Below are 487,587 nucleotides of genomic sequence, written 5' to 3'. Positions count from 1 at the left end.
CCAGGATGCCAGGAAGCGGAGTTGACCAGAGAGGGGGTGGGGGCGGGCGACTCGGGTGCTAATCCCAGCTTCCTGTCCGGATTCTCCCTGCCTGCTGCTCAGGGCCTATCTTAGGACGGCCACAGCTGCGGAAACGGATCTCCCGCTCACCTGTTCCTAAGCAATGCCGAGCTGGCGAGCTTCCGCCCAGAAGAATGCCGGCTTCGGGAACTTTCCAGTCCGAGGGCCGGCGCTGAGGGTGCTGCGGCTGAACCCCCAGCCTCCGGCCTCGGAGCAGCAGTGACCGCGGCCGGGAACCGGGGGGCACAGGGCCGCAGGGGGCACGAGGAGCCGCCGAGCTCCTGGCCCCAGACTCCTGGGGAGATGGGCTGGTGTTTCCTCCCTCGGTCTCCCCAGAAACCACTCTGCCCGAGGACGCCTCTCGGCAGGGAGCGGGTCCCGGGCCCCCCTCGCCTACACATTCTCCACTCGCGCTGAGCCCACGGGCTGAGGTCAGGCTCCACGACTCAGAAACCAAACCTCTCTAGCCAATCGGTCATTCACTCAGCAAACGCGGGCCCCCTGGGGACGAGCAGGGGCCACAGGTGCAGGCAGGTGTGCGCCAGATGCCCGGGGAGCCCCGCCCCATGGGTAGAGACGGACGTTGGGGACCCGGCAGCCCGGGAAAAGAGGAGGGCGGAGTACGACCTGGACCCATGCCTGGGGCACCAGGGGCCGGGACAGGCACCGCGCCTGCGTGGCAGGAGCCCTCGGCGTCGCCAGTGTAGCCGGGGTAACCCGACCCAGCACTGCGGGCCATGGCCTCCGGGGCCGGCGGGAGCTGGGGTCGCACCACGGCACCGGGTGCTGCCCCGACGGTGAGGGCTGCGCTGGGCGGGACGGCAGAGTTGGGGGCGGCCTGTGCAGGGGCTGCACCCTGGGAGAAATGGTGGGGAGGGGGTGAGGAGAGACCCTAGACAGAGGGAAAGACCTGGGGCGGGAAAGGCAGAGCCGGGCGCCTGCGGGGTTGGGGCACCTTGCGCCGGCGGGGTGGGGGGTTGGAGGTGGCGGTCCACCCGACCCCTTCGCCGCCGCTGAGTCCCCACCGCCCGCCCCAGCCCTGGGTGACCGTCGTGCAGCCCCCGCCGTGGGCCGCCCCGCCGCAGCCGGGCCGCGTGAAGGAAGGTGAGACTCCGGTCACTCCCCCGCCCTCCTTGGCCCGCACATTCTCTCGCAGTCCTCGCGCGCGGCTGGTGGGGTCGCGCAGGGTGGCGGGGAGGGGAGACCGCGCGCAGACCCGGTGTCTCGCTGAATCCCGCCCAGGGCTGCTGGAGCTGCTGCTGTTGCAGAACGCGCAGGTGCACCAGCTGCTGCTCTGCCGCCTGGCCGAGGGGGCGCTGGACTCCGCGCCCGCCTCACCCGGCCCGCAGGTGCGTGGCGGTGTGGCCAGCGAGGCCGCCCACCTGGGGCCCCGGTAGTGAGATGCATGGGGGTCATCCCTGGAGGAAAAGGAGCAGGAAGCCAGCCCACACCTTGCTGCCTGGGTCTGCTGTGTGCCAGGCCCGGTGGCGGTCTCCAGGGGCCCAGGAGAGGGCGCCCTTGCCCCCAAATCCAGACCACCGGGGATTGGATTTCAAGGAGGTTCCCTGCAGGGCACCCCAGCTGGACTTGAGGCCCTGGGAGCGCAGGCACATTGGACCTGGGTCCCGCACCAGCAGGTCGTAGGTGCCAGGGCTGTGCCTGACGCTTACTGAGGTGTTCGCTGGGCAAGTGATGGATACAGGACTGGCTGAACAGAGAGGCACGGGGCTGTGACTGGCATGAGTGGCACAAAGTGCAAATGCACAGCCGGCTGTGGACTGAGGTCAGGTCTGGGCAGGGGAACGGGTGGTCTTGGAGCCTGCCTGGACAGCCAGGGAGGATGCTGACCCTTGGAGGAGCTGAGGCGTGTGTCCACCATCCTGGCGGAGGGGTGAGGGAGATTCTAAGGCTGAGCCAACCCTGGGTGTCCTGAGAGACTGGAAGAAAGGAGGCTTGGGGGACAGAAGAGACAGGGGTTCAAGGTGGTGCTGCTGGGGCCCCTCACACCCTCAGGGGCCCTTGGGATGAGCAGCCCACCTCACTGATGGGGCCCAGGTGGTCCAGGGCCGGGTGAGGCCAGGGGCAGCTGGGTGGACTCCCAGCCCCAGTGCTGCAGTCACCTCTGGTCCCCCCTGGCCCTGCTCTGCCACTGACTGGCTGGGTGGCCTCAGGCAAGTCGCTCCACCCTGACCCTGTGTTCCTGTCTGCAAGAGGGAGCAAATGTCTCCTGGTGCCTTTCACACTGCTGTGGATGCACAGGCCCATCTGGAGAAAGTAGTTTAGGGAGCAGGACAGAGCGGTGGGAGGAGCCTGAGCCCGTCTGTCTCCCCTCCCTGGTGTGCACACTCCCCAGGGCTTCCCAGAGGCTCAGCAGGGAGAGCTGGAGGAGGAGGAGCTGGGCGCCCAAGACCAAAGGCCTCTGGTGTTCCACCACCACTACCTGCCCTGCCCACTGCCCTCCCTGGGCCCCCTGCCAGCCTGGCCAGCCCCTCTCCTGCCCCCTCCGCCACATCAGCACCACTGGCAGGATGCACCCAGGATTCAGCACCGTCCTCCTTCCTCCGGGAAGAGGGAGGGGTAAGTGAGGCTGTGTGGAAGGGGTCTGGGTGTGGCCAGGTTCCCGCTCTGGGGCTGGAGGGGGAAAGCCCAGAGGCCAGCCCTGGGCTTTTGATGGGGGTCTTTCTTTTCTCCCATCTCAGGAGAGCCGTGCCTCCACCCCCGCCCCCCAGTGCCACAGGGACTGTGGGCGCAGATGTACCTCCAGCTTCAGGTGGGGAGCAGGCCACAAATCCGGGGCCTGTGGGTAGTCGGGGCAGGAGGGCCATGTATCCTGGGGTGGGGTAGGGGGCCTCCTGCCATTGCTGCTGCGGGCAATGGGCCTGCCCCTCCCCTTTTCCTCCTCGGGGTCCAGTGAGGCGAGAGGGAGTCACAATTCGCGCGCTGTCTCCCCAGACTACTACGATGCTGAGAGCCTACTCTGAGGAGCGAGACACCCAGGGCCTCGCCTGTGTCGTCCTGCTGCCCCTTGTCGCCTGCTGACTGCACCCATGGCTGGCCGCCCTCCCTACCTCTCCACCCCTGCCAGGCCTCTGCTCCTGCTGGCTCAGGCCCCCACCCCACTGAGTTCTGCAGGAGCTCCCTAGAGCCCCGTGCAGGGCCTGGAAACCACGGATGCCCAACTCCGCCCACTGCTGCCCGCCTGACCAGGAGAGGCCTGGGCACCAGAGCTTTGGCCCTTCCCCCAGTCCCCAGCCTGGGATGACAGGAGCTTGGGCCGGGATGTCTCCTTTTGGCCCAAGGATGGAGTCAGGGCTGCTTCTGTTACCCTGGGTCTTTGAAGGGCCTAAAGGGAGAGGCCTGGAGCCAAGCTAGCTCCCTTGGGGGCTCCTCGCCACAGGAAGAAGGAGTCTGGCCCCTGCAGATTCCGTCCAAACCCCAGCGCCCTCTGCCAGGCAGTGCTTCTTCCTGGTCCCTGCTCCCCTGCATTCCAGCTGCAAGGCCCTGGGGCAGCACAGCCAAGCCGCTTCCAACAGGCGCAGGTTTCCCAGTCCCTCGCGGCCCTGCCCTCCACCCCCAGCCCTGCATTTCTGGAAGGGGACATGGAGTCTGCCCCAGCCCGCACATAGGCCGCATCTCACCTGTCACTGTGGCCATGAGTTCCCCTCACCTGCCTTGCTCTCCAGGAAGGACTCCCGCCATCCTTTGTGTTATCTTCTCCGGGGACATTGAACCACAGCGATCACAGTTAACTCTTTCCAGCTTTGAGTCTCCTGTAAACAAACTGCCTTCATCCAAATCATAGGGCTGGGCAGGGGAGGGTGGATTTGGAGGAGAGGGGCAGAACATGACAGCCATGGCTTACTGGCCTCACCCACCGAACCTCTGTCCAAGCCCAAGTTTACAGTGACTGCCCTGCCAGCCCCGCTCCTCCAGCCCCCATCATCTTTCAGTATGGTCTCCTGGGAGGCAGGCGGCAGGTCTGCTGTTCGCGTGAGCTCTGACTGCGCATGGTGCAGACTGTGTGAACAGCCGGGGCCCGTGCTGTTTCTTTGGCCGTGTTTAATCAATGAAACGCATCAGATATTCAGGAAAAGGCATCCTCCTGGCCGTCCAACACTGACCCCCGTGCAAGGCCACAGAACCCTGGCCTGCGCCAGCGTGGGGTGGGAAGGAAGCGTCTCTTCCACACGTCAGCCTCTCTCTGGAAGACCCCACTCAGGCAGCAAAGGGTGCTATGGGCTGCTCTCCTTCCTGGCCTGTACCATTTCAAGACCATCTTCTGGCGGAGGGTGCGGCCCTAGGTCCAAGTGTTGCTCCTGGTGGCCCCTGGGGGCTGAGGGGGAGAGGAGCAGGGTCTGGGCGGGCAGCCTCCCAGCAGTCCCTGTTCAGCTCTGGTGGGGCTGGTGGGCCCTGCAGGGGGGACTCCAGCATGTGTTCCCACTGCTCTGCTTGTTGAGCTACCTCTGTGGGGTTTCTCCCCTCCAAGGCATCTCAGCCTGAAACTCCACTGCAGGTCAGCCCACATCAACGCCCAGGAACCTCCCATGGGCTGTTTAATGAAGCCTTCCCCAAACGGCCAGCAAGGAGGATATTCCCGGCCCTGCCCTGCTGTGGACACCAGGACCCTGTCCTCCCAGTGTGTGGGCCTGCCAGAGGCCTCACCAGCCGCACCCCAGCAACAAGGAGACAGCAGATACCCAGACACCCGTTTGGGTGCGGTGCCTCAGGCTTCCATGATGAAACAAAGCACAAACTCCCAAATCTAAAACTACTTTATTTGTGATTGGCTCAGAAGGTGCCATGATCAATCAGCAGAATTATAAAACTGTACAGGAGGTACAAAAATAGGCCATTAACTCTGATAATGACCCTCACATCATCAAGCTTTAAAAATACACGTAGAAGGTGTACAATCTGGCAGTTTATAAAATATAAAGCTAAAAAGGATTTTAGGTTCGACAAAAAGGATTGTATCACACAACTAACATATACCAATTCAACAATTAACCCGAGAAGACACACGGCACAGAGATTTCTAAAAAATCTAAAAATTAACAGTTTACCCCGACCAAATTACTCACCCTTTAAAGGACAAGACCACTTGCTGTAAGGCATCCATCTCAGGGAAGGGTACAGGGTAACTTTTCCAGTTCTAACATGGTTAGGGGTGTTGTCCAAAACAATTCTGATATGCTTTGAGCAAGTGCAATTGTAACTGGATACACTTCAGAGTAAAAATTAAATACATATAAATAGGTTAAATAAATAGAGGTCATTGCAAAAAGAACACTACACAAGGTCTGCACCTGCTGACGCCACGCAGCTGACAGTAATGCTTAGGTAGGCGGGAAGCCCCGGCACAGCTTCTCCTGAAGAGGAACACTGCATCCCCAACACAACGCGGAGCAGAGCGGCCGCAGGCACGGCTGCTCCGGGGAGGCTCGCTGCGGGCGCCCGTCACGGCCAGAGCTACTGTTTCATGAAGAAAGCAAAGTCTTGCACGAGAACAGATACTTTGGTTTAAAGGAGAACGGCCCAGTCCTTGAGGGCGGATTCGTGCGGCCCTGAGGGGACACCTGGTAAATCTTCCTGGGAGAGCCCAGCCGGGCAGGGACAGGGTGTGAGGGAAACAGCAGCTGGGAAGAAAGGCAAACAGCACGGCGGGAGACCGCTGCAGGGGAAAGTAAAAGGGCTCCTTCCAGGGGCTCGCGCTCGCTCCCCCAGCTCTCCGAGGACAGAGGCTGCAGGTGGAGCTGGCCCGCCCTCTAAGGGAACCCCAAGGCTGGGAGCCAACGAACAGGGAAGACAAAGGGGATGCCAGGAACAGAGCATGGGACGGTCTCAGGAAAACCAACTTGGCTGAAGTTCAACTTCCGAAATGACAGCAGCCACACGGAGCAAGGCCTACAGCCGTGAGGGCTCCGTCAGCAGCCAGCTGACCCCTGCTGCCGCGGCACGGGGGACTGCCCATGACAGCCTCTGGCGGCCGAGGGACTTACCCAGCCACACCTGTGCTCCCCCAGATGCAAATGCTTTGCAGCTCTTCAAAAACAAAAAGAGCAAAGTGGTGACAAGGTACATTTGGGTGTGTGTGCCAAAGACGGGTCCAACACAAGGTTCGGGCAAGGCCTAAATACAGTATAGAGTCCTCTGGGTTCCTAACAGATGTGACTCAATTTCATTTTAAAGTCACACAGCTTTCCAGAATTACAGAAGTCCCACTGGTTGCACTAAAGGCCAAACAGCTCGGCCGCAGCACAAGGTGGACACTGCAGAGCCGCTCTGGCCTGAGGGGCAGCGCCCGCCGGCTGCGCAGAGTCCTTAAGACTAGAACTGCAGACAGCACACGGCGCCCAGCCAAGGCCTCGTCAGCAGTGCCACCTGCAGCACCGAGTGACGGAGCGCAGAACGGTGCAAATCCCAGACGCCTGCTCTGCCCGCCCCACCTGGGTTCTCTGCAGCGCCGGCAGCCGCGTCCTGCCTAGCTCAACACACTTCTGTGCTCCAGCGAAACACACCAAAGAAAGCGGGGGTGGGGGTGGGGGTAGGAACTAGAATGATCAGCAGGAAGGCAACTGAAAGATCCGTCTCGAAGCACAAGGCTCAGACAGGGGTGTGGCGGCAGATCAGACGCTGGGAATCGCCTCATACTTCCCAGAGGGCAAACAGCGCCGAACACAGGACGGCGGCGGGCTCCGCGGCAGGCCTGGCCAGTTCTGCGGGCGCCTCGCAAAGAGCTGTCACCCGAGCCCCGGGCAGACAGAGCAGAGCAGCGCCCACGGCGGGCCCCAGGCACGCGCATCAGCGCAGAAGGAAAGCCGGGCCGGCCGTGCTCCCGGGAGACACAGGGTAGGAGGCAAGCACAGGGCTGTTTCAAGGTCAGCACGGTCGCCCTTGAGGTTTGAAGGTGTAGGCTCACGGCCCGTCAGCCACTGCGAGAGGAAAGGAGAGCCCCGCAAAGGCAGGGCAAGAGCTCCCGGTGAGCCCCGGCACGGACGGACGCGCAAGCAGCGGCTCCTGGAAGGCACAGCGCCGTCTCCGAGAGCAGGCAGGGCAGGAGCCCCGCGCACGCGGGCCGAGTCTTGGTTCTCAGGATGCGCCGCGAGGGCTGAGGAAGGACAGCGCTGCCTCGCACGGTCCCTGACTGCCTCCCCACTAAGGCTCCTGGGAGAGGAACAGGAATTTCTGGCTGAAGCGGACGCTTCAAATTATATTAATCTTAGGAAAAAACATCACACGGCACTGGCACAATTCAGAGAGCACTACTTGACGTGAACACACCCACGGTGCGTCCCCGGCCGGCGCTGCAGAACGCGCTGAACGAGAGCGCGCCTTCCCGAGGGGACGGCGACTGTGGTGCCACGCTAACAGGATGTGCTACATCCCGCATTTCTTCTGAGTAAGCTTCAGGTCTAGGTTACTTAAGCTAACGAAGCATTCTACAGTCTGATCAAAATAATTACTACCACTCGCCAAGAGGAACAGACAAGCTGCCCACAGGGCCTGGGGGTTCCCTGCCAGGGCCCCGACACCAGGGCTCAGGGACAGGGACCTCCCTGCCCACCCAGGGGCTCCACCCCGCCACTCCCCACAGGTCTTGGTGAATCTCAGGGACCCTCTCTGCAGGCCAGGGACTCTTCACTCTTGCTCCAAGTGCTGCTGAATGTGCCTACCGGCCCAGGACACAATCCACTCAGTTTGCCTCCTGACATAGCAGCCCCTAGGTCTCCGAGAGACCTGCACACGGGCCTCACCACCAGCACCCAGACGGCACGCTCGCGGGCCATGCTCACTGCCTCTGAGGAAGCCCTCAGATGGGTGATGGCACCCCCGTCCCCAGGTGGCACCTTCTGAACCTCTGCCTCGGCCGCGCACCGCTCCAGCCCTGGGCTGGCGGACGGACGGACAGAGCTCAGCCCTTCGCTGGCGGACTGACGGACAGAGCTCAGCCCTGGGCCGGCGGATGGACAGACAGAGCTCAGCCCAGCTGTTCCTGGCCCCAGGCAGAACTGAGGCCCCTTTCCGGCCCCTCCTGAAAGGCCCAGACTGATAGCGAACAGGAATTTTAAAAAGAAAGTCGAAGCGAGTTTCTCCAGCGGAAGGCGGGCGGTGCTCCTTCCGGCCTCTGGGACGGCCTTCCTGTGCAGACAGCCCCCGGCGGCCCCTCTCCTGGGGCCGGCCTTACCCTCTGTGACCGCGGAGTGGGCAGCTCAAGGCACTTGTTTGGGAAGCCTGGGTTCCCTGCGAAGCTGGGAGGCGCCCAGCCCTGGACTGTGGAGTCATGACTGCAGCCACCAAACGGAGGGGCGGCCCGGCTCAGAGGGCGTCCGGAGTCACTGGGGGCCGGAGCTCTGGGGGCTCATGGGAGTAGTAGGGCTGGAAGAGTCTCTCCTGGCTGCAGAGCTCCATGGCCCGGTAAGTGTGTGAGAGGAGGTGGGGGAAGCGGGACGTGAAGTAGCGCACGAAGTCGTCGGGGAGGGAGCCCAGCGTCTCGCGCACCTCCGGCGGGAGCTCCCGGTAGTGGTGCTTCTGCAGGCGGGAACAGAGACACAGGGTTAGCGCGTGGGGGCAGGGTGTTAGCGGGGTCTCTGCAAAGAAAGGAAACAGCTTCGTGCGGCCAGCACTCCCTCCCAGTCATCCAGCCCCCGCGCCTCGCTCAGGGAGAGGCCTCAGAGCACGTGAGGCCTGGCCTGGGCAGCACAGCGAGGCACTGCACCAGCAGGCAGCGGACGGACAGGCCTTCTGTGCCGTCAGGACCTAGAGGGATTCCCAGCAACCACAGGAAAACAAACCGCCCGGAATTGAGGTATCTGTCCCAACGTGTGTGGAACCCCCTTTTGTACCTGAGGCAGGCCCTGTTTTAAGATTTATTTGAGGCCGGCGCCGCGGCTCACTAGGCTAATCCTCCGCCTAGCGGCGCCGGCACACCGGGTTCTGGTCCCGGTGGGGGCGCCGGATTCTGTCCTGGTTGCCCCTCTTCCAGGCCAGCTCTCTGCTGTGGCCCGGGAGTGCAGTGGAGGATGGCCCAGGTCCTTGGGCCCTGCACCCGCATGGGAGACCGGGAAAAACACCTGGCTCCTGGTGTCGGATCAGCGCGATGCGCCGGTCACAGCACGGCAGCCACTGGGGGGGTGAACCAACGGCAAAAAGGAAGACCTTTCTCTCTGTCTCTCTCTCTCACTGTCCACTCTGCCTGTCAAACAAACAAACAAACAAAAAAATTTATTTATTTGAAAGGCAGGTGACGCAGAGAGGAGAGATACAGAGCTCTTTCATCTGCTGGTCCACTCCCCAAATAACTTCAACAGGCCAGGGCTCGACCAGGCTGAAGCCAGGAGCCCAGAACGCCACCCTGGTCCTCCATGCAGGTAGCAGGATGCTTTCCCAGGCACAGTAGCAGGGGCTGGATCAGAAGTGGAGTAGCCGGGACTCAAACTGGCACCCATATGGGATGGCACCATATGGTACCCCAGCATCACAGGCTAGTGCCTTAACCTGCTGCGCCACAATGCCTGTCCCAGGGGACAGGTCCTGGTTGAAGGCTGCATGATGACGGCAGAGGCCAAGAGCCCCCGGGCCCCCAGAGGACAGATAGGGCCCCTGCCAAGCCCCTGGAGCCCAGGCCCCATCTCTGAAGGTGCCCAAGGGCTCCTCGTTAGAGGTGTGTTTGTGTAGCAACCATGTCAAGTGGGCAGCTGGGAGACGCCACAAGGCTCCACGAGGCCGCTCCCCAGAGCTGACTCCAGACCTCAGCGTGTGTGAGCGCTGTGTGAGGGGAGAAGGGGCCTCCAGCCTGCCAGGTGCAGCGGAGGCCGCCTCGCCTGGGAGAGCGCAGAACGCCAGCAGACGCGGGATCAGTGCGGGAGGGCTAAGAGGAAGAGGAATCCGCGCTGGGGCGCTGGCTGCCCGCCCCAGGACCCACAGACACTTTACCTTGTTTCTCATGGCTCGGAGGAGGTCTCTGATGGAGCCACCTTTATAGGTTCTGAATTTACGCAGATCTAGAAAGACATGAAGGATGCACTGGTGACACAAGTGACACAAAACTTTTAAAGAGAACAACTCCTGGGGCCCCCGGGGTTAAGCAGTGGGACCGCACATGCTCTCAGGGGTGCGTCCCCCACAGGGAGCCCAGGCTGGGGTCTGAACCCCACCTCCTGGCCACACCCACATCAGAACTGGCCATCCATGACATGACCTCTCACTAAGATGTCTAAGGGATGAAAATGAGACATCAGCATAAGCAAATCGCAGAGGACACAGCCCCAGAGCGCCCGGACCCGGGGCGGCACTGCAGGCGGAGTGGCCTGCGCTGCCGTTTCCACGTTGATCTCTAGGAAACACTCCTCCCTCGGGCTCCGCACGGCCACCTGTCTGCAGGGGGACGGTGATGTTCTCCCGCCAGTCCATCTTCACCACAGCTCTCCCGCCTCGCTCCAGCTGCCTCACTATCGGGCCGTCCAGGGACTCCTTTTCTATCCGGTCACTCACATCCTGTGAGGGAGACAAGGGCAACAGATGATGGTCAGGGTCAGAGAGGCTAAGCGCCGCAGGACAGACACAAAAAGTCACAGAACAGGCCGGCGCCGTGGCTCAATAGGCTAATCCTCCACCTTGCGGCGCCGGTACACTGGGTTCTAGTCCCGGTCGGGGCGCCGGATTCTGTCCCAGTTGCCCCTCTTCCAGACCAGCTCTCTGCTGTGGCCAGGGAAGGCAGTGGAGGATGGCCCAAGTGCTTGGGCCCTGCACCCCATGGGAGACCAGGAGAAGCACCTGGCTCCTGCCTTCGGATCGGCACGGTGCGCCGGCAGTAGTGCACCAGCCACAGCGGCCATTGGAGGGTGAACCAATGGCAAAGGAAGACCTTTCTCTCTGTCTCTCTCTCTCTCTCTCACTGTCCACTCTGCCTGTCAAAAAATAAAAAAAAAGTCACAGAACAGCCACTACCAGGAGAGGCCTAATGGGTTGGCTAGTCCTCTCCAGCCCAGGCAGAAACCTGGTGTGGGCCAGGCAGCAAGTGCACTGCGTGCTGTGAGTAGCTGTCTGCTGCCCCCTGGGGACAGCCTGCAGGGCCTCACCACAAGACAGCAGTGTCGCAGGGACACCTCTGCGCACACTCCACTCACGCACCCAGGAACTTCACAAATGCACACACACACTGTGCATCCACACGGAGCCATGTGTGTGGTATCTGCCAGAAAAGGGGGGGAAAGCTCAATTTCTACTTGTATCCTGGGCCCACCCATGCGCCGAGAAAGCACGTGCTGGCCGCCACAAGCAGCGGAGGGCCGACACAGCCCATCCACGCGGGAAAGGCAGGGGAGCCCTCGCCGCGAGGAAGACTCGGCGGAGAGAGCACTGCAGGCCCTGTCTGGGCTCAGCCCTGCTCTGCTTTCAGGTTTGGCTGCAGCAGGGTCCAGGCTGCACCTGAGGACCAGCTCCTCGAGGTCCTGCCTGGACAGATTCCTGTCTGAGCAAACACAGCAACGGCCCACGTGCCTCAATGTCTAGCAGCCTCGAGACCCATCGTCTAGTCCTTTGACAATGAGAAAGCCACTCTAGCCGAACACCTCACTTGCGACTGCTGGAGAAAAGCCCTGGAGAGATGGATGAGACGACGGCCCTGGGTATCCGGGGGCCTGTCTCTGAGCCAAGGCGGTCAGCCAGTTGACACGGACAGAAGCCAGGTGTGTTCACAAAACAAAACTTTGAGATACCAAGTGTTTGAATCCTAACATCACGGACTGAAGGTTCCTTTGCTTGGGTTTCTATGAAGTGATGACGGGGATGGGAGAATTTTCATACTACGTCCTCTAGGACACAGCGATCAGCCCCGCTGGCATGCCCACCCTCTGCTGTCACGAAGGACAGTACCCAACGCCATCATGGCGATCGTCTAATGGGTGCTGCAGCACCTGCCCTAGGCCAAGCGGAGGCAGAGCCAACTGAACACAGTGAAGGCACAAGCGCCCCCGCCCTCAGTGCCTGATGGTCACTTCTGAACCACGGTGCTCACCAAGCTGTGTGCTGCCCAGACCCAGGTGGAAAAGCCCTGCCCCCATGAGCCTGCTCTTCCAAGGTGCACCTGGGGGTGGGGTGATGGGGGGGTTCTGCTCAGTTACAGCCCAGAAGATAGAAACACATCGCCTCCCACAGCAGCAATGTTGCAAAGCTGTCAAACAGCAGAGGCATGCACAGTCACTGGTGCAGTTGAATCTTAAGCCAAATGGAGCTGAACAAAGATTAAGTAAAGGTGACAGAGAAAAAAATCCAATATAAGAAAATGTTAAAATTCATGACACCAGAGTGAAAATTATATAAGCTGCCAGAGATTTGCTTCATTGGCAGTGGAGAGAGGCCGAGGTAATGCTGACGTCGGGGAAGGGTAAAGGAGAGCTTAGTGTAGCGTTTGCTCTGCTGTGGGTATATGTGGAAATTTTGTAAAATAAAGTTTAAAAAGCATGGCACAGCCGGCGCCAAGACTCACTCACTAGGCTAATCCTCCGCCTGCGGCACCGGCATCCCAGGTTCTAGTCCCGGTTGCTCCTCTTCCAGTCCAGCTCTCTGCTGTGGCCAGGGAGTGCAGTGGAGGATGGCCCAAGTGCTTGGGCCCTGCACCCACATGGGAAACCAGGAGAAGCACCTGGCTCCTGGCTTCGGATTGGCGCAGTGCGCCGGCCGTAGCGGCCATTTGGGGGGTGAACCAATGGAAGGAAGACCTTTCTTTCTGTCTCTCTCTCTCTCTCACTGTCTAACTCTGCCTGTCAAAAAAAAAAAAAAAAAAAAAAAGCATGGCCCATCTGCATGATAAAATACTCTGGGCATTAAAATTGTAGAACTTTAAGATAAAATATTTAAAATAGCCTGTAAAAAGAGAGACATGGAGCAGGAAACAAAGCTGAACGTTCAGTTTGATTCCAATTAACATTTTTACCTACATGAAGAAAATACATTAAAATGCTAACCACGACTATTTAGCTCTCAGTCATAGGACTGGGAGTCAGTTATTCTTCAGTTTCTTTTTTCTATAGTTTCAAAATCTGGCAAAAAACATTCAGCGGAGATTCTGCGAGAGGAGACGGACGCCCTGACCTGAAAGAACTGGAGCTGCTTCTCCAGGCTCCAGAAGAACGGGTGTTTGAGCACGTGCTTCGCCGAGGGGCGCTTCTGAGGGTCCATGGCGATCATCTTCTCTATCAGCTCCCGGGCAACGACATCCTCTACAAAGCAGGAGAATGAACAAATCACTGTCTCCAACGGGAAGCCCCAAGCCTCGAGATCTGCCTACCCTGGGGCTCAGGACTCGCACTGAGCTTCAGTTCCGGCTTTGGCCTGGCCCAGCCCTGACTGTTCTGAGCATTTGGGAAGTGAACCAACAGATGGAAGATCTCTGGCTCTCTGCCTTCCAAATAAATAAATACAAATTTTTAATTAATGATGCTGTGACTAAAAACAGATTGACATGCAGAGACATTCAAGATGAAATTGAGGGGCTGGCGCTGTGGCATAGTAGGTTAAGCCTCCGCCTGCAGTGCCAGCATTCCTTATGGGCTCCAGTTCGTGTCCCAGCTGCTCCTCTTCCAATCCAGCTCTGTACTTATGGCCCAGGAAGGCAGTGGAAGATGGCCTAAGTGCTTTGGTCCCTACACTCACATAGGAGCCCTGGAAGAAGCTCCTGGCTCCTGGCTTCAGATCAGCTCAGCTCCAGCCATTGTAGCCATTTGGGGAGTGAACCAGCTGATGGAAGACCTTTCTCTTTCTGTTTGTAACTCTGCCTCTCAAACAAATTAACACATCTTAAAAAAAAAAAAAAAAAAAGGAAAAGAAGTTGAAATTAATTGAGGGGCTGGCATTGTGGTGTAGCAGGTAAAGCTGCCGCCTGTGACACCAGCATCCCATGAGGGCACCAGTTTGTGTCCCAGCTGCTCCACTTCTGATCCACTCCCTGCTAATGCACTTGGGAAAGCAAGGGAAGACAGCCCAAGTTCTTGGACCCCTGCACCCATGTGAGAGACCTGGAAGAAGCTCTGGGTTCCTGGCTTTGGCCTGGCCCACCTCTGGGAAGTATGCCCATCTGGGAAGTAAACCAGTAGACAGAAGATCTCTCTCTGTCCCCCTCTCTTTGTAACTCTGCACTAGAAATAAATATATCTTTTTACAAAAATTTGAAAAGCCCTTTGCATAGCAATGTATGATTAACCCCATTTTTATAAAAATACACATATGTATCTAGATAAATGATCAGGATAATACATGCCAAGGTATTAACAGCAGTCATTCATTCCTGTATAATGGAATTATTGGCCTTTACAGTAATCTGGTTTTTTTTCCCCACAATGAATAAATCAACCCATAAGTAAAACAATTATTTAGTTTTAGGTTTTTCTCCGAAGTCCAGAAGACTCGCTAGACTCACACAAGAGGAGTGAGAAGAGGGCCTGTCCACCCCGACCCAGCACAGACTGTCCCACTGAGCACAGGCCCTCACAGGAGGGGCTACTTTGTGGACAATTTGTCCCTGCCAGGCCACTGCAGGAAGTGATCTCAGATATTTAACCCTTGCGTCACAAGTTGCAACACAGGTCTCCAGGACCGGGCCTTGCCGGGCACACAGACAGCTGGTGACCTGGAGGAACTCTGGAGCTTCCTGGTTCTTCACAGGTAACCCGAGGCAGCCCTCCGCAAGCTGTGCCCAAGCTGGCAGGAAACGAGGCCCTCAGCGAGCAGCTGGGCGGCAGGGCCTCTGGAAGTGCAGGGGAGGAGCAGCCCAGTTCCGGGAGGCCTCTCAAGCAGCCAAGGAGGCCCTCTCGACCCTCAGCCCGCTCACCGTGCTTCTCTGGGTGGAAGCAGTCAAGGCTGTAGGCACCCAGGAGGATGTTGGCCTGCCGCTGCAGGGACTTGCCAAACGGGTGACTGCCCTCAGAGATGACGTAGTAAAAGACGCAGCCCGCAGAGAAGATGTCCACTGTGTAGGTCTGAAACGAAGCAGAGCACAGGGAGCCTTCAGGCAGCGCTCCCATCTCACAGCGGCCAGGGAAGGCAGGAGCAGTGCATCCTGGGAGCATCAGCTGGAGGCGGTGACCTGCCCGGGCAGGGAAGGGCACCCTGCAGCACCACATGGGGGGTCATGGTCACAGCGGAGGATGGGGGCCAATGGCAAGCCCATGATGCCCTGTGCCTTGGCCTCCTCAGGTCTGAGAAGAGAACCGTGTGGTCTGCTCCCTGCGGACAGCTGTGGAGGGTGCATTCAGACAGGAACGTGGTTCTGAAGACAGCCCTGGGCCAGAGGAAGCTCTCCGAGCCATCACCCACCCAACACCAGTCCCTCGGAGGGACTCTACTTACTGGCCTCCCTCCTGTACCCCCAGGGCCTGAATGGTGTCTGCACACAGTGGGGATCCAAACTTATTTGTAAGCAACTAACACCGTTTTAGATTCAAAATCAGCCCCAGACAGCAACTACCTAACAAGTTTTCAGTGAGGTCATGTGTGAGGTTACTTGCTAGTAACACTCCGCACTTACCCCACAACACCATTTAATGTCTCTGGAGGAGCTTCCTTTTAGGAAAATGTGCAGATGTGATTTCTAGCTCATGCTGCTGGGGCTGTAACACTAATCTTCTGGGCATGGCTTGGGTCCCCACTGCAGGCCCCACCTCTTAGGTTCTCCACAGGGTGCCATTTGAGTCCTGGCTGCTTCATTTCTGATCCAGCTCCCTGCTCGTGCCCCCTCCATGCATGCGGGTGATCCAGATGGGGTTCCAGGCACTTGGCTGCAGCCTGAACCAGCCCTAGCCGTTGTGGCCATTTGGAGAGCGAACCAGCAGATGGGAGGTATCTGCCCCTACTCCATGCCCCCACAACTCTGACTTTCAAATAAATAAGTACATAACTCCACCAGACAACATGAGGAGGTCATGAGAGAAAGGAGGGTCTCTTCACTTTCCACATGTGAAGAAACACACCTTTAACAACAAGAAACTGTGATTCCCGGCTGCTCCACTTCTGATCCAGCTCTCTGCTAATGGCCTGGGAATGCAGCAGAAGATGGCCCAGTCCTTGGGCCCCTGCACCCATGTGGGAGACCCGGAAGAAGCTCCTGGCTCCTGGCTTCATATCAGCCCAATTCCAGCTGTTGTGGCCATTTGGGGAGTGAACTAGCAGAAGGAAAATTGATCTCTTTCTCTCTACCCCTGGCCCCCCAAGTCTGCCTTTCAAATAAATAATCTTCAGAACAAAATAATAAGAGGAGCTAGCGTTGTGGCGCAGTGGGCTAAAGCCGTGGCCTGAAGCGCTGGCATCCCATATGGGTGCCAGTTCTAGTCCCAGCTGCTCCTCTTCTGATCCAGCTCTCTGCTATGGCCTGGGAAAGCAGTAGAAGATGGCCCGAGTCCTTGGACCCCTGCACCCATGTGGGAGACCTACAGGAAGCTCTTGGCTCCTGGCTTCGGATCAGCATAGCTCCGGCCATTGCGGCCAGTTGGGGAGTGAACCAGCGGACGGAAGATCTCTCTTCTTTCTCTCTCTCTCTCTCTCTGCCTCTCCTCTCTCTGTGTAACTCCGGCTTTCAAATAAATGAATGAATCTTAAAAAAAAAAAAAAATAGAATGCTTGAGAGCTCAGCACTGAGGCATGGAAAGCTGGCACCTGCAACACCAGAATCCCATCTGAGCACTGGTTCGGTCCCAGCTACTCCACTTCCAATCCAGCTCCCTGCTAATGCCCTGGAAAAAGCAGCAGAAGATGATCCAAGTGCTTGGGTCCCTGCAGCCACGTGGGGACCTGGAAGAAGCTCCTGGCTCCTCCTGGCTATTGTGGCCATCTGGTTGTGAACCAGCAAATGTAAGAGCTCTCTGTGTCTTTTCTTCACTCTCTCTGCAACTTTTTCAAATAAATAACCTTAAAGAAAATCCTGGTGTCTGCAGGGATTAAGGGGGAAAAAATAAGAGAAAAAAAGTAATAAAAGTAAAGCACTTCTTTACAAAAAATGTCCACTAATAAATGGAAAGCAATTCCACTGAACTGAGTGCTTTAGACAAAGATGGTCAACAATTTCTAAGTCCTGGGTGAATGACTATTGGTAAATAGGATATTCACACTGTGCCAAGTATCACACCGCATGTCACTTGCTAACAACAAAAGGAGAAATGAACTTCACAGTGGAGAGATCAGTTGGCACCAAGTTAGCATCTCTGATAGAGGAATAATCTGCCATCACATGCCTCCTGATGCAGTGACCTATGACCTTTTCTTGCTAAAAACATGTACCTTAAATCTAATCAAACCTCTAGACCTAATAACTTCTAGTTCACAGGAAATAGAAAGAATAGAGAGAAATGTCAAAACACTGCCATGGCCAGTGCCATGGCTCAATAGGCTAATTCTCCACCTAGCGGCACCGGCACACTGGGTTCTAGTCCTGGTCGGGGTGCTGGATTCTTTCCCGGTTGCCCCTCTTCCAGGACAGCTCTCTGCTGTGGCCCGGGAAGGCAGTGGAGGATGGCCCAAGTACTTGGGCCCTGCACCCCATGGGAGACCAGGAGAAGCACCTGGCTCTTGCCTTCGGATCAGCGCGGTGCGCTGGCCGCAGCGGCCATTGGAGGGTGAACCAATGGCAAAGGAAGACCTTTCTCTCTGTCTCTCTCTCTCACTGTCCACTCTGCCTGTCAAAAAAAAAAAACCCAAAAAAAAAACAAAACAAAACAAACAAACAAAAAAAACAAAAAAACAAAAAACACTGCCATGAGGAACTAAGCAAACAAATCTAGAATGGGGTATTCTACAAAAAAGTGCCGAGGCTCTAAAATGTCAGTATCCTGGTTTCGGAGAGATGACCAAATGTAATGCAAGATGCCTGACAGGGTCCTAGTGTGAGAAAACAAGCTCTACACAAGACGTTTGGGGAACGGGGGAAACGTGGATATGGGCTGAATATTGAATGACAGAAACAGCAGTGACTGTTTAGGTGTGATACTCGCATGGTGGTTAGGAAGCAGACTCGTGCTGGGACACGGGTTCTGGCACAGCCTGCTTGAGATGGCTGTACTCTGTATCTGGGTGCTAGTCTGAGTCCCAGCTGCTCCACCTCGGATCTAGCCTGAGAAGCAAGGGATAATGGCTCACATACTTGAGTCCCTGCCACCCACGTGGCAGACCCAGATGGAGTTACTGGCTCCTGGTTTCAAACCCTGGTTCAAGCCCCACCTCTTGGGGCCAGCGCTATGGCGCAGTAGGTTAATCCTCTGCCTATGGCACCGGCATCCCATATGGACACCAGTACTAGTCCCGGCTGCCCCTCTTTCAATCCAGCTCTCTGCTATGGCCTGGGAAAGCATTAGAGGATGGCCCAAGTCCTTGGGCCCCTGCACCCGCATGGGAGACCAGGAAGAAGCACCTGGCTCCTGGCTTTGGACTGGTGCAGCTCCAGCCGTTGCAGCCATCTGGGGAGCGAACCAACAGATGGAAGACCTTTCTCTCTGTCTCTCCCTCTCACTGTCTGTAACTCTACCTCTCAAATAAATAAATAAATAAAATCTTAAAAAAAAAAAAAACCCACCTGTTGCAGCCATTTGGGGAGTGAACTAGTGGATGGAAATATCTCTCTCTGCCTTTCAAATAAATCTTTAACAACAAGAACAAAAAAAAGTAGACTCATGTTGAAGTATTTACAGGTGAAGGGCCAGGTCGCCTGCTACTATATTCAAATAAGTCAGCAATGGAGAAAGATAAAGCAAATGTAGCAAAAATTTTAACAGATGTTGAATCTAAGAGGAGGTACACAGCTCCTGATAACACTCTCTCAATATTTTGTATGTTCAAAAATTCTCAAAATAAAAAGCTGAGAAAACAAAAACAAGCAGATTTTAAAATAACAGAATCCAGAGTTCTGCTCACTTTACCCAAACCCTGATTTCTCTGCTTCCCAAATAAGAAAGGGGTTAAAAATGATGGTAAGAATAGGAAAAAGAGTAGACAACTGCTGGCACTCCCTCCTTTCAGTACAGTTCGGGAGGTTCACGCAGAAGCCTTTGTGACAGGAGTGGCGTTCTCCAGCGACATCCTGAGTGTGAAAGGCTCTGCAGTGTCACGGGGCTGTGCCATTACTCACAGGGTTCTCCTTGCAGTCTTCACTCAGCATCTCCGGGGCGATCCAGCCCTCTGTGCCGGGCACCCCAGAACGGCGGCTGAAGCTGTGCCTGCCCACTGCCAGCTTCTTACAGAGGCCGAAGTCAGAGATCATAGCCTTAATCTTGCCATGTGCATTGGGCATGGAGAGGAGAATGTTGTGGGGTTTCAGGTCTCTGTGAACTAGGATGAAACTCCACATTAGTCCAATGGGTGCCTCGAAGAACCCAGGTCTCCCTCTATAAGGGCGAGTGTGTCCTCGTCAGACCTCCAGTGTGTCTGCTGCTGCTCCAAACATGCTGGTTGCCAACTATGTAAGATTCTTCCTCAAATTCTTACACGGCTCTACTAAGACCACCTAAACCCACCCTCCATGCCCCACACATCAGTGAGGCAGCAAAGGACTCAAACAGAGGCAAGGCCACTTGAGCAGTCAGCAACCCGCCCCCAGGCTCCTGGCCCCTGGCCCGGCAAGGAGAAGCCTCTCACCAATGTTGAGCGAGTGGAGATGCGCCAGGCCCGAGGTGGTCTGCTGCAGCAAGGTGATGGGCTCCAGGCCAAGGTGGAAAAAGTCCTTCTGCTCCACATACTGCAAGAGACACGACGACAAGGTCACACCACGTGGCCCTCAGTTCACTTCTGTTGAACCCGTTTTAAGAAGGAAAAGCCAAGTTTTACTGACAACAATCTCTGCAAGTCCACAGTCTCCAACAGTCCCCCTGAAGTTATCAGTTGACTTAAACAAATCAACAAAGCCCCAGTTCGCTGATTTATAAAGAGAAAGACAAGATGACAATCAGGTTCACTGTCTCATATAGATAAGCCTGCAAGGGAACCCACGTGAGAGTGAGATGGCGTCATGGTGGGCCTGGAAATCCAGCAGGAGGCTGCTGGATGATATCAAAGCCTAGAGCCATCAACCAGCATCTTCCAACCCCCGACTAGCCTTGACCAGAGACAGGAACAATGGCCCAGGTCCCCCGGAGACAGACAGGAAAAGACTCACGACCAAAGACCACCAGGCATGCTGAGGAGACCACCCCATTAAAACCGGGGTACTGTGCTTGTGGTTCGTGAGTATACACACTTGTCAAAATGAAGCAAACTGTGCATTTCATTGTATTGTCACTTCAGTAACATTAGTAAAGTGACATAAAAATAACCCTGTGGTCTCTAAAACCAGAGCCCGGGGTGGGGGTGGGGGAGGAGGAAGGCAGCAGCCCGGCACGGGACTTGCCTCCTGCAGGGTGGCCGCGCACAGCTCGATGGCGATGTACTGGAACTGCCGGTCCCTCTCCGTGCAGAAGTAGCGGATCACGTTCGGATGCTCGTCTGATTCTCGCAGCAGCTGCACCTCACGGTCGGCGAAGCTGAAACACTCAGGGAGGATCCTCTTCACGGCCACGTTGCGGTTGTCAAACATGCCCCTGGGGACAAGGAGCGGGGCTGGGGTCTGCAAGTGTGGACGGGCTGAGGAAATGCAACGAGGCCTGCGGCACTCCTCTGCCTGCGACACAGCGGCCACCCTGCCAGCCTTGCAGCCGCGACCTTCACTGACCGCCAGGTAGCCCTGGGGTCACCGTTTCTCTCCGCGCAGGAGGCTCCCGAGAGCTCATGTGCCTGGGTCATGGCTCTGGCCCTGCTGTGCCTCTGAGGCCTGGCACTCAGTCTACAACCCGACAGGCACGCACCTACTACAAGGTGTGGGGTGGGCCTGGCTCATCCACTCACCGGTACACAATTGTGCCCTCAGCTCCATGGCCCAGGACGTCTTTAGGACAGAATGAAATCTTCCCAACCATCACCATGCTGGCTTCCTCATCTGTAACAAAAGGGAATAAGAAGAGGGCATTTCAAACAGACAACCCCGAAAAGGGCCTTGAGGTTAAAATGGCACCAAATCCTACAGACAAGAGCCCTTCCTCCCCCTGCCCCAACACTATCTCTGCCTTTATATACTTTATTCTATATTACCATGTGTGTCTGAAACTTTCTTAAAGATTGGGATTCTCTACAAACTTCATGTTCACATACAGTTGGACCTATGCAACGCATAATGCAAAGAAAGATCCACTTGAAGGATGTGCAGCTCAGAGTCAGGCAGCAGTGGGACCTGGGGCTCTGCGGTCCCTGCACAAGGTCAGTGTTGATACGCTCAGAACACTGGCTCCCCCTGACAACCAGCCGGAGGGGAAGGGGGATCCAGAGCTGCACTTTGTACCTGGCCACTGGCTGTCCTCAGTAATTCTCCCAAGCGTCACAGGCAGCTCACCTCTGCGCAGTACCAATTCTCAGCCCTCGTGGAGCACACTGGAGGGAGGATTAAGGAGACTTCCCAAAGGCCCTCTGGGGGTAGATGCCCCTCCCAGAGACCCCACAGGAGGGAGGACGTTAGGGGACAGCACAGTGAGCCCTTGGGAATGGCACTTGATAATCTCATGGAGACTCCAAGGAGGACCATGGAGCCGCATAGTTCTCGAGTGATGTTCAAACGAAAAATAAAAGCCAACAGCCATACCCTCATCATCCGGCTCCAGGGAGAGGCTGGCCCCAGCCCTGGAGGCAGAGCCGCTGGAGTGCAGTGAGTGGTTGGAGGCCCTGGGGGACGTGCTGGGGCTGCTGGTGCCCGAGCTCTCCGAGTATGGGCTGCAGGCGTCCAGGAGGTCAGCATCCGGCGTCACGTCTCCGGGTGGGGGGAAGGGCAGCTGCTGCTGCTGCAGGAGCTGGATCTTCTCCAGCTCCTTCTGGAACTGCTGGTGCTGGAGCTGCTGCTGCTGATGCATGTTCTGGAGAGAGAAACCCACATGCAGACAGGTGCATCCGTGTCCGCCAAGAGACAAGAAGCCAGGAAAGGAGTGGCTCCTCACGGCAGAGCTGCGCTTGACACGATGCCACAGGGCACAATGAGCCCACGGGGCAGGCCTTCTTGTTAGTGTGACCCTTCCCAGTATGGCTCACTCCCCAACCCTGGAGGGGCCCAGAAAGAACTGTATGGCCGCCAGGCGGGGACACCAGACGAGGGACTCTGCCAAGATGGAGGGTTGGGCCCAGGCAGAAAATGTCCCATTCAAGTCGAAAATTCTGACTTCCATGAAAGTCTGGGAATTGCAAAAATGAAGTCAAACAGGAAGAACGGTACCAGATAGCTGGAAGCAGAATGGGTACAGGTAACCTGTCCACTGTCCACTGTCCACTAGGGCTTTGCACTTTGTGAAGCTGGGACAGAGTTGGCTGGCAGTCTGGAGAGCAGATACGGAATCTGGGGCTCAGAACCATCCACCATCCACCAGAGCCATGCAGCCAGCACGCAGCAGGGTGACGCTCAGGCCAGGGTGCTGCTGGCCCACTTGTCATGCTGCCCCCCGCCATGCTGCTCATTCTGGAAGGCTCACTCTATCTGTTAGGAGGAGTTGCAGACTGGAGCCTCCTCACACGGGGCACCATAAATGTGTAGGGGTCAGGGCCTTTTGCCACGTGTTCCATCATGTGCACGCTGGCACCTCCAAAAATTTATTTTCTTTGAATAAATTCGGTCTGGCTGTAAATTGGTACAGTGCCTCCGCTCTATTCTGTGCCTCTTTTCCTAACACTTATGGCGGCCCTTGTGAGGAGGCACCAATTCTGCAACTCTTCCTAACACCATCATCATTCCAAGTGGCAGCAATCTGTATGAGGTCTGCCCATGTGTGGCAGCTTAAAGGAACTGGTTTATAGCCGACAACCCACAGGGGAGTTTTCTAACCACTCCCCCACCACCACCTTGGGAGGAAGTCCTGGAAACGCCACCTGCTTGCTGAGCACCCCGGGAAGGGTTCCTCAGCTTTTGGGAACTGTTTTCTTCTTCCATGGGCAGGGATGAATAATAACGACCTCACATAGGACTGTATGAGGAAAATAAGTGAACATATCTGCCACTAGGAAGCACCACGTAAAAGGTTTATTCTCATTCCTACACGGGACATGAGCTTTTTGAGCAGTTGAGTGCGGAGGCGCTAAAACATCTCCATGTGTGGCGCAACGTAATGAAGGAGGATTCCCCTGGAATGTTTTAGCCCACCCCTGACCTACTCAACTATCTATGCAACTATCTATATCCAAACAGGATGTCAAGGGAAGCACCACACTGCCCTTCCCTCTCTAGCTGGTCTAAAAGGCAGTCTTTCTACCTATTGTCCCTATTCTTAAAAAATAATAATAATAAATTTACCCGTTCAAAATGAGCTGCAAGCAAGATCTATAAATCAGCTTTATAGCCTGTTATTTGAAAAGCTCTAAAGTTTAGGTACAAAATGGTCCAAGAAGCTAACGTCTCTTTAAAAGGTTTAGGAAAACAAGCCAATACGGACGTCCAAATATGAAATCAAATGTGTTGGCTGTTTTTGTCTGGACCTCACTGACATGAGGTGAGAGGCAGCGAAGTTCAGAAACACACAAGAGGGCAGAAGGAAGGGACTGAGCGTTACCAGGGGGTATGTGATGATGAAGGCCACCCAGCCGATCAGTAGAAACGTGCTCAGGATGATGGTGGCCATGTCCTTGAGCATGGAGTCCACAGGGGCCTCGGCCTTGGCAGGGGCACGAGCCAGTTTCTCTTCCACGTCCGGAGACACGGTGGTCGGTGTGTTCTCTGAAGTCTGGTCAACCATGTTGATAACCTAGCATGGGAAGCATTCCATCACTGCTAAATCTCTAGTAGGAACAGACGAGTTGAACAAGAGAGGCAGTCACTATTCACAAGGCCTGACTACACTGTAACACGCTGCAAGTTTTTAAGTTCACCAAAGGTCACGCAGCCTGATAATCACTGCCGCTGTCCACACAGCTGCTCTGAGAAATCATCGGCATATCTGCTGCGATGTTACCATTGCTCAAAAACATTTCAGAGAGACTTTTCAGATCCTCATACTTTGAAAATCTTCCAAGGCCAAGTCTCCTCCCCTTTGAAGGCGGATTTGGTATTCCTGAGAGGAGAGTGCACTGTGCACAGGCATGTGGCTGCTGCAGAAACAATAATGCAGCTTTCTTATGTTGCAGCTCGAAAACAAAATCCTTTATTCACATATTCTGCTGCTTGTCTACTGTTTCAAAAGCAACAGAACCTTTGTTGAGAAAGTCTTGGGGAAGGTATCTGGCACAGCAGTTCTGCAGTGGTCAAAGCCCACTGGGAACAACCGCATCCCATGTTACAGCGCCCAGCCTGAGACCTGGCCCAGCTTCTCATCTGGTTTCCTGCTGATTCACATCCTAGGAGGCTCCAGTAGTGAGGTTCCTGCCGCTCATGTGGGAGGCCCAGATTGAATGCTGGGCTCCTGGCTGTTGTGGGCATTTGGGGAGTGAAGCAATGGATGGAAAAATCTCTTTTACTTTTTTTTAAAAAAGTAAAATATAAATCCAAAAATTTTGCAAAAAAAAAAGGAAATCTTATTTAGAAGCCCTAAATTAAAGCAGATAAAAAATGCAATTTCCCTCCAAGCTACTCAAAATCTCTAGGCCTTCATAGATGGTTCAGAAAAATGCACGGATCAGTGCCAGCTTCGTGGTGCAGCAGGTTAAGCCACAGCCTGTGTGGCTCTCATATGAGTGCTGGTTTGAGTCCTGGCTGCTCCACTTCCGATCCAGCTCCCTGCTAATGTGATTGGGAAAGCAATGGAAGATGGCCCAAGTCCTTGGGCCTCTGCCACAATGTGGGAGACTCTGATGGAGTGACCAGCTCTTGGCTTCAGCCTGGCTCAGACCTAGCTATTACAGTCATTTGGGGAGTGAACCAGTAGATGGAAGATTGCTTTCTCTCTCTCCTCCCTTTGAAACTCTTTCAAATAAATAAATCTTTAAAAAAAATTAAAATACACAGAACCATTCTTAAACACCTAGTATTCCAGATCCGCCATTAGTTTGCCCAAGTAAACGAATGAACAGAGTCTCCTGGCCATGTGCACTAGATTCCCTCGTGCTGGGGTTACTGCACCACCACCCCCTCAAGAGACCTGCTTCCAGGCCCTTCCCACCCCTTCCTGTGGATTCCTCTTCCTCCAAGCACGCCCTTTTGCTTCATGTCACTATCACAGTGTCTCCCGCTGCAGGCGTGTGTGATGTACATGATGGCAGCTGAGGAATGTTTGCTAAGCACGTGCCCACAGACAACACTCATTTGGATCTATCAGCTCAAAGATGTTAGAAAAGTCAGATTCATTATCACACAGATGCACCTCAGAGTATCCATTTTAATGTATTTTTTAAAAGAGATCTTTAGGGGCCAGCACCATGGCACAGTGGGCCATGCTGCAGTGGGTTAATCCTCCACCGGCAGTGCCAGCATCCCATATGGGTGCCGGTTCTAGTCCCGGTTGCTCCTTTTCCAGTCCAGCTCTCTGCTGTGGCCCAGGAGGGCAGTGGAGGATGGCCCAAGTGCTTGGGCCCCTGCACCCACGTGGGAGACCAGGAAGAAGCACCTGGCTCCTGGCTTTAGATTGGCGCAGCTCCGGCCATTGTGGCCATTTGAGGGAGTTAACCAACAGAGGGAGGACCTTTCTTTCTGTCTTTCCCTCTCACTGTCTTTAACTCTACCTCTCAAATAAATAAATAAAATCTTTAAAAAAAATCCTTAAATATCAAATGGTTAAACATAAAAATCTAGACTCTGGCTACCTCTGGGTATCAGATTAAGGGTATTGTCCTATTCTTTACATTTTTATTTTCTAAGTACTCAACAATGAATATGCATGACTTTAATGTTAGATTTTAGGGCAATGCTATTCAAGATCACTGCTTCAGGAATTAGTGTATTTCTCCAGCCTGGCCACATGCAGAGATGATAAACAACACAAATATTGTGCCTGGACCCTTAAAAGTCTAGATTTTTCACAAAGTCTCTAAAGTAAATTTGTGGTGATTGTGTCTCCACATCAGTTGGCCACTCTCATCCTTGTCTAACTCTGCCCCTACCCCAGCCCCTTCTTCATCCCTTGGCCCCCCATGGCAGAGCTATGAGTGGTCAAGCCTGAATGGCCCACCAAAGCCTTCAGAAACCCCCAGTGCCTTGCTGTTCAAGTGGGGTACCCTCCTGCAGAGCCACGCCCCAGCCTCCTCGACCTGTTATGTCCCAGAAGGCTGACCCATATGGGCCAGAGCAGTGATCTCCCCAACCTGCTCGTTTCTTACTGGGTAAAGCCAACCAGAGACAGCTGCAGCTGAGAGAGATGGAAGAGAATGGGGATAAGCTCTGTAGGGCTGCTGAATCACTAAACCCAAGCTCTCAGCTCCTGGTGTGGGGCCCTTTCTACTCCTCCCCTCTGGCTTCAGGCCAAGGTATGCTTTCAGAACCCTTGGCACTGTCCACATCTGTGTGAACAGCACTGCTGGTGAACTTTCCTGGAAAAATCCTAAATGGGGGGGCCATCTGTGTCCAGCTAGAATCTGATTAGTGCACCCTGTCTCCCACAGCCCACATCAGAACCTCACGGCAACTACCACCTGGTTGGTCTCTGCTGCCCTAATGCTCCATTTTCCAAGTGACCTGGAGCCTTGCTAGACCAAGTGGCCAAATCAGGCCACCTTTGGCTTCATAAAACTACAGGAAACTTCTTCATCAACTCTTAACTCTTCTGCCAGGCTTGTTCAAGGCTTAGTAACGTGGTTCCTTTTTACCCATGAGCTCATTTCCCACTACTGCCTACCTGGTAGCCTCAGATCCAGTTGGACCCATCTCTTCACACTCTGAGAGCTGGGCCCAGCAGCATGGCGCCCACTTCCAGGCTCTCTGCTGTTCTTGTCTCCCCCACCCTTTTTTATTTTGACAGGCAGAGTAGACAGTGAGAGAGACAGAGAGAAAGGTCTTCCTTTGCCGTTGGTTCACCCTCCAATGGCCGCTGTGGCCGGCGCACTGCGCTGATCCGAAGGCAGGAGCCAGGTGCTTCTCCTGGTCTCCCATGTGGGTGCAGGGCCCAAGGATCTGGGCCATCCTCCACTGTACTCCCTGGCCACAGCAGAGAGCTGGCCTGGAAGAGGGGCAACCGGGACAGAATCCGGCGCCCCGACCGGGACTAGAACCTGCTGTGCCGGCGCCGCAGGCGGAGGATTAGCCTATTGAGCCGCGGTGCCGGCCCTGTTCTCGTCCCTTGATGGCCTCTAGCTCCTACCCACCAGACCAAATCCTACCCCTTGTCCTGGCTTTGTTCTGCACCTTGCTTCCTCTTCTTCCAATTAGTCTTTAATATTTATGTTGCTGGTTATGGGTTCTGGTGCATTCCTCTTCTCTCCATGATAAACTGTGAGCTCTAAACTGCAAGGGCAAAGTCAACGCCTTCTCCCCTCACATCTGAAGGAACAGTCATAAGCTCATCAGGTCACTCCCTTACTCACTTCCTCAAAGCTCTTTTTCTCAGAATCAGCAGGAATCACATTTTCCCGATGTTTGGGCAGATTGTTGGGGAATCTCTCCAGCATCTTGGTAGAGGCAGACAGTGGGGTTTCATGGTGTCCTGCAAGAGGAAACAAAATTGTTTCATGAGAACAGTCTCCCAAGCAGTGGTAGCATTCCATACTAAACAGGCAACAGTCACTACCCCAAGGGGTCCTCTGTAAATCACCCCACTTAGAAAGTTAAGAGAGAAGAAGGGGCCGGCGCTGTGGTACAGCGGGTTAGGCTGCTGTCTGCAGGCATGGCATCCCATACGGATACCAGTTCAAGTCCCGGTTGCTCCGATTCTGATCCAGCTCCTTGCTAATGTGCCTAGGAAACCAGTGGAAGATGGCCCAAGTCTTTGGGCCCCTGCTCCTGGGAGATCCGGAAAAAGCTCCTAGCTTCGGCCTGGCCCAGCCCTGACCATCATGGCTATTTGGGGAGTGAAACAGGAGATGGAAGACCTCTGGATCTCTCCTTCTTTAACTCTTTTCAAATAAATAAATACATAAATAAATATTTATACATAATTTTTATGTATTTATGTATTTATATTTATTTTATATTTTTATATGTATTTATTTATGTATAAATATTTATGTATTTATTTAGCTACCCGAAAAATTTCATTAAGGTGGAAATTGTATTACTTGATGACAGAATACAGTTTTCTGATCCTTGGATAAGAAGCAAAGAGTATGTCCATGCCACAAGGGGATCGGGACACTTGGGCGGTATTTCAGAAGCAAGACTTGTGTGGCTGCACATGCCCAACAGACAGGTGAAGCCTTAGGAAGCTTCACCCAAAGTCTGAGGAGTTATTTCAATGCTTTTTTCCCGTACCATCACTGTACTAAGGTTACCCAGTCCCATCTTGGTAGAACTCTCAGGAGTTCTACTCCTGTTATTTAAACACAAGAAGTGGTGAATTACTCCTAAGAGAGCAAAGGACATATTTGCTGGGTGGATGGCGGGGCTGGGTGTCACAGCTCCCTCAGTGTCACTCAATGTTCTCTACACTACTATTTCATGTCCACCTGGTAGTCATTACACATTTATTGAGCACCTTTTGCATGCAAATTATCCTAAGAGAGACAAAGTTGGCTAAAACACAGAACTGGAATTTGATATGGCTTGATAATCTGCTGAGCCCAAAATTAAATGATTTCACACACTGTGGGAGGAGCCAGGTCACCTTCTCACCTGACACTTTGCTTTCTCTTCTCCCACTGGGATCAGATCTCACCCTGATTCCAGCCTCTCCACCCCATGCTCTTTATTGTTTTCCCAAATTATCTGAGATCATATGACATGTGTGGCAATACGAAAATACAAGCACTAGTCCAGGCTATGAACATATCTTGATCTGGAAAAATCTTCTTTAACTGTCCATCTTCAGGTGCATTCTATATCACAATATAACACAAGTCTTCAAGGAGGCCTGCTTCAGCTCTGAACTAGTACCAGTTTCTCCTTGTGTACAGGGAGCTATGAGACATGCTATGCTTTGAAGTATGGCTTCCCGATATGTGGTCTGCCCACTTCAGATCTCTGAATCAGACTGTTGGAGGCCCAGGAATCTGACTGTGGGAAACTTTATTAAAGAGTCACTAACAAGAGACCTGTGGTCTAAGAAAGGGACGGTCCTTCCCTATGCCACCTGGTGCTGCAGTGTCCTGCCTGCTCCATCTCCCAACACCCACCTCGATGCTCAAAGTCCTACCAGTCTGGGAGGGCCCCTGCTACAAGACTGCTACAGAAGCCATTGCCCAAATCTCCAAAAACTCTTCTTCCTGCAGTCCCCCTTATAAATGGGCTGCCCCTCTAGCGCAGCTCCTAGGGATATCTGCATGCTTTCAACCAACCATTCTACACAGTCCCTCACCAGAGCCCTAAACATTTTTATACAAATGCTACCTGGTCTTGCTGATTTATCCATCTATCATCATCAGCAGGTCCAGACTCCAGAGCACTAAAGCCCTTGCCCTGACCTCCTGCATCAGGCGCCCAGGGGATGTGCACGTGTCTCTGACAAAGCTCCTGGTGATGCCGAGAGCACCCCAGGTCAGGGCCGCTGTTCAGGGCCAGCCACAGACAACAGCTCTTGTGCAAATCAGACCCATTTTACTGTCAAGATGAATGTAAATGTGGAATATCCTTCACGTCTTCCACAAAAACCAAGTCAAAGGACATATTTGGACATAAAAGAAATATCCTTTAACCTGTGGTCTCAATCTACAGTAAAAGTATCATATAGTCTCACTATCTTATTTTAAAATGACTAGATTTGGAGTTCCTCAAAAAGGACTTCAGAGTTGTGGGATTCTAAATTACTTCTCTGTACATTTTGGATTTCTCAGTTTTCTTACTTGGACCTTTCTGTTTTAAAGGATCTCATTTTCCAACTTAGCCAAGAAGACTCTTCCTCATTTGTTTGGATTCTTGCACACACATGTCCTTAGTTTCCACTCTCAACTGCTGGTAGGTGGTTTACGTTGCCCTTAACTGGTACATAAAACCAAGCAACCTTGTAATTTAGGGACCTCTGCTCCTCAGCTACTTTCTCCCCACCATAGATCATGCTGCTTGCTTTCCAAACCACTTCTGTTTAAAAAAAAGAGTGGGGGGAGGCTGGCACTGTGGTGTAGTGGGTGGGGCTGCCACCTGCAGTGCCGGCATCCCATATGGGCGCTGGTTCAAGTCCCAGCTGCTCCACTTCCGATCCAGCTTTCTGCTGTAGCCTGGGAGAGCGGTGGAGGATGTCCCAGGTCCCTGGGCCCCTGCACCCACGTGGGAGACCTGGAGGAAGCTCCTGGCTCCTGGCTTCCGATCGGTGCAGCTCTAGCCAATGCAGCCATCTGGGGAGTGAACTGGTGGATGTAAGATCTCTCTCTCTCTCTGCCTCTCCTTCTCTCTCTGTGTAACTCTGACTTCCAAATAAATAAATAAGTTTGTTAAAAAAAGAGAATTATTTTGTCATCCTTCACCTATAATTTGGTAAAAACAATAATCAAAATACAAACTGCTACAAGGAATCAGAATGAACAGAACAGGCTCTCAACAACCTCCAGAAAGCATGGTCTACCCAGGTTCCTCCTCGCAACGCTTGTCTGCTGCAATGCAGGTCCCCACCCAGACTGCACCTCCTGGCAGGTCCTGCTGCTTCTGGCGCCCACACTCTCCTCGCCACCCCACAGCACTCTTCCAGAACCCCAGCACTGACCTCCTGCCCCACAGCAGCCAGCAGCAAGCACCAAGAGGAAAGGAATGGGGCAGGGCCCTCCCCAGACCACAGGGGCACCTACGACCTCTCCCCCACAACTGGCTCATCTCTCCCTCACCAGCTCTCAGCCATAGAAGGCAGCAGGATCAGTGGGCGGGCACAGGAAGCACGACAACGTCAATGAGCTCTGATACTTGGGACGCTTGCTAGAGACACAGCGTCTCTCACTCCTGCCTCTGGGTGTTACCTCGACTTCTGACTGCTCTCCAGAACTGGGCCTCTTGGTCAACCCCAGGGTCATTAGTGAAGGCAGCAACCAAGGAAGAGGAAGGAAACAAAGGGACTTCCCCATTCATACCTGGGATTATCCTGCCCAGAACCCATGGCCAGCCTGTGGCTCTTCACAAACTCTCAATCCCTCCTGGTTCTTCAGCCTCTCCCAACCCCCGCCTGCCTCCTGCCCTCCACCTAAGCCCACACCAAGCCTAAGTGAATTCCTCCATAGAAATGGCCTCGGTCTCCTTAACTATTAACTGGACACTGACCTCACACAGGGTCTCTGAAGAAAAAGGAAATGTACTCTAAAGCTCTTAGTGCCAAGGCTGGAACATAACTGACATTCACTGTATCAGATAATTACACAGTTTACATCACGTGATGCTTGAGTCTGGGAACATTCAACAACTTTGAGAACTGCCTTGGTAACAAGCAGTCCTGTTTATTCTCCTTGGGGGTAAATATGTCTAAACAATGAGCTTGGACATGCATGGAGCACAATATGTTCAGAATTAAGAATGGTGCAAGCCAGCAGGGCCGGCTTTTGCCCACCAGGAGGCAGTATACCATCACCTGAGACTATCAGCAGAGAACAACTCTTACCTATCAGAAGCCAGTAATTCCTCAAGTAGTTAAGTTTGTTTTTCCCTTTGAGTCCGGGGTCAAACTTGAGGTCCGTGCTGGGCGTGATCACACACTCCCCTTTGTCTCCTATGGTGACACCATCGGTCTGGGGGCCTTCCAGCAAAGGAAGAGTGCTGCCTCGGGGCTGTGGAGAGAGGGCTGAGGTGAGCCTGGAGGCCCTCGGGAGGGCAGGTTCATCAGTCCCACACACATTCCCAGCCACAGTGCTGAGCCCGCAGGAACTGCCTTGCCCCCAGGTAAGCAATTGCTAGTGTGGGGCTAGTCCGGGCAGGGAAGGACACAGAGCCCTAGGACGGGCCAGAGAAGCTCCTCCCCCAGGATGTGACAAGCCTGCACTGGCATCTTTTAACACGGACAACTTTAGATCCCAGTTCTGGGTGCCGGGGGACAGAAGGTGAGTGAACCCAAGTCCAGGGAGCTGTTCTGAGATGCAGATTTAAGTGAAGGAAAACAAGCGGTGTCTAGTAGCCACAATCAATGTACTTAATAAGGGTGGAATAACTTGCAGTCACATGCCTAGAGCTGGTACAGGCACTGCTAGAGCTCCAACTGAGGCGGGCGCTGTCCTACTTGGGGGAGCAGCTGACAAACACATGGGGAAGACAAAAGATACCACTGAACGGTCCAGACACTAATGAGGATCAAGACCAGTGGCCAGGATCACATTGCTTCAGACATTCAGACACTCAGCCTGCTCAAGGCAGGCTGGTGAGGTCCGGGGAGACACCCATGAGTCACCAAAGAATGGAAAGGATTTGAGGAGGGAAAGGGAAGGAAGGGTATTTGAAGTGTGAGAGCAGCCCAAGTAAAAGCAAGAAAATAAGCAGGGGACATTTGGAAGTCAGAGAAAAGATGCATTTGGTTGGACTGTGCAACTCTTACAGCGAAATTAAAGGGCAGTGGGAGGTCACCGTGGACCTGGCTTGAAGAGGAAGGACCTGTGGAGTTGAGATTTTAACATAAAAGAAAAGGGCAGTAACCAGGGCTTCCTGGGCTTCGGGGCTGCTTCCGCCATGTCTCTAAGAACGCGGAGTGGACATTTGAGGCAGTGGTCAGGATGCCTCTTGGGACTCCTGCATCCCCGATGGAGTGCCTGGTTTGAGTTGTGCCTCTGCTTCAAATTCAAGCTCCCTGAAGCAGTGATGGCTCAAGTAGCTGAATTCCTGCTACCCACATGGGAGACTAGGGAATGAGTTTCTGGATCCTGGCTTCAGCCTAGCCCAGCCCAGCCCTGGCTACTGCAGACATTTGGGGAATAAACCAATGGATGGAAGATTTCTGTGTGTCTCTGCTTTTCAAATAAATAAAAATATTCTTTTTTTTTTTTTTATTTGAAAGGCACAGTGTTGGAGAGCACAAGAGAGAGAGCCTCTGTCTGCTAGTTCACTTCCCAAGTGGACACTACAGGTAGGTCTGCGCCAGGCTAAAGCCAGAAGCCAGGAAGCCCATCCTGGATTCCATACGGATGGCAGGAGTCGAAATAGTTACGCCATCTTCCATGGCCTTCCTAGGCACCTTGGCAGAAGGTGGATCAGAAACAGCAGGGACTCAAACAGGCACTCTGATATGGGATGCTGGCATTGCAACAGGAGGCTCAACCGATATGCCACAACGTAGATCACTTAAAACCAGTGGATGGAAGATTTCTGTGTCTCTTTGCATTTTAAATAAATAAATAAATGATTTTACAAAGGAGAATGTGGTTATGTACACAAACTATTTTTGAGAATTCAAGATCTGTGTTTTGCATCTACAACTAGCAGGATGTTCACATATGACTCAATCATTCTTTGCAAAAACACAGTGGTTAGCAGGCTGTGCTGGGAGCCAGTGTCCCATAGTGGACTTACCACGACAGCAACTCCTTCATGTACCATTGACGGGGAGGCGTAGAGGCTGGTTGAGTATTTCCCAACATACAGAGTGGGCCTAGGGAGAAAACAGATGCATGCATTCCAGAGTTAATTTCTGAATCCCACAGAGGTGGGGGCTTTTGGAGAGAAGAATCATAGGACCAGATACCACTCCCAGGAATAACTGCACTAATTCCCTGGCGTGGAGAAAGCAGTAGGGGTGTGAAGGCAGGGATGATGCCTGGGAATAAGACAGCAGGACTTCAAGGCCAGCCGTTACCTACTGTGTTCTGAAACATGGACAAGCCACCTAGTGGCAAGCCTCAGGTTGCCCATCTTGAAAATGGCAGGGTTGAACTGGACCAGGCCCACAGTGCCCTGTAGGACTACCTCCAGAGGACTGAATGCTTAACATTGCCAAAGCCTCTCCAATGACCCTGTCCAGCCAGCACCCCTCTCCCAGGCTACCCGGCATCACCACCATTCTATCCGTGCTCTGCAGGGATTCCGTAGGTTCCGCAGAAGCCCCAGAGACAGGCAACTAGATGCTGAGACAAAGGGATATGAAAGAAATTCCAAACTAGGTAAGATTCCTGCTGCCTGAGCTGGGTGGTCTGGCCCTGCCTGAGGCTGGGAGAGAATGGGGTCGTGGCTCAGACACAGTGGACGCTGCACCTCCAGGCTCTCCTGGTTACTGCCGCAGCCTGTGTGGGATCAGTCCCCCACCAAGCCCTCTGAACTCCCTCTCAACAAACACCTTCTGTGTGAACAGCTTAGGCAACGCCTCACACACATCATCTTATATGATCTTCCTCACAACTCTGTAGAGCAGGAACCTGAGGCTTGGCACATTACAGGCTACTCTCGGGGAGACAGGGAACACGGCCTACTGGGTCTTGGACACAAGCACACTGGAACACGTTTTTCCTCGTTTTTAAAATGAGTATCATTCACAGTAAGAACTCAGAAAATACAGAAAGTTAAAAAAAAGTCAGGATCCCTAGTGCCTGTACTAGAGTTCTATCAGCAAGCCTCCCTCCTGTCTTCATCCATGATTCACAGTTCTCATTCAAGAACTCCGGAGCCCACGGGGTGCCTGTCAGTCCTTACATCCTGAGGTGTCCCAATGAGCCTGTCTGGCCCTTGACATTCCTGTGGCTTCAGATGTCTGCCCGACCCCTGGCCTCCAGTACAGGTGGGCTGGCTGCAGCAGTGCCGAAGCACCAGGGGTGCAGCTGCCCCGAGCTCCCCGACTCACGTCAGCTTGCTCTTGGCCTCCGTCTCCTTGGGGAACGGGTACTTCCACTTGGTGATGCGCCCCACCTCCCCAGACATGAAGGTCAGGTAGCGCAGGGTCTCCACGGCCACGTTGATGTGCATCACCTTCCGCAGACCCTCCCGCTGCCACACATAGAAGGCCACCACAGGGGAGCCATAGTTTTGGATCCACAGGACGTCTCCAGATTCACTGTCGACGGTCACCACGAGCCCATCGCCATTGGACACAAAGTGGGACATCTCTGTACAGATCAAAGGAAGACAGCGTGTGAAGTCTCACCCCGGCGTGCAACCACATCCTCTACTCTCTTGACAAGCAGCCGTCTCTCAGGGGAAATGAGACTTCTGGAGTATTCTCAGATCTCCTTAAACAGTTTCCCTTGCTTCCAATGAACTCAGTCTCTAAAACAGCAGACACTGAGAGCTGCCCGGCTTGTAAACATCACTCTCGCAAAGGCAATCTCGTCGGTGATGATCTTCACCATTTTATTCAATAAGTGAGAGTAAACGCTGACAAGAGAGCAGCCATGGGAAACAGCCACCCAGCATTTCACAGCAATCATTTAAACCCATTATTCAAACTGAAAACCTAGCAAGTGGCCTGAGCCGCTGACACTGCCCTCAGCAGATCACAAAGGAGAGCTCAGAGATGCACAAAAATGCTCAGAGGAGGCAGGCAGGCTTGCAGACAGCAGTGCTACACTGCCAGAACTGCAGCTTCATTAACTGGGGGAAATGAGTGCGGGATGCGCCGCAGCAACAGAGTGTCCCTCTGACGCTGGGGCTGGGAACGCCATGTGCTGGGGCTGGGAACGCCATGTGCTGGTGTTTAATTCTCTTCTCTACGGGCTTGTAATAAACTCCTTCTGTGACACAAAGGAATGCAGTAAGGTGCCTCGTCCTCTTCTCTAACCACCAAGTCCTCCTTTCTGGACTGACTATTTCCACACAGGTAGAAAGCTCAGCCTGCCCCTGCAAGCCCCACCCGGAGCACTTACTGTAGTCCATGTCATCTTCAGGAAGTGAGGCTGCGTAGTCAAAGTAGGTGGCGTTCCACCGGAGCTCTCTGGTTTTGGTGTCATACATGGTGATGGTATATTCTGGAGAACACAGACCAGCCTGTTACCACAGAGAGGTCATGGCATCTACGAAGGTGTTGACCTCATATGATTTTTTTAGAGATTTATTTATTTATTTGAAAGAGTTACACAGAGAGAGGAGAGTCAGAGAGAGAGAGAGGTCTTCCATTCTCTGGTTCACTCCTCAACTGACTGCAATGGCCAGAGCTGTGCCGCTCTGGAGCCAGGAGCCAGGAACTTCTGGGTCTCCCACGTGGGTGCAGGGGCCCAAGGACTTGGGGTATCTTCTACTACTGTCCTAGGCCATAGCAGAGAGCTGGATCGGAAGTGGAGCAGCCAGGACTCAAACCGGCACCCAGTTGGGATGCTGGCACTGCAGGCGGCAGCTTTACTCGCTACGCCACAGTGCTGGCCCCTACCTCATATAATTACAAGAACCAAATCCTCCCTAAACTGCACAGCAGAAAGTCTAGGTGGGGCAGGTGACTGATGTGGTGACTTAAGTTGCTGCTTGGGGCATCTGTGTCGCGTACTGGAGAGCCTGGTGGGAGTCCCAGGCACTCTGCTTCGGATCCAGCTTTCTGCTAGTGCACACCCTGGAAGGCGGCAGGTGATGGCTCAAATACCTGCCACCCCTGTGGGAGACCAGGATGCAGAGATGAGCTCCTGGCTCAGTCCTGGCTGTTGTGGGTATTTAGAAAGTGAAACAGCAGATGGACTATCTCCCTCTGTCTCTCTGTCTTCTAAATAAAATGAGATCAGTGATAACAACAACAACAACAATAATAAAAGTCCAGGCTATTCATGTGCAAAGAAAAAGGCCACACGGAGAACTACCTAGGCACACGAGCAGACCTGGCCAACAGCACGAGGAGCAGACACAAGCTGCCCCTGCTGTGTCCCTGAACTCACGGCTCACGGAACTGTGAGCAGTGGAAGGGCTGTTTCTAGCCACTAAGTTCCGGGATGGTTTATCGCAAAGCTCTACACCAATGATATCGGAAGCTGGCATCTAGAAGTGGAATGGTGCCTAACAAAAACCTAAATCATGTGGCACAGACTTCGGGACCAGCTGGCAGGTGGAGGATGAAAGGTCAATTAAGATGACTATTAGTGGAGACTTCAAAAACAGCAGTGAGGAAACGCTTACTGGAAGCTGAAAAGAGGTGACTGGCATATGGTTTACATAAAGTGGCACTGTACTGCAGTAAACGTGAACGACAGAAAACGTGTCTAATGAGCTCGGGAAGCTGACTAGGGAGACTTCCGGGCAGAAGGCATGCTGAATGGTTTCCCTGGTTGTATATGAAACACTGCAAGACCATGACCCACAGCAGAATCCATTCTGTTTTCAAGCAGAATTTAGAGGAAGTACATAACTCTCCAGTTGGAAAAGATTCCCAAATGGGAAAAAATGGCCTTAGATCAAAGACCAAACCCAGGAAAGCGCCAGTGATACACAACTTCAGATCAGGGTTCAGATAAAATCAAGGGTGAGGCTAGGAGATCCTTCTCTGAAACCTTTAGAAAGACTTAAGATGGCACCTCACAGACCCTCTCACAATCCAAATTAGAGGGATTTGTGGGTACAATCTTTATCTTTTTTTTTAAAGAATTATTTATTTGAACGTGTGATAGAGAAGCAGGCAGGGAAGGAAGGAGGGGAAGGGCGAGAGAAAGAGCTAGAAAGATGTTCCAACTGCAGGCTCACTCCCCAAATGGCTACAACAGCCAAGGCCAAGGTCAGAAGCCAGGAATCCCATCTTGGTCTCTGGCATGGGTGATGGGGCCCAAGTACTCAGGTCGTCTTCCGCTGCTTTTCCAGGTATATTAGCAGGGAGTTGGATTATAGGTAAAGCAGCTGGAACTCAAACCAGTGCTCCAATATGAGATGTCAGTGTTACAATATGGGATGCCACATTTTGATGCCAGACCCTAACTTTTATTTTAGTGGAGCAGACTATAATTTGATACATGGGAAACCCAAAAAGACTTTGGGTACCAAGAGATTGGGTCCCTGACACCCATGTGGAAGACCTGGATTGAGTTCTTGATTCCCAGTATCAGTCTGGCCTACCTCTGACTGTTGTGAACATCTGGGGAGTGAACCAGCAGATGAGAGAGTGCTCTCTTTTTAAATTAAAAAAAAAATAGTAAAAGTAGTCCAAGGTCTTAGACACATGAGTGCGCCCAAACAATAGCATGTGAAATACAGACAATCCCTCCTTGTTGGGCTCTTCCTGAATTCCCTACCCACAGGAATCATGAACAAGAAAGTGAGGGTTGTTTCAAGGCACCAGGGTGCTTTGTTAAACAGCAGCAGATAATGGAAACAGCAGCTTTAAAACCTAGGGCCATACATTTCATCTGAAAGCACAACACATCCCAACTCCTCAAACACCACAATTCTACCTGAAAACCACCAATTTTATACCTGGATGAAGCTGGGGAGCCACAGTAAGCTTTTACTTCACGGAAATGACAGACAAACAAATCTCAAAGCAGTCATTACAGGAGCGAGCTGGAATACTGGGACTTTTATTGGAGCAGAGGAAAGCCTTGGGTCCAAGCCCTTCCTGCCAGGTCCAGGAGAGCCCGGCCAGCTTCAGCAGGGCCCAGGTCTGCAGAACAGCTCTGTTTGCCACAGCGCCTGAAGCAAGGCTGGCTGCCTCTCTTCTAAAAGTCTTGGTTACCTGCATACTTAGATCTAAGTCTAGTGTTCAAGCATAATAATTTATCCCAGGTTTGGGGCATGATCTTCTTCAACGTTTCCTTGTTTCTCCTTTTGGCTTCAACTACTGCCGAAAGGGTTTGTGACCTCCCCGGTACATGTGTGTTGCTGCACATGTGAAAATGAACAAAGCAGATTCTCTGCAGGAACAGGGCTCACCATTCACTCACTCAAACATCTGGGCAATGTCTACTTGTCAGGCGACACGCCCGGGGGAGACACGGCAGGTGAAGCGGAGTCTGATGTTCCAGTGGGGAAGGCAGAAAACAGGCACACAAGATGCACAAATATGTGGTAACAAGCATGAAGAAGGCTAACACAAGTGGGAACAGAAGACGGGGTGGTGGTGAAGGACTCCTGTCTGAAAAGGGACAATGAAGGGGGGCGAGATGGCTGCTGCCACAGGCCTGGAAGCTGCCACGTTGAGCCTCCAGGAGACCTGGACACCCTGACCAGGGTGGAAGCTGAGGCTAGGGAAAAGGCTTCTCAAAGAAGCTGGCTTTTGAGCAGAGTTGTGAAAGAAAAAAGGACATTTGTCAGATAGGCAAAAACAGGCATTCCTGGTGGGGAGACACAGCTCCTTCTGTTTTTAAAAAGAATCATGATGGGGCTGGCCCTGTGGCATAGTGGGTAAAGCCACCGCCTGCAATGCTGGCGTCCCATACGGGCACCAGTTCAAATCTTGGCTGCTCCATTTATGATCCAGCTCTGTGCTATGGCCTGGGAAAGCAGTAGAAGATGGCCCAAGTCCTTGGGCCCCTGACCTCCGTGTGAGAGACCAGAAGAATCTCCTGGCTCCTGGCTTCAGATCAGCGCAGCTCTGGCCACTGCAGCCATCTGGGGAGTGAATCAGTAGATGGAAGACCTCTCTCTCTCGTTCTCTCTCTCTCTCCCTCTCTGTAACTCTTTCTTTTTTCTTTATTTATTTTTATTTTTTTGACAGTCAGAGTTAGACAGTGAGAGAGAGAGAGAGAGAGAGAGAGAAAGGTCTTCCTTTTCCCATTGGTTCACCCCCCAAGTGGCCACTACGGCTGGTGCGTTGCACCAATCCGAAGCCAGGAGCCAGGTGCTTCCTCCTGGTCTCCCATGCAGGTGCAGGGCCCAAGGACCCGGACCATCCTCCATTGCACAGAGAGCTGGACTGGAAGAGGAGCAACCGGGACAGAATCCGGCGCCCCTACCAAGACTAGAACCTGGTGTGTGGTACCACAGGTGGAGGATTAGCCTAGTGAGTCGCGGCACTGGCAATCTCTGTAACTCTTTCAAATAAATAAATAAATCGTTAAAAGTAAATTAAAAGAATCAAGCTATTCTGGAAACTGCCAGTGGTTCATTCTAATTGAAAAACTTTTCTGTAAGGAGAATGGAAGGAGGGATCAGGTATGAGAGGCAGCAGCTGCATCACAGGGGCTTGCTTTGTGGGTCCTGGTGCAGTGTGCACTGAATCCTGTCGCTCCCCGTCTTCGTGGAGGAACGACACAGGACCCTGTGCTGTTCTTTCGTCTGCTTGGCCCTCCCCGGGTTTGCTGCTGGTTCTTCCCGGGTTGGCTACTATCCCTTCCACCTCCGTGGAAGGGCGGTTCCCCCTGGCCGCTTTCCCCACTTCCGCAGGGGAGCGGCACACCGCCGGCCGGCTCTTCTCGGGGGCTGCACAGGTGTTCCTTCAGCTAGATGTTCCCCTTAGATGTTCCTGGTGCATGCCGTCTCTCTCCTCCTTTATAGTCCTCCTCTGCCAATCCCAACTCGGCTGCCCACACGCCGAGTACGCTGCTCTCCTCCAATCAGGAGCAAGTCCTGCTGTTTATTGGTTGAACTGGAGGCAGCTGGGTAGAAGCTGTTTTCTCCTCTCCCAGCGCCATATTGTGGGAGAGCAGATGCATAGAATAAGTCTTAATTCCAGTAACTTAGTCCAGTCCGGATTGCTCCCCACAAATCCCTTGGCCAATAAGGGGGCTGGTGAAAGGTCTTAACCGCCTCAGATCCAGACCCCTGCGAAAATGCCTGGGAAAGCTGCGGGGGATGGCCTAAGTACTTCAGCCCCTGCCATCCGGATGGATGGAGTTCCAGACTCCTGGCCTTACCTGGTCCCAGCTGTTGCAGCCATCTAGGGAATCAATCAGCAGATGGAAGATCTCCATCTGTCTCTCCCTCTCTGCCACTCTGCTTTCAAGTAAATAAATAAATAAATTCGAAGCGGGGTGCAGGAGGAGAGGGAATGGCGTGATCAGACCTGTGTTTGGAGAAGGTAGCTCTGGAGGCAGAGACCAGCGGGGAAGCTTCTTAAGGTCCTTTGTGGACGGGCAAGTTAAACCCGAGAAAGGTTTACTTCTTACCTGTTCGCCCAAGATACAGAAGTGAAGTTGATGGACAGAGACTGTCTGCAAAGGCCGATGACAAAGTCTGCTGCTTTTCCCCGGTCAGGAGATCGATGACGTACCAGATGTCCTGCTTTTTACCTGGCAGATCACAAGGACACCCTGTTGTTTACACCCATCCTATGTGGGTGTAATAAATAAATATCACTGACAAACAAGCAGCCAAGATGTTCTGTTCTGAGAGGGATGGACCTGCAATTCTTAGGAAACTGAAGATATTTCTACGATGCTCTGAAAGCCACAATGTAAACAGTAATGTGGAGATCATAAAACTTCTTGGGCTACTGGGTCTTCTAATAATTTAATAACCTAATCATAGAATTAAGCTCTCTCTAGACCTAATGAGCCTAATTACAGCTTTTTTTTTTTTTTTAAGATCCTCTAAACTTTCAAGTTAGCCTTTATTGCTTTGACTAGTGGTCCTAAATATGAAGTTTTGTCTGTAAAGGGCAAGCCTTTTCCCACGGACTAGAATGAAAACAAACAGAAATGTACCCAGGGCTTCATCTCCCTGGTAACCATCATTCATATTTCTCAACATCCTACTAATTAGCTCACTTGTGAATAGGCTCTACAGTTACTGTTTGTAAGTATAATTAGCTAGTACCTGTGACCGGTCCACTGCAACCTGATGCTAATGAGGCCAAAGTTATCTCAGCCTCTGTCCACAGCCAGTAAGTTACTCCCCGGTCACAAGCCATTCTCCTTACCTCAGTCTGCTGACTAAAAGATATGAACAGCTGGACACACAGCCAAACAACACAATTAGGAAAACCCACAGCATATGTATCCATGGTATATACTCCAGCACTTCCTGACAGTGGTGGTCAGGAGTGCAGGCCTCTGACCCCAAGGCTGACATACTCACGGTGATGTGTGTATTTCTGTTTTGGATGGCATGGTCTCTCACCACCCAGGTCTTCCTAACTTACTGGAAAAGTTTCCTACTTCCAGGGACTCTTGGAAGCAGAAAATTGAGATGCTGGGGGAAGGTCACTGGACACTAGAATCTGCCAAAGCTACATACACTTAGTTCTAACAGGTTCAGCATGCAAGCCTATTCACATGTGTACAGCTTGTCTGCGGATTGTATCTCTGTTCTCAATGATAAAATCTTAACATGATTAGATCTGCAGATAGAGCAGAAATGTCACCAAACCGCTGGGTCTGTGAGCCCTTCCTATCTGGCATGACACATACCTGGTTATTTCAAGGATCTGTGCAGCCTGCACGGCCTAGCTACCACTTTAATGGATGGACCGAGCAACCTTCATGCTCTTAAATATGCTTAATGAACTCTCTTTAGGGGCAACACACAGAGATGATGGAAACACAATATCCTAAGCAGAGTTTAAGTGATGAATCACCGGCAAAAGCTGGAAGACCAGATAGGAACCAGGGACATGGATGAGCCCACGGAACGGCCAAGAGGCAAGAGAAAGCCTGTGCTGACCACTTCCGCGGAATCTCTAGGCTGGGGTTCCTCATTCTGAAGGGGATGGGAGCAAGAGCCCCAACGTCCTTAGCAAAAACTCAAAAGCCGGCCTGCACCTGAGACCCAGACGACACTTAAAGCTGCTGAGACGTGAACAGGCAATAAGCACTTTCAGTTCCTTTAAAAAAAAAAAAAAAAAGCTGCTACATAAATACAGGCTATTATTACTCCTCTGATTTCAAGATAAACAGAGGTCTCCTTTGTGCTACAAATGCATTTTTATTGACATTTTGGCAGCAACATGGTAAAAGAAAAGCAGGTGATCTGACGCTTTGAAAGCTGTGGCCCCATAGGTATGAAGGCTGCTTATCTAGGCAAGCTGTTAAGTGCTGTTTCTACCAAATATTCTGATAGCAGGAAATACTAAGAAAGCTCTATAATTAATAGGCAGAGCCTGGCTTCCCTTTCTTGGCTCAGACTATTGTATTCACTAAGTTTCATCCAGTTGCAGCTGTGTATGTCGCAATGTCGAAATCACAGGAGCAGGTCAACAGAGCAGCTGAAAGCTTGCTAAGTGAGTAACAATATTAATGGTGTCACTTCTTCTCCAAGGCTGGGGGACCCCTTCTCAATTGATCAGCCGATCCTAGCATGAGCAGCACTCGCAGCACAACCACGGTAAGAAAGGCCTTTCCCAGGCCAGGGTGTTGGCATCGTCCATCACCACAGGCCACTTCTGCAGGTTCCAGGATTCATTGTCAAAGAGATACAAGTTTCAGTGCTGAAAACAGGGAGCCTTACCCATGTAAAGGATGCCGTCGGAACTTCGGCACGGGGATGCCTGTACCAACTCCGGGATTGTAAAGGGAAGTTTCTTTAAAGAAAAAAAAGGAGAAACGAGTTAACCAGATCTTGTGCAATGATTCCAATTATTGGGCAGTCTTTCTCGTTACCAAATTCTGCTAAAAAGAGAGAAGCCTTTGGCAGATGGGAGTTTTACTAATTAGAAACCAGGTTTGGCCGGTGGCTATGCTAGGCTTCCACAAAATTCCAATAAGCCCTGAGCTCCCAAGTCACTGTGCTCTTTAAACTCTAATTTGTTTACTTGACAAGAGATGTGGAGGCCTCCCCAGGTCTCCGGCCTGGAGCACTTTCCAGGGGTGACACAAGCCTTTTCTGGAAAGACTGAACAAATACAGCGACTTACACAGTCTTTGAAACCCTAAAGGTGGGAGACAAGTGAGCACTGGCCCGGGGATGGCTGGGCTGAGGAAAATGACACAACTTGTTAGAGTGGGAAGAAGCCAAGAGACAAACACGGAAGATAAACCATCTTGCTACCCAGAGATGGCCAGGCTGAGGAAAATGACACAACTGTTAGAGTGGGAAGAAGCCAGGACACGAACACGAAGATAAACCATCTTGCTACCCAGCCTTGAGCTTTGAGGGAAAGCGGAAGTCATCAGGACATGGACAACACAAAAGTTTGAGGAGGAAAAAGAAGTTTTGATGCTTTCTTCAGTAAATAATTCTCTACTGTAAAAGAGAAGAAAATGGAGGCTTTCAGTTTTAAAAAGGAAGTTATGGTAGATGCCAGGAAAAGAAACTCAAAGGAATCCAAGTGTTTCAACTGCATCTCATCATAAAGCTGACTCTCCTCAGTCTGCAGCTGACATCTGACAAGACCTTTTTGGTCAATGTTTGTTTCAGTATACTTTATTTCTGGAACATTCTGTGTTCTCGAAACTGTTCTAAAGATACATGCTTTTACAGAAACTCCAGGTTTCTACTACACTGTTACCCTTTCCTCCAAGTAGGAAAAGATTTTTCTCTAGCTTTCACAACAGAATTTTAATGCTAATCAATGATTTGGGTTTTTCCATCATCCCAACATTCAAACTTGAGCTTTGGAAGAGAAGTGCCAGAGAGGCTGTAAGGACTGGGTTTCTGCCAGGTGTCTGTGAGAACCAGAAGGTCCCTGCAAATTCTTCCGGTTTGGAGTCCTGTGGTCTTGGCTGGGCACTGCCACAGTTCTCCAGGTTCAAGGCCAAAGCCAGGAAACATGTTGTTTCTGGAGCTAAACCACAACCAAGGAAGGAGAGCAGGCAGTGGCTAAGGGCAAGCATCCTTTGGGAGTCAGGCCTGCTTAAGTCCCCACTCCAGCATCCAGCATGAATGTGCACATTTCCTGGTGACTCCAGGCTCAATTTCCACACCACTAACATGGGGCTAACACCTCCAGGGATGCAGACAACACCAAATGACATGACTTACACACGTCACTCAACAGTTTCCAGCAAAGTGTTTAAGAAATGGAGTCTATCACTGGAGAGGAAGCTGTGAAGAGAAAGGCTGGCGGGGAAGAGGCCACAGCTCGACACAGGCTTGCCCTTTCTCCCATCTCTTTCAGTCCTAGACATTTATAAAATTATTTTAAAATACCCGCATCAGAGGACACAATCCACTTACATTGGTTCTCATCTTTGGTTTGCACATCAGAGTCCCTTGCAGGCTTTTTCAACTTTCTATGGCAGCAGAACACAAACAGAAAAGCCCTCAGAATCACACAGCTCAGCTAATCTCTGCAGAGTGAATGGACCCACGGGGCCAGCAGCCGGATAAAGCAGCAGAGCATTTGTAGCACTCTGGAAGCCCCTTCGTTTCTCCTTTCCTAGCCATCACTCTCCGGGGTAACTATTATCCTAAGCTCAAAACAGCATGGACAAGTTTTTCCTGTTTTTTTGCTTTATATAAATGAATCATTCAGTGGGTAGCCTGTTTTGTCTATCCTGTTTTGTTCAACACTATGCTTGTGAGACAGATCTAAAATGTGTATAGTCATAGATGTATAATTATCTTTTAATTGCAAAATATCTATTAAGTATAACAATTATTAACTCAACTTTTTCAATTCCATTTTTCCATGAACTTTTTGAAGTCTCTTCGGACATGCATTTCTGTTGGGTAATCACCTTGAAGGGTGGCTCAGGCTCTCGAGGACTTTCCTATAAACGGCCAACAGTTTTCCAAACCAGCTGGACCCATTTGTACTTCACCCGCAGCGAAGGAGCCCCAGATGCTACACATCCCTGCTGACACGGTTTTCTTTTCCTACTGCTCTGTTCACCATTCTGACGGCTGGCAGCCTGAGACAGTGGGTAGCAGGATGGCACTGTGATATTAACTTGCTCTTCTGAAATTCACAAAGCTGTGCACCTTTTCATATGTGCACTGACCATCGGGATATCCTCTCCTGTTACTCTGTTGGGCTTTTTTTTTAATTCATATATTCTGAATATGAATCCTTGGTTAGATATCTGGACTGCAAATACTTTGTGGCCTCTTATTGAAGAAAAAGTCATACATTTAATATAATCATTATATCAACTTTTCCCTAAATTTATGGTTAGTGTTAAGTTTTTAAAAATATCCTATTTAAGAAATCTTTACCTACTCTAAGGTCATAAAACTGTCCCACTATTTTTTTTAAAGGTTTACTTTTACTTATTTGAAGGCAGAGCTACAGAGAGAGAGAGAGACAGACAGAAAAAGAGAGAGAGAGAGAGAGAGAGATCTTCCATCTATTGGTTCATTCCTCAAATGGCTGCAATGGCTGGAGCTGGGCTGATTCAAAGCCAGGAGCCAGGAGCTTCTGCCAGGTCTCCCACATGGGTGCAGGGGCCCAGGTATTTGGGCCATCTTCTGCTGCTTTTCCAGGCACATTAAAGGGGAGCTAGACTGGAAGCGGAGCAGCCAGGACTCAAACTGGCACCCGTTATGAGATGCCAGCACAGTGCCAGCCCCTCAACTACTTTTTTTTTTTTTTTTTTTTGACAGGCAGAGTGGACAGTGAGAGAGAGAGAGAGACAGAGAGAAAGGTCTTCCTTTGCCGTTGGTTCACTCTCCAATGGCCACCGCAGCCAATGCGTTGCAGCCGGCGCACTGCGCTGATCTGATGGCAGGAGCCAGGTGCTTCTCCTGGTTTCTCATGGGGTGCAGGGCCCAAGCACTTGGGCCATCCTCCACTGCCTTCTTGGGCCACAGCAGAGAGCTGGCCTGGAAGAGGGGCAACGGGGACAGAATCCAGTGCCCCAACTGGGACTAGAACTCGATGTGCCAGCGCCGCAAGGTGGAGGATTAGCCTATTGAGCCGCAGCGCCAGCCCCATCCACTACTATTTTCTTTGAACTTTTATGATTTTGCATTTTAAATCTAGATAAACGATCTATCTGTAACTGATTTTCATGTGTATGGTGCAAAGTAGGAATCAAAATTTTTTTCTTTTTCTTATTTTTTAAAAAAGATTTATTTAGTTATTTGAAAGTCAGAGTTACACAGAGAGAGGAGAGGCAGAGAGAGAGAGAGGTTTTCCATCTGCTGGTTCACTCCCCAGATGGCCACAGCAGCCAGAGCTGCACCTATCTGAAGCCAGGAGCCAGGAGCTTCTTCCGGGTCTCCCACGTGGGTGCAGGGGCCCAGCTACTTGAGTCATCATCTGCCGCCTCCCAGGAAGCTGGAACTGAGAGTGGAGCCAGCACCTGGACCCAGCACTCTGATGTGGGATGCAGACTTCCCAAATGGCATCTTTTTTTTTTTTTTTTTTTGACAGGCAGAGTGGACAGTGAGAGAGAGAGACAGAGAGAAAGGTCTTCCTTTGTGTTGGTTCACTCTCCAATGGCAGCCGCGGATGGCATGCTGCAGCCGGCGCACCGCGCTGATCCGATGGCAGGAGCCAGGTACTTATCCTGGTCTCCCTTGGGGTGTAGGGCCCAAGTACTTGGGCCATCCTCCACTGCCTTCCCGGGCCACAGCAGAGAGCTGGCCTGGAAGAGGGGCAACCGGGACAGAATCTGGTGCCCTGACCGGGACTAGAACCCGGTGTGCCGGCGCCACAAGGCGGAGGATTAGCCTAGTGAGCCGCGGCGCCAGCCCCCAAATGGCATCTTAACTGCTGCGCCAAACACCCACCCTGGAGACGGTGCTTCAACCCACGGCTTCCCTCCCAAATTGAGGGTCACTAGTCACAGCAAAGCCTGTTGCTGTAGGGAGTGTGCTGCCTGGGCTGTGAGAATCTGTGGTCTCGGCCTGTGTTTCCGAGCTCTGGCTGACATTTAAAAGCTCAAGTAGGAAGCTCTGAAGACACTCATACCAAGGCCCTACCCCAGGAGAGCTGAACCAGAATCCCAGGAAGTCTGTTTTTCAAACTCCAAGGTGATCTCACCACATAAATAGTTAAGGACTGCTGGTCTAGACCTCTAAAATATCCACAAGAACTAAATATACTCACTGTCAGGCCTTCATTATTCTTGCCTCCAAGTGTATACAGGCTGCCATCATTAGGATCTGGGAGGAATGCAGGCCTAGAGATTAAATAGTTAAGTATCACTGAAAAATTATAGCCCAGAGCACAGAACAAAATATCAAAGCCACGACAGGGGAGGGGCAAGGGTGGGTTGTGTGTAGGTCTAGAAGACAATTTGCTTCAGTCACAGATAAATAAAAAACCCTAAGGTGCTATATACTATACCTGAGTAAAGAAAAGCAAGCTCCAAAGGAAAAAATCATACAAGTCCATGGGAGAATAAATCATTATTGCTTCAAAATACTATGAATGGAGGTAAAGTAAGTGGAAAGGAGCCAGCAGGTCTACTTTTCAATCCATGACAATTGTGTATAGACCTTCAACAATTAATAGCATTACACAGTACATAAACAGGTAGAGTATATCTACCTTTAGTTTCAACAAGCATTTATTTTTTAACTGGGATTTATTAATAAAGGTAGGCTGAGAGCTTGACACTGGAGAGCCTGCCAAGGAGAAGGCTCAAGGTCTCTGTCGGTAGATTCCTGCAAAGTGGACGTGAGGTGGTATCTTGTATAATTAACCTGCTGAACTGCAGCCACAGGCCCCTAAGACCCCCCTGCTGAAAGCTGCCTCTACTTAGGTTCACCACCATTTGAGGCTGCAACTGATGCCGTCCTACGTGTACTCCAATACACATACTCCAGCAGCAGGTCACATTCACCTCTTCCCTCCAATGAGTACACAGCAAAGAGGGAGAGATCCAGTTGTCCTGAGGATTTTGGAAGTTCAAGTTCAAAAGTCAACTTCAGTTTCATCTTAAATAGGGCCTTTCAATATGACTGTCCTCTCCCAAGGAACTGGCTGCCTCCTCCCCGAATGGAGTCTATCACAGCACCCGTAAGGTTTTAGATGGCTCACCCATTCCTGTGATGCCTTAAGTTACACATTGAGGTACTCCCAGTAACTACCACTATCAATGTTGATTCAATGACTGAGACAATGAATTCATGGGAAATACTGAGAAAATCAGAAAACTTACTCTTCCACATGTGTTGGGACCTGCAGGACTGGATCTGTGCAAAAGAACAACAAAGGCATCATCAGACAGATTCTCAAGTGTCAAAATTCCCAAAGGCTTCCCGGGCCAAGTCATGAAATGTACCTAGAAAGGAGGCTGACCTGCGAGACAACACACGTGGAGGCGTTTTAGGAAACACACGCACAGGGGCCGGCACTGTGGCGCAGTGGGTTGAGCCGCTGCTTGAGATGTCGGCCTTCTCTTATCACAGCACCAGTTCAAGTCCTGGCTGCTCTACTTCTGATCCAGCTCCCTGCTAATGCACCTTGGAAAGCAGTGGAGCACGGCCAAGTACTTGGGTCTCTGCCATGCCTGTGGGAGCTCTTGGCTCTTGGTTTCTGTCTGGCCCAACCCCAGCTGCTGTAACCTTTTGGGGAGTGACCTAGCAGACGGAAGGTGTCTCTCTCTTGCTCTTCTGCACATGCTCTCTCTCTCTCCCTGTTTCTCCCTCTGTCATTCTGCCTTTCAAATAACTAAAAACAGAATCTTTTTTAAAAAAGAAAACACATGTACAAAGAACCAAATGCAAACATTTATGATTGCCACTGAGACCAGGATAGAACCGTTGTCAAGGGAACTTGCATATGCTTGAAAAAAGATTAGCATACATTTAAGAATGTTTGACAAGACATTTAATTTTTGTGATTTTGTTTATGTGACATAGGAATCTATAAATTTAGTCATAATAAACTTATCGTTCACTACTGAGGCATTAATGTGAAATAGTATGTTTTTAAAAACGTTTACTCATATTGTATAATTGTAAACTAAAGAAAACAAATTTTCTTTATAATATGTTCGACTGTGCCTTTTACTGAAAATGATCACTTTACATCATTTGATATTTTCATATTTTTACTGCAACCTAAAATAAATAAATGCTAAAATAAAATGAAAAAAAAAAAGAAACTTGTATATAACCTGGGAAATAGGCAGAAGGAAAAACTAGTCACAATTCACAGTGAACAAGCACATAACTTTACTAAAAGGCATATCAATGTCTTCTCTTTTTAAGATTTTTATTTATTTATTTGACAGGTAGAGTTACAGACAGTGAGAGAGAGAGACAGAGATAAAGGTCTTCCTTTCCGTTGGTTCACTCCCCAAATGGCCGCTAAGGTCGGCGCTATGCGGATCCAAAGCCAGGAGCCAGGTGCTTCTCCTGGTTTCCCATGTGGGTGCAGGGGCCCAAGCACCCGGGCCATCCTCCACTGCCCTCCCAGGCCACAATAAAGAGCTGGACTGGAAGAGGAGCAGCGGGACTAGAACCCGGCGCCCACATGGGATGCAGGCAGAGGATTAACCAAGTGAGCCACAGCACCGGCCCCTCAATGTCTTCTAATTCCTAAATCATTATCTTGTCAGATAACTGGAATACTATATATCCCCAACAGGAAAAGCAAAACTGTTCCAGAAGAATGGATTTTGGAGGCCAGAGCTGTGGCACAGCTGGAGAAACTGCCAACTGTGGTGCCTGCATCTCATATGGGCGCTGGATCCAGTCCCAGCTGCTCCACTTCCAACCCTACTCATGTGACTGAGAAAGCAGTGGAAGATGGTCCAAGTGCTTGGGCCCAAAAGAAGCTCCTGGCTCCTGACTTTGAATCCACCAAGCTCTGGTCATTGTGGCCATCTGGGGAATGAACCAGCAGATGGAAGATGTCTCTCTGTCTCTCTCTCTGTAACTGTGCCTTTCAAATAAATAAACAAATCTTAAGCAAAAAACTGATTTTTGTTGAATAGTAAATGGATACACCCCTTTGGAGCAGTCTATGGCAACAGACCCTTCAAAGTATTCATTCCCTCTGACTGCCTTCAATCCATCAATTTCATTTCTGTAAAATTTAGCGTAAATATGCAGAAAATGTTTTTTGTACAAAGATGTTCACAGTGGCATAACAATGGTCTAACCAATTATTGTTAAATTATAAAATGTCTCCTTAGCAGAAAATTAAGGCTTCTAGAAGTACCAATACACTTCAAAACATGTACAAATCTTTACACTATTATGTTCAGGAGAAAGGATAACATTGTAGATAGGATTAAATTAATGCAACTAAGCTTCAGTGCACTAAAAAAAAAAAAAAAAAAAACTAGACAGAAAGGCCAAAAATGCTAATTGTAGTAAGTTATCTTTGTTGGAAATATAAACAACTCCTCCTACCTTCTCTATATTTCCAAAAATTTCTACGTGAGCGTTACTTTCTAAATTGGGAGAAAGTTGTGGTGGTTTTTTTTTTTTTTTCTCCCTCCAATTCAAATTGATATTTGCAGCAAGTACAAATGGCTGACTTTTCCCTCCTTAGATTATTCACCTGGGCACATCAAGAGAAAGCTCCTGACTGGCAGGGATGGACAGCAGTGGAGGTAACAGGGCCGGAACAGGACAGCACTGTGCTGTAACATCAGGAATCCACAGGCACCAGACTGCTCATGCTGAGCTACTCCAAGCAGTCTGAAGCTCACAGACTACACAATCATGCTTTGGACAACTTCACAGCTCGGGGGAAGACGGAAAACCATCTAAGAGGATTTCTGTACGTAGAGTTCCAGATCCTATGGGCTCTGCTTACGGTGACAGGCAGCTGTCCAATCCTTCTAGTCACTTGGGATCTCAGGTGAAGGAAAACCGTGCAAGCCTTATCATATGTTGACTCTGCTTTAAAAGCCAGCTCCAACACAAAGGCACACAGTGTTCACAACAATAGAGGCAGACACACCATATGTGGTCTGTGGGCAACAAACACCACTAAACCAAAAATGCTTCAGGAAACAGGATGAACTTTCAGTCAGTAAGCATATGTTTATCTTTCCCATTAATCACCTCTCAGTAGGCTCTCACAAACAGACTGATGCAAGAGACAGGAAATAAGGCACACGACATTCATTTTACTGAAACAAACTAGTCAAGGGGCAATTATAACCCAGTTACTTCAGTGCAGCCCTGAAGCCAGACACGCCAGAAAAAGCAGGAATGTCATATTCTAAAGAAAACAGAGCAATAAAAAGGGCACCTTTTTTGTTAAAGATATGACAGTTAAACACAAATTAAGAAGGTACTGCTGGGGCCAGAGCTGTGGCGCAGCAGGTTAAAGCCCTGGCCTGAAGCACAGGCATCCCATATGGGCGCCGGTTCGAGTCCCAGCTGCTCCTCTTCCGATCCAGCTCTCTGCTGTGGCCTGGGAAAGCAGTAGAAGATGGCCCAAGTGCTTGGGCTCCTACACCCACGTGGCAGACCTGGAAAAAACTGGCTCCTGGCTTCGGATTGGCACAGCTTTGGCCATTGCAGCCATCTGGGGAGTGAACCAGCAGATGGAAGACCTCTCTCTGTGTCTCTACCTCTCTCTGTAACTCTTTTAAATAAATAAAATAAATCTTAAAAAAAAAAAAAAAAGAAGAAGGTACTCCTGGGGCTGGCATTATGGTGTAACTGGTTAAGCTGCCACCTGCAATGCCTACATCCTAAATGGGTACCAATTCAAGTCCTGGCTGCTCCACTTCCAATCCAGCTCCCTGCTAATGGGCCTAGGAATGTAGTAGAAGATGGTCCAAGTCCTTGGGCCCCTGTACCCATGTGGGAGACCCTGGTGAAGTTCCTGCCTTTTGCCTGGCCCAGCCCTGGCCATTGTGGCCATTTAGGGGAGTGAACCAGTAGATGGAAGATTTCTCTATCTCTCCTGCTCTAATTCTGCCTTTCAAATTAAAAAAAAAAAAAAAAAGGTACTGTCAATCCTTGCATTTTTCTATGTCTACATAGAGAACATAGAGACATAGAGAACAACAGGATTTTAATGCCTGTCCATAATCTAATCTCTGCCATACAGTATTTGCTCAGTGTCATGGACTTCTCTACAGATGCAGATTTTTTTGGTGTCCCACAGTTTATTTGGTGGTCACCTGACACTGAGGCCTTCGGTTCCAAGATGTGTCCTGCACCAGACAGGTTCCAGCTAAGACACAGGACAGGCAGGAGACAAGGAAAGATTCCCAAGACAACTGCATCGGGGTTTAAGATCCATGCTTTTTCCTGGCTACAGAGCGGACAAACTCCAACAGGAGGGCCTCAGATCGGCCTTGCATTCCTCACTTACTCAGCAAACCAGCCTCTGCCAAGTGCAGGCCAGACAGACGGACAGCCATCAAGACAGGAGCACGGACCACTCAGCCTCTGAGGCCCCACAACAATCCAGTCTGCAGGCAGCTTTCTTCTTGAATCATCCGAATCCAAGATTTACTTTAAAATGCTACAGAAAATAATGTAGGGGGACAGGTTAAAAAAATAAAAAAGAAGAAGTGGCAGACTGCTGTGGGCTGTGAAGGAAAACGAGAACACAGGGAGCTGTTCTTCTATTGTCTGCACATACGATGGAAATTTTCCACATTCACGAAAGTTGAAGATAAAAATCTCCGGAAAACCAGCAAAATAAAACCAAAAAGCATCATCTGAGATCAACATGAAAAGGTGGTTGTTTTTATTTAATAATGAGAACTGGTTTCAGGCAAGATTCTTGCTTTAAAAAAAGTTTTCAGTCGCGTGAAAAGCAACAACCTAACTGTAAGGCTATGAGCAAATACTGCTGTGAAACAAGGCACTCTGCCTGTACACAGCCCGGGAGAATAAAAGCCACACTCACCAAGCCATTTTACTTTCAGGGGGGGAAAAAAAGGATGCAAGAGTTCCTTCACAAGTGTAAAATGGTTATTATTCAAGGTAAAGGTGAGGTTATCAGGTGAAGATATGGGAAAAGTACAGCTAAAATCAACATCTGGTCTCCCAGAATTGACAGGGAGAAGAAACACACCTGCTCTTTGCTCCCTGGGAGGAGTCAGTGGACTCCACACCTTCCCCTAGCATGGCCAGCCCAGGCCTGAAACGGAAAAGCCAACACTCTGCGCAGGTTAACACACACTCACTGCCACTGTACTGCGCCGATCTACTCCTCCTGTAAACCTGAGCAGAAACGACAAGTACACAAGAACAAGACTGTAAACATTTCTTCTCCAAAAGAAGTGAGTTTTTGTCCACATTCTCTACTCCAGACCTGGAGGAACCTCTCCAGGTTCTCCTCTCAGCCTCTCTTCTGTCTCTTGGAGAGCACACCCAATTTTATAGCATCAACTCTGGTCACACGGTGGGGATGTGAAGTCCCCCATCTCTTGAGCTTTTCTCTCTGAATCAACTGCACATTTTTACTGTTTCCTACCAGCACCTCAGCCTCTACTTGTCCACATCACTCCCTCCATCTTTGCAGTCAGACTGGCATCTGCTCTTGACTAACCTATTTTGTTAATAGAACCACCATTCTCCATCATCATGGCCAAAATTCAAACGGTACTGACACCTATGGCTTCCTATCTCATGCCATCAACTCTCAAACTCTGCTTTATCATTCTCTTTGCTACTCCCATTAGCCTCTCAACATCTTGGAATCCTTTGTCTTTCAAGCCCTCCTATTTCTCCTAGTCAACACTGCCTTTGGAATCAGACAAACCTAAGTCTAAATCCTGGCTCTGGAGAACAGGCAGTGAGTATAGCAATTCCTGCATCCTAGGGTTCAATCCCTGGCTCTGATTCCAGATGCCACTTCCCACCAAGGCAGACCTTGGGAGGCAGCAAAGACAGCTCAAGTAACAGGTTCCTGCCACCAACATGGGAGACCTGGATCCTGCCGTTTTGGGCATCTGAGAAATGAACCAGCAGATGTGAAAGCTTGCACCCTTTCTCTGTCTTCCCTTCAAAAAGAAAAAAGTCCTGGCTTTACCAATTGCCATCTGAGTGGCTCTGGGGCTTTGCCAAAGTTACTTAATCTCTATGAGCCTCAATGTCCTCATCACTAAAGAAAAAAAAAAAGAGAGATAATTACATCAAGCCCATTGAGCATCTCTCTGTGTGCATGAGATAAGGACTAAATTTTTGTCAAGACTGTAAGTCACTGCCTTGACACAGAGAAGAGTGATCTTTTTAAAGGAAAATCCGATTATATTTCTCTGTCACTCAGAAGAATCCTTTGGTGGCTCTCTATCTCACTCAGTAGAGTGGCCTACAAATCCCACCCGAGCGCCCCCTCTTACCCGTCATTCTCTAACAATCTCCCATTACTTCTTGCTCACTTTTAAAGTTACATTGGCCTCCTTGTATTCCTCAAATCCTTCCAAATGTTACAATCTCAGAGGGGTCTTCCATAGCCACCTCCTACCCCCCAGGATTTCCTAATCTTCTCTGCTTAGTTTTCTTTCTTTTTCTTTCTTTCTTTTTTTTTTTTTTTTTTTTAAGATTTGTTTTATTTATTTGAAAGACAGTTACAGAGAGAGGTAGAGACAGGGAGATAGAGGTCTTCCATCTGCTGGTTCACTCCCTAAATGGCTGCAACGGTTGGAGCTGAGCCGATTCAAAACTGGGAGCTTCTCCTGGGTCTCCCACGTGGGTGCCGGGGCCCAAGGACTTGGGCCATGCTCCACTGCTTTCCCAGGCACATTAGCAGGGAACTGGGATTGGAAGTGGAGCAGCTGCCCATTGGGAATGTCAGAGCTGCAGGCCGGGGCTTTAACCCACTGCACCACAGTGCCAGCCCCTCTGCTTAATTTTCCTCTATATAACTTCCCACCTCTAAAGCACTGTATATTTTATTATCCATTGTTTAATGTCTGACTCCAGCTACTGTGAGTTCCATGATGCTGGGGTTTATCTTTTGTTATCTGCTACATTCCCAACATCTAAAACATGTCTGGCACATAGGAGGTGCTCAAGGTACCTGTTCAAAGGAGCAATTAATAAATGCTAATTTCCCTACTTTAAATCCCACCCAGCCTGGATATCCCCTGTCGATCACTGTTTATAATCCAGCAGTTTTGCTCCATCAACCTTCAATGCAGGTTCTACCTGATAATCTCTTCTCCAAAACCCAGGCTTCTGAGTGCTGCTGAAGGCAGGCATGCTCATCTGTGTAGATCTGTCATGCAGGTGCGGCTGGCCGGGCCAACGTCATTAGGAGACTCCTTTTTCTAGAGAAGAGCTTCTTCCAGCTCTCCCACGTGGTGCAGGGGCCCAAGGCCTTGGGCCATCTTCTACCGCTATCCCAGGCCATAGCAGAGAGCGGGATCAGAAGTGGAGCAGCCAGGACTTGAACCAGCGCCCATATGGAATGCCGGCACTACAGGCAGCAGCTTTACCCGCTATACCACAGCACCAGCCCCAAGGCAGCCTTTGTGTTGTCTCTCGTGGGAACACTTCACCCTTGCCAGGCCTGGGTCTGTGTTCCCCTCGTCAGGTCGTCCAGTCTCTCTCTGCTCTGGGTCAGCTGCCTGTGTGAAACGTTTCTGCCTTGAGTATTCTAGCCCTCACCCAGGAAATCCTGTGGCGCACACCACGTATTTTAGAGGAGTTCATGGTGTACTGTTTGTCTCAGAGTAGCTTTATAAGCTGAAGTATCAGCTCCTGTCTTTATCTCACACAGCACGTAACAGTGAAACGTGCTGATAGCAGATGTTCAACACGTGTCTTTGAGACGAGTACAGTAAATCTCAACAGATAATAGCCAATAGCTGATTGTCTGACTCCTCCAGAGGGAGAGGGAGAAAAAAGTTAGTATTTGGTATACGGGGAGGCTTAGAGAACACAAAAGAAGTTGGGACTTCATCTGTGGTCCTTTGATCCTTAGATACCTTTCTAAAGGGCCATCCCAGAACGTTTCAGATCATTTAGAAGGGCCCAGTTTGGAGAATTTCTAACTGTACCATGGCATCTTAGTTGTGCCAGAGAACAGAGAAGTCTTTCAGTGAGAGAGGAAGCTGGTTTTAAATGTTGGGGGTGTGGCGGTCACATAAGTGTCAGATGGGGGTTGGAAATAAGAGTGAAGTAGAAGAGGGCAATAAAACCAGGGCTCATCTAGATTCCACAGGAGAAGCAGTGCGTTCCAGAAATCCCATTGCTCATCTGGGGAAGAGAAGACAATGATCTTACAAGGCTCTCTGAGCTCCAGAAAAGTGAGCAACCTGTTCTTGTGCTTCTGTAATCAAAAGAATCTGATTTCTTCCTACATGGAAAACAATCTGCCCAGAGCAGTTAGTTAAATTCTGGTTGACCTCTTGGCAGATGTTTCTCTGTGTAGCTGACTTATCACACCATGGCTCCCCTGCCTGCAGGCAGACTTGTCTTCAGGAAGCCTGTGATAGCTCTGATGGGGTCCTTCACTCTGGGTATAGATTTCCCCTACCCTGTGACCAGTAGGACTCAGCCATTCATTCTACTCCTTAGATATTTTCTCAAGTGGAATGAAAACAAGTCCAATTAGAGAATAATCACAATGTTGATAGCAGCTTTATTCATGATGGCCAAAAAAATGGAAATAACCCAAATATCTATCAAAAGGTAAATAGAGGGGCTGCGCTCTGGCATAGTGGGTAAAGCTGCTGCCTGTGGCACCAGCATCCCATTATGGGCACTGATTTGAGTTCTGGTTGTTCCACTTCTGATCCAGCTCCCTGCTAATGTACCTGGGAAAGCAGTGGAGGATGGCCCAACTGCTTGGGCCCCTGCACCCATGTGGGAGACCCAGAAGAAGCTCCTTATTCCTAGCTTCGGAATGGCCCAGCTCTTGCCGTTGCAGCCATTTGGGAGTGAATCAGTGGATGGAAGATTTCTCTGTCTGTCTCCTCCCCTCCTTGCCCCATAACTCTGCCTTTCAACTAAATAAATAAATCTTGTTTAAAAAAAAAAAAAAAAAAAGAAGTAAATAAACAAACTGTGATATATCTGTACAGGGGAATACTTTTCAACAATTTAAAAAAAGAGAAAAATGTGATAACATAATCAGCAAAATCATTATTCAAAGAGAAAGAAGGCAGATACAAAAGAGTACTTACTGTATGATTTCAACTTGTAAAATTTTAAGAAACCAAATGAGTTTGCCAGTGCTTGTCTGGGGAAGAAGCTCCTGGCTCCTGACTTTGGATTGGCTCAGCTCCAGCCAATGCAGCCATCTGGGAGTAAACCAGCGGATGGAAGACCTCTCTCTCTGTCTCTACCTCTCTCTCTCTCTCTCTCTCTCTCTGCCTCTCTGTAACTCTAAGAAGAGGCAAAGAGAGATGTCTTCCATCCACTCGTTCACTCCCCAAATAGCTGCAATGGCCGGAGGTAGGCTGATCCAAAGCCAGGAGCCTGGAGGTTCTTCCAGGTCTCCCTCATGGATGCAGGGATCCAAGGACTTGGGCCATCTTCTACTGCTTTCCCAGGCCACAGTAGAGAGCTGGATTAGAAGTGGGGCTGCAGGACCCAAACCAGCGCCCATATGGGATGCTAGCACGCAGGTGGTGCTTTTACTAACTAGGCCACAGCACCGGCCCCAATATATACAATTATTATATGTCAATTACAGACAAACCAAAAAAATCAACAATAACTAGTATTTCCTTCAAGAAATACTAAAGAAAATCCTCTCAACACACCAAACCACAGCAGCTTTGTAAAGCCAATCTAACACCAAACGTCACGGTGCCACTCTTGGTTTGCATTGCAGACACGAAACACACTCCAGCCTATTCACTGGTGAAACGTCAGAGAAAAGGATGGCTGTGACGTTACCAGAATTACAGAATCACAGAAAAACCAGGCTTAGAGAGATCTGCACAACGTGAAATGTCACCATTCAAGTCCAGCCTGGAAAGCAAGATCATTTTCTCTACAAGGCATACTTTGACTCACAAAGAACCTCCATTTCTGGAAGCAGCAATACATGGTTAGCTGAGGAATAAAAACAAAAACAAAAACAAAAACCTGTCAAAACCACGGTGGAAAGTAAAACAAGCAAACAAAAATAGTCCTAGTTTGTTGGTTCCTGAAAAAAGTAAATTAGGAAACCATGAAATGAAGTCACAAGTATATATTCTGAAGAACCTCAGTTTGATGAATTAAAGGTCATCTGTTCGCATCAGCAAGTTTCTTCCATTTGACTTTGACTCCTCATGTCGCAACTCAGGCACACTCCAGGGTCCTTCCTTGCCTGGACGGGTGTAGCAGACTCTTGCCTCGCCTCCCAACTTCCTCCTGGCCCAACAGTTCAGTCTCAACACGTTCCTGCTGATCCTGTACACTGGAAGCCAGGGAGCTACACTAACATTACCACAGTGAAATACCACAGGCTTGGGGAGGCACAGGTGATCCAACAACAGAAATTTATTTCTCACGGTCCTGGAGCCTGGGACTTCTGAGCTCAGGGCACCAGCACGGCTGCATTCTGTTGAGGGCTCTCTTCCTGGCTTGTTGGCACCTTCTCATGATTCAGCCACGGAGCAGATCTGGTCTCTCCTGCGTCTCTCATAAGGGCACTAATCCTATCATGGCAACCCCATCTTCCTGACTGCCTCCCAAAGGGTCCCCACCTCCAGAACCATTTAGGGGTTAGGGATTCAACATAGGAGTTTGAAGGGAGGGAGACACAAACACTCATTCTGTAACACCAGGCATGGAGCTCTCCTCTGCTCAAATTCTTCCAATGGCTGATAATATCTTTACAATGGCCCCTGGGGAGGGCACAGCTCACTAGCAAAAGTACTTAGGAAGAGAGAGAACTTCCTGGTGGTCAGTGGGACTGCAGTATGATTCAGGCACTAAGTATGGGGGGCCAGAGACAACTGAAGATTATTCCACATATGGACCTGCTCTGATGTTCTGCCAGACACAGCCAAAAACCTTTAAAAATTACCCAAACCTTCAACCTGTTTTACACATAAGCACAAAAGTACTTTTCACAGCTGCATGCACTGAATTTTCTTGGAATGTAAGTATATGTAAGTCAGGTGCGGCTGTACTTTTGTCTGGAACACGACCAGGATCATTCACCAACTTGGGAATCCCATCACCATCGGCACGGTGGTATTCCAGCCTGCATTTGTTCCTGTCTGCATTCACTCTCAGGTGGAGTGTCAGCACATGCCTGGGCATTTATATATTAAATTATGTATGTGTGATTAAAAATTACTTTCCTAGTGCATCGGGTTTAGATTACTAGGGAGCAATTGGTTTCTTCCGGAAACTGTGTGTATATGTAGGTTATTGTCTATAAATTTTGTTTCAGGACAGTAAGAGGGGCACCTTTATAATAAATACTGTGCAAAGGGAGTCCTGGGTCCCTCCTGCCCTATCTGGCTAGTCCCATTACCTCTCGGAGCTGATCTCGCCTCCGACACTCCACTGTAACCACAACCACTTCTCTGCTCTCCTCTGCCGTGCCAAGGACACCCCCACCATGCCTTTGGCCTGGAAGACGGCCTGGCCTCCCTAAGATCTTACTCAAACAACACCTTCTCACGGAAGCCTTCCTTGTTTAAAACTGCAGGCCCCAACACACACACACACACACACATCCACACACACACACACACACACACACACCCTCACCCCGGTACTGCCCATTCCACTTCCCCACTTCGTTCTCCACAGTGCCTATCACCACTAAGAAATTTCCTTCCTGCCGTTTCCCCACTAGAATGAAAGATCGATAAGAGCAAGGATTTTGCCTGTTTTGTTCACTTGTTGCGTTCTCAGGGTCTAGAACAGTCTCTCTGGATACCTTTATAATCTATCGACATATTAACAGTTTAGTAATATTGATTTTGAAATCTTTGGTTAGAACCACAAGACTAATTTGAAAACTTCAGGTGTTCATGCATTACCATCACTCATCTTTATACAGAAATATAAATTGAGGTTATTGGTATCAAGAGCTGAATTTAAATTTAAAAATTCAGTTGATGCTAAGAAAAACAATGAGGCTTATAAACAAACAATACTTGAATTACTAGACTTTAACATCAGAATTCTCGAATACTCTCTTTATGGGTCTTTTAACTGCCCCCCCCCCCCCCCAATCAGGTCACTGGATTCTACCCCGGCTTCTGGCACACCTCTCATCCTTTCCATGCCTGCCCTTCCCCTGGCCCCTTCTCAGGTTGCTTTCCTGTCTCTCATCTCCCACACTGCTGGATTCATCTGAAAATGGAGCACTGGTTGAGTCACTCACCTGCTTACGCATGTTAATGGCTGTCAACTTCCTGTTGTATCAGTAAGGCTCACCTACCCTGTGGTCCTCTCTCCCTCCCTCCCTCTCCCCCTCCAAAATATCACCAGGCTCCTGCTGACGGGGCCAGTCCCTGCACCCAGAACTGCTGCTTCCTTTGCTCTTTCCTAGGCCTCACTCCCAACTGAAACTCAGTTCAGCCACCAAGGCTCACCACCAATACCACAGCCTTCAGATGGGTGTGGGCTCACAGCACAGTATTAGTACCTCTCTTAGGTGATCTTAGAACTCTGCTCTGTGCTGAAGTTCTGTGTACTTCTCTTCTCTCCCTATCAGCCTGTGGCTCCTTGGGGACATGGTCTCCCTTTTTCTTCTTTGTGTCCCATACAGTAGATACATATGAAGAAAAAGGGCAAATTCTTTCAGTTCTAATTTACAAGACAGAACAGATTGAATTGTATGTGTGACTAACAAACAAGACAGCACAGTTTTGCTGGATATAGCTGAGGCTACACACGGAAATGAAAATTCAAGAGAAGGTTAACTTAAAAACAATGCAGGCTGGGGTGGGTATTGTAGCACACATTAAGCTACCACGTGGGGTGCCTGCATCCTAAATCTATGTGCCAGTTTGAGTCCTGGATACTCTTTTTTTTTTTTTAATTTATTTTAATTTATTTATTTGAGAGGCAGAGACAGAGAGAGAGGTCTTCCATTGGCTAGTTCACTCCCTAAATGGCCACAATAGCCAGAGCTGGGCTGATCCAAAGCCAGGAGCCAGGAGCTTCTTCCCGTCTCCCACACGGGTGCAGGGGCCCAAGTACTTGGGCCATCTTCTGCTGCTTTCCTGGACAGAAGCAGAGAGGAAGAGGAGCAGCCAGGACTCAAACTGGCACCCATATGGGATGCTGGCACTACAGGTGGAGGTCTAGCCCGCTACACCATGGCGCTGGCCCCAGACACTCACTTCTGATCCAACTTCCTGCTAATACATCCTGGGAGGCAGCAAAAGGTAGCTGAAGTGCTTGGGACCTGGCCACCCACGTGTGAAACCCAGACTGAGTCCCAGGCTCTTGGCTTCAGCCTGGCCCACCCCTGGCTGCTTTGAGCATTTGGGGAATGAACCAGCAGATGGAAGCTCTGTCTCTGTCTTTGCCTCTCTGCCTTTCAAGTAAATGAAAATAAATAAATATTTAATGTTAAAAGAAATACATACAGAGAAAAATAAAGCAGAAGAATGAAGTGGCTCAGGGTAGACGTCGTGCCTAGGAACGCTGAAACCAAGAGCCAGGCCTTAGCAATTCAACAGCTAAAATGTTTCTCTCAGTCCTTTTCTGACTTGTTGATTTTTATCAAAATAGGAACTGCTGAAATTTAAGGAACTCTGCTTCCATGTGTTTTAAGAACACATGAAGGAGACACAGTACAGATGACGTTCTTGGAGCCCATGAAGCAATGCCCAAAGCCAGCTCTGCAGTCTTCTTGTGGTACTTGCTCCAGAGAGAGCTGGTCCTTAAGATTCTGGCTGACCTAGGCAGGGCCCACACTAGTGAGGCAGGATGCCCGTGGTACCCCATTGGTTACCACCAACTGGCGGTAACCAGGTTTGCTACTGAACTGACAAGATGACCTTCTGACATACACCAATATTTTTCCAGGTAGAATACTGTCTCAGAACACTTTATTAAGAAAGGAAACACACTCTGTGTGCTTATGAAAATAATGAGCCACAGAGTAAGTGATGGGAGAAAACAAGGCAGCCAGATGCAAGCCTAAGGTCAAATGAGAATTACTACGGACCAGAGATGACGTGGAGAGACCCAAACCCTTGGGTTTGCATGGATTTATCTGGGAAGATTACACTGGAAATCAAATACACTTTCCCAGCTGTGGGGCTCGACTCTGCTAACTACCACCAGGTTGGTAAGATCATCAGATGGACGCGTGAAGTTCAAGATAAACAAGTTCAGTCATTTACTGCTCTTACTGTAATAACCCAATAAAGTGGTTAGCTTGGATGAATGCCAAATCTTACCACCCTCAATTATTTTAGCTTCTACAAGACAAAGAGTAATTTGAGGTGTCGACAAGATATCCTCTTATGATTATGATTACAAGATTCTAATCATCAGAATTTAGCAAATTTAATGCAGCATGCTTTCATAAAGACCAACCAACCAGAGCTATTAATACAACAGCCTACAGGCATTTAAACATGACATTTTGACCAAAGCTAAATCAAAAAAGAAAAAATAATGCTTCTTCAACTAATGCACTGAGTGGATAATCACAACAACTAACGCTGCAAATACACCCGCCAGAAGAATTCCTCCTCCTCTCTGATTTCCTTCTCCTTTTAAATTTTATTAACGAACCAACCTTTTTCTCTTTATCTGGAATGTGCTTACTTGTAACAGCTGATACAAATGTCCATGTTATCCAACAACCCAACTTACCTTCCTTTAAAGTCCACTTGATTGAGCCTGTCCTCTTGCTGACAGCATGCAAACTTCCATCCAGGGTCGATACAAACAACAAGGTTTCAGGAAGTGTCACTGTGCTGGAACTTCCAAATATCTGCAATGGGAGGTGAGAAGAATCCTCACATCAACATGACTGCTCACCGTGGGCATGTACAATCACAAACCTCCATCCCCAAAGTTATCCTTTGAAAATCCCCCGCTTAGGAGACCCTAAATTCCCAACCAGGCACGTGTTTAGACAATGCTGAGTCAGGTCTGGAACACAGTCGCCTTTTTCTATCTAAACAGATCCTACCTGCAGACAGACAGGCTCATGATTTAATGTGGCAAAAACAGAAATTCTGAAATAACCCACGGGCAGCCTCTGCTGAAACAGAGGGGCATGGTATGCTCAGCTTTCTGACTTCCTTCTCTTGGGTCTATTTTACTCTCTAAAACCTAATCATCTTGTCTTTATGATAAAGAAGAATGCTAACAACCCACACTTATGGAGACATTTTAAAAAGCAATGAAGGCCGGCGCCGCGGCTCACTAGGCTAATCCTCCGCCTAGCGGCGCCGGCACACCGGGTTCTAGTCCCGGTCGGGGCGCCGGATTCTGTCCCGGTTGTCCCTCTTCCAAGCCAGCCCTCTGCTGTGGCCAGGGAGTGCAGTGGAGGATGGCCCAGGTGCTTGGGCCCTGCACCCCATGGGAGACCAGGAAAAGCACCTGGCTCCTGGCTCCTGCCATCGGATCAGCGCGGTGCGCCGGCCGCAGCGCGCCGGCCGCGGCGGCCATTGGAGGGTGAACCAACGGCAAAGGAAGACCTTTCTCTCTGTCTGTCTCTCTCACTGTCCACTCTGCCTGTCAAAAAATAAAAAAAAAAAAAAAAAAAAAAAAAAAGCAATGAATTATGGGAAAGTATTTAAAGTAAAATAGGAAAACAAGCTTTCATTATATAAAAAACTTAAGTAATAACCATCAAGATTCCAATTAAGACATGATATAAAACAAAAGGAATTAATAGCATAACCCCCACCTGTTCTTTGTTTTTAAAAAGATTTACTGGGGCTGGCACTGTAGTGTAGAGGGTACAGCCACTGCCTGTGGTGCTGGCATCCCATATGGGCACTGGTTCAAGTCCCGGTTGCTCCACTTCCGATCCAGCTCACTGTTAATGTACATAGGAAAGCATCGGAAGACAGCCCAAGCGTTTGGGCCTCTGTACCTATGTGGGAGACCCGGAAGAAGCTCCTGGCTTCAGCTGGGTTGGCCCAGCTGTGTGGCCATTTGGGGAGTGAACCAGCGGATGGATGACTTCTCTCTCTCACTCCCGCTCTCTAACTCTACCTTTCAAATACATAAAATAAATATACTTTAAAAAATAAATATTTATTTTATGTATTTGAAAGGGTGTCTCACTCTCTCTCAGAGTGAGAGACAACAAGAGTGAGAGAGAGAGAGAGAGAGAAACAGATTGATCTTCCATCCACTGATTCACTCCCCCAAATGGCAGCAATGACCCAGGCTGGGCCAGGCTAAAGCAGAGCCTGGAACTCCACCCAGGTCTCCCACAAGGGCAGCAGGGACTCAAGCACTTGGGCCATCTGCTGCTGCCTTTCCAGGTACATTAGCAGGGAGCAGGATTGGAAGTGAAGAGGCAGGACTTAAACCAGTGCTCTGAAATGAGATGCCAGCATCAGAAGCAATGGCTTACGCTGCCACAACACTGACTACCCTCACTCAGAAACAAAACACAGCTTAACTTAATATATACTTTTTTGGCCAGCGCCGCAGCTCAACAGGCTAATCCTCTGCCTGCGGCGCCGGCACACCAGGTTCTAGTCCCAGTCGGGGCGCCGGATTCTGTCTCGGTTGCCCCTCTTTCAGGCCAGCTCTCTGTATGGCCCAGGAGTGCAGTGGAGGATGGCCCAAGTGCTTGGGCCCTGCACCCTATGGGAGACCAGGAGAAGCACCTGGCTCCTGTCCTCGGATCAGTGTGGTGCGCCGGCTGCAGTACACCAGCCGCGGCGGCCATTGGAGGGTGAACCAACGGCAACGGAAGACCTTTCTCTCTGTCTCTCTCTCTCTCACTGTCCACTCTGCCTGTCAAAAAAATAATAATAAAAAAAATTAATATGTACTTTTTTTGCTCAATGAATTTTTAAATAAATTTTAAAGAAAATAGCCCAAGGGGCCAGCACTATGGTGCAGCAAGTTAATGCCCTGGCCTGAAGTGCCGGCAACCTATATGGGTGCTGGTTCAAGACCCGGCTGCTCCACTTCTGATCCAGCTCTCTGCTGTGGCCTGGGAAAGCCACTGAAAGAACCCAATTTCCAATAATATCTCAAATTTGGGGCTGGTGTTGTGGCAGAGCATGGGAAAAGCCGCCCCATGCAGTGCCTGCATCCCATATGGGCACCAGTTCAAGTCCCAGCTGCTCCACTTCTGCTCCAGCTCTCTGCTATAGCCTGGGAAAGCAGTGGAGGATGGCCCAAGTCCTTCGGCCCCGGCAGCCATGTGGGAGACCCGGAAGAAGTTCCTGGCTCCTGGCTTCAAATTGGCACAACTCTAGCCATTGTGGCTAGTTGGGGAGTGAACCAGCAGATGGAAAGACCTCTCTCTCTCTGCCTCTCCTTCCTTCTGTGTAACTCTTTTTTTTTTTTTTTTTTTTTTTTTTGACAGGCAGAGTGGACAGTGAAAGAAGAGACAGAGAGAAAGGTCTTCCTTTGCCGTTGGTTCACACTCCAATGGCCGCTGCGGCCGGCGCACCACGCTGATCTGATGGCAGGAGCCAGGTGCTTCTCCTGGTCTCCCATGGGGTGCAGGGCCCAAGGACCTGGGCCATCCTCCACTGCACTCCCGGGCCACAGCAGAGAGCTGGCCTGGAAGAGGGGCAACTGGGACAGAATCCAGCGCCCCGACCGGGACTAGAACCCGGTGTGCCGGTGCCGCAAGGCGCCAGCCCTTTCTGTGTAACTCTTTCAAATAAATAAATAAATCTTAAAAAAAAAAAAAAGGACACATATGCTTAGAAAAACCTACAATATAGAAAAATGCCTACACTGCGTACTTTATCAAGTGAAAAATATAGAATACTAACTTTGTTGTACATTATGATTAATCACACTAGACAGACCCTATCCTCTGGCTTTTCTAGGAACTGTACCCTCCCTCACTGGTGGTTTCCGTGGTGACTGTGTGTGTGTGTGTGTGTGTGTACACATACCTCTAGGTGACAGCTGCTAAGGCTTCCCTTTTGAGGTAGGGGCTACTTAGCAATGTCACCCTCATAATGAGATTTTCTCTTCCTTTGTCACACAATACTATCCTGAATATTATCTGTCTTGAATAAAAACAAGGCAATGCAACTTGCTTTCACTGCAACAGCTTGAATTCTGGCACAAATGCTGTTTTTACACTATAACATTAAGGCTGGCTTTTAGTGCTACACACAAAAGGATGGGGAGTTACTTGTGCTTAGGACTCTGACCCCAGAATGCCTGGTCACCCTCAGTAAGACCTTCTCTGAGACGGGAAGACCTCAGTGGCTCTCTCCAGGGCAGCCCGAGGTAGCAGAATGAACTCTCTCCTCTCTGCTTTCATTTTCCAAGGGGGTCCCCTGGCAGAGGGGGTGGAACTCCACTCACCAGTCTCTCGGTGTGCCCGGCCTAGAGGCAGAGCAGCTCTCCCCTCTGCGGGGCCTGGCCCACTCCACTGGCAAGGGAGAAGCAACAGCAAGCTGTACTCTGCCTGCCGGGCTGTTCCCTGTGCAAAGCCGTAAGTCGGAGGAGGAAGAGCCTGCTTTTAATTCCACCTCTGGAACTAGGCATTTAGCATCACAGTAGGCCCAGCCAGGAAAACAGAATCCTCAAGGGTGGTGTCTGCTGCAACCACACATCCTCAGGTCACTGTCTGGGGAGGAGTTAGAGCTGTTTTAGCCCACGGGTCCTGGGAGTGACGATCCACATCTGGACCTGCTCCCACCTACAGGCCCTGGCCTGCAGCACAGTGAGACAGGGCTACCTCCCACAGAGGGGGCTGGGTGGCAGTGGCACATGCAGTGGTGCGTCATGCTAGGTGAGGCAGTCTGGAAACAGAACAGTGGAAAGGGTAGATGTGTGCAGACCTGAAGGCCAGGACAGGGAAATCCATACCGATCCCCCTCTATTCACCCATCAAATAATTACCACAGGGATGACTGTCTGATACAACAGAGCTTGGGAGCCACACAAGAACTATGCCGAATTCTCTGGGTAGCTGAGAGACTTCTGTGAAAATGAGTGTGTTTTCTGCCATGTGGAAAGAGCTGCAGAGGGGCTGGCGCTGTGGCGCAGCAGGTTAACATCCTGGCCTGAAGCACCGGCATCCCATATGGGCGCCAGTTCTAGTCCGGCTGCTGCACTTCTGATCCAGCTCTCTGCTATGGCCTGGGAAAGAAGCAGAAGATGGCCCAAGTCCTTGGGCCCCTGCACCCGCGTGGGAGACCCAGAGGAAGCTCCTGGCTCCTGGCTTCGGATCAGCGCAGCTCCAGCCGTTGTGGCCATCAGGGGAGACCTCTCTCTCTGTCTCTACCTCTCTCTGTAACTCTTTCAAATAAATAAAATAAATGAAAGAAAGAAAGAAAGAAAGAAAGAAAGAAAGAAAGAAAGAAAGAAAGAAAGAAAGAAAGAAAGAAAGAAAGAAAGAAAGAAAGAAAGAAAGAAAGAAAGAAAGAAAGAAAGAAAGAAAGAAAGAAAGAAAGAAAGAAAGAAAGAAAGAAAGAAAGAAAGAAAGAAAGAAAGAAAGAAAGAAAGAAAGAAAGAAAGAAAGAAAGAAAGAAAGAAAGAAAGAAAGAAAGAAAGAAAGAAAGAAAGAAAGAAAGAAAGAAAGAAAGAAAGAAAGAAAGAAAGAAAGAAAGAAAGAAAGAAAGAAAGAAAGAAAGAAAGAAAGAGAAAGAAAGAAAGAAAGAAAGAAAGAAAGAGAAAGAAAGAAAGAAAGAAAGAAAGAAAGAAAGAAAGAAAGAAAGAAAGAAAGAAAGAAAGAAAGAAAGAAAGAAAGGGAGAAGGCAGCCCGAGCAGAAATGGCTGAGAGACGGAGAGCGCCTGGCCGCACCTCTCCTGAGGCCCAGCCACGTTCTTCCCTGTGGCTCAGACACCACCCTTGCAACGCAGTCCCCTCTTCACTTAAACCTGCCACTGCCACTGAAACTGTCCACACCCCTACTACTCACAGCCCCACACTCACCCCCGTATACCAAACCTCTACAAACAGAAAAGATGAACACTGCAAAACTATCTCAATACTTTTCATTTTACTTTTCGAAATTTTCTACAGTATGATTATGTAATCGGCAATGAATTTTTCGTAAAATGTAAAGGAGATGCTCAAGTGAACAGGTAGAAGAGAAGCTGGAATTGAAAGGATCTCCTATGAATGCCCAAGTTTCAGAGGAAGCACTTTCAACCTGAGGATATTAGACAACTGGACCACCTGTGATCCTATTTTTAAAAATAAATAAAAATATTTATTTTATGTATTTGAAAGACAGGGTGTCTCACTCTCTCTCAGAGTGAGAGACAACAAGAGTGAGAGATATCCACCAAACAAGGGAGAAAATTTTATTTTTTCAGGTTTATTTTTCAAGATGTCTTCTCTCCCTCCCTTCGTCAGAGTGACAGAAAGAGGGAAAAGGAGCGGACAGAGGGAGATCAGTTTTCCATCTGCTAGTTCACTCCCCTGGCTCAGCCAGGTCTGGCCAGTCTGAAGCCAGGAGCCAGGAAATCCATCCTGGTCTCCCACATGGGTGGCAGGGGCTCAGGTACTTGAGACACTTCTGCTGCCTTCTCGGGCACATTAGCAAGGAGCTGGGTTGGAAGCAAAGCAGTTAGGACTTGAACAAGCACTCCAATATGGGATGCCGGCATGGTAAGCCATGGCTTAACCCACTGCAGCACAACACCAGCTCCAGGACAAAGACTTAAGACACAGGGGTATCCCGATCAGATCATATTCATCCAAGAATACAAGAATTTGCTGCTATTATTAAAGCCTGTGGTATAACTCTAATGAATGTCCCCCAAATCTATTTTATTACAACAGTAACATTTAAATGAGTCAATATTTACTAAAACATCAGTATTCCTTCACTGCTAGTTTAGAAACAAAAGCCACCTGCTTTGTCTGAGCATCTTGGAAACCACAGGAAGAGCAACTATCTATGAAACTAAGAAACTATGAAATCTATGAAACTAAGAGTTTTCTAAAAATCTTGCAAAGGTTTAGTTAGACATAGGGGTGGGGAACCTTTTTCTGCCAGGGACCAATGGGATGTTTATAATATCATTCTCATGCTAAACAAAATTATCAACTTAAAAATTAGCCTGCTCTGGGTTTGCTGAGTTCCGAGTCCTGCCTGCGGTTGCCTTGGCAGGGCCAGCCACAGCAAAAGATTTCGCAGCCCACGGCCCAGGGGCTGGATGTTCCCCATGCCTGCATTAGACAGAAGCTGAATTCTGCAACTGGGGGCCCTGAGGGCTAGTCACAATGTCGAATGATGGCGCTGGTCCTCTCACAACTGGTAAGTTTTCTTTTAAGGTTGTTGGTGTTTGAAAACAGAATGCCTGAGGAGCTCCTCTGAACTGTGTTATTCTCTTGTAAGGCAAGTAAATAGTACTAATTCTCTGGTCTTCGCTCCAGCATCTCTTAAAGCATGAGAAGGCTTGTCTTCAAACATGGCTGCTGTAACCAACGTGAAGTACATATGCTTCTAGATGCTTTTTGTGATATGAGCACAGCTGAGAACATCAAAACCACACTACTTCACGATAACAAATGGGCACATGACCTGTGCTCAGTCACTGCATTCCTCAGCTCGCCTTTCCCTAAGAGACGAAGAGAAACAGGCCCTACAGACACACGCGCTGGTTTCCAGAGTCTGAAACCAGAAAGGCAATGTTGATCCTGCGGATCTGCTTCGCGGTGACAATACAGAATCTGACTCATTGTTAAAACTACTGAAATACATACTCTTAGCTTTGATGGGGACTTCTAGGAAGTAATCTACAGAAACACTGTAGAGGGAGAGAATGATAGTGTCAGGTAATCTAGTTTAGCCTAACTAAACATCTGTTATGGAATTGGCTGGTTCCTGGGAACAGTCTTTGCCCACATAAACCCTCTCAAGTGAGGTGACCAGAGATTATCTTGGAAATGTTCAGCCTGAGGACCATGAAGCCTAGTAACTCAAAGCCGAGGATACAGGGGAAACAGCTGCTGATAAAACAGCATATTTCACTTAGTAAGATTCAGTGACAGAAAAGCCCTCACTTGGGGCCAGGTTGTGGCATAGAAGTAAAGCTACTGCCTATAGTGCCGGCAGCCCAAATGAGCACCAGTTAGAGTCCTGGCTGCTCTACTTCCAATCCAGCTCCCTGCTAATGTGCCTGGGAAAATAGCAGAAGATGGCCCAAGTACTTGGGCCCCTGTATTCACTTAGGAGACCCAGATGAAGCTCCTGGCTTCTGGCTTTGGCCTGGCCCAGCCTCAGCCGTTGCAATCACTTGGGGAGTGATTTTCAAATAAATACAACTTAAAAAAAAAAAAAAAAAAAAAAAAAAAAAAAGCGCCCTTACCCCTTACCACAGCCCTGCTCAGCCAGGACTTCAACAAGAGTCTCCCTTCCATGAGGATGAATGTAAGGCCAGGGCTAGTCTTTTTTTTTTTTTTTTTTTTTTTTTTTTTAACAGGCAGAGTGGACAGTGAGAGAGAGAGAGAGAGAAAGGTCTTCCTTTTGCTGTTGGTTCACCCTCCAATGGCCTCCGCGGCTGGCGCACTGCAGCCAGCGCACTGCGCTGATCCGATGGCAGGAGCCAGGTGCTTCTCTTGGTCTCCCATAGGGTGCAGGGCCCAAGCACTTGGGCCATCCTCCACTGCACTCCTGGGCCATACAGAGAGCTGGCCTGGAAGAGGGGCAACTGGGACAGAATCCGGCACCCCGACCGGGACTAGAACCCGGTGTGCCGGTACCGCTAGGCGGAGGATTAGCCTATTGAGCCGCGGTGCCGGCCTAGGGCTAGATCTTGATGTTCATTGTTCTGATTATAAAGCAGTGTTTTGGGGGCTGGTTTGAGTCTCAGATGCTCCACTTCTGATCCAGCTCCCTGCTAATGTGCCTGGGGAAAGTAACAGAAGATGGCCCAAGTACTTGGACCCCCTGCACCCCTGTGAGAGACCCAGAAGAAGCTCCTGGCTCCTGGCTTTGGATCAGCCCAGCCCTGGTCACTGCAGCCATTTGGGGAGTGAACTAGCAGATGGAAGATCAATATATCTCTCTCTCTCTCTCTCTGTATTTCTGCGTTTCAAATAAATGAATAAATATTAAAAATAAAATAAAGCAGTGTTTCATAAAGTCCAATGGCCTCACCATTTCATAAAATATGCCACTCACTACATTCACTACAAAGACATTCACCAACTGCCAATGCAGAAATGATTAAAAGTAAGTCACCAACAATTTAATTATTCTCAACATTCAGAACTCAGCTAATCATTAGTTGTTCTTGCATTAATTAACTTATATTTCAGGTAAGAAAATAATCTTTTCTAAGACATCTTCTGAAACAATGGTTTAGGAAGTCTTAAGTGACAGGAATTACAGACACAAGGGGTGGGTAGGTGTTTAAACAGCACAAAACAAATGAAATTGCCTCCAACAAAAATCCATCTAAGTTTCTAAAAGCAATTGGGAACTAGTCAGGCAAGGAGCAGCTCACCAGTGGCTGGAGACCAGCCAGAAGACCCAGGGCTTGGTTTCACAGGCCACATCTGCGGGTGAAGTTGTGCCTTCTTTCCACTCGCCCTCAGGAACCCATGTCAGGGCAGCAGGAGGCACTCAGCCCTCTGAGACTCAGAACCGACAAAGCGGAATGCTCTTCCAGGGGGTCAGAAATACTTCATTTTCCAAAGAAATATAATTCGTAAACTTTAGACACTCATCTCAAGAACTGTTCGAATTAGCTGAACTAATAAAAAAGGGTCAGGAGTGAGGGTACCAAAGCTAGCAGAGATCGCTCGTCTCTAAGTCCCTGGGAAACAGGGCCACGCCCACAAACACCACATCCAGGTTACCAAAGTGACCTGCTCTTGATGAGGGCCATGACCTCTGCTCTGTTTACAACACCGGTGCATCCTACTCCTGCAAAGGTGCACACACACTCAGGAAGACCTACCACTGTGACCAAGACTGCATTCAGGTGACATGGAAACCAATCAAGTCCAACCCAACAGTCTATCTCTAAAAGTTAAATTCAAATGACAATGCTGTAATGTTATTTTTATGATAAGTAAAAAGTTAAAATAAAAATCTTTTCTAAGAATCTTCTCCCCTTCCTTTCTCTACCCCTAACAGAATACAGTATTTAATAATATTAAGGGGCCAGCACTGTGGCACAGTGGGTAAAGCCACCGCCTAAAGTGCCGGCATCCCATGTCCACTTCCGATCCAGCTCTCTGCTATGGCCTGGGAAAGCAGTAGAAGATGGTCCAGGTCCTTGGGCCCCTGAACCCGCGTGGAAAGACCCAGAAGAAGTTCCTGGCTCCTGGCTTCAGATCAGTGCAGCTCCAGCTGTTGCAGCCAATTGGGGAGTGAAGCAGTGGATGGAAGACCTTTCTCTCTTGTCTTTCCTTCTCTATGTAACTCTGACTTTCAAATAAATAAACAGATCTTAAAAAAATAATAATAATATTAAAACACAATAATCTGGTTAACAATTCCCTTTTAGGAACATCACACTGACTTCTAGAATTTGTTCAAAGGCTGGTTTGTTTTTTTGTGTGTGTGTGCATTTTTTTAATTAAACTATTCTTTTTTGTTTGAAAGATTTTATTTACAAGGTAGTGTTACAGATAGAGAGAGAGGAAAAAAAAAGGTCTTCCATCCACTGGTTCACTCCCCACATGGCTGCAACAGCCAGAGCTGGGCTGATCTGAAGCCAGGAGCCAGCAGCTTCTTCTGGGTCTCCCACGTGGGTGCAGGGGCCAAGCGCTTGGACATCTTCTACTGCTTTCCCAGGCCATAGCAGAGAGCTGGGCCCCTACACTCCAGCAGAAACACTGGAGGAAGCTCCTGGCTCCAGGCTTCAGATCGGCCCAGCTCCGACCATTGTGGCTATTTTGGGAATGAACCAGTGGATGGAAGATCTCTCTCTCTGCCTCTGCCTCTCTGTAACTCTGCCTTTCAAAGAAATAAATAAATCTTTAAAAAAAAAAAAAAAAAGGAGGAGGAGGGGGTGGGGGAGGTTTGAGACCTGGTTGCTCCACTTCTGATCCAGTTGTTGGGCCCCTGCACCCCCATGGAAACTCTGGAGGAAGCGCCTGGTTCCAGGATTTGGATTGGCCCAGCTCTGGCTGTTGTGGCCATTTGGGGAATGAACCAGTGGATGGAAGACCTCTCTCTCTCTCTCTCTCTCTCTCTCTGCCTTTGCCTCTCTGTAACTCTGCCTTTCAAAGAAATAAATAAATCTTAAAAAAAAAAATCTGTCTCTGTAACTCTTTCAAATAAGTAAATCTTAATAAAAAATTTCATGGAAATGTATTAAAAGATGACTTGGCACAAAAATATTTAAAGAAAAAATAAAGGTTAGTAAGAGGTACTACAGACAAACTGGATTTTTCTGTTTCCTAGAACTGGCTGAAAGCCACAAGAGAGATCAGCTGATCTTAGGAGACATCAGAAAGATGCTTTCTGGTATGTCTCAACCCCTACAGGGTTTCTCATCAAAAGAAAAAAAAAATCAACCAGTACAATAATGTCAATCCAGCAGGAAGTTCCTCAAACATAATATTCTATAGGGCTGGCACTGTGGCACAGCGGGCGAAGTTTCCACCTGTGGTACTGGCATCCCATATGGGCACCCAGTTCAAGTCCTGGCTGCTCCTCTTCCAATACAGCTCTCTTCTTATGGCCTGGAAGGGCAGTAGATGATGGTCCAAGTGCTTGGACCCCTGCACCCATGTGAGACCCGGAGAAGGTTCTTGGCTCCTGGCTTTGGACTGCCCCAGCTCTGACCGTTGCAGCCATTTGGGGAATGAACCAGCAGATATAAGATCTTTCTGTCTGTCTCTCCTTTTCTCTGTCTGTAACTCTACCTCTCAAATTAATAAATAAAAATTTAAAAAAGACTATGTGATTTAAAATATTTAAAAAACTAATATTCTTTAATAAAGACCCTTGGCAGGCATTAAATTTTATATATATATATATATTAAAAGATGTATTTATTTATTTGAAAGTCAGAGTTACACAGAGAGAGAAGGAGAGGGGGAGAGGGGGAGAGGGGGAGAGGGGGGAGAGAGAGAGAGAGAGAGAGAGCAAGCGAGCACACGCACGAGATCTGGTCTTCCATCCGATGGTTCACTCCCCAATTGGCCACAAAGGCAGGAGCTGCACCAATCTGAAGCCAGAAGCCAGGAACTTCTTCCGGGTCTCCCACACAGGTGCAGGGGCCCAAGCACTTGGGCCATCTTCCACTGCTTTCCCAGGCCATAGCAGAGAACCAGATCAGAAGTGGAACAGCCGGTACTAAAATTGGTGCCATATGGGATGCTGGCACTGCAGGCGGTGGCTTAACCCACTATGCCACAGTGCTGGCTCCTATATTTTTTAAAGATTTATTTATTTGAAAGTCAGAGTTACAAAAAGAGGAAGAGAGGGAGAGACAGAGAGATCTTCCTTCCAATGGTTCACTCCCTAGATGGCCAAAAAGGCCAAGGCTGAGCCAGGAGGAAGCAGGAGCCAGGAGCTTCCTCTGGGTCTCCCATGGGTGCAGGGGCCCAAGCACTTAGGTGCAGGGGTCCAAGAGCTTGGGCCATCTTCTGCTGTTTTCCTAGATATATCAGCAGGGAGTTGGATTGGAAATGGAGCAGCCGGGATTCAAACTGGCGCCCATATGAGATGCAGGCATCACAGGTGGCTGCTTTATCCACTATACCACAATGTTGGCCTTATTAAATTATGTTCTTTTTAAAATGTCATCTGTAGTCAGCTTATGAAGAGCCCTGGCAGCTATGCCACTCAAAAGTTGGATCCCCGGAAGTGGAACTGCCCTGGAGTCGAAGGATGCCCAGGTCAAGGCCACAGATCTTGCTAGCTCTAAGCTGAAAAGCCCTTCACTCGGCCCAGCTTCCAAAGTAACCACTGCTGTTGAGGGGACAGCCAAGTATGGTCAGTAACATTGTAGGCAGAACTATAAATTTTCTGTTAGAGATGTCACCTGTCTTTACCTGGCCAGCTCTCCTCCCAGGCCAGCTAGGTAATGGATGTCAACAGAGTGCCTTCCCCAAAGAGATTCACACCTCCCTTAAGATGTACCACATGTGAAGAGATAAGTCTGGGTCTCATAACTGACAAGGTCTTAAAGCCCACCTGATTATTATCAGGCCCCTTCTGTCAGTTTCTATTTGCCTCTCAACCAGAAAACTTATTCGTGGCTTAGACAGCAGCTCTCCTAGGTTCTCCAATAATGACTCTGTCCTTCGTTCTAGACCCTGTCTAGCCCACTTGGGGCCTCATTCCTTTAATCATAGCCTCTACTCTAACATCAGTGGCTCTACTCCCGACCCGTGTGTATTGATGGTCGGTTCTCTCCCCCACTTAACGTTGTAAGATTGTTCAGAATTTCTCTACAGACAAACCCCGCTACCCACAAAAGATGAGTGGCTTTTCTCCCAGTCTTGGTTGAGATCAACTTTAAACCACACCCATCAAACAATCTTCACAAGAGTCCAGAAACACCCCCACCCCTCATTTCCTCTCCTCTATGAAATCCTCCCGTTACCTGGTTAATGCCACTGTTAGGACCGTTGGTTGCTATTCTCACCCTATCTTTTATACTACCGTGTCTGTTTAAGTGTTTACAGGAGGTGATAATGGAACGAACCAAGGCCTTCACCAACCAGGCAATCAACTAAATGCTGCTAAAGGAATATACTCGGCTCCCCACCCAGGAGACAGCAGCTTGGGACGTCACCCCATGCCAGCAGAGAGTACCTCGTCGCCCCATGTCAACAGGAGTAGCTATAAAGAAAGATCATCATCCCTCTACCCCTCCTGGACTTTTGGGACTAATGAAATCCTACACAACTCCTGCTTTATCAAAACAAAAGGGGGGAATGTTAGTAAAATGGCACAGTCTTATCTATGGTGCTATCTACACCCTGACACCATCCTAGGCTCTAGCTCCCACCGCCATTGCTGGAAGCCAGGTGACCACATGGCCCAACCACCAGTGTCAGCTCCACTCCCCCACACCCCCCCATCCCTAATGGGATTCACTGCTCCTACTTCCCTGCCCTCCCCTGGCAAAGTTTTAAGAGGACCTGTTCCTGAACATATGGCTCTCTTTCTCTCCATCTCTCTGTCTGTTTCTATCAATCTCTCTCTCTCTCTTGATCTCTCTCTTACGCTCTTCTTCTTCCTCTTTTCCTTCTTCGACCCTACCCTCCTGTCTGTCAGGTTTCCCCCAATAAAACATACCCCTTAAAAAAAAGTCATCTGTGTCTACAAGTCATCTCTTTGTAATCATATTATGTACTCACCCACATATGTACATTATGTATTTGAAAGGCAGAGTTACAGAGAGGCAGAGGAAGAGAGAGAGAGAGGTCTTCCATCTGCTGGTTCACTCCCCAGGTGGCCACAACAACCAGAGCTACGCCAATCCAAAGCCAGAGCCAGGAGCTTCTTCCGGGCCTCCCACCCAGGTGCAGGAGCCCAAGGACTTGGGCCATCTTTCACTGCTTTCCCAGGCCATAATAGAAAGCTGGATGGGAAGAGGAGCAGCTGGGACTTGAACCGGTGCCCATATGGGATGCTGGCACTACAGACAGTGGCTTTACCTGCTATACCACAGCGCCAGCCCCAGAACTGTTATTCTAATGGCATTTGATCACATGGTAGCAATCTGTGCCCAATGAGGACAGAGAACCTCAAAGACTCACCAAACCAACATAATACTAAACCAGTGCACAGAAGCACAGGCCCATCATACAAAGTCTCTCAGGGGCAAAGCAAGCCCACACGAATAAAGCCTTGAAGTATTTAATTCCTCCTCCTCTTCTTTTTTGAAAGGCAGAGGAGAGATAGAGTGAGGCCTTTCATCCCCTTGGTTCGTTCCCCAAATGCCTGTAACAGCCACGGGCTGGGCCAGGCTGAAGCCAAGAGCCCAGACAGAACTCAGAGTCTTCTACGTGGGGTGGGGGCAAAGACCCAAGTCCTTGAGAAATCACTGGCTACCTCCCAGGATGCATGAGTAGGAAATTGGATGAGGCAAAACTGGAACTCAAATTCAAGCACTCAGATACGGGATGTAGCTCTCCCAGGCAGTGTCTAACCTTCAACTGCCTGTTCCCATTTGAAGGTATCTTATGGAAAGACCTGATTAGACAGATACCAAAAAAAAAAAAAAAAAAAAAAAAAAAAAAAAGGATTTTTATTCTATTCAAATCCTGCTCTCCAAACTCCATCTCATCTATACACACAATCACACATCAAAATACTCATTTCCAAATGTGCAGGCCTGTAAACAGTCATTGCTTTTAGTCTTTGGTCTATTGAATTAGAATAAAGAACAGAATTAAAACACTGGCAATAGGAAGGGGCTTTTCTTGCTTAATTGGGTTTATATTTTAAAGATTTCAGTCTACTTCTAAATCATTCCAAATTCTGTTCTACCTTGTTTACCTGTGTGTAGGTCAGCAATAATCCATCAACCATACAGTTCCTTCTAACCAGTCTACTGGCTGTTGTTTCCTGATATTAAGTCAATAAAAGTAACCATGACATTTGTTTTGGATGGGAGTCAAGTATCTTTTTGGGATACAGTAAAGGGCAAGGCCTAACTGAACAGTACCATGTGGTTTCTAAACTAAGCTGAGAGAGTTAAACTAGTATTTGTGGCAATTCTGGGGTGTGGTGTAATTAACCACCAACCAAGACAGTTACAATTCTTCAGTTTAGGCTACTCTTCTTTTATGGATCTGATAAAAGGTACTTCCTAAATCTACTTTATTCTTGAGTGAAAAGTTATGTTATTTTCACACTAAGTGGAATCTAATTCCCCCCAAACTGGTTCTGGGGCCTCAGGCTAAGTGTCTAAATTCAGTCTACTGCAGTTCTGTTTGTCTTCATGATCCTCTGCCACCACAGGAGGAAGAAATACATCTGGGAATGAAAGCTGCTACGTGAAACCCTTTACCATGCCCAGTGAAGAAGAGAAGCCCTTGTTTGTGGGGTGGTATCAAGTTCCTAAGCTCCCTGAGGATGCTCGGGGAGCTAGGCCAAGTCCTATATCTATATCTATAGATATGAAAACTAAAAACCAAGGTTATACAATCATGTAGTAGCTGAGTTTTATTTATTTATTGACTTATTCATTTTATTTTGTTTGAAAGACAGAGTTGCCAAGAGAAAGGAAGACACAAAAAGAGAGAAAGAGATCTTCCATCTGCTGGTTCACTCCCCAAATGGATATAATGGCCCAAGCTGGGCCAGGCTGAAGCCAGAAGGCTGAACTCCTTCCAGGTCTCCCACATGGGTGGCAGGGGTCCAAATACTTTGGCCATCTTGCGCTGCCTTTATAGGCATATTAGCAGGGAGCTGGATTAGAATCGAAGCAGCTGGAACTCAAACCACATGGTATGCCAGCGTCACAGGCAGTGGCATAACCCACTGCACCACAAAGCCAGCTAGTAGTTGAGTTTTAGAATGTAGGTATTGCCACTATATGTTGTTATCGTCACTGAAGCAAAATAACCACTTAGAGCTAGTCATAATTGAGAAACCTACCAGGCTCACTTACGAACATCCTAAAGAAAGGTCCGACTTAGACTGTAAATGCATAAGGACACTGGCAGAATTACGAAAACCCTAATTCCATTCATTTGAAATCGCACATTAACACAGGCATGGTTAAACCTATTATCAGTAAGTCCTTATGTGGAATTCCTAAGAGGGGAAAAGACTCAATAAGATACCAAATGTTTTAATCCTGAAAATAGCAATTAATCTGAAGCAGTCCACTTTTCTCTTTACACTTGTTTAGAGTTTCTCTGAGAAACGGAGGAGGTGTAGAAAGAGTGGAAAGGGAAGTGGGTGGGGTGGCGAGGCACAGTGGGTTAAGTCACTGCTGAGACCCTGAATCCATATCAAAGCACTGGTTGCTCTGCTTCCGATCTAGCTCCCTGCTAATGTGCTTGAAAAGGCAGCGGAAGGTGGCCTAAGTACTTAGGCCCTTGCCACCCACACAGCAGACCCAGATGGAGTTCCTGGTTCCTGGCTTCAGCCCAGCTCCAGCCATTGCAGCCATCTGGCAAGTGAACGAGCAGGTGGAAGATCTCTCTGTCTTTTCCTCTCTCTGTATGTGTCACTCTGTCTTTCAAATAAATAAAATAATCAGAAATGATATAATACAAAGCTTTTTTTAAAAAAAGCAAAGGGATCAAGTAGAAAGTGGATAAGTGCACTAGTTAAATTAAAATTATCTACAAACAACTGTATTTATGACATAATTGCCACCTACACTTGCCAGATGTTGCCAAGCTTTATGATAAAAGTTAAACACCATGAAACAATATGTCTGGTTGGGAAGTCAGACTAACTTCCTAGCCTAGCCAGAACCCCTGTGGTTTAAAGTACATTGGAAGATAACCTACTTCCCCAGTGGCCCAGTCCACCCCTCCTCCTCTCTCCAATTAGTTGGGTAGTAAGTTAAGGCCATGTGGCTCCACATAACACAGATCAAACAGGAGATACTGTTTGCAGCTTCTGGGATATGTAATTTTCAAGATGAAAAGGGCCAAAAAGATCACTTTCCCCAACCCTCTCATTTCACAGGAGAGAAAAGCAAGGCCCAGAGAGGTGAAGTGACTTGCCCAAAGCATCACAAATAGTTAACCACAGACACAGGGCTGGAACGAAAGTCTCCTCCTCCCAGCCTGGTTCTTTGCCCAGGACACCACACTATAATTTCACTGCTTTAAATCACGGTTCTCTGAGAGTCATAAGCTTAAATAATTTTAGGCCTGACACTCCCCTTTGAGTCCCTCTGCAGGTAGATGAAGATCAGCACGCTGTTCTGATTTGAGGGTTGGCTCTTCTGGATGAGACCCAAATGTAATTTGCAAAGTACCTACAGATACCCAATATACCAAATGGCCTTGTGAATTACATGGGCAAGTATTTGGTGCAATGGTTAAAATGCCACTTGAGGGGCCTGCGCAGTGGTGTAGCAGGTAGCATCCCGTATGGGTGCTGGTTCTAGTCCCAGCTGTTCCACTTCTGATCCAACACTGCTATGGGCCAAGTCCTTGGGCCCCTGTACCCCTGTAGGAGACCTGGAAGAAGCTACTGGCTCCTGGATTTGGATTGGCACAGCTCCGGCCGTTGCGGCCATCTAGGGAGTGAATCGGCAGATGGAAGACCTCTCTCTCTTTGCCTCTGCCTCTCTGTAACTCTGCCTTTCAAATAAATAAATAAATATTTAAAATAAAATAAAATGCCACTTGAAACTCCTGCATCTCACATCAGAGTGTTTGGGTTTGAGTTCCAGTTCTACTTTTTTTTTTTTTTTTAAGATTGATTTATTTATTTGACAGAGCTACAGGAGACAGAGAAGGAAGGGGGGGGAGGGGGAGGGGGAGGGAGATCTTCCATCTGTTGCTTCATTCCCCAGATGGCCAGGACTGAGCAAGACTGAAGCCAGGAGCCAGGAGCTTCATCTGGGTCTCCCACATGGGTGGCAGGGGCTCAAACACTTGGGCCATCTTCCAATGCTTTTCCAAGGCCATTAGCAGGGGACTGGATCAGAAGTGGAGCAGCTGGGACTCAAACCAGCATCCATATGGGATGCTGGCATTGCTGGTAGCAGCTTTGCCCACTATGCCACAATGCCAGCCCCCATTTCCACTTCTGATTCCAGCTTCCTGCTAATGTGAATCCTGGGAGGCAGCAGGTGACAGTTCAAAGCACTTGGGTTCCTATCACTCATGTAGGAAACTTCGACTGAGTTCCTAGCTCCTAGCTGCAGCTTGGTCCAGCTCTGGCTGTTGTAGGCATTTGGGAAGTAAACCAGTGACTGGAAGATCTGTCTTCCATATAAATTTTTTTTAAAAAGTTTAAAAAATTAAAGTATTCTGGATGAAAATTTCTGAGATCCCACTATAGTTCTAAGTGGAGGGAATAACATCTCAAAATTCAAGGTCACAATTTTAACCACCCTAAAAAAAAAAAAAACTTACAATATACATTCATCCAACCCAGTTCTCTCTTTTTTTAATTTTTAGTCTATTTGTTAATTGACATACAAAAGGTGTACACCCTGATGGTGTACAACATAATGCTTTGATAGATGGAAGCACCATGGAGTGGCTAAAACAAACAAATCATGATTTCACAAACATATTTTTTGTGTGGTGAGAAGATTTAAAATCACTTAGCAAGTTTAAAGTGTACATTTTTATTAACTATAGTCAACTGTTGTACAATAAATGTCCTAAACAGACCGGTTCTAATGGTTTAAAAAGATGCTCTTTGGTCAAGATGATGATGATGATGATGATGCCAGTGCCAAGAAAGCTCACATTACTGATTAGCATGGAAAAACACCTTTGGACGGCAAGGGCCATTTTAACAACCATCCATCAACAGGCCGCACACAGTAAACTACGACTGCTTTATTTCGTAGGAATCAGATGCTCACAGAGAAGGAGGCTTAGTTATCAACTTCTTCAGGTAGAAAAGAGTTCCGTAACTTCAGGGGTTTCTGTTTCTAGGCTCAACGGAGAAGTGATATTTATGCAATTCTCACACATTTGGAAAGAGATAGGAAAGCATGAGAAAGCAGAAGACTGCTTAGAAGACTGCTGGCAAAACTACCTCGACAGAGCCGCAACTCACAAACCGAGACTGAGAAGTGGGGAGAAAGCAAGAGGAGCTAGTCCAGATCAAAGAACGCTGCTGTCTCCAGCTTATCAAGGGGCTGCAGGAAACAGAGCAGGAAAGAATTACCAACAAGGAGATATCAAACGTTTGGGTGCAAGGAAGAGGCCATCAAAAAACATAACTCCCTCCTGAAAAAGGAAAATCGGCTGTCCAGGGTAGGCACAGCTCAGGGGGCATTTTTACAGGACTTAGTCTATCAACAGGCTCAATTTTCCCAAGAATCCTCCTTGCTGAAGGCACTGTCCTGGTCAGCGTCTGCCTACTCTGCAGGCTATCCAGGCTTACTGCCAACTTCTTGGGGTCCAAAAAGTGAATTACGTGGGTATCTGGATTGGAGGGGAAGGTGGCTAAGCTCCCAAATCTGTTTTTCCTTTTGAAAACTAAGGAACAGGAATATCTCTCTAAATGGTAAGAAAGCAAAATAAATGTTAAGAATTTCAAAAGCAAGAGTTATATAAATATCAACAAAGATCATTTAATAAAAGAAACTAGTGACAGCCAAAGATATCATTGAAAGTAAATAAAACTCAAAAACCTGATTATCTACTCTGTCTCAAATCTCAATTGTTCCCTATCTGTTACTCTCCTGGGCAGACAGAACAGAATCACTGCTGGGGGTGGTGCTGTGGCTTAGTGGGTTAAGCTGCCCCCTGAAGTGCCAGCATCCCATATGGGTGCCAGGTAAGAGTCCTGGCTGCTCCACTTCTGATCCGGCTTCCTGCTGATGTGCCTAGGAAAGCAGCAGAAGATGGCCCAAGTCCTTGGATCCCTGCATCCACTTAGAGACCCAGATGAAGCTCCTGGCTCCTAGCTTCAGCCTGGCCCAGTCCCGGCTATTGTGACCATTCAAGGAGTGAACTAATAGATGGGATATCTCTTGTTACATCTCCCTCTCTGTGTGTGTCATTATGCCTTTCAAGTAAATTTAAAAAAATCTTGAGGTTGGCATTGTGGCATACTAGATTAAGACACCACCTGCAGGGCTGGCATCCCATGTGGGCACTGGTTCAAGTCCTCGCTGCTCCACTTCCAATCCAGCTCTCTGCTGAGGCACCTGAGAAAACAGTGGAGATGGCCCAAGTCCTTGGGGCCCTGTACCCACTTGGGAGACTCAGAAGAAGCTCCTGACTCCTGGTTTCAGCCTGGCCCAGCCCCAGCCATTGCAGACATTTGGGGAGTGAACCAGTGAATGAAGATCTCTCGATATCTCTCTCTCTCTCTCCTTCTCTCCATCATGCTGCCTTTCAAATAAATAAATAAATCTTTAGAAGGTTACTGAAAGAATTAAAACACAAGTAGGTCTGGGAATAGTGCCTAGTTTACAGTGAACACCACATGTCAGTTATTATTAACAATCAAGAACTGTGTGAGGAGTAAAATTTAATCACAAGAGATCTGAATACCACCATGGAGCTTATAGTCTGAGAGAGAACACAGCAATCAAATAATCACACAAACAGACTGAAAAATCTGCAGTAGATATTATAGAGAGACACTGGAACCGTGAGTATGGAGCAGGTGTTCTGCCTCAGCTAGTTAAGCTGCACTTGTGACGCCAGCATTCCACACCACAGCACCTGTTTAATCCCAACGACTCCATTTACAATCCAGCTTCCTGATAATACACCTAGGAAGGCAGTGCATGGTGGTCCAAGCACTTGGGCCCCCGCCACCCATGTGGAGATCAGAGTCGAGTTCCTGGCTCCTTGCTCTTGCCTGGCCCAGATCTGGCTGTTGAGGCCACTTGGAGAGTAAACCAATGGATGGAAAATCTTTCACTCTGCTTTTCAAATAAATAAATCTTGAAAAAAATAACATGGGTATAACAGGAGAGGATAATCTGGTCTCATGAAGTGTGTGTGTTGGGAGTGAAGAGTACTCACAGTATGGAAGAAGCTTTTCCTGAAACAGTAACAACTGAGTTAAGATCTCTAGGAAGTAGAGAAGAATTTCCTGGGCAGAGGGAACAGCCTGCACAAAGGCCCTAAGACTACGTTTGAGGATTTAGCAAACCTGGCCAGAGTGAAAGCAGAGGGGGAAGGGAACAAGAGCCTGGGGAAGCAGGCAAAAGCCCAAGTGTTCACTAAGACAGAGTGGGCCCTGAAAATCGGAATCTTTTTTGCACTTCTTGTTTCCTATGCAGCTTACAGAAGGTGTGCTACTCCTAACACTGTAAAGCAAATCTGGAAGGAAAAAAAAACAACACTTCTTTAAGGTGAAGCATTTGTTATACGAACCACAGACACTGTTAACACCCTAGGTGAGCTGTCGCTAGTGTTTTAATTTATACTAACATTAGACTGATGTTACTCAGCTGGTTTACAGCGGAATAAAGAACACAGCACACCAAAACTTCAAGGCTAACAAAGAGACTGTTTTGGTGACAAAAGCTGGACTTCAGGACAAACCCAATGCAGGGTCTCCTGCTTCCCCAGAGCCCCTGTCAATGGCCTTCTTTGGCCAGACATCCACCTGGCATCAGAATGCTCCCTCTGAGGCTCAAGCAATCAAACCAGCCCCTTCATCTCCCAAGTGCTCCATCGGCACCATGACAGCAGTCAGTTCCTGTGCCGTTTTGCTGCAGAATCCAGGGAGCACGAACCTTCCGGAGAAGTCAGTCACTGGGTCACGGCTGCACATTCCTCAGGCAGACTGGCAAGGGCTGCACGCATTTCTCAATCTCTTCCAGGCATTCCCTGTCTCACACTTCTTGTTGGCTGACTCCTCCAGTTCCAACTCTTTCTTAAAGCTCACTGGCTCTGACCCCACCCACAGACTGACTGTTTCTTTTATCTCTCATAGATACAGAAAGAAGGGTCCTGTTAAGTATGGGCACTGGAGCCCCAAGGCCTATGAAATTCCTGCCTCCATGGAGTTTACTATCTGGTAGAGGACTATGAAAACACAGGCAGGGGAAGGTCAGCAAGACCACAGCCACACCTCCTGAACCTGCCTTGACAGTATTCCCACACCCTGCCTAGAGGAATTCCCTAATTCTGAGTGCACAGTACCCTCCCTGTTCAGGTCAACTTTTCTCATTCCTTGGCTTAGCCCATGTACACAAAACTCAAAGTCCCTAGATATCCCCACAAGCCTGGCACATACAATAGATTTTTTTGCGGGGGGTGAATGCTGAGAGAAGATTGAGTGAGGCACACCGACATGTGTTCTGGTTTGGGCTCTGGGTCATTAAGTGTGTCTGGGCATCAGTTTCTGATTCTATAAAGAAGACTGAGTTGGATGATGTCTTCTAGTCTGATGATCCACAATTTATCAGGCCCTCATCTACTCTCAGCCTATCCTGAGGAGTCTTCTAGCTCCAGCCAATCAAAACATGTCCGAAATCCACATCAGAGTTTGAGAGAGTCTGTAAGTCTTGATGCCTTTGAATACTGTCATTTCCAATTCCGATCTTTCAAGATCCCAATGTCTCCACTTATCTCAAAATACTGTAACACTGTGTATTAGCAATAATCTGATTCACTTTGTATTCAGGGCAGGGAAAAGAAATACCACAGAAATAAACTAATGTTATATGGGACCAGAAGGCTGACTCTCTCAAGTACACATACTTGCTATAGGCTCAGAAACTAACCATCTCCTAAAGTGAAGGGGAGTGTAGGTTTTTGTTTTTGTTTTTTAAGATTTATTTATTTAAAAGGTACAGAAATGGAGAGAGAGAGAGAGAGAGAGAGAGAAACAGAGAGAGATAGAGACAGAACTTCCAATGCTGGTTCACTCCCCATATGGCGAGGGTCTTTGTGCAGCTCATTAACATATGATGATGCTTTGTACTATAACAGCATACTTCAGAAAAGTCAAGGAAAAACAGAATTAGAAGGTAAGTTTATTTTGGTGCAATCCATCACTTTGTTTTACAGATGAGGCAGGGGTGGGCAGAACAATTTATTTGCCCAAAGTCTCACAGCTAGCACAGAACCCCTCATCTCTCCACTCCCCCTCACTGAAAGAACACACTGCCATGACAGGGTCTACACATGTCTACACGAGACTGTGCCTATAAGTTACATTTTAAAACCACGACGATGATGCGCTATGTCTACCCGTCTCTCAAGGAGTGCAGACCTGGAGCTGCCCCCTGGGATTCCCCTTCACCACAAAGTTCTATCAGGAAACCCTTGGTGCTGGAATGTACACAGCCGTCTTAAGGCAGGTGCCAAGCTCTGTTCCCAGGCTGTCCTCAAACACTGGCCTCTCAATTCTACTGACGCTGGTCTATCTGGGCCCAGCACAGCTTTAGATCGGTGTGGCTCAGTCACTGTGATACTTAGCACTGAGTCTCCTCTTGCTTCTAAATCAGCTAATCAGATTCTTTGAGTAACAATTGGGATTAGTCCAGGCGCTAGGACAACTGACCAGTCATCTCCCGCAATCTGCTCAGGCCTCTCCACCCTGCCCTGGCTGGACGTACTCGTGGAGGGAGGCTGCCGGGCTCTGGCTGACAGACTGATAAACACGCAGCTATGCAGCTTTCACTTGGAAAGCGGAAGGGAGTGCCACCAACTCTACCTTCCCACCATTTGCTTCCAACACATACATTCCCACCCTGATAGGAAAGCTCCTTTCTTAGAAACACCGACACATAATTGTACATATTTAAGGGATACAGTGTGCTATTTCAATACATGCATACACTATGTAATGATCAAATCAGGGTAATTAGTATTTCCATCATCTCAAATATTCTTTCCATTGGGAACATTCAAAAGCCTTTCTGATAATTTTGAAATCTACAATAAATGATTGTTAACTATAGTCACCCTACAGTGCTACAGAACACTAGAACTTTCTCCTCCTAAGTGTACATTTGTACCCAACCACTGGCAGCTCTCGGTCCACCCCTTCCCAGCCTCTAGTAACCACTATTCTACTCTCTACGTCTATGAGATCAATTTATGTAGCTTCCACATATGAGTGAGAATATGTGATATTTGTCTTTCTGTGGCTGGCTTATTTCACTAACATAATATCCTCTAGTTTCATCCATGTTGCCACAAATGACAGGTTTTCTTTTTACCTGGAGCTTAAAACGTTTTCTAAATTAAAAAAAAAAAAGGAAGGAAGGACACGAGCCTCAAGTGAGTTTACTCACTGGATGGAGTCTGGGCCTGTAAAAGGCCGCCCATGTGACTCCAGGTTACCAGCCAGGAGGCAGCGCCCCTGTGATCAATGGGACTTGCAGAGGTGGCCTCTGTGCAGGTGTTTCCCTCACTCCCAGAGGCACCCCCAGAAGCCATGGCCCATTTAAGAGAAAAGACCTCTCTGATTTATCCTGGTCAACAAACTCCTCTAATTCAACCAGAGATCAGCGACGTCAGGTTCTAGGGATCTGACAGCACTGTTTGTTCAAAAATGTATGAAAAAATTCAGTTTCCATGACAAATACGCCTGTGGCCTAGACAATTATTCCCTCATGTGAAATGAGGTGGCAGGTGGGGAATAATCCACTGTTGAACAGGATGCTTTTGAATTCTGATTATAAATTAGTCTACTAAGGAAATCATGTTTAATACATAAGAGGACAATGCTGGATCAAGGTTCATTTTTTAACAGTGAAACATCATGCTGAGAGAAAAATGAAACTGACATGGAATGATCACAAGCCATTTATCTCACAGGGACTGGCAATGGGAAAAATAATCTCATTACTGACACGAGGCACCATCAAAATGACATCACACATGACCCAGAGGGTCATGTCCACCCAAGCAAGTATTCCAGAAGCTCCTCTAATCCTGCTGAAATAAATACTCCTGGTGAGATTCCCCATAGAAGAATATAGAATACAGCTGAAATAACACTGCCTCCCCCTCCCCAAAAAAAACCACCCCACAGCCCACTTGCTTGATGATTAAAAACACCTTGTTTTATTAGTCTTTTTTTTTTTTTTAACAGGCAGAGTGGACAGTGAGAGAGAGAGAGAGACAGAGAGAAAGGTCTTCCTTTGCCGTTGGTTCACCCTCCAATGGCCGCCGCGGCTGGCGCGCTGCGGCCAGCGCACTGCGCTGATCCGATGGCAGGAGCCAGGTGCTTCTCCTGGTCTCCCATGGGGTGCAGGGCCCAAGCACTTGGGCCATCCTCCACTGCCTTCCTGGGCCACAGCAGAGAGCTGGCCTGGAAGAGGGGCAACCGGGACAGAATCTGGCGCCCCGACCGGGACTAGAACACGGTGTGCCGGCGCCGCAGGCAGAGGATTAGCCTAGTGAGCCCCGGCGCTGGCCATTTTATTAGTCTTAATGAGGCCACAAAGAAGAACTGAGTAAGAATTTGCTAAGTGCCCACCACAGTGAGTGTGGCCCACATACTGCGCTAAATGCCACCAAGAGTGCAAAGATAAGCAAGGTGGCCCCCACCCTGCAAGACAGACCAGCAAGGGAAGTGAGACATACACCCAGCACGTTATACTCTGCTTCTGAGACCCACTTAAGTTCATCTGAATCCCTCTATCGTGGCTGTCCCTCTCATCATCACAGACTCCCTCCTGGCACCAGAAACGCTTGGCCCAGCAAAAGCCAACACTTGGAACCAGCTTGACAACTAAAGAGTTCTGTCTTTTCAGGATGTCTTGGTGAAGGCTGACTGTACTAAGAAACAGTAACTTTGGTTAAAGGCTTCTAGACAGGAACTTTCAGTTTTGCTGTTTTAGACATACTAGCTGGTGAGAAGTTACTGGAAAACACGCACCTGCCTGGATATTATTAGACCTCAGGCAAAGAAACAAACAAGCTATGAATTAGGTTTGGTGGCCTCTTAACCCCCCCTTTCTCAAGAGTTGGCCTCAAAGTTGAAAATGACCAGTTTCTGCTGGAGCTTCTCAGACGAAGGCAGCAGCATCTTCACAGTCCTGCAACAGAGGGAGGAGACCACAACTTCTGTGGAAGGAGGCACAGCATTAGCTGAGCACCTGCCCTAAACTCACAGGAAACCTACTGGCTAGTCCTGAGATGCCACGCCTCTTGGCAATCTGGCTTGGTCAGCCCCTCATATGTAACTGGAAGAGCTGGACTGACGTGTTCTAACAGATGCGCCGGAACATAAGCACCGCAGGGGCTGCTCCTCCTGGGGAACCGGGAGAATTGGGCTCCAGGTCCAGTCCTGTTCCTCATGTATGACCGTGGATACGCCACAGCCATCTCTCAGCTCAGCTTCCTCATCTGTCTACCCTGGGGGGCAAGGCAGGACAGTGACTTTCTCCATCTTGGGAGGGAAGGGTCATGGGGGGTACACGCCCCAAACACCACCCTCCAAGGCTCTAGTGCACTACCAGGGTTACCCAGGGAGGCGCACCGTATTCCCTTCCTGCACTTTGCTGGGGAAACTTGGGACTTGTGGGACTCGACGGCCCAGCCCCCATCTCAGTCTAAAGCACTCCAGAGTTACCTTGGGAAGCTTTACCTTTATTTATATATGCCCCCATGGCTAAAACGGTTCTGGAATTGTTTTTTAATTCCCTTGAAAAAATATACTTTTGAATTCCCTAAGAGGTTAAAAAAAAAGTCCCACTCATTTGAGGATGAATTTTTTTTTTTTTTTTTTTTAATATTTATTTATTTGAAAGGCAGAGTTACAGAGAGGCAGAGGCAGCGAGGGAGAAGTCTTCTATCCACTGGTTCATTCCCCAGATGGCCACAATGACTGGAGCTGCGCAGATTCAAAGCCAGGAGCCAGGAGCTTCTTCTGGGCCTCCCACGTGGATGTAGGGACCCAGTGACTTGAGCCATCTTCTACTGCTTTCCTAGGCCATAGCAGAGACCTGGATTGAAAGTGGAGCAGCCAGAACTCGAACCAGCACCCATATGGGATGCCAGCACTGCAGGCAGTAGTTTTACCCTCTATGCCACAGTGCCAGCCCCAGAATGGATTCATTTAATAAACAGCTGAAAATCAAATCCAACTGCCCTCAATATATCATGTAATTAAACTGAGTAATTTTGAGCAAAACTGCAGAGTGAAGCAAATATTGGAAGGAATTAGGAAATGTTTTAAGTAGTATGATAATTGGCTTATGAGTAAATATTTTCTTTTTAAAAAGTTTCATTTTTAAGATTTTATTTATTTATTTGAAAGGCTGAGTTAGAGAGAGAAGGGGGAGGCAGGAGAGAGAGAGAGAATGAATCTTCCATCTGCTGGTTCACTCCCCAAATGGCAGCAACATCTTGGGCTGGCCAGGCCAAAGCCAAGATTCAGGAGCTTCTTCTGGGTCTCCCACTTGGGGGCAGGGGCCCAAGGACTTAGACCATCCTCCAATGCTTTCCCAGGCACATCAGCAGGGAGCTGGATTGGAAGTAGGGCAGCCAGGACTTGAACCAGTGACTATATGGGATGCTGGTACTGTATCTGATGGCTCAACCCACTGGGCCACAGTGCTGGGCCCTTCTTTTTGTTTTAAAGTTGAATTATTAAGTGGGTTAAATTGTTAAATAAGTAACTGAAAAGCTACTTTAAAAAGACTTATTTTTATAACATTTAAATTGACCCTGAAGGGGTGATTATTTTGAAAGGGACACATTCTTTTGGGAAATAAGTTCAGACACGTTTGTGGGAAAAGCAAAACAAAACACCAAAGGCATTACCTTATCGTCAGGTGCTACTTTAATATTCCTAGGAAAAATAGCAATATGATGGGCAAGTGACATGTTTTAAGAACTATAGCCTCCAAAAGAGACAAACAACGCATCAACTCTTTTGCTTTAAAATTTACTTATTTATTTATTTATTCATTCATTCATTCATTCATTCATTCGAGAGGGAGAATGAGAGAGAGGAAGATATTTTACAACCACTGGTTCACTCCCCAAATGAGCACAAGTTGGGACTTGGCCAGGCGGAAGTCAAGAGCCAGGAACTCCATCTGGGTCTCCCAGGTGGGTGGCAGAGCTCCAAGTACTGAGCCGTCATGAGCTGCTTTCCCAGGCTCATTAACAAGGAGCTAGATGGGAAGTGGAACAGCTGGGACTCCAGCACTCGCAGAAAGCTGGTGGCACAAGTGGCACTTACCCTGTTGTACCACAACATTGTCCTCTGAATCAACTTTTTTAAAAGATTTATTTATTTGAAGTCAGAGTTACACAGAGAGAGGAGAGGCAGAGAGAGGTCTTCTATCCGATGGTTCACTCCCCAGTCGGCCACAATGGCCAGAGCTGTGCCAACCTGAAGCCAAGAACTAGGAGCTTCTTCCAGGTCTCCCATGGGGCCCCATGCATCAACTCTGATTTATAAACATTATTGAGGCAAAATTTCAAATGGCCTCACAACTGATCATACAAAGAATCTTAAATACTAGGAGGTAGGTTACTCTCAAATCAAAGTCACTGGGCTGGAGCTGTGGCGCAGCAGGTTAACATCCTGGCCTGAAGCGTCGACATCCCATATGGGCGCCAGTTCCAGTCCTGATTGCTCCACTTCCGATCCAGCTCTCTGCTATGGCCTGGGAAAGCAGTAGAAGATGGCCCAAGTCCTTGGGCCCCTGCACCACATGGGAGACCCGGAAGAAGCTCCTGGCTCCTGGCTCCAGATCGGCGCAGTTCAGCTGTTGTGGCCAATTGGAGAGTGAAGCAGCGGATGGAAGACCTCTCTCTCTCTCTCTCTTTGCCTCTTCTCTCTCTGTGTAACTCTGACTCTCAAGTAAAAAATAAATAAACCTTTAAAAAAAAAAATCAAAGTCAGAGAATTATCCCAAGGTATTTCCAGCAGGTGGAAGACCTCTCTCTCTTTCTCTCTCTCTCTCTGCCTCTTCTCTCTGTGTAACTCTGACTTTCAAATAAATAAATCTTTAAAAAAAAAAAAAAAGAATATACATCACAATGCTAGTCGATCAGTCATTAGAGACGTGCAAATCAAAGCCACAGTGAAATAGAAGAGAGGTTACCAGAGCCTGGAAAGGGTGTGGAGGAAGAAGGGACTGAGAAAGGATGATTCCTGGGTACAGGGGGTGCATCTGGATAGGAGCACCCTCTTAGGTTCTATAGCACAAGATGGGAATGGCTGAGAATAATTAACTGAATGTTTCAAAGCACAAAGAAATGATAAATGTCTAAGCTGAACTATAATCACCCTCATCTGGTCAAAAAAAAATACACATTGTACACACATATTGAAATGCTATATTGCGGCCAGTGCTGTGGTGTAGCAGGTGAGGCCGCTGCCTGCAGTGCCATCATCCCACACAGGCACTGGTTCGAGTCCTGGCTGCTCCACTTCCGATCCAGCTCTCTGCTATGGCCTGGGAAAGCAGCAGAAGATGGCCCAGGTGCTTGGGCCCCTGCACCCACGTGGGAGACCTGGAAGAAGCTCCTGGCTTCAGGTCGGCACAGCTCTGGCCATTGTGGCCGACTGGGGAGAGAACCAGCAGATGGAAGACCTCTCTCTCTCTGCCTCTCCTCTCTCTGTGTGGCTCTTTCAAGTAAATAAATAAATCTTAAAAAAAAAAAAAGAAATGCCATAATGTGCCCCATAAATATGGACAATTACTATATGTCAATGGAAAAATAAAAAACATACTGAGTTATCAGTTCACACCCATTAGCCTGCCTCAAATAAGACAATAATAAAATTAGAAAAATAATAACATGTGTAGTTAAGGATATGGAAAAATCTGAGCCCTCATACACTGCGTGTAAATAGAAAATAGTACAGCTTCTTTGGAAAACAGTCTTGCAGTTCCTCAAAAGTTTAAACAAAGAGTTACCATCTGACCCAGCTATCCCATTCCTAGGTATACAAGGTTACATCAAAAAATTCATGGAAGGTGCCAGTGTTGTGGTGCAGTGGGTTACACCATCACTTGCAATGCCAACATCCCATATGGGAATACTGGTTCGAATTCTAGCCGCTTCACTTTCAATTCAGCTTCCCACTACTGTGCCTGGGAAGGCAGTGAAGATGGCCCAGGTACTTGGGCCTCTGCCACCCATGTGGGAAACACAGATGCAGTTCCTGGCTCCAGCCTGGCCCAGCCCCAGCTGCTGTAGTCATTTGGGGAACAAACCAGCAAATGTAAGAGCTCTATGTCTCTCCCTCTCTCTCTGTAGCTCTGCCTTTCACGTAAATAAATATATCTTTTTTTAAAAGATAAAAACAGATAAAAAAGATAAAAAGTTAAAAAACACAAGGCTATGGAAAATGACATTAAAATGTAAGTTTATTTTGGCTCCAAAGTTTTGAAATTCACACATATGTAGGCATTCAAAAAGATCATGGAAAACATGTATGACAAAAAATTATTCACAGATTTCAAAATTTTTTTCCAAAATAAACATTTAATTCCATCTCCCATGAACTTTTTAAAAAGGCCCTCATATGCACAAGAAAAATGAATATACATCCATTCAAAAACTTGTACCCAAATGTTCACAGCAGCATTATTGTTAATAGTCAAAAAGTAGAAATTACTCAAGTGTCCATCAACTGCTGAATGGATAAACAAAATGTGACACAGCCATATTATGGGATATTACTCAACAATAAAAAGGAATTAGGTATTGACACATGGATGACTAGTGACAATACAATGCTAAAGAAGCCAGATACAAAACACACATACTATATGATCTATATGAAATGTCCAGAATAGGCCAATCTACAGAGACAGAAAGTGGATCAGTTGTTGCCAGCAACTAGGTGGTGTGGGAGAAATGGCAGTAACAGTACTGGGTATGGAGTTTCTTTGTAGGATGATGAAAATGTTCTAAAACTGACTGTGGTAATGCTGCAAATTCTGTGGATATACTAAAAATTACTGAATTATACACATTAAATGTGTGAACTGTAGGTACTGTATCTCAGTAAAGCTGTTAAAAATGTTAACAGAGGTAATATTTGGATAGTAGGAATAGAGGTTAGTTTTTTTCTTTAAATTTAGGTTTATCTATCCTAACTTAACTACTATGATTATGACTACTTTTAATTTTTTTAATCTCTCCATGTAATTATACACAAAGTATAAAACATAAAAAAGATTTGAAAAAAAGAAATACACCTTTCCATATAGTAGCTGAAAACTGGAAACAATATCCATGACCACAGGCCCTGTGGGGTGATCGTTAGACAAGCACAACTTACTATCAAGTCAACCCTGATCAGTTTTGACTCCAGCCCCAGCGAGCTGGGCACAGAAGCTCAACTGCTTTTTGCACTGATTCTGGTTTATTAAGGTGACACTAAAGTGGCAAATTTGATGCTGTTCTCACAGTGTTTCCAAACAGGTTGCAGGAAATACTAGGGGGAATAAAACTAAACACAAATAGAGAATAGCTATTTTTACACTTTTGTATTTGCTGTGTTTATACATGAACAAAGACCATTAGATAACAAGTGATATGGAGACCATCCAAAACTAACTTAAAATTTCAAAAAGGAATGCATGCAAAAGCCTTAAAATTAGTATTTTAAGTCCCAGTTTTTCCAGTCTGTACCTGGTCCATCAGGCTCATCTGTATATCTCTGACAACCTGCTACACTGAGACAGGGAAGTTTGAAACCAAATATGGAATATGGGTAAAGATAAGGATGGGGGAAAAATCTCCAGCTCCTGGGAAACACATTCACCCAGTAGGCTCATTATTCACAGGCTATGATTCATCATCGCTATTTTTTAAGCCAGCATCATACTCTAATCACATTGCTAGGTTACAGGCCCCAAGTTACTTGAGAATAATAAAAACCAAATCCCTTAAAATGATACATTAGGCTCTTTCCCCACTATCATTTCTTCAGGGAGATCTTGTAATTAGTAAAACACACAAAACATCAAACCTAGAGATTACGTTGGATCTTGAACCAAAAGGGTTTCCAATGAAAAAGAGTTATTCAATGATTGTTCAACATGAGAAGTGGAGTCAAAACTTGAGGCAGGGGCGGGCGCTGTGGCACAGTGGTTTAAGCCCCTGTTTGGGACACCTACATCCCATATCAGAGTGCCTGGTTCCAGTCCCAGTTACTCCACGTTCCTGATCCAGTTTCCTGCTAATGAATAATCTAGCAGGAGATGGCTCAAGTACTTGGGTCCCTGCCACCCACATGGAGACCTAGATGGAGTTCCTAGTTTCTAGCTTCAGCTTGGCCCAGCTCTGGCTGTTGGAGGCATTTTGTGGAGTGATCCAGGGGATGGAAGATCTCTGTCACTATTCTTTTCAAATAAAATCAAAAAATCTTAAAAGAAAAAGGAAAACCTGAGGCAGGCAAAAAACAAAACAACAACAACAACAAAAAACCTATATCCAGCAATTCCACATAGGTGGCACTATTCTATTCAGATATGAAAAAAGCTTTGTGTGGTTCACTGGATCTACATTCAAGAATATGGTCTGTCACTGAACTCAAGAGTAACTCTCATACATGTTTTTTATTGTGCTCTGAGAAGCCATACTAGTGCCAAAAGCTGTGTTGGCAAAGGAGTTAATGATACAATCAATACACAGGTGCACAACTACAGTTTAATTTCACAACCAGCAGCCCCATGACATAAACTTAATGAAACATTTTAGCCATAGCCTCTGTATTAGTAGCTTGATATCATTCATCAAGATAACTCATGCAGCCAGCGCCACGGCTCACTAGGCTAATCCTCCGCCTGCAGCGCCGGCACACTGGGTTCTAGTCCTGGTCAGGGCACCGGATTCTGTCCCGGTTGCCCCTCTTCCAGGCCAGCTCTCTGCTGTGGCCCGGGAGTGCAGTGGAGGATGGCCCAAGTGCTTGGGCCCTGCACCCCATGGGAGACCAGGAGAAGCACCTGGCTCCTGCCTTCAGATTGGCGTGGTGCGCCGGCCACAGAGCCCCAGCCGCGGCGACCATTGGAGGGTGAACCAATGGCAAAGGAAGACCTTTCTCTCTGTCTCTCTCTCTCACTGTCCACTCTGCCTGTCAAAAACAAACAAAAAAAAAAAAAACAAAAAAAAAAACACCACCTCATGCAGCAGTGATAAATACCAGAATAAATGATAAGAAAGGACATTTCTACTTAAGACTCATATGGGGCCAGCACTGTGGCATAGCACCCCATATGGTCGCGGTCCAAGTCCCAGCTGCTCCACTTCTGATCCAGCTCTCTGCTATAGCCTGGGAAAGCAGGAGAAGATGGCCCAAGTCCTTGGGCCCCTGCACCTGCATGGCAGACCCAGAAGAAGCTCCTGGCTTCAGACTGGCGCAGCTCCAGCCGTTGTGGCCATCTGGGCAGTGAACCAGCGGATGGAAGACCCCTCTCTCTCTGACCCTCTCTCTCTCTTTCTGCCTCAGCCTCTCTGTAACTCAGCTTTTTAAATAAAATAAATAAATCTTAAAGAAAACTCATCTGTCAGATGTACAGTCTGTTTCAATGCACACAAAGATCTGTTTTCAGTGAGTTTCTCCCCTGCTCTAAAACCAAAATAGTGACCAAATAAAAAATAAGTTCATTCATTCTAGCCAAAAATCAGTCTCTGGCCTCACATGCTACCAATCTCTGATAACTGTGAGAAATGGGACTTCATCATCATAAAATGAAGCCTAATGACAGTGATGATGTGACACTAACACACACTAGGAACAAGATATGGGGCCTGGGAAGAAAAAGAAAACACTGATTAAATAAACACATTCTAGATTAACAAAAGGCAGCTTCAAGTACTTAATATTCATGTGATGTTATTACCTTCCGGTAGCCTAAAGCCTCTATCCATACTAAGTCAATGGCTCAATCAGATACACACTGAAAGAAAACCAGTGTTGCCTCCAAAGCACGAGTTACTTCAGTCGATCAGAAAGCAGTATCAGGGACTGATACTGTGGCCCAGCCAGTTAAAACACTGCCAGCAGTCCACACTGGAGTGCAGGTTCAAGTTCTAGCTGCTCCACTTCTGATCCTGGTTCCTGCTAATGCACCTGGGAAGGCAAGAAGCATGGCCCAAGGGCTTGGGCCCCTGCCACCCACATGGGAGGCTAGGATGGAGTTCCTGGCTCATGGTCTCAGCCTGGCCCAGCCCTGGCTGTTGCAGTCATTTGGGAAGTCAATCAGTGGATGGTAGTTCGTTCTCTCTCTCTCTGTCACTCTGCCTTTCAAATAAATAAATAAGCAAACCTCTTTTAAAAATGTGTGTGTGTGTGTGTGTGTGTATCAGTAGCATGCATCTGGCCTAGCACTCAGGACACCTGCACCCATGTGAGGTTCCATCCCTGGCTCTGGCTCCCAATTCCAGCTTCCTGCTAACGCAGACTCGGAGGCAGCAGTGATGGCTCAAGTGATCCGGCCCCTGCCACTCCTGTGGGAGGCCCGGACTGTGTCCCCAGCTCCCACCTTGGCCTGGGCAAGGCCACTGTGGGCTTTCGGGAGTGATCTCGAGGATGGGAGCATTTTTTTCCCCTCTCTCTCTTTCTCTCCCCTTTCTCGTCTTCAATAAAACAAATTTTAAAAAACAAAAATCAAAAACAAATTTTCTTAATCAAAAAACATTCCTTCCAGAGGCAGCCTAGTATAACACTAAGAAAATGCTGATAGAGTAAAAAGCATTCTCGGGGGAAAAGGGACTGCACATTTATGATCTACTATACAAAAGGCACCTTCCTTCAGGTGTCAGATGCCTCCCACTTCAAGTATCAGGAAACCGAGTCTCTAAGAAGTAAAATAACTTGCCTGAGGGCGCAGCCAGCAAGCGACCAGGTAGAACTCCCGTTTGTCTATTTTATAGTAATTGCATTCTCCACATTACTGCTGCCTAGTTTAACTGCAAACTTTGTTTTTACTCAGCATTTTAAAATAATCACTCTTAAACTTTCACTGGGAGAAAATTCTAGGACTGGAATTCTGACCTTTTATCTAAAAATCTGCTATACTAAAACATAACCTTTTGATAAGCATCTGAAAAATATTTTACCATGAACTCTGAGAAGTCTGGATTTCTAAAAACAATGTGGAGATGTTTACAGGAACAGAAACTATAGTCCCAACTAAAGTTAAACAGTTCTTTTTGGCTCTTTGGCTTAAGTGATTTTCTCACTAAAACACTAGAATCCAATGGAAGAACAGCAAATGGAAAGATGTGAAAAGAATACCACATACGGGCAGACCCTGATGACACGAAATGGTCAATTTCCATGTCAAATGTTGTGAACAGAGGCCAGGCAGCAGTGAACCAATCCAAGGTGAAATATTCAAGTTGAAAACCTGACCCAGCTGTGAAAATGGATTTAAAAAAAATTTTTTTTAACCTACAAAGTCTGACTATGAACAAACATCTACAAATTTGTGTCTTAAAAATTCCTGAATTTGAAAAAGCTCCCCTGGATTACTTTGGCTGCTTCCAAATTCTTGCTACTCCAGGAGCACAATTATTTACCAGTTCAAAGAGTTCGCCGGGGAGCTGGCACCCAGGTACACACATGTCAGCTCTCCACCTGGACACCTGGTACGTGATATGCCATATTAAAGAGCACACAGTGCCTTTCAAGAAGTCATTAAACGGAACCTGTCTACATGTGCCAGACCCACATCCTGAACAATACGTTTTTTTAAAAAAGCACTCACTGATCCAGGTTCTTTAACCAGAAAGGGGGGTATGGGGGGGGGGCAACCTGTCCACAAAATGTCCTCCCTAGCCTTGGTGCCCAAATGCCCAGCCGGAATGACGGGCGTAAATAGTTAAATCAAGGCCCACCAGGCTCCTATCGGTCCCCTATCTCCAGAGTTCTGGCGGCCCGCGGAGCTCTTGCATTTGAAGTCGTGAGCCGCCTCACTCCGGGACCTATGCGGTCCTAAAAGGGTCCGATTCTTAACTTTCTCACCGAAGTCCAGGCGCACATAAGGAATCTCCCAGGAAACCTGCAGGGCAGGTAGCAGGACCCAGTCCTCGAGCGCGAATGCGCACCCAGCCCTGCTGCGCCCCTCTCCCAAAGTCCGGTCAAGGACTGGAAAACAGGACATCCTCTTCCGCGGCCACTGCCGGGCAGAGCCGGCGCCCACCTGTGTGAGGGGAGGGTCCGGCAGGTGGGCGGCCTCCCGGGGGCCCCCGGTCTCCCGAAGACGCCGAGGTGCCGCCCACAGCGCCACGAAGTTGCGCCGGAGCCCACGGCGCTCCTGGAGCCGCTGCCTGTGACAGCCGCGCCGGCCTCGAGGCCGCTGGGGTGGCGGACGCTCGGCGTGGCCGGCTGCGGCCACGACTGCTCCGGGGAAGCGCTCCCGGCCCGCGCCGCCTCCCACGCCCCGGCAGCGGCCAGGCGGGACACACTCGGCCTCGGGCGGCAGCCACGCTCCCGGCTCGAACTCCGACCCCGGCGGCCGCAGCGACCCTCCCCCGGCCACGACCCAGCCCGCCGCGAGCTGTCCCCACGCCGCTCTCCCTCCCGGGTCACTCACCCCAGAGCTGGGCAGCAGCAGCGCCAGGAACAGCAGCAACCGCCGGGCCGGCATGGTGGGGACGCGGCCCTGGCTCCGGGCCCAGCTGGCCGGCTCCGGGGGCGGCGCGGTCGGAGGACGGGCGGGGGCGCCGAGACGACAGCGCGGCAGCGGCGGCGACGGCGCCTCAGCGGACGCACAGCTCACTAGGTGGCGGCGGCACCCCCATTCCCGGCCCTATAAGCGCCCGGCACCGCCGCTTCTTCCGGTCGGGGCGGGGCTAAGAGGCGGGGCGGGGCGGGCCCGATCTAGGGGTGGGACCTATGGCCGGGTGGGGCGGAGCCTAAGGCGGGGCCCTGGGCGAAGCCTCTAGGGGGCGGGGCCTGGGTGCTCCGGGCCTTGGGCTGGCAGCGGCGGCTGAAGAGGTGGACCTGGCTGCGGCATGAGGCGGGTGGGAGCGCTGGACGACTGACTCCAGGGCCTTGTCCGAGAACTGGGGGAGACCGGCAACATGTTCAGGCGGCGCCACTGACTCTGCCCAGGGACCCACCGCGTGACTGGATCCGGGAGAGGCCGGGACCCCCGTCTCCATCTTCCTACCGAGGTGAGATCAGCCACCAGGTTGAGGAAGCGCCCTCCGGAGCGAGGATTTCGGCAATGGAAGGGAGATTCCGGCAGCCGGCGCCGGGCTCGGGGCCCGGGGTCCTCCAGCTGCGCCCGCTATGCCCCGAAGGCCCTCAGGAATTCCCCCTCGGTCGTGTCCAGCAGCCGTCAGTTCCCCTTTGGAGTGAACCGTGACCAAGTCACCCACCGCAAGCTGCGCGGACCGCCTCGTGTGTTTACTGGGACATGTGAAGACGCGGCTTCCAGGAGCTTGGGACCACCTGAACCACCACTCACTCGCTGAGGGGCCTGGCTGTGTTGAAGACTTGCACAAGGTCAAGTTGAAGGTCACAGAGCTGTCAGAATGAAAGAGCCGCGCCGCTGTTCAGTCTCTGGGGGCTGCCCTCCACCAGCCAGAGACGGGGAGGAAGGACATGTTTGTAACAAGAGAGTAAAATTCGCAGCCCAAGGAAAAAAAATGTCTTAAATATCACGCTGGGAGGAAAAAGAAAAAGTGGACACCAACTTCTCTAAAATTTCTTGGCAATTCTTGGTCTGGGCAAAACGACTAAGCAATGCTGGAGAAAGCAGCAAAGAAGTGTGGGAAGCCAGCAAATGCCAGCCACGGGCTCTCTGGGTCAATCCGATCCAAGTACAGCAGCCAGAGATGCTCCTGGGGAACCCGAACCTCGTGGATAGAATTCCCCATCCCTCACCCCCTCATCCAGGCCCCTGTTAAGGGACAAATTCCTACTGGTGCCACTGAAGAGCAGGACGAATCTGGGCAGTAGATACACCTGCAAAGAGGTCTGGGTTGGCAGAGGTGTGGGAACACAGGCCCCAGCACTCCTGAGGGCGGCGGCTGGATGCCCAGGCAGGAGCCTCCCGCCCCGAAACTGGGAGGAGTTCTTTACAGGTTACCTGTCCCTCTTGCAAGCTGACAGCAGGATCTGTGAGCCCACGTGCCTCAGTGAAAGGAGAAGCTGACACACAAACACTACTCTCACATCCCCTCTCCAGTGGTTTTCCTCGGAGATGGGGGGGGGGGGTGATGGCTGGCCTGCTGGAACCTGGGTGGCCCTTTTACAATGCAAAATGTCACCCTGACCCTGTAAGTGCAGCAGAGAGAACACAAAGCGGAACGCTGACCTCGATGTGACTCATGAATCAGTTTCAAAGATCTGGAAAGAAAAATAAATATCTGTTCCAAGGAGCCTGGACCAGGTAGATAGAGAAGGGGTCTTGGAGCCCCTTCCCCCACAGGTACCTTTGCTCCTGTAAGAGTCATCTGCCGGCATGCAAGTTGGGGAGGAGCGCATCTGGGCCCACGGAGTCCCCCTTCCCCCAGGGGGTCACTCTAATAAGCAGCTGTCTCCCTACAGCAGCCGAGCAGCTCGCAGAGGGGTAGGTGTGGTACAGCAGGCTCAGCTGCTGTTTGGGACATCCGCATCCCATATGAGTGCCTGGTTCAAGTCGGGCCACTCCGCTTCCCACCAGCTTCCTGCTAATCCAAGGCAGCCGGTGTTGGCCCAAGTACTTGGGTTCTGGCCACGGACATGGGAGAGCTGGATGGAGTTCCAGGCTCCTGGCTTTGGCCTGGCCCAGCCCTGGCTATTGCAGGTGTTTGAGGAGTGAACTAGAGATTGGAAGATCTCTCTGTCACTCTTGCCTAATAGGTAAGTAGATAAACAAATCTTCAAAAAAGAAAAAACTTTATGGAAATACATATTCTGAAAATACTGCATGGATTTCAAGAATGTTTTTGCACCAAAATAATCTTGTCTTTTAATCCCATTTTTGTTGAAGTTCTCTTACACTTATCTTGACCTCAGATCGAATCTCCAGGCCTCCACGGCACTGTTCTATGTTCTTGGAATCTCTTAGGTAGCTGTTAGGCAGTGCTTAGACTTCACGAGTCCTCATGTCACTCGTGTTTCTCCATTTAACTGGCAACTCAGACTGAGGAGCACCGGTTTTACTGATGGCGCAGCTGAGTACCGCTTCTTATGATACAGCAAAACCTGGCTAAAAAAATACAAACAGAAACGGAGATATTTTGTAGGGAGCCTTTGAAGTGGCTTGCTCATATAAAAAGACCTGAAAATATGCAGTAAATGACCTTTCTGTCTATCACACTAAATAATACCCGCTAAAAAGACCAAGGTTGTGGTCTTAGAGAGAAGATAGGCCCTCTTGCCACCAAGTTCGAAGACGTGTATGCATCAGTCAACAAAGGTGGCAGCAGGGCCTGAGTTTGTCCGAGGAGCTGGGCAAAAGTGAGATAACAACATCGTATGTTCTTTTTTCTTCGATCTGTGGTTCCCAATTTGGAGAGCTCTGAAAAACAGATTTCCAACACCTTCCAGTGCACCCTTCCCCTGCTGATTCAGAGTATCCAGGGACAGAGCCCAGAGACCTGTGTGTTTTACAGTTCCTTAGGTGAGGAGGCAGCCAAGTTTCCCGGGCCCCCAGCTCACTCCTGAGTTCCTGTGTTAATCCCTGGGGCCATTAATCCCGTTTGTTTATTTTAGCAAATGTCGCCCTCTCGTGGAAAAAATTGACCCAGCCTTCAAAACTGCACTTAAAAATGAGTGTGAGGTTGATTTGCAGGTAGTTATTGAGGGAGAGGGTTGCTATTTTTGAAGAAGGAGACTTAAAAGAAAAAGCTCATAAATCCAGAAAAGGAGGTCTTGTTTGACAGCTTAAAGACTGTCTCAAGGGAACGTTGTCCTTAGAATAAATCCTCCTCCCTGCTGTGGCCAGTTGCAAGCAAACTTAAAGCACGTGTCGGGTAGTTATGGGACAAATGAAATGATGGAGCAAGAGCCTCTGGCACCAGGCTAAATTTGCTTCTCCTTCCTGTCCTAATGTTTCAGGGAAATGTGAAAGGCTATTACTGCGCGCACGTTGGCTCGTGGGTAAATAGAACTTTGGCCCTTCCTGTTCCAGGATGACTGGATTTGAAAAAGATTGTGACACTCGTTCTAAGAACTTCTCTTTATCACAGAATCCCCCCCCCCACTCTTGGGCATTCTTTCTTATATTGTAAAAGGGATTATTTTTATTATATTATCAAGGTGAATAATTTGGGGCTGCTTTCCATTGTTTGGAAATGTGCAAATACATACTTGATAGGATCATCTCATATTATCTGCACAACATTCTCTGAAGCAGGTGTTCTTGGCTCCTTTTTACAGATGATACACACTAAACTTCAGAAAGGTGAACAGTCCGATGGGTAACACAGCTGGTAGGAGGTGCACCCTGATGAGAACCCAGCTAGCTATTTAATTTCAAAGCCTAGCTAACTCCAGACCTACACCATGTGCCACCATTAGCTGGGTGTGTTTTTTTTTTTCTTTTAAGGCATATTTATTTGAAAGAGTTACGGAGAGAGAGAAGGAGAGGGAGAAAGAGAGAGAAATCTTCCACCTACTAGTTTACTTCCCAAATGGTGAAATCAGGAGTCTGGAACTCCATCCCAGTGTGCCACACCTGACAAGGGACCCAAGCATTTGGGGCATCTTCTGCTTTCCCAGGTGCGTTAGCAGGGAGCTGGATTGGAAGAGAAGCAGCCACAGCTGGGACTCAAACTGGCACTTACATAGGGTACCAGCATCACAGGCTGTGGCTAAACCCGCTGTGCCACAACAGCGGTCCCAGTAGCTGGTTCTTACTCTTGTCCCTGTCCACAGTACTATTACAGGACCTGGAAATGTAGTTAGGCAATAGCCCAGACTGGCATGTCCCTGGAATGCTAATACCAACCACAAATTGGTACAAACACAGGGCAATGAGGGGGAGGGCACTGCCTCAAATAGCAGGTGAAGTCTCCTGATCTCACTTTGGGGTTGCACAGAAGAACGTCCGGAATGCAGCAGCCCTCCTGTGGCCAGGAACAGTGCATTCTGCCCCGTGCGGTAGCTCAGACTAATCCTGACTGGTTGTTAGTTCATTTGCCTCTGAGCTGCTGAATTTCACAAACATTTGCGCCAAGTCTCTATGCCACCATGGCAAATTGTCCAAAATGTCACCAGTTTATATTAACATCCTCGGGGCCAGCCCAGGCCAATGTGGAAGTGGCAGTCCTCTCAAAGAGCCCCACTTCCTCCCTGGCCAGCCCTTCCTAATCCCCCGGGGTCTGGCTTATTTCCACAGAACTCTCTGGAAAGTTCTCTGAGGCAGCTCATAAATATTTTTCCTCTTGTAAAATGCCAGGGGCTGAGCTTCCTCCTTTTTTCTCTTGGCCTGTCTTCAGTTCAGGTGTGTCAATAGTTCTCAACCTTTTCCTCCTTGGACATCACCATTTTCTGTTTTTTGTTTGTTTTCATCCTTCCAGAATGAAGTGTGTTTCTTAAGGCTTCATGGGGAGACCTTACCTATTCTCGCTCCTTTCTCCCTAGGCAAACTCCAACTCCATATTTTATATACCATGCCTTAGAGCCAAAAAGGACTTTTGCCATAATTTAATGGGCTAATGATTCAGTCTTTGACCCCTCCATGATTGGTTACCTGCCATTCATTCTTTCAACAAACAGCATTGAGGGTTTCTAAGCACAAAGAGTTGGTGCCATCAGGGAATAGCAAAGAGTTCACAAGTTGGTAAGAGGGACAAGCGAGGAGATAACAAGGACACAGGCCGGCTGTGGTAGGTGCGAGAAGGTGGTAACAGACTGGAGAAACAGAACTGTGGTCAAGAAAGAGACCAGCCGGTGGACTGAAGGAGGCGCGGGGGAAGAGCGGAAGTGTCGTCTGGGCTGTGCCTTTTGGCAGATTTGACCAGAAGCGGACATTCTAGGGTGACAGGGAGGATCTGAACAAGGGCCCGGGGAAAGGAAAGCACTGGGTGGTCTTCCAGAAGCTGGTGCTTGGCTGCTCCATGGAGGAGATGGGGCCGGGGCGGCAGGCAGGATGGGAGCGAGCGAGAGGCACCCTGAGGCCAGGCTGGACTCCGTTGGGCAGCAGAGCAAGACATGACTAACGTGCTTTGGAGGAAAGATAGGGGAAAGCCAGGCATTGAGGCTGCGACGAGACTGTGGGCAAGGATTATTTTGGTCTTAGTCTGTAACGAGAAAAGTCATGAAAGGACAAAACCCACAGAAGAGACCTTGCAAGGCAGAACAGGAAGCATCTGACTGTACAGTGATTCCAACAAGACCAGAAAGGAGGAATTCAGCAGCATCTACCAAACGTTTGCTTAACTCCTACCATGTTGAAGGTGGGACCACAGATGTGGCCAGGGAACAGAAATCGCGGCCATCCCAGCCAGAAGACGGTGAGGTAGTCTGGAAGGTGTAGCCAGACTGGTCCAGTCATCTCAGCCTCTCATGACAGCTGGTTTTCAGAGATGGTACCAAACAATTCCTCTCCTAGATACACAGGCTGCTCTTCCCATCAAAAGGTAAAACTTATTTATCTTCCCTTTGAATCTTGACTGGCTCTGTGACTGGCTTTGACCTGAAGTGGCATTTCTGGGACTTCTCTACCCAGATCTGAAGACATCTGACAGCTCACCATCTCTTAGAACACTCACTCTTAGGATGCTCTCTCTTGGAAGAAGCCCAAGCCACACACTGGCTACATGGAGAAGGGACTGCCCAGGTCAACAGCCCCCGGCTGAGTGCCCAGCTGGCAGCCATCGAGACGACCCATCTTGTTGTGCTCCAGCCCAAGCAAGTCCCAGATGACCTTGACTGATACCACATAGGCAAGAAGAACTTCCTAACCACGCCCACTTAAAACTCACAGGGCCATGAGAGAGAACAAATTAACTGTTGTTTTAAATCATTGAGTCATGGGGTAATTTGCTGTTCAGGAATACCTAATCAAAACAGCTACCCATGAGCCAACTTTATCTAATCATGGGTAGGCTTGAACCTAATCTGATTCCAACAAGACTCATTTCCTTTCTGATGGCAAAACCAAGAGGTATGAGGCTCCATTCTATAAAGAAAATCAAGTCAAAAGATTTGACTTTCTGCAGTCAGAAAGCCCCGTAGAAGCTTGAGTTCCAATTCCAGCTGACCTGAGATTAGCCCACCCAGCCCTTCCCCAGTCAACCAGACCACATTTACCCGAGCTACTTTGAGTTGGGTTTCTAGCACTTAACAACCCATAAGCCTTGATGATGATGCTGATTCAGGATTTCTTTTGGTTTTATTTATTGTGTATTTTCATCGTATTTGAAAGGGATGGGAAGAGAGAGAGAGAGCAACAGAGAGGTTTTCCATCTACTGGTTCACTCCCCAAATGCCTGCCACAGTGGGGACCAAGCCAAGCCAAAGCCAGGAGCGGGGTCTCCACACAGGTGGCAGAGACCCAAGCACTTGAGCCATTGCCTGCTGCTCCCTAGGGTGTGCATTAGCAGGCACTGGGGTCAGCACCAAGCTGGGACTTGAATCCAGGCACTCTGATAAGGGATGCATGAGTTCTGGGTGACATTTTAGCCACTGGACCAAACGCCCAGGATTTCTGAGGAAACTGAACTGAAAAGACCACCTATGCCTGCACCTGATGTTGACACCTGGTCCGTGGCCAACTCTCAGTAAGGGAGCGTTCTCTTTCTCCTTTGACCTGCCCTGCCCACACCCATACCTGCAGAAGGCCCTGTGGTAGAAAGGGGGATGAAAGAGATAGACAAAGTGCATAGGAAGTAGGCTTTTTGTGGGTTTCGCCCCCAATGACCCTGTGAATGCCCGAGAACAGGGACTATTTATTCAGTGCCCAGAACAGGATCAAGCCCAGAAGAGGGACTTTTAAAATACTTGCTGAGAGAGGCCGGCGCCGTGGCTCACTAGGCTAATCCTTCGCCTGTGGTGCCGGCACACCGGGTTCTAGTCCCGGTCGGGGAGCTGGATTCTGTCCCGGTTGCCCCTCTTCCAGGCCAGCTCTCTGCTGTGGCCAGGGAGTGCAGTGGAGGATGGCCCAGATGCTTGGGCCCTGCATCCCACGGGAGACCAGGAGAAGCACCTGGCTCCTGGCTTTGGATCAGCACAGTGCGCCAGCTGCAGCGGCCATTGGGGGGTGAACCAACGGCAAAAGAAGACCTTTTTCTCTGTCTCTCTCACTGTCCACTCTGCCTGTCAAAAAAAAAATTTTGCTGAGAGAACAAGAGGAAAGAAGCTATATCCTCATCTGGAGCAGCAGGGAAGAGAGGCAGAGACAGGTAGAGGCAAAAAGGGAAGCAGAAGAAATCATACAGGATGTTTTTAGTCCCTTCCACTCTTGGCCCTTCAAGCTCCCCGCCCCACCCCCCCATATATGCCCGCACCAGCCTGTAGAAGGAAATCACGGGGCTGGCAGCAGTGATTCCAAAGTTCTCTGTCTTCTCTCGTCTTTCGTCATCCTGACATGCTTGCCCTAGAAATCCCACTCCATGCTTTTTTTAAAAAAGGCAGAGTGGGGCCGGTGCCGCGGCTCACTAGGCTGATCCTCCGCCTAGCGGCGCCGGCACACCGGGTTCTAGTCCCGGTCGGGGCGCCGGATTCTGTCCCGGTTGCCCCTCTTTCAGGCCAGCCCTCTGCTGTGGCCAGGGAGTGCAGTGGAGGATGGCCCAGGTGCTTGGGCCCTGCACCCCATGGGAGACCAGGAGAAGCACCTGGCTCCTGGCTCCTGCCATCGGATCAGCGCGGTGTGCCGGCCGCAGCGTGCCGGCCGCGGCGGCCATTGGAGGGTGAACCAACGGCAAAAGGAAGACCTTTCTCTCTGTTTCTCTCTCTCACTGTCCACTCTGCCTGTCAAAAAATAAATAAATAAATAAATAAATAAATAAAAAGAAAAAAGGCAGAGTGGTGGTAAATGATACATAGATGACAGACAAGATAGGTAGATAGAGAGTGCACCCATTCACTGGTTCACTCCCCAGATGCCCCCCTCACTGGCCACAGTAGAGAGCTGGCCTGGAAGAGGGGCAACCGGGACAGAATCCGGCGCCCTGCCCGGGACTAGAACCAGGTGTGCTGGCGCCGCAGGTGGAGGATTAGCCTATTGAGCCACGGTGCCGGCCGGGCACTTTGACTTTAATAGGAGAAATATTACTGGAGATAAAGAAGTCAATTTCACACTGAGAAAATAGTCCATTCATGAACAAAACATAATCCTTGTATGCCTTGCACGAAAGGCAAAAAGTGATGCAAAAAAGGTTAAAAAATGGGATGGGCAATGTTGTATTAGACAAAAAAAGAGACGGAAGAATCAGGGATAATGTACTACAAACCAGAACCCACACAGAAGACAAAAATATCTCAACGTCATTCTAAATTATACATGTATATAATCCACCAGCATAAAATTTTCCGAGCTAAACAGCACAGCCTCAAAATATACAAAGGGAATAACATTGGAAATAATGAAGAAAAGCACCTGAAGCGTAATCTTAAAAAATGTGTTTTACAATCTCACACAGCAAAACGTGAGTGAACAGTTCTGTGAGTGTTGACAAACGCAGGCATGTAAACACCAGCACAGTCAAGTACAAAACAGCAGCCCCCTCAAAAATGCCTTCCTGTTGCCCCTGTGTGGTCAGACGCTCCCTACCCTAGAAACCCTTTGGCCTATCCTCCAGCCCCATGGTTTTGTCTTTCTCAGAATGCGGTATGAAGGAATTATATAGTGTTTGAGTCTGGCCCCTTTTTATACAGCATAATCCTCTGAGAGTCTTCCTAGTATTTCGTACGTCAATCATTCCATTTCATTGCCAAGTAGTGTCCCCCGGTAAGGATGGATCACAGTTCACTTATCCATTCACCCACTGAGATGCCTTTGCGTGCTTCCTGTTTGGGGGGATGAAACACAATGTTGCTATAAGCATTCACACACGGGATGCTATGTGAACCTAAGTTTTCATTTTTCTTGTGACCCAGGGACTGCTGGGTCATATGGTGAGTTTAACTCAAAATGGCTCCCCAACTATCACTCCCAAACAGGGCAATGACGCAGAACTCCCGTCGCTCTGATTCCTCGCAGGAATCTGGTATCTGAGGCATAATATTTTTAAATTTAGTTTTTAGGGTTTTTATTTAAGATTTATTTATTTATTTGAAAGGTGGAATTAGAGAGAGAGAGAGAGAGAGAGAGATCTTCCATTCACTGGTTCACTCCCCGAAATGGCCACAACAGCCAGGGCTGGGCCAGGCCAAAGCTAAGAGCCAGAAGCTTCACCCGGTCTCCCACATGAGTGCAGAGGTCCAAGCCATCGTTCACTGCTTTCCCAGGTGCATTAGCAGGGAGCTGGATTGGAAGTGGAGCAGCAAGGACTCAAACCAGCACCCATATGGGATACCAGGGCTGCAGGTTGCAGCTTTACTTTGCCCCAGAGTATAATCCTTTTTAAAAAGATTTATTTATTTATTTGAAAAGCAGAGTGACAGAGAGAGGGAATAACAGAGAGATCTTCCACCCTCTGGTTCATTCCCTAAATGGCCACAACCACCAGTTCTGGGCCAGGCCAAAGCCAAGAGCCAGGAACCCCAAACTGGTCTCCAACCCAGGTGGCAGGGGTACTTCTGCTGCCTTCCCAGGTGCATCAGCAGGAAGCCGGATTCAGAGCAGAGGAGCCAGGACTCAGCCCAGCACTCTGACGTGGGATGCTGGTGTTGCAGGCTGTGGCTTAACTCGCCGTGCCACAGCGCCCTTTCCTGCAGCATAATGCTAACCCGTGCCTATCCATCAAGGAGAGCACACACACTTCTAACCACATATATAATACACAAAATAAAGATGTCGACAATGTCATTACAACAAATTAAGGTTAACAAATATTTCATATTACATTTTTACACGATAGTGACAACATCTTCAAGAATCTGTGGAATACACATAAAAACTGATCATATTTTAGGTCACAAAGAAAGCCTGCATACACTTCCCAATGTAGAGACGCCACCATGACGCAATACCTGTGAGCAGAAGAGCAGTGTACGCAGAAAAAGAGCATCTAGAGGGTGCTGGGCCCCGGTCAAAACAGTTACTGCTTTGGATCAAAGAAGAATTTTAAAATTAAATTAATTTTCATTTTATTTGAAAGGCAGGCAGGAGAGAGAGCGAGTGCTCCAGGCAGAAGCCAGGGACTCCATGTGCTTAACCCATCAGCTCCTGCCTCCCAGGGTGCGCATCAGCAGGAAGCTGGATTTGAAGCAGGGCAGCACTGGAGCCCAGGCCGTCTGATATGGGATGGGGCCCTCCTAAGCGGTGTGCTAACGGTAGTGCCTGCCCCAAATGGAAAAGAACTTCTAAGGAAAATGCAGGAAGGCGGTAGGCAGGCAGAGTTCCCTCTCCAGGTCAAGCCAGGTCTTGGAGGGCCGGTCCGCGTCCTTACTCATCTCCCTGGACATCCAGGGACCAGCACAGGGCCTGGGCTCCCAAAACGCACGCAGTCAACTCTGCGAAGCACTTCGCGCTTTCCCAGGCACGGCCTCTCTGCTTTGGGCTTCTCATAGTTGCATTTTAGCATTCAGTGAAGTATTGCCATCACAGTTTGCCCCATCACCCCAGTCCTATCAAACATACGTTTGGTTACCACTCACAATGTGCTGGCTGGCTGACATTAATTCACCTAGTCCTTGCAACTGTGGGGGGATATTCCTAAATTTTCAGAAAATGAGGCTCAAGAAAGTTAAGCGACTGAGGTTATAAAGCTCTTTCTATTACGTTACTTGACTCCTGAAGGTTTTGTTCATCTGTGTAACCTCAGTTCGTAGCCTCGCTCATGGCACAGAATACCTCCTGCTAGCCATGAATTGCTTGTCTCCTGTGGTCTGTAAATTTCCCTTAGTGTACTGTAGAGAGCTGCTAACACCGAAGGATTCAGACTCACTCAACGTGTCTACCTGCGTTGCTCTAGGCTCCCATCTCTATGGTTAGCATGTGGGCACTCTATACTCAGGAGGACCCAGAGAGTACGACCAATCATCAGGCCGCCATGCAGTCACATGGTCGGAAGTTTCATTCGTTATTGGCTAAAAAACGGGAGGGCCCGCCCAATCACTTCCGGTCTGCTCCTTTAAGTAAAAGTGCTTGCGGGTTACTGTCCTTTCAGAGACTGCGACGGTAGGAAGGTGAGGTTCCGGTGGCTGAAGGGCAGCTCCGGCCTGGGGCGCTGGGCCTGGAGCAGGGTGGAGGGCGAGCGGGCGGTCGGCGGTGATGACATCCAAATTAAAGCACGTGTTAGACTGCTGATGCGGGTGATGCGAACTGGAGTCTGAGCAGCCGCGGCAGAGGCGGGGAGGCTTGCGGGCGGTGGGAGCCCTCCCTGAACCCCCATTGTGGTTCTTGCAGGTCCCGGCTGCCGGATTTGAATCCGCCCCAGCGCAGGAAGAAGTCGGACTTGAATCAGCCCCAGCGCAGGTTCAAGTTCCCCCGCCCACCCCTCCGAGCTTCTCAATAAAGGACTTTGTTCTCATCGCTGGTGTCCGTGTGTCCGCCGCCACGCGCTGCCTTTGAGCCCCCGTCGCGCCTGCGCGTGGCGCCGGGGGTCAGGCTGCAGCGCCAGAGCACGAGCTCGCCCATAACTGGGGCCGCCTGTACCTCGCAGGCCGCCCTTTTAACCGCGAGCGACAGGGCGGCCGGGGCTGGCGCCCGGCTTCCGCGCGAGGGGACCTGCGCCATCCCGGGGGCCGCGCGGGGAGGGCCCTGGGAGGGGACGGAAGCCAGCCACGCCCTGGGGAAGCTAAGGGCTGGATCTCTGAAAGATCAGGGGCCGGCGCTGTGGGCTAAGTCTGCGCCTGCATGAGCCGCCGGTTCGAGTCCCGGCTGCCGCTCTCACCCTCCAGCTCTGCCTGGGAAAGCACAAGATGGTCCTGTTGAGCCCCTGCACCCACATGGGAGAGCTGGGAGAAGCTCCCGGCGCTGTGGCCATTTGGGGAGTGGACCAGCAGGTGGACGTAACTGCCTCACATTTTAAGAGCTGTTTGAAAGGCCAAGTTACCCGTAGATCTCCATCCGCTGGTTTAACTCCTCGGATGGCAAAAGCTATCGCTGCTTGGGCGAGGCCGAAGCCAGGAGCTTCATCCGGATCTGTCGTGTGGGTGCTGGGCCCAAACACCTCGCCCATCTCCCTCAGCTTTTAGCAGGGAGCTGGGTCGGAAGTGGTCCATCCGGGAAATGACCGGTTCCCACGTGGGGATGCTGGCTTCCACGCAGCTGCTTGGCCTGCATGCCACAGCGCCGGCCTGGGCCTTGACAAGTGCTAACCCCTGGTTGCGACCTACTTAGAAACAATGGGTCCGGGGTCAACTGCCCGAGCTTTGGGCAAGTTAACAAGGTTTCGGTTAGCCCAGCATGATCGCAGCCTGCCATTAGTTCTCCCAGCTGAGGGGAATGCACAGGGCAGCAGCGGTAAGGCAAAGGGTGTGCAAGTGAGGGGGGTTCAGAACTAAGGCAGCATTATGGCGGCCGAGCGGCACTCGACCTCAGACCCATACCACCAAGAGTTGTTTGCACCGAATAGCAAGTAAATTGCAAGCCTCCAGTTACCAATCTTTAGTTCTGTCTCCTTTTCCCCTTAAAGCTGTTGTGCTTCATGGCTCTGGGAGTCTGAATGGCTTCCTGAATCAGACCTAACCGCACCCTCCACTGGTGACCACTCAGTAAATGAAAGCTACTGCCCTGTGAGACGTTCATCTGAAAGCATTTAGTAGAAATGACTTGGATGCTTGCCTAGTATTTGACATGAGATATTTATTTTGTGAAACAATGCAAGCGATTGTAAATTCCCACATACTGTTCAAGTGCAATAAGGTACAGTCGTGTAATCTCTACACAGTAGTGCATCTAGTCCTTTGCCTTTAGTTATTGCACAAAAATGATAAAGACCAGTGAACAAGACATGCGGACTCTGACACACAAGTCAGCTACACAGTGAGAAAGTAGAACAGTACACAGACTGGAATGGTCCAATAATTTAAGTCATGTTTTAATGGTGCGATTAAAATAATCAAAAGTTCAAATATACTTTTTCAATATATTAATTTCTTTAAAGTCATGTTCAGGCAGGTGCTGTTTAAAAAACCACTATTAGCTTTGTCCACAGATGTAAATTATCAAAAGTTACCCCAAGGTAATTTTGACATGACTGCAGCGTTTAACAATAAAAAACTATTAAGTTTACTTTTTAAACAGCAAATTATACAATAGAGCCCCCAAACTTGTAAACTAAACATTCTGACACAAATGCACAAAATTAAGTTGGCAACATTGAAGAAGGGTCACATGTTCATTTTGAGATCATGTAGTGTTTGATGTTGAGCGAACTTTGGGTCTTGACTCTTGAAATAATTAGCAGTTCTCTGTTTTGGCTATCATTAAAGGAAACTGCCTGCAAAATGAGCCCAAACCAACTAGAAGGACAAGCGTTTAGATTCCTATGTAAAGCCTCTTGGAACCCAGGAAATGCCAGCTAGGTTTCTGGCCCCACCCCATCCACATGAGAGAAACAAGTGAGTCATATGCAGGTGTTTTAAAATTTTCACGTATGCTCATGGTGTCAGGAAAACACTCAGGACTAGTTAGAAACCAGGTGATTATACCTCATTGGTAAAAGGCTTGATCTCATGGCTTTGCCTGATGTTCACATACAAATCCCACTGTCCCCACCCCAGCTGATAGTGTGTGTGTGTGTGTGTGTTCTATGGCTACTTGCTTCCAAAATGCACAATTTAGTAGGAAAAGTTGCTATGCCTATGTCTTTATCACCAGTGAAATGGCTCACAGAATGCTGCTCCCACCCTCCACACTACCACACGTGACAACCTCTGCAGTTCAGGAGGGTTGTGATCGCCTACAAAGTGTAGAAGTGACAAGAAGTTCCACCGCACACCAGCTGCTGAGGGGAGCTTGGGAGGAGCCCAGGACGGGAGCCTTCCAGTTGTACAGCTTTGCTCCTCGTGTGTTCATTGGCTGCTGTGACATCTGGCAGACAAAGCAGCCATGGTGTGAGTCACCTGTAATGTCTGGACCCACCATGATGACTCTTCCAGTCTTTGCCAAGTCCAAGCTTTGCAGCAGGCCATCCAGACACCTGTCACTGGACGTGGGAAATGACACCTCACAGTGGAATGGGCACCGGCAGGCAGAGGGCAGAAGCATCCTTTGAGAAACAGTAGCTGTGGCACAAGAAAAGGCCAGTGCCACAGCAAAGATGGCAGCCAAGAACCCCACACCTTGAGCCAGGTCTCGTAATACTGGGCACTCGACCTTGACCCATCACGGCTGATCAGCAGCCTCCACAAGCAGGTCTTTCAGGAGGCAGGAAGTGGAACGAGGGTCCATGGCCGAGTGCATTATCGGGATATAAACATCGTCCATGTTTGGCATGACAAAAACTTTCTGTAGGAAGACATTAAAGAACAGTCATGGGAGAATGCTTTGTCAGACTGTCACCCTGCTTTGTTCTGATAATTTTATGTTTTAGACACACTTTTAAAATTTTTTTTTTTGACAGGCAGAGTGGACAGTGAGAGAGAGAGACAGAGAGAAAGGTCTTCCTTTGCCGTTGGTTCACCCTCCAATGGCTGCCGCAGCCGGCACACCGCGCTGATCCGATGGCAGGAGCCAGGAGCCAGGAGCCAGGTGCTTTTCCTGGTCTCCCATGGGGTGCAGGGCCCAAGCACCTGGGCCATCCTCCACTGCACTCCCTGGCCACAGCAGAGGGCTGGCTTGGAAGAGGGGCAACCGGGACAGAATCCGGCGCCCCGACTGGGACTAGAACCCGGTGTGCTGGCGCCGCAGGTGGAGGATTAGCCTATTGAGCCACGGCGCCGGCCTAGACACACTTTTAAAAATAGGGAAACATTTCCTATACATTCCAAACAAATTCCTCCAAGACGCTTTAATTTAGAAAGAGTAGAGGAACCAGAGTGATTGAATACAAGAACCTAATAGACCAACCCTGTGGCAAGCGCAGCCTTTGATTTCATATACATACGATAAAATCACTCACATGAACTGATAAACAACATTAACTTAGAACTGGCTTAACTGCTGACCCTATTTGCAAATTACTATGGTCAGAATACACACCCCAAGTGAATTTATGCTTTCAAATCCTAGCAGTGAACTGTAAACTAGTATTGTTTTCCAAACCAGCAGCACCTCATAACACTCTGAAAGAAATCCTGCTACATGAACACACCAGGACACCGAGCGGCTGAGGGCGGGGCACCGCGCCCGTCTGTTCATAGAACGGCTTTCCAGGTGAAGTTCGGCGGTGCCCTCTGATCAGGCTCTTACCAAACATCAGTGAAAGCACTGGGTCTCCACACGAGGGCGCTGCAACTTCCCTCCAACTTCCCGACCTGTCTCAGAAAACGCCAGGCACCCACCTCTGCCCCCTCTCCCTCTAAAGGGGATGACCTACCCAAATTCCTAATGATGGGCTTAGGGATAGAAGAGAAAGCCAAAAGCTTCTTTCTCCAACTAGTTCACAATACCTTTCGATTTCGTGATAAAAGGAAGCTTTTCACAAAACTGGTTATCAGTTGTATTTCATTCCAGTTTTTAAATAATATTATGAAGATAATTATAAAACTCATGGAACTATGGAATTAAAAGATAAACTGTATAGTTTTTTTTTTCATAATTGCATCTTTCATGAACTTTTTGAAAACTCCATTTTTTTTAAAGGCAGTAACTCAAAACACACCACTCTAAGAAGCACGCAGGTCATTTTCAAAAATGAGACTCACCACAAGGCAAATAAATTGTTAATGCATAAAATCTACAAGACAGCCGTGCCTCGAATATCTCAGAAAATGTGATGGAACTCGCTCAGGGCAGGGCCTCAGCCGTCAGCATCTTTGGTGGCAGCACGCGGCAAGCAGGCTTGGAGAAGGCGCTCTGGGGGTGGGCGCAGGCGGCAGCTTCCCCACCGCGGGCCGGGCTACTCGCTGGCCACTGCCAGGCCCGCGCGAGCCCGGGGCACGGGGGAGCAGCTGCCTCCCGACCCGCCTGCACCTTTGGGGCTTCCTCCGCCGGCTACTTAGCGCCGTCTTGCACGCACCCGGGAGGGGACCCCGACCCACGGCAAGCCCGCGGGCTGGGCCGGGCTTACCTGAAACTCTTGCTCCAGCTTCCTCTCTATCCAGTCCGTCACGTGAACGAGGGTCACCTCTCTCTCTCCGAGCTTCGGCCGGGCTTTGAGCTCCACGTGCGGTGGCTTCCGGAAGCCGTACCTTTTTGAAGAGAATCGCCACGTTTAGACGCAGAGAAATGCCCGCGAGGGGCCACTCTGCCAGCGCCCATGCCCGGCGGGCCGGCCGGGACGCACTGCGGGCAGGGCCAGGCTAGGCCGTGGGCATGGGGTTTTTCCTAAAGTGGCAACGACCCCTCTCCTTTCTGCTGTCCTGAAAGCCACCTGTGTGCTACAGAGCCCCACAGAGAGCACACGCAGCGGCCTGTGCCGGCAGCACCTGCCGCAGAGCCGCCGAGACCAGCGGGGCCAGTGCCCACGCCGCGCCCTGACCACGGACGACGTCCGCCGCCCGCTTGCACCGCACTCCCCACACACGCTCCTCGTGGCCTCCGACGGGACCGACTGGCGCTCGGGACTGCTAGCGAAGGGCCTGGAAAAGGCACTGTGTGCCCTCAAAACCATCTGAGAACAGGAGCCTGCCCGCCACGCTGTGCTTAGGACCCAGCGATGGCCAACTGCTGTCCACGCTCTCCCGTTCTTCTCCAGGGGTCAGGAACACACTTGCCCACCCTGCGGCCTGCACTCTATCTCCCAGGCGAGTGGCATTTGTAACTGACAAACAGAAACGCTTGCCAGGGAAGTCATGTTGTATCAGCTCTTACATGCAAACTGTTTTTTTGTTTGTTTGTTTTTTAATTTTTAGTATACAGGCATTTTAAGCACCATCTTCACTACTATGCCAAATGCTCACTAAGGAAATGCTTTTTTAATTTTTTTAATTGTTTTTATTTTTTGATAGACAGAGTGGACAGTGAGAGAGAGAGAGAGACAGAGAGAAAGGTTTTCCTTTGCCATTGGTTCATCCTCCAATGGCCGCCGCGGCCAGCGCACTGCGCTGATCCGATGGCAGGAGCCAGATACTTATCCTGGTCTCCCATGGGGTGCAGGGCCCAAGCACTTGGGCCATCCTCCACTGCACTCCCGGGCCACAGCAGAGAGCTGGCCTGGAAGAGGAGCAACCGGGACAGAATCCGGCGCCCCGACCGGGACTAGAACCTGGTGTGCCGGCACCGCAAGGCGGAGGATTAGCCTAGTGAGCCGCGGCGCCGGCCCATGCAAACTGTTTTTATCTCCCCAGGTTTGGGAGGCCGCACAGTAAGGTATTAACGTCGTTATTTCTGGGCTTTTGCTTTTTTTTTTTTTCTTCTAACAGGTTGTTGTTAAGTCTTCCTGGGGAAGACCAGCCTCATAGATGGTCACTCAACTCAGAAACCCTCTCCTGACGACCCCTTCCGGGAGCGCTGGCCCACACTGGCCTCCTTCCGCGCCAGGCCGCAGTGTGGTATTTTTATTTTGAGGACAGTTTACAGCACGGTGTGGTCTCTGATGCACCACTGCATACATTTACACCCATTTTAGAGGACTTGGAATGGCAGTTTGGAATTGAGATTCACAGATATGAAGCCCGGGTATGGGCCCATGAATACTTTATTTCCGTGATTCTCGTCCCTGGCTTAATCGCCACCTCCCTCTCCTAAGACCCTGTGGATGTCCCAGGCACATCTGTATTTTTGGCAAGTCCCCAGGTGATTTCTTAAAAAGATTTATTTACTTATCTGAAAGAGCTACAGATAGAGAGGAAGAAACAGGGAGTTCCCATCCCCTGCTTCATTCTAAAAACGCCTGCAACAGCCAGGGCTGGGCCAGGCTGAAACCAGGAGCCAGAACTCAGCCTGGTCTCTCACGTGGGTGACAGGGGCCCCAAAACAGGGGCATCTGCTGCTGCCTTCTTCGGCACATTAGCAGGGAGCTGGGTAGGAAACAGAGCAGCCAGGGCTCGAGTCAGTGCTTGGATATGGGATGCTGACGTTGAAAGTGATGGCTCCCCCCTCTGCATCACAACATGGGATCCCCTAGGTGACTTTAACATACAGTGGGGGCTGAGAACCAACTCGCCGGACAGACTTCTTGCCACATGTACCAAGGGCACACACTCCGGCCTCCTCGCCATCTAGGTCTGGCCCAGAAGTCCCTGACTGCCCAGACTCTGCTGGAGGTGGGCTCCCCAGTTGTCAAGGGGGACCTGACACAGGCCGCATCCGGCAGGCAGACGGCAAGGGCTCTGTCTACAAACGGCAGTATTGTTCTTGGTGCCAGAGCTGGCTTTGGGGGGGAGGAAGACCACAGACAGAAGCTGCTCATCTCATAAACTTTGTGTATTGACTTTAACTTCCTTTAAACTTCACTTTCTTTAACATGAAGACCAATTCTTCAGTGTGAATGAACCATTCACAGAACAGAAGGGCTATGAGATTTACAATCAGTGCTAAGGCTGACAGAGCTCCCGCCCAGGGGTTCGTCCCAAAATCTCAAGGTCAAGTAGGCTGGGACTATTAGGGTCCCGCGGAAGGTCCCTGAGCGCCCTCTACGCACCATATTCGGTCGGTGGGAGGCGGCGGGATGTTGATGGCCAAGGTTCCTCGGCATTCCTGTACTTCAACAGTCAGCAGCAGGGGCGTATTAGAGACCTCTTCAATCTTCTTTTTAATGAACTCAGTCTCCGTTGCTTTTTGAAAATATTTTGACTTGGTAATTTTATCGACAAACCTCATAATCTTACTTGTTCGATGCCCTCCAACGTACCTTCAAATGAGGGACATGGGGACGTTAGCGAGCTTTGCTCTTGCAAACACAAGCCCGTGGCTCTTCACTGACCTTGCTTTAGAGCAACATCCCTCAACCCCAGCACACGCCACGCTTTGGACCGGGCAATTCCAATCCCATACTGAGGGGGCTGTCCTGACAATTATGGGATATCTGCCTATCACATGTCAGTAACACACCCCCTGGTGTGGCAATTACAAATTTCTTCAGACATTGGTAAAAGGCCCTTGGGGAGCCACAGCACCCCAGTGGAGAGCTGTTCACACCAAGAAGGGATGAACAGCAGCCTGAGGCCAAGTCCTGATGGCAGAGAGCTGGGCAAAGTCCTCGCACGGGGACGGGGTCTCGCCTCTCCTCCCCCTACTATTCCAGCACTGACCCAGTGTCTCACGCTGCAACCCCAGGTATACAAACAGTAACCAACCGCTGCCTACAGAGCTGTCACACCAGCCCTCAGGGACCACCACTCTTCAGAGGGCCTGGCAATTCTTAAAGGAAATACTACACCAAACTGACCTTCTGGCTGGCCAAGAAAATATGCTTTTGGGTCAGGTCATGTCTACCCTGTGCCTGCCCCCTGAAAAGCAAAGATTTTTTGCTTTTTAAAATCTTCCCCAGCCCAGGGTGTCAGGAATAACATGTGAATACATAGGGAAAAGCAATCATTCTTAAGAAGGTTAAGGGCTACATTTTAAACAATGCACATTAACTTTAGCACCAACTTCCCAAACCTCTAACTTCTCATTTTCTGTAGGGCTTAGAAAGGGAATAGGTGATAATGTTCTTAGAAAAGCTTTTGGCTTCTTTCAAATTTGAGCTTTTTCAGCTCCATATAAATAACAGATCCTCGTGGAGCTGGCTGGTTAATAAACACTGACCTAAGCAACAGGCAGAGAGCCCCCCCGTGAAGCTTGTGGTCCACAAGAGAAGTTCACTCGCTCACGGTTTTGCAGGCCACCAGAGGAGCCCTGCGAGAGCTCAGTTCTGCAGGAAGCAGCAGCTTTCACAGCAGGTGGGACCCAGCTGGCACCAGGGCCAGAGGCCTGGAGGCTGCTCCCTCTGACCCCGGGGCATGGCTCTTCGAACGAGCACACCCTTCAAGTCCTCTGCTATGTACTCAAAGGGCGGCAGAAAGGCATCTTGGCTGGGACCCTCTTAAGTAAGGAAAGCGGCACAGGTCTTCACAAAGCTCTGGGGCCTGGACTTTAATCCAGTCACTGACATCAGGTATTAAGGTGAAAACCGCCCACTCCAATCAACACGCAGAGAGAAGCAAGGTCACAGATGAGGGAGGGGAAAAAGGGCTCACTCCCAGCTGGCTGCTCACCCTTCTGCTCCCGGGGGCAGCTGCTTGTCTCCCGCACTGGGCTCTGGAGCATCGTCTTCGTCGGAGGAGCCAGCGCTGGAAGACTCCTCATCACTGTCGGCGAGGCAGTACGCCCTGGGCCTGCAACTGAACAGGGGGACAGTCAGCACTGCAGCCTGCCTGTGGCCCGAGCTCTGCTTACAAAGAGCACACACACGCACACTCAACCACAACGGGCCAAGACATCACAGCTGCTACACGTTGGCATCCGCTCCACCCCACCACCAAAGGGGCTCCATCCGAGAGTGCAGGACGGCGCGCGGCCCCTGGGGCTCCACACAGAACGCAGTGATTTCGTCAGGAGCACAGCTGGGACCGAGTGGGAGGCGGATGGGAAGAACGATGGTTGCAGGGGTGAGGTGACGGCGATGAGGGGGTTGTGACCACGTCTCGCTGATGAGGGAGATGTTCAGGCGAGTCCCTGGACCTCGGCTGAGTTCAATGACTGGGAGGCTTTCTGGCTCAGTTCCGCCCCGACTTGGTTTTGACTCAACTCCTTCCTAATGAAGGAGGCGTCTTACCCCGCCCCTGCCCTTTGTCTCCTGAGGACCACTGAGAGCACCAGCAGCCACAGGCAAAGTCTCAGGGATTCCAGGAGGCAGCTGATACAAGAACCCAGGAAGCTGCTTAGAGAAGGCCCCAGTTGTGAAGCCCGTGCTTTCACGAAGGGGACTGAGGCCTCAGCGCAGAGCAATGTCGCTCCTCCTCCCCCCACGGAGGAGGCTGTTTCTGAGGGCACAGGGCATCGGGGCTGTCTGGAGGGTGAGTGGTCGAGGTTCCTCTCTGAGGGGCTCCGGGGGCTTCCTGGCCAAACCTTGGCACCACCAAAGGTGGCTCCCTTCCTGGACTGTGGCATTGTATCCGAGAGAATGTTCAAGGCCCAGTCTCTGAGGCTGGGGGCCTTAACTGGGGCAGAGTGAACAAGGCACAGAATAGCTTCTGGACACATCGAGCAACCAAATGTCACTTAGCAGAGACTGGCTCTCGTATCTCGGACAAGGACAAAATTGGCTGGGCAGAAGGCAGCAGGGCCCAGGCCCTCTTCCTCTGCAGCTGCCCTCTTTTGGTTTCTGCTGATGCCCCGGGCCACCAGAAGCCCACGGGGGCAGTCAACTTCTGACCAGTGGGGCCTAGGACACCCAAGGGCAGAGAGGACGAGCAGCGTGGGCATGCAGGCCGGACAGCGGCCCCCGTCGCAAGCTGGGAGGGCAGGGCTGCAACACGAGCCCGGCTGTAAGAGGATCTGCCCAGTGGCGTGCTGGCAGTACACATGGATCCTCCCTGACTTCGGCTCTTGCACCGTTAGAGCCACAGCCAACAGCTAAAGGGAAACTCCCTCTGCAGTCCCTGGCCCCAGACCCTCTTCCTTCTTGCCTCGGAGGCCTGGCTAGTCCAGGAGCTGCTTTTGTGCCTTTACTGGTCCTAGGGCCATTTCTGAGTGCTCTGTGGATGGACAGCCCTCACAGAGCTCCTGTATTTTAAAGTATGCATTGCAAAGCGTGATTCTCTGGAAAGCTCCAACTGGGTCTTGGGATGAAGACCATCAGAGCTGAGAACCACCAAGGATGACACAGGCATGTGAGAAACGCTTCTCACTTCTCCATCACTGAATTGCCTGTGCTCCCGCTCTCACACAGCCAGGTGTGGAAGCTGCCCTGACAGCACAGGTGCCTTGTGCCCTCATCCACACAGCCCGCAGACTGCCTGAAAGACTTAGGATCCTGGCAAGCCACTGCCCCGAGTGTCCCCACAGGTCCGTGGCCTCTGGCAGCTCAGATCTAGGCTGGGGATGCCAAAGGCTGTGCACTGCAGTGAGCTGTCAGGTTCTCAAACAAATTCTCTGTAGGAAGAGTGAGGATAGATTCTGTAGCTTGCAGTGAATAATTCAGACCATGCTGTATCAGTAAAGGCAGAGCAAATCATGTGAAATTCTGATTCTGACCAAATGGTATCTCTGCTCTCTGCACTGTAGCTGTGTAATACGGTATCCAATACTTACTAACGAAACACGTAGCTAAACACGTGGCAGATACTCAGCTTGATAACAACTGCATTTTATGATCTCAACCTTATGATGTCAGCAAGGACTTCAGAAAAACAGGGAGAAGATGTGCTAGGAGGTGATGAGTGGAACCTCAGGATCCCACAGGAGTGTGCTGGCCTTTCAAATGAGCCACCTCAAAAGGTTTCAGCTATGCTGCCTCTGCGGAAAAGCTTTTGGGAAATGTGTTTAGAATCAGATACGTGAGAAACACTGCGTTGTTTTATCACTGATATTCTGCTTGGGCACAACATTTTAGTTCTTGGTTGCATAATCATCATCGACTTGGATGCTTTCCAGCAATTTCCCTAAGATCCAAACCATCTACAAAGCAGGACGGTTTGCTGTCACTCAGGATGGTTAAAAGCACCTCGGGCTCCAGGGGCAATTCTGGAGCAGCCCCGAAACGCTGGACGTGAAGAATGGGTGACTGCATCAAGCAGCCCTGTGAGGGGTCCGCTTTGAGGGGGCCACACCCATGAGACTGGTTCCATGTGTCTGCCGCAGACACACAGGTGCATATATCCATGACCTAGACCAAGTCACGGGGTAAACCACAAGCACACAGCTCCTAGCACTTCAGGGCCCAGGGTAGGGAGGGGCGGTGGCGGCGGGGGTTTGGGGGTCTGGCCAGTGCCGTGCTGTGGAACAGCGACTCCGTGTGGGGGCCAGAGGCCAGGCTGCAGTGCAGGCGTGAACGGCACGCTCTGCTCAGCCGACTCCCTGACAGCCTGGCTTTGCTCTTTTCACTTCAGTTCAAGGTCAGACGGCTCAGCTCACTACCTGAGTTCAGTTCTGAGTCCCTTCTATCCCTACAGTGATGTTAACTACTGTGTGGGAAAACAAGGCTATTTGAGAAACAAAGGACCTAAAGGAAAGGTGCCAACAAGTACACTGGGGACAGCGGTTTCCAAAGGAAGGGACTCCTACAGGACAAGGCAAAACAGACTGCCCTCCCTCCCTCCATCTCCCCCTCAGGGTGCTATGGTAAACAGACTTTCCACCAGACGGGAGGGCTTCTTAGAGGCCCAGCAGCCATCTCTGCAGAGACCTCACAAGAGCCCAATCATGTGTACAATTCCCAGGGGACTGACACCAGCAGCGAATGCAGAAGCCCTGCTGGGGCTGGGCACCGGACAGCAAAGCCTCACACGGAATGAGGCCCTGGACGGGCAGCTGTGGCTGAGGGAGGCCACCTCCTCACTGCGATCCAGGGTGAGGGGTCAACAGTAAGGCAGCTGCTGGTCCCAGACCCCCTGCTAATGACAACCACTCTGGAGACTGCCCCCGCCCTCCTCTGCCACTCGGCCTCCAGCCTCCTGACTGAGAAAGTGGAAAGCGGACTCCAGAACCATTCCTGGGATTCGGTTCTTAACCAGGGATGGGCTTTCAAAGGCTTCTGATGCTCCCAGAAACTGAGCCAAAGGGTGCATGTAAAGACATTTTTCTAGAATAAGAACCCAGAGCTCTAAGCCCCTAGGAGGTCATCAGTGCAAAAAAGGGTTAAGGGACTGTTTTTATCCCAAATGAAGTACTTCTGGATTGTGTCCTTTCTTGCTTTTAAAATTAAATGACAGGGGCCGGCATAGCAGGTAAAGCCGCCACCTGCAGTGCCAGCATCTCATATGGGTGCCGGTTCAAGTCCCGGCTGCTCCACTTCTGATCCAGCTCCCTGCTAATGGCCTGGGAAAGCAGTAGAAGATAGCCCAAGTGTTTGGGCCCCTGCACCCGCTTAGAAGACCTGGAAGAATCTCCTGGCTCTTGGCTTCGGATTGGCGCAGCTCCAGCTGTTGTGGCCACTGGGGAGTGAACCAGTGAATAGAAGACCTCTCTCTCTCTCTCTCTCTGCCTCTCTGTAACTCTGCCTTTCAATAAATAAATAAATCTTAATAAAAAATTAAATGACAGCCAATTACACATCAGCATATAATTTAACCCTCACAGGAAGAAGCAAAAACATTTTATGCCAGATTTTTCTGGAGTGAAAATAGTACTTTAGGAATACACGGGGGCCTGGCGTAGTGGCACAGCAAGGTAAGCAGCCACCTGTGCTGCTGGCACCCCAAACTGCAGCAGCAGTTCAGCTCCCAGTCGCTCTGCTTCTGCTCTAGCTGCCTGCCACAGTGCTTGGGAAAGCAGGGGAAGAATGGCCCAAATACTCAGGCCCGCCACCCATGCTGGAGCTTCAGATGGCTTTCCAGGCTCCTGGCTTTGGTCTGGCCCCGCCCTGACCAATGCAGACATTTAGGGTATAAAACAGCAGATAGAAGATCTCTCTGTCATGCTACCTTACAAATAAATGAATCTTTTGTTTAAAAAATTTTTATTTATTTACTTGAGAGGCAGAGTTACAGAGAGAGAGAGAGAGAGAGAGAGAGAGAGAGAGAGAAAGGAGAGAAAGGAGAGAAAGGAGAGAAAGGAGAGAGAGAGAGAGAGAGAGAGAAAGTCTTTCATCCTCTGGTTCACTCCCCAAATGGCCTCAATGGCCAGAGCTGAGCTGATCCAAGGCCAGGAACCAGGAGCTTCTTTGGGGTCTCCCATGTGGGTGTAGGGGCCCAAGCACTTGGGCCATCTTCTACTGCTTTCCCAGGCCATTAGCAGGGAGCTGGATCAGAAGCAGAGCAGTCAGAACTTGAACCGGTGTCCATATGGGATGCCGGCGCCACAGGTGGATGCGTAACCTACTACACCACAGTGCCAGCCCCAAATAAATTAAAAAAAAATTAAATATAATGCTTCCATATTCTAAAGGCTGAGGACTTCCCCCCATTTAGTCTAGAGAAACACGCCTTGTTCAGAAATACGTCCATCCTCTCATCATCCAGACTTCATGAACCTGGAAGTGTGCCAAGAGAGCCACGTGAACAGTCGTGAATGTGGAACTCTGAGTGGCACAGGCCTCAGGGGCCTGGCCTTGTTGCCTGCCTGACGCCCAGGACCCCCTTCCACGCCGGAGTCCCTGCTCTTCCCCGCGGGCAAAGGGCTCCTTGCACAAATGCTGCTGGCCCAGGGGTGCTCTGCCGTGCTGCCTGTCAAGGCTGCCTCTGCCGACAGAGCCTCACGGTACAGGCAGCTGGTCCTGCAGCTCTTGTCACGAGCCTAACTGAGGGAGCCCAGCTCTGTGTGGGAGGGGCAGAAACTGGGTCTGACTGGAGGACAAGCCCAGGACCCCAGCAGTTCAGACTGACGAAGTCTATGAGACCTTCCCTGGAAGGAACACCTTTCACTGCCCTGACGGCAGTCCTAAGGCCCACAGGCTATGTCTTTCTGTATAGGAACAGGGAGAGAGGACAGGCTTCCTTGTGGCATCACATGGACCCAACAAGACTCAGCACTTATGGGGTGTGAAATGCTACATGGACAGTTGATAAATACCACTCACCAGAAACCACAAATCCATAGATTGCCGAATCCAAACACATTTTAACAAATAGCAGAAAGATGAAAGGAAAACAGCATAGATACAGGTTAGATTGCATAATAATTCTCCATTATTAAAACAGGAACATTAAGCAACTCAGATAAATCACAATAATCTAGGCAAAAGAGTATCCCCCAAATTCCCTATCTATAATCACAAACATGAATGAAAGCATTAGCCAGTACCATAACTCAGCAAAAAGCTAAGAGCCTGAGTCTCGTAGCTGGGCCTGAGAAGATGGCTCCTCATGGCATTTTGCTGTCACTGTGCTGTGGACTCCGCGCAGAGGCCTAAGGATGCGAGGAGCAGACTCCATCCAGCATTTGTCATTTGGTAAAAACAATAACGTAATCTAAGTTTGCAGTCAGAGCAGTCATTTTAAGGTATGTGGGATTGTAACAGTGCCAGCTGATCCATTCTAGACATTTAAGGGGGGAAAAATCAAGTTGCATTAATTTCCTCACAATTTTGAAGTGTTCACTAAATCAGATGGCCCTGGGCTGCAGATGCATTACCTAGGAAGAGCTGAATTTACCAAGCCAATCAATGCTGTATTACTCAGGGAGAGTGCTTCTCAGACCACCTCAGAATCAGTCACTGTGTGATGAGGGCAGACAGACCACTGGGGGACTCAGGCCGCGCCACACACGGCCATCATGGGAGCAGCTTCCTCCCTGAGGATTCTACCCACTGCTCAGAAGCATCTACTCCGCTGCTCTGAGCAGTGACGCTGTACCAATACTGAAGTCAAAGGGTGGGGTGCTGTCGCAGCCGAGGAGGGCTGGGACTCGCTCAGTGCGGACAAAACTTGCCAACTGTCCCCTGAGGTTCTGTGGGCAGAAGCACCCACACAGGAGCTCACTGGGCACCCAGGGCGACTGGCCTGTACGTCCCACCTGTGTCTCAGGCTGGAGGGAAAAGCTGGGTCCCCAGGGTTGGGTTAGTAAATTCATATATAGCCCCTTACCCTTCTCTGCCAATTTCTCCAACCTTCAGGGCTTCAACAAGAGGCTCTTTACCTAGTTTGGTCAAATTCATTTTGGTCTCGAGAGTCATCAGAAAGGACCCATTGTAGGACATTTCCAAATCGATCCAGAGGCCTGGAGAAATGGTGAAAAAACAGAAGTTTTTTTTTTCCCCCAAAGAAACACACGACTATAAGCAGTATAGAAAGTGTATTTGAAAGTGTTTACGCAGGCATCACACAGGAAGTGGCTATCCTGAGACAGTGAGAATGCTACACCGCAGGCCGGAGGAGATTGAGTGCTCTGAGCACGTGGCAAATGCCAGCCTTTCAGAACCTAGGAAAATGGCCACTGTGAATTCAGTGCACATAGGCTGCTTCTCCTCATGTCACTAAGAAAACACACGCCCAGGATGAGGAAACGGCTTGACCTAGGGCAAAACCAAGATGCTGCCTGCTGCCACCCAGCCAGCTTTGAGGCAGGGGGCCAGGCTGCTCTTCACAGATCCATGAGAACCACCATTTCTCGCAAAATGATCCAGTATTAACAGGGCCCTGCAGAAATGGATCCAATTTGGTTTGGTAGCATAAAGACAGTGATAAAAACTTTTAGACCACCCCCCACCTTTTTTCTAGAAATTGCCTAAATATAGAGATGCAAGAATTAACTTTGAATTCCTAGGATTATCCAGAACCATTCCGTACCCTAGTTAAAAAACCTAAGCTCTTGGGGCCAGCGCTATGGTACAGCAGGTAAAGCCGCTGCCTGCAGTGCTGGCATCCCGTATGGGCGCTGGGTTGAGTCCTGGCTGCTCCACTTTCAATCCAGCGCTCTGCTATGGTCTGGGAAAGCAGAAGATGGCCCAAGTGCTTGGGCCCCTGCACCCACATGGGAAACCCCAAAGAAGCTCCTGGCTCCTGGCTTTGGCTCAGCCCAGCTCTGGCCATTGTGTCCATCTGGGGAGTAAACCAGTAGATGGAAGATCTCTTTTGCTCTGCCACTGCCTCTCTGTAAACTCTGCCTTTCAAATAAATAAATCTTCAAAGAAATTTAAAAATTAAAAAAAGAAAAACAAACCCTAACTTTTAGTAAAGGCAGCGGGATGACCGCTGACCGGGAGTCTACAATGCAGGCAGGGTCGTCGCACGATCCACTCCGCAGAAGCTCCCTGTGACCTGGCTGGTGAGACAGGCCAGGCTGAGCCCTTTAATTCCTCACACACGCAATCAACATGTGAGCCTCCAAGCGGGTGCTGAAATGTTAATAAACTTTATAGATCTTCCTAAGACAAATGACAACGTCTAAAACGAACAGGAAATTTGTCTGAAGCCACTGTTTACACACAGCAGAGTGTGTAAGCATTTACAGTAAATAATCCACCCCCTAGGGCCACCTCTCAGATAAATGCACTCTTCAACCTCAAAAAGCACTAACGATGCAGCTCCTCAGAGAAGGCAGAACAATTTGCATTTTATTTTATTTCAATAAATTATTTTTCTCATAATTGGAGGTAATTATTTTCCATGAATGACCTGTTTTAATTAAGCAATATGCAAATCAATTGAGATGATCTTCTTTGCAGCGACACCCACAAAACATGTTTTATTTCTTGCTTACTTTATGCAGTTAAAAGTCATTAATTAACGTGGTATTCAAAGTACCGTTCCTGGAAATAAAGGGTACATCTGCTGTCATAAAGACATGCAGTCACGGACGGCTTCCAGCAGAGAGGGAATCGGGGCAAAAGGCTAGATTTCCACAGATTTTTGCCTCAATAAATAAAAGAAGATCAACCAGGGAGATATTTATTGTACAATTTCTCCAACTTTATATGAGAAACACTAGACTGAAACAACATGGCTACTGTATGTATTCAAACGTGCTTATTTCTTTGGGAAATCCTAGTCAGATTTCCAATAAATATTATGTATTATTTTTGAATGCTGTCACATTAAAGGTAGCAGAATTTGACTGCTTACAAAACGTAAAGTTTTGTTTTTAAACTGATGGGATATAGACGTGACCTTAGTAAACTGCTGGCTCCAGCCCCCATTGCTGGGAGCTTCCCCTTCAGTGGCCTGGTATCCGCTCCCACAGCGAGCTAAGGTGTGATGGCCAAGGGCAGAGATGGAGCCCAGTCATGGAGACTGGGGCTTGGGTTTCACTGCAGGTTCTCAGCCTCCGTGTATCACTTTCCTCTTCTGCTCTTCAGGGGAGGGCTGTATGGCCAGTGCCTGGACCTCTTGGCCTGGCGGCTTCCCTTTCTTTGCCACTGCCGCCCACCCTGACTCCTCACTCTAGCCTTGCCTGCTGCTGTTGTCTGCACCCTAAGGTAAGGCCCGGACATCTAAGTCTTCACATGGGGAGGGGTCTGCTTCTTATGTCGCTGAATATGCCCCCCGAGGCCCACCCACACGCAGGGCCTGCAGCCCTGGCGCTCACTGAAAATACAAAGGCAAAAAGAACGGTTTGAGAACTTTCAAAACAGACATAAACGGGCCGGTGCTGCGGCTCACTAGGCTAATCTTCCACTTCTGGCGCCGGCACACCGGGTTCTAGTCCCGGTCAGGGCGCTGGATTCTGTCCCGGTTGCCCCTCTTCCAGTCCAGCTCTCTGCTGTGGCCTGGGAGTGCAGTGGAGGATGGCCTAGGTTCTTGGGTACTGCACCCCATGGGAGACCAGGATAAGCACCTGGCTCCTGGCTCCTGGCTTTGGGTCCGCGCGGTGCACCGGCCGCAGCGGCCATTGGAGGGTGAACCAACGGCAAAGGAAGACCTTTCTCTCTGTCTGTCTCTCTCACTGTCCACTCTGCCTGTCAAAAAAAAAAAAAAAAAAAAAAAAAGAAGACATAAACTGCAAGTGAATGTTCCAGCAAATCAAATGCGTGTTATGTTCTGATGAGATAAGGAGGCTACTTTGGCATAAGGTGAGAAGGAGAACTCACTTCTGTGACAATGACTCAGCAGGCAAAGAGCACGCAGACACCTGGGAGCATGCGCAACTCCCATGCACGGAGCTGAGACCAGCAGGGTAGGTGCTGCCTTGCAGGCCTGAAGGATGGAGGTGACAGCTACTAGGAGGGCTGTCTTCCCTCAGGGACAGACGCAACTGCATGCAGCATGAACATGCAGGTGCCCACTGCTGCAGAGTGACATGTCAGCTCTGAGCCAAACACTCATCTAGGTGAATGGGGTGTAGGGCTTGTTCCTTGGCGGTCTTGACCACCGTGCAGACTGTGACGAGGCATTTGATCCCAAACGCTGCTGTCTGTAACCACCTGCTCTGGGCAGTGCTCAAGGACAAAAGCCAGGAGTCAGGAGCAGGGCAACTTTTGATGCCTTCAGTAGCAAAAAGGCACACAGTCGGAGATTCTCAGGAAAGCCGACTCAAGGCGTGAACACCAAGGGGCTCCTCCATACGAGGGGTGCTCATGTTGAGAGGCCATCCACAGTGGCCGTGGTGCCCGATTATCAGTGAGCTCCTGTCTGAAGCTGGCACTTCCTTTGGCAACACAGGAAACACAACTGACACAGAAAATGACAAGTGACCACCAGCCTTCATGCCAGGACCTCCAGGACTCAGGCAGCTGCTTCTCTGCGATTCTGCTTCCTGAGGCGCTGTCAGTCACCGCCATCCCCTCCTTCTCCCTGCCCAGCGGAGGGCTGTGGCAAAACTGACCGTGTGTTCCACCTAAAGGAGTCTGTTGAGTTCTGCATTCGTGAAATCAGAGTTAAGACATCGAGATGAGAGCCTGTCCTCAGTAAGTATCTGCTTCAGGTCAGGCTGCGATCCCACTGTGATCACTGGAGAGAACACACGTGTGGGATGTGGGTCCTGAGACAGGGGGCGCCACAACCACAACAGGTATTCTGCCTTCTCCCTGGGTTTCTGGTTACCATCGCCACGTCCTGGGCAATACATATAAACCCAGTGGCTTTCCACAGCAGTTCCCTGCTCTATCACTACTGCGGACTCAGTCTCACTGAACAGGGTTAACATGGAAGGCATTACAGGACTCTGAGCCTCGCACACCTGAGCTGGTCCTCACGCCAGCTGCTCCTCTGTTTCCCTCTACCTGTAACTCCTAATGGCTGAGTTGCAACCTGAAAGTCACCATTTGGCATCCAAAGAACACAACCTGTTAAAATGGAACATGTGATAATATAGTATCAAGAACAGACGCCAGCATTACTTGGCTCTTGGAAGAGCACACCAGTGACTGTTTTGGTTCTTGGCAAACAGACTGGTGCCATATTGCTCAATCAGACGCCACAGAAAATCAGCACTGCTTTGTATTGGGATAGGCCCATTCAGCTTTATCTACCTGTAGCTGCTCTCTGACAAACAGCTCTGCCTCTTATTTAAGGTATGGAGTCGCAGATCAGAGTCCCCACTCCCCCATCTAAGTTCCACAAGAGGGGATTTGTTTCCCTTTCCACCCAAGTAATTTTTCTTTCTGCAACACAATCCGGCCACGGCATGTGCCATCCCTGCCAGCGCTGAACTCCAGTCTGGCCCTGCCTGGCTCTCAGGCCCGGGAAGCCCTGGTCACTGCAGCTGCAATCCTGGTACTGCACGCAGAGAGGGTCACAGACCGACTCTGGCTCCAGTCTTCTACCACACTTACTTGACAAAGTGACCTCAATCCCAGCCTTTTGAAAGGCACTGGGCATGACAGGAGACGGTCTGGACCACAGGTATAGATGTGGAAATCCACAGTTATGAGCAGGTCCAGTCAGGAGACAGGCCAGGCTCCTACTCGTGCGGGGTATGCAGCTCTTTCCACAGATTGAGAACTGCAGTAGAAGCCTGGGCTGTTACTTTCTTTATCTTAAATGGCGAACCCGGGTGGCACTCTGTCCATTGGGGACACACAAGGACTCTGCAGATTTAGATATGTGCAGCAAATGTCCTGAAGGCTGAATTAATTAATCCAAATGTGAGGGCTCACAGTCTACATGCTGGTTCACTCCGACCCTGAATGCCACACCTTCAGGCACTGCTCCCATGCTTCCGACCCCAGGGACAGAATATAAGACCCCGGCTAATGGAAAAGAAGCTTCAAAGAGCTTTACTAACAGTAAAGTTTAGCAGCAGCAGCAGCAGCTGACACTGATGGCTCACTACCTGCCACACACGCTCTCTGAGCACTTGACACGTCACACTTACCCTCCCCCCAGCATTCCACGGGTGAGGAAATGGGGCCCAGAGTGATTAGTACCTGCCCTGAGGTCTTAGTGCTGGATGATGTATGAGCAAGGCCTAAACACAGGGGCCTGGCTGCAGCGCCCAGTGCTCCTGGTGGGACAAGATGCAAAGTGGGCCGCTGATGAGCCCTGGGCTTTGGTGTGCACGATCATGGCAGGGTCTCGCCAGGTGATCTCTGATTGCCCTTTCAAGTCTAAATCACCAACCTGCCCGGTTCTTTAAATGTTTTTGAAGAAGAACTATACATTCTAAATTAATTTGTATCTATTAAAAAAACATTAGGAGAGAATGTACCAAAAATGTACCCAAAAGGTAACCCTGGCTGTCTCTTAATGGTGCGATGATGAGAGGTATCTTTTTCCTTTCATCTTTTTCTGAATACTTCAGTTTTCCCCACTTAGAGCATTTCATGAATAAACATTATCCTAAAAGTTACCAGACTGACTGATAAAGACCGAATGGGTCTGAGAGGGCAGGCCCTGGCAAGAGCAGCCTAGGATGGGGCTAAGAGGCTTGCAGGAGACCAGACCTAGGAGGGAAGGGAAACAGCTTCCTGGGCCTTGCCACATGGCCAAGTGGAGGAAGGAGATCGATTCACAGCCCTCAGGTAGAGGGGCTAGTTCCAGGGTGGGTGGCAGGGAACATAGCAGAGACAGGAGGGCACAGCCAGTTTCTAAGGGACGGATCTTGTCCATCTATCAGCCACCTGCCCTGGGAAGGATGACCACTTCACCTTAGCCACTGCACTAGAGGCTAGCTGTATGTGCTAGAACTCAGCTCGGCGAGCACACATGTGATTCATCCGAGGGAACGACAGATCTCGCTCCTATTAGCGGCTCAGCCACAGAAGCTCAGAATGGCATTTTTCTGTTTATCCCATAGGACCTGCCAACTTTTGGGTTGCCAGAGAGCAATTCATATGTGAGTGCTGGTTCAAGTCTCAGCTGCTCCACTTCCAATCCACCTTCAGCCATTGTGCCTGAGAAGGCAGTGGAAGATGGCCCAAGTACCTGGGCCCCTGCCACCTGTGTGAGAGACCCGGATGGAGTTCCTAGTTCTTAGCTCCTGGTTTTGAACCAGGTCTAGACGAGGCTGTTGCAGCCATTTTGGGTAGTGAACCAGGGGATGGAAGGCTTCTCTCTCCCTCTCTCATGCTGCCTTTCAAATAAGTAAACCTTTAAAACAAATAAAACACAGTCATGTGCTGAGTAAGGGCTGCGCACATGACAGTGGTCCCATAGGCTGTACCACCTGACAGCACAGCTGCTGGGTTTGCTGGCTTCTCAGGATGCACGCTCACCACTGAGTGAAGCGCACCGGTGCCCCCTTCTTGGGCATCTGTTTTACCATCACATGCATCCCTTGCAGAGCTGGACCAGCCTAGCCTGATCAAATGTTAACACCCCACAGGCTGTCTTTCCTGTTTGTTTCTACTCTAACGTTTTCTCCCCCGTCACACAAGCATGTAGAGCTCCAGAACTTGCCTTGAGGAGCTAAAGAAGCCGCGATGGATGAAAATACAGCCACGCTTTGGTCTATATGCTAAAATGTCTCCCGTAGCTCCTGCTCTACGGGAACAGGAAAGGAGCTCAAGAGTTAGGTCTCCGGTGAATTTCCTCAATGCCTGATCCAAGCCGTCCTGTGAGGCTGCAGAGTTCAACGGCAACGGGGGTGGGGCTGGTATTCTGAAACAGTGGGTTGGGCTGCTGTTTGGGACACCTCATCGCATACTAGAGTGCTTAGGGCTGAGTGCTGGTTTTTCAGCTTCTGATCCAGCTCTCCACTAATGCACCAGAGAAACAGCACATGATGGCTCAGGTACTTAATTGCTGCCACTCATACGGGAGATCCAGGTGGAGTTCCTGGTTTCTGCCTCTGGCCTGGCCCAGCCCTGGCTGTTGTAGCTGTTGAGGAGTGAACAAATAGATGGAAAATTGTGTGTGTGGTGTGTGTGTGTCTTTGTGTCGTCCTGCCTTTCAAATAAATAGATTGTTTTTAAAGTCATAAAGGCACTTGTTAGATGCTACAAGCCCCATCCTTCCCCCAGGCCATGGACCTGCTCCCATCTCCTTGGAAATTCCTACTAATTTAGCAAAGGACAGTACTGAAATAAGAGACTGCTAACCCATAAGAAAACAGAACATGTGTGTTTATAATTTACTTTTTTTTTAAAGAGCACTTTTTTTTTTTTAAGATTTTTATTTATTTGACAGGTAGAGTTACAGACTGTGAGAAAGAGACAGAGAGAAAAGTCTTCCTTCTGTTGGTTCACTCCCCAGATGGCCACAACGGCCAGAACTGCGCCGATCCGAAGCCAGGAGCCAGGAGCCTCCTCTGGGTCTCCCAAGCAGGTGCAGGGCCCAAGCACCTGGGCCATCCTCCACTGCCCTCCCGGGCCACAGCAGAGAGCTGGACTGGAAGAGGAGCAACCAGGACTAGAACTGGCACCCATATGGGATGCCAGCGCTGCAGGTGGAGAATTAACCTAGTGTACCACGGTGCCGGCCCCTATAATTTACTTTTTAAAGCCTTACTCTCAGCAGACTTACGTTGGGTGATCATTGATGAGCCTGTCCCAAGTCAATCCCTAAAAGAAGCAAAGAGCGAAAGACAACAGAGAGGCCACTCGAGTCGAGGAAGGATGGCGGCTCCCAGCCACATGGCTAACACACAAATGACTCATCTCACAATTTCACATGGAGTGACAAGGACTCTAGCTAAACCATTCATAAATAACCAAAATCTTTTCTGGTTTTTCTTTCAGTGAGCCAGAAATGACCAAATCCAGGACTTCTCAAAATTCATCGAGGTGTAGACATAACAGAGGGTTTACAGATGATCTCAATATGCAGGTGTTAGGTGGACACTGGATTTGCAATTACTACTCCAGCCTACATTCCTGAAATCAATGTGATGCTAAAACCATGGAAATATGGCCCCACTGTCAGCTGAAATATTGATAGATTTGTTACAGTTGCCAACTGAAAGGCCAGGAATGTCTGTCCATATTTACATCAAAAGCACACAACAGCAGAAAAATGATTTCACTAATGAGAATTCAAGAGCCATGTGACACAATCATGCAGAGAGAAAAGTAGCTTCTATAGTCTACAAATTTTACATAACATTTGTTTCAGAACAAACACCATTCTGTGGGAAAGCTGTATTTATTTTCTCCCTGGACCTTGTTCCTGAGCCATCTTAGGCACAACGGAAATACAGTTCCCGTGGGGGCGAGGGTTCTCCCTGCAGACCAAGGGGCTCTCCTCCTCCATGGTTTACTCCTCTTTCTCACCCAGCTCCACACTGTGCACTAAACTTTTCCTCTCAAGTTCCTTTTAAACCTGCATGATAGGGGCCGGTGCTCTGCCTGCAGCACTGGCATACCATATGGGTGCAGGTTCCTGTCCTGGCTGCTCCTCTTCCAATCCAGCTCTCTGCTTACGGCCTGGACAAAGCAGTGGAAGGTGGCTCAAGTGCTTGGACCCCTGCACCCGCATTGGAGACCTGGAAGAAGCTCCTGGCTCCTGACTTCAGACTGGCCCAGCTCCAGCCATTGTGTCCATTTGGGGAGTGAACCAGCAGATGTAAGACCTTTCTCTTTCTCTCTCTGTAGCTGTGCATCTCAAATAAATAAATAAATAAAATCTTAAAGAAAGGAAACCAGACACTCAACATGAAACAGAGATGTTAAAGAAGTCTCTAACTCCCTCTAAACCCAAAGCCTTCCATGTAATGAATCTGCAACAACAGAAAAGTCACTTGTGCTCCAGGGCCAAGTAAGAGTTACCTTGGTGATCAACATTAGGCTTAAAGGCCTGCAGGATTTTTGGCACGGCCACCCCCATGTCCAGTTCCGTCAGAGTTAGCTCGTTCATAAAGTAGGGTAGCTAGAGAAAAGAAGTAAACAGTGAATGAGACATTTTTTTTCACTCTAACCTTTTAGTACTTCTGACCTCAGATAACAAAAGCAAGGTGAAGTTTGTGACCTGCAAGACCTGTATGACTGGCAAAGGGAGAAAGTGAAAAGAGAAGACTTTCCCTTCACATGCCCCAGGAAGAGGGCACCCACCATTCTCCACGGAAGGGACAGGGGTGCCCCACACTCGCCCTTCCAAGAGAAGGGGTCCACCTGGGAATGTACGCAGCAGGGAGCAGTGTACTGCTTTCCTCTCACCCTGCCAGGCACACAGCCCTCCCGCTCAGGGAAAGACATCAAACAGTCTCTGTGAGAGACACAGGGCCGGCCCTGCAGCCCTGCCCTGGGCCTGGAGCTGCTAACCCCAGCCCTCTGCTTTCAAGAGGAGGAAGAGGCTGTGTGGGCTCTGGGCTGGCTGCTGACATCTTATCTTCCAACTCAGGGCCCTGTGGCTGGCTGTTTCCCCTGTAGAACCAGGTGGCCACCTCAGGAACACAAACAGACGGACGCTGGTCAACATAGCCCTCCCACAGCCCAGCCCCCCATTCTGCCCCAAACCAGCCCTGCTCTGTACCAGGAGCTGGGGAAGGGATGTCATCAGTCTGCAGATGCCAGACAGAGCTGGCTGGAGCTTGATTAAGCCAAAAATGCTCTGTCCTTTACCCAAAGGAATGACAGGAATCAAACGGATGCACCTCCATGCCCACATTTCCCTCCTCATCTAATTTTCCCTCAGCTCACTTTCTGAACTTGGAGTCCCTGAACTCAGAAATTGTGGCCAAAACTGTGTTGTGCATTGCTCTAGGGGAAGGAGCCATGCTTTCTGCTTGCAAATGTAACCATGATCTGAACATACCCAGGACTTAAGCTACTGATCACGTAAATTCTCAGGGAAGACTTGGAGACCAAAGTGCCTCTTCCCTTGCTGGGGCTTCACTGGATCAAAAGGTTCTAAGGAACCTCAATAAGGTCTCTTATGGCAAATGAGTCACCTTAATGACAGTGATGAGGAATATTTATAGAATTTAAACTCACTTCCAAGTAGGCCTGAATTAGCACCAGGAGTGTTTCTTCAGCAAAAAGAGAGCCCAAACAAGGCACCATCTGGCCACCACGCAAAGGTCCAACCCAGAAATGTCTATGGCGTAATGCTACCCCGCCAGCCTGGGAAGGAGGTCTGGGTGTGTGCTGTGTGCCCAAGACCACTGTGAGGCTAGTGGGCTGTGGACACGCAGTTTAAGTTTGCTTCTAACTTAAGGATCACAATTATACAAAACAAATCATTATAAAGAGCTCACACTTTCCCAAATCAAATTCTGGATTATCACCCAGAGCAGGGAATAACAATGAGAGTAACATACACACACAAAAGGAAACAGACACGTCCACTAAGTCCCCAGTCCCAAGATCACAGTCGGCCCCAGAGCAAGGTCATCCGTGACGCTGGAGAACTGTCCTTTTCCCTTAAACATTTATGCCCACTTATTGTTCACTTGGGACACGGGCACACAAAGCTTCTCAAAGTGGAAGCGTGGATGTCTAAAGGCTCTCATGTGGAAGTGATACCTTTATTTTGCTGAGTTTCATTTGGATCTTCTTAGATACCAGATCAGACCAGTACTTCTCTCCTAAGAAGTCCCAAAATATTCTTCCAAGCAAGGCGTTCACCCAGGCTTCCTGTTCTTCCTCCTCCAAGGGGGGAACCTCTGGCAACTGGCAAAAGAAAGGGGACCAAAATTAGTTGGGAAGCAATTGGAGAGTAAGACAGGTACTTATTGCTAGGAAGTTACTAACCGAGTCGTGCCTCTTCCCTCTAAATTACAAGTCTCACATCATGTTGGGGAACAGCAAAAGGGAGAAACACAAGCTGCCACCAAGCTAGAACCTTGTCTTTGTCCATTTTCTTCTCCTCCCAGTCAGTCTTCCTGTGACTAGATAATACTGCATATACTCAGCCCAGCCAGGCTGTCCTGTCCCCTGAATTAGCTTGGTGTCAACATTTCTGAGCAAATGTGTGCCTTTCTGTTCCGGCAAACACTTGGATGGTACCTCCCAAGGTGGTCCTCATCCAGGCAGAACCCAGGACTCTCAAGTTTGGTCTGATCTTTGCCAAGCCAAGACACACTTGGGGTGCCTAAAAATGCTGATGCCTGGGTCCTACCCCAGAGACACTGAGCTAAGTGGGTACCAGTTTCTGTTCAGAAAATGAACAGACGAGGTGAAGAACTGCAGTTCAGGATTACAGAGAGCTGCTCTCGGGGCTTCCATGCAATTCCTACAGTTGTCTTTACCCAACTCAGCCCAGTGAACTACCCCGGCCTCCACTTCTACAGGACACAACCCACCTGACACATCCCTGTGTCAATGCTTGAGGTGGGAGAAGAGCAAACCCATGTCTCCAACTCCGTAGGCTATTTATTAGACCTCAGACTCTGGCGGGGTGAGGGTCAGGGACAGGGATAAAGAGGAGGAAGCAGCAGCACCAACTGAGGATGATTTGTGAGGTCTGAGCAGTAGGTGTGGGTGATGGCTTAGAACTCAGTAACACAGCAGCATGGTGACTGTGGTTACCACTGCTGTCCACCACATGCCAGCCTGTTCCTCAGGCTGCCTGCCATGTTTTGCAATACCCCGAAAGATGGGAACTTGATTCCACTTGAGGGATGAGAGGTCACAAGTTCATGAGTGCAACCTGACTCACAGCCTTGTTCTCCCATTCTCTGCCTGCCCAGTCCTGTGTGCTCTGGGGGCGGGAGGACGTAACTGGCCCACTGGTGTCACATTTGCCTATCTGGAAGTTTCTAACTAGATTACAGTCTTACTGAAATGGACAGTTTTAGAAGGCAAAGATCAAAAAAATCTAGGCCGGCGCCGCAGCTCACTAGGCTAATCCTCTGCCTGTGGCACTAGCACTCCAGGTTCTAGTCCCGGTTGGGGCGCTGGTTCTGTCCCGGTTGCTCCTCTTCCAGTCCAGCTCTCTGCTGTGGCCCAGGAGTGCAGTGGAGGATGGCCCAAGTGCTTGGGCCCTGCACCCCATGGGAGACCAGGAGGAAGCACCTGGCTCCTGACTTCTGATCGGCGCAGCGCACCGGCCATAACGGCCATTTGGGGGGTGAACCAACGGAAGGAAGACCTTTCTCTCTGTCTCTCTCACTGTCTAACTCTGCCTGTCAAAAAAAAATATCTAGAAATGCAGAAATCTCTGATTGTTTACCATCTCCCCTCCCTCAGTGGTGTCTGTAAACACACCCCATCTCACATGCGTGATCACACACCTTACTCTCTTAACACCTTTGCATCTTGTTCTTGTACTACCCATTCTGGGCAGCTGTGACTGTGCCCACATCATGGCTGAGTGCCTAGGCCAGTGGCACTGCACACAGGCACCTTGTGCAGCTATGACTGCCCATGAGAAACCCAAGGGCAATGGCACAGAGTAGCAAGTGACCTGCTCAGAAGCCTGGAGTTCTGAGGGGCTGGCCCAGGAAGCAACACAGTATGGGCACAAACCTCCCAGACTCTCAGTGGCCAGCTGTCCACGTGTCCCAAGTGCTGTCTCTCTCACTGGGGTCCGGGGCTCACTTACAGTTTGTAGTCATATGTGACTGCAGGTTGGGGGATAGTTTACATCCTAGGAGCCCTTTAAGTCTGGGTGTTTTTGTTTGTTTGTTTGTTTGTTTTTAAAGATTTGTTATTTATTTGAAGACACAGTTACAGAGAGGCAGAGGCAGAGAGAGAGATTTTCCTTCCACTGGTTCACTCCCCAAATGGCCACAATGGCCAGAGCTGGGCTAATCCGAAGTCAGGAGCCAAGACCTTTTTCCAGGTCTCCCACATGGGTGCAGAGGCCCAAGAACTTGGACCATCTTCCACTGCTTTCCCAGGCACATTAGCAGGGAGCTGGATCAGAAGTGGAGTAGCTGGGACTTGAACTGCAGGTGGCGGCTTTACCCTCTATGCCACAGCACTGGCCTCTGTTTTCATTTTTTCAAAGATTAACTTATTTATTTGAAAGGCAGAGTTATGGCATGTGTATGTGTGGAAGGAACAGAGAGACAGCAATCTTCCATTTGCTGGTTCACTCCCTAAATGTCTGCAAAAGCCAGGGCTGTGCCAGGCTGAAGCCAGGAGACAGGAACTCCATCTGGGTCTCCCAAGTGGATGGCAGGGGCCCAAGCACTCAGGCCATCTTCTGCTGCTTTTCTCATACCAATAGCAGGGAGCTGGATAGGAAGTGCTAAGACTCGAACCAGTGCCCATATGGGATGCTGGCATCACAGGCGACAGCTTTATTCACTACACCACAACACTAGTCCTGAGAGTCTCACTTTAAAAAAAAACAAAAACAAAAAACTAAACCCTTATGTCATATGGTGTCAGAAGACAAGGGCTGCTTTCAAGTGGCAGCGGCGTGCTCTGCCAGACTTTCCTATGCTGGAATCATCTTGACATGACCCAAGACATCTTCCACCACCAGGTCTGAGTGCGTGGAAGTCTGCACCTGTCACACCATAAGGTGTCTGTGTTTATTTGAATCACTTTTCTCTCTGCCTGAACATCTCCATTCCTCCCCAAGAAGTATACCTACCTGGTCCAACTCTGCCAAGGCCACTGCATCGAGTCGCACCAGGCTATCTATGCAGAATCCTGAGTCAGCACCCATGCAAGGACAGAGCCCAGGGGCCACTGGGCCAGTACTAAGTTGCTGCCCACAGAGGGCACAACCTCTCGCTTAGATTTGCAGGCTACAGAAGAGACGGGATTACTTTTTTCCCTTCTCAAGAGGGACAATCCACCCTTTATTACCCTTTGTTTACAACCCTAGTCATTCACAGAAACAGATTTAACACAAAATAGCAAGAAACAAAAGATATTTCACAATGTTATATCCACGCCAATGGCATATGATGTGGTAAACAAATTTCTGAAATAACTGACAAGCAGGTTGGTTTTTTTTCTTTTCAATAGTTCCTGTTTCGAATGCAGGCTTCCCTTCATAGACTCAGTGGGAACAAAGGAAAATCCAAGGGCAGCAGAACACTCACAATGCATCAAAGAAGCTTGACGCTGAAATCTGGATTCAACAGGCTACGAGAACTCATTTCCAAGGAACATCATAAAAATTTCAGAGCTTAAAGAACAAATGTGCACACACTGCCTAATACTGCCATCGGGCTGCAAGAAGAAACGTGGGAAGAATATTCATTTCACTATTTCAACTATACACGTACATTTAGAAATGGTAACTCTGCAAAGATAGTTCCCAAATACAAATGTGGAGAGTTCAATGTCCAAAGCTGAAGCAAGGCATCAAAACTATTAACACCTAAAATTACAATGAAGTGGATTTACTCAATTTTGTGATGCAACTTTTCTTATTACCAATAATGTATAGGCCAGCTCAGCTTGTTTGCTATAAAGAGAGCTTACCACACAGACAGGTCATGGTGTTGCAGAGACATCATGGCCCCACAGAAGACCCAGTCCAGGACCCTGCCCTCACACTGATAGCTGGCTTCCTCTAATTATAGCAATATGCATATTCATTGTGGAAAACATCCATGATCCCACTATCAAAGTACAGTCACTTAAAAGATACCTTTACATTTTCCCTTAGTCTTTCAAAACAAAATTGGATCTAGGTACATGCTTTTGTCTCTCTTTTAAGGTATAGTGCAGACCATATAATTCACTGATTTAAAGAGTACAATTACCACACAATGCAGCAATTCCACTTATGGGTAATTCCCAAAAGCAGTGAAAGCAGGGTCTCTAAGAGGTACACGTATGCTCATGTTCATAACAGCATATTCACAAAAGCAGGCTCTAGCTCTAGCCTGGCCTCAGCCCAACTCCAGCAGCTGTGGGCATCTGGGGAGTGAGCCAGTAGGTGGAAAATCTCTTTGTCTGTTTGTCTGTCTGCCTCTCAAATAAAGAAAAATTTTAAAGGAAGGAAATTCTGACATCCTATAACATGGATGAGTTTTGGGGATATTATGCTAAGTGAGAGAAATCAGCCACAGAGGACAAATGCTGTATGAGTCCACCAACATCAGGTACTTGGAAGTCAAAATGATACAGAAAGACTGCAGGATGGTGGTTGCCAGGGCTTGGGAGGAAGGAAAAATAGGAAGTTAATGTTTAATGGTTACAGTTTCAGTTTTTGTAAGATAAAAAGAACAGTGGTGGTGAATACATTATATATATATTTATTCTAAACTGTACATTTATAAATAACACAGTAAAATTTAGGTTATGTGTGTTTTACTACACAAAATAATACATTTAAAAAAAACCAATTCAGTGTATTTTTTGGATGTTCACAGAGTTGGGCAGCTATCATCACCATCAAGTTCACTCCGAACCCATTAGCAGTCACTCCACCCTCTTCCACTCCCAGCAAACCACAGGAAACAGCAAGTTGTATCTCTACAGACTGGACTTCTCCAGATATTTCATTTAAATGCAATAATTTTTTTTTTGTGACCGACTTCTTTTCCTTCGCATGTTTTCAAGGTTTTTTTTTTTCTTTTTTTCTTTTTTTTTCTTTTTGACAAGCAGAGTTAGAGACAGAGACAGAGACAGAGACAGAAAGAAAGGTCTTCCTTTCATTGGTTCACCCCACAAATGGCTGTCACGGCCGGCGTTGCGCTGATCTGAAGCCAGGAGCCAGGTGCTTCCTCCTGGTCTCCCACAGGGGTGCAGGGCCCAAGCACTTGGGCCATCCTCCACTGCCTTCCTGGGCCACAGCAGAGAGCTGGACTGGAAGAGGAGCAACGGGGACAGAACCGGCGCCCCAACCAAGACTAGAACCTGGAGTGCCGGCACCGCAGGCAGAGGGTTAGCCTACTGAACCACGGTTCCGGCCTCAAGGTTTACCAAGTTGTGGCAGTATATCATTTTTATTATAGAAAAATACCCTTTAAAAATTATTTGAGCAGACACACACACATATACATATGTACATATACATATATATACACACACACATATATATACGTGTGTGCAATTTCCTTAGTTACTGTATAAATTCCTTTCCCAAACCAAATATTGAACATTCAGAAAACCATGTCTTCCCCTAACCCCAAAGATGATTTTTTCTTCATTCAGATTTTAAGCTAAGTATCTCCAAAGCTAGGAGCTGACGTGTGGTGCAGCAGTATGTTAAGCCACTGCCTGGATGGAGGCATCCCATGAGTGCTGGTTTGAGTCCTGGTCACTTCACTTTCGATCCAGCTCCCTGCTAATGCACTTGGGAAAGCAATGGAGGATGGCCCAAGTGCTTGGGCTCTCTGTCACCCAGTTGGGAGACCCGGATGGAGTTCTGGGCTCCTGACTATCAGCCATTTGGGGAATGAACTAGCAGATGGAAGACTGATCTCTCTCGCTCGCCCTCTTTTCCCCTTCTGTAATTCTACCTTTCAAATAAACAAACAGATCTTTTAAAATATACATATCTCCAATGTTATTTCAATATGCAGAATCCCCTGAATATATTTTTAATCACATGAGAAACATAACTGCCAATAATGTCTTAGCATTTATTTAATTATTTAATATTTTTTAAAATATTTATTTATTTATTTGAAAGTCAGAGTTACAGAGAGAGAGCGAGCGAGTGAGCGAGCGAGAGGTCTTCCATCCGATGGTTCACTTCCCAATTGGCTGCAATGGCCAGAGCTGCGCCGATCTGCAGCCAGGAGACAGGAGCTTCCTCCTAGGCTCCCACGCTGGTGCAGGGGCCCAAGGGCCTGGGCCATCCTCTACGCCTTTCCAGGCTGTAGGAGAGAGCTGGATAGCAAGTGGAGCAGCCGGGTCTCGAACCGGCACCCATATGGGATGCCAGTGCTTCAGGCCAAGGTGTTAACCCGCTGCGCCACAGCACCGACCCTAATTATTTAATATTTAATTCAAACTTAGTATATACTTACTAGTCATATCACTAGGTGTTTTTAACACCAGTTTGGATCCTGAGCACTGGTGACTGAAGAACGCCTCATTTACCCCCTAACCAGTGGTCTAACTTGTTTAGCAATGGGCATGAGAGAAAGGAGGCAAAATATGTGGATGTGGCCATCAGACCCTGCAGCCCTCAGGGCAAGATGCTTTGATCATGGCCCATGAGAGGCCACAGCAGGATGTGGGCAGGGTGGGGGCCGGGGAGAGGTGGTTGCAAAGGCTGGTGCTGTCTCAAGCCCTTCTATGAAACAGGAGGGACAAGTGACCCTAGGCAGGCATCTGGGTGGTGGCCAACACTTGAGGACATGATGGTGTACCTGAAGAGACACCAAAGGTTCCTCTGTGTCCTTCACTCCTTTGAGTAGCTCTTGGACTCAGTTATCAGAGGCAATAAAGACCCCAACAAATAACCTTCCTTCGGCAGCAGGGATGAGCACTAATGACCAACCACACTTCCAAGACTTCATGCTAAAGACTTGCCCAGAACCGCACAACAATACACCCTTATCAAGGTAGTCGCTGCAGCACGGCTTGTAATTACGAAATATTGCAAACAGAACATGTGTTTGGTGTAGCAGTTAAGTTGCTGTTTGAGATGCTTGCATCCCATATCAGAGTGCCTGGCTTGAGTTTTGGCTACACTGCTTCTGATCCAGGTTCCTGCTAATGTGCACTCTGGAGATCAAAGATAATGGTTCAAGTACTCGGGTCCCTGTCACCCATATGGTAGACCCAGATGGAGTTCAGGCTCCTTGCTTCAGCCTGGACCAGCCCTGGCTAAATTGGGAGTGAACCAGCAGATAGAAGACTGCTGTCTCTATTTCTGCTTTTCTAATAAAATGAAAATTTAAAAAATGAAGATATTATAAAATATACTGCAAACAACTCATATGCCCACATAGGAGAGAGGCTGACTACAAAAGAATACCACAGTGGCCAGTGCTGTGGTGTAGTAGGTTAAGCCTCTGCCTGAGGCACCGGCACCCCATAAGGGCACCAGTTCGTGTCTTGGCTGCTCCTCTTCTGATCCAGCTCTCTGTTATGGCCTGGGAAAGCAGCAGATGGCCCAAATGCTTGGGCCCCTGCACCTGTGTGGGAGACCTGGAAGAAGCTCCTGGCTCCTGGCTTTGGATTGGCTCAGCTCCAGCCTTTGGGACCATTTGGGAATGAACCAGCAGATGGAAGGCCTTTCTCTCTGTCTCTCCCTCTCTCTGTCTATAACTCAGCCTCTCAATTAAATAAATCTAAGGAGAAAAAAAGAATATAGTGTGCTACCTACTGGGTAAGATGGAAAGGGAAATAATAAATATGGAAAAAATACAGAAAGGATAAATCAGAGACTAAGGAAATTGATCCATTACAGGAGTGAAAAGGAATGGCAGGGGATGACAGAAGGAATAGGGCAGGGGAAATGAATCTTTTCTGAAGATGCCTTTGGACAGCTCTGGAACCATGTTAATGTTTCACATACACACACACAAAAAAAAGGATGGGTGAGAGAAAGTCCTTCATTCACAAAAAATCATAAATTAAATAAGAAATCAATAAAGAATCATCTCCATTGATTCGTAAAAGAAAGCATGGAAAGTAACAAAAGTAGCATAGCTACATCATAGCAGATCTTATTTTCCAAAACAATGGTGCAGTGATAGTCCCCAACCCACGTGTGTTTCTAGGAATCTGCTGCTCCCTCAGAAGAGGTGGAATCCATGCTTCCCTCCTTGAACCCTGGGCGCCTTGTCTGACTTCCCGACTCACACAGGAGGACGGAAGTAGCACTTTACTTCTACTAGGTCACAAAAGACAGCAGAGCTTCTGCCTGGCACTTTCCCTCGCGACCGGTGCCCTTAGAATTCAGTCACTGTGCTGGAAGAAGGCCGGGCCACATGGGAAGGAATGCAGGCCCCGCCCTTCAGCCCCAGCCTCGCTCGAGCCGCACTGGGCATCTACTTGCCCTCCAGGTGAGCCAATCTTCTGGAAACAGACCCTCCAGCCCCCAGGTGAGCCTGCAAGCAGCAGTGAGATGCTTTCACCTGCAAACCTTGCCCAGCTCAACATTTGTAAGGAAAATAAACATTGCCGTTGGAAGACTCCACTTCGGGGGCTGCTTGTTACTGGGCCATAGAGAACTGCAGACAAGCATCTGCATCTTATTCAATCTCAATCTTATACAACCTCAATTACTAGATGACCCCAAGAGCCAGGGTATAGTCCCCACATCCTTCTGGCAGGCCAAGTGGATACCACAGCCCAGCCCCCTGCAATCCAGTGATCTCCACTTGTAGCAGACATCAGCCACAAAACTAACAAGGGTGAGGTGGGAGATGGGGACAGAGGCTCAAGGCAAAGCCGACTGCAATGGACACAAGCAACCCCAGCGCATGACAGGAGAGAAAATCCGCAGGCGGTTTCCAATGTTGTACTCAGTCTTTAAATTTTTACAAAAAGATGAAATTGTTCTGCGTGTTCCCCTTAATGGGATCGAGAAGTATAATAGTTTTAAGAGATTTTCATAAGATTTAGAAGAAGGAAAAATGGTTGGGGTTCTTCCAGGGGAAGTACCAAGCAGCTGGAAAGAGACGTGGACTACAGAACCCTGACGACGCTGGGCGGGAGGGCTGGGTAGTGACAACAGCAAACCCAGTGACCACGTGATGCCACATGTGCTGAGGAAACAATGCTCCCAAACAAACAGGGTTTGCTTTGGTTTGGTTTGTAATTTAAGAAAATCTTTCAGAAAGCAAGCATTTTTCTAGACAATCTTCTTAGGTTAGAGAAATATTTTCTTCCTGATATTTCTGAGCCTGATCAGAGTCCAGACAGCTGACAGCCCGGGGGGGGGGGGGGAGGGAATGTGAGGGGGAGGGGCTCACTAGCAATAAACTGGGTACTTCTTTCTTTAATTTAAAACTGTCTTATTTATTTAATCTGGAAGACAGAGAATGAAAGTAAGGTCTCCCACTTGCTGGTTCACCCCCCAAATGCCCACTTGGTCACCCTCCCCACCTGCCGTTCCCATCTGCCTCTCAGCCCAGCCTCCTCTGCAATAGTCGCCTCTCACCTCTCTAGCTCCAACAGCCAATGCTCCACCAAGAGCCACTGATCTTTTTAGACTTAAAATGTTGCTCCTTGGTCAAAACCCTCCCAGGGCCTCCCACCCTCCTTGGGATGGATCCAACAAGGCCCTGCCCACTCCCCAGGCTCCCTGCCTCCGTCCCTGGCCCTTGCTCACTGTCTAGCCACACCGGCCTCACTGCTGTTCCTTGAATATGCCAACTGCATTCCCGCTGCAGAGCCCTGTGCCTGCTGGTCCCCCAACCTGGCATGCTCCCCTCCTGTGCTTCAGATCTCTGATGAAAGGTCACCTCCTCCAACAGGCCCTCCCTGGTCACCCTTCTAAAACAGTAGCTCTGGCCACTTTCCACCCTTCCTCACCTGGCTTTATTTTAATTCTTAGCACCACCTGATGCTCATTTCTTGCTCTCCTTGACTAGAGTGCAAGCCCCCTGAGGACAAGGTCTTTCTCTAGCTTGCTCATCACTGTGCCTAGAGCAGGGCTTGGCACAAACCATGGACCTAAAGCGTGTGTGCGGAAGAAATGAGCACAATGAGAGCACAGGGAGCCTGCTCAGGCAGGCAACTTCACCTTTTTCCCGGCCGTGGGGCTGCTCTCCGCACTCTGCACGGGGCTCCTGTGGGGGCTGCGGTTTTCCTGGGGGACACATCTGCTCATGTACACGCTGTAGTCAAGTAGCATCTTCTGCCGCACACTGCCCACCAGCTCCTTCTGCTTGGGCTGTGACAGGATCTCCTCCATGCTGCCCTTGCTGCTGCTGCGGCTGTGCGTCAGGTGCCCGGAGGGGCTGCTGTGTCTGCTGTGTGCGGGCAGAAGTCCTGGAGCAGAGAAGGGACGGCCGTTAACACAAACGAAGAAAATGGCCTCAAAGTCCACCAAACGCAGAAACACAGATACCGCTCAGTGCATTAAGTAGAAAGGCAACTAAAATGCTATCAAACATCTACAAGGTAATTACTCTGAAAAACAACTTCAGTTCTAAGTGAAGTGGGTGATCTATTTTTTTTTCTTTAAACAGTTTTTATTCCTCTCCAAGGTAATTCAGAGAAATGGGAGCAATGAAATATATCCAGTAGGTAGCTATACTGTTAGAAGGGCAGAGTGACAGAGATCTTTAATCCACTGGTTCATTCCCCAAACGGCCACAACGGCCAGGACTGGCTCAGACTGAAGCCAGTTAGGGTGGCAGTGGCCCATCTTCCACTGCCTTCTCAGGTGCATTAGTCCAGAGCTGGATCAGAAGCAAAGCAGCCAGGACTTGAACTAGCACTCTGATGTTGGATGCTGACGTCGCAGGTTGTGACTTAACCCACCGCACCACAACGCCAGCTTTCTCCCTGGAGTGTCAGGTATAGAACTAACATGCCCCAAGTCATGGTGGACTTAGGAGTGCTATCAGGCCAAATGGAAGATGGGCAGAGAGGCAATTAATTTCCATCTACAGCTCATGGCAATTTCCAAAACGTCATCATGCCTTCAACAAAGTATTTATCACACACTTTCTCTAGATGAGTTCTGCACTAAAAACAAGACATAACGCCTGCCCTTGAACTCAGATAACTACACAGATGACCGCCATCTTCTGTAAAAAGTGACTGCTTTTTTCCCCTGCACAGCCAGGGGACTTGCAGGACACAGAGAGGGAGGTGACGACCTCTGCGCAGGAGAGCTGAGAGAGGACTGCTCCGGCACTTTCACAGCCGTGCCAGCTGGGCTCCACCTCCAAGGGATAGTTGACATTTTTCCTGGCTCAGGTGGGGACGAGCACTCTAGGCAGAGGGAACAGCAAGTAGAGAAAAAGCAGTGGCAGGGCACAGTACGAGCCCAGCGAGGGGCTCCATGAAGTCCGCACAGAGGACATGGGCAGAGGAGTAGGAAATGAGGGTGAGGAGACCAGCTCACAGCAGCAAGATCAAGCAAGGGCAGAGTGGTTAATGATAAAATCAAACCATTTTACTTTTCAGATGCTCTGCCCATCTGACTGTAACTCCCACACCTCACATAAGGTCGGGAAGCCATTTCTTCCTTTAAATTTTAGCCAGATAATTTCTAGCAATATTTGAGATTTACATTGCATAGGTATAAACATTTTTTAGTAATGCATTATCCTGATTCCATTTTAATATTTAGCATTATTTTTAAATGCTGGGCTTAAAGTTATGCCAAAAACACTTAAAAATAGATGAAAACTAGATGTAAAATGGTAACCCAAACTGGATCTTGGAAGAGAAAAATGCTATTAGTTAAAAAAAAAAAAAAAGGAAATGAAATCTAGAGTTTAGCTGTAGGTGAACAAAAAAAAAAAAAAAAGGAAAAAAAACAAAAGAAACGATGAAAAATAAACAGGGCAATAGGATAGCAAGCTAGTGCCATTACAGCCGAGTGTGGAGGGGCCCTCCTCCTCCTCTGCACGTCACAGGGGAGAAAGGAGAGCCTTGTCCATGCCTGCTCAGTGGCCTCTTCCTGCTACTGCCACCCTTGCCCTGCATGGGAGAAGGCACAGCAACTGCCACCCCCTGGGGACCTCACGGATGAAGGTCCTTGAAGACATCAAGAACCTGCCTGTGCAGCCGTCACACTGCAAGCACGCAGCTCTCTTGCTCCTCCTGGAGCTGCTCCTGACCCGCAGCCAGGCAATGCTGCTGGAGACCAGCGCTCTCAGCCCTGCCCAGGCCTCCTGAGTCACAGCCGTCAACAAGATCCCCTCTCTGGCATTCACATTTCAAAAAGCATAATCCAGACTGCTGGAGAAATCTACCATTTTGGTGACAGCATCCCTGAGGGAAGGAAGGGGGCAAGTCACTGGCAGGAGGTCTTCTACCTTCTCGGTCCTGACAGCCTGGCCATGGAGTCACCAGGCTCACTTTCAAGGCTGACACCCCACAAGCAGTCACTGGTTCAGAGATGGCTTTAATGAACAGGACGGTCCTAGCCAACTGATCCTTGGTACTTTCGGGAACTTAAACTTGCCACAATATCTCACCTCATAGCTTTTAAAGGTAACCCAGATTAACACAGGTATTTTTAGTGGTGTAAGAACGCAGCCTGTATGCTTTTAGCCCGAGTACACTGAAGGTTTTCCTCCATCTCTGACGCTTATCATTAAGTCTGTTGTGTGCTTTGTACAAGTCTGGGGACTTTTGGCAGGATTTCCAAAAATACAAATGCATTACAAATAATCAAATATTTTGGTTAAGCCATAATTAACATGTCACTTTCAAAGCTACACTGAGTGTCCCCTGAGCCCTCAGGCAGTGTTTCCTGGTAGTCCTACTCCCTTGGTTTACCTGATTCTGATTTTCAATGCATAGTGGAGCAGACCTTTATATTGCCAACAGAAATACAATGCAAGCTACACATGCAACTTTAAAACAACTGGAATTAATTTGAATATATAATCATCCCTAGGTCTCCTGGAGGCTGGTTTCAGGACCCCCTAGTGGCCACCAACAACCAAGGATGCTTAGGTCCCTTGTATTAAAGGGTATGGAACAGGGTCGGCTTGTGCCATAGTTAGTTTAGCTTCTGCTTGTGATACTGGCATCTCACATCAGAGTGCTAGTTCAAGTTGCAGTCCCGGTTTCTCTACTCCCAATCCAGCTGCCTGCTAATGTGCCAAGGAAGGCAGGTGAAGATGGCCGAGGTACTTGGGCACCTGCCACCCATGTGGGAAACCAGGGTGGAGTCCCTGGCTCCTGGTGATGGCCCAGCCCAGCCCTGGCTGTTGCAGTCCTTTGAGAGTGAACCAACCGGTGGAAGATCTCTTAGTCTCTCTCTGCCTTTCAAATAAAAAATCCTTAAAAAGGAGGGGGAGGGTGTGGAACAGAAGCTACACACATCCTCCTGTATACTTTAAACCATCTCTAGAGTACTCATCAGACCTCATACAAAGTAAATGCTGTGTTAACAGTTGTCATACTGCGCTGTTTAGGGAATAATGACAAGGAAAAAAGGTCTATCCATGTTCAGTGCAAGGCAACTTTTAAAGACTATTTTTGACCCATGGGTGTTAAGTCTGAGGATGGGGAGCCTGTGACTATGGAGGGTCAACTGTCTAGTATTTAACCCCGTTTATCTAACATGGTATGATTCTAACATGCAACCAACATAAAAAACAATCAATGAGATATTTTACATTCTTTTCTGGACTGAGTTTGGAATCCAATGTGCATCTCACATCTGGAACACTTATCAATCTGGCCACATTTCAGGTGCTCAAAAGACACACCAGGCTGGTACCATACCGAACAGCTCAGCATGTGATCCACTACAATTTTTTTTTCTTTTTAAAGATTTATTTGATAAAAGAGTGACAGAGAGACAAATAGAGGTGTGTGTGTGAGGGGATCTTCTATCCATTGGTTCAATCCCCAAATGGCCACAACAGCAGGTCTGAGCAAGGCCAAAGACATGAGCTACAAATTCCATCTAGATCTCTCACATGGATGGCAGAGGCCCAAGTACCTAAGCCATCTTCCATTCCCTTTCCAGGGGCATTAGCAGGGAGTTGTATCAGAAGTGGAGCAGTCAAGACTCAAACAAAAATGGGATGCCAACAACATTAAGTGGTGGCTTAACCAGTTGCACCACAATGCCTGCCCCTTGAATTTGCTTTTAATCAGTGTTTAAGTGTGTCCTTCAAAAGATATATTGATGTCCTAACCTTTAGCACACTTGGCCTTATTTGGAAATAGGGTCATTATAGATAGAATTCATTAAATGAGGTTATACTGGAAACAGAGTTCTTTGAATCCCATCCAATCGGGGTCCTTCCAAGAGCAGAAGAGTCTCACAGAAACACCACCAGGCAGAGTCTGGAGTCTGGAGAGTTTGCAGGCCACAGATCTGCTACCACCAGAGGCTAGAAAGAGGCAGGGTGGATCCTATGCCAAGTCGCAGAGGGAGCATGGTCATGCCGATTCTTCGATTTTGGGCTCTTTGCCCCCAGGACTGTGAGACAGTAAATCTGTCTGTTGTTTGAAGCCATCAAGTTTGTGGCAGTTTGTCCTGGCAGCACTGGGAGATGAATATATCCAGTAATCTCCCTTTATATGTGGATTTTTAGTGCTTTTGGTTGTTTCTAAGAGACTTCTTAGATCTCAGCTCTAGGACCAGGATGGAAACTCAGCAAATGCGTGGGGTGAGGATCTAGTTCACCTGCTGGGGTGGAAGCAAAGGATAGTGTTTAAGACCCACGTGACTCGTCTTCCCCCACAACTACCACAAAGCCCTGGCAGGGAAAGCCCCAGAGCAGCTCCACCATGAGAAGTTCTACTCCATCCACGCTGCTCTTGTCCCTCTGCGATCATCCTAACCATCGCCTGGGCCAGCCTCACTGTGACACAGCGATTGCAAACGTCTGACTCACATGGGCCAGTGCTGTCTGATGAGCACTGCACCTGGAGAAGAGAGGCGCTGCTGTTGCTTTCTGGGTTTATTCCCCTGCAGCAAGCACCATGCTCAGACAGAGCTGAGCCAAGAGGCTGTGTGGCTATCAGCTAGGGCGACCAGGATGGAACCCAAGTAGTCAGCAGCACGGAGGCTGCAGGACCTGATGAGAGTCAGGAGCTCAAGAGCACCACATGTCTCCTTTAAAACCAGGAGTCCCAGGGGTGGCGCTGCGGCGTAGTTGGTAAAGCCACCGCCTGCAGTGCCGGCATCCCATATGGGTGACAGTTTGAGTCCTGGCTGCTCCACTTCCAATCCAGATCTGTGCTATGGCCTGGGAAAGCAGCAGAAGATGGCCCAAGTCCTTGGGCCCTTGCACCTGCATGGGAGATCCAGAAGAAGCTCCTGGCTCCTGGCTTCAGATCGGCGCAGCTCCGGCCATCGCGGCCAGTTGGGGAGTGAACCAGCGGATGGAAAACCTCTCTCTCTCTCTTTGCCTCTCCTTCTCTCTCTGTGTGACTCTGACTTTCAAATAAATAAATAAATATTTACAACAAACAAACAAACAAAAAGGCGTTCCCTGTTGCCGCTTCCCTCAGAGAAGTCACAATACATAGAAACAGAGCATAATCCCAGGAACTAGCCAAGGCTCCTAACTACCTATCTGGAAGAGGACCCACCATTGGTGAAAGGATTTGGTCTCAAAGGGTCACAGTAATCAGCCTGGAGGGTAAAAGAGACATGAGAACACACTTAGAGTGGAGAGCAATCAACTCGAGTGGGCCTCCGTCCCCTCACCTAGCAATCCTTCTCATTTTCCCCTACAAGCTCTTTAAATATGCATGAGTGTTTCACACAAACGTCATTACCTGGTTTACTTCCGGAGACACCAGGTGGCTTCTTGGGTTCGGACTTCAGCTTAGATGCCAGAACAAACCGCCTAAACCACTCCTCTTTTTCTCTGCCAGTTCTCCCAAAGAGGTACAGTATCTGATCTCGCTGGCCAGCTCGTGTTCCCTCTTGAGGCTGGGGTGGTTTCTTAGGGTCCTCGCTTGCCAGCTCTCTCTCAGCTGGTGGCTTCTCTTCAGAAGTTTCCTTATCTGTCTGAGCCTTTGACATAAAGTCATCTTGTCGACCCAGCTCAATGCAAATAGGGTACTTTTTATTCCAGATGCGTTTCCGAGCCAAACTTTTAGGTACAAGATGAATCTACAGAGAAAGGGAAATGATGATGTACGTACATCATTAGACTGGCTACACTACGCATCAACATCACAAAGAGCACAAACACAAGCTGTATAGGATACTTGACGAAAAAGATGAGTGTGGAATAATTTCTACCACGCATCTAAGCCTGTAAAAACTGTAGTAAACTTATTCTTGTTCTTTAAAATCATTTGAGAAAGTAGATGTTCATGAATCCTGCAAGAGTTACGAATATTTGTAATTTTTATCTAACAGTAGTAGCACAATAACAATGTGTTGTTGACAGTCATCCATTCAGTTTCCATATCAACAGAGTTTAATGATCCTAGGTCAAACTTTTAAGCCATTAAAAAAAAAGTGAATTGGTCAACCTAGATGGGAAATTTAAGCCAACCCTGAGTATCAACCTCAAGTTAAGATTATGTTTATGCAATAACTATTTTTAGGACTTCTGTCATTTGGGGGAAACTTAAAGATACTTCAGATGCCTTATAAGAACACAGGACCCATAGCTTTGTGGAATAACAGATAATTTAAATTTCTTACAAAAATAGAGGTAGATAACATTTTATAAAAATGGCTACTTTGCATATCCACAATTTTCACATTGACAGAGTCTTCATTTCGTTAGTGCCCAGGCACCCATCACAAAGCTTTTGTTTGAGAGAATTAACTTTGAAAGTCAAAATGCAGAGTGCCCAATGCCCTTGCTCCCCAGGATGCAGCCCCCGGAGCAGCAGCAGGAGTCTCACCTGGTAGCTCATAAAAACGCTCTCTCAGGTCCCACCCAAAGCTGCACTTGGCCCAGTGATTCCTGCAAACATTTAGTTTGTCAAGAACTGCCCTAAGACACACTGACACTCATACAACAAAACCAATCTGTAGGTGGAAAATGCAGTCAAACAACCAAGACACCAAAGGCTTGTTCTTCATCTAAGGCAGCTCTCTTTCCAAAGTTACTCCGACTCACCTTGCTGTCTGAGAGGTCATAGATTTTCTGACTGATGTAGGTGACCTCTGGCTTTGTTTCATTGTAGCTCGCCCTCCTGGATATGTTTTTATTGGGCTTGGAAAGTCTTAAGGTTCCACCTTCAAGTCGAACATACACTGAATGTGTCAAAGTTGCATGGTAAGTTTCTGGATCATAGTTGTAAATCTCATTCATCCATCCCTGGTGAAGAAAAATCTTTGTTAGCAAAAGTAGAATAAGCGTAAATCTAATTGTGAAAATGAACACTACAGTATTCAGGATACTGAAACCAAACTTGACTACAGCCATGGTGTCAACCTTACAGGTGACAAGGGTCAGAGATGAGCTGGAAAGATAAGCCGTACTGAGGAATAATTTGCTATGGTTTTGATTTTCTAAACATCTGGATTTGGGGGGAGAAGGACAATGGCCACTATCCTAAATGAAAGATTGTTTCTTTCTCTCTCTCTCTCTCTCTCTCTCTTTAAAAGATTATTTATTTATTTGAAAGTCACAGCTGCAGATAAAGAAACAGATCTTCCATCTGCCAGTTCACTCCCCAGATGGTCACAACAGCCAGCGCTGGGTCAGGCCAAAGCCAGGAGCCAGAAGCTTCATCCAGGTCTCCCACGTGGGTAACAGGGGCCCAAGTACTTGGACCATCTTCTGCTGTTCTTCCCAGGCCATTAGCAGGGGGCTGGATCAGAAGTGGAGCAGCAGGAACATGAACCGGCATCCACATGGGATACCAGTGTCATAGGTGGCAGCTTTACCTGCTACACCACAAAACCAGCCCCGATTATTTCTTTCAAAAAGCTGACAGGCAGGTCTTTGTTCACAGAACTAAGCAAATCTCTCTGCCTGACTTCCTGTTACCATTCAACGACTCAGAGAAGAGCTCTCCTTCCATTTCTCTGTCACTATAACATGTGCCCCATGGAAATACACAGCAAAGCAGATGAATGAGAATCAGGCATATGATCAACAGCATGTCAAAATTTGAAGATCTATAGTACTTAAAATGTATGAAATTGTGTGTAGGTTTTCTCCCTCCCCTAAAATCCACATAAATGTACTTACACACCAAGTCTTAAAAAGTGCAAACATATTGACGTGTACAGAGAAAACACAGAACCCTAACACAATATGAAACTGCAGCAAAGCTTCGGTCATAGCTGTAATCAATATTTATCATTTACACTTTCCCCCAAAAAACTTTCCCAGAAGAGGGGCTCAGGTCTCTTTAAAGGACGTTTTCTAGGATATTTTAATTGTTATCATCCCACTTACTCCTTTAATTTTATAAATGTCTTTTTTTTTTCAAGATTTATTTATTTGAAAGGCAGGGTTAGAGAGAGAGGGTGAGATGGAGATAGAGATAAGAGAGAAAGAGAGGTATCTCTTATTTGCTCATTCATTTCCCAAATGGCTGTTACAGCTGGGGCTTGGCCAGGTCAAAGCCAGGAGCCAGGAGCTTCTTCCAGGTCTCCCACGTGGGTGGCAGGGGCCCAAGGACTTGTGTCATCCTCCGCGGCTTCCCCAGGAGCATCAACAGAGAGCTGGATCAGAAGTGGAGCAGCCAGGACTTGAACCGGTGCCCATATGGGATACTAGTGTTGCAGGCAGCGGTTTAATCCATTACAACCACAACGCCAGCCTCTTATAAATGTCTCTGTGATGAGCAGAGAAGTGCTACAGACCACTAGATTGGAGTAAGGAATGTTACTCTTCTCAATGAATAGCCATATTGATGGTAAGTATTTGAATCCCACTTAAGCCTTTAACTGAAAGTCTCTGAGACTGAGGAATCCTCAGAATTCTATTTTACTCATCATCCATTCATCAAAGCATGACTGACTCTCCCTGTATGCCAAGTAATGGGTCAGGAGTGGATACAGAGATTTTTTGAAAGGACAGGATTTGGCCGGCGCCGCGGCTCACTAGGCTAATCCTCCGCCTAGCGGCGCCGGCACACCGGGTTCTAGTCCCGGTCAGGGCGCCAGATTCTGTCCCGGTTGCTCCTCTTCCAGGCCAGCTCTCTGCTGTGGCCCGGGAGTGCAGTGGAGGATGGCCCAAGTGCTTGGGCCCTGCACCCCATGGGAGACAAAAAAAAAAAAAAAAAAAAAAAAAAAAAAAAAAAAAAAGAAGAAGAAAGAAAGAAAGGAAGGACAGGATTCTTGACCTAGGGGTGGTCCCCTTCAAAAAGCTGAAAATTAGGTCTTCCTTCCATTGTCCCACAACCCTATTACAGTAACCATCAAAAAGTTATCACAGAGGACACAGTATTGTGGCATAATATTAGGCCACCACCTGGAGTACTGGCATCCCATATGGGTGCCAGTTTGTGTCTGGGCTGTTCCACTTCCAATCCAGCTCCCTGTAAAAGTATCAGAAGGTGGTCCAAGGACTTGGGTCCCTGCACCCACATTGAAACCTGGATGAAGCTCCTGGTTCCTGGCTTCAGCTTGGCCCAACCCTGGCCATTTTGGTCATTTGGGGAGTGAGCTAGCTGACTGAAGATAGATAGATCTCTCTCTCTCTCTCTCTCTCTCTCTCTCTCTGTCTCTGTCTCTTGTTCCCTCTCTGTAACTCTGCCTTTCAAATAAATAAATAAATCTTTTAAAAAGCAGTTATCACAGGGTGGGTATTTGGCATAGTAGTTAAGATGTCACTTGGGACGCTCATATCCCATATCAGAGTGCCTGGGCTTGAGTCCTGGATCTACTCCTGATTCCAGCTTCCTATCAGTGCACATCCTGGGAAGCCACAGGTGATGATTCAAGCATTTGGTTGCCTGCCATCCAAGTGGGAGACCTGGACTGAGTTCCAGAATCTTGGTTTTGGCCTGGCCTAGGCCCAGCCGTTGTGGACATTTGGGGAATGAACAGAGGATAGGATCTCTCTCTGCCTTTCAAAAATAAAAAAAGTCTCACACACACACACACACACACACACGTATATATATATATATATATATACATACCATCACTGTGAAGTGGCGGTAAAATGGACAAACACACCTCTTAATCATGGCTAAGGAGTACAACATTTATGCATCAATTAAATAGATTTATATGCCTCTAGATCTTCTGAATGAGCTGGGAGGATCTCTTCTTCCTCCCAAGGAGTCACTGACTCAGGAAGAGCACGTATTAAAAAATAATGAATGAGCAAGCAGTGGCCATAGGAATGGGGTGTAACAAAGATGTTTGTAAAGCAGCAATGATCAGAGCAATAATGCAAAAAAGAGAACAAAGCAGTGGAAGTCACAGTGGGGCCTGAAGTGGTATGTACTGTCAGAGCATCAGTTGTGATATATTTGGCTAAGCGTAGAACATTCTTCTTCTTCTTCTTTTTTAAGATTTATTTATTTGAGAGGTAGAGTTACAGGGAGAGACAGAGAGAAAGGTCTTCCATCTGCTGGTTCACTTCCCAAATGGCCACAACGGCCAGAGCTGGGCTGATCTGAAGCCAGGAACCAGGACCTTCCTGTAGGTCTCCCACGCTGGTGCAGGGGCCAGCAACTTGGGCCATTTTCTATTACTTTCCCGGGCCACAGCAGAGAGCTGGATCGGAAGAGGAGTAGCCAAGACATGAACCAGTGCCCATTTGGGATAGCAGCGTTACAGGTGGAGGTGTAGCTCACTACACCACAGCACTGGCCCCCTAGAACATTCTTAAAGTACAGTCTTTGATTCATAGATTAATTAATTTATTTGAAAGGCAGAATTACAGAGAGAGAAGGATCTTCCATCCAATGGTTCACTCCCCAAACGGCTGCAATAGCTGGGCCTGGGCCAGGCCAAAGACACAAACCTAGAACTCCATCTGAGTCTCACATGTGGGTGGCTGGGGCCTAAGCACTCAGGCCATTTTCTACTGTTTTTCCAGCCTATTGGCAGAGAGCTGGATTGGAAGTGGAGCAGCCAGGACTAGAACTGGCATCCATGTAGGATGCCAGCATTGCAGGCAGCAGCTTGACCCGATATGCCACACACCAGCCCCTGGTTCATAAAAAAAGCTTTTTACCTTTTTCTTTAGTCTGCTACTATGCTGTTACCTTAATCAACTTTCAAATGCTATTTAGTCCTGCATTTTCAGGATAAATGAAGCATTAGTCATTATGTGTTTAAGTAGGATTTCCCATATATTCTTTCCTAAATCCAGGTTCAGTGACTTCACATTGTTAACTTTCAACTGGCCTTAGTGGGACATTTTTTCAAAGCCTTTTCTCCCTAAATGTTTGTTTATTTTCATCTACTTGCAAGGCAGGGTGATAGAGAAAGAGAAGAAAGAACTCCTCACTGGCTCACTTCCCAAATGCTCCTAACAGCCAGGCCTGGACCGGGCAGACTACAAGAGCTTGGAACGTCATGTGGGTCTTCCATGTGGGTGGCAGGAGTCCAGGTAACTGAGCCAAAATCTGCTGCCTCCTAGGACGTAGTAACAGGAAGCTGGATCAGAAGTGAAGGAGCTGGGAACCAGCACTCTGCTTCACCTGCTGCACCACAGCACCTGCTCAGGTGGGAATTTTTACACCACAGAAACCAGGGAACAGGAGAAACACAGGTGGTGGTGTTTTTTCCCATGGAGAGCCTGTTTCCCAGCACAGTACTACTGTTAATACTTTGCACACACTGATGAATTTGATTTGCTAATATTTTGTCCATTTGTCCCTCTGAGTCCACGAGAGAAACTGGTCTGTGGTTTTTCTGCTATGTCTCTTGGTATTAATGAGGATCACGAAAATGCGTTGGGAAATGTTCCTCCTCCTCTACTTTCAGAAAGAATTTGTATAGACCTAATATTATTTCTTTTTTAAAGGTTTGGTAGAAGCCAAGAGTTTTCTTTGGGCCTAGAGTTTTCTTTGTTTTAAAAAGTTTCAAACCAAGGGGCTGGCGATGTGGCCCAGCAGGTTAATCTTCCACCTGCAGTGCCAGCATCCTGTATGCATGCCAGTTCTAGTCCCAGCTGCTCCCCTTCCGATCCAGCTCTCTGCTATGGCCTGAGAAAGTAGTAGAAGATGGCCCAAGTCCTTGGGCCCCTGCACATGTGGGAGACCCGGAAGAATCTCTAGGTTCCTGGCTTCAGATCGGTGCAGCTCTGGCCTTTGAGGCCATCTGGGGAGTGAACCAGAAGATGAAGATCTCTCTCTGCCTCTGCCTCTTTAACTCTTTCAAATAAAATAAATAAATCTTAGGGAAAAAAAAGTCTGTAGGGTCTGTGGTGATGTCTGCTCTTTTAGTATTCAAGTGCTAACCTGTACTTCATTTAGGTATTTATTCTAAGATTTTAATGCTCATAATTTCCCTCTAAGGACTGCTTTAAAGGGAAAGTAATTTCAATTTCATTTTATATTTTATAATTTCCCTGTGACTTCATCTTTGGATCCATAAATTACATAGAAGTAGTCTATTTTTCAAATATTTGGAATTTTCCTGATTTTTTTGTTACTGATTTCTAGTTTAATTACATAATGATCACAAAACATGCTGTGCATAATTTCAATTCAGAGTTACAGAGAGGGCAAGGCAGGGGCAGGGGGTAGGGGTAGGGATAGGGGCAGGGCAGAATGAGAGAGAGAGAAAGGTCTTCCATCCGTTGGTTCACTCCCCAAATGGCCACATGGCCAGGGCTAGGCCAGGCCAAAGCCAGGAGCCAGGAGCTACATCCAGGTCTCTCATGTTGGCGCAGAGGCCCAAGGACTTGGGCCATCTTCCTCTGCTTTCCCAGGCACATTAGCAGGGAGTTGGATTGGAAGTAGAGCAGCTGGGACTTGGACCAATGCCCATATGGGATGCTGGCACTGCAGATTGCTATTTTACCCGCTATGCCACAGTACCACCCCCAATTTCAATTATCTTAAATTTGTTAAGGTTTGTTTTATGGTACAGAGTATGGTATATTTTGGTGAGTATTCTATGTACACTTGAAAAAAATATATATTCTGCTACTGTTGGGCATTTGTAAAAATAAGTGTTATTTATCTTTTTTTTTTTTTTTGAAAGGCAGAGTTGCAGAGAGAGAAAGGTCTTCCATCTGTTGGTTCACTCCCAAAATTGCTGCAACAGCAGGAACCAGGAGCTTCCTCTGGGTCTCCCAAAAGGGTCCAGGGGCCCAAGGACTTGGGCTATCTTTCACTGCTTACTCAGGCCATAGCAGAGAGCTGGATGGGAAGTGGAGCAGCCGGGACTCGAACTGGTGCCCATATGGGATGCCAGCATGGAAGACGGCCGCTTTACCCACTATACCACAGTGCTGCCCCTATTCATTTTTTTAAAAAGATTTATTTATTTATTTGAAAGTCAGAGTTACACAGAGAGAGGGGAGGCGTAGGCAGAGAGAGAGAGAGAGAGAGAGAGAGAGAGAGAGAGAGAGGTCTTCCATCCGATGGTTCACTCCCCAATTGGCCACAATGGCCAGAGCTGCACCGATCCAAAGCCAGGAGCCAGGAGCTTCTTCTGGGTCTCCCACATGGGTGCAGGGGCCCAAGGACTTGGGCCATCTTGTACTGCTATCCCAGGCCATAGGAGAGAGCTGGATAGGAAGTGGAGCAGCCAGGTCTCGAACCAGCGCCATGTGGAATGCCAGCGCTTCAGGCCAGGGCATTAACCCGCTGTGCCACAGCGCCAGCCCCCTATTCATTTTTTTAAGCACATATATTTTCATTAAATTTCTTCTTACACAAAATCTACATTTTTCTTTTTATCCAATTTGGTTGCAGAAAATGCTGTCTTGGAGCCAACACTGTGGCACAGTGGGTTAAGCCACGGTCTGCAATGCCAGCATCCCACATGGGCATCAGTTCGAGTCCTAGCTACTCCACTTCCAATCCAGCTCCCTGCTAATGTGCCTAGGAAAGCAGCAGTAGGTGGCCTAAGGCCCAAGTGTTTGGGTCCCTGCATCCACGTTGGAGGCTGGGAAGAAGCTCCTGGCTCCTGCCTTTGGATCCGCCCAGCTCCTGTCGTTGTAGCCATTTGGGGAGGAACCAACAGATGGAGGATGGAGGTTCTCTCACTCTCCGTCTCTCCTCTCTCTCTCTCTCTCTCTCTCTCTGTAACTCTTTCAAATAAATAAAGCTTTTAAAAAAAGAAAATGCCGTCTAATGTACAATAGGTTTCCTAGGGCTAAAGTTGTTAAGGCACTAGATTAATAAAGAACTTGAAGCAGCTTTGACTTTTCAGAGCTACTTCGGAACCATGGTCAAAGCCAAGTTGCATTTACCTGCAGAGCTACTAAAACCAAGAAGAATCCAGGGAGCAAGGGAAGGTGGGGCTGATGCTTAAGAACTTCTAAGGGCCAGGGAATGACTCTTAGGTTAAAACAGCAACTTGCTATCAGCACCATTTGTGAGCCCTGGGCCACAGAGTTGCAACCCCCTTATTCTGGAATTGCTCTTCTTCAGGCCTGTTGCTGTTAAGTGTACAGTGTCTGCCCAGAGGAAAGGCTACCGGAGGATGCACAGCATGTGTGGTGTCTGCAGGCCCATCACAACACCCTAGCTAAGATGCGTGAGGTGTAATGATTTTCAAATTGTGATCATAATTCGACATGAGACAAATGTCACTGGAACAGTCTCTATATATAAAACACTCCTCATTAGTTTCCAGCTATGTCAGATCACAGACACGTAGAAAGCCTGCAGAGTTAACATGGTACTGGAATTCTGGAGAAAACTCCCAGCACTGCAGTTATTACTGGCTCACCACCAGACGAGAACAGGGGTGAGGGGGAGAAAGACTGGCAGTGTATTATGGAATTTTCTCAAATAAAAGGCTGATCTCTGAGGAACGGAGTACTGTGGGCTGTTGATATTTTCCCTTTTGAAACACCTGAAATTGGACAATGAATAAGAAAAACTTAGAAATAAAAGGAGATTGTTTCTCTCTGATAGCTTTCATTTTGTCCTTCCTAAGTCACACAATGTAGAACTGTCCAGGGAGGTAGGGAGGTACTGTCCAATGGAGCCATAAATAGGAGTCATGAAAATATATGTAATTTTATTACTTTGAGATTTTATTTATTTACTTGAAAGAGAAACACAGAGAGTGAACATTTGCTGGTTCACTCCCCAAATGCCTACGCCAGTAGGGGCTGGACCAGGTTGAAGCCAGGAATCAGGAACTCCATTTGGGGCTCCCACATGGGTGGCAGGGACCCAAGCATTTAATGCCTTCCAGGATGCACATTAGCAGGAAGCTGGATCAGAAGCTTGGAGTAGTCCAGTCTGAAGAAAGCAGACACTCTGATCTGGGATGCATGGATCCCAAGTGAAGCACAAAGCCCAGCCCTGAAAACAGGTAATCTTAAATCATTCAAGAGCCACATTAAAAATGAAAAGAGCAGGTGAAAATAATTTTAACAATTTTTTTAAAAAAATATTGTTTTCCCTGATCTATGGCAACTAATAGAATACAAAAATAATGTACATCAGTGAAACTGATATTTTGAGATTTGATTATTGTTTACAGCCCTTGTCTCTACTATTGAGGACCAATGTTTTCTTCTTACTATTTGTTGAATTCTTTACTTAGTGGAGGGTTAAGCTTCTAATTATAAAATAAACTGAGGCCGGTGCCGCAGCTCAATAGGCTAATCCTCCGCCTGCAGCGCCGGCACACCGGGTTCTAGTCCTGGTCAGGGCGCTGAATTCTGTCCCAGTCGCTCCTCTTCCTGTCCAGCTCTCTGCTGTGGCCCGGGAAGGCAGTGGACGATGGCCCAAGTGCTTGGGCCCTGCACCCACATGGGAGACCAGGAGCAGCACCTGGCTCCTGGCTTCGGATCAGCACGGTGCGCCGGCTGCGGCCATTGTGGGGTGAACCAATGGAAAAAGGAAGACCTTTCTCTCTCTCTCTCTCACTGTCTACTCTGCCTGTCAAAAACAAAACAAAACAAAACAAAACCTGAAAGTATGTCATTGTAAGAATTAAAAGAAAGAATAAGAAAGGAAGGAGGAAGGAGGCTGAGGCATGGGCAGGAGAGAGGATAGGCTGAGAAGTATCACTGTGCTCCTAAATCTGTATATATGAAATACATGAAATTTGTTCACCTTATAAAGATAAAAAATTTTAAAAATATGAATTTATTTTGAAAGAGTTACAGACAGACATACAGACAGAGAGAAAAGAAAGCTCTTCCATCCGCTGGTTCACTCCTAAGCTGGTCACAACAGCTGGCTCTGGGCAAGGTGGAGCCGGGAGCCAGGAGCTTCATCTAAGTCGCCCAGGTGGATGGCAGAGGCCCAAACACTTGGGCCATCTCCAGCTGCTTTTCCCAGGCCATTAGCAGGGAGCTGAATTGGAAGTCGTACAGCCAGGACATGAACCGGTGACCATACAGGGATTCTGGTGTTGCAGGTGGGACTTTACCTGCTATTCCACAATGCTAGCCCCAACAATGTTATTGAATTTACCCCAACATATCCAAAATATTATTTCAACATGTAATATTGAAAATTAATGATATTTTACATTGTTTCACATTAAGTGTTCAAAATCCAGTGTGTTACCGCACTTGTGCTCAGCAGCCACACGTGGCAGGTGGCTCCTGTGTTAAAGACAGAACAGGGCCAAGGCTTAGGTTCAAGCTTTTCAGCCCAGACCAGCCAAAATGGGCAAAATCCTCTTTTCTTGCTGACACTTCCAAGTCACACAGTCTTCATGACAAGAGGTGTCTAACTCAGCAGGCACTTTACCAAATTAAGTGAGAGAAGATAACCTACATAATCTCCAGATGAAACACTATAGTGTGGAAATCCAAAAACCTTGAAAAGAGGGCGGGAGGGAGAGGAGGTGGGAAGTATCACTATGTTCCTAAATCTGTATACATGAAATACATGGAATTTGTACACCTTAAATAAAATTTAAAATAAAAACTAAAAAAAACTTAGCAAAAATGTATTATGATGAAATATAAAATTTGGAAAGATTTCTTCATAATAATTATGATTAAAATGTACTTGAGAAATACTTCTGTTTATGATAATAATGACAAATAACTGTTACGTATATTATAGAAAACTTTAAGAATTCTCTTTTCTCACAACTATTAGTGAATGGCAGTTTATTTTTTTTTTAAGATTTATTTATTTATTTGAAAGGCAGAGTTACAGAGAGGCAGAGATAGAGAGAGAAAGAGAGAGAGAGAGAGAGAGAGAGAGAGAGAGAGAGGTCTTCTACCTGCTGCTTCACTCCCCCACTTGGCCACAATGGCCAGAGCTGGGCCAATCTGAAGCCAGGAGCCTGGAGCTTCTTCCTGGTCTCCCATATGGGTGCAGGGGCCTAAGGATTTGGGCAACCTTCTGCTCCTTTCCCAGGTGCATTAGCAGGGAGCTGGATTGGAAGTGGAGCACCTGGGACTTGAACCAGCACCTATATTGGGTGCTGGCACTGCAGGCGGCAGCTTCACCTGCTACACCACAGCACTAGCCCCTCAATGGAATGTTATTAAATCTGCTTGATTCAAGTAAAATGCTATTTCTGTTGAAAAAAGAAAAAGACACCCTTCAAAAGAACTACCTGCAATATAAAAAACTCAGGAAGAAGAATATCTAGTTAAAAGGCTAATATTTTTTAAAACTCTTATCTATAATTCTATAGGAACATTAAAAATATTCAATAGTTTATGCCTTTGATTTTCAGATGTATAAACAAAATAGGACACACAGGCTCGTGTCTTGGGATACAAGTACTACATCAGCTCATCTGCTCCAAGGACACACTCAGGTGACAAGCCAGTATTCTATCCCAGTCTACCAAGCTACTTCCCAGTTCCTAGGGAAATTCTCGGATCTGGTTACCAAGAGCAATCATCTCCATGGTGTCTCAGGGATTCAGTTTTTAGCCACAAAACCAGGGGCTGGTCCCAGCAGCTCAAGCCACTGCATGGGCTGAAGAGCCCTCCCCGCCGAGCTCTGGAGGGACTGCAGCCTGCACCCCCACATAGGGCCAAAGCTCTGACATGAGTCACAGTCACCCTTTGCCAACAGCTCAGACAAATCCAGCTCACCCTCTGCCACTCAGATTCCAGGACTTCTAGAATAACCTGACCCAGGGAAACATGACGCAGAGAGCGAGCTGCAGGTCCTACCTGCACTGTCTCAACACAAAACCCTGCCAGCAGCACCAGGAGGCACAGGAGACTGCACGCCATGCAGTTGCTGGGGAAAAGCCCTTCTCCCAGCATGCAAAGGGTGTGAAGCTCCCCCACAGCTGCTGTGGTCTCTCCTGCCCCCACCCGCATCCCTTTCTCTGTTAAAGATCTCTTGAGGCCAAAGTCCATAGCTGCCACAAAGCAAATAAACACAAGCCCCAAATCAGGATTTGAATAGCACATGCATGTGAACAATCCCTGGTCAGCTTAAGTGTGACTCTATCCGGCTCATATCCTGTTACAGCCGGTAGTCAAACCACATGCCCTGAAACCAGCTGCAGGGCTCAGATCTGCTAGGAGAGCCGCAGGCTTGGGTTCCAATCCCGCCTTCACCACCTGCCAACGGCTAAGGTGTGTGGTGCTCACTCCTCAGGCCCTTAGTTTTCTCCCCTGTGGAAGGGCCTTGCACGGCTCACTCCCACCTCCTGCACCAGCCCCCACCTCCCGCTCTCCACTCCAGCCCAGTGATTTCTCTCCCTGCTGGCAGAGGCAGGATTTGCACACAGAAAAGGGCACACATCTCAAGCATATGTTTTTTTTTAAATGATGAATACAACAGCAACTGACATTAAGCCCACCTTATGACCCAGGTGCAAGTACATGACCTCCCTGACCTCTGATCTCACAGGCTCTCCAAACATCGAGAGGGTGGCAAGTCTGGGATGTAAGCCGAATCTGAGACAGGAGGCGCCATCTCAGCCCCGTGCTCTGGCCCCCAACACGGTCTGCCAGTGCCTGGTTGCCCCTTGGGTCATGGCAGAGATGACACTTCTGGGAACTCCCCTCTCACTGAGGCTCAGGTTTCTGTTACTCTGCTCCTCTCCTGGTCTCTGGGAACTGTCAGGCTTACTCAACTGAGCTTTAATAACCCCTGCCAAGAGCAGGCAGCAACTTGCCAATCACAGTTGTGACAAATGTTTGTTGACTGACCACAGGTCAGAAGGCTATGAGGATAAAATGAAATCTATAGAAAGCATAAGCAAGCAGGATAGGCTGGTTCACAAAATTTTGGGGGAAGTTGAATTAAAAGCTCATTTACTTTGGTGCCAAAAAATGCTGAAATCTACAGTTTTTTCATAATATGCATTTCCACAAACATTCTGAAGACCCCGTATACATAGATTTCAAAATGGTTTATACTAAAATAAACTTATTTTCAAATTACATTTTCCCATAAACTTTTTGGTTTGACTCTTTAGATTTTTTTTAATAAATTTTATTTACTTGAAAGGCAGAGAGAAACAGCACTCCCATCCACCGGTTTATTAATGCCTACAATAGCCAGGGCTGGGCCAGGAGCTTAGAACTCAGTCCAGGTTTCCCACATGGGTGCCAGGGACCCAAATACTTGAGTCATCACCTGCTGTCTCCCGAGGTACACATTAGCAGGAAGTTGGAATTGGAAGGAGAGCCAAGACTCAAACCAAGGCACACCACTAGGGGATGCAGGTATCCCAGGGGGCCTCTCAACTGCTGGCACCAAACGCCTGCCACACAAAGAATGTTATGAGTAAAATATTGGGGTGTAGCAGGTAAAGTATCCCATTATGGGCTCCAGTTTGAGTCCTGGCTCTTCCACTTCCAATCCAGCTCCCTGCTAATGTGCCTGGGAAAACAGTGGAAGATGGCCCAAGTGTTTGGACCCCTGTACCCACATGGGAGACTGGGAAGAAGCTCCTGGCTCCTGGCTCCTGGCTTTGGTCTGGCCATTGCAGTCATTTGGGTAGTGAACCTGTGGATGGAAGACCTCTTTCTGCCTCTGCCTTTCCCTTGCCTTTCAAATAAGAAAATAAATCTTTAAAATAAAAAACAAAGTAAAATATTGTAGTTTTTCAGGACATACTTGAATTACCTATTTCTTATCTAGAGCAGAGAGAGAGATTGTGTCTGGGGTCCTAGTTTCCTGTCTAAGGCTCTTTACAGACCATTATAAGCTTTGATAGGGAACCTTGAGATGTTCACAGGGCCTGCTACTTGATCTACACCAGTCAGGCATCCAGGCTGGCCAGGCCCAACCCACCTCCAGTCCCCGCTTCAGTCTGCCCCTGGAGGCACCTGACTGACCTGAAACCAGGTCGCCCTTTCAGAAAGCGATTTCCCAGTGCCAACCTAATCACCTTTTCATGCCAGTCATCAGCCAGTATTTTCCTGGGGCTTGACCAACTCCCTGGATTAAGCCGTGTATGAAATTTCTAGACTTCAGCAAGCAAACACCAAACCTTGGGAGCAGCATAGCATCTCCAAGGCCTTCACCCTGTTCCCCACACAGCACCCAAACACCCACTGCTCCACTGTTCTAAAATTCCTAACCCTGAGTTTCTTGCAACTCTGTTTTGTTAGGAGACATGTGAGTAGGTATCCAAAGAGATAAAGCAAAGAGTTAACAACTACAACTCATCTCCTTCCAACAGCTCAACTAAAATCCTCAGAGATGCTGTCGACCCACACTGAACATCTCAGACAAGACTTGTTTCTTCCTGAAGCTGGAACTGTTAGAATGGAGACAGTGCACACCACTGGGGACAATGACCCAGTCATGCAGGCTGCAGCTGTCTGGCCCACAGACTGGTCCTGTGACGGCATTTGCAAAAGGTCAGGGGTTTCTCTTCAATTCACTGCTGGATTTAGAAGATTCGTTTGGCTCAAAGTACAAACCGCAATCTATAAAGGGGCCCATTTAATACTTGGAAAGATTAAAAGCTACAATTAACCTTTTGCAAAATAATAAAGTCTGGCAGAAGTTTCATTGTGTTCATTTTCAGTTACAGTGCCAATCAGGAGTTCAAGGCCAATGCTCTCCTCTGAGCTTGATGCTGAGCTGAGGAGACAAAAGCTCCAGGAAGCTATAGGAATTCCTCCTCTTCAGGGCACTGGACACCTGGACTGACACCAGGAACCTGCGGCAATGTTTCCACCCCATGGCTGTGCTGACTCCCTGCTCTGCCTGTCATTCATATCCTGCATCATTCCTTCCTCAGGTCTATCAGGCAAAGAGCAAACCTAAACACAAGAACAGAGCCAGGCCCCAAGGCTGCTGCTGCTGCTGCAAGTCAGCTCTGAAGCACGCAAAAGGTGATTTCTTCTTTTGTCCCTCAAACTAAAACTTAAGCAGGAACTTGTCACTGCCAGGCTTAGCTCTTTTGATGTATTAATGGTCAAGAACTGGAGTCTTCAGTTAAAACACAGCATCAAAGATCATGGAGGGGCTGATGCTGTGGCGCAGCGGGTTAAAGCCCTGGCCTGCAGCGCCGGCATCCCATACGCGGGCTGGTTCGAGTCCCTGTTGCTCCACTTCCAATCCAGGTCACTGCTAATGCACCTGGGAAAGCAGCAGAGGATGGCCCAAGTCCTTGGGCCCCTGCAACCACATGGGAGACCTGAAAGAAGCTCCTGGCTCCTGGCTTCAGGCTGGCTCAGCTCCAACTGTTGCAGTCATTTGTGGAGTGAACCAGCAGGTGGAGAACCTCTGTACCTCTGTAACTCTTTCTTTCAAATAAATAAAATAAATCTTAAAAAAAAAATATATCATGGAGATCAAGGATGGGGCAGAACAGTCTAATAAACCTCACTGAAGTTTAGACAAAAAATGAAAGAAGCATACCTGCAGACAGAATTCATACTATGAATGACAGCCTTGAGCAGACTGTCAGCATTCAAAATAAGTGCCGCTCAAAGATACAAGGAGCGGCCGGCGCCGTGGCTCTATAGGCTAATCCTCCGCCTGCGGCACCAGCACCCCGGGTTCTAGTCCCGGTTGGGTTGCCGGTCCTGTCCCAGTTGCTCCTCTTCCTGTCCAGCTCTCTACTGTGGCCCGGGAAGGCAGTGGAGGATGGCCCAAGTGCTTGGGCCCTGCACCCACATGGGAGACCAGGAGGAAGCACCTGACTCCTGGCTTCAGATCGGCGCAGCACACCAGCCATGGTGGCCATTTTGTGGGGTGAACCAAAGGAAAAAGGAAGACCTTTCTCTCTGTCTCTCTCTCTCTCTCACTGTCTAACTCTGCCTGTCAAAAAAAAAAAAAAAAAAAAAAAAAAAGATACAAGGAGCATGTTTCAAAAGTCCCTGCATCCACACTGTCCACATTCTCCCAAATCCTGCTTTAAGGTCACTTTCCCTGAAGTGTCACCAAAAGCACAGGCGTCAAGGGTAGACTGACCGGGAAAACAGCCTTTGTCCCAGATTTTCTGTTTCTCAGAGGAGCATGTCCCAAGCTCAGGTGACCACAGAACTTTTTGTTTGTTTGTTTGTTTAAGATGTACTTTATTTGAAAGACAGAGTTACAGAGAAGTAAAACCAGCCATCTGCTGGTACACTCTCCAAATGACTGCAATGGCCAGAACTGAGCTGATCCGAAGCCAGGAGGCAGGGGCTTCTTCCGGGTCTCCTACATGGGTGCAGGGGCCCAAGGACTTGAGCCATCTTCTGCTGCTTTCCAAGGCCATAGCAGAGAGCTGAGTTGGAAGTGGAGCAGCCAGGTCTCAAACCAGCACCCATATGGGATGCGGGCACTGCAGGCTGAGGCTTTAACCCGCTGAGCAACAGTGCTGGTCCCCATAGAACTTTTTAATGATGGTGCCCTGACAGGTAGTGAGAGAGTAGGAGATAAGCAGCACTCGTTAAAGAATCAGATCAACCACTGCATACCAGAGTATGTTTTACATCAATCCCTGACAAACATTAAGTCCTATGAACAAGTGTTGAAATTCCAAGACAAACAGATCAGCAGGCCAAAGAGTAGCCTCCAAACTTTTCAGATCATACATTCTATCAGTTAAACAATTTTTGAGTACTTACCAATAATATATACCTTTACTTATTATGAGCTCTTTTTTAATCAATTTTTAGTTTTTTCTATTATGATAGTCTCATAACATCTTCAGCTGACATCTTAAGGTACAACTAGTACTAGTATTCCTCCTCCTCCTCCTCCTACACACACACACACACACACACACACACGCTCAGGTTGGGGCTCACTGTTAATGATAATGGGTATAAATCCGTATTTCAAATACTCTTATTGATAACTTCCAAGGTTTTTGGCCAAAGGTCAATATATGGTCACTTTTATGTTAAGTATCAGCAAGATTTATTTCTCTTCTTACCTAGAGAGGGTAAACACAGATCCTGATAGCAAAATATTTTCTTCTTGACAGTGTCTTCAGCAACCCATTTTGGACCCCAGTGAAAGTAGCAACAGGATGGCACAGTAAGTCAACAACAGTGGCCTGGTAATCATTGTACTGAGATTCTAACAGGCCAACAAAAAGAAACTCAAGTCTTTTTTGGCTGTGTAATGTGGCTGTTTTTTCTCTTAAAGATTTGCTCTAATTTCTTAAGGAATTTCATGAAATTGAGATTATATTTGCAGGGGACGGCACCATGGCTAACTTAGTTAATCCTCTGCCTGTGGTGCCAGTATCCCATATGGGCACTGGGTTCTAGTCCCGGTTGCTCCTCTTCTGGTCCAGCTCTCTGCTGTGGCCCAGGAGGGCAATGGAGGATGGCCTAGGTGCTTGGGCCCCTGCACCCGCATGGAGACCAGGAGGAGGCACCTGACTCCTGGCTTTGGATCGGCATAACGCCGGCCATAACAGCCATTTGGGAGATGAACCAACGGAAGGAAGACCTTTCTCTCTGTCTCTCTCTCACTGTCTAACTCTGTCAAAAAAAAAAAAAAAAAAAGAGAGATTACATTTGCATGGTAGAATTTCTTCTCAAAACTGATAATGTCCTCCTTACAAAATTATTCTTTTATGTATCAAAACCAAAGCCGGGATTCAGAGAACGTTAAATATTTGAAAAACCCCTTATTATATATCTAATTATTATATATCTTACTACATATCTGAATATGGCACAACCTAAAGAAAAAAGGTTCTCCAAAATCCATCCATGTTAGCCTCTGCAATGGTGCAAGTATAACTTTAGTCCACGTGGTAGCTGTACCTTTCAAAAAGAGAGAAACGATTGCTCTGAAAACTGCCATCCTACTGCTGTGTTCCGCTGCTGATTTGTAAGTCTGAGATGACAATTTGCTCATGAATGTGATTCAGAACAGCATCTGAGTCATACACTCAAACATAAATCCAAGAACCTTCTGAAATCTTCAGGAAGCTCTTCACCGTAAACGTGGGAGAGTTAGTGCGCAAGAATGGCACTGAATTAAATATACTCTTGGCCAAGTGACAAGGACATTCTCTGGGAGAAGGGCCATCCAGTTTGGTTAAGATACTCAGCAAAGGTCCAATGGGTAGGACGCTTACTCTAAATGTCTTCCTTAAGTCTCCCCACATCCAACCATGCTCTTTCCCAGGGCGCCCAGCTCAGAGCATCGAGGTAGCTACCTAAAATAAGCACTCCAGAAGGCTACCATGCAGAGGCATTGCTATGTGACTGTGGACACACCCAAGGCTCTCTGCTGGAGAATTTACATGGCTCAGAGGTTTAAACAAGCACACGGTCTCCTGAACCCACCACGCTGCAAGTCCTGCTAGCCTCTCCTAACATCTGGTCTTTGCTTTCCTGTGCTCACAACACCTCACGCTCGATGCTTGCAGCCCCCTTTCTCCTTGAACTCCCATTCATTAAGAACAAGCTGTGGAGGAGGTCCTACGCATCGTGGGAGCTCTGTGACAGCTCTTGGCCACACAGACAGTACAGCTGCTGATCAGCCAGGGTCAGAGGGGGAAGTGGTAGGGGACCATAAAGCCACACATCAGTCTTTGAGAGCAGCTACTAACTGGCTGCACACTGGTCTTTTTGGCTTTGCATCCAATGAACTCATCATGGCTGCAGTGTCATTTTTAAATATCAATGTCAGCAGTGTAGATGGAAGGTGAAAATGGCCCTGATGAAGCAAATAAAGCTTTACTTTTTCCTCCCCTTCCTCATCAGGTTAAGTCACACAGAATAAAAACTGCCATGCTCCTTGAACGATCTATGGAGCCAATGCTGGAGCCAGACCCCAGTCCAGGCTGGGCTGCAAGCACTGCCTAAGCCCATCAGTGAGAATTTACATGGCTCAGAGGTTTAAACAAGCACACGGTCTCCTGAACAGTCTCTGAGCACCCAGCTCCAGCCTGACAGTTCCAGGCTCCGAGGTGGAGTCTCCTTAGGCATAAAGCACATGGGATCCCTGCAAGGGGCTGGGCCTGTGCTCTGAGAGCTTTATCACAAGCAGGTTTTATAGCCCCTAGACCGGAGAGTTTTGTTTGGTTTTTAACGTTTCTATACCTGCCCTCAAGAACTGCATTATCATGTTCTCTATGAAAATTCACTGAAGAGGATCAGATGCACAGGAAATAACTCAAACCAATTGACTCTTTCGACTGGCCCTAGAAAGGGGTGCACAGACTTGTTTTATAAGGAATCGGGCCCAACTCCACAACAGTTCACAGCCATACCTGCGAGCAGGATGGCACTCCAGATGCCCTGCCATGGCTCTCTCGCCAGCCTGCTGCGCATCTGCCTTTCTCCTCCCTCGGAACACAGGAGGGCAGTGCTACATGAGGCCTGCGAGACGAGGGCAGACCTGTGGCCAGACAGTTTCTAAGCAACAAACACGTTTCAAATCCTGAAGTCATCTTGGAAAAAAATGACCCTCCAAAAGCTATGTTTTTAATAATTATTTGTTATCTTAAAAAGATCACTCCTATCAACTCTTTATTAGATTTTATTTTTAAAGCAGGTCTCAGAGATTTCTTTTCTTTTTTTTTTTTAAGATTTATTTATTTATTTGAAAGTCAGAGTTACACAGAGAAAGAAAGAGAGGCACAGAAAGAGAGGTCTTCCATCCGTTGGTTCACTCCCCAACTGGCTGCAACGGCCAAAGCTCTGCCGATCCGAAGCCAGGAGCCAGGAGCTTCCTCTGGTTCTTCCCACACAGGTGCCGGGGCCCAAGGACCTGGGCCATCTTCTACTGCTTTCCCAAGCCACAGCACAGAGCTGGATCAGAAGTGGAGCAGCCGGGACTTGAACAGTTCCCATATAGGATGCCAGCACTGCAGGCAATGGCTTTACCGGCTATGCCACAGCGCCAGCCCCAAGGGATTTCTTTTAAAAAGCGGTGTCACCAGAGAATGACAGGGCCAGTACCGACTCACTGCCTAAACTTTCTGATAAAATCTCGTTCACTCACTCACCTACCGGCCGTTCATCCAACAATGACTTCCACATGCCTGATACACAGCAGGTGCTGAGGATACAGTGATGAACAAAAGCTCACAACACTTTATGGTGAATGGGGGACGACAGATAAGAAACACAGGACCACAGCTCTGGCAGGTACACAAAGGTGAGGTGGAGAAGCTGGCTATGCCTCCCAAACTCGAGTACCCCTTTGCTTAGTGCACATCCTGCTGGGAAGAAGCTGCCAGCACAGTAACTTCCCAGGGCCCCTCATGTTCCGAGGGGCTGTGTGACTGGCTCACCCCAGTGGGATGTGAATGAAAGCGACATCTGTCACATCTGGTTCCAGGCATTTAGGAAGGTGTGCCTTCTCTTCACTTTCTCTTTCTGCCAGAGAACGGGATGCACAGGATCTTAATACCCTAGGGTAGGGTTGGCAAACTGGGCCAGAGGCCTGTTTCTGTCAAGCTTTTTTGGAACCCAGTGACATCTGCTCACTCACATATCTCTAGCTGCATCCCTGCTACAGTGCAGAGCTGCAGGACTGCCACAGAGACTCCATGGCCCAGAAGTCTGAAATATTTCCTATTTGGACCTTTAAGAAAAACTCTGCTGTGGCCTAGGGAGAGCCCTAAGACAGCAAGAGCCTGTGCCCCTAATTCAATGTGTGTAGGAGGCCACTCACCTGGGACACCCATTAGGGACTGTTATGTGGGCAAAAAATAAACTTCCAATTTGTTATAATATCTGGTGCTATCCTAACTCAAAGCACAGCACAGCATCCAGTGAGAAATAGCACAGAGGATGACAGATGGTCAAAGTCAGATTCCACTCTACTCTGTTTCTAATCACAACACCTGCGTCCTAAATTTAATGTTAATGCTGCTAAAAGGTTTAAAGTGCCATATTTTTTAAATGGTTCCTAGGAGCAAGATCTCCCATTCAGTAAAATTAATTAAGCCCAAAGAACATTCACATTTGAAATCTTGAGCTTGCAACACACCATGCCTCCTCCTAACCCATGGTGCTGCCCCTTATCTAATCAGAGAAAGTAGCTAGTCAGGTTTCTAGAAGTGTTGTACACCAAGCAAAGACCTCAGGCTAAAATATACTTTCCTCATTAGACATGAAACCATTCTAAATGAGATAAGGCTAAGAATGAAACAGAATTACCAAAATGATCAGTGTTCAAACATCAATCAGGGAGAATACTTGTAAGACAGCCTCAGATGATTTGCTCAGATTATAGCTGTCAGACTATGCAAGCATTAAAGTACTTGTTCTCTACAAGGAAAATTCAAATATATTTATTTATTTAAAAGGCGGAGACACACACACACACACACACACACACACAGAGATGTCTTCCATCCACTGGTTCACAACTCAAACGCCCTCAACAGTTGGGGTTGGACCAGGCTGAAGCCAGGAGCCGGGAACACCACACAGGTCTCCCACATGTGCAGCTGGAACCCAAGGAACTGAGGCATCATCTGCTGCTCCCCACATGCGTTAGCAGGAAACTGGATTAAAGTGGAGGTGGGACATGATCCCAGGCACTCCAGTATGGGATATGGGGATCCCAAGGGGATGCTTAACTCACTATGCCACAATGCCCACCCCAATTTTTTTTTAAAGATTTATTTATTTATTTGAAAGGTAGAGTTACAGAGAAAGGGAGAGACAGAGAGAAAGGTCTTCCATCTGATGGTTCACTCCCCAGATGGTCACAATGGCCGGAGCTGGGCCTACACGAAGCCAGGAACTTCTTCAGGGTTTCCCACATGGATACAGGGGCCCAAGGACTTGGGCCATCTTCCACAGCCTTCCCAGGCCACAGCAGAGAGCTAGATTGGAAGAAGAGCAGCCGGGACACAAACCAGCGCCCATATGGGATGCCAGTGCCACAGTGCCAGCCCCACCTCAATTTTTTTAAAAATTGTGGTTCTGGTCCCAGAGCAGCCTGTGTAGGCTTTTTAAAAAATTATTATTTTCGGGTTGTTGCTGTGGTATAGGGAGCAAAGCTGCCACCTGTGGCATCAGCATCTCATATGGGTGCCAGTTAAAGACCTGGCTGCTCCATTTCTGATCCAGCTCCCTGCTAATGTGCCTGGGAAAGCAGCAGAGGATGGCCCAAGTCCTTGGGTCCCTGTACCCATGTGGGAAACCTGGAAGAAGCTCCTGGCTCCTGGCTTCAGATCGGCTCAGCTCTAGCCACTGTAGCCGTTTGAGGAGTGAACCAGGAGATGGAAGATCTCTCTCTCTCTCTCCCTCTCTTTCTCTCCCCCTGTAACTGTGCCTTTCATACAAATAAATAAATCTTTTTACAAATACTATTTTTTCTGAGTAGCAGAGAGAGAGAGGGAGGGAGAACTCCTACCCACGAGTTCAACCCCCATATACCCACAATGGCTGGGGCTGGGCCAGGTGAAACTGAGGAGCCTGGAACTCAATCCAGGTCTCCCATGTCAGTGGCAGGGACTTAAGTACTTGAGGCATCACCTGTCATTTCCCAGGGTGCACATTAGCAGGAAGCTGGAATCAGGAGCAGAACTGGGATTCTAATTCAGGAACTCTGATATGAGATGTGGGCATCTTAACTGCTAGGCCAAATGCCTATTCCTGGAGCTAACATTAAGCATCCTTTTTTCTCTGCCAAAGCTGGCACTAACTTATTCAGAGGGTATATAATTCAGGTAGCTACAGCACCACCCTATCAAAAAAGTTTAGCAACCTTGCATCATAAGTCAGTTTGGCTCCACTTCACACATTAATGCTAACCTTAAGGGTGGCACTTCCTCAAAACGCAATGCCAGCTTTTCTTAAAAAGGAAAGGCTCATAATACGCTGCCATGAAAAACAGAAAAAGGGGGCCAGGCTGCAAAATGTATCATCCATCAAACGAACACTGAAAGAGTGCATGAGTATGCATGTGTATGATGTATATACACATTTGTGCAGAAAAAAATTTTTTTCAAAGATTTATTTATTTGAAAGGCAGAATGGGGCTGACACTGTGGCACAGCAGGTAAAGCCACCATCATCCCATATGGGCGCCAGTTAGAGTCCCAGATGCCCCACTTTCAATCCAGCTCTCTGCTAATGTGCCTGGGAAAGCAGCAGAGAATGGATCAAGTCCTTGGGCCCCTGCAACCACGTGGGATACCGGAAGAAGCTCCAGGCTCCTGGCTTCAGATCGGCGCAGCTGTGGCCGTTGCAGCCATTTGGGGAGTCAATCAGCAGATGGAAGATACCCCCTCCCCTCTCTCTCTACCTCTGCCTCTGCCTCTATGTCACTCTCTTTTTTTTTTTTTAATTAATCTTTTGGGGAAGAAAAAAAAAGGAAGAAAAAGAAAAGAAAGGCAGAGTGACGGAGAGGGAGGGAGGGAAAGAGAGTGCTCTTCCATCTGCTGGCTTACTCCCCAAATGGCCACAACAGCCAGGTCTGGGCCAAGCCAAGGCCAGGAGCCAGGAGCTCCATCCAGGGCTCCCATGCGCATGGCAGACACTTGAGTCGCCTGCTGCTGCCTTCACAGGTACATTGCAGGGAAATGGGTTAGAAGTGGAGCAGCTGGGATATGGACCTGGTGGTCTAATATGGGATGCTGGAGTCAGACACGTAGCGGTTTAACCTGCTGGCCACCACAACAGCCCAGAAAAAATTTTTAAATGAGGATATATACACCATTAATAGTAATTCCTTCTTGCTACTATGATAATCATTTTTTAAAAGTTTCATGTGTTTTTTAAGCATTGTGTATTTCTTTTGAACAGGAAAAAAGTCTGATATTAAAAACAAACAGTATTTGAGCCCTGAAAAACCTCTTCCCTTCGTTTTTTTCAATAGAGAGATCATGCTGCCATTTTAACAGCACTCTTATGTAAGCAGAAAAGAAGAAAAACCTATTAATTTAACAGAGAAGACAAACAAGCTTTGAACTTGAAAAGCTAAAGGTTATAATCAATAACTAAGATCTCAAAACTGCTCCAGGGAAACCCAGTTTTTTCCTACACTCCCACTGTGATGCAAAGACTTCTCCAGGCAGGCCCAGGGAGGCACCACGGGGAAGGCAGGAAGAGGCAAACCAAGGCTCCAAATCCCACCTCCATCACTTAATTAAGGGGCAGGAAAGTTGGGACAAATGACCCCTGAGTCTCCTCCTGTGTCTTCAAAAAGTTTGTGGAAAATCAAATTACAAGAGAAGTTTATATTGGTGCAAGAAAACGCATTCAGACATAGTTTTTCATGATATGCCTTTTCCACCAACTTCTAAGTACTCTCATAAAACTGGAAGTATACAACTAGTGAGTGAAGCTGAATAAAACAACTTCGATAAAGCAGAGGTCTGTAAACTTTTCTCACTCCACACCCTTTCTGTACAAGAATACATAAATGCACATGTGCACGTATGGCTTACAAACTACATAAGCTACAACTGTATGTTTTATTTATTTATTTATTTATTCAAGAGACAGAGTATTCAAGAGAAAGACAGACACAGAGAGTTCCTATCTACTAGTTCACTCCCAGACGCGTATAATGGTCAAGGCTGAGCTGAGGGTGAAGCCAGGAGCTGGGAACGTAATCCAGGTGTAGAAACCCAATCACTTGAGCCATCACTGTTGCCTCCTGAGTGCAGCATTAGCAGGAAACTACAGTCAGGAGCTGGAGCCAGAAATCAAATGCAGACATTCCAATACGGGACATGCTTAACCATTGGGCTAAATGCTCACTCCCTGTACTTTTATATGGTGGATATTAGGAAACACACTATAACCAGAAGCCTTTAAAATATGCAAAAATAAATACAAGTTCTGACATCTTCCTGCACCCAGGAGGGTACCCCCAGGAGCCTGACAGGTGCCGCTAAGCACAGAGGAAGTGCGTGGGGGAGGGGAGGGAGCAGCAGTGGTCAATTGCTGATTAACTTGCTTTCCTCTTTCTTCTTTCCTTCTCTGAGATTCCTGTATTTATAACCCATCTCCAGGATCTCAAGAATATCTAACCCTAACAGGCCCAGCTATAACAAATCCTCCGCAAGGTGCAATCCCTGGCAACTTCGCAGACTGAAACAAGAACCAGACGTAGATGCTCTCTAGAGCTAGGGAGATCTCTGAACAAGCACTTGGTGAATCGGCAAAACCCAAGCCGGAAGGAGGTTCTCGGAGCAGTCTCTTGGGTGCCTGGAGAATGAAGAGACCCCAAAGTCTTTTAAAAACACTGTGCCAAAACTTTTAACCATGATCCAGAAAATGAAGCTAGATCTAACATAGGGCTGTATGGGAGGGGCACACGTACCATCCAGCGGCTGGGGTGGGGTGGGCTTACCTTCAGGATTTCGGGTTCTTTGATATCCAGAGATCTTGTGTTCCAGTGCTGCAGATGCTTCCGTAACTTGTGATGTTTATGAGCACTTGGTGGTGTAAAAAACCAAATCACGCAAACCGCAGTCATGAAGCCTAGGCCAACCCCCAGGAGGAGGCCGCTCACGTAGTGGGGAAGGGGGAGGATGAGGTACGCATAGACACACATTATAAAGAAGCCCAGCGTCTTCACCGGCAACTCGGGGTGCTGCCCGGCAACATCGGCCTCATCTTCACTGTCGAGAGCCGCGCCTTCATCCGCAAGCACCTCTGGCTGGACAGAGACGTCTGGGGGTTTGTCCACTTTACTGTCCCTGTCTGTGTCCAGGTCAAAGTCCTCGGTGTACAGCTCACAGAACTCTTCATCCTCTTTGCTCACCAAGGCCGACAAGGAGCACTTCTCAAGGACCAGAGAACTCGTCTTCAGGCCCAAGTCCTTCAAGCTGCTCACCTGGCAACTTTTCGGTTCAGCCTCTCTCGGGGGCTCCTCGAGGGCCTTTGTGAGGTCACCCCTGGGGATGTTGGAATCGCTTCCATAGCCCTCGCCCTCGGAGTCCCCCTCCTCCTCCTGGATGCTGTAGTTATTGCTTTCCAGGTGCCCGTTCAAACTGGACAGGTTGGAGAGCTCGGAAGCACTTGAAGATAAGGCTTTGGGCCGATGGCTGCCACTTTCTTCCCCTATAATTTTACTAAGGAGCTGAAAAGGCTCATATATGACTTCAGAAAGGCGGCGTTTAGTGTCTTCAATTTTAGCCTCCATTTCGGGCACTTTAAAAAAAGAGCGGGTGTCAGAAGGAGAGGTCAGTGGGGAGGAAGGTGCAGTTTTGGAATCTCCACCTGTGTTCCGGGGCTGTGTGAACTGCTTGAACAGGTGCAGATTCAGTTTGGAGTCAGGTGGCTTATAGGACACGGCATCCGACTCCTGCCTGGAAGTATCTGTGGACAGAGACTTGACCAATGTCTTCATCAAGTGCCTGTGCCTTGGGGGGTGTGGGGATTCTTTTGGCTCCACCTCGGTAGACAGGGACTTCACAAGGCTCATAAAGGGTTTTGCGCTAGAAAGGGTGGAGGATGAGGCACTGGATGAGAGGACAGGAGACTTGGAAGGAGAGGACAGTGGGGAGGAAGAACTGGTTTTCTGCTCAGAGAGGGATGACACGCTGGGAGAGCTGGCTAAGGGCCCCGACGAGGATGACCCTGGGGACAGAGCCAATGGCACTGTACTTAATACTTGTGCTGCTGGAGGAGGCTCCAACAGCTTTACAGTGTTCTCGGAGACGGGCAAAATGGCAGGGGCCTGGGACACGGACAGTCCATCTGCCAGGATGGGAGAGGCAGCAGGGCCCGCGAGGTCATGGCCACCCTGGGGTTCAAGATAGAGGTCTTCCTTGGCTTCGAGAGCTGTTACAATGCTTTGGTCGTCTAGCCCCTCGGCGAGGTATTCCCTAAACTCCTCCTCCTCTTCCTCCTCCTCCTCCCCAGATGCCAAGAAGTGAATGGCGATGGTGTCTCGGGACACAGACCTCTGCACGTGCACTTTGGGGGCTGATGGTTTTGGCATGTCAATGGTTTTCTCGGCATGGCGACCATTCAGACTTGTCATTGCCAGCTTCACAAGGGCTCAGGCTCTGTGGAAACAGTGAGAAAACCTGAAGTCAGATGGCAGTTTCTCCACGGGAGACACTGTCACTTGTGGATGGGAACATGGACGAAGCTCAGCTTAAATGATGATTATGCTTCTACTTGGCAGAGGACCACTGCTTTGCACTTGAGCAGGTTTAATGGTTTAATTTTCACCAGATAAATTCCAGTTAAGCATTTTTTGTGAGCAAACGACACACCAGCATTATAAACTGTTCTACTTCACAACATCTGAATAATTGTTTCTTCCCCTTTTTGCTGGCTCATTTCTATCAGTAATTCTCTATTTCAAGACTTGTAATTCCTGAACAACAGAAGTTACCAGCAGGACAAAATGCAGCATCCTTGTGATTCTGAGATCTTGCAACAAAAATTTCACCAAAGGTCTTCTAGCAGTAACAAGCTAACTTGCAGGGGGTGTGGGTTCCACTGCAATTTTCACAGCAATCCTAAGGGTCGTTTGGCTGCATATCCCCTCCAGTACTAATATATCTTGCCACTACAAGTAAGTAGCAAAGCATCTAATTATGGAAATCTATAAACAAATTGCATGACTTGCTGGCTTTTTTATTCTCCAAATGGTAGGTACCAGAAGGCCTGCTATATAGGCAGCCACAAAGAGATGGCCACATTCTGAGGCTTCAAGAAAAAGCAAAGTCCTTTTTAGGCTGAATCCAAGATTGAAATGGCAGGACAAGGAAGAATAATGCTGTAATCCACCATCAGCCAAGAATTCTACAGTGCTATGGTGAGACATGGAAGCACTATTTCTACCATGGTAGTGAGATGGAGAGACACATACACCTGCAAAAATCGGGAGCAAAACACAAGATGCCAAGCCCATCTGTGACATCCAGGACATTACATCTCTCCTTATTCACTTCCGGTACATTTACTGGGTACCAAGCATCCTGTTAGGCCTTATACGATGGAAATTAACCTCACAATGTGGGCAGAGACCTTGTCAAATGAGCTAAGGCACAGGGCAAACTGGCAGTTCTGAGTAGAGTGAGACCCATGGAGGCCGCACACCTGCTCAGCCTCCTAAACTGATGGACAGGTTGTGTGGGATGGGTATGTTAGGAAGAGGGAAGTGACAAGGGCAGGAACATGAACACGGGCATGGTCTGTTCAGCTACATGGCTCTATGCTCTGCCTCCAGGTCATAGGGGTGTTGGTGGGCAGGTGGAGACCAACAAGTACAGAGAGGCATCATGGGTGAGTGAAAAGAGCACCCACTGTGGGACTTGGCAATAAGGTTTCTGGTACTCACTCTTTTTTTTTTTTTTTTTCTTTCCCAAATTTGACAGGCAGAGTTAGACAGTGAGAGAGAGAGACAGAGAGAAAGGTCTTCCTTCCACTGGCCCACCCCCCAAATGGCTGCCACGGCCAGCACACCGCACCGATCTGAAGCCAGGAACCAGGTGCCTCTGTCCTGGTCCCCCATGTGGGTGCAGGGGCCCAAGCACCTGGGCCATCCTCCACTGCCCTCCCGGGCCACAGCAGAGAGCCAGACTGGAAGAGGAGCAACCAGGACCAGAACCCGGCGCCCATATGGGATGCTGGGGCCACAGGCAGAGGATTAACCAAGTGAGCCATGGTGCCAGCCCCTCTGGTACTCACTCTTTTTCTGGCTGGCTCTGTGGGAGCTTGATCAAGCCACAACCTCTCTAGGTCTCTCAATCTTCATCTGTAAAATGAGGATCTAAAGTCCCTTCCTAAGTGAAAACCCCACCTGTTCATGTTACAGCAGACTGTACACAAGCCAACACAATACACTTGCAAGAACCCAACATAGATGATCAGCATGATGTTGGCTTTTTCCTTAATTTGAAGAACACATTCATTTAAGTTTTCTACCAAATAATGATCAAAAATGCTGGCAACTAATACCACCAATGGTGGGTGGGCAGTAGGGACACAGGGAAGCAGCAATCCAGAGCACTCGAGGAGGTCCTCCAGTGCAGATGAGGCTGACAGGACAAGGGCCCAGCCACAACACGGACACATCTACAACTACACATTTTCAGTGTCAAGTACCTGAGAGAAATCACTAAAAGCTTCCTAACAAGGTTTTGCTCATGCTCATTCGTGACCCTCAGGCTCTCCTATCCCTACAGAACCCTACAAAAAGGAAAGCTCTCACTCAACCAAACCAAACAATTTAAATCCAGGAACTGGTGGCAGCTAGAAAAACACGGCCTTGAGCCAGAATAATCCTCCCCTGTTATCTTTAAGCCAACAGGTCTGGAGGCTCAGCAAGGAAGAAAAATCCAGGAGCAACACATGTTTTTCATTTCACTGTCACTGAGTTTTACAATGGTAATTTTAAAAGAAAATTATAGGGGTAATTTAAAAAGAAAGTTTGCTACTTGATAATTCTCGGTAGGCTGCAAAGCAAACTCATTTAAATGGCTTTAATATCACAAAGGCTGATATGTAATGCTCTGTGTTATGAGACTGCTTCACGGATGGCCGTGGCTACAAGTGAAGGTAACTGGGCACAATTCCAAGTACAAAGTACACAATTTTGAGGCTGAACAGGGTGAGTCAGTCCTTTGGAAAGCAAGGCAAGAGTGGAAAGACCTGACTGTATGAGGGTGGGATAGCCAGGGAACCAGAGCACAAAGTCAGGCCCAGCCAAGGCTAATGGGTAAACAGAAGTGCACCCAGAGGGCCTATGGTTTCAGCCAGAACCCTGAGAACAAACACCAGCACCTGTTCAGAAAGCTGGGTTATTTTTTGTGCAGCGGCTACCAGGGTCTACTTGCCCAATCCTCCTCCTCATGGCCAGGCCCCTGACCTGCCTGTGAAAGGGACTTTTGCTATCTTTGATCAGATGTCTCATAGTCTGTGTCAGTCAACAAGGCCCGAGCTGGGGCCCATGGAGAGCTGGGCACCAGGCAGACACACAGGCACAGGTAGTCTGGCTCACCAACTCTACTGTCTCTCTAGGGCTTAAACAGCAGCTTCAGGGGTTCACAGTCAATGCCATCAAATACACAGTGACCAAAGTCTGGCTCCACCGTCCTAATTTTTTTTCTTTTTTCTGAAATAAGCCAGGTAAGGCTCAAGCATCACTATCACTCTTTAAATACAATAAAACCTCAGGGCCGGTGCTGTGGTGTAGTGGGTAAAGCCACTGGCTACAGTGCCAGCATCCCATATGGGTGTCAGTTCATGTCCTGGCTGCTCCACTTCCAAGTCAGCTCTTTGTCATGGCCTGGGAAAGCAGTAGAAGATGACCCAAGTCTTTGGGCCCCTGCCCCCGTGTGGGAGACCTAGAAGAAGCTCCTGGCTCCTGGCTTCAGAGGGGTGCAGCTCGGGCCCTTGCGGCCAATTGGGGAGTGAACCAGCAGATGGAAGACCTCTCTCTCTTTCTCTCTGCCTCTCCTCCTCTCTCTGTGTAACTCTTTCAAATAAATAAATAAATAAATAAATAATAAATACCTCTACGTCTCTGCTCATGTACAAAACAAGGAGTTTAGATGGGAAACGAAGGCTGCTCCTAAGACCAAAATCACTGGATAATTGAGTGTTCATGGGTTCTACACAGGCCAGCAGGAGGTCATTCCCTCCTCCTCTTCTTGTGGACCACTACCGGTCCCCTCTTCTCTGACAGCCCAATGGCTGACTGCCAGGAACAAGAGAACCAACCTCTCCCACAGTCCCAGCCTCGCAGGACAGCCAAGGCCAAAAGGAAAGAGTACCTGATCAACACGGTTTGTCCAAGGGCACAGCGCTGACCGGCTGTGGGAGGACAGTCAGACATGGCTTGCTGACACCTTCGCCAGGTGACCTACTCATGGCAGCATGCTGCCTCCTCCAGCAAGTCACATGTGACCCTCATTCCTGGCCTTGGTATCCACCCTCTGCTTGGTCACGGACAGCCTGCCCACCAGCTGAGAGCTCTGTTTTCAACCTGCAGCACATGAGCAGCCACCCTGAGAAATAAAAAGGGTCTCATTACCCATCTGACAACCAAGCGCCATAAAAAATGACAAGCTCCAGCTTTCTACCACAAGCTAAATTACTGCCAGGATAGAGGGAGGAAGGGAAGGTGGGAGAGAGAGAATGAGACAGAGGGAGAGGGAGAAAGGGGGAGGGCGAGGGAGAAAGAGAGAGAGAGAGAGCATGAGACAGAGGGAGAGGGAGAAAGGGGGAGAGCGAGGGAGAGATAGAGAGAGAAGGAGAGACAGAATGAGACAGAGGGAGAGGGAGAAAGAGAGAGAGAGAAACAGAGAGAGAGAGAGAGAGAGAGAGAGAAACACTTTTCCTCAAGCCTTCAAAGTACCAAGAAAGGAAATATCCTTTCCTACAGTTCTCTGTCTTCCAAAGCAGACCACAGCCCTGGGGTTTTAACTCTGACCTCTACATCCTGTGGGGGGAGGGCCTAACGCTTACATGGACTGTGTTTAAGCAAAAATTCTGACACCATCACAAGTGGTGCTAGAGATGAATCACACCCAGGCCCAGAACGGATGGGGGTGGCAGAGGCAGAGTGGAAAACAGACCTGGAGTCTGGTGCCTGGGAGGACAGGCTCCACTATCAGGCCTACCATTCTGCTAAAACAATTAACAATGAACACAGCATTTTTAAAAAATCTGAAAAACTGTAAGCTTTGACAACCAAGCAAGAAATAACCAGGCAAAAACACAGGAAAATGGGGACCCAGAGAGCTGAGATGTAAAGAAACCACGTTTGCCCGCCATGCTCTGGCTGATGCTGACAATCTGGAACCTTCCATTTAATGGCCTCCTGGTGTACTAACTAGAGACTCCCACAATAAGCTGGGACCTCAAAGGGATACTCTGCTCAGTAACAGGTGAACCAAAGCAAACCAGCCCTCCCTTAGACTGGAGGCTGAGGTTTGCCTCCTCTGAAAGAGCCAGAGAATCTCAACTATGAAGTCCCTTCAGGATGGGCTCGGACTGGGAATATCCCAGGGGCCTGGCAGAGGCAAACACAAAGCCTCCCCCTCCCAGAGGTCTCGAGTTAGTTCTACAAATACTTTTTCAAATATAGGGGAAAGCACTTATAATGGTAACCACGCAGACAAAAAACAAGACTGAGGGCCAGCAGAGACAAAAGATGACAGAAAAAAAAAGACTTCAAGACAGGGCCATCAAGCACAGACCCAAAACAAGCATGCTCAGGACGAGCTCAAAATACGGAGGGAGAATTATAGGTAGCTATCTGAACTGAATGGCAGGAAAGAATGGGAAAGAATGGAACAGAGCAGCGTGAAAGACAGGGGAGAGAGAGCACACGAGTCCAGACTGGGGCAGCTGCTATAGATTTGAACCGGCTAGCTTCTGTGATGACAGGCAGAAATGAAAACAAAGTGTGGTGGGTATAGCAATGCCCCACCACCACACACACACACCTCAAAGACATCAGCATTCTAATTCCCAAACCTGTGAACACGTTACTTTCAATGGCAAACAGGATTCTGTAGATGGCAGCAGGTGTCAGAAGACAGAACAACATGGGAGCAGTGGTCAGAGGGAAGCAAGGAATCGGCACAAGCCAAGAGAAGCAGGTAGCCTCTTGACACAGGAAAAGGCAAGGAAACACAAGCTGCCCCAAGCCTCCACACCTTGATCTGAGGACTTCTCACCCCAGAGAACAGCACAAGGCTGTGTGCTGTCCTATAGGAGCAACAGGAAACTAACACAGGGCAGTATTTGCAACATTCTCAGGCATTGAACTCTCTCTGTTGAGTAATCAGGGCACATTTCCAAAGAAGGAACCGAGTGTTACATAGACTAGTGGTCACTGTCCAAAGTGTTAGAACAATATTGTGACACTTCTCTATTAATAAGGATCACAGTGACTCATTCCCTGTGAAATACTATGAACTTTCCACTACTTACTAAAGTGAGTGTAAGGAAGCTACAGGTTAAAAGGAAAGGTTCATAAGAAAAACAGAGGAACAAGCAAAGGAATGACTTGGCTTATTTTTCAGAATCAAAAGTTCACCTTACATGCAAAAGAAAGAAGTTGGACCCTTATACCACATACAAAAATTAACTCAAAATGATCAAAGATCTAACATAAGACCTAAAACTAGGGGAAGCTGTTGTGATACATCATGTTCATCCTCTAGGGAGTCCACATCACATATGCAAGTGCTGGTTTGTTGAGTCCTGGCTACTCAGTGCCTCCGACCCAGCTTCTTGATAATGCACATGGTAGACAGCAGAAGATGGCCCAAGCATTTGGGTCCCTGCCACTCTCATGGGAGACCAGAATGGAGTTCCAGGCTATTGTAGGAATTTGGGGAGTGAGCCAGTATAGAATGATTGATCTCTCTTGGTCTCTCTGTCTTTCTCTGTGTCCCTCTGTCTTTCAAATAAAATGAAAATAAATAAATATATTTTAAAAAAACTATTAGAAGAAAGCATAGAGAAAAAGGTTATTATACTGGATTTGGCAATTTCTTGGATGTTGCCAACAGCCCAGGCAACAGAAATAAAAACAGATAAAATGGATGGCATCAAGATAGAAAACTTCTGTGTATCAAAGGACACAATCAACAGAGTGAAAAGGTAGCTTATGGAATAGATTATTTGCAAATCACATATCTGTTAAGGAGTAACAATCCAAAATATATAAAGAACCCCTAAACCTCAACAACAAAATAAACCAATTTAAATAGAGGCAAACCTGTTTATCTCTGTCTCTCACATATTCTTTTAAAGATTTATTTATTTTATTTTAAAGGCAAAGAGAAAGGAAGAGAAAGAGAGATCCTCCAGCTACTGGCTGACTCCTTAAATGACCACAATGGCAGGGGCTAGGTCAGGCTGAAGCCAGGAGCCTGGAACTACATCCAGGTCTCCCACGTGAGTAGTGGACCCCTATGCACTTGGGTCATTTTCAACTGCTTTCCAAGGCACACTGGCAGGGAGCTGGATGGAAAGTGGAGCATCTGCGTCTCAAACATGTGGAATGCTGGTATCACAGGAGACAGCTTAACCCATTGTACCACAACACCAGTCTACAAGTAAATAAATTTTTTAAATCATTTATACAGACCATCTTGAATTATTTATTTTCATTCTATTTAGTAGGCAGAGAGACACAGAATGATAGATCTTCCATTCACTAGTTTGCTCTCTATAAATGCCCACTGGATCCAAGATGGAGTTTCCCACACGGGTGACAGGGACCCAAATACTACAGATATCACCTGCTGCCTCCCAGGGTGCATGTTAGCAGGAAGCTAGAACCAGAAACAGAGCAGGAACCCAAACCTAGGCACTGAGATAAGGGATACAGGTATCCTAAGCAGAATCTTAACCACTGCGCTAAACATCCACCCTTTCTCAAATAAAAAATATATGAAAAAATTTTTTAAAAGACAAAGGAATTGAGTAGACTTTTCTCCAAAGATATACAAATGGCCAACAAGTACATGGAAAGGCACTTCACATCACTAATTACTGGGGAAATGTAAATTAAAACCACAATGAGGTATCACCTCACACCCACTAGGATGGTTACAATTAAAGAAGTGTCGGCAAGGATGCAGAAAACTAGAACCCTTCTGCGCCGCTGGTGAGACTGTGCAATGGTACAACTGCTATGGAAAACAGTACATAGTTGCCTCAGAAAGTTAAAAATAAAACCCCATATAATCCTTCAATGTCACTTTGGGTATATAGAATGAAGAAGAATGAAAAGCAAGGTCTTGAGGACTTACTTGCAGGCCAAGGTCATAGCAGCATTATTCACAACAGTCAGAGGGCACAAGTAATCTAATCATCTATGGACAGATAAATGGACAAACACAATGTGACACATACACACAACAAATACTCGTCAGCCTTTTGGCATGGTGCATTGCAGCAAGATACCAGCATCCCATATGAACACCAGTTCAAGTTCTGGCTGTTCCACTTCCAATCCAATTCCTTGCTATCATGCCTGAGAAAACAGAAGAAGATGGCCCAAGTATTTGGGCTCTTGCCACCCATGTGGGAGACCTAGAGGAAGCTCCTGGCTCCTGGTTTCCGCTAGCCCAGCCCTAGTTGTGGTTATTTTGGGTGTGAACCAGTGGATGGAAGATGTTGCTCCCTCTCTGTCTCTCTGTAACTCTGCCTTTCAAATAAATAAACAAATCTTAAAAAAAAACCTTGGGAAATCCTGTCACATGCTACCACGTGGTTGAGCCTTCAGGACATTCTGCTAAGTGAAACAAGCTTGTCACAGAAAGACAAATACTGTCTGAAACTGCTTATAGGAAGCCTCTGAACAGTCAACTTCACAGAAACAGAAAAGTAGGGTGGGGTCTGTAATCAGAGGCTGGGGATGGAGGAAACTGGGAGCTGTTTAACACACAGTTTCAATTTTGTAAGATGAAAAAATTATGGAGATTGGTTGCACAATGCAAATATACCAAACCTGAACTGTAAAAATAATTAAGACAGTAAAACTGTTACATGTATTTTGCCATAAAAATATTCCACTCTTAAAATCTTTGCAACGTAAAAATTTAATATCATAGGGGCCGGCGCCTTGGCTTACTTGGTTAATCCTCCATCTGTGGTGCCGGCATCCCATATGGGCACCAGGTTCTAGTCCCAGTTGCTCTTCTTCCAGTCCAGCTCTCTGCTGTGGCCTGGGAAGGCAGTGGAGGATGGTCCAAGTGCTTGGGAAGAAGCACTTGGCTCCTGGCTTCAGATTGGCGCAGCTCCAGCCGTAGCAGCCATTTGGGGAGTGAACCAACAGAAGAAAGACCTTTCTCTCTCTCTCTCTCTCTCTCACTGTCTATAACTCTACCTGTCAAATAAATTTTTAAAAAATTTAATATTATAAGCTATTTATCATACTAACTAAAATTATTCCATTTAAATGCCTCACATGGTTCTCTAGTGTTTGCACAGTGTGATTAAGTTCTAAGATTACAGATACGAATATATTTATGCTCCCATACTTTAAAAAAAACTAATTTATTTGAAAGGCAGAGAGAAGGAGAGAGAGAGAGAGATCTCATCTGTTGGCTTACTCTCCAATACCCACAAAGCCAGGGCTGAGCCAGGTCAAAGCCAGGAGCCTGGAACTCAACCTAGGTCTCCCACATGGGTAGCAGGGACCCAGTCACTAGAGCCATCATCACTGCTGCCTTCCAGGGTGTACATTAGCAGGAAGCTGCAGCCAGAAGGAGAGCAGAGGCTCCAACACGAGAACTCTGATTTGGGATGCAGGTTTCCCAAGTGGCATCTTTTTTTTTTTTTAATGGAATTTTTTTTGTAAAGATTTATCCACTTATTTGAAAGGCAGAGTTACAGAGAGGCAGACACAGAGGCAGAGAGAGAGAGAGAGAGAGAGAGAGAGAGAGAGGTCTTCCATCTGCTGGTTCACTCCCCAGATGGCTGCAACGTTGGAACTGGGCCAATCCAAAGCCAGGATCCTGAAGCTAGAGTTCTCCCACATGGATGCAAGGGCCCAAGCGCTTGGGCCATCCTCTACTGCTTTCCCAGGGCCATAACAGAGAGCTGGATCAGAAGTGGAGCAGCATGGATTCGAACCGGCACCCATATGGGATGCCAGTATTGCAGACCAGTGCTTTAACTCACTGTGCCACAGCGCCGGCTTCCCCAGGCGGCATCTTAACCAATGTGCTAAACACCCACCCCAGTGCTTCCACACTTCTAGGGGAAGGCTATCCAGAGCCAAATGTTCTCCGAACCTTTTCCTTACTCAGGTGTGTCCGGAAAGCAGGATGCCTCACACTGTGCTGTTGATGTATCTTTCCTAAGGACTTCACCACAATTCTCCATTAAAGTTACTATCCCTACATGTATAAAAAAGTTCACTTCTCACCAAGACACAGAAAGCCTCTATGAGGGTTTTTGTCTCCAGAATTTGTGTAGTATTCTGTTCTACCTACACTACAAATTAGAAACAAATCGATGGCTTCCATCTAACTTGAACTCATAAAAAACAAAGGCATTAATGGTAGGCTTTTGGCTTCATGGTTAAGATATCCACATCCTGTATCGGAGTGCCTGTGTTCAACACCCTGCTCCTGCTCCTGCCTCTCAGCTTCTTGCCAGTATAGACCCTCAGAGGTCTGTACTATTTACATCCTATTTACTTGGCCCAACCCAGACTACCCCAGACATCTGGGGAGTAAACCAGTGGACGGTGGACAGGAGTGCTCTATTTCTCTGCCTATCAAATATATTAGTTAAAAAAAAAATTAAAAAACAGCAACAGCCTCAAACAGGAGCCAACTGTCTTCCCTATTCATGAGCTATCAATATCAGTGGAGTCATGGAGTATACCAAAATATCAATGAAATGCACTTCTAGTCATCCAAAAAGGTTAGCATCATTAATTAAGCCATGAAATGCAATCAACAATAAATCAGACTGTACAGGAAAAATGAACAGCTATTTCAAGACTCAATGTTGGCATTTATTAACTCAGAGATAACAGCCTCTTTGAAGTTGGCTTTTTTATTTTCTTGGGCTAATTTTCTAATTAAAACTGTCCTTCTACCTCCAGCTGTATTTGAAATGATTCGGTCCTGGGATCCTACAACCAGAGTCAAAAAAAGAAGACAGGTCCTTCTTGGCACTCAATTATCACAAACACATCATCTTGGTTCTCCCACATGAGGCCAGACAGTAATGTGGTTATTATTATTATTATTATCATTTTTTGTTTCTAGTTTATATACTAGCTTAGAGGACGTGCTGGGGTGGGGGAGGCAGGGAGGGAAGAAAGCAATTTTGATTGAAAACAGCACCAGCCTCCAGATAGAGCACAGTAATAATAGTGTTTTAAGAAACATGCCTAGCTTGGAATACACTTCATTTCTCAGGCGCATCTTCAATCCTTCAAAGTCATTACTGGAATTCTTTGTCTCTATAAATCCAGCCTGTTAGACATTTGCAGCCTCTGAACAAGCTTGCATGTGGACATTTGATGTGTGAGTGCCATCTGCCAACCTGGGCTGTGCCAGTCAATAGCTTTAAGTCAAAAACTTCTTTTTCAGAGGAAAAAAAAGGCTGCATTTCACTGCAGAGCGTGTCCTAACACATCTTATCTTACACTGTTTAACTGGAGGTGATTTTCTCAAAAGGGAAGGAAGGAGACCTGAAGATTCTATTTTTCTGCTTTGATACCACGGAGGCAACAGCAAATCTGGTTAAAACTAACCATAGTAGGAAGGTCTGACTTAGCCTAAAAACCTCAAGCACATCTTAACAGCTATTCCTTGACTCATTTACAGTCAGGGAGCCAGCTGAGAATCGCCTTCAGTTATTTAAATCTGTTAATACTTCACCTCACAAACAAAAATCAATACTGACAACATGGGTAATGAACTAGCTCTTAGATTCGTTTAAAAAAAAAAAAAAAAAAAAGACAGAAGTCTGCTTTCAGCACAAGCACTTCAGACCTCAACCATGAGATACTCAGAGCTCCTCTCCCATGCATTACTGGGTTCCCAGACTCACATGTCCCCCCAGCACAGCCGGTCCTGCACCACCATCAACACAAAAGCGGGTTTACACCGCTAATAAACCAGCAGGTCCACCTCCTTCCCCCACCTATCAGGAGGAAGGCCCAGGAAAAATGCCACACCCCAGAGAGAAACGACATGCAAAAGCATCAATACCTTGAGAATTCTTATAGACTGCTGATGGTTTGAATAAAGAAATCTAATTCAATTCACAGAAACTCATTCAAAACCAGATCATAGCCGGCGCCGTGGCTCAATAGGCTAATCCTCCACCTTGCGGCGCCGGCACACCGGGTTCTAGTCCCGGTCAGGGCGCCGGATTCTGTCCCGGTTGCCCCTCTTCCAGGCCAGCTCTCTGCTATGGCCAGGGAGTGCAGTGGAGGATGGCCCAGGTGCTTGGGCCCTGCACCCCATGGGAGACCAGGAAAAGCACCTGGATCCTGGCTCCTGCCATCGGATCAGCGCGGTGCGCCGGCTGCAGCGGCGGCCATTGGAGGGTGATCCAACGGCAAAGGAAGACCTTTCTCTCTGTCTCTCTCTCTCTCACTGTCCACTCTGCCTGTCAAAAAAAAAAAAAAAAAAAAAAAAAAAATAAACCAGATCATGCCTTCAGCACAACCATACAAGGCCTGGTGAGGTGGTATCATTCACTTACGGGGAAAGTCAAGGAGACTACAGGCAGATAGAATAAAATGACATCTACATGAAAGCAAAAAATACCTAGAATAAGTGATGAAAACTCAGGACAAGTGCATCCAAATCAGATGGTACTAAAGAAGTCTGGGAATAACCTACTTCCCTTTAGCAGAAAAGTCATGTATGTGACTTCGAAGGAGAAGATTTTGAGGAAAGAATATCGCAGCATATGGAAAGGCACCAACGTGGGAACCAGTGGTTTGCACAAAGGGGCCCTAAAAATTAGGTCAGCTACAGTTGCTGCATTGGAGAATGAGAAAGGAAGAGTTTGATCCAGCTCTCCCATGTGGTGGTAGGGGCCCAAACACTTGAGCCATCTCCGCAGCTCTTTCCAGGCCTTTAGTAGGGAGTTGGTTGGGAAGTGGAGCAGCCAGGGCACAAAGTACAGCCCATATGGGATGCTGGTGTCACAAGTGGCAGCTTTACCTGCTACACCACAATGTGGGCTCCCAAATGTTTTAAAGTTTATTTATTTTTATGTATTTAAAAGGCAGAGAGAGATTAAACCAGTAGATGGGAGTACTCTCAGCTCACCTCTGCCTCTCAAATAAACAAAACATGTTTTAAAAATTAAAAAAGTCAAATTCTTCAAAGCAAATGCATTCCAAGTGACTAAGAAATCGGGTTTTAATCACAGACTACTAGTTTATCTCTGTAGGAGAAATTCATTCCAAGTGGCAGAGTAAACCTTCCCCTTAACAAGGACTCTCTTACAATCCTTCCTGAGGTCTTCAATGGTCAAATTTAGGAAAGCATTTTCAATACTTCCCAAGTATGTGAATAAATTTCACATAGCCAATAAACAAACAAACAAGCACCACCTTACAAAAAAAATGAGAATAGGAAGACAACTGATGAAACAATATCTATTGTCAAACACACTCGTAAAAATACATGTGGTGCTGGAAACAGCACAGTGCAACAAACCCTTACACAACAGAACACAGTCAAATAGAATCTTTTCTGAAAATAATGTTGCAGTAACTATTAAACATCACAGCAACTGGAAGAGAGGAGCTGGGAGGCCCCAAACATAAATGATAGAGACAGGGCCGGTGTTGTGGCACAGCCAGTTAAGCCGCCGCCTGCAGTGCCGGCATCCTGCGTGAGCTAAGGATTCATGTCCCAGATTCAAATAAAAACAAACAAATCTTTAAGAAAAGAGTTAAGGATATAGAAATGCCAACTGCCTTGACTACATGTGCTGAAATACTATTCTATATCCCACACACAAAAAATAGTATGTTACTTGAAAAATGAAACAAAACATTTAAAAAAGATAAGCACCAAAACGTTCATATCCATTTTCACATCAGGCAAAGAAAAGGAAGGGAGATATTAGTTTTCTCTATATAACAGGATTATCAGTAAGCTTTATAATTTTATATGCTATTTTTAGATATTGCCAAATACTTTTGTGATCTAGAAAAAAAAGTAAACATATGTCAATCCTTAAAATATAATATTCAGGGATGGCGTGGTGGCACAACAGGTTAAAGCCCCAGCCTGCAGCAACAGCATCCCATATGGGCGCTGGTTCAAGTCCCAGCTGCTCCACTTCCAATCCAGCTCTTTGTTATGGCCTGGGAAAGCAGTAGATGATGACCCAACCCTACCCCCCTACCCCCTACAGTTTACCACAATAAAACTAAGGCAGAGAAAAATTCATGTTATAAAACAGGGACACACTGTATGTATGTAGCTAGGTAATCGGCTTTTATGCCCAAGATCACCTACTGAAGTAGCACACAGCTCCGGCTGTTGCGGCCATCTGGGGAGTGAACCATCGGATGAAAGATCTCTCTCTCTCTCTCTCTCTCTCTGCCTCTCCTCTGTGTAACTCTGACTTTCAAATAAATAAATCTTATAAAAATACAAAATAAAAACCCCATTGCTTTGAGCTCATTGTTTTAAAAAAAATTTTAAAAGATGAACAAGGAAAGTGAAATTCTCTCTCCCTCCCCTGAATACCAACTGTTCAGAATACATCCTTCCAGACTTTTGTATGCATTTAAAAACATGCACAAACACGCACACATGCAGTTGTTTTTGTGTTTACTCAAATGAGACTGTATTATCCATACTGCTTTACAATTTGTTTTTCACTTATTATTTCTTGGACATGAAGCTCTTAATCATTTTCTTTATAGCTTTGGATATTGTAGCTTCCCCATTCCACCAGTGTAAAAAGCATCAGTCTTTGAAATCTTTTTAGAAAATATTAGCAACAGTGCAGGTAACACATAATTGCTACCATTTTTCTGTACAAGGATTGAAATTTTAACTTTAGAAAAACAGAGTAACATGGACAATCATTTCTCTGTATTTTCTAACTATAATTAACAATGAAACATTTGGATTTTTTTCCCTTCCAAATCATATTAGTAAATTGGAAAACCTAGTTTACACATCAGAATCCATTAGGCTCTGCTAATCACCCAGCTTCTCCGTGTGAAGAAAGCATTTCAGGTCATTCTTCATAATTTGAGAAAACTCTTTGAGATCTCAAAGAGCAAAAAACAATTGCCTTTCTTTTTTTTTTTAATCAGAAACGCTAATTTTTTTTAATTTTTTTATTATTATTTTCTTTTTGACAGGCAGAGTGGATAGTGAGAGAGAGAGAGAGACAGAGAGAAAGGTCTTCTTTTGCCGTTGGTTCACCCTCCAATGGTCGCTGCGCTGCGACCGTCATATCGCGCTGATCCGAAGCCAGGAGCCACGTGCTTCCCCTGGTCTCCCATGCGGGTGCAGGGCCCAAAGACTTGGGCCATCCTCCACTGCACTCCCTGGCCACAGCAGAGAGCTGGCCTGGAAGAGGGGCAACTGGGACAGAATCTGGCGCCCCGACCAGGACTAGAACCCCAGGGTGCCGGTGCTGCAAGGCGGAGGATTAGCCTATTGAGCCGCGGCGCCGGCCAGCTAATTTTTATACAGGCTTAAACCTTGATACAGGTGGACTTAATCTTGACACAGGGCAGTAAAATCTGCTAAGTGTAATCTCATATTAGAATTTTATTTTAGAAGGTAATTTTTTTTAAATAAAAGAGTCAGGTTTGAGAGGTGTGAGTTCATGGGGTATGTATGTGTGTAGGGAGTATGAGAGACAAAGGAGGTGCTGTGGAGGAGGAGAGAGAAGACATGGTGGAAGGTTTCCAGAGGCCCTGTGTGAGCTGGCTCCCAAATACTTGATAAGCTGATAGTAGAGATGGAGTAGGAAGTACACTCTAAGTGGAGAACCAAGCCTAAGAAAGGAGAAGTAGGCCGGCGCCGCGGCTCACAAGGCTAACCCTCCACCTGCGGCGCCGACACCTCGAGTTCTAGTCCCGGTTGGGGTGCCAGTTCTGTCCTGGTTGTTCCTCTTCCAGTCCAGCTCTCTGCTGTGGCCCAGGAAGGCAGTGGAGGATGGCCCAAGTGCTTGGGCCCTGCACCCCATGGGAGACCAGGAGGAAGCACCTGGCTCCTGGGTTCATAATGGCACAGCATGCCAGCTGTAGCAGCCATTTGAGGGGTGAACCAATGGAAGGAAGACCTTTCTCTCTGTTTTGCTCTCTCATTGTCTAACTCTGCCTGTCAAAAAAAAAAAAAAAAAAAAAATAGAAAGAAAGGAGAAGCAAAGCAGCCAAGAAACTCAAGGTCAGGTTCAAGACCTGCAAGGTCAGGAGACAATGCACTCCTGGCAGAGAGCATGATCCTGACCAGGCCACTTGGCCACCTTTGATCTCCACTGAGAGCCTTTTGCCTCCAGGCCCAAAGAGAGAAAGTCCTCCTCCCCAATTCCCACCTCCAAAGGATGAGAGCTGAGGGGCAGTCCAGCAATGAGGTACCCAGAACCAATACCCCACCAAGTACGAGATTCTGACAAGTATTCAGTTAGTAGTAGTCATTGAGAAGACATACGGGTAAGGCCATGAGACAGCAGAGGTAGGAGCTCCATGGAGGACAGAGGCCCGCACTTCACTGCCCTGAACTGTGAACATACTGCCTTCAAAGAATTTTCCAGAAGACTCTAAATTCTACAGTCTATGACCCTATGATTCAATTTCCATGGAACAGAACATACTGAAGAGTCCTAATTTTCCATTTTGCACTAGAGAAGTTCTTGGCACGCGTTATAATCAAGTAAAGGAAACCAGAGCGCACTTCAGCTGACTCAGGTGCCTAAGGCAATCAAGTCAAAATATTTTCCAAATAATACTGAAACAGCCCAGCTCACATTCACACATGCTTCGGGACCTTCCAGACGGGTCTTGCCTGGCCCAGCTTGCAGAAACATCCCTTACACGTCCTGGTCACGGGCGGAGACTTGCCAAGCCTTCTAGGAATGAGACGTGGATCACCTGCACTTGTGTGTGCTGGGGTGACGGCAGACAGGGTCAATCTGGCCTCCTCAGGCATGCGCAGCCCTCCCTCCACCCCTCCCACTGCCAGAGGGTACAGAAGGAGACTCTGTCCCCAGCTGCCCCTGCCCTGGCTGTGACGGGGCCGAATTCCATCCACTCTCCACCCCAATGCTTGGGTCATTCTTGCTCAGCCCAAACAGCACTCCCATGGATTTAAACCTAACCACCTCCATGTTCACACCACCCTCCCTTCTCCCACTGTACCCTGCTGAGACCCAAAGGGAGCCTCTTACCCTTCCAAAGATACAATTTGGTGCCCTCACGAAAAAACCAACCTCCTCCTGCCCTGCCTGGTCTTCCAATAAATGAGGAGAACAGCAAGGCAAGAAGGACTGGCTGCATTTTCAAGAACTACTTTCAGACCAAGCACCATCGCACCACTCTGTCTAAATCACTGCTCTGCTGCCTATTATAGTCCTCTTCCTGGGCCTGGGTCACTCCCATGGCCAGCAGTCTCCACCCTAGCTGGGGAGGGAGATGGGGAGAGGGCTGGGTAAAGGTTTCTGCAAACCCTTGCCAGTAGGTGGTTGTGGCATGCAGACCTAGTCCCTGTCCTTCAACTCCTCCATCCCTAGCTCCTTCCAAGAAATTCCTGAATTATCTCATTGAATTCTAAGTTGGATTCCCCACTACTGTGGTTCCAACCTTGCCTCTCACTCAGACCTCCAATTCTGTATCTCTCCTTTCTGTCAGCAAATGGCTTTGATGCTAATGCCCTGGGAAGGTGGTAGCAGTTGCCTTTTTGTAAATTTTTAAAAAAAGATTTATTTGAAAGGCAGAGCCACAGAGAGGCAAAGGCAGAGAGAGAGAGAGAGAGAGAGGGAGGGAGGGAGGCAGGGAGGGAGGGAGGGGCAGGCTTTCCATCCACACTCAAATGGCCACAACAGCTAATGCTAAGCCAGGTTAAAAGTCGGGAGCCTGGAATCCATCCAGGTCTCCACGTGGGTGACAGGGGCGGAGCACTTGGGCCATCTTCCACTGCTTTCTCAGGCACATTAGCAGGCAGCCAGATTGGAAGTAGAACAGCCAGGACTCAAACCAGCACCCATATGGGATGCTGGTGCTGCAGCAGCAGCGTTATCTGCTACGCTACAGCGCTGGCCCCATATATTCTCTTCTTTATCCTCCAAATCGCTTAGTTCAGGTGTTGCCAGGACCCTGAAGAGAACATCACCTGTTCACACTGCAAAAAAAGATAATTCTAGAGAACAGGAAACCACAAGCCCAGTGGTCAACGCAGAGCCATCTCCTTACTCATTGCCCCAACCAGACTTCTAGAATCTGAACTACAAATCTAATTCAGTCCAAAGGCATGAGTCTACCTTGCTTTGTGTGTGAGATTCTGATCCAACAGGAGCAAGATTCTGGGAAACTACAGAGGTACTGGCCCCTGTCTGCCCCTCAATGCACAGGAACCTACTCCCTGCAGCAGTGGTCGCAAAGTCCCTGGGAATAAGAAGTGTCCCAGGTACAGCTGCAGATCTCAACTCAGCTAATGAGGGACTGCTTCCAAGCACTGCACAGAAGACAGCATCAGGGAGAGCACAGGGAAACTTCTAATTTGTCCAGAAAATAGAATGGAGCATACAATTATAATTAGCTTACATAGGAACTTGGCAGGAGTCAAGGTCCAAGGTGAGGGAAAAACACAAGCGATCTACTGCCAAAATGATCACTGAGCTTCTCTCTTTAAAATTTATGTGTGTGTGTGTATATATATATATACACACTTATTATATATATATTTATTTGAAAGGCAGAGTTAGAGAGAGAGAAAGGTTAGAGTCAGGGGCTTCTTCCAGGTCTCCATTGTGGGTGCAGGGGCCCAAGCACTTGGGCCATCTTCTGATGATTTCCCAGGTGCATTAGCAGGGAGCTGGATCTGAATTGGAGCAGTCAGGACTCAAACTGGCACCCATATTGATGCCAGTGCTGCAAGTGCCCGGCCCCAAGCATCTCATGAGTCTCCTTCCAAGTACTATTCCACGTGCTTCAGGCAATCCTGTGTAGTCATTGCCGTGCCCATTCAAATCCAAGAAACTGGGACCAGCATGGTGGCAGGCTAGCCATTGCCACCACTCCACCACTGTATGGGCCACACTGGGGCTCCTGCTTGACTGCAGCATGTACTCCGTCCTGTGTTACTAGTAAGCTTCTGTGACTTCAATGCATGTTTGTTATGATTAAGTAAAAATGGTTAGATTTCTGAAATGAGGTGAGACCTGACCAGGCCCTCGAGGTAACACTTCTGCACGGAAAATTTAACACATGGGAGACCCAGATGAAGCTCCTGGCTTTGGTCTGGCCCAGCTCTAGCTGCTTTGGCTTTTTGAGGAGTAAAACAGCTGTTTTTCTCTGTAACTCTGCCTTTCAAATAAAATAAATAAATCTTTTTAAAGGTAAAAAAAAAAAAAACCTGGTTAAAAATTCAAACTCTGAAATTAAACAGAGTTAGCTTCAGTTCATTCTAACTGCTTATCAGTGTATGATCTTGGGAACAAATTATTGCAAAAAGCCTTTCTCCTCATCTATAAAATAGAGACACGAAAGTACTTCAGAATGTTTATGGAATGAGGGACAAGCTCTGTGGCAAGGCAGGTTAAGTGCCACATGGGACATTCATATGCCACGTGTGAATGCTGTGTTTGAGGCCTGGCTACACTACACTTCTGATCCAGCTTCCTGCCGATGCAACTAGGAAGCAGCACATGGTGGCCCAAGAAGGCCCAGATGGAGTTCCTAGCTCCTGGCTTCAGAAATGGCCCAGCCCAAGTTATTGTGGGCATTTAGGGGAGTGAATCAGTGGATGGAAGACCTCTCTCTTCTCTGGCTCTCCATCTCTCTCTTTCACTCTGCCTTTCAAGTAAAATAATTTTTTAAAAGTTTATTTAATTATTTGAAATGCAAAGTGACAGAGAGGCAGAGGCAGAGGCAGAGGCAGAGAGAGAGAGAGAGAGAGAGAGAGAAAGACAGAGGTCTTCCATCTGCTGGTTCACTCCCCAAATGGTTGCAACAGCTGGAGCTGAGCTGATCTGAAACTAGGAGCTAGGAACTTCTTCCGGGTCTCTCAGACAGGTGCAAAGGCCCAAAGACTTGGCCCATCCTTTCCTGCTTTCCCAGGCCATAGCAGAGAGCTAGATTGGAAGTGGAGCAGCTGGGACTCAAAGCAGCGCCCATATGGGATGTGGGCACTGCAGGCTGCAGCTTCACCTGCTGTGTCACAGCACTAGTCCCAAAATAAATTTTTTTAAAAAATTGAAATCCATGCAGTTTGTTCATAGCATACATTTTCCATGAACTTTATGAAGTATCCTTAGTGCCTACCTCAGAGGGGCTGCTGGGAGAATTAAGAACGCACACTTAAACATATGCATGCCATTATTATTATCAGCACCTGCAGCTGGCTTGAGCACATCTTGTATTGGTGCCGATGCAGCCTGTGGACTCCCCAGCCCATAATCGAGGGTCACACACGTCACAGCTTGTCGCCAGCCTTCTCTAATCATCAGAATTAGATTGTTGTGACTGTCTGCCTTCAGGCAGCTGTGACCATTATGAATGACAAACACAGAACAATGCCAAAGTAAGAACTGTATCTTGCTTGTATACAAAATGAAAAGGCAGAACTTGGTATGGTGTGTATACATGGAATACAGCTAGGAAAAAAGAACACACAATCCACAGGATCCCACAAGGCTACCAAGATTCTGATAGCTGGTGTCACACTGTCAGAGTTATCTTTGTTTTTAGTGCAGACCTGGTTAAAAGGATCATTTTTAAAATGAGGGCACCAGGAGACAGGCAGCGGGCGGCGCTGTGGCAAAGGGATGTAGTGCCAGCATCCCATATGGGTGCCAGTTTGAATTCTGGCTGCTCCACTTCCAATCCAGCTCTCTGGTATGGCCTGGGAAACCAATGGAAGAGGGCCCAAGTCCCTGGGCCCCTGCACCCACATGGGAGACCTGGAGGAGGCTCCTGGCTCCTGGCTTCGGATTAACTCCATTCTGGCCATTGTGATCATTTGGGGGAGTGAACCAGCAGATGGAAGACCTCTCTCTCCCTCTCTCACTGCCTCTCCTTCTCTCTAACTCAGACTTTCAAATAAATTAATTAAAAAAAAAAATGAGGGCACCAGATGTGAGTTGTAGTTTTGCCAGCCTCTTTTTCTGTCCCTTCCCCATGTCAACTATATGTTCTCCAAGATTCTAACAACGTTTAACATTAAGTAGGTTAATTCTGTTTACTATTTTTCCATTTCAATACTGATTGAAATTTTAATCAACAATCCATATTTATAAATGGCCCATAGTATTATTAAACAAAATTATAGCCACAGGTGTGATGATGATAAGTACAGCTCAGCAAGCAAGAAACAAAGAATTGTTTAACTTTGACAGTCAAAGTCACTCAAACTTAAGGTCAACCTCATTCTAAAGGTAGTGAGCTTGTTTAGTTTGGGGAGTGAGTCCTGACACCAGCTCTAGCAACTTACGGAGCTGGACCAATCCTGTCTCAGGAATTCCTATTATGTCATCTATAACCAATCAGAACTTGGAATCAGCATGAAACCATATAGAGTTGCAATTTCAAACAAAAGCAAAAAACTTGATGGTCTGGTTAGCTGCTGTGTTCTTATCCTGAGTAAATATATAGTTCCCAGGAAGAATTCTCAAAGGCTGCCTGAGGCTCACTGGTGCTCACGGATTCCTCTGAAAATGACAAGTAGAACCAGGAGCCTGGGTGTGCTCTACTGAGCACACTGCAGGTGGGACCATGGACCACCCCTAATCCTCACCTTCTTAATCGCAAGGGGCAGATGCATTTGGATTGGGTAAAGGAGAGGTATGCCTGAAAATCCTAGGAATCATCTTCAACACAGAGGACCCAGCTACCCTGTTCCACTGAACCCAAGCTTATGACTGAGGAGCGGAGACTGGAAGACATACAACTTGGAAAAGCTCCCCAGTAATTATAAATCTATGTGTGCATAATCACACACTCATACACACACCCTTGCCCCAGTACCCACTCTGGAACTGAGACTCACCAATCTAAACCAATCTGGAATATCAGGAACATGCCACATTTACTTAAAACATACACATACAGGGGCAGATGTTGTAACACTGGTTAAACACTGCATCCCCTATCAGAGTGTCTGGGATGCAGTCTCACTTCCATTTCTGTTCAAGCTTCCTGGTGATGCGCACCCTGGGAGGCAGCAGGTGACGGCACAAGTACTTAAGTCCCTGTCGCACACATGGGAGACCCAGATTGAGTTCTGGGCTCCTGGCTTAGACCTAGCCCAGTCCTGGCTGTTGTGGGCATTTAGGGAGTGAATCAGCAGGTGAAAGATCTCTTTGCCTCTCTTTTTCAAATAAATGAAAACACACACACACGCACACACACAGAGACTATGGAATCCAGGGATACTTTAGGAGGTACAGTACCAGCTATTCCCCGGTATCAATAACTGGTTAATCAGTCTACATTTACATTTACATCGGAAAGCACCACTTCAGAGGCAATCGCTTTGTAGCAGGCTATTGCTCTGTAACTATATTCAATAAGGGTGCATCTCCATTAAGGGGCATCAGTCAACCACTTCACATATCTCAAGTGAGGAATAAGAGGTGGAAGCTGCTCCATGAGCACAGAGCACAATCACACCACATCCTGCTCCTGATCTTTGCTACACCTCACTGCACTGGGGCCTGGTCCTAGACCCCAACCCAGGCCGTGGGTACAGAGTGGACTCCAGCCAGGGCTCTCCACGGACGCCCCTTTCTTATGTTCTATTTTACTGTTGCCTTAAAGGCCAAATGCAGGACAGAAGACAGAAATGAAGAGGGAGGAAGAAAGGCAAGTGGAACAAAAAAGAGAACCGAATGCATCAAAGAACAAGATGAAAACTGCTTCTTGGCAGATCAGGGAAAATAAGCACAAGGAGCATTTTATAACCAGAAATACCAGTACACGGCACGGAACCGAGCTGCCTAACCTCATCCCAGAAATACCAGTACGCGGCACAGAACCGAGCTGCCTAACCTCATCCCAGAAACACGTACACGGCACGGAACCGAGCTGCCTAACCTCATCCTAGAAATACCAGTACACGGCACGGAACCGAGCTGCCTAACCTCATCCCAGAAATACCAGTACGCGGCACAGAACCGAGCTGCCTAACCTCATCCCAGAAACACGTACACGGCACGGAACCGAGCTGCCTAACCTCATCCCAGAAATACCAGTACACGGCACGGAACCGAGCTGCCTAACCTCATCCTAGAGGCACCACAAACCTGATGGCTGCACTGGGGCTCCACCAGACAACTCAAGGAAAGGAATGCCACACAAGTGGGGTCTTGAACCATCCAACAGCAGCGTCCTGCCCTTTCCTGATGATGAGTGCTCATTTTCTCCATGGGTCTTTTTTCCTTCCAGCTCACGCAGGTCCTCAGAGAGCACCAGCTATTGAAGCAAAATGCCTGAATGGGGCCAGCACTGCGGCTCACTAGGCTAATCCTCTGCCTGCAGCGCTGGCACACCGGGTTCTAGTCCCGGTCAGGGCGCCGGATTCTGTCCCGGTTGCTCCTCTTCCAGTTCAGCTCTCTGCTGTGGCCCAGGAGGGCAGTGGAGGATGGCCCAAGTGCTTGCGCCCTGCACCGACATGGGAGACTGGGAGGAAGCACCTGGCTCCTGGCTTCGGATTGGCGCAGTGCTCTGGCCGTGGCAGTCATTTGGGGGGTGATTCAACGGAAAAGGAAGACCTTTCTCTCTGTCTCTCTCTCTCTAACTCTGCCTGTCAAAAAAAAAAAAAAAAAAAAAAAAAAAAAAAAAAAAGCCTGAACGGGAGCAGAATCTTCAGGCCATCCACATGCAATTACGAATCCATTAAATATCCTCAGATACCAACACCTAAAATCGTCCTCCATGGAACACTGACCTCTAAGGCTATCTAGAAATAGCACAGCTCAGGAGCAGTCTGCTGTGACTGATCTGTCAGCTGAGGGCCATCGTGGTATATCCCCACCCCACACTTGTTGGGAGAAAAATAAAAGGGACAGCCCTTCATAAACTCCCAAGCCTAGGAATGTTACAATTAACCACACTGCTCTCTCCTTACTGACCTTTATGACGGAGCAGAGTACAAGAAATAGTGTCACTTCTTCTCAAAAGACCCTACCAATGTGGTAATTATTCTTTTTTTTTTTTTTTTGAAAAGCAGAGTTTACAGAGAGACACACACACAAAGAAAGAGAGATCTTCCATCTACTGGTTCACTCCCCAAAATGGTCAGAATGATTAGATCTGGGCTGGTCTAAAGCCAAGAGCCAGCAGCTTCTCCTATGTGGGTGGCATGGGCCCAAGTATTTCAGCCATCTTCCACTGCTTTCCCAGGCACATTAGCAGGGAGCTGGATTGGAAGTGGAGAACTCAGGGCTTGAACTGGCACTTGTATGGGATGCCAGCTTTGCAGGTGCCAACTCTACCTGCTATGTCACAACATCAGCCTCATGATGGTTACTCTTGAGAAAGTAACATTTCTTTTTCCTCAAAAAATTCAGGGCTGTTTCTTTCATTTCTGGGGTGAAGAGCCCCCTCATGTACTGAGCAGCATGATCAAGCCAACCAAAGCAGCAGGAATTGGTTCTTGGAAGAAGCCAGGACCAAGGGCCACCCATTATCCTCTGGGTGAGGATGGACCAAACCAGACACTACAACACTTAATTCTTTTTTTTTTTTTTTTTTTTTTTTTTTTTTTTAGGTATCCCTACCAGATTCTGATTCACAGAAGCACTTTTTATCTGTTAATTCCTTTCTTTATTGAAACTGATTTATTTTCTTCCTTCCTTCCTTCCTTCCTCCCTCCCTCCCTCCCTTCCTTCCTTTCTTTGACAGGTAGTAGACAGTGAGAGAGAGAGACAAAGAGAAAGATCTTCCTTCCATTGGTTCACTCACCAAATGGCCACTATGGCTGGCGCTGTGCCGATCCGAAGCCAGGAGTCAGGTGCTTCCTCCTGGTTTCCCATGCGGGTGCAGGGCCCAAGCAAGTGGACCATCCTCCACTGCCCTCTCAGGCCACAGCAGAGAGCTGGACTGGAAGAGGAGTAACCAGGACTAGAACCCAGTGCCCATATGGGATGCCGGCACCACAGGCGGATGATTAACCAAGTGAGCCACGGCACCGGCCCTGAAACTGATTTTCTATGTAACTCCTATTTTCTTTTTTTTTTTTTTAAGATCTTATTTATTTATTTGAAAGTCAGAGTTATACAAAGAAAGGAGGAGAGAGGGAAAGAGAGAGAGAGAGAGAGAGAGAGAGAGAGAGGTCTTCCATCTACTGGTTCACTCCCCATTTGGCCAAAACGGCTGGAGCTGCGCCGATTGGAAGCCAGGAGCCAGGATCTTCTTCCGGATCTCCCACACAGGTGCAGGGCCCAAGGACTTGGGCCCTCTTCCACCATTTTCCCAGGCCATAGCAGAGAGCTGGATTGGAAGTGGAGCAGCTGGGTCCCAAACTGTCACCCACATGAGATGCTGGTACTGTAGGCAGTGGCTTAACCCGCTACACCACAGTGCCGGACCCTACAACACTAAATTCTTTTTTTTTTTTTTTAAGATTTATGATTTATTTTATTTATTTGAAAGGCAGAGCCACACACAGAGAAGGAGAGGCAGAGAGAGAGAGAGAGAGAGAGAGAGAGATCTTCCATCCGCTAGTTCACTCCTCAATTGGCCACACCAGCCAGAACTGCACCAATCCGAAGCCAGGAGCCAGGAGCCTTGAGGTTCCTCCAGGTCTCCCATGCAGGTGCAGGGGCCCAAGCACTTGGGCCATCCTCCACTGCTTTCCTAGGCCATAGCAGAGAGCTGGACCAGAAGTGGAGCAGCCGGGACTCAAACCGATGCCCACATGGGATGCCAGCACTGCACATGGCAGCTCTACCCACTACGCCACAGCGCCAGCCCCACAACACTTAATTCTTACAAGGGCCCTCCTACTAAATGCTTTGCCCGTACCAAACTCATGTCAGCCTCACAACTCTGAGAGGTTGGTGCCAGCATTATCTGCACATTTTATAGATGAGGGGGAAAACTGTTTTAGGCAACTCACCAAGGTAATAAGGCTACAGCAGAGCTAGGACTCACGTTCCAGGGTCATGTTTTTGTTTTTGTTTTCTTATTTATTTATCTGAGAGGCAGAGAGAGAGAGGGGGAGGGAGGGAGGGAGGGATCTCAAGCTGCTGGATCACTCCCCTAAATGGCTAGGGCTGGGCCAGGCCAAAGCCGGGATTGGGAAACTCAATGTGATTCTCCCATGTGGGTAGCATGAACCCAATTACCTGGGCCATAATCTGACTCTGCCTCCCAGGGTCCACATCAGCAGGACGCTGGAGTTAGAAGCCAGAGTCAGGAATCGAACCCAGTACTCTGAAGTGGACGTGAGTGTCTTAACCATTTGGCTGAGCTCATTCCCAGGGTCATGTTCTTAACACTGTGCTACACTTCCTCACTCAGGTATCTCCACTGACAAATGGGCCTGGAGCAGCAGAAGCTTTCTACAGGCACTCCGTGATCCCGGGAAGGATCCCCTGGGGCATCCACTGAGCACATCACTGCCAAGACAAAGACCTGCACTTGATCTACCCAGCAGGAGCATCAAATTCAAGGAAACCTAAGTTTAGACAAAACTCAGGAAAGTATTGAAAGGTGCTTTGAAGTAACTGCAGTGAAGCACAGAACAGTCCAGAAAATACTTCAGTCTCTGTTGTCACAGGTTGCAGGGTAAGTAGCAGCCCGTAGATGATGCACACTCCACACCACAGCACAGCAATGTACAGCAGAAGGAAACGCAGTGCGCCTACATCAGCAGTCAGTGCTACCTATCCTGTCCTCCCAGCCAGCTCTCTGCTGCACACAGTAAATGTTTTTACTGCTCACACTGAACTCATAAAAACCCCAGAATATTGCACATCCCTTTTTGTGTGCTAAGAGGACAGACTTCCACCTTCAGGGAAGTTGATCTCAATCAGTCCAGGGCCTCACTGAGCCACCACGAGAGGCTGCTTCAGATGAGATTCTCTACAAAGTTGCCTGCACAGCCAGTGTCCTTGCACGCTCCTGATGACCTGGCCACTTTGTTGATGGCCATCTGAGGCAGCTGCCACCGCAGATTGCTCTTATAAAGCACTCCATGGATGAATCTAAATGGCTCAAGGCACTACCGCTGAGGAATTCATTTAAAAAAATAACATCTAGTTAGAGACAAAAATCTTGTTTTTCCCTCAGTTTATTATGTGTATGAAACAAGTATGTGGAATTGATAATATTTCTAGGCTCTCTTCCTTTCACAACGTACTCACTGTTACAGGTCAATCTGCACTAACATTTTAACGCAAGCCAAAACCTTTCTGGTTGGACACCTGGAATTTAAGCTGAGAAAGGAAGCAGCTACTTGACATTCAGCACTTGTCATCTGTACTCCGCCTTACAATTCATAAAGCAAAGCAGTGCAATGGTGCTTCAAATCACTTGTGTAAAAATGGAAGACAAGTTTATTAAGGTACAAAAAAAAATCGAAATCCATGCATAGTTTTTTACAATATGCATTTCCATGAACTTTTTGAAGCACCCTCATATTAAAACTGCCCTCAGGGAGCTTGGGGGTAGTCAAGGCAATGAGATAATCACTACCAGAGCTCAGGAACATGAAGGCACCCAGAGATCACAGTCAGTAGAGACCTGACTGGTGCACCGGCCATGAAGGCAGCCCCTGACCAAGCAGGAACTGGGCTGACGTCTCAAGGATGGGACAAGTTGGCTAGGAGCTGGCAGCGTAGGCATTCCAGAAGAGAGAATGGCATGTGCAAGGACGTAAGGCAGGGCATGGCCTAAAGGGGAATCAAAGCAGCCCTTGGGGGAGAGTATACGTATACACGGTGTGAGCCTGGAGAGGGGGCCAGGGTGGAGTCGTGCAGGGCCTGGAGGGCCACACGGAGGATCTGGTCTTTACCCCAAGAGCAGCAAGGAACAACTGAGGGCTAACTGTATGTGACGGCAAGGCAGATATGGAGGTGACCAGATGCACTTTTTTTTAAAGATTTATTTTATCTATCTGAAAGACAGAGTTATAGAGAAGGTAGAGACAGAGAGAGAGGGGTCTTCCATCCGCTGGCTCACCCCCCAGATGGCCACAACGGCCAGAGCCATAAGCCAGGAGCTTCCTCCAGGTTTCCCACCTGGGCCATCCTCCACTGCTATCCCAGGCCACAGCAGAGAGCTGGATCAGAAGAGGAGCAGCTGGGACTAGAACTGGCGTCCATACGGGATGCCGGCGCCCCAGGCTAGGGCACCAACCCGCTGCACCACAGCGCCAGCCTCTAGATGCATATTTGAAAAGCTCACTCTGGGGGCCTGTGCTGTGGCAAAGTGGGTAAAGCTGCCACCTGCGGTGCCAGTATCCCATATGGGAGCCGGTTCTAGTTCTGGCGGCTCCACTTCCAATCTAGCTCTTTGCTCTGGCCTGGGAAAGCAGTAGAAGATGGTCCAAGTGCTTGGGCCCCTGGACCTGCGTGGGAGACCCAGAAGAAGCTCCTGGCTCCTGGCTTCGGATCGGCCCAGCTCCAGCCATTGCAGCCATCTGGGGAGTGAATCATCGCATGGAAGACCTCTCTCTCTCTCTCTCTCTCTCTCTCTCTCTCTGCCTCTGCCTCTCTGTAACTTTGCCTTTCAAATAAATAATAAATATATGTTTTTTAAAAAAATTTTTTTTAAAATAAAGGAAAGGCTCACTTTGGCTACAGTGTGGAAAATAGCCTGGAGGGAGGCAAGAAGGGGTTAGGAAGGTGTCAGAGCCCTACATTTTAGGTGACAGACCATACAGCCTGGACTGAGGAGGCAGCTGTGGAGACAAAAGCAGATGTGAGAATCAGGAATGAAATGCACGGGCATGATGGGCCACATGTATTTGAGGAGGGAAAGGGATGTTCCCTAAGGACAAGCCCTGGGCACCGTGCTTACAAGACCGGAGGACAGACAGTGGTCCCACCCTCCATGTCTGGGATTAAGAGGAGGCTAGGATTTAGGAGGAAAACAGTAAGTTCTGTTTGGGACAGCTTAGAGCCTGAAGCACTTGGTGACTTCCCATGTGGGCATCATAAATGGGTTCCAGTTCAGTAACCTGTACTACTAACACATCCACCTGGACAGAAGACAAGTGGTCCCTTACAAACAACCTACAGCCAGTAGGAAGAGGATTTGTTGAAGGATGAAGTACTTTCTTGAAGTCATAAACTTCTAACAATACTGTTATCACCATATATAGTAAAACCATTTCAGAAATGTATGTATAAGCTCAACTTTTTGAAATATACCTTTCAAAAGAACTGAATTCTATCTAGTATTCAACATGAAAAATTCTCCTAAATTTTGGCATACTAATTTAAACTAGAAAGCAAATGAGAAACTTCAAGGAATAAAAATAACTGTTCCCTAAAATGAACAATGAGGGGTCGTTGCATCAGCCACATGGCATGAGGAGGCACTCAGTTACTTAGTTTCTCCAGGGGCACACATTTGGCAAAGTGGTTAAGATGCCACTTGCGATGCCTGCATCCTGCATCCCACACTGCAGTGCCTGGTGTAAGTCCTGGCTCGACTTCCTATCCAGCTTCCTGTTAATACACACCCTTGAGGGCAGCAGGTGACAGCTCCAGTACTCACTCCTGTCACCAAATGGGAGACCAGGACTGGGCTCCAAGCTCCTTGCTTCAGCCTGGTCCAGACTCAGCTGTTGTGTGCATTTGTAGAGTACACCAACAGACAGATGATCTCTCTATGTCTCTGTTCTCTTTCTTTCAAACAAATTTTAAAATTAAAAAAAAAAAAATTAAGTTTTAAGTGTAAAAAAAGAGAATTACCTTTTATTGATGATTTACATGTCTGGCACTTCAAGACACTCCTCAATTAATATTCATGGCTTTAAGAGGCAAGAATTACACTTGTTTCCCAAATGCGGAAACTGAGGCAGAGAAGTTGAATAACTTGCGTAAGGCCTCATAACTAGGAAGAGCAGAAATAGAGACCAAACAGGTTTAGCAACTCCTTTTACCAATGCCCCAGATCAGGCAAGGGAAGAAGCTGTCAGTCTTTTGCCTTAGAGTCAAGTATTGGGACATTAATTTTGAAAAAAATTTTTTCTGGGGGCCAGCAATGTGGCATAGTAGGTTAAGCCTCCGCCTACAATGCCTTTGCATCCCGTATGGGCACAGTTCAAGTCCTGGCTATTCTGCTTCTGATCCAATTCTCTGTTGATGGCCTGGGAAAGCAGTGGAAGACAGCCCAAGTGCTTGGGCCCCTGTACCTGCATAGGACATCCAGAAGAAACTCCTGGCTCCTGGCTTCGGATTGGTGCAGCTCAGGTCATTGTGGCCATTTGGGGGAGTGAAACAGTGGATGGAAGACCTTTCTCTTTGTCTCTTCCTCTGTCTGTAACTCTGCCTCTCAAATAAATAAAAAAAGCTTTAAAAAGTAAAGTTTTTCTGTTATTACCTGCAATTTAGCAGTTATGTTCTCAGCCTCAATTTAATTAATTTTAAAGAGTTATTTTTGTTAATTAAATTCTCTCTGCTATAGCTTATTAAGACTTTTACCTAGTTGGACATATAATTGTATCCAAAACAGCTTTATGAACTTAGTTATAATTGCTTATCAAATTTGCACAGATTTTCTACAAACCATGAACTCAAATCTAGAAAAACCAAGTACTGTGCGCTGGCATGTGGCATAGCAGGTTAAGCCACCACTTGTGGCGCCAACATCCTATATGGGCACCAGCTCAAGTCCTGGCTGTTCCACTACCAATCCAGCTCCCTGCTAATATGCCTGGGAAAGCAGTGGAGGATGGTCAAAGTGTCTGCACCCCTGTACCCACATAGGAGACCAGGAAGAAAATCTTGGCTTCCGATCGGCCCAGATCCAGGCATTGTGGCCATTTGAGAAGTGAAACAGTGGATGGAAGATCTCTCTCTCTCTCTCTCTCTCTCTGTCTCTCCTACTCTCTCTCTGTAATTCTGTTCTCAAATAGATAAATAAAGCTTAAGAAGAAAAGAAATAATGCTACAAGGTAAATTCCTTGCAAGGACACAAAAAGCTAACAACTAAAACTGTTGGTGGATTCTATGTGCTAACAGGAAACATTGCACAGTTCTTACCAATGGCAAGCGTATAGTCCATTAGAAATGGGGCAATGCGGAGGTCAAATTAAGAAAAATGAGGGGAGGGGCCGGCACTGTGGCGTAGCGAGTAAAGCCGCCGCCTGCAGTGTCAGAATCCCATATGGGTGCTGGTTCGAGACCCAGCTGCTTCACTTCCAATCCAGCTCTCTGCTATGGCCCAGGAAAGCAGTAGAAAAGCAGTAGAAGATGACCCAAGTACTTGGTCCCCAGCACTTGCGTGGGAGACCCAGAAGAAGCTCCTGGCTCCTGGCTTTGGATTGGCGCAGCTCCAGCCATTGCAGCCATCTGGGGAGTGAACAAGCAGGTGGAAGACCTCTCTCTCTCTCTCTGCCTCTCTTTCTCTGTGTAACTCTGACTTTCAAGTAAATAAATAAATCTTTAAAAAAAAAAAAAAAAAGAAAAGAAAAGAAAAATGAGGGAAGGCCAGCACTGTGGCATAGTGGGTAAAGATGCTACCTGCAGTGCTGGCATCCCATATGGGCACCAGTTGAAGCTCCGGCTGCTCCACTTCCTGTCCAGCTCTCTGCTATGGCCTGGGAAAGTAGCAGAGGATTGCCCAAGTCCTTGGCCTCCTACACCCATGTGGGAGACCAGGAAGAAGCCCCTGGCTCCTGGCTTCAGATTGGCTTAGCTCCAACTGTTGCAGCCATCTGGGGAATGAACAAGTGGATGGAAGACCCTTTCTTCCCCCCCCCCCCCCCCCCCGGCCACCTGCCTCTTTGTAACTCTTTCAAAAAATAATTTTTTTTTTTTTAAAGAAAAGGCTGGCACCATGGCTCGCTAGGCTAATCCTCCGCCTGCGGCACTGGCACCCCGGGTTCTAGTCCCGGTCGGGGTGCCAGATTCTGTCCCAGTTGCTCCTCTTCCACTCCTGCTCTCTGCTGTGGCCCAGGAGGGCAGTGGAGGATGGCCCAAGTGCTTGGGCCCTGCACCCGCATGGGAGACCAGGAGGAAGCACTTGGCTCCTGGCTTCAGATCGGCGCAGCGTGCCAGCCGTAGCAGTCATTTTGGGGGTGAACCAACAGAAGGAAGACCTTTCTCTCTGTCTCTCTCTCTCTCCCACTGTCTAACTCTGCCTGTCAAAATAAAATAAAATAAAATAAAATAAAGAAAAGGAAAGAAAAGAAAAATGAGGGAAAATATACCAACCAGCAAGTCCATGATTGCACAATGTTAAAATGTAAATGAATGCCTGATGTGCTAGTGATGTGGAACGTGTTTCCTCCAAGGTCTTTACACAAACATACGTGTGGGTGTGTGTACAGCTCTTCTTCCTCCAGGTGCCGGAGATAACAGCACTTCTCAACTTGCCCACACATGGCCCAGCGCGCAATACCCTGACCTGGCCCAGACACTAGGGAAGGTGACTGAGGTGACACCAAAGAGAACCAAGGTTACAAAGGAAAGGAGGAGGGGCCAGCATCCTATATGGGCCTAAAGTGGGTAAAGCTGCTACCTGCAGTGCTAGCATCCTATATGGGCGCTGGTTCAAGTCCCAGCTGCTCCACTTCCAATCCAACTCTATGCTAATGTGTTTGGTCCCAGCACCCATGTGGGAGACCTGGAAGAAGCTCTTGGCTCCTGGTTTTGGAACAGATTGACCTAGTTCTGGCCTTTGCAGCCATATGAGGGGTGAACCAGCAGGTGGAAGATCTCTGTCTACCCCCTACAATCTCCTCACCCTTTAACTCTGCCTTTCAAATACATAAAATTAACCACACACACACACACACACAGGGAAGAAGGGAGCCAGAGGCAGATCCAGAATTGTAAAAATGAACTCCAGGAGAAAAGGAGCCCCAGGCCAGGCCAACAGCTGCAGCTCCTCAGCCTGGGCCAAGGCCCCTTCATGTGGGCTCCAGGGCCAGGGTCCTCCATGCCTGGGAAAGGATCCTGACTGTCAGACCCTCTGGAATGACTGCCAAGAAGTAACTTCCTCATTGTAAACAGTTGGGAATGCACAACATCAGGAATCTGGGTTCAGCAACTGAGCTCAGAGGCCAAGGAAGAGTCTCGGTTCTGCTCTGAATCATGGCCAAGGCCAGCGGCAACTTTATTCCTCCTCTTATGGTTGCCGCAGGAAAACTGACAGCAAGAAAAAAATCAGATATGGCTGGATCATTTTCTCAAAAGGAAACTGACACCCAAGTCCTGACTCCTCAAAATGTCCTTCAAACACACCTGTCAATCTCTGCAGAAGCCTCAATGACTTCCAAAACCCCAAGGATGCTGGTTCCTCCTGAAATCTGCTGTTGCAGAAACAACAGCAGGTCTCACAGAGTCACCCCAGAAAGCCCTTCTTGATCACCTTGTCCTAAAGGATGCCCTCCCCAGCCCTTTACTCCATTTTTTAGAACAGCAGTACTGACATTGTGCCACATGCCCGTCATCTCCAGGAAAACAAGGGTACTACATAAAGTTAGTGGATAAGGGCAGGTGTTCGGCATCGTGGTTAGAACACCAGATAAGACTCCCACGTACCGCAGCATATTGAGTGCCTGGGCTCCCCGCCTGGCTCTCCTCCCAATTCCAGCTTCCTGCTGATACAGACTCTGGGAGGCAGCAGGTGACGGCTCAAGTCTTGGGCATCCACTATCTGTATAGGAGAGCTGGACTGAGTTCCTGGCTCCCAGTTCTGGCCAATGCAAATATCTGGGGAGTAAACCAGTGAATGGGAGCTCTCTCTGCCTCTTTCTCTTTGTCTCCAAATCTCAAGTAAGTTTTTTTCCTAAGTTTGTGGAAAATGGGATTAAAAGGTAAATTTAGGGGGCTGGTGTTGTGGCATAACAGGTAAAGCTGCTGCCTGCAATGCCAGCATCCTTTATGGGTGACAGTACAAGTCCCAGCTGCTCCACTTCTAATCCAGCTTCCTGCTAATGGCCTGGGAAAAGCAGAGGAGGATGGCCCTGGAGTTTGAGTCCCTGTCACCCACGTGAGAGACCTGGAAGAAGTTCTTGGCTCCAGGCTGAATCCTTGCCCAGCCCTAGCAGTCATCTGGAGAGTGAACCAGCAGATGGAAGAAGTCTCTGTCTCTCCCTCTCTTTCTATAACTCTTTCAAATAAATAAACCTTTTTTTTAATTTTTATTTTTGACAGGCAGAGTGGATAGTGAAAGAGAGAGACAGAGAGAAAGGTCTTCCTTTTGCTGTTGGTTCACCCTCCAAGGGCCGCCACGGCTGGCGCGCTGTGGCCGGCGCACCGCACTGATCCAAAGGCAGGAGCCAGGTGCTTCTCCTGGTCTCCCATGGGGTGCAGGGCCCAAGCACTTGGGCCATCCTCCACTGCACTCCCGGGCCACAGCAGAGAGCTGGCCTGGAAGAGGGGCAACCGGGACAGAATCCGGCGCCCCACCGGGACTAGAACCCGGTGTGCCGGCGCCACAAGGCAGAGGATTAGCCTAGTGAGCCGCGGCGCCGGCCCTCAAATAAATAAACCTTTTTAAAAAATTTTTAAAGAACAAGTTTCTTCTGGTGCAAAAAAAAATCGAAATCCATGCATTGTTTTTCCATAATACACATTTTACATGAACTTTTTGGAGACCTCCTCATATACATGGATTTCAATTTGTTTGCACTAAAATAAAATTATCTTTTAATTCTACTTTCCACAAATGCTTTAAAACATTATTTGAGGGACCAGTGCAATGCCAGCATCCCATATGAGCAACAGTCTCAGTCTTGGCTGCTCCTCTTCCAATCCAGCTCTCTGCTATGGCCTGGGAAAGCAGCAGCAGATGGCCCAAGTCCTTGGGCCCCTGCACTCACATGGAAGACCCAAATGCAGTTTCAGATTCCTGGATTTGGCCTGGCCCAGCCCTGGCTTTTGCAGCCAGCTGGGAAGTGAACTAGCAGATGGAGGATCTCTCTCAATCTCAATCTGTGTGTGTGTGTGTCTTTCCCTCTCTCTGTAACTCTGCCTTTCAAATAAATAAATCTTAAAAAAAAAAAATTTTTTTTTGAGAGAGAGAGGTGGAGACAGACAGGAATACACAAAGAGAGCCATTTTCCACAAACTTTTGCAAGTACCCTAGTGCATCTATGTGACAGAAACAGGTTTCTTCACTGCTGTCCAAAGCTGGCACACAATAGGCACTTACATATTTACTGGATTAACAAGTGAATGAATACTGCATATACGACCTAAGTAACCTATAGGTCCTTTTTAGAAAATTCTGGTTAGTTTAGAAGATAAATATGTAATTTATGTTGAGAGTATAGCTGAGACACGGAGCACCAGGTTTTAGCTCCAGAAAGCGGCCCATTATGACACCGCTGCTATGAACCGAAAGCCCTACCTGACAACCCCGATCGACTCCGCAGCAGCCCTTCCTGAGGGCTGTGGCCCCTCTCCTTTCCACAGTACCACTTTGCATAATGTCGCTCCTGCTGGAAAAGGGCATTTCTTTTAGGAAACTGAAATTCCAACTCAGCTTCTGCATCGGTGAGAGGGATTCCCTGGAAAATGAGGAACACGCCTAGTGACTTCCTAGATCCTCATCAGCTAAATCAAGGTCCCTCTGCAGGTCACTACTTACAGGGTAGAAACAGAGATCAAAGAGCTGTTGCCACCAAGTGATCTCCTGGGCTCCAGACCTGTGCTCCAGGGCTCACTTCTGCACCAGACCACCCCACTCCCAGCCATGGAAAGCAAACGGGAACATCAACAAAGGACTAGAAAGCAGGCATAAATCCAGAACACAAGTTTCACAAGGAGCTTTCTTAAAAACACATATCCTCAAATGGGAGAATTCTGAAGCTGTGTTACACATAACACATGCATGCAATGCCGCCTTCATAACTAGTGTAAGAAGCAATTTATCTAACAACTTATTTCAGGCTCTAAAAACCCACAAGGTCAAAAGCTGCATCAGTCTTTTTACTCTAATAAGGAAAAAGCATGTAAATAATCTGGAAAATAAATGCAGAGCTGGTACTGCTTATTCAAATACACATAATAAACTGCCCCTAGACAAAAACACCTCTCCAACAGCGCCTTGCAGGAAACACGGGCCCAGCCCCTAAAGCGAGCGGAGGGCACACCTGCTGGAAGCGCCACTGTCAGATGGCAATGTTTTCAGAACGAGGCACGGCTGGCAGGCTCCAGCCCAAGTCCTACTGCTGAACAACCCATAAGGCACATTCCTAATGCATACCCCAGCCCTCCAACAGCAAAACAGCGTCCACCACAGCGGCAAATTCCCTAACATTCTCTTCCAAATGGGCAGCATTTCATTTTAAAGCAAAGATTCTTACCATTTACATGTATGCAAAATTTGGTGTGTGTGTGTGTGTGTGTGTGTGTGTGGTTTTCTAAAGGGGAGAGTTCATAGCACTGAGAGTCCCAAAGGGATCTACATTCCAAAAGTGAAAACCTCAATCTTTTTTTTTTTTTTCCAGTATTTTCAGGTTATGGACCTGACAGCTTATTTAGCTGACCTAACTATAGAATATTATGTGTTACCCAGCATTGAGATAGTTGAAATCTTTATATATATATATATATACACACACACACATATATATATACATATACACATATGTATATATATAAAGCCAGGACTCAAACCAGTGCCCACATGGGATGTTGGCATCGTAGGTGGGTACTTAATCCACTACACCACAGCAATGGCCCCGAAACCTCAGTCTTAAAAGGGTGGCAGAGGGGTCAGCAGTGTGGTACAGCAGGTCAAGCCTCCACCTGCGACACTGCCATCCCTTATGGGTGCCGATTCAAATTCCGGCTGCTCCTCTTCCGATCCAGCTCTCTGCCATGACCTGGGAAAGCAGCAGAAGATGGCCCAGTGCTTGAGCCCTTGCACTCACATGGGAGAGCCCAAAGAAGCTCCTGGCTCCTGGCTTCAGACAGGCCCACCTCCAGCCGTTCCAGCCATTTGGGGAGTGAACTAGCAGATGGACAATCTTTCAGTCTCTGTCTCTCCCCCTTGCTCTATTAACTCTGCCTTTCGAATAAAATACATGAATCTTTAAAAAAAAAATAAAAGGTCGCAGGATTCCATGATTAGGATTAGTTTAGGAAACCGGAGTTTCTCAGAGCTGCCTGGTAAGCAAGATTTTTATCAAGTTGGTGTAAAAATAATAATAATAATGATAATAACAAAACTAAGAAGCCAGAGTCCAGTACTGGCTCGCAAGATCTTTCACATTTCTGGAGCACACAACACCAAGAGGCTGGTCCCTGTGGCATACAAATGTCCCCGAGCTCAAGATGGCAGCGCAGTGAGGTCTTCACTCAGGATCCCGAGTCTTCGGCTTGCTCTGCGGCCCGACGCTGGCGCTCTCCAAGACTTCGATGTTTCATAAGCAGGCTTTTCTCAGCAGCTCATTACTATCTCCACCTCCCCAAGACAGACCACATTTAATGTGTCTTCAACGCTTTAGTATGCCACACAAATGCTTCCCCCCAGGCAAGTTTTCTTCTTCCACTGAGATTTCAACTGCAAACTCTAACCCCATTCAGGCACTGTCCCCCTAGTCCTCTGGCCCACGCCGTAATCCATGTCTCAGGTATCTGAAACTGCTTCCACATCCAGTAAGGATTCGCATGTGCATTTCCCCTCCTGTTTTCCTTATTCTTGTCTTGACAAACTCACACTCTCTGTGTGCTTTTCCAAACATGGAAATGTAAATACTGTACAAATTACACAAACCGTTTATTTCACTACCCTGCTGCTGGCTCTCGTACTCACATATCTTATTTTCTACACGTCACATGACAAAGTGACCTTATTACTCTGAAAACTGTCCTTCCAGTCCCTGTCTGCCCAGTTACCAATATTCTTTCACATATATGGCAATTTGGGGGTTTTCTCCCAAAACGTAGCCAAAGGTACAATATATGAGAGGCTAGAAAAATGACTGCTTTCAGCTGTTACACTGGAAAACAATCTTCAACTCCCATTTCTTCTAGACCAAAAGGCACCATCTATTTGGAAAATAATCAGTTTTAGGAAAAGACACCTTTACACTATTATTCCCAGAAAGACTGGATGTACAGGAGAAATTATAATCTGCTGAGAAAATTGCAAAATAATTTCTAACTGTATTTGCTATAATTTGACAATTCTATCTTGAGTCTAGAAAATGCACCACTGCGAGATGTCTCAAGCCTATTATCCTAATTGAAATCTATTTAAATGGAATAGTTAGCTCCTTCTGAAGTCATATAAAAGCACATCCCAAGCAGATATCCCTCCTATTAAATCAGTGACTAGTCTGCCTATAAAGCACACATCACTAAAGCAGTAAAGATCGTAGTCTCCAAACACCTTAATCATTTCTCATGGCACCTGTGAACACTGGTCCCAAGACCTTCAAACGCTGACAGATGTACACAATGAAGTAACCAATAATGTCCCCCTTAAAAACTTTCAGGTACAGCAGACACATTATAGTCAGGGAGTGGTTTTTACTACAAGTTCTTGTTTTCCACGTTTTCTTGTAAACACACCTTTCTGTGTTCACAGACCGGATAATCCTACACACCTGACTGGAATCCTCTGCATATTTGGGTGGCTTCCCATTAAATGGGTCTGTGTCTTGAATGTAAACAGACTGGATGAGGCGGAAGGGAGTCCACAGGCACAAAAGATTAACGGAGCAACTGGAAGGCTTAAAGACTGCATCAGGGGCCGGCGCCACGGCTCAATAGGCTAATCCTCCACCTTGCGGCGCCAGCACACCGGGTTCTAGTCCCGGTCGGGGCGCCGGATTCTGTCCCGGTTGCCCCTCTCCCGGGCCAGCTCTCTGCTATGGCCAGGGAGTGCAGTGGAGGATGGCCCAAGTGCTTGGGCCCTGCACCCCATGGGAGACCAGGAGAAGCACCTGGCTGCTGCCTTCGGATTAGCATGGTGCTCTGGCTGCAGCGCGCCAGCCAGCCGTGGCGGCCATTGGAAGGTGAACCAACGGCAAAAGGAAGACCTTTCTCTCTGTCTCTCTCACTGTCCACTCTGCCTGTCAAAAAATAAAAAATAAAAAAAAATTTAAAAAAAAAGACTGCATCAGGAATCACCTACACTTGGGTAGCTGAGAGCCAAAGTCCTAACTCCCTCTGTATTTAAAGTCCACAGTGCGGACTCTGCATTAATTTTAGATGAATTTCGCAGGAGGTTTTCTGTAATTACCAACAGCTTGCATTACTGGCTCCTGCGCTGGTTCCATCATGAAGAGATCCGGTTTCTTCAGCAGGTCACATGCTCGCCTTCATGTGCAGGTGTGCATTGCCAGCAGCTAACGAGGCCTCAGAAGCAAGAAGGCAAGGGGATTTTCCTTCAAAACCCTTTAGGGACCACCTTGACCCCCACCCCCACCCCCAGAGCCATAAGGAAGAAATGCAGTGAAGGGAAAGGGCTTAACTGGCAAAGGCCAGATGATAGGCCAAGGGCAGATGATCATCTTTGTGGTTTAAAGTTTTGCTAGCAGGTTTTGCTGCAACAGTACCTATGTGCCACCCACATGGTCTCATATATGCTCCTAACAAAATGGTCTTTCTAAAATTAACTATGGCTGTTTTCACTACCTCAGGCAAAAATTTCAAATGGAATATACAGAGAATCATACTTTCGGGGCCAGTGCAGTGGCGTAGCAGGTTAAGCCACTGCCTGCAGTGCTGGCATCCCAGATGGGCACTGGCTCAATACCTGGCTGCTCCACTTCTGATCCAGCTCTCTGCTATGGTCTGGGAAAGCAGTAGAAGATGGTCCACAGCCTTGGGCCCCTGCACCCGCATGGGAGACCCAGAAGAAGCTCTTGGTTCCTGGCTTTGGGTCAGCACAGCTCCAGCCATTGCAGCCAACTGGGGAGTGAACCAGAGGATGAAAGACCTCTCTCTCTCTCTCTCTCTCTCTGTGTGTGTGTGTGTGTGTGTGTGTGTGTGTGTGTGTGTCTGCCTCTCCTTCTCTCTCTCTGTGTAACTCTGCCTTTTTAAATAAATAAATCTTAAAAAAAATCATACTTTCATGAGCAGAGCTCACCGTTGTAGGGACACATGTGAAGTTCATAGACGAGGAAAGCATCAGTGTCTACCCAGGCCCAGTGAGTGCTCTGGAGTGGCTAGAGGTAAGAGCAGATGGCTGTGGGCCAGCAAAGTGGCTCAGTAAGTAAAGCTGCTGTCTGCAATGCCAGCATCCCAGATGAGCACCAGTTCGAGTCCCAGCTGCTCCACTTCCCAATCCAGCTCCCTGCTAATATACCTGGGAAAGCTACGGAAAATGGCCCAAGTACTTAGGCTCCTGCTGAGGCAGCTGGAGACTGAAAGCGGGACAGCTGGGTTCCATCCTGCAGCTCCTTCGCAGCTCATACGCACTAAATAGAACAGGATGGAAGCCACTTGTTACAAATATTTGCCAGCGGACAAAAAGATTTAGGTTTCAACAGAAACAACCTTAAAAAGGCTCCATTAAGACTGCCCCTGCCTTCACGGTAGCTAACGTATGTACAACCACAACATCTGCTCTTTGGAGATGACAGGTTAAAGAAATACAAACACCCTAGACCGCGAGACCTCAGCAACTCGACCTCTCTTCTACCAGCCCCTCCCCTTTGTGGTGCTTTTCGTTTTCTCTTACTTAAATAAAACTTCATTTTTTCTACTCTTTTTTTTTAAAGATTTATTTATTTTATTTGAAAGGCAGAGTTACAGAGAGAGGGAGAGATCTTGCATTAACTGGTTTACTCCCCAAATGACCACAATGGCTAGAGCTGGGCCAGACCAAAGCCAGGAGCCAGGAGCCTCTTCTGAGTCTCCCACATGGGTGCAGGGGCCCAAGCACTTGGGCCACCTTCCACTGCTTTCCCAGACACATTAGCAGGGAGCGCGATCAGATGCGGAGTGGCAGGGACTCGAACCATCATCCATACGGGATACAGCGCTGCAAGGCAGCAGCTTAATCTGCTATGCCACATGCCGGCCCCATTTTTTTCTACTCTCACCAATGTGTCTGGTCTTGTAAACTGTCATCAACACCAGGACACAAACCCAGACTCATCTCACCAGTTTTTCTGCAACACTGTCACCCATGTGGGAGACCCGGATGGAGTTCCTGACTCCTGACTTCAGCCTGGCCCAGCTCTGATCGTTGTGGTCATTTGGAGAATGAACCAGTGGATCGAAGATTCTCTGTTTTTCAAGTAAACAAAAGAGAGAGAGAGGGACAGAGAGAGAGACAGAGAGAGACAGAGGGAGATGGCTGGAGGACTTTTGGGACGGAAAGCCCGAGCTGAGATGCCAAGGCATTCCCCAGGGGCAGGACCAGCTGCCCAGAGTCACAGGGCTGGGAGGATCAGCCTCTTGTTCCTCTGGTTACCTCAAGCCCTTTCTAGCCGCAAACAAGAATCATCAGACTTAACAGAAACCACTGACGGGGCTAGATTGATTTAGATTGAAGAAAGAAAAAAAGAGAGAGGAAGTAAAGGAGAAGAAAGAAGGCAGAGAAAAGAAGAGGAGAAGCCCTCTAAGAACTCAGAAGGACGCTGAGAACACTGGTCCAAAGAAACCGACCAGGGAAACCAAGAAGGAGAGAATGCCCTAAAATGGGATACTGGCTAGCGGGACGCACAAGTTGATCCAATGCTCTCCGTCCCGAGGGCACGGTCATAAGGGCGAGGAACAAGGAAGAGCTCCTCCGGGGTCCAGGAGCGACCCGTGTGGCGGAGGGGCCAGGTGCGCTCAGAGCCCTGCCGTGAGGAAGCTGGCATCCTCTCTGCCCTAGTTTCTCCCCCACCGGGAACGGTCCTCTCCTTCGGAAAAGTCTCAGGTGAAGGCGAGAGGTAGGAGAGATTCTAGAGTGGAGCTCTTCCCTAGCCTCTCTTGGTTGAGGCTTTTTGGAAGCCTGACAATCACCAACAGCACACACACACCCCCCCCCCCCATATATGCGTGCACACACCCACAAGAGTTCATTTTTCACTCTTTCAGGCTCCTGGTTTCTCAGAGAGAAGCCCCAGTGTAAAGACAGTGTTACACTGTTGAGAACAAGAGGGAAGAGCTTTGCCCCTCAGCCCTCTGAATGGTGGGTAGGTGGTCCTGGGGAGCCCCAGGCCAGGAAGATGATGTCACCTTCTAGAGCCTCCGAAAGCCTTGCCCGTATTCAGTCCTGAAACCAATACCATAATGGGAAAACAGAGGGTTACTTTCCAGATACTCAACAAACAACCAAAAAATTGAACAACCACCATTACAATTCCAAAAACACTGAAGTGTTTATTCAAGTCAAAGAGTGTACACAAGCAGAAAAACTGGCACCCAGGCTTATAAGCTATTAATTTGGGGAAAAATTAATAATTTTATAATTAAGAATTTATTGTGTTTAATGCCATTCACAAGTCTAAAACACTTGCTTTAAGATTCTTCAAAGACCTTCGCTAAAAGGAACAGCAGGGTGGTGAGGACCCTCTCAAGCTTTGCAGAAGGCTGACCTGCTCAGTGAGCCTGGAGCTCTCAGTGACACTCCCCAAGCACAGCACAGTCTTCTGACCAGTGGCATCTTCGGAACACGCAGGGCTCCCTAGATAACCACCTGGATTAACTCAACTTGAGGACAATCGATCTTGTAAGCCCCTAATCAAGCCTCAAGGAATTCATCTTGAGATCACCCCAGTTTGAGAATGTCCCACTTGCCTGGCAGGGCCACTGCCTCCCTCAGCAGTAACGTCACTGGGGAAAGAAGCTGAAGCACACCCTACACTGACTGGCAGGAGTAAGAAAGAACTACAAGGGCTGCATGCAGGTACTTGGCCTTGACCTACTACTAAGAACAGGAAACCAAACTCTCTCATCCCCACTTTAAATACCAACTTAGAAACCTGTACAAACAAGCACACATCTCCCTCAGCTCTGCTCACTCCACAGTGCAGCCTGCTGTCTCAGTGAAGGTGCCAGGCACCCCATCCTTGCACTGTAGGAGGGAATCCTGGAGGAGCAGAACAGTTTTGGGATGGGAAACTGAAGCCAGTGGGTTGACTGTAACAAAATGGGAAACTCCTCATCAGGCCATGGAAGAAATATCAGAGCCAGTTTCAGAAGTAGTTAAACCTACAATTTCTGGAAGGCTCCTTCAAAGCTATGGGTCAAAGCATACATATATTAAACACGTTTTCCATCTTATTTTTGAGATGAACACTTAGGCATTATAAATTCGTGTGGTTCTTTGGCAGGGCCCTGGCCTGGCTACACTTGCTGCCAGGACAACTCTAGCACCAAACTCAGAAACCCAAGACGTGTTTTTACTTCCTGAAGACATTAGCACCACAAACCAGAGCTTTTGCAATAAAGTCAGTAGGGGCTATTAAGCCCCTCTTGCACCACAGCCAAGCCTGAGACAAAGCAAGGCTGACCACATGAGCTTGGTCTCTGGCTCGGAGCATGATCAACAGCCATTTCAGTTGAGAGTTTTAGCCTTAAAAAAAAAAGAAAAAGAAAAAGGACATTGCTGCTTTCCTACTCACCTACCCTGCCGACTGCACACCACTCACCTCTCCCCACAGACTAGAGCCTATGCTGAGGAATTACAACAAAGGCCACTCCTTTCCCCCGGGTTCTCTGCCATGCTGCCTTATTTTCCACCGCGAGCCTGCCTCTGAACCCAGCCAGGCAAGCAGCTCAACCTTCCCAGAGGACAGCTCCCTTAGGCTGCATGGAGCAGGGACTGGAGGAGGGGACGAGGTGGAGGGGTCCCAGAAAACCTGCCACTTCGGTGTCCTAACACTCAGGGGTTCTTTCTAATAGCATCTGGGCATGGAGGACTTCAGCACGGGTGAAGGAGCTGGTAAGGAGCGCTTCCATATTTAATCAAAGGAAACAATAACACCAGGAGGAAGTGGCAGAGGCAGCCTGTGTGAACAGGAGCTCTGTGCTGACTTCTGGGCCAGTCGCAGCTCCTGGGCCCCCTGTGGATGGCTTTCCCTTATTCCTTATCACTAAATCTCTCTCAATTTCTCTCTCTCTCTCTCTCTCACACACACACACACACACACACACTCCCTCTACCTGCTTGCACAGGTAAAATGGTCATCAAGGTAGGGTTATAAGTCACCCCATGGTCCACTTGCAGAAGAACTGGCCTTGAAGAAACCTCTGCATGGTTTACAACACCACCAGCTGCAGGGCCTATTTTCAAATCTCTCTGTGGAAAACAACACTGTGGCCAGGTCTGGCCCTCTGACAAAGACATCACCTGCTCTCCCCACCCCTCTCTGTCATAACTGAAATATTTTAAGTCAGGTTTCCATGATCAAGACACCCAGAGCAAGTCCCTCAGAGGGTTTTATTTGGGGCCAAGTGTCCACATACTCCTCTCTCTCACTCCAGCCCTAGCTAGCACCAGATCACACCTCCCTGGCTGAGCTGAGCGGCTGCCCCTCCCCAGTGTGTTCTCAACAACTCAGGGCCAGTTTCCACCCAAGAGTTCTGGGCACCTCTCAGGTGCCCAGACAGCTGCTCCACCACACAGCTCTCCTTGTGACCTGGTTCTGCAACTTCCTGTGTGCTGTGCTCATCTATCTCCTCAGTAAAGCGTACTTCAAAGTGTTTTTGAAGAAATGGCATTAAAAGATAACACACAGGGACTGACACAGGGGTTAAACCACTGCTTCCAATGCCGGCACCCCGTATGGGAGTGGTGGTTCAAGTCCAAGCTGCTCCACTTCTGATCTAGCTCCCTGCTAATGTGGCTAATGCATCTGGGAAAGCAGAAGATGGCCCAAGTACCTGGACGCCTGCCACCCAGGTGGTAAACCTGGATGGAGTTCCTGGCTCCTGGCTTTGGCCTGACCCAGATCTGGATGTTACAGCCATCTAGGAAGAAGCAATTGATGCAATCTCTCTTGTCACTCTGCCCCCACCCCCTTTTTTTTTTTTGACAGGCAGAGTTAGACAGTGAGAGAGAGAGAGACAGAGAGAAAGGTCTTCCTTTTTCCGTTGGTTCACCTTCCAAGTGGCCGCTATGGCTGGCACGTTGCAGCCGGCGCACTGTGCTGATCCGAAGCCAGGAGCCAGGTGCTTCTCCTGGTCTCCCATGCAGGTGCAGGGCCCAAGGGCCTGGGCCATCCTCCACTGCACTCCCGGGCCACAGCAGAGAGCTGGACTGGAAGAGGAGCAACCGGGACAGAATCCGGCGCTCCAACCAGGACTAGAACCCAGGGTGCTGGCGCCGCAGGCAGAGGATTAGCCTAGTGAGCCGCAGCGCCGGCCATTATTTAAAATTTTTTTTTCACTCTGCCTTTCAAATAAATATATTTTTAAAAATAGTATGCAATTTTTATGAACTTTCTGAAGACCCCTAGTATACAGCTTAACACCTTCTTTTTTTCCTTTTTTATTATTATTTATTTGAAAGACAAAGTTACAGAGAGAAGTAGAGCCAGAGAGAGAAGTCTTCCATTCACTGGTTCACTCCCCAAATGACTGCAATGGCCAGAGCTGTGCTGATCTGAAGCCAGGAGCCAGGATCTTCTTCTGGGTCTCCCACACAGGTACAAGGGCCCAAGGACTTGGGCCATCTTCTACTGCTTTCCCAGGCCATAGCAGAGCTGGATCAGAAGAAGAGCAGCTGGGACAGGAACCAGCACTCATGGGATGTGGCACTGCAGCCTGGGGCTTTAACCTGCTGCATCACAGCGCCAGCCCCACTTAACACTTTCTTAACCAGACTTGCAAGTCTCACAGAAAATTCATCACTCTGGTCTTGATGAAGGACCTCCTATCTGGTTATCAGAGGTCCTGACCTGGGAAACCTGCCCCTTCCTTTGACAAGAACATTATCTTGAAAACCAGCTAATGACATCCCAAACTAATGTTCCCTTTCAGAGTCACAATCAAAAGTTGTAGAAGAAGCTTAACCACCATATGGCCTCAAGTCCTTCAATTCCTAGTCATTAAGTGGTGCCAAGTCTAACCCAAACATGGCTGCCTCACTTCTCTCCAAAAGAAATCCCCCAAGAGCAAGAATCCCCTGGCGGCACAACCAGAATTTCCTCCCACCACTGCCTAGAGCCCTCTTGAGCGCCCAACTGGCATTATTTTTGAGCAGTGCCAAGGGCTACTAACAAACACTTGCCAAACACCCCACATCACCAGGCAAAGTGCTCTGGTTTGTTGATTAGAGTAAGGGGAAGGGAGGGATACACATGGGAGCCGGGCAAATTCCCTACCCCTGGGAAGTATGGAAGACTGTGACACAAACTCGAGGTCTCAAATTAGAGCCCTGTGCTGCTGAGGCCATATTCGGTGAGAGGGATGCCTCCTGAGGCTTGGCATAGGAAGCCCATCCAGACAAAGGAGAGGGCCACCCTCAAATCCCAGCCTCACAACATGGCAGGCAAAAGCCTTTCAAGTCAAATCAACTGGAGGACAAGGGCACAGAGCATGCTTCTGCAGAACCTGTCTTCATAAGAGCTCTGAACCCTGTGCACGAGGGTCCTTGTGGGCCTCTGTTCCTTCTCCCCACATCCCCTCCTGGGTTATTCTACTCAAAAAATACTCAATTCCCTCAATAAACCTAAACTTTAAAGAGCATCTCTCAACTTGAGTTTCCCTTTGTTTCCTGGTGTGCTTGCACTCACTCATTCCTTCACCCAGTAAGTATTTAAGAAGCATGGGCAATGGGCAGATACCATGTTAGGTCCCAGGCATATAATGGGGAGCAAAACCAACAAGGTCTCTGTCCTTGTGGAGGAAGGGGAAAACAGATGTCTACTAAAGAACAAGGAATAACAAACCTTGGTAAGCGCGGAGACAAAAGGGGGCAGGTGTTTCTGCAGAAAGTTCAGTTCCCAGAAGGCCCAGCTCCCTGCAGCTGGGCAGGGAAAGATGGCCGGTGTGTGCTGGCAACATAATAAATCAGGAGAGAGACAGAGGCCAGGCTGAGGGAGGCAGGACAGACGATATCACATGCTCAGAAACACGCTTAGGCTGTGGATCTTACCCCAGGAGTAACACGACACCTTCAAGGCAGGTGTTTGGTGCAGCAATTAAGTCCCCACAACCCATATTAGGGTGCCTGGTTCAAGTCCCAGCTCCTGGTTCAAGTTCCGGCTGCTGCTTACAATCCAGCTTGCTAATGCACCACCTGGGAGACAGCAGATTATGGCTCAAGTACTGGGTCCCTGCCATCCACCTGGGAAATCTGCTCTGTGTCCTGGACTCCTGGAATCAGCCTGTTTTGGGCATTTGGGGAATGAAGCAGTAGTCAGAGCATTTGCTCTCTTTTTCTCTCTGCTTTTCAAATAAAATGAAAATAAATGTATGTTGTTTTTTTTTTTTTTTTTAAAGAAGCCTTCAAGGGGTTTGAGCACATACGTGACATAATGCTGGGAATTTCTAGACACCATTCTGATTACAGTGTGGTGAATGAGGAGTGGACGTGGGTAGCTCAGTGAGGGGCTGCTGCTGTCTTCCAGGCAAGAAGGTGCTTGCTGGGACTGCAGTGGTGGTGGTAAAGCCAGAGAGAACCCCTCAGGAGATGTTTGCAAGATAAAAACCAACAGCACATGGCAAAGGACTGGATAAGGGCCACGGCCAGGGCAGGGTGGTCCAGCTTGCGTTTGTAGTGAGAAGTATCCATGGCCAATGTAGAAATACTGTAAACTCGCAGGGCACCATGCTAAGTTTCCCTTAGCATGAAGTTTTTAGAATTTCTAGGTACATTTTAAGCTTTTCTCCTATTTGCTCCTAAATCTATTCCTAAAACAGTCATCCATTTTTAACACATATCGATCAAGCATCTGCTATGCCCTGGGGATACAGAGGTGACCCAGCAGCCTGTGCCCTCTGCATCTGTCTCTTCTGAGCCTCTGGGTGCAACTGGGACAGCCTTTACCTCCCCCCAGTGTGTGTGTGTGTGTGGGGGGGGTTATCCTACCTCCTGAAATCTCTTTTTAATTTATTTATTTGCGAGGTGGAGTTACAGACAACGAGAGGGAGAGACAGAGAAAAAGGTCTTCCCTTTGTTGGTTCACTCCCTAGTTAGCTGCAATGGCTGGAGCTGTACAGATCTGAAGCCAGAAACCATGTGCTTCCTCCTGGTCTCCCATGTAGGTGCAGGGTCCCAAGCACTTGGGCCATCCTCTATTGCTTTCCCAGGCCACAGCAGAGAGCTGGATCAGAAGAGGAACAGCCAAGACTAGAACCAGCGCCCATTAGGGATGCCGGCGCTGCAGGCGGAGGATTAACCTACTGTGCCACGGCACCAGCGCCAGCCCCTCTCTTGAAATCTTGACACAAGCAACTTAACAGACTCACTCTGCCTCTCAGACACAGGCCACAGTGCAACGAGCAGCACAGAGCTCACCACTCCTCTTACAAGCTCCTGAGCCCCCAGAAACATCACAGCACCAAATCTAACCTTCCCTGGTCTCTTAAGAGAGGGTTTTCAAAGAAGACAGTGAACTGGCCAGAAGTTTTTCCTCCAACTATGCAAGCTCTTTTTCTCTAAAATGTACTGGGATTTGGGAACCACGTGTGTCTTGTGCTCCTTCATGTTGTGCCCAGACTAATTTGTGTTGGACTACATCCTATCACTGAGATTCTGAGGCTGGTGGTTTAATAAACTCTGGAGCTTTATTGTCCAATATGGCCACGTGAAGCTACGGAAACCAAAATCAATTAAAACCAGATAAAGCTAAGGTTTCAGTTTCTCAGCTGCACTAGCCATCTTTAAACGTTTAGCAGTTGCACGTGGCTAGTGGCCACCACGTTGGAAAGCACACATCTAGCACACTTCAGACACTGCAGAAACATCTTCTGGACATCAGTCCAGAGGGCGGTGCTTCAGGGCTCTCTCTGCATTTTGATTCGATTTTTCCCTTTAAAATAATAAAAACAAGGTTAACAGAGAGACTTTCCATGTATTTTAAAAAGTCAATCATCCATTTTTAATTTGAAAGGCAGAGAGACAGAGACTGACAGAGATCTTCTATCTACTGTTCGCTTCCCAAATGCCCACCAACAGACAGATCTGGGCCAACCTGAAGCCAGGAGCTGGGAACTTAATCCAGGGCTTTCACATTGAGCCATCACCTACTGCCTCCCAGGGTGCACATCAGCAGGAAAGTACAAGTGAAAGCAAAGGAGGAACCCAAACCTAGGCACCCCACATGGGACGTGGAAGTCCCAAGCAATGGCTTAACTGATGAGCTAAATACCCACCCCCAACTTCAACATATTAACTGTGTCCTCTTCGATTTTACAAGTGAATGCTGTAAGTCAAACTTAAACTAATATATGCCCTAAAATACTTTTTGATCAATTTCATAATGTAAAGTAAAGTTCATTTGCTAAGAATGTTTGAAAATAACCCATGATTCATTGTGGGCAAGAAAACAGCCACAATTTTATGAGCCATTGTGGACAAAGACTGTCTCACTTTCAGAAAAATGTACCTTACACACTGCTCAATACTGTTTATATTTAGTAAATGCACAGACTAACTGGTCATCTTTTGAGTACTCTCATTTTTTATGCCTACTTTCCATAAGCAAGTCTGTGAAGGGCTTCCAGGAAATGCTCACCTCAAGATTCTGAACTTCAATTGTCTAATACCAACCCTATAATTATCTAGCATGCAGGATTTTTAAAACAGGATTATATCCACCATATGACTTTATATATCAACTTTCTGTTGCTGACAGAAAATTCACCAACAATGCTTTTTCAATGAGAAACTATCTTGGAATAAGCTTAGCAAAACGTCAATAATGATTGAAACTGAGTGATAAAGGTGTGGAATACTTAGATCTTTTGTTATTTTCATATGTAATTTTAAATTTCCAGAATAAAAGATTTTTTAAAAAAATCAACACAATTATATACAAATTTGATCTGGTCTAACAAACACTTTTCAGGATAATGGTGACTTTTAGTAGGGTCACAGTATTTTACTGACCATTCCAAGCCCAAAGAACCAAAGCCAGTGACTTGTTCTATCACTGTATACTCCTAAGGTGTGGATGCTCCTTTAATGAGAAAGCACCAAACATCACCACAGGTCTCCTGAGAGATGGGGCTCAGGCCATTATCGCACACAGCAACTCTAAGTCGCCTCATCTGATCACTGGCAATAAAGCACTGGTCTCGCCTGTCTCATCAAGAAAAAAGCTAAAAATCTCCCCACCCCCAAACACAAACGCAGACAACTGCAGGCAGGAGGAGGGGAACAGCTGCTTTGGGTCCACCTTGCTTCTTTCTGAGAACTGCCCCCAGTACAGAAGCTCCTAAGGGTGTGGCCAAGTCTCTACAGCAATCTCCCTGCAAGTAGAGATGCTGAATGATTAGCACATTACAGAAAGTCCAACATCAACGCCTCCAGCGACGTGCATATCAGCTGGCTTCATTTTACCCTCAGCCCTACAGTTACTCCAACTAGGAAGGATGAAAAACGGTGAGAAAGAACAGGTCAAGTTCTCCGCTGCCCTGACAGTCCACACAGCCCTACCCACAGCCATTTCTGTGTGTGCTAGGCACTATTCTCAGGGCTCATTCAATCTTCAGAGCCACTCGAAGGTGGCAACTGAGGCACCAGAGGTAAAGAAACTTGCCAAGGCTCCTGTCCCTGCTCCTCCACTCTGTACTGTGTTCCCTGGGACACACCTGCCTTTCTCATCTTCCCCTCTCTGCCCTCCTCTCAGCAGCTACACCACCCACGCCGCTCCCTCTTCCCAGATGCTCCTGCCACACTCCAGCTGCGGTCTCCCTCCTCTATTCTGTCTTGGTGCCCCAGTCCAGTCCTTCCAAGAAGAATGTGACACTTTCTACAGTGTAACGTAGAATTCATACGTCGGTTGGCTTGTATCTTGTCCAGACTGGATAAGGTACTATGTGCAGGCAGGGGCCACATCAGAGTCCCTACACCAAACACAATGGCTCCAGTAGGCACTAAGATACTCAGTGAGTGACTGATAACCCCTCTTCAGTCAGTCCTTTCAGTAGAGATTATAAAATTCTGCATTTCAAGTCCAAAGTGATAAATATATAAACATCTCCAGGAATACTGCTGAAAAGACAGCATTAGGTATAAGGATGGACTAAAAACTGGGTAAGAGAATAAGCCAAATTATGTCAGCTTTCAACAGTAAGAGAAAAATGAAACTTATATAATGCATTTTGTGATTCTGAAAGGGAATTTGCAGAAGCAATCCAAAGGGTAAGCTTTGATCTCAAATCCTCAATCAGCTATGACTGAAGACGGCTCTCTTGCCCTGTGCCACTTTCAACAGTTAGAATAAGCCAGGGAGGCACTCAGTGTGTTAGTTCCAATAATCTTCTTAGGGAAAAGCCCTCAGAATCAATATTCCAGGCAAATCCAACACACAAAGGTTACTTGTTGTTTCAAAGCCCACCCGGGTTCCCCATGCAAAGGTCTGACGTTTCTCTCAACAGCCCCGTCTATGCTCAGTGCCTCAGCCCCTGGCTTGATTCTCCAAAGAAAACTTTGCATCTCAAGGTTTTAAATCTTCTGCAACTGCTACAGGAGCTATGCTTGAGGATTAACAAAGTTCTCTTGATTCACACCAGAGGTCCTGTATGAGAATTCAAAACATGAACAGGTGTTAGTACATAAGAACAGACATGAAATTTATGGCCCCAAAGCAAGGGGGGAAATCTTAACTTTTTAAACTGGGGAAGCTCCCAGGGCATATGCCTTGAGAGGATTCTAAAAGGAGGCAGGGTCTTCCTGAAGCAACCACAGAATTCATACTTGGGGGCAAGACAAGATTGGGGTCTAGTCCCAGCTATTAGCCCTTGACCTTGCTGTGTAATCTTGGACAGGTTATTTAACCTCTCTGAACTTTGGTGTCCTCATCATAAAATAAAATTCACAATAGTGGGGCCAGCACTGTGGCACAGTGGGTTAAAGCCCTGGCCTGTAGGGCTGGCATCCCATATGGGCACTGGTTTGAGTCCTGGCTGCTCCACTTCTGATCCAGCTCCCTGCTAATGTGCCTGAGAGAGCAGTAGAGGATGACCCAAGTCCTTGGGCCCCTGCACTCACATGGGAGATCTGGAAGAAGCTCCTGGCTCCTGGCTTCAGATCGGCTCAGCTCTGGCCATTGTGGCCATTTAGGATGTGAACCAGCAAATGGAAGACCTCTCTCTCTCTCTCTGTCTCTGTCTCTACCTCTCTCTGCAACTGTCTTTCAAATAGATAAAATAAATCTTAAAAAAAAAAATTTCACAATAGGTTCTACTACTCATAGGGTGTTGTAAGGTTTAAAAGTAGGAACAGTGCCTGGCAGTCAGCAATTCTCCGAAAACGACAGCTACTCATATTGCTAGCACCTGCCCACTGCCTTCTGCTTTAAAAGCACCAGACAAGCCTCACATGAGACTCTGAGAGCCCTGAATGAAGCATTTCCCTTCAACAGTTTGATTCCTCAGATCCTTGGATTCATAAACTTGTACAATCTATGAAACTGGAGAAATCAAGTCCTCATTTTGCAAAAGAGACCCCTTAAGACCCAGAGTGGGGAAGCGACGTGCCCAGGAACCAGTTAGAGCACCAGGACAGCAGCCAGGCCTCCGGACGCCAAGGACAGTGCTCTCCACCCCTCGGGGCCAGTCAAGGGTTTTCCAACTCCCGAGACCTCCTGGCATCCCCCTCACAAACGTTGGCTCAGGAGATTCTGCGCAGTGAAATCAAGCAGCATGAGGAGTTTGGAAGGGAACACCACAGAATCCCATATATAACCCTGAGTTGTTTTACAACTCACAGGTAAGAAAATTCACATCAGCATAGGTTTCCAGTCTCTTCATGATATTTATTTTAAACTTGGAGTTTGCTGTTGACTAAGACCTTAATGAATAAGCGGGACAAAGGGAGCTGTCTGTCCACGGCTCATTAGCTCCTGAAGTTAATGCTTCTCATGGGGACAAGAGTCAGCCAAAGGCCAGAGCTGCAGGCAAAGTGGAAAACATTCTTGCAGCTCAGACTGTGGCTGTCGCCTGGGACCTGAGGAGCGAATCTGACAAGACGCGCCACATCTTCACCCCACAGCCACCTGAGTTAAGTGTTTACTCTGTCACCCGCGCATCAACTGTTACAGGGCGCTCCCTACAAGCCAGGGACATGAGTGACCTCATTTAATCTTCACAACTACACATAAATCATGTACTATCACAGGTCATCAAATCTGAGATCAATGACTATAAGACACACCATTAGTTTATGTAGCAAAAAAGGAAGCCACTGCCAACTCTAGTACCCCATAGATTGTAAGATGCATTTTCACAAAGAAAGGTTTTTAAGACAGTACAAATAAGAACACTGTCCCATTTACAAATAAAGGAACTGAGGCAGACAGAGAAAGTAACTCACCCAAGATCAGAGGACGCCTGGTCAGAGATCTCCCAATGCCGTGTGGATTACCCCAAACTGCCCTGGGCAAACAGGCAGGGCCTCAACTGCCAAGTCTGGCCCCACCAGCACCAGAGCTCATTAACCGAACATCACTGAACCGGACCTTGCCTAAGTCCACTCAAGAGGGCACTGCACTAGATTACAATAATGTGCCATTCCCCTCCTGGTAAAAACAATGTAGCACAACAGAAAAAAATAAAACAAACAAAAAACAGTGTTTTGGGATCAGAAAGTCTTTGACTGAAATTCCTGCTCCACCATCTAACCCGTGTGTCACCCAGGGCAAGCAACTGAACTGTTCCGAACCTGGATTTTTTCTTCCACGAGAAGAGGCACTTGCCCCCTCCCTCAGAGGGTGCCCCACCCACGGCTGCAGAGGACTTACATATGTAAAGGGCAGAGAGTGGAACCTGGCAGAGCGGGGCCTCAACAATGCTCTCTCTATATTAGTCTCCTGCTTTGGGACGGAGCGAAAAAATGAACATTCCCTGCGAGCGCCACAATTTCCCAGGGGACTCTGAGAAGATAATATCAGACAGACGGAGACCCCACGCAAAGCAAGTGAGCTGGGGGCACGTGGAGGACAGGGCCGTGGAGGACAGGGCCAGTGCCTTGGGGTGAGTTCCCTAACTTCTGATGGGGAAAAGGAGAGAGAAAGAACAAACTGGCACTTACCATCGATGCCAGTCAGCAGATATGAGGAGGAAAGAAGTTTGATCCTGAACCTGACGCAGAAAACTGGTCTTCAAACATCCAGTTTAGGGGCTGGTGCTGTGGGCTAAAAGTGGGCTAAAGCCTCCATCTGCAGCGCCAGCATCCCATGTGGGCGCCAGATCTAGTTCTGGCTGCTCTTTTCCTATCCAGCTCTCTACTATGGCCTGGGAAAGCAATAGAACAAGTCCTGGGGACAGCGCTGTGGGCCAGCGGGTGAACGCCCTGGCCTAAAGGGCCGGCATCCCTTATGGGCGCTGGTTCGAGACCCTGCTGCTCCACTTCCAGTCCAGCTCTCTGCTATGGCCTGGGAAAGCAGTGGAGGATGGCCCAAGTCCTTGGGCCCCTGCACCCACATGGGAGACCAGGAGGAAGCTCCTGGCTCCTGGTTCCAGATCAGCGCAGTTCTGGCTGTTGCAGCCAAATGGGGAGTGAACCATCGGATGGAAGACCTCTCTCTCTCTCTCTCTCTCTCTCTGCCTTTCCTTCTCTGTCTGTGTAACTCTGACTTTCAAATAAATAAATAAATAAATCTTAACCAAAAAAAAAAAAAAAAAAAAGAACATGCCCCAAGTCCTTGGAACCCCACACCCATGTGGGAGACCCAGAAGAAGCTCCTGGCTCCTGGCTTTGGTGGGCCCAGCTCCGGCCATTGCGGTCATTTGGGGAGTGAACCATTGGATGGAAGACCTTTCTGTCTCTCCCTCTCACTGTCTGTAACTCTACCTCTCACATAAATAAATTAAAATTTTTTTAAAAGATTAAAAAATAAATAAAAAATTCAAACGCTGTTTGATATGAAAAGTAAAGATGTAAAGAGTTCCCCATCGCTCTTTTTAGTTCTGGCATATTCTGTGCCTCCTCCTCTTTCTTTCCTCAAGAGCTTCAGAAAAACCTCAGAAACCGGGAGAGCCTGATTGGAGGGAAGGCAAATCCCGTGCCGGGAACAAAATCCTCACCCCTTTTCGCTCCATCGTATCTACAGTGCAGAGCAGCTAGTGGCACACAGCAGACTCTCAGTACAGAATATTTCTCTCTGACTCCAGGAGTCTCTTTCTCTCCAAACATCCTCTACGTCTGTTGTCTGAAAGCCTGATCGTCCTGCGTCTTCCCCGCACGCACGCTGACGGCACCACCAGGAACAGTGCCTGTCCCATCTTCTCACCCACGGCCTCCCCGGGCTCTTCAAGCCCCCAACACTCAGCCCCAAACAACCCTGCACTTACTTTTCCCTCCCGCTGGGTTACCAGCACGCGCTGATCTGAGTCAAGGGCAGTCCCAAGCCCTCTGCACCCCTCTCCCAGCCTTCCCTGACCCCTCAGAGACTCAGAGCAGGAAAGAAATCCCACGACAAAAATCTCACTTCCCATACACGTGGACCTCGGGCCAATTCTGGGGAACACGGGAATAGTGAGTGCATGGGTTGGGTAAAAACCGAACGAGGGCTCCGACTCTTCCAGCAGAAACCTGCGGGGTCACTGCACTCCGACGCTCACCAGCCTGCAGTCCGCAGACTCTCCGTACCCCTGGGGTGCAAGTCACCTGCAGCTTACAGCCGGCTCTGCTAAATCCCTTCGTGAGCATCGTCAACACACAGAAAAACTTCCTTTCTCTCCAGTCCCGGGCAGGGCAGCGGAGGTGTGCAGAGGCTCCGTCCCTGCCCTCAAGGAGCCCACGCTTTCCCTTCAACTCTTAAAAATAAAAAATAGTGCGGGCGTCCCCTACGCAGTGTCCACAGAGCGCAGTGGTGACAAAGTAAGCACTTCCTAGCTCCGGAGAAACGGCAAGGGTGGAAAGCAGACTTTGCCCTTGCATTGGATGCCCGGTAACCATAACAACCGGTGGTGTCAGTAACTATCAACCCACCGCCGGGCTAAGTTGTCCAAAAATCCTGTTCCAAGAGGGGAACTCCCTCGCCGCGCCCGTGTGCGCGCGCGGTGCCGCGGCTCTCGGGTCTGGGCTCCCGGGCCAGCACCCGGCGCTCCCCGCAGGGCACCCGGCGTTAGGCCTCAGCCCAATGTCACTTGTTCACCTCCCGATCCCCTGCGTTTCGGCTCGCCGCCGCCCCCTGCCTTCGGACCACCTGCCTTCTTCCAGGAGTCGGGGGGGAAAGACCCAGGCGAAGACCACCGCGGCGCACGCAGCCGCGGCTCTCAACTTCCAGGCGCGTCGCAGGTGCCCCAGGGGGCCGGCACCCACCCGGGGCCCCGTCCACAAAACCGCGGTCTGTCTTCCCACTAGTTTGCGTGTGGAGGGTGCTGCGGGGACCGAGCCCCGCGACGACGGGCAGCGGGACGCGCCGGCAGGCACCTGCGGCCGGGGTCATGCCCGACCCGCTCGTCAGGGCCCTGAGGGAAGGAAGGGTTCGCCCGGGGCGTCGCAGGTGGGCGTCCCCGTCAAGGCCGGAGCCTTGACAGCCGAGTGAGGGGCCGGCCCCCCGCGCCCCGCAGCGCCAACGGCCGCGGGAACCCAGCCGGTCCTCTGAAGAGGACCCTGCGGAGTCGGGCCCCCGAGTCCGGGCCTTGCCCGCTGGGCTTCTCCCTGGACCGCCCCACCCGACGCAGGCACGCTCACCCCGGATCCGCTGGCCGCTTCATGGTACTGCGCCGGCGCCCGTGCTCCACGGCCGCCGCGGCTCCGGCTTCGACTGGGGCTCGGGCTCCGGCCGCCGTCCTGCCGCCCGCCCGCCCCCGGGCACCGGCCGCCCCGCCCCGCCGGCGGACCCGCCCCGCGCCCGCCGCCGCCGCCGCCAACCACAGGGCAGCGTGGGCGGAGCTAGACGCTCGCCAGGCCCGACCAATCCAGCCCCTACCGGGCGCCAAGGACCGGCCGCGGAAATGGGCGGGCGATTCGTCAGGGCTGTTAAAGGAGCCGCTGCCCACCAGGCTGGGGAGTGGGGCGGCGAGGGGGTCACCGAAGGGAGACCCGAACGGGAGGGATAAAATCGCTTCTCTCCCAAGAGGGCACCGACACTGCCCCCAGCTCTTTGCGCTTAATTTCCTCTTCTTACAGCTAAGCAACAAGTGCCCCAGACCGATTGGAAAACAGGCTCTGAGAACCAAGGACATCCGGCTTGGGCAAATTCACTCCGATTTGGGTTTTAAAGGGTAGTCAGACAGATCTATCCGCCCCCCCCGCCCCCCTCCCGCCCCGGCTGATTGCAGAAATGTGCTTCAAAAAACAAATTCCCAGCCTCCCGCCCGCGCCGTCCAGTCCCTAACTGGCCCTGTTGCTAGTTCTTAGAGCTGGGGACGCATCCAGCGTAGACCAGTTTTAGGCGGTACCCGAGGCGCAGGATGGGCCTCCTTGGGTGGCAGTGCCCATCCAAGCACTTAGCACCCGTGAGCACCACCCAGGCACACCCTTTGCCTTCTGGGGCGGTGAATCCTGTATTTCACCGTGTCTGGATGGCCTGGGGAAATGTGTATTTCTCAACACCACTCTCCCAGGTGGTTCTGATGGAGGTGCTAAACGGCCACTCTCAGAAGTGTATTTCTGGTCTGTCATACTCAGGGAGTTCAAATCCAACTGCCAAAAACAAACTAAACTCCTTTTAATCCTCTAAACGAAGTGGTTGGGAGGCTGGAGATCACCTTTTGAGAAACTGAGGACGCTTGCTTGATTGCACCTGCTGAGGACTGATTTTAGAGGGACCCTGGACCCAGGTGAAGCTTGAAATTTGGAGGAGGAAGGGCCAGGTTGAGATCTGGAGCTGCAGGAAGCCAGTCTTGTTCTCTGACTAGTGAGACAGCACATAAAACACACCCTTGCCTGTCATCATCACCAGGCCCAGGCACAACCCCACCTGCTGGTGCCACGTTCCAATGCTGCCAACCCTGCTCACCCTCCTGGCCTTGTTCCTCTTCTCCTCCCAGTGTCCCAGGCACCTGGGTGACCCGGGAGTCACTGCCCTCACACCTGAGGTCAGCCTCCTCCCACCTGAACCTCACCTACACAGATCTTGGCTCTTGGAGCGGCATCCATGCCACAACCCTCCCCCTCCCCCGCTGTGATATCTGATGGGCCCTCTGCCAGGGACAAGCTCCCCCCCCCCCCCATGCAGATTGATCAGCCTCATCAGGGTCGAATCTGGGTTGTAAACATCACTGCCTGCCTCCCACAGGAAACAAATGCTCGTCCCAACAGGAGAGGGCTCCCGCTGTGGGTGTCTTGAAGCTTGCAGCCAAGTCATGTTTATGAATGGGGACAGCCTGAAGCTCTTCTGGGCCACGTTTTCAAAGCTCCAAGAAAGAGGGAAAGGGAGACAAGCAGACACCTGGAGCTGCATCTCTGTAAGTGTCATCACTTGTCTCCCTGCCCTCACCAAACGCTACAGAAGTTTCATTAATCCGTGCAACATTAACCTGGCCTAACTAGGCACCAAGAACATCCAAATGAATGCTGAAAGGAGCCCTTCTTCTTGGCAAGTGCGGAATTTAGATGCAAAAAAAAAAAAAAAACCTCATAATTAAATTACTATTCTACTATTCCCTACCTATTAAGAGAATACCAAGTACCGGATATGATGCCACATCCTTTGCACGTATTAATTCCCTGAAACCTTACAGTAACCTGTGTAGCAGCTGTGATGGTGTCTTCATTTTATGCATGCAGACACTGACTCTAAGAGGATTGGTGATGTATCCAGATTACAAGGCTAGTTAAACACTCATGGCCCTAAGGACCACGCTCCCCCCTTGCTGCCTTGCTCCAGTGCCCGCCAAAAATGCCTTCTCACAATAGATAGTTTACAAAGGGAAGAGAAGCACATATCACCACTGTTGATTGGGAAGAAACACACTGCCTTGGCGTTCAAGTCCCATTGCTCTAATCTGCTGGACTTTGATCAAGTTATGTAATTAAGTCTCTTGAGTTTCATCTGTGAAATGGGAAAAATAACAAATGCTGCCTCCTTGGGCTGGCATGAAAATCATATGAAATGAAGACTGTATATGGATATATATGCACTATGACCTGGCAAATGAAAAGAGTGATTTTAGAGCTTGGCACCCGTGACTCATTATGGTGACCTAGGACAAAAGTCAGGGTTGTGATGTTAAATTTATTTATTTATTTATTTTTGACAGACAGAGTGGACAGTGAGAGAGAGAGACAGAGAGAAAGGTCTTCCTTTGCCGTTGGTTCACCCTCCAACGGCCGCCGCGGCAGGCACGCTGCGGCCGGCGCACCGCAGGAGCCAGGTGCTTCTCCTGGTCTCCCATGGGGTGCAGGGCCCAAGTACTTGGGCCATCCTCCACTGCACTCCCTGGCCACAGCAGAGAGCTGGCCTGGAAGAGGGGCAACCGGGACAGAATCCAGCGCCCCGACCGGGACTAGAACCCGGTGTGCCGGCGCCGCAAGGCGGAGGATTAGCCTAGTGAGCCACGGCGCCGGCTGTGATGTTAAATTTAGATAGGAACTGAGATTCCTTACTTTGTCCCTCAAATAGCAGCTCTGTATGCACAGCATATATGAAGTGAGCTCAACTTTCCACTTTAAGTCCTAGAAACTAAAACCCAAGTTATTACCCTGGCATCTCCTCCTAGCCTCACCCCCAACCCTCACAAGCCCAGGATTCAGCCATCACAAGTCCAGGTTAAGCCCACACGGGTTCTGGAATACTTGGTGACATGGATGATGTCATTGCAAGATCAGCTCTATTTTCTCAAGCATCTATAAAGACATAAAAATTGCTTTCAGGTTTTTATTGTGATTGTTAACCCAGAGTCACACTTTGGGAAGGAGAAATGGTTAAAAGTATAGAAAAATAAAAATTGATCCTTGTAGTTGTACATCAGCGAAAGTTGGGGTCCATTGTACCACAAGCTGCGTGATGAATCAGCACCCGAGTGCCCAGCTGGGGTGCTGTGTGTTGGAGATAATGGTGAAGGCACTTGCAGCTGTGCCCAGGCGGACCTGTGCCAGTAGATCTCACGGGGAAAGACCAGCAAGTTGACAGACCATTTCAGCTTCCTCAGAGGTAAGCCCCAGAGCTCTGGGAGCATGGAATAGGCATGTAAGTCCCCTGAGGACCCCCAAGAGTGTCTAAAGGGTGGCCAAATGGAGGTTAAGAAGAAGATCCGGGAAGGCGATGAAAACTGCACCAAAGCCAAGGAAGAAGTCGGAGGACGAGGCGGCCAACCTCATCACCTGCCCCAGAAGGGACAGCCAGAAAAGGGCTGCCAAGGGTACCTTGGGATTTGGAAACTAGAAGGTTATCAGGGTCACTGGCAAAAGCAGTGCAGAAATTCCCTTAAGTCGGCTGAGGACAAAGAGAGTGAAGAATCCAAGCACGAGAGGACCGATGGGACAGGGCTCAAGGGGCCCACAGGACTGGGGGGCACTTGGGAGCAGGAAGAAGCCCCCCACCCCCACTGAGATAAGGATGGGGCGGGTGTGGGTTCACTCAAAGGTGAAGAAGGGAATGCCTGCCTGGTGGCTTCTAACTTTTAGCTGTAAAGTAGGAAGCAAAGTCATGTCTTGAGATTGGTGGGGGGGAATGATAACAGAGGCTTTGTGGGGGACAGCGCTGTGGTGCAGCAGGTTAAGCTGTCTCTCACAATGCGACATCCCATATCAGAGCACTGGTCTGAGTCCCGGCTGCTCCACTTCCCATCCAGTTCCCTGCTAATGCACCTGGGAGAGCAGCCGCAGATGGCTCAAGTGCATGGGCCCCTGCCACCCACGTGGGGGCAGCCCAATCCTGGCCACTGTGGCCATTTCGGGAGTGAACCAGGGGGTAGATGGTTTCCCCCTCCCCTAGTCACTCTGCCTTTCAAATAAATAAAATTAATCTTAAAAATATAGGCCGGCGCCGTGGCTCACTAGGTTAATCCTCCGCCCTGCGGCGCCGGTTGGGGCGCCGGATTCTGTCCCGGTTGCCCCTCTTCCAGGCCAGCTCTCTGCTGTGGCCAGGGAGTGCAGTGGAGGATGGCCCAAGACCTTGGGCCCTGCACCCCATGGGAGACCAGGAGAAGCACCTGGCTCCTGGCTCTTGCCATCGGATCAGCGCGGTGCGCCGGCCGCAGTGTGCTGGCCGTGGCGGCCATTGGAGGGTGAACCAATGGCAAAGGAAGACCTTTCTCTCTGTCTCTCTCTCTCACTGTCCACTCTGCCTGTCAAAAAATAAAAAAAAAATATATATATAGACATAAGCTTTGTGGGAGATGGTAATAACTGGAACAGTCACTGAGATGAATGAAAGGGGAATTCAGAACAGCCTTGGGCCCAAGGATTTGAGGCAGCTCCAGGACTGCAGGGGTGGATGGATAACTCTTGTACCTTTTTTTTTTTTTTAATTGTTTATTTATTCAAGAGGTAGAGTTACAGACAGAGAGAGAGGGAGAGACAGAAAGGTCTTCCATCTGTTGTTGGTTTATTCCCCAAATGGCCACAATGGCCAGAGCTGGGCTGATCCGAAGCCAGGAGCCAGGAGCTTCTTCAGGGTCTTCCATGCAGGTGCAGGGGCCCAAGGACTTAGGTCATCTTCCACTGCTTTCCTAGGCCATATTGGAGAGTCAGATTGAAAGAGGAACAGCCGGGACTCAAACTGGTGCTTATATGGGATGCCGGCAGCACCACAAGCAGAGGCTTACCTCACTATGCCACAGTGTTGGCCCATACTCTCATGGCCTTGACCACTGTACCCAGGTGTGGGATTTGCAGGGTCAGGCACAGCAGAGACACTGAACCACGGGGCTCCTGATCACAGGGTGGTTGAAGGGATGGGTCCTGGCTTCCATGTTGGGTGGAACTAGAAGGAAATCCAGAGAGGCGGGGGTGAACAGGAGGAAGCATGTGGTGACGGGAAAGATGGAAGAACCAGTCTGTGTCTTCATTCAGGCGGGGGCAGTGGAGGTTGGCAGTGGTGAGCAGTTCAGAGGGGTGACAAAGTCAGGGGTGGCCACAGCACTGAGGTTTCTGAAGACATTCAACTCCTGGGTTTTCCCCTCGCCTGGCTCCTTCATGGAGAATCCTCTGAGGACTGGGCAGCTTCCAGCATTTTCTGTTCACCCTGCATCATCCCTGGGTCCCTTCTCCAAGACGGGGTGGGGGAGAGCATCATTCTGGGGGTGGGTTTCCCCGTGAAATGAAAGCCGACTCCCCTCGCTCTGGAGAGGCAGGCCCTGACGGGAAGGGCTCCTGCCGGGTGTGGTCAGGGGCTAGAGCTGTCTCAGTTCAAGGGAGAGGGGCATTGACGTCATGCGAATAATTGGAGCAGTGAACAAGGGTGATATCAATGACTTGCTTTGCTATTTAGCATGAAGACATGGGGTTACTAAATATAAATTTTTTAAAGCTCTGGCATTCCAAGGTTCACTAGAGGATGGTAGCTTTCAGTTGATGGGGAGCAGGCAGAATGGAATTCCCAGGGAGAAAGGCTGACCTGTCCCTCCTTTCGGCCCTGACTCTGCACCTGGCCTCCCGGGGATTTTCCCTGTGCTCCACCCAGAGAATGCTGTGTCCTTCAGCAGATAACCCCCATGCTTTCCTATGACCTTGACATCGCAGGCCTTCCAAACACAAAGTGCTCTACTCACAACCACAATCCTCCTGCCTCCACTCCAGCGAGGGAAACCCAATCCCCAGCTTGCCCCAAGTCACCCTGGAGCACAACTGAAGCTCCAGGGTGCAGTGTCAGCAGCAGAGCCAACCGGCGCCAGCCCCAGCCCCAGCCCTGCATCTCTTGGCCCTGCTAGAACACATCACCCCTCGTGTAACACAAGTGATAGGGTTCAATGGCCATGCAGCCACACCTACCTCTACACAGAGGAAGCTCAGTTTATTTTTTGTTTTTAACCTTTAAAAGCTGGTTTATACACTCTGCCATACAGCAGATAGGAATAAGAAATGTGAGCTGCCCACCAGGTTAATGAGCAGACGTGTGAGTGGAAATAGAATCGCTAGCCTTTCCCACTGTGGCTGCCGAGCACGTGTGTGATTCAGAAGACAAACATAGTTACATTGGGTTGAGAGCTCAGGCAGAGAAAATGAATCTGTTCTGCCCAGGGACCCCAGAGAGCAGAGCCTGAGACAAAAGTTCTTGTGTGGGGAGCAGGCATGTGGTTAAAATGCCATTTGGGATGCCTGCCGCCCCTATCGGAGTGCCTGGGATACAGTTCCAGCTCTGCTTCCAATTCCAGCTTCCTGCTAATGTGCACCTGGGAGGCAGCAGACGATGGCGCAAGTACTTGGATCCTTGCACAAGGGAGACCCAGATGGAGTTTCTGGCTCCTAGGTTTGGCCTGACTCTGACCTGGCTATTGCAGGCATTTGAGGACGGAACCAATGGATTGAAGATCTCTCTTTCTCTCTCTCTCTCTCTCTCCCTCCCTCCCTCCCTCCCTCCCTCCCTCCCTCCCTCCCTCCCTCTCCCTATCTAACATGCAAGTAAAATGAAAATAAATGATTTTTTAATTATAAAAAAACTTCCTGTGCAAATCCATCACTGGGGGGAGTGTGACTGAGTGTGGCAGGGCTGGAGGCAGGTGCATTTGAGAATGTGTCCTTGGGGCGGCTATATTCTTGGCCGTTTCATTTTCAGGGCCTGGGATGCCCTCCAAGAAGCATCTCAAGACCCATCTTTGGGGTGAGAGGAAGGGGAAGGCATTTAACTGCTGGCTCCTCCCCCACAGGTGTGCAGCTCTGCACAGGGGCCTGAGCCCAGCTCCCAGGGTGCACTGGCTTAGTGTAGCGTAGGTTCCCACATGTTCCAAGCCAGCTGTCAGACACAGAGTTGCCCTGGGCTGGGATTTCACGGTCCCAGCTACAGGCTTGGAACTCAAAATGTTGCCAGGTTGCACCTGCCAGAATCTGATGGCGCAGTCACAGACCAACCTTTCTGCTCCCACTGCCACCATGGCACTTGTGAAAAAGCTTGTGGCGAAGGGGGCCAAAGAAAGGAAACAGTTCTGAAGTTCGTACTTGATGCCACCGACCCTGCAGAAGACACAATCATGGATGCTGGCGGTTCTGAGCGGTTTCTCCAGGAGAGAAGCAAGGGGAAGGGAAAAGCTGGCCACCGTGGGGGAGGGGTTGCGACCAACGAATGAAGAGCAGGATCACGGTGACTGCTGAGGGACCTCCTCCCAAAAGGCATTTAAAATATCTCACCAAGGCCAGGGCCGTGGCTCACTTGGCTAATCCTCCACCTGCGGCGCTGGTACCCTGGGTTCTAGTCCCGGTTGGGGCACTGGGTTCTGTCTGGGTTGCTCCTCTTCCAGTCTAGCTCTCTGCTGTGGCCCAGGAGTGCAGTGGAGAATGGCCCAAGTGCTTGGGTCCCTGCACCCGCATGGGAGACCAGGAGGAAGTACCCGGCTCCTGGCTCCTGGCTTCGGATCCATGCAGCCACAGGCATGGTGGCCATTAGGGGAGTGAACCAGTGGATGGAAGACCCTTTCTCTCTCTAACTCTGCCTGGCAAGAAATTAAAAAAAAATTTTTTAAATCTCACCAAAAAAATCTGAAGAAGAATCCCTACGTGATTGGCTGCACACAGTTGCTGACAACAAAGAGAGCTAAGAATTCCGATACTTCCAGATTCACCAGGAGGAAGATGAAGATTGAGCTCACTTATCTGGAGTATTTTGTGTGAGTTCTTCAATAAGACCCAAAACAAAGAAAAAGATGAAGGGAGGAAAGTGTCTGAGGAGGAGAATCATGCACACATCAGGGAGGGAGAAGGGGCTGGGGGCAGCCAACACCCTCGCCCTGTGCAGTTCCCAGACGCCTTCACCTTCCACACGCATGAAACATGGCTGAATGCTTGGCACATCCGGGCCTCCTCATGCAGCTGAATCTCACTTGCCACCTTGTGTGCTGCAGCCCCACCCCGACCCTGGCTCCTGCCTGGGTGGGGACAGTGCTCTCTCTTGAGGTTGCCTGCACGCTCACTCCTGAGTGTGCGCTTCCTGCTTTTCTGCTCACCTCTAAAAAGAAAAAAGAAAAAAAAAAACAAAAAACAAAGGACTACTGGCTTTGGGGTCATTTTGATATGGGATAAGGCAGAGAGCTAGATTAGACCATAAGCTGAAAGCCACACCTCCTCCCCACCCCCCACCCCCCGCACCCTATGTAATCCTATCAGCCTACCTGTCAGTCAAATAACCCCTTTCCCAGGCTATATCTCCCTTTACCTGGGACCTGGCAGGGGGGTGCCATGTAACCTCTCCCCTCCCAACCTCAGAAGAGGCTGGCAGCTGGGAGGGGTCTCTCTCTGCCTCTGCATAGAAGAATGAGGAGGACCTGGACAGACAGAGACTGAGGCACGCTCTCTCTACTTGCCTCCCCATCTCTTCCCCTCCTGGCCCACTCTACCCTTCTTCTATGCCCACGTCTGTGTAATTCCCACCTCTTAAATAAACTTTACCACTTTGTGCACCATATATGGGCCTGTACTGAGAATGTTTCTTGGGGCTGTGCTGTGTTGTAGTGGGTAAAACCACCGCCTGCAGTGCCAGCATCCCATATGGGCGCTGGTTTGAGACCCAGCTGCTCCACTTCTGATCAAGCTCTCTATGGTAGCCTGAGAAAGCAGTAGAAGATGTCCCAGGTCCTTGGGCCTGGCACCTACGTGGGAGACCCAGAAGAAGTTCCTGGCTCCTGGCTTCAGATTGGCGCAGCTCCGGTCATTACAGCCAGTTAGGGAGTGAACTATCAGATGGAATACCTCTCTCTCTCTCTCTCTCTCTCTCTCTGCCTCTCCTCTCTCTGCGTAACTCTGACTTTCAAATACAAACAACTGAATCTTAAAAAAAAAAAAGAAAGAAATTTAGATCCCACCTCTGCCACAATATCAACCTGGTTGAGGGTCTACCTCTACCATTTCTGAGTTGTGTGGCCTTGGAGAAGCTGTTGAACTGCCCTGGGCCCGCGTTTCCCCTTCTGTAAACTGCAGGTGCCCATCTCCTACGCTGTTTCAGAAAGATGACATATATGTGACATTTGTAGTACAGCATCTTTACATAACAGGTGCCCAATTAAGGACACTGCTTTGTTTTGTTTTTATCGTAGGAAAATTACTGCCCATGGAACGTAAGGCATGCAGGAAGACCCTGGAATGACACGCTGAAGCTCAAAGATAGAAGTGAAAAGAATTTATCCCATGGTTTCAGGAAACCAAAAAGGACTTGTAATGCTTCCGACCCAAGAGGCTCTCCCTACAGTGACCATGCGCCTTGGACTTTCAGGATAGCAGCTATTTCAAGCATTCTCTCTTTTCCTACAAACTTGTCTTTGAGAGAGTCACTTTGATCTTGGGTCAGAAAACAGCACTAACGGTCCATCCATCCAGAAGGAAAAACATCAGCCCACAGTTTCCTTTGCTTCCCCCCTACCCCTCGGAGGTCAAACACAGAGCCCTTCTTCTCTTCCTTCGATGCCTCCCTCACTGGCAGGGGCAGCTCTGTGTGCACAGGTGAGCTCATTAAAAGCCACCTGACCTTGCAAGCACACAGTGCAGCAGGAGCCAAAATCCACAGGTGGAGGCCTCCGCCCATCCTCTAACCCCACAACAACGCTCTGTGCTGCTGGGCCTGGGCAATCCACCGCAGCAGGAAACGGTTGGGGTTTTTCTGTTATGAACACGCTAGCGAGAGGCTCACTTTGGACTATTTTTGAAAAAAAAAAAAAAAAAAAAAAAAAAAAAACGGAAACTTAGAAGAAAGAAGAAAAAACTCACCCATTTTCTTTTTAAATTTTTAATTTTCTTTTTATTTGAAAGGCACAAAGGACCTTGAAAATGCCCACAACAGCCAGGACTGGACCAGACTGAATTCGATCCAGGTCACCCATGTGGGTAGCAGAGACACAAGTACTTGAGCCATCACTGGCTGCCTCCCAGGGGGTTCACTAGGAGGAAGCTGGCTCAGAAGCAGTGGAGGCTGCGTGGGAACCAGGCATCTGACTCGGGATGTGGACATCCCAAGTGGCTACTTAAATGCTTTGCCAAACACTTGCCCCATCACCCATTTTCTTTCTTTTTTTTTAAAGCTTTATTTATTTATTTATTTGAAAGGCAGTGTTACACAAAGAGAGAGTGAGAGAGAGAGAGAAAGAAAGAGAGAGAGAGAGAGAGGTTTTCCATCCACTGGTTAACTCCCTAAATGGCCGCAATGGCCAGGGCTGGGCCAAGCTGAAGCCAGGAACTTCTTCCAGGTCTCCCACATGGGTACAGGGGCCCAAGGACTCGGGCCATCCTCTGCTGCTTCCCCAAGCACACTATCAGGGAGCTGAATCAGAAATGGAGCAGCTGGGACTCAAACCAGCACCCGTATGGGATGCCGACACTGCAGACAGCAGCTTAACCTTCCATGCCATAGCGTAGTATTTCTATCTGTTCTTTTCTAAGGCATAGTCCCTTGTTGTTTTACACTGTGTGTGGTTTTATGTGATACATATTCTCTATTTTTAAATTGTCATTTATTTTACTTGGAAGGCAGAGAGACAGATCAAGGGAAAGAAAGAGAGAGAGATTCCCCCACTCACTGGTTCATTTCCCAGATGCCTGCAACAGTCCGAGCTGAGACAGGTAGAAGCCAGGAGCTGAGAACTCAGAGTCCCCCATATGGGTGACAGCAACGCAAGGACTTGAGTCAAAAACTGCGACCTCCCAGGGTGTGCACCAGCAGGCAGCTGGGATCAGAGTGGTGTCGGGACTGAAATCGGGCACTGCTATATGGAATATTGGCAGCCCCCACGGCATTGCAATCACTGTGCTCCAAAGTCTGTTTAAAACTGCATTACACCATAATGAGCAGCAAAACAGTGTAAGGCAAAGAGGTTCCTAACTGGAAGTCGCCATGGTCTGAATGTTAATCCCAGCTCTCTTGCTTACTTTGGGCACATCATTTACCGCCTCTCAGCCTCAGATGGGTCAACGGGGAAGGCACAGGCACAACCATTGTTGCTGGTTTTTGGTACCACCCTCTAGATTGTAACCTCTGGCACTGGGCCTCCGCTGAGCTCCTACAACCAGGCTCCGTGGGTTAGGATTAGAGATGGCCACAGCGTCTTGGGGGCTGCTCCCATCCACAGGTAGAGCTCATTTCTTCAGCCCTTAGAATCTTGGGGGGCTTTGTGTTGTTGCCAGCCTCCAAGACGGTCTCCAGGGGTCCTCCCCTCCGGGCTATCTCAATCTCCCGCCACTCTGAATCAGGACTGATATGTCGTGCGGGTGACAACGTATGACATCTCAGGCTAGCACATAAGGGGCGTTCTGACTTCTGCCTCAGTCTCTTGGGTCACTTGCTCTGGGGGAAGCACCCACCATGTCGCGAAGACACTCAAGTCACCTGGGAGAGGCCCATGTACAGAAGAACCATGGCTTCCCGCTAACCACAAGCACCCCTTGGCCAACAGCAGGAGTAGGTGCCTTGGAAATGGATTCCCAGCCACAGTCAAGCCTTCGGATGGATGCAGCCCTGGCTGACATTTTGATAGCAACCTCACAGGACACCCCAAGCCAAAACTGCCCAGACAGCTGCTCCATAACCCACAGGAACAGTGACAGATAAGCATTTGTCATCATTATCAGCCACTAAGTCTGGGCATTCTTTACAACAAAAAATTGATTTACTTATTGGAAAGTCAGAATCATGGGGTGGAGGTCGGGGAAAGAGAGAGAGAGAGACAGATCTTCCGTCTGCTGTTTCACTCCCCAGATGGCTGCAACTGCCATGACTGGGACAGATCAAAAATCAGGAGCCAGGAGCTTCATCCCTGTCTCCTATGTGGGTGGCAGGGGCCCAAGCACTTCAGTCATCCGCTGCTTTTCCCAGGCCATTAGCAGGGAGCTGGATCAGAAGTGGAGCGTGAATCAGCACCCATATGGGATGCTGGTGTGGCAGGTGGGAGGGCACTTCACTCGTTATGCCGCAGCACTGCCCCTGGGGGTTACTTCGTATGTAGCAGTAGGTAACAAACCCACCCTGGCTTTGACCAATGGAACACAGCACAGGTGCTACCCTGGGACTTGTATGCTTAGGCCTTCAGAGGCCTGGAGCTTGACTTCAGCTGAAGCCACACAGGAGGCACCTGAGGCACCCCAGGGAAAGCCCCCGCCAATCTCCAGCCAGCAGCAACTGTCCCCTTGGAGGTTCCCGCTAATTCCTGCCTCTGCCACTCGGCAGAACCCCGAGAGGAGGACATCGTTGTTGAGAGAAGCCTTTGAAGGTTGGGGGGATGCGTTGTGAAGCACTAGCAGTATTTAACTGTACAATAGCATCGGCGCGGTCACCTGCCTCACTGTTGCGTGTCTCCACTTGTGTGCTGTTGCATTGCGCTTACCTGGCCTCCTGCCACGGGGCCTCACGTTCTCATAGGCGGTTCTGGTGCCCGTCCAGTGCCTCTGTCCCTCACATCGCGTCACCTCCTTCTTCTTGCTTGCTGCGGCGCTCACACCGTGCAGGCACCTGCCTCCCTGTGATGTTCTGCTGGTGATTCCAAGCAAGGGGCTGTGTCACTTGGGGGGAGGAGAGCAGCAGAGACCATCTGCCTCTCAGGTGGCACCTGCCCAAGTCCATCAGCAGGGACTGCAGACATTTCCAACAGGTCCCTGCAACACACAGGCAGAGAGAGAACCCAGCGCAGACCGGGCTCACCAGCTGAATCCTGCTGCCTTGGTTAGAAAATGAGTGATCTCTCGGGGCTGGTGTTGCAGCCATTTGGGGAGTGAACCAGTGATGGGAGATCTCTCTGTCTCTCCTTCTCTCTCTGACTCTTCCTTTCAAATAAATAATCTTTTTTTTTTCTTTGACAGGCAGAGTGGACAGTGAGAGAGAGAGACAGAGAGAAAGGTCTTCCTTTGCCATTGGTTCACCCTCCAAAGGCCACTGCGGCTGGCGTGCTGCGGCTGGCGCACCGCGCTGATCCGATGGCAGGAGCCAGGTGCTTCTCCTGGTCTCCCATGGGGTGCAGGGCCCAAGCACTTGGGCCATCCTCCACTGCACTCCCGGGCCACAGCAGAGCTGGCCTGGAAGAGGGGCAACCGGGACAGAATCCGGTGCCCCGACCGGGACTGGAACCCGGTGTGCCAGCGCCGCTAGGTGGAGGATTAGCCTAGTGAGCCGCGGCACCGGCTCAAATAAATAATCTTAAAAAAAAAGAAATACACAGAGGCCAGCGCTGTGGTGCAGCAGGTTGAAGCCCTGGCCTGGAGCGCCGGCATCCCATATGGACGCCGATTCTAATCCCGGCTGCTCCTCTTCCGATCCAGCTCTCTGCTATGGCCTGGGAAGACAGTAGAGGATGGCCTGGGTTCTTGGACCCCTGCACCCACATGGGGGGCCTGGAGGAAGCTCCTGGCTCTTGCCTTCAGATCAGTGCAGCTCTGACCATTGTAGCCATTTGGGGAGTGAACCAGCAGATGGAGGACCTCTCTCTGTGTCTCTACCTCTCTCTGTAACTCTTTCAAATAAATAAAATAAATCTTTAAAAAAAATTACACAGATAGGGGCAGGTGCTGTGGCGTAGTTGGTAAAGCTGCTGCCTGCAGTGCCGGCATCCCATATGGGTGCTGGTTTGAGTCCTGGCTGTTCCACTTCCGATCCAGCTCTCTGCTATAGCTTGGGAAAGCAGTAGAAGATGGCCCAAGGCCTTGGGCCCCTGCACCCGCATAGGAGACCCAGAAGAAGCTCCTTGCTCCTGGCTTCAGATTGGCGCAGCTCCAGCCGTTGTGGCCAACTGGGGAGTGAACCAGCCGATGGAAGTCCTCTCTTTCTCTCTCTGCCTCTCCTCTCTCTTTGTAACTCTGACTTTCAAATAAATAAATAAATCTTTAAAAAAAATACACAAATAAAAAGGAAACTGAGGCACAGAGAAGTCAAGGACCGTGTCTACAGTCACAAGCAAACCCAGCTTACTGGTGGAATCAGAATTGTTCTTCTTCCTGCTGTCTACCCAGCCTCCTACACTCACCTGGCCTCCAATGCCATTCTGAGCAATCATGGTGCGACTCATTAAGTCGTTATTTAGAAGGGCAGATGGCCCTTCATGACTATAAGTCATCCCCAAATCATCGTCATCATCATTGTCACCATTATCATGATCATCATCACCACCATCATCATCAACACCATCACCACCACCATCATCATCATCACCATCACCATCATCATCAGTAAGGCCTCTCACTAAAGCCGTGGAGGTCCCTGCCCCACACTTCTGATTAATGTCACCATTTTGGGAGGCTGGGAGGGGCTGGGGTGTCATTCACAGATTCAGGCAGAAACACTGATGCTCACTGGGTTCTAGGTACTCTGCAAGGAGCTACAGACACAGCAGGCAGCGAGCCCCAGGCCCTGCTCGCCAGCACGTGCCGTCTCAAGGGAGCTGCTGAGGCCCTTCCTCGGCCTCTGTGGAAGTTGTGACGTGAATGTCACAACCCCAGGCCCAGCTCATGGCAGGGTTTTCACGGAGTGCACAGAAATCCCTGCCCTTCCCCTGAGACTCCGGACTCTCCAGTCCCCTGCTTCGTCTTGTCTCTTGGGTGCCAATCATCTTTATGGGTTAAATAGCCCCAAATGGGGCTCTCAGTCTACCCACCCACCCATATCCACAGCTGCTAGTTGTCCTCCATTTCATCCTCCTCTGGTCACATCCAATCCGTGAACCAGTCCTGGGTTAGGCACATCCAAACTGTCTCAGATCTGTCTTCTTTTCTCTGTCTCTACAGCCACGATCGTCTCTCATCTGGCCTCCCTGTGTTTCCTCAAATCCACAGTTCAAAAAAACTTCAAAAACGTATTTATTTTCATTTAAAAGGAGTGTGGGGGCGGGGAGATCTTCCATCCTCTGGTTCACTCCCTCAAATGTTTACAACAAGGTTGGGCCAGGCCAAAGCAGGAGCCCGGAACTCCCTCTGGGTCTCCCACATGGGTGGCAGGGATGTGCACGAGCGGGAAGCTGGATCAGAAGTGGAACCAGGATGCTACCCAGGCACTCCAATATGGGGTATAGGCATCCCAAAGAGCATCTTAACCCTTCTGCCAAACACCTGTCACAATAGTTCCACTTAAACTGATCATTGCAGCTACAAATGGGAGCTAGATCCTGGCCGGCAAACCTGGATTAACTGGGCAAGGTCACGGTCCCACTCCCTGAGACAATTACGTCTGCTTCTTCTGCAGAAGCCCAACATCCTCCCCTCTCACCTGCGGCCCTTGCTCTCTCCTTTCCGGGGATATGGGCCCAGCCAGACAGAGACCCCTCTGTCTTCTCAGCACCAAGTCTGAGCACCAAGTCTGCATAGCTGTCTTCTCTGTCCTCGCTCCTATCAAAGATCTACCCTCTTGGGTTTCCCGAAGATTTGATGCTGTAACCCTCTTTCTCCTGTATTACCAGTATCTTTTTTTTTTTTTTTTTTTGACAGGCAGAGTGGACAGTGAGAGAGAGAGACAGAAAGAAAGGTCTTCCTTTGCCGTTGGTTCACCCTCCAATGGCTGCCGCGGCTGGCATGCTGAGGCCGGCGCACCACGCTGATCCAATGGCAGGAGCCAGGTGCTTCTCCTGGTCTCCCATGGGGTGCAAGGCCCGAGGACCTGGGCCATCCTCCACTGCCTTCCCGGGCCAAAGCAGAGAGCTGGCCTGGAAGAGGGGCAACCGGGAAAGAATCTGACGCCCCGACTGGGACTAGAACCTGGTGTACCGGCGCCGCTAGGTGGAGGATTAGCCTAGTGAGCCGCGGCGCCGGCCAATTACCAGTATCTTCCTGTCTCCTCTCTCCATCAGCGTGTGCACACTAACACACACACACACACACACACACACACACACGTTCTAGTATCTCCCTTCTGAGAAACCCCTACCTCTTGCTCATGGCCCTTCCTACTTCTCCATTCTCTTCTGTCCTCAAAGCAAATTCCTCCAAAGACATCTCCAATCCTCTGTACCCTGCTCCACAGTGGCTTCTGCTGCATCACTGATCTTCTCAAACCACTGATGACTTCCACTCTGCCCAATCCAGAGGTCACTTCTTGGTCTCTTGCTTGACCCTTGCTCAATCCTCTTCAAAACACCTGTCAGACAAACATTCAGGGAGGCCACTGTTTTGGATTGAGTCCCACAGACCACACCAAAACAAACCAAAATGGAGTCACTCAAGCTAAATGCTTTGTAATCAAACTTCCAGGAAGAGAGAGATTTCAAAATAAACCAGTTTTCCCCCAGAACTGGAGATTCCAGTCTACCTGAATTAGTGTAATAAGGGAGTTCCCTCTGCTTTAACCCTTATAGAAGAGTAACCTGAAGTTACCCAGAGTATTTTTCCCCTTGTGTTTTGTTCCCACTGCTCTGCCACTGACCACTGGGAGCTTCCATTCTACTTTGTAGAAGTCTACTCATGATTTGCAAATGAAAGCCAATTTGAGAGGCCAGTGTTGTGGCATAGTAAGTTAAGCCTCCACCTGTGGTACCAGCATCCCATATGGATGCCCCCAATTTGAGTCCCCACTGCTCTACTTCTGATCCAGCCCCCTGCTAATGGCCTGGGAAAGTAGTGGAATATGGTCCAACTGCTTGGGCCCCTGCACTTGGCTGTGAGATCCAGACAAAACTCCTGGCTTTGACCTGGCCCAGCTCTAAGCATTGCAACCATTTGGAGAGTGAACCAGCAGATGGAAGACCTCTCTCTCTGCCTCTCCCTCTCTCTCTGTCTCTCCCACTCTCTTTCTCTGTAACTCTGCCTCTCAAATAAATAAATTTTTAAAAAAGAAAAAGAAAAACGGCTTTTATAAAAGCCAATTATCTCTCTAAATTTGCTGAAATTCTGTCTTTTGACATATCCACTGGCTACCTCTCAACTCACTTCCTTAGTGTGGTCTCTCAGATACCCCAGAGCGGGACAGAGTCGTACTTTTCAGGTGGTCTGTTTTGTCTCCAGTAAATGGGCCTTGAGGTGGGACCTCAGCCTGTCCATCAGTGCCAGGAAATGCAAGCATGAGTCTCAGGGTGGCCCATGGATGATCACCAAAAAAATGTCCCCATGAATCTCTCCTCTTCCTCTTGCACACAGGGATGGAGAAGGAAAGCCTCAAACGTTGACAGAGGGAGTGAGACGATCGCCGGAGTCTCTCCTCCCTCCCCCAGTTTCCACAACTGCTGTTCCGTTGGTGTGTGGGCAACAGAGAAAAGTTGAGTGTCCGAGATTAAAATGCCTGCTAGGAAGACTTGACCCTCATCTACACGGGTCTCCATGGAGGTGGCCTGGCCACTGCAGCTCTGAAGGATGTGACAACCCAGCGGGCCCAGCGGGCATCACTCAAGGTTCCCACAAACTGTATCTCAGGGACCCTTTCAGAACCCTGACTACAGAATTCATGCACCTGCTGTGGTTCTGCTTAACCTTTGTGCTGACGGAGCAGTCGCAGGAAACAACCTGAGACCCCCTTGCCTTTTTTTTTCCCTTTCTGGAGGTCACTCCATATCTAATCCCACTGTTTTTGTCAACATCCATCTCCTTCTCAGGTTTCTTCACCTGCACCAGACTCGGGGGCCAGGTCCTCCTTCCTTCAGACAGGACATCGAGTCTGTCGCCCTGGCAACCAGCTCCTTTGGCCCTGGGTTGTAAATCGAGGGTGGCCTCGGTCCTCTCTGCTCTTTTCTTGCAGTCCCCTGTGTCTCTCCTTTGTGACACTTATCACGAGGGATGCAAGTGTTTATTAGCATCTCAGCTCCTGGACCGGGAACTGCAGGAATGCTGGGATCAGATCTCATCCCTTCCTCCTGCCCCAGGCAACCTCATCACAGGTCCTCAATAAACACCTGATGCTAAAGGAATGATGTCCACAAGGAGATGGCCATGGCCCACTCTGGGCCTCAGGACTCATGGGCACCCAGCTCTTCCCAGGCCTCAAGTCCCTGAAACACAGTGTTCAATCTACACAAAATTTGGGAAAGTCCAATCTGACCTCAACCTTTTCTTCCAGAAGGAAAGAGACAAAGAAGTTACTGCACATGGGGCTGAGGTGGTTCTAGCCCAGGAGCCACTGGGTGAGCCAGAGTCACTGTTCTCACTCCACAGAGGGGTGACAGACACCATTGCTTCTTCCGGGTCTCCCATGTGGGTGCAGGGGCCCAAGCACTTGGGCCATCTTCTGCTGCTTTCCTGGGTACAATAGCAGGGAGCTGGATGGGAAGTGGAGCAGCCGGGACTTGAACCGTGCCCATATGGGATGCCTGCTGCACCACAACACCAGCCCCAACAGCATTTCTTTCTAGGCCTCCGAAGCTATAAACTGACAAGGTCTCCCCGGGAATAGAGCAGCACTGTGAGAAAAAGGCACAACCCCCAGTCCAAATCATCGGGATGAAGTTTCCAGGGCTTGGGGACAAGTCCAAGACTCCTTCTAGGAGATGGGGATGGTGATGACTCCAAGGATCTCATCTCTAATATCACCCAAGCCCAATAAAACTGTGCAGTGGCACTGCTGGTTTGGGAGTGGACTCTCTCAGCCTGATTTTATTTTCTAAAGGTTCTAGAAGGATAGGTGGAAAGTCTTGTCTCTGGGACCAAGTCTGGAAAGAAAGAGGGAAGGCAACAGGTTAAATTTGCTTTCTCTTTTGAAGAACTAATACGGATCATAAAGGCACCGTGTTGTCTGCAGTCCTTCCACGGCCTCCTCCTGTGGGTCTGGGCCACCGGGGAGCAGGTGCGCAGAGCACCATGTGACTGGCCCAGACACAGCTGTTGATGTTGCAGAGGTGCCCAGGTGGGGAAGGCATGGGGGAGGGGGAGGGGAGCAGGTGCCAGCCCAGAGGAGGAAGAGGGGGAAATGATAGGGATGTGAGTGTGAGTGAAATCAAGGGCTTGGTATAACTTTCTGTTTTTAAAGTTTTATGATTTACTTGAAAGGGGGGTATATCTTCCATCAGCCATTCACTCTCCAAATACCCACAATAGGCGGGGGCAGAGCCAGCAGCCAGAAACCCCACTCTTGGCTCCCATATGGGTAGCAGGAACCCAAGTACTTAAACCATCACCTGCTGCCTCCCAAGGTGGGCATTAGCAGGAAACTAGAACTGGCAGTGGAGCTGGGACTCAAACCCAGGCCCTCTGATATAGGATGTGGGCATTCCAAGCAGGGTCTTTGTCATTATGCCAAACACCTCCCCTTCTCTTTCTTCTTGATGCTAGGATTTCTCTTAGGAGCAACTTTAAATACTCAGTGCTCCCTTGACAAAACATTTTGGTTTTTAAATTAAAAATGACAGGCGAGTTTCCCCACTTTGCAGGGAAATTTCCAGAAATTTAAGAAAGCTTTCATCAAACCACAGCTGGGAAGTGTGTGTGAAATTGGTATAAGAGTATTGATTATAGGGCCCAGCGTTGTGGCATAGTGGGTAAAGCTGCCGCCTAGGATGCTGGCATCCCATATGGTGGGCACTGGTTTGTATTCTGGCTGCTCCACTTCTGATCCAGCTCCCTGGTAATGGCCTGGGAAAAGCAGTGGAAGATGGCCCAAATGCTTGGACCCCTGCACTCACATGGGAGACCCAGATGAAGCTCCTGGCTTCGGCCTGGCCCAGCCCTGGGTTTGTAGCCATCTAGGGAATAAATCAGTGGATGGAAGATCTCTCACTCTCTCTTCCTGTTACCCCCCAACTCTGACTTTCAAATAAATAAATAATTTTTTTAAAAAGAATATTGATTATAATCCAAAAAAAGACTTCTCAGATGTTTCCAAGGATGAGGACCACATCTCTGAGATCCTTTCCAGCTACGCAAATCTATTTAAAATAAACAGGAATGGAAGTTTGGTGGGACAGTGCAGATACCCCTTGGGATGCCCGCATCTCACATCAGAACACCCAAGAAGGGATTGAACAAACCAGTTCCAAAAGGTTACCTTCTTTTTCTTTCTTTTTCACTAGTTATGCAGAAGAGGAATCATGGGGCTACCTTCTCCTGTTTTAAATCTTTATCAAAACATATATGAAGGTAGGGAGATAACAGAATTCATACCTGTGTACCCATAACCCAGTTTTATTTTTTTAAGTATTTATTTATTTGTTTGGAAGTCAGGTGGTCACAATGGCCAGCACTGGGCCAAGCCAAAGCCATGAGCTTTTTCCAGGTCTCCCACAAGAGTAGCAGGGCCCAAAGACGTGGGCCATCTTCTGTTGCTTTTCCCAGGCCATTAGCAGGGAGCTGGTTTGGAAGTGGAACAGCTGGGTATCAAACCAGTGCCCATATGGGATGCTGACACTGCAGGCAGTGGCTTTACCGCCTATGCCACAGCCCTGCCCCACCCCCCCCCATAACCCACTTTTATCATGAGCAACATGTGCCTGAACTTTTATCATTGATACCCCGCTCGGCCTCAACTGGACTGCTTTTAAACAAGTTGCAGTTCTGTTATTTCATTGGTAGACACCTCACTCTGTATCTTCAGATAAAGGCCCCTTTAAAAGCACATAAGCGGGGAGCAGGTGTTTAGCCTAGCGGTTAAGACACCACATCCCACATCGGAGTGCCTGGGTTCAGTTCTCAGTTCCTGACTCCAGCCTCCTGCCAGTGCCGACCCTGGGAAACAGTGGTGATGGTTCTAGCAGTTGGGTCCCGGCCACCCATGTGGAAGACCTGGATTGCATTCCCGGCCCTGGCCCAGCCCAGACCAATGTGAGTACTTGGGTGAGTGAAATAGCAGATGGGAGCTCCCCCCACCCCCTGTCTGCCTCTATCTCTTTCTCTCTACCTCTTTGGGGGAAAAAAAAGCTGACATTCTTTTCCTTTATCCTCTGGAAAGCATTAAAAAGTAGCTCCATCTTTAAAAACAAAACAGAACCACAATACCATTAGAATGCTCAAAAAAATCAACAATAACTCCTCAATATAAAATATCTAGCCAGAGTTTAAATTTCCCTGATTTTTTTCCTATTTGGCATTAAGTATTTATCAGCTGTTTTTAAAATGTTTGCACCATCAAGTCCACTTCTAGAAATATTTTTCTGAATCCAGAAAAAGCTTTCTACATAGACGTTTTCTCTAATGTTGTGGATCACAATGAATTCAGCAGCAAATGAAATGGACACAGTGGTTGCCTGGTTACGTTACGGCAGCTTCCAGGGAAATAGTCCCAGTTACAGAAAGGCGGGAGGTGACAGATTTGCTCCATCTACAATTGAGCCATCTGATTTCTCGAAGCTTCGTTTTACCTGCAGATAAATTGCCTGTGGGTAATAACCATTTCTACTTCTTTGGGTGATAATGCAACTGTATATTTCATATAGGCACAGCCATTAAAGAAAAAGTGTCCAAGGTTAATGTAGCAACATAACCATTTATCATTGCGTGGTGAATCTCTTCCACCCCCAAACCCTGCCTCCATTTTGCGTTTGGAAAACCAGTGCAAGTTGATTGCAGAAAATTTAGAAAGTCGGGGCCAACGTCATGATGCAGTGTGTTAAGTCACTGCTGGCAACATGGCATCCCATACTGGAGCACTGATTCGAGTCCCGGCTGCTTTGCTTCCAATCCAGCTCCCTGCTAATGAGCCTGGGAAAGCAGTGGAAGATGGCCCAAATGCTTGGGCCCCTGCATGCCCGTGGGAGACCTGGATGGGGCTCTTTATCATGGCCCAGCTTTGGCTGTTGCAGCCATTTAGGGATAAAAGGATGCAGATGGAAGATCTTTCTCTTTCTCTGTAACTCTGCCTTTCAAATAAATAATAAAAGCAAATCTTTAAAAAAGAAAAAATTTGAAAGTAAAAAAAACATCCTAGTGTTCATCAATTAATAAGGTTTTCTTTTTATGTCCACAATGCCTACCACGCCCTGCCCAACTATTTGCTTCCAAGACCACTAGCGCCTCCCTGTGGTCAAACTAAGCAAGCACTCTTAGACCAGAAAAAGGACGAATTAACCAGATAATGCCCGGGAAGTAGCCTAGGAGTAAAGGTCACGCTTGGTCCACCACGGGGCTTCCGACCCAAGGTCCATCCCACTCCGTGGCCTCAGTGGGTGTCCTGAGGGCTCCTGTCATTGTCCTCGGCTAAGAAACGCGGCTCAAGGATTCCATAGGCCTGACTAGCCCGTGACACACCCTCCAGGAATCCAGCCCAGTCTTCCCAGAGCTGTTTTTGAAATTTTGTGTATTTATGAGACGCAGAGTGGTAATGCAATACTTGTGTACAACAGTCAAATCAGGGTAATGAGAATTTCCATCCGCTTGAACACTCACTATTTCGTGGTGCTGGAAACTTTGGAACTGCACTCTTCTATTTCTTTATAAAAGAAAATACCAGGAAGCTCTGTGTCTCTGCCTTTTGAATAAAATGAAAATAAACAAAATACATATTGAGTTATATGAAAATAAACAAAATATGTAATAAATTACTGTCGGCTACAGTTACCCTACTGCATTGAAGAACACTAGTGTTTATTCTCAGAGCTACTGGACGTTCAGCCTGCGCCTTCCTCGAGGCTTGTCTCTGCTGTGCCCCAGCCTCTGAAAGAGGCCACCTGCTCCAGCGTTGCCCATCAGGTGCCAAGAAAACCTGGCCCCTTCCGGCTGGGGGAAAAAAAAAATCATGGAAGAGGGCGGAGCCTGAGAAGAACACGCCCCTGGCTCCTCTCCCTCGGTAAGGAGCCCACACCCTCCAGTGTCACTCCCTCAGCGAAGGCGGATTCTCCCGTCCTGGAAGGGCGATGTGCAGCCCTGATTCCTTTAGGGGGCCTGGCCGAAGCCCCCCCAGGGACCTGACACGGCCCTCCGGGCGGGGCCTCGGATCCCGCGGACGATGTCCTTAGCAGAATCGCCAGTCTCTGTGTTCTTCCTGAGGAGTCTGGACAGCTTCCTCCTGACCGCCGTGGCCTCTGTTCGGGCACAGCCAGGCGGGGACGCAGGGCCAGGGAGCAGGGCTCTGGGGGCAGCCGGGACATTTCCTCTGCCCTCACATTCCGCTGAGCCTCCCCGTCTTCTGGGAAGCCCCCCTCCCAGGGCCCTTGGGAAGATTACTCAGTGCCACTCAAGTTGCATTTCATCCCAGGCAGTTAACAGATGCCAAGCCAAAGCCCTTAAAACTGTGCTTTTTAATTGTTATTGTTACTCTCACGTACAGAGGGGGGCCCTTAAATAATAATATTTTTAGATTTATTTATTTATTTCAAAGTAAGAGTTACACAGAGAGAGAGAGAGAGAGAGAGAGAGAGAGACTTCCATCCCCTGGTTCACTCCCCAACTAGCCGCACAGCCAGAGCTGGGCTGACGGGAAGCCAGGAGCCAGGAGCTACTTCCGGGTCTCCCACGCCAGTGCGGGGCCCAAGGACTTGGGCCATCTTCTGCTGATTTCCCAGGCCATAGCACAGAGCTGGATGGGAAGCAGAGCAGCCAGGATACGAACCAGCGCCCATATGGGATGCCAGCACTGCAGGCGGCAGCTTTACCCACTACGCCACAGTGCTAGCCCCTAAATAATAATTTTTAAGAGGCACAATCCTATTATGGTTTGAATGCTCGTGTTGCTTCAAAATGCATGTTGAAACTTGTTCCCAAACACAACAGTATTAACAGATGGGTGTTTGGGCAGACATTGGGTGTGGTAGCTGAAGTCTCTGCTGGAGACATCTGCGCCCCATATCGGAGCCTGGTTCAAGTCCTGGCTGCTCTGTTGTTTCTGATCCAGCTTCCTGCTGGTGCACATCCGGGAGGCAGCAGTAAGTGATGCCTCAAGTATGTGGGTGCTTCTCCATCCGGGAGACCTGGAGTGAGTTCTGGGCTCCTGACTTTGTCCTGGCCCTGCCCTAGCTATTGTGGGCATTTGGAGAGTGAACCAGTAGATGGAGGATGTCTCTCTATCTTTCAAAGAAAGTGAAAATATGTAGGTCCTGGCATTGTGGTGCAGAGGGTTAAGCCGCTGCCCGTGGTGCTGTCATCTCATATCAGCATGCCAGTTCGAGTCCCGGCTACTCTGTTTTGGATCCAGCTCCCTGCTAATGCACCTGGAAGGCAGCCGAAGATGGCCCAAGTGCTTGGGTCCCTGACACCCAAATGGGAGACCAGGATGGAGTTCCTGGCTCCTGGCTTTGGCCTGGTCCAGAATGGCTGTTGCAGGCATGTGGGGAGTGAATCGTCAGATGAAAAATCTCGAAAAATCTCTGTCTCTCCTTCTCGCCCTGATTTTTTTAAAAAGATGTATTTACTTATTTGAGAGGCAAAGTTACAGATAGAGAGAGGCAGAGGCAGAGGCAGAGAGAGAGAGAGAGAGAGGTCTTCCATCTATTGGTCCACTCTCCAAATGGCTGCAATGGCTGGAACTGGGCTGATCCAAAGCCAGGAGCCCCCTCTAGGTCCTCGGTGCTGGTATTTGAATCATACCCCATAGGTCTTGGGCCAAGCACTTGGGACATCTTCCACTGCTTCCCCAGGCCATCAGGATTGGAAGTGGAGCAGCCAGGACTGGAAGCAGTGCCTATATGGGGTGCTGGAGCAGCAGATGGAGGCTTAACCTACTACGCCATAGCACGGGCCCCGACACTCTGCCTTTCAAAGAAATGTTTTTTCTTAAATAAGTAAATTTAAAAAGAGAGGGGCGTTAGGAGGTGATTAGGTCAGGCAGAGTCCACCCTTGTCAACAGTGCGTTTACAAAGAGGGGGAGGTCAGTGTGTCCTTTCTTGTCCTCCTGCCACAGACAACACAGCACTGGTCCCCCCCACCCCGGGTGCAGCGACAAGGAACCATCCTGGAAGCAGATAGCAAGCCTTCACTGGACTCTGAATCTGTGAGCACCTTGACCTTGGACTTTCCAGCCTGCAGAATTGTGAGAAATGAATTTCTAGAAATTTCTGGTAAATTCTATTTCTGTTCATAAACCACCCAGTCTAAGGAATCTTGTGTTCGCAGCAGGAATGGACCAAGACAAGCCCTCAAGACGCCTTGAGAAGGATCCTATGGAGTATGATTCAAATACAGGGTTCTGGCCATCTCCTAAGGGTCCTCGCAGCCTGAACCCAGGTGGAAAAGTCGTGGTGTGGCCCCATCATCCACAGAAGTGGGGTTCCCTAGGGCAGGATGAGCATCAGGAGCCTAGGGGAACCTAGGGACATGCCAGGCCATGCTAGTGACCGGGCAGTGTCCAGCAGCTGTGAGACCCGGAGCAGGTGTGGGCATGTCTGTGGTTCTCAGGTGCTTCCAGGGACAAAAAATTGGCCGTAGAGGCCCCATTAGCTGCACCACTGCTGCACCCCTACCGCGATAGGGACCCTGACTCTGCGATCCGGCTGTTCTGTTTCCCAGTTGAAACCTACCAAGTGCACCAGACTGCAGGCCTGTGGCAGCGGGAGAGCAGTCCTCTTGGCCGCTGTATTCGCAGCCCCTAGAACCGAGCAAACAGGGGCGCTCATGAATTCATGCTGAACAGGTCAATAAAAGTGGTCTCCCTACTGGGTCAATTTGTCCAGCTCTGGTGGCCTGAACGAAGGGAGCTGATAAAGAGGTTTCCAGAAAGGTCGGGCCTGAACCAAAGCCTTGCCCAAGAAGATGCCTGAGGGGTGGCTACTGAACAAGCTGGACCCTCTGCAGGTGCGCCCCGCTGCGTGGCGCCTGGGCTCCCAGTGCTGAGCTGCTATGCTCTGCCTCTGACACCTCTGTCTTTGTGCCCTGGCACAACCAAGAGGGGCTAAGGGGGCTCAGGCTAAAGAATGGCTTCCGCTCGAAGCTCCATCCCAGAGAGCAAAGCAGTATCCCAGAAACATAGATGAAAGGCGATGGGACGACCTTGGAGAAGTTGGTCTACTGCCTACCCGGGGTCCCAGAATAGAAACTGCAGCTGCTCCCCCCTCCCACGGGAGGCTCAGAGCCACCCTGTGCACCCTGTGATGGGTGCCACGGCGCCCTGGGCCTGGGACGTGAGTGTCTCTTCCAGGCTGCCCCCCCGCCCCCAGCAGGCCTGTGGAAGGACGCCCGCGCTGTCTTGGAGGCAGCAGGAAGTGCACTGTCCTGAGAGCCCATCTCCCACAGTGAGCACAGGGTGAGCAAAGGGAACCGGTCATCGGGTCATCGGTCATCGGGAACGTCCCAGAGCGGTGGCTGTGGACTGCTGGCTCCCTCTGCTGAGCGATGGGCCGGTCAGGGGGCCCAGCGAGAGCCGGCGGGTTGCTCCTCACACACCCACACCCTAGGCACCTCAGATGTGTGCCCAGAAAGACTCCCCCTTCACCCGCGGGAACCCGCACAGCCAGGACAGACCCCCAGGGCGCCTGGGGCAGGTGCCGGCTTCTGCAGGCTGCACGATTCCTGCAGCCTCCAACTGGCTCATTCCGAGGCCCCTCCCAGCCGCCTCCCAGCCGGCCTCCCCATGGCAGACGCAAGGGCACCCCCAACCCGCAGCCTGGTCAGAGTCTCCTTCCCACAAAGCCACCGCAATCCAGGTCTTAGAAATCACCGGGGTCACTGGAATATTAATAGGTTGTCAGGACATTAGAGAAAGGAGACACCAAAGAAACGAGGCATGATAAGGACACTGTGCATAGGAAAGTCTCCCTGCTCCTAACACGCTGAAGCATTTGGGGGGGACCCGCCATGATGTCTGATGTGTGCCTCGGAACCCTTCAGAAGAAAACTGGAACAAACCTGGCCAGACAGTCATGGTTGAGAAAAACAGGAAGTGAGTGTGTAAGGTTTTCTATGTGTTTGCAAATTTATTTCTAAAAAATTTATTTATTTATTTGAAAGGCAGAGTTACAGAGAGAGAAGGAGAGACAGAAAGATGGAGGGAGGGAGAGGGAGAGGGAAAGGGGGAGGGGGAAGAGAGAGAGAGAGAGAGAGAGAGAGAGAGAAAAGGCGGGGGGGGGGGGAGAAATCTTCCATCTGCTGGTTCAGTTTCCAAATGGCCACAACAGCCAGACTGAAGCCCCGAGCCAGGTATTCCATCTGGGTCTCCCACGTGGTGCCGGGGCCCAAGCACCTGTTGCTTTTCCAGGTGCATTAGCAGGGAGCTGGATTGGAAGTGGAGCAGCTGGGACTTCAACCAGTGCCCCCATGGGTTGCCAGTGCTGCAGGTAGTGGCTTACCCTGCCGTGCTACAATGCCGGCCCCAGTGTTTGGAAATTCATACTGTATAAGGTGGGAGGACAAAGCTCACTCCCTCTGAGGAGGCTTTCCTGGTCCCCCAGAACTGGGCTGGGACAGTAGCTAAAAGGGCACTAGGATCCTGAATTTACTGCTCACTGAGTTAGGCTAAGACCCCGACGGGTGCTCCCGTACAGTTTGGCACAAAGTCAGCAGCTGCTAAGCCAGTACTCAGGAAGGGGAGGAAGGGGACACTGGGAGGAAGGGAGGAGGCCCCAGGGCCTGGCACACAGCAAACCGGGCCCATCGGGCTGAGCGTTGGAAGAGGAAGCCAGCGCCCCTGACTTCCTTCTCCCGAGGACTCCGCCAGTGTGACCAGCAGAAAACGGGCTGGTTTCGGGGCCAGCTGCGCTTGCTCTGTCCCAAGCACTCGGCCAAAGTGCTGGTAGAAACTGAGGCTCAGTGTTCACGTGCAGCACACAAACACCTGTCCGTAGGCGTCCCTGGCAGCATCGTTCCTAATAGCAAGAAGGGGAAAGGGCCCCGACGTTCGCCAGCTGATAAAGAGCTCCGTTAAGTGTGGCGCGTGGACACAGTTGGAGGAAAAGGAATGAAGCACTGACAGGCTACAGCATGGAGAAAACATGATGCTGGGGGTTAAAGACCCCTGGGGACGCCTGTGTCCCAGAGTGCAGGGCCTGGTTGCAGCCGCAGCTCCACTGCCCCATTCCAGCTTCCTGCCAATGCACATGCTGGGAGGCTGCAGGTCGTAAGTCGAGTGGGTGGGTCCCTGTCACTCACCTGGGAGACCTGGATCAGGTTCCTGGCTCCTGGCTTCAGCCTGGCCCAGTGCAGGGTGTTGTAGGCATTTATGGAGTGAACCAGCAGAGAGGAGCTCTCTGTCTCTCAAATAACACACACACACACACACACACACACACAATCCCACAATGCTAAGAAGCCAGCCGTTAAAAACCACATAGGACCTGATTCCACTTGTATGAAACATCCGGAAGACGCAAAGCCGTGAAGACAGAAAGTTAATCTGTGATTTCCTGGGCAGTGGGAGTGAGGGGAAATGGGGGTGACTACGAATGGGCAGGGTTTTTTTTCTGGGGGTGAAGGATAGACTGAAAACTTCTAAACTGACAAGTCTAGAAAGGGGCAATGTTTTGGTGTGTGAATGCTATCTCAATCCAACAGGTATTTAAAATCTTACATATATTTGTGGGCATGCCCAGTCTGGGATGCTGGGTAGTAAAGCAGAGATGCATGGGGGGTTGGCTGCCTCCCCAGCTTAACACAGACCAAGAAGTGGTGACCTGGGATGGGGAGACAAGGATGCAACGGGCCCACGGGTAAGACCTTGGCTTTGAGCTGACAGATGCAAGGTGCCGATGAGGGCTTCCTATCGGTGACCTTGCACGGAGCGAGGATTGATCTCAGCGTCTTTATTAAATAGCCAAGCGTGACGTTATAGAGCTGGGGAGGGAGGAAACTCCTCCCTCGAGGCCAGGAAGATGTTGCTAAAAACACCAACCCCACTGTGCAGGCTGGGAGACTTCCTCACGGCTGCCCTCCGGGCCCTGCACAGACAGGGCGGTGGGAAGAATGCTATGGAGTTGCTTGGAAAAGAAAAAGGGGGTGCCTCCGGACTTGTGGGTGTGCTGGACGGGGCAGGAGCAAAGGCAAGAGGGCAGAGCAGTATCTCTGGAGGCAGGGAGGGCTGGTGCGCATTCCCGGTCTCGCGGTCCACGGCCAGGAGAGGTGTCGTGGGCTCAAACACTGTTAGGGATTTTAATTGACTGTAGTGGGGAAATGAGCCCCAGGGGCCATTGGTTCACTGCTGCATCTCCGTAGCTAGCACACAATAACTTTCTGTGTGTAAGTTGAATAAATGAATAACTATGTTGAAAATGTTCTATTTGTTTTCATTTTATTCTGTTTATTTTCATTTTATTTGAGACACAGCTCTTTCCTGTACTGATTCACTTTTTTTTTTTTTTGACAGGCAGAGTGGATAGTGAGAGAGAGAGACAGAGAGAAAGGTCTTCCTTTTGACGTTGGTTCACCCTCCAATGGCTGCCATGGCTGGCGCGCTGCGGCCGGCGCACCGCACTGATCCGAAGGCAGGAGCCAGGTGCTTCTCCTGGTCTCCCATGGGGTGCAGGGCCCAAGCACTTGGGCCATCCTCCACTGCACACCTGGGCCACAGCAGAGAGCTGGCCTGGAAGAGGGGCAACCGGGACAGAATCCAGCACCCCGACCGGGACTAGAACCTGGTGTGCCAGCGCCGCTAGGTGGAGGATTAGCCTAGTGAGCCGCGGCGCTGGCCATGATTCACTTTCCAAATGCCTGTAACATCTGAGACTGGGCCAGATCTAGGAACTCAATTCAGGTCTCCCACATGGGTAGCAGGGACCCAAGTACTTGAGCCACCGCCTGCTGCCTCCCAGGGTCTGCATGAGCAGGAAGCTGGAATTGGAAGCAGAGCAGGGACTCAAACCTGGGCCCTCTGATACGAGATGCGGACATCCCAAATGGTATCTTAACTGCTGCACCGAATGCTGGCCCCTGAGTAAATGAATATTTTAAAACTAGATTTGACTTCTATGTCTGGTGGAATCACAGGGAGCAGCCTAAAGCCATCCAAAAACTGGACAAAAAATAAGTACCAATAGTTTTCAAGATCTGCGGCCATCAGATAGCAGGACAATGGTCCTGGAGAAAAGGAAAATAAATGGGGCAAGCCCTGCAATGCCTGGACCAACCACCTGGGGGCTCACAGGCTGTAGTCTGAAGATGGGGAAGCCGGACGGAGGCTGGCAGATGCCCTGAATCCAGGAGATGGAGCTGGGAGGCCAGCAAAGCCAAGGAAGCTGGTCTGCAGGGCAGAGACTGGGAACAGAGAGAGATTTGCAAAGAGAAAGTTCCAGAAATCTTAGAGTTCCCCTCCACTGATGAGCTGTATACTGGTTAGAACAGAGCTGGGGACAGAATAACCTGACCGGAGAGCGATGCTGGGAGCCCGCACAAGGACCACGAATACCCTATATTCCTCCCAGCCAGAGTGGGAGACCTGGTAACTCGGGGGCATTGATTGGGCAGAACACTCCCGAGGGTGGACAAAATGAGCTCCAGACACCTCTCTGGTCCCCTAACGAAGCTGAGCAGCAAGGCTAGGAAGAATTAAACTGTTTCTAAGCAACTTATCTTCATCTCAGAACAAAGCTCAAAAATATCTACAGGAAAACAAAAACATCCAGAACCCAACAGATTAAATTCACAATGTCTGTATAACACCAGGCTCCAGTCAGCGGAGAGAAATCACATAGTCATTGAGCAGGGGAAGTTTAATATAAAGAATTATTGGGGTTGGCATTGTGGGGCAGTGGGTTAAGCCACTGCCTGTAACACCAGCAGTGGGAGACCTGGATCGGGTTCCTGGTTCCTGGCTTCAGCCTGGCCCAGTGCAGGGTGTTGTAGGCATTTATGGAGTGAACCAGCAGAGAGGAGCTCTCTGTCTCTCAAATAAAGGCACCCATTGGAGTCCCAGCAGTTCCACTTCAGTCCAGCTCCCTGCTGATGTGCCTGGGGAGGCAGTGGAAGATGGCCCAAGTCCTTGGACCCCTGCCACTCACATTGGATGGAGTTCTAGACTTCTGGCTTCAGCCTGACCCAGCCCTGGCCTTTGTAATAATTTGGGGGTGTGAACCAGCAGATGCAAGATCTCTCTCCCTCTCTCTCTGTAACTCTGCTTTTCAGATAAATAAAAAAAAATTTAAAGAATTATTAATTCTTTATGATACCACCCTCTGATAGGTAATTAGTTGTAAGTGGGCAAATGGGTCAAGAGAACTCTAAGGGACATCTCAGAGCGGAGGAAAGATGCCCAAGGCAGAATTCAGAGTTCACGGGGGAGGAGGGCAAGGTGGCCACCCATGATGGAGTGCACTGGGTGCCCCAGACTAGAGCTGACCCTCCGTTCCTGGGCAAGCAGGAAGCTCTCATCTGGGGAGCAGGCAGGTTGAGGCTGGTGCCACAGAACCGTGGTCAGCACTGGCAAGTGGGAAATCCCCTCGAGCGTGCCGATGTGCCGAATGAGTCTGGAGAGTCCTCCAGGACCATTGTCCTGCTATCTGATGGGTGTGAGACTCAGTGAGAGTGCGCCCACCCAGGAGCTGCCGGAACTGGATGGGGAGCTGCGAGTGGGGACACGGCGACAAGCTGATGGGGGTGTCCCCCACATTCCCCTGGCAACCAAGCAGTAAGAGCAAGAACCAACAGAGACCACCAGAGCAGGAAAGAGGCCCTCCAGTGCCCCCTACTGACAAAGTTTAGTGTTGTGCCAGCTGCAAAGGAGAAACATTTACAGGGTCCAGCTCAGTTATCACACAACAGGCAGCGAAGGGTGGGTTTGGGGCTAGAAGGGAGTATATTGATAATTGGGACAGCCAGAATCTGACACCCATTAAAAATAATCAGGCATGCAAAGAAGAAAGAAAAAAATCACTCTTAATAAGGAGAAAAATAGGGGCCAGCGCTGTGGCACAGCAGGTTAATGCCCTGGCCTGAAGCACCAGCATCCCATATGGGTGCCAGTTCTAGTCCTGATCCAGCTCTCTGCTGTGGCCTGGGAGAGCAGTACAAGATGGCTCAAGTCCTTGGGTGCCTGCACCCATGTGGCAGACCCAGAAGAAGCTCTTGGCTCCTGGCTTCGGATCGGCGCAGCTCCGGCCATTGTGGCCAATTGGGGAGTGAACCATCGGATGGAAGACCTCTCTCTCTCTCTGCCTCTCCTCTCTCTGTGTAACTCTTTAAATAAATCTTTAAAAAAATGAGAAAAATAAAAGTCAATTGGAATGGACCTAAAGTTTACATAGATGACAGAATCAGAAAACAGACAAGACAGCTAGTATGTTCAGTAAGGTAGAGGAGAGATCTGGCTTGTGTAATACATTATGGGAAATATGTGAACTTCTACAGATGAAGAAATACCATGCCTGAGGTGGGGGGGGGGGCGGAGAATACAGTGGCTGGGATAAACTTTAGATGAGATGCCGCCGAAGAGAAGATTGGTAAACCTGGAGACACGGCAGTCTTACTACATAAAGTGAAACAGGAGGGAAAAAAGACTGGGGAAAAAGTGGACAGGGTATTATCTGGGGGCTGGACAACATTGGACTTAGAGGGACAGAGAGGGGATATTTTTGACTGTCGAGCCACGTTTTCCGATGCACCTGCTCCAACCCTGCCCATTCAAGGCTGCTCAGAGGCAACCCTGGATAATAGGTAAGCAAATCTGTCTTCTAACTAAACTTTGTTCACAGATGTGGTTGGTTTGCTGGCCCTCCCTGTCCCTGGAGCACCTGGTGAGCGTCCTGAGGCTCCTCCAGCATCCGCAGACCCAGAGGGGCTGCCGAGCCGGTCAGACGAGTGGTCATCCCAGGCTGGGCCCTGTCCCCCTCTCCTTCCAGATCCCACTCCCCAGGGCCTTGCAGGACAGCCAGCTGTCACAGGAGTCTACCTAGCCACTGCTCTGTACTGAGAAACGCCCCTCCTCCTCCAAATCCCTGGAACCTGATGTGGAAGCAGGGTCTTTGCCAGTGGGATGAGGATCTCGAGATGGGGGGACCATCCGGGGTTTTCTGGGTGGGCCCTAGATGCAATCGCAAGAATCTCTGCAGGGCAGAGGCAGAGGGAGATCAGACACAGAGGAGGAGGCACCCTGAAGTCGGAGAGAGGGTGCCGAGTGGAGAGAGGGTGCCAAGTGGAGAGAGGGTGCCGAGCGGGGAGAGGGTGCCAAGCGGGGAGAGGGTGCCGAACGGGGAGAGGGTGATGAGTTGGGAGAGGGTGACGAGTGGGGAGAGGGTGCCAAGTGGAGAGAGGGACTGCCAGCAGCCCCAGCACGGCCTCCGCAGGGGCACATCCCTGAGATGCCGGGACTTTGGCCATGGGTGTGAGTCAGAGAAGATGCGCTGCTTTGAGCCCTGTGGTTTCTGTTCATTTGTTCCAGCAGCCCTGGGAAACCAACCAGTGTTCTCTCTGGTCACATGTGCCGAAAGCATCTCAAAGGAGCATCCGCCAGAGGTTCTGAGCGAGGCTTATGGAGGTTTCTGGAGCTCCTGCCTGAACTCAGAGCAGGTTCCGTGGGAGTGGGAGGACAGCCCTGCCAGGGAAGTGGAAGGACATTGACCCAGAGTCAGGCAATCTGGATCCAAGTCCCTTTCTGCCTGCCTTTTGGGGTGATCCCTGGCAGACGCCAATCTTTGGTTTCTCTATCCACAGGACTCCCAAACAGGAGGAGGGCATTTCCTTCCTGCTCTGAGTTCTGCTCAGCTTAAAGAAAATGCCAGAGAGAACCCTGGGGCAAGCATGTGCTATTACTGCCTTTGGGGCTGGGGGACCGGACAGCAGCACTCAGGTTCTGCCACTGGAAGCCACTATGCTCCAAGTTTTAGGAATAATAACGATAAGAGGTGCTGTGTGAAGGATCTCACTTGTGTCCTTCTCCAGAGACAGTGTGGAAATAGGGTCATTGAGTTTGTGCTTTGCAACTGGAAAGACTTGAGCTGGAGTCTCGGACCTGCCACAGTTTGCTGTGTGACGCTGGGCAAGTGATTAAACCTCTCTGAGCAAATCCCTCACCTGCAAAATGTGGCGCCTTTACCTACCTTCCTAGGCTGCTATGAGACTCAGATTTACCTTAACAAAAATGCCTGGTGCAATTCTTTTGTTGCCATTCATTGTGGTGAGTGTAAGAATCCTGGTGAACACAGGCATTCACAAAGGGAGAATTCACACTTATGTCTCCTGGTGGGAAACCAGCTAAGCGCCACCAGTATGCACCCAACAGGCAATGCCCCGTGTCCCCCTGCTCCATGGCTGAGGAGCTACGGATATGTCTTCCGTGACAGAGCCAGATTCGCGCACACATGGCTAATTCTCAGGCCGGAGCTCAGTGAGTAATTTTGCCACCCTGAACCTGCTCTTCCTTCTTTTGTTATTGTAGGCTGGAGAAAAGACGTAATACAACTCCTCCGAGGCTGGCAAAGAAAAACAGCATCAAATGTGATCTCAAACCGGAAGTAATCATTGTGTCTGGGCTTCTCAAAAAATAAATAAACCCAGCAGTAGCTTTTGGAGGCTGCCTAAGTCATGGCAGGAGGAGTTGATTTAGGAAGAAAGGGTTCCACATGCAACCACTCTCAACTGGACTTTCTGTCCCGATTAAAAATCCACTCACCGCCACCCCTCACCCCCAGTGTCCCCAGGCCCACGGAGCGCTCGGTACTCCCCTCTCACACTGGGAACTCATCCAGTCTGCTGGGTTTCATGCCTCTCGCAGCTGTGGGATACCCTTGGCCTTGGAGCCCCAGGCAACAGCATCTTCAGTCTCTGCACCTCCCAGCGAGCTGCCAAGAGATCTTCCTGGCCCTAAGGATGAAAAAAAGAATCATGATGGTGCCTGCCAGTGACTCAGCATGCACCGAGTGTTGATTACAGGAGGACAGTTCAGAAAGTTTACAACAGAAATCTCATGGAAATGTGCATTAGGAAAAATTCCGCATGGATTTCAGAACCATTTTTTTTGCTTCTGATTTTCCTCTTTTTCAATCAGAACTTTTCTTTAAAAGATTTATTTATTTTGAAAATCAGTTGCACAGAGAGAGGAGAGGCAGAGAGAGAGAGAGAGAGAAAGAGAGAGAGAGAGAGAGATCTTCCATTTGATGGTTCACGCCCCAGTTGGCTGCAATGGCCAGAGCTGAGCTGATCTGAAGCCAGGAGCCAGAAGATTCCTCCGGGTCTCCCACGCGGGTGCAGGGCCCCAAGGACTTGGGCCATCTTCTACTGCTTTCGCAGGCCATAGCAGAGAGCTGGATTGGAAGTGAAGCAGCTGGGACTCGAACCAGCACCCATATGGGATGCCGGTGCTTCAGGCCAGGGCGTTAACCTGCTGTGCCACAGCACCGGCCCCCAATCAGAACTTTTAAAAAGAGATGTATTCAGTTATTTGAAAGGCAGAGTAAGAGAGAGACAGAGATCTTCCATCTGCGGATTCATTACCCCAAATGCTCACAGTAGCCAGGGCTGGGCCAGACTGAAGCCAGGAGCCAGGAACCCAATCCAGGTTCCTCACGAGGGTGGCAAGAACCCAAACCCTGGAGTCATCGCCTGCTGCCTCCCAGGCACATTAGCAGGAAGCTGGATCAGAGTGCAGAATAGTCAGGACTCGAACCAGGCACTCCAACACAGGAGGTGGGATCCCACGCAGCAGCTTAACCCACTGCGCCACACCACCTGCTCCACACTTAATTCCACTGCATCGTTTGAAGCCCCCTCTCATCGCTTGTATCGTTCTCTTAACGTCTGAAGCCTACGTGGCAGCCCCGAGTCCCACCAGTGGTGACACTGAGCCATGAACCAGGCAAACAGGTTGGAACTCCGGCCTGTGGCTTTCCTAGACCTCTCTGCTTACCTCACTGGCTTCCCTCCGGGCCCCGCAATGCCCACCAGCTGCTTCCCCGTCTGCGCCTGCGGAACATTGCTGTATGAGAAGCAGAGGCTGAGGCAGGGATCTACAGACAAAGGCGTTCGAAACGCCTCTGTGCACACACCTGGGCCTCTGGGGCTGTTCAGTGCCTCTGGTTTCTCAAAGTGGCATCCCCCAGCCAAAGGGCTGGCACGGTTGCCAGGCTCTGGGGACCCTGGCTCTGTGAGATTGGGCTGTTGCCTGTCTCATCAGCTCCCCCGCCCCCCAGTTACAGCCACTTTGGAAGAGAAAGAGTACAAGAACAGTTGCTATTTAGTGTGAAAGAGAAAGTGCGGAGCTGCATGTTCTTAAAGAGGGGGCATTTAGAGGCCGGCGCTGTGGGTTAAAGTCCCAACCTGCAGTGCCGGCATCCCATATGGGCGCTGGTTCATGTCCCGGCTGCTCCTCTTCTGATCCAGCTCCCTGCCAATGCTCCTGGGAAAGCAATAGAGGATGGCCTAAGTCCTTGGGCCCCTGCACCCACATGGGAGACCTGGCTCCTGGCTTCATCTGGGAAGTGAACTAGCAGATGGAAGAACCTCTCTCTACCTCGTTCAAATAAATAAAATATTTTTTAAAAAAAGAAGAGGCATTTAGCGAGCTGCTGCAGGCTCATTACTGTTTCATCAAGCCTGGGGACACACCGCCTCCTTACTCTCTTTGTGCGGGGACTGAGAACTGGAACCCTGGGTGTGGTGGGTGGGGGAATGGGGGCGTGGCCAGCACATGTTAGCAGCATCATTTCCCAGTGTTCCTGGGTGCACGCTGCTGTGTGTCTTCCCAAAGGAAGTTGCTGTCTCTGTGCCGAGAAGCCTGTGCGTGTCCCTGTTCACAGATGCTCCGCTAAAGGGCAGGTCCCCCAGCCCGCAGTGCCCCCCGCCCCGGGCAGGCAGGGCCTTGGCTGCCCCCTCCCCATAATTGCCCAGCGCTCATTACCCAGGGCTACTGTGGTTCATTTTCTGCCCCTCCCTTTCCGCCTCTGCCTGGCTCCAGCCTGCAAGGCTGCGGGTCTCAGAGACCGCAGAGGGCCCTGCCCCAGAGTTAGAAGCCCCCACTGGGCGGCTCATTCCTGCTATAGAACTGGAAAGGCCACAGCTCCCTCCCCTGTGCCCCCAAGAGCTACACGCACTGCAGTCAGAAAGAGAAGTTTCTGGAAGGAGCGAGAGCAGTGCCATGAGCAATTGGAGGAGGACGTTCTTGCGGATGTTCAGTGCGGGCTGACCGGCAGTCTGCAGCGTGGAGAAGAACGCTTTGCAAGGATCCCAGCCCCCTCTCCACTGGCATTTTTTTTAAAACCTGTTAACAGGCAACTTGCTAAATAAATGAAGGTCCTGCCACACAATGGGATATCAGGCAATTAAAAATAATGGGAGAATAAAAGAAATTAAAAAATACCCAGGAGGCAGACCCATATAGATACAGGTAAACAACTGGTGAATAAAAACAAGAGGTAAAAGGAAAACGCGCACACAAGGGTCCCATGGGCGTTAAAGGAAATCACTTCTTCACCCAACGCTGCGTGAGGACCCGCCACAAGCCAGGCTCTGTGGCTAAGTGGCACACCACACGTGGGCCCTACCTGTGAACGGACGGAGCCAGGAGCTGGAAAGACCATTCTGGGGAGTGAACCAGCAGGTGGAAGATCTCTCTCTCTCTCCCTCTCTCTCTCTCTTCCCCTCTCCTCTCCCTCTAACTCTTTCAAATAAATAAATAAATCTTAAAAAAAAAAAAAAAAAAAGAAGTGCACAGAAATACAGAAACTGTAGCTCAGGTTCGGGCAGGCAGGGCGTGGGAGAGACAGGATTATGAGCGAGAGTTTTTATTTTTGCTCTCTCTGCTTCCAAATCGAACTTTTTCTCAGCCAACACGCATACTGCTCGTTTGTGATTTTGAAATGATACAAAATGAGGGAGCGAAACCAAACGGAGACCTGGGAACGGAGCTCATGGCCCAGTCACGGCCTGAGCAGGAGGAAGCCGCACACCCCTGGGCTCTCCCGGCGTCCCACAAACACAGGGCCCTGTCTTCTCAGAGACGTTCAACCCCCCTGCTCCCCCCCGCCCACAGCCCTGTCCCACAAGGCCTACATTCCCTGGGTGTGGCTCAGTTTGAGAGACAGTAACTCGCGGTGAGACCGTTCGTCATGCGGTGTAGACAGATTCTCATATCCATCTGGGGCCCCTTGGACATCGCAGAAGGGTGGATCCCCCGCCTTGGCCGGTGGCGTGGCTCAGCCCTGCTGAGACAGTTTTGTCCCCGTGTCTGTCTTTCCCTGCCACCAAATCCCACTGGAGCAGGCGGGTGTGTTCCTGGCTGTCCTGGGATGGAGCCACAGCGGGCTCAGGCCCATCTGTCACTTTCCAAACGCCAGGGAGCCCTGCACCCTGCAGGCACCATTCTCCGGCCTACGTGGGACCACCCGGGGAGTTCTCCCCCCCCCCCCCCTCGAGCCTCAGCCGTTGTTTTACGAAGGGAGCCTTGGCCGTCAGCCTTTGCAGGTCTCCCGTGTGCATCTGATGGTCTCCTAGCTGAAGCAGCAGCAGCCTGGGGGAACAGTGCTCCCTGTCGGGCCTCCCATGCTGAGACCGGGACCCAGGGCCATGTCAGGGTGACCGACACATCCCAGTGTGTCTGGGACTACTCTGGTTTTCAAACTGAAAGTCCCTATGTCCTGGGGCCCTCGCTTAGTCCCAGGCAAGCTGGCAGAGTCGGCCATCGCCCTTCATGTCCCTGCTTTTGGAAACTTCTTGAATGTGGGACAGGTCATCCTGAGCTTCTAGGAGGCTAAAGGTGAGGGTGTGTGAGAGTCCAGAGGCCACCAGAAGCCATGCAGGTGCGGGGCTAGACGTGCATGTACTTCCTACTTGGCTCTAGCCTGCCCCAGGGGACCACCCATGAGCCTACGTGTGTGAGGCGGGCAGCACACCCACCTCCGGGCTGCCCCCATGTGCAGCAGCCCGAGACCACATTTCTGAATATTTGTCCAGGCCTGCGGGAAACCAGCCGGTTGTCTCCCTCAGTGTCAGTTTGCCCTCACCCTAGTTGCTGCCTTGGAGCTGTCTCCGTGCCCCAGCCACCAGGCTCTCCTTGGAAGCAGCTGTGTGCAGATTGGCTGCTTGCTACCTGCCTCCCCAAGGGGCCCTCGGGAGGGCAGGGTTGGGCTTCCTCCTGCATCCCAGGGCGTGGCTCTGTGCCCTGCACACAGAAGGGCGAGAAAGCAAAGGATCCTCCCAGGGTATGGGAACCGAGGGAAAGAGTAGGACAGAGGCTTGGTCGAGGAGCCCCAGCGTGCAGAATAAACCTACCTGGTCGCCTCCCCTGGGACTCTGTCACTTAGCCAGGATGGGGACACCTCATCGGAGGTCCTTCTGGGTGAGCTTTGTGGCTTTGAGGAATCTCAAAACCCGATACCCTTTCTATTCCCGGGGAGCTTTGGTCTTGAAAATGCGAGTCTACCCTGGCTGAACATGAGAATCACCTGAGCAGCGCTTAAACTCCCGCTGTTCACCCATGTGAGTTAGGAGAGCGTCACCGTGGGTGGGGCGCACTCCTGGGTGGGTGCCGGAGGCCCCCAGGTGACTCCAATGCGCAGCTGAAGCTGCAGCCCTGTGATCCAGCACCATGGTTAATCTACATCAGGTTATCAGCCCACTTTGTTTTTTTTTTCCCAGCATGGGCATTTTTGAAAATTCTACGCCAACTGTGTTAAAACTACAATTATTTTCAGTCTGTTCTTAAATTTCTCCCCGTCATCCTGATCCTAGACATGTACTTTTATTTTGTGCCACCAGGTGGCGCGCTTGCGCAAGCGTCACGCCTGCCGAGCAAACCTGCGCGCTCTTAGCGGGGAAGCCTGGGATGCTGGCAGGGCACGTGTTTGTAGGACGGGGTTGCAGGTGTGGCAAGGCCCGGCTTCTCATGACTCACCTGCGGATCTGTCCATCAGGATCCGGGTAGATCTCACCAGCTGCTAGGTGGCTGCCGCGCTGGTCTGCAGCCACACCCAGGGGCTCTTGGCCAAACAGACCTTATGAGTAGGCAGGGTTTGTTTTTGTATCGTGGGCAGCAAGGAAGTTGGTCTCTTGCGCTGCGCTCCCACTCCTGCCTCTGTTCCCCGGCCCCCGCACTGGCTGTGCAGCCTGTGTGGAATGCCCCTCCCTCAGGGAGCCCTCCCTCCACTCCTGGGGTCTGTTCACACCTCACTTCCCAGGCCGCCCTCTCCAACGCCAGCGCCGTCTGCTCTCTCTCCCCTGCCTCCCGTTCTCCAGCAACCTGCTGGATTCTTTGTCCAGTAGCCTCACCCCCTTCTCATATACCATCTAATGCACTTATTATATTTTTGGTTTACGTCTGTCTCAGGAATCGTGGTCCATTTTAAGATTTATTAATTTGAAAGGCACAGTTACAGAGAGGGAGAGAGAGAGAGGTCTTCCAACTGCTGGTTTACTCCCCAAATAGCTGCAACGGCCGGAGCTGGGCTGATCCAAAGCCAGGAGCTTCTTCCAGGTCTTCCATGTGGGTTCAGGGCCCAAACACTTGGGCCATCATCTGTTTTTCCAGGTGCATTAGCAGGGAGCTGGATTGGAGGCAGAGCAGCTGGGACTCTAACCGGCACCCATATGAGATGCCAGCATATGAGATACCTACTATGCCACAGTGCCGGCCCCCACCCCCACCCCATTTTCTTCACTGACCTATCCCAAGCTCCTAGAACCCTGTGTGGCACATAGTAGGTGCATAAGAAATATTTGCTGACGGGATGAAGCTTAGTGGGAACTTCAAGATAATGGAGCTCATTTTATTGACAAAGAAATGAGTTCCAGGTCTTTGGGCAAGATAAACATTCACTCCACAGACTGGAGGGCTATTATCCCTAGTTCCTAAATAAATAGAACTTAAAACCTGTCCATTACTTTTCAAACTATTTACTGTTTTTATTCTTTAGGCCTTTTTCCCCCCAAGGCACGTGCAGCAGATGAGATGAGATGAAAGATAATCTCAAAGGAACAGCCGGGCTCGGCAGGGAAGAGATAACATCTAGAGGAAGAGGGAGTCAGCCTCACAGGCACTTGACCGTCCTTAATCACTCGAGGGGCGCAGACTCTGGCTTCAAGTTCCTTGGCAGCTGCGGCTGGGCGGAAGCACGTGGGGCCGCCGAGTGTTCATTGTCTGACCCGAGCCAGGCCGGAGGGCTCAGCAGCGGCTCCCGGCCCGAGGGAATCGGGGCCGGAAAATCCTGTGTAGCGTCCACGGGGCCCCAGGTGGGACAGTGTTTACCCGAAAAGCTCCACGAGTAGGCGTGCAGTGGGAGGCCGGCGGGGGGGGGGGGGGGCTCTTGCGGTCTGGGTGAGACGCACGAGGTGACGGAACTACAGCGAAGGTAAAGACGGGAATCTGGACGCGTTCATGGGTCTGGGGCCAGAGTGTCTGGGTTTGAGTCCCGGCTCTGCTTCCGACTCCAGCTCCCTGGTAGCGCCCACCTTAGGGGACAGCAGGGATGGCTCCCATATGGGAGACCCAGGGCTGAGTTTCAGGTTCCGGCTCCAGCCTGGCCCAGCCTGGGCTGTTGCAGCTGTTTGGGGGACTACCAGTGGATGGGAGGGAGGGAGGTCTCTCTCTCTCTCTCTCTCTCAAATAAAATGAATATTTTTTAAAAGATTATTGATTTATTTTGGATGTCAGAATTCCAGAGAGAGAGAAAAAGATCTTCCAACCACTGCTTCACTCCCTCAAATGGTTAGCACTGGGCCAGGCTGAAGCCAGGAGCCAGGAGCTTCATCCAGGTCTCTCACATGGGTGGCTGGGGCCCAGACACTTGGGCCACCTTCTACAGCTTTCCCCAGGAAGCTGGATCTGAAGAAGAGCAGCTGGAACATGAACCGGTGCCCATATGGAATGCCAGCATCATAGGTGACAGCTGCACCCACCACTATGCCAGAATGCTGGCCCCATAAAGTGACATTAAAAGAAATAAAAAAGTCTATGGCTTATACAAATATTTGATGTTTCAAAGCTTTGGTAAACACAGAAGCACTGGCAGTTGACAGACCGGATCTTCACCTAGTCCACCTGTAGTGAGTTTCCACCACATTCTCTCTCTCTCTCTCTTTCTCTAAGATTTATTTATTTACTTGAAAGAGTTACACACAGAAGAAGAGGCAGAGACAGAAAGGTCTTCTAGCCACAGATTCACTTCTCAATTGGCCGCAACAGCTGGAGCCGTACTGATCTGAAGCCAGGAGCCAAGAGCTTTCTCTGGGTCTTCCCAGGTGGGTGCGGGGGCCCAAGCACTTAGCCCATCTTCTACTGCTTTCCCAGGCCAGAGCAGAGAGCTGGATCAGAAGTGGAGCAGCTGGGACTTGACCTGGCATCCATATGGGATGCGGCATTGCAGATGGCGGCTTTACCCACTATGCCACAGCACCGGCCCCAACATTCTCTTTTCTTTTTCCCTTCCCTGCAGGATGCTGGCTGGGCCCAGCTTCCTCCACGGCAGAGAGGAAGAGTGTGAGGGCCAGAGGTGAGGGCTGCTCTGTTTCCCCAAGTTGCATAAAGTCTTCGCCAGGGTTTATTCCGTGTCCAAAAGAGAGACCGGCTGCCCGTCCAGCGAACTCACTTTTCCTGTGCATTGGGAATTTGTCGTCTACAGCAGAGCAGGGATAAGCATGGTTTCCTGGCCGGTGCTTTCTCAAAACCTAAAACTTTGACAAAGTCTCTGAATAATTACGTATTTCAGTAAATGTCAATTTTTTTTTCTTGTAGACCTCCCTTTTTTAATGCAAAAATTTCCCAAGGCATTTTTTTCTGTCTGCTGCATTTTTATTGATTTATTCATTTGAGAGGCAGCGTGTGCATGTCTGTTACATACGCTCATGGGCCATCTGCTAATTTACCCCTCAAATACTTGTGACGGCCTGGACCAGGCCAAGGCCCAAGTCAGAAGCCAGGGACTCAACCCAAGTCTTTCGCGTGGGAGGCCAGGGCTGAATTCCTTGAGTTATTTCCACTGTCACTGGGGGTCTAGACGCACAGGAAGCTGGAGTCAAACCCAGTCGCTCGGATACGGGATGCAAGCATCTTAACGATTGTAACCCTCGGCCGGAACACCTGCCCCTGTGGGGTGCACTTTTAAGCAGTTAACGTTAGCAAGTGACGACTGCCGTGAACATTTGCCATCCTAGCGACACCTTCTCTGGACAAGCACAAGCAAGAAACGTGACCCCTGTGAGCAAAAACCGCACAAGCCGTGGTAGCCCCTGCACTCGGCATAGAATGCACGTGAGAAGAATTGCCTGCACAAGCTTCCCAACAGGTGCAGCCACTGAGTGGCTGCGAGGCCTGTTCGCCAGCTGTGCCCTCCAGTCCCGCCCCCCCAGCCTCAGTGAGCTTGATTCCAGGTCTTGCGTCAACGTGCTGACTTCTCAGCCCCGAGCATGGCCGTGTGATGTGCATCACCGTGCTCTGTTATCGTATGGGAAGTATTCGGGTGATGCACCTCAGAGCCCCCGTTCTGCCAGGGTACCGGGAAAGTCAAAGGTGGCCTCAGATGAAAAGTCCCTTCCTCGCTCGAGGACTGTGTGAGAATCCGAAAGGCTGGAGTGCATTCTAAAAACAGGGAGTGAGGGAGGAAGAGATGGGGGGCCTGCTCACTGCAGGGGCTCCTTGTAGTTCAGGCTCCCGAGATCCTCCCATGCGGTGCTGCAGGACCCGAGGCTGGGGTCCAGCCTTCCAGGGTGCCCCTTGCGGTCAGCCACTTCCCTGGGGGACAAGCTCCGGCTGGGGGTAAGGGACGGGTCTCTGCGGCTCCTTCCTCTGATTCAGGGACAATGACTTCTGTGCCACTCATCTCTCTCCTTTGAGGGCGAGGGCCACACCAGCTGGGCTTGTGGGAGTTGTACAGGGCACAGGGGCAGGAAGGTGCCCTCCAATGAATGACCCTGCCCCGGGGGCCTGATGACCCAGAGCCAGTCCCAAGTCTAAGTGGTCAGGGTCATTCCTAAGTCATCAAAATCTCACAGGCAAAATCTCCAAGTGCCTAAGGGTCTCCTGGAGCGACCACAGCCCGTGGCTTCCTGGTAACAGTACACCTGCTTTCGCCATCTTGCTCTTAAACAAACTGCCAGAGAAGCCACCTGCAAACTGAGCTTGTCTTGGATCAGGGACACAAACTTTATTTTTTAAAGATTTATTTATTTATGTGAAAGGCAAAGTTACAGAGGAAGAGGAAGGGGGAGAGAGAGAGAGGGAGAGAGAATCTTCCATCGCTGGTTCACTCCCCAAATGGCCTCAACGACCAGGGCTAAGCCAGACTGCAGCCAGGAACAAGGAGCTTCTCCCAGGTCTTCCATGTGGGTGCAGGGGCCAAAGCACTTGGGCCATCTGCAGATTTCCCAGGCACTTTAGCAGGAAGCTGGATTAGAAGTGGAGCAGCCAGGACCTGAACAGGTGCTCATATGGGATGCTGGCATTGGCAGTGGTGGCTTTACCCACTTCGCCACAGCGCTGGCCCTGACATAAACTTTGTTGTTAAAAATAAAAATAATTAATTTTATGTATTTGAGAGGCAAAGAGACAGAGACAGGCAGACATCTGCTGGTCCACTCCCCAAATGCCTGCTGTGGTCCAGGGTGGGCCAGGGCAAAGCAGACGCTGGGAACTCAATCCAAGTCTCTTAGGGATGTCAAAGAACCCAGCCACCTGAACCATCACCACTGCCTTCCTATTAGCAGGAAGCTGGAGTCAGGAGCAGAACTGGGACTTGATGTAGCCCAGGCATTCTCATATGGGATGCAGGCGTCCCGACCGGCGTCTTAGCCACGGGGTCTAATGCCCACCCTGGACACACCTTTTCATCCGTGGCTGGGGGCACAGCGGAGCTTCTAGAGACTTCTTGCTTAGGGTCTGTTCTTGTAGTAGAAGGCGCTGAAGCCTACTCTTCCTAGGACTCAGCCCCAGAAGTCTCAGGACAACCGTGGAAGATTTCCCGGTGCTGTGCATTCTGGCACAAACAACCCAGGCCCCGAGAAGGGAGTGCTGGCGTAGCAGGAACTAAGGGAACGGGTTCTGGCACCAAGCCAGACCCTGCTGTGCCAAGAGGTTCCAGGAAAAAGAGCACATCCCAGGATCAGGAGGAAGTGAGGCAGTAACTGGGGACTTGTTCCTAACGAGCCCAATAAATTCTTGGAAAAATAATCCATCAAGGGTCAAAGCTATGTAGAAAACAACTCTTCAGACTTTTGGAAGATTTTTTTTTCCTAAAAAGGGAAGAAAAACAACAAAAAATTCCACGAACTGGCTTGCAAAATTAAATAACTGGATATATAAACCTCATTGACAAATGGCAGCAATGGGAACACTTCAGTTCTGTATTATGGTCAATTGATGGGAGGGAGAGAAAGGGGAAAGATGACATGGGGGAGGCGAGGAGGAGGCAGAGAATGAGCACGAGGGAGAAGTGGGGGGAAGTTTAGGGAAGGAAACAGCAGCTCAGAGACGCAGACACAAAGCACAGCGGGAGAACACGGGTCAGAGGAGGTCCATCGCCATGGTCACACTTGTCACAAAACAGAGAAGGGAGCTGGGAGGCCAGGAGCTCAGCTGGACTGAGTGGGGTCCCCACCAAGGGCCTGCCTGCCCAGAGCCACAAGGTGGGAGCCTACTCAGAAACAGGTTCCTTGCAGTTAAGATGAGGCCATCCTTGGGAGGGGGGTGTGTTGAGCTGGTTCGAGTCCCTGCTGCTCCACTTCCAATCCAGCTCTCTGCTCATGGCCTGGGAGAGCAGTGGATGATGGCCTGAGTGGTGGGACCCCTGTCACTCACACGGGAGACTGGGATGAAGCTCTTGGCTCCTGGCTTCAGCCTGGCTGGGCTGAGCAGTTGAGGCCATTTGGGGAGTGAACCAGCAGATAGAACTACCTATCTCTCTGTAATTCTTTCAAATAAATAAACCAATCTTAACAAAAAATACATAAGGATGAGGTCATCCTGAATTAGGGTGGGCCCTAAACTCGTGTGTGGAGATCACGCGAAGACACACGCACCTGACACACACCCACAGAGGACAGATGACGTGCCTGCAGGCCAGGGAACGCCAAGGCTTGCTAGCCACCACCAGGAGAGGCAAAGGCGTCTTCCCAGGAGTCTCTGCTGGCTCCTCCACCCTGGACCGCTGGCCCACGGACTGTGCACGACAAAACTGCCTGGCCACAGTGCAGTGCCAAGGTGTTCTTAGGGGGTGGGCATACCTCCTGTAGGAGAGGAACCCGAGGGAGTCCGACATCTCCAAGGTCACATAGTCAGCTGGTGGCCAATCTCCCGTTCCAGCTCGCCCTATCTTTCTCATTGGGAACGGTATTTGCTTCCCAGCATCCTTTGCCATGTCTGAGATGAGAGCAACATTTCTCTTCTACTGTCAATGTTCATTTTTAAATAAGGGGTCCTTTCCTTTTGAATTACACAAAATCTATGTGAGGGGATAATTCAGGCTTTGGACTACAAAATTGTTCCATATGCTCACAGCTTGTTCTTTGGAATTCCTAAATGGTCTAAGAGCTTATTACTTTCTGTTTTTTACATTTATTTGTGTAAAAGATGGAGTTACAGAGGTACAGAGGCAGAGAGAAACAGAAACAGAGAGAGAGGTCTTCCAGCCGCTGGTTCACTCCCATAATGGTCACAACAGCCAGAGTTGGGCTGATCTGAAACCAGGAGCCAAGAGCTTCTTCCAGGTCTCCCACACAGGTGCAGGGGCCCAAGCACTTAGGCCATCTTCCGCTGCTTTCCCAGGCCATAGCAGAGAGCTGGATTGGAAGAGGAGCAGCCGGGACTAGAACCAGTGCCCATATAGGATGCCAGTGCCACAGGCAGAGGCTTAGGCCACTATGCCACAGAGCCGACCCCCAACTTCCTCTTGAACTTCCTCTGACCCCGAGTCTACGTCAGGAGCCCCTTCTGCATGTGCTGCTCAGGCTTCCAGTTCCCCATCAGGACGCACGTCAGCTGCTGCTTGGTGTGACCCCTGTGTGTCTCTACCTGATTGCATGTTCCAGGTAGGGGCCAAGGAGTCCTTAGAATTCTCCTGCCGGGGCCAGCGCTGTGGCGCAGCAGGTTAACACGCTGGCCTGAAGCACCAGCATCCATATGGGCGCCGGTTCTAGTCCCGGCTGCTCCTCTTCCAACCCAGCTCTCTACTATGACCTGGGGAAGCAGTAGAAGATGGCCCAAGTGCTTGGGCCCCTGCACCCGCATGGGAGACCCGGAGGAGGCTCTTGGCTCCTGGCTTTGGATCAGCACAGCTCCTGCCGTTGCAGCCATCTGGGGAGTAAACCATCGGACAGAAGACCTCTCTCTCTCTCTCTCTCTCTCTCTCTGTGCCTCTCCCCTCTCTGTGTAATTCTGACTTTGAAATAAATAAATAAATCTTAAAAAAAAAAAAAAAAAGAATCCTCCTGCCTCCAGGCCATGCCTTGGATGTGGCTTGCGTGTCCCTGAGGGGCTACGTGTTGAAGGGCGACGTGTTGGAATTTGATGCCCACGGTGAGGTATCATGTCTGACCTCTGAGTTTAGAGTTAGGGCCCTTGGGACGTGATGAGGATTAGATAAGATCACGGAGTGGAGCCCCTGTGGCTGAATCCTGGTGGCTTTAGAAGGAGAGACGGAGGACACAGGCGTGGGCACGCTGCCCAACCCTGGCCGAGGGCACCCCATGTCACCCCGGGCTCTGCCGGCAGCGAGAGCCTCACCAGATGCCGCCCTCAACCTCAGGCCTCAGAACCGTGAGCCAAAGCCACCGTCTGTAACTTACCCAGGCTGTGACACTGTGCCATTTGGCAACAGAGCCTGACTCAGGAGTGGTGTCAGGAGCCACAGAGCATCGGCTGCAAACTTGCCGGGCAATCGCATGAATCCCACCCTGCATGCTTTAATGTGGGCTTTCCCGGCCTTGCCGGAACTGGCATTTCGGATGTGATATTTATTTATCTATTTTTATTTGAAAGGCAGAGAGAGAGAGAGAGATCTGTCATCTGTTGGTTCATTCCCCAAATGCCAAGGCTGGGCAGGGCCAAAGTCAGAAGCTAGAAACTGAATCTGGGTCTCCCATGTGGGTGGCAGGGACCCAACAAGTTGGGCCATCACCTGCTGCCTCCCAGGGTGTGCATTAGCGGGAAGCTGGAATTACAGCAGAGTCAGGACTTGAACCCAGGCACCTGGATATGAGATGCAGGCATTCCAAGCAGCATTTTTGTTTTTAAAGATTTATTTATTTATCTGAAAGGAAGAGGCAGAGTGAGAGAGAGAGAGAGAGAGAGAGAGAGAGTGTGTCTTCTATCCGCTGGTTCACTCCCCAAATGGCCGCAATAGCTGGAGCTGCACCTATCCAAAGCCAGGAGCCAGGAGCTTCCTCTGGGTCTCCCACGTGGGTGCAGCGACATCTTCTTGGCCATCTTCTACTGCTCTCCCAGGCCATAGCAGAGGGCTGGGTCAGAAGTGGAGCAGCCAGGTCTCAAACCGGTGTCCATACAGGATGCTGATGCTGCAGGTGGCGGCTCTACCCACTACGCCACAGTGCCGGCTCCTCCGAGCAGCATCAAACACCTGCCCATAGACTTGCTGATTCCTGGTAGTGTGCGTCTGTCCTACTCACACAGGCTGCATGGTGCCACCCCTCGCTTCTGCCCACCAGATTGCCAGTAGCACACTCACCCCACATGAAAACCGAAAATGTCACCAGACAGTGGCCGGTGACTAATGGTGGGCAGAGTTGCCCTGGTTGAGAACCCGTTTCAATAAAGGAAAGAATGTTAGCCGTGGAGTCACTTTGCCCGTCCTGAGTCTGGGTCAGGGAGTGGGGTCAATTAATGATCAGTGAGTGCTGACTGGGTGATCAATACAAGGGCACTTCAAAATGTCTTTGCAGAAGGAATTAAAAGATACATTTATTTTGGAGCAGAAATTTTGAAATCCATGCCTATAAGGGATCTTCGAAAGTTCATGGAAAATGTATGTTACGAAAAAACTGTTCTTGGATTTCAAAACTTTTTTTTTTTTTGCATCAAAATGAATGGATCTTTTAATTCAACCTTTCGGAGAAGCTTGGAGGTACCCAGGTCCGGGCTCCTCAGACATAGCAGGGAGGAAATTGTACCCCACATTTGCTGAGACCTTGAATGGATGTTACAAGGTGCGGGCACAAGAGGGCACTCTAACGAGTGCCACGGTGGAGAAAACCGCACCCCCTGCAATGGGCGGCTTGCAGTCATCTGGTTGTGCCTGATTGGAAAGGCTGAAGCCATGGCCCTTGATTTAGAGAGATTTTTTTAAGCCGCTCTGCCAGTAGGGTTGCCAAATAAAATACAGTCTGGCCTGTACCAGTGGAAATTCACAGCGATGAATTTTTAGGTGTTAAGTATGGCCCCAACATTACATGGGACGTTACATAGAAAAATTGCATGTGTATATGAGGTGCGGATTGAACAGAGCATCTCGGGTTTTTATTTTTTGCTAACTCTGACAATGTCTGCGGTGGGGGGTGGGGGGTGGCCCAGGACACATCAGCTGGGAGGCAAGCACCAGCCACTGGCTTTTCAACAGCTGGGGTGTTTGAGACTCGAACCACCTCTGCCCCGACTTCAGCGGAGGCTGCACCAACTCCGGCTCGGGGTGAGGCCCAGCCACTGAGACCCCGTGTGCGTGTGGCTTCTCTGAAGACGACATCTCACAGAAGAGTAAAAGATCAACTTTATTGAACTCAGTGCCCCCTAGGGGTCCCCGCCATGCAGTGCTGCCCAGGCAAACTGCCACAGCCCCTCTTCCGCCCACTCCCAACACCCTGGGAAACACCTTCAGACCTCAGGCAGCTGTTTCTTTAGCAAGGAATAAATAAAAAAAATTAGTAAGAAAAATACACATTTCCATTTTCTACTAAAAATAACATTTGCTGTAGGCGACCGTCCTCCCATCTTTCCGCCTTCAGCAGGGTGGAGGAAAGGAAGGTTCTAGAGGAAAGCCCACGAGCATCTGTGCTGGGGCACCTGCTTTCCCGCTCTGAGCACTGCCCGCCGGACCTCGCCTGCAAGCTGGCACCACAGGGCTTGCTCCCAAGCACTGTGCTTGGCCAGAGGTGGTGTCCCGGGCTGTAGAGGGGACAGGGTGGAGCCATCTGGTCAGCAATTTTTGGACTTCCAAAGAACAAGGACTACCCAGAAGTGAAAGCCTTTGAAGAATAAAAGAAAAAAAAAAAAAGAAGAACTAGTCCCTAAACCAGGCAGTTTGCTAGAAGTGATCGACTACAAGATAGAAACTGGGTTTTGTGGAGGAGGGTGCGAGGGAAGTTCTTTCTGTACAATACAAAATATTCAAGTTTCAAAGTATCCCAATGGCCTGTTTACCCCGAACCCGCTTCTGCTCTCCCCATCGCAAGGTTGCTCGGCCGAGGTGCGAGGAGAGCCACGTGGGAGAAGCGGCCCCTCTGCGTGCTCCTCTTCAGACCCCGCGCCGACGCAGCAGGAGGAGTTCCGAGCTGGTGGCTTGGTCTGTGGCTTGCTGTGTTCGATGGGAGCAGGGCAGGTTCATAAATAAGTGCACAGAGCCCTTGGAATACGGGGATCATGCTCGTCTCGGAACGTGGACGTCCTCCCGGGGGTGAGCCTCTGCCTGGGCTGTCTAGGTTCCATCAAGGGAGCCTTCCGTCCTCTGCAGTGACAAGAGACAAGACGAGCTGTGGTTGCAGCACACTGAGGATGCCGAGTGCCGCCGGCACCTCTCAGAGGCCCTGCACGGCTGTGGCGGGGGGAGGGGGCCCCACCCTCGGGATGCATCTCCGCTTCCTCTCCACGTCTGCTCTGTGGGGTCTTCCCTGTGTACCTCGTGCATCTCAATCTATCAAACACCTCATCGAGTACTCTTGTGCACCCAGCGTGCTGTCCCACGAGTGCTACTTCCGGAGGAAGAATAGAAAAGCTATGAGACCCGACTTCCAGCTCCAACTCTGCCTCTAACACACACCAGGTACATCCTCTCCAGGTCTGGGTTTTTTTTTGTTTTCTTCCATTTTAAAAATGAAGGACCCAATTAAAAGATCAAATGTAAATGTTTTTAAATGATAGGATTCTGCCTTAAAAAAAATGAGGTTCTGACATATGGCAACGTATTCTGCCTAACACAATAAACCAGGCACAAAGAGACAAATATCGCACGGGCACTCACGTGATGTACCCAGACTGGTTCAGTTCACAGGGACAGAACGACAGTGGGTGCTGTGGGTTGGGGAGGGTAATGGGGAGTTACCATTGAAGGGCACAGTGTTTCGGTTTGGAATGATAGAAGGTTCTGGAGATGGATGATGTGCAGGGACCTAATGCAACTCCGTTATGCCTTTTTGAATGATTAGTATGTAAATTTCATTATGCATATTTCACGATAAAAAATTCTTTTTAAGTTCCTTATGCCATTCTGTAGTGTTCTTTAACTTCTTCAAATGACATGCAGGTCCCCCACCCACCCATCAGTGCCTGGACTCTTGTCTGACCTGGCACTGTTCTCTAGGCTGAGAATGCAAGAGCCTCCTCCCGAGAATTAGTCTATTAATTATTATTAATTTTATTTGAGAGGCAGAGTGCTTCCATCTGGTAGTTCATTCCCAAAGGCCTGCAATGGCGCAGAAGCTGGGAGCCAGAAGCTCAACCCGGGTCTCCCGCACGGGTGACAGGGACCCAACTACTTGAGCCATCCCTGCTGCCTCCCAGGGCCTGCATTCAGGAAGCTGAAGTCAGGAGCCGGAGGCGGGTATCAAACCCAGGGCCTCCGAAGTGGGAGGCAGATGTCTTAACCGCTAGGCCAAAGGCACTCTCTGTGTTCTATCAACTACTGATGACCGACACTCCTGTGATGGAAGCAGAGCGGCCTTACGAAGTGCAGAGGGAGTGTGGAGGCAGTGAGTGGACTCAGCTGGGCAGCGAGGGGATCACAGGGGTGAGTCTGGGGCTGCCCTCCAAGGTGGGCTTTTTTTATACTGGAAGGGGCTTTGCAGGAGACAGAACAGGGCATGCTGGGAGATGCTGGGGTGGGGTCTCTGGGCGGCAGCAGGCCCAGAAGAGGAGGCAGCAGCTGGGTTGGCAGTTCTGGACCCTCCGTGAGCACAGCACACTCACTGCTGGTGGGCCTCGGGCAGGAGAGAGCTCACACAGGGGCTTGGGACCCCCCTGGCCAGGCTGGCCTGCCGGTGAGCAGAGGAAGCACCTCCATTCTGTTCTGGTCCTGCCATATCCCAGGAGCCTTACACAACAGGGTGCGGGGCCAATGGGCCCCAGCTAGACAGCCCAAGGGTCTGGTTCCTCCTCTGCCAGCAGAGACCAGGGCAGGCAGCCCAGGAAAGCAACGTCGGCCCCACGGGCTGGAGGCCGGCCAGCACAGGTGGCTCCCCTCGCCTTTCTGCAGGCGCTGGACCAAGTCCCTCCCTGAGACACTTCCGTCTTTCCTCCCCGGGGTACGGCTGCAGGAGCAGTGCCACGGACGGGAAGGGCTGGCCCACCGTCGCTGGGGCCTGGGGGATTTTGAAGTAAAGGTTAACACGCTCACATGCCAGGCTGGGTGCCAGCCACCCCAGCACAGCCACAGACCCGGCTCGCTCCTGGGCTGCGGATGCCCTTGGAGGTCAGCTGCCTCCAACACTCCCCAAGATCTCGGATTCCTGCTTTCGGAAAGCAGAACTTCCGGGTTCCCAGGTGTGTGGTGGGCGCTCACGTAATCCCTGCAACAATTGCAGCGGGGGCTTTGTTCTCCGCACATTCCAGATGAGGAGACGGAGGTCCTGAGAGGCTTAGGACCGTGCCCAAATAGGCAGCGGGCAGCGAGTCAGGTGTCAGAAGGGGTCTCTGACGGCTGGGCTGGAGCCTGGCTTTGGCTGACTCCTGCACGTTGAGAAAGCAGTAGCTGTGTTCTGTACACACGGGAGGAGCATTTTAGGGACAAATAAAGGAACCCTCCCGTCTACAGCCACACTTGCCACAGCCATGATGAAGAGAGCTTTAGGACAACCAGTGTTTCTGTGGTTGTTGGCGGTTGGTAGGCAGCTGCTATTTTTGTTGCTGTCACCACCACCGTCATCATCATCAATCATCACCTCCATTTGATGGAGGCACCAACCGAGGCTGGAGGCAGACAGGACCACTCCAAGGGCTGTGGAGCTGGCGCTCGCCCCGATTCTGCTCCCTGCCAGTTCCACGGCTGCTTGCTGCCCCCTGCGTGGAAGTGGCCATTGCTTTTTTACTTTTTCTTTTTTTTTTCCCTGTAAGGGGAGTCTCTCCAGCAGCCCGGGGCCCTCCAGGGTCCAGATTGAGCCCTTCCACTCAAGTACAGGCTGTTCTCTTTCACGTTATCTGTCTGCCTCGGCTGCCAACACAATCCATAAACAAGGCAAAAACGGCAGAGGAAAAATGAAGTCAGAATGTGCCATTGAAGCAAGTCAAACAATACGAAATTAGTCGTTGGCGAAGTGGCTATCTCATTGTTAAGATATTTCCTCCAATATGTTTTCAGAAGCAACAGCCATTCAACGACGAGGGACCGATCGCCAGGTTTGATTTCAGGAAGGAAATCCCCTCCCATTCCCTACTGGGCAATTCCATCAGTTTTCTCCCCACTCGCACCAGCTGCCAAGGAGGAGGAACGCCATACCTGCTTCTTCTGTCAGCAGAACGCGTTTGCTCAGAGTCTACAGTGCTTTCCCGACGGCTGGGAACCGCCGTGCTCCCGCCCAGTGGCTTTATTATTTGGGGGAGCTGGGGGACGGCCCAGGAGCACACTGGGGCTGGCTCCTGGGAAAAGGGACAGTCCTGTGTGGCTGGAGCTGGGCCGCTTTGGATGGGAGACAAAATAAACAAGCTGGGCCCAGGGGTGTTTATGTCCCTCGGCAGCAGACGCGCCCTGGGTGGACAGAGCCACGTTTCTCGCGGCAGGATCTGGACCCCGTGCTGCCCGTGGGACAGCGATGTCGCTTCTTGGAGGGGGTCTCCGGTCGTGCCCGGGGAGTCTGGTGACCTGGCCTCCCTTCCCAGCTCTGCTATTTTTTTTTTTTTTTTGGACAGGCAGAGTGGACAGTGAGAGAGAGAGACAGAGAGAAAGGTCTTCCTTTGCCGTTGGTTCACCCTCCAATGGCCGCCATGCGGCCGGCGCACTGCGCTGATCCGAAGGCAGGAGCCAGGTGCTTTTCCTGGTCTCCCATGGGGTGCAGGGCCCAAGAACTTGGGCCATCCTCCACTGCACACCCTGGCCACAGCAGAGAGCTGGCCTGGAAGAGGGGCAACCGGGACAGAATCTGGCGCCCCGACTGGGACTAGAATCCGGTGTGCCGGCACCGCAGGCGGAGGATTAGCCTGTTGAGCCGCAGCGCCGGCCCAGCTCTGCTATTAACTCCCTGGGCTCCCCTTGGTGATCCAGGCCCCGGTCTCCTCATCTGTAACTGGAGCCCCCTGCCCTTCCAATGCAAGACGCTCTGGTTTCAGGGGTCTGGGTTGAGTTTAGGCCGGAAAAAAAGACTTCGTTTTGTACCTCCTTTCCTTAAATTGATAGCTTTTCCCCCATAAAAAGAACCGGTGGCTTCCGGTCTGTCAAAAGCATAATGAGATCTGTCTTAGAAGAATTCCAACCGGCAAAACAAAGGAAGCCAGGGGCCCCTGGAAGGGCTAGCAGGGTCCTGGAAGGTTCTCCAGGCAGGATTCTCATCTCCCCAGATAAGAGCTGCCTGGTTAACTCCTGCAGTGCGGGGTGGCTCACGGAAAGGATGGGAGAGGTAGGCAGCCCTTTGCAAAGTTTGAACTTGGCCCATGTCTTTCTTAAGCCCTCCCAGGTTCCCCCATCCGCGTCACTGTCAGTCACTCTCCCACTGCAAGTTGCGTGAAACTGTGCTGAGTTCCCAGCCTTGGTTCCTGCTGATCTTGCTATCCCCACCCTGCTGTGCTGCGAGTCATTCCTAAGACCCACCCAAGTGACTGCTGCTGGGAGGAGACCGGCAGCCAGATGGGTTCTCCTGTCTCTGTAGCCTGTGAGGTTGTCATTACCGCCTTGATAAACAGTGACAACATGTCTGATGCCCTCCTTGCAGGGTTAACTCCTGGGGTTGGGACAGCCCAGTGCCTGGTGTGCAGAGGGTGATTGGCCTGGGTTCCCTAAGCTGAAAGGAGCTGTCAGATGTGCCACTCCTCCATGCACACCCCCAAATCTGCCTCACTCCCAGAGCCCCTGCACCTGGACTTGGAGGAGATAAGAGCTTTGCTCAAGAGCTAAGTGCATCCCAATCCTATGGGCAGATTTCCAGGGTCACCCTTCCCGTGTGGGCCGAGATGTAATGACGAAGACAGTGGAGGGAACATCTGAAACCTGAACTGGCCCAGCCCACTGAGAGGAGTCCAGGGCTCCTGGTCTAAAACACACTGGGTCACTGGGGAGTGGAGGAGCAGGGCGGGAGTCGGGGGATGTGGCAATGCGGAACCTGGGACAGCCTGCAAACCTGTCACTGCTGCACAAAATACTTTCAGATGTGTATGAAGTGTGTACTTACAGAGTATCTGTTTTCCATGAAATCTGCAAAACAAAGGAGAACACAGTGGTGAGGGGTGCAAAGGCACAGCTGGGCCTCCCCATGGGCACCTCAGGGCTGGGGCAGGAAAGGGGAGGGGACTGGGACCAGAAACAGTCGCATGCAGACTGTTTACAACTCCTGGGTCCACAGGCAGGATCCCAGGGACCCTCTAGCTCCATGTGACAAGCATACAAAGTCTCTGGTACCTCAATTGACATTTTGAATTATTTTCCAAAAATACCAGTAGCACTTTATTTTTTAAGGGAAAAACTGGGAAACTATGGGAAAGTAGAAAGTAACGGATAAAAATTATGTCTGGGGGCTGGCTTTGTGGCGTAGCAGGTTGAACCTCTGCCTGCAGTGCTGGCATCCCATATGGGCACCGGTTCAAGTTCCAGCTGCTCCACTTCCAATCCAGCTCTCTGCTATGGCCTGGGAAAGCAGTGGAAGATGGCCCAAGGATGCGGGAGACCCGGAAAAAGCTCCTGACTCCTGGCTTCAGATCAGTGCAGCTCCGGCCACGCAGCCAATTGGGAGTGAACCATCAGATAGAAGACCTCTCTTTCTCTCTGCCTCTCCTCTCTGTGTAACTCTGATTTTCAAATAAAAATAAATAAATAAATCTTTAAGAAAAATAAAAATTTATGTTCTGGGCCCAGCACTGTGGCGTAGCAGGCAAAGCCACTGCCTGTGGTACCAGCACCCCATGTGGGTAGTTTGAATCCCAGCTGCTCCACTTCCAATCCAGCTCTCTGCTGTGGCCTGGGAAAGAAGTGGAGGATGGCCCAAATCTTCGGGCCCCTGCACCCATGTGGGAGACCTAGAAGAAGTTCCTGGCTCCTGGCTTCAGTCTGGCCCAGCCCTGGCCATTGCAATCATTTGGGAGTGAACCAGTGGATGAAAGATATCTCTCTCTCTCTAACTCTGCCTTTCAAATAAATAAAATATTTTTTTGAAGTTAGGTTTTTTTGTGATTTTAAATTATGCTTCTAGCATCCTCTTGGGAATTAAGCAATGTCCATATTTTGCACTATTTTGTCTGTCCCATCACAGAAGTGGGGGCAACAGCAGGAGATGCAAACATCGTCATTGCCGTGGCAAGGGTGGCCACCCTGGCTGTTGGAAGGGCTGGGCCCCTCTGCTCCCCACCTTGGGAGTCTTGCCCAGCTGTCCGGAGCACACTCCACCTTCCTGCAAGGGTGCAGTCTGTGACTGCCCAGCCCTGACTGGCCACAGGGGTGCAAATGGCCTTGGCCAAACATCAGGAGGAGCAGAGAGAGGGGGAGAAGAGCGAGCGAGCACAGGAAGCTCCGCATGGATGAGCAGCCTTTGCCTGCACTGAGTAGACACAGATTTTACCACCAGACCCCAGCAGCAGCTCCAGGCCCCTGCAACATCAGAGGCACTGTTGGGGCGGACTCCCCAAGCAGCCCCCTGTGGACAGAGGCTTGAAGGCCCAGAAGTCACAGGGACTGAGCTGCTGCCTGGGAAAGGCCCCCGGAGGGCCGTGGGTACTGGCAAGGGCTGCTGCTCTGTGGTAGGCGGCCCTGTCCCCAAGGCCCCATCTTCCAAAAGCAAAGCACTCCAAGGGGCCTCGACTCTCACCCAGCCCCCTAACCTGGTCCCTTCTGCACCCTGGGCAGTCTGGGAGTCCATCTGTCACAGCAGCAGTCACAACCCTTCTGTGCTCAGGTCTACCTCACTCTCGGGCCCTGTCTTTTTTTTTTTTTTTTTTTTTTTTTACAGGCAGAGTGGACAGTGAGAGAGAGAGACAGAGAGAAAGGTCTTCCTTTTGCCATTGGTTCACCCTCCAATGGCCGCCGTGGCCGGCACACTGCGCTGATCCAAAAGCAGGAGCCAGGTGCTTCTCCTGGTCTCCCATGGAGTGCAGGGCCCAAGAACTTGGGCCATCCTCCACTGTACTCCTGGGCCACAGCAGAGAGCTGGCCTGGAAGGGGGGCAACCAGGACAGAATCTGGCGCTCCGACCGGGACTAGAACCTGGTGTGCCGGTGCCGCTAGGTGGAGGATTAGCCTATTGAGCCGCGGCGCCGGCCACTAGGGCCCTGTCTTATTGCCCGCCATTGTGCCCGCCCCCAGAGGGAACGTGGCCATAGGCTCCTAAGGGGCCCTCCTTCGGACCTGGCTGGAACAGAGGCAGGCAACAGCGGCCAGATGGATGAATCAGCCCAGCCAGCAAGTCGAGCCATTGTGTCAACTTCCACACATTGAGAAAGGCCACGGGCAGCGCCGCCGGCTCCCCCACCCCCTGTGCAAATCTGACCTGGGTGGACCCAAGGCCTTGGAAGCAGATGCAGAAGGAAGAGAACCTCAAGGCTGTGAGTACAAAGTGCTGACGGCGAGGCTGTGCCCACCACACCGACGCAACACCAGGCCTACCTGGGGGTTTCTGCTTCTTTTTGGTAATAGAGCAACCACTGGGGCAGCAGAGCCTGGTGGGGAGCACTCACTTGGTTTTCATGGAGCACCCTTTGACCATCGTACGTGCTGAAGTAGGGAACGGTCCCCAGTGGGCAGGGCCGGCAGTGCCCGCTGACCTGGCTGGCAGGGACCCGGCAGGATGGGTGGGGACTGACTCTCAAGTGGTCATCGCTCCCTCCCAGAGGAGACCTGGCAGAGCGGCTTCCTTTTCTTTGGTTCTTTTTTGATGACCATTTCCTGTTGTGGCTTTCAGCCCAGCCACTTGATGTACGAAGTGGCAGGGGGTGTGCTGAGGGCCAGGGGTTTCTGCCTCAAGAAGAGAACCCTGGAGATCCGAATTGCAGGCAAAGAGAAAGCAGGAGGAAGAGGCTGAGTGAGTGCCTGCCCAGCTCGGGTGCTGGGACTAGAGCAAGACCCACCACCTCCTCCAGGGCCAGAGTTACCAGGTGGGAGGTGCCTCTGGTCACCTGCCAGGGTGTGCCCAGGGAAGGCAGAACTGGCGTCTGCAGGGAAAGAACCAGCTCTCTTGCTGGAGGAGTCACAGGAAGCGAAGTCCTCTAAGCCAGGATGTCTCCACGCTGGCCCTGTTGACATCTTGGACTGGATAAATCTTTATGGGAGGGGGGCTGTGCCGAGCATCATACGATGTCCAGAAGCATCTCTGGCCTCCACCCACCAGATGTGATAGTAGTGCAGGCCCCCTGCCCCCAACCACGACAGCCAAGGCTCTCCAGATGTTGCCAAATGTCTTGTGCATTGAGAAACACTGCTCCGAGCTGTGGAAATCTCTTAGATCTGAGCGCTTTCATAGGGAAGACCTTGGCTGTGCTGCTAATTGCAATAAACCACTTTACCTCTCTGAGTTAAAATCCAGTGTAAATAGGCGCCCACAGACTGTGCATTGGGTGAATAGCAAGTCACTCTAAGAAGCACCGAGATGCTGCAGGATCAGCAAACGCCAAGCACTAGATCAGAATAAAGACACAGACTCCCCCAGTGCCTCAGAAAGGGCATCGCGCATGAGGCTCAGCCAGGCGCTAGGAGACTCCAGCAGCCATGGAAGAGGCCTGGGTGGACCCACACATCTAGAGAGGCTCTCTACGCCCTGTACTGCCTCCTTCAGTTCCCGTCCTCAGCAGAACACAAGAGGAAAAGAAAGTCACACGGGGGTTCCTCCGCTTAGTTGAGGCCAGGAGGAGGTGAGGAAGTGGGTGACAGATGAGAAGAAGGGGTTGGAAGGCCTTTGTGTGCCTGGTTAAAACCCAGAGCACCACAGCCATGACCAGGCCCTGGGGACGCCTCTGTCCAAAGCAAGAGAGCTCAGCTGAGAACAGACCCTCCCGGGCTCCTCCATCAGGTCAGAGGCCGATGGGGATGAGAGCAAACTGGGTGTAGTTAAGTTCTAGAAAGAAAGGAGCAAATTGTAACCTACACTAGTTTTTTTTTTTTTAATTTATTTTTGAGGTGCAGAGAAACAAAGAGAGAGAGAGAGAGAGAGAGAGAGAGAGAGAGCACGAGAGCTCCTCTATTCATTGATTTACTCCCCAAATGCCTATAACAGCTGGTGCTGGGCCAGGTCAAAGCTGGGAGTCAGGAACCCAATCCGGGTCTCTGACATGAGGGGCAGGGTCCTAATTGGCTCCCTCCCAGGGTGTGTATTAATGGGAAGCTGGAATTGGGCAAGGGGAGCTGGGACTTGAACCCAGGGACTTCAATATGGGATTCAGGCGACCTAAGCAGCATCCCGACTGCTACACCGTACGTCCTCCCCTGCTTCTGTTAAAGCCCCTTCGTAGTACCACCTGCATTCCTGCTTGGTAAAAGGCATAGAAACAAATGTTCCCGTCTCTGGTAAACTGAATCATAAGCTATAAACTAGAGCCTCGTTTGTGAATCGGGATTTGCAAATCCGAATCTTAGGCAAAGAATTTAAAAGGAGAAATAACTTTAGAAAGCCCACGTATACAAAACCTATGAGAAAAGCATCAGTTTTTGTTCCATCCCCCTAAGACAGCTGGGGTGGGGGTGGGGGACTTGCAGTCTAGTGGTTAGGACGCCTGTGTTCCATGTTGGGGCGCCTGGGTTCAAGTCCTGGCCCTGGCTCCTGACTCCAGCTTCCTTTCTGCGATTGCAGACCCTGGGAGGCAACAGTGATGGCTCTGGGTCCTGCCCTGACTGTGCAGGCATTTGGGAGACAAACCAGCAGATGGGAGCTTAGCTAGTTCTCTCTCTCTCTCTCTCTCATCACATTTATAAAAAAATGCTCATCCTCAGCCTGTTCTGGCTCTCTCGCTGCTTTCTCTTCCCTGGAGGCCTCTCGCCATCCGGTGCCTTCCTCACTCATTTCCTCAGCTCTGAGAACTCTCTCCGTCCTCTCCTGACAGCCAGAGCCCAGGCTGCAGCAGCTAGAAAGGGAACAACGTCCATGGTCTGGAGGTCCCTGGCCTTAGATCAAGGGTTAACCGCTGGGACGAGAGGGTGTTAACTTAGCCGCCAACACACAGCAGCTTGAAACGGAACAGCCGACTTGCATAGCCATGGCCGTGACCCAGAGGGAGGCACTGAATGCTGGAGTTGGAAGGGACCCTGCCCTCCCTGCTGCCTGCGCAGGTCAGAGGCATTTCGGTGCCTGAGGGAGAAGTGAGGGCTGGGGCACGAGCAGGGCTGAGACTCAAACCCAGGTCTCCATCTCCAAATGGTGCTTCCCATTAGACTCACATCACAAAGAAGCATCGAGGCTGAGACCAGGCCGACATGAACGGGGCAGAACACAGTGATTCAGCCCCTGAGCTCCCTGCATTAACTTAGATTTGGAGAGCAAAGTCAAGTTGAAGAGCAAATACCTATGTGATGTGAAGTCAAAAGAGAAGCTGGGGTGGGTAAAGGATTAGAACTCGTAGGAGTGACCTATCCGCCCAGGTCTGCAGTAACCAATGGCACAGACCAATGACCTTCACCTCCAATGCCAGGACGTTGAGACTCGCTGAGGGTTATGACTGGAACAGAACTCAAGATCATTGGCTCAGCCACCTCATTTGACAGATCCGTAGGTGGAGCTTAGTCAATTCCACAAGTAGGAGGGTGGCTGTCCTGGGCTGCGGGAGGGAGGAGTTACTATTTAATGGATGTGGAGGCTCAGCCGGCAAAGATGAGAAAGTTCTAGATATGGAAAGTGGCAATGGGTGCACTACTACCACCACCGACTGCACACTTACGGATGGCCGATGGGGCGGGTGTCTGGTGGAGGGCCTGGGTTCCAGCCCAGCTCTGCCCCCAGTTCCAGCCTCCTGCTAATGTGCACAGTGGGTGGCAACAGGTGATGGCTCAAGTACTTGGGTCCCTGCCACCCATGTGGGAGACCCAGATTGAATTCTGGGCTCCTGGATTTGGCCTGGCCCAGCCCCAGCTGTTGTGAACATTTGGGGAGTGAACCAGTGGATGGCAGATCTCTCTCTTTCAAGATAAATAAATAACATGGAGAGATGGCTGAAATGGTGTTATGTATATTTTATAATAATTAAAAAAAAAAAAAAGCTGAGCTTAGACCCTAAAGCCAAGATTGCAAAGACTAGGTGCCTCCCACAGCCCCTGAGCTCCCCCAGGGGCACTCCTGCCTCCTGTGCCTGCCCCCAAAACTCTCTCCTGGGCTCTGCCTGGGGCTGCTCCGGCTCCTTGGAGGCAGGCCTGCCCAATGCCCTTTAGCTTATCTAGGGGAGCGGTTTTCCTTTGTGTCATTCAGGGAAAAAGGGGTGTAAGAGCCAGAACTACGCCCTGTGAGCCATTTCCCAAAATAGCCAGCCTTGCAGAGCTGGGGACTGGAGGAGAGCGGGGGATGGGAGAAGGAGAGGTTGGCTAGGATGCCGCTCTGCACCCAGAAGCCCCCGCATTGTCCATGCCCCATTCCACCGGGCCCTTTATTTTACTGGGGGCCACTCCCTGACCCCTCCAGTATCTCCGGATTTTTTCTGCCAACCAAGACTGAACAACTGCTCCAAGATTTCTGGAGAGCAAGAAAAACCCAACTCCTTCTCGTCTTAGTGTGGCACCATCAGAAATAGCCCAGAACATTCCAGAGAACGGTCCTCTACGCGTGGTTCCCCAGGCGCCCAGCACCAGCAGCAGGAGGGCGGTTGTTGGGAATGCAAATTCTCAGCTCATCCGGGACTGAGTCACAAATGCAGAGGAATGCAGGGATGGTGCCAAGCGCTCTGCGTTTTTACAAACCTTGGGAACCACGGTTCTAGAGTCTACCCCGTCGCCCTCACTTCACAGAGGTCACGGGAGGTTCTGTGAGTTGCCTAGGGTCAGCCAGGTCACATCAGGCTGTTACTCCTAACTTCTCAAGTAGGCACAGCTGGATTCTCCAATTAAGCCGGTGCTAACTCGGAAGCCAAACGAGGAAAGATGCTCCATGGAGAAGCACGCAGTCACGTGGCTTGGCAACATGGAGCCAAGCACGGCAGCCGGAAACCGTGGGTCTGATCCCCACTGCTCCACTGGCTGCGGGTCACGGACAAGTGACTTGAGGTCTGGGCCCAGGTCCCCATCTCCAGGGCAGGGATAATCATAGAGGTCCATCAGCCCCCGGATAATCTTGTAGACGAAGAGCAGGGAGAGCTCACTCAATGCCAGCTCTAGTGATGGCAGAGGAGGAGTGGCCTGGCCCAAACTAAAGAGAATTTAGGCTCTGGGAGTGTGGGCAGCGCTCCAGAGGACGCTTAAACAACGGGAGGCTGGGGGTGAGTGTGGGAGAGGGCGCGGGGGCTCCTCCCAGAATCCTCCGCTTCCCCCAGGCAGAGAGAGAGCCGCCCCTTCTGACTTTGGGAGAAGGGTTCTGGAAAGGGGATCGTTTACTGGGCGGTTACCATGAAGGAAGTCCCAGGAAATGAAGGAGGGAAATCCTTCACACAGGTGCCTGCTGTTTAGCAGATCAGCAACAGAGGAAAGAAAAGGAATCCATCACAGCCCACAGTCCCTTGAGCAGCTGTTGAGGAGAAATATTCAGAAACAAGAGCTCCTTGGCTCCAGGGACGGGGCCTCCCAGGCAAGGCCAGTGCTCTGGCATCAGGCGGCTTCGGGTTCCAAGAGCAGCAGCTCATGAAGACCCAGGGCTCTCTGCCTTCAGCACTGCCCCCTGCCCCGCCCCCCGCAGGTTAGAGACCAGACCGCAGCGGCAGCAGGGCCCTCACTGGCCTCTGCTGGCCCTGGCGGTGTAAGGGGAACACTGCTGGGGTCTGGCCGGCGAGCCTGGAGCAGGCTCTGCTCCCACGCCAGGCGAGGCACTGAAGCCCTGTGTTTTTAAACGGAGGTGAATTGAAGGCTCACTACGCGGTAGGGAAAATGATTCCCCCGTGATCCTGTCTCACCCCTGTTTCTCCTTTAATCCCATACCCATTTAACAGAGAAACTGGGTGGAGCCCCTTAGCTGTTCAGTGGCAGCCCAGGACAGGGGCTGGGACGCCTCCCAGCAAAGCCAGGGCCCCTCGCCACACGAGCGGGCACTTCAATGCCCATGGTCCTGAAACCAGGAATAATAAAAGAGCTCCCTCCCTTTGCTAAACGGCGAGCTTCCCTCAGCTGCCTAACACACAAACAGCCCAGAATAGGCATTTGCTTGCTTGTTGCCTAGTATCCTGGTATATTATAGCAAAATAGTTGTCTTTGCTGAAAATGCAGCCGAGCTTTTTTTTTTTTTTTTTTTTTTTAGGCTTAGGGACTTAGGGTTCGTTGTAACGTGAGATGACCCACCTGGGATGCCGCGTCCTGAGCCGTCTCTGAACATGTGATGTGTAAAAGCATGACTGGCAATGCACGTGTTTGGAGGACTTTCCCCACCCCCTCTCCGTTATAGATTGAGTCCCATCGCTAAGCTCTGCCCTGTTGCGCCCCATTCTCCCTAACTCCACCAGTTCCCTAAGCCCTTCCGAATGCAAAGGGGGATCTGGGTTTTGTGGGAATTCCCTCACCCCGTCCCCATCTCCTTAGAAGCCTGCACAGAGGACGCAGCATCTGGTTTGTTCAGCTGGGGATAGCGCAGGTGAGGCAGCTGAGCCTGTTGCTTAGCAACACTCCAGCCAGGGAGCCGGCAGGTCCCAGCCGCCCAGGGCCGAGTCACCTAGAACCAGTCTGGGCCCGAGAACCGTCTCGAACAGCTAACTCTGCCCTAAAAAGCAGACACGGGAAGCCAGAACGTGCCATTTTGGCACAAGGGTTATTTTGAGCTGGAGGCAAATGAAAGTCAACAGATGCTGAAAGGAGTCTTCCCAGAGTTTGCTCATCTGACTAACAGCAGAAGCTTCTGAGACATGAGGATTGCATACATCCCTGCTCCTGGGGAAGTTTTACGGTCACAAAGACAGAAAATGGGTGCTCAACTGGGTCTGCACAAAGCAACTTCACTCCACTAGTTTTCCCCACATATGCACCTGGGACGCCTGGAACCCCTCTCCCTTTGTTTCCTCGCTTCTCTACACACTTATTGGTCTTTGTTAAGAAGCTATAGAAACCACAAGTTCTAACTACCACTTTGAGTTTCTGCTGCATGACGTGTGCTGCAGCTCTTAATAAACCTCTTCTCGTGTAAATCTGTCCTGGCTGCTTAACCTGCGGGGTGCCAGACAGAGAACGTCACCATCCATAAAAGGTGGCCTGGAAGCCGCAGGTGGAGGCCTCCTGTGGCTCCACACTCCCGGGGTTCCCTCCTGAAACCAAGGGCAGTGCAGCTCAGTGACCAGCAGTGTGCAATTCAGCTCCTAGGGGCTTGCTTGCTGTGTCACCTTGGGCATGGGCCTTAACCTCTCTGTGCCCCCCCGGACACGAGATTTGTTGTGAGGGTTGAAAGCAATGATGCACATACAGTAAGCCCTAAAACAAGGGGAGTGAATGACCAATCTCACCAGGAAAGCACAAGAGGCACTTTTGCCAATGACTTAATGGGACCAACCTTGAACCCTGCCACACCTTTAACTTTCCTCTACACTAGACAAAGAGACAATGCTTATTTATCTTCAGATTTGCATTTCACCAGCTCTGGGTATATTGAGAATGCAAAATGGGGTACTTGAGCCAGAAATTCCCCCAGGAAATGGTTTCCAAAAGCCATTCAGTGCCAAGTTCCACCAGGGGCTGAGTTTCTGCTCTACCCACAGATATGCCAATCTTTGAAAGAGAAGAACTGGAGAGAAGTGATCACTATTTCACATGGAAAGCAGCCTCCAAGAGTAGAATGGTTCCTCTGAATCAGTGCTGTTCAAGTTCAGACTCTGGAGAATCGATTCGGGACCGCACTTGGAGCGGCCGCCAACACAGGTGTTTCCCAGCCCACCTAAATGATTCCATTTCAAAGAATCCACTTCAACAGAGGTCTGTGGTGCAAAACAAGATATTCACGGAGCGACCATTTCTCCCAGAATGTTTCTGTCTCTACAGTTGTTTGCTGAGAATTTAAAAGTTGTTCTTACAAACTGAATTTCACCAGACCTGAACAGAGTTAAGTAGAGAACCCAGCTCCGGGTAGTGTACTCAGCCTTGGGGAAGCTGTCAACAAGGAAGGTGCGAATGATGGAGCTGAAGTGGGAGAAACCGAAGGAAACAGAAGCAGATGTGCAAACCCTCCCCAGCCCTAAAGTTGGTCAGCTCCAGGAATGCTGAGCCCCTGGACATCTTTTGAACCGAGCACTTGACTTCCAGACCAAGGCCCAGGTGGGAAGCAGGGGAGGCCCACTGGCTGGCACGTGGGGGTAGGCAGGGTAGGACCGGCTGCTCCTCTCGGGGTCTATAAATGCAGCATGGGTTCCAGGACCCTTGTGGAAACCAAGGTGACCAAGCACTTGCATGTCACTTAGGCACATCTTTCCAGAGACTTGATGCCATCTTCCTGTCACTAGGAGACCTAATGCAATGCAAATAGTTGCTGTCCTGCAAGTGCTTTTGAACATGTTTCTTCCATGGTGGCCTCTGGGGACTGGACCCTGCGGAAATGGGGGCTGACTGTAGGAAATGTAGCGTGCCTGCCTTTCAAGGGTGGTGGGCGGGTCAATAACTCTGACACAGAGATAACGCCCCTCTTCCTGCCTGCTCCCAAGGCCCCATCCAGGGTTCTAGGGGTACACCCCAGGACTTGTGGATCAGGGGACCCTTACTCACCAGGGTCGGCTTTCCGGATCTCACTGTACACCGTCTCTGTGCCCTTGGTCCCTGGAGCTGGAAAAGGGACCAGGCACAGGTCAGTAGCAGCCCCTGGGCCCTAGGGTAGCCCATGGTGGCAGCAGGGGATGGCTGAGGCTCCCCCAGGGCAGGCTCTGTCCTACCCCACCAGTGCCCGTGTCCAGAAGCAGCAGAGACCTTGCCATTCTGACTTCCTGGAAGTCCGTATTAGACCCGGCATCGGCAGTGACTCTCGGGCCCACCAGGACTAAGAACCACTCGCAGGTGTTCAGCACAACGCCGGGCCTCCTGTGGGGCGGGCCCTGGTTGTGGTGTCTTATAAGAGCTCCCCCGGGGGTTCTGACACACTGCTTCACAGGAAAGGGGGCACCGGGCGGGGTGGGGTGCTTCAGTGCCGAGCGGCACTGCTCTCCTCCGTGCACAGCCGGGTCTGCACCCTGGACCCCCTACTCCCGTGCTCCAGGGACCCTCCCCACACCCAGCCTTCCTACCCTGCACACACTCCTCTGTGCTGGCACCAGCCTTTGTCATTGCCCCATTGCTCCGAGACCCAGGGCAAGCCTCTCTCTGCACGCATCGTCACACACCTTCACCCTCTCTGGGCCCTGTGCAGGCGCCTGGGCCCTCTGTGCCTCCACTGCACCTCCCCTACAGCACAGTGGCATGATTTGCTCCCCACAGTGGGGCCCCCGAGCTCCTCCAGGGCAGTGGCTGACATCTCGGGCCCCTCCCACTCCCGAGCTGTGTGCAGAGCTACCTGGGGCACCTGTCACGGTTGGAAGCAGCAGGGAATGGTGGCAATTCTGGTGTCAGGGCCTACCCCAGGAGAAAGCAGGCACATTCGAGCAGACTGGGCCCTTGCACAGGGCACCAGGGCAGAGTTGCATCAGTGGGGAGGCTGAGATCCCAGTGTCCTTGCTGTTGGAGCACCAACCACTCCAGAGGGGTGGCAAAGATACACACACAACTCTCTACCCTCCAGGTTTGGGGACTTGGAAAGAAGGCCTAGGGCCCCCATAACTCCCCAAGGGACTCTCTGCTCAACACTGGGCTGCCAGGCTACTCACTGCTGTGGGCCCTGCCCCACGGAAGAGGAAAAGCCGAGGGCCTGGGGCCTGCCTGTGGGGACCTCCAGGCTGGGGGCCAGGCAGGTATGCAAACAGCAGCAACACCATGGTGAACACTTCAGGGTGCCATGTGTCAGGTGCATGGGAGTCTCTGCCGGCCCATCCTCCTCCAACCAGGCCCCACAGTGGGAGCTGGGGGCAGGGTAGGGGGAGAATGGAAGGTGAGGGCTGGGTGGTCAGTGTAGGGGCCTGGATGCCTCATGAGCTCCCCCACCCCCAGCACATGAGAGGTGGCCTCTCCGGTCACCTTGGGGACATCCTGTGCCCTCTGGACCCCAGGAGCCACTCTTGACGCCCTTTCAGTTCCTCACTCACAGCAGCTGGGGTAGCGTGGGGTGGGGGGTGGGGATGTTGCTCTGCTGCCCCCTGATCTGCCTAGTTCTGTGATTGGGCGGGGTGGGGGGCAGCTCACCTCTGGCCCCCTCCTCCAGCTGCCCTCCCCCCAGCCCCCAGCAGCTGCCTGCTAATGACTAAACCAGGCCCATAGGCTGTTTGTCTCCGTGTCAGCTGAGCTTCCGGGTGGGGTTTTATTTTGGCTTCTGTTTTTCTCTTGCTAGCAAAGAGGTGGCTTCAACGTCATGGGGTTTTTCCCAGCAATTGCCTCAAAAGCAAACATGCAGCAAACCGGAGTTCCTTCCCGCCCCCTCCCTCCACCCCCAGGGGCCTCTTGGTCAGCTGCCAGCCAGGATGGAGCCGGACGTTGTCCCCCGCCCGTCCTCCATAGTTGGAGGAGGGGAGGCCTGGAGGACAGGGAACTGGGCTGTTTGAAACCTGAAACAAGGTCAAGTTTGCTCATCACTGGCCTCCATCCCACAGAGCCTCTCCCCCCGCAAGTCGACACCCCTTTCCTCACCTGTGGGAAGGCAATGGGCAGGCATCAGAGGCTGGGACCTGACCCCCCCTCCCCCCGACTTTGTTCTCTGGCTGCCAAGGAGGGGGCTGGCTCCAGAAAGCTGAACTTGAACCTTCTAGAAGCTTTCCATTGCCACCCATGTGACCTCTGAGTGAGCTGGGAAAAGGTGACCACATGGCTGTCGCGACCCTGCAGCAGCACCATTTGGTAAGAGGAGCTCAGGCCACGGCCCCTGCTGCACCCCAACCTGGTGGCCTGCACATCACCTGTTCCCTTCAACCCCTCAGCACCTTCCAGCAAGAAGGAGAAACGCAGACGCTCCCAACATGGGCCTGTCCCAAAGGATCAGCAGATGGTCGCTTTCCCAAGGCAAAACCCCGCTTCCTTCTCCAGCTCCAGCTTCCTTAAACCCAGAGCCTTCAGGTGCCGCACACAGCCTCCTGGCTCCCCGGATCCGGCCCAGGCAGCCACTGAGCAAGGCAGGGCCTGGCCTGTGTGGGAAGACGAGAGGCCGGGCTGCAGCCCAGGGCAGTCAGTGTGCGCCGCGCCGCTCAGGGAGCTTGGAGGGCCTCGAAGGCAGAGGACGGCAGAGAGGAATTCCGCTCACATCCAGAACCTTTGGGCAGCCCCACCCCCAGTTGCCCTTCTCTTCCTTCTGAACTTGTAAGCTGGCTCCTGTGGGTGCTGGAGGGAGTGTGCCAAGCTGAGACTGGACCAGGGGAGCCTCCAGCCGTGCCGTGCATCACAGCCCACCCAGACTCTCTGATGAGGGCCACACTCCTGTGCTGTCTCAGACATAACCCACCTGAACCAGCTCTCCCGAGCCGCAACCCCACTCATCACAACCATCCACACAGTCAGCTGCTCAGTCAAGAAGCGTGTGGGGCTTCTGTCCCCCATCCCAGCAGCCCCTCAGCCAGTGCTGTGCTCTGTCCTCAGAGTGCAGCCAGAATCCAGACCCGTGGCCGGAAATTGGCACCCCGCCTTGCCCGGCAGGGGCGCCCTGCTCAGCCACTCTGCTCGCACTCCTGTCTCCCTTTGATCCCCTTTCCATGCCAGGCAGGAAAGAGGGAAGCCGGAGCCCGTCACTCCCCTGCCTAATGGCTTCCAAAGACTCCCGACCCAATTAGAACAGAAGGAAAATCTCCCAGGCCCTGGGTGCCCCCCCCACTCCACCCCCTGCCCCCGTCTCCTCTCTGTCTCACTCACTCTGCGGACACAAAAGCCTCCTTTCAGATCTCAGATGCGCCAAGCTCCCAGCTGCCTCATACCAACTTTTGCATTTTCTGGGTCTCCCCGACAACCCCCTTGATGACCTTCTTTGCGCCCCTCAGGCCTCAGCTTAAGTGGAAGCGAGAGAAGGTGGTGCCTTTTAGACCTTCTGACTGCACCTGCTCTTTCTGAACACCGACTAGAACCTCTCCCTGGTTTTTTTTTTTTTTTTTTTTTTGAGAGAGACAGAAAAGAAAGGTCTTCCTTCCATTGGTTCACCCCCCCAAATGGCCGCCATGGCTGGTGCACTGCAGCCAGCGCACTGTGCCGATCCAAAGCCAGGAGCCAGGTGCTTCCTCCTGGTCTCCCATGTGAGTGCAGGGCCCAAGCACCTGGGCCATCCTCCACTGCACTCCCGGGCCACAGCAGAGAGCTGGACAGGAAGAGGAGCAACCGGCACAGAATCCGGCGCCTCAACCAGGTTTAGAACCTGGGGTGTCGGCGCCTCAGGCGGAGCATTAGCCTAGTGAGCTGCGGCGCAGGCCCTCCCTGCTGGTTTTTTTGGCCTCCTTCTGTTCTGTTCCTGGCTCCCTCCCAGGCGTGGCCTCCACGCAGCAGGGACCAGCTGCACCTTGGCTGCTCACACAGTAGCTGCGCTGTCAAGGCCTCCGTGGCTGTTTGTTATCTCGAGTGAAACACGGGGGACAAGAACGCCAGGTCTGCCATGCCTCTCGTCCCTCCCACATGCAGTGAAGACCGGAAGTGGGATATCCCGTGTGGCTGTGCAGGCTCGCCCTACAGGTCATGGGGAGCACACAGCACCCTGCCGGGGAAGGTCTGTGCATGTACTTGCCGGCATGGTACCCAGGACCGAGCTACACAAGAGAAGACGGAAGGAATCCAAAACTTCCCAGATGGTGGGGCAAGAGGTGACCTCAGGATGCCGTCATCACATGGCTTTGGCTCATGATGGGCAGGTGCGGCCTGGAAAACTGCCCAGGACCGCGTGGCTGAGGACGTGTCCCTGCGTTAGCCTCAGCAGAAGGGGACAGATGGCAAGTCCTTAGGAGCTTCCCAGCAGGGCTGGAGAGCCGTGGATGGCTGTTTCCTGTGAGCGTGCAGGAGCCTCCGTGGGAGCAAGGGTGGGGGAGGGTAGACACACACGTTTTTCCGCAGGAGCCCAAAGCAACTGAGATGGATGCCCCCGCACAGAACTGGAGGGAGGGGTCTGCAGGCCGGGCTACCCGTGAAAGAACCACACACATGAACATGAACCTGTGGCATAGGAGTGGCATCACTGTTTGCACCGGAAGGGTTTCCTTCCAAAAGCCATTGCCCAGGTGTCCCTTTCAGTGGCAAAAGCCCTCAACATTTTAAAGCATGCATCTGGGTGACATCTGGGCAGCCCCCAAGCAAGGTTTGTAGGAACAAGGGGGTGAGGGCAAGCAGGTGTACGTTTGGAAGAAAGGCTAAACACTCAGGAGGGGGGCTGCCTGGAACACGTTGCTCAGCACCCCCTAATTGCCGGGTACTCAGCCACGCTCACCGATAACTGACCATTGCTAACATGGCTCAGCTCCTGCCCTGGGGTGTCTGCCCACCCCCGCCCCAGTGCCTATACCTAAGTCGAGGGCTGCACTCACTCCAGGGAGGGCCTTACCTCGGTGTGGCTCCACCGAGGACACTTCCACTTCTGTGTACTCCACGTCCAAGTTCAGGGGCTCTGCTCAGAGGAACCACAGCATCCGTGTTTAGACACAATCTCCTTCGGGGGCCCCAGGCCACCCAGACGTTTTCCTTCCAATTTCTAAAGAAGCTGCCTTTGGGGAAGTGGCCAGTCCCAGGCCCTAACTCTGACCCAGGGAAAACCAGAGGCTGGGGAAGGCCAGGGGTCACCCCAGTTTCTACAGTGGAACCAGGTCCGTGGACACAGAAGACAGTCCAGGGTCAGCCACAGCAGGTAACTCCATTGAGTCTCACTCAAAATGCTGGACACCTCGCGTGCTTTCTAAGCCAACCCGAGGATGTCGGAAAGACTGCCAGGAAGTGGGGCATGGGGGTTGCATCCTGACGGTGCCCAGAGAGCAAGAGCACACACATGCGCTTGGGGGACTTGGGCAGAATCTTGGAAGTGTCTGTCTCATCTTGGGATAACGTGATTGCTTTGTTCTGAATGCCGAAGGAGCAGGGGTTCTGACCGGCTGCTAAAACAACCCATCCTGCCCGGGGGGGGGGGGGGGGGAGGCTTTACAGAGAGCTGCCGCTCACAGCCCTGGCGGGAGGCGATGGTGAGAAACGGTGCAGCGCCGGCCCTCTGAGCTCCGGGTAGGAGCAAACGCTTCCTTGCAAGTCTCCACCTCCACCACCCAGGACGCGCGCCTACTCAGCAGCCTCCGGAGCCAGAATCTGCTTCTTGGGTGTCACTCGGTTCTTTCCTCCTTGGATCTAGGTTGCTTCCCCATGCACGACCCCAGACCTCATCTTTGGAGAAAGCAACCCACCCCCATCTCACATAGCACTTGGTTACGGGATCACTAACAGGGTAGGGAATAACCCATTGGCCAAGGTTTTCATTTTCTTTCTCCGGGGATCTTTTTTAATGTAAAGTTTCTAATTCAGACAATCATTGTTGGATATTTACCTTTATTTTCGTTTACTGGCTTCATGGCATGGTTTGCAACATCATCCTTGTAACCTGGTAGCAGGAGAACAATGCATTAGGCTGAGTGGCAGCGGAAATCCTAGTCTTCTATACATTGTAAAGAATTCATGGCTTTCCCAGGGGCTTCCTGCCGCGCGTCCGGCCTCGCCCTTTTCTCTGCCTGACCTCCCCCACGGTGGCTGGCGTGTGCTCTTGGGAAGAGCCTGTGCCAGGCGGCTCTGCCGATCCCTGCCTGGCTGAAGGTGACATTAGGAACCAGGAAGGAGCAGATGCATGAACTGGCCCAGGAAGGCCTCACACATCAGTGCGATCATGAGGGAATCACTCGGCCTTGTGCCAGCGCACTCAGCGACTGTGGACGCGATTCTGAGTCCCCGGGACCGCCCCTGCCCTTCCTGACGATAGCTGCCATGGAAGGAAGGGGCGTGGGCTTTGAAAGGCCTGCATCCACATCAGGGTGCCTGCTTGCAATCCCAGCTCTGCTCCCCATCCCAGCTTCCTGCTGCTGCTGACTGCGAGGCGGTGGTGATGGCTCAAGCAACTGGGTCCCTGCCAACCACATGGGAGACCTGGATTGAGATCCTGGTTCCTGGATTTGACCCAACCTAGCCCTGGCTGTTGCAGCATTTAGGGAATGCATCAATGGATAGAAGATCTCTGTGTGTCTGTCTCAGATAAACAGAACTAAAATATTAAAGAAAGAAAAATAGCCCGAATCTGGGCTGGGACTGGTGTTTTTGTGTGATGTAGTGAGGCCACCTCTGAGAGGCTAGTCATGTGGCCTTGGTCCTACATCTGGTGGGGTCAGGAACTCCTGGACTGGCCGCCCACCCTGCTGAGCACAACCCCACCTGTGGTGAGCCTCGTAACCAGGTATTTCTTCACTGGAGAGCTCATCTGATGCCTGTGCTAAGTGCAATCTTTAACTGGTTGCCCTTGGTGGTGAATCGAAGTAGCTCTCCCTTATCCATGGCGGGTGTCTCAAGATACTCAGTGCTGCCTGACAACACAGCTGGCACCAAACCCTTTTCCACCTTAACTGAGTGCTTGTCCCACACTTGCAGTCTGAGGTGTGACAGCAAATCCAGAGTTCCTTTTGCTTCACCATGGCGTCGCAGGTAGAAGGCTCACCCTCACTTAGCAACCTCAGCACGCGACTGCTTTTTCTCTCTCTAAGTTGGAAGCTTTCCGCGTTGCCCTCAGAGGGAGCGCTTTACGGCATCTCTGTGGCACGTCTGATCGCGACGCTTCCACTCTGGGGCTGGTGTTCAGTAAAGGAAAGGCTGTTGAACACGAGTCTTGCAGTGTCTGTGACGGTCAACCCCATGACCCAGAGAGCTAATAGGTGACTAATGGGCACGTAGAGTGGACAGTGAGATATGCTGGATGAAGAATGATGTGTTTTCTGGAACTTTCCACTCAATACTTTAGGACTCTAGTTGACCATGGGTATCTGAAACCACAGAATATGAAACTGCAAATACGGAGGAACCCGTCTTATGCTCGTGGGAAGCCCAGCCGTGAAGATATTTTGCCAGGGGCTGGTGTGGTGGTACAGTAGGTTCAGCTGCCAGCATCCCTTATCAGAGCACGGGTTCAAGTCCCGGCTGCTCTGCTTCAGCTGCAGCTATCCGCCAGTGCACTGGGAAGGCAGCAGAAGACGGCCCAAGTGGGACACCCAGACGGAGTTTCAGACAACTGGCTCAGACTTGGCTGCTGCAGCCATTCGGGGAATGAACCTCAGATGGAAGATCTCTCTCATTGTCTCTCTCTGTGTCACTTTGCCTTTCAAATAAATAAATCTCTTTTAAACTAAGATGTTTTGCCAATGCTTTAATCTGATGTCTGATCTCCTTCTACAAATGGAAATGGATTACACTTGAGCAATAGTTAAAAGCTTTGAAGGAATGAAGACCCCACAGTCATTCTCCATGCTTCATCCTACAGGCGGCTTAGAAGGTGGGAAATTAGAATACATTTCTCTGCCTTTCCTGCCAAGTGTTTGTTGTATTAGCTCCCCATCCAATGACTGACAAGATCAAGTAGACCTCCTTGAAGCTGGGGCTTCCCTCCCAACTTTATCCCCACCCCTACAGCTTCTGCCTCTAAAGCAAAGGCAGTGTGTGGCAAGTTGGAAAACACCCTTAGCTAGGAAGGAAACCACGGTGTTACCATAATGACTGTTGGCTTCAATGTTGGGATCTGACACGGTCTCGCTGTTGGAGTTCAGAAGTGGTGCTGCTGGCCTTAAGATGAAGGTTAGAAAGGAAAACAGATGTCATAGATACGTAAAATACATAGATTTGGATCTAACCCCAAACCGACAAAATACCCAAGTGAAGACCAAGGGTAAATTAGGAAGAGTTTTCCACAGTGAGAGACACTTTACTATCTCACTTGGAAAACTAACATCTTTATTTATTCTTTTTACAAATACCCGGAATCCTTCCCCAGGCCCCGCCCCACCCCAAACCCTCAAACTGTTACTGCTTCCCACAAGAACAGAGCAACCATCTCCATACTTTTGAATTTTAGATTTTTATCAATAAGAGAGTGTAACCATTTCATATAGGCCAACTCTATGGTGCCAAGTAAGCACATTTTTAAATTTCCATCTGCTATCCTTATAATTTCCTAAGGAAAAAAGGCATCTCACAAGTAATAGTGTTGGAAGAGCATGATCTGAGAACAAAGGCATTCCTTCCCATGAAGTCAGGGATCTTCCACTGGGACACATACACACACTCACACACTCTCACACTCTCACACACACTCACACTAACACTACTCCCACACACTCTCACATGCATTCACACTCACACAAACACACTCACACACACTCTCACACGCATTCACATTCACACACACTCACACACTCACACTACTCCCACACACTCACATGCATTCACACTCACACACTCACATGCATTCACACTCACACACATTCACACTACTCCCCCACACACTCACTCACATGCATTCACACTCAAACACAGTCTCACACTCACACGCATTCACACCTACACACACTCACTACTCTCACACACTCTCACACTCACACACATTCATACCCACACACACTACTCTCACACACTCTCACACTCACACGCATTCACACCCACACACACTCACCACTCTCACACACTCTCACACTCACACCCAAGGCCCTTATTTTCCCGAGTTTGTCAGGAACTGCTGAAAGTTTCCTGATGGCCGAGACCTCCCTATCAAGCTGTCCACGCCCACACGAAGCAGCCACCACCACCCCCACAAGGACACTAACCTGGACATCTCCACTGGCGCCTGCTTGGCTTTGAAAAGAAGAGAGAAACCAGAGTGAGAACGAGGAAGCACACCCCTGGCAGGTGTTTCAATCGCATGCTGCTTGTTGGAGATGGAATGCTCACAAGGGCGAAAACACAGCCAAATAGATTCTCTCTTGGCCAGGGGCTGGGGGGTGGATAAGAAAAGGAGAGAAGGAAGAGAGGCGGGAAAGGAAGGAAGGAAGAAGGAGGGAGGCCCCCTGGTCCTAGATCAAGGCGTTTCACATCATTTCCCCCAAATTATGCCATTTTGACTCTTCTAGCCAGGCATGGTGTCTGTCACTTGAATGCAACAGAGATGAAGCCCAGGAACCAGATTAGCCAGGATCAGTGGGCGGCTGTCTCTTTAATTCGAGACAATCCCACAAATGAAGGCTAAGCCAATTGCTGTGTTTTCGCTTCCACACTGGCCTGAGACTGACCCCAGGGTTGGCCTTGGGTAGGAGTTTGTTTTTGGAGCCCTTTTCCCGCTAGAGACAAAAACCCAGGGCTCCTCATCCTCCTGCCCTGCCCGGTCCCCGGCAGTGGCAGCAGCGGCAGAGGCTCCAAAGGACACCTCTTACCACGTGAAACTACATGAAAAGTTCTGCAGAACTTGGTGCTGTGGCCCCTCTTCCTGGAGTCTGGGCGAGCTGACTGATTCCTGAGCGGCCCTGCCTTCCCATCCGTGCCTCCCCAACCCCAAGAGTAGGGCAGACATGAACTGGGAGCCATGTGTATGCCCAGGGCACTCACACCCTACTCCGCCAATTACAGGAGCAGGCGTGGCCGAACCCACAGAAATAACTTCGATGCAATGCCCCAAGTCGCCTTAGCTATGTGGCCCAACCAAGAAAGACATCACTTTCCTGTTTTGCCCAGCAAAATCCACGGACAACGGAAGCTCCACATCCACTTCTCAACGTGACCCCCAAGGCGTCCTCACCCCGCTCCAGGGCAGGGCAGGGCACCGGCCACCCAGGAAGCTGGGCTCGGCACGCCCACGGCCGGCATCCTGGGAAAGACCTCTCACCTTTGGCTTTCCTCAGAAAATAGCATCGGGCCCCAATGATCAAGGCGGCAATTATCACCCCGATGACAACCACTGCAATCAGTCCTTTCTTCCATGGGGCAAGGAAGACTGGAAGAAAAAAATGTAGACATATAGGTTTTTCCTCTACCAGCAGGAGATAATGGGGGACAGCGCTGTGGTGTAGCGGGTAAAGCCACCACCTGCAGTGCTGGCATCCCCTATGGGCACCGGTTCAAGTCCCGGCTGCTCCACTTCCGATCCAGCTCTCTGCTATGGCCTGGGAAAGCAGTAGAAGATGGCCCAAGTCCTTGGGCCCCTGAGCCTACGTGGGAGACTGGGAAAAAGCTCCTGCCTCCTGACTCCTGATAGGCAGGGCTCCAGCCATTGCAGCCATCTGGGGAGTGAACCAGCGGATGGAAGACCTCTCTCTCTCTCTGCTTCTGCCTCTCTGTAACTCTGCCTTTCAAATGAATAAATAAATCTTCAAAAGAAAGAATGGCAGTCTTCGTTGTGCAACAAATACGACTGATTGGTATGGTCCTTGTACAACGAGCACCCTCCAATGGACTTAGCGCTCACAGCTGGTACAAAAGGGGTGGTCTCAGCTGCAAGTGGAGGCAGCTATGGTGTCCATGGAGGGGCGCACTAGCTCTGTGGGTACAGACTCCCTTCTGAGGTTCCTCTTCAGTCCCCCTTGAGGGGCTCCCCTAACCATGTCCCTTCTGCATCACCCGGTCCCCTTTGACCACAGACGGTCCCTGGGGAGATGTCTGACTGTGAGTGGGTCAGTTGGTGTCTCTGGTGAAATACTCCCAATGCCTTATGATAACCATTTCTTTTTTCTCACTTAAGCTGTTCTCAATAAATGACTTCCAATTCCTTATGATAACCAATTCCTCTTTTTTTTCTTTTTAACCTAATTTGAATAGGTTTCTGTCACTTGCAACCAAACAGCCTGCAGGGTATTGTTTTGTTAAGTCTCAGTCCCGGAGCTGAAGTGCCACCCAGGGCAGGGTTTTCTGGCTGAGCCTTCTCACCTCTCACGGTCAGCGTGTTGCTCTGGGAGCCACGCATGGCGAAGCTGGCTCGGTTGGAAGCCGTGCAGTAATACTGGCCCTCCTGCTCCTTGCTAGCCTGCTGCTTGCGCCAAAACGCCTGCGTGTCATTTGCGGTGACTTGGAAGAAGGGTCTGTCCCCGTTCTCCTTGTAGAACTTGTATGTGATGGGACCTGTGCCCTCATTCACGGAGCAGCGGAGCACAATGTCCGTCCCAGACTCCACCACCTCATTCAGCAGGATGGACAGCTTGACCTCATCGACCGGGGCTGCAAAGCGAGGAACGGATTAGCTCCAAGCAAAGGGCACACGAGAAAGGACACAGAGCAGCCCCTGCTCCTGGCCGCCTCCCTCCCAGGCCATGGCTTGGGCTGGGTCTGCGTCTTTGGTTCCTGCCGCTTCTCTCATCCTGCTTTTGGTCACGCCTCCTCCCCTGGGTTGCACGGACGTGCTAACAGACACTTCCTGTCCTCACTCACTACATGCAAGACACTGGACGCTCCCTTCCCCTCTCACCCTCACGTAGTGCTGAGGCCGTGTGACTAACGCATGTGTTCCGTTGGGGTCTACTTCGTGCACACGTGGGTGTGTGGGTGCCTGGAACGCCTCTCCTTCTGCTTACGAAAATTCTCACCACTTCCAGATGTCGCAATCAACCTCCACCCAGGACCTACCCGTTCTGCTTCTTCTTCTCTTTCCTTTATGCTTGCACATCCCCATTTGCCACTTCCTGTTGCCCGCTGAGTCTGACTCCTACCCTTCTGCTTCCGTAAACGCACGCCGCCGTCTCCAGTTCTGAAGCCACCTGAAGGGTGGGCGGAGCCCCCGGCCCTTGTCCCCCAGGCTCCTGCAGACTGAATTCAGCGGTGGACAGTCTATGTCCGATTCTCCGCAGCACGACTGTCACCCAGCCCCTCCTGGGGAACCAGCTTTCTCTGGCTTCTGTGTTGCCTCACACACACACACCCCCACCCCACCCCCACCCCCTTTCTCACTAATTGTTTTTTCTTTAGCTTCTGAACTAAGGGCTTTCTGAAAAGTTCAGTCTTCAGTTTGCCCCATCTCCACTCTCCTCTTTGGCGATTGTGCCTTTGTGAAGAGTTTCCATCCCTGAGCCTTGAGCTCCTACCCACACATCCCTCATCCAGATCCCAGCCCTGCATCCCGGGTCTCCCTTCCACTTAGAAGCCCAGCTGGCCTCACTCCCACTGGCTCCTGGCAGAACCTGGCTCCTTCCTCCATCTCCCTTCCCCAGCCCCACGCTCAACCTCCCAAATTCTGATCCTAAGTTGTCTTCCTAAGTAGACTTTCCTCTGATGTAGAATGGACAGGCCAGCAGGTGGCCATGCTGACTTGTGAGCCACCCTCTTGTCACTCCAGGGAGCGGTGAGACCATGGAGCTGTGCAGGTAGGAGGAAGCCAGTCACTGGCCACCCTGGTCCTCTTCCACTGGACAGCACAAGGGGTGCTGGCAATCTGGGCTGGGGAGCTGGACTGCCCGGGCCCAGCACCCAGCCCCACCACCCACAGGCTGTTTGCAGTGAGCCTTAGCTCCTTCATCATAAAACAAGGATACTACTGCTACTGGCCTTATGCAGTTATTGGAAGTATTAGTTGGAATAATTTGCAACAATATTTCACACGGAGTTGGACATATGGGGTGGAGTAAATGCTAGCCGTGAACACGGACCCAGTTTAAACCAACAGCTCCACCGGAGCCTCTGTATTGGCCTCCTAACATACTCGGAGGTCTGAAGTCTCCACTCCTTCTCAATGGTACAGCCACCAGGTCAACCTCCTGCACCACCCACCCTTGAGGCTGGCGCTGCAGCAGAGTGGATTAAGCCGCCTCCTGTGATGTCAGTATCTCTTATGGGTGCCAGTTTATGTCCTGGCTGCCCCACTTCTGATCCAACTCCCTGCTAATGCACCTGGGAAAGCAGTGGAAGATGGCCCAAGTATAAAGTCTTTTGTGCTACTCCATGTAGACTTTCATGCGTGGGGAGCCATCCCTAGCTCTCTCTGCTCAACCACTGGAAACCCTGGCTCCTACCTCTGCTCTTCTGTGACATTTTCCTGCTCAGTGAGACATATCTCCCACACCCTGGGCTACTGTCACGATCATTGGAAGGATACGGTTCATGGGACAACAAAGCCAGTGTGCCCTCCTACCACTGTTTTCCATGCATGCTTGTATTGCTATCAAATATCTCTCCATCATTGACCAGGAGATGCTGTGTCTCTCAGGAAGCACATGTTCTCTCTCTCTCTCTCTCTCTCTCTCTCTCTTTGTGCCCCATTGCATGAGGTGCTCAATTTTGATGTTGTTAATTGGAAAGTTTGGGGCCCGCGTTGTGGTGCGGTGGGTTAAGCCATCACTTACAATGCTGGTGCTGGTTTGAGTCCTGGCTGCTCTGCTTCCTACCCAGCTCTGGCTAATGCACCTGGGAAGGCAGTAGAAGATGGCCCAAAGACTTGGGTCCCTCCTACCCATGTGGGAGACAAGGATGGAGTTCCTTGCTCTTGGCTTCATCCTGGTCCAGACCTGACCATTGCAGCCATTTGTGGAACAAACCAGTGGATGGAAGACCTCTCTCTCTCTCTCTCTTTCTCTCTCTAACACTGCCTTTCAAATAAATAAATAAATTTAAGAAAAAAAAAAAGAAATGTATGATTCGTCTCAGATTCTACGGAAATCTCTCTGTCCTCCCGGATCTTTCTATCCTGTGGACAGCTCCTGTCCACAGGATCACATGTAAATAGTAAGTAGTTGACAAATGTATACCATGTGGCTAAGAGACTGCAAGTTAATGTATACAGTTATTAAACAAGAGAGATAAAGGGTGGAGAGGACCAAGCCTTGTTAAACTTCTTAGAGCAGGGTGCAGGGTGTCTAAGTGCAGGTGCGGCACTCCTCAAGCCCCCAAGACAACAGGGTATCCCTCCCCTGCAGGAGACCGCAGAAAACCCGTTCACAATTCCTGGGAGACCACGGCCCATAGCTCCAACTGCTGTGGCTTCCACACAGGGCAGACCTGCCCTGCCGGGGTCAGCAGGGAAGAAATGCTCTGGCGACAGTGCTCAGAGATGACTCTATTCATCTGGGAGGGGCAGAGACTAAGAAAGCCCCACACGTCAATGCTTCCTGAAGTCAGCTCTTCCTGCGATAAGTCTGTTCTAAAAAGGGGCTACGCTGACCTCAGCAGTAGCCCCCGAGTGCTTCCCATGCTTACTGGGCCCTGGTCCTGTTTGTGTGCAAACCTGGCTTATGGTCTTTGCACAAGTACCTCTCGCTTCTCTTCTCGTCCCCACGATCTCCGGGCAACCCCACACCTTCCAGACTGTTCACTGAAGCCCCAGTCCCACGAGATTTTTCTCATTCCACAGCAACTTACCTATCACCTTGACCTTCAGAACCTCGCTGTACATTTCGGCATGGGAATGGCAATTATCCACGATACACTGGTATTCCACGTCTTTGGTTGGGTTATCTTTAAATACTGCAGGCTCATTTGAGTCCTTTGTACAACTCTCCAAGACCTTGTTTGCTTTTAAAAGGTGATAATAAATAGGTGAAGTTCCGTTTGATTGGCAGCTCACTTCTATGGCTTGTCCTTTGATGACCTCAGACCTGGCATCGTAGGAGATCCTGGGCTTGGAGAGCATTTCTAGAAAGACAGGGAGGCACTGAGTAAATGGCATTGACGGCAAAGGGTCCTGCTGCAAACTGGGGGCTTTGCTTTCTCAGCCACTATAATTTCAAATGCCTCTCTCCCTTACCTACCTTTAAGAGACTCCTGTAAGACAGACAGCAGTATAGGGGAGGGGGGACTGTAGGGGTGACACTTGTGTGTTTGATAATAAGGCAGAGAGAAAGAGAGAGGCTACAAGCAAAATTAAGAATGCGGGGAGGGGGCTGGTTTAGATGCTACTTGGGATGCCTGTATCCCGTATTGCAGTACCTGGGGCACCCTGGTGACAGCAGGTGATATCGTAAATGGTTGGGTCCCTGTTGCCCAGATGGGAGACCTGGATTGAGGTCTTGACTCCCAGTTTCAGTCTGGCTCTGGAGTAAACCCAGCTGTTGCCAGCATTTGGGGAGTAAACCAGTAGATGGGAGATTTCTCTCTCCCCCGTTCCCTGCCTGTTTATCAAATAACTAAAAAGAAAAACAAAAGACTGGGGGGTTGTTTAGCCAAGTAGTGAAGAGGCCAGTTGCGACACTTGCACCCATGGGAGTGCCCGAGTTGAACTCCCTGCGCTGGTTCTGCCTCCAGACCCTGGAAGGCAGCAGCAAGGCCTTGAGTAAAAGAGTTCCCATCACCTACACAGGAGACCTGAACTGAGTTCCCAGCTCCTGGCTTTGGCCAGGCCCAGCCCCAGTAGTTGCAGGCAGGTGGGAAGGGAGCCAACTGGTGGAAAGTCTCTCTCTGTCTGCCTGCTTCTCAAATTAATAAATTGAAAAAAAAGAATTCAAACTTAAAAAAAATTACATCCTCACAAATACATGTTTATATTTTAAAATATCTCACATGCACATACACCATTTTTGTGTTGAGCAAACACACAGAAATGCACAAGAGAAGTGTCACCAGTATCCGACAGAATGTGCTTTAAAACAAACTCTTCTCAGTATCTTAGCCTCCCCTGCCAGTTCATTGTGTTCCTCAAGAGGTAAGAATTCTACTGGGTCATCATTCAGAAGTTAGCTGATTGAGATGGGCATTTGGCACCATTTGGAACACCCACATACCATATCAGAGTGCTTGTAAATGCCTGGCTCTGATTCCGAGTCCAGCTTCCTGCTAACGTGCACCCTGGGAGGCAGGAGGTGAGGGCCCAAGTACTTGGGTCCCTGTCACGTGTGCAGGAGACCAGGATGGAGTTCCTGGCTCCCAACTTTGGCCTGGCCCAGCCCTAATTATTGTGGGTATTTGGAGAGTGAACCAGTGGATGGACGATTTCTCTCTCTGCCTTTCAGACAAAGTGAAAATAACTAAGCCACAAATTTTAAAAAGGAATTTAGCTTATTGGTAAACCTTATGAAAAGAAATGGCCAATGACGTCCTCCCAAGAACGACAACAATGAAAAAATCAAAATGTAAATATAATTGTCTCTTGCATTCTTTCCTCTTGAGCAGAGTTCACAACAAGTTCAAATCCGGGGTCAGCTGAGACCAAAATCTTGGCAGGATAAACCGCAGCCCCAGATTAAACAGAAGGATTGGGACTGAATAATAGTGACAGCAAGGCCTGACTCTGTGTCACGGTCATTTAGAACCTCGCTCCTCGCGGTGGGCTGCAGCGTCCACACCAGCACCACCAGGCGCTAGTTTGTAGAATCTGGCCTCGTCCTGACCTACTCAATCAGAACCTGTGTTTTAACCTTGTACAAAGGAACTTCAAAAGATTCACAGGAAATGGAATGAAAAGATCCATTATTTCAGTGCAAAAAATTTTTAAATCCGTGCATAGCTTTTTGTACCCCAATTAACTGATCTCTGAACTCTATTTTCCCAAACTTTCTTGAAATGCCCTCAAACACAGACTCCAGTCTGAGAATCCCAGCTCTAGGTCGTCCCAGCACCCACGTTCTGCCCACTGAAGTCCTACCACTTCTGCTCAGCCAAGACACAGACAAAAACTGCAACTCGGGTCTTAGAGTTTGACGTTGACTGAGCAGTGTTTCTTCCCCGACCTCCTGGACGGATGCAGCCAGAGTCCTGCCAATTCACCGGCCACGCCCATGAGCGTGCTGCCCAGCCACAACACGGCCTGAGCCTGAGCTTGGCCAATGGCATTGTCCTTGCATGGCCTCTTCCCTGTGCTTGAAATGCCCCCCTGTTCCTGTTGAGCCTCTAGATTTCAGTCCTCTCTCTCCCTTGAGTTCGTACCCTGCCTGACTGATCTGCCTTCGCACTGGAGAGGGGACGGCTGGCAGTCGGTTCCCTCCTTCCCGGCCCATCCCAGGCGCTCTCCAGGCTGGCGAGGACGTACTCACCACACACGGCTATCTGGACCGCGTTGCTTCTCTTCACCACCTTGCCAATGCCCGCAGTGCAGGTGTACGTCCCGCTGTCCCACTCTGCGGCGATTTTAGTGAAATTTTGATTCTGCGACACGATCGTGTCTTCTTTCTGGATGGTGAAGTTGGCTGGGGGGGCTCCCGGGATGAAGCACGACAGGGCCAGGCTTTCGCCTTGGTCCAGACGGGTAGACGAATACTCCAGCTTTGGCTTGGCAAACAGTTCTGAAACACAATGAGTGGGAAAGGGGCGAGCTGGGTCTGAGCACCTCCCAAAGGCCCCTCCTGGAGAAGCCCCGGGCCCAGCTGCCTCTGGAGGAACCAACTTCCTGGGAACAAAGTTTTCCTTTGTTTGTCATAGACCTGATGACATGATCCCACCACTAAAGAGCTCAAGTTCATTCATATTCTGGGATTCCAACCACAGATTCCTCTCACTTGCTAATCCAATTCACTTCACAGACGGAGATGAGGGAAGTTTTGCAATTTGCAATGCGCAGCCACACGTGTTAGCCCCCCAAGTATTTCCTGCAGGCCCTGCGTCATCACCTAGCAGGTGACTCAGCACTGTGTTGTAGCACAGGCCATAGAAGGGACATTGAATCTGGGCTTGGGGGAATCAGAGAAAGGCCTCATGGAGGAAGTCATCCAGAGAGAATGTCCTAGGGAGAGTGTTCCAACCCACATGGGCTGCTGTAACGGACTGGTCCATTAATGCCTGTGGCATCCTCAAAGGCAAAGCCAGATGGTAGGAAGCTCTCTGTCCCCAGCAAGTTGTTCAGTATACAGAAGGTGCTCAATACACATGGAGCTGATTCTTTTCTCTAATAAGATAATATAAATTCAATCGGTGAAAAACATGAGATATCAAGATATTTGTCATGACCGAGAATACACCGAATTACGGTACACAGCAGGAGCCAACCTACACAAGAGGACTTCAAAAAGTTCACAGAAAACCAGAATGAACAGATCATCTACTTTTGTACAAACATTTCTGAAATACACAGCTACTTTAAAAAAATATATATGTGTTGTTCACGGACATGCCAACCGCCCAGCTGGGTGGATGGCAGCCTGCCCTCCTGTGATACTGGGGACTGTCACGGTGACGGCAGGCCCCACAATGGCACAGTGTGTTTGGTAAATGAGGGAATGAAGACTTTCACTGAGAAACAGACGTGCTGACTCTGCCCTCAGAAACCCTGCCATCCGACATGCTTCCCTTCCTCTGATGAACAGGTCCTGGCTTTCCACCCTGTGCCAGGCGCTGTTCCAGGTCTCTCATGTCGCTCCCAACAAAACAGATCACAGTCCTGCCCTTGGCAGCTTACTTTCAAGTAGCTGGACACGCGACATGCAAGCAAGAGAGGGAGAGGACTTTTTTTTTTTTTTTTTAATCTTGGTCCTAAGTATTTTAGAACTAAAGCCAGGTAAAGGGGAATGGGAAACAGTGGGAATTTTTCAGTGCCTGGGTTTGGAAACCAAACAGGCCTAAGGATGACTCTCGTTCCGCTGCTCGGTAACTCTGCAACCCTTAGGTGAGTTGCTAGCCTCTGGGTCTCAGTTTCCACATTCATAAAATAGGCACCATGAACTAGGTGTGAGCATGAACTAGGCGTGTATATAAACCGCCATACAGTGCTCACCAAGGGGGGCTTTGCTCCTATTAGTTTTTGGCAAACAAATGCATTCTCATTGGGAACCCGTCAGAGCACTTGTGTCTGGGATCTGACAGTGCTTTGCACAGAAGAAAGAGAAGTGTCGTCATGGTAACGGAGATGGAGATGTAGACGTTGGCTAACGCTCATTGAGTGCTTACTCTGTGGGAGGCACTGGGCTGACACTTTTTAGCAAAGTCGTCTCATTAAGTCATTGGAACGGGGCTATCCTGGTTTCCAACCACAGAGCTGGGGCAAGTTCAATAAGTCCCCCAGGGTCGCTGAAGCAGGGAGTGGCAGGGTTAGGATTTGGCACCAGAGCCTGCACCCTCGCACTGAATACCCTCTCCGCGATGGTGACTTCAACCCCACCTCTGTACATCTGCTCAGACAGGAGCAGAAACACTACCCGCTCTGGATTCCAGCAGAGGTGCCCCGGGAGCCCACCACCCGCCGGCGCCCTGCAGGAGCTGCCCTACCTGTGATGTTGACCATGACGCTGCTGACCTTGGAAATCTGCCTGGATTCCACTTTGCACGTGTAGTTGCCATTGTGCTCCACCAGGGCCATGACCGAGTAGACGGCCTCCTTGCCCTGTCTGTTGTAGGCCACAATCGTCTTGTCTTTCTGGATTATGATTTCCGGAAACACTTGGGCCAGGGAGGTCACTTGAATGGTGCACTTGATGTAGAGCTCATCTCCTTCTGTGATCGTCCCGGTGGGGCTGATGTGGAACTTGGGAACAGAGAAGGATTCTGCGAGACAAGAGGTCAACCTGAGCGTGTCCTGCTCTGCTCTGCCCTGCTGCTTCCCTTCCACCACTTCAGCTGACTTTGAAATTTCACCCTTTCTTGTCAAAACCCTCGGCTGCTCGGCCACTGCCTTCCCCTCTGCTCCGTCTCTCATTCTCTTCTTAACTGCAACTTTCTACCTTTCTTGAACTTCTCAAAGGCCAAGCACACTGTCTGGATCTTCTTCTAGAACCTTCTTCAGCTGGCCTCAGAGACAATCCCAGCGGGTAGACGTGGACTCTGAATGCCCCTGCCAATCACAGATCCCCTAGGCTCTTCTCCCACCATTTCATGGAACCTTGTCACTTCACAGGATTCTTCTATTGCTTCCAAAAGTGAGGACAAGTGGACTATGCAGCTCCATAGAAATGCATATTTGAATAGCCATATGCCTAAAAAGTAGCTTCTAGTCTATGATGGTGCTTTAAAAAGTTTATGGGAAGTGTTGTTTTTTTTTTTTTTTTTTTTTTTTTTTTTTTTTTTTTTGGACAGGCAGAGTGGACAGTGAGAGAGAGAGACAGAGAGAAAGGTCTTCCTTTGCCGTTGGTTCACCCTCCAATGGCCGTCGCGGCTGGTGCGCTGCGGCCGGCGCACCGCGCTGATCCGATGGCAGGAGCCAGGAGTCAGGTGCTTTTCCTGGTCTCCCATGGGGTGCAGGGCCCAAGCACCTGGGCCATCCTCCACTGCACTCCCTGGCCACAGCAGAGGGCTGGCCTGGAAGAGGGGCAACCAGGACAGAATCCGGCGCCCCGACCGGGACTAGAACCCGGTGTGCCGGCGTTGCTAGGTGGAGGATTAGCCTAGTGAGCCGCGGCGCCGGCCTGGGAAGTGGTTTGTTTTGGTATGAAAACTTTGAACTCCATGCACACCAGGTGCCTTTAAACAGTTCATGGAAAAATGTATGTTATGAAAAAAAACCTATGTATGGATTTCATTTTTCTTGCACCAAAATAAACTTGTTTTATTTGTATTTTCCATAGACTTTAAAAAAAAGATTTATTTATTTCAAAGGCAGAGTGACAGAGAGAGAGGGAAAGAGATAGAGAGAAAGATCTTCCATCAGCTGGTTCTCTCCCCAAATGGCCACAATGGCTGGGGGCGGTCCAGGCTGAACCCAGGAGACAGGAACTCCATCCAGGTCTCCCATGTTGGGTGGCAGGGGCCCATTCATTGCTTTTCCAGATGTGTTAGCAGAGAACTGGATCAAAAGCGGAGCAGCCAGGACTCCATGTGGGATGCTGGCATCACAAGCAGCCAGCTTAACTCACTGTAGCACAACACTAGTCCCTCCATGAACATTTTGAAGTCTCCTTGTATTCCATTTTCTTTTTTCAATTGCTGGCAGTCGTGACTCACTAAATTCATTTCATGACCTATCTCAATTGAAAAACCCTGAATTAATAAAATATGAGTCAGATACCAGGGTGTAGGATCTTCAGGAAAGTAGGACAAGTTCCTGGTTTATGTTACCATGGACACTTCAAAAACAAAGATGGGGCTGGCTCTGTGGTGTGGCAGGTAAAGTTGCCGCCTGCAGTATCAGCATCCCATATGGGCATCACATATGGTTCCAGTCCCGGCTGCTCCACTTCCAATCCAGCTCTGCTATGGCCTGGGATAGCAGTGGAAGATGACCCAAGTGCTTGGGCCCCTGGACCTGGAAGAAGCTCCTGGCTCCTGGCTTCAGATCAGCACAGCTCTGGCTATTGTGGCCAACTGGGGAGTGAACCAGCAGATGGAAGACCTCTCTCTCTCTCTCTCTCTTTCTGCCTCTCCTTCTCTCTGTGTGTAACTCTTTCAAATAAATAAATCTTAAAACAAGACAAAGCAGAGCATAAAGCAGTGTGTCTGTGAGTGTGTGTATGTGCTTTAAAAAACACTATGTTTTAAAAGTACTGACTTAAAGTGATTGGAGACAGCAGCCCCAGCCACGGGGACCTGCTGCTCTCCAGTTCTGGGCACTTTCTCTCCAAACCAAACCGGAAGCCACAAAGAATGATGGGAAGGGAGCCAGAATCTGACCTCTCACAGTGACCAGGTCACTCCTGGTGGATTCGGAGACCTCCGGGTGGGTCCCAGACATGATCCTGATGCTGACTTGACATCGGAATATTAACACCTGCTCCAGCTCCTCTATGGGGAATTCCAGCGTCACAAAATTCTGGTTCCAAGAAGTCTTCTCTTTTTTCTGCTTGATCTGCTTTGTATCGAGGTCCAGTTTTTCAACTATGAAATGGATCGGGGCCTTTTCCTCTGGGACGGAGCAATTGACCGTCACAAATCCGCCTTCTATCGCCTCCTTCTTGTCCAGCGTCACCCTGGGATTGGGCACTCCTTTGGGGAAAGAGAAAGGCTATTAGTATCCATGTGATCGTGCGGCACAGGCCTCCCGCAGCAGGTCACTGTGGGTGACCCATCCCAGGGTTCCTTTCCATCCCCTGAACACCCACTGCTACCCACCAGGAAATTACTGGGCATGAATCTGCCGGACACTGACCCACGCACTTTGGAGAGTGTAAAATGTGCTCATTGGCCAGCGCCGCGGCTCACTTGCCTAATCCTCCACCTGCGGCGCTGGCACACCGGGTTCTAGTCCCGGTCAGGGTGCCGGATTCTGTCCCGCTTGCTCCTCTTCCAGTCCAGCTCTCTGCTGTGGCCTGGGAGTGCAGTGGAGGATGGCCCAGGTGTTTGGGCCTTGCACCCGCATGGGAGACCAGGAGGAAGCACCTGGCTCCTGGCTTCGGATCGGCGCAGTGCGCCAGCCATAGCGGCCATTTGGGGGGTGAACCAATGGAAGGAGGACCTTTCTCTATGTCTCTCTCTCTCTCTCTCTCTCTAACTCTGCCTGTCAAAAAAAAAAAAAAAAAAAAAAAAAAGCTCAGGATGTGGTTGGTCCTTGCAATGGTTCATAATCCCACTGGGAAGATGATACAAAAATCCAATTCCCAACTGATACTGTTTAAAGAAAAAATTAAAAAGCAGCCAGCAGGTGTTTGTATTACTGGGATCATCATTAGCCCCCACAAACTAGGACTGACTGTAATAGCCCACAGCCGCTTACTGGGTGCTTGCTGTGAGCCAGACTCCCTGTCCAGGACACAAAAGTAGACCAACAGTGTCCCTCCACTCAAGATTCGTGATGCAGAAGAACAGACAGATGCGGGAGAAATGGTTGCAATGCAGAGGGAAACCACAAACTTCCATTTACCAAGAACTCACTAAGGCTGGACAGGCAGCTGAGCGCATGCTACCCAGCACACCTCTGCCCCTCTCAGCAGCTCCCCAAGATGGCGTGACTGCTCTCGTCCCCTTATTGACGAGGATTTTAAAAATATTTTTAATTTATTTCTCTGAGAGGCAGCGATAGAGAGGGGGAGAGGGAGAGAGGGAAAGAGGGAGAGAGGGAGAGAGAACTTTTTCTACGGGGCCAGTGCTGTGGCATAGCGGGTAAAGCCGCCGCCTGCAGTGCCGGCATCCCATGTAGGTGCTGGTTCGAGTCCCAGCTGCTCCATTTCTGATCCAGCTCTCTGCTATGGGCTGGGGAAACAGTAGAAGATGGCTCAAGTCCTTGGGCCCCTGCACCTGCGTGGGAGACCTGGAGGAAGCTCCTAGCTCCTGGCTTCAGCCTGGCCCAGCCCTGGTGTCGCGGCCACTTAGGGAGTGAACCATTGGATGGAAGATCTCTCTGTCTCTCCTCTCTGTGTATAACTTTGACTTTGTGTAGCTCTTTCAAATTAATAAGTACATCTTTAAAAAAATAGAAGTGACTTGCCTGGATGGGAACCTAAATAGAATGACTGCACAATCCAGTGTTTGTTTTCTTAAAGATATATTTTAATTATTTGAAAGGCAGAGTGATGGGGGTGGGGAGGAGAGGGAGGGAGGGAAAGAGAGAAAGAAGTAGAGATCTTCCACTCACTGTTTCACTTCCCCAGATGGTCACAGGGCTGGGCCAAGCCAAAGAAGTCAGAAGCTCCATCGGGGTCTCCCGATGGCAGGAAGGGGCCCAAGCACTTGGGCCATTAGCAGGGAGCTGGATCAGAAGTGGAGCAGCTGGGACACAAACCAGCACCCATATGGGATGCTGACGTCACAGGCGGTGGCTTTACCAACTACACCACAATGCGAGTCCCAGACTCTGATGTCTTCATGTGGGACAGACGCATGACAAGCCCAGTGTTAGCGTTCGTTTGACATTTCATCACCTGTGTCCAGATTCCAGGGACTCACCTCTCACCGACACCTGGTACTCCGGAGAGGTTTTCTCCTTGTTGTTCAGAAGCACCGTGCATCTGTATGTCCCAGAGTTATAGACCCGGGCTTGGGGGATGAAAAAGCTCTCGGAGCTGTCCGTGGAGGAGACGTTGTAAAACAGCACATCATCCTTGAAGAAGAGCAGGCGGCGCCAAGGCTGGATGTGCGAGGTGGTGCTGATGTCCACGAGGCACCGCAGGGTCAGGTTCTGCCCGTTCGGCACCGTCCAGTCCGGCAGCCCCTCCATGTGGACCCTGTTGATGGTGAAAGCTACGCGCAGAGGGAAGGAAGGCAGACACGCTTGTTACCATAGGAACATCATCCCGCCGACCATCACCCGTCGGATGTGGCCAGGGGTCCCAGAGCCTGCAGAGAATCACTATGTGTGTGCAGTGGGGCACTCAGCTGCTCCGACTTTCACCAGGACAAGGTGGCTGAGTGGGACAAACACAAGGAGGGCCCTGGAGGGAGCATGGGACTGTGTCTCAACACCGACATGTGGCCCTGGGCACGTGACCTCTCTGAGCTTTCTGGTAAGGGGGGCAGTGACGCCTCGTCAGCCACTCGCAGGGCAGCAGCCAGAAAGCACCCTGGACAGAGCCGAGCACCACAGGAGCCCAGACAGCAGCTGCCTCCATTCCAAGGCCACACGGTCGTGCCCAGGAGCTCTGCTTCCCCACACAGACCCGCCCAAATTAGCTCAGTTCCGGCTGGCGTTTCTCATCTGATGGGCTCAGCGGCCTCACCGGAGGGTGGAGGAGATTTGAAGCCCCTCTGAGCGGTCACCCCTGTTTCTTGCCCCACCTGCCGCCGAGAAGCACCGCGCACACGTTCTCCTCGATGATCAAGCACCTAGAGCAGCCGCCATGTTCAACCAGCTACCCCAGAAACCAGGCTGCCCACCAGCGCAGCTGATGTCCTCCAGCACTGATAGGTGGGTGTAACTAGAAACCCACGGGCTGCATCACTGGATAGGCCGTCCATGGCAATGAACTAAGCAGAGAGCACACTTGGAGACTAATTTACAGCAGTAGGCTGTAGGAAGACAGATCACTTAAAAACAGATGCTCCCCCAAACAAACTCAATGTATTGATTAGGTTAAATTGCTGTCATGATTTTGGCTGCCGGTTGGTGGGTGATAGGCCATTGCTATGAAATATTCCAAGGTAGAAGGTTCTGGACCATGCTTACGGATCAGGACTTAGGTCCATGCCTCAGAGAATACCAGGACTGGCCTATTTTTTAAAGATTTTGCCCATGGGTCCTCCTGCAGCCCACAAGGTGTCCCTGTTATGCCCCTAGCTGTACCTCAAAACATCTCAGCCCTCTCTCTTCTATTATCCATACTATGATCTTGGCTTAGCCAGTATTATAAAATACTCACTCTCTAAATCTTATGGTCTGCACATGACTAGAAAGAATCAATGATGTGTGGAAAGTTTCAGGGGAAATGTATGTGAAGTCTATGACCCGAAAATCAGGTGTGTTCAGCCTCTTAAAACTCCCAAATCCCTACGTGTCTCCTCCTGTCCTCAAGGAGACCATCCATCTATCCGTCCGTCTTCTATCTGTCCATCCGTCTATCCATCTGTCTGTCATCCATTCACTCATCTTCTATATATCCATCCATCCATCCATCCATCTATCCATATCTATCTATTCACTTATCTATCTATCCAGCATAGGGACTGGATTGAGAGCTGTGTGTTGATCCACACTGTTAGTCTCCTGCCTTATTCATACTTCACCTACCACCATGAAGTGTGAATAAAGCAATCATAGGCTTTGAAATTTACTATTTAAATTTTTGAGTGGATAGTGAAATTAAATGCTTCAAACATCCAAAGACAGACGATATGAAGTCTCTGTAAAAACCCCAGAGAGCCTACGGACAGATAATCCGAAATAATCTGACTGTGGAAAGGTGGTGAGATAAAGATTAGTGTAAAGAAATCAGCGTAGTGGTCCCTGTCCAGGGGAGAGGGGTTGGGGGAGGAGCACACAGGGAGACACACAGGGATTGGTAAGATTTTGGGGGCTGGGATAAAACAAAAGGTGACTATGCGTGGATCAAAGATGAGAGTGTTACGAACCAAGGATTGTAGTAAATCTAATTCTGTAGTCTTGAGATACAAAAAAAGAAAAATACAGAGGGGTGCAGGTGCTGTATTGCAGCTGGTTAAGCTTCAACGTGCGATGCTGACATCCCGTATCAGAGAGCCCACTCAAGTCCCAGCTGCTCCACTTTCGATCCAGCTCCCTGCTAATGCACCTGGGAAATAGCAGATGATGCCTCAAATACTTGAGACGCTGCCACCCACCGGGGAGACCCGGATGGAGTCCCTGGCTCCTGGCTTCTGCCTGGCTAAGCCTCAGCTGTTGTGGCCATTTGGGGAGTGAACCAGTAGATCGGAGTGCTGTCTGTCTCTCTCTTTCTCTCTCTGCTTTTCAAATAAATAAATACATTTTTCAAAAAAGAAAAAGGAAAATAACTAAGACAAAGATAACAACGTAAAGACTGTCTCTTCCTCATCCCTACCCCCACCCACCGAGTTCCCACCTCCCTTTGCTGAAGTTACCAGTGTTCGTTTCTTGGGGGTCTCGCTCCAGCCAGAGTCTCATTAGACACATACAAGTGAGTACAAACAAAAAGTCGGCTCCTCCCTCTGCCCTGCGACACAAGAGGTGGCCCTCGGTACACAGGCTTTGGGCCTTCCAGTGCAGACCTTACTCAAGGTTCCTGAAGGCCGGATGAGGACTGCAGAGGCCGCGGGGGATGGAGGACAGTCACACAGCTTAGATAAGGCTCAGAAACTGAAATCCGTATCGAGGGCCACGGGGACTCTGCAGTATTCTGTGACACCCTTAAGGAAAGTCTCCAGAACTCTGTATCCTTGGTCCACCTGTCATGGTCCCTCAAAGACTCACGGTCACCAAGTTTTGGCACGGAGTGCATGGAGGTTGGATGAGCTGAACTGTGTCCTCCCCAACCATAAATTCCTAGGTTGAAGCCTTAACCCCTGGGGCTTTGGGGTGTGACTGAACCTGGAGATAAGGTCTTTAAGAAGGTGATGAGCTGGCGCTGCAGCTCACTAGGCTAATCCTCCACCTTGCGGCGCCAGCACACGGGGTTCTAGTCCTGGTCGGGGTGCTGGATTCTGTCCCGGTTGCCCCTCTTCCAGGCCAGCTCTCTGCTGTGGCCCAGAAGTGCAGTGGAGGATGGCCCAAGTGCTAGGGCCCTGCACCCCATGGGAGACCAGGAAAAGCACCTGGCTCCTGCCATCGGATCAGCGCAGTGCGCCGGCTGCAGAGCGCCAGTGCGGCGGCCATTGGAGGGTGAACCAACGTCAAAAGGAAGACCTTTCTCTCTGTCTCTCTCTCTCACTGTCCACTCTGCCTGTAAAAAAAAAAAAAAAAAAAAAAAAAAGGAAGGAGGTGATGAAGTCCAAACGAGACTGTTAGGGTGGGTCCTCACACAGACTGATTTGCGTCTTCCGAGAGGCCATTTGGACACAGAGGGACACTGGGACAAGCACACAGACGGAAGACCACATACGCAAAACAGCCTCAGAAGGAACCAAGCCAGCATTGCTTGATCTTGCACTCTTCAGCTCCAGGACTGTGAGAAGATGAGTTTCCATGTGCGAATCACCTGTGCTGATTGGTTACGGCAGCCCGGGCAGACAGATGCAAGGCTCTCAGGAACTGCGGGGCGGGTGCCTGGTGCAGCTGCCGAGACCTCGCCTGGGACACGTGCATCCCACGTCAGAGTGCCTGGGTGCGAGTCCTGGCTCCACTCCCAGCCCCAGCTTCCTGCCCGTGTGCACCCTGGCAGCCAGCGTGTGACGGTTGAGACTAGTTGGGTCTCTGTACCCATGTGGAGACCCGGATTGACCCAGACGCCCAGCCCCAGCTGTGGTGGGCACTTGGGGCATGAACTAGCAGACAGAAGATGACTATCTCTCCCTCTCTCCTCTTCTTCTTATAAATAAATTAAAATTTTTTAAACAAAGAAATTGTGTTTCGGAAGCTGACAGTCTGGGATGTCTTTGGGATGCTGATTCCCACAGCACCAGGAAGAGCTGTGCTGATGGGGAACAACCGACTCACTTCTGCTTTGGGGATCCCAAGGATTTTCTGATGGGTAAGCTTTGGCTCCCGAGAAACACAAGGCCAAAGTTTCACCTCTGCTTCCAGCAACTCTGCAACTCATTGTTGTGTGCTACAGGGCTACCGCTGTGTTGGCCTTTCTTTCCTTTCATCTTGACTTGCTTATTGATGGGCTCTTACACTACACAATGCATTTTTAATAAGTAGTCACAAATCATTTCTTTGGAATAAGAAGAGGTATAGCTAGCTAGCTGGCCAGAGATACTGGCAATACCTCTCTCTCTCTCTCTTTTTTAAACGATTTATTCTATTTATTTGAAAGGCAGAGTTGCAGAGAGAGATTTTCTATCTGCTGATTCACTCCCCAAATGGCAGTAACGGCTGGTGCTGGGCCAGGTCAAAGCCAGGAGCTTTCCCAGGCGCATCAGCAGGGAGCTGGATCAGAAGTGGAACAGCTGAGACTCAAATCGGTGCCCGTATGGGATCCCTTGAGTGCCACAACACTGGCCCCTTTTCCCTCTTTTAACAATGGTAAGCCTTTAAAATTTTTTTCATTTGTCTCTAGGATTTAAAACTTTTTTAAATGTCTAGGATTTTAAAATGAGCACAGGGGCCAGCGCTATGGCACAGCAGCAGGTTAAAGCCCTGGCCTGAGCGCCGGCATCCCATATGGGCGCCGGTTCTAGTCCCAGCTGCTCTTCTTCCAATCTCGCTCTCTGCTGTGGCCTGGGAAAGCAGTAGAAGATGGCCCGAGTCCTTGGGCCCCTGCACCCACGCGGGAGACCCGGAAGAAGCTCCTGGCTCCTGGATTCGGATCGGCGCAGCTCCGGCCATTGCGGCCATCTGGGGAATAAACCAGCGGATGGAAGACCTCTCTCTGTCTCTACCTCTCTGTAACTCTTTCAAATAAATAAAATAAATCTTTAAAAAATAAATAAAAATAAAATGAGCACAACGGTCCACACCTGCCCCTTTCCTTTGAGCCATCGATTGAACAACAACAGCAAAAACACCTGAGCAGCCATTGCTCTGAAACGAACCCCCAGTCTTCCCCTCAGGGACAGGCGGGCGTCCTCCCGTACCTGGGTACCTCCTCTCTCTGAGGAGCCACGCTGTTTGTTCCTGTGATTCTACCAGGAGTTGATGGAGCACAGAAATGATGTGTATAGGGCCAGACCACCTGGGCCGAATCCTCCCTGTACTACCAGCAAGCTGTGTAATTTTTGGCGAGTTACAAAACTCCTCTGCGCCTCAGTTTGCTTATCCACACAATGGGCCCAATAATAGTAAGTGTGAAGGAGAACCCGAGTTTAAATAGTGAAGCACAATTCCCAGCACCTGGGCTTGGGAAACGCTGGCTAGATTTGTCACAGAAACAAAATCCACTCTGGACAGCCTAAAAGCTGGGTCTCCATTCCACGTTTCCAGGGAAAATTTCCAAATAAAAGCAAGTTCTAAAATTTCTGGGTTAATTTACAGGGACGTCTGCAGACTCCCAGGTTCCCTAATCCCCCTTTGGCGCCCCCCCCCCCCCCGGGGTGACTGCACTGCTTGATTGTCTTGGTCCTGGATGAGTGGCATCCCCCTGGCTGGCCAGGCCCCTGGCAGGCACACAGGGCCAGAGACCGAAGACAGAGCCCTGATCCCGCGGTCCTCGTAGGGGATTCTGGGAGCCACCACGTCTCCTCCTGCAAAATGGGAACGCTGGCACCTGCCCTTCCTGGCATTTTTACCGGGAACAATGACCAGGCCAAGGTGGCTGAGAGCTCGGAAGGGGTCGAGGGCTTCCTGCCCAGGCCCCCGCCCTGGCTGATGTCCCTCTTTCTGCCTTAGCTCTATCCATAGCGAACGCTCTCCGGACCCAGCCCTGTGCCCTGCTCCTGGGGTTCAGCAAACAGTGCGGCTGGCATTTCTACCCCACAGCCCAATCCCTGCCTGGGTTCCCAGCAACCAGGCTGAGTTCACTGCCTTTGTCGGAGCCTTCTGCTCCTGAACACTCTGGACCAGGCTAAAGCACCCAGCAGTGGGTTTTTACAGAGGAGATGATGGAGATGATGTCCACTGGTATGGAGCCATCCACTACTTGTCTTTCTAAGCAACTGGTTTTTTGTTGTGTGTGGGTTGTTTTTTTTTTTTTTTTTTTTTTTTTTTTTTTTTTTTTTTTTTTGAGACAGAGGGGTAGCAGGGGTGAGGGGTTGGTGGAGAGAGAGAGAAACACTCCCATCGCTGGTTCACCTCCCAAATGCCTACAACAACCAGGGCTGGGTCAGGCCACAGGCAGAACCCAGGAATTCAATTTGGGTCTCACCCACAGGAGTGGCAGGGGCCCAGATACTTGATCCACCACCACTTGACGCCTCCCAGGGTGCACATTAGCAAGAAGCTAGAAACCAGAGCAAAGCCAGGATTCCAGACCAGCCCCTCCAGTATGGGATGCAGGTGTCCCCGGCTGCTGATGCCTGTCCCTAGGTGACTCCGCTTAGCTGACGCCCCAGGCGCAGCAGTACATCCCTCTGGGCAGCTGGAACCGACAGTGGGGACAGGAGCAGAAGACGGAAGAAGAAAAAGCATAAAATTCATCCAGATTGGAGCTCCGGCTCCTTGTCTTAACCCAAGGTGCCATTCACTGGAGGCAGTGGAAGGAGCAGCCTGGCTCTTACCACCACTGACCACCAGCCCCTGGCTGGCACCAGCCTTCACGTCAGGGCCCTGTGGTCCTTGGCTTCTGCTGTCACACCTGTATGTGGTCGCCGCTACACCACAGCTGCTCTAAATGACCCACAGAATACTGCAGAAGTGCTGGGGAGGTCATCTCTGAGACTAGGTTACAGGAGACGCTGCAGCTTCGATCGTAATCCTTTTCCTCTGAGACGACCAGCTCTGGGCGAGGCCAGCTGCCGGGCCACGAGCAGCCCCACGGAAGGCCCACCAGGTGAGGGAGCTTAGCGGCAAATCACCTGGGCCCCGCCACCTTCCCATCAGCTTCAGCAAGTTTGTTTGCAGTCTCATGAGAGGCCCTGAGCCAGAAGCACACAGCAAGGTCACTGCTGGATTCCTGACTCCAATTGTGTGAGATTAAGAAATACGTTACCTCGGGCCTGGTATGGTAGCACACGGGGTTAAGCTGCCACCTGCAGCACTGGCATCCCATATGAGCACTGGCTCAAGTCCTGGCTGCTCCACTTCCAATTCACATCCCTGCTCATGCATTTGGGAAAGCAGTAGAAGATGGCCCAAGTGCTTGGGCCCCTGCGCCCATGTGAGAGACCCAGAGGAAGCTCCTGGCTCCTGGCTCCAGCCTGGCCCAACCCCAGCTGTTGTGGCCATTGGAGGAGTGAACCAGCAGATGGAAGATCTCTCTCTCTTTCTTTCCCTCTCTCTGAAACTCTGCCTTTCAAATAAACAAATAAATAAATGTGTGTGTGTCTTTAAAAGTCCTTTCCTGTTATATATATTTTCCTCAGTCAAAGGAAGCCACAAAATTATACATATGCAAACATTCTTGTGAAGAAAATAGCAACAACACAAACAAAAATAATTATGTTATTGCAAGTCACTAAGTTTTGCAGTAACTTGTTAAGGAGCAGTAGGTAGCTAATAAGCCGCTCAAACTATCTTGAAAAATTTCTAACTCTTCTCTAAATAATACAGAACACATTTTCCTCCTTGTAAACCAGCTGTCCACACACAGCCAAGTTCAATCACCGTAGATGCATCTCAGGGTTGACTGCTCAGTCTGGGGTCCCGATTCCCTGGGAAGTGCATGTGTGGGAGGAACCGGTGTCTTTCCGGAGAGAGGGCCCACAGCTCTCCTTACTGAGCCCTGGAAAGGTTTGGAAGCACCATGACGAAGGCAGGGGCTGTGGAACAGCCTGGGAGTCCAGATCTTTTCAACCAGGAAGGTTGCCGGTTGATGGAGAAGGGTCCAAAGTTGCCCAGTTGCCATGGTACAGACAAGGCACCCAGGGACCACAGGCCAGATCCCCAAATACTACAGCCATGGGGCCCGCATCCTTGACCTCAAGGCCACCAGTCAGCGGGGGGCTGATGCTCCTTGGAAAGATAAGGCATGGTGACTCAGCCGGCCACCTGGCCCTCGACCTGGAAATGACTCAGAGGTGGGGAGGGGGAGGGGAGGAGGGCAGGAAAACTACTGGGAGTCCCCGAGCAACTCCTGCGCTCAGCACGGAACGTGCTGGCCCAGCTCCTCTCCTGAATCTTGAGCATCTCCAAGTGCAGCCCAAGTTCTCATCCTTGAGCTGTTTGTCCAGCTCCTAAGCCAGGCGCTGGGTTTACGGCTAAACAAGAAATCTGTGCTGCCCGGTCAAGACGGTGCAGCTCCAGATGACTGGCGTCCAATGACGCCGGCGAGCACCAAGAGGAAGGGCTGCCCAGGAGAGGTCAAGGGCAGCCTGGACCAGCCCTCTGCTGTGGCCCGGGAGTGCAGTGGAGGATGGCCCAGGTGCTTGGGCCCTGCACCCCATGGGAGACCAGGAAAAGCACCTGGCTCCTGGCTCCTGCCATCGGATCAGCGCGGTGCGCCGGTCGCATCGCGCTGGCCGCGGCGGCCATTGGAGGGTGAACCAACGGCAAAGGAAGACCTTTCTCTCTGTCTCTCTCTCTCACTGTCCACTCTGCCTGTCAAAAAAAAAAAAAAAAAAAAAAAAAAAGGGCAGCCTGGAGGAAGTGACCCTTGCAGGGAGCCCGCTGGGCCAAGGGCAGGAGAACAGCATGTACCAGTGCCCAGGGTCATGAGCTGGGCAGAACAGCACGTACCAGGGCCTGTGGGCATGAGCCAGGCAGGAGAACCCACCCACCAGGGCCCAGGGAGCCAGGAGGGATGGAACAGGGACATAAGCCTCAGCCATTCTAGCTCCTTGCCCTGAAAGTAGGTAAAATCAGAATTTGCCCTTTATCCTGCCTTCTTTCAAGAGCTCAGTTCAGTCTCATGCCCTGTATTGTTCCCCCCTCCACTCCCCCCATCTCCCCCCACTCCCCCACCCCCAACCCAGGTGGTACCAGAGTGGAGGGCCTTGCCCGCCCTGGGGACAAGCCAGGCCGGAGCAGGCAGGTGCGGTGGGGAAGAGGGAAGGGGCAGACGCGAGGATGTTAGAGCAGGTCTGGGGGGCTTGTTTCTGGGGTGGTGAAGATGTTCTAGAACTGGAGGATGGTGAGGGGTGCACAGCATCGCGAATGTGCTAAATGCAGCAGACATGAGCCATAGACTGTTCATATTCCAGCACACCTTGTGAAGGTCTCGTGGGAGTGAATAAAAAGCAGAAGCTGAGTTTCCTGGAGGAGGTTCCCAGAAGGACGTGGGAGCCACCAGCTAAATTAGAGAAAGATCCAGGAGACAGACAAAGTTGCCCGGGGAGCAGCGGGTTTTGTGGGGTCTGTAAGGTGACTGGGGGAGCCGCACTGCTGGCCCCAGGGTTAGGCCTGAGGCTCAGGCTGGACTTGGGCCAGGTAAGGGTGCCCTGTGCTCCAGACAGGGTAAACGCAGGGAGTCTGGGCTGGGGTTCAGACCCGGAGACAAGCCCCCAAGTCTCGCCTGGGGGAAGTGAGGGAGGAGAAAAACTTGCAAGAGGAGCTAGAAGGCTAAGGAAGGAGGCTTGGGGTCCAGCCAGCCCGGAAGGAAGGATTTGTTGCCTTTGGCCACTGAGGTTCCGGGTACGCCCTTAGGGAGAGTTCCTGCAGCAGGGGTGTGGGGCTGGGCCAGGCTGCTCTCAGGAAGGGGCTGGACAGGGACACAGATAGTGGAGGGGTGGGTCGGGAGGGCTTCTTCACACTAGGAGAGTAAGATTTAGTTGCTGTGTTTATTGAACGTATGGGTGTGAGGGGCTTGAGGGGTCCTGGTTCGGGAGGCTGGGGTGTGGGCGGGGTCTGACCGTCTGAGGATGGATGGGCAGGAGGCGGGAGCGGGAGGCAGGAGGCGGATGAGCCCCCACCAGGGCGGGAAATTCCTGCAGGCAACTGTTTTGGGAGCTGAGGTCATCAACTGAGGCTAATGGGGTGGGGGACTTGAGAGAGGTGGTCCTGTGTGGCCTAAGGAGGGCAGCGGGGTCCCAGCCCCTGGCCAGCCATTCCCAGGGTAGACCCTGCCCAGTGTCGGGGAGTGGGTTGTAGCTGGGGTCTGTCTCGTTGAGTGTAAAGCACTAGGCAGGAACTAGACAAGAGCTGGGGCGCATGGGCTGGAGGGGATAGAGGGAGACAGGGTGGGGCAGGCACTGTGCCTGCAGAGGTGGACAAGATGGTCCTAGTCCTGGTCCCCTCCCTGTCATTTTCTAATAAGCTCAAGCCAGCAGCCGAGTCATCTCTGTTTCCTAATCTCAACCTTGCTCTCACTCCATACCACAGGTTGTCATTTCCATTTTACAGATCGGGAAAAAAGAGTATAAAAAGGCAAAGTGAAACGGCTCTTAAAGTTTTGAGTCACGCCTGTGGCTCCAGGTGGATTGCCAGGTGCCAGCAGCGGAGGGTCAGTGCCCACACCGGGTAACTGGCTGGCCTGGGGACAACCGGGTCATTTTGCAGGCTTAGTCACACGGCCAGGAAGATGAAGGATATGCTGCCATCGTTGTTTGCTATAGGGGTCCAAGCCCAGGGGAGCTGGCTTTCCCTGTGGCCACACACGGCCCTTCCTGTGCTGGCCATGGCTCAGAGCCGCGGCCCCACCAGCTAGCCTTGAGCAGGTACTTCACTTGTGCGGAGCCAATTTGCTGCACCCCTGTCATGCCTCGCCTGAATGCAGACTGCATGCTCAGCTCTCAGCTCTCCGCTGAGCCGCCCGCCTGGCCTGCCGGGTGTATTCTCTCCATTAAACCGTGCAACCTTGCTTTCCCCAGTCCGAGTGACTGGGCACCCTCTCTCTCTCTCTCCGATTCTGTCCCTCCCGTTCTGACGGATGTGCTACCCCAGTAAATCTTGCTACCCTGCTTCCCACCATCCTCTGTCTCCTCTGAATTCTTTATGACACAAAGAATCTACCCCACCCATCTCCACCAACAGTCTCCCTCCATTCACAGCCCCCAGACCTGCCGAGCCCTCTCCCGCACGTGGTCTCGGCAGAAGCAGAACAAATTCCTCTTATCTCAGAGTGAACACTCAAAGGCACCTCCAATACGGAGGAGAAACCAGACTTCAAAGACAGGCGGTTCCGTAGCCACACAAGCGGATGGGAAATGAGACCCAGCTGCTGTTACCCATCACTCAGGAGATAAAGGGCAGCAGCCGTGCACACCATGCCCGTCCTTACTGAGATCCACAAGTGGATTGTATCTTATTTGTTTCTAAAAACCACTGGGGTGGGATAGGAAAAGCAACAATTTACAGTCGCACATGACAACAATCCCGGACTCGCTGGCTTCTTTCTCACCTCACTAACCCAGCAGGGATCCACCAGGGTTCAGAAAACCAGACACAGCCTTGCAAGGCACTGATTAGAACTGAGATGGGCTTTGGGTTCTAAAAATGCCAAAATGCATTAAACTTCTCAATGGTTCTAGACCTCAACCCAAGCAATGGATAAGCGTTCTCAGAGGACAGACACACCCCAACCGTGCAGAGACATCACCACTTACAGTTTTCTTGACCCTCGAGGCTTGAACCTGGAAGAGAGAGAAGACAGAGTTGGATTTCAGAAGCTCCACGTTCCTGAGGCTACAGCGAAGGGGACACAGGGTCCAACTCACAGAGCAGCAGCGCCAGCAGAGCCCCGAGCCGCATGGTGCCCGCCCGGTCCCACACCATCTGCACACTGAGATCGAGATCCGCCTGGCTCGCTCAGTTCTGCCTTCCGGCCATGCCTCTGGGGCAGAAGACGTGCCCTCCCGGCCACGGACGAGAGACCTGCTCCGCGGGAAGCAGAAAGCACTCTGCCGAGGTCTCCCGGCGCCTGCGGAGAGACCAGAGACCGGCTGTGGTGCTGGTCAGGTAATGGCGGCCATTGCTGGAAATTGGGAACAATGAGGAGTGGGCTGGGCTGGGAGTTCCTCAGGAAATGACTGGCCTTCCTGAGGGCCCGCTGAACGCAACCCCTTTGTTTAGTTTCTTTGCAGGGCAGACACACACACACACACACACTCACACACACTCACACCAGTGACATTTGCCCCGCGTTCTTGACCTTCCATCTCCTGGGCTTGGGGGCCCTTCTCACGGCAGAGAGAGGGGCTCCTCCCACCCTCCAGCCTCTCCCCAAGGGGCTACCGGGGGAGGGGGACTCTTTCCACATGGCAGACTTAGGCAGCCCCAGGGGGTGCCTCTGCCTCCTGGGGTCCCTGCCCCAGCCTGCACCCCCAAACACACAGCCCCTTCACCAGACCACCGGGAGCAGGTCTGTTTCTTCCCTCCTCTGCTGGAAACCTTGTAAAAAGTCAGGTTCCAGTCCTCCACCAACCGCCCCTGCTCACCTTGCTAGCCTGGACTCTCACCTCGTCCCTCCTCGCCCCTGGGTTCCGGTGGTCGGGCTCTACAGTTCCCAGAATGCATCACCTGTGTGCGCCTTCACCAGAGCTCGACCCCTGCCCCGAATGCCCTTTGCCCTTGTTTCTGGCTGACTCCTACTCGGCTCAGGCTCCAACTCCTCCAGGACTTTCTCTCGCCTCCCCTACACAAGCTGCCCTTCCTCTGTCTCCTCACCTCCACCATCTGCCCTCTGCCAGGCACGTACCATATGGGCTGTCTTTCCCCAGACGGACTGCTGGCTCCATGGTGGCCGGGTCCGTGCCTGGAACCTAGCAGATGATCGGAAGGCGTTAGCAGGACAGACGACGGTCTAGGTGAACTCAATCGTCTGTATCAGAGGACTGCCCCAAGCTGCCATGTCGCTCTGTAAGTGCCACCTGCTAGGACATCGCATGGCAAAGCCAAGGCAGGCTAGAACTGGGGGTTAGGCAGGAAGTTAGAAATTAGCCCCGGCCGGCGCCACGGCTCAATAGGCTAATCCTCCACCTTGTGGCATCGGCACACTGGGTTCTAGTCCCGGTTGGGGCGCTGGATTCTGTCCCGGTTGCCCCTCTTCCAGGCCAGCTCTCTGCTATGGCCAGGGAGTGCAGTGGAGGATGGCCCAAGTGCTTGGGCCCTGCACCCCATGGGAGACCAGGAGGAAGCACCTGGCTCCTGCTTTCAGATGAGCGCGTGCGCCGGCCACAGCGCACCAGCCGTGGCGGCCATTGGAGGGTGAACCAAGGGCAAAGGAAGACCTTTCTCTCTGTCTCTCTCTCTCACTGTCCACTCTGCCTGTCAAAAAAAAAAAAAAAAAAAAAAAAAAAAAAAAAAAAGAAAAAGAAAAAAAAGAAAGAAAGAAAAAGAAATGAGCCCCTACATGCCAGAGAGGTGCCTGAGGAACACACACAGTTCTTCAAAGAAGAATGTCACAGCCCCAGAAGCAGCCCAGGATTTTACACTACAAAGCCGTGCCCCTGCCCTGAGAACTTTAGAGGCGGTCTCGGCCCTCCCCCCAGGAAGGTTCCCCAGGAGAATCCTCTCTGGGCACCATTTAACTGTGCCACCTGCTTTCCCCAGTCCCTCGGATTCTGTCCTGTCCATTCTGACGGATGCCCTACCTCAGTGAACCTTGCTACCCTGCTTGCCACTATTCCGTCTCACGTCTGAACTCTTTCTTGCACCCATCTCCTTTAACAGGGAGTCAGAAACTGGACTCGCCTCCAGGCAAGAGCCAAGGAGCGATGGCGTCCGGCTAGAAAGCAGTTCCTCTCCACATGGAGCAGAAGCTTCGCAGCTTCGCAGCCATATACGTTCAGCCCATGGGGTTCTAGGGAATGCTTTCTGTTGTATTTACTTGGTGCGGGGGTTTGTGGTCTCCATTCCCCACTGTGCGCTACCTTCTTGGGCAGCCTTCTAGAGACTGTCCCCACCCATTTGTGCACAGGAAAGGCAATACCATGAGTAATAAAATAAATGTTGGCTTCACACGGGGACTTTCAGATATTGTAGAGTGAGCAACTGTTGTGTCTGAGAGTGACATTCAAGCAATAGTGCTGCAAGTCCAGATGCCTCGCCTCTACATTCCAAAATAAACTTCAGACAAGGAATGAGCTTCAGACATTCCCATAGGAATGGTTTTAACACCATCCTAGTACTTTTAGAATACTACGACAAAATAACACTTTATTTCAAAAATACTGATATTTTAAAAGAAGAGTAGAAAAACTATTTCCTATAACTTACACGGTGCACCAGAATAAATTCTAAATGGGCTAACATCTGAATGTACAAATGAAATCATAACAATTTTTTAAGAAAAAAAAATCCTTCTTTATAACCTTGGCATATTCACAGAGGTTGGTTTAACCAAGACTTAAAAACCAGAAACCATAAAACAAAAGACTGATAAATTGTATAGGGAAAAAAAGGAAAAAAAAAATTCTACTTTAAAAAAGTGAGTCAAGAGCAAACCTACAATTTTTTTAATATTTATTTATTTGTTTGTTTGTTTGAAAGGCAGAGTTAGAGAGAGAAGGAGAGACAAACAGAAAGAGTTTCCAACTACTGGTTCACTCACCAAATGGTCACAATGGCTGGACCAAGTAGAAGCCAGGAGCCAGAAGCTTCTTCCACACCTCCCACATGGGTGGCAGGGATCCAATGACTTGGGCTGTTCTCCCATGCACATTAGCAGGGAGCTGGATGGGAAGTGGAGCAGCCAGGACTTGAACTGGTGGCCATATGGGATGCCAATGCTGCAGGCGGTGGCTTAACCCACTGCACAACAGCACCAGCCCCTGAAAACCTACCAAATTGAGAAGACATTTGCAGCACATTTCATAGGCAAATAACTAACATCCTTAATATGTAAACAAGTTTCAGAAAATCAAGAAGAAAAAGGCCAAAAACACAGCAGAAAAATGGGCAAAGGCTATGAAAATATGTTTACCAATTTCAGAGATTTCTTTCAAATGTTACAGTACCAGTTGTTGAAGAGAGCCTCCTTTCTCCAGTGAATTCTCTGCACCTTCATCCAAAATATCAACTTTCCATATATATGTGGGTTTATTTCTGGAATCTCTAGTCTGTCCTGTTGATTTTTTTTTCCATTTATATTTAGGTGTTTGTTTATTTGAAAGAGAGAGAGAGAGAGAGAATCTTCCATCACTGGTTCACTTTTTAAATGCCTGTAACAGCCAAGGCTGGGCCAGGCCAGAGCCAGGAGCCAGCCCACAGGGATGCTGGTGCTGCAGGCAGGTGGTATGGGTATCCCACATCCAAGTGCCAGTGCCTCACCTCCAGTCCAACTCCCTGCTACTATACCTGAGAAATGCCCCATGCTAGCCCTTGGAATCATTTGGAATGACCACTGCCTCCACTCCTCCCCAGCCCAGCCACACACAGGGTGACCTGGGTCTGTGGATCCTCACAGGAGAGCATCCCCTCTCACTATGGGTCTGCTGGTCTCTCTCCCTCTCTCTTTCCATGGGAACCACACTCCTGAGTCCCATGGAAGTCTCTTCAAAGTCTGTCATAACTGCCTACAGCATAAGAACTGGATCACATATGGTCTTCTTTATCATTTATTTTATTCATTGAAAAGCTGATCTTTACTGTAAAGTATGAATGTTGCAAGTGGAATGTTTTCTGGTTTTCCTTTTAAAAACCAGTAAGTAGGGCTGGGTGTTTGGTGTAGCAGCTGAGACGCTGCTCGGGGTACCTGCATCCCATATCAGAGAACCTGGTCTCAAATTCCACTCCCCTCCCAATGTCAGCTTCCTGTTCATGTGCACCCTGGGAAGCAGCGGTGACGGCTCAACTACTTGGGCCCCTGCCACCCACGTGGGAGACCTGGATGGAGTTCCGGGCTCCTGGCTTCAGCCTGGTGCAGCCCTAGCCATTGCAGGCACCTGAGGAGTTAGCCAGTGGATAGACCATCTCTCTCTCTCTCTCTCTCTCTCTCTCTCAAGTAAATAAGATTAATTTAAAAAATAAAAACAGGGTCCAGCATTGTGGTACAGCAGCTTCCACTGCCACCTGTGATGCCGGCCTCCTATACTGGACGCTCAAGTCCTGGCCACTTCCCTTCAGATCCAGCTCCCTGTTAACGGCCTGGGAGGGCGGTGGAAGTTGGCCCAAGTGCTCGCACTGCCACTCAGGGAGACCCCGATGGAGTTCCAGGATCCTGCCTTCGGGCCGGCCCAGCCTCCACCATCACAGGCATTTGGGGACGGAACCAGTGAGTTGGAGATCTCTCTTTCCCTGTCACTGTGCTTTCAAATGAATAAAATAAAAACATTTAATAAAAGTAGTACATTAAGTGACTTTTTAGTTGTGCGTGGCCTTTTCGTATCTTTTCCTGCCCTCCACTCGGCCTCAGTGGATTTCCTGGTTGGGGCAAGGCGGGGCTGCAGGGGTTCCCACAGCTGTTTTGGCTGCTTGGTGAGTCAAGTCTGACTCCCGCATTGCTGGGAAACAGGACCGCAGCTACACCCCCCAGGCTTCAGTGCCCCACAGTGTTGCTGCTGTCTGCGCCTCCTTGGCCAGGTGGCATTGGTGGTGACAAGCGCAGAGACCAGATGGCACGCTGTGCACCTGCCTTCAAATACCGAAGGGGGAACCCAGCCCCGAACCACAGCGGTTCATGAGCCACACGAAAAAACCGGCCTGCTGAAATGAACTTGAGGAAGTAGCTTTTTCTGAGCGGCTGGGGCCAGCTTGGGGGCAGCGGGTAGAAAGGTGTGGACCTCAGAGAGCTGCAGGCAGCAGGCATGTGGGCCTCCGCCTACTCCAGACCCTAACCATCTGAAATAAGACACACGGCCACTTCCCGCAGCCTGTGGCCATGGGTCCGAATAACCTTGATGAACAGATCTAATGTCCCAGGCACAAGGTTAGGGACACACCTCGGCAGGACGCGTGCAGGCCCGAGTGCACGACACCGAAGCCCCGGGAGCTGAGGCTCCTCTGTGGCTCCAGGACTCGCATTTCCCATCCCATCCGTGAATGACAGCGCGGCGTTCCCGTGCGGGTGCACAGCGGGGAGAATCAACGTTTGAAAGCACACCTGGCCGCCAGAGCGCGCTACAAACATAATTGCCGTAGAGAACACCCCCTTCATTCACATGAGAAACTGTCTTTTACAATTGTATTTCTTTAAATAAGAATACATTGGTATTGTATTTCAAACATTTATTTGAAAAAAAATCTCTTTTATTCTTCTGATCTTTTTTTAAATGTTTTTTTTTTTTTAATCAACCCCTTAAAATTTCATGGGCGCTGGCAGTGTGCCTCCTAGACCTGACGACGGCATCGCAGCCACACAGCAGCCTGGAGGGACGAGGGGCCTACTCTCTTCTGCCCGCGGTGTCCTGGACACTGGCCTGGGAAGAGGGGGAAGAGCTCCATCATGTCCCAGGCACTGAGGCGAAGCCACGCATGTGAGCCTTCTGTTCTGGAAGCCACAGAAGCAAAATAGATAAATTGGACTTCATCGAAATTAAAGATGCTTGTGTTAGACTAGTGTCTGAAAATACTAACCGATAGAATAAAAAAAAGGGGGAGAACAATCCAACATGGGAAGCAGGATACACAGCAGACTCATAGAATGGTGGATGTCCTAAACAGCACTCTGGCCTCAGAATCAGCCCTTAAGGCATTCAGATCTGGCTGAAAAGCCCATGAGAGTATTTTAGGCAAGGAAAGCCAAGACACTCTGGAAAAAAAAAATCTACATGGAAGATCTCCGTGAGTGAGATCCCAGTGGAAAGAAAAGGTCATCAAAGAAGGAGGTACCTTTCTCTGAAGGGAGGAGAGAACTTCCACTTTGACCATGACCTTGTCTAAATATGATCAGAGTCAGTGAACTCAAAAGGCTTCCATAGCCTTGGCAACTCATGACAAGAGCCTAGGGTGATTACTGACTCCATAAACAAGAGTGTCAATTTGCTAAGTCAACAACAGGAGTCACTGTGCACTTACTCCTCATGTAGGATCTCTGTCCTTAATGTGCTGTACATTGTGAGTTAATGCTCAAACAGTATTTTTCACTTTTGTGTCTCTGAGTGGGTGCAAACTGTTGAAATCTTTACTTAACATATACTAAAGTGATCTTCTGTATATAAAGAGAATTGAAAATGAATCTTGATGTGAATGGAAGGGGAGAGGGAGCGGGAGATGGGAGGGTTGCGGGTGGGAGGGAAGTTATGGGGGGGGAAGCCATTGTAATCCATAAGCTGTACTTTGGAAATTTATATTCATTAAATAAAAGTTTTAAAAAAGATGCTTTTGTTGCCAAGGAAATTATCAGAAAAGTGAAAGATAATTCACAGAATGGGACAAAATATCCAGAATTCATATCTGATGAGGATCTAGGATCCAGAATATGTAAAGAGCTCTTACAAATCAACAACAAAAACTAGAACAAAGGATTTGGAGACGCTCTTCTCCAAAGAAGATAAACAAACAGCTGATGTGCACAGGAGGAGTTGCTCAGTGTCACTAGTCACTAGGGGAATGCAAGCTGACACCACTCTCAAATACTGACCGCCCAGTGCCCACTGGCACGGTCACATCGCAAGGGACAGAGCCCGAGTAATGCTGAGGATATGGAGAAACTGAACAGGCTTTACGTTGCTGGCAGGGTTGTGCAATGGTGCAGCCACTCTGGGGAAACAGCCAGGCAGTTCCTGAACAAGTTCAAAGGAGTCGCCCTACGACCCAGGAGCAATTCCACTCTTAGGTATACATGCTAGAGCAAACAACAACAAAAACGTCCACATGCGGACTCGGACGTGAACGTTCATAACAGTATTCACAGCAGCCACAAAGCAGGAAGAACTCAAGTGTCTATCGGCCGGGGCGAGCATTTGACCTCGTAGCTAAGATGTCGCTGGGTGGGTGCCTGCTTCCCATATCAGAGAGCCCGGGCTTGAGTTCCAGCTCCGCTCTGAATCCCCACCTCCTGCTAAGGCTCGCCCTGAGAAGCAGGTGACAGCTCCACTGTGAGTCCCTGCACCCGTACGAGACCGGGATTGAGTTCCTGGCTTCCGGACCTGGTCCAGCACAGGTCCATCTCCTGCAGGCATTCCGGAAGTAAAGCAGGGGAAAGATCCATCTATCTCTGCCTCTCAGAAAGGTAAAATAAATAAATAGAATTTTAAGGAAAAGTGTCTATCAACTGATGAATGGATAGCAAAGTGCGATATCTCTGCACAATGGAATATCAACTGGTGATAAAAAGGAATACTGACACGCTACACGACGCGTGAATCTTGAAAACATTATGCAACAAAGCCAAGCATGAAGGCTACAAGCTATCTGATTGCATATGTATGAAACGTCCAGAACAGGCAAATCCACAGACAGAATGTGGATTCAGGATTGCCTGTGGCTGGGGCTTTTGGTGTGACAGCTGAAGAATATGGGAAATGAAAAATGCTTTAAAATTGATTCTGGGCCGGCGCCATGGCTCACTAGGCTAATCCTCTGCCTGCGGCACCAGCACCCTGGGTTCTAGTCCTGGTCAGGGCACTGGATTCTGTCCCAGTTGCCCCTCTTCCAGTCCAGTTCTCTGCTGTGGCCCAGGAGTGCAGTGGAGGATGGCCCAAGTCCCTGGGCTCTGCACCCGCATGGGAGACCAGGAGAAGCACCTGGCTCCAGGCTTCGGATCAGCGCGATGCACCGACCGTAGCGCGCCGGCTGCGGCGGCCATTGGAGGGTGAACCAATGGCAAAAGGAAGACCTTTCTCTCTGTCTCTCTCTCACTGTCCACTCTGCCTGTCAAAAAATTAAAAAAAAAAAATCGATTCTGGTGAAGGTTTTACAACTCTGTGCATCTACTAAAAATGATGGAATTGTACATTTTTTAGATAGGTGACTAGTATAGTAGGAGAAACAGTAGGACACTTCAAAAAGTTTGTGGAATTGGAATTACAAGATAAATTTATTTTGGTGCAAAAAAAATTCTGAAACCCAGAGTTTTTTCATAGCGTATGCATTTTCCACAAACTTTTTGAAGATCCCTCGTTTAGCTCAATAAGACTGGTATCTTAAAACTGTTAGTAGGAGAGTGTTTTAGTCTCCCGTGGATGCTCTAACAAATTCCCACAAGCGTAGTGACTGAAAGCCACAGACACTGGTTCTCCCGTGGATCTGGATCCAAAGTCAGTGTCACCGAAGAATCAAGGTACCGGCAGGGCCACACATCCTCCAAAGGCCCTAGGGGAGAATCCGTTCCTTGCCTCTTCCAGACCTGGCGGCCGCCAGCGTTCCGTGGCTCGTGGCCGCGTCCCCCAGTCTTCAAGGCCTGCATCTTCAGATCTCGGTTCTGTCTTCTCATTGGCTCCTGCTGTGTGTGCCAGTTCTCCCTCTGCTTTCCTGCGAGAGCGCTCACCCAGATGATCCAGGATAATTTCCTCAGCTCTAGTTTTTTTTTTGTTTTTGTTTTTTTTTTGTTTTTTTTGACAGGCAGAGTGGACAGAGAGAGAGACAGAGAGAAAGGTCTTTCTTTGCCATTGGTTCACCCTCCAATGGCCCCCGCGGCCGGCACACCACACCACGCTGATCTGATGGCAGGAGCCAGGTGCTTCTCCTGGTCTCCCATGGGGTGCAGGGCCCAAGCACTTGGGCCGTCCTCCACTGCACTCCCTGGCCACAGCAGTCAGCTCTAGTTCTTTAACTGCGTCACATTCACGGAGACTCATTTCTCACGTCCTGTACACTGTTGGTGTCTCCCCAAAAGTCCTGTGTTGAGACCTAAGCTGCCATGAGGTCGGCTTTGCAGGTGGGGCCTGTGGGAGTGATTAGCCCTTGTGAATGGGAACCCTAAGAATTCGCTGGACCCTTGTGCGATGTGAGCACAAAGGCAGCTGCCTGTAACCCTGAGTCGGCCCTCACCAGTCACTGAGTCTACAGAGTAACTTGACCTTGAACAAATAAACCCGTGTTGTTTATCAGCCAATCCATGGTGTTGTCACAGCAGCCAAGCAGGCTGAGACGCCACACGGGTCATTGTCATGGGCTCCAGAACTTAGGACCTGATATCTTGGGAGGGGGGTGACTATCAGCCCACCCCAGCGACCATCCTGCCTCATGTTACACATGGGGAAACTGAGGGCCAGAAGGCCAAGGTCAGCTAGGCAGTCAGAGCCGGGTCATCGTGGCCGACCTTGCACGGCACCTCCCGTGCGCCCTGCCGCACACGTGACTCACTCACAAGGCCAGGAGAAGCGGCGCGGACACGTGACCGACGCAGTCACTCAGCACCCTGTGCTCACGAGCCTCTGTGCTTGGTTTAATATGTTGATGTTGCCATCTTGAATTTTTTTTTTTTCCAGTTTTCAAGGTTTTACTTAACCACAAATAAAATGTGCACCCGAGCTGTCTGTTCGTTCTCTTCTCTGCGCAGCCAGGCACCGGGGTCGGTGACTAGCGGGCAGCTGGGCTGCTCCTCCCACGATGGCTTTGCGGTTTCTGTGAGCAGTCTCCACACAGGAGGACTGTTGCAGGTCAGCTGCACCTGGAGCTGTTGCCATCGTGGACTGGGAACTTCCGGAAGCCACTGGGCAGCGTGCGCTTGGTTTTCCTGTTGCTCCTGTAAATCAGTGTTGGGCATCAGGATCTGGCCTTGAATGTTCTCTCTGCGCCCTGTTGTCAATACCTCTGGGTTTCCGCCAGCTACGCTTAATCCCCTGGGAGGGCAGCACGGTCTGATGGGCTCAGGGCGGTGCCCCTGTGGTCTGTACAACGCCAGGACACAGCAGGCCACTTGTGGACTGGACGAATGAACAGAAGCACAGCCCCGATCCAAACTGCCATCCTGGACGACGGCGTTGTGTGGGCCACGGGGTCGGATCTGCTCTGGAAGGCTGGCTTCAGCTCTGAGCAGGGCTCCTGGGGACAGAGAGAACTCCCGAGTGAGTCACTAGCCGCAGAAGGCCAGACTCAGCCGCGGAGCGCGCGCAGGCCTGATGCCAGGGGAGACAGCCAGCCCCTGCGAGCCCACCGCAGTGAAGGCGGAAGTGAGCGTGCACTGGTTTGGGGGCTGCAGTCAGAAAGGGCCTGGCCAGGCCGCTCCTCGCAGCTGGGCCACAGCGGTTCTCGCCTTGGTGAGAGGCAGGGCAGGCCAAGGCTTCCCAGGGGAGGCAAACAAAAACACCTGCCTCTCAACGACACTTGAATGTCATAGACGCAAGTAGGTTATTAATTTTAAGAGAAACATGTCCCACGTGTGCATGAGCCATACAAACGAGCACTTACTTGGTGTCCCTCTGAAACTCAGTGGGACTGGGCACCCCCTGTTTCCTGGGACAGCCTCGCTCAGCCCCTCTGGAAGGCAGCCTGGGGCTGGCAGGAGGGCCTGGTGCAGAAATGCCAGGTCTCTCAGGGGCTCAAGCACGCCGCTGCCAATTTTTCCTCTTTCAAGTCAGAGGAGGAGGAGGACAGCGAGCAGGACTGCAGCGCCCAGGAAGCTGAAACACCCCCCTGCAGGCCAGGCCCAGGAAGCAGCAGGCCAGTGTCCCCTGGGCAGGCCGGTGGGGATGAAAGAGCAGGAGCGGCGAGATGGCATCTCTCACCCCTGCACGCCAGCGCTGGACACCAGGGAAAGACAAACAAATGCCTGAGCTCCAGGGGCCTGCATGGGAGGCTGAGCTGTCAACAGACAGACCATTGTGCACGGAGCCACCGGTGCCGGGTGGGCTCCTCCCTGCAGATAGGGAAGGGGCGGGGCGCACTCTCTGGGTGTGGCTGTTCAGCGTCACAGTTCCCAGCGGTGGAGAGTGACAGGGCCTGTGGGACAACACTTTTCTGACTTCTTTGTCCATGCAATTTTTTTGTTTGCTTTTAGTTTAGTTTTGGTTTTTTAAGAGGGAGAGAGGAAAGGACACACACACACACACACACACACACACAGGCTCTCCCTAAATGCCCACAATGGCTGTGGCTAGTGGTCCAAGTTAGGAGCCAGGCAACCCAATCCAGGTCTCCCACATGAGTGGCAAGGACCCGCATAAGCCATCACCACTGCCTCCCAGGGGTCTGCATTGGTGGGAAGGTGACGTCAGGAGCCAAAGCCCGGAATTGAACCCAGGCACCCCAGTGTGGGAAGCAGGCATGTTAACACCAGGCTAAACGCCCCCTCCCTCACCCACGGGTCTCATCAGAATGTCACCAGGGTCCTCACTCCAGTCATTAAGAGAAATATTCCATCGGGGCAGGAAGAGAGCCTGTGGTCCCCCAGCAGGCATTTGCTCCCAGCTGCCCTCCATCAGAATTCGTCTGATCCAACAACACACCCCTCACTGTTCTGGCTCCACGAGGACACTGGGAGATGGGTTGGGTGTCTGATAAAATCCGGATGTCCTCGTGAGCTACATGGCCACCCCACCGCGGCTACTCCTGGCGCTCCCAGAGCAGTGACCCCGACAATCCTAGCCACAGTCACAGCAAACCGCAACACTGCGATGCTCCGTGTTCTCTCCTTTCCATCCAAGTCAGAGGAGCCCTGCTGAAACAAGAAGGGACCCCGATCGGCCGCCATGACTTCATGGAGAAATTTACCTTGCCAGAAACAACGCTGGGAAGGAAATAAATGGTCGTGGTTTATCTAGAGATCGGCAAAACGAATTTCAGATACAAACAGTGACTTTGGTTTCAAGCACAGGCTGTTTCCAGCTTATCAGCTTTGATCCCGAAGTTTGTTTTCGAGCTGGCTGTTGAGCAAATGCTAAATGTCGTTACAAGCAAGCTGACAACTGTGGACTCAGTTCCCTGGTCGGCCCCTAAACCGACTGAGATTGAACTGTGGGCAGCCTGAGCCCCACGTCTCTTCAACACCAGCGTTAAACACCTTTAATTCCCAGGGGAACAGGGACGGGGGCTGGGGGGAGAGGCTGGACAGCTTCCGTTCCTGGAGAGTGGGCCTGGTGGCTATTTGTGCACAGAGATTGCTCTGAAGTCCAAGGGCATTTTAATTTCTAAAGTACATTTCATTTTAAATTAACATGTACTAACTGCACATTCAGAGTATTTCTGTGTTTTAGCTTTAAGAATTTTATGTGTTTATTTGAGAAGCAGAGCTCTCATCCTCTGGTTCACTCCCCAGATGCCCGCAACAGCCCGGCTGGGCCAGGCTGAAGCGCGGAGCTGGGACCTTGATCCAGGTCTGCTCTCTTGAGTGGCAGGAGCCCGGTTACTTCGCATCCCTACTTCCCATCTGCGCTGGCTGGAGTCAGGAGCTGAAGCCAGACACTCTGCTGTGGGTTATAGACACCTTTTAAAAAAAGATTTATTTATTTATTTAAAAGTCCGAGTTACACAGAGAAAGAGAGGCAGAGAGAGAGTCTTCCATCCACTGGTCACACTCTCCAGAAGGTCACAATAGTCGGAGCTGGACCAATCTGAAGCCAGGAGCCAGAAGCTTCTTCCGGGTCTTCCAAGTGGGTTCAGGGGCCCACAATAAATAAATAAAAATAAAACATCTAAAAATCTTTAATGAATTAATTAAAAAAGGAAAGAGTAGGGAATTCCAAAACCATAGATCCTAAGCATCTTTACCCACAACACCCCAGGCAGGCTATTTGCTGGGCACGTAAACTTCTGTTGTGTCCATGTGGCCTCTGAAATCATACCCTAGTGTATCACGGTTTGCATTGGGGGCAGAACTGCAACAAAGGCTTCTGGGAAAAAAATTGGTGATGGAGGGGGCTCAGTTTCGGGAGGGGTGGGGAGTGGGGAGGGTAGGCCAGGCCCAACAGGGCTGCCTGTGCAGGGCTCGAGGTCAAGACAAGGCTTGGTCAAGAAGTGGGCAGGACTGAGATGGGAGCCAAGAACAGGGTAGACGGATGGGGAGTAGAACACAGCAGAACTTGCACGGGGCGGGCAGAGGGCACACCCCACTGCCAGGCAGAAAGATCACCAGAAACTGGCAGACACCTCTGAAAACATGCCCGGACAAGCTAACCCGGCTTCTTTCTTGTGGGTACAGGGTCTCCGGGCTTCAGCACAGCCTCTGTCTGACCAGGTCTCCGCTGGGGTCCTCACGCAGGAGTGTGTGGCCTTGTCAGCTGAATGATGGGATTTGTAGTTTGTGGAACGATTACATTCAAAGACTATTTTTTTATTTGAAAGGTAGAGCTACAGAGAAAAGAAGAGAGACAGAGAGACAACTTCTATCTGCTGGTTTGCTCCCCAAATAGCCGCAACGGCCAGGCCTGTGTCACAGGGCCCAAGCACTTGACCATCCTCCATTGCCTTTCCCAGACCACCAGCAGGGAGCTGGGTCGGAAGCGGAGCAGCTAAGACCCAAATGAGCGCCCATGTGGGATGCCGGCATGGCAGGTGGAGGGCCGCCCCCTCCAGCACAGAGGCGGTCTCACATCCAGAGACTGTGGACCGGGGTCTCCAGTGCAGTGCATGTGGCTCTGTTTTCCTCCTCCTCCTGGTCAACATCTTCAGGTGAGGATCCTGGAGCGCAAGCTGACTGGACCACCGCGGGGGTGGATAACAGAGACCAAAAGGCAGAATCGGTGGCCAAGAGGATGGCACTAGGAAGAGCAACGGCCACATGGTGACACGCAGCCGGGAGTTCAGCCCCAGCCTTGTGAAGGGGACCTTGTTAAGGAACAGGATGTGTGGACTAGACTGAGGAGTGTGAAAGTGATGGGGCCGCCATCGCAGCTGGTGGCCATCCTGGGAGTAAGCGTTAGGGGCAGAAGAGCGATCCCTGGGGATTTGGGGGCACGTGCTCAGATGGGAGGCAAGGCCTTGAAGCACACAGAACAGTGAACACGCTCGGGGGGAGGGGCACAGGAGGAGCATCTGGAAGACGTGCGGAAGCTGAGACTAGGAGGGAAGATTTGAGAGCCTATCTCACCGTTCTCCTTAAATAATTATGTTGTTTTGATATGAAAGAGGACTTGGACTTTTTCCTGCCTTCGGGTGGAAGTCACAGGGAGGTATATTTCCGCTAGCACTTTGCCACACAGTGGATGAGCAAAGTTTCACCGAGGTCTCCAAACCAACTGAGAGACAGAGAGATGGTCCCAGATGGTGAGGCATCTCCCCAGGGTCCTGCGTTGGGCAAACATGGCCTCCACCAAGAGGCAAGTTTTGTGCCAGTTCCTGGGGACCCCACAGGCATGGAGACCACCCCTTCTCTCTGCAGGGGAAAAGGCTGTCAAACCATTCTTGGTCCCACAGAGAGGGCTACTGAGAAGGCGAGTGTCAAACCAATGCCGTGGACTTGAACCCAAGCCCTGTTCCTCAGATTGCTGGGGTGGAGGACAGAGAAAACAGAAGATGCAGTTAAGGTGGTCGCCGTTGCCATGGTGGTCAGGTGGCGGCTGCTACGGGCTGGGGTCACAAGCCCAGCGGGTACCCAGAAGGGCCATCCAAGCATTCGTGGTGCTCACGGATGATGCTCCAGACGACACAGAAAGAAATCTGGGCAGAACCATTTGACCACCCAAAGAACGGTGGGTATCAGAAAGACAATAACCAAAGCCAAACATAGCCTAAGGATTCAGTCTCCATCCCGGGGTGGCAGAACTGCTGGGGGTGGAGGAATGACCAAGGCCAAGGGCGAAGGAAAAGAGCCCTTCTGGGAGTGAGCGAGGCTGACTTTGGGAGGGCAGGCACCGCGTGCTTTGAGGGGACAGGCACAAGGCAGAAGCCTTCCAGCAAGGTTTCCTCTGTGAACTAAGAGTTAATTCTCGCCTCGCATCCCCTGACAACCTCGGTAAAGGGCTGCTTTATTCTGGAGATCTGGAGCCGGGTCATTTCCTCCCACCTGCGTCCTGGCTCAGCTGAGCGGGCAACAAGGCTGGTGGCTCCCTCAAGCTCTTCAAGCAGGGCCCTTAGGGACCCCGGCACTGCCTGAAGCACCCAGCGCAGGCCACAAACCTGCCCCATAATTTGCACAAGGCCTCCCAAGACGAGGCGACCATACCACGGGAAGGAGAACTCAAAGGGACCCACTGGACAGGTTGGGAAAAAGTAGACCTGTGCCCCCCGTGGAGCACCCCCATGTCCCCCCACCCCATGCCCTCTCGCTCTACAGACCAAGATGCCCGAGTCCACGCCAGAGCCCCAGGCCACACAAATCCAGGTGTTCAAAGCAAGGCAGGCAGAGGTGTCGGATCTTGGGTGTTCACGGCAGAAAGATCCACAGATGAATGCGTAAGATAGCTTTGCTTTTTAAAGGACACATTTCACACAGCACAACTGTCAGTTTGGCCCTTGGGGGCAGCAGATCAATCTTGCACTCTGCCCTACGGACCAACCAACTTCCGGCCCTGGAGGGAGGGAGTGGCCCCGGAGCAGGTGTGGTGATGTCTTCGCTCACATGAGCCCAGGTCTTCGTGTTGTCCCAGCTGTCGGCACTGCAGATTCTTCCTTGTAAGGCCAATGTTGAGTTTCAGGCTAATAAAATTCTTTTTTTTTTTTTTTTTTTTTGACAGGCAGAGTGGACAGTGAGAGAGAGAGACAGAGAGAAAGGTCTTCCTTTGCTGTTGGTTCACCCTCCAATGGCCGCCGCGGCTGGCGCACCGCGCTGATCCGATGGCAGGAGCCAGGAGCCAGGTGCTTATCCTGGTCTCCCATGGGGTGCAGGGCCCAAGCACCTGGGCCATCCTCCACTGCACTCCCGGGCCACAGCAGAGAGCTGGCCTGGAAGAGGGGCAACCGGGACAGAATCCGGCGCCCCGACCGGGACTAGAACCTGGTGTGCTGGCGCCGCTAGGCAGAGGATTAGCCTAGTGAGCCGCGGCGCCGGCCCAAGGCTAATAAAATTCTATGGGGCCATGGGCAACTTTAAACATTGCCCTTTGATTTACCTAGTATCCAAGTAACAAGCCTCAAGAAACACTATGAGAGACTCTGAAATAGACCTAAAGATCCATGGACGTCTCCAATGAAAACCAGGCATGATCCCTTGCAACCTTCCAGCTGACCGGATTCCACATCGCCTTTGAGATATTTTTATAACTCTCCAGGTTATAGGATTCTGGGAGTCAGGCAAATGATCCAGATCTCGTGGAATGCAGATTGTGGCCAGTGGAGATGATGCAGCTTGTGACTGTCCCAGCGATACTGACCGATTTTGCTATTAAGCAAATTCATTTCAGTGTCCCTGATGGCAGATGGTCAGTTGTCTGTCCATCGATCAGCCCACTTCTCTATGTAAACGTTCTATGGGCTCTTTAGTCTTCTTTGAGCCAGCTTCAGCAAACCATTGGTTCCACATTAATTGACAGGTTAAATAGTTTCACACGTGTTCATTTGATAGTTGTGAGTGTTATGATTGTGCTGCGGTGGCACAGTCAGTTAACCTGATCGGAGTCCCAGCCACTGTGTGCTTTTGAGCCAGCTTCCTGCTATTGTGCGCACTCTGGGAGGCAGCAGATAATGACCCAAGTACGTGGGTTCCTGCCACACACAAGGGAGAAAGGGAGACCCAGATGGGGTTCCTGCCTCTCGGCTTTGGCCGGACCCAGCCCTGGTTGTTGTGAGAATTTTGAGAGTGAACCAGCAGATGGAAAAGCGTTCTCTGTGTCTCCCTCTCTCTGTCACTCTGCCTTTCAAATAAATAAACCTTTAAAAAGTTCCTCTGTAATACAACATTCTGCCATGGAGCTTTCATCTCAACAATCACTAGTATTTACTGGGTGCTTGGAGCACGTTGCAAGTCTGTGGGTCAGATGTGACTATTATCTTCCTTCTACAGGAGAGAGACAAGTCTCTCCAGTTGTGAGTCCACCGGCGCAGGCTCCCACAGCAGCAGAAGAGGTACAGCCCTGATTCCAGCCCTGAACACGCCAGCCCCTGCACAGGGCCTCCTGAAGGCATTTCAAGACTTCTTAAGAGGCTGAAGTGCCGGCATCCCATATGGGTGCCAGTTCAAGTCCCAGCTGCTCCACTTCCTGTCCAGCTCTCTGCTATGGCCTGGGAAAGCAGTAGAAGATGGCCCAAGTGCTTGGGCCCCTGCACCCACATGGGAGACCTGGAAGAAGCTCCTGGCTTCGGGTCTGCACAGCTCCAGCCGCTGGGGCCAATTGGGGAGTGAACCAGTTGATGGAAGACCTCCGCCCCCCCACCGCCTCTCCTCTCTTTTTGTGTAACTCTGACTTTCAAATAAATAAATAACTCTTTTTTGTTAAAAAAAAAAAAGACTTAAAAAGCCTGACAATGGAAAAATATTTGGCCTAGAACAAAGAAGAAAGGGGTCAAATTCTGAAAAGTTGCAATACTCTGAATATGAAATATGAGAGTGGCAAGGTTATTCTGGGATGCAATCCTTCACATTGTTCTATACAACTGTCTCCAAGCTTCCTGTTTCTCTACAGCTTCGTTACCTGATTAACAAAATGAAAATAGACACATAAAAATTTAAAAGGCAGCCAAGTCGGGAGGTGAGAATATGCACAGGAAACAGTATTTCTAGACAGAAAGCAGGCTTGTGTGATTTAGGGCCCAGCCAGGAGCCTGTGTAAACACTGCTGCCATGGAGAATGTGCGCACACATCTGGGCCTGCAGATACAGCCCCTCCAATGTCAAGGGCCTGCTTGAATTAGAGCTGTCGCAAAACCAACAGTGACCCGGGGAAACAAAGGCTTAGATTCACACAGAAACCCGTCCATAACTGTTTCCCACCCCATTTCCTTAAAAAATGGCTTCAACCCAGACGTCCTTCAACTACATAAATGGACTTACATCCATCCGTGGAATATTACTCAGCAATAAAAAAGGAACACACCGTAGATGCCCGAGTTGGACAAATTTCTAGGGATTTATGCTGAGTGGGAAAAGGCCAGGGTCTCCAAGTACAACCCCATTTACATCATGTTTTTTAAATGACAAGAACTTGAAGTGCAGGGTAGATTACCACCTGAGTACCTCTTCTCTCAAAATCTGAAATGCTCCAAAGTCCAAAACCTGTTGAGCACCCACGAGATGCCACACCACGAGACTCTGCTTCATGCACACAATTATTCAAAACATTGTCCAAATGACCTTCAGACGAGGTGTGCGAAGCCGAACTGAAATAGAAATCCATTTCGTGTTTAGACTTGGGTCCTAGCTCCAAGGTAAACAGGCACGTATTCCAGCGCCCAAAATAATCTGAAACACTCTGGCCCTGGGCATTTCAGATAAGGGATCCGCAAGGGGGCAGGGGCCGGGGGACGGGGAGGAAGTGGCTGCGCCCGTGCAGGGGCAAGAGGAAGGATCCTGGTAGGGTCGCGGGTTCAGTGTCTTGACCATGTTGTTGGACACACAGACCTACACGAGCGATAAAGCCATATGGAAACACACCCACATGAGCACACCTGAAACTGGTATCTTCCTGTAATTACACAAAATGCTATCATTGGGGGAACTGGGCAAGGGGACTTCTCTGTAATTTATAACAAATGTGTGACTCTGGTAGTATCTTAATGGAAAAATCTATTAAAAAACAAAAATACACCAGCAGGGCTGACGCTGTGGCACAGCAGGTTAAGCCACGGCCTGCAGCACCTGCATCCCATATGGTGCTGGTTCGAGTCCTGGCTGCTCCACTTCCGATCCCGCTTCCTGCTGATGGCCTGGGAAAGCATCGAAAGATGGCCCAGGTGTTTGGGCCCCTGCACCTGCGTGCACGACCTGGAGGAAGCTCCTGGCTCCTGGCTTCGGCCTGGTCCAGCCTCAGTCATCGCAGCCATTTGGAGAGGGAAACTGGATAGAAGATCCCTCTCTCTCTCTCCCTCTCTCTCTCTCTGTCTCTGTAATTCTGCATTCAAATAAATAAATAAGTAGGATAAAATTTTTTAAAATACACCAGCTTCTGGTTATTGTGGCAATTAGTGCTCAATGCAGGGTGCCCGAGGCAGACTTTGGAAGCTGAGGGACTTAGGGGACCCCTATGGCCTTCGAGTCGCCAACGGTCCTGAGGTCTCCTGGGAGCTGAGGCCCAGGCCGCCGAGCAGGGTGCAAGAGGAGGGGCTGGGGCGGGCTGTTGGGGAGCAGGGGGCCTGCCGGGCAGGGTGCTGCCAGGGAAGCATGGGTTTTCCACACAGCTACCAGGAAATCTGCACGGACGCCCGAAAGGAAGGCACGTCCCTGTGGGTCAGTGCTCACGCCCAGGAGAGACGCACGTGTTCCTGGAGGCAAAGGGCATTTGTGATCACTACTGCAGCTCCTAGATGAGGGTTCCCCTGTTGGGTCACTTCAAGGCCAGCATCACCAGAAAATTCTTCCACGGCGTCTTGACCAGTGAAGTAGGTGGCCAGAGGACGCCCTAAGCTTGTCCTCTCCCAGGGGCTGCGGCCTGCAGCGGGTCCCTGGGGTTAACTTACAGAAACCGGGACCTCATACCCTCGGCAGCCAAGGTGGGGTCTCAGGACGTCCAGGCGTGGGCTCCCCACTCGTGCCCTGGCTCAGGCGCTGGGCTCTGAGCAGCAGCCCCGGCAGAGTCAGCTCCTAACCTCCACCAGGTGGCCACAGGGCGGGGCCTCGTGATGATGACGCAAGTGAGGCCGCACCTGTGCCCTGGCCCCTGCCTCCGCTCTCCCTCTCCTGTGCGAGTGCCCCCTCCTCAGCCTCCAGGGGGGCTCTGCTCTGCCCACACAAGGGGACCTGGAGCTCGGGGTTCTGCTGCCAGGCGCATGCCACCTGCGCTGCCTGCAGGCCATTTTAAACCCAGGGAAGCCGCAGGAAGGGGAGAAGCGGGAGCATTGTTCTCAACACCCACCCCCCTCATTGTTCTGCGCGCAGAGGCCCCAGGACCCTGGGGGAATCCGCTGCCATTGTTTTTCCCAAGCCTGGGCCCTTCAGGTGTGAGTCCTGGGGCGGAGGTGGCGGTGGCTGGCGGTTCTGCAGCAGGAAAGAGGAAAGAGGAAGGAACTCCTGAGCTGCACTGCGCTGCCAGCAACAATGCAGCCCCCGTCGTCGGCGCGCCCGGTCTCCCCCGCCACCAGTCCCCAGGAAGGCCGTGCGCGGGGGACAGCGAGCAGCAGCCTGGCTCCCGGCCAGCACCCTCAGCGCCAGAGCCTCGGGGAGACGCCCGGCCCCGCCCCACCTGGAGCCTGCAGCACACGAGCCCCGCGGAGGACAGGAGCGAGAAAGGGCTCTCGTCGCTGTGTGACCCCGACGCCTTGCTGAACCTCTCTGAGCCTCGCTGTCCTCCTGGGCGGGGCAGAACCTGCCTTCCCGCAGGGATGGATGTTAACCCGTGGGAACACGCAGGAAGTGCGGCGTGGAGTTGGCGCTCGGCAGGCGTCAGTCACCGAGGCAGGAGCCCTCTCTCCCTTCCCCGGGGTCCTGGAGCCAGCTGCGGCAGCCCGCAGTGAGACCAGCGCAGGTAGCCCAGGCCCACACGTGGTCAGTGCCGTATGCGGTGTCCCCCTCGGGTGGCCTGACATCCCCGCCTGCTCCCAGCCTCGCCACCGCCGGCTGACCCACGCCACACACCTGCCACCCGGAGGGGCTCAGGCGTCAAGGGACGGACTCCTCCGTGATTTCGCTCCGGAAAATTAAACCAAACCCTTTATGCAAATACTTAGGTCTGAAACATTGTCATTGTCATTGTCACAGCCGGTCTCTTCGCTCGCACACGCATATCTGCAGGGGCGCAGGCGCGGAGGGGAGGGGCTGCCACTGGGCAGGTGGGGGAGGCTTTTGGGGTGATGGGTAACACTCTAAGACTGGATTGGGGTGAGGGTGGCCCGACTCAGAGAGCTACAAAATCTTCGATTCCCAGGCTTAGTAAATGAAAATCGGGGGCACTTGGTGAAACTTGAATTTCAAATAAGCAACAGCTACTTTTTTGGGGAGTCTAGGTGCATCTCGAACCCATTGCACAGGACACACTTAGCCTACAAAAGCACTGATGTTTATCTGAAACTCACATCTAACTGGCCGTGCTGGAGTGTATGTGGCAATCCTAAGTCATTGAATGATGGCGCACTTCTAATGGGTAAACCTTACGGTATGTAAAGATGTTAGATTTATCACGGTGCCTAGAAGACGCTTTTTTTAAAGGTTGATTTTATATATTTGAAAGGTGGGGTTACAGAGAGAGAGGAAGAGAGAGGAAGAAAGAGATCCTTTCATCCATTGGTTCATTCCCCAAATGGCCGCAATGGCCAGGGCTGGGCCACGCCAAAGCCAGGAGCCTGGACCTCCATCTGGGTCTCCCACATGGGTGCAGGGGCCCAAGCACTTGAGCCATCCCTCACTACTTTCCCGGGCGCATCAGCAGGGAGCGGGACTGACAGTGGGGAAGCCAGGACTTGAACTGACGTCCCTGAGGTGTCAGTGTTGCAGGAGGCAGCTTAACCCGCTGTGCCACAGTGCTGGCCCCAAATACTGTTGTTTAATATATATATATGTGTGTGTGTGTGTATACATATATATACACACACATACATATATACACACACACGTGCACACACACATATATAAATAATTTTCCCTTCCACACACTCACTCTGCATTCCTGCTTCATTCTCACCTTGGGCAAAATACAATTACAAAACCTATCCCAGCAGCCCGGGAAAATAAACAGCTCCCAAGGGACAAGAAGTCCTGTAAATAACAGTCACCTCAGCTTGCCTTCCTAGGATGGGGCCTGGCAGAGGACAAAACCTCAGGGTCAGAGACACCACGGTGAACACCAGGCTGTTGGAGCAGCCCTCTTCGCCGCCGATATCCTAGGGCTGACATCGCCACCCGCCTGCCCCCATCTGCTGCCGGGAAGTTAGCCAGATTCCCTGCGCAGTCTGGCCAGCCTTTGTGCTGGTGCCCACCAAGTGCCCTGAGCAGGTGGGGGGAGGGGACCTACAAAATGAGTGACAGCTCCCTGCCCCGCGTCACAAGCCCAGGGCACACCTTTCTCCCACCAACCCCACTATCATCAAAGCACAGAGTCTCCTTCCTCCAATGGGAGAAGAACTTTATTACCTCTAATTAACCTTCACAGAGATGTGGGGTTTGCCTTTAGGACTGCATTTTGCAATCAGTAAGAGAGAGTCATCATTTTAGAGTCAGTGTGTTCATCTTGCTAGCTGTCGCTGTGTGACCTGGAGAGCTGGCGCTACGCAACTCAGCTATCAGATTCTGTCCAGGGGTCAAAATTAGGATGATTTGTTCTCTAAATTTACCCCCATCTGAGGTGGAGTCTTTGAGACAATTAAATGGGCTATTGGGTGTTTACATCTCTCAACTTTTCTCTTTATGAACAGCTGCAAATGGGCCCTTTTTTTTTTTCTAAAATTTGTTATTAATCTGAAAGGCAGAGAGAGAAAGAGAGAGAGAGAGCGAGAGAGAGAGAGTCACTTACTCGCTTTTTCGTTCTCCAAGTCCTTACAACAGCTGGGGCTGAGTGGGCCAGGCCAAAACCAGGAGCCCGGCACTCAATCCAGGATTCCCATCCGCGTGGCAGGGGCCCAGGCACCTGAGCCGTCCCCTGCTGCCTCCCAGCGTGCACATCCGCAGGCAGCTGGATCAGAGGCAGCGCCAGGATTCCAACCCAGACACTCCGGCGTGGGAGGTGGGGGTCCCCAGCAGCAACTTAACTGCTGCACCGGGCGCCCGCCCCTGCCTGACCGCTGGTTGAAAGAAGGGGGCTCGCCCACACTCCACGCTGTCCTTCACCACAGTGGTGCCAGTTCAGCACTGCAGGACTGCACAAAAGCTGCCCCCGAAGAGCGGCTGCTTCAGGGACCCTGTGTGAATCCGTAAACCTAAGAGTCCCATTACTCGGTTCATCAACTACAGGAACGTGGCCGTGCGGGCTTTCCAGGTAGGGAAAGGGGGCCCTCTTGGGTCTTCTCAATGTCAGCCCAAGGCCACCAGTGCCCAGCTGGGGACTGGATGCAGACGGGCCGGTCAGTGCAAGAGACTCCAAGTCGCTCCCTGCACCTGCAGCAGCACACGCTGAACAGATGCAAGTGAGGCTCCTGGCAGGGATTGACCTGCGTCCTAGGAGGTTGGTGCAGCCACACTGACTCCCAGAATGGCGTCGATGGCCAGGGGCAGAACTGGGATTCCACCCCAGGACCCCTGCTCTTACCACCCAGCTTCGGATGGAGTTAGATCCATCTAGCAAGACTGTCCTCGGCTACTGGGAACACCAATTAATCAAATATGTCAGCCGGCGCCGTGGCTCACTAGGCTAATCCTCCACCTAGCGGCGCCGGCACACCGGGTTCTAGTCCCGGTTGGGGCGCCGGATTCTGTCCCGGTTGCCCCTCTTCCAGGCCAGCCCTCTGCTGTGGCCCGGGAGTGCAGTGGAGGATGGCCCAGGTGCTTGGGCCCTGCACCCCATGGGAGACCAGGATAAGCACCTGGCTCCTGGCTCCTGGCTCCTGGCGCCAGCCGCGGCGGCCATTGGAGGGTGAACCAACGGCAAAAGGAAGACCTTTCTCTCTGTCTCTCTCTCTCACTGTCCACTCTGCCTGTCAAAAAAAAAAAAAAAAATCAAATATGTCAGCAGATACAAAATAGAAAATTCGGTAACAGCTTAGCAAATGCCTTGGGAATAAACTCTCCCCAGCAGTGAGGTGAGGTTTGTGAAATAGAAACGGCGGAGGGGTTGCTGATGGGAGCTGCAAAGCCCAGCCTCCTCCCAGGGCAGGGGAAGCTTCGGCGGCAGACAGCCCCTTCTCCCTGCAGTAGTCAGGAGGTCACAGGTGAATTTTTGCAGAAGGAAAAGATAAGAATCTCATTTCATTGACCCCCCACCCCATCGGCATAAAAGAGTGGAGTATTTATTAAGGGAACATTAAACGCTTTCCTTTTGGATTTCAAAGATGAAAACAAGACATCAGAGGCTTGCTCGTTCCTCCCCCGGCCATCTGAAACCACAGAAACTTGACCATGGCGCCATCTAATGGAGGATGAGGGGGTTACACAACAAATCATTTCTTCAAAAATTAGCTCTCAGAGCTTCTAAATTCCTCTTCTGCAGTTTTCGATATTGCATTGCCTATTCCACTTTTTTTTTTTTTTTTTTGGACAGGCAGAGTTAGACAGTGAGAGAGACAGAGATAAAGGTCTTCCTTCCATTGGTTCACCCCACAAATGGCTGCCACAGCTGACGCTGCACCGATCCGAAGCCAGGAGCCAGGTGCTTCTTCCTGGTCTCCCATGTGGGTGCAGGGGCCCAACCACCTGGGCCACCCTCCACTGACCCCCCCTGCCCCGGGCCACAGCAGAGAGCTGGACTGGAAGAGGAGCAGCCGGGACTAGAACCTGGCGCCCATATGGGATGCCGGCACCACAGGCGGAGGATTAACCAAGTGAGCCACGGTGTCGGCCCGCTATTCCCCCATCTAACTCTTTTTTTTTTTCCTAATGTTGACACACCACTGATTTCAGTTAAGTACATTAAATGTATTATATGGAAATAGCATGTCAAAAAAGTATATAAAATATGGGGTGGAAGCTGTGGCACAGTGGGATGCTTGGGTGCCTGGTTTGAGTCCTACCTTTGTTTCTGATCAGATTCCATCTCAGGCACACCGGGCAGGTGCAGGCTCAAGTGCTGGAGTCCTTGCCACTCACTTGGGAGATCCCGATGGAGATCCTGGTTTCTGGCTTTGTCCTGGCCCAGCCCCAGCTGTTGGGGGCATTTGGGGTGTGAGCCAGCAGCTGGAAGGTCTCTTTGTCTCTCTGTGGCTCCAGCTCCCTGCTTAAGCACCTGGGAAAGCAGCGGAGGATGGCCAGAGTGCTTGGGCCCCTGCGTCCACGTGGGAGACCCAGAAGAAGCTCCTGGCTCTTGGCTTTGGATTAGCTCAGCTCTGGCCATTGTGGCCATTTGGAGAGTGAACCAGCAGGTGGAAGACCTCTCTCTCTCTCTCTCTCTCTCTCTCTCTCTCTCTCTCTTTCAAGTAAATAAACTAAATCTAACAAGCAAACAAGCAAAAAACAAAGAAGGAAGGAGGGGGAGGAGGAGGCTCCCAGGCCACATGATCTCAGGGACCCAGTCCTCGGCCCAGGCAGGGATGGGGACAAGCTGGTGGGAACAGGGCCCAAAGTAGGATGCCTGCAACACTTCCACTTCCCCCTAGCACAAATGCTGGCCCTGAGGGTCACCCCCCACCCCAGGAAATGAAACTCGTGGAGCTCTTTACACCCCTCCTGCTCTGTAGTGAGAGAAGTGACCAGTAACATCACAGTTAAGCATCCCTAATCCCAAACTTTCAAACCCAAAGATGTTCCAAACTCCAGAACCTTTGAGCCCCGACATGACACCACCAATGGAAAACCCTACACCCGACCTCACGTCGGGAAGGCACACAAGAGAGCGTCCCAGCCCCAGTCAGCGGTGACCCCCGGAGTTCCCCAAGGAGGCACGCCCACCAAGGGGAAGAGGACGGCGCATGCGCAGGCCGGAGGGGCACCTGCAGCTGCTTTCCAGGCCCCTGCAGGCGTTACTCACTGTGGTTGCTCATGGTGTCCAGATGTTGCTGAGCATGTCGGAAAGGGCCTGCCGATATTCCTGCGGGCATCAGCGATGAGAAAAAGAAGAAGGGTTTGTGTTCAGTTACAGCACAGAAAGTCCGCTCTTGGAGCAGTGGGTCACCCTGCAGAGGAGCGAGCGCCGACCCAGCTGATGGGGAGCAACAGAAGGAAAAATGCACACAGCTGGAGGCAGAGAGCCCAGAGGCAGACTCAAAGCCTGGCTCGGCCCAGCACAGGCCACCTGCTAACGGTGTGGGCGTCCTGGGACAAGCCGAAGCCCAACACGATGGACCCAAAACGGAGGGAATCGGTGCATATTCAACAGGCTGGTTGCAGACATTGGGAAGACGCGGCGCTGGAATTTTAAGGGTTTGTGGTGAGGGGTGGGCGTTGGGGCGCTGGGGGTGAAGCCGCTGCCTGAGACGCTGTCGTCGATCAGTACCAGTTTGAATACTGGCTCCTCCACTTCCGATCCATCTTCTTGCTAATGCTCCTGGGAAAACAGCTTTTTGGAAGATGGCCCAAGTGCTTGTGTCCCTGTCACCCCCATGAAAGACCTAGATGGAGTTCTGGGCTCCTGGCTGCTGCCTGGTCCAGCCTCAGCCATCGTGGCCATTTGGAAAGTGAACCAGTGGATGGCCGATAACTCTTGTCTCTCTCTCTCTCTCTGTTATTCTGCCTTTGAAACAAATAAATCTCAATTTTAAAAAGAAATGTGTCAGTTTGTAAAAACAAAGATTTCTAAGACAAAAAAAACTGTTAATGAGGCAGATGACTCTGGAGGACATTTTTTTAAAAGATTTATTTATTTATTTGAGGGGGCTGGCGCCATGGCGCAGTAGGTTAATCCTCCGCCTACGGCACCTGCATCCCATATGGGCGCCGGTTCTAGTCCCGGCAGCTCCTCTTCCAATCCAGCTCTCTGCTATGGCCTGGGAAAGCAGTAGAAGATGGCCCATGTCCTTGGGCCCCTGCATCTGTGTGGGAGACCTGGAAGAAGCTCCTGGCTCCTGGCTTCAGATAGGCACTGCTCTGGCTGTTGCGGCCATTTGAGGAGTGAACCAATGGAAAGGAGATCTTTCTCTCTGTCTATCCCTCTCACTGTCTGTAACTCTACCTCTCAAATAAATAAATTAAATCTTTAAAGGAAAGATTTAATTTATTTATTTGAAAGGCAGATTTACGAAGTGAGGAAGAGATACAGAAAGAGAGAAATCTTCCATCTGCTGGTTCACTCCCCAAATGGCTGCAACAGCTGGGTCTGGGTCAGGACAAAGCCAAGAGTGTAACTCCATCTGGGTCTCCCATGTGGGTGCAGGGGTCCAAGCACTTGGGCCATCTTCTGCTGTTTTCCTAGGCTCATTAGCAGGGAGCTGGATGGGACATGGAGCTGCCAGGACTTGACCTGGCTCTCATATGGGACGCCAGTGTCACAGGCAGCAGCTTAACCCACTATACCACAATGCCGGCCACTGAATGGGAGGTGGAGCAGCCAAGACTCAAACCAGTGCTCATGTAGGATGCCGGCACTGCAGGCGACAGCTTTACCCACTACACCACAGTGCCAGCCCCAGTGATTTTTTTTTTTTAAGATTTATTTTATGGGGCTGGCGCTCTGGCATAGCAGATAAAGCCACCGCCTGCAGTGCCAGCATCCCATATGGGTGCCAGTTCGAGACCCAGTTGTTCCACTTCTGATCCAACTCTCTGCCATGGCCTGGGAAAGCAGTAGAAGATGGCCCAAGTCCTTGGGCCTCTGCACCCACATGGGAGACCCGGAGGAAGCTCCTGGCTTCAGATCAGCGCAGCTTCCCTCAGCGAGGCTCTGGCCTTTGCGGCCAATTGGGGAATGAACCAGTGGATGGAAGACCTCTCCCTCTCTCTCTGTCTCTCTCTCTCTGCCTCTCCTTCTCTCATTGTATAACTCTTTCAAGTAAAATAAATAAATCTTTAAACAAAGATTTATTTTACTTATTTGAAAGGAAGAGTTACAGAGAGAAAGAAAGATAGAGAAGTCTTCCATCTGCTGGTTTACTCTCCAAATGGCATAGTGGGTGGGACCAAGCCAGGCTAAACCAGTAGCCAGGAGCTTCCCCTGGGCCTCCCACCTGGTGCAGGGACCCAAGCAGTTGGGCCATCCTCCACTGCTTCCCTAGGTGCATTAGCAGGGAGCTGGACTGGAAGTGGACCAGCAGGAACCAGAACTCATACCCACCACTGTGCCACGACACAGTCACTTGAATAAATTAAAAAATAAATTTTTGTAGGAGTGCCAGCATTGTGGTGCAGAGGGTTAAAGTGCCACCTGTGACAATGAAGTAGGTAGACATACAGATTAAATTTGATTACGTTTGTGAGCTGGAAGACCACACCTTCGCCACGCCCCTGTGAGACCTCAAGCCCCTGCCTGGCCACACTTGAGTGCTCACCGGCCAATCAGGTTAATTAGCCACTCCCTTTTGAAAGTGGATTAAAAGCCTGAGACAGGGTGTGTCCAGCCCTTTCTCTGTTTTCCTAGCCCTGGCCTCTTGCCAGGAGGGGGCTGGCTGTAGCCCTGCACCTCCAGGGCACATGGCCTTTGGGCCACCCGCCCTAGGCTTCCTGGCCTGGATGCTCCTCCAAGTGGCTGGTTCCTGGTGCTCGGTATGAACCCAGATCTACCTCTCTCCTATAGATAAAGCCCTCACTCTCCTATGCATCTTTCGCACTAAATAAAAGCTTAAAATGTACCTCATTCATTTATGCTGGTATTTAGAATTTTTCTCTAAATATTAGGTAAGAACCCACTTGGGCTTATTAATATTGGGAACTTATTAATAAGCATATGGTGATATTGTATGGTACCCCAAATTCCGATACCATATATGGAGACCCAGATGGGACTTCTGGGGAACTTTAAGGGGCCACATTTCGATATATTTTTAAGGGGTCAGATTCCGATATGAACACAGCACCAGTTGATTCCCTGTGCCCTGCTTTCAATCCAGCTCCCTGCGAATGTTCCTGGGAAAGCTGCAGAAGATGCCCCGGATTCTTGGTCCCCTGCTGCCCACATGGGAGACCCGGATGGAGCTCCAGGCCACCAGCTTCAGCTTGGCCCAGCCTTGGCTGTTGCAGCCATTTGGGGAGTAAACAAGCAAACTGAAGTTCTCTCTCTCTGCCTTTCAAATAAATAAATAAACCTTTAAAAAAAAATGTGGGAACTGTAGAGGAGGGAGGACTGAAGACATTTCTCATGGATACTTCTCTTGGTTAGTGTGGTGTTTCCATTTCTGTAATTCACTGGGCTGTTGTCTGCAAGCTCTGGGCTGCCGGGGGCGGGGCTGGGCTCAGCCAGGTCCTGGGAGCAGAGGCCTCTCTTCCCCTCCCCCATGCAATTACTGCGCCCTTCTCCCAAGTGCAGTGGGCTCCAGCCCCAGCTTCTGCAGACTCCCGCCCTCTTGCCATTGCTTTGTCAGCTGGACAGCCGGGCAGGCTCTTCCTCTTCTGCTGAGGTCTAAGGGGAACTGCCAAGGTCAGGACTAATCCCCTTCTCTATAACGAGGAGAATAATGTAGATAAGGGTAACTCAAAATGAAACAGAGGCCATTGCAATACCCCACGACGCTCACACGGCCGCTGCCCACACCCCAAGAAAATATCCGATTACAACTGTTTCTACCCAGCTTTCTGTTTCATGGACTGTGCTTTGTTCCTCTTACCGCATCACGAAATGGTTTCCTACAGTGGCATTTAAAAGTTCGTTAAAAATGTTGAACGTAGAAAACAGTAGTTATAAATGATGGCTCACTGATTCTTTCAAAGCAGTGTCTCGTGTGTACACAAGCAGTAATACGGCGGATATTATTGCCCGCTTTGGGGCAGCCCCAGGTTGTCCTAGTGTGCTTCAGTTAGGACAAGTTTTGAGCTTGCGTCATGGGAGTGCCAGTGTTCGGGAACACTAAGAAGCAGTCTTAGCGGGGTGAGCCTTGGCCCACAGTTACGCCGCCCACGTCCCACATTGCAGTGCTGGGCTTTGAGACCTGGCTCTGCTTCTGAGTCCAGCTTCCTGCCAGTGTGACCTGGGGAGGCGGCTATGGTGACTCAAGTGGTTAAGTTCTGCCAACCCCTAGGAGACCCAGAGTGAGTTTCCAGCTCCAGGCTTTGGCCTGGGCTAGGCACTGGGGAGTGAACCCATGGATGGGAGATATCTCTCTCTGCTTCTCAAATAAATAGCATATTTTTATTTATTTATTTATTTTTAAAGGTTTATTTATTTATTTGAAAGGCAGAGTTAGAGGAGGAAAGACAGGGAATCTTCTTTCCTTTGGTTCACTCCCCAAATGTCTGCAACAGCTGAGGCTGAGCCAGGCCAAAGCCAGGAGCTTCCTCTGGGTCTCCCACATGGGTGCAGGGGCCCAAGCACTTGGGCCCTCCTCTGCTGCTTTCCCAGGCATGTTAGCAGGGAACGGGATCAGAAGTGGAGCAGCTGGGATTTGAACCAGTACCCACTATGGGATGCTGGCGCCACAGGCAGTGGCTTTATCTGCTACACCATAGCACTGGCCCCAAAGAATGCATTTTTAAAAAGAAGTAACTCTAATAATGTATCTCAGGTATAAAAAATACATATGCTGTACTTCAATAGCACACATGATCACATTCTTTCCAAAGTGAAAATAAATCCCCCCCTTTTTAAACTGTAAATCAATATTGTAGCTTCCTGTTCTGAAGTAGTGCTTCTGTGTAACCAAGCATCTGTACCAAGGCATTCTTATTTAAAAAAAAAAAAAAAAGAAAAAATATATATACGTACTTGAATAATACTCAGCTTCTTCAAAAAATTCCTGGGGAATGCACATTACTTTTTCATTTCATTTTCCATGAATTTTTAAAAAGTACTGTCACACACACACACACGTATATACACACTGATACGCTTTATTTCATTTCACTAATGATTTTCTTCCAAATAAAATGGAAGCAGTCATAATGTGTTTTTGGACACCTTGATCTTATCCAAATGGTTACTGGACGAGCGGCACTCACTTGTCCGTTGCCACAGTAGCTCTTGTCCCTGACTTCATGACCTCTTCAGACCCCTTCCTGCCCACTGAGATCCACTGCCCAGCCATCAGATTGGTGATTCCCTACGTGATTTTATAAGGAAGAGTTTATTTGCTTGAATTCTGTCATTCCCGCATTTTCTGCTTTCTGTCCCTGTAGCTGAGATCTTCCAGCATCTTCCTCTTGGCTTCAAACTGACACTGGTCTAGATCCCAATAGCCAGCTGGAAAAACACAACCTTCACCGGAGTTTGGTTGTACCGGACATTGCCAATATGTATTTCCCTTTGTCGCTAAAGAGCTGCCTCTGATTTGTACTGTATCTGAGAGAGAAGCCGTCTCTGTGGGCTCATCTGAGAATGCAGGTGCACCGAATGGCATTGCTGCTGTCTGTTCCTCCCCAACGAGCCAGCAGCGGTCGCTGAAAGGTGCCAGGAGGCCGACGGGAGAACGTTTCAGACACAGAAAAGAAGCCTGGAGTTTTGCACACGTAGCTGATAGTCCACTCATGCAAAACATTTTAAAATACTCAAAAGCTGCTGTAATCACAAAAAGGCAGTCTAAAGGGAAATACCATGGAAACAGCAGCGGAAAATTTGCAATCAACAAATCGTGGTTATTCATCAGGTCATATCCGAGCGTAGATCACTGTGATCAAGTGATCTTTCACAATTTCCCTTTCTCCTTGACACCAGCCTGGTGATGTAGATAAGGAAGTCCCTGCAGCTCTTCTCAAAACATTTTTGCTTTTCTGGGTGTCTTTGACCGAATTCCTTGTCATATAACGTTCCTTTCCAGCACTGGGCAGTAGAGCTCTCTGGAGGCAGGTGCGGGGGACGGAAGATCGTCATCCAAGCTGTCATCCCTTGTTATTGAACATGGAGAGTTGTCCCCCACTTTTAATATTATAACTAAATTTCAGTGAACATCCTTGTGGCCAGACTTTTGCAGATATCTGTGATGGATCAAGAGGGTTTTTTTTTTTTTTAAAGTTCACTTTATTTTTTTTTTATCTGACAGGTAGAGTTATAGACAGTGAGATAGAGAAAGACAAAGATAAAGGTCTTCCTTCCATTGGTTCACTCCCCAAATGGCTGTCATAGCCAGAGCTGCGCCGATCCGAAGCCAGGAGCCAGGTGCTTCTCCTGGTCTCCCATGTGGGTGCAGGGCTCAAGCACTTGGGCCATCCTCCACTGCCTTCCCGGGCCACAGCAGAGAGCTGGACTGGAAGAGGAGCAACTGGGACTAGAACCAGGCGCCCATATGGGATGCCGGCGCCACAGGTGGAGGATTAGCCAAGTGAGCCACAGTGCCAGCCCCAAGGATCAAGAGGATTTTAGAAACAGAACTGCTGGTGACTCAACAGTGTGCACACACCTCTGCGGGGCAGTGGGCCTGCTGAGGTTGCTATTATATCTTAATGTTAGCCGTCGCAAAGCACACCGGACACCGGAGTAAGGGAAAGGGTTTATTGGGGAACACCCTACAGACCGGAGAGAAGGGGCGGCGAAGGAAAAAGAGAGAAAGAGACTATAAGAGAGAAACAGAGAGGAGAGGAGCTAGCAAGGAGAGAAGAGAGAGCAGAGGAGAGGAGAGAGGCGAGCAGAGCCAAGAGAGAAGAACCAAGAGCCCAGAGGAGGAGGCTAGAGAGAGGAACTGAGAGAGAGCAGGAGAGAAGGGGTAAGAGAGAGCACGTGTTCAGGAACAGGCCCTTTTACAATTTTGCCTGAGGGCGGGTGGGGAAGCAGGAGCAGCGAATCCCATTAGGATGGGGGTGGAGCCTGGCTCAGGTAGCTGGGCCATGCCGCCTCCTGGCTACAACTGCGCCAGTTTCCTAACAGTTGCAAAATTTCCTAAGTACTCAGGGGTTGGCGGTGACAGCTGAGAATGGGTTTCCCCCATATCTGGAAGGAGGGGATGAACCCAGGTGAGCCCAGGTCCATGAGGAGTGATTAGGTGATGCCTTCAGTCCTCACTTAACGCAGCCCTGCCCACTCAGCTTCCTGTTTCTTCTCTTGGTTGATCCATTGCCTCCTGTATGGGTTGACCAGCTGTCCTGCCCACCTGTTCCCATGGTCCCTTCTTGTATCTTCCAGGTAGCCTCTGTTCCATCACAGAGTGGCTCTGCCCGTTCAGTTTCAAAGACTGACCAGATTCACTCAGGATCTTAGCCCTGTTTCGCCCACCCGTTCTGGCACGGGAGGGCTTGCTGTAATCACAACTCCTGTGGCTCCCTGACTCAGGAATCACTGAGACAACACAGACTTCTGGAAATCTTTCTCAACCTTGACCGTGCAAAACAATTGCTTGCTTGGCATCCTTGTGGAGAAATCCCAGAGGCCTAGGAGGCGACATCTTGCCTCACAGTGGAGACACTAACATCCCACGTGATAGTATCCAGGGGCGACACCCAGCTCCGGCTGCCGACTCCAGCCTCCTGCTAATGCAAACCGTGGAAGGCAATTGTGATGGCTCCAGCTGCTGGATTCCTGCACCCACTCAAGACCTGAATACAATTCCTGGGTCTTGGCTTCTTCCTGGTGTCTGGGGAGGGCCAGCAAATGGGAGCTCTCTCTCTCTCTCTCTCTCTCTCTCTCTTTCTCTTGCACTGTTTCTCTGCCTCTTGAAGAAGTACATTTTTAAAAATTGAAAAATTAAAAGAAATCCGAGTTCCACATTTCAACCCTGGCAAGTCTGGAGCGGGCAAGGAACCGGCACTTAACAAAAGCAGGCATTTCTGACGCCACATTGGTGCGTGTGCACTTGAGACAGTCGACATTTGCCTCCAAAGACTTAACCACACTTCCGTGAAACTCCCGAGTCCAGAGAGAGAGAGATGATCAGGTGGGTTTCTGCAGGAACACAGGACAGTCCGTTATTTTCTTTTTCCCATGGTCCACATCGCCAGCCAGCCGGAGTTAGAGGCCACCTACCGCACTGCTTTCTTACGAAACTCACAGAAGAGCGCAGCTTGGTTGAACCCCTGGTCCATCAGGCAAAGCTGGTCCCTACCCTCTGATTCCCCTCACTCTGCAGAGGGGGAAGTTCGCTCGGTGACTCACCACTTTCGATTGTGCCATCCAGCCTCCTCTGCCCTCCTCTCTCGATTTCACCAGGGAGAATGCGGAGCCGGGTGAACAGTCTGCTCTTCTGGGGCATTTTTTCGTCTGTGACATGTAAGCCACTGATCGTTTTAAAGCCGGATCTCCAAACGAAAAACGTAGGAGACGATCTTTCTCATGCTCCTTTTCTCTCTTTCAGTTCAAAAATATGCACTGGACTGTGGGATAATGAAATCAAACAGTAAGTTGCATTTACTTCTCTCTTACTTGCACTTCTTCCCTGAAATGGTGGGACGGTCGGCTTCGGACGTGTGGCTAGCTCTGTGTTTTTAGATGAACACCCAAAGAGCAAAGCCCTTTCATCCACCTCCTGCTTACCGTAAAATGGTTTTAGGGAAGCAGTTGGAGCATAGATTGTCTTTAGAATAAAATTTGTCTAACTTCTTCTGTTGTATTAAAATGGTTATTTATTTGAGATGAGGAGAGGGAGAGGGAGAGGGGAGAGAGAAGAGAGAGAGAAGGAAACAGAGCTCCCATCTGCCTGTCATCCTCCAAGTGTCAACAGGGGCTGGGCCAGGCCAGAGCCAGGAGACTAGAATTCCATCCAGGCCTCCCCTGTGGGTGGCAGGAACCCCACTGCTTGAGCCATCACAGGCCACCTCCCAAGGTATGCGTCCGCAGGAAGCTGGAATTGGGAGCCAGAACTGGTGCTCAATCCCAGGCACTCTGATACAGATACCCCTATCTTGATTGGTGACTTTACCAATACGTCAAATGCCTACCCCTGTTGTTTTTAAGTAGAAAAACCAATGCATGATCACTTTAAAATAATTCAAGCAATGCTAGAAGTACACACTGGGTGGGGCCGGTGCTGTGGCATCTGTGGTGCCGGCATCCCATGTGGGTGCCGGTCCGTGTCCTGGCTGCTCCTCTTCCGATCCAGCTCTCTGCTGTGGCCTGGGAAAGCTGTGTAAGATGGCCCAAGTCCTTGGGCCCCTGTACTCATGTGGGAGACCCGGAGCTCCTGGCTCCTGGCTTTGGATCAGCTCAGCTCCAGCCATTGTAGCCATTTGGGGAGTGAGCCAGTGGATGGAAGACCTCTCTCTCTGCCTCTCCCTCTCTCTGTCTGTAATTCTGCTTCTCAAATAATAAATAAAATCTTTAAAAAAAAAAAAAGAAATATGCACTGGGAGATAGTCTACCTTTGGTCCCAATGCTGGCCCTACCCTTTGCCAGCTGGCAGCCTGGGCATGCGATGCGACTCCTCTGTAAGTAGGGTAATAAAAGCCCCTCCCTGGAAGGGCTGTTTGAGGACTGAAGGAGACACTCCTCATTCCTCAGCATCTATGAAGCCATCAATAAGTGCCAGCAGGGGTGGGTAAGATGTCACTTGAGACACCCATAACCCATATTGGAGTGAAGAATTTGATCAAGTCTATGCGTGGGTCTCTGTGAAGAGCCTCTGTAGACACTAAGCTTCCTCCCACACTGGTCAGTATGGCAAGAAACACTTCCCATAGAAAAGCTCACCAGGTGTAGTGACCCCATAAGAATGTGGCTACATGGCCACTGCATTGTTATCGACGGATTTTAACAAAGATTTTTTTCTTGTGTCATTTTGTTTTCCAGAATTCCCTTCTCCAACTTTGAAAGCAGAAACCACAGTGGTCACAAAGGGTCAAAATGTATCTCTGTTTTGTTCCCACAAGAACAAATCACTGGAAATCACCTATTCGCTGTTTTTGAATAAGACCCTTGTGGGTGACAAGACTGGAAAAGTGGACCGCATGGTTTTTCACAGAATCATCTCAGAAGCCAAGGACTTGGGCCCCTACAAATGCAAGACAAGTGTTTTCAACTGTACCAAGAATGGGACATACAGTCAGGAGCTCAAGTTCACAGTTATGAGTGAGTAGAGACTTACCTGTTGCTTTGGGCCTGGTGATTTATGGGATTCCTTTTGTTCTGCAAAAGGGCTCTCCATGTTCCTTCTCACTCAAGAACCCAGAAAGTATCCCTGAGATCTTTAATCATTCATTTTACTTCTTCTTTCAAAGACTTTTGTATATTTCAGATAGTAGTCATATATCTTTGGGCAAACATCATAATCTCAACAATAAAATTGTTGAGATCTTCTCTAATTCTATGATTCCCATCAGGTAGGCGAAAATTCCTTTTTTTCTGAAGACCAGAGTAAGAAACCTGGAATCCATGCTGGGCCCTGTGAAGAGGTCTTTTAAGCCCCTGGCCTTTCCCATCTTCCTCCCCTTGCATCCGATGCCCCGTTTGCCCGTTCTCTCCCTGCCCAATCACATCTCTCACTTCTGTATTTTTCTTTCCCATCTTCTCAGCCCAAGCCTCTTACAGCCTAGCATTAATGAACACATCTGTGAAGGTGATTTTTTTTTTTTTTTTTGACAGATAGAGTTAGACAGTGAGGGAGAGAGACAGAGAGAAAGGTCTTCCTTCCGTTGGTTCACCCCCCAAATGGCTGCTATGGCTGGAGCTACGCAGATCTGAAGCCAGGAGCCAGATGCTTCCTCCTGGTCTCCCATGTGGGTGCAGGGGCCCAAGCACTTAGGCCATCCTCCACTGCCTTCCTGGGCCACAGCAGACAGCTGGACTGGAAGAGGAGCAACCGGGACTAGAACCCAGTGCCCATATGGGATGCCGGCACCACAGGTGGAGGATTAACCAAGTGAGCCACTGTGCCGGCCTGTGAAGGTGATCTTAATAATGAACTCCTGAGAGAATAAGGGTGGGCTTCCAGCTGCTACAGGCACCTGGATCTTCTCAGCACATGACCCTGACATCCTGATCAATGCCGAGTGACTCTGGGTCTGCCCTATCCAGTGCGGTGGCCCTAGCCACGTGTGACTTACATTTAAAATCGCAGTAATTAAAATCAGATGAAACTTAAAAATTCAGTGTCACAGTCTCAGTAGTCACATGTCTAATACTCAGTAGCCCTAGGCAGCTGGTGACTGCCACAGTGGAAAACACAGACAAAGGACATTTCCATCATTACAAACAGTTCCACGAGACGCTGCTGCCCTCGGTCAATGAGTCTTCGCTTTGTAGGTTATAACCATGTCATAATCTAATGTAGTGATGGATGCTTTCCCCAGAGAAACTCCGATAAGGCTCTAGATGCAAATGCGTGCAGATTTCAGAGGATGTCACGGGCTCTCGGTTAGAACCAACAGTCTTCAGACTCACCTGAGTAGAAGCCACAATTGTAAAAGGATTAATAAGAAGGGAGAATCCTTCTGCAAACATGCACTGGAATGCGGTGGCTAATGGGACAGCAATAGCTTAGAGGATAATATTCTGTTAGACTCCTGGCTGGGCCGGCAGCAAGTCCATGAATGCACCTGTTTTCTGTGCATCCTTTCCTGCAATTTGCTGGAACAATTACCCTGTCCTTCGGGTTGTTTCTGGTTTTAAAATGTTATCTTCAGTAAAGTCAGATCAATAGGTCCCTACTGAGTGCCTCCTCTGTGCAAGCAATTGTGCTTGTGAGATTTCAATGAAGTCTAAGAAATGGTCTTATACAAATGCATTCATCAGTGATCCTTTCAGCAAATGTTTAATGAGAACCCAGATGAGCCACGCCCTGGATACACACCGGTTCCTGCCTTTGAGGAGCTTACAGTCTAGTGGCAAGGACCCAAAACCATTAATCACCAACTGTGCTGGTTGTTGCCAAAGAAAAGAAACTGGCACAGTGATGGAGAGAAGTAAGGGATGGAGGAGGGACCTGCTTATGTGGGGCTGTTAGGGAAGGCCTTTCGGAGGGATGCTATTGAAATAAACCCTAAAGGGTGAGGAATTAGCATGTGGGGAGCCCATAGCATGCTCAGGGCTCCAATTTAGAAAAAGACCAGGCTGGGTGGAGACCTACAAAGAGGCCGGTATGGCTGAGGCTCAGACCAGGGGTGTGTGCCCCAAGAAGAGACGAGACAGGGGTCCAGGCAGGGAGGTCCTGGAGCAGTGGGAGGAGCTTGGACTCTCTTCCATGCGTATTGGCTGGGTGAGGGGGTATGAGGACTGAATTTATCATCCTTGGTGTTGATCATCCAAGGCAGTGCAGGGTAAGAGTAGCAGCTGGAGGTTGGCTGGGAGACTCCTGCAGTCACCCGGAAGAGGATGGCGGCTGGGGTCAGACGTGGAAGGATCCAGAGGAAGGGCCAGCAGGACTCGCTGACGGGTGAGAATCAGCGACAGATGGTGAGGATGGGGAGAGTCAAGAATGACTTCCAGATGTCTCACTCGGTCAGCTGAGCGTCACCTATTACAAAGGGGAACACGGAAGACGGGATGTTTGTCTTCCTCTGTCTCTCGAATGACAGACTAACTCGCAGATGAACTAGAATTCAGTTTCAAAGAGGTGTCTCTGAGACATCCAAGGGGATTGTGTCACAAGAGGTGGCAACAGTGGAGTGAGCATAAGGCCAAGAGCTAGAGGGGGAGAGGTGCGAGGCGGGGATGCCCTGGGAAGATCTGATGGAAAAGGTGGCCGCTGGACGAGCTCACAGGACTCCTCGGGATTTCTAAAGGAGGACTGACGTGTGGGAGAGCTGCGGCTGCTCCCCTGATTGCCATCCCTCTGAGAGCCTCCCCCGCCCTCGGGGAGTTCTCCATCTTCCCATCACCTGAGATACCAGCCCTTGGCCCGGTTCCAACCACCTCATCTCAGAGAGAAGTCCTTGCTCTCCTGCTTCCCCTTGAATGTCTGACCTCCTTCCCAAATATCACAGGAAGTAGATGTCCAGTCTGCAGGAAGAACATCCTCTTAGTGCTAGCGTTAGACAAGGTCGCCCTCTGCGGCCCCCATCACCAGGTGCCGTTCCCCAAGGATGCTGTCACGGGGATTCCTGACCCAGGGAAGGTTAGAGCAAGAAGATTCTGAATTGCTTTCTTTTAATTTATTTACACTTTGATTAGCATCTTTCATCTTTCATTCTTTCTGTGCCAAATTGCTATTGATAAAATAGGTAGACTCTGGGCTGGCGCCGCAGCTCACTTGGCTGATCCTCCACCTGTGGTGCCGGCACACCGGGTTCTAGTCCCGGTCGGGGCGCCGTATTCTGTCCCAGTTTCTCTGCTGTGGCCTGGGAAGGCAGTGGAGGATGGCTCAGGTGCTTGGGCCCTGCACCTGCGTGGGAGGCCTGGGGGAGGCGCCTGGCTCCTGGCTTCGGATGGGTGCAGCGCGCCGGCCATGGCGGCCATTTGAGGGGGGTAAACCAATGAAAAGGGAGGACCTTTCTCTCTCTCTCTCTCTCTCTCTCTCACTGTCTAACTCTGCCTATCAAAAAAAAAAATGTAGACTCCAGAGTCGTTCCTGATTTTGCCATTTACTAGCTGTGTGACCTTGGACAAGCTTCTTTTTTTTTCTTTTTTCTTTTTTTTAATATTTTTTAAAAAAATTTTTTTGACAGGTAGAGTGGACAGTGAGAGAGAGAGACAGGGAGAAAGGTCTTCCTTTGCCGTTGGTTCACCCTCCAATGGCCGCCGTGGCAGGTGCACCGCGCTGATCCGATGGCAGGAGCCAGGTGCTTCTCCTGGTCTCCCATGAGGTTCAGGGCCCAAGCACCTGGGCCATCCTCCACTGCACTCCCTGGCCACAGCAGAGAGCTGGCCTGGAAGAGGGGCAACCGGGACAGAATCCGGCGCCCCGACCAGGACTAGAACCCGGTGTGCCGGCGCCGTAAGGCGGAGGATTAGCCTAGTGAGCCGCGGCGCCGGCCTTGGACAAGCTTCTTAACCTCTCTGAAGCACAACCGGTTCCCCTTTGGAATGGGCGTGATACTACCCAGCTTGCAAACCCATGGGAAGGTCAGAGGGGCTCACACGAGTAGCAGTGCCTGGCATATGACAGATACTCAACAATTCTTCCTCTCAATAGCACATTTTGTTAATGAATCCTATTTTAACATGATATGGCCGGATTCCCTCACAAAAGAGAGGATGACTTCACAGAGTGTATCAGACCCACACATTTCCTGTGGAGCATTTCTCCTCAATCCTTATCAGGGTTACTTCTGCTTTTGGGGGGAACAGGAAGTTAACTCTGCAGATGAATTTACAAATAAAAATACAGTTAGATAAAATGGTATCTTTAGAAAGATAAAAATAAAATAAAAATAAAATGATATCTTTGGATTGAGAATAAAAGCAACTCTCCAACTTCATACTTGGTACTGGACCATCAACAAAAGTATACTTGCGGCCGGCGCTGTGGCTCACTAGGCTAATCCTCCGCCTTGCGGCGCCGGCACCCCGGGTTCTAGTCCCGGTCGGGGTGCCGGATTCTGTCCCAGTTGCCCCTCTTCCAGGCCAGCTCTCTGCTGTGGCCAGGGAGTGCAGTGGAGGATGGCCCAAGTGCTTGGGCCCTGCACCCTATGGGAGACCAGGATAGGTACCTGGCTCCTGCCATCGGATCAGCGCGGTGCGCTGGCTGCAGCGTGCCGGCCGCGGCGGCCATTGGAGGGTGAACCAACGGCAAAGGAAGACCTTTCTCTCTGTCTCTCTCTCTCACTGTCCATTCTGCCTGTCAAAAAAAAAAAAAAAAAAAGTATACTCGCTATCAAAAATAAAGATTGTGGGGCCGGCTCTGTGGCATAGTGGACTAAGCCTCTGCCCGAGGCACTGGCATCCCATATGGACACCGGTTTGTGTCCCAGCTGCTGTTCTTTTGCCCCAGCTCTCTGCTGTGGCCTGGGAAAGCAGTGGAGGGTAGCCCAAGTGCTTGGGCCCCTGAACCCACATGGGAGACCTGGAGGAAGCTCCTGGCTCCTGGCTTCGGATTGGCACAGCTCGGGCCGTTGTGGCCTTTTGAGGAGTGAACCAGCAGATGGAAGACCTTTCTCTCTGTCTCTCCTTCTCTCTGTCTGTAACTCTGCCTCACAAATAATAAATAAATAAAATCATTTAAAAAGATTAATTTAAAAATAAGTAAATAAATAAATATTGTGAATGCCATGAAAAACAAACTTGCACTCCAAATCTTCAAAGGCAGAGACAGGCTCCACCCTCTGACTTCCTCGGCACTGGCTGCTGTCTTGTTCCCTGGGGTCAGCCACAAACCAGGCCAGCATGGCTAAGGGATTTGCCAGGAAACACCCAGGCCCTTCTGGCGCTTAGACCCCGGGAAATGTGCACTCCCCCTGCTCCGTCTGTGAAATGCCACGCTGTGCTTCTGGCCCTTGTGGGAACCTGGCGGGAGGTGGACTTGGTCATGATTTCCGAACTCCCCTGACCAACAAGCAGAGTCCCTGAGCAGCAGGTGTCTGTGGCAGGCCAGGGATGCGGGCTCTCAGGAGACAGCCATGGCCACCCTCCCTGGAACTCTGCACACGGTAATGTAAAGAAGGCTGTGTGGTGACCTGAGAACCCTGTTCTTCCGTTAGGTAGCAAGTCAGAAATTTAGCCTGTGTGTGTGTGTGTGTGTGTGTGTGTGAGAGAGAGAGAGAGAGAGAGAGAGAGAGAGAGAGAGAGAGGGAGAGAGAGAGAGAGACAGGCCTGAAGCCCAGCACCCTCTGCGGAAGCTCCAGAAGCCCAGCGTCTTGCACTTCTAAGTCCTGCCCAGACCCTGATAACCTCCCAGGTGGTCTTAGCCCTGCCCCCAAGGAAAGCTCCCAGGAGAACTCCCTCCTCAGCACCAAATGGGCTCCCTGACCTGGTAACACAGGGCAATAAAACCTTCACAGGCAGCCCTAAGGGCAGCCCCTCTGCTCTGCTCCCACCAACAAATCTGGGGAGGATTTTGCTAATGTTCACCCAACAAACCCTTCTAGGACTCTCCATCCTTTGTCCTGGAGGAGAGGGGGCGGTGGGTAAACAGACTCCCTTAAAAACCCAGGGAGTCCAAACAGACTGCGGGCTCAGCCCTCTGCCTCTCTGCTGAGCCGCTTCCTGGCCTGCCCAGGTGTGTTCTCTCCATTCAACCAGGTAACCTCACTCTCCCCCAGTCCAAGCGACTGGGCGCTCTCTGTCCCTTCCGTTCTGACACGGATGCCCTACCCCCAATAAAGCCTTATCACTCTGTTCTCGGTCTCACGCCTGAATTCTTTCTTGAAGACAATAACCCCATGGCTTTCCTCCAGTGAAGCTTCCAGAAGACTCTTGTCCCTTATGCCTGCGGCTGCTGCTGCCCGGGTTACTCCTGCTGCTGTCACTGGCCGTGGTCCTAATGCTGCTGTTTTGGATTCGACGAAAACACAAAGCAAGTAAGTTCTTCAGGCACCCGCTTGCCACTGTTTTTCCATGGGTTTTGGAGACAGGGCAAGGAGGAAGGGGGCGGGGGATCAGAAACGGGCTGGGGAGAAAAGGAAGAGAGGTGATGAGGAGGGCGAGGCAGGGCTGGGTAAATGAAGGCACTGTGCCTGCCGTTCCCACCCAGCGCGGTGCTCCCGTCCCCAGACAAAACCTGTGCCCGCTGACGTTGCAGCCTGGCCAGTCCCACGGGTCCTGCACTGAGAATGAGCCATCTGACTTGGCATTTTGTTGTCCCCATCTCAAAAGTCCTAGTAAGAGGCCGGCGCCGTGGCTCAATAGGCTAATCCTCCACCTTGCGGCGCCGGCACACCGGGTTCTAGTCCCGGTTGGGGTGCCGGATTCTGTCCCGGTTGCCCCTCTTCCAGGCCAGCTCTCTGCTGTGGCCAGGGAGTGCAGTGGAGGATGGCCCAGGTGCTTGGGCCCTGCACCCCATGGGAGACCAGGAAAAGCACCTGGATCCTGGCTCCTGCCATCGGATCAGCGCGGTGCGCCGGCTGCAGCGGCGGCCATTGGAGGGTGAACCAACGGCAAAGGAAGACCTTTCTCTCTCTGTCTCTCTCTCTCACTGTCCACTCTGCCTGTCAAAAAAATTAAAAAAAAAAAAAAAAAAAAAAAGTCCTAGTAAGGAGCCAGCACTGTGGTGCAGCGGTTAAACTGCTGCCTGCGACGCTGGCATCTCATATGAGGGTCTAAGTCCCAGCCGCTCATCTTCTGACCCAGCTCCCTGCTAATGCACCTGGGAAAACAGCAGAAGGATGGCCCAAGCGCTTGGGCCCCTGCGCCCACATGGGAGACCTGGATGGAGTTCCAGAGCCCTGGTTTCAGCCTAGCCCAGCCCTGACTGTTGCAGCCTCTGAGGAGCGAACCAGCAAACGGAAGATTGATCTCTCTCTCCCTCTGTAACTCTGCCTTTCAAATAGATTAATAAACCTTAAAAAAAAAAAAAAAAAAAAAAAAAGCTCATTCATGGCCTCCATAAAAGCAATTACACCTGTCACGCATCAAGTCTTATGACCGCCTTTGGCTAAATTCCCAGGGCGGCCTTCTCACTTGGCTCACAGGGTGAAGCACTACCAAGGCGCGTACATCAGGAGCTGGCACTGTGGCGTAGCAGGTAAAGCATCTGCAGTGCTGGCATCCCATATGGGCGCAGGTTCAAGTCCTGGCTGGTCCATTTCCAATCCCACTCTCTGCTGTGGCCTGGGAAAGCAGTAGAAGATGGCCCAAGTCCTTGGGCCCCTGCACCTGCCTGGGAGACTGCAAAAAGCTTCTAGCTCCTGGGTTCGGATCGGCACAGCTCCAGCCATTGCAGCCATCTGGGGAGTGAGCCAGGGATGGAAGACCTCTCTCTCTGTCTTTCTCTCTCTGCCTCTGCCTCTCTGTAACTCTGCCTTTCAAATCAATCAATCAATTTTTTTTTCTTAAAAAAAAAAAGATTGCACAGCAGACAGTTGAGAGGCAAGCGGAGGGGCATCAGACAGGCTTCTGTGACTCTCTGAGCCTCAGCTTTCTGACCTGAGGAATGGGGCCATGGAGGCACTGGCAGAACTGGCTCTCTGTCTCAAATGATTCATCTTAGTCCCCAGGCTCCCTCCATCTTTCAAGTCGTAACTGAGAGAGGTCAGGGATTCTTTTTTTTTTTTTTTTTTTTTTTTTGACAGGCAGAGTGGACAGTGAGAGAGAGAGACAGAGAGAAAGGTCTTCCTTTTGCCGTTAGTTCACCCTCCAATGGCCGCCGCGGCCAGTGCGCTGCGGCCGGTGCACCGCGCTGATCCAATGGCAGGAGCCAGGTACTTATCCTGGTCTCCCATGGAGTGCAGGGCCCAAGCACTTGGGCCATCCTCCACTGCACTCCTGGGCCAAAGCAGAAAGCTGGCCTGGAAGAGGGGCAACCGGGACAGAATCCGGCGCCCCAACCGGGACTAGAACCCCGTGTGCTGGTACCGCAAGGCGGAGGATTAGCCTAGTGAACCGCAGCGCTGGCCGTCAGGGATTCTGTTAACAGAAATTTTGAAAATAAATGGGAACATTTTATACATCACTTTTAGATTTATTTGAAAGTCAGAGTTACAAACAGAAAGGGAGAGACAGATACCTCCTATCCGCTGGTTCACTCCCCAGATGATTGCAACGGCCAGAGCTGGGCTGACCTGAAGCCAGGAGGCAGGAGCTTCATTGGATTCCTCCATGTGGGTGCAGAGGCCATCCTTTGCTGCTCTCCCAGGTGCATTAGCAGGGAGCTGGGTTGGAAGTGGAGCAGCTAGGACTCGAACTGGCACCCATATAGGATGGCACTACAGACAGTGACTTTACCCACTGCGCCACAGCACTGGCCTCCGTCTTATACATCTTTTTTTTTTTAAGATTTATTTATTTATTTGAAAGTCATAGTTAACATAGAGAGAGAAGGAGAAGCAGAGAGAGAGATCTTCCATCTGCTAGTTCACTCCCCAATTGGCTGCAACAGTCAGAGCTGCGCCAATCTGAAGCCAGCAGCCAGGAGCTTTCTCCGGTCTCCCATGTGGGTGCAGGGGCCCAAGCACTTGGGCCACCTTCTACTGCTTTCCCAGGCCACAGCGGAGAGCTGGATCAGAAGTGGAGCAGCCAGGACTAGAACCGGCGCCCATATGGGATGCTGGCACTGCAGGCGGAGGATTAACCTACTGTGCCACAGCACTGGCCCCCGTCTTATACATCTTAAAACCATGTCTTGATCGCTGGCCAGAGCTAGACTAGAACTTGGCTGGGTTGCTTACTATCTCTTAAAGATATTACAAAGCTTTGCTTTGGACAGACTGTTCTCTTCAGCAAAGGAAAGATAAGCTGGCCATTTCTGGAAGCCTCTGACAGGCAGAGGGCACTCCTGGTGGAGCCAGGGCTGTGGGCAGGTGCTGCAGACCGATCCCTGGGCAGCTCACGGCTGTCCTCCGCTGGGCGCCGGCACAGGCCGTGGGAGCGGGTCCGCCCTTCTTCAGCACTTTGCTTGGGTTCTGCTCCTTGGCAGAGGAGATGAGAACAATGAGGCTGGGTCGGGTTTAATTTGTTGATTGTATCCCAACTCCTGCAGGAAAAGCTGAGAGAGAGAATGCGCTCGTGGACCAGGAAACTACCCCCGAGGAAACCGACATATACGTAAATGTCTGTAAGCCTCCAGCAGGTGAGAGAACGTTGATGGGTGTTTTGATTGGCTTCTGGTCTTGTCTATATTTTGTTTTGTGGTACAAGCATCTGGGTAAGGGAAGTAGGTTACGATGACTTCCCGGCCCCTGACATCTGCCCCTGAATGCTTCCACAGGTGCTCCACGTGTGTGCTCACACCGAGACAAGTGGCAGCTTGTCTCAGACGTGCCGCTGGACACCAGGGTCTTTTTTTAGATGCAGACAAATGGAAAGACAGAGAGAGGAGGAAGAGAGAGAGAGAGACAGAGAGAGAGCGCGCTCCCATCTGCTGATTTACTCCACAAATGCCCTCAACAGCTAGGGCTGGATTGGGGCTGAAGCCGGGAGCCAGGAACTCAGTTCAGGTCTCCCACGTGGGTGGCAAGAACTCAATTCCTTGAGCCACCCCTGAGAGTCAGCATTAGCAGGAAGCTGGAATCGGGAGTGGAGCTGGAACGCAAACCTAGGCACTCTGGTGTGGAATAAGGGACTCTTCGCTGTTGGGCCAAATGCCAGGCCCCTTGGAGATTGTTTATATCAGTTCAGAATGATCTGTATTGTGTCCCAGTCTTTCATGATAGCTTTTTATTTAAAAAGTATTTATTTTTATTTATTTGAAAGGCAGAGTGACCACACACACACACAGGGATTGACAGATCTTCCGTTTGCTGGTTCACTCCCCAAATGGCTGCAATGTCCAGGCCAGGGCCAGTCCAAAGCCAGGAGCCCGTAACTCCATCTAGGTCTCCTACATGGGTGGCAGGGGACCAAGGACTTGTGCTATCTTATCTTACACTGGTTTTCTAAGTACATGAGCAGGAAGCTGGATCAGAAATGGAACAGCTGGGACTTGAACCAGCGCTCTGATATGGGATGCTGGCATGGCAGGTGGTAGCTTAACCTACTGTGCCACAACGCTGGCTCCTATTTATTTTAATTGACAAATAAAAATTGTATACATATGTAAAATTTGTCCTGGGTCACGTGCTGTTTTGAAATGTGTATACATTGTGAAATGGCTAACATGTATTAACTCACATGCCTATCATTTGTTTTGTGGTAAGAGCATTTAAAATCTGTTCCCTCAGCAGTGTTCCAGAACCCACATTGTCATTAGCTATAGGCACCATGCGGTACAACACATGGTCATCTCTCACAGCTGGCGTCATGGCTGCCACACGGAGACTGGGATCCAAGCCTGGGCCAGCTGTGGGAGTCATGGCAGCCAGCGCTGGCGGAGCGCCCAGCACGTTCGCAACTTCTCCCACTCCCATTGCACAAAGGAGGCGTGGGCGCCCCGCTTGGAATCCAGCACTGTCTGCAGGGGCCTCTGCGCCACCACCCCAGTGTGGTCAGAGGCTCAGAGAGTTGGCCCGGTAACACTTTGTCTTTTGTCCAGGGACTGGACCCTCCCCGGAGATACATTACGCCACCCCCAACTTCCACGCGTTGGAAACAGAAAGGCAAGGTGAGCCACGGTGTGCTGCTGGGGAGAGGCAGCAGGTGTGGTGCCACCACCCCAAGGAGCCTTGGGAGCCCATGCGTGGGTGCCAGGGAGCAATGGGCCCATCCCGGGAACCCGGTGGGGGGCCAGCACCACAGCTGCCGGCAAATCTTAGAGGAGACGGGAGCGGCGGGGGTCCTGGGAATGGGATTTCGGTTTTTGAGAGTCTCTCTGGACCATATTCTATACTTACTGAATTATTTTCCCTTTTATGTTTCAGAGACCTATGATTATTGTACAGCTGAGTATATCTATTTAAATATAATGACGCAAAGAGCAGGCACTTAGCCAAGCTCTCGGGATGCCCCACATCAGTTCCAGGCTCTAGCTCCTGACTCCAGTTTCCTGCCAGTGTGGATCCTGAGAGGCAGTGGTGATGGCTCGAGTAATTGGGCCCCTGCCACCCTCACGGGAGCCCTGACCCAGCCTTGGCTAATGCAGGCACTTGTGTAGTGAACCAGTGAATGAAAGATCTGTCTCCCAAATTAAAAAAAAAAAATTAATAAGTTAATTTAAAGAAACAGACTACATCGCATGGTCAGATGCTTCTTATGCAGGTGACTTACATGAAGAAAAAGCAAACGCGTTTGACACTTAAAAATGTGCAATCCCGGAGCCGGCGCTGTGACGTAGCGGGTAACGCCGGCTCCCCACGTGGGCGCTAACACACCTGGGAAGGCAATGGAAGGTGGTCCAAGCGCTTCGGCCCCTGCACCTCACCCATATGAGAGACCCGGAAGAAGCTCCTGGCTCCTAGCTTCTGCTCGGGCCGGCCCCGGCAGATGTGACCGTTTGGGGAGTGAACCAGTGGATGGAAGACCTCTCTCTCTCTCTCTCTCTGTCTCTCCTTCTCTCTCTGTAACTCTGCCTTTCAAACAAATAAATAAATAAAGCAAGCAAGCAAGCAAGCAATGTTTAGGCCACTGTGTTGTTCAACAGCGCCTCCTAGAGGCAGTACCGTGATCAGGTTTCCTGCTGCTTTGAATGCCACCAGGGGAGCATCCACTCCAGCTGTCAGAGCAGACACCACTGAGGTGTCTCCGCCGGTGCCTCCGCCCCAATGCACTTGAATGCAGCCTCCCCTAACAAAGTCGCACTAACTCGCTTCCTGCTCTGAGCAGTCTCTCTCCTCAATATGGGGCACAGATCCTGGTATCAAGCAGATATTTCCCATAACCCAGCAGTGTCCAATAGAAATAGAATGAGCCCACAACGGCACTTTAACATTGTTCTAGTCGTCACAATTTTAAAACGTGAAAATAAACAGGTGACGTTACTCGGACTCATCCATTTTATTTAACCCAGTATGAGCATATCCAAGATTTCTGTGTGTCACTAGCCCTGTTTCACCCGGAAGGGAGCATTGCTTCTGAGTGTGTTGGAGCACTCAGCCGTGGACCCCCTGGGGCTCCAGCTTCAAGGAGCCATCAGCAGGCAGGACCAGCGCCAGGTGTCTTTGACCTGACCCCACGCCTGGATACCCGATCCAATCTCCCGTCTCCCACCCACGAGTCTCAGCCCCACTTCCCAGGTGCTCCCCCACTCCTGGCAGAGGCACAGCCCTCTGTAGACAGGCCATGTCTTGGATGGCAGGGATTGTCCTAATCCGCCTGGCAAGGGGAGAAGGGTTGGAGCTGAAAGACAACCAGCCAAGTATTGGGTAGCAAATCGAGTGCTGGCTGCAGGGCAGCGGCGGGAAGAGAAGCGACTGCCTCTTGGTACAGAGCCTCTGTCTGGGAAGAGGAAAAGAATTCGGCAGACGGGCGGTGGTAATGGCTGCACAACCACATGCATATTTAATGAGTTACAGTGGTAAATTTTACAGTACCTATGTTTGACCATGATACCAACAACAAAGTACAGTGAAGCACCCGCCACCCTGTGAGGCTCTCTGACCGGGGGGAACAAGGCCACTTCTGCGGGCCTGGAGGACCCAGGGAGCCAGCGGGTTTAAGGCTCCAAGGCCAAGGCCGACCCCTTCCCGGCCAGCACCCCTGAACTTGAGCCTCTCAGTTTTCACTCCGGTTCTTGCCTCCCACAGAGGAAAGAATTCTGAGTGGAGACGAGCAACAGGTCAGGGAATAAATATATTCCCACATCAGGGTGGGCCATGCACAAGGAGAAACTGCACAGTGGGCCAGGGGGCTGCCCATGAGACACAGAGTGGTACCTCCAAGTGCGGTCCGTCGCAAGAAGAGGCCTCTCCCCCAGGCTCAGCCTCTTTCATGATGAACCACCAGGGTGGGGTCTACGTGCACCCTGGTCCTAGAAGAGACAGGTGCACCCTGGGAAGGCGGGCAGCGCAAGCCGACTGTTAAAGAGATAGGGTTTCCTTGCAGGGCTGTAAGAATTCCAGCTCGCCTGAGCCTTAACCCTGTGTGTTGCACCTCCCTTCCATCACAGCCTGGACCTGACCTTGAGCAGAGCCTGCAAAGCTTTGGCTGTGGGAGCAGAGGGTGCCTTAAAGGCCAACAGAGCCCTGGAGCCCTGGAGGTTTCCCAGCTGGCCCTGAATCCGGAGCCTCTCATTTGTGCCTTGCAAAGCTTCTCATGCAGTTAACAGAAGCCAGCCAACTCCACAACCCACATAATTACCGTGAACCCAAACCTTTCAAGTGCTAAAACTATTGTGTAAGCCAGTGCTTCACTGTGCCCCCACGCCACGCGGCCCCTGGCAGGGCCCATCTTGGTTGCTGTCTGCTGATGGCCCTCCCCAGCCCTCCCCACCGAGCAATTCTGTTCCCCAGGCTGCTTCCCAAGGCCTCCTGACCCCACCTTCGCCTGGGCTAGCTCTGAAAACAGAGCTCCATGCCAGGCCTTCTGCGCAAATAATTGATTTGGGAGGTGACCCCAGAGAACAGGTATGACAGGCTGCAGGAACAGCCAAGACAAGGAGACTTTTTTTGTTTTTAAAGATTTATTTATTTGAAAGGCAGAGTTACAGAGAGAGAGAGAGAGAGAGAGACAGATCTTCTATTTGCTGGTTCAATCCCAACAGCCAGGGCTGGGTCATGCAGAAGCCAGGAGCCAGGAGCTTCATCCTGGCCTCCCATGTGGGTGGCAGGGGCCGGAGCACTGGGGCCATCTTCCCCTGCTTTTACCAGGCACATTAGCAGGGAGCTGGATTAGAAGTGGAGCAGCTGGGACTTGAATCAGCACTTGTAAGAGATGCCGGCATTACAGGCAGCACTTTGAACCAATGCTGGCCAGTTGTTTTTTTTTGTTTTGTTTTGTTTTTTGTTTTTTTTTTTTTTTACGATTTATTTATTTGAAAGGCAGGGGGACAGAGAGGGATAGAGAAGTCTTCTATCCACTAGTTCACTCTCCAAATGGCTACAATGGCCAGGGCTGGGCCAAGCCAAAGCCGGGAACCAGGAGCTTCCTCTGGGTCTTCCAGGTGGGTGCAGGGGCCCAAGCACTTGGGCCATATTCTGCTGTTTTTCCAGGCACGTTAGCAGGGAGCTGGATTGGAGGCAGAGCAGCTGGGACTCAAACTGGCATTCTGATATGAGATTCCCGCTGCACCACAACGCTGGCCCCAAGGATGCATTGTTAGGTTGGGCACTGTCTTGATCCCACTGGAACCTTCTGGTGCACAAAAGAGCCTTTCTCAAAATTGCTCCTTGAGGACCGACAGTGAGAGGTAATTTTCCACGGACATCCAACCCTGGGTGGCTGATGCCTCGCTCACTTCTTGGCTGTGCATGTGGGCATCCCAAGCAGGCTTCCTCGAGGGTCGTCCCCATGGCACTGGCAAAGCCCCAGGGGAGAAAATGAACGATGTGTGTCATGCACCTGAAACAAGAGGATGTCAGGACGAAGTACGTGGAGCCTGGGAGGTAGCTGTGGTCAGAGGTGAGGCCCAGGGGATGCGACACACAGGAGGCCGAGGTGCCGAGCCATGACCTTGGCTCAGCATGACTTTGGTCATGACCTCTGTTGTGATGACAACAACGTCAGACATGTATCAAGCTCAGAGCATGCCCAGCTGCTGCCGAGTGTTTTGCACAGCTGCCCTCACGTTGGCCCCACAACTCTTTGGGGCAAATGCTCTTACTTTCCCCTTTCACACACACACACACACACACCTGAGATACAAGGCCACTCGGGTAGTACCTGGCTGGAGACAGAAAGCAACTTGGGTCTCAGGGACTCCAGAGCTCACACTTCGAGCCAGCATGTCTTCGACCTTCTAAGATGTACAGCTGGGTTCACAGTGGGGTGCTGGAACACTCAAGGTCGGCAGGGACCTGGGGGTCACACACCTGCCCACTGAAGATGAGAAGGTCAAGGGTAAACCCCGTGGAAAAGGAATGGGAGAGAGGACCAACAAGCAGCCTGCTCAACGTAGCTGGAAATGGATTCCTGGGACGAAAGGGCCCCTGGGCAGATGGTCGCAGACTTGGAGGTGGCTTGGGTGGGTGACCAGGCAGGGAGAAGGACTCATGATAGTGGGAGCACGTTCCCGCCAAGAGCAGACCCTGGGGGGAGGGAGAATATTGACTTCTGGAGGGTTCTGACGAAAGGAATAAAATCTCACAGCCTTGAAAGAATAGCATTTGCTGTTTTAAAGAACTTTCTTTACTCACAACTCTTCCGACACCAAATGTGTGGTTTTCCCCCCATACCAACAACCTGTTCTCCAATGCACTGCCCGCTCACTGACTCACCTGAGCCCACGCTACCTGCCTGGAGTTAGCGTCACACCCCACAGGCTGAGGGCTCAGTCCCATAGGAGTGCCCCCACTCCAGGTGCCACTGCCGCCCGGCTGTATGTAGGGAGCTCCTGCTACCTACCCCCTCCTCAGGCTCTATAATTTGCAAAACAGCTCACAGAACTCAGGAAAAGTGTTGGCTTGCAATTCTTGGTTTATTAAAGAGGAGATTATAGAGGGTACAGGTGAGGAGGTGCACAGGAGAGGCCTGGAGGGTCCCGAGCACAAGCACTTCCGCCCCCATGGCATTGGGGTTGGGCCTTCCTCTTGGCCCCGGGTGTGCTCACCAACCTGGAGGCTCTCCGAACCCTGTAGTTTAGGGATTTTATGGAGCTTCCGCCATGCAGGCATGATGACTATTAACTCTGTCTCCAGCCCTTTCTCTTCCTCTAGGATGTGCAGTGAGGCTGAAGGTTCTAAGCTTGTAACCAGGGCTTGGGGGCTGGTGCTGTGGCACAGCGGGTTAAAGCCCCGGTCTGCAGCACTGGCATCCCATATGGTCGCAAACCGGCTGCTCCACTGCTGCTCCAGCTTCCTGCTAATGCACCTGGGAAAGCAGTGGAGGATGGCCAAAGTGCTTGGGCCTCTGCACCCACGTGGGAGACCCGGAGGAAGCTCCTGGCTCTAGCCTAGCCCAGCCCTGGTTGTTGTGGTCATTTGGGAAGTGAACCAGTGGGATTGAAGACCTCTCTCTCTCTCTACCTCTGCCTTTCAAATAAATTTTTAAAATCTTAAAAAATATGTATGTATAACCAGGGCTTGGTATTCCTGGTGAGTAGCCCCTTCCTAAGCCTTTCCTGGGCCCAATAGAAGTCACCTCGAACAAAAGGCACCCCTGTCACCAGGAGAGGAGTGAATTCCACAGGATTTAGAAGCCCAATGTGAGATACGCTCATCAGCCCATCACTTAGGAAACCACATGGGTTCAGGTGCTCTGTGCCAGGAGCCAGGGACAGAGGCCACACAGGTGTTTCTGATAATGTCGCCCATTTCCAGAGTTCCAGTTGTCTTTGTGTTGAAACATTTCCACCCATTAAAGTCTTCCTTCTGTCCAAAGGACTTTTTTTTTTTTTTTTAATTTGACAGGTAGAGTTATAGACAGTGAGAGAGACAGAGAGAAAGGTCTTCCTTCCATTGGTTCACTCCCCAATGGTCGCTACGGCCAGCGCTGTGCCGATCTGAAGCCAGGAGTCAGGTGCTTCCTCCTGGTCTCCCATGCAGGTGCAGGGGCCTAAGCACCTGGGCCATCCTCCACTGCCTTCCCAGGCCACAGCAGAGAGCTGGACTGGAAGAGGAGCAACCAAGACTAGAACCCAGAGCCCATATGGGATGCCGGCGCCGCAGGTGGAGGATTAACCAAGTGAGCTATGGCGCCGGCCCCTGCCAAAGGACTTTTTACCAGAACCTCCTCCCAGGTAGCACAATCAGCCAAATGGGCGTTACCACTGGTATGTTACTCACTTGTCCCCAGACTGCCTTCAAGCCAGCTGTCCCCATAAGTCTCTGTAGAGCAAGAGCAGGCGTTGGCAGAACCAAGCACGGCACTTGGTTGGTTCCTCTCCGGTTGGAAGGGTTCCTTGGTCTCTCCTTGTCTTGGACACTTTGGAAGACAACAGGCTGGTTCTGCTTGAATGTGACCTCCCTTGGAGTGTAGCTGATGTGACCTCTGATCAGACTGAGGAGACATTTCCAGCAGGAACACCAGAGGACGCCTCCCCCTCGTCTGTGCCTCCTGTCCAGCAGTGGGTAATGTCTGCTTCTCCAATACCATTAATCATTTGTTATTTTAATTTTTTCATTATTTTTGTTTTATTTGAAAGGCAGAGAGGGGAGGCAGAGAGAATCTTCCATCTGCTGGTTTACTTCCCGAATGCCCACAAGAGCCAGGACTGGGCCAGGCTAAAGCCAGGAGCCCAGAACATAATCTGGGTCCCTCCCACGGGTGGACTTGAGCCATCAACTGCTGCCTCCCAGGGTGTGCATTATCAGGAAGCTTAACGGAGAGTGGAGGGGCCTGTACACCAGATAAGCTACACAGGGCCAAAGCTGGAATCCCCACCTCCTCTGCCACATGCAATCCTATCAGCCTACCTGTCAGTCAAATAACCTCTTTCCCAGGCTGTATCTCCCATCACCTGGGACCTGCGGGAGGTGCCATGTAACCTCTCCCCTCCCAACCTCAGAAGGTGGCAACTGGCAGGGGCTCTCTGCTTCCCTCCCCCATCCTTATCCCCTGCTAGCCCACTCTAATCCTGAACTATCCCCACGTGTGTGTGTGTGTGTGTGTTCTCACCTTTTAAATAAACTTTTATCACTTTGTGCACCGTACACGTGCCTGTACTTAGAATGCTACTCTATGTAGAAGGCAAGGACCTGGAATAGGAGTTGAGATTCCACCTCGCCCACAACACCTGGACTCAAACCAGGAACCCTGATATGGGACGCAGGCATCTCATGCAGCAACTTAACCCCTACGACCAACACCTGCCCCAATATTTTGCCATTAATATTTTCATTGATTGATAGGCCCTTTAAAATCAAATAAATCTACTGTTGGTCACTTTGGACAACATTCTCCCCACTCAAGCTCTACCCACACTGCTCAGGGCTGCCACCACCCCCACACCCTACCCACCTGGACTCTCAAACTCCATTCCTGGCTACTCACTCCTCACCCCTGCTAGACTCTGACATCTAACCTCCCACCCCACCCCTTCCCTCACGCACTTGCACAAAACTCCACCCCTGGCAGGCTCCACCAGCACCCACTGGACTGACTGTCCTCTGTGCAGACTCCCAACACATGCTGTGAGCCACCAAGCCCTGGGTGACTTTCCTCCTCGCGGGAAAAGGACCCTGACAACCTGCTCCCAGGGACTCTGGCTTCCACTCCCCTCACTCTGGGACAGACACTCAGTCCCCATTGCTGTGGGCAATGACTGTATTAATTTCCATTCCAGGTTCTTGTCTCCCACAGAGGTAAGAGCACTAAGCAGAGACTAGGACTGTGTGCAGACAGGACAGAGTTTACCTACAGTGAGGAAAGAAGCATACATTCCCATAGGAGTGTGGCTGCCCCACACAGATACCCAAAATGAGCAGGCCAAAGAGCTGCCTGTGAAGGAGAGAACACTAAACACAGTACCTCTGAACGAGTATGGAAAAGCTACAGCTGGGAGCTCTCTCCTACCTTCTACCTATTTTAAGATTATTTATTTACTTGAGAGGTAGAGTTACAGAGAGACAGAGGTCTTCCAACCACTGGTTCACTCCCCAAATGGCTGCAACCAACAGAGCTGCGCCAATCCAAAGCCGGGAGCCAGGGGCCTCTTCCCGGTCTCCCATTTGGGTGCAGGGGCTCAAGCACTTGGGACATCTTCTACTGCTTTCCCAGGCCACAGCAGAGAGCTGGATCGGAAGTGGAGGAGCTGGGACTCAAACCCGCGCCCATATGGGATGCCGGCACTGCAGCTACACCACAGTGCTAGCCCCTTAATGTGATTTTAATTTGCCTTTCCCTGATGACTAAGGTTAAGCACTTTTCCTATATTTTTAACTTACTTGAATTTCTCCTTTTAATAAGTGCCTTTTTCAGGGTCTAGACTACTGAGGTATTTTGACTGATTGTTTCTTATTTTTTTTTAAAGTTATTTATTTGTTTGAAAGGCAAAGTTAGAGGTCTTCCATCATGCTGGTCCATTTCCCAAATGGCCACAACAGCTGAAACTGGGCTGATCGAAAGCCAGGAGCCAGGAGCTTACTTACTCCAGGTCTCCCATGCAGGTTGCAGGGGCCCCAAGAACTTGGGCCGTCTTCTACTGCTTTCCCAGGCCATAGCTGGGAGTTAACCGGCACCCATATGGGATGCCGGCACTGCAGGTGGTGGCTTTACCCACTATGCCACAGCACCGGCCCATTTCACATTTTTTTATTAGTTGCTTCATATCCTATAGTTAGTATTATTATTGTGTTTTTAAATATTTTTTTTGACAGGCAGAGTGGACAGTAAGAGAGAGAGAGAAAGGTCTTCCTTTTGCCGTTGGTTCACCCTCCAATGCCCGCCGCGGCTGGCGCACTGCGGCTGGCACACAGCGCTGATTCGAAGGCAGAAGCCAGGTGCTTCTCCTGGTCTCCCATGGGGTGCAGGGCCCAAGCACTTGGGCCATCCTCCACTGCACTCCCGGGCCATAGCAGAGAGCTGGCCTGGAGGAGGGGCAACCGGGACAGAATCCGGTGCCCCAACCGGGACTAGACCCGGTGTGCCAGTGCCGCAGGCGAGGATTAGCCTATTGAGCCACGGTGCCGGCTTTTTAAATATTTCTGTATTTATTTATTTGAAAGGCAGTGTGACAGAGAGAAAGGAAGGGAGGGAAGGAAAGTGTGTGTGTGTGTGTGTGTGTGAGAGAGAGAGAGAGAGAGAAAGAGAGAGAGAGAGATTTTCCATTCATTAGATCATCCCCAAATATCAGCAAGAACAGAAGTCGGGCCAGACCAAAGCCAGGAGCCAGGAACTCCATCCAGGTCTCCCATGTGGGTGGCAGGGACCCAAGTACTTGGGCCACCACCTGCTGCCTCCAGGAACACTAGTAGGAAGCTGGATCACAAGCAGAACAGCAGTATTTGAACTGGTGTTCTGATACGGGAGGCCCGGCAGTCTCCACAGGCCAATGGTGAGGGCTTTTAAAAAAAAGTCATTGTGAAGTCACACCCAACAACACAGCACAGGCATGCAGCTCTTGGGTAAAATGAATAGTGTTTACCACTGGGCAGTTCTAGAAAGGCATGAAGGGACTTTTGTGGTGAGGGAAGTTTTCTTTTTTCTTTGACAGGCAGAGTTAGACAGTGAGAGAGAGAGACAGAGAGAAAGGTCTTCCTTCCGTTGGTTCACCTTCCAAATGGCCACCACGGACGGCGCTGTGCTGATCTGAAGCCAGGAGCTGGGTGTTTCCTCCTGGTCTCCCATGGAGGTGCAGAGGCCCAACACTAGGCCATCCTCCACTGCCCTCCCGGGCCACAGCAGAGAGCTGGACTGGAAGAAGAGCATCCAGGACTAGAACCCGGCGCCCATATGGGATGCTGGCGCTGCAGGCAGATTAACCAAGTGAGCCATGGCCTCCTTTTTTTTTTTTTTTTTTTGACAGGCAAAGAGTTAGAGAGACAGAGAGAAAGGGAGGGAAGTTTTCTATATTGTCATGGAATCAATCGAAAGTATAAAAACTGAATCAAAGAAAGAACCAAAAATGTCCACTTCATATGTGCAAGGGGGCTAAAAAGAAAAAAAAAAAAACCACAAACCAATCACAGCAGTAGAAAAGAATATTTATTACATGAATATCTACACATTCTGAGCTGATGATATATACTTGATTAGAAAGTCTTTTAATTTGGATACATGCATCATTTCCCTCATTGTGGTATCCCTGCTTCTCAAGTGGACTAAGCCATTCTCCAGGGTGCTTTCAGTGAGCAGAACTGTGAAGAGGATGCCCATTTCGTCGTACCTGAGAAAAAGCAGTCACACACACGTGGGGTCAGATCTAAGCCCTGAACTCCCACAGGGCAGCTTCAGGCACCTTCAGTCTGCACCATTGCCAAGAGCTACAAACTCAACGCAGGACTTGAGAGATGGACCAAAAAAAAAAAAAAGCTTCAAGTTTCTGAATCATAGTCAAAGCAAATTTTTCAGTTTCTAACTTATTAGTTCAGTCAAAAAATCATAAAATAAAATTTGGGAACCAAACACTGTGCCTCAACACATCATCTGGGTACTTTATGGATGAACTGCATAATTATCTCAGCCTTTTGTTACTTGGATGTCATCCATGAATGATTATTTTAGACCAAAGTCTCTTACAACAAATAAATTACAATTCAGGTCTGATTTATAATAAATTATACCCAAATACTTCATTTGTAACTCAGTATGCTAATTTATAGTTTCTGGTTCAGCAATTACTGAATCATTCACAGTGGTCCTCCTTCTGCTCACCAAGTCAAATTCTCATTGCTGTTTATTTTCTTTGTAGAACTCCACTACAATCTATTTTATTCATCTATTTACTTGTTTGCTGTCTACATTGTTCCACTAGAATACAAGCTTCTAAGACCAGGACTTCTGTCCTGTTCACTGCTGTAACATAACAGGTGTCAATAAGTACCAGATAAGAATATCCTGGGGCAGTGAAGCCTTTTCCATATAAAGAACAATTGTAACTTGAAATTTTCCACATGACTCAAAGGATAAGATCTTAGAACCTGGGAGGACTGCAAAGGTCAAGTACACTCCTGCATTTATGATGAAACATTCATTGCTCTATTGCAACTTATAGAAAACTATTTTTCTGTGACATCAACTAGAAGGTTATTTTAATATTATCAGAAAATCAAAGAGCAAAACACAACAACTTTTCACCTAAAAGATACATATTCAACACAAAAAGCTTAAAAAAAAAAAGCCAAGGCTAATACTATAGACAAGTAGCTCAGTTAGGAAATTATTTCAATAATCTGAGCAAGCTATTGGTGACCTTAACTTGGGTAATGAGAGCAAAGACGGTCTTGAGGTATAATTTAGGAGGCTGGCTGATAACACCTGGTACAGACAGGATATGGAGAGTAAGGGAAAGGAAGGCATTAAGCATGAGGCAGGTAGGTTGATGCCCTTTAACCAAAATGTTCAGGACCCGAAGAGTTTTGGTTTTGGTTCTATTTGTATATGCATAATGAAATATCTTGAGGATGGGACACAAGTCTAAACATAAAAATTAATCTATGTTTCCTAGCTACCTTATACACATAGCCCAAAGGTAATTTTATTCCATATTTTTAGTGCATCTGTGCTTTGACTACAACCATCTCAAGAAGTAGGTGTGGAATTTTCCACTCGTGGTGCATGTTGGTGGCTCAGAAAGTTTCCGATTCTGAGCACTGTGGTTCTGGATTTTCACATGAGGAATGTTCAACCTGTAGCCGGTTTCGGTCTTGAGCAATCGGGGGGTGGTGGTGGTGAACAGAGGTGCCAGTCACTGAGAAGACTAGCCCTCTGCCCCCCAGAGCCCTCTGGTCTCGGGATGAAGCACATGCCAGCCAGCAAGGCGTCTCACACCATGTTCCTTCAGGCCTGAGGCAACCAAGTTATTCTCCACACCACCCTGATGAAACGGGGCATGCACACTTCATGACTCCGGTCATGACCTGCACAAACACACCTATTCAAGTACTGAGCACCGCTCCTGCTGACACAATTATCTGAGGGCACATGGTTCTGGGGAAGCTAAAGGGAGGAATAATTTTAAATTATATATATATATATATATATTTAAATATGAACGGCAGAGTTCCAGACAGAAGGGAGAGAGAGGGGGAGAGAGAGAGAGAGAATATCTTCCACCCACTGGTTCACTCCCCAAATGGCTGCAATGGCTAGAGTTGGGCCAAGTAGAAGCCAGGAGCTAGGAGCTTCTTCCTGGTCTCCCACGTGGGTGCAGTTGGGCCATCCTCCACTGCTTTCCCAGGTGCCATGAGCATGGAGGTGGATTAGAAGTGGAGAAGCCAGGACTTGAAATGGCACAAATATGGGATATTGGCAATGTTAGGTAGGAAGTCAGATATGAGCTTATGTGTGTGTGACATAAAGGCCTAAAGAAAAGACATCTATGTCCAGCATATGCATCTGCATCTCAAAGTCATCCCGATAACATTTCAGGGGCAGCCCAGAATTTGCATCCTGCCCTGCCCCCTTCTACCTGATAACCTGCCAGGTGGGGGTCCCCACCCCTTCTGCCTGACAAATCTTCCACAATCTCCCAGGTGCAGCCCAGTATCTGCATTTCAAATACCCTGCTCCAGATCCCAATTCTCCAGGGGGTCTTGCTCACCTTTCCTCTAAACTCAGGACTGCGCCAGCTAGGCTTCCTCCTGTCTGATACCTTCAGGGGAAAACTCAGACAGGAGCTTCTTAATATCTACATCCATAAAATCCTTTGTTTCTGGAGGAGATGTGTGAAGACAAAGACCCATCTCCTTAAACGTCCCCCCCCACCGGCCTCCACCGGACTGCGCACTCAGCCCTCTGCCTCTCTGCTGAGTCGCCAGCCTGCCTGCCCAGGTGTAATCTCTCCACTCAGCCATGTAACCTTGCTCCTAACCCCCGATCTGAGCAACCGAGCACTCTCTCAGGTCCTGTCTGGAGAGGTGCCCATCCATTCTTACGGATGCCCTTTTCCCTAATAAACTCTGCTGCTTTACTTTCTACTACTCTGTCTCACGCCTGAATTCTTTCTTGCACAAAGACAAGAACCCTGCCATTCACTGGTAACAGCGCCACAGTCTGTGACTTGACCTGCTATGCCACAGTGCTGGCCCCTTATAAATTTTACTTTCTATATGTCTAGAAGGGACTCACTTCTGTTGTCATAGAGAAACATATAATCAAAAACTCTGAATAAACATGTTTTAATGACAAGGAAGATAATCAATCCCTCTTACTTTGAATAAAGTTGCTCCAGTGAAGACTGTACGGTTTCCAAATAACCAGGCCAGACAGAAATTCCACTTTCTAGTAATTCCTTAAATAGCCCTTGACAAACCTAGAGAAAAACACAAAAACTTCAAATGTGAAAGAAATAAGCCATAGTAATTATCCCATTTTTGAGAAATCACAAATCACCTTCCTCAGTCTCTAAAATGGAGACTTATTTATGATATTAATGTTGATATGATGTACTTTACATTTTAAGTTTGGATCACACACTTCCCCTGAAAATGAATATATTATGCCCTGTAAACCTGAGTACTAAGAACAAATCTTCTGAAAGATATTTACAACAAAGAACTGCTATCATCTCACTCAAATTAGAAGCAAAATAAAATCTGAAACAGATTCTATCAGAAAAAACACAGGAGGTCCCAGGGGCTCTGTAAGACCAAACTCTTTTGAGAGTGCAGCCTGAGCCCTGAGGCCGCTGCTTTGTCAGGGCGAGAAGGAAGACCCAGGAAAGGCAAAGTAGGGGAAAACCAGGTGAGTGGCATTCCAGAATTCAACTACGGAAAATGATCGATCTACCTACTTACCTGTCTGGCAGAGTTAGAGAGAGAGAGGTCGAGAGTTCATCTGCTGGTTCACTCCCCAAATGGCTGCAACGACCCTGACTTGGCCAGGCAGAAGCCAGGAGCCAGGAGTTTCATCTAGGTCCCCTAAGTGGGTGCAGGGGCCCAAGCACTTGACCATCTTCTGTTTTCCCCAGTGCATCAGCAGGGAACTGGATTGGAAGTAGAGCAGCCAGGACTTGAACTGATGTCCACATGATGCCAGAGTTACAAGGCAGTGGCTTTAACCACTAAGCCACAACGCTGCTCTCCCTCCCTCCAATCCTGTTCCTGGCTTCTGCTATTGCAGGCATTTTGGGAGTGAACCCATGGATGGGCAATTTCTTTCTATGCCTTTCAAACATATAAAAATTGAAAAGAAAATGATCTGATAAAAAAAGAAAATAGTAAAGTTTAGTGTGTCTTCTATATTTCCAGTCAGGCTTTTGCCTCCTTAAAACTAATCACTCATTCTCTCTCTCTCTCTTTTTTTTTTTTTCCAGATTTATTTTATTTATTTGAAAGACAAAGTCAAGAGAAAGGTAGAGACAGAGAGAGGTCTTCCATCCACCGGCTCACTCCTCAATTGGCCGCAATGGCTGGAGCTGAGTCAGTCCGAAGCCAGAAGCCAGGAGCTTTTTCCTGGTCTCTCATGCTGGTGCAGGGGCCCAAGGCCTTGAGCCATCCTCTACTGCTTTCCCAGGCCATAGCGGAGAGCTAAATTGGAAATGGAGCAGCTGGGTCTCGAACTAGCGCCCGTATGGGATGCCGGTGCTTCAGGCCAGGGCGTTAACCCAGCGCCACAACTCTGGCCCCACTCATTCTCTTCTTGAAACTTTTTTTTAGGGCTAGTGTTGTGGCGGATCTGGAGGAAGCTCCTAGCTACTGGCTTCAATATGGCAGAGCCCAGACTGTTGAGGCCATTTGGGGAGTGAACCAGTGGACGGGAGATTTCTTTCTTTCTTTCTTCCTTTTTTTTTTTTTTTTTTTTTTTTTTTTTTTTTTGACAGGCAGAGTTAGTGAGAGAGAGAGACAGAGAGAAAGGTCCTCCTTCCGTTGGCCCACCCCGCAAGTGGCCACTACGGCCGGCGCGCTGCGCCAATCCAAAGCCAGGAGCCAGGCGCCCCCTACAGGAGATATCTGTCTCTTCCTCTCTGTCTGTAACTCTGCCTTGCAAATAAACAAAATAAATCTTTAAAGAAGAAAAAAAAGCCAGGAGATGGGAACACTGCCTGGGTCTTCCACGTGGGGTGCAGGAGATGGAGTCAGGAGCAGAGGCAGGACTCAAACCCAGGCACTCTACATGGGGTGCAGGAACTCTAAGTGGCATCTTACCTGTTGCACCAAACACCCCACCCCTTTACTGTTTTTTTGACAAGCAATGGTGACACAAAATAAAGTAAAATCAAAAATACCTTAACAATCTAGAACATTCTACAGCAGGATATCTCTGTCAGCACTGCAGTCATGGGATGTTTGGCAGCACCTCTGGCCTCTGTGAGATGTCCACTGAACTACTTACCTGGCCTCTGTGCCCCCACCCCCTACTCCTACCTTTTAACAACTGAAAATTTCTCAACATTACCAAATATCTTCGGCAGGAGAGAAAGTGACAGTCAGGCACTGTTTTGCAAATGTTAGGGACCTGTTAGCTAAAAGGGTAAGGGGAGACTGCCACCACCCTGGTGGGGGGCGGGGGAGATGCAGGAAACAAGCCACCACATCTGGCCCCATGCCAGACCTCTTCACAGGGGCCAGGCCCAAAAGTCTTTCAGTTATGTCCTCACTCAGACAAAAATCTCTGGTAAGAAACTAAAACACTTCTATTATTCATTTAGCCACTCAGCTGGCCAACAAACATGTGATGCTGAGTGATGCCAGAATCAGTCGTAGGTGCTGGGGTAAAAATCTGTCCCTCGTGGTGGCTGCTTTTCTCAAGACATTTAGGGGCAGTCTTCTGGCACAGTGGGTAAGCCACAGTGAGTGCCTGGCTCGAATCCTGCCCATTCTGCACTTCCCAATCAGCTCCCTGCTGATGTACCCGGGAAGCCACAGATGATACGTCCAAGTGTTGGTTCCTGCCACCCACATGGGAGACCCAAATGAAGTTCCTGGCTCCTGGTTTCAGCCTGGTTCAGCCAGGCTACTGCAGGCATTTGGGGACTGAACCAGTGGACGGAAGATATCTCTGTCTCTCCCTCTCTCTCTGTCATTCTTTCAAATAAATAAATTTTTAAAGAATACTTACTAATTAATTTTAAAAGAATACTTACTAATTAGACCAGACAGATTAGAAAATTTAAAATAAAATTATCAACCTAGAACCTATGTTTATTCTGACAAGAATCAAAAATGTTAAAAGGGAAAGGGAAAAGTAATTCACTAGACAGCTGTATAAATATTTAACCACTAACACTAAGTCCTTATATTTTAAAAATCAAACTACTGGGACAGACTTTTAACCTAGCAGTTAAGGTACCTGTATCCCACATCAGAGTAGCTGACTTCAACTCCTGGCTCCAGCTCCTGATGTCTCCAGTAACTAGGTTCTTGCCACCCACGTGGGAGACCTAGATTGAGTTCCTGGCTCCCAGCTTTGTCCCAGCCCAGCCCCAGCTATTGCAGGTATCTGAGGAGTGAACCAGCAGATGGGAGCTCTCTGTTTCTGTCTTGTAAATTAAATATATAAACAACAAAAAAGCATGACTTCAATGGCAAAACTTACTGAAAAATATTCAGCCTCCTTAATATTCTATATTCAAATTATCTATAATTAACCACAGTATTTACACACAGTTCATTATTTAATTCAAACATTTTTAAAACAAAAAAATGAACCAGGGTAAAAACTTAAAAGCTACTGCGCTTACTTGGAGTAATGGTCATTACTTAATCTCGACATTTAAACTCCTCTGACCCACCTGTCTGAGCTCCACTGTTGGGCCTCTCCCCACATCCAAAGCCACCTTTATAGGGGTCAGACAAGGGTGAAGTTTAAGTACCTGCAGCAATTGAAGAGGGAGGGGGACGGGAAAAGGCAGGAAAAAGCACATCTTGTTTAAATGTAACACAAATGCTTACACACACAGCATCTCTTAAGTTGTTAAAATTTTCTGTGTGAAGATGGGAGTTGTCTGAGCTCATAAAAATCCACCACGTAATAAGGATGTAGTCGGCTGTTCATATCCAGTTGCCCATAGATATCTCCACTTAGATTCACTGGAAAAGTGAAAGGAACTCGATACTCTCCCGCTTTCTGCTCCTCATTTCCCTCAGCCAAAACGCCTCCTTCTGGCATTACCTCCCCTGGACCGCTGGACCCTCTCTCTCGCCAGAACCTCCCACTCTTCCCATCTGTTCATCTAACAAACATATTAATGGCTGTGTGATGCCAAAACAGATCGCAGTGTTGAGGACCTGTCCCTTGCGGTGCGGAGAACAGATAATAAACACAAGCAGCAAGCGGGTAACATATGTGAAGGTGACAAGTGTTAAAAAAGGGAAAGGAGGGGTGGCAAGGGGCAGTTGGTGGAGAAGCCGTTTGTGACTGTAACTAAGGTGGCCAGCAAAGGTCCTCTCTGAGGTGCCACCTGGGCAACGACTTGAAAGGAGGCTGGGGATGAGACACGTGGGTGACGGAGGCAGAGCATTCCCGGCACGGGGAGAACCATGACAAGGCTCTGGAGGGGGGCACACCCAGCGTGTTCTACCAACAGGAGGGTCAGCACTGCTGGTGCGGACGGTCAGGTACAGGGCAGCAGCTGGCAAAAAGGAAAGGGCTTTGGCCCTCCCTGAGTGGGGCGCGGGGCTTGCTGGAGTGTTTGCAGCAGAGGAACAGCATGGCATGCCTCCTTTAACATGGCTGCTCTCCTGGGGGAGAGGGATGATGGGGGCCTGGACGGGGTGAAGCAGCAGAGGGGTGAGACGCAGTTCCACTAAGGACATATTTTGCAGTTAAAGTCAAACAGAATTTGCTGATGGTTTGGATGTGAAAGAAAAGAAAAAGAAAGCATTGCCCCTTGTTCATCTGCTGCACATCCCCTGAACTCCAGTCTCACAGCAATTCTATCCCCGGGCCTCTCTCTGGCCATCTTGGGCTGAACGAACCCTGCACTGTGAATCACAGACGTGGGCAGAGAGGTGCTCTGGATTCCAGTTCCAGCTGAGCACTCGTCCCAGTGCCACACAACAGCACCTGTTTAAACTGCTGTGGGGCAGCTCGCTTTCACCCAGGGGAATGACTATTTCATCCGTCACTTCAACCCCCACACCTCCTAATTCCCTGAGGAAACACAGGGAGCGAGGGAAACGCCCTTCAAAGGCTAAGCAGTGCCAGCAGCCCATTCCACCATTCCAGCTCCCTTTCCCGGAGACTCCCTCTACTTGTGCTCCTGCCCCACCTTAATCGTTTCCCGTTTCCTCCAGCATCTTGCTATTGGTCACTTCTTTCCTCTCCTGTAACTTCAACCCCCACACTGTCCCTCCCTCGACTGTGCTCAGAAACCTGCTCCAAGTATTTGTCTTGAGTCTTTCCTTTGACTCAGGCCCCTACCTAGCTCCAGCCAGTTGGAGCCAGACCAGACCCAAGACCCTGGCTCAGAGAAGTCAATGCCACAGGGCCTGCTGGTCCTGTCTCACTCCTCCTTCTAGCTCCTGGTACACACAAAGTCAGCACAGCAAACGCTGGCCCACTGGGATGCTGTCTGCACATGACCACACAGAAGCGTGTCTGGGATTATCCGACAGGTAGGGGGCATGCTTTGTTCTATTTGGTGAGAATCTGATTGTTATTCCTGGGGCCAGGCTCATAAAAAGTGGACAATACTTAACCTACATGCCCTAAAAGAAATTTATTATCCAGTGTCTGTAGAAATCGAGCACACTAACAAAAGGGGGAAAACCTAGTTCTCGTTTCCCAAGTCTGTCTCTGAAATATCAAAAGCACCTTTCTATGAAGATGTTTCCTTCTTGTAAAGGAGTTCTCGGTTAGCTGGAAAGAATCGTGGAGGTAGGCCAGCACACCGCGGTCCAGGTCCCCACTTACAGATAGAACACAAGGAACCACATTTTTCCGTCCATCTCGGCCCTTCACAGAAAATGAGAACAAAAATAAAGCATAACTTAGCACAGCTCTTTCTTAAAGTTTTTTTCTTAAAGTATTTCAGACTTACACAATCAGAATTTAAACTTAATTTATGTTATAAAGCTTCTACTTTGCGCCAGGCTATGAGGCTTACAAAAACACTGAATAAGGGCTGGCGCCGCGGCTCACTAGGCTAATCCTCTGCCTGTGGCACCGGCACCCCAGATTCTAGTCCTGGTTGGGGCGCCGGTTCTGTCCCGGTTGCCCCTCTTCCAGGCCAGCTCTCTGCTGTGGCCCAGGAGTGCAGTGGAGGATGGCCCAAGTGCTTGGGCCCTGCACCCACATAGAAGACAAGGAGGAAACACTAGGCTCCTGGCTTCGGATTGGCACAGCAAGCAGGCCATAGCGGCCATTTGGGGGGTGAACCAACGGAAGGAAGACCTTTCTCTCTGTCTCCCTCTAACTCTGCCTCTCAAAAAAAAAAAAAAAAAAAAAAGACACTGAATAGTTAGTGTGCTTAGGGAAAGAGGTCAGAGTGTAATTTTGTGAAATCGTTTTTAAAAGCTTGCTTTTAGCTTATTTACAATTATAATTATGAATATAAAATATATTACAACACACCATATAAACAAACTTTACTTTTTAACTGATGAAGAAAGAGTCATCTCAAATTTTAAAAAAATTTCAAGTATAAAAATTTTTAGGGAAAGAAAAACAAGAAAAACAATTTTTAGGGGCCAGCAACATGGCATAATGGAGTTAAAGCTGCCACCTGTGATGCCAACATCCTACATGGGGACTGGTTTGAGTCGCAGCTGCTCCACTTCTGATCCAGCTCTCTGGTAATGGTCTGGGAAAAGCAGTAAAAGAGGGCCCAAGTGTTTGGGCCCCTGCTACTGATGTGGGAGACCTGGAAGAAGCTCCTGGCTACTGGCCCAGCCCTCGCTGTTGCAGTCATGTGGGGAGTGAATAGAAGATGGAAGGTCTCTCTCTCTATGTCTCTCCCTCTCTCTATGTAACTACTTTCCAATAAATAATCTTTAAAAAAATTTTTTTAACATTTCATTGTTCACCTGGACACTGATGTAATTTTTTAAAAATTTTTAATTAGTTGATATAATTTTTTAATAGTTAAAACTCTCAACTGCTACCAATTATCCATGATCAAGAAGTCTTTTTTTTTTTTTTTTTTTTTACAGGCAGAGTAGACAGTGAGAGAGAGAGACAGAGAGAAAGGTCTTCCTTTGCCGTTGGTTCACCCTCCAACAGCCGCCACGGCCGGTGCACTGCGCTGATCCAAAGGCAGGAGCCAGGTGCTTTTCCTGGTCTCCTATGGGGTGCAGGGCCCAAGTATTTGGGCCATCCTCCACTACACTCCCTGGCCACAGCAGAGAGCTGGCCTGGAAGAGGGGCAACCGGGAAGGAATCCGGCGCCCCAAATGGGACTAGAACCTGGTGTGCCGGCGCCACTAGGCGGAGGGTTAGCCTAGTGAGCCGCGGCGCCGGCGATTAAGAAGTCCTTACTAATATATATATGCACCAACATTTAAGCCTATTTGAATGGCATATGATACTGTGGAGGTTAATGAGAATTTGCCCTCAAAAGGCAGTGATTCTGATATCTGAGATTCTAGCCTAACTCTTATTAGTTGAGGTCTTTCACACATTTATGGAACTGACATTTAGTAAGATAATTCAGGGGCACCACACAATCCATACTGCCACTGGAATAAAAAAAAGACTAAATCATATGTAAGCATTAAGAAAGCTTTAATGTTTTCTTTCAAAGCTGAACACCTAAGGATGTGCAGATATCCAATGGCAACTCTTCTGAACAATACCTGATTTCTCACTCCTTCCAGAACAAACCATTTTCTATCCTAATTGTTCTTCAGATTTTACTGATGTTTCACTGCTCTCTAAAACGAATACCTCCAACAATATAATGAGAGGTTAACTAGAAACTCAACTGAAAACAAATACAAAATAGCCTAGGAAACCTCCTGAAAAAGCATATTAAATGACACATACTTCTTTTATTACTTGTTCTATGAATTCTGCTGAATTATGAATTCTATGAATTATGGAAAAAGAAGAGCCACAATATCAAAGAAAAGTAAAAATTCTGCAGAAAGTTTTTGTAACTGAAAATTATCCCAGTAAAGAAAATAAGAGACTAACAATCAAGACACAACAATTCTATTTACATTCCTAGTCCCAAGACTGAGTTGGTCTTTAACTATAAGTAACCAAGTAAGTTTAATTTTAAAAATGAATATTCCAAAATGAAGTGTTGTGGTGGAGTTACAGCAAAATGTTCAAAAATGAATCTTAATTTTTCATGTTACCTTAATCATATTTAAAAATTAATCTATTTTCTATTCATTATATATGAACTAAAGGTTTTGCATCCCTAATCTGAAAATCTGAAATGTTCCAAAATCTGAAACTTTCTGACTGCCCACAAGACATCACAAGTGGAAAATTCCACACCTGACCTCATGTGATGAGTTGCAGTAAAAACACAGGTGTACTAAAAATATCATAAAATTGCTTTCAGGCTTTTTGTTTAAGGTATATATGAAACAAATACATTTCTTGTTTAGATTTGAGTCCCATTTCCAACATACTTCATCATGCTACAAGTAAATATTCTAAAATCTGAGAACAACCCAAATCTGAAACGCTTCTGACCCAAACATTTAAGATAAGAGATACGCAACTCGTAACTGTTTCCAGAATTATATTTTCAAGTTTCAGGTCCCTTTTTTCACTGTCAAAATGTATTGGCTGCCAAACATAAAGAACTTTACTGTGATAGCCAGAAAATCTACACATTCAAATCTGAAAACTTTCAAGAGTGGTTCATCACCATTCTACCCACCACAAGCCTCCAGGAAGCTTTAGAAGGCAGGGCCCTCTGAAGGGATTATGTGCTTTGCTGAAATTTTTGAAAATTTTATTTTACATTATAAAGTAAATGAAGCAACCGTCCCTCTCACTGCTCTTTTTTTGGTTTTTCTCTCTTGCTGAGGCCAAGCTTTTGGTCAGCTGGCTGGAGCATCCAACTCGGGGTGGGGGTGGGGTTTAGAGCCAAGCTTTTTAAAAGACTAAACTCTTTAGAGAAGGCAGTGGAAGATGGCCACAAGTGTGGGAGACTGAAATGGTGTTTCTGGCTCCTGGCTTTGGTTTGGGCTTGGACTAGACCATACCATTGCAGCCATTTGGGGAATGAACCAACAGATGCAAGATCTGTGTCTGTGTGTGTGTGTGTGTGTGTGTGTGTTTCTCCCCTTATCTTGGTCACTCTGCCTTTTAAAGAAATACTTTCTTTTTTTTTTTTTTTTTTACAGGCAGAGTGGACAGTGAGAGAGAGAGACAGAGAGAAAGGTCTTCCTTTTGCCGTTGGTTCACCCTCCAATGGCCGCCGCGGCCGGCGTGCTGCGGCCGGCGCACCGCGCTGATCCGATGGCAGGAGCCAGGAGCCAGGTGCTTTTCCTGGTCTCCCATGGGGTGCAGGGCCCAAGCACCTGAGCCATCCTCCACTGCACTCCCTGGCCATAGCAGAGGGCTGGCCTGGAAGAGGGGCAACCGGGACAGAATCCGGCGCCCCGACCGGGACTAGAACCCGGTGTGCCGGCGCCGCTAGGTGGAGGATTAGCCTAGTGAGCCGCGGCGCCGGCCGAAATACATTTATTTTTTTTAAAAAAGTTTTATTTATTTATTTGAAAGGCAGAATTAGAGTGAGATTTTCTATCTGCTGGTCCACTCCTCAAATGGCCACAATGGACAGAGCTAGGTTGATCTGAAGCTAAGAGCCTGGAGTTTCTTTTTAGTCTTCCACATGGGTGCAGGGGCCAAGCACTTGGGCCATCCTCCACTGCTTTCCTAGGCAAATTAGCAGGGAGCTGAATCGGATGTGGAGCACCCAGGACTCAACCTGGTGTACATATGGGATGCTGGTGCCGTGTGGCTTTACCTGCTATGCCCTAGTGCTAGCCCCATAAATAAATTGTAAAAAAAATAAAAAATAAAAACTCAAGGTCCTAAAAGACAAGAAATACATGAAATACATAATCCTGTCAAGGGCATTACTGGGATAATCAGTTTAATTTGCAGGGTCCTATGGCACGGATGGAAATGGTAGATTACTGTTAATTTCCTGGCTGTTTTGTGGTTGTATAAGCAAGTATCTTTGGACCTGAAAAATATACACTGATGGTTTAATGAATCATAGAATACCATGTCTGCAACCTGCTGCTTCAGAAATGACCAATCAGGGTAAAGAGCTCAGAGGAGCTGAAGGTAAACATACGTGTAACTTGGAGACGTCTCCAGGATACATGTGTAAAAGTTCCTCATCTCCCAGGTTCCACAGGGTTTCTATTGGCTCCTTTCCCCAGGGAAAACTGTAGTAAAGTTTGCTTCCTTTGCGACCCTTTTCATCCTGACAATCGCTGCTGCTGAAGTTAGACGGACTCGTGGCAAACTGGAAAAGAAAGTCTGTCTTGTTAACTATTGCTTTTTTTGAGATTTTATTTTTTTAAAAATTTTATTTAAGGTATAAAAGTTTCATATATTTCATGTATACAGATTTAGGAACATCATGATACTTCCCACCTTACCCTCCATTCTGCCCATGTTCCAACCCTTCTTCGTCCTCCCTCTCCTATTCCTACTCTTCTACATAAATCTATTTTCAGTATACTTTATACCCATAAGGTTAACTCTACACTAAGTAAAGAGTTCAGCAAACAGTATGAAGAAAATAAACTGTTCCTCAACAGTAGAGACAAGGGTTGAAAACAATCATTGTTAACCTATTAAAATAGATGTCAATTTACCTCTGATCCCATACTGATCCCTAAGGATTAAAGTTGTCTAAGACCTTTTATAGATCAAATGATTGAAAATTAATTAAGTTCCAAATAAAAATTGCAACATTTAATTAAGTATGAGTATGCTGCCTAAAAAATTCTCAGAAAACTATGGAGAAAAACTTGCATTCTACCTAGAGTTTTTGTGCCCAACTAATAAGAGAAGTTCATCACAAACTAAAAGCGATAAAGAAAGTATGGGGGCTGGGGGCCGCTGCCTGCAGTGCAGGCATCCCATATGGATGCTGGTTCAAGTCCCAGGCACTCCACTTCCAATCCAGCTCTCTGCTATGGCCTGGGAAAGCAGTAGGAGACGGCCCAAGTCCTTGGGTCCCTGTACCCGTGTGGGAGACCTGGAAGAAGCTTCTGGCTCCTAGCTTCGGATCAGCACAGCTTTGGCTGTTGCGGCCAATTGGGGAGTGAACCAGCGGATGGAAGACTTCTCTCTCTCTCTCTCTCTCTCTCTGCCTCTCCTTCTCTCTCTGTGTAACTCTGACTCTCTGACTTTCAAGTAAATAAATAAATAAATCTTTAAAAAAAAAAAAAAGAAAGTATTGGGGCCGGTGCTGTGGCATAGCAGGCTAAGCCCCTGCCTGTGGCAACAGCATCTCATACGGGCACCGGTTCATATCCTGGCTGCTCCTTTTTGATCCAGCTCTCTGCTATGGCCTGGGAAAGTAGTGGAAGATGGCCCAAGTATGTGGGCCCTGCACCAGTGCGGGAGACCTAGAAGAATCTCCTGGCTCCTGGCTTCAGATCAGCTCAGCCCTAGCCATTGAGACTATCTGGGGAGTGAACCAGTGGATGGAAGACCTTTCTCTCTGTCTTTCCCTCTCTCTGTCTGCAATTCTGCCTCTCAAATAAATTTAAAAAAAATTTTTAATAAAAAGAATAAAGTATCACTCAGTCACCATTCTTGCCCTTCTTGAAGTGTTTGATTATTTATAATTGTCATATTTTTGGGAGCTGAGAAAAATCATGAAAAGGTAAATGCTTGCTTCAAACATTTTTCTCCTCAGTAAATGCTAAAACCTGATCCCAAGTTCCTGCGGAGTTTGTGGAGGTGAGTGACAGAAGTGGAAGCCAGGAATGGGGGGGCGGGGCAGGGGTTGAGGAGTCTGCTCTACTTTGAACATAAAGGCTCATCAACAAATGTCTTTACCAAAGTAACTTTGTTATCTGGAATAATGAAAACCATTACAAAGAGTTTTTTTATTTATATCTGCTGACTTACTATAGTTGTTTTGATCAAATGTAAGATGGCCACATCAAACCACATTTCCTTTATGATACAGAAGCATTACTACTGACACACTGAAGACAATTTATCTACGAAACTACTCAATTAAAGGTGGTTATTGTTGTACCTTTCTCCACCACAGGAGTCGATGCCGTAACCAGAAATCAAGCCACTGGCTGGAAGTTCTCGCAGAAGTGAACCACACTAACGAGGCTTCGGTCTTCTCACCAAGTCTTTAGATGGCCAAAGGATCAACAAGTTAGCTTATCTGAAAGGTACACATAGAATCCAGCCCAAAGTAGAATGGCTGGCTGCTGGCTATCGAAACACAAAGCCAAGTTTCCGGCCACGCTGTACCTTTTCGTGCCGGCAGGGATCTGCTCCGTGTCCGCAACAGGATGAAAGCATACTCCAATCTGAGCAAGGCCGTAAGGCAGCCTCTTGTTCACCAGATCCAGCCCACTGACATAATGTTCCAAAGCACCTGTCACAGGTAAGGCAACTGTTGTATCAATCTATTCCTTAATCCCTAATTGTTTTTGTCAATTTATAGTCAAACCAATAGTGTAAGAATGTTAACACAGCAGTACAAGTGGCATGGAGCTATAAAAGGTATTAATTATGCCTTAATTTGAGGTAGTTTCATCCTTTTGTTTGAAAATTTTCAAATCTACAACAGTTGAAAGAACAGTATAATAAACACCTGTATACCTTTCACCCAGATTCATGAATTACCAGCATTTTGCCACTTTTTCTGTTTACTCCTACATACTTTGCATGCATGTCCTAAAAATCAGTGTTCTCTACATGTCATTATTACAACTTAAAAAGTTAATCATAATACCATAATATCATCTAACATATAGTTGATTGTTTTAATTGTTCCAAATGTCACCCAAAACTTCGTTTTTTCTCTCCAAATAAGGTTGCACTACATTCTGGCGAGGTCTCCTAAATCCCTTTCAGCCCAGAACATTTGCCCTGACTCCTTTCCCCCAACTTTGCTTTTAAATCACTTTTGAGTCCAGGCTAGCCATAAGTTATCTCACATTTGGGATTTATCTGATTGTTTCCCTGTGATTTAAATGAATAATTTTAGCAGGAATACTACATATGTCTTATTGCATCATAACAAGATCAAATTAGCCCACTAGTGATGAATCCAAATTTGACTACTTGGCTAAGATAATAAATATCCACTCCCACAATCTTTCACTCAATATTTCACTTTAAAAAAATTTACCGCGGGGCTGGCACTGTGGCGTAGCAGGTAAAGCCGCTGCCTGCAGTGCTGGCATCCCATATGGGTACCGGTTCGACTCCCAGCTGCTCCACTTCCAACCCAGCTTTCTGCTATGGATTGGGAAAGCAATGGGGGATGGCCCAAGCCCTTGGGCCCCTGCACCCACGTGGGAGACCTGGAGGAAGCTCCTGGCTCCTGGCTCCGAATCGGCGCAGCTCTGGCCATTGTGGCCAATTGGGAGAGTGAACCAGCGGATGGAAGACCTCTTTCTGCCGCTCCTTCTTTTTAACTCTTTCAAGTAAAATAAATAAATTAAAAAAAAATTCACTTGCATGTCACCCAATAATTTAGAATCACTAATGTGATCTCTGCTTGAATCAATCATACTGGGGGGAGTTGCAAAATCATAAAATGATGACTTTTTCTAATCTTCCCTTTTACATTTATTGCCAAAACATAACCTTTCTCCAGTCCCAACCCCTCAATTACATATTGTTTTAACACTATGGCCTCTCAATTTTCTTATTCTGCTCAGTGTATTAAAACCCACTGTCACCAATATTTTAATGCTCAGTATGTTCCAAATGTAGCCAGTTGTAGCCCTCTTCAAGTGAACATCTGTGTCTCTTTGACATGACTCAGTCTACAAACAACTCATTGCTCTTCACAACCATAAAGTGATCCAAACTCTCACTGTATTTCCCAGCCTTAGACCTGGAATCATGGGCATTTCCCCAAGTCCTGGTTCATTTTAGAAACCAAGATCTGGGCACCAGGTGCGCTCCCTGCTACTGAGTGTCATCACTTCCAGACCCTTTCAATTAAGTTAGGGAACACTTTTTATTTTATTTTATTTTTTTTGACAGGCAGTTAGACAATGAGAGAGACAGAGAGAAAGGTCTTCCTTTCCATTGGTTCACCCCCCAAATGGCAGCCACAGCCGGTGTACTGCAGCCAGCGCGCTGCGCCGATCCAAAGCCAGAAGCCAGGTGCTTCTCTTGGTCTCCCATGCGGGTGCAGGGCCCAAACACTTGGGCCATCCTCCACTTCCTTCCCAGGCCACAGCAGAGAGCTGGCCTGGAAGAGGGGCAACCGGGACAGAATCCTGCACCCCGACTGGGACTAGAACCCAGGGTGCTGGCGCCGCAGGCGGAGGATTAGCCAAGTGAGCTGTGGCGCCGGCCTAGGGAATACATATTTTTAAAACTCATGACTTCATACTAATATTATCACTTCAAATGTAACATTAAAGTTTACCCTAGGCCGGCGCCGTGGCTCACTAGGCTAATCCTCTGCCTTGCGGCGCCGGCACACCAGGTTCTAGTCCTGGTCGGGGCACCGGATTCTGTCCTGGTTGCCCCTCTTCCAGGCCAGCTCTCTGCTGTGGCCAGGGAGTGCAGTGGAGGATGGCCCAAGTGCTTGGGCCCTGCACCTCATGGGAGACCAGGATAAGTACCTGGCTCCTGCCATCGGATCAGCGCGGTGCACCGGCCGTGGCGGCCATTGGAGGGTGAACCAACGGCAAAGGAAGACCTTTCTCTCTGTCTCACTGTCCACTCTGCCTGTCAAAAAAAAAAAAAAAAAGTTTACCCTAGCCTTTTTTTATCACCTGTCTTCTCTTCAAGTGAAATCCTGTTTTGTTTTGTTTTACAGATTTATCTATTTGAAAGGTAGAGTTACAGATAAAGAGATCTTCCATCCGCTGGGTCACTCCTCAAATGGCTGCAATGGCCGGAGCTGGGCCAATTCGAAGACAGAAGCCCTGAATTTCTTCTGGATCTCCCATGTGGGTGCAGGGGCCCAAGCACTTGGGCCACCTTCCGCCGCTTTCCCAGGTGCATTAGCGGAGAGCTGGACTGGAAGTGGAGCAGCCAGCACCACAGGCTGCAGCTTTATCAGTTAAGCCACAGCGCTGGCCCTGAAATCCTGGTTTCTAAATACATTAATCCAGCTTTTTGCTTTATCCAAAAAATACACATAACTGCTTCAGAATTATATTTAATATAACATTTCTACTTAGACTGAAGTTCAAAATATCTTCTTTATGCACTTAAACTACATCCCGCTAAATGACAGGACTGTGCTCAAAAATTCCTTGATTGGGTAGACTAGGCAGTGGATAATGAGGAAGACTGGTCAAAAAATTAAAAAAAACTGTTTAAAGACATGGGAAAGCAATTGAAGCAGCAAGGAATCTGAGGGTGGTCCTCGACGTGGGAGAACAGAGGAGAGGACAGCGCTGAACTCAACATTGTCAAGCAGCAGAGCCTTTTGCTATACCATGGGAAGGGTGAAGCTGAAAATGTGTTCCTGGTCCACCGAGGAGAGCTTTTACTGGGAACACTTAAAAGGCTACACCTAGAGTGGAAACGTGGATAGACGCACTCCAGTCTCTAATCAGCTTAACCCCTGATTATACTAAGATAAATTCACACTCCAGCTGCCTGGCAGAAGCAAACGTAAATTCTTCCAGGAAGAAACCATTAAGGACAGATGTTGTGGTGAAGGCACAATTTGGGGTACATAAGATCTAGTTCTGTCTTTAAAGATCTACTTATTTAAATGGCAGTTAGAGAGGAAGATACAGAAGAGAGCGATTTTCATCCCCTGGTTCACTGTCCAGGTGGCTGTGATGACCAGGGCCGGGCCAGGCTGAAGCCAGGAGCTTCATCTGGGTCTCTCATGTGGGTAGCAGCGGCCCAAGTACTTGGGCCATCTTCTGCCTTTCCAGGCGTCTCATCAGGGAGGGAAATCGGGAATGGAGCAGCTGGGACTTGAATCAGCACTCACATGGGATACCAGCATTGCAGGCAGCAGCTTAACCTGCTGTGCCACAAAGCCATCTTCTGCTTCTTGTTAATGCATACCCTGGGTGACGAGCGCCTGCCACCCACGTGGAAGAACCCCCAGATGCAGTACCATACTCCTGCTTTGGCCTGGCCCAGCCCCAGCTGTTGTGGGCAATTAGGGACTGAACTAGAGGATGGAAGGTGGATCTCTCTCTGCTGTTCTTTCAAATAAATAAAACTAATTTTTAAAAAATATTTTAAAAATATTTATTTATTTGAAAGGCTGAGTTACAGAGAGGCAGAGGAAGAGGGAGAGGGAGAGAGGGGGAAGTCTTCCATTTGCTGGTTCACTCCCCAAATGGCCACAGCTGGGCTGATCTGAAGCCAGGATCTTCTTCTGGGATTCCCACATGGGTGCAGGGGACCAAGGATTTGGGCCACCTTCTACTGCTTTCGCAGGCCATAGCAGAAAGCTGGATCAAAAGTGGAAAAGCCAGGACTTGAACCAGCACCCATTTGGGATGCCAGCACTAGAGCTGGCAGCTTTACCTACTATGCCACAGCGCCAAACCAAACTATATTAATCTAAAAAGAAGGGGCCGGCAACGTGGCTCACTTGTTTAACCCTCCGCCTACGGTGCTGGCATTACATATGGGTGCCGGGTTCTAGTCCCGGTTGCTCCTCTTTCAGTCCAGCTCTCTGCTGCGGCCCGGGAGTGCACTGGAAGATGGCCCAAGTGCTTGGCCCCTGCACCCGCATGGGAGACTGGGAGGAAGCACCTGGCTCCTGGCTTCGGATCGGAGTAGCTCCGGCCGTGGTGGCCATTTGGGGGGTGAACCAACGGAAGAAAGACCTTTCTCTCTGTCTGTCTCTCTCTAACTCTATTAAAATAAAAAGAAGAAACCTCAATTTATAGCTACAATTTAAATACATTTTTTGAATTCACTTGACAGGCAGAGAGACCTCCATCTGCCAGTTCACTTCCCAAATGCTTGCAATGGCTGGGGCTAAGCTGGAGTCACAGCCAGGAGTGGAGAAAGCAATCCAGGTTGCCTACAACGGATGGCAGGAACCTAATTACTTGAGTCATCACTGCTGCCTCCCAAGGTCTGCGCTGGTGAGAAGCAGGAGTCAGGAGCTGGAGCTGGGGATCAAACCCAGGCACTCTGATGTGGGATCTAGGCATCTTAACCGCTAGGTTAAACGTGCTTCCCCTCTACAATTATTTTTTTACCAATAATTACCTAGAATATAAAGATAAAAACAAAGTGATTAAAAACCCAGAGAAAACTAGGAACAGATATAATCATGTTACTAGCTGTGAACTTTAAAATGTGATTAACATGTTCAGAAAGCTGAAGATGAGAAAAGGTCTATGTTCAGTCACAAGGACCGAAGAAAAAACGGAGCAGTAACGTTTATGGAGAATATGGCTGAGAATCTTTAATAAGTCGTTCATAGGGGCCAGCGCTGTGGCACAGTGGGTTAAAGCCCCAGCCTGCGGCGCCAGCACCCCAAATGGGTGCCGGTTCAAGTCCTAGCTGCTCCACTTCCAGTCCAGCTCTCTGTGAAGGATGGCCCAGGTCCTTGGGCCCCTGCACCCACATGGGAGACCTGCAGGAAGCTCCTGGCTTCAGATCAGCTCAGCTCTAGCTGTTGCGGCCAATTGGGGAGTGAACCAGAGGATGGAAGACCTCGCTCTCTCTCTCTCTGGCTCTACCTCTCTCTGTGACTCTTTCAAAAAAAAAAAGCTGTAAAAGCCATTCATGAACAGAGACTGTCACACTGTTAAGGCATGGAACAGAGCAAGAGCAAATGGAATAGAAAAAGAGGCAAACTGGGTAACTCCAACCTAAAAATCCTGGACAACCAAAGAATTTGGCAATTAAGTGGATGTAAATTTCCTAGAGGTGAGAACATGCTGACACATCTGTAGATGCTTGAACAGCAAGATCTAAGAGAGCCAGGTTTAATTTTCTAAGGCTTCAAGTCTGTGTAACTTGGAGGAGAGTTATTTTTTTTTTGAAAGGCAGAGTTAGAGAAACAGAGAGAAAGGTCTTCGTTTTCCGTTGGTTCACCCTCAAATGGCTGCTGCGGCAGGAGCCAGGTGCTTCCTCCTGGTCTCCCATGCGGGTGCAGGGCCCAAGCACTTGGGCCATGGAGGATAGTGATTTAACAGATTTGCCTTTGGACATGGTAAATGGGCAATGATTCAACTATCCCCAAAGTAAAGCCTTCATGCAATGACATATCACAGATCAAACTGATTACATTTATCACCGGTTTCAGTTTGCTTTATTTCATTAAGGAAGTCTCTGAAGAGCTATAACGTGGGTACTAATTTTCAGAACCAGGGACGTTTAAAGGATATTTTAAGTTACCTTATGGAACCCAATGGCAACGAGGGCAGTGTGCAGGTAGGATGCCGCAGCAGATCCATCCTATAAGGAACCTCGATGTTTTCAGAATCTCTCTACAGATTACTATGTATTCACTCAACAATCGCTTAGAAAGTCCTATGATTTGGTAAACTCAAAAATTATCAAAAGGGGTCTTCAAACAGGTTGTAGATCAGTTTTCAGAAAGGAAAAGTATGTGGGGGGGGTGGGCATTTTCTTTCTTTTTGCTCTAGAAAAATGAGCTCTTGACTGTAATTACGCCTAACATCGAAGAGTAACTGTGGAAGTAAACACTTTGGTAACGATTAGCACAATGATTCCATTCAAACATGGAACAGAGTAACTCAAAGTCTGAAATCTGAGGCGTCGGCGAGGCCTCGGGCAGGTTCCGCACAGCACGGGCCGAGCGAGGCTGCCTCTGCACCCCACACCTGTCCCGAAGCGCGAAGTCTGGGCGTACCGTGGAGCAGGCTGTCCCGCAGCTTCCCGGAAGCGCTCAGTAAGTTCTCAAGAAACGCTACCAGCTCCTCCTTACTCAGCTCCTTGTCTTGCAAGATTTCGCGCAGCGTTTCTGCGGGAACTAACCTGAGGGCCCCGCGCCCGGGCGGCCCAGGGCCCGGTTCCTGGTGGCGGGCGTCCACGGGGAACACCTGCTCCCTGAACGCCACCACCGAGGACCACCACTCCGCCGCCAGGTTCTTCCGTAACTCCACGCCCAAGGGCCCGAAGCCCGGGTGGCACCCGCTCAGGAGGCGCTCCCGGCTGTGCTGCAGCCGGGTGCCGCTGAGGAAGTGCCTCGTCCGGCAGATCTCCAGCAGCGCCGCGCTCCCCTCCTCAGACGCGGGGGCTCCGGGCCGCTCGCTGTCCCCGGGGAGCTCCGCGCGCGAGCTCGGCGGCGCGCCGGCCGAGCTCCTCGTCTCCGTCCCATCTACTCGACCCCCAAACCCGGACAACAGGCACCTGCAGACTTTACGGCAGGTCCTGACGGTTGCACGGGGACGCATCTCCCTCAGCAGCTAGGAGCACAAGCTCCCATCAGTCGGCTGGTCCCAACAAACCGCCATCACCGCTGCCGCCCCCGACCGCGCAGGCGCGAAAGCGAGCGTGCGCGACGGCGGCAGGCCCCGCCCCGGAAGCGCGTCACGGCAGCCGGCGCCACCGCCCCTGGGGCGCATGTCTCGGACGCCTTTCTTAGCGTTGGCGGTGCCGACCCGCCCCCTCCCCGCCGTGACCTCTCCCTGTCGCCATAGGTAAAGGTTATTGCCCCCAGTCCCCACCAGCTATCAGGATGCTTAAGGGGTAGGCTCAGTCACCATCTGCGCACAGAGCCGGGCTCTCTCGGCGGTCCGAGGCCTAGGCCCGCAGGCCTTCCTAGGAGCGGGGTGGGGGGGAGGGAGGGGTCTGGGGCCCACCACCACGGGGCGCCTGGGCCGCAGGCTCTACTTGGCAGGAGAGCTCGACTTGTCCCGAGGAAGGCGCGCAGGTGGCTCCGCGGAGAAGGGAACACGCCAGAGGAGTGGGCAAGGGCCCTCTCATGATTAACGTGTGAACATTTTCAGCTCGGGTCGGGAGTCCCGGAAATCCCTCACAGGGAGGTGTGCGCGGCAGCGGGGTGAAGTGCAAACCAGGCACCAGAGTGCTCTGCTACACTCAGCCGGGGGAGAGGGCCATGCACAAATAAGTGAGAGAGAATGGGGAGGAAAAAAAACCACATTTATTAGTTAAGACAACCACAGGCTGGACACAACACACATGCTAAGTGGACTTTTAAAACTTAACGTAAATAGGTAAATTTTTCCACAGTCCCACAGTCATTTCCATAGTTTACAAATTAAAAGGCCCACGTTGACATTAAACAGTAAAATACGTAATAAAATGCTCCAACCTATCTGCGAAGCTTCAAAAGATCATGAATTTGACTAACCATGCCATTGAAATCACTCAGTATTCAACGAGAGGTTGAATCAGTTTCAGTATTAGTCCTAGAAATACCACTCCCCATGTCCCAGTCCCACCCCCAACATACTCTCCTGTACACTTTTTTAAAGATTTTCCTCATGGCAAACACACATACACCAGAACCTGGGAAGATATTCTGACCTGTTAGCCATCACTGAAATAAATGATTAGAAAGTTAGGTTGGTGAGCCAAAGCTATCCCCTGGATCCTTCTGGTTGTAAACCTATGTTGAAACTAACATGAAGACTTGTATTCACTGTGCTTTTTGGTTTTGTTGCCTCCTGGTTAACCACTGATTCTGATGAGGCTTTTCCCTTGAGTATGGAAAGACCTTAGAAATCCCTGAATTATTGGAAAGACATTCATGATTTCCAGTGTGACTTGAATTAGGAGCTCCAGAAGTCTGTGAAGACTAGACTGTACAAGTAAACTGCACTAAGAACGTGGTGCAAATAGCATCAGACTCAAATGCAGCTCTTGGCCAAGTCCCTTAAAGGGCTTTCCAGCTTTGTTCAACATTTCAGTAGTTTAGAATATAGTGAAGAGAATATCATCTTCTGAAAAGGCAAATTACTGGAAATTTTTAAATTATAAATTTGCAAAAGGAACGAACAGTCATCCATGTTGTTCTTACTATACTCAATCTACTATCTCATGTAGTCATTCTAACAAGTAAGGAAAATAGGCTATTATTAAATGACCCCATTGATGTTGGGAGTTGCCAACAAAAACTTATGCAATTTAGCCTATAACTATGTTTACCCAGATCAGTCTCATTTTAATTCTTCCAATATGACCAGATCACTACACAAAGGGCCTTACTTATTGCCCCCCTCCCCTACAACCTCCCAAATTGAAAACTAGTCACTTAAATAAAAAAGACCATCTAAGCAAAGTTTTACATGACATTATATATGGAAAATAAAGTACAATTTCCAATTCAGTCTTCAAATATTTTTATTGGAAGGCCATGCATTGCCTTCATTTATTGTATTTCAAATCACTGTACAGTTACTTTTGTGAAAACACTGCCTGCATTTTCTAGTACAAAAAAAACCTAAAAATTGTTTCAGGAATGTAGAGAAATATCCAACTTAAATAGCGAAAAAGTGCACCATAATTACTGCTGCACTGCAGTCATTTCTGCATTTCCCATGTTTCTTAAATAACTATCTTGTCTGGTAACACACAATATAAAGAGCAATTATGAAAAACAGACATTTACATATACTTCTAAAGTCTTATTGAGAATATCCTGTTGGCATTGGATAACCAATCATAGGTGCAGCTGCAGTAGCAGGATATGCATATGCCTGTTGGTTCATACCATTGTGCATATTTGGAACATTACTTCCATATTGCTGAGTGCTATCATACCCATTCTGGTAAGTCCCTGTTGGATTACCAGTCCTAAAACTGGTCTGTAAACCAGCAGACACAAAATTACTTCCAAAGCTCCCATTGGTGTAACTTGCAGCACTGTAAACACCATTTTGAGTTTTTGCCCCAAAATCTCTCTTAAGCAGACTAGAGTAACCTCTGTCATAATTTTCCCTGTCTCTAAAGGTATTAAATCCACCCCTTTTGCCCGCAGAGTATCTGTCCCGACGGTCATCCTTCATGCCTCCTCTACCCCTGGAACGACCTGTCAAAAAAAAAAAAAATGTTGCAAACTTATTAATGTCTGCGGCACAATTTATTGCTAATATATAGAAAGTAGGTAATTCTAGTCATAATCATGGGTGGGAAGTATTTTTCAATTTCTCAAATTAAGTTTCACATTCAAGATTTTATTCCCCCTCTAATCCCACCTGAATGGATTTGTAGACGATGTGACCTGAAACCACCTAATTCAAGGCGAGTCTTACCTGCCCCTCTGTCTTCGACCAGCTGAAGCAACTTGGGGTTAATTGCTTGATTAGCTTCCCGAAGCACAGAGATAAGGTCGCTCACTTGCTTTATGTTATTAGGTGTAAAGAAAGTGTATGCTGTGCCCGTTTTGGTACTGCGAGCAGTTCTTCCAATTCGATGAATATAATCCTCTGAGGAGTTAGGGTAGTCATAATTGATGACAAATTTCACATCTTCCACATCTGTAAGGTGTTGCAGTGTGGCAAAATAGCAATGTATGGAGTTTTGCACACCACAACAGCCAGACCAAAAATAAAAAGTTAGACAATTGTATTCCCAAGAAGGTACGGGCTGCAAAAAATACAGTTAAAATGGTTATCCTTTCCCTGTAGGAATACCATTCAAGTTTAAAAAAAAAAAAAAAAAAAAGAGGAAAAAAAAAAAAGCACACATCAGCTGTACAAGCCATCGCCCACCCAGTGATAAAGCTTGTCGAAAGGAACGTGTGTTCCCTAGCACATTCCCAATTCAGCACGTCCCCTTACAGATCATCAAGTGACATCTGAATGCTTCTGCGCAGTAGGGCCACTTTTAAGTTTCACAGCAACCTCTTCATGTGCTCATTTTGAGGACCTTTAAACAAAAATGTACAAGGTCCTTTGCATTACACACTCATCGGAAGTTCAAAATTCAGGCCACACTGCTTGTCTTGCCAAGACCTTACAACCGCAGCTGCAAGAAAAACATACCTGTCCCCCAAAAGTTGTTTTTATGCACTGTGTCTCGTCTAGGCAAGCGCTTCCAAGAAGCCAGGATTCACTTGAGAATGTGTCTCTCTCTGGCAGGTCTCGACATGACGACTACTGTGTCACAAGGTGAGGGAGGAACTTTCAAAGCACTGTTTTCTTTTCCCACTGATTCTAAGTGTGAGAAGTTGCTCCTGCTCTAGGTCTTATGTGCCAGTACTCACCAATTTGTAAAAGGCTTAGTACCTTTTAAAGCTGCTCTCTCCATTTCAAACTTGAACAAAAATTTCATTGAACATTGAAGTTTGGAACTATTTCTTCGACATTTCAGCAAACTCACTGAAACTCAAAGACCCACAGATCACAGTGAACAGTTTCAAACAATGCTGTACCATGGCAGTCATGCAAAGCATGGGACGGAAGAAACCACGGCAGTGAACTGTGAGGGTACTTCCATTGTTTTCCCCCGGAGAGAACAGTTTATGGGGCAGAGGTGATATGTTCTGCCCTTTGAAGATTACTGGCACACTTTCAGTTTTTCACCTCTCTAATCGACTGGAAGCAGCCAGCCGATCACTAGTCCTCCATCCCCCTCGAGTCCTCCGATTGTCATGCCTAGGCCTTGCCACAAAGACTGCACCTTTATGTGAAAAAAACTTAGAAAAAATGCAGAGGTTAAAGAAAGCAATAAACTTTCTTTAGAAAAACTATATGGAGATCTTCTGGGAAACCAAGCCATGAATGCGAGTTTGTACTAACCTAGCCCTCTGGAGGCCACATCTGTAGCAATCAGAATAGGAGCTTTTCCATGTTTGAATTCTACAAAGGAAGGCAAATATACGATCATTACTCTGAAGCCTATCTTAAGAAAAAAAATTTTCTCCTTTTGAAATACTTACCATTTAGAACCCAGTCACGCTCCTGTTGACTCTTGTCACCATGGATACCCATGGCAGGCCACCTAAAATAGAAGATTTATCCTAGTAGGCTCATGCTTCAAATCAGATTCTCATGCTTAACCATTTTTGCCAAGCCTCAATTTCACTGACAGCTTTACCCAAACTATCAGATTAGCCTTATCTATGAAACCCACAACCATCCTCTTGGCTCAAGTTTGTTTGCCCTTTCCTAAAGGACTATACATGGAGAATCCCACATACCCATCTCTCCTCATTTTTCTGGTAAGCTCATCACATCTTCTTTTGGTTTCAACAAAAACAATGGTTTTATTTTCCTTCTCACTCATGATCTCTTCCATTAGACGAATAAGTCTAGACAAAACAAACGCCTGAGTCTTAAAACAAGTCCACAGTTGGGGCTGCACATTTACATTCAGTGAAACATTAAGTTCAATTTTGCATGGCTCCAAGTCAAAGAGGAAACACCTGTAGGACCATCTGACAATCCTACCCTGGGTCCTTAAGTAAACCACAAGACACATGACTTTCATCTTCCTGTAAGAATGCCATAAATGGAACAACCAATTACAGAAGGACATGAAATCTCAAGATGGATTGGCGGACTTAATTTTACATGAACCTATTCAGATTACATCAATTGAAAGTCAATTTTGACATAACCCATGAAAGCTACTCAACCACACAAAGCCATTAAATGTATATAATACTTACTTTTCATCCTTTTCTACATCATGACATACATCCACTATCTGAAGAATGTTGTGGTTTGCACTCAATTCCAGTGCTCCAATGTTTATATGAATGTAGTCTTTCAGAAAATCTTCAGCAAGCTGTCTTACTTCTTTTGGCCATGTAGCACTCCACATTAGGGTTTGCCTATCAGGCTAAGACAGAGAAAGGATTACACTGTACTCCAAAAGTAAATTTAGACTTGTGAAAAGTGACATTAAGGGTACTTACTCTTATCTGATCCACAATCTTCCTTATTTGGGGTTCAAAGCCCATATCAAGCATTCTATCTGCTTCATCAAGGACCAGGTAAGTTGTTCTTCTCAGATTGGTTTTTCCACACTCTAAAAAGTCAATCAGTCTTCCAGGTGTTGCAATACAGATTTCCACACCTTCAAATTAAATGCATAAACGTTAACACATAACATTTAGCACTGGTTAGTTGACAAACCACCTTTTCCTTTCCTACCTCTCTCCAAGTCGCGGATCTGTGGTCCCTTGGGAGCACCACCATAGATGCAAGTAGACTTCAAGCGACAAGCTCTACAGTATTCAGCAGCTACTTGCTGCACTTGCTGAGCCAGTTCCCGAGTTGGTGCCAGCACCAAGCACTAAAGCAAGAGGAACAGCTTTTAGCACAGACCCCAGATTGCTAAGTTAGCTGCACTGGCAGATCCTTTCTCCAACTGTGCCATCAGATACCCAGAGCAGCCCCAGCTACGTTCAGTGAGAATACTAATCTTTACATAAATCGTTACATCGTTTGCTATGTATTCTGTTATGTTTCTAGTTGAAAAAATATATACTTACAATAGGTCCATCACCTCTCTCTAAGAATGGCTGATGATTGATGTGGACGATGGCAGGCAGCAAATACTACAGGAGGACAAACAGCAGAGACACTATTAAGATACTCTGGCTTTTTTATTCCCATTCCATTTCCTCTAGCATGGATCACCCAGCAACTCAGAGTTCTCCCAAACTTACAGACAATGTTTTCCCAGATCCGGTCTGAGCTACTCCAACCATATCTAATCCACTTAGAGCAACTGGCCATCCCTGAGCTTGAATAGCAGTGGGTTCAGTAAAGTTCTGCCTTGCAATCACGTCCATGACGTTTGCTGTAATTACAGCATTTTAGTAAACACTTGTAATGCCAACAGAAAGGAGGCAACAGGGGGAGAAGGGTGGTAAGCTGACTGAAAACCAGCACTTACCAGGAAAGTTTGCTTCATAGAAATTCAGAACTGGCTTTGGGCAATTGTGACCTCTAACTGTAACTTCCTTGCTTCTTCTGTATGTCTCCACCTCTTGCTGCAAAACAAATCATAACCACTTTAGTAACTCTTGACAGAGTCCCCTAAGCAAACACAGCTAGCAAACTCTGAACCTACAGGTGAAAATTCAAAGCCACCTCCTCCCCAAGCCAAAAAGAACTCCCCAAATTGAAATGTCCGCCAAGACACTTGTTAGATTTTGATTTCCTAGCTTAGTATTACTCAGGTAATACTGAATGATGATCAAAGCCACATGAAATTACTCACGGCTGTGCGTCTAGCCAAATCAGGATGTTCTTGATAAAAATTCTTCTCAAATTTGGGCAGCTCATCAAGATTCCACTTCTTTTTAACTAGTTTCTCTCCAGGGTTTCCAAATTTCTTTCCAGATAGAGGCCCTGCCCTACTTCCTCCAAATCGAGGCGCACCAAACCTGAAATTAAGAATGTTACATTTCTTCACGTCTGTATTTGGCGTTGGACAGATTTTAGCACTCATCAGCTCCAGTAATTATCCCTGAGAGCAGTCAACAGCATCACTTCCCACAGCCGCAACTATCGAGGCCAAGTACACGGCCCGCGATCGATAAGCTCAGAAACGGGCTGACCAAACTGCAGGATTTCAAGCATACAAGGACAGACAAGTCTGCGGCTACTACAGTCTCCGAGCTAGGGAATGCAGCAGCCGGGAGCCGGCCTATACGAGAAGGGTGGTGCCTAAAACAGCGATGCTACTCTAACGACTGTGTTCGAGCAGAGGCGCTTCCGTGTTAAACACGAACGGTAACGAGGCAGCCACAGCAGGGAGAGCGGCACAGGGAAGGTGTTTCTCCAAGGCACGCCGGGAAACCAATCGAGGTGGGGGAACCCGGCGGAAGAGCTCCCGATCAAGGTAGCAAAATTATATAACGCGAGAAGGAGAAGGAGGAGCCGGTGACTACCGGGGGAGGAGTCCGGGCCCGGGCGGAGTCGCCGGGCGGCGTTCCCGCTGGGGCGGCGCTTCCCCCTTTGTCTCGCATTTCTCTCTGCGCCACATTTTCTCGACGCTGCCATTTTGAGCTCCTCCGCCGGGCGGGGTAACAAAGGCGCCGCCGCCATGTCCGAGGCCGGCATTTTGTGCTCGCGGCTCAGCCACATGGCCGATCCCGAGGGCGCCGGCCGGCCGGCCGCTGCCTCCGCACCGAACCCACGGCTTCGGAGCGGCCCCTCTCCCACAGAACTCCCGGCGCCCCGAAAACACCTCCCCGAAGGCCGTACCTAACGGCGGCTCCCCGCTCCGCCCCGAAGCGCCGCGCTCTCCTCACCCCGCAGGGCGTTCCGCCAAATCCCCCAACAGCCGCCAAATGGCCGCTCCCCACCCCCAGACAAAAAGCGGGCTTCGGAACAGCCAAAACGACAAGCCTCTTCGGGTCACTTCGAAGCGAACGCCAAAATGGCGCAAACCTCCGACCGAGGCCCGAGAGGAGCCCGCGAAGGCCGCGTCGCCGCCCGCCGCCGCCCTCCCATCCCCCCTCTCCGGGCCTGACGGGTCCGCTCCCCGACTCACCCTCGATCGCGACCGCGATCCCGGTCGCTCGAGTATCCCGACATGGCGTCAATGGTTGCGGTTGGCGGGGGACGAAGCTAAGAGAAACGGGTGCGACGAGTCGCTGCAAGAGGCTTCGACGGCGGCGAAGCCTCGCGGGGGCGGCAGCGGCGGAGGAACGGCGGTGACGAGAGCCGGAGCTGCACGACCAGAGGCCGGTGGAAATGAATGAGGTGCCGGCCGCGTCCCGGCAGCCGGTTTTATAGTGCGGACCGCCTCCTCCGCCGCGGAGGCTGCTGGGAGCCGATCTGTGACCTCATCGCCCCGCCCCCCGCGCAGGGGGCCGCAACGCCCACCGGCGTTCTGGAATCCGCCCTGGGGTCCCCGCCGCCCCCGCGGCCGCTCCCTCCCGGGGCGCCCGTTTTTCTCCCGAGTCGTGTCCGGGCCCGCCCACCACAGGGATGCTTCAGCATGCATTTCCTTGACTTCACCTTTTTCTCGTCCTTCTACACCTCCAGCAAGCCTCCCCGCCTTCTCCCTGGACCGACAGGCACATAAAATGGCCAGGACAGGCCAGCCCACTCTCTCCACTCAGAGATGTTTACGTCTCCACAGAGCCCTCACACCCATAACCAAATAAGACGGGAAGGCGGAACCTGGCCTCGTCACGTGACAAGCCCCGCCCCCGGTCTGGGGAGGGGTCGGCACTACTTTCCCCCGCGGGAGTCGGCGGAGGAATACCTAACAAAGTAGTTCCCCGGAAGTCCAGTTCTGCCCCCTCCAGGAGACCGGCCGGGACAGCCGGGTGACCTAAACTGCCCGAGAATCCACCGACCCGAGAATCCTTCAGCAGTCTCCTGCCCGTGGAGAACGGTAGCTGCTGTCCGCAAACCGCCGCCGAGGCGCGTGCTGCGACAGGAAGTGGTCCTCCGAGGGCCAATCAGCGGCGAGAAGCCGTTGTAATGTCCCTCCCTCTTCGACCTGAGCCTCCTGCCTGGCGCCTCGGTTCCTACCGGCCCCGCCCACCTCCGGGTCTCGCCGTGCGACCCTTCCCGGACACCGTCGCCCGCGCGTCGGAGGCGCCTCGGACTGCGGCGCCGCCCTTCCTCCGCGACATGGCCGACTCGGGGGCTGGTGAGTCTCGGCCTGGAGGTCCGGTGTGTGTGGACCGAAGCCCCCCAAGTGCCCGAAGGCGTCGGGCCGGTCTCACCGGGGTGTCGGGGGCCGGCGAGGCTTGTGACTGTCAAGACGCCCCGTCGCCGTTGGGGTTGTCCGGGGTAGGGTCTGTCAGCCCCGCCGCCGGCTCGCTCGCGGCCGCGGAGCCGCGCCGTCGGGGCGGGGAGAGACGGACTGTGGCAGCAGTCGTCTTGCCCTGGGCGCCGAGCCCGCAGGCCGTTTGTGTCGGCCTTTGGAGGAATAGCACTTTCAGCCGCTGTGCCCTTGCTAGCTAGGGTTGGACCAGGGCTGCTCTCTTCTCTTCGGTGCCCTCTGGCGTCGCCGGCTTTGTCGGCCACGGTTTTTTGAGACACGAAATGGATTTCGTGGTCTGGGACGCTACAACGTTTTCTCCAGCGTCTACACAAACAAGTTGCCATGGCTTGGACGGTTGTGAGAGAGGGGCGTGGCGGTACGCCGAGGGTACACACCCCAAGTGCCCCCCTCTGTTTCCAGAACTGAGCAAAATGCTCTCCCATTAACCGCCAGTCATTTCAGGGAACGAGTGATTCAGACTTGGTAAACGACTTTTGGTCGAGCAGCTTTCCTGATCGCAGCAGTATTTGGCGGAGGGGAGCGTGGTAGCGTGCTAGTTCGCAGTGTAGGGGTGTTTCCATGTCTGCCCCGTGCGTTCCTGCGGGTACATTAGATGGAATAAAGGAAAGCTGTTCTTAACAGGCTGAGTTAATCACCACCTGTTTGGGCGCCGGCGAAATCCCGACAGGCGCAAGGTGATTTGGTAAAAACATGATGATTACTACTGGGAATTAGAAGCGGCTCTCATTAGTTTCTAGTGACTTCAGATGCTCATTACCTAGCTGTCTTGTTTATGACAGATGCTCTCCTTAACTTTCAATTAAAAACACCTATAAAAGGCTTAGAAACAGGTAAATGGCTTAAGGTTTTAGATTGCAACAGTGAAAATTGCATGTGCTTCATACTTTTTGACTGTATTGAACTGATAGCATTCTGGAAGTCATCCCCAGAAATTTAATACATCGTTTAAAAATCCTGCCTGGAAGGATCTTTGAAATTCTTCAACAACCAAATTCCTTTTATTCTATTCTGCACAGTCAGGTATCTTGGCGGGAGGTTGTTGGTTTTTCAAGTGTGCGTATAGCCTTTTCTAGTGCTGTTGAAAACAGATCTTTCTCCCCTTCTTTCCCAACAGAGTGGATAACCATTGCCAATAACCTTCTTTTTAAATGTCACATACATCTAAGGATACATGAGCTTGAAGATTGTGATGCTAATGTTTTTATTGCTCTTTATCAATCTATTCTGGGAGAAAAGGTACCAGGTAAGGGTCCTAAAAAGCATGAGTACGTATATCAGGCCAGAAATTTCTAGTGCCTTTAGTTATATCCTTTGGTATTTAATATGTTTCCTTTTTTCTGTCCACATCATTTCTATCAAAAGATTACATTCATTACCTTAGTGAATAGCATATGGGCGCCCATAACAACAACCTTGACAATCAGTTCAGTGATTCTTGCTAATCATGGTTTACTCACATCTAATGTCTTGTGAAAGTTACACTAAGTGTGCCTTCAAAGGGTCTGCAGTTGAGTAAAAGGAAATTTGCTGGGTCTGGTCCCCTCACCTGTATTAAGGATAAGAGTTGGTGTTTATGAGTCTGATTTCCTGAGAAGACGGTTAATAACTGTGGATGTCTAACCGTCTGTGTGCTGTGACTCGCTTTTTTCTTTCAGAGGTGTCACACGTTTTGCTGTATCACTTGTTGGATATCTCAGAGTCCTCATGCATAGATTCCTTTGCTGCCTGTGTTTCCTTACATAGTTTATAACCATTAGCTCCTGTAGGAGTTGTGTAGCTTCTCTTCTTTTTCCTTTGTTAGCATGAGGCAGTGCCCTCATCACTTCCTAGAATAAAGGAGTGGCCTCTCACTGCTCTTTGAGCTAGCTTCCCCCTTTTAGGGTTCATGTTCCTCAATACCAGAGGAGAAACCAAAGACTTGACTTGATAGTAAATCTTGGCACACTGTATGCCAGTCATTTATGCCAGTAATTCCCACTAGACCGGTTTAACAGTACGTACACGAGCTCTCATTGAATACTGCTGTGGTCTCTTTCTAATGGGAAGCAGTCCACACTATTGGGCTAAGGTCTTGTCTCATGTCTTGCCTCCCTTAGTAGAATATTAGCATCTCTCTGAATTTAGGAACCAATTTATCTTCCTTTGTAGAGTATACTCATGTATATGTTTGATGTAATAAATATTGAACCATATTCTAGTTAACAATTATTCAATATTAGGATGTAAATCAGTAAATACTAACCAGTAAAGATTCAACTTTGTCATGTCTGGACTCTGTTAACTTTATCACACACTGTGTTTGGGCAGAACTTTTAACAGTTGAGCTAACTCAAAAGCCTAGTCAGAGATAAATGAAAACTTGAACCCTTACAAATGCAGAATTATGTGACTCCTCCCACAGACCTCATAGCTGTTCCCAGGAGTCCAGAGGATGATGCCCACAATGTACAGGCTGTGATTGATTCTCTGGCCTTGGATTACCTGCAGGTCAGCTTGTCTCACATAACAGGTTGGTATATACTTAAGCAGATAATTGTGCATTTTAGTAAATTGATTTGTTAGATAAAACCTTCAACATTGCTTAATTAATTAAATGAATGAGCTTATGGAATAGGCCAAACTTAAAACTGAGCCAAGAGAATCAAATGGTATAGTTAAGGCAAGCACACATGAGAACGTTTCCTGGAGGGGAAAACATTGAGTTTGTGATGGATCTGGGTATGAAATATAAGTACCCTAGATGCTAACTTAAGGTATGTGTTTTGTTATAGTTTTGATTTTAAAACATATCAGTGCTGCTTATTTGCAGTAGCTAGAAGTTAAAGCAGTTGATATCTGTTAATAAGGACTGATTAAATTATAATAGATCCACATAGTGGAGTACTCGGCAATTATAAAATGCTTTTTATGGACAACATTTCATTTTAGAGGAATGATCTCTGATGTAAATAGTATGAGAAAAATTTGGTGCGATTACAGTGATAATGTGCAGAATATGCTAATCTTTTAATACAAAGGAACTGATGGCTGTTGCAAAGACTATAGAATATACAAGAAATTGTAATACCCATCATCTCCAGCAGGAGAACTTCTGGGCTGTTAGACAAAAGGACAGGAATTTTCGCTGTATACCTTTTCTGCTTTTTGAATTTTGGACCACATTTATCCAAAAAAATTGTCTTGATGCAAACCATTTTTGAAAGTTTCCCCAAATAAAGTGTACCACGCTGTATTCTAAAACTAAGTATACCAGATTTATTTATAAATATTTGTATTTGCAGATAGTGAGATGAGAATTAGTCCAGTAAATTATTTCAAACCAATAAATAGAGGAAATCTGGTGAACTTGAAACTATACCACAGTCACAAAAATAAGGTTCATACTGTTGATTTACTCCTTGACAGTTGAAGAAAATAAATGTTCATCAGGACAGGTCATTTACATCTTATTTTGATATTCCAAAGAGAAAATAATTCTGTCTTAGGCTTTTGAGAGTATGTCTAGGGGAGTAAATGTAGTAAACCAGTTTGGAGAATTAAATTTGTGGCATAATCCTGTAGTCTTCGTGTTCTTTTGCAGTTTGAAATTGCGTCAGCACCCGAGTAGGGCATTTCTGGTATTTGTGTTTTGTAAACATGCTATAGCCAGGATAAACATCTGTGTGTGTAGAACTTTTTCATGCAGAGCTGCCCCTGACAAATCATACTCAGGCCCACAAAAAATTATAAACTGCTTACCTTCTCCAGCAGACTACAAAACAGCTTCTAGTCCTGTGTGCCTTTGAGGCAGCGTGTCCTGCTCCAAGAAGCGCTGTGTTCTGGCCGGGAGTCGTGGCTGCTGGGGTGGCAGAGTGTGCTCCCCATCCTGGAAACTGAGAAGTCTTGAGTATGCCCTTGGGATGTACTGATGTACCATAAGCCAGGAAAACAGGGCTTGAAGACAAGATTTCTGGCTAGTTGTCTTAGGCAGAAAAGAGTTTTCAAGCATTGTCTTTGGTAGTAGCCTAAAGCGTCAGATTGATGGTTTAGGTTTGTTGGGCATTGCAGCTGATTCTCTTAAATATCATGTTTCTGCTCTACTGTGCTGGTGTGAACTCCTGAGTGCCAGGCACTATGTCCCAAAGGACAGCCAGTGGTTAAGTTCCAGCGACACCTGATAGCAGTCGTATCCATCTTAGGCAACCTTAAACATGTCAGGTTTCCATACTTTGAACAACCCATTTCTGTTAAACATTTCAGCTTAACATGTTTATGTGTTTTTTTTTTGTTTTTTTTTTGTTTTTAATTTTTGACAGGCAGAGTGGACAGTGAGAGAGAGAAACAGAGAGAGAAAGGTCTTCCTTTGCTGTTGGTTCACCCTCCAATGGCCGCCACTGCAGCCGGCGCACCGCGCTGATCCGATGGCAGGAGCCAGGATCCAGGTGCTTTTCCTGGTCTCCCATGGGGTGCAGGGCCCAAGCACCTGGGCCATCCTCCACTGCACTCCCTGGCCATAGCAGAGAGCTGGCCTGGAAGAGGGGCAACCAGGACAGAATCCGGCGCCCCGACCGGGACTAGAACCCAGTGTGCCGGCGCCGCAAGGTGAAGGATTAGCCTATTGAGCCACGGCGCCGGCTGAGCTTAACATGTATTAAAAATCTAGTACAGGCCAGGGACTGAGCTAGGGGCTGTGTCAAGATTAACTGGATATGACGGGAAATGAGGATAGAGAGGATGATGATGGGATGAGATGAAAAAGAATTTTAATGCAGGTTCTAGATTTTAGAAAGAGAGCTATTGATGAGATATTTGTGTGTGTGTGTTTAATTTGAGAGGTAGAGTTATGGACAGAGAGAGAGGTCTTCCTTCCATTGGTTCATTCCCCAAATGGCCACAAGGGCCGGAGCTGCTCCGATTAGAAGCCAGGTGCCTCCTCCTGGTCTCCCATGTGGGTGCAGGAGCCCAAGCACTTGGGCCATCCCCCACTGCCCTCCTGGGCCACAGCAGAGAGCTGGGCTGGAAGAGGAGCAACCAGGACTAGAACCGGTGCCCATATGGGATGCCGGCGCCACAGGCGGAAGATTAACCAAGTGAACTACAGTGCCGGCCTCTTGATGAGATTTTAATCAGAAAAAATGGTGTGGTCTGCACAAAGTAAGAATTAACAAATGGGGGGGGGGGGGACACAGGACTTCTTAATTAAAGTATCCCAGTTTTTTTGTGCTTGGTTTTGGTGTTACTCTGCTGTTCTCTTCTGAACAAACCACCATCTGAAGTATGAATCCACAGTCTGAAAGTTATGCTTTCATCATTTTTTTCACCAGCCTAAAGTAGCTCTGCCTAACAGCTTTTTATTTTGGAGTGAATCTTCAGTTATTTTGCTTCTTGAAAAAAGATGCGAATGAACATGCACCATATTCAAGGCTACTCCCTTTATATAATCAAGACAATAGGAAAATGATTTTTTAAAACATTTATATTCCTTTGGATTTATTTATAATGCTTGTATTCTGGATAGCATTTTCTCAGTGTTATATCCATTTCAAGATCTAAGAGGCTTTCAGATTTTGTGATTAAAATTTTTAATAGCTCCGTATTCTGTGTTCAGGAGAAAATATAGTGAGAGGAGATAAAGAATCTATTAAGAATCTCCTAGAAATATTTGATGGGCTGCTGGAGTATCTTACAGAACACATCAGTGAAACATCTCACGACAAAAGTAAGTTAAGAACAAAAGTTTGGTTTCTCTGCATTCTGTGTCGTATCCTTTTTTGCCTTTTATGTTTTTGCTTTTCTTCATTGGAAGCGGAATCACTAATGCAGTATACCTGGTAAGTTTTCATTGTAAATTGCTGCTGTGGGTGGTTGGGAATTCTATCCTAGACTATCACCATTTCCTTTGTTAACTAGGATGTTGCTTATAAATTAAAGATAATCCATAGGAGAAAGCTAAATTTTTGGCTAAATTGTTTATTGTCCTATTGCATGAAATTCCTTATTCCAAAATTTCCCATGTCAGAACTGGCATTTGTATTACAAATATGGGTGTTTCTGTTATATTTTCCTGGATTAATTTATAATCCCTGTATTCTTGATACATAGAAACAAACTGCTGCATTTCTGTCTTCAACCTACCCTTAGGTTCAGTTACAGTCTGTGGTTTTCTTTCTTTTCTTTTTCAAGATTTATTTGAAAGACTTAGAGATCGTCTATCCACTGGCTCACTTCCCAGATGGCCATAATGGCTGAGGCTGGGCCAGGCTAAAACCAGGAGCCTAGGTTTCCTATGTGGGTGCAGGAACCTAAACACTTGGGTCATCTTCTGCTTTCCCAGGCACGTTAGCAGGGAGCTAGATTGGAATTAGAACAGCTGGGTCTTGCTCATATGGAATGCCAGCATGGCAGACAGCAGCTTAACCCATTATGTCACAGTGCCAGCCCCATAGTCTGAATATATTAAAAATTTTACTTTTGAGTAACATTCCTCAAATTGTAACAATTTATTTTGTGAAATTTGATTTTATAGGGCCGGCACCACGGCTCACTTGGCTAATCCTCTGCCTGTGGCACCGGCACCCCGGGTTCTAGTCCCGGTTGGGGTGCCGGATTCTGTCCCGGTTGCTCCTCTTCCAGTTCAGCTGTCTGCTGTAGCCCGGGAGTGCAGTGAAGGATGGCCCAAGTGCTTGGGCCCTGCACCCACATGGGAGACCAGGAGGAAGCACCTGGCTCCTGGCTTCGGATCGGCACAGCGCACTGGCCGTAGCACCCATTTGGGGAGTGAACCAACGGAAAAGGAAGACTTTGGAAAAAAAATTTTTTTTGATTTTATAAAGATCAATATTGCCATATTATCCTAAAGGGTCATAGTTATTTAAATTCAATCAGCAGTTTCTAAAAGTTATTTATTCTCCATGACTCACATTTCTAGGGATACATCCTGAGGAAATCATACAAAGGAAAATTAGGTACTTGAAGATCTACACTGTATTGTTATTTATCATTGGGAATAAAAAGAAGGAACCTACATGTGACAATCTGGGATTGACTGTGGTTTTGGTCATGGGTGTAATAATCTGTTCTTATGTTGCAGAGTTACCAAAAAAAGCAGCAGCAATTAACAAATTCTAATACACATTAAGATAAAAATTTAAGTTGGGCCATCCTTCCTAATTCTCAAATTGTTGTTGATGAAACCTGTGCCATGATTCTAACATTTGAAACAAATCTTTAAAGTCTTTAGTTAGAAGTAGTTTCCTGCCTTCAATCATTGCTGCTAAAAGGATTTAAAAGCTAGAAGGGAATACTGAAAGGTGGAAATTTCTTATTTTATTTTAAAAATGCTTGAGTGCTTAATATGTATTAAACGCCAGTGTGGGTACTCCAGGAGGAATCAAAGCACATGTCACATCTGTGCAGTCAGAGGGACCTGTGCAAGTTAGGAAGACATCCATAAATATATAGAGTAAAAACATACAAGAAGAATTAGAGACTTAAGGTTAGTGACATGTGGCACTCATGTAATTCAAGACTACCAGTAGTATTTGGATACTCTGTGCCATTTGGCTTTTTAGCAGCAAAATTAAAAGATGGAAAACTAACTCTGAGTAAAGAGATTTAAGATGAATGATTGTGGTTTTAAAAATATTTATTTGAAAGGTGGAGAGAGAGAACTAGCCAATGGAAGATCGATCTCTCTTTCTCTTTCTCCCTTTCCCTCTCCCCCCAATTCTGCATTTCAAATAAATGAATACATCTTTTAAAAAAACTAAAACCCCAGATACTACACTCCATCTGCTAGTTCGTTCCCCAAATGGCTGACACAGCCAGGGCAGGGCCAAGCCAAAGCCAGGAGCCTGGAACTGCATCTGGGTCTCCCAAGCAGGTGCAAGGGCCCAAGTACTTGGGCCGCTATCTGCTGATTTCCTAGGCACATTAGCAGGGAATTGGATCAGAAGTGGAGCAGCCAGAACTCAAACATGCACTCATATGAGATGCTGGCGTCTTAGGTGGAAGCTTAACCCGCTGCAGAAGAACAATTTTTGTAAAAATTCAGTGCTGATTGCAAGTAGGGGAAGGACAGTCATGTCTGGCCAGTGGCCCGGGAGCGGGGTGGAAAGAGGACAGAAATAAGAGTCTTGTGCGAGTGTGGGTAGTGAAGTCTGAATGGTATTCCCAGGGAGAGCAGTAGTGTGAGTTCTGCAAGGCTGGAAGTTGTTCCAAAGGGTCTCCCCATTTGGTAATACATTGGTTGGACGTTTCTTAAGGTTTGTTTCTCACCATTGCAGGTGCTAATTATAATCACAGTATTACTTAGTAGTGGTTCAGTCTTCACAATGCCAGTTAGCGATAATGGGAAATAGAAGTTTATTGCCACCAGTCATATCCGCTGTGATTGAGCATTATTGCTACTAAAGGACGAGGATGTGAAAAAAAATCAAAACCATGGGTTCAGTGCTGCGTTTTGCTCCTTGGTGCGTGACTGAAGCGCTCTAAGTGTGTTTTCTCACATGGCAGTGCTTTCATGGTTGTTGTGAAGGTTAACTAAGTAGTTATGTGTATCAAGTTTAGCACAGAGCTTAGAGTAAATACATGATAAATGTTAACAAATATTATTAAAGTGCTGCTTGTGAATGGAAACAGGTAGATGTTTGAGTAGGGACTCTGGGCGTGGGCGTGGGCATGTCCAGAAGGGGTAAAGCTGAGTGAAGGGAGGCTTCCCCCACATCTCCTGCATCTCAGTTCCTGCTGCTGAAGTTCTCTTCTTTAGGTATATAGAAGTGGACAAGAAGGTGTTGCAGCCAAGCCCTGATGTGGTCTCTTAGTCTGTGTGTGATGGTTTGTGAGCTGGAAGTAGGTTGACATGATCAGGTATTTCTGTCATCTTGATCAGTTGTCTTCGATATCCCTTACAGGAGAAGTATAAAGAATAAGTAAACCTGCAACCTAGCTTTAAAACTATAGACCCCATTTTTAAAGCAGTATGCTGCTTGTTTCTCAAGTAACTTATTATAGGTTGTGATTTGTTTTTTTGTAATTTCACCAGTTTATTTCAAGACAGGTTGGGCTTTGCCTCACTGTCCCTACTTCTGCCTCTTGTACAGACAAAGTAATACTAACCTGGTGAGAGTTTGGGGTTTTGGTATTACTGTTTTTATCTGTTTTAAATTAACAGGTGAAACCGAACAGTATTTTAAAGAATCACATCGAGGAGGACGTTTGGAAGAGCTAGAAAGTTCTAAGGAATCCAAATCATCATCAAAAAGAGTTTCTTTTGAAAGGTAGCTGTCTGTGGATTTCATTAAAACAAATTACACAATTCCTTCTAAGAATGAAAACTGCACCCACTGTACTAGAATGGCACCCCTAAAACATGTGAACATCTAACTTCTAAGCCTTCCTTGAGGGAATTTTAAGAACCTTGAGCTATTAATACCAGTTCTCAATAATTACCTATTCATTTTCCCTTGATTATTAAAGTTTATCTTCCTTGCAGAAAACTTGTAGAGAAAAAAAAATTTTTTTTAGCTTATTTGAGAGGAGAGAGATCTCTTTGATTCACTCTCCAAATGCTTTTAATGGCTCCACTCTGAAGCCAGGAGCCAGGAACTCAAACTAGGTCTCCCTCCTGAATGGCAGGAATCTAGCCACTTGAGCCGTCGCTGCTGTCTACCAGGGTTGTTACTAGCTGGAAGCTGGGGTTGGAAGCTGAAGCCAAGACCAAATGCAGATATCTGGGTTGGAGGCCTCTCAGTGGTATCTTTTTTTTTTTTTTTTTTTTTTTAATTTATTTTGACAGGTAGAATTAGACAAAGACAAAGGTCTTCCTTCCGTTGGTTCACCCCCCGATGGCTGCCATGGCCAGTGCTGCGCCGATCCGAAGCCAGGAGCCAGGTGCTTCCTTCTGGTCTCCCATGCCAGTGCAGGCACCCAAGCATTTGGGCCATCCTCCACTGCCTTCCTGGGCCACAGCAGAGAGCTGGCCTGGAAGAGGAGCAGCCGGGACAGAACCGGCGCCCATATGGATGCAGGCGCTGCAGGCAGAGGATTAACCTAGTGAGCCATGGCGCCGGCCCCAGTGGTATCTTAAGTACTAAGCCAAATTCCCACCCACATAGTTTTTTTTTAAAGATTTATTTGAAAGGCAGTTACAGGGGCTGGCGCTGTGGCGTACTGGTTAAAGCCAATGCCTGCAGTGCAGGCATCCCATATGGGCACCAATTCATGTCCCAGCTGCTCCACTTCCTGTCCAGCTCTCTGCTATGGCCTGGGAAAGCAGTAGAAAATGGCCCAAGTCTTTGGGCCCCTGCACCCACGTGGGAGACCCAGAGGGGAGGCTCCTGGCTTTAGATCGGTGCAGCTCCAGCCGTTGCAGCCAACTGGGAGTGAACCAGCAGATGGAAGACCTCTCTGCCTCTCCTCTCTCTGTGTATCTCTGACTTTTAAATAAATAAATAAATCTTAAAAAGAAAAGCAATTATAGAGAGGGAGAGAAAGAGATCTTCCATCTACGAGTTTACTCCCTCAAATGGCTGCAAGTGCCAGGACCAGGCAAACTGAAGCCAGGATCCAGGAACTTCATCCAGGTCTCCATGTAGGTGCAGGGGCTCAAGCACTTGGGCCATCTTCTGCTTTCCCAGATCTGTTCGCTGGGAGCTGGATTGGAAGTCGAGCAGCAGGGACTTGAACCAGCACTCAAGTGTCGCAGGCAGCAGCTTCACCCCCAGCCCCGAGAATATGAATGTTTTATGGCTATTAATAAAAGTTTTCCAGAAAGGCCATTACTGTGTCCACTAGCAGCATAAAAGTGCCAGGTTTACAGCAACCTTATGAGCCAATATCCTTGACCAACATCAGCATTTAAAAATTTTTGCTTTTATAGACGTAATGTATTGTGGTTACGGTTTGATTATACTTCCCTTCTAACTGAAGATTGACATGATGGTGTGACTTTGCTTGAAATATCTAATTTGCAGTTTCTTATGGAGTCTCTCATGGTTTGAAAAGCATAGGCAGTAGGGGTTGGCACTGTGGCCCAGCAGGTTAAGCTGCCACCTGCAGTACTGGCATCTCATGTGGGTGCCAGTTCGAATCCTGGCTGTTCCACTTCTCATCCAGCTCCCTGCTAATGTGCCTGGGAAAGCAGTAGAAGATGACCCAAATGTTTGGGCTCTTGCACCCACATGGGAGGCCCAGAAGAAGCTCCTGGCTTTAGCCTGACACAGCCCCAGCTATTGCAGCCATTTTGGGAGTAAACCAGTGGATGGAAGATATATCTCTCTCTCTCTCTCCCCCTCTCTCTCTCCCCCTCTCTCTCTCCCCCTCTCTCTCTCCCCCTCTCTCTCTCTCTCCCCCTCTCTCTCTCTCCCCCTCCCTCGCTCGCTCGCTCGCTCCCCCCTCTCTCTGTAACTCTGCCTTTCAAATAAATAAATCTTTAAGAAAAAGAAAATGTAGGCAGTGCCTTTTTTAAAGATTTATTTATTTATCTGAAAGTCACAGCTACACAGAGAGAGGAGAGGCAGAGAGAGAGGTCTTTCATCTGCTGGTTCACTCCCCAGTTGACTGCAACGGCTGGAGCTATGCCCATCTGAAGTCAGGAGCCTCCTCCAGGGCCCCCACACGGGCGCAGGGGCTCCAAGGACCTGGGCCATCTTGTACTGCCTTCCCAGGCCACAGCAGAGAGCTGGACTGGAAGTGGAGCAGCTGAGACTAGAACCGGCACCCATATGGGATGCTGGTGCTTCAGGCCAGGGCTTTAACCTGCTGCGCCACAGTGCCAGCCCCGGCAGTGCCTTTTTTATGGTACTGAATAGTACACTGAAAAATGTGCCTCAGAGGAAACCACTGGAAGGTGAAATTCTTGGCTTTATTTTTCATTATTACATGAAAATAATATTTACATGAAAATAATTTTCATATTACATGAAAAAATGCACAAGTGAAACAGGTCAGTAATAATGAAGAATCAGTGCCCTACCTAGACTCCACTTCTTTCTTGCTGCTAGAGTCAGCCATATTTGCTGTTCTGTGTGTGCCTGTGTATGTAACCCCAATACCGTATGCATAGCTATTCCCACCAGGCCTGTCTCAGTCAAAACAGATGAATAGCATGCAGGGATACACAACAAAAGGTAGACTTTTCCATGTTCTGCCGTAGGCGTTGAGCAGTCTGAACACATGCAGCCTGGCTACTTGAAGGAGCTCCCTAGGTGTTGACGGGAAGGGCTCAGTGTGGTCAGGCCAGGCGCTCCATAACAGAGGGGACTCTTTTAGGTGCTCTTCGTCTGAGGCGCTGGGCCGCTCTTGGGATGAAGATGAAGCAGAATCCACTGGTGAAGTAATTAGACTTGGAGACACAGCACACACCTTTTCTCTAAGAAGTAATGGTAAGTAAACTTCAAATGTTAGTTACTGTTACTCTGTACACAACTAATAAAGTATAAGTAGTTATACTTAGGAGTATTTAAGAAAAAGAACCCTAACTGGACATCAGAATTGAAATCCTGGGGCTGGCCATTGTGGCATAGCAGGTTAAGCCGCCACTTGGCATTGCCAGCGTCACGAATTGGAGTGCCTAGTTTGAGCGTCCTGGCCACTCTGCTTCCACACCAGCTTCCTGCTAATGCATCCTGGGAGGCAGCAGAAGATGGCTCAAACACTTGAGCCCCTGCCACCTGTGTGGGAGACCATGATGTAGTTCTGAGCTCCTGGCTTGATCCTGACCCAGCCTTGGCCATTTTAGTTATTTGAGTAGTAAACCAATGAATGGAAGCTATCTCCCTCTGTTGTCTCTCTCTCTTTCAAGTAGATGAAAATAACTAAAAAAAAAAAAAAATCCCAGACTACTACCATTACCCACCAGATACAAAATCAGTCAAGAGGGAGTCACAGGCATAAGCTCAGGTAAGTCCAACACAAATAAGTGGCGACAGGGTTGTCACATAATTTGTGGGGCCTGGAATCCTTGGCAAAGGGTTTGGGATGCAGTTTTATTGCCTAGTGACACTTTCAGAATGTTCCTTAATTGTGTTTCCTGAACTACCTGACCCCTTGTCGTCATTGCAGTGTACTCCTAGTGACGATTTTTCTTCGAGCTTTAGGCCACATTTTCAACAGTATTGCTTGTACACAGTAATCTTGTGTATTTTTTAGGCTCCAATTTGGAGCCTCCTGCCGTGCCGCCCTCCAACCACCTGCTCCCTGTCCTGCCTAACGTGGTTGCCATGCTCTTCTCTGACATTGTGTTCCTTTCTATTCCTGGCAAACTCACCCTCCAAGGTCCGACCGCCCCCATCTTCAGGCTCTGATGCTCTGTCCCCCCCCCCCCCTTTAAAGATTTATTTGACCAGCGCTGCGGCTCACTAGGCTAATCCTCCGCCTGTGGCGCCAGCACCCCGGGTTTCTAGTCCTGGATGGGGCGACGGTTCTGTCCTGGTTGCTCCTCTTCCAGTCCAGCTCTCTGCTGTGGCCCGGGAGCGCAGTGGAGGATGGCCCAAGTGCTTTGGCCCTGCACCCACATGGGAGACCAGGAAAAGCACCTGGCTCCTGGCTTCAGATCGGCGCAGTGCGCTGGCCATAGCAGCCATTTGGGGAGTGAACCAACGGAAAGAAGACCTTTCTGTCTGTCTACTGTCTATGCCTGTCAAAAAAATAAAAAAATAAGGTTGATTTGAGAAGCAGAGTTATAGAGAAGGAGAGAGACAGAGAGGTCTTCCATCCGTGGTTCTCTCCCCAGATGGCCGCAATGGCTGGGGTTGGGCTGATCTGAAGCCAGGAGCTTTTTCTGAGTTTCCCACACAGTTGCAGGGGCCCAGGCACTAGGGCCATTTCCAAGGCCATCAGCAGGGAACCAAACTGGCAACCATGTGGGATGTTGGCACCACAGGCGGAGGCTTAACCTATGCCACAGCACCAGCCCCAATGCTCTGTTTCTTTCTTTCTTTCTTTTTTTTTTAATATTTATTTATTTATTTGAAAGAGTTACACAGAAAGAGAAGGAGAGGCAGAGAGAGAGGTCTTCCATCTGCTGGTTCACTCTCCAATTGGCTGCAACAGCTCGATCTGCAACTATCCAAAGCCAGGAGTCAGGAGCTTCTTCCGGGTTTCCCGGATGGGTGCAGGGGCCCAAAGACTTGGGCCATTTTCTCCTGGTTTCCTAGGCCACAGCAGAGAGCTGGATCGGAAGTGGAGCATCCAGGACTCAAACTAGCGCCCATATGGGGTGCCAGGACTGGAGGTGGCGGCTTTACCCGCTATACCAGAGCGCCAGCCCCACTCGGTGTTTCTAAGGTGTGACCTTTGTTATTTCTGTAACACCATTCACATATCAATGGTAACTTACTTTAACTGTTAGATAAACTATGAGTTCCAGGGACAGCAGCCAGGTCATGCTCATTTATTATTTTTTTCAATGTCTTCTCTGCCACGAAGTGGTAATTCAGTGGGAAATGGCACAAATGCCTGCCTTTATGGGGCTACCTGTAGAGGTTGCTGATAACTAAGATAAATAGTAAAATATATAGTAAAATTATTCTTACTCATCTTAGTGTTCTAAAACTTAGCAAAACACCAAGCTCCAATAAGTTTTATTAATGGAAGGATGAGAATATCAGAGTGGAATTAGGTACATTAAGTTGGGCATCGAGGCAGATGTTTGTCCCAGAAGTTAAGGTGCAAGTTGGAGCACTTCCATCCTGGATCAGTTACTTGGCTTCAAGTCCAGGTTCTGCTTCCAGTTACAGCTTCCTGCTGATAAACACTGTGGGAGGAAACAAGTGATAGCTTGAACAGGTGAGTCCCAGCTACCTATATGGGGTACTTGGGTAGAGTTCCTGTTTTTTGGCTTTGGCAAGGCCCAGGGCCACCCTTAGGCTTTGCAGGCATTTGGAGAGTGACCCAGCCGATATGTCTGTCTCTCAAGGTAAAAAACTGTTTTTTGTTTGATTTTGTTTTTAAAATATTTATTACTTGAAAGGCAGAGTTTCAGAGAGAAGGAAGGAGAAAGAGAAATCTTCCATCTGCTATTTCACTCCCCAAATATCCTCAACAGCCATGGCCAGGCTGGGCTGAAGCCAGGAGCTTCATCTTGGTCTCCTGCATGGGTGGTAGGGGCTCAAGTTCTTGGGTCATTACTTGTGCTTTGCCAAGCACATTAACAGGGACTGGAAGTGGAGTAACTGGACTCAACCTGGTACTCATGTTGGATGCTAGATGTTGCAGGTGGTGACTTAAACCTGCTGCACCATAATGCTGGCCTCTGATGGTTTAAAATTTTACCGCTAATGTTTTCCAGGTGCTCAAGGTCCTAATGAAATTCAGTCTAAAAAGGCCTCAGCGTCTCCAAGTTCTAAGTCACGTGATGATGTGTTGGACCCTTCCTCATCTAGTTTTTTGTCCAAGAATAGGACATCCTTCGTTGAAGACCGTGAGTTGCAGTGGGTTTAGTTTAGACTGCAGCTGTGTTGTAGATAGTTCCTGCTACAAATATTACTATTATTAACCTTTTTACTTTTATTACTCTATTTTGAGATTCTTTTTGATTTACGTGATCTTGTAGATTTTTTTCTGTTAGTTTCCATATTTGCTTAAAATGATCTTGGCATACTCATGTTTCTTTGCTGTCCCTCTGCAATTCTGCCTTTCAAATGAATCTTTTTTTTAAAAAAATGATTTTTGGTCGTGTGTGTGTGTGTGTGTGTGTATAAAAGATTTATTTTTTGAAAGAGTTACAGAGAGGCAGAGAGAGAGATCTTCTCACTGATTCACTCTTCAAATGGTCGCAACGGCTGGAGCTGGGCCTATGCGGAGCCAGGAGCCAGGACCTTCTTCCAGGTCTCCCTTGGAGGTGCAGGTGCAGGGGCTCAAGCATTTGAACCATCTTCTGTACCCATATGGGATGGCCACACTGCAGGTGGCAGCTTTACCTGCCACACCACAGCGCCAGCCCCTGGTCGTATATTTTTCAAACCACTATTTTGTTACTTCATTATCTAAATCCACTAAAGGCTTTTTTTTTTTCTTTTTTTTTGCACAGAGAGAGGATGGGGATGTAGAGAAAGGTCTCTGAACGACTGGTTCACTCCCCAAATGGCCAGAGCAGATCTGGTCAGGAGCCAGGATCTTCTTCCAGATCTCCCATGTGGGTGCAAGGGCCCAAACACTGGGACCATCTTGGGCTGCTTTCCCAGGCGCATTAGCAAGGAGCTGGATCGGAAGTGCAGCCAGGACTTGAACTGGTGCCCACATGGGATGCTAGCATTACAGGCGGAGGATTTACCTGCTATACCACAGTGCCAACCTCTAAAGCAATTGAGAGTCTGATACGTTAGTATATTGAATGGTGGTTTTCAAATTATTAGTGAATAAGAAAACACAGTAACTTGAAAACAGATTTTCATATATTATTAAATAAAATTGTTTCTAGCTAACCAGTCTTTTAATATGTGGATAAACCATAATTTATATTATGCTGTTCTTCAAGCCACTTAAGTTGCTTTTAGTATTTCATTATTTTTAAATAGAAGTGACATTTCTACCAACGGCAAAGGAAGACCTTCCTCTCTCTCTCTCTCACTGTCCACTCTGCCTGTCAAAAAATAAAAAAAAAAAAAAAAGTGACATTTCTGTGATAATAGTGTTGAAATTACATTTATCCCAACTTCATTGGATCACTAATTGTCTGCTGAGGATGTATCCCTGGTTTTATTATTTTTAAAAGATTATTTATTTATTTGAAAGAGTTACAGAGAAAGGAGAGGCAGAGAGAGAGAGGTCTTCCATCCGCTGGTTCATTCCCCAATTGGCCACAATGGCTGGAGCTGTGCCAATCCAAAGCCAAGAGCCAGGAGCTTCTTCCAGGTCTGCCACGCAGGTGCAGGGGCCCAAGGACTTGGGCCATCTTCTACTGTTTTCCCAGGCCATAGCAGAGAGCTGGATCAGAAGTGGACTTGAACTTGCACCCATAGGGGATGCCAGCACTGCAAGCGGCGGCTTTACCCGCTACACCACAGTGCTGGCCCCTGGTTTTATTATTTTTATATGTGCTTTGTTTTAATCAAGCTTAAAAAATATTTCTAATGATGGTGTGAACGTGTTTATGCAGATTTGTGACTATGAGTATAAAACGGTTTGTTATCGTATGCATTGTTATCTGCCTTACCAGCGGCAACCCCCCCTGGGAGTGTGGTTCCAAGCGCCAGGAAGCTAGGGGAGCCTATCCGAGCAGCCATTCCTTTACATCCGCCCTACCACCCTTCAGAACCTCGAGCACCCTGCCCCATCGGGAGAGAGTACTTGCGATCAAGTCACTGCTCTCCTGCTGCAAGTTCTGCCAGAGAGCACGCGACGTTCTCTGTGGTAAGTGGAAACACTTGCTTGCCATTGGCTAGAGACCCATATACTTTAAAGAGGTCTTTGCCAGAAGGTCAAGCATATTGCCCTAATCAAAGCATTGTATTTTTTGTTTAAGATTTGTATCCTTATTTGAAAGAGTTACACAGAAAGAAGGAGAGACAGAGATCTTCTATCTGCTGGTTAATTCCCAACATGATCACAATAGCCAGGGCTGGGCCAGGCCAAACCAGGAGCCAGGAACTTCCTCCAGGTCTCCCATATGAATATAAGCACTTGGGTCATCCTCTGATGCTTTTCCAGGCACATTAGCAGGGAGCTGGATGGGAAGTGGAGCAGCGGGGACTCGAACCAGTGCCCATATGGGATGCCAGCAATGCAGGTGGCAGCTTTACCTGCTATGCCACAGTGCCAGCCCCAATAACCTATTTCTTTTCCATAGAGAAGCTGATAGAGAACAAGCATCTCATCCAAAGTCACACAGCAATTGTGGAGTCAGGATTTGAACTCAGATATTCTGTCTTCAGACCCCATGTTATGTGTCCTTAATTATTTACCTTTTTTAAATATCAGAGTATGAAAAAGAATAACTATTCATTCATATGCCCATTTTTCAGCATGAACCAATGTTAATATCTTGGCCTCTTTTTCCTTTGAAAAAATTTTTTTTAACTTTTAATAAATATAAATTTCGAAAGTACAACTTTTGAATATAGTGGCTTTTTCCCCCCATAACCTCCCTCTCACCGCAACCATCCCGTCTCCCTCTCCCATACCATTCACATCAAGATTCATTTTCAATTATCTTTTTATACAGAAGATCAACTTAGTATATACTAAGTAAAGATTTCAACAGTTTGCACCCACACAGACACACAAAGTATAAAGTGCTGTTTGAGTACTAGTCTTACCGTTAATTTGCATAGTACAACACATTAAGGACAGAGATCCTACATGGGGAGTAAGTGCACAGTGACTCCCATTGTTGATTTAACAATTGACACTGTTGTTTATGGCATCAGTAATCACCCGAGGCTCTTGTCAGGAGCTACCAAGGCTATTGAAGCCTCTTGAGTTCACCAACTGCGATCTTATTTAGACAAGGTCATAGTCAAAGTGGAAGTTCTCTCCTCCCTTCAGAGAAAGGTACCTCCTCCTTTGATGGCCCGTTGCTGGGGTCTCACAGAGATCTTTCATTTAGTTTTTTTTTTTTTTTTTTTTTGTCAGAGTGTCTTGGCTTTCCATGCCTGAAATACTCTCATGGGCTTTTTAGCTGGATCCAAATGCCTTAAGGGCCGATTCTGAGGCCAGAGTGCTGTAAAAAATCCTTTTTATACAGTCATTTTGTCCTCATCTTCCTAAGAGTGGGTAGGTATATGCACAGGGTGAATTTGTAAACAGTGATCCATGGCCAGGGATTAGCCTAGTTGTTATGATCCCTGTATCTCGTATTGAAGTGATTGGGTTTGATATCCTTTGGCTCTTGATTCTAGCTTCCCAGTGCAGATCCTGGGAAATAGCAGTGATTGCTCAGGTAATTGAGTTCTTGCCACCCACGTGGGAGACCTGGATTGAGTAACTGGCTCCTGGCTTCTGCCAGGGCCCAGCCCCAGTCATTGTGTGCATCTGAGGAGTAAACCAGTCAATAAGGAGTATGCTCTTTGGTATCTGTTTCTGCTTTCTGCCTCTCAGTTTTTTTTATAAAAACCAAACTGATATGTTTTTAAAAATTTGAAGCAGTTCAGAAAAAGTACAAAGATAAAATGAACATCATTAGCAAATACAGCATCTTTCTAAACCTACTGTGGCTCTTTTCAGACAGGAGAGTGAATAGATAAAAAAGAGAAAAATAGAGTCACAGGCTACTGGTTACCTCTGGAGAAGGCTTAGGGAGAATGGTGGGGAGGCTTGATATGATAATCTTTAACCTGGATGGCAGTTTTGAAGTGCTTGAACTGGACACATGGAATATGTTCTTTTGTAATGTGATTGTATTTCAGTTCTTTGCTAAAAAATATTAAATTTTGTTTTACTTTAATAGAATAAAAGGCTACTGAAGTGAAATTGTGGATACTATGCCTTTAAACATCAAATGTTTGTTCACCAGAGGAAATATTTTCCAAGACTGCTTCCAAAGTTAAATTATTAGGAGAGAAAAGACGTGTGTTACTGTAGGTGTTTGACTGTGAGGTTTAATCATTGTTCCACTCTGGGACAGTTTCTGTTGACTCCTTGCACTGAAACAATGACTTGAATTTGTGATTTGATCATTTTTCCTCATTCAGGTGGAGCTAGAACTCCTGAAATTTCATGTTTGGTTGGTTGGATTCTTTTTAAAAGATTTATTTATTTACTTATCTATTTGAAAGCCAGAGTTACACAGAGAAAGGAAGAAACAGATCTTCCATCAGCAGGTTCACTCCCCAAATGGCTGCAATGGCCAGGGTTGGGCCAGGTTGAAGACAGGAGCTTCATTAGGGTCTCCCACGTGGGTGCAGGAGCCCAAGTACTTGGGCTATCCTCTGCTGCTTTCCAAAAGCTGGATCAGAAATGGGAGCAGCTGGGTCTCCAGCCAGTGCCCATATGGGATGCCAACATCGCAGGTAGCAGCTTTACCACAAAAATGTCAATGGTTTGTTGGTTTCTAAAGATTTTATTTGAAAGGCACAGTGAGAAATGGGGAGACAGAGAAAGAATCTCCATCCACTGGTTAACTCCCCAGGGGCAGGCTGAAGGCAGAAATCAGAAACTCCATCTGGGTCTCACATGTGGGTTTGCTTGGACGCAAGTACGTGGGCCATCTTCACTGATTTGCCAAGCATACTATCAGGGAGCTGGGTCAGAAGCAGAGCGGCCAGGAGTTGGACCAACACTCTGATATGGGATGTTGGCATTGGCAGGTAGCAGCTTAACCTGTGCCATAGCTCCAGCCCCTGAAATTTCATGTTTTAGAACACAGTCCCCTCCCATCTTATTTGAATGGCGTCTTGCCATACTTTTTCTCTGAGCACAAGTTTACAGACGTTGCTCCAGTCCTTTGGCATCAGGTGACAATAGGGTATTTTGAGATTCCTTTAAAAAACAAACATGGAGATCGAAGGGATCTAGTTTTTTGTCACAGGTCCTTTCACCCCCAGCCCCAGAAATATTTTATGTATCTTCTTTGTAGCTTTTTCAAGTCAGGCTTTTCTTGTTTTTAACAGGAACCAGATGATAGAGTTTTATTAACCTCCCAGTTGCCTAAAGATAGCACACAGGAAGTGGATAGAGCTCAGATCCAGCGCCTGAGGACAAGGAAGCTTCCCAAAGGAAAAAGGTAACATTGCAGGCTTCAGTGTTTCTAATCTCTTTGTCAAAGGATTTGAAAAGTAAGGTATATATTCTCCAGATTTAGCTGTGAAGATCGACATGAAAGATTTGTTAAGGATGTATTATAGTTATTTTGAAATACATAATATGTACCTGGTTGCTTAAATGTCACATGGTCACTTTTGTTACAGAAATGAAAACAGAGCCGCAGCCTCATCCTGGGATTTGCCTTTCTCCCAGAGGCCGAGCGGGAGGTTAACAGAACAGGAATTACACGCAGTATCCAAGAAGCTCTCTCAACGGCTCTCTGAGCTAGACTGGGCAAGCCTTGTTTTTTTAATTTACATTCAGGTTGCTGTGGGTTAGTGATCATTCAGGTGATCTCCCAATTTAGGTGAAAGCTAAGCTTAGGTATTGGAAAATGAGTTGTTTTGTAAGTACTGTAAAATACTCTGTAAGTCAAGCAGGTAGCCTTCCTTGATATTACCAAATACGGTACAGATTTACTCAGATCGTATGGAATTCTGATGAAAACAATCATTTATGATAAATTAATGCATGAAGCCTTTTTTTAGATATTTCTATGTAATCTCCCTTTGTCACTAGGTAAAAAATTGTATGGATCACCGATTGTCTCACAAAAAAAACAAACTAACCAGTATTATAGTTTTGGGGCATCAGTGGATGAATGTATTAAATCTTTTGTTGGTGTGGCTTGTTCTAAAGTTACTGAAACTGCATGGCCGGCGCCGCGGCTCACTAGGCTAATCCTCCGCCTGCGGCGCCGGCACACCGGGTTCTGGACCCAGTCGGGGCGCCGGTTCTGTCCCAGTTGCCCCTCTTCCAGGCCAGCTCTCTGCTATGGCCCGGGAGTGCAGTGGAGGATGGCCCAAGTCCTTGGGCCCTGCACCCACATGGGAGACCAGGGGAAGCACCTAGCTCCTGGCTTTGGATCAGTGCGATGTGCCGGCTGCGGCGGCCATTGGAGGGTGAACCAACACCCTCTCTGAAGAAAGAGAAAGGAAGACCTTTCTCTCTGTCTCTCTCACTGTCCACTCTGCCTGTCAAAAAAAACCAACAACAACAACAACAAAACAAAAACAAAAAACTTGCAGAGTCCATAGCACTGATACATACCCTTTAAGCACTACACAGGCGTAGGCATCTGAAACCCATCAGAGGAACCTCCTTAAAGGTTGTATATCTAATGCTACCAATTCACATTCTCTTGAAAGATGTTAAGAAGAATTTTCTCAACAGATGTTAAAAAGTGCCTTGGGTGATGGAATTAAAAAAAAGATAGATCCTAAAGAAGATAGTGGGACTGAAGCGGTGGAGAGTGGAAAGGAAGAGACCCTGTCTCAGCACAGTGACAGCATCATGGAGTATGGGCCAAAGAAGCTGAGGCCAGGTACGTATCCCAGAGAGACAGAGCAGGGATGCTGAAGTGAACTATCAGTTCCATATATTCTTACAGCTTTCTCATTTTAAATATTTCAGAAACATATGAAAGAATTGGAAATACCAAACACATATCTTCACCATCTAGAAGTGGCAGGTGTTAACATTTGTATTTGCTTTAGCCCTTTTGTGTTTAAGAAATAGAAGAGGGACCAGTGTTGTGGGGCAGCAGGTTTAGGCTACCACTTGTTAATGTGGTCATCCCATTTCAGAATGCCAGTTTGAGTCCTGAGCGCTCTGCTTCCCACCCAGCTTCCCACTGGTGCACCAGGGAAGGCAGCAGATGATAACCTAACCGGGATGGAGTTCCTGGCTGCTGGCTTTAGTCTGGCCCAGACCTGGCTATTGTGGCCATTTGGGGAGAGAACCAAGAGGTAGAAATCAATCATTTCTCTCCCTCCCTGTCTCTTTCAAATCTTACATTCCCTTTGATCTTCCCACAGACCTCTGCTTTTCCTTACCCTCAGTGAAACTACTATCTATCTTAAAATAGGTACTTTTTTCCCTTACTCCTGCCTTTATACTTGAAATTTGTATTTATTTTCATTTTATTTGAAAGGTAGACATTTCATCTGCTGGGTCACACTCTAAATGCCCATAACAACCAGGTTGGACCAGCAGCCCAGAACTCAATCTGAGTCTTCAATTTGAGTAGGGTAGGGACCTAAACACTTGAGGCATCACCTTCTATCTCCCAGATTAAGCATTAGCAAGAAGTCGGATAAGAAGCAGAGTATCCAGGACTCAAACCAGGTACTCCAATCTAAGATTCTGGCATCCCAAGCTGCTACTTAACTATGGTACCATATTCTTACCGAACTTTATACTTAGTAGCTTAGTTATTTGTCTAAACATACAAATAATTAGCTTTTTTAAAATTTATTTATTTGAAAATCATAGTTACACAGAGAGAGGGAGAAAGAGGTCTTCGATCCAGTGGTTCAATTCCCCAGGTGACTGCAAATGTCAGAGCTATGCTGATGCGAAGCCAGGAGCCAGGAGTTTCTTCCCGGTCTCCCATGCAGGTGCAGGGATCCAAGGACTTGGGCCATCTTGTACTGCTTTGCCAGGCCACAGGAGAGAGCTGGATCAGAAGTGGAGCAGCCGACTCTTGAACCGGCGCTTTAACTGAGTTTATACAGTATACCTTAGTTGTCACCGTTTATCCCATTTTCCCTCTTGCTGGACATGCCGATGGCTTCCAGAGTTCTCTAGGATCTCCATCTAGCAGAACTAGATGACGAGGTCTGCATTTCTTGCATCATTGCCAGTTTGCTCCTAAGTTACTGTGCCACGTTCTACTCAGATCAGCAGCAGTCTGAATCACCACATCCTTGCAGGTACTTCCTACTTTTCCATCTTCCATTGTTCAACTCCAAACAACTGTGTTGTTGTCCCGCAACTAAAATTCTGTGTTTTGCAGTAAGTTTCATCGACTTTGGTCATTCTTTACTTCTTTAGAAGCTGTTTTATTCTCATCCAGGGCTTCTTAACATTTTACTACTTCAAGAATGTTCTTCTCTTAATTATTTCATCTCACATCCTTAATTAAAACAGACTTAACTGATCTCTGTGCAACCTTAAACAGTAACTTCTGTTCTTCAGGTTTTTAAAAAAGATTTATTTATTTGAAAGGCAGAGTTAGAGATCTTCCATTCACTGATTCACTACCCAACTGGCTGCAAAAGCCAGGACTGGGCCAGGCCAAAGCCAGGAACTCCATCTGGATCTCCCACATGGGTGGCAGGGGCCCAAGCACTTGGAACATCCTCTGCTGCTTTCCATGGCATGGTAGCAGGGAGCTGGATTGGAAGTGGAACAGCTGGGTCTCTGACACTAATTCTGGATACCAGTGTCGCAGATGGCAACCTAACCTGCTGTGTCACAACACCTGCCCCTGTCTTCCCTTGTTATACACTTAAATTATCCTATTGTGGAAAAACATTTTAAGTTAACATGTTAGTTTAATTGGGGTTTCAATTTCTAAAGACGACATTATGGAGCCGGCGCTGTGATGTAGTGGGTAAAGCCACTGCCTGCAGTGCCAACATCCCATATGGGCGCAAGTTCGAGTCCCAGCTGCTCCACTTCCAATCCGGCTCTCTGCCTTGGCCTGGGAAAGCAGTAGAAGATGGCCCAAGTCCTTGGGCCCCTGCACCCATGTGAAAGAAGCTCCTGGCTTCAGATCTGCACAGCTCCAGCCGTTGGCAGCCAATTAGGGAGTGAACCAGTGGATGAAAGACACTCTCACTCTCAACTCCAACTTTCAAATAAATTTTTTTAAAAAAGTACATTATGGACATCCATTATTTAAAACATAGCACAAGTCAGTTTTTTAAAATATCTTCTTACAATCAATTTAAATTTGATTTGAATTAAAAGAGCAGGAAAACAAGAAAGCTCAGGAAAATTTGAATTATATGGGAAATTATATTTATGAAGATATTTAGCCAACTTTTTTACCCTTGGAGCTACATTGAATGAACTGATTTTCCACAAAGGCACAGAGTGCTTCTGCTTGCTCACAACTAGCAGATACTTGGGCATATTTTTCAGTGATGGAACACGGAGAGGTCTGTGGAATGAGGTGACTTGTTAGATCTTGGTGTAAATTGCGAGGGCTAGACTGCAGACATCTACTGCTGGAGCCTAGACAGGTAAGAGATAGCAGGTGCAATAATTTAATTTTCCATTCGCATAACTTCAGATACTTTCACCAGTGCACTTTCCACAGTGCACGGCAGGAATTGCACATGGAAGTCAATCCAAAGTGAAACACAGAACTCAAGTACAGTTGTACGTGAGACTGTCCACATTTATGTGTATTTGTTGTCTCGGTATGACTAAATATAAATAGAAATTAGTTACGGAAGAAAGCACATTAGCGTATTCACTCATCAGTCTCTTCGAATTTGTTGAAAACCAACTACTTATTTCCATCTGAACATTTCTAGCTGTCGGGAGCTAATGGTGCGTATCTTTTCTGTGCTTCAGGACTTTCTGTGCATAGGAAGCCACCCTACAGATCTCATTCACTCTCTCCTCCAGTTAATAAACATAAACAGTTCCAGAGAGAGAGGAAAAAGCAGCGCAAGCCAAAAGAAGCAGCATTCCGCCAGTTCCAAGCAAAGGTATTTCCCCATTTCTTGACTACTGTTGGGCAGCAGGCAGTTCCATTTCTCCTTTGCCAAATGGCTACAGTGAATGTGCCATTTATTTACTTAAAATTTTTGAGAGACAGAAACAAAACAAGTTCATCCCTTGGGTCATTCCCCAGATGCCCACAGTGACCAGGGTTGGTTCAGGGCCAGAGCTAGGAACACAGTCCAGGTCTCCCATAGGGTGGCAGGAACCTGATTGCTTGCCATCACTGCTGCTTCCCAGGGTCTGCATTGACGGGAAGCTGGAACCACTCCGGTGTAGGACACAGACATCTTAACCATTGGACTAAACCATTCCTGAACATGTTGTTTAAAGGCTTAAGATGCATTTAATATTCTTGAGCTGAGTGGATGATAAATTATGTGATACAACTTACGTCTCTGTTAGGGAACACAAAATTAAACTCATGGAGCTCCTAAGCAAATTACCTAGTCAGATGTAGCCCAAGTTGTAGCGGATTGTTGTTTTCCAAGAGCTTCAGAGATGAAGGGAGTTTTCTGGTAAGTTAGACAAGACAGGCCATTTGAACTGCAGAGAGGTGAGTGCCCAGGACAGGGGGGAGTTGGGATTCAGCAAGCAGACTTCTCCTGTTTCTGTGGAGCAGAATTTTGAAATATAGTGAGTTTATTTGTTTGCTGTGGCCTGCATTGTTTCACATGGATTAAACAGCCACTTGTGAGGTGAAAATCTGATTGAGAAAACAACAAAAATGCATTATTAAAATGTCATTTTCTGTCCCAATTACAGATCTGTTAAAGCAATGTATATTTATGAAAGAGCCTGAAAGGAATTTTTTACACAGTGAATATTAATTTTTTCAGGGGAGCAGGATCCTCAAGTGAGTGTTTTTCTTCATTTATATTTTTAATAACTCATGTTCTTTTTCCCTGTAGGCACTAAGTGAAGCATTTGAAAGGGAACTAAGAAGACATAAAGTTCAAGAGAATGTTGGATCTCTGAGGATAAATGAGGAGGAGGAGGAAACAGTGGGTAAAAGTCTCCACTGTAACAACTGCCATTTGATCAGATCGATGGAAAATACAGAGATGATTTTTTAAAAAGAAAAACAGGATAGCTGTGTAGAAAAAGGCAAGATTTCATTTCATGATGCAGGATTTTCTCTTATTCACAGAATGGCCAAATTACTAAAATATGGTAAAACATAAATACCAAAGAAGATGAGCATTTTTTCTCCCTAAAACTTCAGTTTATTAAGGATTTTTATTGGTTTAGTAGTTCACCTAATGCAGGGTTTAAAAAAAAAAAAACCTAGGCCAGCAGACTTATAGGGGAGTAAGAGAAGAGCTGTGTTAAGAAGCTCAACATTACGTTTACCTTGCCTTTCAAAAGGATAACATAAGAAACTCAGTGGAAGCATGAGGAAATGCTTATGCTAAAATATTAATGAACAAATCAGGATATAAACATACTAAATAGTTGCTTGGGAATTTTTTTTAGGATTTATTTGAAAGGGTTACACAGAGAAGGAGAGACAGAGAGAGAGGTCTTCTATCCACTACTTTCCCAGGCCATAGCAGAGAGCGGGATTGGAAATGGAGCTGCCACGATTTGAACCGGCATCCATATGGGATGCCGGCACTGCAGGCGGTGGCTTTACCCACTATGCCACAGTGCTGGTCCCAGGAATTTTCTTTTAATCTACATGAAGTTGTCGAAGAAACAAGTATATCAAAATGTTAATAGTAGTTGTAGTTAGGGTCTAGGACTGTTTCAGTCTGTAGTGACTGATTTGGTTCTTTTTCGAATTCTAAGGGATGCCAGAGGGCAAAAATGGCTTTAGAGTAGATGAATACTAACCAGATGTTAGAAATCTGAAATAAGGTGGTTTGGCTAGGGATTAGCCAGCTATTTTTGTCAATATGTGATATTGAAAGTGATGTATAAAAGAGTTGTTAGACTTCTCTCTTGTTTTTATTCTATTTTGTCTCTGCTTCTAAGGAAAAAACACACAGAGAAGCTGTTCATAAAGGAACTCCAAAACGTAGTCAGCCCTGGAAGACTTACTCCAGAAAAACCACAACTCAGAGTCCAAGAGGTGGCTTCCCGATGCCAAATAAAGCAGTTCCAAGTAAGAACCACAAAATTGTACTTTATGGAAAACTGGCAACCTTTGAAAGTGTGTACTGGGTTCCAAGGACACACACTGAAAACATGTACCAAGGTAGCTGTGGCATGTTCCTCTTCTTATCACTGCCACATGGCTGGTTCTCTGTCAAGAGGACTGAGTCTTAAGCAAGCAAGTACCTTAGGGAGCCCTGTTCACTGGCACCAAGGCAATGCCAGGGCTACCTGCTGCTCCAGCGTTAGCCTCGCTCTCTGTTCACTCACTCCAGTGGCTGTTTTTGTTTCTGGGAAGTTGGTAGAACCGTGGGAGTGCTCGAAGGCAAGCAGATGGCTGTCCAGCTTCTGCATGTTGGTTATTGGTGCCAATGAGTGCCGAGAGCCCTGCTGCACGGAATGAGGCCACGTGGATGCAGGCTTCAGACTGGGAAGCACACGCCTGCCAGGAGGGCTGAGCGGCTGAGCAGTGGGGCCAGCATGTCGTCAGTCAGAACTGCGGAGCTTCTCTTTTTCCAAAGTAGTTGGTTTACCCTGGTCAAAGAAGGAACGAAAGTATTGTGTCCATGGAGCTTTGTTCTTAAGCTCAGCACTGAGACAGGCAGTGGTCTGCCAGGACTGGGGGGGTCCTGCCGCAGAGCGCTCACATGAAGGCGTCTCGTCTCCCTCGCAGTGAAGGTGAATGAGCACAGTCTCCTGCCCCTCATGCTCGAGCACTTGCCATTCCTCTATGTTTCTGGCCCAACACTAAGCAAAATGTGGAAACAGCAAATTGCACAGGTTGAACAGCTCAGAAAAGAAGCATACAGAGAAAACCGATCGAAGAAGAAACTCCAGGATGAGGTACGTTACTGTCAGTTCTAGGGGTGGGACTATAAATTAGGAGAACTGCTCCTGAGGATCGCGTGCACTGCGTTCCTAACCTCCTTGCCCTTGTGTCTCCCTTACAGATCGACGCAGCCCTGAGAAGGCATGACCTCCTCACTGCCCTTGTCAAGAAAGAATACGAGCACAACAGGAGACTGGTGAGTCAAGGGCCAGTTGTGTCCAAGTTTGAAGTGATGCTCTTCATTCCTTTATTTGCACCAGCTGGGCAACAGTCCCCCCAGCTTTTACATCAGACACTCGCCTAGGGAGGCAGTGAGGGTAGGGCTAGGGAACCTTTCTTCTGCCAAGGGCTTTCTGGATATTGCTAGCATTATTCATGGGGCATACAGTTTTCAACTTAAAAATTAGCCTGCTGTAAATTCATGTTGCATTGCAAGTAGTGGCTGCCATTGGGGTGGCAGGGCAAGACCAAATGATTTCGTGGCCTTATGTGGCCCCCCTGAGCCAGACATTCCTATCCCTGGTCTGGGGCTTTCACCAAAATTGACTGGAAGGAGGTGTATACACAGTTTCATTTAGTCTTTGTGGTAGTACCTCAGAGACGTTTCCTATTGAAAGGGAAACCTGAGGCTGTGAGCTCTGAAGTGCCTTGCCCTGGGTTTTGCCCTGACAAGCCAAGGGTTCGCAGGAGAGTAGTGCACCTGTCTCTGTACTCCACAGCCCCTTGTAGGGGCCAGGGGGTGGGAACTTAGTCTTTTTTCTCTCCTAGCTTCTTAGGTCCCAGGTAGAGAGCGTGAAGAGATTTTAAATCTCACCTGAGTGTGCAATTGAAATAAGCCATGAGAAAGAACTGTAATCCTAAATAGTTCCAAAACAGCCCTCAGGACAGTGTGTTGCTCTGGTGTGGGGAAAATACGAATCTCTGAACACCTAGGTTAGAGCTTGCTGCACTTCATTTCATCCTCGCTGCTCTTTCCTTCCTTAGTCTGGGCAACTCAAGCTTCGCTTCAAGTCTTGAGAATGCCGTCTCCCTGCTGTTCTCAGGTGGCATCTGGGTGTGGCTTAGCAGCCTCTGGTGGAAGGAGCAGAGATCCCCAGTCTTTGCCAGGAGTGCCCAGGGTCAGCACCGCCCTCTGCAGCGGGAGGGCCTGTCGAGGCTGAGAGGGTGTGGGAGGCCACAGGCCTGCTGTGCCTGCCTTGCTCTTAAAGACGGGGGGAAGGGGTGCAGGAGATGGGAGTGGAAGTTTGGGTCTGCGTGCAGCTTGTCTTTACCCCTTGTTCCGTTTCCTTTGCTTAGCAAGAGTTTAAGGACCGCATTCACAGACAGAAGTTGACCCAATCAAAGATAAAAGAAAATCGCCAGCAAATTGTTCGTGCCCGAAAGTATTATGATGATTATAGAGTTCAGTTGCGGGCAAAAATGATGAGAATGAGGACCCGGGAAGAGATGGTACGTAGACTTTTCTATCCAGTTCTTTGAAGAAAGACTCTTGTCTCAGTCTGAATTCAGAATCCAGATGCAGATCCTGAAAGGCTAGCCCCAAGAACCGGCCCTTGTCCATGCTTTCTTTTATTAATGGTGCAATCCCAGCTGGTCTCAGCCTCCTTGGCCCTTATCTGAATGTGAGGTCGTGATTCATTCTGCTTCTCACCCGTTCAGCAAGCACCTGCTGTGGGGATTTGGGAGCATGTTAAAAAAAAAAGGGGGGGGGGGGGGTCCACCTGAAATCAGGTTACAGTGTGCTGCGGGCTGTCTGTACACGGCGTCTGCTGTCTCCCAGTCATCTCTAGACTGAAATAATGATTGTAGTTAATTGGATTAAATACTCAGATATTTCTAGAGATACTACTAATGAATGCATGGTTGTCAGTACATGTTCTCCCAAGAATTTTTTTAACAGAACACGTGGACATATCCAGGTGCTTTGAGCAAACTGATGGTACTTTGTTTCCGCTCTGGGATTCTAACCTAATATACATGGTTGCTTGAAAATTCTTTAGTCATTAGAGAAACACAAATCAAAACCCATGAGGTACCCTTGGCACCCACTATAATAAAGCTAAATGTTTGTGAGGGCATCAAGTGGGACCCCTTTGGCAGGGCTGCTGGGTAAAATGGCATAACTGTTTTGGATAATGTTTGGCAAATCTTCAAAAGGTTACCAGAAGGTCCGGTAGAGTTACATATATCCAAACAGAGATCCACACAGTGTACTGCAGCATTATTTGTAACAGCCAAAGAAGGAAACAACCAAAATGTATATTCCTATAGTAGAATATGCTTTGGCAATAAAAAGAATTGAAGTACTGATTGGGTGAGCCTTGAGAACATGATGGTAAGTGAAAGAAGCCAGATGCAAAGGGCCAAGGGGAGGGGAGAAAACCAGGTGTGACTGCTAAAGGATATAGGGTTCCTTTTTTGCGTAATTAAGATGTTCTGAAATGACACACAACTCCGAATATACCAAAACCTACTGAATTTATGCATGTTGAAAGGGTGTGTTTTGTGGAATGTGAATAGTATCTGACTACAGTTGTTTTTAAGTCTTTGTGAAATATAATTAGTATACAATTCTAGTTAGAATAATTATATTCCTCAATGAAAGTTACACATTTTATTTTTATGATTAAATAACTGACAGATATTTAAGAAACTGTTTGAAGAAGGTTTACAAATTCAGAAGCAAAGATTACGAGACCTAAGAAACTATGCTAAAGAAAAGCGAGATGAAGAAAAGAGACAGCACCAGAATGAACTGGACTCGATGGAGAACTACTATAAGGACCAGGTGGGCCCGCTGTGCCTGCTCCTGTTAGAGTGCGCTTAACCCCTGCCCCGTGTCGAAGCTCATAAAAGTCCATGTATTAACTTAGGGCTGGTCTAACCTGTAAGTGCTAAATTCTGTTTTCAGGATTGAAAAATAAGCTGATATCTGGCCATTGTACGTAGTGTATATTGCCCCATTTTCATTAAAATAGATTTTTTAGCCTATGAACATTGAGGATAAGATCTGTTACATTTGGGCAACACACTTTGATTTCTTTTTTCTTCCCTTTATGAACAGTTTTCATTACTGGCAGAAGCCATCTCACAGGAACGTCAAGAACTCAAAGCCAGAGAGAAATCTCAAGCCCAGGTAATAATGAACAGAGTGGAATAATTTGTTTTTTAGGAAACAGAAAACAACTGTCTTATACCTTTTACAAGAATATTAAAAACTCTACCTGCAGTCCAACACTTAATGCTTTGCAAGTATCATAGACATGCTATTTGCTGTCCCGATACTACCTGTGATCCAGGACACTTGACTCCCTGGGGCAGTCTCTAAGAAGCCCTGCTCAGTGAAGTTCATGGAAGAGCTGGATGGTGGCAAGGGAACAGCAGATGGGGGCCTGCTCACCTGTGTGAACGGCCGGATGACACGAACCCTCTCTTCTAGACGCTGCAGAAGGCGAAGAGAGAGCTGAGAGCCAAGATGGAGCGCGAAGTCCAGCGGCTGCAGCACCTGATCACACAGGACGGCGACGACGCCTTCTTCCGGGAGCTGGAGGCCGAGCGCTTCAGGTCCCGGCTGCAGCTGGCCTCCTTCCAGTACAGTAAGAGCCCCTTCCCGTGAGGACAGGCTTCACAGGTGAAGTTTCTGGAGACTCTACCAGGACAGAGCTAGAAATGAGCCAGTAAACGATATAAACCAAAAGAATCATTTTTAAATGATTTATCTATATTCATTCCAATAATTTTTGAGGAAATTTTTAAAATAAAAATTCTTTTCTTACGCTTTACTGTGTTTGAATTTATGACCTGAAGCCTGTTAGAGCAACAAGAATAGAGAAGGTGCTTGTAGACGCGAATTCTCTTAATTTAAAAACCAGCACTGTGGGCTCTACAGAGTTAAGCCTGCCGGTACAGTGGATGTATGTGCAGATCTTTCCAGCATGGCTGGAAGATGAGAGAATTGGTGCGCTGTGGCTTCTGTGAGCTGGCAGGAGACAGCAGCACCAGTTTGCATGCCATAGGAGTATAGTGACAGCAGGTGGGAGAGAGGCATCCTGCACTTGTGGGCTCCATCTCTGGATGGGGGAACAGGAGAAGAAAGAAAACCCACTTGATGGTATCTCCCTTGGCAGGGACGGCTTCGGAGAAGGCCAAGAGCTTCAGGGCAGCTGAGGATACAGGGACTTTGCAGATGAAAACCATAGAGGGGCAGAAGGCATGAGAAAAGAACTGGGGTAGGGGTAGGCACCCCTGAGGGCATGGAGAAAGCAGAGATGAGAACAGAGGCCCATGCAGGGGTGAGAGCCGTTGTCCTTGCAGGTCCCTGGATCCACTGCCGTGGTCACAGTGCTGCCTTTTGGGAACGGCAGGCAGGGGCTTCCTATGAGGAAGGCTTAGTGAACCAGCCGGGTTTAGAGCACCATGAGAAAAGTGATACACTAATGGCAAGGCAGCAAAGGCAGACCAGAAAGGATGAGAGATGCACAAGACGAGGCTAGCTAGGTAAGCGCTGGAAGCAAAAATGATAAAGCAGATCTAAATAAAGATATCCACAGTATATTCTTGAGTAAATGTTAAAAGTGTGATACTAGTTTAAAAACTGAGTACTGTACATACAGTGCAGTAGAGTAGAATGTCTGGGACAGTTCAAGTACAGCAGCAGGTGGGACTCCAATGGCACAGGTCACTTTGTGCTAGGTATACTTTGATATGAATAAGGTCTAAGATGGTGCTCTTTACAAAGCTAAGAAATAGGTAGGAATGTATAAGAATTAAGAATTGACAGAAAGGATAGGTTATTGCTTAGGAAAGTCAGAAAACAGGAGGGACAGTGTTGGTGCAGCTGTTAGGTCTCTGGGATGCCTGCATCCCAGATCACAGAGTCCATTGGTGTGAATTACAGCTCCACTTGTGGTCCGCTTTCCTGGTGCTGTGCACCCTGGGAGACAGCAGGTGATGGCTCAAGTGGCTGGCTCAGTCTTGGCTGCTGTGGGCATTTAGAGAATGAACCAGCAGATGGAAGATTATCTGTCTGCCTTTAAATAAATTTGGAAAAATTTAAAAAGGCAAAATAAACAATGGCATCATAGGAGGATTCTTCAGTAAGTACATGAAAATGTGTATTATGAGAAAACTATGCAACTCAGAAATTTCTTGCACCAAAATAAACCACTTTTAATTCTATTTTTCTTTTTTTTCTTTTTTTTTAAGATTTATTTATTTGAAAGTCAGAACTACACAGAGAGAAGAAGAGAGGCAGAGAGAGAAAGGTCTTCCATCCACTGGTTCAATCCCCAGTTGGCCAAAACAGCCGGAGCTGGGCCAATCCAAAGACAGGAGCTCCTTCCAGATCTCCCTGACGGGTGCAGGGGCCCAAGGACTTGGGCCATCCTCCATTGCTTTCCCAGGCCACAGCAGGGAGCTGGATAGGAAGTGAAGCAGCCGGGACTCGAACTGGTGCCCACATGGGATGCTGGCACTGCAGGTGGTGGCTTTACCACCAGGCCACAGCACTGGCCCCATTAATGCAATTTTTCATGAGGCCCCTCAGGTTTCTGACCAACAGAAAGCAAATGAAGTGATGATAAACTCCGCAAGGGGAGGATGTTGAAATTCAGTTGCTGTGGGGAGAGAATTCTATATGAATCAAGCCAGTTTGTTCATCATAAACACATGCTATTAAAATGTTATTTAGAAACTGATGTAATAAATATATTTAAAATAAAGTCGAACTTTAAAATCTGATTTGTCTTTTGTTAGGAGTGTTAAAGTGCTGGCCCTTTTGGGTAATTACCTCCTTTAGCCTGTGACTCGATTCTTACTCTGTTGTATATATCCTGTTGTAGGCATCTGGGATATCAGGTACAAATAAGAAATGCACTGGGTAACATGACTGACCTTCACTATAGCAAAAATGCACACTTTGCAGGCAACCACATGCAGCAAAACTTCACATCACACATTAGTCAAGTGAATCTTTTGGGTAATTCATGGACTATTATATAGTACTGAAAATCATTCATGTACTAAAACTTTACAAACTATAGGTAAGCCCAATAATGTACCACTGCTACTTACATGGCATCTCCCAGTGGTTCCATCCTGTTGTAGCTTATACTGTGTAGACAAACGGATCACACTCATTCCTTCTTCTCTCATGTATTTGGCTGGACTTTCTTTTTAAGACTTATTTGAAAGGCAGAGTTACAGAGAGGCGGAGAGAGAGGTCTTCCATCCACTGGTCCACTCCCCAAATGGCTGGAGCTGTGCCAATCCAAAGCCAGGAGTTTCTTCCAGGTCTCCCACGCTGGTGCAGGGGCACAAGGCCTTGGGTCATCTTCCACTGCTTTCCCAGGCCATTGCACAGCGCTGAAGTGGAAGTGGAGCCACCGGGACTTGAACCAGCACCCATCTGGGATGCCGGCATTGCAGGCGGCAGCTTCACATACTCCGCCACAGTGCCGGCCCCGTGGCTGGACTTCATCCCCTAGCATTTACAGAGTTGTGAATCATAAACCTTACCGTCCATGGCTTCCAGGAAAACAGAACTGACTGCTCCTCCCATTCAGGGGATGTTAGTGCTCACCACCATGGTATGACTGGCACATGTGAGGCCGCCCCCACAGCCCTGCCCTCCAGACCCTAACAGACCTGGTGACCAAACAAATCACTCCTCCCCACCAAAGTCCACACCTTCAAAACACAGCCCGTAGCAGCCACTGCCAATCAATCCAGTGCCCAAAGCAGGAGAAAACACCCTCCTCCTCGCTGCACCTGGAGGCAGAGTGAAGTCCTGGGCTTTCCGCACTCTGGAATTCAACAAAGCTGTCGACTAAGGAACACATGCGCTGCTTCAGCTTCTCATGTTACAGCGCTCGTGCTGACTACAAAACCAGTCATTCAAAGCAGTTACGAACTCAGTATTCTTCAGAAACGATGCTGTGACAGTGCAAACAGCATTCATTTTATTGCTCAATTTCGGCATGGGCACATACAATAGTTAATTCTTAAAAACCATTTATACAGATGTTATTGATAAAGCTCATGTAACAACTGAGTGAAAATACAAAGAATATCAAAGCTAAAACACTCTGTAATAAATACAAATACAATGAAAATGATAAAACTTTGTTTTTAAAGTCAGTTTGAGAAAAGGAAGAATATTACATAAAGTGAACTAATTACATCTAGCAATAAAACAACTCAGCATTTGGTACAATCATCACCCTAACATCAGAATGTTAAATACCACAAGTGGCATGCACCCGCTAACTGCAGCTTAAAACAGAAGCAGAAGGAGCTGCTTTAACCAAACCGCGAAGATGGCTGGAGCAGTCTCCACTCCTACCAATGCACTGGAAGTTTAAAGCGGATTTAGTGTTGTAAAATAAAGTGAATTACACTGTATTTAAAAGAGAAACTTGTGCTCTGGACCACAAATACAAGAAAGACGACTTGGTAAAAAACCCATTCAGGGCAACAAACTATGTGCAAAACAAAATTACACTATACACAGATGTATTTAAACGACACTAAGACATACGGCCCTCTGACAGACTCACCTCCAGCTCACGCTGCCTGTGAGCTCTACAAAGTAACCACTGTTCATAAGTAAGCATTCATTCTTGATGGAAAGGCAATAACATGGAAAGGTGACATCTCATATCTGAAATAACAGAACTAGAGGAAGGATAAGAAAAGAGGGACATGTGGAAATAAATATTCACATTAAACATGAGGTGCACGTCCAATGACAGATTGGGGATTTGTTTGCTTAGCACCTATTTGGAAAGCAATCGGGTAATTCTGAAACTGAAATCTGAATCATTTTTCATATATCATGTAGGTGATACTACAGACTGTAATGGAGGGTAATTTCTTTTAAAGCTGTATTAAGTCATTGTTACAAAGTTAAAAAGGCACTCGAAAAGCGATGGTATTTGCCTGCTTTCTACTTTACATTAAAACAACAGTGGTAGTAGCATTTCGTCACTGCTGCATCCCTGTCAGTTACAATTTTATAAAGTGTTCATCACGTACTTACATTTTACTGAAAGATTTTAAGAGTAGGCACAATCACCAGCTGCACTAGTGCTTTAATATAAGAGATGGACCTGCAACTGATAAGGAGCTATAATGAAAGCTGAGAATTACTGACAAAAGCATCGGAAGCATCGCGGTGCGTTTCACGATGCTCTCGGTACTACTACGAGTGCAGCAGGAACACAGTGTTGGAAGAAAGGTCAGCACAAGCACACTACCACTGCAGTCAGGGCTGCAAGCAGCTTGCTGGTTGCAGTCGAATGTGGCCAAGTGAACTTGGAAACCACACAATGTTCTCAATGTTTCCTTTTAAAGCAGCAAGATCTCCACTTTTATTTCCCCCTTCCCCTCCCCGAGCCCACCCCTTGAGAGCTTGGTGGGATTTCTAACATACAAAAAGAGAAGGAAACCTGGAGCTGCTGGGTCAAGGGCGTTGGGGAGTTCAAGGCTCCTGCTCAGACACCAGTGCGGCCCTTCCCTCCCTCTCCCTGCCCCTTCTCTCTGGACCAGCACTCCTGCAGTGTCGCTGAGAAACCCTCTCAGCTTCAGGAACATGGACTGAAGCCCACTCAACCGTGTGAAACACAAAGGACCTGCTCACTTATTTCATAATCAATGTAGAAAAAAATAGTACATATTTTTGATGGTTGAATGGAAAAATCCAACCATGATTTCCTATTTTTCCAGTTCCTCACCCATGATTTGGGCCACCTCTGGACCGTGCATGCCCCACGGCTTCACAGCTGGATCTGGACGTTTCTGTAACACCAAAGGGACTGCAGTTCCCTTACTTGCAAAATGCACTTGTCAATCCCACAGTGACGTGTCCCCCGGAGCTAGACCACTGTTTCCTTGGTACTCACATCCCCTGCTCATCTTCCCCAGCATCCTCCCACTCCACCGTTAGGTACTAGCAGGGCTGATAGCTTGCTGAATAATCTTTAGAGAAAAATGTTTCCTTTCCATAATTTTAGATTAAACTTTTGAGCAGTTAAAGTTTTACTTGATCCACACAGTAATTATAATCAGGTGCACTTGTCAGACTGTGGTTTCCAGGACTAGGATGTGCACATGCTAAACTGACCCAGAAGAATGAAAATCTTATCCCGCCCATATGTGCAAGAAGCTAAAAGAATGCAGTATTCTGATTTAAAATGAACTAAATCCAAAATACCTGATCATATTGATTCAAGATAAAAATATTAGGTTTTTAACAAAAAGTTTCTTAAAAACAGGGAGCCCCTGAACACACTTCATTGTGGCAAATAAACGTGAGTTTAGACCACATGGTTGCTTTAGAAATTTGACAACCAAAAGTAATACAGCTGTATTCCAGGAAATTCATGCTTAAAAAATATAAAAACAACCCACTTAAGCTAGGCTGAAACATATAATGCAAAATATAATGCTCTGTTATAGAAAAACATAATTAAACATGTAAATGGCTTAATTTCTTAAAGATAATGATCCTTTTAGCCAGTTGTTTACAAAGGTAGAATAATTCAAAATAATTTTATTATTTTTTTTTTACAAAGAAGTACAGGAGCTGTTCAAAATCATGTATTCAATCAAAATGAAATGGGACTTGTACCGACTGCTGAAGTTGTCTTGATGTTTGAGAAACGTGAACTCTGTGAAGCAATTTGAATAGATTACCTTTTATAAAAATAGTAGTAGTCTTTAAAGTGTAGAATACTGCCTAACTCTGGAAATGTAGGAAAAGTCAGCATTCTTTAGTTCAAGATATTAATTTTAAATAGCAGCTGAATGTGGCCTCATGGCAAAGCATAAAGACCTTTTATTCCTTGAAAAGGAATTTCAAAATTGTCCTTTCCCCTCACAGTGTCCTAAAAAAATTTAAGGGGGGGATGGGGATGTTTTCCTGTATTTCAGCATTCTTTGAAATTCTGCTGAAAGGAGGCTGTCGGCAGGGATATAAATAGAGTTCTGGGTAAGTCCTTGAAGCTCATCATTCCACAGCAAATCCACATGTTTCTTCGATGGCTGTTAGCAGCTTTTCATAGAGCTTTTCATAGCTTTCATAGGGCGGAATGTCTATTCGATTGAAGCTGTGAATAAGCAAATCAGATTTATAAAGTTCATTCAAAATAAGTAAACTGGTCTGGCAAATACACTGGTAACAGCCATATCACTCTGTGTCATGCAGAAAATGTAAAGGTTGTACTTTCTCTAAAATAGAGATTACCACTTTGGGCTTTTCCCACTAATTTTTGAATAATCTTAACTTTCAAATTATTTAAAAGAGTTGCTTATCCTTTTAAAAATTCATTTACCAATAATAAAAATAATGAAAAATCAAATCTATGTGAACTAACACCTATGTATATGGAGTTGGGGGAAGGGGCAGAAGCTACAAAAATAACTCACCAAGTGTGGGCTTTTGGCAGATTGTTGGTGCAGGCATCAATCTGGTGAATGGTGAAGAGCCGCGGGCCCGCAGCACCTGCGAATGAGGAAATGTGGGTCACATCGCTGCAGGCCCGCGCACAGCCTCTCGAGTCTCAGCCTGAAACTGGTCCACAAACCACAGGGTCTAGGGCAAGGGAAAGGCTGGCAAATCCACACATGCTACCAACGGCAGCAGGGAAGAATCTGGATTTTGAAAGCTGGAATTGCCCTTGGATACGGCTGGATTCCTGAATATGCTAGCATTTCAATCTCAGAAAAAGTTCAGAATTGAAATGCCTTTGTCATCGTTTATAGAAAATCAGTATAAGAATTTCAAAATAACATACATAGGCACACATTCAGAAAATGGCAACCTAATGCAAATTTAATTTCATGATTCAAACTGGGCTGACAGCACAGGTTAACAGCCTATACAATCAATTCCAGTTAACACAGAAACCCACACCGAGTGCAGGAGAAACGCAGCCTCTCTTATGCATCTGGACAGTCCGACAGCTCTCCGAATAGGGAAGGGAGGCACAGCTCAGTAGGCTTTGCCCAGGGACTTCAACGCTCCCACTGCAGGGGGCACTGCTGAGGCATGTACCCACCTTGTGTTTCTTCACGCATCACCAGCAGTGGCATTAGCTTTGAAAATGAAGGGCTTATGAGGTAAAGGAAGTAGCTGCCACCCAGGATGCACCACAGTTTCTAGCAATATTACCAGTTCATCCAAAAATTAAACAGCTATTCCAAGGAAGCAATTCTTAAAAATGGAATATGGTTGTAAATAAATGATTGAATGCCATGCAATAATTTAAGTGCTCTGACCAAACAGATGGGTTCTATGACTCATGCTGTCTCTTTCTATTAAAAGAATAAAAAGGAGACAAGAGAGGCATCCAGGTGGGTAGATGTTTTGCCAAGTTGAGATGTAAAGATGAAAGTGGACAACTTCCCATACAAGAATGTGCAACAGAATTAACAGCACGGTGGCCAGAAAATGAAAGGCAGAGCATCACCACGTACAGTGCGATCTCTAACGTGCGGCACTCACTACAATCACAGAGAACCCCGCAGAAAAGGCTCTTGGGAGGGGAACAAGAGAGAGGAAGGAGAAGAAGGTATCATGATGTGAAAGTTGCAGGTAAGAAACAGAGTGAAAAGACAATCTGTTCATAAACACATGGTTTGTAAAATATTCATATAAACCAAACACTGACACCTCCACCCCACCCCACCCCACCCCAAGGGTGATACCATGTGGCCTGTCCGTCCCCAGGCTTTTTACCCTGTAACGCTTTGAAGCCCTGGAGAGGCACTCTGGATGACCCTGTCACAAACTGAAGTAATCGCGCTCGTCGCTCTTCATCAAAAAATTCCACAGCTTTCCAGAACCACTTGACCACATTGCTGTCTGGTGTGCAGTGTTTCAACCTGGTGTTTACCTTCCAGTCATTAACATCTATCTTTCCAAGTCCGCAAATAATGAGCTGTCAAAATATTGCACAAGTCATCAGCCAGTGGAAACCAAAGCCATGCCCCAAATTCCTCAATACAGAACTATAGATTCGTAGTGTTGGTTCTTATTTGCTTGTTCTTAATCAAAGGTAACATCACCATCATCTGGGAAGCTTTTCGAAGTACACACCAGGCCCTATCTTAGAGGGTTTATTTCTGGGCATCCACTGTGAGAAGATTTATATTTTAAAAAGCTCCAGAGGTACCTACTTACTGTAGGTTCCTCCACAGGGTCAGAACCACCTCTGTGGTTCTAATTTCATAATAGAATTCTGAAGTTTTTTAAGTGGACAAAAAATGAGAACCAAAGAGTATAATTAACATTTGTTTTCCTTTTCAACACTTACTAGCTTTGTGATTTGGGGCAACTCAGCTCATTCCCTCAGCCAGCAGTCCTCTCTCTGCTGTCATAGGGAGGGAGTAGCATCTGTTTTACTAACCCCTGGGAAAGCAACCTGTAGTGCCAGCAACTCAAAGAATGTATTTTGAACAAGTGGTTATACAATGTGCTTAATAATCTTGAAATGATATTAAACACAAAATACAGGAACACAGAGCTCTGCTTGGCAGCCTAATGCAGGGTCAGTACAGATGAACAATTTCAAAATCACTTTGATACTATTAATGTTCACATTAGGGTTCATAGGGTCCAAGACCAACTCATCTAGCTAATCCAACCTGTTTATGACACTGAATCACAATAGTGTGTGGAATAAAATATAACTTGTAAATCCTAGATTTTATATAATTAATCTCATTAGAGTACCACACTAAAAAACACTTTTTTTTCTTCTTAAAACTTCAAGGATTTCATTAGCAGTACAAACTATATAATAAATCCTAATGCCACTAAACAAAATCTCCACAAAGCTACTCTAGGGTCCTAAAAAGATTACTGAATCTAAGCCATACTTGCAGAGAGGATATTATCCAAAAAAGATTATGGGCATATTTCTAACACAAAAGATACCTCCTAAATTCTTTTCCTTAGAGGAGTGGCAATTACAAGGCCAAATTCCTCATTCATTGTATAAACAGATGAAAAACAGATGACATTCCTGCTATGTTCTCCTCCTCCTTCTGACTACTTCCCTCTGGCCATTTCACGAATAATAATTCAATCATAAAAGATGAGGATACGATGAGTCAACCCTATGCTATTAGATTTGTTTGCTAGCAGAGCAGTTAACAGATTTAGTTAGAAAGGACATACATTAAAGTTAAAAGAATATAGTCATGTGGGCTGGCATCGTGGCTCACTAGGCTAATCCTCCAGCCTGCAGCACCGGTACTCCGGGTTCTAGTCCCGGTTGGGGCGCTGGTTCTGTCCCAGTTGTTCCTCTTTCAGTCCAGCTCTCTGCTGTAGCCCGGGAGTGCAATGGAGGATGGCCCAAGTGCTTGGGCCCTGCACCTGCATGGGAGACCAGGAGGAAGCACCTGGCTCCTGGCAGGGCAGCCATTTTGGGGGTGAACCAACAGAAGGAAGACTTTCTCTCTGTCTCTCTCTCTCTAACTCTGCCTGTCAAAAAAAAAAAAAAAAAAGAATACAGTCATGTGTTAAATTATTTGCAGACTGGGGCAGGCGCAGTGGCACAGTGGGTAAAACTGCTACCTGCAGTGCCAGCATCCTATACAGGTGCCAGTTTGAGCCCTGGCTTGCCCACTTCCGATCCAGCTCCCTGATAATGTGCCTGGTAAAGTAGTGGAGGATGGCCTAAGTGGTTGGGCCTTTGCACCTACATGGGAGACCTGGAAGAAGCTCCTGGCTCTTGGCTTCAGCCTGGCCCATCCTTGGGTCATTGTGGCCATTTGAGAAATGAACCAGCAGATACAAGACTTCTATGTCTCTCCAATCTCTCTCTCTGACTTTCAGATAAATAAATCTTTAAATAAGAATATTCACAATTCACAAGAGATTGCTCACTCAGAAATTCCAAAGAATGAAATGACATTTCTTACAACTAAGAATTCTCACAGCACTGAAAACAAAATTTCAAAAGCATCAGAAACACAACTTTCCTTTAAAGCTAAGAGAATAACAGCCACTCTTTCTTGTTGCACTAGATGTTGTCATAATATTAACGCACTGACCTCTAACTCCTTTTCATCAAATGTCTTCAGCAGATGCTGTGGAATGACTTCATTAAATCCTTTCTGTAGAGCCAGGAATTGAGCCTCAATGCCTCGTAAAAATCTCCAGTTCACATACAGCCTGTAAGATGGGGTAAGGGTTTCACAGGACCATATATATTCAGATTTGCTAATAACTATGAATCTCTCCCTCAAGCAACAGTGCACTGTACAAGCATCTAGCATAAGAATTTAGTCTAAAGTCTAAAAGAATCTTAGACTAAGGAGCTAAATGCATACCTAACTGTGAGGCAGGTCCAATGTAGATAAAAAGTTGTAACCTTGCATTACCAAGGGCAGCATCAAATCTGGGAAACTCCTAATAAACTTTAGGGTCTAAAGTTAAAATCTTGATAAAATGTTTTTATAAACTTAAGCATATACACCAACAACCAGAACAGAGCTCATTCATTCAAAAAAGATCATCTTTCTGGTTTTACTTGAAAATATAACTGAATGGTGGGTATTTTGTTTATGTCTGGGGGAAGTTTGAGGGAAAAGGAGGTAGAGTACTCATAACAAAAATGAGAATAAATAGTAAGAGCCAATAATAGTAAGCACCGTTTGATTAACTACTCATCGTTTCCTGGAGACTGTAAAAACTCTGGAACAAGTGTGTTCCCAACAAGAAGCACATTGAACTACCTCTGTCGTGTAACATTGTGCTTTTAACTGGGACCTGTAATCATATGTGCACTGCTTTATCTATCTGTCCCCACATCTTGGAACTACTCATCTGTCAAATTTGTTATTTACATTCCCTTTTCTAAACTAGGAGAAAGAGTTCCCTACTTTAAGAAGTAAGTTTAACATTGCATCCTCTGCAAGACCTTTTTTGTTTTGTTTTTGTTGGTTGGTTTAAGGGGGCAGCAAAACTGCACTGTAGAAGTTTTTCTTTGTTTTGTTTTTTTTTTTTTTTTTTTTTTTTTTTGCACACTTGTAGTTGGAAGGCAATTATTACTGTCTGAACCCTCAGCCATTTGAGCCAAACTGAGGTCTCACATATGTCAGCAAAGAGGCCATCCTGGCCTCTCAGTCCTGGCTGACATCTATGGAATAGCAGTGTGCCATCCATCCCTGTTCTCTGCCCAAACTAGTCGAACCCTGGAATTGTAAGAAATAAGACAGTGGTGATTTTTAAGTCACTAAATTCTGTGGAAACTTATTCTGTAGCAATAAATAATACTACCTAAATGCTTAAATGTTTTTTACACTGCCATTCTATATTAAAAAAATCTCATCCTTGATAACATAAAACTATTTACCTGACATATTCTTTTTTATTTTCTTCAGTAACAGGTATACTTTTGCCATTTGGCTTAAGTTCATGCTGAATAATTTCACCATATGCATTATGTTCAACACAGAAGGTATGGTCCAAAACACCTGTAATATCATTTTCACTAGGTAGGCAAGAGAAAAGGATACATAATTAGCAAACCTAAAATACAGTCTGTTAAGTATATTAATTGTTAGAGATAAAAATACGACAGTTCCATGACAGGACAAATTAAGGTCAGACTCCTCTCATTAGCTCCTACGCTTCCACATCACCTAATTCTTAAGCAGAAAAGTCAGAGCTTTAACCTTCATACACATCAGAAGCATTTCACTTTCTGAATAATGAGGAAGAGTTCTGGTCAAAGCTAGGCTAGGCTAGAATGACCAACACAGGAAAATTATGTCTGGAGCTGAGATAACAGATCCTACTCAATCTGGGTACCCCAAGAGACCAAAAGCCTGAGGACCCCCAATAAGAAAGCAACCTGTATACTTTGTAAAAAAATATTGCTATTTTATTTTCATAAACTGAATTCCTGCAAATGACTTTTTTTTTTTTTTTTTTGACAGAGTGGACAGTGAGAGAGAGAGACAGAGAGAAAGGTCTTCCTTTTGCCGTTGGCTCACCCTCCAATGGCCGCTGTGACCGGCGCGCTGCGGCTGGTGCACCGCGCTGATCCGATGGCAGGAGCCAGGTACTTCTCCTGGTCTCCCATGGGGTGCAGGGCCCAAGCACTTGGGCCATCCTCCACTGCCTTCCCGGGCCACAGCAGAGAGCTGGCCTGGAAGAGGGGCAACCGGGACAGAATCTGGTGCCCCGACCGAGACTAGAACCCGGTGTGCCAGCGCCGCAAGGTGGAAGATTAGCCTAGTGAGCTGCGGCACCGGCCGACATTGGTTCTTACCTTAAACAGCATTAGTTTTTTGATAAGCATTGTTCTAGCAATCACTTCATTAAAAGCAATGGAGGCAGGAATTTGCTATTCTAACACATGCAGGATTGTGAGAGAACCTGCATTACACTGAAGACATCATCATATATAGTAATTTTAAAAACAATACATAAGGGCTGGCGTTAAGCTGCTGCCTGGGTTAAGCCACTTCTGTGACGCAGGCATCCCATATCAGCCCCGTCTGGAGAACCAGCTGATGCACTTTCCATCCAGCTCCCTGCTAATGTACCTAGGAAAGCAGCAGAGGATGGCCCAAATGCTTGGGCCCCCACACCCATGTGGGAGGCCCAGAAGAAGCTCTTGGCTCCTGGCTTCAGCCTGGCCCAGCCCCAGCCATTGCGGCCATTTACGGAGTGGACCAGAAAACAGAAGACCTCTCTATGACTATGGCTTTCAAATAAATAAATAATAAAAAAAAAAAACCTTAAAAAATATACACAGGTTGAATGTCTTTAATCTGAAAAGTTCCAAAATCTAACTTCTGGTGCCAAACATGAGGCCATTTCACACCTGGCCTCTTGTGACAGGTTACAGTAGAAACACAGTTATACCAAAAATATTCTATAAAACTACTTTCAGCGTATGTGACTAGGTATGTATGAAGCATCAATGAATTTCATGTTAAAACTGTGTCCCATCTCCAAGATATCTCATTATGTCTAAGGATACTTCAAAAAGTTTGTGGAAAATTGAATTGATATAAGCTTAATCTGGTACAAAAAATTCTGCAAGTTTTTTCATAAGATATATTTTCCATGGACTTTTGAAGATCCCCCATATATGTAAATATTTCACAATCCAAAACACTTCTGGATCCAAGCATTTCAGATAAGGAATATTCAACCAGTACTAGACTTTTATCCTTTTTAAAGTAATAATACCAGGGCTGCCGGCGCTGTGGCGCAGTGGGTCAACGCCCTGGCCTGAAGCACCCGTATCCCATATGGGCGCCGGTTCTAGTCCCGGCTACTCCACTTCCAATCCAGCTCTCTGCTATGGCCTGGGAAAGCAGTAGAAACGGCCCAAGTCCTTGGGCCCCTGCAACGGCGTGGGAGACCGGGAGAAGCTCCTGGCTTCGGATTGGTGCAGTTCCAGCCATTGTGGCCAATTGGGGAGTGAACCAGTGGATGGAAGACCTCCCTCCCTCCCTCCCTCCTTCCTACTTCCTTCCTCCCTTCCTCCCTCCCTCCCTCCCTCTCTCTGCCTCTCCTCTGTGTAACTCTGACTCTCAAGTAAAAAATAAATAAATCTTTTAAAAAATTAAAATAAAAAGTAATAATACTAACTTTAAGAATTTGAAATGCATAAGAAAGCAGCTGAAAGGAGAAAAGTCTGATGTGGTCCTAGTACTCAAATAACCACCCTTAATATATACTTTTAAATTTAAAAAAAGTACATCAGTTTTAAAACACAGACAGATAAAAAAGACTCCATACATACAGTATCCACACTAAACTGTTATGAAGATCTGGATCAACCAACTCCATGTCATCCAAAGTAATTGACTTCCCAAGTAACTGTTTATAAAACGGCAGTGTGAAGCCACCGTCAATGTAATGTCCATGAAACACAGCCATTCCCATTATTCGTCCAACAAAGTGGAAATATGATAAATGCTCCTGAAGGGAAAGTTATAGAAATACTCAATTCTAGACAATTTCTAATGAGTCAATATTTAATCAACATTAATCTTTTTAAGTAACACATATCAAGTCTGTATTCTACAACCACTTAGAATAGGTTATCACATCAAGGCTCAGTTAATCGTTAGGAAGTATTTCTATAAGGTACATTCACAATTCTTTACATCACTACAAAACAAGGGTGAAGAACGTCGGGCCAACCACCACATAAGGCCCACAGAAAACCTTTACTGGCCCTGCCAAGGCAACTGTAGTTGCCTTGCAGGCAGGACTCAGAATTTCATACATCTATAGCAGGCTCATTTTTAAGTTGATAATATTGTATGGCCCACAATGATGCTGTAAGTATTCAAACGGCCTTTGGAATAATAAAGGTTCTTCACTCTTGTTATAAAGTGACACATTCCAGAGTCCGTGCTTCTATCTAAGGATACAGGCATTTTGTGAAGTTTAAACTACAGTCCCACTGCCGCTTCCTTAGACCACTGGCAGACCCAGTTCTCTTCCTCTCCTCTCACGTCCTGCTGAGACCTTCGTCGTAGAAAACAAGCTTTTAATCCGAAAGCTTCCTTGACCTAACTAGAAACTGAACTTTAGAAGACCATAAATTTAAGACCGCAGATCTGGTGCCGGAGTTGGATCAGAGTCATGATTCTGCTGCTTACTAGCTATGCATACTTGGACAAATTAACCCTTGCAGGACTACCTGCCCACGTCTGGAAATGGGGAGAATAGGACTAAGTAAAAGAGGTTTCTTTCTGAGGAGCACAGTGAGGTGATGAAACCCATGAGGGAGCCATCCCACAAAATGTGAGCTGCTGCTACTGCAGTGGGAATGGTGGGCTTCCCACCAAGAGCCTTCATTGGAAAACTTTCCCATATAAAGAGTTCCCTGTAACAAATCTAACATTTCCATCATGTTTGGATATAGATGATATTTCATCAGATGGTTTTATTAGTTGGATATTTGTATTTTAAAATTCCTTTATGTCTCTATTTAAGGAATAATTTTGTTATTCAACTAAATCTCCCTTTTATCTTAATGATAGTTATCCCTTCTTAAAAATACATTCACTACAAAATATTGACATAAAGTAGGCAAGTATAAAAATAAAATAAAAAACACCCAGTATCTAATAACCACTGTCAATATTATAGAGCCTTTCAATGTTCACATATGTATCTATGGAAACTGCACCACACTATTCTGTAACTTTCTTTTCAGTTAACACATCAAGGACACCATCCTCACATGTCATAACTATTATTCTGTAATATCATTTTAGTGGCTGTGTATGCTCTCAGATGGAAAGATACTAGAATATAAGACAATAATTAATCATAACTGCTGATTTTTGTTAAGTGTCTAATTACAAAGGAGTTAATAGTGTATATAGCATTCTACTAAATGCAAAATAGAAAGGGTCCTATTTAATTCTCACAACTCTCCTCTAAGGTACGAGCTGTATGTATTATTGCTGACAATGATCAAACTGAGTCAATGAACTTGTCCAAGGTCACAAAACTCATGGTGATGAGACAAGGATATTGTTACACATCCTTCTAATTCCAGATTCTATGCTCTCAATCATTCTTATCATTTTACTTCATGCCATAATTTAATCAATTCCCCAATCCCACTGTTGTGGACAGCTGTGTGATTTCCAATTAGGGCTACTACAAACAATAAACATCCTTATGCCCAAATCATACACATATCCTTAGTCATTTACTTAAGAAAAGTTTCAATTAAAATATATGACCAGGGAAAGGACAAATAATTTTTATGTAATAAACTACACTGGATGAAAAGTATTATAGGTCACAATTTAATTTATTTCATCCTAACTATAAGTCATACCGGGTTTACTGCAGAATCAGGATTTATCTGCAACGTATAGATATCATCTCTTGAATACTGGAAAAGGCCATAGTATGGATTCAACATTTCATGTGACAGGAGATACAACCATTCCCTAGAAAACCAGATATGAAAAGGCAATTTTTTGTTAATGAAAACACTTTTATTAAAATATGCCACTATTTTAGCAAAGACTTCTTTTTAATTAATAAAAGGAAAAAAGCACTAAGTATAGTAAGATCACATTGGAAAAATATGCCATTCCCAAATAGCGAAGAAAAACACTCTCTATTCATTATATTGAAGTCACTTCACATTCAATTTGGAGCAATTTTATTACATCTTAGCATCAGAGGTTATAGATTATTTATTTATTTCTTTGACAGGAAATTATAGGAATTATAGACAGTGAGAGAGAGAGAGAGACAGAGAAAGGTCTTCATTCCGTTGGTTCACTCCCCAAATGGCCAGGACGGACGGAGTGCGCCGATCCGAAGCCGGAGCCAGGTGCTTCTCCTGGTCTCCCATGCGGGTGCAGGGTCCAAGCACTTGGGCCATCCTCCACTGCCCTCCCGGGCCACAGCAGAGAGATGGACTGGAAGAGGAGCAATCGGGACTAGAACCGGCACCCACGTGATATGCCGGCGCCGCAGCCAGGGGATTAGCCTAGTGAGCCATGGCGCTGGCCCAGCATCAGAGGTTATAAAGGTATTTGACCCAGCAATTCAACTGCTCATGAGATGCTACAGCCCAGTGGTCTATTAGTTTTAATTGCTAAATAAATTTGTAATCATGATATAAAGAAGGGAAGAATGGAGTTTTATTTTAAAATACCCATGGTAACCTAGATTACTCTGGTCCATTCCTATCACAGAAGATTTACAGGCATTTATAGCTTACATAAAGCAACATTCATTTACTCTTACTTTGGGGTAAGGGTATGCTTTTTGGTATGATATGGTTTCACATCGAATTTCATTATCCACTTTATTATCTTTGACATCATAAACTCTAAAACACACCATGGTAAGTGTAAGTCAGAGATTCCAAGGCCCCTAAATAGGTATGGACTAAAGGACAAGCCTGTCTTCTTTGGGTATGTTCCATACCACTTCCTGATTTCAAGTGTGCATCAATGTTTTTAAAAATCTCAAAATAAATAATATTACCATCTCAGACTTACTAAATCCTTTATGCTTTTCAAAGTTAAAAAATAACTCACTACTCATCTTGGTAAAACAAATGAAATCACTGGCCTAGGACTTAGGAGATATATACTTCCAGTCCCTATTCTTGTCATTCTTCACCTAGGGAAAGTTACTTAAATGATATGTTCTGATAAGGATTAACCAACTGAAAAATATACTTTTAGCAAATGCAGTGAAATGCCACTAACAACTAGTTAAAGAAACATATTTCAAAATCTGTAACGTGCTGCAGTCTAAGCTAAATTATTACAATTATGTATATTACCACTGAAAAACTTGTCCAGGGATAAAAAAAGAAGTTTCCACGTAAACAGTTTTCTCAACACAAACAGCATTCACCTGATATGTGTCATGTGTACATGTGTGTTTCTTTAAAAGAGAACTCAATTTTTTCTTTTGTTTCCCCAAGCACTTAGAACACACACAAGGAAGAACTCAACTATTTTGGACTTCTACAAAGAAGAAAGTCCAGAAAAAGTAGTTTATTGCCATATCCTTTTTATTCTGCTTAAACACTGATAATATTAAGGTAAAAGCAGATTACTTGTTTAAATATAGATGCCACTAGCAAATAATTAACCAGTTTCCCCAAACATTCAAAATCTAATTATGAGTAAATATTAAGAATTTCACAGGAATGATCAAGTCTTAAGTATGATGCACAGTGAGCACTTTTTAAAAATCTAAAAAATTTTGCGGAGTGACAGGATTAAGAGAGTCTTCAGAACACAGTGATGCTAAACCATAAGGCTTAATTATGGGGCTTAGTGGTAACAGAGTTTAATTTAGGTTAGATTTACAACAGGAGAAGCTGAATTATCATGAGGGTCCTTAGAACAATTCTATAGACAGCTATAGTATTTCTCCTACATTAACTGAATTCTCAAATATGGAAAAGATATTCTGGTTGTCTACACACTATCAAGAAAATAATAATTTTTATTTGATTTGTAAATGATGAATGTAGCAAAAACATTATAGCTGCTATACTGACACACTGATATAGACATATAAACACAGATGTGCAAGCACACACACTCATTTACCAAAAAAAGCCAAGGCAGGAGTGCCTGGTACTGCTAGGAGCATCTGCATCCTATACTGGAGTATCTGGCTTGGAATTACAGCTCTGCTTCCAATCCCAGCTTCCTGCTCATACACATTCTGGGAGGCAGCAGACAACAGCTCGAGTACCTGGGCCCCTGACACCTACACGGAAGAACCAGACTGAGTTCTGGGGTCTTGACTCAGGCCTGGCCCACCCCCAGCTGTTGGGAACATTTGGGGAGTGAATCAGCAGTTGGAAGATGTCTCTTTGGTCTCAGTTTATCTCTGCTCTTCAAAGCAAACCAACCAACCAACCAACCAACCATCATGGGCTGGGGGATGTACAGCCTTGTGGTGTATCAGCCACTGGCACTAACACCAGCAAACCATACGTGAGCCAGTTCTTGTCCTGGTTGCTCTACTTCCAGTCCAGTTCCTTGCTAATGGGCTAGTGCTTGGGCTCTTCCATCCACATGGGAAACCCAGGTGAAGCTCCTGGATCCCAGTTTTGGCTTAGCTCAGCCCTGGTCAGTGTAGCTACTTGGGGAGTAAACCAGCGGATGAAAAATCCGTCTCTCCCTCTCTGTAACTCTGGCTTTCAAGTAAATAATTTTTTTTTAAAGGCATGATAATGGAAGCAAAAGGAAATAGTATTCAGTTTAGATTACATATCATTAGAGTCTCAAGACTATTCCTGATGACAGAAAGCAAAGGAATAATAAGGGCAAAGGAGAGAGATGGAGAAAATACAGGAGCTGCAAGTCTTCCCAAAAATCTGTGCAGGTTTGTGGCTGGTTGTTAGAGAAGGTCTCACTGGGATACATGATCCATTAGGGAGTTCTAAAATACCCATCTGGGGCCAGCGCTGTGGCACTGCAGGTTAACGCCCTGGCCTGAAGTGCTGGCATCCCATATGGGCACTGGTTCGAGACCCGGCTGCTCCACTTCTGATCCAGCTCTCTGCTATGGCCTGCGAAAGCATTACAAAATGGCCCAAGTCCTTGGACCCCTGCACCCATGTGGGAGACCAGGAAGAGGCTCCTGGCTTTGGATCAGCGCAGCTCCAGCCTTTGTAGCCAATTGGAGAGTGAACCAGTGGATGGAAGACCTCTCTCTCTCTCTGCCTCTCCTCTCTCTAATTCTGACTCTCAAGTAAAATAAATCAATCTTTAAAAATAAATAAATAAAATACCCATCTGATAACAATGCTACTGTAAATACTTTTAACTTCAAATTTATATTAGAATATCTCTATATTGCAAACAGAATATTACACTAGAGAAATAAATATCAATAAGAAAAGTTACATCCCAGAAAGTAACTTAAATCTGCAAGTATAAAGATCAAGTACAGGGGCCTGTTTTGTGGCTTAGTGGGTGAAGCTGCCACCTGCTGTGCCGGCATCCAATATGGGCGCCAGTCCAAGACTGTAGACCCAGCTGCTCCACTTCCGATCCAGCTCTCTGCTATGGCCTGCAAAGGCAGCAGAGGATGGCCCAAGTCATTGGGCCCCTGCACCTGTATGGGAAACCTGGTAGAAGCTCCTGGCATTGGATCAGCGCAGCTCCAGCCATTGTAGCCAATTGGGGAGTGAACCAGCAGATGGAAGAACTCTTTCTCTGCCTCTCCTTCTCTGTCTGTGTAACTCTTTCAAGTAACAAATAAATCTTAAAAAAAAAATCAAGTACAAAGATCCATACATCACTAATTGACAAGCAAGTCTTTACCTGGCAACCCCTCCATAGTCAAGACCTTCTTCTCCACGAAATTTTATCATTAATCGCTTCCACAGATCTTTTGGTCTCATTTTCATAACCTGCCGATATGATTCCTGAAAAAAAATTTAAATATATTATTTCATGCCTTTAGCCTACAACTATTTAAATCTTTACTCTTACATTCTGCCTACAAAACATAATTTTATTTAAATAAAGTGAAATAATGTTCACTAAATCAAGTGGTAAACTCCAAGTGTTTTAAACGTCACAGAATTTTAAGAAACAATGGGTATAAGCTTAATCATACTGAAAGCAATTCATTTGATAAATATTTAAAACCTAGTTGGGGCCGGCGCCGCGGCTCACTAGGCTAATCCTCCGCCTAGCGGCGCCGGCACACCGGGTTCTAGTCCCGGTTGGGGCACCGGATTCTGTCCCGGTTGCCCCTCTTCCAGGCCAGCTCTCTGCTGTGGCCAGGGAGTGCAGTGGAGGATGGCCCAGGTGCTTGGGCCCTGCACCCCATGGGAGACCAGGAAAAGCACCTGGCTCCTGGCTCCTGCCATCGGATCAGCGCGGTGCGCCGGCTGCAGCGCGCCAGCTGTGGCGGTCACTGGAGGGTGAACCAACGGCAAAGGAAGACCTTTCTCTCTGTCTCTCTCACTATCCACTCTGCCTGTCAAAAAAAAAAAAAAAAAAAAAAAGACTCTGTCCTCAGTTTTAGATCCTGGGAGATAAAACTACTTGTTAGATTTGTTTTCTCCAGATTTGAAAAAGTAAAATTCTAGGTGGCCATGCACATGGAACCTTGGACAGAAGCAGTTTCTGCAAGCTGGCACTGCATCCCCCTGGAGAACTGCATCCCCCTAGAGAACCGCCTCCAGCTGGAACCCTGTCTTGACTGCCCTTCCCAACGACGCCCCTTTTCAACATGAAGCAGCCGAAGCAATCATCGTCCAGTCCCCCTAACAGATGTAAGGGCCCATTCTTGTTGAGGGGGGAATGTGATGAGTCAGATGGGTTAATAGGCAGTCAGGGTGGTCCCAGTGGAATTTGAGGCTTCCCCCCAAAAGGTTATCTTTAGCAAGTGCAAAATGTCCACCCTCCCTCCTTCAGAATCTCCAAATTTACCATGAGAATTTCAGCAAGGGATTGGTGATTGCATATTCCTGAGCTCACAGTTTATTATGAAAACAAGTTACTTATCCCACCCTTCTGGATGGCTTTTTATTTTATCATGAACAAGCCAGATACAATAAAGGATTGTAAATCAAGTCTTTTGATGGGTTTTGTCCCTGCCTGGTAACTGAATGCCAATCTGTCAATTTTTTTTCTTTTGAAATTGTACTTAAAAAACCCAGTGCCATGGGGTCCTTTGGGCTTCTGCTTCTATTGCAGCCTTCTTCCATTCATTTCACTCTGGCTGGAGGTCTTTGATTCTGATAAATGTTGCTTTTAAGCCTTTAAAATATAATAAAATAACTATGGTATCCCAATAATAATCAGACAAAAGACTTAGTCCTCCTTGGGGCAGATGTTATGGCGTCACCGCAATGCCAGCATCCCTTATGAGTACCATTTTGAGTCCCAGGTGCTCTACTTCTGATCCAGCTCCCTGCTCATGTGCCTGGGAAAGCAGCTGATGATGGCCCAAGTGCTTAGGCCTTGACCACCCATGTGGGAGATCTAGATAAAGCTTCTGGCTTCAGTGTGATGCAGCCCCTGGTGCATCTGAAGAGTGAACCAGTGAATGGAAGATCACCCTCCTCCACCCCACCACCACCGCATTACTCTGCTTTTCAAATATATAAATCTTTAAAAGAGAGAGAGAGAGAGAGAGAGAGAGAGAGAGAGAGACCGACCTTTAGCTTTCAGAAGAATTAGCAAGGGATGGATAATATCTGTGACCTTTAAAAATTCACCAAGCATTCACAGAGACAAAACTGAACCAGCTGAACTTGTGACACTCTTCATCCCATTTAATAGCTTATCTTACTTATGAAATCTCTCCAAATATACTGTTTTCATCTCCCACAATTAAAAGCTAATGAAAATTCTTCTATAAGAGATAGGAGTTCCAAAAAAGTATTGTTGGAAAGCAGAAAGTCAAATGCTAAATTTAACTTTTCTTTGTTTTAAAACAAGACTTGTAAAATTTACCTCAAAAATCTCCTCCCTGGAAACCTCAATGCGACAGTGGCCAGCCTGAGGCTGCTGCTGAGAGAGTTCTTGCCGCAAAATTTTTAGTTTCTGAACCAGGTCTCGTTTGTACCTTGGGACTGTCAGACACTCTGTGTCATCAGGGCATAATGACACCACTTGCTGTTGCTGTTGATCTTTTAACTGGTTTTGCCGGCTAAAAGTAAAGAGATATTATTAAACTATTTTAAAATAAATATTGCAGTTATACATCTAAAATAGCATCATATTGTAAAACAAGTCTAACTGTATCATTGCCCAAGCCTTATTAGGACATACACCAGCTTGGTATTTTTGGCAACAATAAACCGACTCCAAAGTTTACCTCTCATGGGCCATATGAATTGACAGAATTGGATAACGAAGTTTTATACAGCTGCTGGAAACAAATTTTTCAAATACTGTTTCCCTTTTCTTCTACATAATTTACCATCACCCATTTTAAAATCCAAGCATATGCCAAATACAGCTAGTTATCTAGAGTCTGTCTTTCCAAAAGAGCTAAACCCACAACTTGGCAGGGACTCCTTCTATAACTGCTACAGTTTAGACCACCAGAATGTAGATCTCACTTACGTTACTGGCATAGAGAAGTGAGCACTTTACAAACAAGCCTAAGTCATTTATCAAGAGACTGCATGTGGTGTATGGGTCTGGATATGTGGAAAAATACATAAAATGTACCATTTTAGCAAACTGTTAGGTGCACACTTTCAGTGTTGCATTAAGTATGCTCGTATCGTTGTGCACAAGTGACTTCTAGCCACATATACATGGCTAGAAAATATGAAAATAAAGGTACTTTGTCCAAATATGTTTATTCTCCTGGCACCTAAGAACATTTTAGAACTTCATTATATAATGAAGTACTTAATTCAAATGAACTATCATGAAATTTAAAAAATACAAAATTTGCCGGCGCCGCGGCTCACTAGGCTAATCCTCCGCCTAGCGGCGCCGGCACACCGGGTTCTAGTCCCGGTCGGGGCGCCGGATTCTGTCCCGGTTGCCCCTCTTCCAGGCCAGCCCTCTGCTGTGGCCAGGGAGTGCAGTGGAGGATGGCCCAGGTGCTTGGGCCCTGCACCCCATGGGAGACCAGGAAAAGCACCTGGCTCCTGGCTCCTGCCATCGGATCGGCGCGGTGCGCCGGCCGCAGCGCGCCGGCCGCGGCGGCCATTGGAGGGTGAACCAACGGCAAAGGAAGACCTTTCTCTCTGTCTCTCTCTCACTGTCCACTCTGCCTGTCAAAAAATAAAAATAAAAAAAAAAATAAATAAAAAATAAAATACAAAATTTATTACTGATGTCTATTCTATGCAGTCACTGAAGTGACACAGTTCGGGTTTAGGAGACTCTCCTAATCTAAAAATAAAGGGCAATAACAATCTATAAATAAAGTAGAAATAAAAATATAAAAATTTCATTCTCTAACAAATCATCCAATTTTACATATACTAATTTTTTTGTACAAGGCCAAATTTTGACTCTAAAACAATATGATCATACAGAGAAAATTCAGCTTTGTCTAAAATGGTAAGTCAACATTTACTTTTTTTTGCAAATATTACAATGGAGATGGTTTTTATACACATGCACAAAATACAGACATCATATAAAAAAGTATTCCATAAACAATAATATAATCCTGTTTTTTAAATGAACTTGGGTATATCTCCTATTGGATACAAAATTAATTCAAAATGTATTGCACACCTCAATGTAAAACCTAAAGTCATTAAACTTCTACACAAAGAGAAAAATGTATGACCTGTGATAAGCAATGAATTATTTTCTAAATGTTTATTTTATTTATTTGAAAGCCACAGTTACAGAGAGAGAGGTCTTCCATCTGCTGGTTCACTCTCCAAATGGCTGCAAAAGCTGGAGCTGAGCCAATCCAAAGCCAGGAGCCAGGAGCCTCCTCTAGGTCTCCCACGTGGGTACAGGGGCCCAAGGACTTGGGCCATCCTCCTCTGCTTTCCCAGGCACATTAGCAGGGAGCGGGATCAGAAGTGGAGCAGCTGGGACTCAAACCGGTGCAGGCCAGGGCTTTAACTCACTTTGTCATAGCACTGGCCCCAGGCAATGAATAAGATACAACACAATCCATAGAAGAACCAATGGATAAAAGGAACCTAATAAAAATTTTAAAGACAATCTCTGCTCTTCAAAAGACACTTAAGAAAATGAAGACAAGTCATGGACTAGGAAAAAAACTTTGGCAAACATGTATCTAATATCTAAACATCTAAAGAACTCTTTAAATACAGTAAAACCCCAAACAGCTCAGTTTAGAGATGGGTAGAGTGTCAGAAGATTTCGCCAAAGAAGATAATATGAATGGCAAATAAGCATACGAAAGATACTCAACATCACAAGTCACTAGAGAAATGCAAAGCAAAACCAGAATGAGATAGCAATACACACCTATTAAAATGGATAAAATTAAGGTTAACCATACCAAGTATTAGTAAGGATGTGGAATAGCTGGAACTCATACACCGATGGTGCAGATGAAAACAAAAATGATACAGCTACTTTGAAAAACAATCTAGCAGTTTTTTTAAAAGGTAAACATGAATCTGTCATATGATTCAGGCTTTGACTCCTAGGTATTTATTTACCTAAGAGAAATGCTAACATTATGTCCATAAAGATTCACAATAGTGCTCCTCATGGAAACAATGCAAACAACCCAAATGTCCATCAACAGGTACATGGATAAATGAACTGTGGTATATCCATACAAAGGAAGAGGAAAGAAAAGGAAAAGGAGAGTAGGGGAGGGGTGGGGGGGGAGGCAAAGAGGGAGGGAGGAAGGAAATGAACTATACGTGGAAGAATGACAAATCTCAAAACTTTGTTGGGTGAAAGCAACCAAACAAAAAGAGCACATACTCAATGATTCCTTTTATCTGACACTAAAATAGAGTGACAGAAGGCAGATGACGGTTGACTGAGGACAGGGTGTGCTATGGGTTGAACTGTGTCCTCCAAAAAGATATGCAGAAGTCCCAACCACAGGCACCTGTGAATACTGTCCTATTTGGAAATAGGGTCTTCATATATGTAATCAAGATGAAGTCCTACTGAATGAAGCCCTAAATCCACTAGTCTTCTTATAAACTGGACTCCTTATAAAAAGAAGTAAATCTGGATTGAAGACATTTAGGAAAGAAGAACAGAAAACAAAGACTGGAGTTAATACATCTATAAGCCAAGGAACACTAAGGTTTCCAGAAATCACCAAAATTAAGAAAGGTATGAAACAGATTCTCTTTTAGTCTCCAGAAGTAATAAACCCTACCTAACCTCTTACTCAAGACAGAGAGCTTCAAGAACTGTAACAGAATAAATTTTTTTGTTTTTAGGCCATGCAGTTCATTGTTACTTTGTTATAGCAGCTCAGGGAAGCCAACACAGAGTGAACACCCTATGAGGACAAGAGGGAAAATTATAGAGATACAAGGAAACTTTGAGGATAATGGATATGTTCACTCTCTTCACTGTGGTGATAACCTCATGGATGGATTAATATTAAAAAAAAACTGTATATTTTAAATATTCATAGTTTATTGTATGTTACTTATATTTCAATAAAGTTGATTTTTTTAAAGATCAAGGAGCAGGCAGCCCATACCGTAGTACCTCAGTTGGATCCCTGGCTCTGGGTCCTGACTCCAGCTTCCTGCTGGTGCAGACCCTCCCTGGCTCATGGCAGTGCAGGCTCAAATAATAGGGTTCCTGCCACTTGTGTGGGAGACCTGTACTGCATCCAAGGTTTGGCCTTAGCTTAGCCACAGCTCATCGTGGCCACGTTGGGAAATGAACCCGTGGATGGGAGTGTGCTTTCTTGCTAATAAATAAAAATAAAAATATAAAAACCCAGGAGACATTAGAGCCATTCACAAAGACTTGTGTGAAATATTAAGACTTACTAACAGAAAGTTTTTTAAGTTGGAGGTAAATTGACACAGCAAAAAATTTCAGTGGGGTGGATCTAATCATCCTGGAACTATTATTTCTGATGCATCCAGGGGGAAAAAAATATCCCACTCCCCAAAGAGGGCAGCCCGTCTCTTCAAGTGTTCTAGGATCAAGAAAAGGACTGATGTCAGTGCTAGCCAGGTAAAAGTGAGGGTGATGGTCAGTTATCCTCTAAGTTTTCTACCGAATGTCCAAAGAGTTTATTAAGCAATCAAATGGCTTTCTTGAAATCCACTGAACCTGAGAAGCAGAGAAAAAACTCAAATTGTAACCCTCTTACCCACAGTCACTTTTTTTTTCTTTAAAAAAGCTTCCCTTTAAGGGAATAAGCCAGAATTATCTTCCTGCAATACAAAAGGAAGGGAAATAAATAGTGTTAAATAGATCAAAACAAGAAGAGGGTAAAGGCCGGCGCCGCGGCTCACTAGGCTAATCCTCCGCCTAGCGGCGCCGGCACACCGGGTTCTAGTCCCGGTCGGGGCACCGGATTCTGTCCCGGTTGCCCCTCTTCCAGGCCAGCCCTCTGCTGTGGCCAGGGAGTGCAGTGGAGGATGGCCCAGGTGCTTGGGCCCTGCACCCCATGGGAGACCAGGAAAAGCACCTGGCTCCTGGCTCCTGCCTTCGGATCAGCGCGGTGCGCCGGCCGCGGCGGCCATTGGAGGGTGAACCAACGGCAAAAGGAAGACCTTTCTCTCTGTCTCTCTCTCTCTCACTGTCCACTCTGCCTGTCAAAAAAAAAAAAAAAAAAAAAGTAAAAAAAAAAAAGAAGAGGGTAAAGCTCTCTAAGTCACACTGTCTGGGACCAAATTCCAGCCCCATCACTTTTCTGTGCCTCTAGACAAGCTGTATAACTACTCGAGGTTCCATTTTCCCATTAGTGAGCGAGACAGCACAGGAATGCAAGGTGAATGACATGATGGTGTTTCACCAGAGCTCAGGTCAATCAGCAGAGTAAATGTTAGTTATTAAGCTCTGCTAATAGAGATAGGAGGTGAAGAAAACCTAAAACATTGCTTTTCAAACAAGAGAAATAAAGAAAACTAACTAGAAATGATTTTTTTTTACTTTCTATTTATTTTATTTTATTATTATTATTTTTTTTTTTGACAGGCAGAGTGGACAGTGAGAGAGAGAGACAGAGAGAAAGGTCTTCCTTTGCCGTTGGTTCACCCTCCAATGGCTGCCGCAGCCGGCGCGCTGCAGCCAGCGCACTGCGCTGATCCGATGGCAGGAGCCAGGTACTTATCCTGGTCTCCCATGGGGTGCAGGGCCCTAGCACTTGGGCCATCCTCCACTGCACTCCCTGGCCACAGCAGAGAGCTGGCCTGGAAGAGGGGCAACCGGGACAGAACCTGACGCCCCGACCGGGACTAGAACCCAGTGTGCCAGCGCCGCAAGGCGGAGGATTAGCCTAGTGAGCCACGGCGCCGGCCTAGAAATGATTTCTTAGAAAAACATATTCCGGGCCGGCGCCGCGGCTCACTAGGCTAATCCTCCGCCTAGCGGCGCCGGCACACCGGGTTCTAGTCCCGGTTGGGGCGCCGGATTCTGTCCCGGTTGCCCCTCTTCCAGGGCCAGCCCTCTGCTGTGGCCAGGGAGTGCAGTGGAGGATGGCCCAGGTGCTTGGGCCCTGCACCCCATGGGAGACCAGGAAAAGCACCTGGCTCCTGGCTCCTGCCATCGGATCAGCGCAGTGCGCTGGCTGCAGCGCGCCGGCTGCGGCAGCCATTGGAGGGTGAACCAACG

At 49.0% G+C, this 487,587-nt stretch overlaps 9 protein-coding genes, 3 long non-coding RNA genes, 2 other non-coding genes and 1 pseudogene across 45 annotated transcripts in view; 9 read left to right on the top strand and 6 right to left on the bottom strand.

Moving 5' to 3' along the window:
• Positions 1–715: 715 nt before the first annotated feature.
• On the top strand, positions 716–3,804 carry LOC108175366 (proline-rich protein 29). Of its 2 annotated transcripts, XM_002719205.6 has the most exons (6): positions 726–857; positions 1,098–1,164; positions 1,303–1,409; positions 2,414–2,637; positions 2,760–2,830; positions 3,013–3,804. In XM_002719205.6, the coding sequence occupies exons 1-6, from the start codon at positions 798–800 to the stop codon at positions 3,039–3,041; spliced, it is 558 nt and encodes a 185-aa protein (XP_002719251.2). In that variant the 5' UTR covers positions 726–797; the 3' UTR covers positions 3,042–3,804. The 2 variants fall into 2 exon arrangements, with proteins under 2 accessions (XP_089172927.1, XP_002719251.2); XM_089316801.1 differs by lacking the exon at positions 2,760–2,830 and having other exon boundaries at positions 716–857; positions 3,013–3,159.
• Positions 3,805–4,814: 1,010 nt separating this feature from the next.
• ERN1 (endoplasmic reticulum to nucleus signaling 1) lies at positions 4,815–99,864 on the bottom strand. Its single transcript, XM_008271709.5, has 22 exons — positions 99,659–99,864; positions 63,332–63,452; positions 48,823–48,856; positions 47,766–47,838; positions 43,280–43,352; positions 41,002–41,124; positions 35,857–35,958; positions 34,839–35,100; positions 33,578–33,656; positions 31,686–31,851; positions 27,544–27,662; positions 23,649–23,840; positions 21,704–21,971; positions 20,917–21,007; positions 20,423–20,612; positions 19,675–19,774; positions 19,169–19,368; positions 14,888–15,035; positions 13,153–13,280; positions 10,431–10,554; positions 9,994–10,061; positions 4,815–8,589 (listed from the first exon to the last, which is right to left on the bottom strand). The coding sequence occupies exons 1-22, from the start codon at positions 99,710–99,712 to the stop codon at positions 8,377–8,379; spliced, it is 2,928 nt and encodes a 975-aa protein (XP_008269931.3). The 5' UTR covers positions 99,713–99,864; the 3' UTR covers positions 4,815–8,376.
• An 11,349-nt stretch (positions 99,865–111,213) lies between these two features.
• On the top strand, positions 111,214–111,638 carry LOC103351596 (uncharacterized). The gene is made up of 2 exons (XR_519350.5): positions 111,214–111,294; positions 111,515–111,638. It is a non-coding gene; the product is annotated as an uncharacterized LOC103351596 (long non-coding RNA).
• On the top strand, positions 111,374–111,443 carry LOC127484527 (small nucleolar RNA SNORD104). The gene has a single exon (XR_007911588.1). It is a non-coding gene; the product is annotated as a small nucleolar RNA SNORD104 (small nucleolar RNA).
• Positions 111,639–111,666: 28 nt separating the features above from the next.
• LOC127484544 (small nucleolar RNA SNORA76) lies at positions 111,667–111,798 on the top strand. Its single transcript, XR_007911606.1, has one exon. It is a non-coding gene; the product is annotated as a small nucleolar RNA SNORA76 (small nucleolar RNA).
• A 1,097-nt stretch (positions 111,799–112,895) lies between these two features.
• On the bottom strand, positions 112,896–237,441 carry TEX2 (testis expressed 2). 10 transcript variants are annotated; one of them, XM_051825828.3, is made up of 12 exons: positions 237,303–237,441; positions 179,160–180,822; positions 154,550–154,750; positions 153,243–153,582; positions 147,556–147,803; positions 137,517–137,663; positions 135,822–135,921; positions 126,826–126,958; positions 120,358–120,483; positions 118,800–119,009; positions 116,286–116,406; positions 112,896–114,562 (listed from the first exon to the last, which is right to left on the bottom strand). In XM_051825828.3, exons 2-12 carry the CDS (start codon positions 180,795–180,797, stop codon positions 114,440–114,442), a joined length of 3,387 nt encoding a protein of 1,128 aa, XP_051681788.2. In that variant the 5' UTR covers positions 180,798–180,822; positions 237,303–237,441; the 3' UTR covers positions 112,896–114,439. The 10 variants fall into 10 exon arrangements, 9 of the variants coding, with proteins under 9 accessions (XP_051681788.2, XP_069916574.1, XP_069916571.1 ...); XM_070060473.2 differs by having other exon boundaries at positions 120,358–120,477; XM_070060470.2 differs by lacking the exon at positions 237,303–237,441 and adding an exon at positions 236,816–237,281.
• A 3,176-nt stretch (positions 237,442–240,617) lies between these two features.
• On the top strand, positions 240,618–244,156 carry LOC138846044 (uncharacterized). The gene is made up of 2 exons (XR_011383424.2): positions 240,618–240,708; positions 243,872–244,156. It is a non-coding gene; the product is annotated as an uncharacterized LOC138846044 (long non-coding RNA).
• Positions 244,157–244,586: 430 nt separating this feature from the next.
• LOC103351637 (large ribosomal subunit protein eL22-like) lies at positions 244,587–245,293 on the top strand (annotated as a pseudogene).
• A 12,849-nt stretch (positions 245,294–258,142) lies between these two features.
• On the top strand, positions 258,143–262,535 carry LOC108178573 (uncharacterized). The gene is made up of 3 exons (XR_001795331.4): positions 258,143–258,341; positions 260,110–260,301; positions 262,352–262,535. It is a non-coding gene; the product is annotated as an uncharacterized LOC108178573 (long non-coding RNA).
• A 24,447-nt stretch (positions 262,536–286,982) lies between these two features.
• PECAM1 (platelet and endothelial cell adhesion molecule 1) lies at positions 286,983–339,691 on the bottom strand. 2 transcript variants are annotated; one of them, XM_008271715.4, is made up of 16 exons: positions 339,225–339,691; positions 339,114–339,140; positions 327,399–327,692; positions 325,191–325,502; positions 322,857–323,132; positions 320,693–320,941; positions 318,087–318,359; positions 314,673–314,960; positions 313,636–313,743; positions 312,584–312,611; positions 311,473–311,546; positions 309,280–309,333; positions 308,299–308,361; positions 303,426–303,482; positions 292,819–292,841; positions 286,983–287,954 (listed from the first exon to the last, which is right to left on the bottom strand). In XM_008271715.4, exons 1-16 carry the CDS (start codon positions 339,280–339,282, stop codon positions 287,925–287,927), a joined length of 2,214 nt encoding a protein of 737 aa, XP_008269937.3. In that variant the 5' UTR covers positions 339,283–339,691; the 3' UTR covers positions 286,983–287,924. The 2 variants fall into 2 exon arrangements, with proteins under 2 accessions (XP_008269937.3, XP_008269938.3); XM_008271716.4 differs by lacking the exon at positions 303,426–303,482.
• A 33,383-nt stretch (positions 339,692–373,074) lies between these two features.
• On the top strand, positions 373,075–386,882 carry MILR1 (mast cell immunoglobulin like receptor 1). Of its 2 annotated transcripts, XM_008271717.5 has the most exons (7): positions 373,075–373,145; positions 373,231–373,272; positions 374,661–374,939; positions 381,140–381,262; positions 384,379–384,468; positions 385,870–385,938; positions 386,195–386,882. In XM_008271717.5, exons 1-7 carry the CDS (start codon positions 373,091–373,093, stop codon positions 386,260–386,262), a joined length of 726 nt encoding a protein of 241 aa, XP_008269939.1. In that variant the 5' UTR covers positions 373,075–373,090; the 3' UTR covers positions 386,263–386,882. The 2 variants fall into 2 exon arrangements, with proteins under 2 accessions (XP_008269939.1, XP_089172922.1); XM_089316796.1 differs by lacking the exons at positions 384,379–384,468; positions 385,870–385,938; positions 386,195–386,882 and adding an exon at positions 382,032–382,269.
• A 9,104-nt stretch (positions 386,883–395,986) lies between these two features.
• POLG2 (DNA polymerase gamma 2, accessory subunit) lies at positions 395,987–418,533 on the bottom strand. Of its 4 annotated transcripts, XM_008271718.5 has the most exons (8): positions 417,868–418,533; positions 411,333–411,459; positions 411,103–411,208; positions 409,174–409,347; positions 404,721–404,861; positions 402,697–402,777; positions 399,176–399,276; positions 395,987–396,189 (listed from the first exon to the last, which is right to left on the bottom strand). In XM_008271718.5, exons 1-8 carry the CDS (start codon positions 418,409–418,411, stop codon positions 396,024–396,026), a joined length of 1,440 nt encoding a protein of 479 aa, XP_008269940.3. In that variant the 5' UTR covers positions 418,412–418,533; the 3' UTR covers positions 395,987–396,023. The 4 variants fall into 4 exon arrangements, with proteins under 4 accessions (XP_008269940.3, XP_051681091.2, XP_051681090.2 ...); XM_051825131.3 differs by lacking the exon at positions 409,174–409,347 and having other exon boundaries at positions 417,868–418,528; XM_051825130.3 differs by lacking the exon at positions 402,697–402,777 and having other exon boundaries at positions 417,868–418,526.
• A 1,772-nt stretch (positions 418,534–420,305) lies between these two features.
• On the bottom strand, positions 420,306–426,648 carry DDX5 (DEAD-box helicase 5). 4 transcript variants are annotated; one of them, XR_016223526.1, is made up of 13 exons: positions 426,435–426,648; positions 425,157–425,322; positions 424,830–424,926; positions 424,600–424,733; positions 424,423–424,488; positions 424,082–424,223; positions 423,844–424,004; positions 423,595–423,767; positions 423,124–423,251; positions 422,863–422,924; positions 422,723–422,782; positions 421,235–421,568; positions 420,306–421,011 (listed from the first exon to the last, which is right to left on the bottom strand). XR_016223526.1 is itself a non-coding variant. In XM_070060466.2 (13 exons), the coding sequence occupies exons 1-13, from the start codon at positions 426,476–426,478 to the stop codon at positions 420,608–420,610; spliced, it is 1,845 nt and encodes a 614-aa protein (XP_069916567.1). In that variant the 5' UTR covers positions 426,479–426,648; the 3' UTR covers positions 420,306–420,607. The 4 variants fall into 4 exon arrangements, 1 of the variants encoding a protein (XP_069916567.1); XR_016223527.1 differs by having other exon boundaries at positions 421,235–421,459; XR_016223525.1 differs by having other exon boundaries at positions 423,124–423,234.
• Positions 426,649–427,375: 727 nt separating this feature from the next.
• CEP95 (centrosomal protein 95) lies at positions 427,376–461,584 on the top strand. 9 transcript variants are annotated; one of them, XR_016223521.1, is made up of 21 exons: positions 427,376–427,547; positions 428,800–428,928; positions 430,087–430,194; positions 433,273–433,383; positions 436,837–436,942; positions 439,935–440,047; positions 442,954–443,085; positions 444,823–445,016; positions 448,214–448,326; positions 448,511–448,640; positions 449,580–449,730; positions 452,775–452,911; positions 453,836–453,932; positions 454,902–455,031; positions 455,695–455,864; positions 455,972–456,046; positions 457,147–457,299; positions 458,492–458,638; positions 458,915–458,986; positions 459,290–459,481; positions 461,056–461,584. XR_016223521.1 is itself a non-coding variant. In XM_008271719.5 (21 exons), exons 1-20 carry the CDS (start codon positions 427,376–427,378, stop codon positions 459,464–459,466), a joined length of 2,613 nt encoding a protein of 870 aa, XP_008269941.1. In that variant the 3' UTR covers positions 459,467–459,481; positions 461,056–461,584. The 9 variants fall into 9 exon arrangements, 3 of the variants coding, with proteins under 3 accessions (XP_008269941.1, XP_069916562.1, XP_089172916.1); XR_016223519.1 differs by having other exon boundaries at positions 453,836–454,031; XR_016223523.1 differs by lacking the exon at positions 461,056–461,584 and adding an exon at positions 450,806–451,120 and having other exon boundaries at positions 453,836–453,928; positions 459,290–459,632.
• Positions 461,585–462,767: 1,183 nt separating this feature from the next.
• The window catches only part of SMURF2 (SMAD specific E3 ubiquitin protein ligase 2), a 142,321-nt gene continuing 117,501 nt past the window's right edge, over positions 462,768–487,587 (bottom strand). For all 6 annotated transcript variants that reach the window (XM_017349279.3, XM_089316792.1, XM_089316791.1 and 3 more), the window contains 9 exons: positions 481,816–482,011; positions 479,668–479,771; positions 475,686–475,800; positions 473,622–473,800; positions 471,213–471,350; positions 469,909–470,029; positions 467,588–467,789; positions 466,276–466,351; positions 462,768–465,956 (listed from right to left, as the gene is read on the bottom strand). In XM_017349279.3, coding sequence (XP_017204768.2) covers positions 465,857–465,956; positions 466,276–466,351; positions 467,588–467,789; positions 469,909–470,029; positions 471,213–471,350; positions 473,622–473,800; positions 475,686–475,800; positions 479,668–479,771; positions 481,816–482,011 — 1,231 coding nt within the window. In that variant the 3' untranslated portion in view covers positions 462,768–465,856. The remainder of the gene's footprint in view (positions 465,957–466,275; positions 466,352–467,587; positions 467,790–469,908; positions 470,030–471,212; positions 471,351–473,621; positions 473,801–475,685; positions 475,801–479,667; positions 479,772–481,815; positions 482,012–487,587) is intronic.

Source organism: Oryctolagus cuniculus, chromosome 17 (genome assembly GCF_051225735.1).
Source record: "Oryctolagus cuniculus isolate XC-2025 breed Fujian yellow rabbit chromosome 17, ASM5122573v1, whole genome shotgun sequence".
Classification (NCBI taxonomy): Eukaryota; Metazoa; Chordata; class Mammalia; order Lagomorpha; family Leporidae; genus Oryctolagus; species Oryctolagus cuniculus.
This window is presented reverse-complemented; position numbering and strand designations above follow the sequence as displayed.

Coding starts and splice junctions, on each gene's coding strand:
- MILR1 (XM_008271717.5), top strand. CDS start 373,091: ATGCGGAGCCGGGTGAACAGTCTGCTCTTCTGGGGCATTTTTTCGTCT. Junction 373,273..374,660: donor TGGGATAATGAAATCAAACA/GTAAGTTGCATT, acceptor TTTGTTTTCCAG/AATTCCCTTCTCCAACTTTG. Junction 381,263..384,378: donor TCGACGAAAACACAAAGCAA/GTAAGTTCTTCA, acceptor CAACTCCTGCAG/GAAAAGCTGAGAGAGAGAAT.
- POLG2 (XM_008271718.5), bottom strand. CDS start 418,411: ATGCGTCCCCGTGCAACCGTCAGGACCTGCCGTAAAGTCTGCAGGTGC. Junction 399,277..402,696: donor CAACAGTGGAGCTCAGACAG/GTGGGTCAGAGG, acceptor GTTTTTCTCTAG/GTTTGTCAAGGGCTATTTAA. Junction 396,190..399,175: donor CTGGAGCAACTTTATTCAAA/GTAAGAGGGATT, acceptor GCTTTTTCTCAG/GTACGACGAAATGGGCATCC.
- PECAM1 (XM_008271715.4), bottom strand. CDS start 339,282: ATGGTGTGGGACCGGGCGGGCACCATGCGGCTCGGGGCTCTGCTGGCG. Junction 312,612..313,635: donor TTTTCTGAGGAAAGCCAAAG/GTGAGAGGTCTT, acceptor TTCTTTTCAAAG/CCAAGCAGGCGCCAGTGGAG. Junction 309,334..311,472: donor TGAAGCCAACAGTCATTATG/GTAACACCGTGG, acceptor TCCTGCTACCAG/GTTACAAGGATGATGTTGCA.
- LOC108175366 (XM_002719205.6), top strand. CDS start 798: ATGGCCTCCGGGGCCGGCGGGAGCTGGGGTCGCACCACGGCACCGGGT. Junction 1,165..1,302: donor GCCGGGCCGCGTGAAGGAAG/GTGAGACTCCGG, acceptor AATCCCGCCCAG/GGCTGCTGGAGCTGCTGCTG. Junction 2,831..3,012: donor AGATGTACCTCCAGCTTCAG/GTGGGGAGCAGG, acceptor CTGTCTCCCCAG/ACTACTACGATGCTGAGAGC.
- CEP95 (XM_008271719.5), top strand. CDS start 427,376: ATGTCCCTCCCTCTTCGACCTGAGCCTCCTGCCTGGCGCCTCGGTTCC. Junction 436,943..439,934: donor AAAAGAGTTTCTTTTGAAAG/GTAGCTGTCTGT, acceptor GGACTCTTTTAG/GTGCTCTTCGTCTGAGGCGC. Junction 453,929..454,901: donor ATGAGGAGGAGGAGGAAACA/GTGGGTAAAAGT, acceptor TCTGCTTCTAAG/GAAAAAACACACAGAGAAGC.
- ERN1 (XM_008271709.5), bottom strand. CDS start 99,712: ATGCCGGCCCGGCGGTTGCTGCTGTTCCTGGCGCTGCTGCTGCCCAGC. Junction 23,841..27,543: donor AGAAAAAGAGCTTTGAGGAA/GTGAGTAAGGGA, acceptor TTCCCATGCTAG/GTTATCAACATGGTTGACCA. Junction 10,062..10,430: donor CACCGTCCCCCTGCAGACAG/GTGGCCGTGCGG, acceptor ATGTCTTTCTAG/ATCTGCGTAAATTCAGAACC.
- DDX5 (XM_070060466.2), bottom strand. CDS start 426,478: ATGTCGGGATACTCGAGCGACCGGGATCGCGGTCGCGATCGAGG. Junction 424,005..424,081: donor GATCCGCGACTTGGAGAGAG/GTAGGAAAGGAA, acceptor TTTAATTTGAAG/GTGTGGAAATCTGTATTGCA. Junction 422,925..423,123: donor AGAAAAATGAGGAGAGATGG/GTATGTGGGATT, acceptor CTTCTATTTTAG/GTGGCCTGCCATGGGTATCC.
- TEX2 (XM_051825828.3), bottom strand. CDS start 180,797: ATGACAAGTCTGAATGGTCGCCATGCCGAGAAAACCATTGACATGCCA. Junction 126,959..135,821: donor GCCTAATGTTGATCACCAAG/GTAACTCTTACT, acceptor CCATTTCTCCAG/GCCTCTGGATCGATTTGGAA. Junction 116,407..118,799: donor CCTCCCACCGACCGAATATG/GTGCGTAGAGGG, acceptor CTCTTCAAAAAG/GTACGGCTTCCGGAAGCCAC.